A 486,815-nucleotide genomic window follows, 5' to 3' on the forward strand; every position below is an offset into this window, starting at 1 on the left:
GTGCTAAAAGATGAAGATATGCCTGCACAGGGAATCTATGGTAGCACAGGGAATTTTCACCAGCATAACAATGTAATTGCAACATGAGAAAGAGAACTGGTCAGGGATTGGACTGTGGCATTTATGTCAGGTATGCTGGTACAACTCCCTTGATACGCCTGCAGAACACTCAGCTGACAAGAGCCATTCCACTGGAGAAGATATGCTGGTGGAGAACCTACAGCTTTTTCTGTTGTATAAAAATATGTGGCCTCTGGCTGCCACACAGAGAAAATAACACATAAACGGCATGTTTTCAAAGGTGCAGAGGACCCAGAACAATTCTGCACTGTTTGCAGAGGGAGATTTAGGGCAGTGCAACCTGTCCCCCCTGCCCCAGGCACTGAGCCAGGGTGGGGGCCAATTCCCACCTCCTTCCCAAAGCCTTGTTAGGCTTGCCCAGCTTTGGGAAAGAGATGGGAGGCCTTTTGGACCCAGCCAAAGCCCTTGCACCTCCTTCCCAAGCCTGGTGCCTTGCTTACCCAGTTTTGGGAAGGTGGCATGAGGGATGGGTGTGTGTGTGTCAAATTTTGGCCTTGCCATATTTCCAATGCCCACCACTGTTTGGAGGGACTTTATTTCTTATACATTGCACTTTGATGTACAAAGTTCTCTGTACTTGCCACACTGTGAAATTTGGATATCACGATGGACCTTTCAATGGCGACTGTTCTCTTTGAAGCAGCAATTATTACTTCTTCACTGCTCCTGTAATTTTTAGTTTGTTTTAATTGTACTATTAGTCATATTTTCTTTTTAAGTTTGGAAAAAATACGTATATATGGTGATGAGATGGCTGGTGGGTAGAGATGTGTTTGGCACAAGAGGGGGAGGAGCACACTTATGCCAAATTCTGTATCCTTCCAGTCTACATCCATGCCCCCATTGATGGCAGAATTTTATACTTGCCCCAGACCTGGTGTAAGCGATTTCCCTCCTATTGAAAAAAAGGGGGGGGGATTTTTATGCAGCTTTTTACACATGTTTAAACTGAACCACATTTGCCATTTTAATGCTCGTTCAATTTGGAAATTATTAGCAATTGCCTTTTGTTTTAACTGTCCTGAATAATTTGATATCATCAACAAACTTGTCCCCCTGCAGCTTTTGAACCCCTGGCAGCTGTGACTGGGCCAGAGTTGGAGAGTCAAATGGCCTATGACATATGGGATTCTTTTCTGCTGCTGTGTCTGAGTGGTACCGGTTCTGTTGTTCCAGTCTGGGGTTGAGTCCCTGTGTATCCCTCTCTTTTGTCCCCGTCTCGGCTTTTTTTTTTAACCAGACATGCGAAAGGTGGGTGGGGTCTTCTGTTCTCAACACCCAGAGGGACTCAGACTCCTATCTCCTGCTTCGCAGCTCCATGCCCTATGCTAGTGGGGGTGTTGCTGCTGCTGCCACTGGTGGTCTGTGTTCGCCTTTGTTGCATGTCCTGGCCCCTCTTTGGAGCTGCTTGTCAAAAGCTCTTCCTGAATGGGTCTTCAGCCCCTGCCCCAGGGAGGGTTGTGTATGGGCTCCCCAGGGAGCTACGAAGGTGCTTTGTTGCATGCCTTCGCCTTCTTCCCCAGTGTGTGTTGTGCTCCGAAAACAATGGTTGTTGTGAGGAGCACATGGGGATTCAAATCCTGTCCTGCAAGGGATTGTCAGTACTTGGGGCCATTGTTCACTGTGTCACTGGGGCAGATGGTTTGGGACTATGTTGTGTGCGCACGTGTGTGCTGCTGTAGAGGTTGGTGTGGGCCTGTTGTTCACTGGCATCTTCTGTGTGTTGGCTAGGATGTCCCTACAGTATTTTCATGTTGGAGAGTATGGGCTGCATGTGGCTGTCATCACCAGCATAGTCCCTGATTGGTGGGCTGTGGCAGTGTTCCGCCCCTTCACAGCTGCACCGAGTGGGCAAAGGACAGGGGTATATCTCTAGATCTGAATAAGGTGAGCGTAGGATTGCTTGGCGAAACTTATATGTTTGACAGCTTTCTTCAATCAGCTGACAGGCTTACTGTTAAGATTAGTATGCTACCAATGTTGCTAATCTCATCCAGGATGTACTACCTAAACATGCAATTAGTTAGTGATTGAGAGCTGCGTGGAGAGTAAATGTTCATTCTCTTTTGTCTTCCCAATATTCCCAATCACTATCTTATTTCAGCTTTACAAAATGCATCTGGCATGAAATCCAGCCCAGGTGTGCTTTGTACTGGGTAGCTGTTGTTGATCTGTTTCAGCCTTGCAAATGTGTCCTGCAAATGAATTTCATGTAGTTCCCCAGCATTTTCTTATTTATTTGGTTAAAAAGTTACATATTGCCGTTCGTCAGATATGGCTCCAGGGCAGTTTTAAATATCCACAAACACTAAAAGTGCATTATAAAAACAACCAATAGATAAAAACAGAGTGATCAACAAAAATTAAAAGTGCATTTAAAGATACTTTATTGCACTGGTGTTCAGCTGGTGTGTCGGGACCCACAAGAGGGTCACAGCCTGAGCCATGGTGGGTCACAACAGGAGCACTTCCACCATGCAAATATATGGTGAAATATATGGTGAAAGATTAAGAAATGGGTCCCAAATGAATGTTTGGGTTAAAAGTGTGTCCCAGGTCTGAAAAGGACACCTGCTGTATCATCTGAGCTATTTACTCTCACATTGGTAAATGTGTTTCAAAAGTTGGAATGGTCAGAAAAAGGACTCAACATCATTGGAAGATATCTAAATAATCTACAAAAAGTAGGTGATATAATCATACTAGCCAAAAGTCAACAAGAACTACAAGAAATACTGAAAGAACTAAATAAAAATAAAAAGGTAGGGCCAAAGATGAATCTAGCCAAGGCTAAAGTCATGTTTAAAGAAGAAAATGATATAAAATTAGAAAATAAGTAAAATAGGGCAAGTTGAAGAATACATCCATTGAGGTCCAAAAAAATAATGCTGGGAAGAGAAAATCAGGCAGCAGCAATAAAGAGGAGAATAAACAAATGTGGGCGGCCTTTGGAAAACTCAGCTTTATAATGAAAAATAAAAATACTTCCTTAGACTTGAAAGCTAAAATGTTAAATATGTGCATATTACCCGTGATAAGTTATGGAGTGGAGAACTGGACCAAGACTCAGAGGAACATGAACAGCTTAAGAATAACACAACATGTCATGGAACGGGCAATGTTTGAAATATCATTAAAAGATTTTAAAAAACTACTAATAGGATACAACGATTGAATGTTGTGGAAAAGGATGCAGTTAAAATGGGCATTTGCAGAACATGTGGCAAGAGATGAGTCAGGCTGATGGAATAAAGCCGTGTTAGTATGGAGACCCTACAATTCCAAAAGACAATGCGATGAGCACCTATGCAATGGGCGGGCCATGCAAAACTAACAGTAGGGTTTATGTGGATGCAGGAAGAAGAGAACAGAAAAATGGAGAGAGCTTGAAGAGGCATATATCCAAAGAATGGATGTGAGATGTTGAGGAAGAAACTTTAAAGCTTGGGAGAATAAAAAGGGTTTTGCCCGACAATCAAAGGCAACCAATGTTGTTGCCAGGCGACTTTTGCAGGGGAGGGCATTCTGTGACCGGGATGTCATGACCCAAAAATATCCCCTCTCTAGTTGCCACCAGCTTCCCCTCCAACAAGGAGGCAACAGAGAAAAGGGACTCATCTTAGAGTTAGGGCAGAAGGTGGGGTAAAATATTGTGTGTGTGTGGCTCCAAAGGGTGTGAAAAAGCAGGGAGTTAGCAGCACTGGATTTAGGGCAGTGTGGGTGGTTTCCCTGCACAGGGTGCACAAAATCGAGAAGATCCATAATTGACAAGATCCATTTCGGGGTGCCATATTTTGGCCTTGCACAGAGCTCCATATTATGAAAGATTGCAGAAGTCCTTCTCCTGGAGTTCGGCACTGCTGGTAGGCAGCGACTTGCAAGGAACAGTTACGCTGGAGAGACTTGGCTGCATTGCTCTGTAGGCTGCTGCTTGTGAGAAGAGCTGCCTCCTGACTTTAGAAACCCAGACGAAAGCACTACCTGCTGCTAAGCATCCTGCAGGTTGGAAGGTGCTGCTGGCTGCCTCGGGCGCATTAGAGAGTGGTGTGACCCTAAGGTGGTTTGGGGGAACTTGTGGGTGAGAGAGGCACATGGGCTTGATATGCAGGGACACCTTTGGGATGCAGCTGTTTGGTGGGGAAGGTTCAGAACGAAGAAGGCTCCGGAGGAAAGGATGAGATGCCTTTGGGGAAGAGGAATGCCAGTCAGCTGGGGCTGGAGCAGTTATTTGAGGGTTCCAAGGACTCTCCGTGCGCAGAAGGGCAGCGGTGGAGAAGGGCAAGCTCCGAGCGCACCAGAGAGCTCAGCCCTCTGGTGTCAGTGCGAGAGGGTGGCGAAAGCACCCTTGAGCACGTGCAGAGTGCCGTTCCTTCCCTACAGCCTGCCCTCAGCCATCTAGGGCAGGCTTAGATTGCCGGGTGCGGGTTGCCCAAGTATAGGAACGTCTTGGCCCCTGGGAGGCTGTTGGGACTTGTCGGAAACTCAGGTTTTGGGGAAGGTGGACGGACAGACAGATGTACCGAAGCGGGCGGGGGGGTGGGGGGAAGAGGCGATTGCTCTGCGAGCCTTTCCCTCCCTGCGCAGCGCGGCGGGGGGGGGTGTTGGTAGGGGGAGGGGCGGGCGCGGGCGCAGGTGCTGCCGCACGTGGCCTCTTCGGGGCTCCCCCTCCCCCGCGACGGGGGCGGGTTCGCGCGCTCCCTTCTTCGCTCGCTCGCTCGGGGCTACAGGCGGCTCGGGCGCAGCCGCGTGCTCTGCCAGCCTGCCAAGCCGGAGCCGGGCGCACAAGAGCCTCCTCTTCCGAGTCCTTCCCCTCCTCGCTCGGCGCGTCCAGCCGCCTCCTTTTCCTCCTCCTCCTCCTCCTCCGTCGTCCTCCTGCCACCGGGCTGCCCCGGGGATGTCGCTCGTGGCGAAGGGACCCGGGGCTCCTGCACTCGCCTGCCCCCGCCGCAGGGACCACTGAGAGAGAAGCGTGAGTCACCCGCCAGAGCTGCCCGGGCGCCGCCTGTCGCCTGGGCTCGCCTTCCCTCACCGCGGTTTTTTTCTTCTCTCGCCCTCTTGGGGTTTTTTTTTGCGCGGGAAAGGGGGTCTGTGGCCTGGGTCTTTCCCCTCTCCTCAGGGGCAGTCCGGAGAGGGGAGGGGACGGAGGCGCGCGCACGAAGCGAGCTGGGGTGGTGGGGGGTGGGAAATCCCCGTGGTGTCAGGGAAAAGCCTGGCTGAAGGCGCAGCCGGCGCGCGAGAGCTGTGAGGCGCGGGGTCGGAGGGGGAGCGGGGGCGCCGCTGCCAATTCCAACCCCTCCCCCTCCCGCCGGTGGTGTGTGGGGCCGCTTCGACTCTGGCAGATGATTCATTCCTTGCGGGGGAGGCGCGGAGACACTTGGCTAATCTTCCCCCCAATAATGGCGAGCAGCGTGCGCGCTTCGAGGGGTGTGGGGGATGGGATGGTGGCGCTTAATCTCTCTTCTGCCGTTTCTTCTGGCGTGTTGGCGAGGTACGCCCCATGTTCCCCTCTACCACCCCCACCACCCCACAGCAGCAGCAGTTGCCCCCCCCCCCCTGCTCGCCGGCGCCTCGCTCCGCGGTGGGGCGCGCAGAGAGATTCCCAGAGTGGAGTGGCGCATTTCTAGTTCCAGGGTGACACGACACTTGACCTCGTGTCCCTGCAGTGTGATGATCCTCCGCTCTGGAAAACTCCTAGGTGCGCTTGGAAGCAAGTGCCCGTGAACTCGGCGGGATTTACTTCTGAGTAAACATGCGTGGGCTGGTGCTGTAGGGGCTGGAAAATCTGATCGATGGTAACTTGTAGATCCTTCCTGTTGTTGGCTATGGGGAAGAGAAGATTGACCTGGGTTTAATTCGCCCGGGGGGGGGGGGTGGCGGCAACGGCGGCGTGGGGAAGAGATGCTGGGAGTGTTATGTGTGGGGTGGAGGAGCATGTTTTAGTGAAGCCGGATGAGTGCTTAAACTTTCTTATTTAAAGGCTCGAGGTTGAGACTAGTGACATTTGGGGATCGTAGTGCCCCTGGCTTTGCCCACCTCCTCGGTTGCAAGCTCGGCTAAGAGTGGCGGGTGGGGGTAGCGCAGAGCAAAATCCCTCTCTTTATTGTTTCTTCTGCAGCCTTCATACAGAAGTTGGGTTGCTGTGCAGAATAACAATACCGAGCTAAGCTCCCTGAACAGATCTGCAACACCATCCCAGGCTGAATTGCCAGAGACTAGAAGGGGAGAGGGGATTTATAACCCAGCGGTGCCTTTCCAACCCCCACCCCCCTTTCCCCTTGTGTTATCACACACACATTATTACACCTCAGCAGGGAGCTCGCAATGAGAGCTTCCCTTAGAAATCATTATGGAAGCAGTCTGGAGCAAACTAGCTCCAGGGGAAATGGGAGATAACTTTAGCAAGCGCCAAGCCGCAAAGCCAAATACTAGCTGTGGTTGAAGATTACAGTATTGTGCCAATTCATACCTTGCCTTTTGTCTCTCTCCTCTCCCCCTCCTCCTTCCACCTTTTACAGATTTGATATTTATACAGCAGTTGGCTGGCTCTGTTCTTTTGGCTTTGTTAGATGTAGCATGTGAGTATGCTCTGGAGAAAGGAGAATAGACTAAGGGGTAGCAGCATTGTCTTTAAACTGCTTCCCCCCCCCCCCCCGTGGTGTTTGTGTGTGTGTGTGGGGAGGAAAACCCCTCAGTTACAGAACCAGCCAAAAGAAACTCAAAACCAGCTGATACTGCGGGGAAGGGGATGGGCGGGCTGCAGTGGGGGGGGGGGTCTAGCTTGGAGATGAACTGTAGTGTGATTTGGAGGAATGAGGCAATGGGTCTGCATTCAAAATTCCAGCCTAGCCTTGGACTTCCTAGTTTATCCTAGTTTAGGGGTAACAATAAAATGGTACAGCTGGGCCTATGCTTCTGGATTGGCCCTGGAGCACAAAATTAGAAGCATAGGGATGTGACTTGGGATGAAAACAGCCACCTTTTCCTGCTGAGAGATCCCCTTCCTTGGGACTGGGGTTGGCTGTGCAAACTGTTCAGACAGTGTAGACTGGCAGCCTCTTCCCATCAATCACACGAACTTGCGGGGCTGGCTCAGTGGTGTGTGCACACCTGAGTGTGCTGTGGGTGTCTTTAGGTTGGTAACCAAGAACTAATAAATTCAGAATAGCAGTGGCCTGTCCCTCTGCGTTATTGGTGATTACTGTAATGCTGCACAGTAACTGCTTTATTGATAGGGGCACGATAGGCATTTTCTCCAAAGCTGATGAGGGTGTGTGCAGATTGCCTCAGGTAGGGGGCCAGGAAACACTTTATGGTGCCTTTGGAAGGTTTCTAATCAGTTTCTTCTGCATGTAGACACACATAGCTATACACTTATGAAACCTAAGCGTGGGCGAGGTTATATACAGCATTTTGCTGGTGCTGATGGATGAATAAATAACTTCTTGGCAAAATAATGGCAACAGATGTAAGTGTCCTCATAGTTTGTAACTATTATTGTTTTTTTTTCCTAAACAGCAGACTCTTCATATTAGAATATGTTGGGATGAAGTTTTGTCCTTTCCCGCCGTTTTAGTTTTAAATAATGCCAGAATAGGTGGTGTATAATTGAATAGACCCATTAATAATTACGTCTTGTAAGCTATGAAATTTGCATCATTCCCCCCCACCCCTGGTCTGCAACCCTCCACCCCACCCCAAATTATGTTTGCATTTTGGATTTTTAATGGAGATCTTAATTAGGCCCTATTGTAATATTCCCGTTAACACTAATTAAAACCAACCCCTCTAGGTGAATGCAAATTGTAAAGAAAAGAGCTGAATGAAGGGTAGGCTGATTAAAAGGAAGGAAAGGGTAAGGAGTATGCCTGCTCAAATGTGTATTTGGGATGTGTAAGAGTCTTCTTTTCTTCCTCCTTTCAATTCTTCTGTTCTCCTTGGAGCTTGTTGTGTGACTGCAGGAGGAAGAGAAAAGGATATACCGTATGTGGCAGGCTCTGCAGTGGCAAGGGTCAAGTGAGGGCTGTAAAACAACCGTAACTATTTGCACCTTAATTTTCATCTTCTGTTGGGGACCAGTGGCAATCCTCAAACGTTTTATTCCAAACAAAAGTCTGGCATGAAGGAAGCTTAGGTTGGATCTGAGGGAGGAAAAGTGAAAAATCCTTTGCATTAAAAACATCATCATCATCATCATCATCAACAACAACAACAAAACCTGCTGTGTTACAGAGAATACGTACATACCAGGAGAATTTCTGTGGTCCTGTGTATTGCTGTTTTACAGTGAAATGAGACTGTATACGTGGTGCTGTGATGGTATGGGCTTTGCTTTCATGTAAATCTGAACCACTGTGTAGGGAAACACATTAGCCTTTGGAATGTGGCATTTTCGTTCTGTTCCAAATGGTAGAGTTTGCAAGTGGCAAAAAAAAATGCTCGTCAGATTTTGAAGTGGCGACATCTTAATTCATGGGGATCCAAGGTGGTGTTCCTGTTCAGCCGTGAGCAGGGTGAAATTTCTGCCTTAAGGGATTGGTTTTGGTGAATCTGCCTACATACATATCAATAAGACTTCCACCCTGACTCCTTCCCAAACTAGGATAGCATCGTACAGTTGGAAGCGACTCCAAGGGCCGCCTAGTCCAAACCCCCTGCAATGCAGTAACCACAGCTAAAGAATCCCTGACAGGTGGCCACCCAACCTCTGTGTAAAAACCTCCAAAGAAGGAGAGCCCACCACCTTCCGAATGCATGCCCACTGCCTCATTTCTTCAGGAAACAGATCTTGAGGCAAAGTCAACCAATTGTATAATATTTGGTTTAGAAGAGTCCAGTTTTCTGGTTTTAGATTTTTATCCGGTAATTTCACTGTCGGTTTTGATTTTTCAAAGTGATTTTCAGGATAGTGTCTTTGCATTGTGCTAGGGGAATAGTATATGATGTTATAATTGCAACGGGAGACTTTCTGTTCTATAGAGGCTATAGTCTGAGGCAGGCAGCACTTGTCCCAATAAACTCCTCCGCTGCAATGGAAGGGACTAAGGAAAAGTTTCCCCACCCTAACCCAGCCATTTTCAGTATGCCGGTATGCTCACAAGGAACCTTCAGACCACATTGTGATTATTTAGCGCAAGGCAGAAAATGTGAGTAATGGTCCTGGGAATAAACAACAAGTTCTTGCCATACCAAAAGCGCTTCATTCCCTGTGCTTTCAGTGATACCCATGCACTGTCCAATCTCAAACTTTTATTGGCATTTAGATGAAATTCTGAAAGGTTCAGTACAATAAAAGTCACTCTAACAATTATTATACTGTTGTATAGCATTCATGGATCCTCACTGTGTTGCAGAACCCTGGCTGCTACTATGCACTGTGTGACTCTGTGTGTTGAGTGTACAGTCAGCTGGGGAAAGTTTGAGTTGTGTCTCTGTGCTTGGTGATCATGCTTGAGGCCTGCATCTATTTCCCCTGTGCAAGAAATGTCAGGGCTTTTGTTGTTCTCTGGACTGAGAAGGTTGAAAGAGAGCTTTAATTTATGGCTGTTATACTTGAGCCTATAAAATCAGACCAGGCTATTATAAAATAAGAATTGGTCTGTAATTTTTCACTTAAGTTTTTGAGCAAAAAACAAAAAACAAAAAACCATACCGCTACTATTTGTATATAATTGCATTTCATTCGTCCTCCGTAACCTTTACAACAGTTATGCATGGGAGTAGACAGTTTTACTACATTGTGTTATGTACAGTATTCATGTGTGTGGATTGGGGACTGAGGATGATACTGACTTGCCAAAGACCTGCAGTGATGAATATTGGAGGAACATCTTTACTGAGCAAAGGCTTGAATGGGTACGTCAAGCTCTCCCCCCCCCCATGCCAGACAGGAGGTGTGCCTGTAGGGCAGGGATTCCAAAGGAGGGATGGTGGAGGGAAAAGGTATGAAGATTGTTCGTGGTCTTGGGGGCAGAGCCGGCCCAGCCATTAGGCAGGGGCAGGGTAAGGCTGCTGCCTCAGGCTGCACTCTCATGGGTGCCCTGCCCACCCTGCTACCTTCATCAGCAGTGGAGAAGCAGCAGCACTATCAGCACCAATTTCGGGCAAGATCGTGTCTGTTTTGGACAAGCTCTCACCTGAAATTGGCATGATCCTGCCTGAAATCAGTACCAATGGCAGAACTGTTTCTCTGCCAGCAGCAGATGCAGCAGAGTGCATGAAGGTGGCAGGTGCAGCAAGGTGTGTGGCAGTGGCAGAGCAGGTAGTGGTGGTGGCAGGGACGGGTGTGGTGGCGTCAGGGCAGGGTGGCAAATCTCATTTCACCTCAAGCGGCGAAAAAGGATGTGCTCTTCCTGCTTAGGGGTCTAAGGAACAGTTTGTGTCATTCTTAAGGAGCAAAGTTTGCAGTGCAGTATATTGAGAAGAAACCTAGAAGTCGTAAACTGAAAGCCAAATGATAGCCTTTCATACCAACTAATGAGTCTCTCTCTCTCTTTCTTTTTGGGCTATAGTCCCTGAAGGGAAAATTAAGCAAAAACACTTGTGAATCCCAGGTTTTTGCAGGGTTACACAAGCTTAGTGCTGCAGTCCTAAGCACCTTTATGCAGAAGTAAGTACTGCTGAAATTAAGGAACTTAATGCTAAGTAAATACAGGATTGAGATGAAATTAAAGTTCATCTTTATATCCTTGCACTGGAATTTTCTTTGTCAAATGTTTAAAAGCCCATTGCGTGCCCCCCCCCCTTTTAAATGCCTTCTAAGGACTGGAAGGAAGCTGGAAATGACCCATATCTGACATAGTAGAGAATCTTTCCACTTAGGATATTTGCCTTCAGAAATCCGGTGTATCTCATGCACAATGCAAAAACAAGCTTCCTTGATTTTTTAGCTCTTTCCTTTATTGAAAAGAATCTTAGAAAAAGTTTGTCCATTCGCTTGGCAAATTATATCATGATTCCAAAATGTTGACACTCTTATTGGAGGTTCTATAGGTATCCGATAAAACTACTAGCACATTTGCAAAGCTAAGCAGAGTTCCGGTGTGGTTTCATATTGCATGGGGGAACTGCATGTTGAGATTCCTGCATTGCAGGGAGTTGGAGTACCGGTAGGTTGCCCTCAGGGTCCCTTCCAACTTTACAGTTCTATGATTCTAAGAAGTCCCAACTTCAAGACTGTGTCTTGAGCAGCTGTTGTGGCTGGTAATTCTTTTCTCATTCCGGGATGCTCAGTCGTGCGGGTCTCAGGTGCAGAATCGGAAAGAAGTAGCTTAATTTTCAGCTTTTATTGTTTGTTATGGTTCCCTACAAGCCCCACTCAATAACCGGATCCCTGCTGGCTACTGTAAATACACAGGAGGAGTGTCCTTGGTGTCACTAACTCCACAGAGGCTAAAATTAAAATAGGAAATTGTTTTTATGGGCATGAAGGACCAGCAGAGCTGGCTTGACCTTGCTCACGTGTTTTAAGTAGGATAGATTTTTCTCTCTGTATAACCTGCATGTTTCTATTGCTTCACTACATTCTGCATCCATATGGCTTAGATGGGGCAAAAATACTATGTGTTTTGTGGCCACCTTGTATTCTAATGCCCTGGTGGCCACCACTTCCCTATAAAGTGCACCAGGAGGGAGAGAATTGCAATGGAGAAGCAGCAAGCAAGGGAAGGGGTGCTTAACCTCCCTGGCTGCCATTCACTGCTTCCCCACCCTGCAATACGTCCCCTCCTTGCTATTTACCAGACACCTGATTCTGTCAAAAACATGACCATTAGGGTTTGGGGCTGCATAAAACGTAGTTGCAGCCTTATCCTGTCTTAAGAAGGAAGTATGAGAATCAAAACAGGGTATGTGTCTGTCTGTTTCCATCCACAATGGGTGGCCTCCAGTGTGCCCAATGGTAAATGGAACCAGGAGAACAGAGGGAATTGAAAGAGCGTGATTGTCAAGGCACTCTCTTGTACATGGTAGTTGTGCAAAATGGATCCTTAATGGCATTGTGCATAAATGACAAAATAACTCGGAGCGGCCTTGAGCTTTTCATTATTGTTATTATAAATTGTGCAATGGCAATGAGTTCTTCCAGCTCCTTGAGAAGCGTTTCCAGTGTGATAATAGCTGTTGTTTTTAAGGCAGTTGCGGCTTTATCCTAATGGTGAGGTGAAAACTAGATTTGCTCCTAAATGGGTGCTTGTTTACAGTGCTATTGATCTGGAGGTTCTCTGAGACAGCCTGTCTACATGAAAAAGGAACTCCAGCATGTTCTAACCACATTGCCCCCTTTGCTTTCTGCCTTGGGACATACATGGACCACTTGTGTTTGAAAGGGACTCTGTAATGTAACCACATCCATAAATCGGAGATGGCAAAACTGATATTGTTTACACAAGCATTTGCCTCAAATGAAAGAGGTGAGTTCCTTGGCTAACTCTTTCAACTTCCTTGAGCTTCTGATACTTTCTGATTTGCACATAAATCAGCGGTGGAGGTGAGTTAAGGTGATAATAATTGATTGATTCCAGAGGGCTGTGTGGAGATAAAAAAAGTTTTTCAGAGACTTGGAGGTGTTGAGTAGAGGAGTTATATACACCCATGGCACATGCAGTCATTTTCGTTTTGTTCTGCCACAGTGTTTGGTCAAACAGGTGTTGCAGGTTTTTGTTAATGCTTCAAGGTCTATCTTGTGAAACCCACAGCAAGGAGGGATAGCCAAGCAGCCTTGTCTCAAAAATCAATTGGCTCCTCTCCAGTGTTAAAAGCAAACACTTGTCAACCCTCAAGGGGGTTCTTCTAGCATTTAGCTTTAATGCTCAAAGGGCACAATGCAAGTTCTCCTCTGCCTGCTGCCCTTTTCTCATGACTCTGCAAGTCTTCCACATATTGGTTTTTCAGTTATGTAAGTAGTGCCTTTGATTGATTGATTGATTGGGTTAGCACCTTTCTCCCTTCTCTCCCCTGCACCCCAAATTAGCCACAACACTTTTAGGAATTTTCCCCCAAGGTTTTTTTAATTAATTTTTTTTCCCGTTTGTGGTGAAAAAATTGGTACATATTTATTTAATTTCATAAAATTTATACATTGCTTAATTTTTTTTATTAAAAAACCCCTCAAAGCAGGTTACAAAGAATATGTGCATTATTAATAACAGCTCAGTCCTAACTATGTCTACTTAGAAGTAAGCCCTACTAAGTTGAGTGGTGCTTATGCCCAGGTAAGTGGCTTTAGGCATCAGAATTGCAGCCTAGTTAGCCTTTAAAAATAAGAGAAATGCAATTTTCCTTTGAAGTGAAATTCACTAGTTCGGAAGTTGCTTGCAATGTGCCCTAGTCAATTTCATCAAACTGAAATTGTATGGGGCTTGGAGAAGACAGCAGAGGTAGTAAACTAGAGCAAACAGGGCTGCTCCATTATATGTGTATAGTCATAAAAAACTATAGGTGCTGCTGCAGACCCTCCAAGTCTCTCTATTTACCAGGGACAGTCCTGGATTTACAGAAGCTGTCTCGGTTTCTGATTTGATCCCAGAATATCCTGTCTTTCCATAGGACATCCCTATTTTCATTGAAGAAATGTTGGAGGGTATGGGGTTATGCAACCCCCAGGCAAAGGAGATAAGTAACTATACAGCCTTTAGAAGACATCTGAAGGCAGTCATGTATATGGAAGTTTTTAAATGTTTTATATTTTATTATGTTTTATATATTTTGGAAGCCACCCAGAGTGGTTGGAGCAACCCAGTTATGTGGGTGGGGTATTATTATTATTATTATTATTATTATTATTATACTATTTTTATACTATTTTTATTATTATCATCCCTGTTTTCATCAGAGAAGTGTTGGATCAGGGGTGCTGTTCTTATCGTCTTAGAGAAATATTCTTTGGTGTACATCCAAGCTCTGATAGTTCTTTGGAATTATTTTGTAGTTCTCTGTCCCTATCAAGAATGAGGGTTCATTATTCATCCCTATCAGCATCAGATCCTACCAACCTAGCAGTTCGAAAGCACATCAAAGTGCAAGTAGATGAATAGGTACCGCTCCGGCGGGAAGGTAAACGGCGTTTCTGTGCGCTGCTCTGGTTCACCAGAAAGCGGCTTAGTCATGCTGGCCACATGACCCGGAAGCTGTACGCCGGCTCCCTCGGCCAATAAAGCGAGATGAGCACCGCATCCCCAGAGTCGTCCGCGACTGGACCTTACGGTAACTCCTTTACCCTTTACCTATCAGCATCAGATAATTGCATCCTGAGGCAGTCTGGGTAGCTTATGTGCATTTGTAAAGTTTTGAAGCTGCTACTGCAGTTGTTTGCAGCTGTTGCTTCAAATTGGGCTGGCAGGTAAGATGTGTTGAGGAACAACACAGATCAGTGTGCTAGCCAGCAGATTCAGAACAGTGGATGCTCCACCATTGGCCAGTGTTTTACCAGCATTGCTCTACTGTCACCAAGACAGATTGGCAGGTAATAGTGTGATAAGATGCCTATAGACTGCAGGTTCTCAGTCTGCAGAGGAGTCTGCAGTAACTAAGCAGGTCTGGAGTCCAGTTTAATCTGGGCTGGACTGGTGAGACACCTAGGGATTAGATAAATAAGTGCCATCTGAAGATTTGTTGGGGTTTTTTTGTTTGTTTTTGCTTTCAAGGTAGTTTATATAGTCCCATGGGCTGCATTTACTCATTCAGTCTGTAAATGCAGATTTTTAAGTGCACGCATTTGCTAAATTAGTTTGTCATCACAATTTTTCAAAACATACCAGCTGATGGCAGATAAATGCCTTTTGAAGGTTACTTGAGATAATAAAAAGCGCATGTAGGGAACTCCTTAATTTATCAGAGCATTTTTATAGTATATCATGTAGCTGGGATACAGTAAATAATTCGCTCTTGTAAAACATCTAGGGCAGGTGCAAAAAACAGATGAGAAAAAGAGGGGGCTGGTTTTCAATGCCCAGTCAGAGCCTAAGCAGTGTTTATAGCAGTAGTGGGGAATCTTCCCTGGCCAGTGGGCCAGATTCTTATCTCCCCACCCTGATGAGCCAAATTTGACACGTGAGTGGGGGTACCAACCTGTCAGTCACCTGATGTCACTATGATGTCTGGTGATGCTTGAAAGCTTCCCCGTATTGTTCTTTAAACCTCCAGAAACTAAAGGAGAAGGGCTGCTAGTAGTAGAGCATCTGCTTTGCATGCAGACGGTCCCAAGTTTAATCTCTGGCATCTCCAGGTAGGGCAGGGAGAGACTCCTGCCTGAAGCTCTGGAGAGCTACTGCTAGTCAGCGTAGGCAATAATGAACCAGATGAATCAATGGTATGACTCAGTATAAGGCAGCTTCCCATGTTCTTATGTAAAGCCATAAAAGTGGTATACAACAAGATACACACAAGAGAACATACAAGGAACAAAAGTTCCAAAAACAATTAAAACCATTCCTACAAGCTCTACAACCAATAAAATCATTCCCACAGATATGCAATTAATTTTCCATAAATGACAGGGGAAGACTTCTGAAATGAAAACATCTTTAGTAGGTGCCTAAACATCATGATGCTAGGTGCCTAATTTTACCTGGTATCTGATTCCAGAGGGCTGGAGCTGAAACCCTAAAAGCCCAGTTCCTAGTACAAGCTAAGCACATCTCTAGGGCACGTGCTATTCTCAGCAGTATCCTCATCTGAGGAGCGCAGTGGGTGGACAGGGGGTGTATTGAGCACTGTAACTGGTTTGACATTCTTTAGGAATTAAAATGCCAAAGCCAAAACCTTGAACTACAGTGGGCATAGCGTATTGGCAGCCAGCGCAGTTCCCTCAGTAGAGGTGTTCTGTGATGTTGATAGGATGCTCCAGTCAACAACCTAGCTTCCGCAGTCTGCCCAAGCTGCAGCTTCCAGTTTATGACCTAAGGGAAACCCATGTGGATTGCGTGGAAGTAATCCATTCTTGAGGTTACCAGTTCCAAGACCACAGTGGCCAAGGTATATTGTTCCAGGAATGGTAGTAGCCGTCTTACCAACTAAAGCTAGTAAAAGACACTCGTAACCACAGAGGTCACCTCTGCCTCAAGTGATAAAGATGGGTCTAGGAGCACCCCAAAATCACATACCTGTTCCTTCAGAGGGAGTGCAACCCCATCCAAAACATGTAACTGATCTATCTCCTGAACACAGGAACCATGCACCCACAGGGCCTCTGTCTTTCCAGGGTTTAAGCTCAGTTTACTGGCTCTTATCCGGCCTACCACTGCGCCCAGACATTGGTCAAGAGTCTGCCTGGCCACTCCCAGTTCAGATGTTCTGAAAAGCAGATGCCAGAAATTGCCCTAGCAGAAAACTACCCTAACTAGAGTTTTCCAGACATCCTCCAAGGGCAATGCAACATGAAGTACAGTACACATTGCAGCAGTCCAGCCTAAATGTGGCAAGGTGCAAGTGACAATGGCTAGATCTGCATGATCCACGAAAGATTAGAGTTGGTGCACAAGATTAAGCTGGGTAAAGGCGCTCCTGGCCACAGGGCTTATGAGGCAAGGCAAGGCAGTTGACTCAGGTGGCAAATCTGGCCCCAGGGAACACACCGCTCACTGCCATGCCCCCACCTCCTACTCTTCTGTGGGTGTGCCCCCTGCCACGGCAGAGGAGGAGGTACCAGTGGTGGTGGGGGCTTTGCCTCAAGTGGCAAAACATCGTGGGCCAGCCCTGTCTCCTGAACCAAGATTGGGTCCAGGCGCTGTCCTAAACTGTATACATTTTCCTTCAAGAGAAGTTCAAGTCCTTCTTGCACAGGCTATGTGTCTCAGCCAAGATCAGCTCACCTACTGACCAAAAGCATTTCTGTCCTCTCAGGATTAAACTCCTGTTTATTAGCTGAGATCAGTCAATTTAATATTCAGTCTGTGTACGTTCTCTTTTCATGCATGCCCTTTGATTCTCTCTGCAGTGTTGGGGAGTTCAAATGACTTATTGAAAGGATTCTCTTTGTCCAAGTTGTACATGTCCTTAACATTCCCACTGCTGTCCAGTGTAATTCAGTTTTGATTTCATTCCTGATAATATCCATTACACTTCTGAACCCTAGTCCTAATCTGAAAATGAGCCATCCCAGAACATTATGTTTTTCTTGAACTGGAAGAGAACCAAACCTTATATGAAAGTTTTTGTTTAAGTGAAACAGAAAAGATAATTCAAGTTACCAGTTCTGAATAATCTTTTATTTCTTTTGAGATCCAGATGTGCTAGTACATTCATTGGCATCAACCAGAATGAATAATGGTTACATAAAACAAACAATATCTGGGAAGATTTTTTGGATTTGTCAGGTTTATTGTGCTCTTCCATCTTCAAGGGCTGGGAAGCAGCAGGTGAGGTGGAGGCCTACTGCTCTACTGCTGCAATTTGCTGTAACAAGCCAAAGATAAGCAACATGGTGGAGGAAGGGGGCAGGTAACAGGATTTCTGGGCACTGCAGTGTTTCTTAGCCGTGCTGAAGTGATCGTCTTGTTTTGTAGCTGTTAGAAATATTTCTGAAATCCTGTCTTTTACTGGAAAAACCAGCACATGCAAAGTTCTAAAAAAATAATATCAAAACAGGGTAGCTCTGGTACAGATAGGTTGCATCTTTGAAGCATCTTTGATTCAAGGCAATACAGGACTCTCCAAGTTTCCAGAATGGATGGGCTTTTTATTTAAACTTCGTACATTTACCCTTCATATTGGATCTTTCAATACTGAGTAATAATCCAAGATTGCTCCCCCTGTTTTATTCACTCTTGAGTTGTAGTCCTTTCTCCTGGGTAACATTTAACCATGCAGTGAAATGATTGTGTTTTTTCAATATTATGGAGATATGAATTATCTTAGAAACAGTACCATGCAATCTCTCACCTGCTGGCCCAATTAGATCCACCAGGCCTCTTGATTTGGCCCGTGAGACTGTTTTGGGTGATCCAGTGACACCAGGCATAGGAAAGTTTAAGCTGCTGCTGCTGCTGCAAATAAAGGGTTGGAAGTGGCACTCCAAGGCTTGGCGGGCTCACACAATTCCTCCTTGAGTTCAGCGCTTTGAAAACTTGGCACCTTTCCCTGTTGCCCTGACTTTGGCAGGGATCAGATCTACTTGGACGTGATGGGGAGCATTCATCTTTTTAATGTGAATGATGCTAATTCTGTTTTCCCATGTGAACCCAAACTGCGCTGGTTTAGGTTTGCTAAACCAACTACTTAAACTTATTGGCTTAAACCACAGCTATATCAGATGCAGCTAGACCTGAAGCAAACAGTATAGCCCGTAACATCAGAGCAGTGGCCCTTCTAATCCAACACCCTGTTCTCACAGTGGCCAACCAGCCTATGGGAATCACCAAAGCAGGGCCTGAATATTAACAGCATTCTCCCCACTTGTGATCCCCGGCAATTGGCATTCAGGAGGATGCTGCCTTGAACCGTGGAGACAGAATATAGCCATCATGATTAGTAGCCATTCATAGCTTTATCCTCCATGCATTCGTCTAATCCTCAGTTTTAAGCAACTCAAGTTTGTGGCCATCACCACATCTTGTGGAAACAAATTCCAGAGTTTTAACTACGTGCTGCGTGAATCAGAACACTGGCTTTTGTTGACAGGCTGCGTATTGGGAACAGCCTCATAGATTTTAATTGGAATTTCAATGTATTAATGACAAGGAAGGATTAGAACACTTCTGCTTAATTTTCACCCTGTTCACTGAATCCAAGCACAGTCTTGATTCTTCTTAGTTTACTATTTCCTCAGATGTGCACAGAATATCAGCCTCCTGTTTGTAAATTTGCCTTTGCTGTTTAGAGGGCTGTGGAGTAAAATGAAAGCTTTATCAGAAAGGTGCTTTTGATTGAATGGAATTCAGTGTGGATAAAAAAAAGCACATTCAATTTACGCCTGATCTAGTAAAGCTGCTTCTGTGCATAGATCTCCAAAGTTGGTTCAGGTAGAGAGGGAGAGTAAAAGAAGAAAATATCCTTGTTCTGTAGGTGTGGGACGTAAGAAAAGACACAACCTCTGCAAAGCTTATTTCCTCCAGGTCTGCGTGTTTTAATACATTTTTAAAGAGGGTCAGGTTTGTGTACATATAGTGATGAAGGTACCTTGGAGATACATCTGTATTTTCAGGACCTGGGTCAGTAAGAGGAACTACCGGTACTTAGGGAGGCAAGAGGATAGCCTGTAACTTATGCTGAGAGAGGGTCAGAAACTGCCATTTGTTGACAGTCTTGAAATATCCGGATCTCCCCAGTTACCCTGAATATCCACCAGATTTTCCCCCACCGTGGTTTTTTTCTCTCTTTCCCATTAAAGCTTTAATTTTTAAGTGATGGCTTCCTAAAAATAAATAAATAAAATCTTATTTCAAACAACCAGCATTCAAATTGTGCATACACTGTGAAAACAGCACAAGAGTTCTGCTTAATCAAAGCAATTTATTCCTTTCATCAATTTGTCAGTTTTACTTTTGGCAACTGAAAATAAAAAGTAACTTTGCTTAAAGATTTAGGTCATGTTGGTAGATTGTAAGCAGCAGAACATAACATTTTTTATAAAAAATATATGTGGGAACCCTTCTAATATTATGCATTTGGAATGCCCTGAAAACTAGTCAAAAGTCTGACAATGTTGTTATGCAATTAGTTATTAGCCTCTACTCCTGTTGCTTTTCTTCCAACTTGTCGTTCATTAATTTTTTTTGTAGGGCCATGCAAATAATAATTAAGCACCATACTGTACAGTAATTAACTGCATATTTGATTGATAGAATGTATATAATCCAGAAGCACCTCCACTGGCTATCACCGGAGGATTTTAAAGGCAAAAAGTGGGCAGTTTTTATTCTTCTTTCTCTTGACTGCATGAACAAGTAAGACTATTGAAGCTTGTCTTGTGGGTAAATACTTTGCACATTTCTTTTGTTCGTGTTAAAAGCAAGAAAAATCCCTTTGCTAGCTGGGAAGCTGTGTTAGAACCCTCTAGGTCACACAACTAGTCTCAGTAAGGTTGTTTTTTAGCTAATAATGCTAGATGGGACGAAACTGAAGCATTTGGAGCAGGTGGTTGCTTTATGATCCTCGTACAATTTTCTCTCTTGGTGGTTTTTTTTTTGAGGGGAGGGGTTTACTTTTGTATACGATATCTACTACAAGTAAAATAAAGGACAGCACACACACATACGGTACATTGTTGAGATCTCAACATTTGCACCATGTGTATGCACTTAGCTTTTGCCAACTTTAGTCTTAGTAGGTGGGTTGTGCTAAGAGCGTCCCTCGTGTTGTTCTTTGCAAAACTGTAGCTCCTCAGTGTGTTAAGATAATTTCACACTGGTGGGGTGCTTGACTATTTACTGCACTTCTTTTTTTCCCCTTTGTAAAACTTAGGCTTCTGTTTTGGTGGGGAGGGAAGGCGGTTCGCGATGGCAACAGTAGTGTAGTAGTTTCCTGCAAGAACATTGTAGATCCCTGCCTCTTCCCTGCCGCATTGATAAATCTTGCCTGTGTAGCTCTTCTCTGCAGTCACCCCAGAGGATGAAACAGAACCTCACCTCTGCTTCCTGAATCACAGGTGGATGGACCCAGGTGAGCCTACACATTTGTAACCTCACCAAGCAGAGGACAAGCAATCCTTAACTGCAGAAAAAATCAGCAGGCAGATTTACTCTTCTGCTCAACGGACAATTAAAAGTGTTGCATACTCAGAAGACAGAAGAGCCTCTAAGATCCTGCTACAGAATTAACTGGACTCCGTCTCTTGAACTGTATTTAAGGGGGTGCTTATTTACATTCCTCGAAGCCTTGTTAACAAAACTCTGTTACACTTTGTGTCCATGCTCTCTTTGGTGTGAGGATGACATATCCCCCAGCACCACCAATCAAATATAAGAAGTTGATTCTGCTTCAGTCTTGCCAGAGGCTGGATCATCACAACAGGAAATAAGCTTCACCAGCATTTCTAGACATTTCTCTTTTAAAAAGCACTCTGGGCGCTTGGAAATGAAGAACTGCAGCAGGAGTTGAACCCTCCCTCCACCCCAAAGCAATTCAGGAAAAGGTCCAAGCCTCCTTAAGGAAAACTGGTGTGTTCTTTGTGCAGTGGCAGATCTTGGGGTCTGAAATTTCAGCAACGTCCTGTGCAGTGCCGAAATTCGGCGCCCCACCGCTTCAGTTGTCTTATGCTTTTATTTCTCTCTTTGCTGCTACCTCCTCTCTTAAGACAAGCAAAAGAATGGATTAAAACAAAATCCATTTCTCGCTGGTGAAATCTGCTCCCTCATTGGCTCCACATCTGTGCTGGAATCTTTATCAGCCAAATCTATACATGCAGCAGGAACATGAGGAACAGCTTTTTCTGGATTGTACCACTTGAGACTGCAGGTGGGGGGTGGGGGTGGAATCACATAATGGAAGATTCCACCATGCAAGAATCTGCTTCACATAGCACACTAGCCTCTTGGAGCAAAGGAATCTAGGGTGGCATTGTCCCAGACATACTAGGGTTTTGCTTTTTCAAATCTCCAGGGTGTTTGGCTGACACACTTGTAAATGGAAATAGTGCAGTCCAGGAAAAGCTTCATCATACGGTTCTGCTTCATGTGTAGATTGTCTCACAATGCAGGGCACTGCCAATGTATAGGCTTAGTGCGCGTCTGAAGGTTCCCCAATGGAAGCAATAAATAAATCATAAAGTGGAAAAACTAAGAAATGTCCAGTTGAACCCAGCCAGCAATGACAATTAATACAAGGCATACTGTTTCTTGGGTGATTTTAGGTGTGGATCGTTACTTTGTCTTTTGGCCCAGTCAAGGCAAATACAGTATGGAGTAATCGGCAAGCAGCTTACTATTACCTTAAAGAGGCACGATACTAACAGGAACTTCTGCATCCCTATATCAAACTAATCTCGGACAATAGGAGGCTGAAGAAAGACCTTTGTGCCATTAAAAAAGAATCAGGGATCAAAATTATGTAATTTAGCAGAAATATTCTATATAATTTTAAGCTAAGGCTCTGCTTCCTACTGGGTTTGTCTCTCAAAAATTTAAATGTATGATTTAGATATGCATTAGTTTCACAGTTTACAATCTGGTGACACATTGGAGTAAGAGTAAAACTTAATACAGTATAAGACAGAATGCACTGTGTTCATCAAAGTCTTGCTTTCATTATTTACTTTTTTTCAAAATGGATAAAATTCTGGAAATGTGCTTTATAAATGTGTTTAAATGTGCTTTTAAACTTTGGATATACATTTTATGATGTGGGGGTATTTGAAAGCAGATGTGGGGCAACTAACATTGGCTGTTATTTGCTGATCAGGTATATGTTTTCTGTGGTGCAATCTGAGCAGACTGCCAGGTATGCAGGTTCTGTTGAATGTGGGACCACTTAAAGGTCATGCATTTCCTCTGCCAATGTTTCTGTTCTGTGATGGGGCAGAAAGTCTTGGCTCGTGCCAAATCTTTCATATATAGCAAAGAGATTCCCAAGTCTTTGAGAAGAGAAGAAAAGCAAAATTGATTTCTCCATACCCAACTTACGCAGAGTGTTACCCTCCATCTCTTCCATTTGCATACTGATTCTCACTTGTTTATGTTTTGAAAAATTTGATTTTAGAAAGAAAAGTAATCCAGAGCAGGACAACTGATGGAATTCCCTGCGGACTGAAAACATTGCGGTGCCATAGGTTAATTTTCTAGTAAGTTAGTTTGAGGGTTGTAGAGGTCCTGTTGTCTAAAGTGCTCTTGCAGCGCAGGGGTATGCCACCATCTTGAAAACGTGAGTTGCTCTGGTTTAGCTGGTGGGTAGCTGCACTGCACTGCACACACTGTGTGTTTGTGTAGTTATCTCCAGGGTCACATTGTATCGCTGTGCACCTATCTGTGCGGCAGATGCGGATGAAGCATGCTGTTCTGCGCTGAAATACTCTGCAGGTAATCTGCATTAAAGTATATTGTCTGCTGCGGTGAGTTAAAGCAGCATTATAGCAAGGAGAAAATACACAGGCCGATTCCCATTGTGTTGCGACAGTCTCCATCAATAATACATAAAGAGAACCATTTCTCTCCTTAGTGGGCAGCCGTTGTTGTGTCGCTGGGCTTGCTTGGCCTCCTCGCTGCAAATTTCTTGTACTCGCCACCAGTTTTATAGGTTACTCTGCTTTCAGCAAAGGGGTATTAAATCCTACTTTATTTTGTGGCTTCTATTTTGTGCCTCCTTTGTCTCTGTGCATTGGATGCTCTCTGTGCAGCATACTGGGGGTTGTGTTTGCAGGAGGAGTGTTTCTGTTTATAATCTGCCTCACTACAATATGTTGCAAAGGTAATTAGGAGTCCTGAGATAGCTCCGTCTCTATCTTTGAAGCAACGAGGCTCATAAAGCTTGATTCAGGGACCTCGTTATCTTTATTTTTAAAAAAGAAGTTTTTTCCCCCTTAAAATTTTTTTAACTTCCATGAAGTTACCATGGTTACTGCTATACTTGGTGGCTTCTTTGCTTTCCTCTTACCTTAAATGCAGCTGCGCTGCCATTAAGAATTAAAACATCAACAACGGGAACATCCCCAATGTCAGCCAGCCGTAAATCCTGTTTATGTTCCTCATGGAGGGGGGGAAGCTGCAGTGGCGGCAAATGTGGAGGCACCGTGGAATGGGCGATGTTTTAATGCAGTCCTCTGGAGATGTTGGGAATAGTAAAATGTCTCTCTCTCACATGCTACAATAATTACAGGCAGCAGAAGAGAGAACTCGGAAAGGGGACGCAGCATTAGCCTGTACCTGAGAGAAAATGTTTCTTACTCCACTCCCAGCAGACCTCCTTTGCTTCTTGTACATGTCAATTCGGCAGCAAATTGATGTGCTGCACTCAGGCAGCAGTTGGCTAATCCTGCCACTTTCTGCGGTGGGTGGCATGCCGCTTAACTTTGGTGCATGCTGGTGTCTATCCTTATTTATATATCAGGGAAAAGGAATTTGGTGCCATCCAGATGTTGATGGACAATCCGTCTCTGACCACTGGTTGTGTTGGCTGGGGCTGATGGGAGTTGGAATCCCAATGACACCCGTTAAGTCCACAAGTTAACCCATCCCATTCCGAAGCACTGCTGCCAGCCTGGGTCTCTAGCACTGTTCCTTTCCTGAGCTTTAAAACCAAATGAATTAGAATTGCCAAAGCACATGCTCCATCACTTAGCTGTGGGCCCTCCTATATCTGAATTCTGCACCCTGTTCAGCCTTCACAGTGTGTGGAACAAGGTTATGCCTCTCTGCCTAGGTACTCATCATGTATGTTCTCTTCCAGATAAACCTATGACTGCCAAGGAAATCTCATTAACTTGACATACCCTCTTTTGTTTGTTTTTTTCTTACCTTGTGAAAAGTGGGATTTAAGAGCGCACTTAAAGGAACAATCTCCGTACTGTTGTGAACTTGACGCTCATCTTAATTGCAATGCTGTTCTGGGCCCCTTTGAATACATGGAAGCTTCTTTAATGGGGAATGTGGATTTCCATCCAGGGCCACCAGTTGTTGCATTTTGCTGCCACTGTGACTAGATTTGGGTCACCAGGAACAGTTAGTAAGGAGGGATCCTGCCGTTTGGCTCCTGGCAGCAGAGTCAGATCTTTGTGCTTTGGAAAAATAAATAAAACAGAGGTAGGGTGCTTAGATTCATCAGCCTCCTTCCAAAGGCCGTGGTTGTTACATCTTACATCCCAAGATATGCCCAATGATACTTTGATTGATATTTCCAAAAAGATACCATTACCCAAAATTTGTTCAGTGCTGCTTTAATTAAAAAAGAAAGTTCAAAGACTGGCAGCCAATGAAATAATTGTCATTGGTTATTTGTTTACATATTTATTTATATTAAATCGGATGAAATGCCTTTCATCCAAAGATCACAGGGCAGTTCACAACATAAATATACGAAATGAAAACACAAAATACATACCAGTAATAACAAAGCAAAACAAACCAATAACCCCACCTCCCACATCCTTGGAGAGAGGATTCAGAGGAGCCACCCATTATTTACTTTTTAACTTGTAAATTAATTGACAGAGTTGCAAAAAAACTTCAGATAGATGTTATCCCATGGCTAGCCAAAGCAACTTCTTACTGCAGAAGGAAAGAAGCTATCTTAAATCTCATTCCTTGTTTCAGTAACACCGGAACCAAAATAGTCTCAAAAGATAAAACACGTAATCTTAATTGACAGCCCCGTTGATTAAACTTGACCCTCAACAATCATTATTAGTCAACTAATCTGCAAGATTAAAGCATTTCAGCCCTAAAAATGAATGCTAGGCGTTGAGCAGTTTGATTGCATGTCCTGGCTTTGAATACATTGCTTATTGCTGACTTTGGCCCTCGTTTGGCCTCTTATCAACCTTTGTGGTTTTAAGAGGAGATTAGAATGTGGTTAGTTAGTGCGGTTTTAGTTGTTTTTTTAACTCCCACCCCACCAGCTAAACCACACTTTTCTGATTTGGACACTCAGTAGACCTTCCCATGCTGTAAGGGAGACTTTTGGGGGAAATTAAGGTTTGGGTCTACAGTATATGCCTGACAGCATGCATCTCCTGCCTCATATCTCCCTTCCCCCGTAAGAGGCCTGTCTCTTAACAATCAAGGTATTGCACTTGTACCTTCCTATCATGCTGCTAAGGCATTTGTGTGTTGGTTTGTGTGTGTTTGTGGGCATGCATGTGTGTGCATGCAGGCTACAATATTTCAATTTTGGTTGTTTTCCCCCCTTTGGCATGCCTGAAGTATCTTCCAGGTTTACTGAAGCTATACCGGTACTTGCTTTTCTCTGTGTGGCTCTGCTTCATTGCTATACTAAGAGGAGCAGTGCCATCCACTTTAGAGGGAATGGTCAGGTTTCCTCCTCCTCCTTTGTATCCTGTGTGCTATCTTGCTCATTAGAACATACTCCGATGTCAACAGCCATTGATCTTTTTGAAATTGGTGGGCATTGGTTACTCCTTGCAAGGATGACTGTCTTTCCCCACTTTCTCATGTCTGTGTATGAACTGTGGCGGAATGGTGTCTTTGGCTGGTGAAACTCAATTGGCTGCAGGCCTATCCACTCACTGAACCCAGCACAGGATGCCATTTTTAAAAACCCAATTCCTCGCCAGTTATTGTCAGTGGAAGCCACCTTTAAGCAGTGTTGTGGACTTGTACTATGTGCATGTGCCCAGAAACAGGCAGAAGGCCAAGTTGGGCTCATAGTAAGAGCAGGGTAGTAAGGGTAGATGAGGAAGAATCGACCTATATTAGTGGCTATGGAGAGAGGGAAAAGAAAGGTAAATAGGCGAGATGACTACAACTGCTATTTGGAGGCCAGTGGACAGGCCCTGTGAGGCTGGGAGAGCACAGCATGCAAGGAATTGGGATCTGCCAGCTTTGGCTACATTTGCACATAATGCTAAGCTGTGGTTTCACTATGGTTTGTTCAGCAGACCTTGGGTTATCTCAGAGCTGAGCAAACACACAATGGCTTATTTCTTCAAGCTTGTTGGAGAACAAGCCTCTCTGAAGGCAGCCCTGTATCGGAAAGTTTTAAATATTTGACATTTTATTAAGCTTTTATATGTGCTGGAAGCCACCCAGAGTGGCCACAGAAACCCAGCCAGATGAGCAGGGTATAAATAAAAACGCTAATTATTATTGCAGTGGTACCTTGGGTTACGGACCCGATCTGTTCCGGGGTGCCATTCGCACCCTGAAAAGCCCGTAACCTGAGTGGCGATATCGCGCATGCGTGAAAGCATGATATCGCGCTTCTGTGCATGCATGAACTGTGCAGAACGCTTCTGCGCATGCTCACCGGGTGAAACCTGGAAGTAAACATGGGTTTGCCACGTTCGGAACCCGAAAAAACGCAACCCGAAGCACACGTAACCCAAGGTATGACTGTACTTGTTTTTTGTGATGGTCTTGCCTCACATCTTTGCAGCTTGTTGAGTGTCTGACTTGGTGGTCAAACAATCCATGGCTAACATTGTTGGTTTCAGAGATTATACCACACCACAGTTAAAACAAGCCAACAACATTTTACACCATGGTTTGTTGGTCAAAAGCAAACCATGGTGAATGTGCTGGGTTCACATGTTCAAATAAACCATAGTTAGCTAAACAAACCATGGCTTAGCATTGTGTGCAAACTAGGCATTTATTTTGGAATTGATGCAAGGAGATGAACTAAGCAGGTCCTTCTCCAGATGCTACTTGCATGTCTTATCAGCTGGTATAAAATACACTGACCTCCTAGGAGGGAGAAAAAACCCACTCTCCTTGTGTTATGTCAAGGGTCCCAGTAACATGAGAAACCAGTGTGTGTGTGTGTGTGTTATATAAGTTACTACTTAACAAGAGAAATGAAAACTTAAGATTTGGAAGTGCCAAGGTAGCAAATAGCCTATAAAATTCAGGTGATTTTTTAATTCAGTTTATTTTTAAAAATAAAATAAAATTTGCATTATAATTATGCAACATTGCTTAGGTGATATGCTAGCCAACATGTGGATAAAGAGCAATTTAAATTGATGTTAAATTCTCTTGTTCTAACTCAGATTTCCTAGGGTATTAGTACCGAGTCAAATAAAAAGATGAGTCTGCTCTTCTAGAGAACAAAACAGAGTGATATGGGCCAGGTGTTGCAAGACTTTTGCGTACCCATTTGTAATCTCTTTCAGTCTTGCTCAGGACTATTCCACGAAGCCAGGAATCTGGCAGGTTGGGAAGCAATGGAATTGACTCTTAAAAGCAATGGGAGCGAAACCTTTCTTTAAATTAAAATGTTGTTAGAAGACAGGATTTGCAATCTCATCCTCTTAGAAAAACACCATCCTGATTTATGATGCAATCCTGTGCACGTTTAACATGGGAGTAATGTCCAGTGAAATCAGAGGGACTTCCTTTTGAATAAACATGCTTGTGCTGTATAGAAATTGAACTTTCATTTTTCTGGAGCATCGCATCTCTTGCTGGGGGTGTTTACACTTGTTCAACTGATCCTGCTATCCTGCCTGGTGCATACACACGTAGTTAATTGGGAGGGATATATTGAGCTAATAGTGATAGGTGATTGCACAGGACTAAAAACGATCCTTTTCGTCTTTGTCTTAAAACCCGTTTTCCGTTTTCCATTCCCCATTCCCCCCCCCCCCAATCCTGCCATTAATATTATTATTATTACCTGATGATCTAAGGATCAATGTTGATGGAGTTTGAGGAGAGGTAATTGAAATTTGGTCTCTAACCTTTACTGTGATGTTTGTTAAATAATTAGTTGTCCTTTTCTTCTTTTCAATTGCTTTCCTTTCACTCCCCTGCCAGGCTCCTCAGAATTAAGCAAACAATTTTTGCTTGTGCTCCTTTCCCCCCTCCTCTTTTGTGCCTCCTCCACTTCCTTCATTCTTCCATCTCCCTTTTTTTCTTCCTCCTCCTCCTTCCCAATGAAAGATCCCCCCCCTTTTCTTTTCTTTTCTTTTCTTTTCTTTTCTTTTCTTTTCTTTTCTTTTCTTTTCTTTTCTTGCTGTGTCAAGGCAATGTGGCCTGGTTCTGTAATAAAGAGACGGCTTATTAGAATTAAAGCCTAACAGTCTTAAAAAAAGCAATCTCGGCAAGATTGAAGCCACAGGGGAATTGTAAATTCTCAGCAAAGACCTCATTTAAAGACTGGAATGAAAACGCACGCATGGGCGCAAGCAGTATAAAAACCCCTCACCGAAGGAGAGAAGAAGTTTCAGTGTGAAATTAAAATAAGTAAAGGAGTCGTGTTTGAAGGAGGGGAGAGGAGATTTGAGGTGTGCCTTTTCCTTCCAGGGAGGTTGTCTGGCTTGTGTTAAGCTAGGTTGTTGGCATTTTCCTCCCTGCAGGTAGTTATTATTATTATTTTAAAAAACTCAACCTTGTACAATTCAGTGTCATAGAATCATAGGATTGTAGAGTTAGACCACGAGCACCATCTAGTCCAAGTCCCTGCAATGCAGGTATATTTTGCCCAAAGTGGGGCTCAGACCCCCAACCCTGAGATTAAGAGTCTCATGCTCTGCCGACTGTGGGCAATTTCAGACTTAATTATATGTACTTAAACAACATATAGATGAGGGATGTAGTCCCCCCCTTTTTTTCCTTTCTTTTTGGGGAAGAGATTTCAAACCTAGTCTTCTCTGCCTCCTTTAACATTCTTGCTTCTTTCACAGCATATTGTCAATTATCCTTTTCTTTTAAATTTTCTTTTTTGCATTAATTTTTCAGAGGATGGGTTCTCACTTCCTCCCTCTTTATCTTCCTATTCCATCTTCACCCACCTCTCTTATCTCTGTGCAGCCAGCAGCAAAACAAAGAATTGGAGGTTATTTAACATACGGCTGTACCACACAGAATGTAGGGGAACCCCAGTATTAATTACCTTGCTGTTTGCAGGCTCTGAACAGCAGTTCTTAGACGCTTGGAGGTGTTTTTGGAAAGGGTGTTATGTTTCAGCCACAGCTGGAGAAGTTACCAGTCAAGTTGGTGGCACACGTTCTCTTCCAGAAATGGAAGTTGATGTGCTTGTCTTTAAAACTAAACCAGTCATCTGAACTTGGTAATGATATCTGCTGACCTTGATTGGTTGCAAGCCAACGTATTCTATGGACATATAAATCCAGGAGCCCAGCATGCAGTCAGTCTTGGTTAGAGTAACTGACAATTCTAATAGTGATAAAGATGAGACTTGGGAACTTCTAGAAGAGACCTGCTTCCTAATTTTTTGAGAGTTTGGAGGAGAGCAAGATATGGCAGGATGATAAGTTGCATGTAGTTCAGTGGTTCTCACCCCCTCCCTGCCCTACTCCCACCAATGAAGGTTTTTTTTTTTTTTTTAAACTGCAGTGCAACTGATGAGGCTGCAACGGTGAGTGGAACATTTTGACTACAGTAACTCCTTTTGTTCAGAAAACTAATAAAGGGTAATCAGTGATTTCCAAAATTATTTTTTCAGCCTCTCTTCTTTTATAGCCCCTTAGTCGCTTTAGTCATTGGCACTCTTCAGGCGTTAGCAACCATGCTTTCTGCGCCTTCTAACCGCCATTGCAATTTGCAATTCATGGAGGGTGACTTGGGAGGCCCCCCTCCATTTGGTGGGAAGCACCCACAAGTAGAGTAGGCTCCCCACTTCATTCAGTTGCCCCCCAGTAGTTGGAGGGTGAGAGGGAACAGTGCTAGGAGAGGCACAGAACTAGTGTGTTCAACCCAGTTGCCTTGTGACCTCATGTGCTTACTTAGCCCTCTTCATGCATCGCAATTAAGTTCCACCAAAGCAGAGTCAAATAGTTTATATTCTTGCTTTTGGTCTACTTGGACTTATTTATCGTTTAACAACATTTGTAGCCCACCTTCCACTGAAAGTCTTCAAGGTGGCTTATAATAAAGCAGACTGGGGGTGTTGCTAGCCCTTTAAAAATGGGCGTCAGGGGCCCATAACACAGATTTGCATGCAGATTTATAGGTATAGATTCAGATTTAGGCCAGCTTTCAGCGTGAAGGCCACCCTATAAGCCAAGCATCCCCAAACTCTGCCCTCCAGATGTTTTGGGACTACAACTCCCATCACCCCTAGCTAACAGGGCCCAGTGGTCAGGGATGATGGGAATTGTAGTCCCAAAACATATGGAGGGCCGAGTTTGGGGATGCCTGCTATAAGCCATAAATGTTTCTTTCTAACGTTTAGGAAGGTTGGTGAGGGGCAGTAGACCCTAGGCCTGGTGCAAAAGGTGTGGGGCTTGGGTCACCTAGATCATCCTCTAACAATTCCCCTGAAGAAAGCTTCTCCACAGAATGTGTTCCTTTATTGGGGTGCCACTACAGAAAAGGCCCCTGCCCTGGTCACCTGCTTGATGGAGATCTCAGTAAACAGGAGGGTCCTTTAGGGCGAAAATCCCACCGGTACTGTACTTTGGGAGTATTGTCTGTGTTCTCGTGTTTTGCATACAGAATCCCAGCAGCGGTTGAAGATTCTACATTGCCTTCCTATTCTGTCTTCCTATTTTTAGTATACGTGGGAAACCACACATGCTCTAGCATCAAATTTTAAGTCAATAGGATTAATGTTGTCTTCACCTTTTAAAATAAAATGATGAGGAACAAAGAAAGAATGCAAGACAGCATTATAATTTTAGTACTGTATCAGCATTATTGATTACATTTATCAATTGCTTCTTATGAAGCATCTTGGAAGTAATTTCACAATTCAGTAAAAACCTATATCAAACAATTGCAGATACATATATAAAACAGACGTAAAAGCAATTAAAGCAATTGCACATAAAAGCAATTAACAATTAAGCATATAAAAACTTTTAAATCAATCAATCAATCAATAGCACATATAAAAACAATTTCAAATCCCGTCCAGATAGCAATCAGGATAATACCATGGCAGTGAGGCATAGAGGCTACTACTGCCTGAGTACAGTACTATACCTGGCTAATGTATCCCATTTCCCAGAAGCTTGGTGCTCCCCTTCAGGCATGTAAGAGACAATGTAATTGAGCCACAGATGTTTTCCTGGCCTGTTAATACTGTTAAGGGGCAAGGGGAACCTTAGAATCACTTATATTCTTCCATTACCCCGAGCATTACAAGTGTGCTGTGGAGGGGAAAGTGCAACGAAGAGCCTTCGGACTAATGCAAAGGAGAACCTTTAGATCGGCAGCCCTAACATAATGTCCTGTAAGTTCCAGCTGATGTCTTGAAACCTGCTATGGAACTTCATTCGAGGAATAAATTTGACAGGATCACCTGTGCACCACACACCCCATACCACACACACCTAAGGGACCGCCTCTCCTGGTATGTCCCGTGTAGGACCTTAAGGTCCTCAAATAATAATAATTTTGGAGGTCCCGAGCAACAAAGATGCTAGGTTGGCCTCAACTAGGGCCAGGGCTTTCTCGGTATTGGCACCGACTTGGTGGAACAGTCTATCACAAGAGACCAGGGCCCTGCGGGATTTGGCATCTTTCCGCAGGGCCTGCAAGACGGAGCTGTTCCACCTGGCCTTTGGGTTGGTTTCTGTTTGATAGTTATGCTTCATTCTTTTATTGGTGGGCTATTTGGAAATGAGACTGCAGTTTTAATTTTGAATTTTAAAATTTGTATTTTAATCTGTATTTTAAATTGATTGTTTTTATGTTTTTGCTGTGATTTTAATTAGTGTTAGCCGCCCTGAGCCCGGTTTTTGGCTGGGAAGGGCGGGGTATAAATAAAAATGTATTATTATTATTATTATTATTATTATTATTATTATTATTATTATTATACTAGATTGTAGGCAGTTGCAGGCCCCTGGTGTCTCACAAGGGAGAGAGCATAGGAGTGGCCGTGCTTTTTCAGTAACGCGGCGCAAGAAAGTGAACCTGCCAATCTGCTCCTTGCTGAAAACTCTGAAAGGACCAGGGCCACCTATGGGGGCCACGTTTGGCAAAAAGGGAAGCCCAGGCAGCTAGCAAGACATTGTGAAAATAATGAGTGCAAAAGTGTGTGCTGATTTATGCATGCTCCTCAGCTCCCCTGCCCTGGAGCAGGGCAGTGGGGAGCTTGTACTCTCCTGGCAACAGGTGATGACACAGATAAAAACTGATACAACAAATGCAAGCATTTCCTCCTCCGGAGCGTCTGCAGGCCGGCAGCAGAGTGATGATTACACAAGAGAGCCCTTGACTCCTTGCTGGTTATTAATTTAGAGCATTTGGAAGGGATGGCACTAAGGCAAGGGCTAGCTTTCATGTAGTAAGTTTGCACAGTTCTGGAATCTCATCAAAATCCCCCTTCTGAATCCGGTTTAGCTCTGCTTATTGCTGCGGTCGGAGACTGGCAGAAGCCTCTATGGTGGAGATATCCAAGAGAAAATTACTTCTCGCTATTAATCGTAACATTGGCTTCAGAATTTCCCCCCGTTGCACTCATTTTATCAGCCATGACTGTTCTTAGGGAATGTTGTGTATTTCTTGTTTCATAATTGGGAAACTGATGCAGAGAGGGTGCAGCTTGCCTAAATTAGATGTGAAAATAGTTCTACAAAGGTTACTGGCCAGTTTGACCATGCGTATACATATCATTCATCTGTGGATCAAAAGGGGGAAATGTAAAAAAGAAAAGAAAAAGATGCATGATTGCTTGAAGGTGACTTTTAAACCAGCCGATTATCCCACACCTGTGCTGAAAACTGAGCCCGTGTGTCACAGAAAGAGGGATGCTAAACTGCAGGAAATTCTGAGTAATTTTTAAGTATGTGTCCAACCTTAGTTTCATGCAGACCTCAGCCTGCCTTCTTTCCTAAGGGGCAAAAATGCATCTCCCGTCGGTTGGTTAACCTTTGACGCACCCAGACTCCCAAGCTTCCTGCCTTACCTTTTCTAAAGGGCAGAAATGCATGTTGATATGATTGCTTGATTCCCCACAACCCTGTCCACTATCCTAAGTCAGGTCACGCCATTGCATCAATTCTGTAGGCAAAAATATCCAATGAATTTGTATGTTATATGTCTTCAGTGGTACTTAACAAGCTGTGCAGGGCAGGGAGAGGCTCCTGGCTCCTGACTCAGCTGTTTCTTCTTAAATTGAATCCTACGCAGCATGTAAGATACGGCTGTCCTACTAGAAAGGGCAAATCTTAGGAGTCAGAACCAACGTTCTATCCATTTCTTGCTGCAATTCTGTCTTCTTCGTGACTTATCTTTTTGATTATCTAACCAGATCCAATGGGATTCTGAATATTTTAGTCCCATGTTGCTACTTGGATTTGCTTATTCAAGTTACCACACAGGTGTGTGTAAACCTTCAGATGGACTTAATGGGGAGAGATGCATATTGACTCCTCGGATCTCTCCCTTCTGCCATTATACTTAAGTGCCCTACCTACTGCTCTAGTAACTCAGCAGATGGTTGCAACAACTGTGACTTGGCAGATATTTTATTGTGGATCTAGTCCTGATGGTAAAAGTGGAGCAACTTTACAGCTATCAAATTCAGCTTACCTAGTGACCCCAAAGGGTGGCTGTTCAAAGGACCTGAAAGACACCATGCTTTGTGTCTCAAACACATTTCTAATGCTTCCCATTGGGCCACAGGACCTACCACACAGGTAAGGAGCCTCTCAAGAGACGACAAAGGGAAGAGGCAAACAATTATGAATGAATTGTTTGATTTGCTGATTACTTTGCTTCCAGTGTGCACATGTTGCTACAGAGAGTTCATTTTTAGACTTTTGAGTGGTGTGTGAACATACCCTCTATAGCAGGAACACCATGTCATGAGCTGAGATTATAATAATAAGTTTTTATTCTTAGGTTCTCCTTGTACAGTATTTCATTTGAAAATATGAGGGGGGGTTCAGAATTCCTTTGAGGCATTCTCTCATCCATGATCATGTAATAAATAGATGCCAGGGAAATGTAGCTCTTCAGTGAGCCTGAGTCTGCATTATGAGTGTCAGGAAATTACACGTCTTGGGGCTTTTTGCTCTTGGGATGCTGCTGTTGCAGTTTTATGTGGCTCCCCCTCCCCCCGCCAGGACCAAATCCTTTCTCAGTTGCAGTATGTTTGTGTGGTGAAGTGATTTTGCAAGTGTTCGCTTTTGAATTTTCAGACCTTGATTTGACGTAACCAGAAATGATGGTGTGATAAGTCAGGCTCAGAAATCTTGGGGAAAAACAGAATAACCCAGATATTAAAGAGTAAAATGCTGTGGAACTTCAAAGACTAACAAATTTTATTGTGGCATGAGCCTTCATAGGCAACAATTACACATCATCAGATGTTAGAGATTCGCTGCCTTCTTCCTCAGCTAGAGACTTCCATTTAAAGGCTCATCACAATTTCCTCAGACTGGTACCCAGTTCCAGCTGTCATGAGATCTTATGTCTTAATCTTCAATTTTCCTTAACTGTTGTACTTGCATCAGGAAGTGCTGGCAACAGAGGTAAGTGAACTAAATGCCACTCTTGTCCTCTGTCTAATTTGCAGTGGCATCTAAAAATATGCTCGGCCACAACTCGTAATACAGTATTTGGCTTTGTGTTGCAAAAATTAGGTGGGTTTCCCAGCTTCATCCAAGTGGAACTTTGTTATTTGCTTTTATTTTTATTATTTAAAAAAGCTTCCTTATAAGGCTGCAAAGAGAAATGCTAAACTTTGGCCATTTAAATCATGATTACCCAAACTCAATGTGGGACCCTCATATAGGACCACGTTGATGTGAACAATTCCTCTCTTTCTTTGAGCTTGTAATTTATGTATGATTCAAAAACACTCCCCATTTCCTGCTTCTCCACTGGTCATTTTAATTAGGGAGGTTATACCATATTTATATATGCAAAGTTAATTTGAAAACAGGAGCCCAAGAGCCCAGGAAAAAAAAAGTCTGTAGGAAGGATGCTAGTCTAGGCAGAGAGGGTAGGTTCAGTCACAGGGGACATCCATTCAAAGAGGCAGCCGCCTGAACATCAAGGTTGATCGGCTTAGCTGTGCCTCCAGAGGGATGGGGATTCAATCAGAAAGTGTTTCTAACAGCTTCACATTGAGACCTATTCAGAAATAGGTCGTGTTTGTTTCTTTATGAATGAGAAAGTGCTGTTTACTTTTCGGAATGTACCCATCACAGCTATTATGTAGGGATTGCTCACACAGCACTGTAGTGTGAACCAGGAATGGTCTGGGAGGAGATTCCTGTATTCTGTGGGAGGGAGGATAGGAACTTGGCTGCACACCAAGGCTTGTTTCCAGTGTTCTGCTCACTCTGTAGTCCCTCTCCTTGCTTGTGCATATTCCCAACCCCTCCTGGCTCTACTTCCTTTTCATTACCTTTGTTGTTGTTGTTGTTGTTGTTGTTGTTGTTGTTGTTGTTGTTGTTGTTGTTCAGTCGTTCAGTCGTGTCCGACTCTTTATGACCCCATGGACCAGAGCACGCCAGGCACCCCTATCTTTCACTGCCTCCCACAGTTTATCCAAACTCACGCCAGTCGCTTCAAGAACACTGTCCAACCATCTCATCCTCTGTCGTCCCCTTCTCCTTGTGCCCTCCATCTTTCCCAACATCAGGGAAAGTCTTCTCTTCCAGGGAGTCTTCTCTTCTCATGAGGTGGCCAAAGTACTGGAGCCTCAACTTCAGGATCTGTCCTTCCAGTGAGCACTCAGGGCTGATTTCTTTAAGGATGGATAAGTCTGATCTTTTTGCAGTCCATGGGACTCTCGGGAGTCTCCTCCAGCACCATAATTCAAAAGCACAAATTCTTCGGCAATCAGCCTTCTTTATGGTCCAGCTCTCACTTCCATACGTTACTACTGGGAAACCATAGCTTTAACTATATGGACCTTTGTCGGCAAGGTGATGTCTCTGCTTTTTAAGATGCTGTCTAGGTTTGTCATTGCTTTCCTCCCAAGAAGCAGGCGTCTTTTAATTTCGTGACTGCTGTCACCATCTGCAGTGATCATGGAGCCCAAGAAAGTAAAATCTCTCACTGCCTCCATTTCTTCCCCTTCTATTTGCCAGGAGGTGATGGGACCAGTGGCCATGATCTTTGTTTTTTTTACCTTAGTCTGTGTAAATAACTTCACTAAATTCTTCAGCAGTTCCACAATCCACCTGATTAATGAGATGGAAATGAGTTGGGTCACCATTGTGGAAATGAACAGGGGGAGTGTGTCGCAGTGGTACTTCTGGATCTTCCAGTAGTTTGCCATGCCGTAAGAGCATACATCCTTCTGGACTGCTAGTCTAGGAATAGATTTTCCACTTTTCCTTGGATCGGCGATTGTCAGTTACGGGGTACTCCTTGGACCCAGCCATGAGCTTGGATGTTCAAGTGTCAACTAAGCTTAAGTGGTGTGCCAGCTGTATTTGTTCCTGGGGGGAAATCAGATCTGGCAGTGTTAACCGATGCCATGGTTCAGCCTTCCCCATCATGGTGTCCTTCAGATAATTTAGACTGCAACTTCCATCAGCCACAGCCAGAACAGAAGTAGACCAAGGCTGTGAACACACTCCTGTTTACTCTGCACCCATTGCACTCCCACTGCTGTTTTCCGAAGCAAGTGTACACCATGGTGCTAGCCACAGTCTCTGGCTATCCTGTATCTGTCCTGTCATTTGGTATGAAAAACTACATTTCCCTACATCCCTCCCACCCACCCACCTTCCAATCTGAATTGAGAAAAAGAATGACTTGTGTTTTAAGCCGGCATTGTGTACCCAGCTCCAAACATCTGGAGGGCACTAGGTTAGAGAAGGTTGCCTCAGTTATATAACAACTAGGCTTCTTCAACACACTCTTATGTGAGGGGTTGCCTTTGAAAGTCATTTGGGAGCTTTGGTTGGTCCAGAATGCTGTGGGCAGCTTGTTGTTGACTGGGAACATATCTCTCCCTTATTACAATGGGACCACTGGTTACTAGTCTGCTTTTTGGGTCCAGTTCAAATTGCTGGTTACAACCATTAAAAGTTCTAAGTGGCTTGGGATTAGGATACCTGAAGGTCTGGCTTCTCCCAAAGGAGCCTGTTTGCTCAGGTCCTTTGGAATTTGCATGTCCCACAAACATCTCAGTTGCATTTTGCTAGGAGAGGACCTCCTCAGTTGTCATGCTCGGGGACTCCCTCCCTGCAGGCTTTTTGACAGTGTAACCCCACCCCACTTCCCCCCACCCCTCAGTCATTTGATATGCTAACTGGCTAGATTTTAATTTGCTACATTTTTATCTCCTGGTCTTTTTATCTGAATTCCCCCCCTGCTGTTTTACTCTTGCTGTAGCTCAGGGGTCCCCAAACTAAGGCCCGGGGGCCGGATGCGGCCCAATCGCCTTCTAAATCCGGCCCGCGGACGGTCTGGGAATCAGCGTGTTTTACATGAGTAGAATGTGTCCTTTTATTTAAAATGGATCTCTGGGTTATTTGTGGGGCATAGGAATTCATTCATTTCCCCCCTCAAAATATAGTCCAGCCCCCCACAAGGTCTGAGGGACAGTGAACTGGCCCCCTGCTGAAAAAGTTTGCTGACCCCTGCTGTAGCTCCTCCTCCTTCAATTGTGATTTAATGTTGCTTTGTTTTTATGGAAGAAACCCTGAGCATTTTCAAAAATTGAATGGTGGGATAAAAATATTTTTACTAATACAGACGAGGAATTAAGTTACGTAATAATTGTATGGCAAAAACAAACAAGTAAAAGAAAAAAAGTTGGCTAGATCTATTGAGATCCTGCAGTAGCAGCTTTTGCATAGCCTCTCTCTCTCTCTCTCTCTCTCTCTCTCTCTCTCTCTCTCTCTCTCTCCCCCCTCCCCCTTGCACATAGCAGAAGAAAGCTGTTATGGGTTTTCAGAATGTCAGCCTTTGTCCTCCTTGCTTACTCCACCCATTCCTTTTGTTTCTGCGCCTCCCCCCCTCCAACAAGTGCTTTATTTTCTAGAAGCTGTCATATTACATAAAAGTCACAGCGAGGTACATCCTTTCCCACTGCCAAAATCTACATATCAAAAACTCGCAACATGCCTCTGAACTGACAGCCTTGACTACACAAGCTCTGCAGCTTTACAAAAGGAATGGCGTGTCTTTATGAGGGATATAAATACATTGCGTTGGAATGACGTGTGATCTGTGTATGTTTGTGTACTCTCATTTGTGCACGTGTGTGTGTTTGTACATGCACGCATGCATGCAGGTACAATGAAACGATGTGTGCTGCTAGCTGATAGGACAGTATGCTGAGGAAGCTGAAGCTCATGGAGATGTTTGTGTGCTGGTTAAGAGGCTGGTTTGCTAAATAAAGGACAAGTGTTTCCTGGGTGGCAACAGACTAAGAGAGACCCAGGAGCATCAGAGTGCAGCATGTGAAATCCAATAATGTGCATGCTAGCAGTTCAGCTTGGAAATCAGTTCCATTCTGCTAAATATTTTTCCTATATCTTTCTCCTCTCCTGCCCCTCCTCCTCCCCACTCCACATCCAATGCCAGTACTTGTGAGATCCTACTCGCACTCACCTGGGCATTGGAACAAACTCAAGGCTGCCCTGAGATGCAAGTAAGGTCTTCTTGGGCCCCCATCAGATAGCCTTTTTTGTGGATTTGTGATTATTTGTGGTCATGATGGTGTTGGGCCAGTTATAGTGATCATGCTGCCAATGCAGTTTTGGGGTGGACATATGGCTTCATTTCCAACCAATGCACGTCACATAACTGTTGTAAATCCTGTTTTGGTGCAAGAGTGCCCCTCCAGTTGGCAATAATGCAATAATTAGAGAAGCACCACAGAACAACTAATAAAGCTGAATGATGTGTGGATGGCCTAGTATAAACCTACCATTAATGCACTATTATTGCCTTGATGACATGCTGCAGGAAACCACCAGCTTGGTGGGGCCATCAGCTTCTCTTTCAGCTTATTGCCAGTCCTCTCACCTGGAGTGTTAGGTGCACCGTCACAAACCTTCTGAAGTGGGAACTACCTGTAAACTTACTCTCCCTCCCAAGCCCTACAGAAAACATAAGAATATCATGCCAGTAGTTAACCTTTAACGTTTAATGTTGGTATAAGCTGATAACATAGGCGGTATGCGTCTGAATATATTTTATGCATTTGATAGGGAAGGAAGAAGCCATACATGGGTAATGGTGTGCCGTCAGCTTAGTGCAGGCATGTCCAAAGTCCGTTTTGGGGGCCTAATTTGGCCCCTCAGCCGGTTTTATCTGTTCCCTGCGGCAGATTATTTATTGGGATCAAATCCTTAAAAAATCTCAACAAGTTAAATCCTTAAAAAAGCTCAACAACTTTAGTTGGCCCTCACGCATGTTCACTTCATCAAATCTGGCCCTCTTTGGAAGAGGTTAGTGGAATGAGAAAAGGTCCTTATTGTGCAGTTCACACAGGATCACCTTGGGACCCATCTTTGGGTCAGGGTGCACCGTTTGAGAAGCAGCAATCAATAATCCAGTTTATCTGCAGTGAAGGCAAACTTCCTCTTATGTGAAGTGGAGTCAGTTTGAGGGGGAGAATTTCACAGGTCATGCTACTGGCCTGTTGTCCCCCCCCCCCCCCACAAAAAGGTCTAGCGTGGAAGCATCTACTGATGGGTGGCAGTTGTACCGTAGACTGGGTACATTAATAGGGGAGGTCCTGATCAGCATCACTCTGCTTAAACTGGCTAATGCAAATCTTGCTTCCAAAGACTTGGGCTCTGTTCTCTTAAGCTTGAATGCAGGAGAGTAACCTTGAACAACACATTTTCGGTCCTCTATGCCTGCTTTTCATCTCCAGCTGCTCTATAACTTGGTCTTTTGCTCAGTCTGTGCCACAGCAAGCAAGCAAAATCTCAATAGGGAGTGTCCGTGTACACATACGCTCTTGGAGTGCTAAAAACCAGCACTGATATAATTCTGAGTTGGATGGATTTCCATTCAGGGAAAAGGGGCTTGGCTTGGCTATCCACAGTGAGGGAGGAAAGGGAAGGCTGTAGGTAGGTGATGAGTTTGGTTAGCAAATAATGGAAAGTGTGGCAGGCCTGCCTCCAAAACAACCTTGTTTCCTTCCAGCATTTACTGCACCTTTCTGCTGCAACGCGCTTCCCCCCTCCGTGCTGCATCAGTGTCCAAAGTGTTTAAATCTTTCATTTGGAACATGAGGTCAGGTATGGTCAGGGTTTAATAATATGCTCCAAGCAACTGCATAATAAGTGCCCCCAATGTGGCATGGCATTGCTGCAGTCCCCAGACCTATTGTGTGACTCCTAGCAGGGGGCGACGGGGGGGGGGGAGCCTTTTTGGTTCAAGATGCAGCTCTTTATACACCTTCTGTTTTGTAACATATGCATATTGGATTGCATCCCAGCCTGGTCTGTTGTGGGTTCAGCTTATTAACATGGAAACATTTGCTGTGGGACATGTCATCACTCCCTCTCCGCCCCCAGCATGCAGCCCTGTATTGCTTCTCTGTTCCAGTAAGCCATCCTGCAACCGAGATTCAAGGTCAGTGAAAGACTCTGAATTTAAGGAGGATGAGCTGGCATGGACAAGTCTACAGGGGCAAGCTTTTCCTTTCCCTGCCAGGTGACTCTCCTCACAGCCATGATTTATGCCTGACTACCTTTTTTGAATGGCATCCAAATGGTGTTTTCTTCAAGGCAAATCTTTTTACTGTCCAGCTATGGAATCTGTTGTAGAGGGAACTGGGCTTACGTGTATGGAATTTTCCAGCAGCCTGGTATTTGTCCAGCATCACATTGTCTTTCTGAATACCTTGATGCACATCCAAAACATCTGGGTACTTGGCATTTTATAATGCACCAGTGGCTAGAGTGTTGGGTATTGGAGACTGAGAACTGCCATTTTAGCCACAAAGCTCCCTCAGTAGCCTTGGGCAAGTCTCTGTTTATCAACTAACCTTACCACGTAGGGTTTTTGGAAGGAAATAAGATGATAAGTATAAGATGCTTTATATACTAAAAAAATAAATATGTAGCACTTGCATAATTTGTTCTAACACCATTCAACTCACCCAGTAGGTCACTGCGGTTCCTAAAATATCAGAAGCTTGTTTGATAGCAGGACATTTCATTGTGGCTTTCCCTGCTTTGTAGAAGAGCATCCCTGTTGAGATTTGAAAAGCACCCACTATTTGTAGGTTGGGGTTTTTTTGGAAACAATTGCAGACATTTTTGTTTTGATAAGCTTTTCCAGCTGACTGATTATTTTTAAGGTCTCTGCCTTGGGTGTTTATTTGTGCTGCTTTAATATGTATCTTCAGTTGCTTTCATATTGTTTTTAAACCTATTTTTAGTTGTTTTTATTGTATGCTTGTAAATTGCCTTAAGACGTATATGAAAGGCAATTCATAAGTTAATAGAATAATAACATTGAGTTTCTGATTTTAGCATTTCGAGGCATTAGAGTTTCCTTGGGGGTCCTGATTGGGTTGGGGTGGGGAAGGTAATATATATATTTCTTGCTTATAAGCTGTTCTGCATACATAAAAATAGTGCAGAAATAAAAATGGCAAGGGTGAGAGGAAAACTTCCAGTAGATGCCTAATGGAGAATTTCTCTCCAAGATCACTTGGTTGAGCTAGATGAACATGCAGAAATATCTTCGTTGAAGGCATTTTGTCAAAACATGTAGGTGTTTCTCATCGCTTAAATTCTCCATTGACCAGGCTGAGGTTTCTCTATCTTTTTGCAACTTAATTTTCTACATTATAATTTGTAAATAATATGAGAAAAATACAGTCTCCTTTTTATATTGGGGGAAAAAATCATGTTTTGACATGGCTTTCCCCATAGGAGAATGTTCCTGCTGCAGATGCCCTAAGCTGAAAAACACAAGACTGTTTTGCCTGTATGTATATGCGTGCACCCTTGCTGTCAGTAATCTTGTTTTCAATAGAGCTAAATAAGTGCCAGGGTTTCAGATCCTAAGGTCAAACTATCCCATATTTGGGAAATGAGGTCATGGGTTCTGGGGAGCTGATGGAGCATCATTCTGAATTACTCTCATCATTGGTTGATGGTTCCCCTTTCCAGAAACCTCCACACTTGAGACCTAAAGAGGTTATGCTGGTATCCTCTGAGTTATTTTAACTTGAAGAAGCTTCTTCCAGCCATTGTGGAACTAACTACACAGACTTGAGTGGCAGCATTATTCAAGTCCCAGTCTGGGACTTCCTGATGCAGAAGCAGCAATAAAGCCTCTGCATTGTGTCTCCACCCTGAGCTCCACTTGAGACTGTCCAGGTAGCTACCTTAAATCTGTGTGCTTTGCCTTGCCTACCCCTACCTGCTGTGACCAGGACCTGGAATAGAATGCAAGGGATTGAGGGGTGAAGGACACTGAAGATTTGGATGACTCGTGTACAACTTTTTGGGTAATTAAAAAAAAATCACACGAGAGGTCATTTTGGTTGTGGTTCTGCAAGTGGGAGTGGAAAATTCTTGCCGTGTTCTTCCTCCACTCTGAATTCCAAACACTGGAAACTGCAGGAGGGGTGAGTGCTACTGTGCTCATGTCCTGCTTGCAGGCTTCCCACAGTCATCAGGTTGGCCATTGTGAGAACAGGATCCTGGACTACATTATTTGACACTTGGGGGAAACATGGGCTATAACAGCTTTAAGAGCTAAATTATGTGTGTATAGGCATCTTTACATTATGCAACCTTTATTTTCTCTGTGTTGAAATAAAGTTATTCAATCCTGAATGGTTTTGTAACATGAATGAAAGTCTGAACTGATGCTGCAGGGCAGGAGATGAGGAATCCCCATCTCACGGAACTGATGCAGCCACCAGTTCTTTCTCAGTTGTCTCTCTGTGACCAAATTTTCAGCCTTGGCAGTGGTGCCGCTGCTGGCGGGAGGAACATTCACAATCATACATAGAGTCAAGTAGGGACAGCACACTTGCCACTCCTACTGTGGTGCTGGACGCTCAGCACTTCGGTGCAGTTGAAAATTGCCTCCCCACTCATCAGGTCAATCATCTGAAGAATGGGAAGGGGTTAATAGACCTGAAACACAAATTCCGAATCATCTTTCTACTTGTAGAAGCATGCCAAATGACATGTAGTCCCAAAACAACTGGAGGGCCAAGTTTGGCCATGCATGCCTGCATTAAAGGTACTGATGCCTCAGGAAATCTGCTGTCTACACATGGACAATTATGGACTAAGCTTCTGAGATAACCTGTGAAAGGCAAGGCAAAGTTAATACTGTGATTCAGTTTTATATATACATTTCAGTGGTTGCGTGATGTTTATGTACATGCATGCAATAATGTGTGGGGTGGCTACACCCATTGCTGCCATTCAACCCCTAGGGGTTTGGAGTAGGTTAATATGGCCTTTGGATTGTTAACAGTTCACACCTCTGCTAAAGGGTTTACGTGAATGCATTTTTCAACCTAATTTAACACCGATGGCAATAAGGAGGGAGATTGTAATGGGAATAATTTTACAAACTAGGGGCAAATTTACTGGATATTTGCATGCTTTGAAAGTCAGAAATAAGATGCAAATTATGAATTCTAATCTGGAGCTATAAAATGCCCTGAATATTTGATTCAGCCTTCAGAGAAATGTTTGGTCACGGCAAAGCAGGGGTCTGATTTATTGGGGAGTTTTTCCCCCCCTTTTGCAAACGGACTGAATCTGTATCACAGTGCTGGCAGCTTAAATATGCCTCCCTTATTGAGGCCCACTAGTTTCTGCAATGTTCTATATGTCCTTGAGCCGAGTCCCAACCAAGTACTGACCTTACCTGACCCCGTGTGGCTCACGGTAGCTTGAGGGTAGCACTAGCTGTAAAGCGAGAGAGAGAGAGGTCAGCGGAGATAATGAGAGGTCTAGGTGTGGGAGAATTTAACAAGACTTATGACTACAATATTTGGGAGAAAGGCTATTGGGGAGAAGTGCTAGTGGCTGACAAAGTTCTTCCCATCTTAGATGGCAGCAAGTTTGAGTGTGATTTGAAAGAACAAGTTTTTAAGCAGTGTTTTGGTGGGTTGGAATTGGTAATGCCGGCTGAAACCTCAGGAGGGTTTGTGTGGGGCTGCAAGTTGCTAAGAGATAGAAAGGCGTTCTTGCGCTGCTTCGCTAGCTTTCCTTCTGTGTGACCTTCAGCCTCTTTTCATATACTCTGAGGCTGGAGACTGAAGACATTTGGCAGGCTTAGAGTTTTATTCAGAGCACTGAAGCCAACCTGAAAGGGGAGTTCATTGCTCATGGTGTGCATGCTTATCCTAACAAAATAGAAAATTCTTTCCAGTAGCACTTTAGAGACCAACTGAGTTTGTTCTTGGTATGAGCTTTCGTGTGCATGCACACTTCTTCAGATACCAGATATGCTTATCCTACTTTAGGATAGGATTTGCGAGTTTTTGTCTTGCTGTACAACCTGACGAAACGGAACAAAGGCATATAAGAAATACCTATGTACATCCTGGAAGCCAAATCTCTTGTCAAACTACTTCCATCTCTCACAAGATCCATTGTCTCTCTGAAGCCTTGTTTTCCAGATATCTCCCCCCCCTCCCTTAACTAAATCCCCTGTGCCAACATGTCCACACACACACACACACCTGTGTCACACTGCTCTCTGTGTACCAAACCTACATGTTTCTTTCCCTGTCTTGCAACAGTGAATAATCCAGGCACTGCATGAGAAACAAGCCACGCATCTGTATTTTATTCAGACAAGCACAGTTTGGGTTTTGTGATAGCAGAATAGAGAAGATTTAACAGCAGAAAATCTAGACTCCTTGGTTGCAGGTGATGCATAGGAGAATAGGAGACTGTAATTGGCAGAGGAAAGCTCCCCTGGCATGCCTGAAATGCACTGGTAATCAGCTTGACAAATAATTTCCTGCACCTGGTGCTTTCTGCCTTTTGCATCTTCCCACCTGCAGTATATGAACAAAGGTGGATCAGTGTAATTCTTTTAGAATTGGTCTCTTCCATTATGTTTGTGCTTCCCCCCTCTTTATATCTGTGCTTTTCGTCCAACTCTCCCTTCCAAGATTACAATGCCGTCCTTCCATAAAGGCCCATTGAAGATTATCATTCTGGGTGTAACTGTTCCTGTTCTCAAATGGGTTTGCTGAGAAGGACCTTTCAATAATAGAAGCAGAACAAGCTGTATTATACCCTGGTCCTCGGGATGCTGAATTCCATACCCAAAATATCTAACTCCGTGCAGAATGCACACCGTATCCTCCTGAGAGTCTGGTTTTCATTCTAAAGAGTTTTCTAGCACTTGCAGTTGTGAAGGTAGTCTTGAAAATGTGTGGGCAATGCCTGGTGACAGCCTGAAAACCACAGGTGGGGCTCAGCTGGTGGAAGGTTGGATTCCAGTGACCTGCACAGCCCTTTGGCTTTCTGATGAAAACTGAAGCAAAATAAGCCAATTTCCTTCCTTCTTTCAAAATTTGGAATCCTTTCTTTCATATAACGTAATAAGGTTGCTTACAGCATACAATATGCAGTAAGATCAATCTCTAAATACCTATAAAACATAATTTAAAACATCAGTAAATATTGGTTGGATTAAAGAAAAATTCTTATTGTGAAGGCCTCTGTAAACAATTTTCAGAAGACATCTGAAAGAAGGCAGGAGCGGTTTTTGCTGAACCTCTAGAGGCAGGGAGTTCCGCAGGGCAAGGCCCGTCAGAAGTCTCCAGTGGAGGCCAACTGAACCTCACGGCTGTGGGGAACCACCTGAAGTGCCCTATCAGAGGATTTCAGTGATCAAGGTGGAGTGAAAGGGATCAGCACAAGTTGTTTAGTTGTGAATTAACACAAGAACTTGGAACCTGGCCTGGTGACAAATCTGTAACCAGGGCAGCTCTCTCAGCAGTGGAGCAGTAATCTGCTCCTGTGAACCAGCTGGCTGCTGCATCCTGCACTAGCTGGAGCTTCCGGACCAGATACAAGGGCATCCCCACATAAAGCATGTTACAGTACTTGTGTGTTGAGGTTACCAATATGTTAACCACTGCGGTCAGTCTGTCATGGTCCAGGAATGGTCACAGCTGGCTCTAGTTGGTAAAAAGCACTTCTGACCACAGAGGTCACCTGGGCCTCTAGTGACAGACTGTGTACCTGTTCCTTCAGAGGGAGTGCAACCCCATCCAGAACAAGCAGTTGATCTATTTCCTAGACACAAGAACTATCTACCTGTAAAGCCTCCATCTTCTGAGAACTCAAGCTCAGTTTATTGATCCTCTCATCCAGCCACACAACGGTCCTGTCTCAGATGCAGCAGAGAAATAGAATTGGGTATAATCAGCATACTAATTACACCTTGCTCCAAAACTCCCAATACACTCTTAATCTAATGCAGGTGTTCTATAAAATGGCAACCTGCTTTCCCAGTTGTCAGATAAATTACAGTCCACACTTTGCCTTTTGCGGGGGTGTCTTGTTAAAACGTTGCAACAGTGAGTTCCTAGCATCCTCACTCTTCAGTTCCCTGCCCAGGGTGTTAAATATTTGGGTGGGTACACCTTCTCTCCAGTGCGCAGGTGCATAAACGCTAAGGCACCTTGCAGTACCTAGCCTAATATTTCAAAAGCAAGAGTCTCGGGGGTATATTTTCACCTGCTGATAACCTGTTGTAGGGCAATTATGTTGGTCTAGTGTATCTTTGGGATAGTGTATGTTTGGGATAAAGAGCGATCCCTCGTGACTTTTTTAAGTCAGTGAAGGGCAGGACTACTAGAGTGCAAATGAATCCAATGTTTTCTGTGAGGTGGATCAGAACCTTCAACAATATGTAACAGCAGGAAGGGGTCATTGGGATGAGAATAGAGTCAGGAGGTGGAATGTTTTAGGGCAGGCATCCCCAAACTTGGCCCTTCAGCTGTTTTGGGACTACAACTCCCATCATCCCTAGCTAACAGGACCAGTGGTCAGGGATGATGGAAACTGTAGTTCCAAAACAGATGGAGGGCCGAGTTTGGGGATGCCTGTTGTAGGGTATATTGATCTCTCTCTCTCTCTCTCTCCAAATTTGGCACTGTGCTGGCATTTGGCCTGTGGATCATTCCTCACAGCATTGTTTTGGCAAGCCAAAGCCACTGTTCCCTTGTTTGTGTCTACAATGGTGTGACCACAGAGCAAGGCAGAAATTATGGAGGGTGGCAAATTGTGTCCACTGCATAATTACTATTACTATTAATTTATTTTTATATGGTTATTATTACCTTTCTCCAGGTCCTGACCATCCTCCCAAGGCCATAATTACAATCTTTCAATTTGGCTAGACACTATACTCAACCGGCCTGGGACAACTTACTAGGGAAAAGGTCGCCGCCCATGGGGCAGAGGGACCTTGAGGAAATGATAATTTAGCTATTACCTTGAGTTTTAATAGGTTATAAGGTTTTATTGGTAACCATATTGTTGTATTTTTGTTGGTGTTTGTCCTTTAGATGCTATGGCCAGTCGGCTACGCAAATAAAGTTTGAATTTGAATTTTGTCCACTGCATGGAACTAGAAAACTAAAGGAAGATTATTTTCTCTTAAATGTGCACTCATGGTGCCTCCACCCTGTCTTAGGGTGGTGCTCTTCCATTGTCTCCTTTTTCCATGTTGCAAGCAGAATTAAGGTCTGCATGGCTGTGAGTTCTGTCTCTGCCTTACTGAGACCTCTGACATGATGAGGCAAGCCGTGGCTGCTAATGGAAGCTGTAATTGGTGGAGTGTGTGCATCCCATCATTTCTAATGCTGCATTTGTAGAGGTTTCAAGTCTCACTTGCACAGTGGGAGGAACCTTGGCACTGAAAATACGAGTTACTTTTTAATGTAATGTCATTAAAATGGTTTTTAATTGAGTTCATTCCTACAAATTCAATGATAAATTTTTAAGCACCTTGGTTTTGCAGTGAGAGTGTCTCCGTCCCTTGTGTTTTACTGTTTTGCCTCTTGTGTGCCTTACTAATCGATTCTGCATGAGGAAAAGGTGAGTGCACATCTGCTCTTGGTTGGTAGAGTCTAATCTTAGGAGTTGAATAGATGCTTGAGTTCCTCAATTGTTTCTCACAAGGCTTTCCTTTCCTTCCAAAACTTTGAGGTTCATCCTTTAGGGGAGAGGCTGTAGCTCAGTAGTAGAGCATCTGCTTTACATGCAGAAGTTCCCAGGTTCAATCCTGTCATATCCAGGTCTGGCTGGGAGAGTCGCCTCTCTGAAACCCTGGAGAACCTACTGTCCGTCATTGTAGACAATACTGAGCTAAGTGGACAAAAGGTCTGTCTCAGTATAAGGAGCTTCCTATGCTGCTATGTTCAGGCAACTTGTTTGCCATGGAGGACCATAATGGAAACAAACAATCATATGGAAGACCATAAGTAATTTGCATGCTTTGTTAATGCGATTAATAGTTTGGGTTTCATTTGCATGAGTACTGTTGGTGCCAAACCTCTGCCAGTGACCATATTTTGTGTATGCATTTTGTGATACTCTTGTTCCAAAATTTGTTTCAGTCTCACTAATAAGTAAAGTGTGGGGTAGGAGCTCAAGTCAAGCTATGAAATAAAATTAAATGTGCTTCAAAATCTTGCAGGGAAAACTGCAAGGAATTCTGTTTTCTATTCCATTGCTTTCTGATCCTTAATAAATAGCCTTCACATTTTCAAGGTTACATTCAGAATAATCGCACCTAGAAACCCCTTAGAAAGCAAAATGTGGAATTGTGAGAATCCCAGCACAAGTCGGCAATCCACTAAAGGAGTTCTTCACGGTAGCTGTATTGCCCACTCTTGTTTAAATTGCGTTAGAGGGATCAGGGTCCCTCAGAGCATTGTAACTGACTTCAGCCTTGATTTATTTATTTATTTGCAAATGCACCAATTCTGAGCAATTGAGAGAGAAAGTGGAAAAGGTCTTCCCTTAGGTCTTGTGCTTCTATAAACCCTGTGAATTGCACACAGCATGAGTGTTTAGGGTGTGAGGTTGCCTGCTGCCCTCTCTTACTAATATCTGTACCAGTTCTCCCTTCCCCCTGTTGGGCTTGCAATTTCTGTAGATACTGATGGGCAAGTGGATCATTAATTTGCTCCGACAGGCAATTTGACCCCCAATAATAATAATAATAATTTATTATTATTATTATTATTATTATTATTATTAATAATACCCTGCCCACCTAGCTGGGTTTCCCCAGCCACTCTGGGTGGCTTCCAACAGAATATTAAAATACAATATTCTATTAAACATTAAAAGCTTCCCTAAACAGGGCTGCCTTAAGATGTCTTCTAAAAGTCTGGTAGTTGTTTTTCTCTTTGACATCTGGTGGGAGGGCGTTCCACAGGGCGGGTGCCACTACCGAGAAGGCCCTCTGCCTGGTTCCCTGTGACTTGGCTTCTCGCAGTGAGGGGAACCGCCAGAAGGCCCTCGGCACTGGACCTCAGTGTCTGGGCAGAACGATGGGGGTGGAGACGCTCCTTCAGGTATACTGGACCAAGGCCGTTTAGGGCTTTAAAGGTCAGCACCAACACTTGGAATTGAGCTCGGAGACATATGGGAGCCAATGTAGGTCTTTCAAGACTGGTGTTATGTGGTCTCAGTGGCCGCTCCCAGTCACCAGTCTAGCTGCCGCATTCTGGATTAGTTGTAGTTTCTGGGTCACCTTCAAAGGTAGCCCCACATAGAGCGCATTGCAGTAATCCAAGTGAGAGATAACTAAAGCATGCACCACTCTGGTGAGACAGTCTTATTTAGTTTCCGTTTCTTGTGCTCCCATTTCTCCATTTCCTCTGTAAATTCTGCTTGTACTTCAACTCTTAAAGGATCATCATGTTTGCTTGGCATATATCGAGACGGCTTGGAACAAGTTGTGTAGTAGAATTTGGTTTACATTGCTCTGGCATATGTAGAAGATTATTCTGCATTAAATACAGAAACATACTAGCTCATCCACTCATGGGTTTGACTCCGTGTTGGCTTTGAGCTTGCAGCTCAATATTTCTTTAGGCTAAAGAAATCCAAGGTTGCTAGCTGAGACATATATTCAGACTAGTCGCCACTTATTGTGTCATCCTGGCTGCATTTGGTCGTCATGCTAAGCTGAATTGTGACTTAGTGTGAGCATGCTGCTTTCAGGAGAGGAGATTGCAGCCTCTTGGCTCCTCCCCAGTCTTTTTAATTCTGCACAGCATGATGGCCAAGCCAAGGTTTGTCCCTTCATGCCATCCAAGCCTGGGATTGTGGTTAAGCACTCTCATCTTAAACCATGATCTGTTGCCAAGGTTTGTTATTGGCTACAGATCATGGTTAGGGAGAGGAGAGCATAACCACAATCCTGGATGTTTGGATGACATGCTAAGCCAAGCCTTGGCTTAGTCATTGTGCTGCATGGGACTAAAAGGACTGGGAAGGAGCAACATGGCAGCAATCTCCTCTCCTGAAGTCAGCATGTTCATGCGAAGCCATAGTTTGGCTTAGTGTGACATCCAAAGGCAGTCAGTGTGACACAATTAATGTTGTTGTTTGAATATATGTCAAAACTAGCAGTTTTGTACCTCTTTGGGCTAAAGAAATGTAGGCAGCTGCAGCCTCCTTTCTGGAACCCAGCATGTAGGCATGGTCTCTGGTAAGCAATAATTAGGCTTGTTGTAAGGCGTTTATTTTTGTTCAGGTTATTCCACACACAAATATTTCCTACAGGCTCTTCTCTGCAAGTGCAAATTTCAGCCCAACTGGTAAAATTTGGGTACCACTTACAAATGGAAGTTTATTTGTGAGATCAGTGCTCCTCATGCATGCAAAGTTGTGGGTTGTCCCCCTTGCCAGTATCTGCAGAATGCCCTTATCTGCCCCACTTTAATCTGGATTTCCCCTTCCCAGGAAAAACCCAATAAGTAAAGAAACAAAGGCAACAACGTTCTCTTCGTGATGACCTGCTTGTGATATCTCAACAACCTGTTTGCTGGTGAAGCCCTAATAGGGGGTGGGGTACAAATAATAAAAATTATTATTGTTGTTATTTACCCTGCATCTCTTCTCCACCCTACAACTTAGTGAGCTCTTCATGGGTTTTGTGCAGTTCCACATGTGGGAAAGAGACACTCTTTCTATAGGTGAAGCTTCCTAAAGTGCTCTGGAATATGAGGAGTGCTGTCTCTTCCCCAGCCTGCACCTTCCTTCTCAGTTCCTTTCTGACCACACAAAGAATGGAAGCAGGAAGGTACTTCATCTGTCTAGAGAGATCTGTGGGCCACTTTGCTTTAGGCCTTTTTTGGTTTATGCGTGCTCCCACTCTCATGGCAAGTGGAATGCTTTTTGAGAGATGTATCATGGTTGTTCTAGAAAAATTCCTGAATTCGATTGTTGCAACCTTGATGAAGGTCGTGGCAGTGAGAGTTGTAAGCGGTGCCAAGAATTTATTTAAAAGGCCAGTGAGGTTAGAGATGAGCATCTCTAGGTGATTATGTGGAAATTAACACTTGCTGCTATGGTCATGTCCCCTTACAGGGATATAGAAATATAGGAAACTGCTTTCTATCAGCTCAGATGATGGGGCATCAAGCTCACGAATGAGCACACTGACGCAGTGGATCTCCAGGGTTTCAGATGGGAACCTAGAGATGCTGAGGAATTAATCTGAGACATTCTGCATACTAAGCATGTGTTCTGCCACTGAGACACTGCCCTTCCCCTTGCAGCTTTCTTTTCACCTATGTCTCTCATCCTGAGATTTTTCCAGTTCCTTTGGGCACTCCATTGCTCTATCTCTGCCCCCGATTTTCCTTCTGAGAAGACTTTGCATCTAGTGCCTTCCATCTGTGGTGCTCCACCTGTAGTCCGTGAAGACTGTTATTCATAGAATTGTAGAGTTGGAAGGGACTGTGGGGGTCAACAGTCCTATCCCCTGCAATGCAGGAATATTTTGCCCAACATGAGGCTTGAACACACAGCCCTAAGATTAAGAGTCTCATGCTCTACCAACTGAGCTAGCCCACTTTTCCATCTCTTACATTCTTGATATCCTATACCCTTTTAAATACTATTATAGGAGGGGATGGCGGGAAGGGGGTTATTGATATTTTGTTCTTGTTTTTATTATGTATTTTGTGTTTTTAACCGCCCTGAGATCTATGGGTGAAGGGCGCTATAATTAATAATAATAATAATAATAATAATAATAATAATAATAATAATAATAAGGCTAAAATAGTCCCATTCAGAATGAGGCTATCAGTATATAGGTTGTCAAATTTTGAGTCTGACTCTGAGTTCTGAAGTTGGCTTCTGAACATTCATTGGCTGCATTGTCTTCAAAAACTAGAACGCTGAAGCACTCCAAACCTTTTTGGTTCCCAGAGTATTGGCCAGCTCTGTTATTCCAATTTTCCTTAACATATCGAAAATCTGCCAGCACTTACGGTTCTAAAGGAGTTTACCAACAAGAAGTAGAAGAAATAAAAGTAGTTTTAAGCCAGTCTTGACAAACACCTGCATTCAATTGGTTCCTCCTAGAGGCTTTCTTTAATGTCTTACTCAACTACCGCAGTGCACCTATGACATCAACAAATAATTACTTTCCTGAGATTGAGGCTACCAACCTTCTGTGATGAGGAACATGGCCCTCTAGACCAATGTTTCCCAAACTTGGATCTCCAACTGTTTTTGGACTACAATTCCCATCATCCCTGATTCCTGGTCTTGCTAGCTAGGGATGATGGAAGTTGTGGTCCAAAAACAGCGGGTGACCCACATTTAGGAAACACTGCTCTAGACCTCTCCTATCGCGTTGGAAGGATCCACAGATTTTGGTTGGCCTAGAAAACCAGCTTAAAATGACACTCATTTCTGACTTGAGTGTGATGACATATTGCATTCTGGAGACTGTCTGAGGAACCACATAACTTCATGAGAAAGTCCCTGCTCAGGAACGTCCCTAGTTTTGCATTGAGGAGAGGCTGTCCCTGTCATGCTGAACATAGCTGCTTTCTGAGTTTCTTTCTGCCTTCCAAGCATCGCCTGAAGTACAAAGAAGAGAGATTCGATGGTTATTGGTGTGAAAGAAAAGTTTGGGCAGGTAAGCATGCTGCTTCCAGTCACTGGGTTTGAGCGATGACAGGAAGATGGGCTTTTTCAGGCAAAGTTCATGAATGTTCATCATGAGCGACCAGGGAAGATTTTTCTTCTAATATGCTGATTAAGAGCCTTCCCAGGACTATGACGTGAAGTAAAATATTGGACATTTCATTCTTTGCCTTAAAAACTTAATTAAACCCATATATCAAAAAGCAAGACCCTGGGCTTAATAATAATAATAATAAAACCCTCTGATAAAATTATACTAACACACTTCAGTTTCAATCTAGAGCTCCCTGGTGGAAAGCATTGGAGAGGCCAAGCCTGTAACTAGATTAGAAACACCTCCAGTGCCATATTTACGGCTCACTATCTGCTTGGAGGTACATAGCCTGAAAACCAGGAAGGTTTAAGCTGTACCACGAGGCCTCAACCCAGTTTACCTGTTCATGGAAGAGGGGTTTTTAAAAAATGCAGTTGGACAAGTAGCAGCTCCGAACGGGAGCCTGGCCCTTTGGCTTGTGAGCTCTAGGATTAAGGGTTAGTTTCTCGCCCACAACATTTCAGTAGGTGTGGGGGAGGAAAGTAGGATTGAATTAAGATTCAGGGCAGTGGTAAAGAGATCCTCACCTGGAGCCTTCTCCTCCCAGAGTCACTGCATTCCCCTCCACCTGCAGTGAGCTCAGATTTCCTGTTGGGAACTCCTGCTACGGAGGTTCATGTTTTTAGCACAGCCCTATTTGCTGTCCTGGTGTAGCATTGCAAACAATAGGAATTTTTAGGGCTCTCTTGACTGACACAGCTGCAGCAGATCTCAAGAGCTGCCTCCAAGTGCCATCTTGGCAATGGGAGGGCGATTGCTAATGCACGGCATAAATCGCAGCAGAGACAGGGTAGGTCGGAGGAGGAAGATGGGATCAGCAAAGCATTACGGTCAGCAAGACACAGTCCTTAGAGGAAAAACAGGATTTAATTAGAAAGGGAAGGGAGGATGTGACATGTGAGAGGCTGCAAGGACCAAGGCGGCTTTGCATTCTCTCTCTCCAACTTGAAAAGAGGGTTCTCGTGGAATCTGCATGCATATCCATAGATAATACCCTCTAGCTCCTCTCGGAAAAAAATAGCTTCCTGTGAGCGACAGTAGCCCTGGCAGAGAAATATGCCCCTGCACTCTGGCAAAGCAAGTCTCTGTGCCCTTACTGGAGAAGGAGAATCCTCTACAACTCTCGCTGTAACTTGTTTAATAAAACTCAGCACTAGAAATAGCTCTTTGGGGACCAAGCTGCAGGAGAAAGATTTAGCAAGGCATCAGTGAGAGATGTGTTCTGCATGGCAGATGAGCCCGAGAAGAAAACGGAGGAGCAGATAGTGGAAAGAACACCCTGTGTGTATTCATCGTCCTCCCTCTCCCTCCTTCTCCCTCCCCGGCTTCTCTCTCAATATATAATCAACAGTTTTCTCAGTCCCATTACAGCCCAGTATTTCCAGTTCACTCACCTTAGAGAGCACAACACAAATGGAGAAGTGGCTCAAAAGAAGGGCAAGAAGTTCCCTAGCAAGGATGGGGGCTCTCAGGCCTGTGTGTGTGTCAAATGCAACCCTCTAAATGGCCCTTGAGACTCTTTGTAAGCAACACAACCTTCTGAGCCACACCCCTCACCAGCCCTCCTTTGCTGCAAATCTTCTCTTCCCTGTCCTCCAGGGGATTTGTTTGTTTTCTTAGGCACTCCAAGCCCGACCATAGGAGCCATGTCCATAAGAGCTGGGGAGAGGAAAAGCAGGGAGCTCTAATCATTGTTTGCCTGGGTTAGAGAAGGTCATAGGTTATGTTGTGAACTGCCCTGAGATCTGCAGGTATAGGGTGGTATACAAATATAATAAATAAAATAGGAGCACAGGGAGCATGGACCAAGTCAGACTTGGTCCATTTTGTTCAGTATTGTCTGCACCGGTGTTTCCCCCAAAATTGGGTCTCCAGCTGTTTTTGGACTACAACACCCAGCATCCCTAGCTAGCAGGACCAGTGGTCAGGGATGATGGGAATTGTAGCCCCAAAACAGCTGGAGACCCAGGTTTGGGAAACACTGGTCTACACACTGACTGCAGTGGCTCTCCAGGGTTTCAGGTAGAGGCCATCATCCCTACCTCTCCCTGGAGATGCTGGGGATTGAACTGGAGTGCTTTTGCATGTGCAGCAGATGCTCTACCAGTGAGTGATGCCTCTTCCTCTTTAAGTGGTCAGTCCACTTAAAAATACTAATGGGAGGGATTGAAGTGTGTGTGTAGCAGGAGAAGAAGAAGAGGAGGAGGAGGAGGAGTAGTTTGGATTTGATATCCCGCTTTATCACTACCCGAAGGAGTCTCAAACCGGCTAACATTCTCCTTTCCCTTCCTCCCCCACAACAAACACTCTGTGAGGTGAGTGGGGCTGAGAGACTTCAGAGAAGTGTGACTAGCCCAAGGTCACCCAGCAGCTGCATGTGGAGGAGCGGAGACACGAACCCGGTTCACCAGATTACGAGTCTACCGCTCTTAACCACTACACAACACTGGAGAGAGTGCAGATGGATGGAGAAGCTCCTCCCAGTCCTTTGCTGGCTTGAATATCAAGCAATTCACTAATAGTGGATGAAAGGCAAACTTAAACAGGAGTTTTAATCAAGACTCCAGCATATTCATTTGTTTTAAAACTGTTTTTAATGTTGTATTTTTTACGTTGTTGTGACCTCATGGTGAAAGGCAGGTGATGATGATGATAACTTTTTCTTTAAAAAAAAACAAGATTTTATTAAAGCCTTTTCATAATGCAATAAGTTAAAAGAAGCTGATCTGAATAGAAACAGAGAGACGGAGAAAAGAAAATACCAAAGGAAAACAAAAAACAAAAATAGAAGAAAGGGGGGAAAAGAGAAAAGGAAAAGGAAAAAAGAGGAAGAATAAAAAGGACTTCAGATTTTCCACCTGTCTTTCATATAAAATAAATTATTCAAAATGTTCAATCCATAATGACATCTGACTGATCTGCTTTCTGTTATGTAACATTCCACCAATCTTCCTACCCAAATATCTCTGATTAATTCATTTTCCTTTTTACACAAGAAGTCTAAAAGGGGTTCTGTAATTATTGTTATCAATAAATTTCAGCAATAGTTTTTCTATAATAACAACAACAATAATTTTATATGCCCTGTATAAATATAATATTTACCACTTGTCCACTTGCATTTCAAGCTCGTTGTATAGCATTTCAACCCGTTCCCCCAATAGGCTGTTCTGGCGTAGGCTGTGCTTGGATTACCCTCTCAACACTGCTCTTGAGATGAACAGACTTCTGTCTATTTTGTTCACAGCATGCCCATATGTCTTTGTAGTAAGTAGGAGTTACAAGGGCAGCTGTAGTCATTCTCTTCTGCTCCTTGTTGGTGACCACCATTCCCCGATACATTGAGGTCCATTGTGTTTCATTAGAGGCCAGAGTTCTAGCAGACTGCTTGGGAAAACATGCACTCTGTTCCTTCTCCATGGTATTTTGTTTTTTTTGAACCAGATTCAGTCACAAGAAGAGATTGCTCCAATCTAGCAGTGACAAAGACACAAGTTACCTGGGCAAAGGTAGTGTCAGATGGGAATGGTGTGAGATACATGCCCAGCTGATGCAGTCAATGGTAGCAGCAGAAAGCAATTAGTTTGGTGCCTTCTTCTCTTCCCTCCTTAAAACAAACATTGCTTTGCTAGTGCTGATATTCTCCTTTCCAATGGAAGAGATTGTGTGCCCTGGAAAGATGTTGGTATTGCCAGCCATGTGCTGGGATGAAGGTGGGGTGTTTTTGGTTTGTTTGTTTTTGCAACTTTCACCTAAAGCACAGGCACACTCCTCATACACCCCACACTCATTCAAGCGTGGAAGTTTGGAGGCAACACCAAGTGTGCATTATCCAATGTGGATCAATCCGGGTGGGCTACAGTTCAGACATGTCCCACCTGTGTTAATTCTCTTAAAGGGTGGGCCAACAAGGCAAACCTTATATGCACACCTGCAACAGTGATTTCCTTGTGATGTTTCTGCCCTGTTGTTCAGGGACTTTGGGGCAGGGGAGAGATATGCAGCTTGGGGAATAGGGAGGGGGCTGTAACCAGTGATGGTGGGGAGTAGTATGTGAATGGCAGGTGTGAGCAGTTTGCAGGGGGGGGTGGGATGTGAAAGGGAATAGGAGGTGGGCACCCGATTGGAGTTCACAATTGGGGGGGGGATGGGGAGCAGTGCAGACTTTTTGCTCCTTATGGCGAATTGTAGATATGGCACTGGGTAAACTGGGAAATATCTGCTGGTATGGTGCCTGGGGCACAATAATTTTTTCTCCCTGGCATGCTGGGATTCTCTCTACAGCATGTTGTATGAGGCAGAGAGAAAGATCCACACCATCTGCAATTTCTTTTCCCAGGCACAGATTGGCAGGGTCAAAGGAGTGCAGCCTTGTTGGCACATAGGTTTAAACAAAACCGATTTTCATCCCTTTCTACTTGGCACTGTGCTTTGATTTTAGCCATTGTAGCAGGAGAGCTGGCATGATGGAGACAAGACCGGGAAATATTCTGCATGGCTCTTGGCAGGGCCTGTTTCTTTATACTGTACCTCTTCCCCCCCAGAAGCGATGCTGCTGGGCCATGAGGATTTCCTCCTCCTCCTCCTCCTTTGCCTTTTGGTCCTCCTTATGGCAAATGAAACATTCACATCCACAGCTGTAGTTCTGGAGTGTTCTGGGGAAGGGAGGGGCAGGTCAGGGGGTGCCTACAGGGGGACGGGAAAAGGAAAAGGATTGGCTGTTTTTTTCAAGCTGGCTGGAAATTCCTCTGCTCTACTTCCTTCATTTAAATCAAGCCGCAGATGCTTGAAAACAGAGGTTCTGTGAATATTCAGTCTGCCAAGAGATAACAAGGGCAGCTGTAGTGCAACCCTAGGGGGGTAGTCTTCCGCCCCTGCTGCATTTTCGCCCTTTGGCATAGGATCAGCTGTGGGGAGCTGGAGATAGAGATGCCCCCTCTTGGGCTTTGCAGGGGTGGCAAAGTGCTCCTCGCTTGGATGTTGCTTTCTTTCTTTCCCTCTTTTATCTGGTGCTCTTGCAATCTGCTGCAGCGTGGGTATTACACTAGCTACTGAAAGGGGGAAATGGAACAGGCAAACTCCCTCAGCTTTTTTGCACCTCGGCTCCTGTTTCTCTCAGATAATGCTGGCGATTCTCAGTGTGGTGTTTGCAGCAGGCAGGATACCCAGAGCTTTTGGATGGAACAAGCAACCTGGTCCCCTCCCCCCCCCCCAGCCTTTCCTTGGACAGAGGATGGAGGCTAGGTGTGCAGCACACTTCTTTTTCTGTATCGAGCCTTCTCATCTGAAATGCTTTTCTTGCTGGAGGGATGCTAGCAGGGCTTCCCCCACTCCTGATGCCTCCCCCCCCCCGCTTTTTTCTGGTTTTCCTCCATAGCTGGAGGCTGCTGGTGGTGGTGGTGATGCTTATATTGAATGAAGCAGAAGGAGAGGCCAATCTTGTCTGTAAAACATCTTAAATACTCTCTCCTCCACTTTTGGCTACCCTGTGCATGCACACCCCTGTTCCCACTTTTCCCTTCTTGGGTGTATTTTTAAGTCATGCCTTCCCAGTGGCGACGAGCCCCACAGCTTGCGTAAGGAGTGCACACTTTGCAGCATGCCTTTTTTTTCCTTTTTGGGAGGCTCTGGGGGTGTGGGGATGTCGTGTGTGTAAAATTAGCACTGCCTCGTTAGGCCTTTTCAGGCTAATTCAGAGTGAAATGCTCTAGCAGCGGTGGGCTGATTCTATCAGGAGAACAAGGACTAATTAAATTCACTCTGACCATCAAGCAGTAAATTATTTATATCCAGACAGATGCAATCTAATCTCTAGCATCCAGCCCAGCCCATCCTCCTTGATTCAGAGAGAGAGAAAGAGAAAGAGAAAGAGAAGAGTGAAAGGTGGATTAAAGAGAGGTGAGAATAGAAGGAAAGCAGGTGGTATGGGATGTGGAGCTGGGTAGGAAAACCGTTTGGGGAGCCAATGTATGATTCCTACCCACCCTTATTTTCCCCGTCCTATGTGTAAGATTGGCAGTGAGTGTATATGAGCTACTAAGGCAGTGAACTAATAAGGAAAACAAGAGTGTGTATGTAATGAGTATGGCTGCAAGCTCTAACAGGTAGATTAATCAACTGAAACTTTAGTTGATTGATTGAGGGCAGTGATTTAAGGGCGAGATTATTTTGTTCTTAAGCTTGTTTTGGTTCTGATGTGTTATTGTAAGGGGGGAAAGCCCATCTTTAATACTTCCCAGCAAACAATAGGTGCTAGCTTTTACTTACTATTTTTAAAGTTACTTTGTACTTTAATCAACGGATTCATCTGGTGCAAGGTAGATTTTTTGAAAAAAATATTTAATTGGTTGAGAGTCTTAGCAGTCATAGCTGTTACCCAGACGTATAGCTAAGAGCTGAAGAGGTTGGGTCCATATAGCCATCTTTACTACCATGAAGTGCTTGCATACATGGCATTGTAGTAGAGCACATGTTTCCCGCACATGTTGATATATGTTTAAGCAAAGTTTTAGAAACATAATAAATAAGAGGTATGTATTTATTGCGCCACTCGGCTTATGTTTTGGGGAGGTAGGGCGAGGCAGCATTTGTTCATTATATATATTCTCACAGAGAGAGAGGGAGAGGGGGTTAAAAAGTATGCAGCTGTTCCCTGGTTAGGGTTGCAGAATCCTCTAGAACTGAGGGCCAAACTACATGTGACTGTGATTGTGTGTGAATGCATTAAAAAAATGCAAATAGTGGCTGTGGCAGGGGCCTTCTTACTACCTCCTTATAGTACGTGATACTTTTATTTCAATCGCTTTTAAAAGTAATCTGGATCCATCCAAAATAGTTTCTCCCACTGCATGTTGTGTAACCAAAGTGCCTTGGTCATTTCTATATTTACCGGTACCTTTGCCCATGTTTGCCGACACAGAAATAGCAGGATGTGGACATGCATGTATGGACCAAGAGGGAGGCCTTTTTACTGCATTACTGCATTGCCCAGGGATGGGCTGTGTAATCCACATAGACAGTTTGTTTTTCAGGAATAAAATGTCTCAGGGTTATATTTCATCCTAGAAATAACTTTTATATATTTTTACATTTGGAATGTTTCTTCTCCTTCTCCTTCTCCTTCTCCTTCTCCTTCTCCTTCTCCTTCTCCTTCTCCTTCTCCTTTCTCCTCCTTCTCCTTCTGCTGCTGCATCTCACATCCATCTTTGGATATATGCCTCCTCAAATTCTCTCCATCATTCTTTGTTCACATAGTGGCTGTCCCCTTGGTCTTTTACAACTGTAGCATCTTCACCTTAGCACCCTCTCTCCCTTTGGTTTCCTGACAGCTGCTGAAGTTGGGACCTCCAGGAGTGCTGGGTACTGAGGGTCTTGTGTTTCATCTTGTGAGGTTCATTGAAGGTGTTAGGCCTTACCATTCCACGCTGGCCTGATTGCTGGTTGGAACGTGCCCATCTTCATTTAGATTAATAGATTTTACAATGGGACTGCTTGAAACAGTTATTCTGCTGTACTTCAATCATTAGAGCCTGTTTTGCATAAACAGTTTATACCAAGTTTAGTGTGGACAGTGGATGAGGTTAATATTTGACTAAGAGAGGCTCATCACACCACTAATACCCCAGTGGGTATGTATATTTGGATTTCAGCACTGGGATTGCATAATGGGTTCTAGTATGTGTTGTGTATCTCCTTGAGTACCTGAAAGTAGATTTATAAATTTTTTTAAAAAAATCTAAGGCAGTTCACTTCTAGCATAGACAAGCTGTATGGTCCTGACCTGACTGAAAAGAAGAGGTAAAAAAACAAAACCCAAAAACACTCTCGCAGAGCCAATTTCCCCAAGCACCATAGGAATGCTTAGCTATATGGGAAGAAGTCTTCCATAGTAATAACTTTATCTGGTGCCACAAGTGTGCACAACACTCTCTCTCATGGAACAAAGGCAATGTGTGGTCCAGAGGGAAGACTTGGACTTAGGAGTTTATCTTCAAATCCTAGCCTATGCATGATTTTGCAGTCTCTCTCTCTCTCTCTCTCTCTCTCTCTCTCTCTCTCTCTCTCTCTCTCACACACACACACACACACGTTTCCCAATGGGAAATAAGATGCAACATGGGAATATTTACCAAAATGGCTAACTTGAGGTTTGTGAAGAATTCTGCAATTTACAGAGGGTGGGATATGTGCACACTGTGCGGATTCCCCCATCAGAAAACAAACAAACAAACAAACAAACAAACAAACAAACAAACAAACAAAATGGTATAGTGGTTAAGAGTGCTGGATGAGGGTTAGAGAAGGGCTTAGGTTCAAATCCCATCTCAGCCATGGAGCTCACCAGGTCACTGGACCGGTCACGATCTCTCAGTTTAAACTATCTCACCATGTTGTTACAAGGATAAAATTGGTGGTAGTGGGAGAAGAAGCCATGCACACTCGAAACACCCGAGTTCCTGGAGAAAGGGCAGGACAAAAATGTAACATGAATCATTTTTTAAAAAAAGGATTTAATCACTGTCTGAATGTATAGGAAGACTGTCTAAGTGAATAGTTGTTAACGCTAGAAGGGTTGTAATGGCTAACTGGGCTTCCTTTGCAATGTCCCTCTTCTCTTCTACCAAGGTGCACAAACAGGGATAGGCTGCAGGGGATGGAAATTATGCAGGTATCCATATTACAATAAATAAACGAGACTGCTGTTCTCGTTACATGGTTGTATAGCAGGTGCTTGGAGCCTGTGGCACTCCATATGTTGTCAGAATCCAAAATTCCAAACTCCAACCAGCCCCAGCCAGCCATGGTCAGTGGTCAGTGATGATGGGAGCAACACCCAGAAGGCTACAGGTTCTTTCCCTCTGTTATACAGGCTTCATTTCCAACCTTGTGGTATCACTAAAGTTGAGATGGTTTTAAAGAGAGTTCTGTCTCTAGCTTGGATGCCCAAGTCCTTTCGCCTTATTCCCAATCTTTTTCTGGTAGGGAAAAATAACATGATACCTTTGGACACTTGTCAGTTAATAACAACTTCTGTAAGAGTTATCCAGTGACCTTCCCTGTATCCTATTTATGACAGTAACCTGTGCATGAAACAGCAGAGAGAGAGAGAGGTGGGCAAGAAACCCCAATTATATAAAGAGCAATCCGTTCATCAATTATTGGGGCTACTTTACGCACAATGCGTTTAACTCCATGGAAGTCACTTCTTTGTAGGAAACACGCATGAAATGTGGAGTCAGTCATGTTTCAGTGTAGCATTCTTAACAAGCTAGCTGCACCCTCCCTCCTATAGAAATGCTTTCTATGTAGAAAAGGTATATTGTGTAAAAAGAACTCCACTGACCATTGTTTCCAGTTGTGGTCATAATACGATAGTAGTTTGCATCTTGGAGAACTGACGTTTGTGGGGTTAGCCTTCATTTAAAAAATAATATTGACTGCTACATTATTCCATGGTTTAAGATGATTCATTATATGCAAAAGCACATTCCAGAATTCAAGGTGTACTTGGCAGACTGGAGCACAATTTTGGAACAGTTTCAGGAATCTAATGGTAGCCTTTCCACTACTGGGTTATTCCAAAGTACCTGTAAGGACCATATTGTCTTGGCAGCATGAAAGTAATGTCCGTTTGTTTCTAGGGGCCCATATGAAGAGACTTGCTATTGCAATCAAAGTAGAAAATATTCTTTCTTGACGAGTTAAATCAAAGTGGGTGGTTTGTTGCTTCCTCATGTTTGATTAAAAATTTAAGTGGTGTGTGTTTGTTTCCATTTGTGTTAACGGCAGTGCATTCTCTCCTCCACCATGCCTTTATCCATCTTGTCACCTGACATGACCCTCAAGAGGATGCTTTTTAGGATGCAGGCAGGTATCACAGCCTAATCTCAGAGCAGATACAAACTGTTATGATCTTCTTTAAAGACTTTCTTTTCTTTTGGTTATCTGACCCCAGTGTCTGATTAGATCATTCTTGTGTCTCAGTGGTAACATGAGCTTTGACTGCTTAAAAGCTGCAGTTCACTCTAATTACTATTGAGCTGACATACTGCTCCTTCCCTCCAGTTGAAAGGAGAGGATGGAATGGAGTGGGGGTTGGGGGAGAGAGAGGAGACACTGGCACAATTCTTCGGGGCCTTGTAAGGTTTGCAGCATCCAGGAACTTTCCTTCTGTTCGTGGCTGGTTATGAATATTGTGTTGGCCTGGATAGGCGTGGCTATGCAGCGTACCAATGTGGAGCGGTTAAAATAAGACACCCCCTGAAAATAAGCCATAGTGTGTTTTCTTGAGGAAAAAAATCTTATTTTCGGGAAAACACGGTAGGACTGGGAGAGATTCCTTGCCTGAAACCCCGAAGAGCTGCTGCCGGTCAGTGTACACAATAATGAGCTAGTTGGACCAGTATAAGGCAGCTTTCTATGTTCCTGTTTATCAGTCACTTCCCATAAAACACCCTAAAGCGATTGGCAGTAAAAGTGTACATAAATGCAATGCAGATTAAAAACTGGGATAATAAAACCTTCATTTGAAAGGCTGGTTGGAAGAGGAAGGTCTTCAATAGGCACACAAAAGTCAGTTAAGAGAGTGTCTGGTTGGCATGTAATGTGAGTTTCAAAGGGTATTTGCTGTCACACTAAAGGCCCAAGTTTACACCAGCCAGATTGGACCTCTTGAAGTGATGGCACCTGCCAGTTATCCTCCAGAGCATGGTGATCGGTTGGGGATACAAGATACTCTGGGCTTTGTAAAAGTTTCACACACCAGTATTGGCACCTTGAACAGCCTGGTAGCTAACTCGTAGCTAATATATCTGCACAGAATGAGGAATAAATATTAAAGCCAGTTTCACGTTATGAAGCTGTTCTGTTCTAGCCCAGATTTCATGGAAGCCTGCAGAACTGAGCCAAGCGGATGTCTTCCTTTTTTCTTTGGCGATCACTCGCGGCCGAGTAAGATTGTCTTCCATGAAAACAGTCTTAATAGTGAGTCCGTGGCCTATTCCATTCTGGCTGGATGCAAACCAAGAGTTTTCTATGAAAGGGATTGCTAATTGCTTTCCTATACGGTACTGACGATAGAAATCTTTCCAAGATGAGCGAGGGAGTGTGCTTGTAGTGCCGAGCATAAACATAGGCCTCTTGTCCTCAGCTGCTTAAGTGCATTTGCTGTGCTTTTGTTTCTTTTAAAGTGCTGAAAGTAACCTGATACGACTTGGTGAACTGAGGTTCGGAACCAAGTTTCTTTTTTATAAAGAGGAGCTGGTGGATAATGCATGCCTATGACATTTGCTGAGGTCAGTGTGATTAAATCAGCTCTAAGTACACTTCCAGCTTTCACAAACACTTCTCCCTCCCCAACGCCTGCCTTTTCCAAATCATGGATACTGAGCTTTTCAGTGTGAAAAAGCAGCTTTTAATCCAGTCCTCACCCACTCCTTGCCTTTCTACCACTACACATCAACCCTTTTGTTGCAGTGGTACGGAAAAAAAACTATATATGTTGTTTTGAGCAGAAACGCTGCTTCACCCTGTCTCGTGAGTGGGCTGGGCCGGATGGTAGTATATGTGCAGAATTCAGTCCCACACCTGAAGGTAAAAATGGTATATAGCACAGCAAAAGCCAAATTTTGCTTTGGTTCAATCACCATACTAGTTTCTGTTCTGTAAGGGGGAAGGAGAGAGCATTCTCCATGGCACTGCTCCAAGAGGGCAGTACTATGTCGGCTAGTCAAGCAACTCTGCCCTCTCCATCAGTAACTCGCATTGTGATAATGGGGTGCCTGGTCTCCTGTAGCCAATTGTTACTTGCCACAAGTGATCGACCAAGTGCTAAATTACAAGGCTGTTTTTATTTCTCCCAAGGCCACTTAGTAATTTTTCATCTTTAAACAGGAAATTCTGTCAGGCTGCAGGGCTTGCAGACTGGTTTGTGAACAGTATGCATCAGTTTCCTGGCCTGATATTTTTCCTCTGGTAAATTTATTCTTCCTTCCATGATAAGGTGAAAGGAGGCTGGTGACAACATTATGGGTAGAATCCTTTGTGCTATCCAACAACAACAATTTGGATTTAAGTGATAGAAAATATCCCTCCCCCTTTCCCTTCCCATCTTCGTTGAAGGAAATGAGGTCTGCCAGAACTCGTTGGAGTTAAACCAACTGTCCCATTCATTCTTAGTCCAGCCATAGGAAATAGTTGTTTTGCATCCATTTTATGTTTGTCTCACTTGAATCTTCAGCTGCAGAGCCCTGTTCCCTAAACCACTTTGAGACCTGGTGAGCTAAACCAGGTTATGTTGTGACTATACATAAGCTCTGACATACTCATGGCAGCATCAGGACAGCTAATTAAAGAGTCTAGTGCAGGCAAGATCTAAGTGCCACTTCAGCTGTTACAGACTGAGTGTATATTGTCATATTTAAAGCAGCTACACATATCTCTTGCTTGTGTGCATCTGGCAGGGAATGGAAATTGCTTCATACATGTATTTGCAGAGCACATGTGTTCAGTAGTCCTCAATTAAGGATGCGTGAAATGCTGCACGGAATAAGAGAGAAGGCTTGCAAACCTAATGTCTTCAGCAGCAGATGTTACAGAGGATATGTAGGAGCGCACTGGGGGAATAAGGAAACATCTTTTTGTAACCTCACAATGTGGGATAATTTCTAGTCTCTAGTATTTCATAACTAGGCAAGGAGTTAAGTGTGTGGTGGTGTCTTAACTCTGGATGATGCAGTTTCTGGATGATGCAGAGTATTTATGCCCATTTCAGACTGGTTTCTGGGCTGGTTTCAGGACTAGGGTAATCTGGGTCACCCTGGTGGATGATCTGTGCTAGGAATTAAACAGAGGAATTGCCGTCCTGGAATTTCTCTGCCGTTTTCAATGCCACCTGCCATGGTTTCCTTCTGGAGTGTGTGGCTGGAGTGGGATTTGGTGGAACTTCTTGGCAGGGTTTGTGTGGTCCTTCCTGGAGGATCAGTCCCAGAGGTGCTGGGGCACCATGGCTGAATGGCATGGCTTTTGGTTTATGTGACTACTAGAAGAGACCAGAGATCTGTAGATGAGTGTTATTGGTATGCTGATGACAGGCTGTGTTGCCCCTCTCAATCTAGAGAGCCCATGGAAATTCTAAACTGGTGCCTGGAATCAGATGTGAACTAACATGCTGCAGTTTAATCTAGACAGTGCAGGAGTGCTCTTGGTCAGTAGTACTATCCATCCTGCAGTGAGGCTTCTCCCCTTGAAAAATGAGGTTTGCTGATTAGACATGCTTCAGGGTGTCTGTATGGCATCTTGTTAGTCTTTCATTGTAAATTGATTTGTGTGTTTAGGGTTTGTTTGGAATTTTTGATCACAGGATATGTGAGCTACATTGAACATATTAATGTTCAGGATCAGGCCAATGACCCATGTAGTCTAATGTCTTGTTCACACAGTGGCCAACCAGTGGCCTGTGGGAAACCTACAGGCAGGTATATGGAATAAAAATGTTTTTAATAAATAAATATGTTGTGGTTTTAGTTCATTACATTCATATCCAAATAATCTTCAGTGCCAATCAGCACTCCCAGGGCAGCTTACATTTAAAAATAGAAGCACAGAATTACAGTAACTTCAGTACAAGAATTTAAAACAAAGGCAATAAAACCACATCACGATATGGGGTGGAGGTTTGGGGTTGGGGAGACACGCCAAACTTAGTCTGTATCCAACTCATAGCTGTTTAAAGGGGTTAAAGAGCTTGGGGAAATTATGGTAAAAGCCTGCACTCGTTGCCAGAATGCCAGCAAGACAGGCACCAGGCTAGCCTCCCTTGGGGATAGCATTCCACAGGTATAACTTCACTGCAGAAAAGGCTCTCTGGGTTTGGTCTGCCACCTGCCATACCTCAAACATTGGGGATATCAGTGGGCATCAATCTGAGTCCTCAGTTGAGTGGGTTGGTAGGGAAGAGACGACAGCCCGACAAATAGCTGTTCTTGCTGTTTGCTCCCAGCTTCCATAATTCTATGGCTTACTGGCATTTCTGAATCTGAAGGGGCATGTTTCGATTGTTTTGTCTAGTAATGGACATTGGTAGACTCTGTTCTCTAATGTTTGTTCAGTTTATCTTCCCGGTGACTTCTACAAGTTAGCCACTTAAATGACAAGAAGTAACTGACTGACCTAAGCTGGTATCTTTTTTTCCAGCCAACTCCCTGATTTTTGTGAACGGGGTAGCGATAACACATCCTTGCCTGAAGAAATAGCATAGCTGGCTAGTAGCAACGTCAATCACCGGACATACATATTGTACCTGAGCCAAGTATAGGGCTGGAAAAGGGAAAATGTCCAGGATCTTTTATTTTCAGTAGGGTTACTGAAGAGCCACACACATACTGAAGGCAGTAGCAACATGGAGCATGTGCTAAAATGCTTTGCAGTAGCAGGAAAAGGTGATGCGGGGCTAGGTGGGGAGGGGGCGGGGGAGAGGTGAAGAAATCCCAAAACATCCAATAGCCATCAAAAGGCCAAGCAACTCTCTTAACCCGTGCTCCCAGGAGCACGTTTTGTGTGTTCATGCAGGCATGTGCACAGCCAGTTTTGATCTCTTATCCACGTAAGCCAGTGAGATTAGTAAGGTGCTGTGGCTTCAAACGAGCAGAGAAGGCCGGGGGAAAAAAGAGTGAAAGAGCCAAGCCATGGTTTCAACTTGCAGGCGAATTGGATAATGGGAAGGTTGATTAAACAGCTTCTCTTAGAGGGAGGAATTAAGAATTTCCCTCTGGGTTTGGTGAAATTGGTTGGAAGGGAGAGAGAGTGAGCGGGGAGTCAGCCAAGCAGAAGAAAGGGAACTTTGAAGTGTCAGTCAGGAGGGCCGGTACCATTTGATTCTGCTGACCTCCCTTGCTATAGTTTGTGACAGTTTATTGGCTGCCATGCGGCAAATTTCTGTCACTGAGGATGTTTTAAAATATAGCCATGCAAGCAAGGGCCATGAATTCCCAGGGAGAGTGAAGAGAGAGAGAGAGAGAGAGAGAGAGAGAGAGAGAGAGAGGAGATATTCAGAGATGGTTTCTCTTCAAAGCACTTCATTTTCCAGCCTAAGCATTCCTCTTGTCACATGGGATGAGGTGGATTTGACCTATGTAGCATGCATAAGGGTTGAGGTAAAGACCCATACCACTCGTGTTCTCATTACCCCCCACTCCTTTTTTGTTAGCAGCAATCAGGAGATCCAGAAGTGTCCACAAAAATGTTCCCCATGAGAAACGGATTGGTCTGGAATGCAACCAGAAGTCCCAGTGTTACACAGCTGGAAGCAGTTGTGTGTGAATGCACCCAGCCTACAGTTTTCCTAACACAGTCCATCTGCAAAAGGTGGTTTTCAGCTAAGTTTTACTTGTGAGTAGGCCCATGGAAATTAATGGACATAAGTTGTGTTCATTTATTTCAGTGGGTCTACTCTGTAGACTGTAATTTTCATTTTTCATTTTATAAATTTTATATGCCGCTTGATTGTAGAAAACTTCAAAGTGGTTTACAAAAACTCTGGGTTGTATCCAGTGTTGGATAAGAGGAGTGGGATTTCAGCTTCCTTTCCTCCAACTGAATACCACAAAATCTGCTCTGGAGGTCCTTCATTTCTCTAGAACTGATTTGGAGGGCGTTCAGCAGGCTGGAAGGGACAGGAGAGGAAGAAGAAGTACAATTGTCTGCACAGAATTCTTTTGCACTAGCAGAGCTACTGCATTGGATATAACCCTGTGTTCATAGAGATTGTGTGCTTGGTAGATCACTATTGCATCTGTTTTACAGATGTATGGCTCTTCCTGAGAGAAATTCTCCCTAAACCACCTAGGCATGTTGGAGCTCAATACAGAAGGCTGCTCGTTGTTGTTGTTGTTGTTGTTGTTGTTGTTGTTGTTGTTGTTGTTGTTCCGGAATGGTTGTACACAAGTTATACAGAATTTAAGTGGTAAGAGTGAGATAACAGAATTCTTGGACTGTGTCACATTTTGAATACACCCCAACATGAGAAACAAAACCCAGAACCACCACCACCAAACAAAACCACAAAAACTTACTACATATGAAAACCAGCTTGGTGCAGAGGGATGTTAAGGGTAGCCCATTTTTTAAAATGCTGGTTTACTATGTGAAGGCAACCTTTTATTTTAGGGAACATGAAAAATGCACTCCCTCCTCCCAAACCTGCAGTAATACCATTCAACATTTTTCAGGCGCACATTCATTCTGTACAATGTGTGAAATGGCTCATCATTCAGCTCCCATTGGGCCTAGGCACTTGGGCTTCAAAATGAAGAGACACTGAGTGATAAATAGGACAACTGGACTTCTTCCAAGGATAAGAGAATGTCTCATATGAAACAGAGATGGATTCAGATTCTTTCCCCCCACCCCCATGAAAAACTTGAGAGGACTCCTTCCAGATACAAAAATTGGTAGGAGTAGAAGACAGTCATTCTGCTCACATATAAACCTTCCATTATTTACACTTGTGCTTCATTGAAACGGGCAAACTTTAAAAAAAAAAAGACAGAAAAGGGGTAATCTAGGGTGGGCATTATAGAAATGTCTCTTCATGTTGATGGGTGAATGAAAAATATAAATGGCTGTAAGAAAAAGAGGCAAGCCATTTGCTGTAATTTCAAGCAGGGAGAATCTTGTGTTCTTGTTCTCTCGCTTTCATGAGGAAGCTTCTTAATTTTAACTGGGCAGTGGCCAAAACTCACATAGTGCCCTTGAATTCAATCCCATCATGAGCTGGCAAGGTAATGGACTTTGTACCTAAGACTTAAGGATTGGACACTGTTCAAAGTACGGTATTTACTCGCGTCTAATGCGCCATCAAATCTAATGCGCACCTCAATTTTCAGAACCTTGAAACCAAAAAAAGTATTTGCTGGCGAATGTAAATGTGCCATTGAATCTAATGTGCACCTTAGCTTTGCAACTTAATTTGGCCATAAAAAAGTGAGCATTAGATTCAGTGGCACATTTACTTTATTATTCTTGCTCCATTTTCCTCTCTTTTTTAGACTGTTCTCAAAGAAAGGGTGGAAATCAGGCTGTTTGTGGGAGGGGACCTATTTTATGCCAGTGTTGGCGCTCCTCTTTAGGTCAACGTTATTGTACCGGTATGTTTGTGGAGTGCTGAGAGAGCTAGCTGGCACATGTGGCGGTCATTTTATTTTAGCCTAGAAAGCCTTATGAATAAGCATCCCAAATCTGGGAGAATAAAAATATCCCAACTATTGCTGTTCTGATCACTGTCGCTTCCTCCTCCCTAGCCCCCAGTATTGAAAAGCTTCCATGTGATATGTGAACAGGTCGTACTCCTGCAAGAGTGCAGTGAAATACTTTTAAATTATTACTCGAGACCTTCACCACAAACACATGAGACATAGGAATAATATCCCTTTTTAACTCTTTGAAACTGAGAACTGAATCCCCCTGATTCAGAGGAAATTAAATGTCAGACAGTGCAATCTTTCCACTCAGCAGTGGTAGGAATGATCCCCACAAAGAATTAATGGTTGCTTAAAAAGCAGCAGGCCTATGGCCCATCTTAGTCCAGCATCCTGTTGCGTCTTCAGACCCAGAGACCTCCCCCCTAAATAAAGACACATTTGACTCAAATTTTATTTTTGGTTTTTGGCAGAATTTAGGCCACAACTTTATTGATTACAGAAAAGTGAGTGGTTGCATAGGCTCTGGTTCGACTAGCTCCCTGCAACCTTGCAGGTAGCGCTGACCCAGAGCTCTGTTACAGCCAAGGATGAACACCTGAGGCAGGTGAAAAGCCTGGGAACAGACTCTGTTCACTCCCCAGATGCTCCCTTTTGGGGGTTGACCAAACCAAGTTGAGTACCTGGATTCCTTTAATGGAATACCCTTCACATAGGGATGGCGAGACTGTTCTCCCATTCCTATTACCTGAACCAGTGCCTATCCGCAACCTTACAAGTTGTGACGAATTGCTACGCAGCAGGCGAAACCCAAATGGGTACAGCCAATCAACCAAGTGGGGAAAATTCCTGCCGTGCCCCTGTCCCAATGACAGATGACACAACGACGGCATAGCAAGGTCAATCGCAAAATGCCCTAAAATTAGGGAGAGGCGGGTGTTCCGATGCACGAGCCGAAAGAGGAAGCTCTGGGACATGTGCATGGGTTTAAATAGGTCCCTCAATCCGTTTAGACTGCACCCCATTGGCCAGATTAAACCCAGCAATGAGAGACCTACCAATCGGGTGTTGTGGCTATTCAATAGACCCACCCACAACCAGGAGGTCAGTCTCCAGGTCTCACCGCAACACATGCCCTCTTTTAGGGAGGACACGATTTCTCACAATGGCCTACCAGATGTCTGCAGGAAACCCACAAGCAGGATTCAAGCATAAGAGCACTCTCTCATCCTGTGGATCCAGCAACTGGTAAAAAAAAAGGAGCTGGGGGACTGTAGAAAGATAGGGTTGTGTTCTAAGAATAAATTTCACTGATATATATTGGAAGTAATGTGGAAATTGAAGTGGATCTAATGATTAAGAAGCAATGACTCCAAGGTCTTAGTTTAGTGTCTTAGTTTGCTTCTTCAGAAAAGAGAAACTGAAGCTTTCCCCCAAGAGATAGTCAAGGTACACCCATCATAAAATGTTAACAAATGTTAAGGATCTTATGAAAAGTTGTGTTTTATATGTATGTATTGGTTTTTGAAAACAAAGCGAATCACTTTTTAAAAAACAAACAAACACATTTTTGATTTGTTTTTAAAAAGTACAAACATAACAAAAAGAAAGAAATCAAAGGATAAAGAAATGTGAATGCTAAAACATCACATCCTGGATGGACAAAAGTGCAAAAGATATAGTGCAGCTCCAAAAGGGTAATAAAGCATTAACAACTCGTATAAATATTCCCTTTACAATTTGTAAAGATGTATAAAAAGAAAAGTACCAGTTAGAAAGATGGAGTAATTGTTTAGTTATCAAAAAGATCTCAGTGTGAGCGCCTTATTACAACATTTAGCCACCTTTGAGCAGTCCCATTAAATGTGGTTATATGTACCAACTACGTAGCAGCTCCTCCACCGCTCGCCATCTATTTGTATGTCCCAGTTAGATTCGCTTCATGATTTTTGAGTTTGGGCCCCAAAGGAGGCATGAATAAGAAATTTATATAATAAAGAGACCAGACCATTTACATAATTTGCTGTATTGTTGACTAGCCGTTCAAAAGGAGACAACTGCCTCGTAGCTTCTCATATTGGTTTTTTCCCCTTTTTTTAAACTTCCTTTCTGGAAATTATGGAAATACGTAAAGATGTATGTGCAGATTTACTCATCTGAAACATTATTTATGGCGAAAGCAATCTTATGAGGTTGGGAGAAGGAGTGGTCGTTGCGGCAGATGAACCAATCCAATGTCCTGCTGGACTTCCACTGCCAGGCCGGATGGTCACAAGGAGGCAGAGTGAGACTGTTGTTTCCTCTTCCTGCCTGTAGTATTTTCCTTCCTATTTGTCTCAATGGCAAGAAGAATGAGTGCACTGGAGTACTCCCCACTTCCTCCTGATTTGTCCCCAGCATCTTCCACCCCCAAATGCCTCCTTTTTGCACCCTCCATTGGCAGAAGATGGGTGGCTTTGGAGATGTCCACAGCTACAACTAGGAGGGCTCCGAGAGCAGATGCCCACCCCCTGAGGAGGAGATCCATAAAATCCTATGGCCTCCTTAATTAAAAAAGAAATTTAAACAGATTCGGGATAAATCTCGCTTGAAATGTAAGCACCCTGTATATCTTGGGACTTTACATTGTAATCCCATAGGTAACAACTCCCAAACTCACAACTGCAAAGCCAGAATCAGTGCTTTCTGTGTGTTTACTTACGAAATGGGGGAAAGAACAACTCAACAAGGCAAAGGAATGCATTTTCTCGTACACACACAAAACACACACACAATTTTTAAAGGTTTCCTCAGTTTGGGTAAGGAGGTTGAAGGGATGTCACAGTACTGGGCCCGCTTTGGCTTGCCAGCAGTACAGAGAAGGGAGCTGAAATAAATCACCTCAAGACTCGTTCTATGTTTGCATTCAATTGATTATTTCCGGAGATGCCCCTGTTTTCCATTTGGTTAAGGGTTTTTAGAGGCAGCAATTTTGTTATCAACAGCAGTAGGAGTTATACTGAGGTGCACTCTGTGATAGGGCAGAGGAACCATTCAAAGAGCCAAAGCCACCTCTGTGTATGTGTGTATGTTTTTAATTCCCCCCTCCCCCCACCACTGCCGGTTTTTGACATTGTTCTTCAGCCCTCTTTCCATGGCGCTTGTTAAGCTGTTAACTCACTCCATTTATTTAGTGTGCGTGTTGCCGAGAGCTCAATTTTTATCTTGGTGAAAACCAGGCTTGCTCATGGGCACATAATGAAATTGCATAAATATACCCTTAGCCAGGGAATCTAATTTATTTTCCCTGTTCATTATGGGGGAGAAGGCCATTATGAAATGTATAACTTCCCCCCCACCTTTTCCCCAGTGCTGGAATTGAAAGGCAGGCGTGCGGGCTCTTTTTGTACTGATGATTTCGCCCTGATTCAATTTAAAGCTGGTTAGAGCTCAAATACTGTAGCGTAATTGACAAAGATCAGTGTGGGTTGTAATGCTAATGTCTTGGCTGTGGCTTCGGAGGCTCTACAAGAGAGCAGGTTAGAAAACGCTTTCTGGAAAGATTGGATCTATTGTTGTCTGCTTGGTTGACGAGAAACTGGAAGGCCAGTTGCTATGATCCAGCCCTCTTTGATATCGGATGTGCACAGGGAACATTATAAACGCAAAACAGTGACCTGGTTAGCAGCGCATGGCTGTGTTCATGTGTGTGCAAACACGGTGGATGCATCTGGGTTCCCTTTTGCCTCTTGCCACATCATCGTTCTGCAGAAATAAGGAGCCAACCATCCAGCAATTGTTTGAATGTTTACTCCCTTCCATGCCACTGAGTATCATTTACGGGGAATCACAATTGGGAATGTTGCTCGTGCACTCAAGGCTTCCCATGGGCGTCTTGCTTGACCACTGTGAGAACAGGATGTTGGACTAGGTGGTCCTTTGGCATGATTCAGCAAGACTCTTATGTTCTTATGTTACATGGTGTGTAGAGTAGCATATATGATTTGCTATGACAGCAGAGAGAACATGGCACAGGGTGTGCAAATTTTATAAGCTGGCTGTTGTAGATTGATCAGTGATTGGGAAAATAGCATTGGTTATACCAGTGGTGAGGGTCCTTTTATAGCCAGATGGCCAGATTTTTATCTCTTCCATCTACTGTCAGCTAATTTCATCTAGTGGGCAGAAGCACCTTCCTGTCAGTCATATGACATAATGACACCTGGCGATAGATTTCTCTCACACTTCAAAGGAGGTCACTGTAACACAACCTCCTTCGAAGATGCACTCCCTGAGCCAACCAAAGAGGCTCCTTTTAAAGTTTCTGCAGAGCAAAAAATACTTCTAAAACTGGAGCATTGTCCAGGAAACTTTGCAGTTTGTATTCAAATATTCGGGGGGGGGGGGAGATGATCTTTTTAAAAATTAAACTCCCTTGTGCAGTGCTTCTCAAGCCAGGAGCTTGGGAAGTGTTGAGCACAGGGCTTGCAAAGTGCTTTGCACAAGGCTTCCCAAATGCTCAACAATCAACTGGTTCTCAGGTGGTTGAGAAGTGCTCTGCAAGGGACTTTGTAGCAGCACCTGTAATGTTCCTTTCAGCCAAGTCCTGCCTTTACCTGTCCCATGCCTAGTGGTCTGGCATGACTGAAACAGCCTCACAAGCCAGAGAGAGAGAGGCCTGGTGGGCTAAAATAGACCCAAAGGGTCACCCCTTAGTTATATTGTGTGGGTATCATGTCTGGCCATTACAGAATAACACATTTTCACCCCCCAAAAATGCAGTTGAAAGAGATATGTGACTGCTGCCCAGGATTAGTTCTGTGTCTCTCATCCCCCTCTGTCCTTTGGTACTGTCGCTAGTGGGATCAGATGCCACTGTGTTGTGGGGTTCATTGGCTGCTTCCCGCAGGGCCAGGCCACATCATGTTATCTCATCATTCATTTTGTATTGGATAGATGTTATTGGGAAGGGAGGAGGCTTGGAGGTGGGAAGGGAGGTATGGAGCTCCTGCTTTCAGTGTCAACCGTGCCACCTTGCTCCAGGCTAAGGAATTTTCCAGATTAGGCTAGTGGTATGCATACTTAAAGGGACGCGGGTGGCGCTGTGGTCTAAACCACTGAGCCTAGGGCTTGCCGATCGGAAGGTTGATGGTTCGAATCCCTGCGACTGGGTGAGCTCCCTTTGCTCGGTTCCAGCCCCTACCAACCTAGCAGTTCGAAAGCACGTCAAAGTGCAAGTAGATAAATAGGTACTGCTCCAGCAGAAGGTAACGCCGTTTCCGTGCACTGCTCTGGTTTCACCAGAAGCGGCTTAGTCATGCTGGCCACATGACCCGGAAAAACTGTCTGCGGACAAACGTCGTTCGCGACTGGACTTAGCTGTCAGGGGTCCTTTACCTTTACCTTTATGCATACTTACTGCCATCAACGGCCTTACTGGTCCATAATGTTGTGTAAAGAGCCACTAACTATACCATTTCTGTCTCACACATAGGAATCTATAGAAAGGGAACAAGAGTGAAAGAATGGGCTGCTGGTCACTGGAGACTATATCCGTAGATGAGGACCTGGTTCACCCAGGTTTCTCTGTGAAGTCTCACACATGGAAACCTGCCTTACATCTCCTGGGATTGTGTTTTGCAAAAGATTTATGTGATTACTATAATGCGTTGAGCTGGGGTGGGGTGGGGGAGCTATCTTGCAGGGTATGTAGGAATCCTCACAGCAAAAGTAGGAAGATATAGCTGGCAACATGACAGCTCGTCCAATTGGCCAACATTCCATGATTTATCTATTATTTTAAACACATTGGGTATGGTTATAAAATTCACATTTATAGAGTTATAATTAAGTGGGGGGCTATGTAGGTGATGCTGCTGAATGGATTTGTAGGATGTGTTCAGCATGTCGCAGGGCTTATATTTCAATGCATTTTTTTATTTTTATTTTATTTTAAAAAAGAACATCTTCTACAATTGTATTAGTTTGACAGTCATTAGTATAATGGAGGTTTCCAGGGTCATATTGCCAAGCTAAGGAAACGGCAATTATATCCCAGCCACTGTATCAGCTTAATTGTATCCTTGTGAAAAATTCAGGAGGCACGTACGAAGAAGAGGTGTACAATGGGAGATTTGGGACAGAGTCGCCACCACTTTAGCTGTATCTCCCACACCAATTCCCCATAGGGGCCTGGAAAATTTTGAACCCAGGTTGGAGTGGACTAAGCTCAATGATCCTTCATCCTCTAGAACTGGGCTCCTGGATTTTTGGTTGCATTCCGTTTCCTGCCTTCTTGTTCTCTCTGGCTTGCTCCTACATTGAAAGAACATGGCAGTTCATCACTTGGGTTCATACTCCTGCTCTCCATCTGTGTTTATCACTACCCCCCCTTCACCTCACTCGTGCGCTCTGTGCTCATTGAGATGGGGTTAATATTTGCTTTGCTTAACTGGCTAGGGTGTTTGTGAGGATTAATTATTGAAAACCTGCAAAGTGCTTTTTTGAATGTAAGTGCAAAGCTTTATGATTATTTTATCCTGCCCTGCACTCAAGAGGTAGGGCAGGCTTTCCTTATGTGATTACAGGCACATGGGCATGTCACTTGGCAGAGCGTGCTGGCATCACTCCTGCATCCAGAGCAGAAAGAAATCCTATCTTTAATGGCAGGTGCAATCTTCCTGTTTCTATGTGAAGGGAGGGACAGACTTTTTGCTGGACTTTCTGAGGACAGACACTCCTATATGATTGCTGTGTTTGCTCACCTGAGCGAAACATAACAAATGGTCTCTGTTGCCTGGCCTTTGTGAACAAATCTGTTCTGGAACGATTTGATGGCTGCTAAACCAGAGTAGACCATCAGCTTGCACTGTTGTAATTTCCTCCACTTTATGGAAATATGAAATGCCCATTCTGTTGATAGAGTCCTAACAGAGCAACAAGTTTTGGAAGAAGTGAGATGAGAAATACCCTCTCAAGCCCAAAGGCTGCTTGCTTTTTGTTCTGTAAAATCTGTCTATCTGTTTCATTTTTATTTTGCAATCTCTTTCGTAAAGAATGCCATCAAAACAGTGGTTTGTAGGTCTGATGCCACACAGATAAATTCTGAGAAAGTGCCAGTCTTCAGCTTCATTTCCCCAAAAGGAAAAATTATGCTCATTTCTCTTATAATGGGACTTAGTGAATTTTCCCACAATATTTAAAGGAACAAGCTTAATTTCGAACTTCATCAGCCCCAAAGGTGGAGATACCTGCAAAACAGACAGAAATGTTTAGAGACGTTCCATCAACATGGAAGTCCTTGGCTTCTTTTGCTTTCTAATTAGAAACATGCTAGAGGAATGATATCACTGAGAATAACTGAGTGTGATAAAAGTTATTCTGTGTCTGACATCAAACCTTTTGTTTGTGAGGCTATAAATGCTGGCCACTCCTGATATGCGTTTTACAAGGTGAGAAGTATTTGTCTGAAAACATGTAGGCCAAGTTTACTCCCTGATACTGTTGTGGAAGGTAAAATTTGCAGGAAACAACTGGGTGCCATTTTGCAGAAATGCAGAAAACTAACAGGATATAGTAATGAACATAATTCTGCTTCCTGAAAAGTTTGGCTTCTTCCTTTTTTAAAGCTTGTTTTCCAGTTCTTATGGGTACATGAAAGTGTGTGGGCAATGCCTGGTAGAATGTCAGGAACAAGAATGGTTTCTAGTAGCCAAGGAAGGAGGATTTCATCAATATGGATAGCTAGCTCCTTGCTGGGGGTTTTTATATGCATTTGTGTTGGCTGCAGCATGCATTCAGTTTCACCACCAAAATGGCAGCATCCTTAAGTGGTGGTAGTGGGAAATCAGCACACACACGCAGAAAACAATACAGTTGCTCTGACTAGGCATGAAATACAACTGTCTGATTTCCTAAAAGGGCCTTCAATTGTGCAGTGAATGGGTAAATGTAAAAGTCACTGCTAAAGCCATTCCTGGCTTGTTTTTTCTTTCAACTCTTTGCTGGGGGTGGGGGTGGGGGTGGGGGGATGGAGGCGGGTCAATGAGGCATTGCATTTTCTGATTTCCTTTTCCTTGTCCTCTTTGAGCCCAGAGGACAAGTATCTATATATCTTGTAATGGCATAGTTTTTCCTTCTGTGAAAGCAAAAGTATTGCCTGTGAACTTCTCCCTACAGAGGGTGAGAGACAGATGTACAAACAACATAGGCAGTCCATGGAGAGATACCCATATGCTATGCTATCTCCACTAATACACTTATTCCATGGATACTGAAACTCACACAGTTATTAAAAGCTCAACAGTTTTTTCCGAGCCGTCTGTTCCCAGTCTTTGCCATTTGCCACAACTGTTGTCTAAGATAGCAGAATTTTAGTTAGCTTCCCTCCCCTCCATTGGTGCTGTTGCGGCGGCCTGTTTATCATTGGTAGAATTCATTTATTTTAAAGTCACAGTGTTTTGCTTTGGTTTGGTGGAATCAAAAATGGCCTTGATTGGTAATAGAATATTGGGTGGGGCATATTTTGTGTTCCAAGAGCTAAGAGGTGCCTCTCCATCAACTAACTTTTTGCATGATAATATCACAAATTTTATGGTCTGTTTTAGTAGACCTAAATTCCATTGCTTATTAGGGCCTACCCCACATTTTGTTCAAAAAATTGCTTTGTACAGGTAACTACCATAGACTTACCCGAATTTTCAAAAGTAGGGGGTCTGTGGCTCGGCTTTTGAAAAAGAGGGGGTCCTCAGTAAGTAGCTAATTGGGAACCACTGGTTTAGAGGGCTGCATATGCAAATCTGAATGAGATAAAAACGTCCTTATACTTTTAATGTGACATTAATATACCTTCTGGAGAGGAGGTTGCAAGGCCCATATTGGTAAGTTTGGCTGCATCTGGCCAAAGTTAGTGTTTTCTGCATCCGATTGTTCACTTTTTAAGCCTAATGGAAGATAATATTCCATTGGCCTAACTGAGAAACAGCTCAAGAATTCAGTCATACTGGGTCAAGCTCCTATAAGCAGTGGTCTGTACAAGTTGCTGTATAGACTGGGGAAGGATACAAGAGATGGGATAATGACAGAACAATCTAAGCATCCTGTGTTGTCACACCCACCTTTCGGACGCCGAGTATTCTGCAAATCAGATGGGTTGCGAATATGAGCAGCTATCCTTGAGCAGCAGAGCCATGCAATTAACTCCCATCATTAATATTTGAGGTCAAGAAAGATTAGCCTCCTGTATCTACACTCTGTCCCAGACCATTTGTGAGTTACTCATGGACATTAAGAGGCCTGATGCTTTTACAGAACTTTTCAGGGTCACGGTAATTTCCATCACAGAGTTGTGTTGATGACCACCACCACCACAACAACAACCAAAATCCTCTCAGATGTAGAATTCATCTTGCTCATTCCACCGCTTGCTTGTTTCAGTTAGGTTGACAGGTTGGTTTGGTTGCTTTTGCTTAAAATGAGATTCTGCATCTATTCAGGTTCCACTTTGCATCTGCAAAGCCTGTATATTCAGAAGCATTTATTCCTTTCCTTTGCATCTGGAAGCTTATGTGTACCTTGATTCCTTTCAGGAAACTAACTTCTTTGAATATTTCCCCTCTTTGTACCTCTTTTGGATAGACAGAAATCAGGTGTTTGCTTGAAATGAGCCAAACAGCCTCCATTTTGTCTGTGCCTTCATCTTGGTGCAAAAACAAAAGTTTCCGTTTTCAGAGAAAATAATTGTTCTGTGATACATTGGGAGTGAGTCTCACAGTCCTTTGATCCTTGCTCTGTTCAGCTGGGGGGCGTGTTGCATTTTTAAAATGAAGATATCTAGTACGGCTTCAACCCCGCTCATAAACCTTCTCCATTTTAACTGTTTTTAGAATGCTTTTAAAAATTAAATTAAAATAAATTGTGTTACTATTGATGTGTTTGCTACCTTGAGCTCCTTTGGGAGGAAGGGCAGGATATAAATTGAATAAATATATAATAATTTCCTCTTTATCATTTGGCTTCCAGATCTGCATAGTAAATTGAGTTTGTATCCATTGTTTACTATGATTTGTTAGCTTTGTAGCTGATTATAGTACTGTGCCATCTTCTGAGTTTCCAACCAGAAGAGCTCTGTTGAGAATACAGCAAATCAGTTTAAAACTTGGAGAGAATTTAGGAGCAACAATTCTAATAATGTAACTGCAAGTTCTTAAAGAAATGGGAGTGCCGGATCACCTCATTTGTCTCCTGAGAAATCTCTATGTGGGACAAAAAGCTACAGTTAGAACTAGATATGGAACAATTGATTGGTTCAAAATTGGGAAAGGTGTACGACAAGGCTGTATATTGTCTCCCTGCTTATTTAACTTATATGCAGAATTCATCATGCCAAAGGCTGGGCTGGATGAATCCCAAGCCGGAATTAAGATTGCCGGAAGAAATATCAACAACCTCAGATATGCTGATGACACAACCTTGATGGCAGAAAGTGAGGAGGAATTAAATAACCTTTTAATGAGGATGAAAGAGGAGAGCGCAAAATATGGTCTGAAGCTCAATATCAAAAGAACTAAGATCATGGCCACTGGTCCCATCACCTCCTGGCAAATAGAAGGGGAAGAAATAGAGGCAGTGAGAGATTTTACTTTCTTGGGCTCCATGATCACTGCAGATGGTGACAGCAGTCACGAAATTAAAAGACGCCTGCTTCTTGGGAGGAAAGCAATGACAAACCTAGACAGCATCTTAAAAAGCAGAGACATCACCTTGCCGACAAAAGTCTGTATAGTTAAAGCTATGGTTTTCCCAGTAGTAATGTATGGAAGTGAGAGCTGTACCATAAAGAAGACTGATCGCCGAAGAATTGATGCTTTTGAATTGTGGTGCTGGAGGAGACTCTTGAGAGTCCCATGGACTGCAAAAAGATCAAACTTATCCATCCTTAAAGAAATCAGCCCTGAGTGCTCACTGGAAGGACAGATCCTGAAGTTGAGGCTCCAGTACTTTGGCCACCTCATGAGAAGAGAAGACTCCCTAGAAAAGACCCTGATGTTGGGAAAGATGGAGGGCATAAGGAGAAGGGGACAACAGAGGATGAGATGGTTGGACAGTGTTCTCGAAGCGACTAGCATGAGTTTGGCCAAACTGCGGGAGGGAGTGAAAGATAGGCGTGCCTGGCATGCTCTGGTCCATGGGGTCACAAAGTCGGATATGACTGAATGACTGAACAACAACAACTACAAGGCTCATGCCCTGCTCCTTAGCACTCAATATCAAATCTAGGATAGCTGTAGACTAGTATGCACTTTTTACTTTTTATGTATCAGTGATATTTTCATTTCCCCTAAAATAAACTTTTCCCTGTTTTATGATGTCCTTCCCCTCCACCACCCTAGGATTATTAAGTCTTAACCTACATTAGTTTCCTGAAACTAAACAGCAGATATTTGATTGCAGGTAACCCCCAACTTACACAAATTTAACTTGTGTGCATTCAGCTTTACATACTTGGCAAAAAAATAAAAACTTAAATGGGGCTTTAAACAACCTCTTTTTCCACCATGGCCTTTTGGGGGTTCTCCAGCTGCTGTTGGATCTCATTATCCCTACCTACCAGGACCAGTGGTCAGAGATGATGGGAGTTGTAGTCCAAAAGCTGGAGATGCAAGTTTGGGAAAGCCTGGTCTAGATTATTGGGTGCTGTTCTTTAGAGCTTGGTTGGGTTGTTCTGTTTGTATGCTGGCTTGTGTATTCCTGGAGTGGAATTGGATATTTTAATTGTTTTACTGGTCAGATTTCATGCATTTATATTTGTACATGGCTGTAAACTGCTTTGAGAGCAACTTTGCCTGCATAATGGCCTAAAAGCCCTTTAAAGAAAGGAAGAGCAAAAGGAATAAATGGTGAAGCAGGGAAGCCTTTGTAAGAAAGGGTTTTCTTTGGTCCCGAGGCATGATCTGAAGGCACTTGGGATTATAGCAACTATGCTTAATCTAAGGAGGTCAAGTGAGTCTAGTCAGTGCTTGTACAGGCAACACTCAACTTATGCTGGGGTTATGTTCTGGGAATAGCACATAAAGCCAAAATTATGTATAGTTAGAACACATTGCGTTCAGTAGCAGGTGGGATTGCCAAATTAATTTTCCCCAGGTTTCTGCATGTAAAGTTGAATGCACACAAGTTAAACATGTGTTGAGTTGCAGGTTACCAGTATAGAAAACGTTCTGGCAATTGTAGAAACCATCATCTTGAGTCCATGTTGAGAGAAAGGTGGATAATTTTATTTATTCATTTATAAGATTTATATATTGCCCTTCATCATAAGATCTCAGGGCGGTTCACAGACTATATATAATTAATAAAAGCAGCCAGATGTACTTTCTGTCAGGTATCACTTATTATTTATACACTATGTGGCAAGATTGGGGCAGCTGCTCTAGAATGTGTTGCTAGCTTAAAGCATAGTTGGTCCTATTTCTGTTCCTATATGTTAAATTGTACCCGGACTGTTTTAGAGTAAGTGTAGTATGCTGACCCTAGACAGTAGAGAGTCATGGGTTCAACTGTTTGCAAAATTTTCACATACATATGGAGATGAGAGATTGTTTCATTGGGCTTCGGAGGTAGATTAACCACTCTGCTACTCCATCAAACTCTACTCTTTTGACAACGGAGCTTGCAGTATCTCCACCAAATCTGAGAGAGTTGTGTACAGCTATTAACCAAAGGAAAAGCAACAAAGCCAGTGGACCTGATGGGATACCTGCCGAAGTCTTCAAAGTGGGTGGAATTGAACTTACTCATCAAAAAAATGTGGGAGAGAGAGGAGATCCCAGCAGACTTTAGGGATGCCAAAATTATCAACACTTTTCTTTAAAAAGGTGATAGAACGGATTGCGGAAACTATCGAGGCATCTGTTTATTAACTGCAAAATTATTGGAAGGATCTTAACAAACTGTCTCCTAACAATATGCAAGGCTACCCTTCCTGAATCCCAAAATGGTTTTCGACCTTCTAGGGGGACAGTGGACTTGATTTTCACTGCTCAATAGCTTCAAGAAAAATGCATAGAGCAAAACCAACCCCTGCATATGACGTTTATCAACCTGAGTAAGGCCTTTGACACTGTAAATCGTAATGCCCTGTGGACTGTCCTTCTGAAAATTGGCTGCCCAGATAAATTTGTGAACATCCTTTGGCTCCTCCATGATAATATGGCAGCAGCAATCACAGATAACAATGGCTCTCAAAGTGAACCATTCACAGTGGGATCAGGTGTTAAACAGGGTTGTGTTATCACCCCAACTCTATTTATTATTTTCATTGCCATGATCCTACACATTGTCGAAGGGAAACTCCCCACGGGATAGAAATCACATATCAAACAGATGGAAAGCTCTTTAACGTGAGTAAGCTGAAAGCAAAGCGTAAGGTTACCATAACTTCTATTACAGAGCTTCAGTATGCTGATGACACTGTAGTATCTGCACACTCAGAGGATGACCTCCAAACCATCCTAAATATCTTCACAGAAGACGAAAAACTTGGCCTATTGCTCAGCATGTAAACAAACAAACAAACAAACAAAGTGCTGCACCAACAAGCACAAAACAACCCCTCTGCAGCGCCGCAAATCCAACTCATTGGTGTAACATTGGAAAGTGTTGACCACTTCTCCTACCTGGGCAGTTACCTTTCCACAAGGGCTGACATTGATGCTGAAATCCAGCATCTCCTGAGCTTTGCGAGTGCAGCTTTCTTCCGATTGAAGCGCAGAGTGTTTGAGGACCCGGACATTTGCAGGGAAACTAAAATGCTTGTTTACAAAGCTATTGTACTACCAACCTTACTGTATGCTTGTGAAACATGGACCACTTATAAACACCATCTCCAACTCCTCGATAGATTCCATCAATGGTGTCTCTGAAAAAAATGTACATATCACTTGGGAAGACAGGCAAACTAATGCCAGTGTATTAGAAGAAGCAAAGATCACCAGTGTCGAAGCAATGATTCTTCAACATTAACTTCATGTTGTTTGGATGCCTGATTATCGTCTTCCAAAGCAACTACTCTATTCCAAACTTAAAAATGGAAAGCGTAATGCTGGTGGTCAACGAAAGAGGTTTAAAGACTCTCTCAAGGCAAATCTAAAAAAATGTAGCATAAACACCGACAACTGGGAAACTGGCCTGCGAGCGCTCCAATTGGAGAACAGCCTTTACCAAAGGTGTCATGGACTTTGAAGATGCTCAAACTCAGGATGAAAGGGAGAAACGTGCTAAGAGGAAGGCATGTTTGGCAAACTCACCATGATCAACTCCTGCCCAGAAACCTATGTCCCCACTGTGGAAGGACGTGTGGATCCAGAATTGGCCTCCACAGTCACTTATGGACTCACTGTTAAGACCATGTTCATGGAAGGTGTCTTTATGCACATTCCACACCCCTTTTACCAGCTCCAAATGTACTCATTGAGTTGGAAGTTTTATGGTGGTGCAAATGTTCGCCAGCCAGTCTTCAGCTTGCACAGCTTTTGCAGGAAGTGATGGTGGCACAGCTGGTTCTTCTAAGATAATTTTGTGAGAAGGAGAGGAAAGAGAGTGAGGTTGGACAGATGCGAGGAAACAGATTGCCCAGGCCATATTTGCACTCGTAGACTTTGGCAGGTCTTGTGCTCCCCAAAGGTGTAGTCCAAACCACTTGCCGTTTTGCACTATAACCAGTACTTGGTGAATCTTGTTTTGTTACGTCACCCATTCATTACATTTTCACATCTTGCTTAATGCCAGGTTTAACCAGTTTGATTTTACCAGAATAAAAGGAGCTGTTGATTCAAGGTACCATTGGGTGCAAATGTGCCTTCTGTGTAAATGTGCCTCACCTTCTCCATTGGCCACCTGCAAGTAGTTCTTAAAACGTGAGAAATGTGCAGATCAGAGCTATGAGTTATAATTATTAAAGAAATGACTGGAAGAACTGGACAAAGTTCCATTCAAAGCACTGTTAAAAGTAAGACAACCTCACAGCAGTTTGTCGTGCTCTGGTTTAATTATCTCATGCTTTCGTAAAGGCGTTGCATTGCTGGTTTGCTCTTAACACCCCGTGTTCTGTTGTGGAGAACTATGGCTACTTCTGTGGGATAGAAGTGGTGATGCGCTGCCAGCTTTGTGTTTGCAATCTCATGTACTAAGAGGGCATTTCCTCAATCAGCTACACAGAAGCGGAGCTGAGAATGGGGGAACGGCAGGTGGTGTCCTAAACGCAGCTGAAGCCTTTGATGTGGAAATATCCTGCTGTTGTTTCCTTTCATGTCAGTCAGAGTTTCTGTCTCCTCAGTTAAATGGCTCATCTTTGGGTGGCTGCTTGGGAATCAGTACAGCTGAAGCGCAGACTGGAGAGGAACAGCAGAGTCCTGGATAATCACAGAAGAAAAACAGGCATTCAACAGCAAGTGTCTCCGCAAGACTGACTAACATTTTTATATCCAGGGAATAAATATATCTTGCAAAGCTACACTAAATCCAATAAGAGGAAAAATACACTAAATTGAATCATTTGGGTAAATGGTATCTGTTTAAACAGGAATGATGCACTATGAAGAAACTCTATGCTTATGGAATTGTATAGTCTATTACCGGTAGCTGTTCTGTATTGTGTGAGGAGACTCTTGAGAGTCCCATGGACTGCAAGAAAATCAAACCTATCCATTCTTAAGGAAATCAGCCCTGAGTGCTCACTGGAAGGACAGATCCTGAAGCTGAGGCTCCAATACTTTGGCCACTTCATGAGAAGAGAAGACTGCCTGGAAAAGACCTTGATGTTGGGAAAGATTGAGGGCACAAGGAGAAGGGGACGACAGAGGACGAGATGGTTGGACAGTGTTCTTGAAGCTACCAACATGAGTCTGACCAAACTGTGGGAGGCAGTGGAAGACAGGAGTGCCTGGCGTGCTCTGGTCCATGGGGTCACGAAGAGTCGGACGCGACTAAACGGCTAAACAACAACAATTGTGGTAGATTCCTTAAGACATTATTTCAGAAAGGAGTGACACACACACACACATACACACTTTTAAAAAATCAGCACCAGATAGTAGAACAAATAAAAAGCAGAATGATGAAGCAAATGGGGATCAATATTTGTGCACTGGGAATAATAAACAACATTAAAGCACTTTCGGTTATTGTTTGTGCACTTAGACAAAGGGCAGAATCAGAAGGAAGTGACCCTACATTGTAAGCATTTTATTCTCCTGTGTGAAACAAATTACCTAGCCAGGGTGTTAATCAAAGCCTTCCACTCAGCAGATAATGCCAACCTAACCACAACACATGCTGAAAGCAGAGTTTAGGGCCAACAGCAGGCACCAATCTGTGCCAGTCTAAAATACAGCAGTTTTGGGCAAGAAAAAGCAAAATGACAAACCTTGGTTTTACCCTTAACCACTTTCTGCCACCACTGCATTAACTCACGAGTAATGCTTCCACTACTCATTATGGTTGTGCCTGCAGAAAAAGCATGTATCCCCTCTAAGGAATGGGGCAAGTCTGTATTGTTGCAATGGCAGACTTTCCTCTATACAATCTGCTGAAGAAACTAAGGCAGAGCCTGAACTGTGCATTGGCACATGCACATGAATTAGGAAACCCTTCAGCCCTCTGATGCAATTGAAAGCAAGTTTTCTGACACTAAGGTTTGCTGAACCTATGCCTGAAGGAATCCTGGAGTTCTGGAAATCTTTTGATGCCCCTTTCCCTTCAGATACTTGATAACTAACCCACCAGTCCTGAACAGTTAATAGAGAAGTATGCTAAGTCCAATTTCAATACATGCATATTAAGTTAAGGGAACTTCTCTCTTCTCCAGTCTTGAGATTCTCCAATGAACATGTATGCCCAAGTTAAAAGAAAACATAGTGAGGCTGTCTGACAATATGTTATATAAGCCTTCTGCAGTAATTCAAGTCTGCAAACATAGTGGCAGACCACCACTGTGAGAATGGAAATTTGCCAAAACGATTACTTTACTTTCTGAGCTGTTATAGTGGAAGGGTTGGGGCTGCAGTTCTGTACACATTTACCTGGGAGTTGGCTCCACTGAACTCAAGAGGGCACACTTCTAAATAGGCTTTTTTTAATGGGTTCCCAGAGCAGCTTACCCCCAAAATAAACATTACACCTCCTCCAGAACATTAAAACCCCATAATATAAATTCAGCATAAAAGAAGAAGTCACTGAAATGTAAACATGGTGAGATGACATCAAGGTAGGCAAACCTCCCAGTGGAGAAGACAGTCGGGATGCCACCACAAAAAATCCCTTTTCTCTGCAGCCACCTGTTGCATCTAGCATAGTATAAATAGAACTTTAAGCAAGGGTGGTGCCATTTAGATGTCGTCTGTGTTAACATCCTGTTCTAGTCCTTTTGTCCATTTTCGGTTTTGACATGTTGGATGACAGCACCAACACACACATCACCTGGTAACATGATCAGAAACTCAGAAAGGCTTTCTCTCTAAGCCACTCCCAAGTTCTCATGATCCACCATCTCAGAATTCCAGCTCCTGTCATGCTGCCTAGAGAAATTATCACCTTATCTTAGTTCCATGTTTGAACAAACCGTTGCTTTTGTGCTGGTGGCTGGTTTGCATGTCAGAATCTTCTGTGCTGGTTTTCTCGAGTTGATTGTGATCGAAACTGTCCTGTCGGCAGCAAATGCGAAAGTCTGATGGATCACTTAGGGTGTTGATCTTGTACATCTTGCACGCAGAGTTGGCTAGCGAAGTTGCAGTTTTATCAAAGCATGAGCTATCAGATCATATGCAGCACAATACCATTCATCCAGTAGATTAGAAGTGGACATGTGGGACATCTTGAGTAACTCTGAAGTTATGGACATGTGGAGCTGCACCTTGGAACACATAATTGTAGCCCGGCTTTATGGTAGCGAGTCTGGTTTTTAAGTTCCTCCCCACGCTGAGCAAGGCTAATTTGTCCATATTCCAGCAGCAAATAAATGGTGGGAGTAGGTCAGGGTGTGTATTTGCATGCTGTATCTGTATACAAGCAAAGTGCATCCTAGCTAGGAACCATGTGTGTTTTTTTCAATAGTGCAAGCAATGCACGGGAAGCTGCTTCTATAAATACAGAGTAGAGGAGTAGATTTCATTAATGGGGAGCAAACATGGGCACTGGAGAAGGGAGAAGATTAAAAAAGAAAACTTAACTTAGAGCTCAGCAGCCTGCAAATCCGAAACCTTCATTTCTGGAGTCATTTTCTCTCTACTTTTCCCCAGTGATTGATGCTCCTGACTGTAGGGTGATAACCAGGTGACTGTTTCTTCTCCCTCTAAGGGCCGATTGAATTCAAGTTTTATGGCTTCTAGAAAACTAGCCTATGTAGTAGGAGGGGAGACGTGCACATTAGCCACCAAATATTAAAAAGGAGGCGTGGATGCAGGAGGCATCCATCTCCTTGCCTGTTAGTGCAGATAAGCTTTTAGGCGGATGTGGAGGATATGACTATACAGACACCCTGTGTGTCCTTGGGAGAAGTAAGGGAACAGGGCTGTGGATGTGGCAGGAGCTTGGGAAGGGGCACTTGTATTTGCCAGGCAGCGGTTTCAGCTTGACATGCATGGATTTGTTCCTGCCTTCCCTCCCTCCCTCCCATCCAATCCCCATTAAAATCTCTTTACCAAGCTACTGCCAGGCCTCCAAGAATTTACTATAATGCCCTAAATGGGCTTAACTTGCTCATCAGTTATCAAAACTTCTGTTCCTGAATGATGGGGTCAGAAGCTGCTTGGGTGACTTGGGAGATGCTGTGCTGCTTGTCTCTGGCACCGACTTTCCTTCCACCTACCGGTAATTCACTGTGTCCCATTCCACTGACATTTTTGCCCCCATCCAGTGATACCAAGACCTCCTGATTTATCCTTTTGCTTTCCCCCAGAGAAAGCAGTAGGAACAATTCCCTTCTACATAAGGAAGTTTGCCGTATTCTTTCATTCTCCACAGTTATGAGCCTGTTGACCACTCTTCCTCCCGCATGACATGCAGGAGGGAATGGGATCAAGGGTTCATCCCTACTCTTGCCCCTAATTTGGGGGCAGGTGGTAGAGGAGAGTGAGTGAATAGGACTAGTCCGGAGCTTTAATAGGAGACACAATTGAGATGCAAAACCCTGCCCCTCACTCCAGATGCTGGTATCTTGACGGCCCCTGTCACCAGAATATATGCATGCTATCTCATCTCTTCCTCTTCACCTCTTAAATCTGGCACTGTTGAGACTCTGTACTTATAGTTGCATTGCCCTGGCCTATTTGTACCTGCGGCTAGAACGGTTTGTTCGGCATGCCAGCCAGCCTTGAGCTGCTTCACAATGGCCACAAGGCGTTGAGGGGGAACAAAAATCAACTGAGTGAGAGAATGCACACCTTGTGCTGTGGTGGATTCCCCCCTGCCCTGTTGCACGGCCCCTTTTATTTTTTTTTGTACAATTGGAAGCTGACTTCCCAGGGAGTGAGAACATTTCTACATTTATTCAAGGACATCCCTTCTCAATTAAATTCTGGCATGGGACTAAACAAAAGGGCTGCTGAGATCAAAAAGGATTTTTCTGTCTTTCTTTTTTACCCCCTTAAAAAAAAAAAACTGCCTGAAAGGCTCTGTCTGAGGGAGAGTGAAGTGCTTTTCTTCTTTTTCCATTAGCCTGGCTGGGAGGAGGGGGAGGAAGGACCCATTAAATCCCCATAACAGCTCTGCCTATGTTAACATAAAACAGTAGTGTTTGTAAATATTAGTTCTAGGGTAATACTAGGCTTGGATGGTCGGGCTGTGAATGCCAGGAAGCTTGCTCGTTTGCATTGTCACATGTGTATCCAATATGTTGCATAATGCAGTTCCATTTTGTTTGAACATGAGTTCCATTCAGGAAGAGTTTAACATGGTCTGTCCACAACATCAGTGGTCCTTTTGGATGTCCCCCGGCAAAGAACCTACTCTTATATATGTGACGGTGTTGAAATAAGCACTCACACAGAGTTACAGTATCAACTTGAAAACATCTTTGCTCAGCAGTAACTTCCATTTATTTACTTGTGGGTGTATATCCCTCTTCAGGTGTTCAAAGGGCCATGCATCAGCTTAAAATGGGTGCTCACACAAGTCCCGCCCATAGCACGCACCAGTTCCACTTCTGACCTTGGCACACTTAGCACAAAATCCTGAAGGTGGGAGTCTAAATGTGTTCAGATGGACATGGCTAGAATGCTCCTTGTTACTGGGAACACTCCAAAATCAGGGTTCCAAATCAAAGGGAGGATTCTAACAGCACCCATGTGTGAACTTCAGGAGAGCCAGTGTTTCTCAAACTTGGGTCCCCAGCTGTTGGTGGACTGCAACTCTCATCATCCCTGAACACTGGTCCTGCTAGCTAGTGATGATGGGAGTTGTAGTTCAACAACAGCTGGGGACCAAAGTTTCAGAATCACTGGGGTAGGGAGTGGCACATGGCCCCATAACCTCCTATACAATTTGAGCCATAACTTGTTATTTGGAATACCTGAAGAGAGCTTACATGTGTGTGCAAATGTGCTTGTGCATGGCCAAAGTATAAAAGGACAGGTCCCTGCACCAGGGGCTTGCAATCTAAGATTATTCACAAGGAAGGGAAATAGAGACAGTGGCAAGCAGGGGGGCACTTGCATTTTACAGTATTCCACAGGCTTGGTTACAGTAGGATATTGAGACCAGAGGGTTGGGCAGAAGGGAGCACATGCATTTTATTTCACATACTTAGGCTCGGTTATAGTAGGATATTGAGGCCAGAGGGTTGGGCTGAAAGTTTAAACAGGAAAGGTATGATTTGGAAGAAGTGAGAGAGGCAGTATCTTGCAGGTGTCTTGGGAGGCAGTTCAAGGCATATTGGGCATCAAGGGGGAAAGAGCCGTACTCCATTTGGAGGAAAATATTTCCAAATGGCCGAAGGTGTAGCAGAAGACTCCGACACAGGCTGCACGTGTACATTTCCTGTAGTGGGGCAAAATAGCAACTTGATGATTTTCTTCAGGAAAACAGTGCTAAAGACAGAACTAGCCCCTCCCCCAGTGCTGCATGCGTGGTCCAGTCAGTCCCGCTCTCTTTAAACTGGGGATCTAATCACAAATGTTCCTGACCTGGTCTCCTTAGGCCTGTTATTATCCTGTTATTTCTCTTCCATGTTGGAGCATTTCACTTCCACTCTCCCTTCCTCTTTTTAGCTCATTTGCACAGTTCCACTCATGGTGCACCCTTCTCCTCAGGTGGCTTGTTGTTTTCATCATCTGCCAGTTTCCTTTAACCTGGGTGCAAATTCAGCTTTCCATTAAGAAAAAAACATGGAAGAACATGAGGAGGGAGCGCATATATACATAGAGAGATTTATTCTGGAGTAGTGAAGTTGGAACTGAGTGGAAATCATAGAATTGTAGTGTTGGAAGGGACCCTAGGAGGGTCATCTAGTCCAACCCCTGCAATGCAGGGAAAGAGTGCCTTTCTGACCCACATCCCTGTATTGAGTGGAAAGGTTTGCAAAGGACCAGAACCATCAACTTCAGGAGCTGCCCTTGATAACCCTTCTCCTCCAAAACTATGCTGTGCTTTTTTAAAGCTTCATTTGCAAGCTAGTGCAACCAGTTTTTGTTAAGCTGCAGAAAGCGTGACTTCTGCACCCTTTCCTTATCCTTCCAAATGTTGCATCTGCCCTCCCCTAGAATTCCCCCCCCCCTTTCCCCCAGGCCCAAATGCACTTGGGCTGCTCTGGAATTGATGATCTCGTTAAAGTGTCAAGCCAGCCCAGGGATGGTTCCATCGCGAATGAGGATTTATGACAGAATCTGCCTTGGTGAAGGTTTTATCGCAGGCTTTAAACGGAGCTGGGTAAGTCCTCCAGGGCCTGGCTGTACCAGCTGCCTTGTTCCTTAAAAGAGCCAATCAGGACAGCATGGCAAGGAATTTGAAGGGAGTTGGGGTATTATTCAAGAGATAGAAAAACTGATGGTGATTAATTAAGGCCTTTATTCCATGACCCTGTGGAGGGAATAGACTTCTTCAGTTTAGGTGATGTAAGCTGAGAACGGTCTCCCTAGCAGAGTTGTGCTTTATTGTAGGGAATGAGTCTCTGAAAGAATACCTGGTGACTTTTCCTGTTTCTCACTAGGATAAGGAACTGTAGACCATCTCCTGAAAACCTCTGGTCTGCTCTCCTCTCCTCTCCTGTTGTATCCTTTTGCCACTTTGTGAGATTCCCCTCTGCTACACCCAAGGCCAAACATAATCCTTAATCCTGATTCAGAGATAAGGATGGTTTGTTTAAATGCCCCCCTTTTTAGGGCTGAGGAAGGCAATTTATTTTATTTTGAGTTACAGGTGGGTAGCTGTGCTGGTCTGCCATAGTCGAAACAAAATAGAAAATTCTTTCCAGTAGCACCTTAGAGACCAGCTGAGTTTGTTCTTGGTATGAGCTTTCGTGTGCATGCACACTTCTTCAGATACACAGTGTATCTGAAGAAGTGTGCATGCACACGAAAGCTCATACCAAGCATAAACTCAGCTGGTCTCTAAGGTGCTACTGGAAAGAATTTTCTAGTTTATTTTATTTTGTTTTGACTATGGCAGACCAGCACGGCTACCCACCTGTAACTTTGAGGGGCTGACAGTTTCTCAGTGTATAATGACTACTTGCTCTTGTGAATGTTTGTGCTGCCTTCCTTTTTTCTGATGTCTCTGTGACTTTGTCCTAGCACCACGTTCAATATCCAGGGTAAAGGGAAACAGTCATTGAGGTGATTCAAATGTGTAGCTCTTAGGCCCTCTTTTTCTACTTAAGGAGAAGATTAAAAAATAATACAAAAAAGGATTTTGCCTAATCTCAGTCTAGCTAGCTCTGTAGCATCTCATGTTTGCAGAAGAACTTGCAAACTGGGCTTCTTAATGGGTTTGTGCCTTAGTGTTTCTCTATTTCCTAAAAAATTCCTTCCAGTAGCACCTTTTAGAGACCAACTAAGTTTGTTCTTGGTATGAGCTTTCGTGTGCATGCACACTTCTTCAGATACCCTGTTTCCTATCATGCCTTTCTCAGGCAGCCAAGAAACTCTCTTCATTACGTGCTCCTGTTATTATTCACCTGTAGTGCAGTTCTAGATAAGCCATAAAGGTACAGCTCTCCCCCTGGTTCCTTCACCTGCATGCTTGGCTCAAAACCACTGGTAGAAACCCTCTTACCTCTGAAATAAGTTCATGCTTAACCTTGGTAGGAGTCCTTTGGTCACTTTCACATTGGCCAGACATCACTGAGAACGAGGGCTTGACTACAGCTCGTTTCTCATTCTGGTCCCAGGGTTTTCCTCTGAACTTTCACACTTGAGAGTAGCTTCCCTTCTCCATTCCATTCTTCTCCTCATCAAGATATGCTACATATACAATTTCTCTAGCACATATGAGAAAATAATGCAGTTAGGGCTGTCTATAACTCGTATTCTAACTACATTTGCCTGGAATTCTATGCCACAAATCATATTTGAGAGCTTCCTGGAGTTAGAGGACTCCCCTGGACAATTCTTTAAATGGTCAGTAGTTCAGAACTCTGCAGTTGTTGCAGGGAAATCGAAAATACGGTCAATGATGATTTTGCCCAGCATTCAACTCTCTATACTCGCTATGTATGGGGCAGATTTCAGTCACAGAACAGGGAAGATGGACTTGTGCATTTTGCCTTTGTGGCTGCGTGTCAATACCTACCGGTATGTATCACTGTCACATTTGGATGCTCATAGGAGGAATGCATGCAGTTTGGGGTCACACACAAACGCACACACAGAGTCCTTTAATGTAAGACCTCCATGTCATTTCATATTACCTCAGATACGGCCATGCAAATGTACTGTCAGCGTTTCCTAATAATACAGTATAAATATCACCATAAAACAAATATTTGAAACAATTCAAATATTCATCAGATTTTTTTCCCCTCAGCAAATTCTGAAATGGAAACGTTGCATCCCATTTGCAAAGAGATTATTAAACTTTCAAAACTGTTTACAGTAAAACCTTGCTTATCCAGACCTTTCTAATCAGAACGCCTCCTGCATTCTAGGCATGCTTTATTTCCACCATTGCTATATGCTTATCAGCCTCTTTTGTACTAAACACCCTCTTATTGCAGACAAATCAGTTCCATTTTGCCTCCTGCCCCTTCCTCCAGGAAGAGGTAGGGAGGTCTCTTGGTTTGGGGGCAGGCTTTTTAGCCGACTACTTGTTAATACATTATTAATTTGAAATGTTGTTTTATAATGTAATTTTAAGCTTTAACACTAATCAACCTTAAATCTGAAGTTGTTGTAGACGCTTGGTAAGAGATTAGTGAATCTTGACGCCGGATGGATTTTATAGAGTTTGGCATAATATGCATAGCGTTTCACCATTTCGCAGGTGTTGAAATAAAGGTAGGGGAGGCAAGTGACTTACACAGCAAATCACTGCTAGGGAGAATACCAAGCCACGGAGTCCTCTTGTGTTTGAAAGTTCACTTCTGTTGGGCTGCTACATCTATAAATCTGTCAGTGAGCTTCTTGCTTGCAGTTTTTGCTGATATACAGGATACCGCCCTGGAAAGATTGCAGACAGTGGGATGGCTTTCTTATGGGGTGACCTCTGGCTGATAAGCCAGGCTTACTAAAACTTTGCGCTCTGTGGGTCTTCACTTGAATCTGTTCAAAGAATTGATTCCTTCTCTTCCTGTACTTCCCTGCATCTCCTCTTGCATCAAAAGCCTGAGCCCAGTTCTCCCTTTGAAAACAGCATTGCTCTTAAATTTTCTGTCCTCTTAATAGATTTTTATATAATCACTACAGTGCACTTTTAAAGAGCGATAGATCACGTTCATTGCCTTTCCCTGTGATTAATCTCCAATAATAGTCCTAGGTAATGCCAAGGCAAGGAGAGGAGAGGAGGAGAGAGGAGAGAAAAAACACCACCCGCACATTATCCACTTTGTGCAGAGAGTATAAATGAATTAGATTTAATTTTTGTTTAATTGTTTCAATAGCTCAGACTCTTAAGTTTGCATGATAATTTATTTTGCAGCTTGGTGGGGCACTGAGAAGAGAGGGGGGGGAAGCATTTCCAAAGCCACAAGGAGCTGTGTATGTGCTTAATTGCACTGGGTGCATGGCCTTATTGCTTTATAATTACAAGTCTCATTGGAATTTGCTCTTACCACCAGATTCCCTTCTGGCTTATTATTTAATGGACGGATGGAGGAAGGAAACCTTCGACTATGGATGGCCTTGGTGGGTGGGAAACTGAAACTAGTTTTTGGAGTCACTGTCAAGACAAGGCCTTTATAATTCTCAAAATCATAAGGCTAAGAGAATCCTTGAGCAGTCATTTCGTCATCTGTTCCTTCTATCCATTGAAGGGAAGATTCATTCAACCTAGATGATACCTATGATTTACTCATCTAGTATTTTCCCACAAGATGACAATTATGCTTGGGTTGTACATTCGAATAACATTTCAGAAACATGTGGCTTGAAGTAGTTTAGCACAGTGTTTTTCAACCACTGTTCCGCGGCACACTAGTGTGCCTCAAGATGTTGCCTGGTGTGCCGTGGGAAAAATTGAAAAATTACTTTATATATAGTCAATATAGGCACAGAGTTAATTTTTTTAACATTTTCTAATGGTGGTGTGCCTCGTGATTTTTTTCATGAAACAAGTGTGCCTTTGCCCAAAAAAGGTTGAAAAACACTGGTTTAGCAAACCTCACACTAAGAGTATTGCTGAGATCCTCTTGATCCCCACTGAAGCAATGGCCTTTGCAGGAATGTTAGAAGAATAAAGCAAATACTTTAGACATTTGTGAGCCGCATTTTGCACAGATTGCAAATGTGCAATGGCCGTATTCTAGAAGATCTGCTTTCTCTGATTATGAGCTCAGTAACCTATCTCTTTGAACTTCCCCACTTGCTCAGCCATTCTCATAGCTTGGTTGGAGAAGAAGCTATATAATATCATATGGGGATAGTCTGTGATGGCTCGTGTTTGGGCAAATGATTAGAGCAGATGCTTCAATTATTGGGCAGTTACACCAATACTGTAAATTAATCAATAAAAACAAACTTGCTTCTTTTGTGCACTGCAGATGGTATATCCAACTGAACAGCAACACATAATTAGGGTAATTAAGGTGTCGGTGTGAGCTGCTGAAGAGTGGAATGGACATACATTCAAAGGAATTGAAAGTGTCGCACTTTGCTAAAACTGAGTGGGTTCAAACCACTAGTTTACCTACTGTGTCAATCTACTCCTACAGTTGTCATGTGATGGGAAGTACCGTATGTGGAACTGACTCAGAAGAAGGTCCTTTGCATAAATGTCTCTGCAGCTTCTGCTAGATGGAGAACCTAGCTTGTCGGCTGAGCTTTTGCTGCAGGGACTGTTATGCCTTGCACCCTTTCACACAGTCTCATCTGCAGACAAGTATGTAGTCAGGGAAGGGGAAGAAGGCTCAACAAAATATGTGAAGCATTTTTTTTAGATACGTTGCACCTTCTGATTTGAGGTGGTGCTCGCCCAGCTGGTGGAAAGGTTTTAGTTCCTCCCCACTAGAGTTATTTTTCATCCATTCTATATCCACTGCACTAAGGCAGAAGCTCTCTGCCTTAAGATATCCAAGATAGCATTTTGTGCGATCTAGCTTTGCTTGGAATGCACTTGCCTTTTGTTGCCTGCTGCTCCTGTGATCCTGCATCCAATGCACGTATTTTCCTCTGTGTCAACACGGGGGTTGCCAGTTTTGCAATGCTTAGATGGGGTTTGTTTCTTACTGTTCTGTTACATATTAAATCTCCTTCAACGCTCAAGCAATATTAGTACAGTGAAAGTTTGCGGAAAACAATAACCTTTACAAATTGAGCCAGGAAAGACTCAAGGGCAGTACTAGCTCAGTCTGTGGGCAACAGCCATGCTGATTAGATAGATGGGATTTCTGATCACACACACACACACACACAGCAAGTTGAAGTCGGGAAGGATGCTTCTATTTAGACAGATACAGCAGTAACATAACAGCACAGTTACCTGACCATGCAAATCAGATGCACATTACTGATACCTCCAATTGGCAATTGTGCAGCAAGAGTGGAGGTGAGGGGTAGCACAGTGATGGGCTGATTGTTATATTTTCCTTCCTTTTAGTTGCTGCCTCTTACTTCCCTCCAATTGCCACTCCTTCCTTTCTGTGTCAATTGGCCTTTTCCTGTTGTTGCTTTTAAGAAAGCTGTGGTTTCTGTCTATCCCTACACAGAGCCAATGAATGCATCCAATGGACCCAATGGATATTTTCTCCCCTCCCCTACCCACATATCCGTTAATTAGGGGCAAGCTGGAGCACCAGGCCTCTTATTTAGAATTTGCAGTGGTGCTGAGGTGAGAGGGAGAGGCTGCCTTTTTCTGCTCTAATCTGCTCCTAAAGAACCAGGCCCGTTAATCACTGGCTGTAATTAGAATCTCAGGCTTATCAAGGGAATATTAATTAATACTTAGACTGAAGGGGTTGTGTGTGTGTGTTGGGAGAGGGCAGTTTTGGCCCGCGGGGCATTGGAGATTAACCTCTTCCTTTCCTAGTTATTTCTAGAGATTGGGGTGTGAGTGTGTGCAGCGTGGAGCAAAAGTGTGTGTAAGATGTACTCTAGGAACATGGCCGAGCCACTTTATTTAGAATACACACCAGGCATGAGGCAAGTCCATCAGAAATCTTCTCTCCTCTAGTCTTCAGTTCTCTTGAGCTTTGTGTAAATCCTGGACCGGAACAGCTCCAGAATCTGATGAATTCAGAAACGTATAAAACACAGGGTTGGATTCCCTTACTGTTACAAGCAAGGAAACCCACGTGGCTGCCCATGGCCATGGTGTAGCCCTTGAAGCCATGTTTCTCCTGCTTCCTGCCTTTCCTGGGAATTCTCAAATGGTGTCACAAAGATTGCCAACTTGGTCAGCTGTTGCTTCAGAGAACTACGCCCATTGGGAAATCAGGTGGAGGTAATAGTAGCACTTGTTAGCAGCTGAGGAAAAGTTATTTCTCTTCGAAACTAGTAGAGTGTTGCTTACGCGTCTAGCTAGAGGGCACACAGCAGCTGACAGGGAGGCTTGGACTTCTCTTGGCACCCCCTAGCAGCCTTCCTTCTCATAAAAATAGTGGGAAGGATTTGGTTGGGCTCTGAAGGACCAGCAGAGGTAACAAATAAACAAAGAGGCTTTTGGCAGTAGCTGACGGTGGAGAGGTGCTCGAGTTGCTTTTTAGCGCTGACTCAAGGGATCCTTGTGATCAGAGGCACAGATGTGGCCTGCAGGGACAGCAGTGCTGAGAAAGGCATCTTTCCTTGCTACAAAAAAAACATGCCTCAAGGAGTTTACTTCCTAGTTCAGCTACTATATTGATTCAAATGAGAACCCCACATTCATCTGGGGTAGTGGCTGTCTGGTGCAGTCATGGGAATGGGAAGCTCAAGGAAGTGATTGTGTGCGATAAAATCAAGTGAACAAGGAGCTACAGTATTTAGTACTACATCCAAAAATAGCAGATTAGAAGGGTTCCAAGACTTCTTCTTGGGGTGGGGGGAAGATAGTAATCTGACTATGAATAGATTTGGGATCTTTTAAAAAATTGTGTGGAACCGGAGCAATCATAAGCATAATATAGACTTGTACATTTCATAATTCAGCTTGCCATAGCTGCTGGCAAGCTAACAGCCCAGCAGGGCAGTCGAGAAAGACTATCCACCCTAATTGCTGAAGAATCATCGATAGTGGGATGGCATTTTAATAGGGCCTACTTTGTGTCACCAGGGTTCAAAAATGCCTAAGGCCAGCCCTGTTTAGAACCAGCCCCTGTTGGCCAGGATGATGTGCTTCTTTGTTTACACTAGAAATATTATTTATCTGACAGGAGGATGCTGTATTTGAGACCTAGAGAGCTTTATTTCTTTGTTGAATACTTTGCCTCCTTCAGGGCACTGCTGAAGGACAGGGAAAACAGAGATTATAGGGAAGGATCTAGATACCAGCGCATTGGTGATATATAGTGCTTAATGCTAAATCAGGGGTGTTTGTGTCTGTCTGTCTGTCTGTGCCCGAGAGAAAGAAATACTGCAGGCAAGAGTGCTGTCAAATTGCATGGTGTGCTTTTAGTTTAACTCGTGATCCTGCTTGTTACTGGTCTGCTGTTGAGATCAGGACGGGGATTGGTGTATGTGCATTCTCCCCTGCCCCAGCCTACATTGTGTGGCCTGTGAGTGTTAGGCATGCTGAATCAATGCACCTCATACTTGGGGAGGAAATGTTTTAGCTAGCTCAGGAAGCAAGCTGATGTTTCCTTTGCGGCGAACCCTCTCTCTGTGTTAGGGATGAGTCTTGGTTGGGGACTAGCAGGTAGCACTTAGGCCGTGTGTGCTTGAAGATCTCCTTGGGAAAGATTGCCAAGCACTGTTGTTGTTTGGCATTTCGGCATTGAACTGGGCATGAGAGAACAGAGATGGGTAACGAAAGGGCAGAGTGGAGAATATGGAATAAACTCCAGAAGAAATGGACCTGGCTGGATAGTTGTAAAATTTGTTCTGTATTCAGTCCACCTTGCCCGGTATGAAGCCTCCTCTGTCCTGTTGACGGAAAAACAAGCATACAACAAGTGCCCTGAAGCATTTTCTGTCTTTACTGCCTTTGCCACCCCCACTTCCAGCTTTAGTCTCCTTTCCCTTCTCTTGTCAATCATTCCCTTGGGTAGCCTTTGGAATCTGGTTTTGCTCCCCTTGAGCAAAACTTCCTAGGCATGTTAAGTGGAATCTGCTTTTTGGAGTTGTGGTCGTCCTTTCTCCATTTCTGCCGAAACCAGCTGTTTCACTGGAGGGGCTGGAGGAATGAGCAAAGTAGCATCCTCCACTCACCTTCCAATCTATCAGACTGAATCACTTTCCCGATGAGCTTTAAAATAATTTCGCTAAAGCTTCTCCTTTTTCTCTTCCCCCTGCAAGCCATAAATCTGCACCTCATCCTGACTTGTGTCAGGAGTCTTGCCAGTCTCCAAGCAATCTGATTCTCACTTTCAGGGAATCTCTGTTTTCTTCACCTCAGCAAGGGCTGGTGGTACAGCATGGCATTTCTAAAAAAGGGCAACACAACATTTCAGTCTAAATCTCTTGGAGAAAAAGCTGTGGGTTATAAGGGATTACCTAACTTGCACCATCTATCTCAGTTGCAGGTATGAGTCTCACTCATTTTAGAATTTGAATTGTTAATCATGTTTAGTAGATAAACTTAAGGAAAGCCCTGTGATTCTTGGATGAAGGGCAATATAGAAATAATAATAATAATAATAATAATAATAATAATAATAATAATAATAATAATTTTATTTATACCCCGCCCTTCCCAGCCAGAAAACCGGGCTCAGGGCGGCTAACATCAATTAAAATCACAGCAAGAAAACATAAAAACGATCAATTTAAAATAACAGATTTAAATACAAATTTAAAAATTCAATTAAAACTGCAGGTCTCAATTTCAAAATATCCCACCAATAAAAGATGAAGCATAAATATTAAACAGAAACCAGAATAACAACAACAACAACCCATATTGCACCTTAGGCTCAGCATTTGGTTGCCTGACAATGACCAGCCAAACAGCACAAGAAAGTTCAATTATGTATGAGCAATAATGTCTGCATCCCTTGTCATTCTACATACAGGTGAAACTCAATTAGAATATCGTGGAAAAGTCCGTTTGTGTAAGCAATTGTTTTCATTAGCTACTGGAGTTTAATATATGAGATAGACTCATGACATGACATGACATGCAAAGTGAGATATGTCAAGCCTTTGCTTGTTATAATTGTGATGATTATGGCGTGCAGCTGATGAAAACCCCAAAGTTGAAATTGTTAATTTAGGGTTCTCATCAGCTGTATGCCATAATCATCACAATTATAACAGATAAAGGCTTGGCATATCTCGCTTTGCATGTCATGAGTCTATCGCATATATTAGTTTCACCTTTTAGTTGAATTACTGAAAGGAATGAACCTTTCCACGATATTCTAATTTTTTGAGTTTCACCTGTAATCTGGTAGTCTTTGAATATGAAGGTTGTTCTCTGGGGTACCATGACCAGTAGCCAAGACTGGGTGAAAAAATATCAGATTCATATAAGCCAAGACATGCATAGTACCATCGGTGAACCTGTTCCCTGTTTATTAAACTATACTTAATTTATACACTATGCTTAATTTATACACTGTGTGAAACGATCTTCTACTTTATATCCTTGTGTCACTATGATTTAAGCTCATTGGGGATAAATCTAGAACAAACAACATAAACATTTGTTCTTAATCACACTTTTTAATTGCATGGAGTAGAATCGGTACAATAAAATGTTTGCAGTTTCCCCAGCGTTTACATGCAACACGAACCATTTTAAAACTTCTGACTAACTTAGAGAATTCTTGGGAAAGCTCTTCTTTAAGCCAGTGTGGTTATAGTATTAGAGACAGTTCCAAGAATGTGCTGTGGTGTCACTGTGGCAAAAGGCAAGCTTCTGTGTCTGATTGTTATGCTGCGGTCGGTCACACTTCAAACTAAGTGAACAAAATAAAGTTGCTGATATGTGACTTGCTCCTGAAGAGGCTAAGAAGCTTAGCTGATAAAGGTAGAATTTATGCCCTTTGGTCCACCTGGCCTTTTGTTTTAGTCATTATCCATCTTTCTTTCCTTTTTACCCGTTGCATGCTATGGCACAATAATGCACATGTCATATACGCTGCCTTATTGGATTGCTGCAGAGGAAGACTGCAGTGACAGAAGCATCTATGGCTGTGAGGTTTTCACAAAGAACATTATTTGCCTGCAGGAGAGACTATCATTTCTCCCTGCAGATCCTGAAAACTTGGTGGTCAGCAATGCCAGGGAAGAGAGTATCGCACAAAGGGCCTCACTAGCTTGCTGATACGCGAGGTCGAAGATAATTCAATATGAGCTCCCCAGCGGAGATTGGGTTTGCCTTTTTAAAAAACCGAACCAGAGCCAGCTGGAGAAAGGGGACAGAGCTTGAGTTGGCTTCAACAGCCAGATCTAAGCACAGTGACAATCCCTTGGGGAGCACCGGAGGTCAAGGGGCCACCCTGAGTCAGAATTATGAATTCCCCTCGTTTCCTGGTGCTTGACACCGATGGGGCTTCTGCAGGGCTGATCAAAGAGAAGCTGTCACTTCCCTCTTTAAAATATGACTGTTGAGTGGCAGATGGTGAGGAGAAGAGTTTAAGATCTAATAATAAAAGGAGGAGTGGGAAGGGGCTAATGAATACATCCCTGCATTTCTGAGATGTCACCTTGAGAGACAGGTGGATATGTGTGTGTGTCAGGGACTGTGGCGGGTTTGTGTGTGCGCATACGGGGAGGCGGCACAGAATGCATGAGCAAGCTAGCTTTCTGATGTCTGAATATGGAATAAATGTGGGGGATCAGATTGGCTCATACTCTTGGGGATGGGAGTGCACGGTTACTTAATGCTGCCAACTCCTTCAGCTCTGCTGCAGCCTCTGGAGAGTTTGTGCAAGATTCAGACAAGATATTTCGTTTCTCTGCGCAGGGTCAATTTCTCACAAGGAAGGGCCACATTCTTAAAAATTGTGTTTGAAACCGGAATTCTGGATGGTGGTTGGAGAAGTCTGCTGCTCTCTCTCTCTCTCTCTCTCTGTACAGAACTCAAGGTGTAGAGGAAAATTATGCTTCTGGGAACTTCAATGATTATCCTTGTCTCTTTACCAATTTTCCATTTGAAAATCTGAATCATCTGTCCCCTGGTGCCATGTTACTGGTGCTGCAACTGTTCCTTTCCCCCCATACCTAATATCTTTTTTAATAGCTCCATGAACTTGGAAATTGCAAAATCTAAGGGCACTCACAGTCTACCTTTACTCCTTTCTCTCTCTCTCTCTCTCTCTCTCTCTCTCTCTCTCTCTCTCTCTCTTTTTCTTTCTTTCTTTCATTGCCTTGGCTTCCTTCATGTACTTTTTTGGTCTATTGAATCACTCCTTATTTGTGGCATATACTTCAGAATGGAGATCCTTTTGTGGCTCCTGAGGAATGAATTCCAGCTTCGGAAAATTCTGCTTCCTCCCATGGCTTGAGCTCTGATCAGTTGGTGGGCATTGGGAAGTTTTGGGTTAATGGAACCTATGCTGATTAATGCCTAGACTTGGCAAATTACTCTGCTCAAAGTTGGGTGCAGACACATCATATGAAAGAAGGTGACCCCCCCTTTCCCCCTCTTTCTCTATGTTCCCTCTTATAGCTAATTCTTCCCCACCTTGATGTTTTTGTTTCTGTGTTGTTCTACTATTTCTTGAAGCAGAGTCTTTGCTGTCCATCACTGAGGAAGGAGCAGGTGTTGCTGGCTAAAGCCAAATATAAATACTGTTGAAACAATTATGAATGTTTCTCCACAATCAGGAAGCACGGTTATCATCCCCTGTTCTATGAGGCTTTTTTCTTAAAAAATAAATAAATATCAGTATGAGATCTATCATAACTTGTCCAAAGACCAGCCAAGAGTTTCCCCTCCAACACACATTACTAAAAAAATACCAACAACTTTAAAAAAGATATACATTACCTTCTGCTTTAGTAATTGCTGGCGCTTATCCATACAGGTACTTCCTCCTTGGGAGATATCCAGTAGTAAAATTGTTATTTCCTCCATAACCGATTCTGAGGTGGGGAGGGAATAGTCCATATGGCTCCGACCGTGTCACATGTGACTGCCTCATTTTGCTGGGGGCTCTCTGTGATTACCAGATGCAATGGTGCAAGCTGCCATTATATAAAAATGTACACTTGAACTTTCAGTAGCAGTCATTCTTTCCTTGTCCATCTTCCCGTGACAGATGGGGCCTTGCTACACAAAATGCAACTCAGATCTGTCTGTTGCAAGGGAAATGCAATGGGGAAAAGTAAGGAACCATTATTTTAAAACTCTGGTGGGGGTACACGTGGACCTCTAGACATTGCTGACTCCCATAATTCATGACCATTGGATATGCTGACTGGGGCTGAGCAACATCTGGAGGGCTATAGGTTCCCTACCTTTGCTTTAAGGGGTACCCAAGACAAGGTTTTGCTGCCATCAGGACTCCTGTTCTTGAGCTATGTCAGGGTTTCGGGGACAGGATTTGAGAAGGTGAGGCACTTTCCTGTTTGGGTTATAGAGTATTTGCTCTTTTTCACACACTGCATTGGCCATAGTATATATAGCTCACCCAATAGTTAGGCAAGACTTCTAAGAGTCGGTCAAAAATACTCCTTGAATTCCAAGGTCAGGAATATTTCAACAAAAGCTTTATTAGTAAACAGAAGACTGATGCACCCGACACTATTTAGTAAGCAGAAGACTTGACACATTCACAGCTATAGATTAAATAAGCAAACCTCAAACTCAATCTTGCTGTATGTCACTTCAAACTAAAATGGTAAACCTTTGCAAAAGGAAAAGAAGCCCCACGCTTTTGAATAAAATTGCAACTAAATAAAATAAAATAAAATACACATCTTTTTCTTGAGTCTTGCGCTAGTGATCCCAGCCAGTTTCTCACATCATCCCTGGCATCTCTAGGTAAGACTAGGAATGCCTTGTCAGAAACCCTTGCGAACCTCTGCCAGTCATTGTAGAAAATGCAGACCAAGATGGACCAAGAGTCTGACCTGCTTTAAAGCAGCTTCTTAAGTTCCTGTCATGGCTATAGGTGTCAGCCTGGACTCCTCGTTCTAGATGCTAATGCTTTATTTGATCTCTTGGTGCATTTAGTTGTACTGACACTATTATCGTGGCTGATAATGGCTTATTCACACAAGCAAGCCAGTTACTAGGCAGTTCGTAACTGGATTCCATCTTTTCCTGCCTCACTAACTCTTCCTTGGACTATAATGATCAGTTTTACCTTACAAATGTGTATAATTTGCTAATTAATATATGGGCATAGTTTGCAAGGCCCAGTCTTCCATACAAGGATGCTAAGGCATGCTACTGCATTTGGTGCTCAGAAGGAGTTTCAAGAGCAATTCACACCATCATAGTTTGACACATTTTGCATCTTTTTAAGGAGCGTGGAGGTGGTCTGCTAAGTCGTCTCTAGTTGCGGTCAGTGATGTCTGTCTGTCTGTCTACACACACACACACACCTGAACAGCAACAAGAAGAAGCTTATGATTGCAAATCCATCATCTATCATTTATTCTGTTTCCAGCATTTAGGGGTTGGGGGTTTGCTTGGGGACCAGGTTGCATTCTGTCCCTCACACTCGCTGTTATTTTGGCAAATTAGCTGTTGATGGATGTATCCACTGTGAATTTGTCTAATCCTTTAGGACAATTCTCAGGGCAATTCTGTGAAAAATCGCTTCCTTTTTATATTGTAAACCCAGTGCTTGTTACCTTCTTCGGGCATGAAAAACAATTATTCTGTTATGAAATCGGGGGAAAGGGAGCAATTCCCACCTCTTCTTCTCCCTTCTACTCAAAGCTAGAAGCATTTGTCTCATAAGGTTTTTTGTTTTTTTAACCATCCTTACTAAAATCATATAAAAATCATTTTGGACTGATCAAATAGCATTAAAAAACTTTTTTTTTTTGCTCTTTTTATCCTTGCAGTGCCCTTCTCTAGCTTTTCTGAGAAGTGGTGATCCACACTATTTACAGTTTATGCGATTTGGATATGCTATTGGAGTTTTGTGAACCTCCCAAGGAATATGTTTAAGAAGGTATAGTATGTGCTTGTGTGCTGCTGGCCACAGTTGCAAATAGATGCTGTCTGTGACTTGTCTTGTTTGGATTCCCTTCAACAGTAGTTCTATTACAGCCTAACGTAGTTCAGTTACAACAGATTTTTGTGTTCTTCCTGTTGCAGATACTAGGCATATGAGCAACTTGCAACTTGTTTTCTCCCAGGGCTCCAGCTACCCCTGTGAGCAGAGGCATAGCAAGCCCAAGTGGTACCCAGTGCGTTTTTTTTGTCACCCCCATCCGCCCACACCCCTTCAAGTCACAGTGAACGTTTTGCGTCCCCCCACAACGCTTTGCAGCACCTCATTTGCATACACCTCATGTATGCAAATGAGGTGCCACAAAACGTTGGGGGGGTGTGTGCAAAACACTCACTGTGACTTGAAGGGGGTGTGGGCGGATGGTACCCCAGGTCCAGGTGGATTGAGTAAAGCAAGCACAGCTAATGTTTTTGCAGTGCTATGGTGAGTCCTAAACCCAAAGCCACTGGATTTGCTCTGGCTTGTGCTTGAGGCTCTAGGTGGAGGTGCCAAATGTCACCCCTTGAAGATGACACCTTTGTGCCCCCTGAGAGGGCAGTGCCCTGGTGAAATGTGCCAGGCTGCTGGGTGGAGCCCTGGCTGGGCAGAGCTGTGCTTCTGTGGCTCTTCCCAGCAGGAAGGAAAAAGCAAAGTGTGTGCTGTGTAAGCCAGCTGCTGCACTGAGCGAGTTGTGGGTTGGGCATGCTGAAAGTCACCCCCCTCCCCTGGAACCCGGGGCGGACCGCCCCCCCCTAGCGACGCCCCTGCCTGTGAGTCTGCCCTACCCCCAAGCACAATGGGCCCTTTCCTACCACTCAACTGCAGGTGCTCCCCTGGAAATTCTTACAAGGGTAGTACAAATGGAGAAGGCTGCAGCTTTATGCTTCAGAAACCAAAATAAGATTGCAATTATGAGTGCAAGAAGTTGCTTCAGAGTGAGCTGGTTAACCAGTACTCAATTTAGTCCCTTTCCAGAGTTCCTCGGAGATGGCTTTCCATATGTAAACTGTTTGCACTATAACTGAGCTATGGCCATTGGTCATTAATTAACACACACACTGGCCCCCCTCCTTTCCTCACCTCTGCTAAAGAGACCCCACCAGGTATTTGAATGGGTGGCTACAGAAGCAAGATGCACAGTGACTGCAAGCCAGTATCACCCAGGCAGGCTAAGATGCTTGAGAGTGGTCTTAGAAGAAAATGTGCACAAACATCCAATGTTTTTCTGGTCTCCACAGACCACAGATTCTTTTTTGGGGGGGATTTCTCAAAGTGTTGACTAGCTTCTTTTCCTTCTTCCAGGCTTTTGCTTCATAGCCTGTGGGGCCTGCAGCACATTTGTAGTTGTTTGTTGATGTTTAATATCAAAAGATTCCTTGAGTACCTTTTGGGATATTCAGAACTGGGGTGTGTGGGTAGTGATTTAATAATGCCCTTTCAAATCACTGTGATTCAGAATCTTGCATATTCTTTCTATATGCCACACTAGGAAATTCTAAGGACTGGAGCTTTCCAATTTCCTGACGTATTCTCCTTTTGTCAGTGTATTCTCTGGTCTTGGTTACCATGTGAAGTGGGGAGGATCAAGACCTCAGACATTCATTGTGTATTCAGAGAGGGGACAAAATTAAGCAAGAGTTTCCTTGCATACTCTCATTTAACTAGTTAATGCAGTTTCAGATCAAAGAAACGAAGTGTGTGAACGTATTGCTTAACCAGCCTCATTACTATTATGCATTTAGAAGCTTGGAAAAAGATAATGCTTTCTCAGATTTGACCCAGTTTTAGCATTTTTGTTGGCATAACCATGGCAAATTGACCTCAGCAGTGAGTCTGAATAGGAAATGATTTAATGCAAACATGGTTCCGCAGAATACCTAACATGCTCATACAGGGTTGGGGGTGGGGCAATGCAACTACCTCTCTTACCCAAGCATCTCCCTTTGCTAAGAGGATTCCAGCCGATTCATCCCAAATGGTGTTGATCTGGAAGACTGTGTCGGAAATATATGCTGAAACAAACAGACTGCAATCTGAGAAGGGAGAAATTGGACCCTAGTTCCAGAAACTGAGGTCATGAGAAGCTAGTTTAGCCTCCACCCTAGTGTTTCCTGAGCGATACCCCCTTTACAGTTCAAGAAGGATACTGACAAGCTGGAACGTGTCCAGAGGAGGGCAACCAAAATGGCCAAAGACCTGGAAATGATGCCTTATGAGGAATGGCTTAGGGAGCTGGGTATGTTTAGCCTGGAGAAGAGAAGGTTAAGGGGTGATATGATAGCCATGTTCAAATATATAAAAGGATATCATAAAGGGAGAAAAGGAGAAAGGTTGTTTTCTATAAAAGGAGAAAGGATGTTTTCTGCTGCTCCAGAGAAGCGGACACGGAGCAATGGATTCAAACTACAAGAAAGAAGATTCCACCTAAACATTAGGAAGAACTTCCTGACAGTAAGAGCTGTTTGACAGTGGAATTTGCTGCCAAGGAGTGTGGTGGAGTCTACTTCTTTGGAGGTCTTTAAGCAGAGGCTTGACAGCCATCTGTCAGGAATGCTTTGATGGTGTTTCCTGCTTGGCAGGGGGTTGGACTGGATGGCCCTTGTGGTCTCTTCCAACTCTATGATTCTATACTTTCTCTCGCATAAACAAAAGGCGGCCATTCACTTGAAAACATCATCGTCATGTTTGAGGGGGACCAATCTCATTTCTGTGTTAGTGAGAGTAAACCAGCCTCCGTGAAGAGAGTGGAGTTGGTTGGGTGTGTGATGTACACCAAAACACTTCATTGTATGGCAATGTTTTATGTGGTTGCATTAGGTTGATTCTGAAGTGCAGCCTGCCTCTGCGGATGCTGCTGCAATCTATGAGTAGCAGCCGTGTGCCTGTTGCTCGGCAGGCTGCAGCTGAGGCAACTCAATTTCTTGTTTTGAACAGGGGATGAGAGGCCCTTGATGCCCTCTCCAAAAACCAGCTGCACAGAGTTACTTTTCCAGTACTTGCCAGGAGTTCTAGGTAGGCAGCACAGTGGCAGCTATGTCACGAGCATCCTTGGGCGGAGTGTGCATGTGTGTATGGTTGAGTGCAAATGTGAGTATAAGAGAGACTCTCAGCCACATTCCCAAAGAAAAGCCATGACCAAGAAAAGCCATGACCAAGGGAGGTGTCAGACATAGCTTGATTATATTGGAGAGAGAGGATGTGAGAGAGACTCTGCTGCCAAAATGAGCATGACTGAGCTGCATCCATTCAGCACGCCAAGGGGACCTTCATTTCAGCCACAACCGTTGTCCACAATATGGTGTGAACACCAAACATTTGAACGGCAAAGTGGACTTGGGACAGCTTAATACCTAACCCTCACCTCTCAGATTTGATGGGCACCATTGCTATTGTAAGTATCGGCAGGTGCAGTGGTGCATTGGATGGGGGCCAACAAATTAAAAATGATCCTTAACAAGATTGAGGACCTACAGGTGGGACCTACAGAATTGCACCAGCAGTGGATGCCCATTTTAAGGATTTTGCACTGGTGTGCAATGCCTAAATGCTTGGGGACTGGCTACCTAAGAGAATTCTGCCTACTGCATTATGCAACAGCTCACACATTAAGATCAGACTGGGAGGCTCTGTTGGCTGTGCTGCGTTTTACTGAGGTTCGGTTGCTGGTTGTGTGGGGGAGAACTCCAGTTTTGGAATTCCCTCACTTCTGAGACAGCAATTGCTGCCAACACTGCTACTGAATTTCTAGCACCAGTTAATGACCTGGTTATTTGCCCAGGCTTTCTTTGGAGCTTAATGTCAGACTGAAAGGTTGCCTACTTTTACTTTATTGTGATTTATCTGGTTTGCTTTAAGTCGTCGTCTATATGTATAAAGAGGTATATATTAACTATATTTTACTTGCAACCCACACTGGAATGACCTTCTGGAATGAAAAGCAGGCTAAAATGTTTTAAATAAAATACTCCAGATAGAAGATATATTTTATCAATACATGTCAAAGTATCCACGTAAATTATGAACTTACTATATGCACTTAATGTACTAATTACTGAAAGGGTCTAATAGATGAATCTTTGCCAGATAGATGAAAGCAGCCTTACAGCCTAAACAAAAACAGAATGCAAAAGGGAAAAGGGAAAGAAGCTGACAGTTTGAAGAGTCAAATATTCAAAGTGCATAACTACTGGAGGTATAATGGAGCAATAGTTTTTTTCTTTCCATTGGGGCATTTCTTTTTGATGTGGGGCACAATTCCTAGCAGCTACTGGTCAGGGTGCCCTTCCCCATATCACAATGTGTCCTGCAGGCTTCTTCATTGTCTTGCAGGTTTATTCACACACATACACCCCAAATACCACTTTGCAACAGGGGCATTAAATGTATGCACTGGGGGAGTCACTTTTGACAAGCAGTGAGTGACTGCTTATATTAAGTTATGAGAGAGGATCTTTATACCCCAGCAGTGTCTGTTTGCTGTTCCTCAGAACATGGGCAGCATGAGTGGCAAGTGCTACTCCAGCATTATGCACTGGATGGGGGCATTGGGGTGGGGTTGGTAGAGGAAGACTAAGCAGGGCTTCCTCCTCCTCCTCCTCCTCCTCCTCCTCCTCCTCCAGTTCTGTTATAGCATTAAACAGCCTGCATTTGAATAAAGTCATGGGGGTGGCGGGGGGGGGAGGGCAGGCGGCTTTCCTTACTGAACTAATTTTGTCTTCCGAAATGACAGGGACATGACATCAGCATCCAACTTTGTCAAGTGCACAATTAGGCAGTAATTTGTTTTCCCCTAACCCCCTGCTGCTCTCCTTTTCCCTTACCTAGGATTCTGCTCGTATGCCGATTAGTAGCTATCTCTGAGGGTAATTGGCTCCTTGCTTATCCAAATGGCACCACACGCACACAGACACAAAATATGCTTGTGGGCACCTCAGAATTATAGGGGTGCAGAGCATGGAGATGGCTAGAAATCCGATGTAAACAAAGTGTTGTGGTTGTCTTGCCACATACCGTATTTACTCAAATCTAAAGCGTAGCTTTTTTTGGCCAAATCACGTTGCAAAAAGTGAGGTGTGCATTAGATTCGATGGCACATTGATATTCTCCAGCAAATACGGTACTTTTTTTTTGTTTTAAGGTTCTGAAAATTGAGGTGCGCATTAGATTCGATGGTGCATTATACTGAAGTAAATACAATAGTATACGTGTTCTCTATTTGGCATCCAAGTCCTGTTGCCTAAGATTATGTTCCATCAAGCAGATATTGCTCTTGGTTAGGCCTGGATGATATATCAATATATCACCCAGGTCCGAGTAAGAGGAGCAGACCGCGATGTTGGCTTCAGTCAGCAGTATATCGCTGGTGAAACCGTCACTGCTCCTGAGTCCCTCTGCTAGCAGCGTCTGCTAGAATTGCTTCCTCCAGTGAGCGTTGCTAGCAGAGGGACTCAGGAGTGGTGCCGTTTTCACCAGCGATATACCGGTGAGTGAAACCACCATCACACTTTGCCCTCATATGATGCAGAGGGAGAAACAAGCTGTATTGGTGAGGCGCAAAGCAGCTCCGGTGCTCCTGTGGTTCGTGCACAAGCAGCGGAGCACTGGGGCTGACTCAGCTGGGGAGCAGCAACTTTTCCCCTCCTAGCTGAGCTGCACAAACAAGCGTTGTCCCAGCCTGCAAGCGCCTGGGTGAAACCGCTTCAGTTCCCAAGGTGAGAGCTGGAGTAGTTTCACCCAGTGCCTCGCAGGCAGAGGCCAATGCAGCTTGCTTTTTCAACATCGCAGTATATCGCCAAACCGCGCACCTGTTGGGCTGGCGATACACCGCATTGTTGAAAAGCTGATTTCACCCAGCCCTACCCTTGGGACAGATGAAAGTTGGAAATGGTTTCTGATTTCATTTGGAATGGGAGATTTCATAGAGTGCGGCTTCACTGCAACTTTTGGTAAGAACTCGAACTTCCCCTGTTTCCTTGGGGAGGGAGGCAGAGAGGGAGGCACCAACTTGCATCAAACATTACGGAGGCCGGCAGCTCTAAATATTTTATGGGGTGTTTGTGAAAGGACCAGGGCCCCATAGAGTTGGCACCTACGGTCCCTTCACAGCTCCTCCACTCCAGAGGCTCCCCAGACCGAAAGCTCTTCAGCAGCCGTGCCGCAGTGGCATCAGATTCTTAAATCCCTCTTCTCTTGCTGCTAACTCCTCTGTTAACTCTTATCTTTCACACCTTGCGGCGAGTTCGCCATGAGGATAACTCCAGTCAGAAAAGCAAGCTGGGTAGATCAAGCTGGGCTGGTGGAGAATACACAGTATACTTTGCAAAGTTTGCTTGGCCTTTCCTTATGGCAGGGAGGTTGTAGCACTTGCATCCCCCTCTCTTAGGTATCACCAGGTGTCTGGAGTATACAAGTTCCTCTCTCTGAATGGCATGTGCCAGATGAGCTTTCGGGAATGATACAGTACTCCCCATATCTCCTGGTCTCTTTCCTGTGTCCCTGCCAGGAGTGATAAACCCCCTTGACTTCTCTATTGACTTAGACACAAAAGTACTGAGAGAGCTCACCTAAGGCCTTCCTACAGTTCCTTTCCCGTTTGTGCACAGTAGGGAGGTGTATGTGTGTGTGCTTGGAGGATGGTTTTTGTAGCAGCAACATACGCCTGCTTTATGCAAATCCTTTGCTCTTGGAGGCATCTTCCTCCCACAGCCCGCAGGGTGCTCCCCTGCCGTCAGCAGCCTGCACATGAATGTGCAAGAAAGCTCTGCAAAAATAAACGATGGTATAGTATCCCATTTTTATTTTATTGCTTGCAGTTTTGTGGCAGCAGTAGGGGGGAAGCAGCAGGCTCTGGAATATTTCCTGTGTGTAACAGACTTTGACTGCATTGGGGCATGTTTACTAATCAACCAGCTTTGTCCCAAGAGCAGTGCAGACATATGGTATGTATTGTGGAAGCCTTGGTTCACACTCTAGGTATTCCCTCATCATTAAGAGGGCTAAAGCAAGGTCACTAATGACACACTTCCTGGCCCCCAGGTGCTCTGGTTTTTGGTGGGCACCGTGGCTGGAAACAAAGCAGTTCAAGAAACATAGGACTGCTGCTGAAAATGGCAGAACCCTCCTGTCAGTGTTGCCCCAACCCATACCCTGCCAAAGGTTCCCCACACTTGTCATGGAGGGTAATAGCACTGAAACCATCCTTTAAAAGAATTAAAGCTTTATGTTTGCCAGTTTTCTTCTATTACAACTACTATTACTGCTACTACCTGAAAGAAGACTGGACAATGCACATTCCCCCCCTCCACCCATTTTATCCTTACAACAACCCTATGAGATACACTGACCAAAAGTCACTTTGTGAGCAGGGATCTTAACCTGGGTCTCCCCAGTCTTAATCTGACCCTAACCATTATATCGCATGGACTCAGCAGTCCTTTCAGGACGATTATTCATGCAATTCTAGAGAATGTTGATGATCTCTCCCATTTCTTGTTTAAATGTTCCTTTGCCATCCTTTAAATTTCAGTTGCACTGGAGCACCTGCTGACAGGAATCCTCTTTTCATCCTTTGGTATGCTTATATGAACCTGGGTTTTCCCAGGTTACCCATTGCTCTCTCAGCCTCACTGCTGTTCCTGGACATTAGAACTTCAAAGTACGAGCCAATTACTTCCCCTTTCTGCTTAACCTAATCATCTGCAAGTCAATCTTAAATGCTTCTGAAGTGTTGGTATGCTCATGTTGTGCATGTGGGGCTGGCCATGAATTGCCCTTGGAAGGTTGTTCACATGAAAAGCGCTCTTCAGGCCCTTTGTGGTGGGCTGTTATTTTCTAACTTTTGATGTGTTAAAACATTAAAGCAACTCCCCTTCCCGAATCAGGAAACTGTCTCAGTTCCAAGCCCCTTGTTCTTATCTGCTTGTCTTTGATTTTAAATGTATTGCTGTCCGATAAAGTTTTCCATAAAGACAGAATTCTTGCTACTCAGTTGGTGCTTTTTGCTGGCTAAATATCCATTTCTGTAATCTCTGACAGGGGTCAGAGTTGGGGATTGATCTCAAACTTCAGGAACCAATTAAGTCTGGCTATGGATCATCTGCAATTAGTGCACGGTATAAATTCTTCCCTATTAATTCTCTCATAGGCAAGTAACTAGCTAGAAATTGGCATTTCCCCTTGATTCCTTTACTGGATTGAAAGCTCATGCCGTTTTTTGTGTATCATAACCAATAAATCGATATGTCTCATCTAAATTAATCTCTGTTTTGATCTTGGTGGATTAACAGGACAAATTGCTATAAGATTTGGCATATTTTGGCTGCTCTACTGGGAAGGTGGTTCTATGAGTCTAGAAAGAAGAGAGAATTAAGATTCAATAATCAAGGTCTAAGTATTTCATATTAAATATCTATTCCTGATTGGCATCTTCGTGAGTTGCTCTGAAAGTGCCATCAGCAATAGGCTGATCTGGAGTGACGTCACTAAATGTTTACAAACATTCTGACCATTCAGGGGACAAATACAGTAGAACCTCAAGTTGTGGACGTAATCCGTCCTGGAGGCACGCCAACAACTCAAAGCATTCGCATCTGGAAGTACTGTGTCTGTGCACGGCACAATTTAGCGCTTCTGCACATGCGTGAGTGGTGAACCTGGAAGTAACCCATTCCGGTACTTCCATGGGACGCAACTTGAAAAGACGTACCGGTAACCTGAAGCGGACATAGCATGAGGTATGACTGTATGTTAACAACAGAATGTTCATCATTCAGTATCGTGAGTGAAAGGAAAGCTGTTTGTATGGAAATAGGTGGTAGAGGAGAGGCCTGAGAAGAGATGGGCAGACAGGAGGACTTGTCAAAATTTGAGGTGGAGGAGGAGCTAAGGGAAGCAGGGAATAGTAGGCAGTAAGCTGGGACCTTAGGAAACAATGAATGGTAAAGACAAGTTCGATAAAGGGAAGGACAAGAAGAGAGCTCAGCAGGGTCAAAACCTCACATATGGCCGTAGGAATAGAAGGGCTGTGAGCTGTTGACAGGAAGGTAGTTGACAGGCAAGATTGCTTTGGAAGCTCTGTTGTCAGTCCAAATTAATGTAGGTTCCTCTCTTTCTTACATAGCAGGGAGCAGTCACCTAGGTGCAGCTTTTGCCATCACTACAGCACTGTGGTGGGGGGAAAGCCACACCTTGCTGAGCTTCTCCTTTTCTAGGCAAAGCTTGCAGAGGTTCTCTCCTTCCAAGGTGTCTGGACCTAGAAATCCTGAAAGACCCTAGATAATGGGTGGTGGTGGTGGTGGTGGTGGAGGGGGGTTGAACTTCACATACTGATTTCACCCAATTCTGAATTAAGAGGGATGAGGTAAATCGAGGGAGCACCAGGCAGTTTTCCACAGTGGGTTTGAGAGATTAGCACCCAGCTTCAATTTCTGTATTTCCCTCTGTGATGGTAGCATCTCTTTAAAGGCACAGCTATTGTCCTCACTGCTGTTGGGGAGATGTTGATTCAGCCTTTCCTTTCACCACTTCCTTCCAGGCTTCCAAGAAGAATCAAGATGGCACGTTGGGAGTCAGTGTGGTGTAGTGGTTAAGAGCGGTAGACTTGTAATCTGGGGAACCGGGTTCGCGTCTCCGCTCCTCCACATGCAGCTGCTGGGTGACCTTGGACTAGTCACACTTCTCTGAAGTCTCTCAGCCCCACTCACCTCACAGAGTGTTTGTTGTGGGGGAGGAAGGGAAAGGAGAATGTTAGCTGCTTTGAGACTCCTTCGGGTAGTGAAAAGCGGGATATCAAATCCAAAATTCTCTCTTCTTATATCTCAAGCTAAAACACTGAAATACCTTATCAGAATTAGAACTACCCCATAGCAATAATAATAATATTTCCCCCAAAAAACTATGTTGTTACCTTTGTTTTTGTTTCTTTTATTTTTTATTTTTTAAGGTTTTGTATTCAGGCTATTGGCTACATTAAGAACAAAGTACTACAAAAATGTCCACTGTTAAACCAAGCAATTAGTACCCAGAATTATATTTTTTTCATTTACAATGTACAACAAAATACGATATATACTCAGTTATCAAAGATGCTTCTCTTGTAGATTTTATCTTCTTTTGGTGCTTAACGGCACAACTTAAAAAGAAAGAAAGAAATGCTCTTTCAAGAGCGGTGAGGTAATAGTATTTTTTAATTGTTACGCATAACAGCATTACCAAGTTTTCTGTACGTTGCAGACTCATTTTAATTAAAGACCATGCTTCACTTTCAATCATCCTATTTGATTTTTGTCAAGTTTTCACTTAATGTTTCTACTAGATGGCAGTGACCTAAGACAATGGCTTATATTGTCAAGTGTAAGCGTTAGATGGTTCTGAGTCTTCCCCAGGGACCTTTCGTATAAGGGCAAGGAAAAAATCTGCAGAGGTTGTGTCTGGGATGAATACTACAAGGGGAAGTGGTTGCAAAATGTAGAACAAGTAATGTAAGGTTAACCTTATGATAAAACTGAAGGCTGAATGAAACAGAGTGTTTATTCTGGAGTGCTCTGCTGTATTGTATCTCAAGCAGCCAAGGTGATGCTGACATCCCTGGACTCTATAGGACTTTTAAGTTTCCACATCACTTCACAAACACTGCACTGGAACACCCCCATTTATTTGTTGAAAAGCATTCATATGTCACTTAATATTTCAAAAAATATATCAAAGCGGTGATATTTGCACGCACTAGAATTTTACATCTTTCACCCTAGACCCAAAAAGCTACTTCTTGGGCTACAACAATCTCTGCCTCACTTCTTTGGGAGACCAGCAGTGAGTATGCTCTTTTGCAAATCTGTCCCTGCATGCTCCAAGCTTGAATCCAAACCCTTTATCAGCATGCTCCATGTTTGCTGATTCTGGAGAATTTAGTTAGCCAAATACTATTACCGCCTCCCCTGCCCGCCCACCCCCCCACCCCCAAAAAAAACTCCACTGGAGGGAAGAACAGGCACAGAGAGAGAGGCTGAGGGAGAGACTGTGTGTGTATTTTGCAAAAGGATTTAGAATTGGGCTGTCACAGATTGCCTTTAAAGGTGACTGATAGAAAGAGCTGGCTGAGAAGCCAGGAAGCCTTATGGCAATGAGCTGACTCATGCTAAGCTGCTACCCAGCTGTGCATATCAATAGAGTCTAATGAATGGGTATAATTAGGTGGAAAGGGAATTCCAGCCATTTGGGGGATGGGGTGGGGGCTGTTTGCAGTAAGTAAAAGATTCACCCTCCCATTTCTTCTGCAGCAGCCTCTCCACCTCACTAATTCATCTGTGTTAATAGAATGTTGGTTGTGAAATATATTGTGAAGTATTTCCTTTTAGCTTGTATGTATGAATGTGCTCTTAAATTTCAATGCAAATATTTAAAATGCCTGATTTTGTTTTGTTGGATTTGCTTTCAACCTAGGTCAGGAGTAGAGAGACTGCACCTGCTAGATTTGTAGATGTTGGGAAAGGTGTACGGTAACTAATGGCAAAAGGAGATGCCCGTTGTCTGCCTCCCAGAGCACAAAAAAACATATGCAGCAAGGTCTCTCATGGGCATAGGTGAGGAAAATGGAGGCAGTGTGGCTAAGGCTGCTTGGGTGGATCTGTTCCTTTCAGTGCCTAGATTGATAGCAGAGTGAGCACCAAGTAAGGCGGGGGAAAGCCCCATAACAATAGGGGACAAGCTGTAAAAGTATCTCCTCTCAATTCAGGGGTGCAAAGCAACCTCTGGCAGCTGAGATCGATCCAGTATGACATGGGAGCCCTTTGGAGAGTTTCTGTCCCTAGGAAAGGTTATCTTTTTTGTTGTTGTTATCTCTGCCGTTCTTCCTGGATATGTATAAAACACTGGTCCTTTCCAGAATCAGGGAGTGAGCCCAAATTCATCTCCCCCTGATTCTGCAGAGGAGCAGTGTGTTATCATTTTAGGGGTCCAACGGGAGGCTATTTTCAGGCCTAGTTGCTACACAGGGGGGAGGGTCAAGGGGAAGAGTGGAGGCTGCAGGCCAGGTGGTTCTGTGGGTCCATCTGGCTTGCGGGAAGGTGGCTCCCCACCCCTAATTTTGGTCCACATAAACAGAACATTGCTGGAAGTTTTTTTTGTGTGTGTGTGTGTGTGTGTGTGTGTGTGTGTGTGTGTGTATGCATTTTTGTTAATATATTCCATGCTTACCGGTAGCTAAAATAAGCTGGATTGAAAACGTGAATGCCTCCAAGTTATAAGTTATTACCATCTTTCAGACTTGCTGTTCACCTAGTGACATATGGGTAAAGTGGAAAGTTTAACCATGGTCTTTGGGTTCTTAATTAGGGGGTTGAAGAGTTCAAAGGAAGACAGTGTTTCCCCACTTTGTTCAAGCATGATGGCCATTGTCCATTCAACATCTCCAGATGAACCAGTGGCAAGCAAGCAAGCATAAATGTGTAGAAGACAATTTGCTAGTGCCGGGCTGCGGAGATTTGGCTTCCTCCATGCAAGCTGGCAAATAAAGCATGTTGACTTTCTCTTCCCTTAACACTGGGGCCTGGGCTGGTGTTTTCAGCACGGACCATTAGCTTTGTACTCAGAGCCTGATGGACAAGGATAAGGGTTTTGTCTGGGCCACTCCTCCCAGGTTCAGAATAAACAGGTTCCAGTTCTGTGATCTCAGCTGGTGGGCAAGTCCTTGGATCGAAAGCACAAAAATTGCTGGAGTGGTAAATAACATTGAGGACAGGGCAAGATATACACAGAGCAATTTGGATCGCTTGGTCAGCTGGGCCCTGTGCCAACAACATCTGTTTTAATGCAGCCAAATGCAAGGTCATATCTCTAGGAATAAGAGCATCAGCCAGAGCTATAGAACAGGCAGCTGTATCCTGGAAAGCAGGGCTGGCAGTCCTCATGGTATGTAATTTAACTGGTTGTGTGTGCCTAGAGGGTGTTGCAGCAATGGGGGTTAGTGTGATCCATTTTGATCTAAAGCTGCAGATGGGGATGGGGTAGCGTGGGGAAGAGTAAACCTATGGCTACATGCTATCCGAGTCTTGATGTCTGGGTGGTGGTGGTTTTTTTTTTTTTTAATGTGCTCCTCTTTTCAGAGTCACTGTTGGAATGATTTGAGGACATGGGGTGGGTTGGCTTTAATAAAGAGTCTTCAGAGAAATGAAGCGAAAATATCACTTGATAATATAATAAGCACTTTCACGGTGGTGGTGGTGGGGATACTTTGTGCTCACAGGCGAAGTCCAATAGCTGTAAAAGAGCAATCTTGAATGCCAGCGGTGGCAGAGGTTTGAAACAGAACATTTCACCAGACTGGTATCAATCTTTCATTCCCTGCCTGCTTATCCAAGGGCTTTTAAAAGATGCAATACAATTGCTGACTTAAAAAAATAATAATGCTTCTCTGCAGGGATTAACATGCAAGCCTGTGTGAAATACTGTCATACATGGCTAATTGTTTGGTTATTGTCTTTTTGTTCTAGCACACATAACCTTCAGTATATGAATAGGGAGAAGTTGCAGCTAATCTCATTCCTAACACAGCTGCATGCACTGGGAAAAATTATATATGCGCATATTGTACCTGTGTGTGTTTGCATGCTAGAGTCATGTGTGCTGATACACATGTAAGTGCCATTCAAATCACTATGCAAAAGTGCCTTCTTCGTCAAAATTTTACTGTGTCTAATTTGAGGCTTTGACAATGACATCTAATGGAAGTCAAGGGCTGAAAGTTAAAAGTGGAAGTTTATTTAATAATAGGAAGTAGATCACATACCTGTAACAATGTGTGCGACTAACTATCCACCAGGTGATTTATTCTATGTTTACATCTTTTCCGAGAATACTGCAACCCAAAAAAATGATGGTTTCTAAGTATTCTGATTAAGTGTAAATAAAAATTGTGGTTTCCCACAGATAGCTTTATTTGAAATTTAAATCCAACTGCTCATTTGCAAGAGAACTCTGAAAATGTCCCAGGTCATGAAGTACCAAATAAGTTATAAGTCTCACACTGAATCTAAGAACTGGGCTTCAAGGATACACTAGGAAGGCTTCAAAGAATACTCTCAATGGATAAAGATATTGATTGTACTACAAAAAGAATCAATAACGATGGATAAACATCTTGGATTATGTATGCCTTTTAGTTGTGGGTGTGTTGTTGGTTTTTTTTTTTTTTTGCTGAAATATACTAGGGGATTGTAATTAGGAAAAGTTTTATTTTATGCACGTTCTCAAGCAAATGTGCAAATACCGGTAAGTTTATTTGAGCCTTCATGTGCTCTCAAAGGTTCAACCCAAATCTAACACCCCCTGGTTAATCAATGCATGTTAATGGTAAACTTTCACCGGGTAGGGGGGATATGTGACTTTTTGATCTCTTGTTGAATTCTGAATCTGTCCTATCTATTCACATCAGACTGGCATATTTACTGTATTGTTTTAGATGCTTGCTAAAACCTTTCTTTCAGCTAACATGCCCAGATATGTATTAGGTTACATACTTGTTTCTAAAGTTCTACTGATACCTATATTTTATAATTTTATTTTGCCTAATTTTTCAAAAAAAAGTTTTGATTTTAACAGGGTTTTAAAATAAATATTTCACACTATGTTGTGTAAGCTGCTTAGAGATTTCCCTTTTTTGATTAAGTGATCTAGACATTTCGTTATTTCGTTTTTTAAAAGTGTAAACACAGCAAGGAATTTTGCAGGGGTAGTGTTGAAGCCTCTGAAGGAGATTGCCCTAACATTGCAGGCATACTGTATGAGGCTGGCAATAGAGTCTTAATACCTACTATTGGCTGAGATGCTCAGAATTTACAGGGAAGCAGGGCAGGCAGCACTGGCCATAGGGCAGCACTGGCCATACCATAGGGACCACCAATAGGTCACGGAAGTGAGAAATGGCTGTAGGATTGGATTTGGGAGAGGATGTGGACCAGTGAACCTCTGATACTTCATCTGATAATGACAATAGGAGGGAAGGGAAATTGCCAGAACCTGAGCAAATAGCCAGTAGACCCGGTAAGATCAGATGTGGATCTAGATGGGTGGGACTTCTTGGCCATAGCAATTCTTTTGAATTGAGATTGGTTGGGTGGTGAAGAGAGCCAAGTGGCTAGAGAATGGGAGATTGGCAGAGAAGTACAGTATCCAGGTCTCTGCATTAACATGGATTATGAAAGAATGTATGGGTCACTAAAGAGTGGCTCTGAGATTTTTTTGAGGGGGGAGTTGTTTTTTTAATTGCTGGGCATTTCACTTGGTAGGGCTCAGCCCTGGCTGCCCTAATGACTCCTGTGACCCTAAACAGTTGCACTTTCTCTGTCACCAAGTGGGAAATGTGCCATTTAGAAACCATTGTGCTGTTCTTTCCTCCGTGTTCCTTAACATGTGTGTGGAAACAAGGTCTACATTTTATTTCATCTTTTTCTTCCAGGCCAAGGAGCTAGAGCTGGCACAAGGACCCCGATGGCTTTCATTTCCAGCACAGAGTGCATGTATCTGCACTAGATTGTGACATCTACTAGAAGCAAGACAACCCTTTGGTGTTCCAGGTAAGAGTCCTCAGACTGATAGAAAGACTCTTGGAAATGGCCTACAGTATGAGGCATTTATTCTGCTGAGGAGTGAAATAGTGGACCATGGAAATACACAGAGGAAAATAGCACCCCAAACCCATCTGGTGGATTTGCAGCAAGGACCCAGTGATAAAAACAAGGCACAGAGGGCCAGAAAAATCCATTTTGGCACAGATAATGCCTGAACTACATAATACACCCTAGCTAAAACTGTTGATACCCTCAAATGTGGATGGTGCAGTTCACAATACTGGGATTAATGAGACTGTATATTTTAATTTGACAGTCTTCCGCTAAGTGTAATGTGCACATGTGATATTAACTTTTCATTTTTCTGTCTAATTCTTCTTCCATGATTGTTTCCCTCCCCGACTGGTAAACTCACTACCCAATTCATTCTGCCTACTGTCCTAAGTCTAATAATTTAGTAATGGATGCTTCAGTGTGAACTAGGGTGTGTGTGTGTGTCCGTATTTGAAGCTCTTTAGAAATTTGCATGCATTTCCTAAACAGTTCAAGAGCAGAAGTTTGAGGAAGTCAAGAGCGAGCAGGTACAGCAGGGACCCTGTGTTGTTTATCCCTAACAAGCCATGACTTGCTAGTCAACCTGAAGCCATGATTAGGTGTTAGCTGGCTGGTCATGGGTTGCCAGGGAGGAACAAACCAAGGTCCCTGGTTCAGATGTAACAGGAAACCAAGGCTTCCTGGTTTGTTTCTCCTGCTTGTGCCAGGGGAGGAGTGAAATGGAGTGACTGGGCACTGGGCACTAGCATGCTGCTCATTCCTGATAATCCACAATAAACCAGATAGTCTGGTTGATTGTTACATGTGACTACGCCCCTCTGTGTTGGTTAGTCACTAGTTGGGAGTGGGTGGGGGGGGATGGGGGTGGGGTGCCTTTCTTTTGCAGCTTCTCTTCAATCACTGCCTTTCCATTCTGTGTTGAAGCAGATGAAGAAATTGTGGGCTTGTTATTGCTGTGATGCAGAAAGATACAGTCATGTCCATCTGTTCTTCTCTCTGATTGGTAGCCCTGGACTAAGACCAGCAAATCAAACATTTATATCAGGCTGGGAAACCTGCAGCCCTCTAGATTGTTGGACATCAACCCTATCAGCCACAGCCAGCACGAGCAGGGATGATGTGAGTTGTGTAGCAAACTCTGGAGACCCACATATTCCCAGTCCCTGGCTGATTCTTTCATAAGTCTTGATTATATAAAATACTTGCCTTCTCTTGAGCTGCTGCTGTGGCTGCTGCTGCTAACCATGAAGCATTTGTCTCCATTTTTACATTGTGCTTTTAATGGAAGAAGGAAATGCAGCTGAACAGTATTCAGTAATTCATATGCTGATTCTTGGTCTTGCTTCACACTATCAAAATTGCACACCCAGAAACTTGTAAAAGTTTTTGGACGAATAAACTGCTAGATCTCCCTTGGCTGGAGTGCTAGGTACACCCACACACCTAACATCTGCGCCAAAATATGCTTATTGTGTTATTGTGACACTCCCTACTGTCTACCAGTTCCTCAAGTGTGTTTCCATCACCCAAAAGCATTAATTTGATAGGGAATTATTATATCAGTTTTTCATTTACTTGAGTTGGTCTAAGTTTCATTTAAAACGAGTGCTGATGGCATCAGCCTAAGATGCATATTGCAAGGGTAGGGCTGGATAATACAGCTTTGGGTGGAGGAAATTAATGAGATTGAGATCATTTTGCTGTGCCCAGAATGGAGTGGGCCTAGGGCGTTCATTCCTAAACGACGTGCTGAGAGAGAGGATGGTTAATGTGCTGCAAGAGGAATTTAAAGGCTCCTGTGAAACTGTCTCCTCTGTGTGTGGGTTCTTGCTTTCCAACCAGCCTCTGCTGAGGGGGTGGGCACTTCTCCCACTACTCTGTGTTAGGTGTGGTTGGATCATTAATGAGCATGGTTACTTGCCCCCAGATAAGGCCGTCCTGTGAAATCTTACTCTCAGTGAAAGCAACTGTTTTGGATTGTAAGCATGGTGTGTACCTCCAGTTCTAGTAACATAGAAATCTGCCTTATAGAATCATAGAATCATAGAGTTGGAAGAGACCACAAGGGCCATCCAGTCCAACCCCCTGCCAAGCAGGAAACACCATCAAAGCATTCCTGACAGATGGCTGTCAAGCCTCCGCTTAAAGACCTCCAAAGAAGGAGACTCCACCACACTCCTTGGCAGCAAATTCCACTGTCAAACAGCTCTTACTGTCAGGAAGTTCTTCCTAATGTTTAGGTGGAATCTTCTTTCTTGTAGTTTGAATCCATTGCCCCGTGTCCGCTTCTCTGGAGCAGCAGAAAACAACCTTTCTCCCTCCTCTATATGACATCCTTTTATATATTTGAACATGGCTATAATATCACCCCTTAACCTTCTCTTCTCCAGGCTAAACATACCCAAACAAGTGAGGCTGTTTGTCCATCTCTGTAGAACCTCTACCTGATCCTTTTACATGAAGATTGGAGGGCCTGAACCTGGGACTTTCAGCGACAAATCATGTATGCTATGTTACTGAACTCTGTTTTAATTAAATGGGAGTTTTAAAGTTGTAATCTAAACCTCCCCCCACAAACACAACAGAAGGGGTTCATGGTGTGGCAGGGCCACTGCCACATCTACAGCCCTGCCACTTACAGCAGCTTGAGAGTCAATGGATCCTGGACCAGCTCAGCCACTTCCCACCTCTGGAGCATCCCATTTTGGGGCCTGCCATCAGCAGGTCCATCCATGCCTCACTTCTTCAAGGACACTAAGCAAGATGAAGGTTGAGGCTGCATTCCTGTGCACATGAATTTGGAAGTGAATTTTGTTGAACCAAGTGGGGCTTACTTCTGTGTAATCATGCATAATAGGATCAGACTGTAAGTGCCCAGACCTTTCTGTAAGCAAAGGCTAGTTGTTACTGGGCAAAATTGTGTTTCTCAATGAGATGGAAAGTAAATGTTCAGGCTGTTTGGTTAGCAGAGTCCTAAGTAATCATAACTTGAAAACTGGATACACTGCAGAGTTTGAATAGAGGAGATTAGATGTAAGGTATAAAATAGGAATATGAGCTCACTAATATGGACTCTGTAGATGACTCTAGTGATATGCAAGATGGCATCTCCTGGATCTGACCTCTGTGATGACTTGCTAGTCTCTGGGACCAGTAGAAAGCCCACAACCATAAATACAGTACATTACTTACCAGGGCAAATTAAATACAGGCGCGCGTGCGCACGCACACACACACAACAAAATTATGCACATTCTACTTGTGTGCAACCACACACATATGTGGTGCTGGGAAATAAATAAATAGAATCATACTAGGAAATGGCAGGAGAGAGCTAGAGAGTCCTCGTGGCTCACGAGGATACCCTTCTTGGAACCTGAAAAGGACGTCAGTAAGGGTGAAGGAAGCCCCAAAGAGACCAGAGGTGCAGCGGGGCTTTGTTTAGGCTGCTCAGCCTCCCCGTCTAACAGCTGATGCTCAGGGTAGTGCAGCCACAGCCGTTGACGGGTTCCAGCCTCCAGCCCGCCCCAGAGTTTCAACTTTAGATACTTTGGTCTGGATTGGAGAGAGGAGAGCGAGCGAGCTGGAGAGCAGGGGGAAATCGGCATTTGGGGGCTTTTTAAAGGGTGTTCCCCACTTTATGCTATTTTACTTATGCAAAGGGGGGTCCAGAACATAACCCCCATGTAAACGGGGGGGGGGGGGGGAATGCCTGTACAGTTTATTAGGCCAAGGTGGTGGTAGATCGTAATGACCAAGGGTGATTGGGGGGGGGAATAAAAAGGATAGGAAGCTATAAAGAGGCATATTTATTAATCTTGTATTTTTGATTTGACACTTTTTGGGTGGGAATGAAAGGGGTGGATGCTATACAACAGGCATAGGCAAACTCAGCCCTCCAGTTGTTTTGGGACTACAATTCCCATCACTGTAGGGATCATGGGAGTTGTAGTCCCAAAACAAGTGGAGGGCCAAGTTTGTCTATGCCTGCTGTAGAGAGAGACCGGGATCCTCAACTAAAGGCACTCTGGTTTCTGAAGCTGTAACAAACAGCTTTCCTCAGTCTTTTTCCTGACAGCCATGAAGGCTAGAAACTACTTTCATTAAACAAACAAAAAAACAGAAAAAGAAACTGTGACTCTGTACTGTGAAGCATGTATGTACAGAATACAAAGAGCCCTGCTCTGAGAGGTGCATGTTGGACCATGCTGTGCCACTTGCATCTCCGCTCCTTCACAGCTTTCCACCTTTGGGGCAGCAGCAAGAGGTTAGTGATTATGTTTGCCTTTGCAAAGTGGGACCAAACCTGTAGCCCGGAGCTGCATCCCGAGAGTTGAAAAGGCTTCTGCTGCTGGATATGGCACTTCCCCTCCATCTCTCTTTCCCCCTCCACCCCAACCAGGCAGCGGCTGCTTTCTGCCTTATTCCTTTTGTTGCTCCCAAGTGCACGCTCTGAAATGGTAAAATACTGAACGTGGTTCCTTCCCCGCACCCCGCCTCTGTTTTCCCTGAGAACCTTCATTTCTCCACTGGGGGCAGAGGTCGTCCTGAGAGAAGGATTAAAGAGAAGCCTTGTCTTTCTGAAGAGGCGGCACAGCCGTATTTCCCCAGCTGCATTAATCAGTCTCAAGGAAGCCAAGCTCGCTGTATCACCTTGAAGGTTCTTCAGACTGCTTTGAAAAACTTTGGGTGGATTATAGTGCTTCTTCCGCAAGGGGTGGTTTTGAAGGGACCAATTGTGCTTGTTTCTGGCAGGCAGAGTGTGGGCAGACATTATGCAATCTTCCCACACATTGTTCCCTGGGTTTTTCCATATTGAGTTCTTTCTCCATATACAGATCGCTCTCACCTGGCTTGCTGTGTCACTTTCTGTTCTGGATGAGTTGCCTAATGACCAGATTTGTCTCTTTCCCTTCATTCTTCACCTGCCATTTCGCCTTTTGGTTATTTATGTGAAGCGTGCTTCCTCTTCTGTTTACTTGTAGCTGCTGCTTGCTTGTCAGCTGAATGTAGCATTTTGTTGGGTTGTTTTTAATTTTTACTCAGTAGGAAACAAAAGTTTCCTCCTCGCCTCGTGATATGTGTGGCACTGGGTCTTTAGGTGCATCTGCTATATACTGGGCTAGTGTCCCATTGCAACCTTGGAACATTTCGGACTCCTGAAAAGTGTTGGGATTCAGGGGAAAGGTTCAGACTGAGGATGCAACCATGACTGCTGCTTTGCGGCTGTGGATTTGGAGTGGGTGGTGGTGCAGGGATCATTTTCTGGATAATGGAGTGCTGGGGTCAGTCAATTTCCGATCTCTCTGTCTTGGTGGGAGAATAAGAACTGCTGACAGAAATGGCTTTCTAGGATTCCCGGCAGCGCTCATCAGTTCGGTCATTGAATGCTGTATGGAGGACTGTTGAGCGAGGCCTGGCAGAACAGCGTGCCTGTTAACTCTGGCCAACAGGGTGTTTTTGTGATCTAAGCTAAGTCGGTAAAGCTTGTAAAGGAAGGGAAAAGCCAGGAGAGACGGCTTTTGCTCTTCTTGCGCAACCGCCTTGCAAAGTAGGCCAGTTGCATCCCAAACTATCTGGGAAGCAGTGCCATCCCTCCCATTAACCCCCTACAGCCCCACAACAGGACAGAATTGTGGGACTGTTCAAGGCAAACTCTTATTAAACTGGGACTTGGAGGTGGCATTTAAGTTCACGTGGCTATCTCCAGGCTGAAAGAAAATGGCTCTTGTCCACCAAAATCCCACTCAGTTTACAAGGGGAGGGGAGCCAGCACCCAGCTCTCTGTCATACCCAACTCTATACTTTTCTCTTTCAACTCCAGCCTTATAGTTCTGTAGCATGAATCAAGTAGGTTAGGCTTGTGGGTTCTGTTTCACCAACCCTGTGAGTTGGCAGCAACGCACAAAGTCACATGTTGTCAAATTGGCCAATGGTGTGGCTAGCCGCTCGGATGCCCCGGGGGAGGGGGGAACCGCCTATTGGGTGGGTCACGCTGCCACCTCCCCCTCCCCATCAGCTGTAAGGCAGCTGAGGGAGAGGTGGCAGGAAGACACAAGCCTCATGCTGCCCTTTTGGCGCCCAAGCTTCCGTGTCACTCCCAGGAGAGACGTGTGGCTCGGGCGCACTGCAGGCCCCACAGTAAGTGTCGCCCGCTGCAGTGTGGTGTGGTGCCCAGTGATACCCCCCCCCAGCTACGCCTCTGAAATTGTTTATTCGGAATACATTTATTCGGAAAACAGAAGGCCAGAGAGAACAAAGCGACAAAGCAGAATATTGAAAAGCAAAGGAGCTCTTTAGCTCAGATCTACTAGTTACATACGAACAGGCTTCTGGTCTCTTCCTGCATAATACAGTATAGATGGTGAGTTGCAGGGTTTTCTGATGGTCAGAATGTGAGGGACAAATGACCATTTCCCCAGTCCTTTTTAAGGGATTTTTTTTACCCACGTGGCATTTAACTGGCAGTTGGCACCTTCTGGCCAATTATATCCCAGGTAGAGTTTATCAGGTAGTCTGTAAACACCTTTACTTAGCAATGCAGAAACATGCCTTGTGAAAATTCAGACCACTTGTCCATCTAGCTCCATATTGCCTCTACACTGACCAGCAGTAGCTCTCATCTTCTTCAGCCCTACCAACAAGGGCTTTCCAAGTTTTTTCTGGCCATTCCAGTAATTGAACTTGGGACCTTCTGTGTGCAAAACAAGGCCTCTGCCTCTGAGCTTCATCAGGGGAAGCGTGTGTAGCCATATGCACTATTTTTCCAGGACATGTCCTCTTTTCCAGGTCTGGTTTCCAAATGTCCTCTTTTTTTCCTGGGTACGCCCTCTTTTTTCAGAATTAAAATTTCTGTCCGGGCAGATTTTTAAAATTTGGAAAAATGTCTGGGGTTTTTTGTTTGTTTGTTTTTGTTTACAGTAACCCAGTATTTTTTTTTAAAAGAAAAACAATTTTAAAAGCCCCATGTGTTGTGATCCCCACCCCTCGCCGTTTTTCATGAATGGAATGCACATGTTAAACAGTGTAATAAATTGTTTTGTGCATACTTACATTCACAAAGATGGGAACATGAGCCCAAATCCTTTTATGTGGCGAGTGAGGGAGCAATATGTATGTATTCATTCATTCATTCATTCATTCATTCATTTTTGTTGAAAGTTAAGAACATTGTTACAAGCAATATATTACAGCCTCTATAGCCTACATATAGTAGGGGTATTTAAAATGAGAGTCGCCATAGAGATCCGTAGTTAAAAGTAGAAGTCGGCAAATGTGTCCTCTTTTTTGCTCTTCAAAATATGGCAGCCCTAGACAGGCAGATGGATTAACAGCTGATTCTGAATAACATGTTGTGCATTCTGAACAGGCTCGGCCAGACCCAGCAGGTTCATAGAGCCACGTGGGACTGACACCTTTGTGTCCCTTTTCTCTCTGCTGGGTGGGTGAGAAACTATCACTTTCTGGCCACTTGCATAAATGGCATTACAAGCATAGTGGCGACCAGTCCCTGCAGTTCCTACCATTTTTAAAGTGAAGTAGTGGCATAGAAAGCAAACACTGAGTCCATGCAAGTAGCTACTATCACCACAATTGCAGTCTTTACTCTCACAATTGTTCGTGTCCTTTCCCCACTGCAAATGTCATTGTTTGGGGGAAAGGGCTTTCAAATTAAGCACGCTGTGGAGGTGCACACTGAGAATTGTTGTTAAAAAAAAAACAACCCACGACAAAGCAGTTCTGCAGGATCAAAGCCAGTCGTAATAATAGCAGATTCTCATGGAAATTCACAGTGCAAGAACAACACAGTAAGTAAAGAAAAGTAGTCATTCTGTTTTTTTATTGTTTTTTATTATGCTTTTTCAACATTACAATTAAACAAAAACTTCAAGAGAAAAAGAAATATGAAGAAATAAAAATTATAAACATATTACATTTCTTTGTCATTATTTTGTCCTTATCTGCACTTATACTCCGCCGAGTATTGTGACTTCCCTCCCCTCCAACTTTGGTTTTTTAACTTCTCTTCATTCTTACGCTTTGCTTATTCTCACATTTCCATTAATTTACAGGTATATGTTTTGCTTTAGTTTTAAAAGTAAATATATTATCACACTGCAAGTATTTCATCAAATCCTGTTGGTGTTATCATGTTTTTGCAATGGATATCCAATGAATTTACTCCAATCTCCTATAACCTTTTGGTCACTTTGGTCTCTTATTCTTCCTGTCATTTTGGCTAACTCTATATAATCTAATAGTTTTACTCTCCACTCTTCAATTGTTGGTAGATCCGGTGTTTTCCATTTTTGAGCTAACAACATTCTAGCTGCTGTGGTGGCGTATAAAAACAATCTCTGGTCTTTTTTTGCAACTTCCTGTCCAACCATACCTAATAAGAAGGCTTCCGGTATTTTATGAAACGTATATTGTAACATCTTTTTCAACTCATTATATATTGATTCCCAATATTGCTTTACCCTTTCACAGCCCCACCACATATGATAAAAAGTAGTCATTCTGAGATATCTGCAGAATGCAGGGTCAGAAGTGGCAGCATCACTGCAGGTTGGGGCATGAATCAGAAGCAACAGGATCTGGGGGCGGGAGAGTGCCAATGTGGATTTGGACCCAGGAATGGAATTCTGTCTCAGGAAAACTCTGTGAGTTACTCTAATGGTTGGCTGCATGCAAGTGGGTAAAGACACCAATCTGCATGGCATTATGGACACTTGCCAGGTTGACTCTGCACCTTGGGAAGCGCCATTATAACGTTATCAAATGGGACCAAGATGGGTGGCCCCAGGTATGTTGATACATGCTCAACCTCAACCCCATGACAATTGCTCAGCTCTTACTGATTGCTGATGACATATATAGTCTTTGCTTGCTTCTCCTGCCAACCTGATGCCGCCCCCTTTGCTTGTTTCTAGTTATTTCTGCAATGTGCCCAAAGTTCTCATGATGAATGGCACAGAAGCAAGAGATGGAAAGGGCAAGAAGACAGGTGTTTTTCTATTCCCACTGGAGAAATAGGTTGTCCTTAATCAATATCCCCTCTTAGCTGAGCTTTGGGTTTCTCCGCCGCCCACCCCACCCCCCAAGCCTAGACTTCCTCTTATGCCGTTGCCTCTTCTCCATCACCACTGAAACTTCTGCCCTTTAGATTTATCTCATTTGCACCAGCAGGAAAGACAGCATTTGGAGTGCTTTTTTTTTTGCATGGATTGTGGAACCTGAGAGGCCTGCAATGACAGGGGGAACACAAATGTAATTTGGCGCCTGCAAACATGCTCCCTGTCAAACCTAAATCCTCCTGGGGAAGGAAGCACTTTCTAGAGGAAGACTTGAAGAGCAGCAGCAGAGTAACATCTGAGAGGGGAGCCCTCAAGGTACTTTTGTTCCAGTGAGTAGGAGTCTTTAGATCCGCTTAGACATAAAAGGCGGCACAGTTCCATTCCCAAAGCCTCTGCTGAAGGAGAGGAGGGGAAAATGTGCCTGCAAAGAGAGGGAGGGGGAATCACAAATAGAGTGGTGGCTAGAAACTAGGAGGGGCATTTCTCTTCTCTCCCCCCCCCACCCTTTTCCACCCCAGGAAATAAATTGGGTCAGACTTGAAAGTGAGTTTCCTCGCTGTGGATTTAATTTTAGCTCTTGCAGACTAGTTATCGTATCATAAATGCCAGGGTGATTTTTAGGAAACATGCCCAGCGAGGCTTAGCTGCTGTGTAACAAGATTTGTGTCTATTTCCTATGGTGCCATGCTTTCAATAAACAACTGTGTGTTCCCAGGGGCCTGTAGGGAGGCTGGGATGGGATAAAAGAGGCAGGCAGCTCTGTGCCTGTCCTTCAGCTGTTTGGTGAAGTGCGTTTTTTGTCTAGGGTCCTGCTAGCATATCCCTTGCCCTGGATCCATCTTTTCGTAGTAGAAAGCACCAAGCCTGGGAAGGGAAGAGGCTGCATGGGTACCATTACTTGCCCAGTTGCACAATCAGCAGTTTCCGTTATAGAGTTGACCACCAGCCCGTTCCTTGATTCCAAGCTGCTTCTTCCCCATTGCAATAGCCACAAGGCCAATGAGCCAAGAAGCTGATTCAAACCAGTGGGTCACCTAGGAAAGTGTCCTGTCTCTTCTAGTAGTTGTTGGCAGATGCTTCCAAAACAGATGCAGGATCTGGCAACCCACAGCATCAAGGAAACCTGTTTTCTAATGGCAACGAGGGAAATGTAATAATGTTTTGAAGATTGCATGCATATGATGGGAGAGGAAGGGTAGTGGTAATGGTGCTGGAAAGCTTTTTTGATCTAATGGAACTTTGGCTAAAATATTATGATCATGGCTCCAAGGAGCCATCACATGCAATCACCATGTAGTCACATTGCAGCCTCGCAGATGCCCCGGGCAGTTACCCTGATCTGTGAATTCCCTTAGCACCAACCTAGAGTAATTGCCATGATGTCATTACACCCCCTCCTCCACTCATGACTTGCCTTGATTTGAACATTTTTCTTTGGACGATCTTTTGCTATGACAAAGATTGGGCAGGTGGCAGAGAGAGGTAACGAACAGCATTTCTCTCTTCTCTCCCCCTCCCCCTCCCCCTACATCTTGCTTCTTCTTTTAAATCTGTCCAATTAGTGTCTATTAGTCACTCAGTGTGTTAAAGCATTTGTTGTTGTTGTTGTTGTTGTTCAGTCGTTCAGTCGTGTCCGACTCTTCGTGACCCCATGGACCAGAATACGCCAGGCACGCCTATCCTTCACTGCCTCTCGCAGTTTGGCCAAACTCATGTTAGTAGCTTCAAGAACACTGTCCAACCATCTCATCCTCTGTCGTCCCCTTCTCCTTGTGCCCTCCATCTTTCCCAACATCAGGGTCTTTTCTAGGGATTCTTCTCTTCTCATGAGGTGGCCAAAGTAGAGAGCATTAAGAACAATTAAGGGTGCAAAGAGTTTCCAGATGCAGCGTTAGCACAGAAGCTGGCAGGCTGCTGTCTGATCCCATATGCAAGCACTCAGAGAGAAGAAGGGCATGGAACAGCAGCGGCTGTGGGATGGGCCTGAACACTCCTCTGCCATCGTAGTGGGCAAAATCCACGGGCCTGGTTGTAGTTTATACAAGTCAGTTTTACACTTTGTGCTGCACTAGGAAAAGGTCATAGCAAGCAGATTTCCTGCAGAGCAGGTTACCCTTGTTAAGAAAGTAGGGAGTGGGTCCATCCCTCTCATGAATGCTGATGGATTTGGTCAGGGAACTTGCTCCGATACAAAACTTCTGAAATGCTCTCTGGAGGCAAGTCCTATGACATTCGGACAGATGGTGTGCATACACACACACACACACACACTGTTTTTGGGCTAAGCAATTCCCTTGGTTGCTGAGTAAAGGCAGGTTGACTGTTGCTGGAAGTTAACCATGGCATCGCGAATCCACGGCTGTTGCCAGGAATTCACCGACACACCAGTGCCAGGATCACAGTGTGGGTGGCAACATCAGAAAGAACTGTCAGAGGGAGCCAGAGGCTTAACAATGCCTATGTAACTGGCATTTAAAACTGCATCACGTCCCCTACTACCCTGCACCGCCCAAGACTGCTTTGAATTAGACTTACAAACTGAATCTATTTTGTTACGGAAGGAGAAAGTGGAACTTCCTGGCCAACTTTTATTTTGGAAGTAAACAGACCCCATAGCAACAATTCAAAACCATTAAGTAATTGATGGTTCCCCCCCTCTGTCCCCGCCCCCCACCTCTTTCTATGGTGCAGGAGAAAGAGTCCTGGGCATATCAAACACGTGCAGATGCCGTTCCAGCTTCTGCAAACCAAGATGATGGGTGGATGGTTTATTGGGTTTAGCTCCAAATCCAGTTTCTAGAGAATAAACAGACAGTTTGTCTCTACAAGCCATTCCAGAAAGTTTGTTTTCAATGCCTAGAGAAGAGAATGCGGTGGGGGGCAGGGGACGGGCGTCCCTTCTGCCTCTAGCTAATGTGCTTTACTGAGGTGTGCTTGCTGAGGTGGTACATCCTTGGCATAAGATGGGCCCGCAAAGTCTGAGCAACGGCAGTTATTTAACACGCAGCAAGTGTTGTGCCCAGAGAAAATTAGATGTAATGGTGTGTGTGTGTGTGTGTGTGTGTGTGAGAGAGAGAGAGAGAGAGAGAGAGAGAGAGAGAGAGAGAGAGAGAATATATTCGCATGTAAATATGGGTAGGTGCTGTCCTGATTGATGGCAATTAGCATTTTCTAACGGGAACAGATGTTCAGATTGCCAGGAGGCTGGTACCTAATGCCCATGCCACCATCTGTTCCACTGGGCACTGCCACAGGAATTGGTGTTATCAATGCTGAAATGTGTCTGAGAAGTCCTTGTTGGGGTGTATTGAAGAGTCTTAAGTGAATGGTTTTTGGTTTTTTTGTTTAAAGCAAGGAAGAGAAGCATTATGACAACAACAGTAAAGATACTCTTAGGTTTACAAATACTTGGCACAGCTTACTGTGGGACAGAGGGTTTTATTTATGAGAAGCCTTTTTCCCCAGTCTTGAATCAAACAAGCAAGCAGTGAGACATTTGCGCGACTTATACCTTCTGTGGATGGGGCAGGTGCATTTGACATGTGGTTTTGCATGCAAAAGGTGGTTGTGTAGGTGCTGCATATTGGCACTCGCCACTCCCAGGCTGAACTCCTTCAGCTGCCACCACTTGGGGGAAAATTTCACCTGTACATTTATAGCCTGAGGGGAGTCCAGTTGTCACACAGCTGAGAAGCACTAGAGCCCCGTGTCTGCTGTTGAGTCGGAAACATGCTGTGCCAAATGATTACACAGTACAGATTGGAAATAATAACTCAGCCTCCCCCCCCCCAATGATCAGCAACCCAGGATATTTCACTAGCCTTGCATCTGTCAAATTGCACCTTTAATTTGTCTTTAAATGAAAAGCCAGGGAGATCTTGGCTTTTAATTTAACATATTTCCCTTCAGTACTTTATTTATTTTATTAATTTGCCAATGGTAAATTATTTAAGAGGGTTACATCCAAATTAGCCTGCAAAGAATTACAGTAAGGTCTCATAGCTCTAGCAGTGTGTTGATAAATGCAAAGTGAGGCTCATCGAGGGGTGGGTTGGGGAATAATTCTTGTTCTGCATATGCAGAATCGAGCAGCAAATTAGTGATGTACTATTCATGGAAAATCTTGCAGTTGTCAATGTTTCCCAGAAAATATCTGTTCAATATGCTGCAGGCACCCGAAAGAGGGAGGGGGTAAGGTGGGGTTGGATAGGATGGAATAGTAAAGATGAGTAGGAAAGATAAAGGCAAGGGCACAGCATATATTGTTCTGTATAAATCGTGTGTCCACAGCTTAAGTGGTATATGCAGTTGTGATCATGCAATTTCCTAAAAATATAATAGTATTGAACAAGGCAGAGGGCACAAAAATGTAGCTTTAGGAGTACAGAAGTCCTTCCCTAATGAGATCAGGAATCTCTTCCCCCCAGCCTCTTCAATAATGAATCTGATTAAATAATATTTTTTTTTTAAAAAATCATAAGGAGGCTGAAGGAAGTGAATAGGGAACATTTTCTCTCTCCCTGTCATACAATACTTGATCTGGAAAGTGCCCAATGAAACGAGCAAGCAGGTGGCTTAAAACAAGCAAGAGAGAAAACATTTTCTCACACAGCACAGCTAACCTTTGGCAGACTGCCATCCGAAGTACTGGTGGCCAACAGCACAGCAGAATTAGGCAGCAATCCCCTGTACACACTCACCTGGGAATACATTTCATTGAAGTTAATAGCACTTACTTCTGAGTAGGCGAGTGTTGCATTGTCAAGAAGGCACCGAAGAGGCTCGGCAAAATAATGGGGATTGCTGATGCTATTAGGCAGAACAATTATCTCTCCCCCCCCCCTTTAACTTCCATTTCCCTCCTGCCCAGGACCCCCTCATAGAAACATAGGAAGCTGCCTTATACAGAGAGCCACACCATTAGTTCATCTAGCACAGTATTGTATATACTGACTGGTGGCAGCTTTCCAGGCCCAGTAGCATATAGGCAGACAGTGCAAGCCTTTGAGCACCAGAATTATGTGCTAACAGTAGTCTGTACCCATCTGCAGTCTACCTTTGGACAAGGCCCAAGGATAAGCCCACTTAGAGCACATTGCAATAATCTAGACTAGTGGTTACCAATCACTGTGGCCAGACTAGCCCTGTCCAAGAATGGCTGCAGTTGCTAAAAGGCACTCCTAACCACTAAGGCTACCTGGGCTTCCAGTGAAAAAGATGGATCTAGGAGTACCCCCAAACCTGTTCTTTCAGAGGCAGTGCAACCCCATCTAGAATAGGCAACCAGCCAGTCTCCCAGACATAGAGAAAGAAGAGAGAGAGGTGGAGCCCATTGTCTAAGGCCAGCATCCAGTTGGGTTGCCTTGGAAGCAGCCCTTGGCTGGGGGGTTGGGTAGGAACCAAGCTGATCTGAGTGCTCATGTTTGGGGAAAGTGGCAAAATATGCAAAAGTCTGGAAAACAAAACAAAACAATGCCATTGAAAAATGCATTCCTTAGTGTAACAGTTGCATATAATCAAGAATTCAAAAACAAACAAAACAAAAATGTTTAAAATACAAATAATTCTAGCAGATGGTGTGACAGAATGATATTCGTAAATAAAAATAGAGAGGGAGAAATATAATCATCAATATGTATGGTGAATGATACCCTATGTGCAATAATAGTGAACGCTGTTTCCTTTCAGTGCTTATGTAGACAAAACAGCACCAATAGCACACAAAAGGAAGGTTTCAGCAGGTGGGAGGAGAACCCACAGCTTGCGGAAGTACAAAAAACTTCAGTGCCATACACCATCATCGGACATACAACACAAGCCCTGTCGATGGCAAACTGCTCTTCCAGGCTATGCCAATGCACATTCATCTGTCATTTAGAAAGCTTAGTAAAGAGTCCAAGACAGAAGTTATGGATGATATCTCACTAACAATCCAGCAAACTCAAAAGTAAAATATTACCAATTTCCTAACCTTTCTGAAATCTGTCCACCCAGGCTATGTGTTCTGGCAGCAACTTTTTTCATAGGTTAATGATTAATTAGTTGCCAGCTGCCCAGAGAACACAGTCAATTGGGCAGGATAATTTTTTTTTTAATTAAACGAAACAAACAAAAACATTTAGGGGGGGAAATCCTAAAGAGGCAAATCCACAAGAACAACCCAACAACCCAACAAGGACTGTTTATGCCAATGGCCACAGAATGCTATTGAGGGCAAGGAGAAACAGATGGAGGAGGAATGGAATGGAGCAGTATAGAAGACATGGCTGGGTTTCTTGTATCATGAACAGAAGCCCTTTGAACTGCAACATTTTGTAACTACAATTGCTAGATGCATTTCAGCCTTAACTGTCTTCACTGATGTAAGTTTTGCAACCAGAGGAGTAGCTACCCTTGAGTATGGTAAGAAACTTGAGACTTGCATAGAACAAGAGTCAAGGGTTGGGGAACCTATGTCCCCAGTGGCTGGATCTTGTTGCTCTTTGCTGAATTTGATAAAGCCATGGATCAGGCCAGCTGTCAGCCACATTATCTGTGCCTTCAAAGCTCTCCCTTCTCAGGTAGGAGGCTAAGCTTCCCATCTGAGGAGAAACGCATTTGAAGTAGTTGATAGTCAGTTGATTCACAGCTTCAAAGCTCCCCACTCCTGCTCTAAGCAAATCTTACCTGTGTTGCTCTCTCCTTATTTAAAAATGCCGCTGTCTGGGCTTCACACAGTAATTCAACATGTGTTTCTTTAGATAAACAAACTTATTATAGGAAATTTTCCAGACTTTCCCACTCTGTACAAAAATAAGTTCATTTGCAATTCCAAATGCTTAGGTGCAAGTCTACAAACACAAATAAACAAAAGTTTCAGTTTTATACAGCATACAGATAGCGTTGCTATGTATTGCATTTTAAATTGCAGCTCAGACATTATGTACCCTGAAAGCATCTATCCAGTTACAGGTGAAATCCAATCCTCGTTCTGATGTCTTTTCAAAATCTACTCTGGAGGAGCTCAAACACACAAACAAGAGAAGTAAATCAACTTTTATATAATTAATGAACTACTAGGCACAATAAACCTAACTTTATTACTGCGTAAGGTTCATGCACTTGTGGAGAACCTGTGGCTTTCTTGCTGTTGATAGACTGCAACTCTCATCAGCTCCAGCCAGCTTGGACAGCGGCCTGGGGGAGTGGATGTCTTGAGGGGCTCAAGTGAGTCACCCCTGCCCTGCCTTAAATGACACTGTTTTTTAGACTGAAAAAATCAGGGGTATTAGTTCCCCATCGACCAACCCCTTTCCTGTGTAAATGACAAGAAAACCTTTAGGATGCCGCCAGGTATGATGAGCCTCCTGCCCCAGTCTAGCCTAGGGATTGCTGATGTGGTGCCATTTTGGACTACAGCTCCTACCAGCCCCTGTCTTAATGGCCAACCGGAAGGGAATCGTGTGGTTTGCAATCCGCAGCATCTGGAGGGTTATGCCTTTCCTAGTTTGTCCTGCACTATGAGAGTATTTCTGCACCCTGTGTGTGGACTTTTTGCATGCCCTAGACTGGGTTAAGAAAATTTGAGTTATTATTTTCTTCTTCCTCCTCCAGTTTCTCTCTCCCTGCCCCCGCCCCCCGCATTTCTTTGTTATGGCAGGCATACAAATGCTTAAAGGACCTTAGAGGATGGTTCTTTGTGGTCCTTATGCAGAGGCCTAGTCTTCCAGTGTAGAGGCTGCAGAGGCACGCCTTGTTTCGTTCTTAATGTTCTCAGTGTTTACGAAGCTGGCCGTTGCTATCATACTGATGCAGCCTGACAGTTGATGGAAGTGTTTAATGAATTTACTGTCTCCTAAACAGCACTGGCACTTGCTTTATTCCACAGGCACCTCTGGCTAGTGCTGTTGCTGTGCCGGGTACCTTGGCGTTGCAGAAGAGTTGCACCTGCTCCTGTCCCCTCCAGAGATTCTGGAAACTGGTTCACTGCAATACTCTTTGCCGTGGAGCTCTGATGACATAGCACTGTCAGAATAGGAAAGCGATATGCCCATGACATGTGCCTTTCACCTTTCTGAGTATTACATTAAAAAATAATAATCCAAAAAGGCTCATGGCTCTTTGCCTGCTTGCCTTGTAACATGCTTTCTGCAGAGAGGGATACTCACCTATGTTTCTTCGCTGATCAGGGTTTTTTTATAGATAGCTTAGTGTATAACAGCAAGAGGATTCCTATTGTCTGAGATGCACAGTGCCTGGCCTAAGGTCCACCAATACAAATTACCTTGTCTATTGGCACTGAGAGGAATGTGATAATGGGCCAGGAAAAAATGTTCATCTTCTTTTCTGTGCTACTCTTGCTTTTAAAATCCCCCCCTCTCTTTTAAAAAGTATGCAATACGTCTATTAAACAGAGAGTGCTTTCATTTCTGGGGGGGTGTTCATGGAAGGCTGTTTGGATTCCCATCCTTGTCTTCAGTTCCTTCACTGCTTTTCTATGGGAACTGCCTGCTGTGGAGTGAGCAACCCAAATCCCAGGTTTCCAGCAGTTGTGTGTACTTGAATGATGGCCATTGCTGACCAAGGCCTTCCTGCTACTTGCAGGTCAGTCGGTGTCCTTCAGCCCTGGACTGTGTTTCTTCCTCTACTGTCTATGTATTCAACTGCTTAAACATTTTCTTGGGTGGATTTCTCCTGCCACTGTGCATATTGATTCTAAACAACATAACGTGGCACACAAAAAGCATATGACATGTAGAGCAGAGAGGATATTTCTTTTCCTAGGAGTTTGTTCTCTAACCCAGAGCCTACATTAGGCTTTCTGCAGAGACTGTCGGATTTTATAACTTGAAAGAAGTGCATTGGGGAAGTAGTGAACAGTAGCCTGGGTGGTTGTATTTTCTGAGAACTTATTCTAGTTAGAGACTGCGTCCAGCTGTACAGTTACTGACTTACTAAACCATTGTTTAGCCACTGGAAATGAGTGTGGCAAAACTGCACCTCTTTTTTCTAGAAAAATAGCACTGCTTGGAACTGTCCCAGAGGCAGCACTGCCACGTGGAGAAGCGTTTGGACTGCCTAAGGATGAAATGGAAATTGGGGTGCCCACTTGTGGGTTTGGGAATATTAGTATGACTTAATAATCACATGGTGTGTGTGTGTGTGTGTGTGTGTGTGTGTGTGTGTATGGGGGGGGGGTTGCCTGTCCCTAACAAGCTTGCAATCTGACAGTTGGAAAAAACATCCAACAGAAAGACAAAGGTAGCAAAGGATCAATGTGGGGGAATGCAACAATATAAAGTTATGCTAAGTGGTACGGTTGTTAGGTGGGTGACGATTAAGGGGTTAAGCCAAAGCCTTAATGGAAACACTGAGTTTTTGAGAGAGGATTTGAAGGAGCGAGAGTTTGAGCGAGAATCGCATCCATGTTCAAGGAAGGCGTTCCAGGCACAAGAGAGAACGAGCGGAAAGATAGCCAGAGACCTTCAGGTGACTGAGGATGATAGAATTGCAGGAGCAAAGGTCACAGGGAAGGACATATCTGAGATAAGGGCAGAAAGATAGAGTGGGGCAAGTCTGCGGAGACCTTTTGAAGGTTAAGGTTTGAATAAAAGAGGGCAGGCACCTTTTCTCTCTCTCTCTCTCTCTCTCTCTCTCTCTCTCTCTCTCTCTCTCTCGGGAGTTTTTTATGCTATCCTCCTCCGTCTAGTTCAGCTTTGCTATTCAAGGCTCTTCAAGCTTCTGTAGGATGAATATGTTTTTTGTTTTACATCCCAGGGTGGTAGGTGTGTGTGTGTGTGTGTGTATGCAATACCCTGCTCATGGATGCAGAATTTATACTTGCACCTTCTTGCTAATTCCTTCTCTGCTTCCTTTCACCATGCTGCCTGCCAAGAGGCTTGGAACACCAATCAATTGTTGTTTCTGCTCAATAGTCAGACGGTGCCACTGGTGTGCCTCCCCACCCCCATCGAGATGGAGCTGAGCTTCCAATTTAGCCAGTGCGCTCCGAGATCGATACGCCAATCTTTACGTGCTCTTTCTCTCCCCCCCCCCCCCAAGTCGGTCTTGAACATTAGTGGCAGCAGGAGCTGGCATGAGCTGCCCACCCCACCCCCCAAGTGCTAATTATTACGAATTCTAGTGCAGTCTAGAAATTGGCTGAGCAGTTCCTTTTTGCTGTCCTGGGAGTTGGGAAGGGCAAAGCGTGGGAACAAAGTATTTCAGTTCAATGATACTTTACTGGCATGGCGAGTTACGAGAGTGTTTTCCTCATCTTTGTGATATTGGAGGACAAAGTGTCGGCGCTGGTCTCCCCTTGATCACATTGCTTGTGTAATCCTTCTGCTATTTGTATATTCTGTGTTTGCTACTCAGGGCCTAGTCAGATGTTTCATGCAGGATCCATGATTGGCTCTCGACTCCTGATGTATTCTCCCTCTACAAGAAGCTGCAGGGGGGCAATTTTCAGAGCAAGGCTGCAGCTTCGGGTGGGGAGGTGGCCATAATCATCCCGGCCTCATGCCATGGCCCTGTCAAAACCCAGAAGAGCTACTAACTGTTGAAGGAAAAAACATGTAGACACCCATATTGTGACTGGGGTTAATAGCAACTGGGGGGGGGGGCAATTTGTACTGATGTGGAAAGAGTTTACTAGCAACAACAACAACTCTGCAAGAACCACCTTTAAAAGCATGTTCCAGAGAAGAGAAGTAGGAGCCCTTAAACACCCAAATGTAATAGAACACAAGCTTCAAAAAGACTTACTAAAGCTAAGCTGGTCTGTAAGGAAGAAGAAGCCGCATGAGGATTTGATCTGGTCAAAACAAGTTGATTGACCCCCCCCCCCCAAACCATGGTCGGTGAGGAGTGTAGTTAAGTATATGCAAAGTGGTGTGGGTATTTGAGAGTTAATGCCGGAGATCCATGGAAGCTGCTGTGTGTTTCTGTGGTAGAGGTTGGAGCCTTCTGGCCTAGTTGTATATTTATAGAAAAATAAACTTGTACCTCTTACCTGGCTGAATCTGTTCCTTGGAAACCACATTACAACAAAATGAATATAACAAGAAGTTTAGAACCAGCAGAATGAAGAAGGACACAAGGAGCTGAAGAGAATATGAGGCTTATGGTAAATGTAAAAATGACAAGATGGCTGAGGAAAAAAGGAAGATGTGGTCAAAGCACTAAGCTAACCTCCAGCCAACTTCTTTGACATCAGAACAGGTAACCCAATGGTAGCTGAGATAAAGTTGCCAGTTTGCCATTAGAGCAGGTTAATTCTCACTGTTTATAAAACATGCAAAAAACTAGTAGAAAAGTGATTGGGTTATATATCAGAGAAAATCACTGGGTGTATTGCCTAAATGTATTGAGAGCCAGTGTGGTGTAGTGGTTAAGAGTGGTAGACTCGTAATCTGGTGAACCGGGTTTGCGTCTCCTCTCCTCCGCATGCAGCTGCTGGGTGACCTTGGGCTAGTCACACTTCTTTGAAGTCTCTCAGCCCCACTCACCTCACAGAGTGTTTGTTGTGGGGGAGGAAGGGAAAGGAGATTGTTAGCCGCTTTGAGACTCCTTGGGGTAGTGATAAAGTGGGATATCAAACCCAAACTCTTCTTCTAAAAAGGTGTAGACTGGAGCTGTGGCAGATGTCTCTGGACAGTAGATTCCATAGGAGCGCCACCATTGAAAATGTCTTGTTAGTATACCTCCTATGTTGGCTGCTGATTTCATCTCCCCAAAGTACCAGGTACTCTATAGTTGATCTTCAAATACAGGAGGGCTCAGACCGGCCATGTGTGTTCCAAAAACTGGAGAACTGTTCTACCCTGAGAGTGCTGCTGTGCTGAGTGGCTTTGAATCCGGGCAAGATATTTATATCCAATTCAGGTGTGAGATGCTTCTGCAGGATCCTCTGTTAGTTTCCTTGTTTGAATGCCTACGTTGTTCCATCCTGATGGCTCCAAGTGGGTTACAGTGACATGGTTCCATGAGGCTACTGCAAAATCCTATTTACATGCATTCTAACAATTGATGTTTAATTTAAATGATTTCATATTGTTTGTTAATTACTTCTTAAAACTTGTTTCCATCTGAACTGCCTAAGATTGTTTGCATAGATTTGCAAATGCCAAATTGTCCATTTAGCTTGATTACTAACAAAAGTGGAATTCAATTAGTGTGTGCTCAATATTCATTGGTTTGATTTCTAGTCAAGCAAAATTTTGCCTTGGGCTTTAAACCTAGTTGGACATACGGTAAGTTTGAATCTCCTTTCACCATTCCAGCCCAGGTTATTTTCAACAATTTGTTTTCACATCTTCCCACTGTCACACTTCAACCAGCAAAATATTATTTGCCTAATGAGCGACTCTGCTATAGGTGACTCAGATTCACTCTTGCTTATCTAGGGTTATCTAATTATAAGCTGTGGTCTATGGCTTGGTGTGTGTCTGGTGAACTAGCTATAAGGGGGAATGAATATATTAATAGAATCAGAAATATCAAGGCAGTATAAAATGCAACATTCACCAAGATGGGCTATTCAGAACTCAAAATTGGATGACACAAGATTCATTAAAGAAACCCAGGGAGTCTAAAGATACCTAGCCTCCATCTGGCCAGGGCACCCACTCATGAAGTCTGGCCTCACTTTTGCAAGTGCAGTCATTGCCTAAATACAAAATGCCTTTGTAGTCCAGTGTTCTTCAAATTTGGGTCCACAAATGTTGCTGGTCTCCAACTCCTATCATCCCCAGCCACTGGGGAAGAACACTAAATTATAGTCAGCCCCCTGGAAAAGTATGATTTCCTAGAAAAAAATACCTGGCAGGTGAATGTTCAGTTTTGCTTTGGATTAAACTTGCTCTGTTGTTATCTTTAAAAAAAAAATGGTGCACATCTCTGCTTCCTGATTTACCATCTCCTGACTTAATACAAAGAGCCGACTGTTGCAGTTTATAAAAATGGAACTGAGTGGGAGCCATTTCGTGTGGGAAGCTGTTTTTCTTTTTTCTTTTATGAAGATGCTTCCCTGATGATTTGGCCATTTTTAATCATACCGCTACAACCTGGCATATTAGTTTGGAAGACTTAGAGCCCTGATATGAGCTGATGCACAAATGCATATCTCATCCGTGCGCCAGATTTGTTGTTGCTGCTGTCTTCCCTGTCCCCTATTCCTGCCATCTAAGGAGACTCCATAACCAGGAGCATGAGACTCTTGATTCCATTGTTGTGGGTTTGAGCAAAAGATTCCTGCATTGCATTGCAGGGGGTTGGACTAGATGATCCTGGTGTTCCCATCTAACTCTTCTATGATTCTATACCACCCCTTCCGTGAGCCCAACCATAGCTCCCACCATTTTTGGTTGGGATTATTTACAGCAGAGGGGGCTAAACCCAAGTTTGGTAGCTGGATCCAGCCCACAAGCCATTTTTTTTCCTGCCTTCCCAATGTTGGCAGCAAATAGCATCATGATGATGATGATGATAATGATGATGATGATTGTTAATGTTTTTTAAAAGTGGACACTGTTGGAGTGGGTTGAGCCCAGCAACTTGTTGGGAATGCAAATCACCACCTCCTTGGCCATCAGGTCAATCATTAGATGAGTAGAAGAGGACCGATAATTTCCCTACCTCAGCCGAGGAGGGGTTGCTGTGTGCCTCTGTCTGTCCATGCAAGGATGTGCATCGGAGAATGGAATGGGCACACCCATGGGGGTAGCCATGATTTTTGTTGGGGGGGGCAAGCCTTTTGTTAGCTATGCATTTTTATTGATTTTGGGGGGCAGCTGCCCCTCGCTGCCCCCCTGGCTACGCCCATGGGCACACCCACCACTGGCTTGCCATAAAAACAGTGGATTGGCCAAGGGTAAATGTGGTGCACACAGGCCAAAAACGTGAGCCACTCTGACCTACAGGGACAGATCTATGTGTAAAAATGGATGTGGCAAAGGACATCACGTGCTGCATGATCAGACATGTCAGTGCCTGACTTATAGACTGCTTCAGAGCCCAGGGGTTATGCTAGAGAGCTTTTCCTCTTCTCTCCAGCAGATTGGGAAACAATAATAAAGGTTGTAGATGTGGGAGGGGAATCCAGAGCAGACACTCTGAGATGGCATGTGTGTATGTGTGTGTCCCCCATGTCATAATGCCAGGAGTGTATTCACTTGTTTATGGAAAAGTCCTGTGTTACTGGGTGTCATGGAAGTGTGTGTGTGTGTGTGTGTGTGTGTGTGTCCTTTATGAAGTTCCAAATGCTGGACTTTATCAATGCAGAGGATTGCAGAAAAGGAACTCCTTTGCTTCCCACCACCCATCCCAAGTAAAACCTTATTTGTGAGGTTTTAAACTCACCCAGTGAACTATTCCAGCATGTTTCCCATCTTATCCCCTGCGCTCAGGGGCACTGGCCACTGATCCTGAAAAGCAAATAAGTGTAGGGCATCCCAGGGTGTGTACGTGTGCATGTCTGCACCATCTGATGCCTGCAAAGAAGTGTGAAATGTGGCATGAAATGTGCAGACAGCCCTGGGCTTGTGGAGGTTACTTCATCACGTCCCATGCCTCTCACATTGCTGTTCTGCTTACATTTTTCCTGGCAGAGGCAGGCACGTTCTCAGTCTTCCATTGGAAGCCATGGCTGGAGTTAGGTTTTGCCAAGGCTTCAACTGGTAAGCAGGGATTTGTTTGTTTATAATATCTACCTATACAGATACAGTATATGCATATAAAAGATCACATGAAGATTGTTATAGTAAAAAAAACACCACAGCACTATCCCTTTCCTTAAAAGTAAACGACTGTCATTAGAGAAGAAGAAGGCTCCAAAGTGTTGATTGTAGCGAGCTGCAGAGTTTATCCTATCTGACCTTAAAAACAGCCATAAAGACAGGAAGCATAAAATCATCATCAGCATCATCAATTATTTTAAAGAAGCATTTACTAAGTCCTTTCAGGGAAAGCAAGTTGGCAGGTTGTCTCTTCTTTGCTGAGTGACACTGAAATTTGGGGAAGCCAAAAAAAACTCGGCGGAGTTTATGTAATATTGTAAATGCTTGTATGATGATTATGTTAGTGTTTTATTTTCCTTCTGATGAAAAATAAAAAGAAGTTTGCAAAAAAAAAAAAAAAGAAATTTGGGGAAGCCCTCAACAAGGGCTGGATCTACACTGATTGTAAAAAAACGCTGTAAAAAAGTAATAATAGCTCTCAATGCCTTTGCTGCCTCATCAGTTCTGCAAGCTTGTGGAGCCTAATGTTCTATCCGTTTCTGAACAGGAAGTGTGCTTGGAAATGGGGATTGGAGTTTAAATCAGCCTTTGCTGATGACTGTGGTGGCTGGCGCAGAATAGAGTTGTATCCGAAACACCCCGGAGGGCACCAGGTTGGTGAAGGCTGATTTAAATATTTAGGGGCTACCATGCAACAGCAGCAGCAGCAATCTGTGAAGAAGGAAAATTCACACGCTAGCTCTTGATCTGCCTAAACTGGGAAGATCAGGGCTAAGACATCAGGAGCTGGGAGAGTGCTGCTGCTAGATCTCAGGCTTTGGCCCAGAGATTCAGCCTTTGAAGTGCTTTCTTTGGTCCAACAGCTTAAATCTCTGGGCTTTCAGCTAAACCCACCAAGCATGCTGATGTGTTTGGCAAGCATGGGGAAGGAAGATTTACACGTGTGCATGGCGGGCATGTCAAAAAATGTTTTAAAAAGTAAAATAGAAAGTAGAATAGGTTGCAGTGGAGGCAGCAGTAGTAATGACAGCATATACACATTGCACTTCATGGCAAACTGGCTTGGTCCTGGCATCCTATTGGGTTGCATGCTTCTGGTGGCAACTTGCGAGGCTCTGTTTTTTCGCCAGTGCAATCCCCTGTTTTAGCTGGCAGTGCTGTGTAGCAGTAGTGGTGGTAGCAACCCAGCATTTCCTAGCCAGCACTGAGAAGGAAGCCTGATCTGCAATCAGAGAATATTACAAAACACAGAACTAAGGGAAGAATTAATCATCAAACTCACCTGATCATCCAGTCAGCGCCAGCATTTCTGCTTGCCAAACAGAACACACACACAAACACACACCACCGCTTCCTGCCATGTACTGTTCTGGGGGTTCCCCTGATCCTCCAGAGCATATTTGGTGGAGGTACAGGGCAGGAGGCGAAGCCCCATTGCTCCAGTGGGAACATTTGCACTGGCTAGTGCCCTGGGTTAGTTGAATATGGGCTGTAGGAACCTTCCTTGTACAGGGTCAGACTATTGGTCCACCTGCCTCAGTATTTTCTCTGCTAATTAGCATTGGCCCTCTATGGCATCAGGCAGGTGACATTCCCAGCCCTACCAGAAGACATCAGGGATTGAACCTGGGACCCTTTGCTTTAAAAACCACGGTCCTCCCTCAAGGGCTGTAGTTGGAGAAGGGGGCGATGAAACATGTTGAAGGCCGAAATGGAGGGGATGTGATCAGATCTCCTGGTGTCTATATTTTTAGCGTTAAGCAGTCTGGATTTGGGGGTATGTATGCTGAGATGATTTGAAGCAAGGGTGCTTAATCTTTTATCACTATGCAGTTTTCACACTCTTAATGATGCCCCAGCCACAGTTTGCCCTGCTTCAATGGAGTAAATAGCAGTTTGGGGGATGCAGTTTAAATTGAGGAAATGGAACGGGAGTGGAAAAGTTAAGCTGTTCTGTTCTTATTTGGCGACTCAGTCCTGTGTTTTCTCTGTTTTGGCACTGAGAGTGTGTCATATTGGTGTGTGTGTGTGTGTGTGTGTGTGTGTGTGTGTGCTTGAGGTTTGTAAATGGTGGATGGGATGCATGGTGGGGGGGTATAAGTGCACATGGGGATGCATTGGTGTATGTGATATAGTAGTGTATGAATGAATGAATTGGCTCACTTTCTTGTTTTGTGGCTAAGTTCACTTAGTTTGAATTATGCGCTTTTAGTTCTTTGTTTGTGCTCATGACCCACTTTGAACTTGGAATATGTTAGTGTTGATCTGTGTTGGCCTGAAATAGCATATGAATGCACGTATAGCTTGATGGCAGTAGACTTGTGAACATATTGAATAGCTATGCAGAATGCTTACAATTGCTATGAGACATTTGTCTTCTGAGCATTGGCAAACCTGAGACATCATCAAGCTCTGTCTCATGAGTCTTAGGCTTTCAGTTGCTGTAGCAAGGCTGGACAGAGAGACTGAAGGAAATCATGACTACATGGAGAGGGGAATTGTATGTTGGTGTGTGCAAGCAAGGAAGCAAGCAAGCAAACAAACAAACAAACAAATCAATGGTATTCCTGGATGCCAAGACCCAAGTTTAGAGCAAATAATCTTTGGTGAGAGAACCCCAGCAGAGATTTAAAACCACAAAATATGCATCAAAGTAAAGCATAGAAGTATAGGCTTTAAAATATGCCATTGTGAGTTCCAAAACTTCACTCTAACTCCAACATAGGAAAAGACCATACATTGGGTAAGTTAAAATTAGTTTACTTATAAACTCTTCAAAGGTCTGGTTCATGTGATTATCCATACAGCATTCATAAAAAGTTGCACAGGCAGTAAAGCTTGGCTTAGTTACAGTGGTGAAAGTTTCTCAATTATTGGTGTAGAAACTCAAGAGAGGCTTGTTAGAGCCATACAGTCTGAAGCAACCAGCTCAGACCTCCCCACACATTGAGCTTCTCAGGTAGACTGGAAGGGAACAAAGTCTCGAATACCTAGTCCCTCCCAAGGTGAACTAAGCCTAGAAGGATGGCTTACTCTGTGGTGCTAACTCCTTCATGCATTAATTAGACTAAAGCATGTTGGATATGTGAGGCTGATTATCCCACACTGCAGACTGAGAAGACCTGGCAGGGTTATCAAAGAACTAGTATTAAGAAGTATTAAGATAAGGAAGGTAACATGGTGGATTAATTGGGTGATAATCTTGGATAGCAAGTTTGCTATCCAGCTGGCAAGGTTGCACTGGTGGGGTAGCAGAAGAGTCGTAGGATGCTCTCCATGTTGCAGCCAATCTGACTTGCTTCCACAAGTCCTTTTATCCCCAGGCAGTTTAATAGCCCCTGGGTTGCTGGGTTTCTTGGTCTTAGGAGAGCTTAGAGGTTGCAGTAAAGGCAATTTAATTTTTGTGCTCCCTTCCCAACATTCCTCCACTGCTCAGCCCTCTCAGGGGAGTCTCTTGCTCTGCTTCGAAGTTTTCTTACTGCGATGATCATTCTTTCTGCTCTGGCATCCGTTACAGTGACAGCAGCCGGGGAGAGCGGGGCGATCGGAACAAATTTCTCATAAAAAGGAGCTAAGTTGATGAAACCATTACAGTGCATGCATCCTGTACTCGATCATTGTGACACATCAGTGGGGGAGGCGTGGGCAGGACACACACGTGCAAGCGCAGACACACACACACACACACACACACACACACATCCCTCCAGGCAATCTGGGGCACATTCTGTCCCTTTTTGTTTCCCACTGCCCCTCTTTCCTTTTTCTCTCACTCACCACCCTTGCCTGTCATGTGAGCTTGCAGTCAGTGCCCACCTCCAGGCAGTCTGCTCCTACTTGCTGCTGCAACTGCTAATGCTTGGCAGAAAAAGCCCATTTCCACCACTCCAGCTTCTATACTGGAGCAAGAATCAATGGTTTTGATTTCTCTGATAATAGAGTCATTGGGAGTGGGCAGTGCTCCACAGAGCCCAGTTGTTGCTCCAGTACTTCATCTAACCTTTCCTTTCAGACAGAAGATGCGTTGTGTGGGTGGGCAGTTCCTGTTTCTCATTCATGTAGAGAAGGATGGCAGGATTTGCGTACAGGTGGGACATGAGACTGGGAGGCATTTTAAGAGGACTGGCCCACTCCTCTGATGGATGACTTGTCATCCTGAGCTTTAAACTCAGGACAGCACTATATGTGAATCGTTTCAGGAAACCTAGGTGTTACTCCCATGTGCATGTACCACTTGGAGTATATGCACCCTTTGTGTTTGCATGGCATCTCTTAATCTGGGCTTAATATGCATTTTTACACGCGTATTTTAGGGCACAACTACATGCTAGGCAAGAGATCTGTGACAGAAATCCCTAGTACTAAAGGCATTGCAGAGTTTTGGCACCACCACTGAAAAGGCTTCACATCCTATACTGCAGACTTCCTCAACCTCGGCCCTCCAGATGTTTTGAGACTACAATTCCCATCATCCCTGACCACTGGTCCTGCTAGCTAGGGATGATGGGAGTTGTAGGCCAAAAACATCTGGAGGGCCGAGGTTGAGGAAGCCTGCTATACTGGGTCATTTGATCCTCTGAAACTGATATGGCAGTGCTTGAGATAAAGGCTTTAAAGGTTAACACCAGAAGTTTTATGGGTCCCAATCTTCTTCCTTTCCACTCTGCCTTAGGGCTAATAGCAGCTTTGGGGGCAGAAGGGAAAACCCCACCTCATCCCCAGCTCTGATGCTCTGAGCCAACTGTACTTTCCCCACAGTGATTGCTTCTCGTGGTTGTTTGTTTGTTTTTAAGAAACATGACAGGAGATCTGCCATGTAGTTTCACTCTTACTTTCACACTTGGCTGCAGAAAACACCAGAGCAATAAAAAATATTTCCTGCTCCACAATAATCATAGTGTGTAGTGCTGTCCTCCGAAAAGCTTGTTTTCTGCTGCATCCGTACAAGAAGCACCAGCCCGACACTGTTGTTGGCAAAGGTAATCCATTTCGCTTGCAAATAGCACATGTTTCTTATTTTGTCAAGTGGCAGTGTTTTTTTTCGAAGAAGAAGATGATGATGATGAGCTGGGTTAAAGCAGGGTGCATTCACACGTAGAATCAGCCTTCCCACACTAATTTTCTGGCCAGGAATAGGGATGCCTGACTTCATCTTGTTGTATTTATTTATTTGGATTTTTATTCCTCCAGCTCCTGAAGCTCTGCTGCCAACAAATGGTGACTCCTTCCAAATCCCACGTCAGTTCTGTGTTGTGTAACATGCTTGTTATGATTTATCCACAACCTCGTGCACTACTATCTCTACAAGGGAGCCCATTTTTCGGTCCTATATAATGTCTTGGGCTAGAGGGCCTCAGGGGCAAGCCTGCGTTGCAAAACATATGTGTAAACAGAGGGGAGAAGGAAGTAAAGTACAAGAGAGATTGCCAGATAACGCGTCAGAATATTAACTGAAGAGTAGATTTTTTTTTGCAGTGTTAGAAAGAGAGAGGGGTGCCCCGTTGTTCCTTTAACTTCCCGGTTCCCTTGCCTCTCTGTCTCCTTCCCAGCAGTAGCACAGGGCCCCTTCTTCCCCCTGCTTCTGTATGAAGGCCCCTTTTCCTTTACACCAGTCTCATCTGCCTAATCTTTCCTTAAAGTGCCTTCTCCTCCATCTTTGGTGTGTCTTCTGGGTCAGCAGAACTGTCCTATCTGCAAGCTGCTTTTCCCACTTTCAAATTCCCAGCTCCCTTGCTTTCCAGCCTCCGCTCTCTGTTCCTGCAAAATGCAACGTCCCCTGCTCTCCCTGGACACTGTGTTGAAGCTTCTTCACACTACCCCCTTCCTTAGTTCTTTGCTTCTCTCTCTCTCTCTCTCTCTCTCTCTCTCTCTCTCTCTCTCTCTCTCTCTCTCTCTCCCCCCCCCCCCCCAGCCTTTGCCCTAGATTTTACAGGTTGGTTTTGGAAATCAGCTTGCATATGCGGGGGAAGACTGTACGCTTCGAGAGAGACTTTCTCATGGAATGAGGTTCTGTAAATAGGGCTTGTTGGACTCCCCGACTGCAGTATCATTACTGTGGTTGCTGGGAGCAATCCTTTCCACACTGAGCAAAGAAGTCTACAAGATCTGGAAGGGCCTCACACTGGGTAAGGTGGAGCCACTGCATTACCTTCCTGGCAGGTGGGTCACTGTTGCTTATCAGGAAGGAGGGAGGGAAGCAACAGGGAGGTCAGCCCAGTGCAAGGACACTGGTCGAGCCACTCTAGTGCTCTGCTGATGTGTTTGTACTACACTGCTTCTCCTTCTTGGTAAGCGACAGAATCCCACCATCCCATTTAGCAAGCCACTTCAGCGAAAACTCTGGAATGCAATGGGAAACACAGCACCATGTGAACTGTAAATCCTGTTTCTGTTGTGTCAGCAGTGGCAATCTAGAGTGCATTTGGTCACTGCCTGTTAAGTTCAAGGTGTGTGTATGGGTAGGCCATGTGCCCAAATAATTTGCTCCACAGGCACCAGGCTGGGACCCCTTCCAGGAACACAGAACCAAGCTTTAGCACCACTACAGGTTTGGACACTAGCAACAGGCTATTTGGGTTTTGTCCAGGACGCCTTTCATTGAAGAGGCATTCAGAAGGCAACTGTTGCATCAGAAGTTTTACATGAGAATGGCCCCAATTCATAACCCCTGAAACGTTTCCATAAAGGCTTTTCAGGTTGACAGGCTTCCTTTAATATCACCCACTATGGTTTTGCATGACGTGGTAAGCTGAAACTAAGGCTTACCAAAACTGTGTTAAGATGCCCAAGGTTTGGCTTAGTGTGTTGTCCAAACTCAGGTTCATAGGACAGGGCTTATTCATCTATCAATGAGCTGCACAACTCATTTTTGTGTATGTAGAACCTCAGTAATGAAAGCAGATTCCACTCCTTGTCAGAGCCTCTCCTGCTGAGGCCCTAAGGGGAAAAGAGTATTAGCTTGCAGCATACATTGTCTTCTGTGTGTCTCTCTCAGTTTTTCATAGATTTGCCAGTGGCTCTGCTGGCTGGCCGTCTCTGCTTCTGCCTTCCTCTCAGTGGAACTCTCATACCTTCTGCCAGGGCAGAATCAGAGGTTGTCTTCTCCTCTCCCACCCCCATAAACTAAGCAGCTCATCTGTGGCCCTGTCAGCTCCACGATTTATACTCGGCCCCTGCCAATTGCTGCCTCACCCCTCTCCCGGTTTTATCCCTGTCATAGATCACTTGAGGCGCCTTGCATCGCCACCACAGGGACACTTCATCACACAGAAGTTCCACCTTGTCATTCTCATACTCCTTTGGGGAGAGAGGGAGTGGGAAGAGGAAACTGATTTTGTGATGTTAAAATAATGGCATAGCAGGAGTTGAGAGAGGGAGTGGTGGGGAAACCCAAGAACAATGAGACTGAGGTCTGCTTCTTTCCCCAAGAGAGGGACCACATCTCTGTATTTATTGGTGGTGAGGGAGCAGGTGGTAAGGAGGGCCAGGCACCAGTCAAGCCTGTAGGGAAGGAAGTCCAAACCAATTAGCACTTCCATGCTTATGCTTATGCTCTCCACTGCAGCTTCATGAATTCACATTTTATATGTGTGTGTTTTAACTCTGCTGTGCCATTCCCTGTTTCTGCCCCCTGTACAGGATGGATCGCAATGTTTTGGCACTCTCCCTAACCCTCCCTATAAACCTTTCCTTACACAGACATAAAAAAAAGAAAACTGACCCCCAACCAAATGTCCTTGCACCCACTCCTTTTTGTCCTACTGAAATAAATTTCACATCCACCCACATGCACACTCTTCCCAGATTCATGATTCCTTTCTCAACCTAGTCACTCAGACTTGTACAACAGGGATGGGTAAACATGTGGCCTTCTAGATGGTGCAACAGCTCCCATCATCCCAAATCATTGGCTTTGCTGGCTGAGGCTAATGAGAGTTGGAGTCCAACAAGATCTGGGTAACCACAGGGTCCCCAGTTCAGTTGTGCAAGATTGTTCCTGTGAGTTGCATAAATAGCCCGAATCAACACAGAGTTTCAAGCCTGTTGGTTTAAGTGAGGGTTACTCTGCTCCCAGCAAGGTGGTGCTGCACAAAAGAGACTAGAGGTGTGATTGGTGCATTGTGTCACTCTTCCCCAACCTGGTGCCAGCCAGATTTATCGGACTACAACTCCTATCATCTCTCATCATTGACCATGCTAGGAGTTGGAGGCTAACAACTTCTAGAGGGACAACCCAATTTCCATCCCAGATCAAAGCCCTTAAGGTTATCTGGCTACAGTCTTTGAGTGTGTACCCTTGTAAAGAATGACACCGAGCAGGCTATCTTCATAAAGGGAAAGGACAATTCCTTAGTCAGAGGAGGTAAGGAAATCCAGAGCATTGTTATCATCCAAATTGCCATCAACGGTCTGCAAGCTTTTCATGGATCCTTGCAAGGTATTGCTAAGTATAACAGTTTGGGGGATTAAGTCGATCTGAGGTGGCATTTTGGAAATCCAAAGCAGCTGCACATTTAGCAATGGGCAGGTGACCTTTGTTGACTTCTTGATGGTTGAAAATATATCAACTTGAGTTGCCCCTCTCTACATCTAGAAATGGCCATGAGTTTTGAATGGGAAAAGGGAGGCAACACAGACAGGACCCCAGCCCTAAAAGTATCACTTTTTAGAAGCCATCCCTCATTCCAAATATGTCTTACCTCTTGAACTGGGAAATGCACAAATCAGTTCACCTTTTCCACTTGGGCTTCACAACCGGAGCTGCAATTCTCATAGGCAAAGGAGCTGATTGCTTGAACACCAGCAAACACTTATATGGCTGGACTTCATCCCCATTCTGTTTCCCACAAGCGCTGGAATTCCTGCAAGTGCCATAGATTATACTAACAGACTGACTGACTTAATTAATTCTTGGTACTGAGTGGAGTGGGGTTGGTGGGCCACATGTGCAGGGAGAATGCAATCCTGACTGGCCTTTTTGCTTGCTTAAATTTATCTCATAGCTAGGTGCAAGCAACATCAGCCTTCTCCCACATCTTTGGGACTAAGGGCCTGAGCCCAGCGCACACATTATTAAGGGTGACACTGATTGGCAGCTGCTGCTTTCAGGAGCTGCAGGCTTTCCTGTCCCTCAGCTGTCCTTCCTACCAAACATTATTTATTTAACAGTCTCTTTGTATTTCTGGGGCAGCGGTAGGAACTGGACAAGGGGAATGGTTTGGAATTGGGGAAGTGGGGGAAAGAAATAAGCGCTGCTTGAAAAGTATTTAGACAGACAGCTGTCAGTTAAACTTGTTGGAGTTTTCCAAGCCTGCGGGTAACGTTGGCATGCTTTCCCCCCCTCTACGGCATAGGAAGGAAGGAGAAGATAGCTGGCTAACTGTGCAATTCTGTCTTTGCAATTAGGGCCTGGAGAAAATAGCAAATGAGAATAATGTTGGCCCAAGGGGATGTCCAGAAAGGGATCCCAATATCTTACCTCTGGATACTTGCAGACAGCAGGCATATAGTAGCAGAACATGATTGTGTCACTACTTATTGCAACCATATACCAGGAGCGCAGTTGGTAGCAGAGGGACCTGGGTGTGTGTGTGTGTGTGTGTGTGTGTGTGTGTGTTCGCAGCATAGTTGGGATGATTGCATGCTGGTAATAAGCTAAGCAAAAATACATACTCCAACCCTTGTTAAATGTAGGGCGGGGGAATCCGAATTGTTATGGTATCAGAGCAGAGTGTAGCAAATATTGTTGTTCAAGGCAGCTTGGAGGGGGGCACTTAAGCTTGGCAGTTCTGAAGCAGGGGCAGTTGATACTTCTATGCCAGAGGTTTTCAACCTTTTTAGATTCACGGCTCCCTTGACCAACTACATTCTTTCTGCGGCACCCCAGTGGAACTCAAGAGCCCAGTTATGTCACCCTTTGCCTGCAGAGCCGGCAGCCCCTCACCGCTTTTCAAACACCCTCCCTTGTGGAGTGTTCCTTCAGCTTCCTCTCCCCTCCCATCTCCTTGAGAGTCCTCCGGGCAGCCCCTGGTCTCTGAGCTGCCTTCCCCCGCCCCAAAGAGAGGTGCCTCTTCACACTGCCCCGCAGGGGCCTGGGAAGCACCTCCTGGACAGCTCCCGAGGCACCATTCGCTTGGGGAGCTTGTAGCCAGGGCTGCTGCAACAAGCAGCCATGCAAGCCTTTGGGAGGATGAGACGCATCAGAGGAGGGAGGGAAGGAAACAGAGAGAGGCAGAAGCCAGTGTTGCCCATGGCACCTCTGACCATCATATATATATATATTCACTAGTTGCACCGAAAACCATAGTCTTGGGGGTGGGGGAAAACACAGAAGTCATATTTAGCGTCGCCCTACTGAAATTAATAGATATGTTAGCCAAGATCAAACTTTATGAGTCTGCTCTTGAGTATTACTGGGTGGAATTCAGCGTAGCTCTAAGTGGGGTATGCATGCGTGGAATGAGGTTCATTTGCACAGTGAGACTTCCCCGTCCTTCCCCTGCATGCACTCCTGTACACCTGCTTTTCTGGATTACACCCCCCCCCAGCTCTCCAGAGCAGATTGGGGGGAGGATACAGGGATGAGGTGACAGGGGGGAAGTTCCATTATGTGAGCAACAACTTACCGGTAGTTAAATCTTGCCCACTTAGCTTTCTATTTTTTAGATGGTTCAAGTACATCAGACTAACTATTTCAGGAGGCACATGCTGGTGATGGATGTGGCCAGAAATGGAAGATTGCACAGGTCATGTGAGGAGGGGACTTGTTGTCTTTTCCTTCATCAACAATTTATTGTTCTGATGACAGGAGCGGTCGATTTGAATCCCCATCAGGGTGCCGGACTGATCTAGTGTCATGTCTAGTTTAATGTGCGCCTGCTTTCCTTTTCCCCCAATGCTGTCAACATCAGTGGCATCTTGGGAGGGGCATGGAAATCTGTAGGGGAGCACAGATCAGGCTTGTGGGCTGGAGGCTAGTGGTCACCCCTGAAGTTTATTTTGTAGCAGGCTCCATCTTGGGGGTTCCCTTCCTGTGTGTGAGTGCAGGCAGAATACCTCTTCTGATAGGGTGCCAGCTATCAGCAGTTTCAGTACTTTTATTAAAACAATTAACTTTTTTAAAAAGTGTCTGCTTTAATTGGGAATGGCTTTTTTAATTTTTTTAAAGACTTTTAATCAATTAATCTAAAATTTTAATTGATTGACGAGTTCGGCCCTCGTTAATTATTTTTGGGTGTTTGAGCTGCTGTGCTGCAGTAGCTAAAAAGGCTGAGCTACGTGCCAAGCAGGTGGTCCCCTGTTTGATTCTCATTGCAGACATGAACTCATTAGGTAGCTATGGGCAAGCATCTCTGTCTCAGCCCCCCTCCCCTCCTCTTCCAATTATGGATTGTAGGGAATAACGCTACCAAAGTACCTTGTTGTAAGGATTGCATGTGAAGTGGCTTGGAAACTTTGAAAGTGCTATACAAACATTATGTATTATCACCACCGCGGTGCATCTTTTAAGCGGTGCTTTTATCAATTATAAGCTTCTGGGAAAGTGGTGCATGGATTCCTTAAGCAAACAAACTTTCCCTCTCACCTTTTCCACAACCTGTTGGTTGTAGTAATCTTGTGTCTGGAGCAACCCATGCTCAGGGACTGGGAGCCGGGAAGGAACTAAATGAGGAGAGGAGGCTGCAGGAAGCCTGTAGGGGGCACATTGGGTTGCATGAAGCAGAGGGGACATGCCTTCGTAAATGTATTCACTCTGACCGTCACATGGGACTCTGCACTGAGGGATTTAGGCAGTTGGTACATAGTGGAGGACATGCTCTTTCACTTCTCTTCTTCCCTATCCTGTAGATGTTAGACTAATTATTTTAATGAGGCACTCTGCATGCCTCCTCTGGCAACTCTGCCTGGGCACACACAGCCACTGAGGCTCTTAAGCAGCTTATTAGCAGTGCTATGAAAGGCCCGGAGGAAGCTAAACTTCCAACAGAGTCTGACAAAGCTGCTATATGGGGGGGGGGGGCGAGTGTCTGTCAAGCCGTCCCTCCAAGTTCCAGCTCACAGGCCAGCCCTGTCAGTATGCATCATGAATACCAGGTGCCCTGCCCAAAAGGGGTGCTGTGGGGGCTGGTAGGCTCCTGTACGTAAAGCAGTCGAATCTTGGCTTTGGGAGAAATTGCTCCGCATTTAGGCTCCTTGTGGCTTAGCTGCTTCTGCTCCTCCTTAACGGCATTGCAGGGTAGGGCAAAAGGTGCTCGTGCGCTTTTCTCCCCACCCCATCCCTTTCATTACCTCTGGTTTCTTCCTTCCACCAAACGTCTAGAAGCAAAAGGGGCTTTTGTTGAGAGCCCTCCAGGGCATGGTTTTAGTAGCTGCCACATAATCCCCAGAAATCTCAGGCAAACCCAACTTTTGCTGGGTTGCTCCACCAGCTGACTTCCCCTCACAAATGCTAAGGGTTTTAAAATTACCTTCCCCCCCCACACACAAGGGTAATCAACGCACATACATATCATTGTGACATTTGCAGTGGATTCAGTTGCACATTCCTGAATTCTCACTACCCACATTGGCTGGTGGATCAGTCTATTTGTAATGTGGAACAAATTCGTGCTGCATTTTCCTACATGGGTATTGTTGTATGTGTAGGAACCATGTGTAAGCTCTGTTTAAAGAAGTATCCCATTTGGAGCATGTTGCGCCCCTTCAGGTGTCTTGCTGTATGAGTCCCTAAGGTCTCAGTCGTTTTCTTACCTATTTCTGCCTGTCTTTGAGCCATAGCTCACCTTTCTTCCCTCCCTCCTGCCAGCGCTATTGTAGTTAGTTCCTGTGCCCCGCCTGTTGTGAATTGGTGCTCCCTGGCCTCCTAAAATTCACCTGGCTGATATTTTAATAAATCATAGAGAACAGCACTGAAGGTCTTTGTCTATATCACTCTTGTGGCCCCCTGAAGGCTTCCAGCTCGAATGATGGATACAGCGGAAATGCTGGAATTGTATCTGTGCATCAGATCTTCCTCTCCTCTTCCACTAGGAAGTTGGGGGTGTGGGGGGGGGTGCAAGGCACGATTAGAAGACAGGCAGGGTGTTGGTGAGAGATTCCTCTACTTGCTATTTGACAACACAGTCATTTCTGGGACAACAGGGCCTAATGAAACTAGATTACATGGTTTCACTTTGACAGATCGTTTTGAAAAATGTGGCATTTTCATTCTGTTTCTCTTATTTATCATTATTCTGGACTGGCTGCCGTGGGCCGGGGAGCACCCTCTCCATTGCCAGCTACGGAATCTCTCAGCTTCATGCAGGAAGTGTTGGTGATTTGGGGCGAGGAAGGGGAGGGGGCCGATTAGGGCTAGCCTCTGGGGTGTTTCCATTCACTACAGGGCAAAAAGGGGAATGACTGCTGGTTTATGAGATGCCAGGCTGAAAAGGAATGGCATGGCTTGCCATCTCCTGGCACAGATAAGAAAGGGCTGTATCTAGCTGTGGGCACACCTGAACCTCTTAAACCCCTTCAAGCCACAGGTAAAAAATTGGTGGCCCAGGATTCGTTTTTTGTAGCCCCCAACATTTCCAGAAGATGAACCATTTTTTTTCATTCCATCAGAGATCCTTCTTGTTATTTTCCTCCTTATTTTTCAATGTGTTTCTCCTCCTGTTTCTGTGTACTTTTAGAACAATCAGAAACACACTAAAATCAGAAAGGAATTACTTTCCTTTGCTTTCTTGAGTAGTAGCTGTATTGGTCTGTTGTGTTGGAACTTGACGTACTGTATATATTTCAGCAGAGTGCAGAAATAGAAAGTATAGTAAGGCTGCTGGTTGAAAGAATAAAGAAGGTTTGTTACTCTTGGCAAATTAAACCATCCTGAGTACAAGCTTGCATGTGGCTATCATGGATTCATGAGGTTATCACGAGGAAGGTCCAATACCGGTACTAACTAACTTGGAGAAAAAGCAGGACAGAAGTAAAGCTTGAGAGAAAAACAATCTATGAGAAGGAATTGGCAGGGGAATCAAAAATTACCTTCTGTGTACCCCTCCCTACCCCTGTTCAGGTAACTTATTGCAAGCAGTGTTGCTTTACTCCTAAGAAGTTATACTAGAAAAACAACAGCACCCCTGCATACTGTACTTATTTGAGACTAATACCAACAGACACATTGGGGGTTTGCATTTGAGTTGACCTGCATAAGCTTGGGAATTCTGTTCAGAATTAGCCATGGTGAAAATTGAAGTAGGGCAGTCTTTCTTCCAGATTAGCTGCATCATTCATACGTCATCAGTTCTGGCTCTTCCCCCAACTGGCATCTTGTGGTGCCCTACAGGTTGCCCCTGATAGAATGTGACCCACAACTGAAAAAGGCATCCCCCCCATGACTTGGCCATGGTTTGTTGACTTTGGGAATGGGCACTACCCAAAGAAGGTAGGAAACGAGTGGGGAGAGCCGAATTGGAGCCCGGGGACCGAAGAGACTTCCATAAAGTCTCATTCTCTGTGTCTTTCTCAGTTGAGCCACAGTCTTCCTAGGACTGAAAGTGACCGAGAATGCTTGGAACAGGAAGCATGCTGGAGCCTGCTCCGAAACTGAAAGGATTATTTAAAGGCATTGTTAGCTCACCAGCCAAATAGAAGGCTTTAAGGTGATTACCAGAGTCTGTATCAATTTGAAGCCTTCCTTGTTTGCGTGCTAATTGTGATGTGCCTCTTGAATTGTATTCCTTGCACCAGAAACATCTGCAGATAGGTTTATGTAGGATTCTACCATGCTCCAATATGAGGAGGCTCAGGCTTTCCTCCCTCAGTGCATGATGCTGTAAGAATGTAAATTGATAGCATTTCATTCAATTGAATATAGTGGCACTTGGCTATAGGCATGCAATTTCTTTGCATCCCTTATCCCTTATCCTGTACCAGTCTTCTTGTTTGCTGCTTAAAAAAAAAATCATCTCAAGGGGGCGTTTGCATTGGCATTTTTTTTTTTTACAAGATCCACTGCTACCTTGGATTACCTTTCACTGTTCACATCATATCACGTGTCCTGTCTTAATTCCCATTGTACTTCCAATTCCACCTTCCCTGTACGGCAATGGGATGATCCCATGGTGGTGATGTGCATGTACCTCATTTGCCCTTTCAATTTTTATGTGGTTTTTATCGAGTGCCGCAGTCTGAAAGCAGCTTTATACCAGAACAGCTTATTTTCACTTAGCAGCTTTGGCAAAAAATGGCCTTTGTTACAAATGATAAAGGGTTGTGGTTTTGTGTGTGTGTGTGTGTGTTTAAGAAGACAAGAAAGGGGGGAGGCAAAATATCATTTCTGAAATGGTGTGAATGGAGATTGTGGAACAATAGTAAATAAAGACTGGTCTGAACAATTATTGAAACAACAATGAAGAGATACAGGAAGAAATGAGGATGAATTCAGAAGGGATGTTGCAAACACACCCCTAGTGAGTGTGAATGCAGTTTAATAGAGTCACTATCATGCTCAACGATGGTCAGACCTGTAACAGGGAGGCTTGTTCATTTTGGAGTCCCCCTTCTTCATGATTGGCACTTCAAGTCAGCAACAATTAATAACAATGACCACATCAAGATGATCACTTCAACAACTTTTGTCAGATATCGTAAGAATGTCAGCCCTCCTTATTGTTCTCTCAAACCCACAGCACTCCTTTTTTTAAAACACTTCTTATTCTTCCTAGTCTTCTTCTTCTTGCTTCTAAGTAAACAAAAGTGTATTTAATAAACCAGCCAATTCAAATGCTTAAAAAATGGTTTCACATTATGCCACTCACTTCATCACTGGTGCACTGAGCAATATATCAGCCCAATGCAGACGTTTTTGAGGTCCACCTCTCGACTACAATTGCCAGAGGCATTATCATACAACCCACTGAGCAGAAAGTTGATGACTTCCAGGTTCCCCCTCTACAGCAGCTTGACTCACCCCATTGGTGATTTAGAGCCGGAAGTCTCGGTGCTGACACCGAGAGGGTTCCCCTGATAGCATAATCTCTGCCAGCAGATGAAGTGACAGAAGCGTCATTAACAGCAGCATATGCCTGAAAACACACACATTCGGCAAGGAGGACGGGAAGGGGGGGGGGAGAAGGCCTCAGACGCTGGGAGAGAAAAGGAGCAGAGAAAATAAAATAATCACTTTCCCCCTGCTGTTGAGATGCACCCCACCAATTTGCAATATTCAGATGGTGCATTAGGGGGACACCCACCCACAGGCTTGGGAAGCCCCCTCCCTCAATGCACATAGCTGTCATTATCCACATTTAGCCCAAAGTCTGTGAGAATCTACCGTATTTTTCTGTGTATAAGACAAGGTTTTTTATTATAAAAAAATGTTAACAACTCTGGGCAATCTCTCCCCATTTCCTTAATTTGGGGTCCCCCAAAATGTTGTTGTTGTTCAGTCGTTCGGTCATGTCCGACTCTTCATGACCCCATGGACCAGAGCACGCCAGGCACGCCTATCCTTCACTGCCTCCCGCAGTTTGGCCTCTTAAAAAAAAATTTCCTGAAAAAAAATAGGGGTCGTCTTATACACGGGGGGGGGGGTGTTAAAAACGGGGACATATGGTATTTGTCTCGCTGAATGTAAGTGTATTTGCTGGGAATTAAATCTGGGTGGTCCATGACATAGTAAAGTTCCTTACCGACCAACCTCACTTTGTTTTCAGTAATACCGAGTGGAGCAATATGCTTCCTTTCCACCTCTATGTGTAAGTTTGGTGGGGCAGAGGCCTAGCTGCTCTGTAGATGTTGTATCCCTCCCTTCTTTTTCTCTCCTCTCCTCTTCTCTCCAAGAGGCAGGTCTGATCAGAGTGAATTTGCAGTCCATATCTGGGAGAGCTGTGAGTACACCGACCTCCCCCCTTAAAGTGTTACAACCCATGGGGTAGCTCTTATCATAAGCTACTGGTTGGTCTGTCATTGTGTGTACCTTGTTTGCAAGAGAAGGGGGAAGTGCCCTTGTACACACCAGCCTTTCTGCAGAATTCTGAAGTGGTTTATCCCTTAGCAATCAGCCTGGGAGAAGCAGGATCGCTCCTTTCTTGTCTGTCCATCACAGGGCAGCTGGAATCTAGGACAATTCTCGGATAATTCTCCTAGTACTCATCATGTGGGTACCAAATTTTTGCCAGAAGATAAAGATAAGCAGACAAATTTTGACTTGATTCAAATTTTTGGCAAGGAGTGTCATTTGAACACCTTAGAAAGGGGAAGTAGGAAAGTTAGCGTAGGAACAGGGAGTGGTAGGGTCTAATAACATTTCTTGTAGAGGAGATGTCTGGATTTCAATGTAAGTCTGGTGCTCTGTGTTTGCAGAAGGCCAGTCAGACATAGTGATCACAATGATTGACGCGACTGTGCTGATTGAATACTGCCGGTCAATATTGTGATAGCCATGCCTAAAAGAGAAGATTAAAAAGGCTAATGGAGAGAGAACGTCCCTTTATTGGCTCTTAGCTAAGGAGACGAGGATCCATGGTCACACTTGGTATATTCAAAGTGTCTAGAGCTGCAGAAAACAACACGTGGAGCAGTTCAATCGTTTGATTTGTGGCCATAGTCTGGGTGTCTGAAACTTGGTGCACACTTGCAGGTAGGACCCATTGAGCTTAATAGTGGTAACTGCTGGGTATTGCACTGGGTAACTGCACAATGTATTTTCATATAGCTGCAATTGCCCTAAAGTATCCCATTGCAGGTTTACATGGATTTGGTCACTGAGAAAAACATGAAACAAAATGACGGGGCTGATGGGCAGGAATGGGCGGCAGATACAGATTTTCCGATAATGAGTTGGCCACCATCACACATGAGGCTCTGGGGCTCAATGAATTGTTGATCTTTTCTAGCATTTAACACTTTGAACTGGGCCAGCTGTCTTGTAAAATTCTGTATTGTATAGTTTCTGCCCTGGAATGGAAAGCGTACAGATGGAAAGGAAAATGACTCAGGGGCACAACTGCATTATATGATATGTTGCGCTGATGTAGCAGACTCACTGAAATTCTTGACCCACAGAGAGATTACCATTCCACCTCCTCCCAAAAACACCATCAGAGCTGCAATGACTGGGTTGTTGTTTTTTAATCAGGCTAAGCCTGTTGGCATAGAAAGAGTTAATACAGAGCGATTTGTTGTTGTGTTTACCCTGTGGCATAAACATTCTGAAATGCATGCCGGCCTTCGTTTGCATATTGATATGTATCCTGAAGGGACTCAGTTTGGAAAGTTTTTTGTGTTTTTTTAGAAATCCATCTTCCCATGCAAGGGAGGAAATTATTCATAATTAAAAAGCAATAATAACATAGAGTGAAGGAACCCAGCTGTATCATAGTCTGTGTGTGTGTGTGTGTGTGTGTGTGTGTAGTGGGTGAGGGAACACGGGAGAATCTATTTTTAATAGTTTCCACAGCAACAGAAGACTTTGCTTACAGTAAATTTCATCCTGCTTGAGGAGGCCATTCTGATACTGCATTTGAGAGCTGCTTGTATGTGAGTAAATGGGGTGATGGAGGGCTGTTAGTATCCCCTCCTTTGTCTTAGCGACCTGTTTCATAGTTTAGGGGATATTGGCCACAAGCCAAGGGCCACTGAATGCTGAAGCCCTTAGCGGTGCTTCTGAAACAGAGCTTCTGAAGTACCATCTGAAGCAAGGCAGCAGCTGCTGTGACATCTGCCTGTGCCAGCCTAGCTCTGCCTCGGCCTCCTGACATCCCCTTCTATTCTTGAATTAGGAAGGAGCTTTGCAGACTGTGCCTTGACTGGACAGTGCAGCTTAACTTCTACCCAAAATTAGCCTTGGGTTCACCTTGCCCAGAAACTGAACTCAGCTGGTAGCATATGTCCTTCTCGGCCTACCCTCTTCCTCCTCCTCTCAACCCGGTTCATCCATGCCCTCTTTTGCCTCTTGCGTTGCATCTGCCAAGTGCATCAGGTGCCAGTTTCTTTCTCTGGCTTGTTTCGCAGCTGGAGCAGCAGGTGGCTGTACCTTTGGGGAGGAAGTGAAGGAGGGGGATCTAATTCCAGAAGAGCACTTCACAGCTGGCTTGCTGGAACCTGGCATCGCATGCTGAGCATACATGTGCCAGTCTGCCAGAACGGATGGCATGGGTCACGCATCTTTTCCAGTGTTTATCAGCACTGTCCCCGACACTCTCATTCCATGTCATTCCATGTACTATCAAAAGCTCATTCATTTTTTTGTCACTATCTGACATGCATGGTATTAGAAGCACTCTGCCCTGCTATTTGTTGATTCTGAAAACTCACTGGGTCCGATGTGTTTCTCCACTTTTATTATTTACATTCCTAAATGGATGAAGTTTCCCTCTTGCGTATGTTGTTTCCTCTGCTGTGTGGCATGCATGCAAGATTTGTTTCCTGGAAGAAGGTTTCATGATGGAATCCAGATCCGACACTGGAGTTGAATTTCCAGGTGGTTTCTTAGAACTCTTTCGGAAATAAACACATGGGACATCAAACAACCTGTTACTCGGTCATTATGTTCAAAGGGCTTTGAATGTGACCCCCTCACATACCGCGGGGGGGGGGGAAGTGTCCTTGCAAGATGCGATGCTCATTTCTGAATGAGGAACAGGAATTTGGGTCAACCTGTGGTGGATACATAAGGCTCACATAGCAATTCAGCATTGTACTGTACTGAACGTTTTGTCATCGTAGCGAGAACAGTCCTCCCTCTCCTTCCCCTACATGCTGTTTCGAGGGGTCTCCTAACCCCTCCTCCCCCAGAGCAAAATTTGCAGGGTGTGTGGGGAGGAGAGGGGGGGAGAGCCTCATTGCGTAAGCTGAAGTCTTTGTGCAGGGCTTCCATTGACAGGACTCCCGCCCTGTGTATTCATTTGTTGGTTGTCCTATTCCCTTAAAGGAGTTGAGCAGATAACAGAAACAGGATCATCACAGTCTAGGGTAGAGTGTGCAGCTCTTCGCTAGGCAGAATATGCAAAAGCAAATTCAAAACAGCAGAATTCTTTTTTATTATCGAAGAGCTTCCCTTTCCTCACGATGGAAGGACTTGGTTGCCCTTCTTCTAGCTGACTTCATGAATTGATAGGGGAGAGGTTTTCCTCACCTGCTCTGGATAATTTTCAATGGTGTGTAATGGCTTTGGGAAGCAGGTAATTGCAGTGATCACATTACACTTGTTGGTGTTGAAAGGAATCAAGATTGGGACTGGAGGGAAAGGGGTCTGGGGGAGGCCATTAGCTAATTAGCTGCCCTTCTGCTGAACCAAAAACATATTAACCTTTTTGCACAATGGCAAGCTATTAAAAACTGAAGTGGCCGACTTTAATGATGAGAGAAACAGGGAAACAAAATGCAACCAAGACTTTTTATTATTTTGCTGAATAGGGTTTTGCAGGTGGGGCAGGAGGGCACGGCCAAAAGGCAGGTTACAGCTGCAAAGGTGAATTTTGGGGGGAGGGGGAAAGCACGAATGGGAGGTTGTGAGGGACTGGCTTTGCTTTGTCATCTGGGGAAAAGAAAAGCCACCCAATTATAAAGTAGGTGCAAGAAACTGCATTGAAGCAGCAACCACAGGTGGGACTAACAGAGGGCACTAAGGGCAAGTCTAAGAAGCACAGAAGAAGAAACTGGAGACCCCTGAGCATGGGATTGCAGGGGGTGCTGTTTAACCTCCTGCTGATCTAAGCTTCACTCCTGCCTTCGCACTGCTGCATCATCTGAGCCTGGTGGCAGCTGCCTCTGTCCAGCAACGTCTATGCTCCTGTTGCCACAGTGACAGGCACGTGTGGCTGAGAATAGAAGAGTCCCTTCCTCCATGGCCTTGCCTGACTCTTCCCACGCAAATGTTGAGGGCTGAGTATTCTCTCTGGCTTTAAGGCTGGCTAAGCAGTGACATGGGGCAGCTGGGGATGGTCTGTGATAGACGGCTGGAGCCTCCTAGCTGCTCATGGGCTATCGCACCTGAGCACTGCATATATTTCAGCCGGGATGCTAGCATTAGTGACCGAGAACGAGAAAGTTTTCAAAACTGGGGAAAGGGGGCAGCAGAGGGGTTTGGGCGAGGAAGAGGAGGGTCTTCCTCGGTGTTGTCCTGCAGTTGACCTGGACTTTGCCACGGAGAGTCATTGCCAAAAGAAAACTGGAAGTGGAATTCTTCCTGTCAGTGTTGCACATGCGTAGTTCTGTTCAGTGTCCTAGTCCTGCAACTAGAAGCTCTGCTTGGAACTCATTACTTCTCATTGGCACCACACAAGTGAGCTCCTGGTTCTAATTTCCCCAGTTTTCATTTTATTTCTTTGTTTTTATTAAATTTGTATGCCGCCCTATACCCATAGATCTCAGGGCGGTTGACAATGGCACTTCTAAGTAGGTGGTGAATTTATTTCCACCTGCCATCGGAGAAAAAGTGCCTGCTAGTAGAGGAGCAAAGAAGCAAGGAGTAGCAGTAGTAAGAGATCGCTGCTGTAGCTCTGTGGTAGAACATCTACTTTGCCTACAGAGTTTAATCCTCAGCATCAGGGCTGGAAAGGACTCTTGGAGAGCCGCAACCAGTCAGTGTGACTTAGGGTGCCAAGTCCTTCCTGCCCTTTTCTCTCCAAACCTCTTCTTTACTTTGGTTATCATTATTTGGCCTGGGTTGGGTCCTACACATAGACAGGAGCTGGCCACTTTGCTGAATTGTACCGTGCCAACTTATTCTGTGATCAGGTTAGTGCTCCCATTTGCTCTTCTGATGGGCTTGCCTGGCTGATCTGAAGAAGGTTGCTAGGATGTGCCATCCCATGTTGACACTTATGCTGCCTCTTTGAAGCATACTCCAAGATTCCTCAGCACCTCAAGATTCCTACCTGGCCATGAAACCTACCAGGTGGTCTTGGGGAAGTTTCTGTCTGTCAGTCTAAGCTTACTTCAGAGGTTTGTGGTAAGGGTACAATGAAGTAACTATCTGAGCTTTTGGGAGATTTGGACAGGGTGAAACATGGATGATGCTTCCTCATACAATGAAGGAAGACCTTTCATCGCCTACAGACAGCCACCCAATCTTAAACAACTCCTCACCCACAATAATACTACAACCAGACTTAACACGGACACTGGCACCAGAGCCTGCAATAAACCCAGATGCCAACTTTGCTGCCACATACACCTGGACTACACCATTACTGGCCCCAACAACATCAAACATACCATCTCAGGACTATTTAATTGCTCATCGTCTAACATTGTGTATGCCATCAAATGCCAACAGTGCCCTTCAGCTCTCTATATTGGGAAAAACAGGCCAAACCCTACGCCAAAGGATAAATGGACATAAATCTGATATCAGGAATCACAAGACAGAGAAACCAGTAGGAGAAGACTTCAATCTCCCAGGACATTCTATACAAGATCTCAAAGTAGCTGTCTTACTACAAAGGAATTTTCAGAAATAGACTGGAAAGAGAAGTTGCTGAATTGCAACTAATTACCAAACTTAAAACCATGGAGAGACCTGGTCTGAACAAAGACATTGGATTCTTATCTTATTATACATGACAAAGCTATCTTTAGCCATCTCACCCCTTGCTTTTTCCTATAAGACCAATTGCAGTCGTTAACAGTCGTCAACAGGTTTTCCACACCTATCAGCCAATCACCCATTCCCACCCCCCTTCTGAGTAATACCCCTCCCCACCCTCTCACTATATTTAAGGGTCTGGTGACTTCTGTTTCAGTGTATCTGAAGAAGTGTGCATGCACACAAAAGCTCATACCAAGAACAAACTTAGTTGGTCTCTAAGGTGCTACTGGAAGGATTATTATTTTTTGTATTTTTTGTTTTGTTTTGGCTTCCTCATACAGTTGGTGCACCAGAGAAACAGTGGACTCTACCGAACTAGGTGCAAGAGACTTAATGACCAGCTAGGAACAATTTGTAAAAGAGGATGCCATTAAAGCATAAAGGCTTCCAGTGCAAAGACTGTTCTGCTGAACGGTGGTTAGCAGAACTTCCTTATATCTTTCACCAAAGACATTTCTTCTCACCAGCCAGGAGTCCACTGCATGCAACATATTTCACATTCTTACATGGCAACTGTCCCACTGTTGTTTAGAGAGAATTGTTGAAATGTGACTAGGATTTAGTTCTGTTGTCTTCTGTTAATGATTCATTTCTTTGTGGTGTCCCATCATTCCCTCCTGGAAGTATCTTGGATCCCCCTGCTGAGTTTGTTTGTGTGCTCCTAGTGGTGTTTTATCTCTGTCTCAGCCTGGGTGCTGAAAAGCAGTTACCCCTTCCTACATAGCTACAAAGTTGTGCCACAATCCCCTACTGCTGCACAGCTCAAAACGCTCATAGTAATTTCCCTTGTAACTCCCCCCCCCCCACCTTGCTGGATCAAGCGTACTATTTTATTAGCATTGTGCTGAGAATCTTGCGGCTCCGGAGGCACAGCATGTGTGTTGCTGTGGTTTTTGACTGAAAAAATGGACATTTTAAGAGTTTCGTTTTGTAGATCCAGTATTACTGCATTGTTCCAAGTTTATTGAAGAGGAAACATATGGAAAAATGACAGCACCGCCACCTCCTGCGAGTTGACATGGATAGTGGCATTTGAAGAAGCAAGTTTTCTGGTACACACATATCACTAAGGTCTCCTATCGTAAGAGGGTCTCTCCTATTCCTGCCTGTCCAACCAGAGCCCAGAAGATGGTGTTGCAACTCAACTCATAATTGGCTTATCGTTAGATTCCCAAAATGTTCAGTGTTTTAACTGGAGAAACCATTCGTGCTTAAATGACATTTGATAATGAGAGAGAGAGAGACAGAGAGAGAATCTTTTTGGCTCGATCATGTTTGTGCCAGTTTTTCACAAGGCTCCATTTTCGGAGTGAAAGCGTTGAAGCCCCTGCAAAAATGTCATCGGGGAAAACTCTGCTCAATATGATCCTTTCTGCTGCCGTTGGCAACAGTGTGGCCACTTGGTGGAGGAAGGGAGGTATGAAGCAGGCTACCCCTTTAAAAATAGCAAGAAGATTCCACCTAAACATTAGGAAGAACTTCCTGACACTAAGAGCTGTTCGACAGTGGAATTTGCTGCCAAGGAATGTGGTGGAGTCTCCTTCTTTGGAGGTCTTTAAGCGGAGGCTTGACAGCCATCTGTCAGGAATGCTTTGATGGTGTTTCCTGCTTGGCAGGGGGTTGGACTGGATGGCCCTTGTGGTCTCTTCCAACTCTATGATTCTATGATTCTCTATGAAAATAGCAAATTTGCTGAACAATTTTTTGCCCCTACTAGTTTGTTTACCAGACTTGTTATTTCTCCAGTAACCTAGGTTCTTTGACCCTCTTCTCCCCCAAACCCCCCACCCCCACCCCCACCAAAAGGGAGGTGTCTGGAGAGGCCCTTTTTCATGGCAGGTGAAATGTTTTGCAAAACAAGGCCTTCTGTTGGGAGTTCGGCAAGGGCCAGCTCAAGATATTTTGCCGCCTGAGGCTAAATCCCCACCCCTCCCGGCCACTGGCCAGGGAAGTTAAGGGGTGAGTGAAGATTTACACCTCCTATTCACTAAGAGGCTGGTGCAGTGGTGGCTTGGAGGCGGGGGGGGGGGGCGCTGCCAAGGAGGCGGCAGATCCAGTCACCAGGGAGTGTCCTGCAGCTGTTGCTGCCACTGTGGCAGCAGGCGATGCATTCCTTGGAGGCTATTTCTGCTGCCCCTGTGGATGCTGCCACCAGAGGTGGTTGTCTCACATTGCCTTATGGGTGGGCAGGCCCTGAGTGCAGCCATAGGGTTTTCTGAACAGCAGTCATGATTATCCAGCCTACCCTAACTTAAGCTTCCTGGTGGAAGGAATTTTAAAAAAATATGCAAGGAAGTTGTTCATCATTCCTCCGCCTAGTTCTTCTATAGCAGGGGTAGGCAACTTAAGGCCCATGGGCCGGATGCGGCCCAATCGCCTTCTAAACCCGGCCCCCGGACGATCCGGGAATGAGGATGTTTTTACATGAGTAGAATGTGTGCTTTTATTTAAAATGCATCTCTGGGTTATTTGTGGGGCATAGGAATTCATTCATTATTTCCCCAAAAAAATATAGTCCGGCCCACCACATGGTCTGAGGGACAGTGGACCAGCCCATGACTGAAAAAGGTTGCTGACCCCTGTTCTATAGGGTACATTGCTTGGGCTGCTCTATCCTGGAGTGATCCGGATGGTTTTTTAAGGAACAGAGTGCTTGCTGAGGGTGCCCTCTAGTGCTGAAAGACAAAAACAGACACCCCCCCCCCATAAAAGGCAACCCTGCATTCTCACTGTGACTGTTGCCGTAGCATTTATAAACGGGGAAGGTTTCCCAGGTGGCCCATCATGGGTTCCAGAACTCTGAAGATCCAGGTTGAATTTGGAGATCCCATTGTCCTGCTAGCAAAGTATGAATGAAGAAAAAGGGAAGGAGAGAAGAGAGTTGTTTTGAGGAAAGACTTCTTCATGATGGTGCCTCTGAATACAAAGGGGTGCGGACGTCACCCACACAACTATCCTGTGGGCTGTTGGACAGAAAAAATAAATGTTATATGAGTGAAGGGCAAGAGCAGGCCTGGCCTTGTGTGGCTCAAGAAAGGATGTTCTAACCAACCAAAATTTGCATCCTCAAGTTTGCTCAGGAGAATCCCGCTTTAATCGATTTCCAGGTTTCCGAAGGATGCTGTTAGTGCTACATTTTGTACACCAGCTCCGTTTGGGGTGCAGAGGCATATCTAGGGGTATGCAGACCCGGGTGTGTGTGAAAACACCTATCAGACCATGGAGCGCATGGTGTAACTACGTGTTACGACGTTCCACCACAGTCACAGTGAGATCAAATGCAGGAGAAGCTTCCTAACTTTCTTGCACCATGGCACAAAGGTGTGCATTTTTATTTATTTTTGCCCTTCCTCCTTGCCTTGCCCTCACTCCAGACGCTTCAAATATTTGGGTCCAATGCAGAAGTGAAGTGATTATTTTTTTCGGGGGGTGAGGCTGCCAGTGCAGCTGCTTTCCAAGGGTGCAAAGCACCTTGGGGGGTCAGATAATGAGGCAAATTCACCCGAAATCAGAACATGGCCCTCACAAAAGCCTTGCGCCACTCTCATTTTTCTGCTTACATATGTGTTTCTACAGCAGTGTTTTTCAACCTTTTTTGGGCAAAGGCACACTTGTTTCATGAAAAAAATCACAAGGCACACCACCATTAGAAAATGTTAAAAAAATTAACTCTGTGCCTATATTGACTATATATAAAGTAATTTTTCAATTTTTCCCACGGCACACCAGGCAACATCTCGCGGCACACTAGTGTGCCGCGGAACAGTGTGGTTGAAAAACACTGTTCTACAGATCCATGGGCTTTGCAAGAAGTGAGTCTGTCCAGAATGTTGCCTGTGGAGTGCTGGTTGGTTTGCTTGTTTTTAAGCTGTAAAAGCTTCGAAATCCCACATTGCTCTGCTTTAATGACAAAACCCCGAGTTCTGCAAGTACCGTTCTAGACCCCTCACATTGTATCGGGCAGTAAAGGCTAATAGAGGACACAAAAAACCACCAGAAACAAAGGCCTGTGTGAAGCAACAGAACATATAAAAATATATACACAAACAAGAATATACACTGCTTGAGCACCTTTTTTATTACTTTAAGATGAGAAAGAGACCAAACCTCGCTCCTCCTTCTCTTTTATAAGGTATAATGAAGGAAAGTCTATACTTTTACACCCCCCCCCCCAAAAAAAACCCTAGATTTACTTGCATGCACTTTGGTAAGCTTCATCAACTCTGGAGGGGCTCCTGTGCTTGCAGATTTCATTCACTTTGATCAAAAGGGGGGAATATAATTGAGATTCCCCATTATTGTGAATGGGAAAGGCTAGAGTTTTTGTTTTATACCGAGCAGTTTGCAAAGATAGAAGCAGAGAGTTTGCAGAATGGCTTTAGGTGGTTTTTTTTTTTAATGCACAGTTACAGCGCAAGTCTTGTGGCCCATTAAGACACCTTGTATATATCCCAGAGGACAAAATTCAAGTGTATGTAAACCACCACTTTCCCTTATAAATACTTGGAAACAGAGATCTAATCTGTTCGCTGTTTCCCTTTACTTGAAAGGGAGAAATAGCATTTTTCTTTGTGCGCCCTTCATACTTGATGTAGCGCGTGTGGAATTGTGATGTGGATTATCTATGCCCAAGTATAAAATGCAATGTGAAAAGCCACCCTGATTCAGGGACAGACTCCAGAGGAACACCAAAAGAGGGCAGGTGAGGCTTAGTAAGGCTGCTCTTGCACACTTCCTTTTCTTTGTACGACTTCAGGCAGAGCCGTCTCATCCATTGGGGCTAGTGGCGCGGCGCACCAGGGCGCAATGGCCTGGAGGGCGCCTCCGCCCTCCAGCCCCGCTGGCAGCGCCTGCTGGCAGCGCCCTCTGACTGCCCAGCGGAGCAAGGGAGCTGGCCGGCCACGCCACGCCCTCCAGCTGCCCGGTGCAGCGCGAGCTGCCTGGCTGCGCTGCGCCATCCGGCTGCCCCGCGGAGCGCGGGAGCGCGAGCCGGCCACCCTCGCCTCCCGTCCCAGAAGCGCTGGAAGGGCAGAGCACAGGAGCGCGGCAGAGTGCGGGAGCAGAGCTGGCCAGCCGCGCCGCACCCTCCAGCTGCCCGGCTGCGCTGCGCCATCCGGCTGCCCTGCGGAGCGCGGGAGCGCGAGCCGGCCACCCTCGCCTCCCTTCCCGGAAGCGCTGGAAGGGCGCGCAGAGCCCCGCACCACTCCAGCGCCACGCCCCTCACCCCCCGCTCGTCCACCCCCCTCCCAAGGGGCGGCAAGCGCGGGAGGGAGGCGGCGGAGAGGCGGCATGGTGGTGGGGGCGCCGGAGGGATAGCCGCGCCAGGGCGGACGATCTTCTTAAGACAGCCTTGACTTCAGGTATGCACAGCCCCTGTTGGCCTTCGTCATTTTTAGGCCTGTGTGCTTTTGGTGTCCTGTAAAATGTTTCCCATGTTCCAGCAAAGATAAAGGCTGTAGGAACCAAGAGAAGGGATTGCTGCTTTTTGAAGGAGTGGGTGGGAAGTACAAGGAAGAAGTATTGTGAATTCCAACAGGAGAAGGGTAACGAGAGACACAGATATAGTTTCAGATATAATAGAGTATTTTACCGCTGATGAAGCTTAGCTAGGAAGAGAGAGAAAGATAAGAAATAATTCTGAGCTATGGAAATGAATGTGTACATTAGGACACCAGTCGTATAATTATTCTTTACATTGTGCTTGCGTTTATCTTAAGAGCCCCTACGTTGGATGTGTCCAGCAAACTTTTATTTGAATTAATAAATATTTGAAAGTTATCCTTGTGCCGTGAGATAAGCATTTGGTTCTGGGAAGACCCTGATTACCTCCATCGATATATGTGTTACTCTTGCGCACCAAATACTGGTAGTCCCAAAGCTTTTCTTCTAAAATACAATCCTAGCAGGTGCTTCATTTTCAGAGAAATTGTGTATTCAGAAGCTAAAAGTCTATTTGAGTTCCTGGGGAATAAGCTTGGAATAAGCAGGGGGATAAGCTTGGGCCCTATGAATTTTGAAATTTTAAATGTTAAAATGGCCCTGGGAATCCTTAGGAAAGGGGAATGAGCTAAATCCAGCTAGTTCTTGCCGGTTACCCCTGACAGTATAGAAAGTTTCAGTATAGAAAGCATTGCAGAGATCATTTTCTGGTTTGGCGCTCAATCCCAAATGTGTGTGTGTTCATGTTATAATCAAGAGGCCTGCAGTCTGTTCCCCATACCTGGGGTTCAAGCAAGCTGGGGCCTGAGCAGGATCTACAACACAGGGATATGGGTAGTGCTATTTTTCTAGAAAAAGTGGTGCCAGAACTCTGAATTCCTCCCTTGTTCCCTTATAATGGCAATGGGGGCCACCTGAAAGGTGCTGGAACTGAGTTCCGGAGAGCTGGAAAAAAAAGCCCTGGGTTACTGGTGCCGTTGAGGTACTGAAACCAAGCCAGACCACTTGTTTAGAGGAACCAGAGCTGGGGTGGAAACCAGAGACAAGACAGAGAACTAGAGCTAGCACTGCTCAACGAAGAGTTGTAGAGAGCTGTTGTCACATCAGAGGCTTATGAGAGATGGAGAGGCCTATAGCTATACAGCCCAAGCCCTCTCTTTCCCAGCTACCTGCTGGGTTATCCAGTACACCGGGTTCCTCTCCAGCTTCCAAGTAGAACCTTGATGGTGAAGCCTGGTAGTTAGACACACACTTCTCCATAAGTTGTGGATTTCACACCAGGGTCCATTGCTGTCGCAGTTCCTGAGCCTTGGAGGATGAAGGGGAGAGTAAGGGGTGGGGCAGCAAGTTTTCCTTAGACTTGGGTAGCTCGGTGGGATCTTCAGATTCGGCTGCAGTTGCTAGAGTTTCCCGCAGGGTCATGTTCCTCCTTCTCGAATGAGGTCTCGCCAGAAGCTTGGCCGGGCTAAACCACGGCACCACCTTAGGCTGAAACGTAACTTTTGAGAGTATATCTCATATCAGATCTTAGCGACCAGCATCTAGATTAAGACATATGAAGTGAATCCTTTTGTTACTTTATTTCATCCTTTAAAAAGAGAGAGAAGAAGAAGAAAAGAAACAGGCAGTGGACGTATTTTCTAATAAGTGACTTTTAATTTATGTTTTTCTGGTTTTGCATTTTTAATTCAAGCGCTGTACTCCGTAACCAGAAATTTTGCTTTCTGTGCTGATGCAGAACTTATAGAGGAGTAAAATAAGAGGAACAACTAATTTGCTATAACCTAGTTTGGTTTAAAACAAAACAAAACATGCATAACTGGTTTGTTCATTTCTCAGTGTAAATCTGTGAAGCTTTGGATTTTCTAAAGCAGGCTTCCTCAACCTCGGCCCTCCAGATGTTTTGGGACTACAACTCCTATCACCCCTAGCTAACAGGACCAGTGGTCAGGGATGATGGGAATTGTAGTCTCAAAACATCTGGAGGGCTGAGTTTGCCTATGCCTGTTCTAAAGCAAGGCTCTGATTCAGAGCAACATTCAACAAGTGTTCTCCGAAGTAGCCTGAGGCAAACTGATAAACTTTCCAAAGCAGGATCGGAACCAATTTTTGTTTTCAGTGCACATTCCTACTTTGGAATCCCTGCTGTTTCCAGTTTCTATGTGTGTGTAGATAAGCCAGCCTCCTTGTAGCAGGTTTACTTGCCAGTCCTATGAAAGCTAAATATTTTGTTCAGTCTTTAATTTGCCACAGGACTCTGTAGTGTTTCCTGCAAGAGACTAACATTTAGTGACTTCTTGATCATTCTTTGAGATGTGCACCTAGCTACAGTGGCAGGTAGCTTGTTCATATAATCATGGCTGGTATTTACTTCAGCTGCACGAGATTTGGTGCAGGGAGATACATTAAAAGGAAAAAAAAGCATGTTTTTTCTCAAGTACCCCTCAGTTGAGCAACTTTCCGATTCGGTTGCACGGTTTACCCAGCAGATGGCAGCAATAGTATAGGCACAGTGCATACTGTTAGAAAAACTTAGGTTAGCGTCCAGCTGTCAGTGTAGCAGCAGCAAAAAAAGGAAAAGAAATAGGTATGGTGGCCAAAGAGGGACCAGCTATTTATTCACAATGCTGCACATTTCATTACATTCAAAATAAGTTGGAAAACTGGACCTGATCAGAGATTGGCTTGTGGGGTGGGGGGTGGGGGTGGGGAGATAAATGATAGGCATTGGAAGTGAGGGAAGTTATGGACAGCTGCCTGGGGTTTGATATTTCTGGGCCCAAGGACCCTAGGGAAGAAGACTTCAATCCCAATAATGATATTTAGGGTTTTAGGCTTTGCGTAGCATTTCCACCTTGCAGGGGAAGGCAGTCACAGGTTGATAGCATTGTATTCCTTTTTTCTCCTTCCTTTGCACTGGGTCTGAGCTGTGTAGAGGAAGAGCAGAGCAGAGTAGGCGTTGGTTTTAGTTATGTGGTTGCAGCAGGTGTGGGGGAACCTGTGGCCCCTCCAAATGTTGCTGGGCTACAACTCCCACCATCCCTGACCATTGAGCATGTTAGTGGGACTGATGGGAGTTGGAGTCTGACAACAAGAGAACAGACCTTTTCTGTGCTGGCTCCCCGATTGTGGAATGCTGCCCCCAGAGAGGCTCATCTGGCACCATCGTTACATGTCTTTAGGCGCCAGGCAAAAACCTCTTCACCCAGGCCTATGGGTATTAAATGAGAGACACGGGTGGCGCTGTGGTCTAAACCACAGAGCCTAGGGCTTGCTGATCGGAAGGTCGGCGGTTTGAATCCCCGCGACGGGGTGAGCTCCTGTTGCTCAGTCCTTGCTCCTGCCAACCTAGCAGTTTGAAAACGCGTCAAAGTGCAAGTAGATAAATAGCTACCGATCCGGCGGGAAGGTAAACGGCGTTTCTGTGGGCTGCTCTGATTTGCCAGAAGCGGCTTAGTCATGCTGGCCACATGACCTGGAAGCTGTCTGCGGACAAACGCCGGCTCCCTCGGCCTATAGAGCGAGATGAACGCGCAACCCCAGAGTCGTCCACAACTGGACCTAACGGTCAGGGGTACCTTTAGCTTTACCTTATGTCTATTAAATAATCGATGGACTGTGAAAGTGTGGTGGGGAGGACTGTTACTATGAGGACTATTTTATCATTAGGCAGTCTGTCAGTATGCTTTTTATTATGTTTTTTACCATTGATGTTCTGCAATGTGTTCTTAATGTTGTACGCCACCCTGGGATCTTTTGATAAAGGGCAGTATATAAATTGAATTAACAACAGCAGCAACATCTGGAAGGCCGCAGGCTTCACCATCCCTAAACTACGATGCCCAAAATGACGATGTGAATCTGGTACTGGAGACCTTCAAATGTATTCTTCACCCAGTGGCCTTACACTTTGGGCATCCCATACAGGTGTCCTGCTGTGGCACATCTATGATGGGCACGTAGCTTAGTGGTAGAGCCCTATGTGCAAACATAGGGAGGCATGAGGTTCAATACCAGCATCTCAATGCAGACAAGACCCATCTTTGAAACCCTGAATCATAGATTTGTAAAGTTGGAAGGGGACTCAAGGGTCATCTAGTCGAACCCCCTGCAATGCAGAGATCTTTCATCCAACATGGGGCTCGAACCCATGGCCCTGAGATTAAGGCGTCTCATACTCTACCAGTTGAGCTATCTGGCAGAACCTCTGCCAGTTAGCATAGAGACAGTACTGAACTAGATGGACCAAAGGCCTGTCTTGACACAAGTCTGCTAAATATATCGTAAAATATTGCATGTGTGATCCAAGTGGTGCCCACATTCTATGTATGGTCCTAAGATTTCAAAAGTGGGGTTTCCTCGAAACAGCCTGTGAATCTCCCTCCTTAACTTTTCCATTGCGGCTGCGGCTGACTGCAGACCATTCCAGGTCCACTAGAGGGTGCTGCAGCTTAGCAGAGGAGTGGAAGCTTTTGCAATCAATCAATGGTTTTGCTCAAAGCGCCGGCTTCCCCAGCAGGGAGTTGCGTGGCAGAGCTTCTCGTTTGCGTAAATTACACGCACCCTGTTTTTAAATGTTGCCACTGGCATGGCTAAGGGAGGTGTAGGCACCATTCTGGGCTTCATGGCGTTTTCTGAACCAAAGATCGATTGGAATTAAAAACCCATTTCCAGTACTTTTTGCAAAAACAGCAGCAGTAACAACACACACACACACACACACACACACACACACACACACACACACACAAAATTCCAACAAGCAGTGCTTCCTCCTGCAGGGTTTGCAGCCTGAACGAACTCTGCAGTATTGAGCTAATGCCTGAGAACCAGCAAAGGAAATTGAGTGGAAACTGACAAGGGAACAGAGATGAAACTGACTTCTTTCTCTCCCATTGGCAGCTGAGAGAAGGAAAGAACAGGCTATTGCCTTGGTTATTTATCTGGGTAATAAGGGCATCCCCCCGGTAAGAGCAGATGGAGTGTGTGAACTAGATTCGGAGAGAAATGCAGTAGGCCCTTGCTTCCAGCATCTACAAGCCCAAGCTCTGATTCTGCAGATCTTTACGGGATGGACTTTATTCACCCATGTAGTCCACCTGTGTAGTCCCGGGTGGCGCTGTGGGTTAAACCACAGAGCCTAGGGCTTGCCGATCAGAAGGTCAGCGGTTCGAATCCCCGTGATGGGGTGAGCTCCCGTTGTTCGGTCCCAGCTCCTACCCACCTAGCAGTTCAAAAGCAGGCTACAAATTGGTACCACTCTGGCAGAAAGGTAAACGGCGTTTTCGTGCGCTGCTCTGGTTTGCCAGAAGCGGCTTAGTCATACTGGCCACATGACCCAGAAGCTGTCTGCGGACAGTAAAGTGAGATGAGTGCCGCAACCCCAGAGCCGTCCGCGACTGGACCTAATGGTCAGGGATCCCTTTACAAAACCTTTAGTCCTGTTGCAGAAAGCGAAAGGGCCACCTCTGTACAGCAAGGAGTTCTAAAATGGCCAGAAGTTGTTTTTGAAGTCCCTTTGACTTCTCTGGTATATTAATTAAACACTGTGCAGAGATGGCCTGTGAATGTGGGGGCGGGGGGCGGGGGAGGGAATGCCACGAACCTGAAGGCCTGAACAAGTTCTGTAGGCATCGGCTCTCTTCGCACGATTTTGAACCCTGCAAAAGACGGGGTCCCCAAATCACGCGTACGGCACTTGCATACAACTTACACACACAGAAGACCTTCTGTTGAATGTGTGGTTGTTGCGAGGTGACAGCAGGCACCCCACCCCACCCCTTCCCGCATTGTTTACCAGTGCAGGGCTTTAATAACACCTTGACAGAGATGTTGACTTTTTAATCCTTTGTGCTTTAAAAGAAACAAACACCTGGATTAGGACTTTGTGTTGAATCTCCCTCCTCCTTTGGACCCAGCACTGTACTGAAGTATAAGCAAGGCAAGGAAGGCTGGAGGAAGGTAAACGAGGAACAGGATCTTGCAGAAGCTCAGAAGCCGAGGGGCTGGAGGGGGTGGGCAGGCAGAGCCTTATGTGTTTATCGTTGTTTCCTGGTGTCCTCTCTCCCCTGAGTTCTACTGTGTGTGTGCTTCTCCTAGACACCTTTCAGGTTATATTCTGGGAGTTGGTCAGCAGCATAGGGTGTGGGAGTCAACTTAAGTTGTTGCGTGCACAAGGTCCTCTTGCACAACAAGACTTTCCCCCTCTCTTTTTCTTCCATGCACCCCCTAAATCTGCTCAGGAGGGTTGGACGAAACCCTAGAACAGGTTTGATGTGTGCATGAGAGGAAGGGCAGAGAAGTCTTAACTCTGTAAGTGGACTTAGTTACACACACACACACCAGTTAGGACTACATTGAATTTCACCCAGTGGAATATGGAGGGGAGGGACTGTAGTGAAGACACTGTTGGCATATCCTTTATTTAACTTGATTCCCCACAAGTTAGATAAAGGGGGGGGGAGAGTCCGAGCTACATAGAACAATAAATGAATTTAGCAATATGTTAGAAATATCGACAGTACAACATTTGCACTGAACCCCATGAAATGCTGCTCTGGGTTTTCTCTGGGTATTCCTTCTCCTCCCCAGTAGCATTTATAGCAGTTGGTTTTGAATGTCCCAAGCGACCTTTTTAAACACAAGGTCCAAGAGATAATTGGCCACTGATGACCACAGGGGCCCTGCTGGCACCAAGCTGCCTTCTCCACCCTGCTGGACTCTTTTATTTGATTTGCTCAGTAATACTGAAATCCCTTAAAAGGATATTGCAGTCCTCCCCTGGTTCTCTCCCCCCTTCCCAGCCAAAGCGAATTGCTTGTTTTTCCTCGGTGAGCAGGAAAGGGGTTAAAATGAAGCTATAGCCAAAAAGGACTTGGGCACTGGTGAAGGGTAAAGGACTTGAAAAGGCAGTTTCAGGTGTAGTTGCATAACAGTAAAAGCAGATTACATTAGCACAAGGATTCTTACAACGTGGTCAAAAGTCATTATAAACTTCTTTTAAGTGAGACCAGTAGTATGGTCAACAAGTGGACACAGGCTTTCCTTCCCTCCCACCCAACACACACCCCAAGGGTGCCTCCAGGATGTCATTATTTTTGTGACAGCCACTGACTTAAAGGTAAAGGGACCCCTGACCATCAGGTCCAGTCGTGTCCGACTCTGGGGTTGCGGCGCTCATCTCGCTCTATAGGCCGAGGGAGCCGGCGTTTGTCCGCAGACAGCTTCCGGGTCATGTGGCCAGCATGACAAAGCCGCTTCTGGCGAACCAGAGCAGCACACGGAAACACCGTTTACCTTCCCGCTGGAGCGGTACCTATTTATCTACTTGCACTTTGGCGTGCTTTCGAACTGCTAGGTGGGCAGGAGCTGGGACTGAGCAACGGGAGCTCAACCCCGTGGCAGGGATTCGAACCGCCGACCTTCTGATCAGCAAGCCCTAGGCTCTGTGGTTTAACCCACAGCGCCACCTGGGTCCCTCGCCACTGACTTGGACGGCTCTAAAAGGGGATTTGGGCTATCAGTGGCTACTAGCCACGAATCCGCTGTGCCTCTACAGTTTGGGATGCTTCTGGATACCAGTTGCTGGAAACCACAGAAGGGGAGAGAGTGCTCTTGTGATCAGGTCCTGCCTGCGGATTTCCCCACAGGCATCTGGATGGCCACTGTGAGAACAAGGATGCTGGTCTGCACGGTCCATTGGCCTGATCCAGCTGTGCTCTTTTTATGCTCTTGTGAGAGGGATTTAGGTGCACGTTGGAAATTTAGGTTTGCGCTGTTAAAGCATACAGTATTAAAGGGATCTGCCGCCCTAAAGCAACAAACCCAGTTTTTAAGAAACCCAGACTTTTTGTGGTTTAGGAAAGTGAAATGGAAATGCACTGAAAAGTGTGGACTGGATGAATGGAAGTGAGTGGCAAGCCATGCAAACACTCCACAAGTAAATGGGGATGCATTCGCAATAAAGGCGGGACATAGTCTAACCTCCGTGTAAGGATTGTGCAAGCAAATCAGGAAGAAGGCTCAATAAACAGGGCCTTTAGAGTGGCCCAGGGATGTACCTAGTTTGCCACTTGCAGAAGAAACAACCTAGTAGATATTCTTTTCCCAAAGCTGTAGGCTTCTAGCGGGTTTGGAGCCACACTAACAGCAGTCTTTAGCTTCCAGGTTGGTAAAGGAGGTGGTGGAGGATGGATGGCTTCTGTTTCCTTTGCCTCTGAATGTTTTTATCGCTTTCTGTGCATCCTCTGGTCGTCTTAGTTACCCCTCCCTTTTTTTAAAAAAAAGGGGGGAGCATTTGTGTCTTTGGCATGCATACATAGAGCATGGTACGCCATTTAGTTGCTGATAAAAATAGTTGCATTGTGTTGTATAGAACCAGTGAGTTGGCTAGATATACAAGGTGTTCCTGAGGAATAGCCACATGGAGGATGAACAGGGGGTGAGACATTCTTAGGCTGTGCAGAGACAACAGTTTGAAGTGGATTTGATGCATCTCTTTATCCCCACCTTTAATTTGGATTTTCCTGATCTGTGGATAATGCAGAAAGGGGGCATAGCATAGTGGAACATAGCAAGCTGCCTTCTACTGAGTCAGACCATTGGTCCACCTGGTTCAGTACTGTCTATACCAAACTTGGGCCTCCAGCTATTTGTGGATTACAGTTCCCATCATCATCGCTGACCACTGGTTCTGCTAGCTTGGGATGATGGGAGTTGCCGTCCCAAAACAGCAGGAGGCTCAAGTTTGGGAAATCCTGGTCTATACTGACTGGCAAGATTATGCCATGAGGATTGTATTCCTGAACCAACCGGGAGGTGCTGGGAACTGAACCTGGGACCTTCTGCATTTACAGCAGATGCCCTGCCATTAGACTATATTATAGCCCTTCAACAATGCTGTTCTCGTATTACGTCCCTCATGCAATAAGCAATGAGAAATGGGTTGAGGTGGGTCGTGGGAAAGCTATTCACCATGGCTCCAAGCTGTCTTAACTGCTATGAATTTGGAGTCCAGGTATGGGAGCTCTCCACATGGTGAGCAGTTCTTCATGTCCAGACTGCATACTACTTGGCGATTCAGTGGGGAGAAGCTTAGACCTCTGCTTCCTACTCTTTCTCTGCTTCCTCCAGAGACCTTGCTCCCAATGTTCTTCTGGCATTCGAGATTCCTCCGCGTATTCCAACCAAGTCAGCCTTTTGCTTTTAAGAGTACGCAGTGTCCAACCTTACAAAGGAGCCATTGTACGCAGACGTATTCTTATGAAATGCTCTTATATGGTTATTGACCTACTTTTGGAGCTGTTTGATGGGGTTACTAATTGGCATTTTATTAACTGATGCATGCACAAGATACCTAATACGTTCAGAGCCTAATAAAAAAAAAACCCCAGCAACTTAGAGAATGGAAGGGATAGCGTGTTGGGAACTGTGTTTGGGAAGGTAGTGTGTTTGCGTGGGTGGAGAACAGTTAATATGGCCATTGTATAGTAGTAAAGAAAAGCTTCTTTTTTATAAAATAAATAAATAAATCCATTTTGAAGAGGAATTTGAAAGTAGGCTGTGCTGGCTTGTGGGAGAGAGATTATTGTATCTGCCAGGACCAAGACAGAAAGCCACAAAAGCTAGAGGGGGGTGTTTTCTTTTTAAAAAATAAAATAAAAATAAAAATAAATCCCAAACCATCGGGAGCACAGTAAGCTTGCAATCCATCCTCACAAGAAGAGCTATTCAAAGTAGAGGTGGTTCTTCTCATTGGTGCAAGATTTTGAGCATCTTGCAACGCTTAGTGCAAAATGGATAGGTAAAAAGACTGTCCTATATGCAACTCCTCTGCTTGCAAGTCGCCCAGCGTGAATGAGGCATTCCCCTCCCAGTATTACCTGCTTGCAACTCTCAGTATTACCTGCTTGCAACTCTCATTATTACCTGCTTGCTGGCATACAGCTTCCGGGTCATGTGGCCAGCATGACTAAGCCGCTTCTGGCGAACCAGAGCAGCACACGGAAACACCGTTTACCTTCCCCCCAGAGCTCGCACTTTGACGTGCTTTCAAACTGCTAGGTTGGCAGGAGCAGGGACCGAGCAACGGGAGCTCACCCCATCGTGGGGATTCGAACCGCCAACATTCTGATCAGCAAGCCCTCGGCTCTGTGGTTTAACCCACAGCGCCACCCGCATCCCTAGTTCCACGGTACTGCCATGCAAAATGTTTTACTAATTTACGCTATTTCAGGGAACTGTGCCGTTTCGGAGGAATGTCCTTCTCTTTCTTTTTTTGCATCGTCTTTTTGCTTTCAACCTTCTCTTACCATTCTTGAGTTAGTAGTAATCAGAAACCAGAAACCAGAAGCCTTCGTATTGGGTATTGTAGGTAGAGAAATACATAAGCAAGATAAAACATTGTTTTTGTATGCAACAACTGCAGTGAGAATATTATTGGTCCAAAAATGGAAACAGGAAGAGATCCCAACAAAAGAAGAGTGGCAGATGAAGTTAATGGACTATGCCGAGTTGGCGAAACTAACTGGGAAAATTCGGAACCAGCAGCACCAGACCTTTTTGAAAGACTGGAATAAATTTGCATTGTATTTGAGAGACAATTGTAAACAATTGACGTCGTTAGTAGGGCTACCATAAGTTTTGTAAGGTTAGAGATATCAATTATTATTAATATGTTCTTTAAATGGTGTATTTAAGATTTGGATTTAAGGGTAATAATAATAATAATAATAACAACAACAACAAAATGCAATATTAGAGTATAATTAGGAAAACCATTAGTTGAGGAGGAGCGAAGTCTCAGGCCAAGATGACCAAGTGGTTTTTATATATTTTATATAAGATGGATGTTTTGTAAAAAAAAAAAAAAATTAAACAAAATTTAATGAAAATTATAAATAATAATCAGCATCATCAGAAACCACATGGCGCTATTTCTTCCTGTTGCAAATGAGCTCACAGGTTGCATTGTACCACAATGAGGACTAGAAAGCAGCCCTTGAGCTTAGGCATGCCAGCTCCCGCCTTGCAGAACCAAAAGGCTGTGTGCGCATGACCATTGACTGGCTCCAGTGCTGGCTTTTGACTTCACGTGCACATGATGTCCCCCGTGACGCAGAGCTATCCTGCAGTTTCTTGTGTTTCCCCTCAAGCCAGCTTCAATCTGAAAGGTAAAAAAACCTAAGCCACATTCACTTTGCAATTAAGCTGAGTTGTGCACATTTGAGGCCGCCGTTGCATGCGCACGGATGACAGCTTCACGAATAGGAGTTCGAGGGGCCAGGTTGCAGGGGGCAGGGAAAACAAACACATAATGTGCATTGGGTGAAGACTTCCCTGCTCCGTCTCCGGTGTGCGTGGCAAGGTGCAAACGCGATTTGAAACGCAGCGAGGGGAAATGACCTCACTGTGTTTTAAGGCGCTAACGTGCACGCAGCCTTAGCAAATTTAATCTGAGATGCACTTGCTGCCTGTAGAATAATTCATGCCACTGTACCCCACCCACTGCCACCCTGGGACTGGCTCCATTTCCGAGGCAAGCTCTCTTCAAATCCTTCCACAGCATTTGGCAGCATTAATCCTGTTGGCCTTGGCAATTTCTGCAGGTGCTGAGAAGGCTTTTGTCGGGGACTGGCTGGCTGGCTGGCTGATAGGAGAAGTAATTCTCTGTGGCAAGAGCCCTTGGAAACAATCTGGCAGATGGAGCCCCAATTCCCATGCTGTGGGTTGTGGGGGGGGGCTGTTGTCAGGGGCAAAGTGCATGTAAAGTTGCTGGCGTAGCTGCCTTATGGGGCAGTGGGGACGTGGAGCTGATGCGGAGAAGGTTTGGCCTTTGGGTTGCTTATGAGGCTACTGTTCCGGATGGGGCCTCCTGGAAGCACCATGTATGGGGCCAGGCAGATGGAGCGAGCAAGCCCTTGCCTTGGTTTGCCTTCACAGTTCTGGCCCCCCTCGCCTCCCCCCCCCCCCAGCTATAAAGCGATGAGCAGGACTGGAAGGGGCCAGCGGTCACCTCGCCTCGGGAAGCAGCAGCCGTTGCCTTAATTGTTAGTCGGGACTTGTCAGCGGCATCACAGGAGCATGGGATAAAGTGTTCCAGTGAAAGAGATAATTGAAAATCAAAAAAGACTTTGTTAATTTGATTAGACAGAGCCGGAGTTGAATTGTTCTTCATCAAAAGAGATTTAATTTTGACACACAATTAAATCCTTCTGCTGTACTGGTGCCCTGCTCCCTTCCCAGCAACCGAGACTGACTCAGGGATGTGGGAGTGGGGAGCTTTAAGGGATGGCGAGGGGATTAAAGGGGCCAAGAGGGGAGAGAGAGAGAGAGGCAGGCGGGGAGGGTTCCCAGAACAGGCAGGGGGAGGGAAGAGGCATCGGATGCAACGTGGATGGACCAGGGTGGGTGGTATAGGAGATGTGATGAAGAGATCATTGCAGACCATGAAGCCCCTGCTCTCTCTCTCTCTCTCTCTCTCTCTCTCACACACACACACACAACCGCCACTCATCAGCCCAGGCAATGAGACTCACAGGATTGACATATTTTGAGAGCTCAAATCTCTTGATTAAGGAACCATTAGGGTTGGCGCGGCTGAGGCTCAGTAATGTGACAGTTGCGGGTGGGGTGTGCGAGGGGTTCAGTTCTGCTGGCATCCTTTTTCCCCAAGCTCTGGCAACTTAAGTACTTGTTAGCTTGGCGGGACTTGTGCGTTGGTACCCTGGAACTTTGGGGGGGGGGGGACTCCAATCTCTGCTTAGCCGTGAAGCTCACAGGGTATTGTGGCCCTTTGGCAGACTCACCATCTTTAAACTGTTGGAAGGCTGGTAATCAAGGCAAGATGGGGCATAGCCCTTCCAGTATTTTTACTACTACGTTGCTTGGGTGCCAGCAGTATCTTTGCAAAGGAGGAGCGTGAGAAGAAAACCAGAACAGGTCCCACCCCTCCCTGTTTCAGTGGCCACCCCACCAGGTGCTGTGTTTTACCAGCTACTGCTGCCCTGAAACAGCTCACAAGATTGAGAAGGGAAATGAGAAGGGGTTGGTTGGGGAGCACTCCTATGCAATTCAAAGTGGTATGAAAATTGAGAGCTGGTTATAACCCTTGGATTTTTGTCTGCATGGTGCAGGGGAGAAATAGGCCAGGAAGGGTAGGCAATGAAGCAACTCTTCCCCCTTCCCTCCGTAGCAGTAGGAGTAAGCTATCCCTGGGCTTTTCTTGCTTTTCTTTTGCCTACAGGTTATGGAGACACTGCAGAGAGAGGCTAATAAAATGGGTACTCTAAAACACACACACATATATATATGTTGAAGAAGCAGTGGAGGGGAGGCATTAGGGATGGTGGCAGCTGTTGCTGGTCAGGAACACAGCATTCGCTTTTGCCTCTGGGGCATAAAAATGCTGCAGTTTCAATGCACATTATATTGTTGCCTAACACCCAGCTTCTTTCTGACGACAAAGCTGTTGTCTTACTATCCTAACTGCTTGTTGCTCATCTCCTTGCCCTGCCTGCCCTTCTCTCCTCCAGAGATGCCTCCATCCCATAGAGAAATCCCACCAGAATGCCACTCCGTAATGCTTGCAGGGCAAGCCTGGCTACTTCAGTGCTATTGGTTTGGGTGTTATGAGTGGAATGTTGTGGGTGCACTGAATGGAATGTTGGCCTTGGATGCCCAGCAGCTCAGGAATGCCCCTGGGCTGTGGCGTCAGGATTAGAAGGGTCTGGCGAACTTATTTCTGATGATAGGGCATTGCAGGTGAGCTTCACAGTCCGAGTTACCTGCCAGGGGGACAGGGAGGGGGCAAAGAGAGGTGAAAGTGAATAGGACAATCATGGCACTTCTTGAATCTAGATAACCACAGCCATTTATTTATTTCAGTTATATAGTCCCCCCCCCCAATCTAAAACTCAGTATTGGGAAGTTGACAGAGGAATAGGAAGGAAATGGAGTCAAGGGTGAAACAACCCATGTGTTGATTTCACTCGTGGGTACTGAGCTTGGTTATGGTTGCCACACATAACAGGTTGTACTTGCTGTGCATTTGAGGAGCACCAGGATTGGTTCTGTCAGCATAACAGGGGACGGGACATGATTGGGCACAGGATTTTACCTACCCTGTCATATCTCAGAAGGCTTCGTCACAGGGGCCCAGGAAATTCCTCGTGTTCAGAGTGTGGGTAGGGGACGTGCATTCAGATGGATGCACAAGTTTTGTTACAACAATTAACCCAATTATTGTTTGGTGTAGGCCACAACAACCTATTCCACAGTGAATTGGCTCGTCTTTCGGGTGCTTTAATTCATTTTTGCTGCAGCGGCCACCCTTTTGGTATTTCGAAACTGTCATTTTCCAAGTTCAGCGGCGAGCGGACAGGCTCCCGGGAATACGAGGTAGCGGAATGGAAGGTCCCAGTGGGGAAGGGGGCCACCATGAAGGGCAAAATGCTTGCTTGCCCCACCTGCTCCTCCTTTGTGGCGCTTCGCTACTCTCCCATCTCTAGATCAGCAGCACTGCAGTCTCGCTGGCTCATCTGGGGCGAGATAATTGAGCAAACAGGCAGGAGGCAGGGGACGCTGGGGCCAGTGTTAATTTAATTGAGTCGGTTTGTTCACAGCAGAATATTAACCTCTCGGGCAATAGCTTGAGAGAGAATTCTACTAAAGCGCTGGTTCAGTGCGGGGGCTGTAAGCCGACATACCCCTGATATCATTGGTGGAGGGGCTGTGGGAACAATCCCTGCGCACCCTTGCTCGGCGATCTGATGATGCAGACGTATTATTGCTGCAGCAGCCAGAGATGGATTCCGCTAGAGAGGGGATTGCAAATTAAACAACCCCAGTGGGACTGGCTCACGATACAAGGAATGTCTTGCTTAAACATAGAGTGGTGGCCGGGGGGGGGGGGGCGGCGAGTGGGGAGAAGAGAGGAGAGGGAAGCCAATCTCTGCTTGGCCAGAGGGAGGCAACTGTGAGATACCAAAGTGTGGTGAGGAAGAGGGGATTCCCTTGCCCCTCTTAGATTTATGGTGTCAATTAGGGGAGGGGAGGTTGCAGGAAAGGCCACTGTGCCGTAAGCAGAAGCCTCTGTTTCAGAAAACCACTCTGCCGAAACAGCCAAACCTGGGACAGGCGGAGCTGATAGGACCTGGCAAATGGACATCGTGGGGTTAATAAAAGAGGAACATTGCAGGAGCCCAGGATTTAGAATGGGAGATGGGGGGGGGGGGACGCTCCTATGGTTTAAGATGAAAAATAGCATCCTTCCAATGCACAACCGGGTTGAGGTCAGGTAGAGACTGTGGTTTCGTGACTGAGGGGCAACTGCCAAGCTAGAATGTGGAAGGGGAGAGTAAGGACAGACAATTCCCTGAGTCAGAACTGGGAATTAGTAATGGAGCAGTGAAAAAGGCAGCTAAGAATGATTGGAGGTTGGGGGGGGCAGTTGTATTGTGCACAGGGTTTATTGCAGAGATTTAGGAAGTGATCAGTACCTTTACTGAAGTATTCCGTTTCCCCTCTGTTTTCTCAGACTACCGTCAAATTAAAGCTCTCTCCGGACAATGTGCAGGCACCCCTTTCTTCGCCCAGCTTGCTGTGGCTTTGTATGCAATCCCTGCCAGCAGATAACTAAGTCTCCCAATTGGTGTTCAAGGAGGCGCCCACTAAGCTAAGTTCTGTCCCTAATCAACCCACTTTCCTTTTCTATCAGTGGCCAGAAGTGTAGAAAGGAGTAGGGTTAGGGTTGATCAGTCTTAACGTCTGTGTGGTCACTGACTGCCACACTCTGAAGGCTGAGAAGCAATTTCCCACGTTTCTCTCTTTCCTCCACCCTCCCCCAAACGATTGATTATCTTGTGGAGCCAACAGGGCAGCCCCCTATTTTCCATGAACATTCCCCCATATTGTTGTGTGTCTTCCTTTGGAATTTTAAAATACACTGCAGGACCATTCTTCATTTCATCTGCCCAGGTCAAGATGTGAGTGTGATACCCGTGTGTGTGTGTGTGTGTGTGTGTGTGTGTGTGTGTGTATATATATATATATATATATATATATATATATATATATATATATATAGCTCTTGTGATTGTTGAGTTTTGACTCTTCAGCATAAATGTGCTGGTCAGAGAGAGAGAGAGAGAGAGTCACTTAGGCTTTGACCATAGGTCCACAGAAGGCAAGATAACCAATTGAAATAGCAGGGGATAGGAGTGTTTACTTCTGGATACCTGCACTGTATACCTGAAGGAGCATCTCCACCCATTCAGTCTGGACACTGAGGTCCTCCTTCGAGGGTCTTCTGGTGGTTCCCTAACTCCCGAAAAGTGTAAAGAATTACAGAACTTTTAGAAGACATCTGAAGGCAGCCCTGTATTGGGAGGTTTTTAATGCATATGTTTTTAAATATGCTGTAAGCAGCCCAGAGTGGCTGGGGAAACCCAGCCAAATGGGTGGGGTATTATTATTATTATTATTATTATTATTATTATTATTATTATTCACCGGGCAGAGGGCCTTCTCAGTAGTGGCACCCTCCCTGTGGAACATCCTCCCATCAGATGTCAAACAGATAAATAACTACACAACTTTCCAAAGACAAATAATGAAGAACAGCCCTGTGTTGGGAAGTTTTTAATGTTTGGTTTTTGCTGTGTTTTTATTATGTTGGAAGCCTCCCAGAGTTGCTGGGGCAACCCAGTCAGATGGACTGGGGTATAAATAATAAGATTGTTGTTGTTGTTACTAAGTTCTGTGCCCTCTGCCCTTCCTTTCTTAGTTTGTAACTTTCATGTGAAAACCAAACTAGATTATATGTTTACCATCTGTCGATGGTACCCCCCCTTTTTTTCTAATGCTTGGGAGAGACAATCACATAGCAAACATTTCTAATTTGGATCTTAGATATGCCCAGTGGAAAGTGAGGGGTGAATGGACGGAGGGGGGCAGGGAGGCAGGCAAGTGGGATGCAATCGCTGGGGCAGGGCCCTTGGTAGCCTTTTGTCCATCAGCTTGCAAAGTCCTGGAGGAGCCAGCACTGCTACAAATGTAGAAGCTGCAGAGCTCCCTTGCTTTCCACGGTGTTTACCTAGACCATGTTGGCTTGCTGCCTTATTTGTTCCCTTCTAATTGAGCAAATGTGCTGTACGCATGGAAGCTAGGCCAGCATCGACTTTATTAGAGGAGAGCATCAATAAAAGGGCTGCGCGTTAGGAGGCTCTGCACAGGCTCTGTCGGATGAGAGGAGTTTTAAAGTTGCACTTTATTCATGATGTTTTGATTTCTCTTGCTCTGGGGACACTGACTTTGATAGATTGCGATGCAGCAGCAGAACAATATAATAATACACCGTAGCAACCGGCTTCCAAAGCAGAAGCTTGCCATGTGCCCTGCACCCGTTCGCCCCTGGTTTAGTTTATTATGAAAATTAGGCTTAATTATTGACTGGAAAAGATGCTTTCCTCCTCCTCCTCCTCCTCCCCCCCCCTTTATCTGGTTAAATTTGCTGTAGTCCTGATTGCACGCTGCAGCGGTAATAACTAGATCTGCTTTTGCTCAAGAATCACTCTTCTGGTTATGCTGGTTGGCGAGCAGTGCTGTACTGGCTGGTAAGCTGGTGTTATATCAGAGGCTGGTTTGTTGAAAGCAGTGCCCTGGTACAATGCTACATAGCGAAGCAATTTCAGTAGCACTGTGTTATAGCTGTGGCTGCAGTTTACCGGTATCTTGATTCTCACTGGTGTTTATGGTGCTTACAGTCCACCTGGTCGTCCGCACCATCCAGCGTCGCTGTATTGGAATTGCTACTTGCAGGGGGGGGGAAATATATAGTTGGCCCCATTTTTTATAACCCACGTGCAGAAAAACTGCAGTGTTCTCCAGATTGGCACTAATGAGCTTCGTCTGGGATTAGGACCCTGACCTCAGCCACTCCAGGGAACCAAGCAACTCCTTGACCTTCTCTTTTTTAGGGAGCTCCAGCAATGGCTGCCAAAACACAGAGCTCTTCAAGGGGGCATAGGAAGAACTAGAGTAGAAACAACACTTCCACAGAGATTGAAATGTTCCGTAGGTGACTCACCACTTGACAAGCAACACTTCAAGCCAATTACAGTAGATGAAAGGGTCAGAGCAATATACGGGGCTTGCCAGGGACCTACATGTAAAGTCCAGTTTTGTAGGCCTGAATCAGATTCCCTTTTTCTTATATTTTTTTAGATTTCATTATTCCAAACCTGGCTCTACTCCCCCAATTCAATACTGGTGGCAGGCAGGCTGGAGAGAGATTTTTAATTTTGCTTATTCCTTATTTACCAGTATTGCATTCATATACGTTCTACGATCGCCGAAGAATTGATGCTTTTGAATTATGGTGCTGGAGGAGACTCTTGAGAGTCCCATGGACTGCAAGAAGATCAAACCTATCCATTCTCAAGGAAATCGGCCCTGAGTGCTCACTGGAAGGGCAGATCCTGAAGTTGAGGCTCCAGTACTTTGGCCACCTCATGAGAAGAGAAGACTCCCTGGAAAAGACCCTGATGTTGGGAAAGATGGAGGGCACAAGGAGAAGGGGACGACAGAGGATGAGATGGTTGGACAGTGTTCTCGAAGCTACTAACATGAGTTTGGCCAAACTGCGGGAGGCAGTGAAGGATAGGTGTGCCTGGCGTGTTCTGGTCCATGGGGTCACGAAGAGTCGGACACAACTGAACGACTGAACAACAACAACGTTCTTCCAAGGAGCTCAAGGTGGCGTTGATGGGGCTCCTTTCCCCCATGTTATTCACACCACAACCCTGCAAGGTAGGTTAGGCTGAGAGACAGAGACTAGCCAAAGGTCACCCAGTAAGTTTCATGCTTGATTTTGACCCTTGTCTCCCAGGTCCTAGTCCACTTAATATCTCTCCACCTTCTGGGCAGGAAAAAAACATAGAATTAAATAAGCTAAGGGAAGAGGAATGGAGTGCCCTTCCAGGGGTGAAGTCAAACCGCTGTGTTAGCAGTGACAAAGTGACCTCCCTGGGGCACAAGCCTGGGCAGTGTGTGTGTGTGGAGGTCCTGGGCTGAGCAGATGACAAGACCCCCCCCCCTCTCAGCCTTGCTGATGTATTCCAAAGGAAGCAATATCAAAAGCAACACGATGGCCAGAAACAAATACAATATGGAAAACTTTACGGAATGATTCAAAACATCAAAACTAACAAACTGAAGTCCTTAAATGAATCACGGTGCCAGACTTTTCCCGGCCGAGAACAAGCTGTGAAGCTTTGTATAATCAGCAAATGTCCAATACTGATGTCCAACTCTGAACAGTGTTTCCAGATAACAACTACTGTTTCGTTGAATTCTTCCATCAGTGAATTAGTTCAACACTCGTTAGTAGAAAGATATGTAATTTCTTCATTAACCAATCTTTTTTCCGAATAGATATAATATACATGAAAATGAAAAACTGGAACAGTGCTCATGCAATTATGTAGTCCAAAGGAAAGCAGAGCAATATGTTTGGCACTAGTTTGGCTGCAGAAGTTGCCAGAAGGAGGCTTAGAAGGTGCCATCCAACTGTTTTAGGGACTCCACTCCTGATTTGTGTAGGGTTTACTCCTTAGCTTCTTCTTTTCCCGCAGATACCCCGCAAGGCAGCAGAAGTTTAGGATCAGAGTTTTCCTTCTCCTAGATGGGCTGCCTTCCCAGGTTGATGGGTCCCATCTGCTCCTCATTTCCCTCTACAGCAGGGGTCAGCAAGCTTTACCGGACGATGGGCTGGTCCACACTCCGTCCATCGGAGGATGGGCTGGAGCGTGTGTGCATGCGCGCTCTTCTGGGTCAGAGGAATGTCTGTGCGCATGTGCACACGCTATTTCTGGCGCTCCTTCAACCCATATGTGCACCGGAAATAGCATGTGCGCATGCGCACAGGCGCTTCTCCGTCCCGCACGTGTGCATACACACTATTTCCAGTGCACATCCGGGTCAGGGGAGCCTCAACCCAGAAGTTGGTCGCCACGCCGGTAAGAACGGGCAATGGGGGCGGGGGGCGGGGCGGCAGGGGTCGACATGGGCTGGTTAGACGAGCCTTGTGGGCCGCTACTGGCCCATGGGCCTTAGGTTGCCAACCCCTGCTCTACAGCATGTGCAGTAACCACCTTCTTGACTGTTGGACCCACTATTGGTCTTGCCTGTTCATTCCACCAGAGCCTGTTTACTCATGCAGGGAAGTCCCTAACTCACTGAGGGTTTGAGACCCATTGACTACCCTCATCTGGTATAGCTGGCCAGTCGAAGCCATTTCCGGGGTGTGGCTGCTGTTGCATGCTGTCAGCTTATAGGAGTCACAGGTGAGAGCTGAGTGCAGGGTGGGGACCACAGGTGGACAAATCACCCCCAGAAGGAGCATTTCATGTCCCCCACCAGAGGTACTACCCATTTTCTAATCGTATGTGAAGCAGCTATTGAAGTTCCCAGTTCTTTGGTCTGTTTTTGAAAAGTAGTTTGGTTGGTTTACTGGCTCCCTAGCACATATTCTCAGTTTCTTCTGTCGTTTCCTCCTCCCATGTCTAGCTTTGCTGTTGATCAGAAGTTTGTCCTTGCTCTGTTTGTTTGATTTATGGTGTACATAAAAGAGTCCTTTAAAAATATACGTAATACAGTAATTGGGTCTGTGCTGCTTTCAGAGAAAGCAGGCATTTGATCTGGAACATCCAAAGCACTGAGGGGCAGCAAGGCTGGGATGTGAGTCTCCGGATGAAGCTGGAGTCTCAGGAATAATGGAATTGCACCTCACACGTAAGCTGTTGACCACAGTTGTTTCACTCTTCAAGATGCAGTGCTCAGTGAGTGCCGTATGAAATATATAATAAATTTCAGCGATGAAAAGTGAACAGGACTTTCTTCCCTGCCCCTCATTTTCATTTTGTGGGAGGCAGCATTTTACAAACACGTCAGCGATTCATTGTGCGAAATGTATATGGCTAGCACACTTTTCGTTTGCAAAATTCACTTTTTTCAGAAGTAATTTTTGGGACTATTCCTTTCATTCTTATGTGACAGGAAGGGGCATTTGTTTTGTTTCTTAAACAATGGACTTTGGTGTTGACCAGGCTTCTTCTTCTGGCATCCTGTATATGGCGGAAGTGAGGGTAGCCAATGAGGTTGGACTACAGATCCCATCATCCCCTACTATTGGCCGTGCTGGCTAGGACTGATGGGTGTTGCAGTCCAGCATCATCTGGAGGACACCAGATCATCTGGGGGATACAGCATTACCCAGGCTACAGATAGACTTGGGGGTACTTTGTTGAGCAAAACCAATCATAAAGTTTGGATGGGCCAGGGAGAGGCATACTAGTGAAAATATGAGATCTGAAGATTGGCCTGGTTGCTGAAGGGAACAGATGAATAATGGGGGTAGCATCTGAGGATGGGGGGGATGGGGTGCAACTATTGAGGAACAATTGCTTTTGTGGTTCCAGGAGCACTGGAGTAAAAGACAGAGTGGCTCTACTGAGAATGGAGAGGAAGATGGAAAAAATAATATGGTTCCACTCTATGATTATGGAACAACTTGTTTCTTTGGTCAATGTTGTAAGTTTAGGACATTTTATTTGAATTATTTAAAATACACCACACACACACACACACACACACACACACACATGGCACAAAGAAAACTAGAAGACTGCCTTGAACCATTTAATAGGACTATAGTAGCTGTTTTAAATGTTTGCTTGAGTTAAAAACAAACAAACATTAGAAAACATTCTGCACCTGCAGAAGCATATGAGTGCACTTCAGAAATAACCCCGCACAGGAGCACGTTACAACAGCCAATCCTGAAGGTCATAAAACCGTGGCTGATGGTTCACTGACTTTCAAAAATATCTCAGGTCTTCTTATGAAGTGGGGATCATGCCTGCAGCATAGAGGAAATGAAGGATCTGTGCACAGGATGCCCACTCAGTAGAAGATTAGGCTGCTGGTCTTAAGGGAAGAGATACGGATATCATTGGAGCTTGTCTTGAACATGCCTACCAATTGATAGGGGAATCAGTCAATAATACCAGTGTGGTTCTGAGTGGCTGTGGCCACACATGCAAGTGCTACCATTGCCTTATTGCAGGGGTGGGAACCCTGTGGCCCTTTAGAAGTTGTTGGAATCCAGTTCCCATCAGCCCCAGACAGCATGGCCTATGGTCAGGGGTGATGAAACCTTTAGCCCAACAACATCTGAAGGATTGCTTGGAAATCTCCCAATGGTGCACATGTGTGGTGTAGTGGTAGTGGTTAGGAGTGGTAGACTCATAATCTGGTGAACCGGGTTCACGTCTCCACTCCTCCACATGCAGCTGCTGCGTGACCTTGGGCTAGTCACACTTCTTTGAAGTCTCTCAGCCCCACTCACCTCACAGAGTGTTTGTTGTGGAGGAGGAAGGGAAAGGAGAACGTTTGTTCACTTCTTTGGTAGTGATAAAGCGGGATATCAAATCCAAACTCCTCCTCCTCCTCCTCCTCCTCCTCAGAAAATAGCCATTGGCCACGAGCGAAAGAGTATTGCTTTATTACAGATGGTCAGTGTGTTGTAAGGGTTGTGGGTGGTTGTGCTGTGTGTAGCTTGAGTCCAGTTATAGAAAAAAAAAGTCTATTATAAATAATTGTGCTTGCAAAAAATGTTGAGGCAAAGGGGCAATAGCCAAGCAACAACAAGCTGATCTGCTTTCCTGGCTTGTGCTGTGCTGGCCCAGTAGACAGTGCACACACCACAGAGAGCAGGATGCATTATTTACAGAGAGGTACAGGGCATCTCCAAGGAGGGGGGAATAGGAAAGCAACTTGCTTATTAAACTGGGAAACTCAATTAACCACTGAAAAATGCATTTTTATCACACTTTTATGGACACCTTAATGAACAAATGAAGAAGCTGGGGGATCTGTGGAGTTGGTCGGGGAGAGAGTATGAAACTAGCTTAAGTCTAAACACCATGAGGCTCCAGGATTCCCTGCCCATCCTGATGGAGAAATCCGAAAGAGCTTCACAAAGAGGTTGCAAGCAGAGCTGTGAGGTATCTCATGCACCTGAGAGGGCTTAGCAAAGCAGTCTTTATAAACCTGTGGAGGGATTTGGTCCTGAATCGTTCTCCCAAAAACTCCGCAAGGGGTGTGTAGAGTGCGCAATACTTGGAAGCCAAGTGAGAGAGTAGCGCTAAACAATGAAGGCAAAGGACATTATGAATAATAACAGTAATAATAAGTTTGTATTACAGTCATGCCTGGAGAGCTCCCAGCTCTTTTAAACCGTAACCTACGCTGCAGTTTACACTGTGTGCTTGGACCAGGGCATTGATGAAAATATCATCTGCAGCATCCTGAATGCCTAGGGCGGGCAGCAGTGAATTTAAAAAAGTGAATATAAAATATTAAACTGTGTGCGTAAAATGAAAATAGCTTTGTAATGGATAAACCAGATAAATTTAGTCTGTTGATTAAATCCAGTGAATAAATACAAATTGGGTTCATCCTACATGCTGCATGGAAGCGAGGCAGAAGGAGAGGGAGGAACTCTGAAGATTTCTTCCCTCATAATTCTTGGAAAATTATTCCAGTGGAGCCACCTTTAGCCAAAATGGCTTCTCACCTTAAGAACTCCTTCCTTTAGCAAAACTCCTGCAAACTCCAGAACAAGGTATGTTAAAGTCTACAGTCTGAATGTTAGCTAGGGATCATGGGAGTTGTAGTCCCAGAATATCTGGAGGGCCAAGTTTGCCTGTGCCTGCCCTAGAGCAACACAGGAGCCTCCCTAGACTTTTGTCTCATTAAATAATCACCTGCCAACTCTACTAACTTCTCTTAGCATGTGATAAGCAATTTAAGTACCCAGACACTTGTCATTGGGAAGAACCAACAAGGAGCATTGGCAGATCCTTTCTCACCTGCTTCCCTTATTAAGACCTTAGTTGCATCTTTGCTGCTTCGGTGCTTCCTGCATTGTTGCCCATCATAAAGCAGTCTTTAATCAATCACCCCCAATTCCATGCAACTTCTGCGGCTACTACTATGCAGACTTGGAAAACTGCCATAAACATAGCTGCAAGACATGGAAATTGTATTTGGCATCAAATGCAAAGGATCTAACGCTGTGGGTGGGGCGGAGGCCCAGTTCGTGCGAATAAAAAGTGGCCGAAATAACTGAAACAAGCTTTCTCTTAAAGTTGGCCCGAAGTTCTTCAGACAGACAGCAACAATAAAGCTATTACAGTACTTAGACATCAGAAACATTGGTTGCTCCCTTCATCTCAGGAGGTTTAGGCATTTAGCACCATCTGTCTGATCTTTGGCTCAGCGATTGAATCTAGCCATGTGGTTGGGGCTCAGCCTACCTCCTCGTTCCTAATGATATAAGCACACCATCTTATTAAAGTGTTTATAGACAAATGAGACAGAATACCCCCGAGGCCTCTTGCCTGGAGGGTTATATGCTTCCTTCTGGTTAGGTAAAAAGCCCTGTTGGTCTTGTAGGGCATTACACCTTTTTGTTGTTTAAAGCATTGCTACCCACCCCAAGATGTCCAAGGACAGCCTAGTACCAAAAATGCTAAATTAATAAATACCATCACACTTTCAACATATCATAGAATCATATAATTTTACAGTGGGAAGGGACTCCAAGGGTCATCTACTCCAACCCGCAGCAATGCAGGAATCTCAGCTCAGGCGTCCAGGACAGATGACCATATGTACTAGTGAACATGTGGAAGAGGCAGGAATGAAAATGCAGAGGTCAAGAGTGAAGGCAGTGGCTGAAGTCCCCGCACATATTAAGGGAACAGGTGCATTGCTGGTATGAAAAAGGCTACTGTGATAAGTCTGTGGTTTAATCTTAATCTCTCCCACTGTTCCTAGCCCTGCCATCTGAGAACATTTATGTTTGAAATACTAAGGATTGAACCTGGGATGCATACAAAGCGTTAATTTCACCACTGAAACTGTGGCCATTCCGCAATACGTCTCTTCTGTGTTGACATTAACAAATATGGGATGATCCACGCATTTTCCATTGTGGATTATGAACTCCAATTTTGTTCCACAGGCCTGGTCGTCAGAATCCTCCATAATATCGGGGGCAATGGTAACCTGCTCCGATTTTGGCTCTCGGAGTGGGGATTGTTCTGCTTCCATGGTTCTCAGATGACCTTCAGAAACATAGCACAATTGTGGAGGGGGGGGTTGATACCCTTAGCGCTCTGCAGCAAGAAGGAAGTTGGGGCTTAACAGACTCATCAGAGCAGTGGGTGGGATGCTTGCCATGGTGAGCAATGCAATTTGAACTGTGGACCTTTGCCCTCACTCCCTAGAATAGGGAAGCCACATATTTCCCAGTGGCCGGTCTAATTGCTTCCTTAATGGCCCGATGCCTGTTAGCATTAAAGATGGTGCTGCTACCACTAATCACTCAAAGCAAACTTATTTTGGTACGCGTTGCCCCGGTTCATTGAAAAAGGCATTTTTTTTGTTTCCCCCTATACTGATAAAACTTGCTTTGGGGTGAATATATGTTTTCTTAATTTATAATTCTGTGGATTGCAGGTTCTCTTTATAAAAAAAAAACCAGCAACCATATTTTGATGCTTCTGCTGTAGATTTTTTTTTTTTTTTTAAGAAAAGAATCCCTGACATGGTTTTGCTTCTTTCTAAACTGCTGACGCAAATAACCCTATAAATTAGCAGATGGTGGCACAGGGAAATCTCTTGGCTTCTCTCTTTTTTCCATTTTTTTAAACAGTTTGATTTTTATAATAGGGGTTTTGGGTGGGAGCCAGAAATCCCTCAACTGGCAAAATGGAGTTAGTGCAAGGGGGGAGGGGGAGAGGTGGAGGGAGAGAGAGAGGGGAGAGGGGGCTAGATCCACGTTAGCTGGTGCATTGAGGATTTGTGCAGTACTTAGAATAATAAAATCACATTTGGAGGAGCTCCTGTAGGACTTAAGGCTACAGAAATTTGGAAGATAGATGGGAGGCATATGAAAGCCTTAAGCAAGACACACTCCTCCAGTCCATCAGGTGATGTGCGGGAGCTTATCTTCAACCCTGTCGCCCCACCTTGCCTATGAACCCTTATAGCTGTGATTCCTACATTGCAGAGGGTTGGAACAGATCAATGTTTCCTAAACTTTGGTTTCCAGCTGTGGGTTTTTTCCACTACAATTCCCATCATGCCTAGCTAGTAGGACCAGTGGTCAGGGATGATGGGAATTGTAGTCCAAAACCAGCTGGAGACCCAAGTTTGGAAAGCACTGCTTTGAACACCTTCAGAATGGAAGAGCTCCCCCACCCCTTGATAACTAGTTCCATTGTACGATTAAGAAATTTCTCCTAGTACTAACAACAACAACAATGGACAACAAAACCAAAATGTTGCTGTTGGCATCCATCTGTCTCAAGAGACAGCGGAGTACACCTCCAAGTACCCCCCCCCCCCAGCCTTGCTGATGTGGTCCGAAGGAAAGCAGAGCAATACATTTGGCACCAGGTTGGCTGTAGGAGTTGCAGGAAGGAGGCCTCCAGGACACCATTCTACTGGTTTAGGGACCCCACTCGGGATCCGTGTAGGGTTTGCTCCTTAGCTCTTTCTTCTCCCAAAGATAACCTGCAAGGCAGCAGAAGTTTAGGACCAGAGTTTTCTTTCTCCTAGATGGGCTACCATTTGCCCTCTCATTTCCCTCTACAGCATGTGCAGAAACCGCCTTCTTGACCATGGGACCCGATACGTCAGCCTGGATAGCTCAGTTGGTTAGACCATGGTGCTAATAATGCCAAGGTTGCAGGTTTGATCCCTGTATGGGACGGCTGCATATTCCTTCATTGCAGGGGGTTGGACTAGATGATCCTCAGGATCCCTTCTCATTCTGTGGTTCTATGGTTTTATGTGGTCCTGCCCCACAAGAGATCAATCTTTGTCTGCTACTATGTCACAGCCATTCTGTTATTTGAAGAGCTTTCAAGTCTGGCCACCCAGTCTTTTCTTCTCCAGGTTAGGTACACTGGATGTCTTGCATACCTTTCTCTATAAGGCTTTCTTTTCATGCCCCTGACTATTTTTGTTGCCCTCATCTCATCCCATTTCGATTTGTCCATATCTTCTTAATGTGTGGTACCCAGAACTAGACACAGTACTCCAGAAACTGATTACCTTTGTAACTCAGGTCACAGGCAATGGTACGCTAGGATTAAATCTGCATTAGGAGAAACGGATTTTAAAAACAAAAATTAAAAAGATCCCTTGATTTAAAGGCATGGTCTACGGTTTGGCAGTATAACTTTCAATTCTATTTAGTTTGAAGGACTCCGAGCTGGAGGCTTAAAGGCAGTGTTTATTGGCAAAGCCTAGAGTTGCTGTGCCTTGCTGGCCCTAGAGACTTGCTCAAAACTCTTTCACAGAGCAATCTGCCTTGCACTCCATACCCTCTGCTATGCAAAGGTTCTGTTGGCCCAGTGGTACTGGATATTGCAAAGATGCCCTGCAGTCTGGCTGTGTGTGTATCACTTTTTTTTTTACTTACTGCGCCAATAAGGACAGATTGTTTATAATCTGTCAAAAAACGCTCCAGTTCCAGCCTGAATACTGTTTGTCTTAAGTGATCATTCAGGTTTTTTCCACACTAAAATTACCTGCCATGTAATCTTTTAATATTTCTTTAGCTTTAAACAGCAGTGCTTGACTAATGTGCAATTCAAAACCTTTCCTGCATTTTCAACTATAATTGATGCAATAAAACAGACTGCCTCACGTGATGCTTGAGTTTTTATTTGGGTGCATTTGTTGTTTTAGTTCTGTAGAACCAGTCTGAATCCAGATAATTTTTTCCCCTTTCAGTTTTAGGGACTCTCATTTCTCTCTGGTTTTCCTTATCTGTCACCCTATCTCAACGAGGATAAACATGGCTAATAAGAAGGATTGGACCCAAAATCCTACCCTGACCGCGCCTTATATATTTAATGGGGTTGTGATATCAAGCCTTTGTAAAGGGTATTGGCCTAACCTAACTTAATGTAGGAACGGTAGGGGCACAGTAGTAATCTAATGATTCCAAATTCAACTCCTATGGGATTCTTCATGGCCAAACATACCAATATTATTAACCCACAGCAGCTTCTGATAATCTTCAAACAGATTTGTGTAAGTGGCTCAGGTGCAAAGATTTCCTAGTGGGCATGTTCTTTCATAAGTTAACCAATGTTTGCTAGTTTGCTCAGAGGGAAGCTGACTGGCCAACTGCAAAATAAAGCCAGTGTAATGGCTTCGTGCTTTGCTGCCGCTTCACTCTTGAGTGTTTATATAAGATACAAATGTTCATATAATTCATAAATGGTGATAAGGAGTTGCTTTATCCTGCCAACATGGGTGCTGGTTTTCAATTCTGTAGTATTCCCCCCCCCCCATCTATAGTATTGCGTTGTAACTCTTTTAGAGGTTAGGCTGGGTGATGTGAGATTTGGCCAAGGTTCTGTGGCCATTAGGTTTAATGGCCACTAATTATGGTTTACCTGGAATTAGCATTGCAGGCACTGAAAGGCCTGTCAATTTGGTGTACCTTATAATAGCAGTAGGCCACACGAGCATAGCTCACCTCTGCCAGTCTAAAAGACAGACGGGGACTAGGAGGATCACTGTGAATAGCACAACCCCAAATTATTATTCTGCCAAAAAAAGCCCTACAATAAAAGCTAGTTGGTGTCTTTCAGGCTGTCCACACCCCAGATTTAACACTCAAGGTGGGAAAATTCCCATGGCAGAAGCTGCCATATGGGCATGCTCTTAGAAGAGATTATTTAGCTGGGGGCTTTGCAGGACAACTATGTCCTGTGTGATATTTACTTGTATGCTTTATGTCCTCGGTCTAGTAATTTCACCAGATGGCCCTGTTTTGTCATGGGAGGCCTCTTTAGCTCCCAGTACTGTACCTGCCACCCTGGAACAATGGTTTCCAAGGAAATAATCCCAATTCCCAGTGGCTGGGTTAAATTAATCCTTGCTCAACAAAGTAAATCCCCAGCTCCGATCATGCCAATGAAGCTGTGGGAGTCTAGTTGGTTTCACTCTTTAAGGGCAGAAATATGGTCAAAAGCAGCAGAAAACAAGGGTGTATTAGCCTGGAAGGAAAGATTTACAGGAAAGGGGAACTAAGACCTCACAGGGAAATCTCTGAGTGCACAGAGAAAGCGGGGACAGCAGGGACAAGCAAAACCAAAGCTTTGAGGCTTTCCATTTGGAATCAGCACATGACTTCCAGAAGCTGTTGCAGTGGAAGGTAGTGCACCTCTGGGGCAGTAACCTAGATGCATTTTTTATTTTGCAGTGTATTTGTTCCAAATCCTATATCCACTTCAACCTAAATAAAATAATAATTTGATTTCCTTTAATAAGTCTTAAAATACTGCCAGTTAAGTTGCTTGGAGCAACTAATCCAGGGTGGCCCAACTTTCCATATCAGCTGGGCCACAGGAGTACTTGGCCACGGGACCCACAGGTCACTCATTGCCACATTGCACGGGGCAGGCTTGGGAAGCAAGCCCCACATTTGATGCCCCCAGTCCTCTCCTTGCCTTCCCAAAGCAGGCTAAGCAAGGCACTGAGCTTTGGGAAGGAGATGCAAGGCTCTGGCAGAGTCCTAGAGCCGTCCCACCTCCTTCCCAAAGTTGGGAAAGCACTAGTTAGGCTTTGGGAGGTTGGCGGGAAGACTCTAGGATCCTTTCAGAGCCCCTTACCTCCTTCCCAAAGCCTTGCCTACCCATTTTTGGGAAGGAAGTGTGAGAGCTGGGGGAGGGGCATCAGATGTTGTCAAATGTTGTTGAGGGCCGCACACTGTAATTGGTTTACCTGTTCTATCCCTGCCTGCACACCCTGCAGGTTCTGGGTTTGGGGCAAGCAAAAAAGTCAAAAGGCTGATGCCAGAAGAGGAGAAGTCAAGCTTGCATGTGCCAGTATTAGGAACAGCGGGGCTCTGCTGGAGCTGTGGGGTGTTTTGGGGTTTTTTTACATAGAGGAATTTTGAGAGAGAGTTGTTAACAGTTCCTTTTGTCGTTCCCTCCCCCCCCCCCTTCCTTCAGCCCCTGGTAGTCTCTCAGCCCCAGCAATGCACATTTTGTCCCTGGTATACAATCCTAGCTTTATGCTTTGGTTTATCGCCATTTGCCAGAAAGCTGTAAAAATTTCCCCTTATTCCATTGGGGAAAGTTTTTGTATATCCCCCGAGTGCTGAGAATCCAAATACAAATGTATTCCTCTCGAAGTGCAGTCGTCAGAGAAAACCAAAGACCGTTTGTCAGGCCAACTTCAGAGGAGCTGCATGCATTCTGACAAACTGCAGAGGCTTATGTTTTATTCACCAGGCCTGAAAAATACCTTCCCGAATAAGGGGGCCCATAAATAAACCAGCATGATGAATATTACACAGAATAAGAAGTGATACAGTGGGGGCCCTTCTTCAGCACTGCACAATGGTCCTAGAGAAGGATGTGGCTTTTCTTGCATCTAATTCTGCTTGATAAGGGAATAGGGGGAGATTTCCTAGAGAAATTCTTTTCTTCTAGGGAAATGGATGAGGCTGGGTATCGCCATCTGTTGTGCTTTTGTTTGCCTATCAAGTGCAAAAGATGATGTCATGTCATTTAAGATAAAAGTGACACACCCTAGTGTGGATTACTCACGTTGTGTACCTTCCATTGATTCCCCATTTCCAGAGATGGCCCAGAGCAAAAGTAAGGGTGATGACATTGCTCACTTTCCCCCCCTATAAATTTGTGATTATATTTGAGGAGTCTGATGCATGCACACGGAGCTAGAAGAGAGCAGGAACTCCAGAGCGTAGGTAAGGGGACCAGTCCGGCAAACCGGGTGCTGAAAAACAGAACCCCAAAGGCTGAAATTGCCTGAATTGCTGTGCCTGCTTTGAAATACAAATGATGCTGCCTTGTGGTGGGGCAGCTGGCCATACCAGAAGCTCCTACTTGTTTTCTTAAGTAAGAAGCCATGTCACCAGAATGGTGTGAACCTTGTTACAAACTCCATCACTCCCTTTTCTGAAGCATCCCACCTGACCCATGTCTGTATTTTGCTCCAAAGTATAGCTTGGAGTTCATTGGTCTCTAATGACTCTGTTAGTTAATTATTGAGGGGCTGTCTCTGCCTTGCAGTATATTTTTCAGTTGCTCTGCAATAAATAATATGTCTAACTTTTGCCCATAGTTTGTTCTTGAGGAGGTGTATGCTCGCATCTGCATTCACTGCTGTGGAATGGACACAGTTTTCTGAGCAAGAAAATGTTTGGGCAGATATGTAGCAGGGAGAACTGTAGAAGCATAGTCTGATAATGAAAATAAATGTTCCGCCTTTTCTCATAAGCTACTAAACAAGCATTTACAGCCTGACTCGGCGGCCCAGGAAGATATAGTCTCCAATCTCATTTGTTACTCACACTATTCCTTGCAGAATCTGTGGCAGAAACCAAGCTGGCAAAGTCTTGCATCTTTATGATTCAGTCTCTACACAAAATGGTTCAGCCTACCTCCTTGCAGGTCCTTGCCTGGAATGTCCAAGGCAGGAAATTATTTGATTGAAAAGTAACTCCTTTGAATAGGGTTTGCTTCATGCATAGCTATGGTTGTTTCTGATGCTGGACACACACACACACACACAAACACACACACAAACAAACAAACACAAAAGGAAGCAAACAGCCTAACCCTTTGTATTCTTTGTTCATTTGTATTTAATCACACTCTTGTTTTGACAAATCATTAATTTCTACTTTTTCGCCAAATACAAAACAAAAGTTCTTGAAAACATTCAAAATGACCTGCAAACATTCCCATCTCACCCCCTCCCAACATTACATTTTTAATAGCATGAGATGAAATGAACTTTCCCACCAGCTCAGTATTAAGCTCAGAACTTAACAGCAGCAACCGTTGCAGCTCCAGGTCCATTTTATTTTTTATTGCACCCTTTGCTGTGAATGTGTTTGGACTCAGAAGGAACTCTGGGAAGTGAGTTTTCATGCATGAGCTTATAAAAACTCACTTGAATGGACTTCCTAGATTGGGAGCAGTGAGGCTCTCACTTGCCTGGCTTTCAAACATGGCAAGACTGCAACCGGGCAAATGTGCTGGCTCCAGGAAGGAGCTCACATCTGCTTTGCTCCTCCCCAGACTTTTTAGGTCGCCATAGGACAGCAGCTATGCAGATGACACAACTTTGATGGCAGAAAGTGAGGAGGAATTACAGAACCTCTTAATGAGGGTGAAAGAGGAGAGTGCAAAATATGGTCTGAAGCTCAACATCAAAAAAACTAAGATCATGGCCACTGGTCCCATCATCTCCTGGCAAATAGAAAGGGAAGAAATGGAGGCAGTGAGAGATTTTACTTTCTTGGGCTGCATGATCACTGCAGATGGTGACAGCAGTCATGAAATTAAAAGACACCTGCTTCTTGGGAGTACAGCAATGACAAACCTAGACAGCATCTTAAAAAGCTGAGACAACACCTTCTCAACAAAGGTCCATATAGTTAAAGCTATGGTTTTCCCAGTAGTGATATATGGAAGTAAGAGCTGGACCCTAAAGAAGGCTGATCGCCGAAGAATTGATGCTTTTGAATTATGGTGCTGGAGGAGACTGCAAGAAAATCAAACCTATCCATTCTGAAGGAAATCAGCCCTGAGTGCTCACTGGAAGGACAGATCCTGAAGCTGAGGCTCCAGTACTTTGACCACCTCATGAGAAGAAAAGACTGCCTGGAAAAGACCCTGATGTTGGGAAAGATGGAGGGCACAAGGAGAAGGGGATGACAGAGGACAAGATGGTTGGACAGTGTTCTCAAAACTACTAACATGAGTTTGACCATACTGCGGGAGGCAGTGGAAGACAGAGGCGTGCTCTGGTCCATGGGGTCACAAAGAGTCGGACATGACTAAACAACAACAACAAGGACAGCAGCTAAATCAAGCTGGTCCTAAAAGGAAAGACCATAACCATGATCCCTGGTTTGGACAGCATTGTAAGCCGAACCTTGGCGTAACAGGCACACTGCACTGACCTGAAAAGCCCAGGGAGGAGCAAAGCAGCTATGGCTTCCTCCTCAGGAGCCACCACATTGGTGTGTTCATAGTAAAGGCATGGTTTGGCTTGGCACCATATGCAACACACTGCCACCAGTGTGTAATACTTAGAGGTGTGGTGATCCTATATGTTGGACTAAATGTTCTCGATAAATGTATGCAAGTGGTAGACTTCTTGGACTTCCTTTTCGGGCTCAGAAAGGAAAGTGCTGAGCACAAGCTCTCACTTAACGGCGTCATGCGAGTCTGCTGCCAACTGTGCTCTCTTCATTGCAAGATCTCTGCTCATTCAAGCCCTAGCCCATTAACAGCAGCTTCCCGGGTTGTGGAAGCCCGAGTAGGACTGTACCACCCACTCACCCGCATTATGAAAACCCATCTCATGCTTCCTGAAACCCCCAAGTGTTTTATTAGAGGTTGGACTAAATGGGACTTGTGAATTGTTTGGCTTGTTCAGATGTAATGTTCTTACTTATTTTATACCTAATTAGATAACAAAGGACACAGCTATAACAATAATAATATATAGAATATCTCACTCTCGGTGGTTGGGAGAACCCCCACAACAGTGCATAGTGGGAGGAGAGAGGAAATGGCTCCATCACACTTGTGCTGACGGAATGAACTTCTTTGATCTTTACCCTAAATGTTTCCTTGAAACAGTGTGAGGGAGAAAAACGAACTCCTTGCAAAAGAGCTCTGGCTTAATGTCTGCTTATCATCTAGGACAGTGTTTCCCAACCTTGCGTTAGACCTCCGGGGACAAACAACACAACAGGCCGCTTCCTCGAGTGCAAGTTTCTCAAAGGCTGAGGGAAGGAAAATGTTGGACCAGGTTTCCACTCTATCTGCCCAGGGCTTAGCATCTTTTTGATGAGCTCTGCACAAAGCTTACCCAGTGGGGTGGATGGGTGAGTGAGAGGAAACAATCATCCCCCCCCCCCGGTTCCAGTTCCAATATAAAGAAGCCAAAGGAGAGCAAGCTCATCTCAGTCCAGCCCAGTCCTCCTTGCAGCAGAGGAGACTAGGAGCCATGAAATATGAACACTTAGCATTTTATGACACCTTTTTAATTGCCGCATGACAGCCATAATCCACTGCTAAAAAATGCCAAACAGAAGCACAGGGAGTTGGTCATTTGTTATTCATTATACCACATTCCCCTCTTCAGAGGCTTGGACCTTCTGTAGCATGTGGAGGTGGTAAGAAAGGAATGAGAAGGAAAGATCTTAGTTAGTGGCAGTGTGTGTGTGTGTGCGTGCGTGCACACCCACACACCCACCAATGCACGTATGCATGCATGCATTCACACACACACACACACACACACACACACACAAACAATATTCAGTCTCTGGGTGTGTCTATTCCCCCCTTCGATCCCTAAAAAGAAATTCATTTTTAAGCACTCGTGTATTCAACACCCATGTTTTCAAATGATAAGAAATATGTACGCATACCCTTATGCTATATTGCCATTTACCATATTCCATAATTCTAGGGGCTGTCCATATATAACGTGACTATAAGCTTTTAAGCAAGTCAAGAAAATTACATGGCTTCCTCAAAATAATACAATCAATCTGTAGAACCTATTTCCTTGGACTAATATGTGAAATTGCAAGAGTGTAAAGAAGAGAAAAACTTATATTCATACAGGGCAACATCCCTGCAGCAGCCTACATCAAAAGGGGGAAAGCAGGATCCCATTTGCTTACATCAACTGCTGTCTGTTGAGTTAACATCCGTGCTGCAGCCACTCATTTGCGGTCCCTGTCTGCTACAAAGCTCTCTCAACTTGGGGTGTGGCAGAACAGCAGCAAAGCTCTAGCAAGACACTTAGCTGCAGCATGCAAAGTTTGTGGTCTTGTGCTATTCTTTAAACACACTGAGGATGTCCACTGTAAAGGGATATTCTGGGTCAAGTTCTAGTGCGCGCGCGTGCGCGCGCGCACACACACACACGCACACACACACACACCCCTTGCCCTATGCTGTTGCCAAGAGCATATTAAAAAAACATAATTGATTTTCTTTCTTGCCAGTTCTTAACCTGGACGTTGCAGTGGTGGCAGAAAAGGCCTGATTAGAATCTTTCTGAAGAGGCCAGTGAGTTATAGTAATGGACACTCTTTGAGCTGTCTGTATGGCTCATAAATCTATCCCGCTCTGAAAGTGCAGATGGTCCATAATCGTCCATCATCCCAGAGTTCAGCACTGGACAGCTCCTGGGTGGGTTTCTCCAGAGAGGCTGCTTTTTCTGCAAACTAAACGGAACTGCACCGCAGCAGTGCAGGGCTCTCTCTGTAATGGAGAGCGGGCAAGCAAGCAGGCCAGCCTTCAGCCATGATTTAGAAGGGAATGTACAATAAATGTCTTGGAGGCTGGAAGCAACCAGGGATGTGTGGGAGAAAGGCAAGGGAGCTGAAGACTGCAACTGTGCTTACAGCAAATGAGCAAAGTCACCTGTTCAGGGCAAGGATGGCGTCACAGACTCTGTAGTGGAAAAGGAGACACCTGTTAGCTTTCCCTGTATAGGAAGCAGATACTGTAGGAATTAGAGAGGGGAAACTGGTGATGATGGCCAGGCTTAAGTTTATCTTTCTCTTGTTCTCCTTTGTAATAACGTTGCTGAAACAAAAACTTGTTTTAACAATTGCACTGTCTTACATGGTCTTGAGAGGGAGGGAACAGCATTCGCACTTCATCCTTCCTCTGAGGAGCTTAAGGCAGTGTACAGTAGTTTTCCCCCATGTTATCCTCACAACAACCCTGTGAGGTAGGGCTGTTTGTGACCAAGCCTCTTGCCCACTGAAGATGCTTCTTGCAGGAAATAGCTATCAGAGTGGCAGGGACAAGAGCCAGGAAGTAAGCCCTTCACTTTGCACAGATACCAGACCCTGCCCGCCTCTGCGGTTCTAATCTGACTGCAATGCTATCCCTGCTAGGGAACATCCCGGCTTCTTGCTAACATACAAAAACCCGGACCAAATAGCCTGGCTGTTACTGAAGCGTGTGTGTGATGGAGGTTAAAATTGCTCCCACCATTCATTTGCCAGATGTCAACTTGCATCAGGACTGCCACTGGCCCATGGATGATGGGATGGCATGCGGTGAGGAGCCAGCATTGCGTGGTCGGCAGGGAGACCAGCACTGAACATGCTGCCCAGTTCACTCGGAGTCCTTATTTCCTAACTTCTTATCAGCATCCTTTTCTATAGCTGCTCTGGCAAGAGCTTATAAGACTTTTGCAAAGCACTTAGCAGTCATGGGCCAGCTCTGTATGGTCCTGGGTCCATTATGGGTTGTCTCTGCACCTGTGGGTCTGGGGAAGAGCCTGCTGCTCCGGAATTGGCCTTATGAGAACTGCAGGTAGATCCCATCTAATGGTCACATAAGTTTTCCTCCATTCTCCCTCCACAGCCCCTTGGACAGTTCACTCATTTCAATTTCAGAAATACTCTTTTGCATTCAAACAATCAGGTTCCCTAGAAAAGGAGTAAGAAACCCCCCAGAAAGACCCCATGAATGCAGATTACAGCAGAAGAAGAGTTTTAGCCTAGCAAAGAGTGATAAAAATAAAACTAAGCTTTCTGTCCTATTGTTCCTCCAAGCTCAGAATAGATTATATGGTTCTCCCCACCACCACAACCACCATTTATCTTCACAGGAACACTGTGAGGTAGGTTACTTTGAGAGAGATTTATGGCACAAAGTAAGCTAGTGAGCTTCATAGCTGAGTGGGGATTTGAACCTAGGTTTCCCCAATCCATACTTGACACTCCAGCCAATCTGCCACACTGGTTTGTGCTGAACAGACCGGGGGGAAATGTGATCCAGACTACATTTTAATATAGACACCTGGGGTGGTGCTTCATTTCTAGGAGAATTGTACCAGACTGCCTGTATTAGCTTTCCGAGGGTTTCTTAATGATTTTGACCAGTCAGGATTTGGAAGCTTCCTCTAGAGACATCCATGGATTGTATTAGCACTTCTTGCCAAAGCTTTGTGATGCTGGCTCATGCCTACAATAAGCAAGATGTCCTCTGACTCACATTTGGATGTTGCTCCACAGCTGAGGTCATGTTTGTCTAGGAAGGACCGAAATGTGCCTTTTACTACATTTCGTGGACTGAGCTTAAGCCCCGCCACCTCTTTGGGTCATTTCCATCTTTTCACATCTCTCTTCTAGAGCACAAGACTCTTAATCTCAGGGTCTTAGGTTCGAGTCCCATGTTGGGTGAAAGATTCCTGCATTACAGGAGGTTGGACCAGATGATCCCCGTGATCCCTTCCAACTCTACGATTCTTCCACCCTCTTGTTCTCCTGCACTTGTGTCATAGGCCTGGCTCAAGATGGGCAGTGGAGGATGCATTTCTGCCATGTTTGCCTCTCCTTGAACCTCACTTAAGCCCTTTCCCCTTTGTCTGCTTTTTCTTGCCAGTTCTTACAAATTGAGGAGTCCCTTGCTTCTCATCCTTGCAACTTGTGCTGCTTGCCACCTTTGCATAAATTTTCTTCCTTACAATTATAGCCTGCCTTTCTAGCAACAAGGATCTCAAGGTGCCGTACACACACACACACACAACCCTTTATCCACACAACAACCCTTTGAGGTTAGACTGAGAGACTGTGACTGACCCAAGGTGAGCTTCATGGCTGGGTGGTAACTGAACCCTGGTCCAACATTCTAGCCACTATTCCACATTGGCTATCCTTTAAATGCTTTAGGCAGCTGATACTTTAGGCATTGTTGTGCTCACTGAAGGATGGGATGTGGCCTACCCTACCCCACCTGAGATGGGCAACAGGAGCTTGTAGAATCATAGAATTGTAGAGTTGGAAGGGACCATGCAACTCCCTGCAATGCAAGAATTTTTTGCCCAATGTGGGGCTTGAACCCACCGCCCTGAAATTAAGAGCCTCATGCTCTCTACCAACTGAGCTATCTCCTGTTAGCATGCTAGTGTAGGTTTAATTGTCTTCAAGCTGTGGCAACTAGCTGTGTAAGATGCTATGCACCCATCAGGGACCTTAGAACCCAGACAGCCCCTGCTGCTCCCCAAAACTGGAGCAAGCCAGCAAGGGCTTCCTAGATGTGAACTCCTTGCTCCCAGTTTTTTTTCCCTTCCAGAACACTAGTAGGCTTCTCGTAAAGCTTTAATTAGTTTGCCTCATTACCCACAGAGAGGAACCTTCCCCCAGTTGACCACTTCACATGTTCCCAGCTGTATGAGGTAACAGGAAAATGACAGAGTTGTGCAGCAAAATGAGCATAACTGTAGTGTTTCCACAATAAGGGAATGGGCCTACCCAAAGTGAGAAAACCACAAGAAAGTTTGGAGGAGTGGGGATATGTGTTTTGGGGAAACAACCAGGAGGACAACCATCCTCCCTTTCCCAACAGTCCTCTCCCCCTTATGAGCTGGTATGTGAGCATTCACCTCAGGTTAGGGAGTCCTAGTACCTTGAAGCTGGTATCCATGTGTTGTAGTAGTAGTAGTAGTAGTAGTAGTAGTATACCACCCTTCATCCATAGATCTCAGGGCAGTTCCCAACGTAAAAATACAAGAGCCTGCAGGATAGCTCAGTTGGTAGAGCATGAGACTCTTAATCTCAGAGTTGTGGGTTCGAGGCCCCACCTTTGGCAAAAGGATTCCTGCATTGCGGGAGGTTGGACTAGGTGACCCTCATGGTCACTTCCAACTTGGGTCTGGTCTAGGGAACCACCTGTCTTAATCTGGATGGAGCTTTGGTTTGTTGGCTCTCATCTAGTCCAAAACCAAGGCACATCCACTACACCTGCAGATGTGAATAAGTAGAGCTGTTGGATCTTCATATTGCTACTGTATTAGCTACTGGGCCAGTGGAGAGGATTTTGTGCGAGAGTTTTGCTCACCCCCACCAGTATTTTTGACAGACCTTCCTCAGCGTCTTTACACCCACCATTGTCTTGTCCTGTGAGCTCCCATTTTGAACACACAGGGCAATCCACACATTTGAGAATTGTGAGTGAAAGAGAGGCAAACAGATGTATGGTGCTTTTGCTGGAATGGGCAGGTAGGGGAAGGGAAGTTTTCAGACTGGGAGGAAATGAAGTTAATCCAGCCGCTGGGAACTGGGATGATTTCCATGGCAACATGACTGTTTTGGGGTATACGGGGACCCCGAGGTGCAGGAAAGGGCATCACGCAAGGGTCTCCCTCTTTGAAGAGTGACCTGGATTTTGAGTGCATAGCTTTGATGTGCTTGTAATGCCAGCAGGCTGGAATTGGTTAGGATTACCATTGAGCAGAGAACTGGCGTGAGCAGAGCGAGGTGAGAACAGGGAGGGGGGCAGGTGGAGTCTTGACTGGAAGTTGAGGACACGGAAATCTATCAGTTGAGGGGAGACTCTGGTGTTTGGAGAGCTCCCATGCAAACTGAATGGGCTTCTGGGAGCAATTCTGCATGAGAAGAATGTTCCCAGGCATCTTTCTTGTGCCAATATGCTGCCTTAACTTTGAAGTGTGCAATAAGTAGGGCATTCATTATCATCCTGCGGGGTCACAGAATTACAGCATAGTCCTATGCATGTTTTCTCAGAGGTAAATCCCATTAAATTAAAAAAGGGCTTAAGAATCATATAAGCATGTACCCGGAAGCAATGGGATTTACTTATGAGTAGATGTGCACAGGATTCGCAGGTCTTTTTCCAGTTCTTCTTACAGTGTATTCCTGCTGCTTTGAGTTCCCCTGCTCCTTGGTTTATTTGCTTTTTGAAAAAAGATAACAGGCTTTGCATCTTTATCCATTTGACATAGGCTTTGGAACCCTGGGCTGTTTTACTCTGATGTTTCTAGGTGCCAAGTGCACAAATAGTCCAGCTTGTTGGATGAGCACGTTCTGCGTTGCTAAGAGATGGTTTGCAGAATAACGGTGCATTTCCACATAGGCAGAGAACCTAAAGTTGAGTTCACGTCACCTTTTCATAACACAGCAGTGTATGTCCAGTTGTAATGAACTCAAGAGGAACTTCATTGAAGGTAGGTGGGTTAGAAACAATAAAATAAAGGGGAAAGGTGGGACAAGTTGCACATTAGAATAGAATAAAAAATACAAGCTTCTAGGCTATATTTAACCCGTTATCTCTGGTATAAGAGTCATCTTCCATTACCTATGGCATCTCCCTCACACTTGGCCCAAAATGGATAATGCTGTTTCCCACTGTAACCTTTTTCTTTTCAAGCTCAGACCTTCTAGCCTCATGCATGCACACACCTCTAAAACAACCTGGGCTTCCTTAGGATGTTATCTTGTTTCCTTAGAGGATTTTTCACTCTCAACCTATTGAACTAGTTTATTCTAGCCATCTGCCAGCCTAAATAAAACCTCTTTCCCCCTTTTCTTCCTAATGTAACACTAATGTCTCAACAAATGAAACCGATATGTGGAAAATGTAACTTGAAAAGAGAGACATTGCACATACTTTTGTAAAGCCAGAAATCTTTAATAAAAATAAGTTCTTAAAAATTCATGTTTGTCCTCCTCTGCTATGCTATAGATGAGGCAGAGACAGAATCCGGTTTTATGGATCAGTGGGAAGAACCTGAATTCTTGATCCCATATTGTTTTTTTTTGGGGGGGGGAACCGGAAGCATAGGAAGTTATACTAGCCCCTTCTTCCCAACTTTTTTTTTTTTTTGCTGGAGTCCTTTCTCCCAGATGCAGGCAGATGTGGAAGGATGATCTGGTAACCAGGTATGCTGGAGCACAATGAAGCTCAAGCAACTTGTGTGAGAGTGCCCTTTCCTGCGTCCATCACATCTCTTTCTGATAGCGCTGCATTTTGGCCAGTGTTGGAGCTTCAATGTGGCTTCTGTAGTAACTTTCCTCCATGCAAATTTTGTGTATGGCTATCCACAGTGCCCCATCTTCCTGTAGCATCGTTGGCTTGGAAGGCGTTCCTCACGGACCTGCGGGTAGCATGCAGAGCAAGTAATGGGTAATAGATAATAATTAATAGAGCACTAAGGTGGTGAGGTAGAGAAATAGAGAGATAATTTTCTTTATCCTTGGGGAGGCTATAGTTTGCACACTGCCCCTTTTAAAACTCTGTTTACAGCAGCCATTTGGGTTACACATCACTTTGTATAAAGCTCCCTTGGGGATATGTAATAATGGCTCTTTGATTAGTGGCTTTTTGGCTGCAGAGGGAGTAGCGAGGAGCTGCATCAGGGCTTTACTAGGCAACTTGAAGTGGGAGTAGGAGGCTGCGTTCAACCATCAGTCTAGGCTCAACCTGCTTCATCCACCACTACTACCTGGCTGAGCAGCTTAGAGACTGATGCCCCGATCTCTATGTGCAACCAACTGACTCAACCAGCAAAGAAACTGCTCCTTAATATGGGACCTACAATGCTTAATGTTTGTTGCCTGGGTTTTTATTTTAGCATGCTTGTTCAAATGCAGCGCTGAGGGGTATGGACATGGCTTCAGTCTGCAACACCTCAGACTGTCCTGCAGTTTGTAGGATAGCAAGGGAGATGCTTGAATGGGCTGCAGGGGGCGGCGACAGTGAAGGGGGGGAGCAACTTACATGTTGAGCCCAGTAGTAGTGCTGGCAGAAATTTGGAGCTAGACAGAAGTAGCAGGTATCTCTCATCCCGGGGCAAAGTTCGCTACCAGGAACACCTACTTCTGGGTTAGCAGTGCTTGTTACCCGAAGCATTCGTAAGGAGAATGGTGTGTAACCCGAGGTTCCACTGTATCCACAAAAGGATATTCTGGAAAGATAAACACCCACCAATTACTGTGTTTATGCGAATCTAATACACCATTGAATTGAATCTGCACCTCAATTTTCAAGATCTTGAAACCAAAGAAGTATTTGCTGGTGAATGTAAAAGCACTTTCAGATCTAATGCACACCCAAGTAAATACAGTATTATGCAATGGTCTGAGCACCTCACCACTCTTGCTACAGTTGATATTTTTGTTGTTATAAATGCCAAGTCCATGTTTGGACACCTGGAGTGTTTTGAAGCTGTGTGTTTGATTTCATTTCATCATCATAGCTCAGTCAGCAGAGCATGAGACTTTTAATCTCTGCGTCATGGGCTTGAACCCCATGTTGGGCAGAAGATTCCTGCATTGCAGGGAATTGGACTAGATGACTCTGGGGGTCCCTTCCAACTCTACAGTTCTATGATTCTATGATTTCATTGTTTCACTTGTATGCCAAAACCATGACATTTCCATAACCAAAACCATGTGCAAGGCAACTTACAACATGAAAAAATATATAAAAGTGTTCATAAAGAACAAACAATAAGTGCACAACCAAGTCAAACAATTTCCACTAAATCACAATAAGATCTAAAATAAAGATGGGGGGGGGGGACAATCAGTAACAAAGAGGACCCAGCCCCAGAGTTTGTTCAGCAGCCTCAGCTCTTGTAGGTGGAATCAGTCAGGGCCCTTCCCCTCCCAGACCAGGTGGCAAAAAGTCTTCAAGGCAGGGAGCAGGTCTTCCAGGACACAGCAAAATTTAGAGGGAAGAAATGGTGGCAATTGTATTATCAACATGAGCTAACAGGGTGTATTGGTATTGTGTGCGTTAAACCACAGAGTCTAGGGCTTGCTGATCAGAAGGTCGGCGGTTCGAATCCCTGCCACGGGGTGAGCTCCCGTTGCTCGGTCCCAGCTCCTGCCCACCTAGCAGTTCGAAAGCACGTCAAAGTGCAAGTAGATAAATAGGGACCGCTCCAGCGGGAAGGTAAACGGCGTTTCCGTGCGCTGCTCTGGTTCTCCAGAAGTGGCTTTGTCATGCTGGCCACATGACCCGGAAGATGTCTGCGGACAAACGCCGGCTCCCTCGGCCTATAGAGCGAGATGAGCGCCGCAACCCCAGAGTCGGACACGACTGGACCTGGTGGTCAGGGGTCCTTTACCTTTACCTTATCTTTTGTTATTTTTGGCACTTAAAAATAAATATTTATAAAAAAAAGAAGAAACCTATTTTGCATGCCAGCAAAGGGCATAATTAAAGGTTTGACTAGTTTCATTCATTCTTCTTAGAACAGAAGAACATAATAAAACGTGAATCCTATACCTTTGCATATGTATGTGTGCTCTCTCTCTCTCTCTCTCTCTCTCTCTCTCTCTCACACACACACACACACACACACACATGCACACACTTGTGAAAGTAACAAGCTAAGTGAGTGTGACATTGGCATTAGTTCCTGGTATATTTTACCTACCTAAACCTGATCCTTTATAATGTGGCCCAGCCAAGTAACTTTGGCAAGAGCCCTATACCACTCACCATAGGTAAGGTTAGCACCTCTTCAGGGCATGATGTCAAAGCATCATTGGAGGAGAAGAAAGAACACACAGCCAAGGACACTGCAGGATGTCTACAACCAGAAGTTTTTGGGGAAGGAATCTCAGGGGTTGGTTGACACCACCAACAACCCAGCCCTATCAGCAGCAACTTTACAGCACAAAGTTTAATGGAATCTGAGCCGCCGCCCCCCCACTCTACCCTAGATAGATATGCACATTCTCCCTCTCCCTCTCCCCCCCCCCCCCCGCACAAGCTAACAAACCCAAGCTGAAATTGATTATAAGATACTCATTGAACTCCCAACAGGTGGTGGGAAAACAGATGACTTCATATCTTGGATTTTCTCATTCTAAGAGAAATGGAGTCATGAAAGCCGACACAAACCAAGCCCCCTTGCTTAGCCCCACTGATAAGAGTATTTCCCCAGTTGGCCTATTCAGAAGAGCACTGCCACTCCTCTATTCCTTGTGTATCTGATATTTTTTCTGCTAGTAGCAGGGGATTTGGTTTTTTTTACTACACCCCCAGTAGGCCCTTTGCGCCTGCGCTTCCCAAAGGATAATAAATTCCAAGCGGTGCAATCCTGCTATGTCAGCAAGTCTGAAAAATAAATTGATATTAAATGCAACAAAAGTCTCCTCTAATTCACTGTGGTGCCTTCCCCAATCCCTCCACAAAGTACGGTAGTAACTGAAAAGGGAAAGAATGGAAATTGGTTTTAGCTTATGCCTGGAATAACTCCAGCCCTCCAAGTAAGGGAGGCTTGTTAATTAGGGATTACTTACAAATAACTGTGATTGCTGAGTCACCTCTCTTTCTCCTGTGCAGGTTCATCAGCCAAAGTTGTACGTAATGTAAACGTGTTCACATACAAATGATAGCCATCCAAGGACCACATGTACACACACCTCTATAGGGTGCTTCCATATTGGGGGGGGGGGCTTAATTTGCAAACAGGTCTTTGGAATATCACATGTGGGTTGTTGGCCTCAGAGTTTCCCCCTGGAAGGAGTAAATACAGATTTAAATGGGGGAGCGGGAGTAGGATAGGGGCTGACATTTTTTTTCTGATGACATTGCATCAGTGCTGCAAAAAATATTTATTGCAGAAGGAGCATTGATCCCACAATAAGCACCCATCTGGAAGCACCATTGGTTTTTTTCTCTCTCTTCATCTTTTGCACACAGACTCACTCCAAGACTTGTTCTCACTCGCATAGAAAAGACAGTGGTCACCATCCCAACATTTAACTAAAAAGAGAGTGAATATAGGCACCAGCTAATATGAGCAACTTGTTGGTCTTCCCATAGTGTAGCATAATACTTCAAGCTGTGCCACAAACGGTTGCCACTTTTCATACCTTACTCTAACTTTTGAAATACTCCAGATCCTCTAAAAATATGCCTGCCATGTTTAGGCAGTTGTCCAAACTTCAAAACCTTGGTGGCCATGTGCTCCTGCCCTCCCACTTGTTCTTTCTTTCTCCCACGGTGTGTTGACTTGGGTGCTAAGATCCTGGCATGCCTTAAGCCAGAGTTCCCCATTACTTCTGAACCAGAGAACTCTTATCTTAGTTCACATCCGCACCATACATTTAAAGTACATGGGAACTGCTGTTCACCCTCTCATGGAGCTACAATTCCCAGCACACTTATCAAACTACAGTTCCCAATATGCTTTGAGTAAAAACTGTGTACTTTAAATGTTTGGTGTGGATGTGCTTGCCCCTAGAGTTCATTAACAAACCTGGAAAATAAGCCATGTTTTAGCATGGTGTTTGCTGGGTATAGGAATGTTTGTCCTCAATGTTGTTATTATGCTTGAGATTGAATTAGAGCGACTACAGAATTGATGAAGTGCTTCTTTGGAGAGAGTGAGTTTACTGAATCTTTGCTGTGACCATTAGGACCTAGGTTAGCATCAGTGGTGGTTTGGTTATACATGTTACAATACCTCGGGTTCTCTCCTTCCATCTCTCCCCCTTTAATGTCTATAGCTTGTCATGCCTCCTTGAAGTCCTCTTTCTTCTGCCTGTTTGAGGCATATTGTAGTCCTGAGAGCACAGGTTGGTTGGTTGGTTGGTTGGTTGGTTGGTTGGTGAAGAGGTGACGTTAAGTAGTTGAATGGCCCTGGCTTTTGCCTGATGGTAGACTAAATGCCCCTTTGTTCCCTTTCACCCCTGTGCTGCTTCGGTGTGAATGCCAGGGCCATTTCACCTGTGTCTGAAGCGTGTTTATTTATTTAAATAGTTCTTGCCCTGCTATTCAACCACAAAAAGTGGCTTGCAGATCAATGAAAACAAGACAGTCACTGCCCTCAGGTGTACAAGCTAAAAAAAGATGTTGCAGGAAAGGAAAGGAAAGGAAAGGAAAGGAGAGGAGAGGAGAGGAGAGGAGAGGAGAGGAGAGGAGAGGGAAATCCAAAATTTCTGGCGTCTCAGTTGCTTGGGTGGAGTGGCATGGCATCCCTCTTCCCCAATCAGGTGTACCCTCGCAGAATGACTGTTCCAGGTGTAGGGAAGTTGAGGAGGAGGAGGAGGTCGTGGCAGGATCTTCCTATATGCTGGGATTACATGAACTGCTGTGGCTTTATGTGGCTTTATGTTTGCAGCCTGGCTTATATTAATGTCCCCACCCCTTAAAAATGTGGTTAAAGGAATTTTTGTGGCCAAGAACTGCTAGCATGGAACAATCAACTGGTCAGCCTGTCCCCTAGATTATTGGGTGAACAGACGTCTTCCTTCTGTCACACAACGTGCAGCATGCATTTGTACCTTAACGTCACACTGACTTGATGGATTTAAATAAATAATTTGCTTGGAAAGATTGGGGCTTGAACTGGCAATGAGGCTGCAAGCCAGATCCCCAGCTCTAGACTGCTCTGGGCTGAGTGTGACCAGAGTTCTGTAATTTTCTTCTCTTAAAAGCAACTTTGGGGTAGGGGTAGGGACAATTTGAATTGGAGCTGCCACACATCAGAGACCTAACCCTTTTCACACTGCCTCACATGCTCTGATTCAAATTGCCTCCCTCAAAGCAGCTTTTAGCTGCAGAGGGAGGTAACATGCAGACACACACATGTGTGATCCTTGACAGGAGGCTGGCTAGACCTGCATAGATACAGACACATTATGCCACATGTGGGTAGAGAGGAAAACATCAACATATATGGGCCAGGGACTGATATCTTCATATCCAGAAATGGCATCCTTCAGTACTCTAGATCCGAGAATTTCATCAGGTACAGTTTCTTCCACCTGAGTGCTACAGCAGTTCATCTTCCCAAACGTTGCAATGAGGAAAATGTCAGCACTGCTCCTATAAAAGTAGGATAGCAGATGCACTGTGTGACAGGATGACTGGGGCGCTCAATCCATATAGGCAAGCAAGGACAGCCTCTAACAAAAGTGGGCATGTCCAAAGCTGGCAGTGGGCAGAGTCACCCCAACTCCCGCTCATATACATACAATACACATTGCACATGTGTACACACAAACACATACACAAAACAGCACGCACCACACCCAGAGAGAGAGAGAGAGAGCACTCACATATGGTCACATGCAGACATACATAAACACATAGGGCACACACAAATCGCACACCTACACCACAGATACACGCAGAGCATCAGCTAATGCGCTGATGGGGTGGAGACTTCCACTTGACCATCTCTTTGGCTCCCAATCTTTTCCTTCCCACATATATTTCCTGCCCACACCAGTTCTCTATGCATTACAAGAAAGGAGATTCCGACTAAATATTCAGAAAAACTGTCTGACAGTAAGAGCTGTTTGGCAATGGAACAGACTCCCTCAGGAGGTTGTGGACTCACCTCCATCTGTTATGGAAGCTTTAGCAGAGATTCCTGTATTGCAGGGGCTTGGACTAGATGACCCTTGGGGCTCCCTTCCAAGATTATATTATTCCTTTTAACAACCTTGCTCACATCCCCCTGAATTCTTAGTTCTGCAAAAATTATCAAATTGGAATAAAGAAGGAGTTTTGTAAAACTGCATAAAATGCATTATGTCGTCTGATTGTGTAGAATCTGACTGCTACATTTGCAGAATGGCTAGGTTCATCTAGACGTCTCAGGGTTCTGGCTAAGGGCCAGCTCATTAGTTGCAGCAAATACATCCTCCATGTGATGGTGACTCCACACATAGGGGCATGCATTTATGGCAATGGCTTGTGCAGGCTTGGAGACTTTGTATGTGACGGGGCTGGTCCGATTGATGAGCAGATACCACCACATCAAGGCATTTCTTTGCAGTCTTCCACATGGCACCCCCCCCCCCAAAGTGAGTGGATGCAACCAGGCAGCAAGGAAGGTTTATTTCACAGAGCGGGGAGCAATATGCATGCACCCCCCTCTCTGTTTCCTCTGCCATAGCACTTAAGCTTTTGAGAGAGACGATCTTTGCAAAAGGTACTCAAATAGCTGTATAGTTTAATATCCTAGCCATCAGAGCTGACATTTATGTTGTTAATTTTAAAGCACTTTATTCCTCCCCTATTAAGTTAGCCTCGTTTTCAGAAAACCAAATAACTCTCTCTTTCTCGAGCTGCAGCCTAGTGTTTTTATTGCCGTTGGATTTCTCCTTCCGTGCGCACACACACACACACACACACTTGTATGCCCCCCCCCTTTTAATGGCGTCCAGGGGGAGAAGAACTCTGGGGAGAGAAGAGCAGATCCCACTGTACTTTCTCGGCAGAAAGTCACAGAACTTTGCCACAGTGAATAGAATAGTACCTGCCCATCTGGAGAAAGGATAAAGAGGCTTAGGTCTTGAGAGTCTCTCAAGCTTGGGCCCCCAGCTCTTGTTGCACTACAACTCCCATCATCCCTGACCACTGATACTGCTAGCTAGGGGTGATGGGGGTTGTAGTCCAACAACAGCTGGGGACCCAAGCTTGAGAAACACTGCCCCTAACTGCAGCAAGTCAGTCAGCTGAACTGCCCTATTGCAGTCATGTTGCCTTTTGAATCACTTTCTTTCGAATGGCTGGGCTCTGAACCACCACCTGTTTGCTCACCTAATGTATTGGGCTGGGGTTCTAGAGGGGAGAGTTGCTGGTGGGTCTGTGGACCCCTCAGAACGCCTGGGCCATAGGCCACTGCCTCACCTGCCAGCCCCCCCTAAGCACTGAGCTTGATTCAGATGGACAGTCCATGCATGACACATTGGTAGCACCTGAATGACATGGAATGCATGAGAGCTAAATCACTACCCTCTGACCATCCAAAGATAATTTAGTCACTGGGACAAAACCAGCACATTGTAGGCCACTGTAGGAGACAGTGTGGGCCAGGGATGTGGATATCTCAAAGCCAAGGCAAAAAATTCACAACATGGTGCTGAGCATTGAATTCAAGCTCCCTGTCCATTTCAGCTTTTATGTTGTTGTTGTTGTTGTTGTTTTTAAAGCAGTGCTGTAGCTGTCATAACTATGAAGGTAGCTTTGAAAGAGTGTAGGTAGTACCTGATGACCAGGGACCCAGGTGGCACTGTGGGTTAAACCACAGAGTTTAGGGCTTGCTGATCAGAAGGTTGGCGGTTCGAATCCCTGCCGCTGGGAGGTAAACGGCGTTTCCGTGCGCTGCTCTGGTTCGCCAGAAAGCCGCTTTGTCATGCTGGCCACATGACTCGGAAGCTGTCTGCGGACAAACGCCTGCTCCCTCGGCCTATAGAGCGAGATGAGCGCCGCAGCCCCAGAGTCGGACACGACTGAACCTAATGGTCAGGGGTCACTTTACCTTTTAGTACCTGATGAACTTGGATGCCAATGAGGAAGTTGAGCAAGGCTTCCAGTCATTATGAGTTTCACTGCAGTCCATAATTCCCTTTCCCTCTTCCATCATGGCTGCCAGAAGCAGCATAAAAATGTACTTCATTTACATAGCTTTTTACAGGTTTCTTGCAGTTGGGGAATTGACATGCACCTGAATCTTGTGTGTGCTTTAGCATGTGTTTAGAGCACAAGCTCAGAAAACTTCTGTGCTCAAACATCTTCAGGCAGCAAGGTTTCCAGAAGTGGGTTAGTCTGTGATCTAAATAAGGGTTACATCATGCATAAGACCCAAGTGCAGACTAGTGTTTGCCAAGATGTAGCTGACAAAAATTCAGTTTACAGTAAAAAAAAAAAAAGTCATGTATTTTGTTGTGCAAATACACCATTATTCATTTTATGCAGACAAAAAGAATTCCTGCCAAATGTCTGGCTTCTTTTCAGCCTTTCTCATACCCCACCACATCTCCCAGAATACATCAAGGATTGCCAAACTTCTTTTCCTTTGCTATTTTCCAAGTTCCATGCTCCTTGCAATTCTCGCACTCTGGGGGGACTAAAAGCTATCCCTCTTCACTGTGCAACACGCCTTGTCCAGCTATAGCTAGAACTGCCATGTTCCCAGAGTCCTTTCCTGTAGGCATCTAAAATTCACCTAAACAACTTGTATCCAGACATCTACTTGCAATAAGCACATACAGATGTACCACCCCAGTTTCTCTCTCTAGTACATAGCTCTCTAGCTGTAACTTCCTCCTATTTACCTGTATAAACCCATTGACCTATCGGACACACTTACATGCAGAGCAGGCATATCCACCATATTCCTCAAACATTTGCCTTTTATAAATCCCATATCTAGGTGTTTTCAGCAATACCTGGGTCACTTATCTGCCCAATACCTGGCAACACTATGTCTCCTAGCCTTCCATTTGCAACGACTGTTGTCAAACTGTGATAAAGCCAGACTGTCATTTCCACAAGACCTTCCCATACTCCTTCTCCTCTGCTGACTTTGTGCTTTCCTGGACAGGGACAAAACACCTGATTGGGCCATCCTTATACCAGTGGTGCTTCCTGCTTTGGAGTGCATATATATATGCTGCAACCTGTGAGCCCAGATTCTCATTGCCGTCTGGGGAGCACACCTGTTTGCAGCAAACACATGCAGTGATTTTTTATGGTCCTGCTCTGAGCAGCTCTCAGCTGGGGCCAGGCCTGGGTTATTAGTTATTTTTAGCAATCAATGTTATTGATGCCATGCTCGCTGGAGGAAGCCACTGGAGGGCTGTTCTTCTAACTCATTACATTTAGAGCTGAACTATCCCCTTTTTATATAAATCCTGACACATCAAGATAAAATATGCTACTTTGCGGTAGTGCTGTGGCTCTAGATGGGCGAGCTGTGCCCCACTGCCAGGGAATACGAAGGGTGTGTGTGTGTGTGTGTGTGTGAATTGGGGCTGGCAGGAACTCTCTTCCTGTAATTTGCCTGCAGGTCATTTTTTTCCACGTTGTGCTTTTCATCCAGATATTCTGAAACCATAGGCAATGGGTCCTTTACTCTCACTGGTTCAAGAGTTAAAGAGTTTCTACTTCTCACTTTGGACAAGGAGGGTCAGTATCTAATGAACACCCAAAATTCCAACAAGGAAAGCAGGGCTGAAATGAAATGCAGGGCAGATATTGCTGCCAACCCAGCTGCCCCCATACTCAATAGAAACCTAATCCTGGAGAGAAGTCGTCAATGTTAACCAACTTACCTCTCTGATCTGTGCAGCTCCAAGGGCAGATTGCAATTATTGGCTATGGAGGGAGAAGCTCATGTCACCACCCCAGGGAAATGTGACATTCCTTCCTGCCTCAACACCATTTCGCTCCCATGGTAGCCTATCCTGAAACTGACGGTGCAATGCTGTCACAGCACAACGTGTGCAAGGGAGAAGTAGTTGTGAGTTAAGGCCATGTTGTCCTAAGAAAGAGGCCCGCCCCTGTGGATAAGAGTGGCAGCTGACATCAAATTTTTATTTTATTTTATTTTTGCTTTGCCAAGAGGGACTGTTTAGGGAATCCAGCAGTCCTCAAACGCACAACAATGATGGGAGATCAGGTGATGGCCGTGGAATGAGTGATAAAGCAGTAATCTGAGACAACTTCAAAAATCACTTAGTCCATCTTCTTGCCCTGAGGCAGGTTTAATAAAAATTTCAGACCACCCCTGAGCAATTATTAATCACACATACCCTGTCCCCTGAAAAACTTCCATTATTAAAAATATCACAACCTCTGTTGGGAATTTTCTTCCTCTGCTCAGCTATTCTTACAGGTTTGAATAATTGTTTCTAACAGTTAATTTTAACTTGCTTTTCTGTTACTTAGGGCAATGGATAGCCCTCTTGTTCAGGGACAACTATCAATATGTTCCTGCTTCCAACAAGCCTTGGAAATTTGTAGTTGTATCTGTACCCCTGAACAGTTCCTACTCTAGAAAACCATACATACGCAGATAGGTCGATGTATGTATTTACCTTCATTTCAGACATTTCTATCCCTCCTCTCCTTGTGCTTGAAGCAGTTTGAAACTAAACATATCCTTTTCCTCTTAAGTCTTTGAAACTCCTTACCATCTCTGTTTCTGACCCCTGAAGCCCTTAGCAAATTAATGTTCCCAGCTCTGGCAAATTCCAAATGGAAGGTGTATTTCAGCTCTGCAGCCAGATCACAGAGGATCTGTATGGCTAATCGCTGTGCACGTGCCAGAATACTAAGGAATAGTCCAGATTTGGAAAGATAATTAAAGTTTCTAGTTACGTTTTTATGAGCCTGCACCAACACTCTTGACTGCACATGTATGAATACTATACTTAAAATTCCTTGGCACTGGATTCACTTTCCAGACACCTGGGATTTTCCCAGTCCTTTTTTTTTTGAAAATAGAGTGATAGAGAGACTGACCAGCTATTTTGAACCAGAATGCTTAGTTGATTTGCAATGCACACAGCTAGAGGAAACACTTTCCAGTGCCCTCTCTTCTGCACTTGGGATCAAATAGTAGCAACCTTTTCATAATGCCCTACCATCTAGTGCCTCTGCCTTAAAAGAGGAAGTGTTTGTGTATGTGCTTCTCAGGGTCCTCCAGTCTGATAATCTGCACTGAGACTGGATCCTCTGCACTTGGCATTTCGAGAGATTAGCCTGTCGAGGCGAACGAAGTGAGCAACAGAGTGCAATCGCCAGGGGCTGCACACACTCACACATATGGATCAAACACACATGCTGCGCACATTCCTGGTGAGACGACGGAATCATCCCAACTGGATTATTCACCCTTCTACCCATAATCCTCCTGGCCTGGGAAGTCAGGTGACTTCACAGGGCCCATCTGGTGCCAGTTGGTGATCTAAAGCTCCCAAAACTGCTGCTTTTCCTTCATCTGGGAATAGGCCATCTCTGCGTATCACCAACCTATCATCCTTCAGCCTGCCTGCATTTCTTTTTCTACTTCCTTCCCACGGGTGTTTTCCTGGACACTCATGGGCAGGCAACATGAAGCAATCCAGATATACTACACCAAAGACACTTGCAGAGCAAGGAGTATGTTTACCAAACTAATGGCTCAGGCCATTTCAGCAAGGCTAGGTAGGGAAAGAGGAATGCCGGGATAGCAGATTCACAGGGCCGAGCGCAATGCATAATGATTGCTGCAACCGTGATAACTGCAGCACGGTGGGGCTGCCTATATCTCCAAGGAAGACAGTGCTGGAATTTTCTTATCTCCGCTGTTATTACATTACGAACCGGAGGGTCAATATTATTAAGCTGCAGGAGATGACGTATGCTTTGCATTCTTAAAGGAATTCTACACCTCTGGTGGTGATTCCCAGTGCAGCTGTCATGACTCATCAACTTTTGCTTTCTGCACATTGCAGTATACTTTGTTTTTCCTGCCAGAAATGTAAGAGGGTATAGATGGGTGTGTGCATGTGCCCAATATGGACCAAAGCTCCACTGCTGTTTGTGGGCAGGGGGTGGGGGTGAGTTGGGGAGGAGAAAACCCTAGTATACTGGCATTAAAGTAGCTGGCAGTGGCACTGCAGAAACAGGACAAGGGTGGATCACCAAATAAAAAAGAGTCGGAACAACAGTTAAGTGCTGTTTTTGAAAAAAGAATAAACACAATTTAGTGGCGGGGGGCTGCTATTTAAATGCACATATACATGCACAGTAGGGTTCCCCACCACCACCAAGGCGCTAAATAGAAGGAATAGAACATACCCAGTAAAACAAACCTGATGCCAATTTGAAGACAGCAGCCGTATTGGGCTGAAATAGCTATTTCAATTTGCTCTTGTACTTCTTCATTCTGAGATGAAATTAAGGCACAGAGAGCAAAAATATAAAGCAGCCCCTTCGTTTCCCCCACCCACTCACCTACTCCCTCTTTATAGCAATGCATCACTGAATCCCTTAAGGGTGAAATATTTCTGCATGGAAGTTATCTGTGCGTTTTATACTTCCTTTGTGTCTTGGATCCTGCAGCACTTTCAGAATCCTCGCTCTCAGCCAAGTCCCTGCACACTCTGGGCTGTTGGGTTGGTTGTGTTGTTGTTGTTTTTTAAGCTATTCCAATCAATTTTACAACGGATTTGTATTTCTGATAAAAGCCCTTTCCCATCCCCAACTACTCCCACTGCCATGCCTTAATGCCAGTAAGAGGTTGAGAATCCCCTGTTGATCTGTGCTCAGGGAACAAATAAAATCAGGAAGACAACAGTTGCAGATTGGTGTCCGGATTGGCAGGGTTTGTTTGCTTGTTTGTAGGTTGTCTTGTTTGCTTTGCACAATCTGTTATAGATACTTTTCTCACAAGGGGAGGGGGGCACAGCCTGAATCAAATTCTTTGGTCAGAAATTGTTTGTGCTTCGTTCCCTGGTATTCTCACAGAAGGCATCATTAGAGGTTTTTGCATAATGCTGGACATGAATGGTGTGTTTTCTGTCTCCCTAGTCACTGCTAGCAAAGACTTCTTTTCTGTCTCTTAAATATGACATGTTTGCAGCAATACAGTCATTCCTCCAAATATTTTGCTTATTTCTTTTGCTAGCAGAAAAGAAACAAACAAAAGAAAAGTCTGCTTTACAACTACCCGCCCCTCCTACCCATTCTGCACATTTCATCAAATGTCTTGGGATGGGCATATGTGCTTCAGTTTGGTCCTAAGGTAGCAGGTAAATTAAGCCTACAAGGAATTTCTATGATAACACTTTTTTTTTCTTTTAAAGTTACATGTGTGAAGAGACTTTTTTTTGGATAAAATAATAGAATCAGAAATTAAAATATATTTCATTTTCGTAGAGGTTTGAAAAACTCGCCTTTCTATAAAATGCTTATGCTTTCTGCTAGTATGCCAGGCTATTGTAATAAACCGTGCAATTTTGCATCTATTCATAAGTAAATCCCATTGAGTTCTGTGAGGCTTGCTCTCGGGTAATTGGGTAAAGGGCTGTAGTCTTAGAGCAGGTACGGCCAAACTTGGCCCTCCAGCTGTTTTGGGACTACAACTCCCATCATCCCTAGCTAACAGGACCAGTGGTCAGGGATGAAGGGAATTGTAGTTCCAAAACAGCTGGAGGGCCAAGTTTGGCCATGCCTGCCTTAGAGTGTATAAGGGAAATGAGTTAAGAAAGTTCAAGCGCCTTGTTTTAGCCCAGAAAACAAAGGATGTCCTTATTTTCATTGGAGAAATGTTGGAGGGTATGGTGCATGCATATATATTTGATTATGTTGACCTCTTAGCAACCTGTGCATATAGAGCAGGGGTAGCCAACATGGAAACCTCCAGATGTTCTTGGACTACAGCTCCCATCATCCCTGACCATTATCCACATTGGCTGGGGCTGATGATAGTTGTAGTCTACAACATGTAGAGTGCATAGAGTGAATAGCATTGACTGCCCCTGATACAGGCACATGGTAAGTGGTGGTGATGCCTAATATAAAGATCAAATTACTGAGTTCTGTTGGCTGCATGTAAATGAGATGGGCAGCAAACCTGGGAGTCTGGGGCCTGTGGTTTCTGCTCACACCAAGCTTCTTCTTGTAATAACTCCGTAAATCTCAGGTTCCTCCATGGACTTTCCCAGCCATCACTTTTCTGCCAGAAATACTGTGATGTCAGTAGTCAGGGAGAGCAGATGCTCGTGCATTTTTGTCACCCATATCTAGGTGTGATCAAAACAAAGCAGGCTACTAACGTCCTTCTAGTGAGAATGGTGGCTTCCATTTCTAAAAGGAAATTCAATTGGAGAGAAGCAGGGAACTCAAGTGCCACCCTGGCCGAAGGAAACCATATTTAGCCCTACTGTAGCTTCTCAGATTTAACCAGGTTTCATTTCGTTCTCAAGCCTATTTTCACAGCTATAATAATAAGGTCTAGAAACTTGGTTAAAACTAAAAACTGAGATGCACAGGATGCTGAAGCTTGCAACAGGTACCTAATTTTGCTTTCTTTCACTTGTGCAGAATTGTGCACAGTTATAGCAGGCAGGGATTATGGATGTGAGATTAAAAGATGTCATTTCTAACTAGTGTAGATTTAGATTTCTTTGCTCATGTGTGTAAATATTATTAATCTACATGATTTCATAGAATTTCAGAATCGATTTTTTCTGGTTTAGAGTTTGTATGCTTTCTTACCCTGCCCCCACTAAAAACATACATGTAAGATTTAAAAAAAATATCATTATTTTCATCCAGATTCATTTGAGGGTGTATTGCTTGCTGCCTCAAAATGTTGCGAAGGAAATTCTACAAACTAGATTTTTTGGGGTCAGTCACTGTGGAATGGCTCTTCCCTCACCTGTGGAGAAAATTACTGGAAATACTGTTGTTGTTTTGCTGGACTCCTCAGGGATCGCACTGTGGGGGGAAAAAGCCCTTGCTGGCTGCCTTGCATCGTGAATTTTTATAATCTGCCTGTTTCTGAAATACGCATTCCTTAATATAATTTTTTCCCTAATCACTTTCGCCTTCTCAGCACTTTCTGGAACTGTTTTACCAGTGCCAGACTCACAAGTCTATTAGCTGCAAAATGTTATGACTCGAGTCTTCTGTGATACAGCTTTGCAGTATTCCAAAACACATATTAGAGAAATACCTTTATTAGGACAACCAGAATTTTCACCCTGTGCAGTTTCCTTATATTGCCGAGTGCAGACCCAGAGCCAGTCTCCGTGGGAAACAGAACGATGAAGCTGATGAGAAATCTGGCACACGGGTCACATCAAGCCCAGAAAACAACCACACATACATACAGCCCTGCCTGCCTTCCTTTTGCTGTGTACTGTAGCATATTTGTATGCATAGTAAGGTACCTTGGGCAAATGCACAAGGCCTGTATTCCCACACACCCCAGTCGAAAGGAGTTATTGTGCAACCATTGGTCTGATGGTTGGTGGCTTGCCCACTGCAAGAAGTGAGTTGGGGAATGTTGTTGTTCAGTCGTTCAGTCGTGTCCGACTCTTCGTGACCCCATGGACCAGAGCACGCCAGGCACGCCTATCCTTCACTGCCTCTCGTAGTTTGGCCAAACTCATGTTAGTAGCTTCGAGAACACTGTCCAACCATCTCATCCTCTGTCGTCCCCTTCTCCTTGTGCCCTCCATCTTTCCCAACATCAGGGTCTTTTCTAGTGAGTCTTCTCTTCTCATGAGGTGGCCAAAGTACTGGAGCCTCAACTTCAGGATCTGTCCTTCTAGTGAGCACTCAGGGCTGATTTCTTTGAGAATGGATAGGTTTGATCTTCTTGCAGTCCATGGGACTCTCAAGAGTCTCCTCCAGCACCATAATTCAAAAGCATCAATTGGGGAATAGAGATCTCTATTCACTTTTAAGGGAAGAGGCACAGCTCCTGTTCCTTCACGGTTGCAATTGCAAATGGCAATAAAATCACAGCCCCTCACTCGTCAACACCTCTCGTAGATAAAGTGATGATGAAGAGGCCCTGCCCTCAGAGTAGACAGCCACACCGACCTTATTGAGGATCCTAATCAATTTACCCCCATCCCCATCCACTGCCACACCCCGTGTGATTAATTGAGTTGTTAATATCCATTGATTTTCTCACCCCACCCCTTTCCCCTGAGATGGAGCAGCAGCAAGAAGATCCATGGAGCATCAGGGGCTGCTGCTTGAAGAATAACTTACTCCTCGTTGCCAGGGTGCAGAAATGCTGCACTTTTTGCCAGTCCTGGGCATCTTGCGTGCAAAAGCAGAAGTCGCATTCAGTGGGTCAGAGGGCAGTATCAACAAGATCCTGGCCATTCCATGGTTTAGCTATACCACCGGAGAGCCCAGCACAGCTGTGGCATGCAAGCACCTTAGCCTTTGAATTTGACCCGTTTAATCTCTGCTGATAACTTTTTGGTGCTGTTTTCTTTTAGTTTTCCCGGATGGTTTTATGCCGCTCTTCTGAACTGCATTGTTTTAATGTTTTGGTTTTGAATTGCGGTAGTTTTCGCTATCATTTTAATTCTTCGTTAAGGAAGGCGCCCAGGAGAACTCGCTGAAGGGCAGGCGATGAATCCCTTAAATAATTATCACCAAATCTTTTCTACCAACCCACCCAAGTTATCACCCCCTTTCTGTTGGAGTCCTTACAATCTCAAGCACACAAACACACACACACACACACACACACACACACACACGGGTTTTTTCAGGCTACCCCACCCCATTTTCCCTCCTGCCCTGAACTTATTCCCAATATTGCCCCAGTCTCAAGTGGGGACTACTCTAAGTGTGCAAAAAGAGGGCAGATGTATACCATACATTTAAAGCTCATCGAATGCACATTTAAAGCACAACTCCCCCCAATGAATCATGGGTACTGTAGTGTGTAGTTCTGTGAGAGGGGAACACAAGTGGTGCTTTAAGAGTGCTTTAGAAGTAGTGTGTGGGTCTTAGTATTGAGAATCGAATCCTCCGAGGTTAAACAAGTTCTTTTCAACAGCCCAAATCCATTTCCAGTGTTCCCTAGCAGAAGAAATGGAAAGTGTGAGGTGAGGTGAGGTGAGGTGAGGTGAACGAGTAGGCGGGGCTCCTTTTCTTTCCATTTCAAGTGCTGAGCCGATAGATGAACCCCTCGAAGGGCCTATATGGACTTTCTCTTCTCATTAAGTCTCCAGTCAGAAAAAAAGCTTTGGCGTCAGTGTCAGAATCTGGGCAGTACATCAGGTTTCCCTCCCCAGCTCTGGGCTCACCGGGTTTTTACTCCTACTCTGTCAAATGAATATCACCTGGTTTCTGTCTTGCCTTGACAGCTGAATAGATTCTGGATGTGTGGGCAGAGTGCAGTGCAGGATTGGGTGCCAGGTTTATATCCAGCAGAGAAAAACTCATCTGAGGAATGAACCTCTAACTACATACCCACACACAGGTGTCTTCTCCACCATGTTTGTGTGTGTGCTCCCACTCTCACACACATAGAATTGATGTGCCAGTTTCAAGCTGCACCCAGTCAAAGGATCACAGTTTTGATCAGTTTTCTGGGTTTGCAGCCTGTGTATCTTGCAGTTTTGGTGTGTGTTTTCTTTCTTCTCTAGAACGATCCTATTCTGTGTGCAAACTAACTTCCTCTCTGGTGCTCAACCCCTGTTTTTGTTTTTGTTTTAATTTATTTAATCATTTTTTTTCCGATACAAACATCAACCGCAAAAGACACATACAACCCCTGTTTACCTGACTTAGGAATGGTTGTGTTTTCTCCTTGGCAGGGTGCAAAACCATGTAACACCAGTGACTTCCATAGTATTTTGAGGAAGATTCTCATGAAAATGTTCTTGCCAGTCAACGCCAAGTGTTTCCCCCTTGGTTTAGTTTATTAAAGAGAGGTCAGTGTTTTCAACAGTACTTTCAAGACCTAACTTTTGTTACCCTTAGAAAAGCTTTCACTGCCCTTCATTTCCAAACAATTTCTTCCGGGAAGGAAAGTATAAAGGGATTCTCTGTGCACAGCTGACAGGTGTTTGTGGCCTTGGGAAGGTGGAAGGTGCCATGCGTTATCTTTTGCATTGCCACTTGCATAGAGATCTCAGAACTTGTTTTTTGGCAGACCTTATGAGAGCAAGAGCTGGTGGGACCCTGACTGATATCATTTGCAAAGTGCCCACCTGTGCAGTTGCAGTTCAAAAAAACCTTGGTAACTTTCTAAAGATTTCCATCATGGACTGCAAACAGGACCATCTAAAATAGTAAAGGTAAAGGGACCACTGACCATTAGGTCCAGTCGTGTCCGACTCTGGGGTTGCGGCGCTCATCTCGCGTTACTGGCCGAGGGAGCCGGCGTACAGCTTCCGGGTCATGTGGCCAGCATGCCAAAGCCGCTTCTGGCGAACCAGAGCAGCACACGGACACACCATTTACCTTCCTGCCGGAGCAGTACCTATTTATCTACCTGCACTTTTGACGTGCTTTTGAACTGCTATTTGGGCAGGAGCTGGGACCGAGCAACGGGAGCTCACCCCATCGCGGGGATTCGAACCGCCGACCTTCTGATCAGCAAGCCCTAGGCTCTGTGGTTTTAACCCACAGTGCCACTCGCGTCCCTCTAAAATAGTATATTGCTGTATATCATAGAATCATAGAGTTGGAAGGGACCCTGAGGATCATCAGGGGTGGCCAACTCCCAAGAGACTGCGATCTACTCACAGAGTTAAAAACTAGCAGTGATCTACCCCCTTTTGGGGGGTTCGGGTCAAAGTTGTTGAGTTTTTTCAGGGAGGAGGTTAAACGTTGAGCTTTTTTTTTTAGGAGCACCACAGTTGTTCAGCTTTTTTGGGGGAAGCCAATGATCTACCGCAGACGTCCAGTGATCTACCGGTAGATCACGATCTACCTGTTGGACATGCCTGAATGCAGGAATATGCAGTTGTCCCATACGGGGATCAAACCTGCAACCTTGGCGTTTTCGGCACCACGCTCTAACCAATGGGGCTATCCAGGCTGTTGTTGTTAATCTTCGTTTGTATTGATTATTATTAGTGTTGTATATTATCAGTGCTATGTTTTGTCCTGGCTTCTCTGGTGTCTGTCCTAGCAGGAGTCCCTATCTGCTGCTAATTTGTGGCTGTAAGTATCTGTACTGCTCCTGTGTTTTTAAATAGCTGTTGTGCCACACACAAATAAAATCGATCTATTCTATAATACCAATGAAGAATGGTAGGTGGAGCTAAGCCTCTGCAAGTGAGTTAAAGGACATATGGTATTGTGAGATTCATGGATGTCTTGTCCCATAGGCATGATTGCAGTGGATTAGGGATCATTGAAATCCAGGGTCCTGTTCTGTAGCCTTATAAGTTTTGTATTTTATGTTTTACTCTGTTTGCTAATGTTGGTTCTTTCTTACCTCACCCTTAAATGCCATGTTGGGTAGTTGTTGTTGTGTTTCTTAAGCAATATGACCCCTAAGGGCCATTCTGTTTTAAAGGCTTGTTGAACCTGCATGAACTGGCAAACCACTAGATGCCATGATTCTATTAATAATTCTAAATATTTCTGACAAATCTGGGGGGGGGGGGAATCTGCGTGTTCTCAGGCACTGGTATGAGGAATCTGAAACAGAGCTGATGTTTGCATGCACGCTTGAACGAGTGCATAGAATTAAGGACTTGGTGACCATCTCAAGCCTGCTTTCTCCTTGGATTAATTTTATAGCATACAGGGCTGAACACTAGAAACTTGCAATGCATTCTTCTTTCCTTGAAAATGTGCCCCCGCAATCTGAAATTGTTTCCTGTGACTTAAGCTAAAAATATTGCTTTCTGCTAATGAAGCCTACAGTGCTCAGGGGGAACAATTGGGTTTGCACTGCTGCAGAACTGTGGTTTCATATAATATGCAATTTTGTGCAATGAGGAAATCCAAAAAAAAGCCACAGAGAAAAGGCTAGCTCTTCTCAGAGGAGCTAACCCACAGAATACGAGGGGGTCATTTCTGGTAACACATATGCCAATATCACAGTTGACTTTCAGTGGCTTGGTTCTGAAAGAAGTATTCTTAGAAACAATATATAGAATCATAGAATTGTAGAGTTGGAAGGGACCACAAGGGTCATCTTGTCCAATGTCCTGCAATGCAGGAAACTTTAACCCACAACCCTGAGATTCAGAGCCTTATGTAACAAAAGATGAAGTTTGGGGTGCTCTGCTCAGTGTCCTAGCCAGCCGGCCTTGCCCTCTTTCAGAATTCTACATTCCATTTTACCCTCACCCACCACAATCAGTAGTCTGTAACCACTGAGCATATTTAGAATTCATCGGGCTGTTTTTGCGTTGTCCCTGCCCCCACAAAATATACCGGTAGTTTTGTGACTTTTCAAGAGCCTGCCAGTAATTCCCTCATGTGTGTGGTCTGTGGTGCCATTTGGACTACACAAGAGTCCATACTCACCTCTTGAACTTTAGAAACAGGTGGAATAGCAATACATACTGAAGGTCCGATCTGTGCCCTCTTGCTTTGCTCACTGTGAGTCATGCTCAGTGCTCTTGCAAACACCACAAGAACTCTCCCAGCAAGCTACTGATTGCGGGAGGAATTTCAGCAGCGGAGGAACTTGCTCATCCCCATAGCATTTATGTGGCTCTTTCAAAGCATACAGAATACTTGCATATTATCTCAGTAATGCTTATGACTCAAAAAATAAATAAATAGGTGAACACTACCACCTTTGTATGTCAGAGAGTGAGGCAAGACAAGGGAAAAGCTTACACCTTCAGCCACTGCAAGGCACCACCAGGCATCTTCATGCATTGTGGGAACCAACATGCATTAGAAAAGAAAGTGAGCATGCAAAACTCATGCAAATATATCATGTGCCTGTAAGGGTTTTTTTTAAAAAAAGGATTAACACTGCAAGACAACATTTACCTTTTATATGTATCCACTTCTATCTTTATCTATATCTCTAGATAGATAGATAGATAGATAGATAGATAGATAGATAGATAGAATATAAAAGATAAAACACGGTCTACCAGCATAAGTCTCATTAGATCAAAATGAGGTTCTTGCCAACAGAATTCTTCAAGGATTTGATCTATAATTAATGTAATATGCAAACTTTGAAAATTATAATACAAATTGAAGCACATATCCATCCTTAGTGCGATTCTTTGTTACACAAAACCATTTCTGTCTGGCTAACCTTTTTGCTATATCATCCATTCATTTGTCCGCCCTCCCCCCTTTTTCAAATTCTAAAAATGGCATGCAGGCAGTATGAAATTTATTAGGCTCTTTAACAAGAAACTAATAAATTGGCCATGGCCAGAACTTGCCAGACTTTTATCTCTCCAAGCTAGCTAGTGGCTCAGAGGGTGTTGGCTGTTTCCCGGCATCTGCTTAGCTTTGCTATATAAGGCATCCTGCCACTCTTGATAGTTCAAATGTTAAGGGATTTTTCCTCCTCCTCTGAAGACCTGTTCTCCTGACCTTCTCCATGGCAGCTGTAGCCCGTGGCATCTACAGTTTCCAGCTACCCCCATGATGACTTCCAGGCACATCAGCCTGCAGTGATGTGTTGCATGCTACTACCTCGCACTCAGCTGGACTTAGCAAACACAGAGGTGTACCAAAAGCTGGTGTGTGAGCTTAGCATGTGGGTGAATCATGCACACGACCACCTGATGTGTCCGGAAGATAGCAAAGGCTGAAAACTGCAGCTGTCAAGAACTGAGAGGTGGTCCCTGAGGCTTGTGACCACAGCAAGGATGCAGAACTTGTGACCGCCAGATGCCATCAGCCCCAGCAAGCTTGGCCAGCAAGCAAGCAAGAGAGATAAAGCTGTAGTCCAGCAACATCTGGAGTGCCGCAGGTTCCCCATCCCTTCTCCAGCACTCTGTGCACTGAATCATAGAATCATTGAATTGTAGAGTTAGAACAATACAGAAATCTCAATTGAAGCATCCATGGCTGATGGGTTTCCAGCCTCTGCTTAAAAACCTCCAGTGAAGGGGAGTCCACCACCTTCCAAAGGAGTCTATTCCACTGCCGAACAGCTCTTACTGTCGGAAAGTTTTTCCTGATGTTTAGTCGGAATCTCCTTTCTTGCCACTTGAATCCATTGGTTCAAATCCTACTCTCTGGAGCAGGAGAAAACAAGCTTGCTCCATCCTCCATGTGACAGCCTTTGAGATGTTTGAAGATGGCTATCGTATCTCCCCTCCATCTCCTTTTTTCCAGGCTAAACATACCCAGCTCCCTCAACTGCTCCCCTTAAGTGTTGTTTTCCTTGATCATCTTGGTCACCGTCCTCTGCGTGTTCCAGCTTGTCAATATCCTTCTTAAATTGTGGTGCCCAGAACTGGACACGGTACTCTAGGTGTGGTCTGACCAAGGCAGAATAGAGTGGCACTATTACTTCCCTTGATCTGGACACTATACTTCTGTTGATGCAGTGAGCCATGCCTGTTGCACAGCACTCTTGTTAATTAGGTGAGCTAGTTAAGAGCAGTGCCACTCCACAACGCCACCATCCTCTCAAACATATTGTCCTGCTGTGCCCAAAGGATTGGTGTAGCGCACTGATCACCCTTGATTCTCATGAGCCAAGCATCTCTCCTTCCAACCATGCACTGGGCATATTTGAGGGCCTCGCTTTTTATTGGGCACTTCAGATACTTCTCTGAGGCATGGGTGGTGCATTGGGGTGAGCTTGGGATGTGCGCGCGAAGGAGAGATGGGAGCTCTGACAGACACCTTGATTGATTGAAGCGGTTACTTAGAGGCTCTCTCCTGTGTATGATGGATATTTCTCTTTCTTAGAAGAGGGGAGAAAGATGACACACGATTCCCCCAGCTCTTTCCTCCAGCGGCACTTGTGCGATTTACATTAAGGCCTATAACCGGGGTTGGAGTAAATGGAGCAGGTTTGCAATTAGTTTTCAAAGTACTTATCTCATTAAAGTAAATGAATTATTGATTTAGTGACACTCATGCTTTTAGTGAGCGGCACAGAGCCATCACTGCTCTGTTCTCCAGCTCGGCGAGCCAACGGCCAGCCCCAGCAAACTTGCTTTGTGTGTGGGTTTTTTCCCCCCTTTCCCCCCTTTTTTTCCTTCCACCCCCTTCCTCCCCCGCCCTCAATTTCTAATATTTCCTGGTTCTTATTTAGCTTTGTAATTGAAGTGGATCCATGTCAGAAAGGAGCGGTGTGAGGATTGGAAGCCTCCAAGATTAACTTTAAAGGGAATCATTGGAGAAGCGGCCGAGGGAAGGAAGCCCCATTATCTGAGTAGGGCACTTTGTTCTATTTGGGAGCAGGTCCCAGTTGCCCAGTGTGTCAGGGAGCAGCCTCTGCCAGGGACACACAACTGCAGCAATTCTGCCTGGCTCTCTCTGCCAGCCTTTTCCTGGAGTGCCTGCAGCAGCGACAGAAGTCTGCCCATTTGGGGAGAAGAACCCAAGGGCGGAGGAAAGGTCCGTGCCTGTCAATTCTGCAAGGGCGTTTGCTGGGTGGCACGGTACTGGCACAGGCATGGGTGTCGTGACCCTGGAGAGATGGTTCAGCATGTCATTTTCTTGGCTTGCCCTTCTTGCCTGCACCCACTCCAGGACTTTGCGGGTAAGGAATCCAAGCCTGAGAATTGAAATTTGCATGGAGGAGCCTGGACGAAAGGTGACAGAACTACCAGGGCTAAGCCAAGTGCTACTAGCTCAAGACGTTGTCGTGGCATTAAGAGGCAGCTTTCTCTTGCCCAGATATTAGATGCTGCATTAATAGCAAGGGAATGCTCCAAATAGCTCCATCCATCCTTTTGAATTACCCTTTGTCCTTTCTACTGTCCCCACAACTCTGGCCACCCTGCCTGTAATGTCTGGAGTGAGGAACAGTGTTTTTACGAAGCCACCATCATTCTGGGGTGCGCTAGAATGTAATGCCAACACGTGAAGGAGAAAATCCATTTATTTGGGCCTGGCTGGTTCAGCTGCTCTGCCATGCTAGCTCCCCATCTGCACCCTTGAAAGCAAAGTATTGGCAGGTGGCTTTATGTTCATATTAGCCTTTGCAAGCTTATTCACTGGTTTTTTTCCCCTGAAATAACTGGTGTCCAACATATGTGCACGTTCCTGCACAGTGCTGCTGGATCAGACCAAAGGTTCATCTTGCCTGGCATTCTAGCAGCATCTAGCCCACAAGCAGCCATGGGAACCAGGTGGCAGAACCTTGCATGAGTAAATCCAGTGTGTGAAAAAGAACTTTCCTCTGTCTGCCTTGAGTCTGCTGCCAGTAAACTGCAGTGGATGACTCCAGATTATAATGTTATGAGAGACGAAGATATCCTCTACTTACCCCCTTTTGGGGGAGGAGGCTGCTTCTGCTTTCTGTGAAATTGGTGACCTTTCAGAAATGTGTACCTCAAATCTCCAAGGCTCAAGGCAGCTTCCTACAGAAAATAAGCAAGAAGAAGAAGAAGTTAAAACGCACCATACAATCAACAATAGAAGCAATGCAAGAACGCAGTGCCCCCACCACTCTGCCAGTGTCCACAAGCCTTTCAGAAGGGAAAGGTTTTGCATCCTCTCTGAACAAATAAACTACGAACCTCAGTAGAGAGGCTGGGGGGGGGGGAGGCCTTACATCTTCCCTACAGATTCTGCACCTCGTGTAGTCTGGATGCAGAGGCCATGCAGAGGTTGCCATGCAGAACAAAAATGGTCTCTGAGGTCTGCTGGTTCCAAGCCAGGAAGGGTTCTAAAGGGTTACAACTAGCAAATGAATGGGATACCTGCGCAAGGAAAAAAAAATTGCAGTGTATGGTGACAATCCTGCTTCCTCGCCCTCCATCACAAGGTGGCTGCTGGCCAAAGTACCCAGACAGGACAAGCTGAGCTAGTGTACTAATTATTACTACATTTATGACCACATGGTCCCTGGGCAGGATACATATGTAGGGGGGGGGGACATTCCAAAATTCACAGTAGCATAAAACGTAATTCATACCGAAACATTGAACACCTTTCCGTGGAAGGAGTTGACCCCTTTCAGTTCAGACTACTTAATTGTGCCTTCAAGGGCTAGAGAAAGAGGGGTCTCTTGACCTGCCAATGGAAAGCAAATAATGTAGGTCCAAGAAGCACCTCAGAGTGGAGTCCATTCCTTCTTCCTCACCACAGAGGAAGACCCCATAATGTGCCCCACCACCCCTTCACTAGGGTAAGGTACTGCAAGTAGGGCCTCTCCTGCTGGCTTTAATCCACTGGATTTTCTCCTCCCTATGTGTCATGCACAACTAGCGCGAAGAGCAATGTTTGCTTATGTTGCCTGTGCAGAGCCCTCACCCCAGCGGTTCTCTGATTAGCTGCTGGAAACATGGCCCCCTTTCCCTGTGCAAAAGCTCTTCTCATTTAATTAAAAGTGTTGACATTGGGACCAGCCAACCCACCCACCTGAGAATGCGCCGATAAATTAAACATTACGCTTTTAATGGCCCATAAAGAAACTCTCCACTGTTGCTTGTGCATGGAGAGGGGCAGAAAATAGGGAAGAGGTAGGGGGCAGGTTATATAGCCAGATAATCTGAGCTAATGAATTTAATTAAACAGCAACATTAATTTTGGAGTCGCAAAGGAGGAGGAGACAGGATGTGGGACATAACAGGAGTACTTGAAAAGCCTAATAGAGAGGGAGGGGAATGGGGAAGTGGACATAGTTTACTTGGAGGGTCTTTGGTTCACTCAGAGCTGCTGCCCATGCGGTGATGGCGGTACATATTTATATATAGATATATGTGTGCTGTGTTTTTAAAATATTTGTTGTTTTGTGGAATGTTCTAAGTGTCTGAGTGCACAGTTGGAGTGGACAGGCAAAGTAGAAATTACTGAAATAAATAAAGCTCTAATGTTGCCCCCTGCTAGGCACAGTAGCAACCAGAGCGGAACCATTGAGTTGCTTCAATTTACCTGGACAGGAAGGGGCAGGGAGAAGTGGCAGGGAGGTCAGGGCTCCATTGGCGCACTGGCGGAACAAACCCAGCCTAGGAAAATGCCTTTCCAGGTAGGGGTGGTCCAGTGTATAGGGATTTTTAAATCTGGAGCAGGGGTGGCTAACCTGTTCCCCACTTCTAGATCTAGAGGCTTGAATTTGGTACTAAGCCCTGACATGGATTGTCCCCTGTGACCATGGACAAATCCTCTACATCGGTTTTGCCACTTGGGAAAGTTATAAAGTGTACCTATGTCTTCCCTGGAAATGTCTTGATTTAAAAGAGACTAGCAGACTGATAACTCAGTGTTGCTTGGGAATTATAAGGAACAACAACAACAATCAGTGCAGTTTTGAAATCAGTGGTTAAAATCAGCACCGTTTAGAAAGGTTCATCTGGATTCAAAACAACACCCAAACATAGACAAAAACCTCCTTGATCTCAGGAACCATCATGCAAACTTTGCAAAATTTTAAGAAGCATCCACATGCTTGGCTAACAACTTTCCAAAATATATAGCAAACAAGAATGGAATATTAGAAGTAAAAAAGAATCTGGAAGAGAGAGGATATACTAAAGGATTAGGAGGAAATAACTTTGTAATAATAATAATAATAATAATAATAATAATAATAATAATAATAATAATAATAACAACTTGTGCTAAATAAGACTGGTCTTCAGCTGCTTCTCTCACCTCCTATCTTGCTTGAAGTTTGGTGTGTGTATCCTGTCTGTTAGAATTCTGTTCTGCCACTGTGCAGTTATTGGAGACTCACAAGGCTCTATTTACACATTCCAGCACATAGAGTCTTGTGACTCTCCAATAACTGCACAGTGGCAGAACAGAAACGATCTACAACTTTGCATGCTCAAGAAGCACCATTAACCAGAAGTCTTCTCACCTTGATCCTCTTTATCTGGGTGTCCTTTCCCATCTCCAAACTGCCCCTTCTCCCAACCCGAGTAGAAGCACTGGCTAATCTCAAAGGAAAGAATTACCCAGGAATCACAAGGGAGTGCGTGCTCAGGACCTTAGGTGGAGACCCCGTCAGTAGCTGACACCATTCATCACTGACTGCTCTCCTGTGGCAGGAGGAAGATGTTGAATTTCTTGCTCTGATTATAAGCAGCAGTGTGTGTGATACTGAAATGTATTGCATTAGCTGCCTGTAATTGTTTGTCCAGCAAATTTCCTTTTTCTTTGTTGATTCCGCTGTCGTGGATGTTGCAGATAGTTGTTGTTGTTGTTTTGGGGTTGTTGTTTTTTACTCTCTTAATCCCTGCCTTACTTGATCGTGCAAGAGTGAACTGGAACTCTGCGCTGCACAAAATTCTGCCTGCAGTACTTAGTCACACTCTACCCCTCACACGAGCTGACCTGGCTGGTAAGATTTTTGAAGGATGGCTGGCCATTGAGTGTGCAAGGTGCCTGTCTTGGTAGACATGAGGATTTGGTAATAAATTGTTCTTGGCACTGCCATCTCACCCCCTTCTATTATTTATTTCCCTAGAGTCTTGTCAATATGTCTGGGTCCCCAAACACTCCACTGCCAGGATTCGCTTATCGGAGCCCAGGGAGATGACTGTGATCTCAGCACACGCACCCATGGGATAGATCTGAGACCTGCATCTCAGCCACAGGGGGGTCCAGGGTCTTCATTTAGCAAGTGTTTTTTGGTGTTTTTTTTTGCAGAATGAGGGCAGCACAGAGTTTCTTTGTAGTGGCCCTGTTACTGCCAGGCTGAGTCGCAGAGGAGAGCTTTCTGGGCGATTTCCAGGGAAGCCACAGTGATGGGGGCGGATATTATCACGGCATTAATGGAAGCGAGCACCGGCCTAATGAGCTGTGATTCTCCCTGAATTGGGTTCACAGAGGCAGGAATTTCCATAATTGATCCCCATACCGCATGTCACACAGTCAGAGCACCCAGGAATCCTTAAAAGGTGGTGTTGGCTATGAGTGCAAGGAGCGGGCGAGAGTCAGAACTTATCCTCAGCAACAATTTGCAAAGGGGACCTTATCCCAAAGCAACTGTGGCTCCGAGGAGGCAAAACTCCAGAGCTCAGTAGCAGATGCAAATGATTTGTTGCTCCAGAAAAGCCTGTTCATATGTTTGTGCTTCAGCTGGAAGCACATCTCTTCCAAAAACTAATCCATTCGCTTAATTTGTACTTGTATCTCCCTTTGGCACAGAGGTGTTCACAGAGTTGCATGGATTGCAAGAAGCAGAAAACTGGAGGGCAGGGCTGGCCCACACATGAGGCTAGTCGAGGCAATTGCCTCAGGCAGCAGGAAACACAGGGGCAGCAGATCCCGGTGTAGTTCTTTATTTCCCCCCATTGTTCACCCTTTCTTCCCTGGAAGGCAGGGGAATGCCATTTTGTGGTTCACCTCAGGTGCCAAAATGTCTTGGGCCGGCCCTGCCTGAGATGCACAGAGCACTTTGTTAGCATTCCTCAGTCAAGATACTTGACTTCTATGCCTTCCTGTAGATCTGAAGTTCCCTTATTGCCCCTTAAACATGGAGTATCATCATGAGTATGAATGATCATGAATCTATTATATACCGTATTTTTCGCTCCATAAGATTTCCTCCTAAAAAGTAAGGGGAAATACCTGTGTGTCTTATGGAGCGAATGGTGGTCCCTGGAGCTAAATTGCCCAGGGGCCAAAAGCAGATTGCGCTTTTTATTTTACAAAGAGAAAAGGGGGTGTTGAAAGGGCCCCGCTCAGCAGCTGATCAGCAAGAGATCGGGAGAAAGATGAGAGACCCGGCTCCCTTTCAGCCCCTATGGTCCAGTGCGTCCTATGGAGCGAAAAATACGGTGACTGTAATGACTGATTACAACTAGAAAATAGCCTTTTGACGAAAATCAGCATTTACGTATGGCATGCAATAGCCTGAGTTGTTGAAGAGAGGGAATTGGGGGCATGGGAAGCAGCAACGCACAGGCATGGCCTCAAGATGGCTTGGGACTGCTTATGGTCCTGAGGATATTAGCATATGGGAAACTTGAGTCTTTAACACAGTGTTTCCCAAACTTGGGACTCCAGCTGTGGGGGGTTTTTTGTACTACAGTTCCCATCATCCCTGACCACTGGTTCTGCTAGCTAGGGATGATGGGAGTTGTAGTCCAAAAACAGCTGGAGACTGCTTTAACGTAAAAGAACAAAACAAAGCATTGCATCTTATGGGTAAGTAAACAGCCTACCACAGCTTAGCTTTGCAGCAGTGTGGTTGTGAAATTAAATGGCTTCTCTGAGCTCATTCAGGAAAAAAAAATGTAGGATCATGCATTTGTAATAAGGAGGTTTAAACCAGAACATGGCAGGCTTCATTCAGTACCCTCTAACCAGCAGCTGGCTCCTTGGTTGAATTGTACAAACAGGAGCATGGATCATATTGCCGCTCTGTTTCTGAAGCCTGGGCAGGTTTCCGGAATCTGCTAGGAAGATAATAACGCATGTTCGGAATGAATGTTGCCAGTCAGCAAGCAAATGGCATCGACCGTGGGTGTGTTAGCCATAACAATAATTGATTTCAATTCTTCCTTCTCTTCCCTTTCTTAGAGAGCCCAAAGCGACTGAGCACCACGGGGGAAGCTTGGCTGATTCCAAAGGTAACACAAGAACTTCCTTTCCTTGACATGGAAGCCTGGGGGTGGGGTGGGGGAGAAGGGGAGGCTGTTGAGGGGAAGCCCCCTATTCACCCAAGTGTGAGTCTAGGGACCACTTTGGTTTGCTCAGGCATAATTCACTTAGGAAAGGCATAAGATGACAAGATCATTGTCCTCTAGCAGATGCACACAGGAGAACGGTCCACGTAGGTTCATATTTAATCTCAAAAGAGAGGAGTGTTTGGTCAGGTGCCATCTGCTGAATCCGCTAAATCTTATCTACAGTGCTAGTATCCCAGAGCCTGGAAGTGAAGCTAACACTTGGTAATGTTGTGGTGGTAGTAAATTAATGATGATAATTGATCATCGTTGTCTTCGTCATCATCATTGCTTCCAGATGACTCGTTCATTGAGCATATTCATCCTGCTTTGCTTATTTGTAGGGAGATTAGAAAACGCCGGCTATTTTTTGAGCATTCCTTGAGTTGGTTTGCAGCGAGGTTAGATGAGGCTGCTTAAAAGCAAGTGTCACCCATCACTTTCCTTACTGCAAAAATTCAGATTTTGGGGGGGATGCAAGTTTGTTGCACAAGAGTTCCTACTTAACTATAATTGTGCAAACCGAATTTGCTGGTGTGCGGCTGAATCCCACCCAAATTAGTGACAGTCTGGAAGCACCTATTAATAATAACTGATGTAAGGTAGACCTGTGTTGTTAGGTATACTTGTATCACAAATGAGGACCAAGGAATGGCTGTCTGACGTCACCTAAGTGAGTTCGTGGCTGAGGTGGGGTTTGACTCATGGGCTTCCTGGCTCATAGCTTACAAATGTACATAGCTACAATGCCAGATCAGCCTTTGGAAAATGAGGAGGGATTAAACTCACTCAATATTTTTGCTGGTACTTTTAAGACAAGTGATGAATGAGTCGCGTGCTAGCACCACGGGGCTTTCTGCTCTCTTCTCCTCACTGCCACACATGCCTCCCACAGTCCCCAAAACAGCTTGGTGGTGGTCAGGAGAAACCCCCCCCCCACCAGAGGAAAGAGAGGGGAGATGGTTCCATCTGACAAGCAGAAATGCTTGCGCCGACAGCACCATCTCCTAAGCTCCAGTTTGAATTCCACAGTATGTGTTTTGAAATGTTTTGTGAAATGGATTTGTATTCTTAAATGTTGTAGCCGCTTTGTGGTGTGTTTCTTCAAAAAGCAATGTATAAATCTCACAAACAAACAAAAAACAGCTCAGGATCAGAGGCTGTCCAGCACTTCATTACAGTGATAGTCATCCCCAAGATCTACCAGGCTTTGGTGTCACTGGGACAGTCATCACTGAGCGGTCAAGGTCTTGGCTTGTAAGCACCCAGCTGTCAGTAACGGCCCTGCCTTCCATACAGAACACCAAAAGTGTGTGGCTTCACTTTTGCTTTGTTTTAAAGTGGATAGTTGAGAATTACGATGGTGATTATTATTATTATATTACTTCTATTTAATTATTTCAGTAATTCTACAACCACCCCATAGGGTTGGCTAGGATTATTCTTATTACTACTACTATATAAGCTCTTGGGAGAGGTTGAGAATAACAGCTTGTCCAAGGTTACCTAATGTATTCATGGCACAGGCAAGATTTCTACTAGAGCAAGTATAGCCAGCCTGGTGCCCTCTTGGCACTCTCAGCTCCCATCAGCCCCAGCCAATGTTCCAAAATGATGAGTACAGTAGTTCAAAATCTGAAGGGCACCACTACTCCCCAGTTCCCAATCCATACTCTGATGCCGCACAGTTACACAAGGCAGTTGTGCAAGTCCTTCTCCTTCTCCCAGTCATGTAAAACGTCAGACACAGTATTCTTGCACTCTGAATTTCTTCACCCCAGCTCTAGGGCATTGGCAAATGTTTACAAGGCGCGCACTTACCATGGAGCATGCAGCGTGCCCAAGGCTTGTTCCCCTAGAGGTGCCAGAACTGAGTTCTAGTGAGTTCCAGTTGCAAAAAAAGCTCTGGCCCTCAGCATTTCCACAACTGTACCAGAGCTCCCTCTTATAGTCACATAACCACCCCAACTGTGACTGCACAAACATGAACAGCAGAGCCCTGTGGGAGGTTAGTTCTGGGGCAAAGTACCCTGGAGAAGCTGAGGAGTTGCTCTAGGTCTGTAGCAAAACTCGATTCATTCGCTAGTTTAGCGTGAGCTTCTCGCCTGGGCTTTTGAGTGGCACCATTCAGGGTCGTTAACCAAGATGACAGTCCAGCCTGGTGCCAAACAGGTGTATGCAATTTCCTAGTGTGTTAATTGCAGATGGATTGTCTGTGTGTTCATGTTGGAGAAAGTCATTTATCACTGTGCCATGTTCTTGCTGGAGTTATTCATGCCCCCAAAAGTACACAGCCTGAGAAGCCTGTGCCCAAGGATGGAGAATGGGGGCAAGAGACACACGCATGCCACAGAGTCTCAGGCTTTGGTGTCACTGGGACAGTCATCACTGAGCGGTCAAGGTCTTGGCTTGTAAGCACCCAGCTGTCAGTAACGGCCCTGCCTTCCATACAGAACACCAGCATCCTTCTGACATTGTTGCTGATGGAGGGGTTAATGTCAGCCCCTGATCCGTAATTTAGGAAGGGCAAGAATAGCTATTCACTGTGCTGAACTCTGGAGAATTGCACACTGGGGTATAATCCAATAATGTAAAACAGCAGCTGTGCCATAGACCAATCAAATCATTGTATGAATTAACTGAGAAGCAAATCAAAGGCCACGGAGCAGAGCACTTGACTTGATGATTTTATTCCCCAAAGGACCAGGCCCTCTTTCCCTTGGAGAGATTTGAAGGGGGAAGTGGGGTTTAACAGGTGCAGGTCCCCCATCGCCACCATGCTATGTTTGGGGGGAGAGCTGTGCCAATGGGATATGTGAAATCTTAAAGGGATAGAAGCCCCTGTCCTTTTTTAGAGTCTCACCTTCCTGTCTCAAGCACACAGTTCAAGTCCTCTTCACATGTTTCTATACGAGACAGGTTGAGGTGGCCTTCACTCCTCCTGGGCTTGGCAGGAGCAGCAGAAATCCAGTGCACTTGAGTGGGACATTGTGTGTGCTATTGGGAAAATCAGGTGGGGGTTCATTCCTGACACTTAAGGCATTTTGTACTGTTTCTGGGGTGGGTATCCTGCCCTGTTTAATCTTTCCCTCCCTTGTGGATAAAAGAATAATATGGCCTGATGTCCAAATACATCAGCTTGGAGTTCTAGGGACAATGGAATCATGCAAGGCCCCAGTGCTCAGCTTGCTCACCGTCAGGGCAGATGGAGCTAAATGTTGCACAGTTGAAGTTGATGCTGCTCCTTTCTTCCTGTTAGCATCTCATATAGCAGGCATAGGCAAACTCAGCCCTCCAGATATTTTTGGACTACAACTCCCATGATCCCTAGCTAACAGGACCAGTGGTCAGGGATGATGGGAATTGTAGTCCCAAACCATCTGGAGGGCCGAGTTTGCCTATCCCTGTCATATAGCATTAATGCATGCTGCAGTGTTCTTATGCAATGCATTTTGTGGTCACTAGCAGCCAGCAATGAGAAGGTGGGTAAACTCATGGTGTTGTGTCACAATGAAGGGCGGAAAGGGAGGTGGTGTATTTTGTAGCATCTAGTCCTGCTCTTGGGCCATCAGGAGAAGCTGGAAACTGACCTTCCCTGTCTCTTCACTGCTCCTCAGTCCAGAGACACCCTGTGTCTTGAGAAAAAGAGAAGAAAGGAAGTTAAATGGGCCATCACGTGAGAGTTCTTCTTTAAAAGTCACTGGGAGTTCTCTCCAGAATAAGGGCTGCCAAAGAATGGACACTGGGCTCCGGCAGACAGAGGGCACTTTGCCAAGAGAATGAAGGTTACTAAGGCAGCCTCCATGTTCTGGTTTGGAGGAGTGTCTTGGGCATGAGGTTGCTAACAGTAGAAGGCATCATGACACACAAGAGGCCATTTGGGTTCTGATGTACAGCTTCCACTAACCTTTCTTGGGTCCTTCTGGCATGCACATGCCCCTGAATCTGAAGCCCTTGCATAGTCCAAGAGCTTAGCATGCATTGAACAATATGGGCAAAGGACAGGACACAGGAGAGTTAGCCAGCACTCCGCAGCCTTTGATGCCCAGGTAAGCCCCATTTCCCGCCTCATAGCCATAATCAGAACCCCCAGCCTAGTAGAGAGATGTGCTCTCCCCATCAGCGATAAAACGAACACCCTGCTTGGGTGGGAAGCCTTACAAAACCTCCCTGCGACTGTGAGCAAGGCACCAACAAAATTAGTGAGAAGATACAAGATCAGGTCCTTTCAGAAAGAAGCTTAGCTAGCAAGCTTTTTGGGACACAGACTCCCCCCCCCTACAGTTGACACAACGAGTGTCTGATTTTAGTTAGGCCTCGAGGCCTTTATTTTCTATAACCTTGGAGTTGGGAGAACTGAATCTCTTGTCAGCCTGGAGGCTCGCTGCCCTTTAAAACAGGGGCTGTCTGTGTCACCAGCTGCCCTTGTCCTCCTTAATCACGGCAAGACCTGCTTATAGTAACAAGCCAAGGGCCAGAGAGCAGCAAGAATGCCTGGAGGCTCGGCACCAGCAGGGAGGAAGCTGGCACCTCACAGGTTAATTACATGAGCGGCCAGTTTCCTTATTGACAGGGTAGCTTGGAAAATGCTGAGGCAGGACATACACTGCAGAGTGTCAGAGCGGCGGGAGCCTCCGCTCCCAGCTGCTTCTCTCTCTCTCTCTCTCTTTCTCTCTCACACACACAACCACACACACATACATAACACGCATCCCCACGGCACAGAGCCTCCACCCCCCACCCATCCCATCCACGGCAACCTGTCAAATGAGCCCGCTTGTCCGTGAGCTGAGGCGCCTCTCCTCTCACTGGAGCCACACATCCGGCCAGCAACCCCCGTGCTGCCAGCCAGCCTGCCCGCCCGCCCTGCTCCGGGAACTCTGTGGGAAGAACAGGTCTGGCTTGCTTCCCTCCCTTTTCCCTCCAAGGGGCTGGTGTTTTCGTGGTTAACCCCACAAAAAACCCAACCTCCTGTTGTCAGGGTCTTGCTCCCTCGTCTCAGCTGCCGCCCTCCTGGAAGCTGCCAAAAAAAAAAAAAAAACCCACCCCACCCCACCAGCGATTCCTTCACCAAGTTGGCACGTCATTTGCCCATGGCAATCTCCGAGGAGGCACGCGGTGGCCTGCATCTGGTGTCAACGGGACCGCGCCTGTGAAAGGGGGGGAAACCCCGGTCAGCATCCCAGGACGTAGAGAGCCAGGGGTCCGGGGAGACACCCAGCGGCCTGGGCCGGATCACCTCTCTGTGGCTCTGTGGACATCCCGGCTGCCAGCATGATGATGTATTTCTGGGTAGGTCCCTGCTTTGGATCTGTGTTGGGTGAGTCCCGGTTGCCTCGTTTACATGTTGTTGCTAGTTTCCACAGTTTTGCTGGCTGTTTGGAGGTGGTGCTGGCAAGCAAGGGGTTTTGCTACTTCCTCATTGGCTGGTGGGAGCGGGGCTTTGCATTTATTTTCCTGTTCCACCCCCCTCCCCAATTCTAGGATTTCGCTATGCGCTCTGGATGGACTCTTAGTTAATCTGTCCCGAGGATATTCCTCGAAGTGCTCTTGCTAGCAAGGTGAATTCTCTGGTTTTTATGCTTAAAAGGCCACTAAGGGGCCATGGCCTAACTGAAGGTGTGTGGCTCTGCAGGCTTCTCTGGCACCTTGTCTCTCCACCCTGTTGTTCTCTGGAATCGCAGCTGATGGCAGCTGAAGCAGTAGATCTCTGTCGGCCGGGCAAGAGCCAACTCTTATTTGTACGTATTACTTGGAAGTGGAATATGCTGGAATTACAGGTGAACCATCGCCTGCTATCCTGGGAGTGTGTCTTGTGAGTGGAGGTTAGGACAACTTACAGGATCTTTCAGCAGCCCTGCCACTTACTTCCCTGTACCTTTCATTATCATTGTGCCTGAATTCCCGACAGATTAGTCCGCACGGAATGAAATCTGAGGCCCCCTAATTCATTGTGTGTTCTGTTCCAAGCAGAACTCCATGTCTTCTCTGGCTTTCTCTTCTGCACCATTGCCCTCATGCAAAACTGGAATACGTGCGGTGCAAGGGGGGGGGCAGTCTGCCACTGAAAGAAAGGCACCGGGCAGCTGGATTATATGTGGAAAGGGCCTCTCTGAGCACTAGTCCTTTAAGCCGTCAGCATCCTCGTTTTAAATCTACAGGATACTACTGAACGCTCAGCCAGGTGAAGAAGGAAACAATTATGAAACCCAAGAATACACTCCAGCCTTGACTGCACATTATCGGGGTGAATGAGGGCCTGGCTGGGAATGGAGTGTAGATTGAAGATGAATGGCGCTGGACCTTAGTGCCCCAGTGGCAGGTGTTAACTTGTCTTAACATTTCCTGAGAAAGCCAACGCCTTATTCCAAGAGCTTTGTTGGAGGTGTTTCTCTATCTATGCTTGGCAGTTCCAAATTCTTAGGAGAGTACTGTGTGGAAGAAAGCTGCTGTCCTTTCCTCTTCCCCCAACTTATTGCCCAGGCAAGCTAGAGTGTTTGATTTTACATTTCTGTGGTCCAGCTCAGTAGCAGTGTGCTTCCAGATGAGCTGTTTATTGAGCGTTGATCCTGATTTGTTGGAGGGACGACTATCGAAAGTGTCACCCCACACTTTCCTGTGCATTTTCCCATCACTTTCCTTATTGCTAAAAGTCCGATCTTTTGAGGAAGTGGGCTTTGCTCAAGACTCCCCAAACCGCTGTAATTGCAAGGCAAAACAGTAACCATCTGGAAGAACCTTCAGTCAAGGCAGTAGGGTCAGATCTTGAACAAGATTCAAGAACTATTTGTAAGACTTTGTTTCACTTGCCTCCCAGCATCTTTTCGTCTTAATGCTAATCAATGAGGGGGGGGGAATCTAAATTTGCATATAGATTTAGATGAATTAGCATATGCAGATGATTAGTATCTAAAGGAGGGGCGTTTTTTGCTATGGCAGGCGGTAACTGGCAGTGACCAACAAGAAATGGATTTTGAGGTTGCGCAATAAAAATATCAAACCAGTGTGTGTAGCTGATACTGGAAAGGTAGATTCCATTCTGGGGATCCCTAGAAAATGAATTGAAAACAAAACTGCCAATATGATAAAGCATTCATACAAATATGTAGTGCGACTGCAGTTGGAATGCTGTTTGGTCGTCACACCTCAAATAAGACTTAATGTAGGACTGGAAAAGGTGCAGAAGAGGGCAACCAAAATGACTGCTAGAGCAGCTCCCCTTAAGAGGAAAGTTTACAACATTAGGGTGTTTTAATTTAGAAAGAAAGGCAATACATGGTGTAGAGAAAGTGGAAGCAGAGAAGCTTCTCTTGCTCTCAAAATACTAGAACTCAGGGACATGCAGTGAAGCTGAAAATCGGAAAATCACAGAACTCATAGTTATGCTATGAGATTCAATCTCATAGGAGTCAGTAATAGCCACCTACTTAGATGGCTTTGAAAGAGCATTAGGATAGATAAATTAATGAAGGATAAGGCTACCAATAGCATGACGGCTGTATGTTTACCTTCAGTATTAGAAGCCACATAAATCTGAATACAATTCTGCTGGAGAACAATGGGACGGGGCTGTTGTGTTCTGGTCCTGCTTGCAAGCTTCCCACATACATCTGGTTGGCCACAGTGAGAGCACAATGCTTAACTAGTTGGATCTCTGGTCTGATCCTGCGGGGCTCTTCTTACATTCTAAGCTGTATGATATTTGTTTAACTGACTTCAGCGAAATGAATCTGAATTTCTGTTTTACTTCAAATGGTACTTGTAGACCCAAATTAGAAAAGGTCATCATACACTAACCCTTTGCTATAGGAAACTTTGCCCTCTGGTATCCAGGCTTGGTTCAAAGCAGCCTTCATCAACCTGGTGCCCTTCCAAGCCTTTTGGACTGCACTGGAACTCTCATCAGCAACAGCAAGCTGCCCGGGTCTGATGGGAGTTGTAGCCTAAAATATCGGAAGGGCACCAGCTTGGCAAATCTACTTTAAAAGACGGGGCCACGAAATGCATTTGCAGTCCAAGAGAATGACCAGCACTATTGCTGCCCAGTCCCTGAACACGTGAGCCTGACTCACAGCTTCCCTGGCTGGCTGGGATAACACTTGCCAAAAAAAAAAGGCAATTGGACTGTGAAAGTGCAATACAGTATGAATTAAGAATGGTAATGGAGCATGTGCAAAGAAGACTGGAAAAGGCAGTCCCTGCCTAGGCTTGGTAACAGCATTATAATGAATAGAAGTGGCTTGTGTGCTTTTGAAAAATGGGTGTTCTCATAGGCCCAATTTAAAAGAAAAGGGGGGGGGGAGCTGCCATTCACAACAATTTTCTTACCCTGTACAAACAATGCTGGACCTTCCTCTCCAAGCTTGTGTATTCAAGGCTAATATGTGATCTACATATAACTGGCAGCACCTTCCACCATCTCAGCAGCTGAAACAGCCACAGGAATTATATTTGAAGGTACTGGGGACTGCAGTCGTTCTTTGGATCTCAAACGCCTTGGCTCCCGAACAAATCGGCTCCCGACTGATTGAATCCCGGGAGTGAGTGTTCTGGTTTTTGAACGATTTTCTGAAGCCAAACATCCGGCGCTGCTTCCAATTGGCTGCAGGACGCTCCTGCAGCCAATCGGAAGCTGTGCCTTGGATTTCGAACGGTTCCAGGAGTCGAACGGACTCCTGGAACGCATTCTGTTCAAGAACCAAGGTAAGACTGTATTTAGATCACACATTAGGACCGTCCACAGTAATGCATATTGCAGAAGGCCAGGGCTGTTTGTATGAGAAGGAATAAATTACATAAACTAGGCCTGTGTGCCTCCCTCGTGCCAATTTGAAGGGTGGGGGGCACACTTTTTGATCAGTGATGAAAATGAGAGACAGAGAGATCTTTCTACAAAGAACGATTGCAAGATGCCCCTCAGGGCTTATTCTCACTTTGCATTTTATACTCAGGTATGCATGCACAGAATTAGGCACATGTCTAAAAAGCTCAGTAGTGAGACGCAGGAAAGATCAATCCACAGCTTCTGAACTTTTTAAAAAAATAGTTTGACTATACACATGTCCATTTCTTACCCTTGATATGTTACGCATATAAGTTAGTTATGAACAAAACATAAAGCAAGACTTTTCCTTTATTTATTATAAAACTTCATTGGCAATGTGAATTCCCAAAAGCTCTTAATTTTTTTACATCCTGGTGGACTGTTACAGGCTCTTGGCTCATGTCCTTGGGTCCGATGTGTTTTTCCTTAGGAGTTTGGGAATGAAGCTGAGCTGTGGATAGGGACAGGTTCTCTCAGCTAGCTGAATGGGATCGGACAATATGGTTCAAAAAGCTGTGAGTAATTCTGATGACATATAGGATAATCAGCGTCAGAAATCCCTTCTCCCCCTGTGCTCTTCCCTGACAAGCCATGGACCAGAGGAACAAATCAGGTGCATTGTACAGGCCCATGATGTGATGGCCTGGGATTCGGACTCGGATGCTGAACCTGAGGGATCCCAGCCTGCACAGGATTCCCCACCTCCAGAACCAGCAGAGCCGGGCTTGAGTCTGAAGGGTCCTCACCTGTGCTGGATTCTCAGGTGCAGGCATCTCCTGATGGGATGGAAGACCCATTGCCTGCAGGTGCTCCACTCTCAGCCCCGTCAGGGGAAGCTGAGGTTGCCTCTGGGTCTGGTAACCCTCCAGCCTCTCCTGAGCTGCACAGGCTCAGGGCAGAGAGGCAAGGGGAACTAAGTTCCTGCAGGAGGAGTGGTCGCCTCCAGGCCAGGAGAGGCGAACCACCAGAGGATCGGGGCCGCCCTATGCCTCGGGGCAGATAAAAGCCAGCCAGCCCCAGCCCCAAATTGCAGGAGCAACATTGTTGGTGACCAGTTCCTGCCAGTGTTCCTGCTTGAATCCCGTCCTGCTTTCCTACCTGAGCTCCTGACCCGCCCTGGTTCCCTGCCTGCATACCTGTTCCTGACTTCGCCCAACTCCCTGCCCTGCACCCAGTTTCAGCTACTACTCGCCTCTCGGGTAACCCACGGGACCAGCACATATGACATAAATGCATAAATGTATAGAACGTGTTTGGGCAAATTAGGGTTGCTTTCAGGAAACCCGCTTATTGAGCTTCCATCCTGATTGGTTTGCTCAAAGCTTGCAGGGAGCTTAGACAAAGTCAGCTATTTCTTGAGCGTTGGTTATACAACACCCCATCAAGCAATCATTGCCCCCATACTTTTCAGTGTGTTTCCCCACTTACTGCAAGAAGTCCAGCTTTGCAAAAAAAAAGTACTGAATCCACCTTAACTGCTCAGTTTGAATTTGCTGGCATGTGATTGAATCCCATGGGGAAAGAGCAACAGTCGGGAAGCACCTTAAGATGGCAGGAGGCAGGGCACCTAGCCAGCACACAAACGCACCTAGGAGAGTGAAGGGGCAACAGATCTGAGGCCCAGCCCAGAGACTTGGAGCTCAGGTCCCATGAGCCGTCCCCTAACAACACCTTGGGTGGCAGGGTTAGGAAGGCGGGTGGTTGTTTCAGCTGCTCAGGAACCCCAGGCTTGGCCAGACCCTCGGGGACTGATTCAGTGAAAGCCAACGGCTGTAGAACTGTAGTATGGCTAACTTGCAATATTTTCTCCAGGGTGGTGCAGATCTTCCTGCAGCTGGGTTGTAAGTGCAAATAACTGTAAGTGGCCTGCATCAAGAGAAGGAGGCTGGCAGCAGGTCTCTTCTTTTGGCAAAACAAAATGAGGAGAGAAACAGATTTTATTTTATTTTTTAATCATGGAAAAGGAGAAGCTGTCATCCATGAGCCCCATCCCTCACCTCTTACCTCTCATACAGGTAGACTGCTCCCTTGAGAAATCATGTGCTTGGGTGAGCCTGTTGAATTAGCACCTGCACCACCAGTTCTGATTCCAAGCCGATGACAGAACTACAGCCATTTGGCTGTCGTTCGGCAGCTGTTGCTGTCTGTGGTCGCCATTGACCACAGTGCATAGGACATTCTGCAGCAAATAGCTAAGGAACTATCCCTTTTATCAGCGTAACAGCCAAGATCTGAACAGCGACACAAACAAAAGCTGGGTGTCGGAGTGGTACGGCGATAAAATAGATGAGAAGCAGAAAGGATGTGCTTAGAAATGAGTTGAGGTGTGCAGGGAGTTGGGTGCAACAAGTGGTGATCTTGGATTACCCTTTGACTCAAATCAAAACGCCTTTGAAGTGACAGTGCACAGAGTGGTGCTGTCAGGGCAAGATCTTGAGGAGAAGGGAGCCAAACTTGCAGGAGGGCCATCCAACGGAGCATTATTTTGAAGTAATGCTCCCCGTATAAGACAGCCCACAAGGCCATTAAGTCCACTCTTTAAAATTACCCCGTGGTGTGCGTATCTCCTCGTGGTCATTGCAGAACACAGTCCTGCAGATGGGCAATACAGTGCCAGCCTCCACCCCCAGATTTCCTCCGCTATCATCCCACTTCCAATAGGCACTGTGCCCCCTGCCTCTTGCCATTCCTGCATTGCCTCAGAGCTTGATTTGTGCTCCGTATATTCTCCTGAAATGTTTCCCGGAGCTTGGTTCTCATTTAGGATCACATCCAGTCCTTGCAAGTACATTTGCACAGACAATACATAGTCAGAGGTGATTCAGCCTGTGCTTGTCTCCAATTAGCCAGAGCCTTGACACTAACCACTTCACTACAAAAAATAATAATAATGATGAAAGGGTTAAGGACAGGAAACCATTCTTCCACTACTTTACTGATGAAAGCACACACGCAAAAAGTGGCTTATTTAACTACTGGTACTTGGCTCATGAGAACCACCAAATGTTGAAAGTTGCTTTGAGTATATGTATTGGATCTGTCTTTCTCTGACTGATGTGAGAGAAGGTTCTGCACAAGTATCCCAGTTCAATTACCAGAACATAAGTCACACAAACCATAACTTCCGTGGCAGTTGTGAGTTTTGTGTGTGTGATGGTTGCTGAAATGTTGTGGCCATCTAACAGAGCATTCCTGCAGTTCTACTGGTGGCACAATATATCCCTGCACAACCTATTTTGTTTATTGTTGCTGTTATTGCTATTTCCTTAGAGGTGAAGCCATCTTCCACTCTACAACTCAAACTCAAATATGCTAAAGGGCTTGTCTAGCCCTCTGCAGTGCAACCCTGTTCATGTCCGCTCAGAATTAAATCCCATTAGGTTTAATGGGACTTACTCCCAGATAAGTGTGCATAAGACTGCAGCCATGGCAAACACAAACCGAGCCAAAGACCAGCATTGTTATCTCTTACATGTATTCATACTCCTGCAGCAAAGCACCCCTCCCCCATTCCACATGCTTCTTTCCTTTTTTCCTTCTTCAAAAGCTGTGCACTTCCCTTTTTGCAGTCACCCCAACTGCATGCCCCGCCACCAAGAAGAGCCTGGTTAATTGCTCTTCCATGATTTTTGCGAGTAGAAGTGAAATTTGCAATATTCTGCAATAAGGCATCTCTCCCATCTATAGCAGGTTCTAAAGACTTACAGGAAGGTGGAGAGAGAGAGAGAGAGAGAGAGAGAGAGAGGAGAGAGAGAGAGAGAGAGAGAGAGAGAGAGATGCCTTGTGTATTGGTGGGAGTGGGGAAATGCATAGAATCGTATGAATAAGCCCTGGATTTATAGAGCCCTGCATTTATTCATTTGCTGTCAATGGACATTTATTAGAAGCACGTCTTGCAAGGTGTAAGTGTGTGTGTGTGAGAGAGAGAGAGAGAGAGTGAGAGAGAGAGAGAGAGAGAGAGAGAGATGCATGCATATGCTTTAGTATTTACTTCAGAAATTGAGGGATCAGGTACATGCTATTTCAGCTCTCTACCAACCATGGTTTCCTTGTTTCTCATTCCACTTCCTTTAACTAAACTATGTCTTGGCTAAACTGGAACACCCCTCTCCCCCCCCCAATCCCAACCCCCTCTTTAGTACCCCTTCTTGCTTTAAATTATCATCCCCTCTGTGAGCATTAGAATCATAGGATGGTAGAGTTGGGAGGGACCTTGAGGATCATGTAGTCCAACCCCCTGCAATGCAGGAATCTTTTGCCCAATGTGGGGCTTGAATCCAACATCCTGAGATTCAGAGTCTCATACTCTGGAAGAGAGATGTGAAAAGATGAAAAGGACGCAGAGAGGTGGTGGGGCTTACGGTCCATGAAATGTAGGAAAAGTCACATTTTGGTCCTTCCTAGATTGGCAGCACCTATGGAATTTTGAAAGTTTGCCCCAATTCTACCTATATCGGTAGAACCCGCCTCTTCAGAAAGAGGAAATGTAATGACTTGAGTTGGATCTGGGCAAAAGTATTGCTGTGCAGATCTGGTGGTAAATGAAACCAGCCATGCAACTTAACGAATATAGGCAGCATCAGCCCAGTTGTGCAAGCATCAGGGATACATTCCCTTTCTCTCCCACTTTAGTAAGGGGGCGGGCAATGGGAAAGGTTATTTTACCCTTAGTGATTTCTTTGTGTAACACACATCTGGCGGTTATGTGGCACTATAATATCAATATGTTCTCTACTGCATCCCTGATTGGCAAGCTTGGTGTAATGAAGATGAAAGATCCCTTAAAAATGGTGTTGAAGCAGCAGGACTGCAAACAGGTATTGGGGGGGGGGGTGAAAGGGAAGGCCGCTAAGTTCAGGAATTTTCCAAGGGCCTTTTTGCATCCTTGAAAGCTGACTTTTCGTGTGTGTAGTTTTTTTTTTAAACACACCCATATATTGCACACAAACACACACAAAATCAGCGAACCTGTATGCTAAGCCCCATTGCTTTGAAATGAACTAGCAATTTTTAAAAAGTTGGGATTTCTGGATATTTGAGCTACGTTGGAGACAGCCAGCTGGTTCATATCATTGGAAACCTGCTTGCAAGGGTGAGATCAGGAAGGTAGGAATTACCTGCCTGGTTCATTCCCAAAAAACCATCCAACCTATTATCCTGTCTCCCACAGTGGCAGCACCTGATTGCTTCAAAGCTTGGTGCCAGACTTCCCATGTTTTGGGCAGATGGGGGCTAATCTGCCCCAGGAAGCACTCATCCAAATGGCCCCATGTTGAAAGCCAGAAGATTTATATCCTCCTCCTTAGTTTGGTCGTAATAACTCATTTTTCTGGAGCATTTGATCAGAGCTTCCTGGCCTACCAGGCTACAAGTAACCGCTGGGACCATGCAGTATCAACTCCTTCACAAAAGAGGATAAGGTGCGGAATTTATTCCAAATGAAATAAAGCGAGGCAATCTTGGTTCAGAGTTCTGGAACGCCAGTGAGCTCTGCACTGTCCCTGATAAGCTGCCCTGTGCTTGTGTACATTAGGATATGGGTATGTCAGGACCATTGCATTGGGGCAGGGAAAGGGGTTAACGCTTCCCTTCTTCATTGCTTTGAAGGGCTCATCCACACTTACGTTTGCTCTGCAATTCCAGGCACAGGTTGGAGCTTTCCATGTATGTATCTGAGCACTCCCCCACCCGCTCCACAATTTCCCCTGTGAAAACCCACTCTTTCCCGCTAAATCGGAGCGAGCAGGCGATCCGCAGAAAACCTTTGTTCCAATTCAGCGTTAGAATCATAGGATTGTAGAGTTGGAAGGGACCCTAAGGGGAATCTCAGACACAGACCAGGTAGGCGTGGACCTGTTCCTAGAAAGTGTGGGGAAACAGGTGAGTGTAGATGAGCCCCACGATTAAAATCACACACACACACACACACACACACAGAGAGAGAGAGAGAGAGAGAAGTGGCTGTCGTTCCATTTGTTTTTAATAACACGGGGAGATCTGATACTGCCGTCATGCCTAGTTTGGCCCCCAGTATTAACAGACTGGCATATGGCCAGACGTTGCTCGTGGTTCTCAAGTAGTATGAGCTTTCAGACACCCCAATAAGTCTGCATGTAACGTGGGAAGTACTTAAAAACTGTGATTGCTAAGGCTGCAATATTGTGCTGCTGTCAGCACTTACCTGAGAACTCCTTGGATCTTACTTCTGAGTAAACTTGTAAATAGGCTTTTCTTCACTGCAGTGGAGCTTTGTTTGCTCAGCTCCAGCTCTGTCTAGTCCCCACCTGTAATCTCTGCTCTTGACCCATCCTGGTGGCAGTGAGTGTTGCAGGTTAATTATATGCTTCCGTAGTGACAGATTTATCCTCAGCTTCATATGCACTTTTTCCTGTGTATGAGCTGAGTCAAGAAAAAGCAGGGAGACTCTTCTCAAACCTATGTGTGCTTATTCAGCTATTGGGGGAGCGGGAAATATTTCAGAATGATTTTGAAAGAGGAAGTTGACTTTACACACAAAATAGATACTTTTTCCTCTTTCTTTCTTTCTTTTTGCATAGATCCTTTCCCAAGACCCTGAGTTGTGAAACGGTTACTGCCTTTTGCAGCTCAACCTGCAGGAGAAATGATACTCTTGTGTGTGAGGGAAAATCCACTTTGCCCCCTGCTGAGCTGCCACTTGATTTGTGAATTAAACATTTATGCTGCCTTAGCAAGCAAGAATTCCAAGGAAGCTTTTCTTCCACCCTGCACATCATTTATAAGAAAGCGTTTCGGTTTTTCTCCCACTGAAGCCAGTCAGCCTCTAGTTTCTGGGGAAAGATGAACCCATGCTGGAATCTGGAGGAAGCAGGTCTGGCAGTGGTCTGAAAGAGGTAGCCGGAGCAGGCGACTGTCAGGAAGCGATCATGTACCCCCTTCAAGGTCAAGAAACAGAAAGCGAGAGTGGTCACACAGAGAGAGAGAGAGAGAGGTGCCCTTGAAAACTCTGGGCAGGTCTCAGGGAAGAGACAACTTGTTCCAAAAAGTACCAGGTGCTATCTCAGTCCTTATATCAAGGGTTGCTAAATTGTGGCCCTTCAGGTGGTCACAGAATTGTAGAGTTGGAAGGGAGCCTGAGGATCATCTAGTCCAGTCCCCTGCAAGGCAGGAATATGCAGCTGTCCCATACGAGGATCGAACCTGCAACCTTGGTAATTATCAGCATCATGCTCTAACCAACTGATCATGTTGCTGGTTTAGAACCTGCACCATCCCTGACCATTGGGCTTGCTGGCTGAGGTTGATGGGATTTGGAGTCAAACAACATCTGGAGCCCCCCAGGGTTCCCCATAAAGTTCCTGAGCCTAAGTGCCTTGCCCTGGCCCCCTCCACTGTTGCTGGATAGTGGAAATGCATAGAGGGGCATCTTTCTGACTTGGGTCTTGACCAGAAAGACAGCTCTGCATCATCTCTTGCTGCATATGCTAGCTGTGATGATGGCTAGGTTTGGTGCATGATGCAACTGAGGGCAAGGATTTTGGTTTCTCAGTGGGGTTGGGCTTGGAGGCTGCAGTCGCTGAGGGCCTTGGCTTGGGGTTCTCAGATTCAAAGGACTCATTATTCTGATGTGCCCTAGTTGCTGGACCAGCTTCTGTGGGTGGTACAGCTGTGACTCAGTTGGCCCATTTCCATCTGTCTCACTGTCCAAGTTACTGGGTCATGGCATTCAGTAACCTGCAGACCTCTAAAACTATCCTCATCCTAGTTCCTTAAAGGTCTTTCAGCTTTAGCCTTCATTTCTCCTACTCTGCTAAAACTGCTGCTGTCCCGCCTCTATCCCTGACCCGCTGTAGTTCTTCTAAAGCACTTCTATTTATTCCTGATGTTTTGAGACGTGTCTCTCTGTGTGTGTGCACCTTGAATTTCAGGCGACTGCAGCAGCAGCAGGCAAGACAGCTTTTTTGAGCCAGGCAGCTTAAGAGAAAGAATCAGTATTGATTAAAAAGATGGCAATTTTATTTAATTTTGTTGCTCATGTCAGTAACAGACATATGAATAACTCGGAATATAACTCTGTTGCTGCGGGCAGCAGGAAGGGAAGCACTACAGCTTCGTGGTAGAATGCATGGTTTCATGCAGAGGGCTTCAGGGTCAAGCCTGGGATCTCCGGACAGAGATGGCCCTGCTTGAAAGTGCAGAGAGCGCCTGCAGCTCAGAGGAGACAATACTGAGCTAGATGGGCCGATAGGTAACTTCCTTGGTTCCTAGAGTTCTAGATCAAGTGTGTGGAACCTTTGTCCCTGCAGATGCTGCTGCACCACAACTCTCATCAGCCCTGGGGATGATGGGAGTTGTAGTTCAGCAACATCTGGAAGGCCAGGGGTCCACATCCCTGTTCTAGATGCTGTGATTTTTCCTGCTGCATTCAGTCCCACTAGTTAGTGATGGCCATCGATTCTGATGGCTTCTGAAGAGGATTAGACAAATGAATGGAGGATGCAGCTATCCGTGCCTATTAGGATTGCATCCTAAGCATGCATAGAGATGTATCTGGAAGCAGGCGCAGGAGTTTCAGCTGTGGAGTGAGTCTGCTTCCTCCTACCTTTGTTCCTCGAAGAAAACACACAGCCTCTGGATTCAAGTACTGATTGGTGGCTCTTCTTCTTCAGCCCTCCCACATGCCACACATGGGTTGCCCACTCCCCGCTCCGAAGCAGCTGGCATGTGGATCTGATCAAACATTTTTGCGTGCCATTATTATATTCTTGAAGAAGTACTCTGTTAAAGGCAGCAGGGGTGGCGGGGAGAGGGAGGCGCCTTCATGAGTGATGCAAAGGGGAGCCAGTCAGCACTCGGCACATCTGGCTTCTGCTATAAAGCATAAAACCAGTATTTGCCTGTGCTCAATCCAAGAGAGGAGGCTGTACACCTGTCCAGAAAATGCAGTGTGTGTGCCTCTCCAGCAGCCTTAACACTTAAAATCATGTATATTTGTAATGACCCTTAAAAAAAAAGCAGGAGGGGAGTGTCCTTTTTATCTTGTATGTGAAAATTCCTTTCGCGCTACAGCAGGCCACACTTAATATGCACCGCAAAACGAAACATTAAGGACTGAAACAGGGATGGGATAGTGCATGGGTTACAGGTGTGGTGCCAGGACACCAACATAATGCAGGGCAAAGTTAACACGCTACTGCAAAACTAATATTTAAAACGGTTGGGGAAATTCTAGCTTCCTAACAAGTTCTGAACTTTGCTTCCTGTAGCATCAAAACAGTTTATTCTACATTCCAATCGTCTAAATCCAGAGACAAAGAGATGGAGGCTTTTAATTAAACCAGGAGCAGGCTAAAATGCAATCTCTGGGTCTCTTTTGCCATCTTGGACTCCTGTTTACCTTTACAGTCCCTTGTATCTTGCAGGTGTAAACTTGACAGTGCACCTCCCCTTGACGAAATGTAAATGCTGCTGTTTCTCTCCCACGTTGTTCCTTAGTTTAACTTGGGGGTGGGGAGCCTGTGACCCACCAGATGCTGTAGGACTGCAACTCCCATCATCCCTGACTATTGGTCATCTGGGACTGATAGGAGCTGCAGTCCAACAACATCTGGAGGGCTGTGAGTTTAACTCTTTAGGCCTCAAGCTTGGGTAGGTTTCAGATGGTTATTTACTGTAGTGATTCAGAATGTCTTCTTGGTATTAGAAACATCCATTCAAGGAAGCTGTGTGTGGTTGTTGGGTGTTAGGCTGTATGTGAGAAGGATACACACACATGCGTGAGCTGAGCTTTGGGGAGTGGGCTGCACATGTGAATGTTTGGCATAGGATCTGGCTATGCTCTGCCCTATTGCATATGCATCATAGCACCACCTGGGCACCCAGCCAGGGCATCCTTTTTGTGCCCTTTCCACTTCTACACATCCCTGCGCATCTCCTTCCTTGAGATGCCCACCCCAAAGCTGCACCCCACCTGTTTTTGCATTGTTACAAATAGATCTCAACTTATATAAGGTGCCCTGCACTCTCCGGTTAAACCAACACCCAGCAAACTGCTATGATGGGCCTTATGCACATTTAATTCTTTAACAAAGAATCACCAACAGTTTGAAGGTAAGAAACTGATTAGCCAGAGTCAATTCTCTGAGTACTCTGGGTGTGAGGGATGTAAGCCAGCATGCTGAGCCAACCAAGTATGGAGGAATCCCAAAGAAAACCTTTGTTGCATAGTGGTCCCTAGGAGACATCATTTCTGTTCTATAGGGGAACTCTCCACAGATCTTATCACCTCTCACATCCCCTTCACCAAGCAGCTAGGGTGACTGCTGAGTCCCAGGCTCTGAACCATGCTCCACTCTGCCAACTAAGACATAATTGCTGCTCAAAGCCAACCTGCCTGCTGAGAAGCCACCTGTCCTATGTCCTGGCTGCCCCCCAGAGTTGTGACTGGAAGTGCCCTTTGCAGCCAAGGTCATGCTATGCTCTTCATGGTCTTGAGAGGAGGCTACCCTCTATTGGCTCCTTGCCATCACAAGGTGTTCTACCCCACGATCCAGGTGCATATGCTCGCAGGCAGATGTAGCCTTAATTAGTCGAAGAACGTGTAGGCTTGCAACTTTTCTGTCTCTCTAAAAAGGAAGAAAGTAAGGGGTAACATATGGACACATGTGTTTGTGTGCTGTGCAACCTTTGTTAGAATCATCTCAGCTTCCACTAGCAGGGAAGCAGGGGGAAATGTGACCAGTTGTTTTTTTTTAACTGTCATAAAGAGGTAAGTAAAAAGACACCCCAATCCTTCGTTTTTAAAAAAGTGATTTATATGTTTTATACAACCTGCCTCAGTTTTCCATATTTGGGGACAACAATTTCAGAGTTAAAATGTTATGAAATACGTGTAATGTACACTTTCAGCAGCTTGGCACCCATTGTACATTTAAATCATGTTAAATGCAACCAAGTAAGCAGTTTGGAAATATAAATGGGAAGGCTGCATCTGAATGTGAACAAGTTTCTCACCCCTTTTCCAGACGTACTTTTCTGCAATATAGCACCACACTGATTCTACAGCACAGTGTCTAAATACCCCAGAGTCTAAACCTGGACAAAAAGCCAACCCTGTATAAAGGGAGAGGGCCGTAAGCAGCATGTGAAAGCTAGCAAAGCATATCTGAATATTGGTGCATGTGGAATAAAGCATTTGTGCCCCTGGACCTTGCTCACTTTTCAGCTTTCCACAGGGGAAAGTGCCGGCCATCAGTGCTGGCCAAGCAAGTTACGGTAAGTTCCCAGCAACAATCAGAAATACGCGTGGTTTAAAGTAAGCCAGTTTATGGAGAAGATAGGATCCAGCTAAGTACATGAAGGATACGAAAGTCGCATGTGTTGTACAGAAAAATAAGCTAGAAGGACACAGCCCCCATGGAAATCTTAGCTGCCGATTGGCAGGTGGTAGATTCTGATAAAGATTTCTAGCAATGAACACTTTCCCTAGAATGGTTTTGGTTTTTTTCTGTTGCAGAGTGGTTGCTGTAAAATATACTTACTATTAATATTTAGCATAACTTAGCAACGGCTGCGCCACCATAATGTACTGGGACAACACAACTTCACTAGCAACCCAAGGAGTGTGCAACCCAAGAAACCTACCCTAGGAAACATTGCCAGTTGTACAGTAGGTACTGTATACCTCTTGCCACAAGTGCAGCTGTACACAACCTCCAAAGTGGGTCCTACTGCACGGTTCACAACTAGGAATGCGTCACATAGGTGGCGCAGAATTGGGGTGAGTGGTAGAGCCCGCCTGAAGTGAGCCACTCGCTTGCGTGCATGCACACCCAACTCATCATACCGCCCTGGGTCCCTGGCATCTCTATCTTCACTTAAAAGAGAAATATGGGGGAATGAAGAGAGGCCCAGCACACCTCTCCCATCTTGCAGGCTGCCACAGTCCTGTACTGAAAGAGCTGCACTGGTTTCCCATTCATTTCCTGGCCCAATTCAAGGTGCGCACATTGATGTCTAAAGCCCCTAAATCAGGGTTTCCCAAACTTGCATCCCCAGCTGTTTTTTTGGACTACAGTTCCCATCATTCCTGACCACTGGTTGTGCTAGCTAGGGATGATGGGAGTTGTAGTCCAACAACAGCTGGAGATCAAAATTTGGGAAATGATTCATGCCCCCAATATCTGAATGACTCCCTCCTTCCCTATAGACCTTCTTGGGTGCTGAGATCGGCAGGGGTTTTTTGGGAGTTTCTCTTCCCTCAGAGAGACTGTGTGTGTGTGTGTGTGTGTGTGTGTGTGTGTGTGTGTGTGGTGTCCGTCCGTCCTGAGGCAGGGCATTCTCTGTGGCGGCCCCTAAGCTGTGGAACCTCCCCACAGAGGTGTGTCTGGCACCTTCATGATACAGCTTCCAGAGGTTGTTCTTTTTACACTGGCTTTTGACACTTGAGATATGTATTTTTGGGACCCACCTTATTTTTATGGTTGTAACTTGATTTACACAGTTTTAATGGTGTTTTTTAATGTTGCAACTTGCTATGGGACCTTAGGGTAAACAGAGGAAAATGAATGAATGAACGAATGAATCTTTCCCAAAGTAACGCTCAAGGTAAATTGTTTCTTCCTTTGGAGCAGTATAGCAGGACTGAAACAAGACCCTTTAAGGGTTCTAGTCAGCACTCAACACCCCTTCCACCACCTTTCATGGAGAGCAGACTTTCTGCTTGCCCATCCCGACATTTCACCTCGCATGGTGGGATCCTGAGAATGCAGCTTTTGGACCACCGATGCAGCGAAGGAACAGAAAAACGACTTGGTCGGGGCTTGACTGTATAAACATGGATGCTTTTCCAATGAGCAAAGCAAGAGAAGAATGAAAGTGTGGGAAGCCGTAGCCTGGCAAAGGAGCAACAAGAATGTGTGATCACCAGAAATAATTTTTTTTATCAGATCGTAAATTTATAAGATGATTCTAGATACCTTATGCTTACAACTTTATATCTTTGTGTACAATTTGTTTGGGTTTGTTTGTATTTTTGCTTTTATCGATGTAACCCAGCCTGTGACCTTAAGGGGGATATAAATCCCAGTGATAAATAAATAAGTACATGATGGCAGATTGCAGGGCAAGTGAGTCTATAGTGATCGGATAATAAGTAATTTTAGGATTGAGGTTTAGAAGAGAGGGAAAGGGTTTGAACTGTAAGGCTGGGAAGAGGAGAACAGATGAGCTTGCACCGAAAACAAGGGGGAGGGATATATTGCTGCAGCTTCTTCCATTTTGCCTTCTTTTAATTTCCCTCTCGTTGAGTCTCCTTTGTCCTCCCTGTGTTACACTTTACATGAAGAGAAGGATAAGCAGAGGCAAGAGCAAAACAAGGGGGAAACAGGCCGCCAGAGTGGTCATTCCAGGGGTTTGAGGAAGGAAGGGGAACTATTTACATCCCTTAACTTGCTTTTATTGGGCACCGTCAGAGTTTGTTCTCTTTCTTTCCCTCTCTTTGTTTGGGCATATTGTTTCTGACTGCTGCCTTCTCAAGAATGTAGTTTAGAGGTTCTACCCAAAGAAAGGCTGCTACTTTTAATGCACAGACACACACACTTGCAAACACAAAACTGTATACGGTATTTTTGTTTTATCAGAATTACTGTGTTCCCCTATCAAGATTCACAGGTCCACGTGCTGCCAACTGCACTGTTCTTGTGTGCCTTTGACATTGTGTTGTATTAGTATTAGTGTGAGGTGTCAGAAAATGACCATATATTTATCTTGAGTTGTACAGATGTCTAGAACTCTGAGTCCTAGCAGATTCCTTGGCTACAGTGCTGCCACAGGATTCCTGCTTACCGGGAGGGTGGATCCCTTTGCCACCCAGTGGGAACACAGGGATGGCAGCAAAGGCATGATTTGGATTTGTTGTTAAAAGCTCAGTTAAAGTGTGGGGCTTGGGGGCATGGACAAGGATCCACAAATGCCCTTGTGAGCTTGCTACTAGCGAGTCAATCTTCTGCTCGCACCAGAGCACAAAATCAATGAACTTTCTTTAGTTCCTGGAGAAGCATGGGAGAATGGCAGGGATTCCCTCTGGTTGGGCACCAAACCTCAAAAGCGCTTGGAGAACTATGAGTCTTACGGATGCATTCTAGGCATTCTAAGGCATAGTCCAGTGGGTACAGTATATATCCCAGGCTTCTCCACAACTGTAGACAAGAATAGGAGTTTACTCCCCCCCCCACACACACAGTAGTTCTCAGTACCTCAAGCTCAGACTAATGTCAGAAGACTTTGTTCCCTCCCTCTGGAGGGGAGGGATAGGGTCATGTTGAGAACAAATATTTTGGTGTTTACCAAGGCAAGCCCAGATTTAATGACCCCTAGGCATGTATGGGTATTGTAATTCTAAGGTGTTGCTTTAGGGCAGGGATAGCCAATGTAGTGGTTCTCCTGATGTCACTGGACTACAGCTCTCATCACTCCTCACCATGGACCTTGCTGACTGGGACTGGTGGTAATTGGATTCCAACAGATAGCTGAGTCGGTTAGAGTGTGGTGCTGATAACGCCAAGGTTGCAGGTTTGATCCCCATATAGGACAGCATCATATTCCTGCCTTGCGGAGGGTTGAACTAGATGGTCCTCAGGTTCTACCATTCTGTTGGTTCTATGCAAGCATCTTGCAGGGAGGGGAAGCATCATGCTGGCCTTTCTTTCGTTAAGTAGCAGGTGAGTCTTAAAAATCACACCAAGTGGATTGCGAGGCCCTTAGTATAAGCATCATAAGCGGCACACAATTCTACTTGTGGATCTTCTGCCATCTGCTATATCAGGCACATCCAACAGGTAGATTGTGATCTACCGGTAGATCACTGGACATCTGTGGTAGATCACTGGCTCCCCCCAAAGAAGCTAAACAACTTTGGCTCCCCTAAAAAAAACCCTGAACCCCCCCAAAAACGGGGCTTTCCTCCTCCCTAAAAAAGCTTTGACCTGAACCCAAAAAAACAATGCTTTCCTTCCTAAGAAAAGCTCAACAACTTTGACCTGAACCCCAAAGAAGGGGGTAGATCACTGCCAATTTTTAACTCTGAGAGTAGATCTCTTGGGAGTTGGCCACCCCTGTGCTGTATCATTGGTTCCATTTTTCCATAAAGGTTTCCTAAGCTAGGCAGAAGGGAGTGTGTTTTCATAATACTGGCAGATACGCTCCCCTTCTTGGGAAAGTTGCCCTTCATTTTCTTAGTCTTTTAGAATGACCACAGCACCATTTTGTGTATTATATCCTGAGACTTTGCAGATAGCTCTACAGTTAGCATGGGAAGGTGATCGAAAGTAAGGCCAGACTCATTGCGGAACCAGACAGAATCTTCTTTTTGTTGAGAGTTTCCTTTTTTTTGTTCCTGCCAGGAGTTAACACGTAGGGGTATACAGTATGCTAGCCTAGAAACAGCCAGCTCTGTGACCTAAGCAGCCAGCCAGTTTGAAGGCGCATTTGCCCGATTCCTGTCTGTTCAACCCTTGACTTGCCTTCTGCTCTCTTGGGCTCTTAGCATATATACCTTTTTTCACCGGGAGACTTGGGGCAACACCCATAAATCTTTCCTTTGCCTACAGTCCCTCGCGATGTAAGCTGCTAAGGAGCTTCAGACAGCTCTTCAATAAGGTTGCTATTCTGAACCATTTCCTGAGAAGATGTGCCGAGGTTTGTGGCAGACTCTGTTCATATTGTAAATCTGTAAGTGCCTGCACCCAATTTGTCCGAAAGCTGCGAAAGGCAGCCGCACCCGGCACCATTTCCACCACATCAGTGCCATGTGGCACTTACAGAGAGCTTTCTTGGGGGAAGAGTTGTGTTCCCCCAGGACCCCACAGTGCATCAAAGAGAAGTAGAGGTGCATTTTCTTGATGGAGTGTGTGTATGTAGACAGAACTGAGAAGAATTCTAGCCCCCGGTCTTACACTCTGCATTTTTCCGATGACTGCTGCACCAGGAAGAATCACCCAATAAAACTCACTTAGAAGCATCTCTGCCTGGCAGGGAAAATTCTGCCTATGAGCCTTGGAAGGCAGCCCAATTGCAGTGTACCCCACATTCTGGCTGAACTGAACATGGGATTCACGTTTATGCCGCACAGCAAGTGAAGCCTAGCACAGGGGCTTTGCAGCTGACTGGCACATCTACCCTGGGCCTTCCAGTGCTTTGGCAGAAAGCAGTTGGGGAAGCTGGATTGGGTGGAGATGCGGGACTGGCCTAAAAGCCAGGGGTCCTTCAATGTGAGGCACATCTGTAGAATAGGCATAAAAAAGCCTTGGCCTTCCTGAAGTCTGTAGGCACCTGAGAGACAGGCTGCTACCTCAGGGTCTGAGCATAAGAGCTCTGCCCTTTCCTAGGTCTGTAAACAATGGAGAAAAAAAACTGCTACCTCAGGGCCACCCATGCAACAAATCCACACTGATTTTCTTAGAGACTTCCCTGATCCAAGATGGGTTGCAACAGGAGCACTACCACCATGCAAATATATGGTAAAGGAGTAAGAAATGGGTCTCCAAATCCATGTTTTGATTAAAAGTGGGTCCTGGGTCTGAAAAGGTTGGAAATTCCTGCTCTAGAGGCATCCCAAGAATCTGAATCTGAACCAGAACGCTTGCTGTTTGCTGCTGAACACCATGATAACGTTGTTTTTGGACTGACATTTTATGATGAGGTTTCAAGCCCACTGAAATGGTTTTAAGTTTGTGAGCTAACAACGTTTTATACTTTTCACTGGTGTTTTATACCTTTTTAGTAAGTTGCGTGTTACACGTTGCTTCTTACCACATTCCCCTGTGACGGGGCTAATTTGAAACCCCAACAATATAAATAAATCCATGCAGCCAAATTTACAAATGGGCATCCATTGACTCGCTATCTTGGAGAGGGACTTCTTAACACGTGAACAAAGTGCCTGCTCCCCAAATGCAAGCTCAGCTGTGAAATGTTTACAAGCTGTATACCAGTGGTCAGAGTGGGGAGCTGCATTTCCTCCTCAGACTTTCACACGATGCCTCAGCTGCCTTCCTATTGCTATGACAATACTAAACTTTACTGTGAAGTCACTGATCGGTAGCAGAGGCTTCACAGCAGGCTTCCCCCAGAAATGGACTCTCAGCTAATGGACACTACTATCAGGATGTGCAACTGTAGTGGCATGATAAGAAAATGATAGGGGGTGGATGCAGATAGCAATTTGTTTGCCACCGTGCGCATGTAACTATTTGATAAGCTGTTGGTCTGTAGCATCCTCTGACAAGTGGCCAGGAGAATCTGTATATCATTTATAGTGATTCATTTATGCATGTCCGTACATATATGTTTGACGGGACGCGGGTGGCGCTGTGGGTTAAACCACAGAGCCTAGGGCTTGCTGATCAGAAGGTCGGCGGTTCGAATCCCCACGACGGGGTGAGCTCCTGTTGCTCAGTCCCTGCTCCTGCCAACCTGGCAGTTCAAAAGCACGTCAAAAGTGCAAGTAGATAAATAGGTACCGCTCTGGCGGGAAGGTAAACGGCGTTTCCATGCTCTGCTCTGGTTCGCCAGAAGCGGCTTTGTCATTCTGGCCACATGACCCAGAAGCTGTACGCCGGCTCCCTTGGCCAGTAATGTGAGATGAGCGCTGCAACCCCAGAGTCAGACACGACTAGACCTAATGGTCAGGGGTACCTTTACCTTTACCTTTACATATGTGTGTAATGCAGGGTTAACAGGCAGGGGAGGGAATAAGGGCAGAGCAGCCATGTGTGCTTTAAGTTTGCCATTCCCCCAGAATCCTACAAGCCTGAGGAGAATTTCATACTCCCACCCCCACCCCCACCCCATAAACACACACACACACAAGCTCTCAAACAAGGAGGATGTAAAGTTAGAGGGAGATGTGTGCAAGTTACACCGACGGGAGGATTTCTACTAGGTTTGGGTTCACCCATTGCAGTGCCATGTGCCTGTGTTAGCTTCACGTTTCAATGCAGATCTTAAAAGTGCAGGGCTTCCTGTCCAAGAGGTGTTGCATTGAAAGGAAAATTCTAACAGGTGCAATCTGTACAGCACCAGCGGCTCAGCGAACAACGGGAAGAAGCTACACATGGCAGGCATCCTGCCTTCGGTGCAGTTTTTTGTGAGATGGGCATCCCGCACCTTCGCATATCACAGGACAGAGCACTGAGTATGAATTTCACAGCTTTTTAAAAATTCTCTTTTCTAAAATGGTGTTTGGAAACAGATGTCAGTTTCCCTTTCCCTTGGGTTCTTCGCAGAGGGGGAGCTGTCCCTGGAATAGAAAGGTGTGCGCTTAGAAGCATCCTGCCTGGAATACCATATTTTAGGGGAGGGGGTGGGACAACATAATTTGGCAGTGCTAAAATACCCACATTGGTCTTCTTTTCTTGCACCCCCATGGCTTGTACATAATTCAGTGGGGCAAAGAGAGGAGCAGGTAACCCTGAAACGTATTCCATATCACTAGCAGCTTCTGCTGGTCCCCTTGTTTCAAAACCCAGAAAAAAGAGAGGGGCCCATGCAGTCAAACGGCTAGTGTAGTGCTGCATCCTGTTGTCTCTACCACAGCCACCCAGCTATCTTAATAGGGAATATGCCAACAACATTTCAGGTTTCGGTGGGTGTGGGCAACATTTAGCCACTTTGCTTAGAGTAAAGGCTGGAGATACCGGCATTCCCGGAGCCTGATCACAAGCAAACCCAATCGCAAGGAGTTGGGGAGCAACTGCCGCACTCTGACCTTACTAAACAGCAGCCTATGAATGCAGCCCCTAAGGACCCATGCCTTTGACGGGAAGATCCCAGACAGCACAGGCCTTGTTCCGGGGAGGTAGAAGGCAATGCCTTCCTGTTTCTGCGAAAGCTGCTGGGAACAGGCTCTGTGCAGTGAGCTGGGATCTATTTGCGCTCCTATGGGACAAGCTACCCAGCACTCAGGAATAATCCAGCAAATGCATCTCCTGCCAAATTCTGCTCATATTTCAGGAGAGGTCAGCTGGCTTCCATCTGTGCAGGCCTGGCATGCAACAATGTGTGCGTGCCTGTAGGTGTGCAAGTCCATGTCTGGGCAGAGGGCATATAAGGCCTTTGCGTGCAGGCATCTATATGTGTGATAATCTAGGTCTCGCTTACCTCTCTGTGATATTTGGACACTGGGTCTGTCTTGTCTGCATGTGCAGGGGGGTGGGGGAGAGAGAGAGAGAGAGAGACTGTGGGTTTTATCCCAGGGTTTCTTTGCTGGGTACCCTGTGTTACAGGGAAGCTTCCTATACCCATGAATGTTGCAGGGAGAAGAGAGAGACATACTTTGGAAGTGTGGATGCCACAGCAGAATAATTCCCTCGTCGTGGGTCTTAAAATTATTGTCCCTGGAACCGCTGACGATAACTCTGTATTTTCTCTGGGCTGATGCAAGATTAGGCAGCGGGCCTGAGCCAGGTAGCCCGGTTAAGTGTCAGAGCCTGCTTGGTGGCCTATTTATCATAGGGCAAAGAGGCAGAGTTGCAGCAGGTGAGGGGTTAAGTGCAGGCTCAGCTGTTCCGGGCTTTTCTTGGTTTCGCAGTGAGCTGTTTGATGTCTGAATGCACAGGGGACTCCTCCGCCTCTCAACCCTCTCCCCCCCCCTCCTCTGCTCACTCTCTCTCTCTCTCTCTCCCCCCCCCATGCGCGCACACATACACACACACACCCTTTGCGGACCATGCATTCATTCAGCGGCTTCGTCTAATGGCACCAAGTGACTCTCAGCCTGCACGCTGCTCCTTCCCTGCTTGAGCTGGAGACACAGCATGCAGCTCCTCCAATGGAGCCCTCTTAAATAGCTCCGCACGGGGGAGCTGCCAAAAGAAAAACCACGGAGAAAAAGCAAGTACTGTAAAGGGAAGAAGCAAAGGGTCTGGGAGAAGAGGGAGCTGCCAGCATAGCCGCTCCTGGGCTTGCCGGCAACACATGCTCTGCTCGATGGCTAACTCAGGCTGCCTCCTGGTCTCCAACTCGGCTTTGCTCCCACACTCTCTACCTTGCCCCCCGGCCTTCCTCTACCTCCAGCAGGTAAGTCTGCCTCTTTGTACCTACCTGCTTCACACGTGGTTGGAATCCCCAGATCTAAAGGTCAGGGCATTAATCGCCTCCTCCTCCCCCCCTTTCCCCCCGAAAGGCACATCCGTTCTGCTTTCTCAGTTGTCACAGGAGTTGTTAACGGTTCCAGGGTAGCACCTGTGTGCTGTCTGGCTGCAGAGGTGCTGGCGTGGCATCAGCCAGATGCGAGCTTAAGATCAAGGAGATCGCACTTTCCCCGGGCTTTAATATCGTTATTGAGGATATATCTAGGTCCAACTTTCGGAAATGCATTCTTAGAGACAACGGGTGAATGCATAGCACACAGAGACCATGCGCGTGAGATTTCTTTTTGATGTGTATTGTTATCCTGAATACAATCTGTGTCATCCAATGGCATATTATGCATGGCTTTTTGTTAGGGTTCATCCCAGCCTCCCTGTGTCCCAGTTGCCTTTCTATTGCGGTCGAATTTTACGCCCCCCCGGTATGGTTGGATGTTCTGTATGTATATGTGTGAAGTAATTTAAAATATAAATCTGTCTGTCTCGACTTGGCCCTCCAAAGTGCTGCAACCCAATTTCCAGCCAGCTGAATCCCAGGCGTGTCTCCCTTAGCTGAAGAATCTCGCTGCAATGTGAGTCTAGTTCCTTAACTTCTCCCGGGGGGTGGGGGTGGGGAGAGGGGGGTTTGGCACGCCTGTAGTATCACCACCACTGCACTTCCCTTCACTCCCATCACTGTGGTCCTGGAGCTGCACATGTTTCCTTGCCTAGGATCTCCAGAGGAAAGGAAGCCGTTGCTTCAAAAACCTCTTTGCAGCATCGGAAATCCCAATCTCCCAACTGTGCTAACCCTTCCATTTGCGCTTGAAGGAGTTTTAAAAATTCATGGCATCCTAACCGCTGGCATTAAGTGGCCTGTGAGGCCAACCACCTTGGTTGGGGGGCAGAGGGGGCTCTTGCTGGTTTGTTCCAAGGTCTTAGTCAAGAGAGATGAAGCAGCTGTTATTTGGTTTTAATTCTTCAAAGGATCTGAAGGGAAGGCATTGTGAAGCTGCAGTGACAAGATAGCTCAGGTCCAGGACTTGCTCAAGTTTTGCAGAGTGAGGTGGCTGCTTCTTCCTTATAGCGCTGTCTAGAAGAGAGGGTTCCTTTGAAACACAGGGCTCTCTGCGCTTCGGATGTGTAGGTCAGGGATAGAGAACTAGAATGGAATGCCCAGCAGTCTCAGAGAGAGAAAATGAGAATTTGGGGTTTCAGTATTTTCCTCCTTGTGCTTGGGAATCCCTGAAGAAAAAAGAAGACTTAACTCGTTCAGAATACATCCCTCCGTTCCAATCAGCTGCATGAGGGATTTATGAATGCTTGAGGGGAGCACTGGGGGAATCTCTCTTGTTTTGAACTACAAGACAGGCTGGGCTAAGATGATTAAAACAGAGAGGATATTCTCTTAGTGGAATCCCTTTGGGCTTCTGCTTTTGGTCGCACTGCGTAGCACTTCAGCCTGCTAACTCTTCAGCAAAGCTGCATGGACACGTTTAGCCTGGTGCTTATTGCATTTCCCCTAGACTGGGCAAAGAAATATTGCGAACAAGATCATTAAATGAGTGGCTAGAGCCCAGAATGCCGGCACAGAGGAATTTAGGAGAAGGAGAGGTTTCACTCAACAGATTCATTTTCCTAGCCCTTTCTCCAGCCTCTTTGCTTTTATTCCGCCTCCCTCATTCCCTCTTTGATTTTTCCAAGTCTCTTGCACTTTGGTTGCAGATTTTTTAGATGCTGTGTAGAAGGATTAGCTGTTTGGGGTTTTGTTCTGTTTTGTTTGGGGCTTTAGCCCATTTTTTTTTCCCCTCCTGTCTTTGGCAGAAGTTGGTGATCGGTGCCTGAAGTTCCTATTAGTTTAAAATAGTATTTTTAAAAACAAGAACTGGGGCTGGAGAATGGTCTTATGCAGACGATGCAGTTCATGATGTAATTGATCATATCCTGCCCCCCCCCCAATTTGTTCCACAGTTGGATCCTTTTAAGGCCTAGATGAGTGTGCCCATGGTGACTGAGTGTGAACTCCTCACCATGTTTGCCCTTATCTCATGGTCCAGTTTTGGTCTAGGCTTGGGCAGAGCACACTTAAAAGCCCCGTTGTCTAATATTTTAAAGGAGGCAAGAACCACATTTTGCGCTTAGTAGGCTGCCTGAAAACTCTGCTTTCCAGGGAGCAGGGCATATATAAACAAACCTTCCCAGCCAGGTAGAAAACTTGCATTTTAATAATTGATTGCCTAAACCATGCTATGTAGACCCACCAACAGATACTGGTCAACAGACAGTCCAGGGTGCACAACTGCAATCAGTTTATCTCTAACTCTCTGTCTTGATTGGCAGAAGAGGCTGGGTGTGGACAGCGGGATGGCACTATTTCAGGGCCAGCTCAAGGTGTTTTGGTATGTAGGATAGAAAGTGCCTTCCCTTCTGTCACCCGTAATTATTAAATAATGTGACAATTTGCTAATCATTATTGGTGCTCCAAATCCATCACCTAGGTAAAACAGGACTGTTCCTGCCGATTTCAGTCACTCCATGAGTTCCTTAGAATCAGACAGTACTTTTTACATTAATCAAGGCAGGATATTAAGTTAGATGGCCCATTGTTCTAACACGGTGTAGCAGTGACCATGAGCTTTAGGCCCATTAATTTTGCAAGGTATATTTTCTTTAATCAAGATTCATCACCCATAAGTAAAAAACTGAACATTTCCTTCAGCTTTAACAGTGACGTCACTAAAATGCTTTGTCATAACACTGTTGTATTCATGCATTTTTAACATCTGTGTATAAGTTCACATATGTTACATGTAATAGCGACCGCTGATACAATCTCTAGTGACACTTATCTCCCACAGGCCCATTAAGTGTTCAAAGCTTCTCTTTCTGAACTTAAAGATTGGAAGCAATATTTTTTTTTATTAAAAAAAAACAGCTTCTCCTTCAATAGTCCTCTCAGTTGTTTATTGCTTCACACTCTTGGTGTGTCTCTGAATGAATGTATGGAAAAAATGTGTGTGTAATATACTACTTTACAGGATCATTTTAGAAGTGAAGGGACCAAGACAAAATACTTACATGATTTATACTACCCAGAGTTATAATTCTTATACAGCACAATAGGAGGATTCAAAATGGATTCAATTAATGGGAAAACTTTAGAAAACTGAGGTTCAGATAGAGGGAATTCCCCTATGTGTGCAGATAAGAAACAGGCGTGGAACGACATAAATAGCATATCTTTAAAACAGACATCTGCACATATATGTTTGTGTGTGTATTTATTGCACACGTATAATGAAATCTGTTTTAAATAAATTTATGGTGCCTGTGTGTTTGCGTAGAAATAGCTGGGAAATGTTGGGTTTTATAGCTGGTGCTGAGGGTTATTATTGTGTGTCTTAATGACCAGGCTGGATGCTGATGAGAATTTCCAGATTCTTTTGGCAGTGAATGCCACTTGTAAATGGCGGGGATGGAACAAATTGGGTGTTACCACTGCCCAAATAAAATTTGAACATTTGGCTCATTAAGTTTGATTTATTCAGTCCCAAGTAAAGCCAAAGTTTTAGTTGAATTGCTTTAATATTAATTAATCCCTTATACGCAAAATTATTGCATTTTGCTCATCCAGCAACACAAGGTGACCCACACAATTACTGTTATTTTCACACCGAGAGAATTAACAACTGAACAAGTCATAGGAATCGGATTCTCATATTAAATACTTTGCACAATGCTTTTGTGATTACCTGCTTACACAAGTATAAGGTGAATTTTGAACTCATGTTTACCGGCATGTTTATAATTTTTAGCCGCTACTCATGTCGGCTTGCATATTTCTTCCATCCTAAAAAGGAAGTTTGAGTCCACCCATGGAAAATGGTATCAGTACCCGTAATTCCATGCACACACACACACACACACACACATGCCTGGCTACCAGTTATTTCTTGAAAGGATATGACCAGAGTCAAAGGCAGGATTTGCCTCTATTTCGTTTTCATTAGAAAGGACGCCCTTGTTACTTGTCCATTCTTGGGCTTGTTTGGAGCATATTAACATTTCTTTGTGTGTCTCCAAAAACAATTTGTTTGGAGAATGATGACTAGCCAAGAGCCTGGGAGGCTCCAACTCCCTCCAAGGCACTTTGGGGGCTAGCCGTGGACTCCTTCCTGCAGTTGCCACAGGCAGCCATGGCCAGTGTCCCAGCTGCCCCTCAGGAACTGCTCTGTTCCTCTGCATGGTGTACGCTTGCCAGGCATGCAGAAACCGCCAGCTTCACTATCTTTTCCTACTGGGTCTAGGTAGTAGGGTGTTGGGAGGAAGAAAGAGGTTGCTCTAATGACTTCCATTGTGTAATTAAAAAAGGGGGGTTGTGGGGTGTAGGGGTGAGATACAAGATTGTGGCTCAGCTTACTCAGATATAACTTTAGTAGGGAGAGAGAGAAAGGCTGGCAAAGCTATCTGAAAGGGCTTGCTAGCATTGTGGCATCCTTTTCTCAGTGCAGCATAATCGGCAAAGATTGTGATCATCCTGCTGAGTCGCTTGGTGCTTTGAAACAGCCCTTGGCGTAATTGGGGAGGGTAGGATCCTCAATGCTTCTGCAGCAGTCAGACTTCTTGCTTGCCCCAGTTGGTGCAAGCTCTACTATGAAGCACCCGGGATATCCAGCAATGTGTACAGCAGGTTCTGTAGCCGACGGGTGACTCGATTAATGTGCGCTAATTTGCAGAGTGGGTCAAAGCTGCTGTTAAAATTTACACTCGCATCACATGCCGCCACATGTTGTTTGAAGTCTGAAGGAAGCTGAGGATCCTGCAAAGCTTTTGGGTCACCCCAAGCGGTGTGCGTCTCCGAAATGACAGGGCCTTCCTGAACAGAAAATTGCTGTAGCTTAAAGGCAGCTTAGAGGAGAAAAAAAAACGATGTCGTCAGGTTAAACATCTCTAGAGAATAAATGTTCCTTCATCACTAACCACATTGTTGCAAGTGAAATCCTTTTTTATTTATCTATCCTTCCTGCTGCCTCTTCACCCCTTTCATTTTTCTTTACTTTTGACAATTGCAGCCTGGCTGGGATACACTCTGCTCCCCAGGCCCTCAGCCCAGGAAGCCGTTTTTGGGTAGCAGGCACAGCTGGGCTGAAGGAAATATTTTTCCACCAACGATTTGTTGGGGGACGACAACAAATTGTTGAAAATGTGTTAATATAGAAGCATTTGCTAACTGATTTTGTCACTGCTGTGTTTTCAGTTTGTGTTACAAACTGGCTTTTCCCTAATAAAGAGATAGTGGAAACACAGCAGAGAGGGAGGGAAGGAAAGAGGGGGGAAGTAGATTAAATGGGGGCTTTTGGTTATTTAGCACTTCTTGCATAATCACAGGAAGGTTTCTTACATATATAGAAGAAGAATTGCAATGGCGGGCACATTCCGCGTATGTGTGTAAACACATCTCGCTCAGGCTAACACAAATGTGTGTTTTATTTTTATTTTTCCATATCGTCACTTAAAGTTACAAATACTGATGCTGTTTGGCTCCTGAACATGAAAACATGAGCCTCTGACTCCATACAATTTCACACATCCCTGTGTTTGTACACAGCATATTGTTGTATAAGCTCATAGAGCGCGGTCTGTATAGGCATGCTTACGCAGCTGGAAACTTCCCAAACCAGCATCAGAAGTCTTCTGCAAATTCAAATATACAGGCACTGACTCGGACACACTTAGATTTAACGTTTGTTTGTTTTTCACCCAAGCTTTCACAGCTCAAGGATGCTTGCCCAGAATGAAATAAATTCAGCACCCCTGCCTTCTCCGATATGCAACGCTAATCTCGTTGACAAATTCAGAGAAGACCCTACCCTTGTGCAAATCCTCATTTTTACTGGCTCCCCTTTGGCATCGGTCAAGTCGTTCTGCTCCTCTGCAGCATTTGCTTTATAGGTGGAATTGAGTTGGGGCCGAGGGACATGAGTTTGCGGCAGTGCTGGTGTGTTGCTTTAGCTAGGAAACGCCTTGCGATCTTATTCTCCCCATCATCATCATCATTATCATTATCATCACCATCATCACACTCACACATCCCATCTCTGAATTTGGAGGAAAGAAGAAACCTCCAGAGTTTACACCCTCGCCATGAGCAGCATCCCAGAATGGCTAACGCTGCCGGGTAATGTTTGCCAACATAATATTCTATTTCTGCTGATGGAAGTTTCTTGATTTCATGCCTTGTTCATATTAGTAAAGAAGAGCAATTAAATCAGGAAATACTGTGCAGCCTGATAAGTTATAGCAGCCAGTATAGAGTTCCTAGTGCATGTGGGGAGCACATATGTATAAATTCCCAGAGCTGAAGATTAAGGTCTGCACCAAGACACATTATCTATGTGTGGGTGGGTCAGTTTGGTACTGATGTCTCTTAGTCACAATGAACTTCTAATATGTGCACACCTAGGTGGTTAGAGGGAAATAGGAGCCTTGGTGTCTTCTGTCCCTGGTGCGGCTTCTTTTCAAAAGGAAAGGGAACAGTAGGGAGCCAGGCTCTGCAACCGCCATCCAGACAGGAAGCACAGAGGTGGTTCAGTTGAGCCAGTCTGCAGACCCTCCAAGAGTCCCTATTTCCCCACCGCCACCCTTCTCTGCTCAGCTGTTTAGCCAATCTTCCATCACAGCAGTGCAAGGGGTGGGAGTGGACTCCCCTGCCACACACCTCTGGTTACGTTGCAGTGATCGTAGCTCCTCAACCAGGCCAGCCTCATGGAGCTCCAGCAGCACGCAGTCATGAGCAGCTTGGTGGGCCAGGCCTCAGATGGGAAGACCTGGGGCTCACCAAGCTTGTGAAAGCTGCCATCTCAGCAATGTGTGAATAGGAAGGAAAGGCCCAGCCTCACCCCTTGCCTGTACCACAGGCACAACAGCTTCACATCAGAGTGGCAAGAGGGAGGCGCGCGCGCACACACACACACACAGCCCCATACTTTGTTGAGTACAGTATTTGCCCTTATAATGCTTGCAAAGAGCTTAGGCAGAGGTTAGATTATATCCAACTTCATTTGCTGGTGGGACAGAGTTATGTGGCAATGAGCATTCATCCTGATTTGATTGTGGGATGTTTACATGTCTCTCCTTTTGTCATGCATTCATCCCGCAATTTTGAATGCACTTCCACATCCCTTCACAAACCACAAAAAGTCAATTTTCTAAAGTGATTTTGTTGCACTACAGTGACAAAGGGTGCTTTAATTTACTTTAGATGTGCAAATCCACAGTTATGGTATGTGGCTGAATCCCTCCTGACAGTCCAAGAGGCACCTTGTGTCAGGGGTGTGTGTGTGTGTGTGTGTGTGTTAGAAGGCTTTGTGCAGGGACAGAATATTTATTTTCACTGTGCCCTCCTCCCAAGTCTAACAGAACTTACCCTGTGCCACCAGTACCCAAATTCAAGGCGTGGGTAATTGCAGGGACCGTCTTTCTATAATTGCCTCTCTCCACAATGGAAGGCCTCCCTGTCTACGTACTGGAGACAGCCTTTCCCTAATCTAGTTATGTGCAAGCTTTTGTAATCATTGGGCCCCTTCCTTTCCTCCTGTAGTACTTGCCTACTTGGTCGTTCTGGAAAAGCATCTGGTGTGGCAGGCTTTGCATCCTTTGATTTTCTGTTTGCATTGCTGTGCAAATATTCTGGAGACAAAGTAGTTGTGGCAAATACAAGCAACCAGGACAGTTGCTGGCAAAGTGCATCAGGAAACTGATGGAGGTGCAGTTCACAGGAATGTCCCAGTCCATTTAAAGCCCACCCCCCAACTATGTCATAGTCTTGCTTCCTCTCTGCCAAGTCTCTCACTGAATCCAGAGAGGTCCAGCTGGCTCTTGGCTATGCCATCTCTGGAGAGGCTGAGCCAGCTCTGAGCCACCTTCTTGCTGTATCGGAGATGCACATCCATTACTGATGGAGTTTGCACTGAATCAGCAGGATGCAATCCAAGCCTCTGGATGAGTTTGGATCATATCGTGCAAGAATGTAATCCCTGGCATTCAGCACCTTCTACAAGGAATGAGGCAATATTTGGCAGGAAAAGGGAGTCTGAAGAGCAAGTCTGGGGAGCAATCTCAGTGGTGGGACTAATGTTAGAACCAGTCAATTGCTAAGGGGGCACTTAGGGGCATGAAAGAGACCAGGGGGTGATGTTAGAGATTATATGTAAACCCAACTCAGATAGGTACTAGGGGATGAGGATTTAAGCAATTCCTAGCACAGCAGAAGATTCAGGGAAACAACTTTTTTTTTAAATGTCCAGATATCTTGCTCTACCATCTGGTACTACCATAGAAAAATCCCAGAAACCCAGGAACTGGCTTTGCACTCTGTTTCGGTGCTCATCACTGCTTCCTCTCCATTTGACCCATAGCTTGCAGAATGCTCCCACTTTCCTTGCCTAGCTTTAGGCTTGGAAGCATTGATTTGTAATAATCATATAATGCCAGCAAAGACGAAGACCCTTGTGTTTCCAGCGTTGTTTTCAATTGCCTATATAAATTTTATTTTTGAATTTTCTATTTTACATAACAAAATGAATTAAAAAATAAACATATAATCCCTTCTGACTCTCTCTGCCCACCCCCCAATTGTGGATCTTAATGTAATGATTTTCCCCTCTGCCTCTCTATCATAACTCTTGTTATTATAAATCTTTTCTCAATCCATATTTCAAATTTTTACCACAGGTTTTCTGCCAATGTATGTAGTTGTTTGCAATAGCTTTTCAAATAAATTATAAACTTTCCCCATTCTTTATTAAAGACCTCATTTTTCTGGTTTCTTTTTGCCATCTCAGCATAGTTCATCAATTTCGTTTGCCACTCTTCTTTGGTCGGAGTTGTACCATCTTTCCATTTCTGAGCTAAGAGAGTCCGTGCAGCCGTTTTCGCGTACATAAATAGTTTTGTCTGGTCTTTCGGGATCTCTGGTTCTATAATACCTAAAAGAAAAGCTTCTGGTTTCTTAGGAAAAGTGGTTTTCAACTTTTTTTTCAGTTCATTATACTGTATATCATTTCCCAGAAGTCTTTTATCATCTCACATGACCACCACATATGATAAAAAGTACTCTGTTTTTCTTTACATTTCCAGCACATTTTAGACTTTGATTTGTACATCTTAGCTAATTTGCTAATTTCAGTTGCCTGTATAGGGGTTATACTCTGCTTTCAAACAGGTGATAGCAGTAAATGAGGTTGCACTGATCCCCCTGCAGGGTCATGAGGAACGCTAAGCATTAGATCCACAGCTGAACGGCTTCTGGAAACTGATGCCTCCACAGCCCAGCCACAACAGTAAATAATAAAATACTTGGTACTGTATTTATATCACACTTTTTCTCAGTGCTCAAAGGGTTTTTCACACCGTGCCACTCAACACTATGTATGAGTTGGGTAACATTCTACATCACACTGTGACAAATGTTTTGTCTGCACAAACATTTCAGCTTGCCGAACAGAATGATCCCCCACTCTCCTCCCCATATGCAGTGTTCTGGGAGTTCTCCTGACCCCTCCAAAGTCAATTTTGGGGTATGTGGGGTGCAGTCTTGGGGGGAGGGTAGTGCTCTTGTGCAAGCAGAAGTCCTTGTGCAGGGCTTCCACTGATGGAGCTAATTAAGTGAATCACACCCATTTTTTAGGGTGGTCTGCTACTTAAATAACTTTAGATTAATCGTCCCCTTTTAGCTGACTATTTTTTTAATTTTTAAAAAAATTGCATATTTTCACATCAATATCAGTGCTGATTGAGAAATTGCAAGGTGTGAGACAACTTACAGTTTAACAAACAAAAGCTGCCAATCAATTGTTAGAAGAGGAGAGGCTGCCCTGAATGTTTCCTTCCTTCCCTGTGACTCACAGGAACTGGCCCAAACATTTTTGCTGCCTGAGGCAGAGCAGTCTATTGCCCCAGTCCAAGTCAAGGTGCATCTCATTCAAGGCCAGTTAAGTTACATGGGCATTTGAGGCAGGAATTCCAGCAAGTGCCTCTCCCCCTCCCTGGCAGTAAAAATACAATAATAATTAAACAAATAACCAACAGTTTGTTGCCCTTTCATGACACCCATAGTTAGCTGCCTGCGGCAGCCACCTCACTATACACCTGATGGTAGCAGGGCCACTCCTGACTCACACCAGAACCAAAATAGCCTCTTAAAAAAAATGCAAGCCCTCAACATGCAGTCTCACTAATTAAAATTTGTCCTTACAGATTAAACAACTAAAGCTTTAATTGATTAATCTGCTAATTAACCAGTTGTGGATAAACTTTTTAGCAAATGCGACACAAGCCAAGTCTAATCTATAGCAAGTGTAGCGGGGGAGGGGGGGAGGTTTCAGTCCTTGTTAGTTACGCACCCACTTTTGCCCTTTAAATCGCACCCCCCTGCTATATACATGATTAGGCCAGCATTTAAGGACCCAGGCCTTCCTCTATCACACACAGGGCCCTGAACAGCATGCTTTTGCAGGCCTGTTTCCAAGCACAAATCAAAATACCTGGTGCTTTTCTTTTAAAGCCCTGTACTGCTAGGGACCTGGATCCCTGAATCTTTCCCCACTTGCATTTTGGTGGCGCACTGAAGTGATCTTCAGCGGCTCATTTCCAGATGCCCCACCCCTTCAAAGTGAAGCAGGTAACAATAAGGGAGAAGATGGTTTTGCCGTAGGTGTGTACCAGCCTTCGAATGCCCTCCTTAAGGAAGCTCACCTTGCACCTGCTTCAATGTCTTCACTGCCCTAGGTGAAGACCTTGATCTTTTCCTGGGTATTTCCAAACATCTGGCTTATTTTATTATGCTTTCTGATTTGTGTTTTATTCTTACGGGTTTGGTTTTTCCTAAAATAATAATAATAATAATTGTGGTTTTATAGAGGTATTCTACTGTTCTTATTTAACTGTGACAGTTCCTAAGAATTTTTTCTTTCTTTACTTCTGAAGAAGGTTACAAATGCACTGGTGTTTCATCCCTGCACTGTCAGAGCTTTGGCTGACACTGGCGAGGGACAGGGCCTTTTCAGTAGTGGTCCCCCAGTTGTGGAAATCCCTTCTCCGAGGATTTGCTTGTCACCCACATCATAGGACTTCTATCAACCTATAAGCACCATTGATATTTCTCTGGGCTTGCTTCCCTGGCTTTTAATTTTTGTATTTTGTGGCGCTGTTTGCTCAGTGATGGGGGTGGGTGGGGCTGTTGTCACTTTGATATGTATTTCTTGTGGAAGGTATCGTTTGTCTTTTGCCTTGGAAGTCATTTTGAAGGCCTTTGGGCAGAAGAAGGGCCTCCTGGAAATATAAATATAAGTACATGGTTTGATCAGCATCTGGTCTAGCGAGTTTCACTTCAGGGTCACAGTGTGCCTAAGGTGTATTCCTGAAATGAACAAAAGCCAAAGCAGAGCAATAATAGGATCAACTAAAATGTCACAAGCCGGTAATCAAAAGTTAAGAGTTCTCAAAATGAACTGACGCGCAAGTTTATTTATTGCATTGGTATCCTGCTCTTCTTGGACTCAAGGGAACGTACATGAGGTTCTGCCATCAGAAATCAATTCGTGCCTCCCCCCCAGTCCAAGCCCAGTGCACTATCAATTATAGCACACAGGTTGTCGACTACATTTTTTCAAAGGTACAGCGTCCCTAGACAGAGGTATGCCGGGCTGTTTACAGTTCCTTACGATGCCTGATCCTTAATGTAAAAGAACAGGAATGAGGCGTATCCAGCAGCATGCAGCAAAGTTCCTGTGAGCCAGGAAGTGGGGCCTTGGGAAGAAAAGGCTTCTGGGAAAGCAAATGGATGTTCCATTCATGTACTATAAGGTGATAGGCTGGCACTGCACTTCCCCCAGACCCTCCAAGTGTCCCTATTTTCTAGGGACAGTCCTGCATTTACAGAAGCCGTCCCAGTTTCCTATTTGATCCTGGAATGTCCACTTTTCTGTAGGACATCCCTATTTTCATTGGAGAAATGTTGGAGGGTATGGCTCCCCCAACCCAATCATTGCTCACACTGGGGCTGGGGGTGGTCTTCCCAACAACTGTCTGCATTACCCACACTTTTAGATTTGAGGGGAAAGAAGTGCTACTGGGGTGAGTGGTTAGGCCAGAGTTGTTTTCCCTAACACCCCCCCCCCACACACACACACACACCGCCCCAAAATAAGCTGTTCTGGAAGGGATAAGAGGAATAAAGAAATAGAATGAGCCAGCATGTTGGTTTGGGAACTGCATGTTGCGGTGAGTTAATTAGAGTTAATTAGACTAATTAGTTTGCAAATGAAACTCAGCATTTCCTTGCATTCTGAGTCCCCACTCCCGGTTTCTTTCTTATGAAATCTTAACCTGATAAATATCACAATGTGGTTGTCCTGGATCTGGAAACAAAGGCAGCGGCTGCGTGTGATTGAGGAGGGTGCGGGGCTGCCTCCCTGGTGCTCTTCTTGTCAGCTATGGCTGTGAGAATTTTCCACTGCTTTTTCTCCACCAACGTGAACACACACACACTGCGCAGGCCCATACCAGCCACTGGGTCCGTGAGGGCAAACCCTGCTTCTTTTGCCCCAGGGCCTAGATCTCCCTCCCTAACCCTTTCCTTATAGTAGTCCAGGGGACAGGGAAGCTGAATGTGATTCCCTCAGGAATCTCCCCAGGCCCTCTCCCACCTATCAACTGCTCTGTTCTGCGCCCTCCTCAAATGCTTTTGCCAGGCTGGAATGTGCCCTTGGAACTATGGCAACTTTCGTTCTTTCTCGGATAGAGAGAGGCATAAATGTGGGGGAGCGGGGGTGTATAGAGACCTCTGGCCTTTGTCTGGCTGGAGTGTAACCTTCTGTGCGAAGGTTAAGAGTGAAGCCCGTTGATTGCTCTGGCTCCTTTTCACATTTAGCCCTGGGATGCTGCCTACATGAGATCTCTAACACAACCACTCTCCTCATTTGCCCCAAGGCAAGTTTGTGCCTCCCTGCACCCACCTCAGTCTTTACCCCTGCTTTGAGCCTCTCCAGCATTTAAAAAAAAAAAAAAATCCCACTTTTTCTGGTTCTTCTGCTATATGTGTTCTCAAAACATAAATAGGGGGATGTAGGATGGAGATACCGGAAACATTTTTTTTTAACATCAGTGGAGCCACTGTGGAAGCACCCTGGCTAAAATCAGTCCAAACCTGCTCTTCTCCAGCATTCAGCTGAGGCGGGGCAGGGGCAGGTTTCCTTTTTTGGTGTAGAAACAGTGCTGATTAGCTTTTTTCTCTTGAGGTCGCCAACTAATATCTCTCACACACCCAGCACCAGAGCAGTTTTTTTTTAAAGTTTCATATTGTGTTTATTGGTGGTCAGTATTAGGGATGGCTAGAGGCTTCCTATGGAAACGGGAGCAAAGTTGCCGATGTTGGCTTATTCGTCTCATGTCCGAAATGGAAATCAATCCTACAAATACAATCAGTATTCACTGTTGCTGCTGTTTTCAGTCCACTAACAACATGTAATTTATTTTGCCCCTCCGCCCCCCAAAAAACCCTTGCGTTGTTTTCCTTGCATTGAAATGAATGTCGTGGAATAACAACAACAACAACATAGTTTATGTGATTTACATAATTTCAGCACGGCACATAGCAAGACAAATAGCATAGCTTTTGGCAGAAGTCAAACTGCAGCAGTCCAGAAACAGGGCTGCATGCAATGAATACAGGGCTGAACAGACAATGATGCCTTCTTACAGCCCTCGTCAGTAAGGAATAAATGAACAGATGAATTAAAATGTAGGCACTCTACCTCAAATGAAAGAGAAGTGGGGATTATGGCTGGGCCACTATCCAGTTTGGTGGTATGTATGTCATTTGCAAAGCCAAACTCATCCCACAGCTGAGTGTTGTATTATGGAGCTTTCTTCTTGTGTTACTTTTGTAACATCAGAAGCACCTCTGAATGCAGTGGTTTTAGTTCCCAAGGAATGCATTCATCTCTGGTGTATATAATGCAGATCAAGGGCTATAGTTTCATGCATCTGTATCTGCTGGATGTTTTAGCCACCATGGAGTTGTTTGCGATGTTGTATGGAGAGTGGGTGGGTCAGTTTTGAGATTTTTTTTTATTTTTTTTAAAGGGCAATTGTAAGACATTGTTTGGTGTGCAAGAAATTTTGAGAATGCATGCATTTCTTGGCCATGGCTCCATAGAGACATTCACTCATGCCCAGATATTTCTGCTAGGTGGCCTTTGCTGCCTTCTCACTGGGCAAGCTACAGCAGAGCAATACATACAAAAGGAGAGACGTCTGACCTGGGGCCATCGCACCCCAGCTTTTAAGAAACCAAGAGCTCCCCACCCCCATTTTTTAACAGCCTGCCTCCCACTGCAAATACTGAGACAGCTCTCCCCCCCCCCCCCCCGGCTCTACACCCAATGCCTAGCACACTCACTGCACTATTGCTATAACCGGATTCTATTACTCGCCCACCCTTTGCAAGTGGCCACTTCAGCACTTTCCCACCTTGCAGAGCCAGAGCGCTTTCCCCAGCCCTCACCGGCCCATTCAGAGGCCCTGACAGCCACGAATCCCTGACGCCGACACCTTCTCGCTCCATATCGATCCCCTCTCCTTTCCAATCAGCGCTGCCAGGGTGATGGATCAGAGATGCTGTGGCCTTGTGCACCCTCCCTCCCTGTCTTCCTCTCGCTGCTGATGCACCACAAAGTGTGGGGACTCAGAGGGACGTATCAAGCACCTCATTCTCCAGTGGAGAATAAGCAGGTCCTGCACACTGCCCATCCAGCCAAGCCAAGCCCTATGAATCTCCCAACAGGAGTTGCTCTCCTTTGAGAGGTTTGCTGCAGCCTTCTCTGAAACTGGCTCTTGAAGCCCCCTCCTTTTGGCAATTTCCAGTGCTACTGGCCAAGATCTTTGTGCTGCCTCACTCACCGAGGTTCTCTGGGCAAAACATTTGCTCATATTTTGAGAAAGGTACAGCCTGAGGTATCTTGAGTTTTCTGTGCTCTTAGAATGTCATATCACCACAATTTGTGTTTATTCTATTCAATTTGGAATTTGGAAAGCATGTGCAGGTGTGTAGAAGCAGAATTAATTTGCTCAGGATCGGCAAAAGCAAATGGAATACGTACATTTTAGGTTCAGAATGATGGAGGCATGCATGCATCCATGGAAGTTGCCCCCTAAACCTTTCACACAGTCTAAGGAAGTGAGCATTAAGTTCTTAACCCGAGGTACCACTGTATAAGCAAAGTCTGTTGTCTGTTGTGTATATGTTTGCTCTCTTCCAGTTCCCCTCAACCTTGACTTTTCAGGTCTTTCTTTAATTATGCACACACACACACACACACACACACACACACCACATCCAAACTTAAGTGCACTCTTCTGTTTCTAAGAAGCATTGATTTGAACAAGTGAAATTCAGTGTTTTGCTGTTGTTGATTATTAATGCCATTTAGATTGTTGGGAACAGATTATCTCTGCATCCCCTGTGTACCTGACATTACACTGGTATGGAGATTTCTGGGGTTCCAAATGTGAAGACAGATGCAATGTAATAGTACAGCTCACCTGTCTATTGATTAGGAAGATGTACGTCTTCCATTACTGTGAAACAAACACTGGCCCAAGTCTTCAGACTCGAACCTTCTCCATGTTTCCAGTGGGCTATCTGCCTTTTTGTTTTATTGTTAAAAGTACTGTGTGTCTTGATATTTATCACTTTGTTAGTTAAAAAAGGATTTTTTAAATCCTTAGACCAAAACTGGTCTAAGGATTGGCAGGATTCCTACTCCCTCAAACTTGACCCCTGGAGAGAAAGAGTTACTGGCCATAAAGAGGGCACCTCCAGAGCAGCCTTGCTACTCTAAAAAAGATGCATCTGTCTTGACCAATCTGGCACTGACCTCACTGTAGTGCAGGTCTTCATATAGCTCCCTGCGGAACCCTAATTGTCCACTCACTTCGTGGCAGACCATAATAGACAGACAGGTGGATAGGATGTGCAGTGAAAGTTGGTGAAAACAAATCTTTCCACAGAGGAGCCACAGCTTGGTAAAGGAGCAAACTTTTTGTGTGCAGGAGGTCCCAGATCCAATCTCTGGCTAAATAATCTCAGGTAGCACTTGGCTTGAAAAGAGCCTCTCCCCAAGACCTTTGAGATCTGCTGCAGATCAAAGCAGACAACATAGGCTAGATGGACCAGTGGGAGCTTCATATGTTCCATTTGAGTAGTGGGATGGGTTCTCCCCACATTATTTGAAATGATCTGCGGTAGGGGTTAAGGAGGGAGAGAAGAGGAAGGATAGATGAAAATAATTCAGTAGTGTGAAAATGACAATCTCCTCCTAATTTTGAGAGGTGTGGAAATAAATAAATAAATAAATAAATAAATAGAAGTTGTTACTGGCAACTTGCTATAGAAAAATAACTGAAGTTACCAAAATGCATTTGCAGTGAAAGGAGGGTGAGCTGCCATGTTGTAGGCCTCCTTAGGTGCTTCCTGCCTGTCTGCCATAGGCTCCGGGATGAGTAATATGAAATCTGTCGCTGAGGCGACCCTGCGGCTTTCTTCCACTTTTTCTCAAATAGCAGGAATGGTGTCCAAATGAACAATTCCTCTTTAAATGAGAACTGTGTGACACGTAACCATCCTGCACTGACAGCACAGTGAAATTGCCTTAGTGAGGCGCCAGTGAATAGAGTTGATGGTTTGTTTGTTTGTTTTTGTTTGTTTGTTTGTTTGTTTGTTTTATTAGATTTCCTACCTGCCCTTCACCGCAAGGTCGCACGGTGTGCTGCAACAACAAATCGTACAGTGATAAAACAAAACAGTTACAATGGAAAAACAAGCGTTATGAACAATTAAAACACAGTTTTTTATATACAAAACAATTAAAAGCCATCCTACACACACACACACACACACACACACACACACACACTTGAAAACAATTCCACATATTAAAAACAGTTTAAAAACAGTGCAGACTGAGATAAAAGTCTCCACTTAAAAAGGCTTGTCAAAAGCCTAGTTGTAGATGTTACAGTTGCACACACCAGAATGTACCCAAAATGGAGCCCACTTGTGGGATACGCTTTTTGCAGGCCTGGTCCGAAGCCACAGATTTCCTTTCCCCAATAGGTACCCCGGGTCTCCCCCCCCCCAAACCCCATTAAACAATGAAAATCCAAAAAGAAGGCATCTATCTAGGTTGTCTCTTTTCCTTGTGCCAAATAACCAAGCCATCCATCCCTACCACAGTTCACATTTCTGTCATGGTGAGGAAGAACCGGACTGGGCTGTTTTCATTCTGTGAAAGCTGCAGCCCCTCTCATTTCAGCAGCTAGTTCTTTTCACCGGCACAGACAAGGCCAATTTTCCATTGAAACTGCCACGGCTGATACCTTTCACTGTCCTTTTCTGTGTGGCCTTCAAGAGCAACACACCCAATCTCTCCCGTTTATTTCCCAGCTTTGTAGTTGTTCCTTCCCCACAGTTTCTGCGGCAGCCCACGGGCTTTGTTAGCACAATGTGGTTCAAATGTCTGATTAGTCGTTAGGAGAGCAAGGGGTCAATTTGCCAGAGCTCCTTCCTCTCCATTTAACTAATTTAACTGTGGAATTGTTACAAATTCCATTTTATTAGAGCCCTGTTTCTCAGTCCAATTGAATTACCCAAATCTCATTTTCTCAGAAGTGCTGAATATGTAATTAGAGGAAAAATTATGCTCCTGATTCCTATTAGTGTGGTGCATGTGTGAGGGTGAGCGTGTCCACATGGGGGCAGGCCATTGCATGTGTAGGAGCAGACACAGGGCTGTGAGTGTGTGTGCACGTGCCTTTTGTCATTTTTGTCTAGAATTGCAGGTGTTTTTCAGTGCCTCATGATGTTGGGTGTTGTTGTTTTTCCCCTCGGCAATTTGTTGTGTGAATATAGATATTCAGGTGTATGTACATTGCTGTGTGCCATCGAGTATCGTTTTATATGGGAGAGCATGGTCCCAGTGAAAATAATGTTTTTTTATTTGAATATTCCACACACCCTGCCAATGGAAATCATGAATTCTTACAGGGTTGACAAAAATCCTCAAGGATGTATGCAGTAGTATCAGTATATTTTTTTTAATGTAACAGTATACATCTGCAAACATTCATTCATGGTTGAACAGCCAACTTTTTGATAAGAAAAAATCTTTAAAATATCTGCCTGGGTCTTGGCATATTCACAGGCGTGGGGTAGAAATATTGTGCACACTTATTTCTGGGGCAGCCGCCCAGCATGACTAGTGTCTCTGCTCTCCAAAATTGACGGAAGCTCCTCTTACATTTACTTGAACATATTGACCCCAGACTCTTTAGTGAATCCCTCCCTGGCTTATCACAAAGCCTGACTCAGGTTCCCTGAACCAAACAGCAAGCTTTTCCCCAAAGCTCTTTGGAACCCATAAAAAGTATTGGATTAATTGAGAATGTGGGAAAGGAAGCCTAGGGTAATGTGTTCTCTTAAAGCACATAATACTTAACAGTAAAACAAGAGGAAAGATTGAGAGGTGCGAAGTGGGATTGGAATGAAACAGAGCTAAGCAAAACTTGTTGTATACAACTGGTGGCCTGCTCTGTCCCTTAATATCCAGTCTCGCTAGCAAACACAAAAGGAGAAGCTTCCCCAGTGTTGTCTACTCTGACTGGCAACAGCTCTGCAGGGCTTCTGGCAGAAATCTTTCATAACACCTGCTATTTTGTGTTGTTGTTTTTTCCAAAAACGTTAAAGGCCTAGGAGTGAACCAGGGATCTTCAATGTACAGCAAGTGTTCTACCACTGAGCTATGGAATGGCCACCAAAATATTTATTCCTAGCTAGGTTTATTTTATCTACTCTGTTTTTATCCCATCCTTCCATGTAAACCACCCAGAGCTCTTCGGAGAGTCTTCACCACCTCTTTTATCCTTGCAGCAGACCTGCAAGATAGGCTGGATTTAGCGGATGTGATTGTCCCAGGACCATGCAGCAATGTTTATGGTTGTTGGGGGTGAAAGAGGATTTGTACCTAGAGCTCCTCAATTCTGATTCAGCACACCAACCACTACACCACACTATCTATGATCAGGGCATAGGATGTCTTTGGAATCCAAGTATCAATGGACTAGAGCTTTGCTGAAACCAGATATGAAGGATCTGGAGCCCTGATCATTTAACTATGGTTTCATGGGATCTGTGGTGAGGCCATAGCTGACCCTTCATAGACTCTGGGATATTCAATTACTTTCAAATGACAAAATAGGCCACCCATACATACTGAGTTACTTATAAAGAGCAATAATAGGTCAACTGTTTAAATCTGTCCCCACTCCTGTGTATTTCACTTCCACGAGTCCTCAGTTTCAAAGCCAGGAAAGCATTACTTGAAGGAATAATTAATCTGGATTAAGGGGCTTTCATCTCCCCCCACCCGCTGTCCCTCTTGGGCTTCTGAAACCATCCATCTCTTCAGATTGCTCTTTAAATGAGTTCCTGACCAAGGCCACAGAGGGTTCAAGACCATCTGTTTTAAGAAGGACAAACTCCCATTTGAGAAGGCACCATTTTCAAACAGGTGTTTGGTTCTGCTTAAATATTCATATATCAAAGTCGTAAGACCTATACTAATTTGCTCCTGGAATTTACAAATAGGTAATAGGGTTACACATCAAACAGGAAACAAACGGGAAGGTGTAGGTGGCAGGTCTTTTTGGAATGTGGTTGCACTAACAGCAGTTAAAATCAACACTGGACTCTGAATTTCAGTCTGATGGGCCACTGAGGACAAAGGAATTGATTGAACTACACCAAACAGGCTTTCCTTGTTACATTGCCTGATCTGGATAGATCAGAAAATAGTTGTTCACAACATACCAGACAGTCACAATTCTGTAATTTTGTACAGGTGTACAGCTAGATTCTGCCACACGGTCCCTTTCTGATCAATCCTTTCCTGCAAAGTCCCATGACACTCTATCGCTCTTTTCCCATTCCTAATCCATGGAAAGGGAGGAGTCTGCTTGTTTGCGTGGTTGACCACTTGTTTAGAAACACTAACAGGCTCTTGTGATTTTTCTTTTCTCTTCAAAATCTGTTCTGAACCAGGCCAAACTGTTACGTGGGAAGCACTGGGTATCATAGGAAGAATGATACCACCACTTTATCTTGACCTCCAAACTTGCTTCACCCCAGGAGCTTAGGACAGGTAACAACAACAATCCAATAAGATGCAGGGTAAAATGGCCATCAAAATATTGTATAGAGAAATAAAAATTACCCCGTGCCGCCTTATCGCATGCTGTCTAAACTCAGCTCTTAAACTGGAGCATTAGGTAACAGAAGGGATATGTTGGAGCTGCTGCAAGAGGGGAAAATGGACATCAGAGGAGAAGGGAGAGAAATCAAAGATGGAAGAAAAGTGGAGTTGTTTATGTTGGAATGGACAGATTGCTGCCCTCCGCCCACCTTTGTGGGCAGGGAGATAGATTTGTGTTGGGGAGAGGCATGAGCGTAGGAGTGGGTGGGAATAGATTAGAAAGAGTGGGGGAAAGGATGGTGTGGGAGTTTGGAAATAAATGTTCTAAATGTTAACTTCTGTTTTTATTGTATGTGCGCATATTACAATCTGTCCAGAAAACCCCTGGGATTGGTCAGGCTTAACATCTAAATCGTTAAAATCCATCCCAAACAAAGAAGGTCTATTAACACTTTTAGGGGGGGAAATACTGACCTTTTAAATAACAAATCTCCAGAGTAAGAGAGACTCATGCAAAGGGAACAGCATTGGAACAGCAAGCGCATGAATGCCCACAATCTGGCGTATGTAGTAGCACATGTTTTAAGTGCACATGTGATTAACAGGCTTGTCAAGTTTTGGTCACCTGTGCTTTTAATTGTTAAGCAGTTTATTAACTTAATAGTTGCACAACAAACAGATACTGAGTAGTGGAAGGTTTTCCCATCACTACCCCATCTCCATGCCAGAGAAAGTTTCACTTGATGAATTTCTGCTTGTCTCACAGCAGTTAAATGGCACCGGATAACTGCCAGAAGTTAGCAACTCTAGTAATTGAAGCCTTAGAGCAATTAGTAAATAAAGAGGGGGCTTATTGTAACCTGTCACTAGGTCAAATCTAGGAACAGTCTCCTGTGTGAACTGCATTCTCTCTTTTTAACATCGATTTGCTTGCTGGGTTTGTGTGTGTTGCTGTTAGAATCTTTAAATTTTTATGCTAAACATAACCAAAGATTTTGCCTGTCTCTTTTGCAAGTAAGTGTTCTGTTGTGGTTCTATGTGTTTATTAATGTGGGTCTGAGCTTATCTGCTCAGGAATTCCCCACTGGAAAATGAAGAGGCTGTCAGATGCAGCTACCACGCATTGATGAGTCCCGTATGCAAGAGAGTGAACAAAAGTATAGGTTGCATTCACAGAAAACCTGATGTCATCATTTCAGGGTTGGATTTGCAGCCACTCTGACAGAAACCCTGGGACAGCCATGGGATTCTTCCCTAAATTCTGGGCTTGTTTTGTGCTAAGGTGGTCAGAAAGTTATAAGTTCTGTTGGAGTGGAGGCTGAACTACTTGCTACCAAAATGGCAGCAGCCCCATGTTAAGTTCCCTCCTCCTGTAGCATGTAGTCAACTTCCATGTGTCCTTCGGATGCCATCACCTCACCTCCCCATCCTCCACTAGCAGCCATTTATGTGGGAATATGGGCAAGAAAACGCAGCATGTGAGGATGTCAGGATACATATGTTATACTACACAGAGGGAGAGAATTTGATGTGGGACTGCTGGTTTTGGTAGCAGCCTTGTATTTCTTGTAACACAAAATGCTACGCAGATTCCTTGAAGGCTTACGTGATGCTTCTAATAAGCTAGGAGAGAAATATACCAGAGCACAGAAGTGTCTGTGAGACTATAGTTTGCCTTTTACAGCTCATGTTGCTTTCTGTAGTTTTAAAGGCCCTCTTGCCGTAACAGGTTTTTTAAAGCCTTATTTTGCTTTTGCAAGAGTTCAGAGGTTTCAGCAAAGTACACGACACTAAAACTCATCCTTCCTCCATTACTTAGGCTGTGAATTATTATTATTAATTTACCTTTTTTAAAAAAAATATTTTATTGTGTTCCTAAATCTATCAGGGAAGGAGAATGTTCCATATCAAAAAATGTCCTCATCTATGGTCTCTTGGGCGGAATATTACAGCAGCAAGGCAAAGAACATTCTGCATTTGGGGATTAGCTAGGGAAATAAGTAAGTTCTTCCTTTTGCATTAGATACATGCCTGGAATTATATATGACTGTTGTGTCCTGGGTGTTGTGCTGTGCTGAGTGAGAGCAGGATATCTTCCATGTCTAATGGAAGCTTAGAACATACAGCATTCACATCCTGCTATCCTGAGCATCCTAAAAGGGGCATACAACTTCAGTTTGAGCCTTAAGGTCCGCAGTTGGCAGGGCTAGTGAATGTGCCGGTGAGCGAGTCCCAACGGTGTCCCCCATGCCAGCACACTGTCCCCCATTTTGCCTTGGTTACACAACGTTATCATCCCATCACACTGTGAAATATACATGAAGTTGGCTGGATGCAGATGAAATTGCACCATTTACAGCATTAATATTTCATGCCATCTCAGCTCCTGCTTCCCGGCTAAGGAAGCCAAGCACTAGACCCCTCGAACACTCACACGCACAGTGGCTAGTTCCCTAGTGCCAATTTGGTCCTGTGGTATTGTGTAATTGTGTCTGCACTCACGTCTGCATGTGTGCACGCCCAGGCAAAGTAACCAAGTTGAATGCATGCATGACGAAGATGGAAAGCCCTTTCCTGTAGTATTAAGCATCCTTTCATGCCCACATTCCTCTCTGCCATCGTGGTTTTTGGATATTATGAAGCACAAGCTGGCATAGCCCAGGGGCCAGGTATCCTAGGCCTTGTTCTCTGGGCTGCAGCTTAAGCTGCTCTTTTTGCTCCTGGCACTGCTTAGGGCATCATCTCTGTGCCGTTGAAGTCACTGATTCCCGGATTCTCAGGTCTGGGGAAGTGAAAGAAGAAAGTGAAATAGAAGTTTCCTTTTCAACATATGGGAAGGCGGCAAAACAGGGAGTCTGTTGACTTTGTGAGGTCCAAAAAGCTGGGTAGAATTACATGTGGATGGGGAGAAGGTGGGGTGCCAGGGAAATGGTGGGGTCTGTGTAGGGGAGGGCAAAGTGCTGCACAATAGTGTGATATTGTATAGAGATATTTTTGATAGTAGGGTTTTGCGTTATTCTCATTTCAGTTCCCTCCCCCTGCCCTACCCTTGCCAACTCTGGGATCCGTGCCCAGGGTAGGGGTTTTAGTCACAGCCACTATGTCTCCCTTGCTGAGCCAGTCTATGGATCTGTCCCCTATTCTGCAACTGCATCCCTCCTGCTACGCTAGGGCAGTCTACAAACTCTCCCAGAGGAACTGGGGGCAGGGGTGTGTGTGTGTGAAGGAGGAGTGGAAATTCCTCAGTGCACTCCTGCCGTGGTTGCGTTGCAATATGCTGCTGGCTGTGGCCATGAGCCGCAGGAGATCAAGCGCAAGTTGCGGGATGAAGGCAACCATGTCTAACTTGCCACCATCACCTGTACCTGCCCTGGTATTCGCACCTGACTCTGTGCGCATTGGCAACACTTGTATAACTTCCCAGGCCAATAAATGAAATTTTTATGCTGTATGTCATGAATTGATCCCTTAGTGATACAGATAACAGGTCCCTAGACCCTGCCTGCCTCATCTCACAGCCTTTCCTCCAGGGGGTCATATTGAGAAGTCATGCTGCGCTCAAGCAGGGGTGTTGGCAGAGAAATCAGCCTCTTTGTGGCAGCAGGGATGGTTACATATTCCCATGAAACAAATAGCTAGAGGTGGGGGTACTGTGGCTGCCCACGACCAGCGCGTATTTCACAGTGGCAATGAGCCCACCATGGTATTTCAACACCTTGCCTTTTACCTGTGGCCCTGCAAAAGAAGAACGAGTTGAACAGCACAAGAGGGAACACGGTTGCTTTCATCATTCTCCCTGGGGACATGGCAACTATCCACCATAGGCTCTTTCTGGGAAGCCCATTTTTGCAACCAGCTTCCCCCACCCCAACCCCATTGGATACCCCTCCCCTTTCCCCTGTCAATGTGACTAGTGCTTGTTCCCACCGGCCAGGCTGCCTACTTTGTATGGATGGTGCAGTGTTTAGGGTAATGAAATATTCACAGGTCAGTGCTTTGCTGAATGATGGCAGGAGCCGTCAGTTCCTTCTCAGGGAGGCAGTTGCTTCCCCGGCGCAACCTCAGCTTCCTGGCGACAGGCATTAGTGTGAAAAGGAGGCCAAACTGGAGGAGAAGGCAGCATGCAAGACACCCAGAGCCGAGTCCCACTTGCATCATGGCCTAGTCCCCAATGCCAGGTGCATAGAGCGGGTGGAGGATTTAATTTGCAAATGAGCGACAGGGAAGGGTGCTCTTGGAAGAGGTAGTAACCCGGGGGGGGGGGGCTGCGTTATATAAAGTTGCATTTTCAAGAAATAGGTCACGATAATAAGTTGCCTAAATGTATCCGTGTGTTCCTGTTTATGATTTCAGCATCCAGGGTCCGTATACCTGAAATGTGGGGCATTTCTAGTTAGAACTTTTACCCCCTAGAGCTCCCCAGAAGAAGTCCGTGGAAAATGGGTAGTGTTTTATCATAGGCCTTCCACTATCTGAATGATGTGCTGAGATGAGCACAAGTGAAGTAGCTGGGGGAGAGAGAGAGATTTGGAGGGGGATGGGCCTCTTGGACCAAGCTCTGCTGCTTAATAGCTTTTGTGCTGGGAACATAACACTCTGAGCATAGTTTTATCTGGCAGCCAGCTTTTCTCTGGCACAGGCCCAGGAAACACAGACAGAGACTTACAGTGCATGCATGAAACCCCTGAAACCACCATGGTATTATGGACGGGCGCAGGCTTTCAGGACCTCTACCCCCACCCCCACCCCCGCCTCTTTCCACCACCACCCCCAAGCTAGCAAGAATTCCTATAATCCTTTGCAGTGCCTGCCCTTCACCATCATGTTACGGACATCCAGATATCTACAAGATATGTGTGCTATCGTCTCTTTGCTTGTGTGTGCCAATACATTAAATATTGGCATCTGTGTAGTATGTTATTGTTGAGTAAGCAGTTGGTGGTGTTGGCACTTGTGTTGCTCCTGAATTTGTCGTGGTGACACCCATGGAGAGCAGGACAGAAGATTGAGGCAGTGCTCTTCTGATTTGCAGAATGTGAGGACCCCCCACTTCTTTGATTCAATGTGGGCCTGGTTTAATTCAGGTGAGCAAACCCATGCAGTTCTTCATGAACCCAGCATCTTATTTATACTGAGTTGCCTCTTGGCATGCTACGAATTCATAGCCTGGGCAGATGCTGGACTGCAGTTCTAGCATTAAGCACTTAGCACCTGGTGGGGGGGACTAGTTTAAATGAGACAGTAGCTGTATGAGATGTTGCACAGATAAGTTCTTCTAGCCTGCTTGGAGTTTTTTGTACTTGGACCTGGCTTTGCCTTTAGGGACCTGGCTTTGCATTTAGTCATGCATCAAGAAGGCATGACTTTCCAGTTATGTTTTGAGTGGCCCCTAAAACTGACTCAGCATGTGTGACTTCTCTGTTCACCAGGCTGGGGCTTGTGCTCCCATCTCTGGGCAGTACATGTATGCTGAGCTGAGTGGGTGTAACACATCTTAAAGTTTATCGCTGCTGTTATTGTAGTTGTTGTCGTAGTGTGTCAATGCATAGAGCTTTACAAAGTAATGTGAGAAAAGGGCAGCCGAAAGGAGACTGCAATCATACATTCAGCATAGAAGGAGGCCACAAATGAAGGAGAAGAAGATGGAGGCCAGGGGAATGAAATGCATCCCGTTCAGTTACATATTCTTAGGCTATTTTCAATAGTTGGTGAGGTTGCAGGATGCCTGAAAATTTCAATCCTGCGTCGGGGAATTAGATTGGAAACACTTGGTACAGCAAGTGGGTTTTAGAGGTAGAGTAAGTTCTTTGTCACCTTTTAGCTGACAAGATGTTTTGGTCAGGGGTCCCTTTACCTTTTACCTAACAATAACAACACCCAGTCTTCCTCCTCCTCCTCCCAGCTTTCTCCTGGTCCTCACTTCAGTGGGTGAAGAAGTTGAACTGTCTCCTCATCAGCCTTCCTGCTATCCTCTTACAATCCTAGCCTTGCAAGTCACAAAGGCATGGTGTGTGCATCAGGCCAGCTGGGTCTCACTTAGGGACCAAACTTCTGCTTTGTTGTCCTGACAGTGGAGTGTAAGTGGTGGAGATCATGGTAGCTGCCACTGCTGCAGATTTAGTCACAGCCAGTCACTTGTGTCTTGGGCCATTTGAGGGCCAATCATCCAGGTTGGAAGCCACCCTGGATCAGCTGGTAGGTGCCACCAAGAGTTGGGCTCACCCCCCATACAGTTTCCATACCATAGGTTGACTACCAAGTCAAAAGGTTTGCCCACGAGTGTTGTAGGCCAACCATGGTGCTTTCTTACAGGCTGAGGGAAAGCAAAGTAAGGGCTCCCAAACAGGAAATGGTGTCACATTTTCTTCCTGTGGAAGTGGAGAAGGAGACAGCACAGCGGAAGATTTCCCTTGCCCTCTGATATTTGCAACAAAGAGTGACTTGGGGTTTAGGAAGATGGTGACTCAGGCCTCGGCACTCGCAAGATACAGTTGCCCATGTAGATCTGGACGCTATCTCAATATCTGTTCTGTGAAGGTTTGACTTCACTGAGATTTAAGGTCATTGCTTTTCCCCAAAAATAAAAAATAAAAGGGGGAGAAATGTTAAAAATGGAGTCATCAGGCGTGAGGCGACAGGCGCCATCAGCAAAGTGCGGTGTCGGCAGGAACTGGCCCCACTCACTAAATGACTCGAAAGGGAATGGCCCCATGTTTGTGCTGAGGCGGCAGAGAACGGCAGGGAGAGAGCAAGCCAAGCAAGCCCAAAAACTCCATTAATTAAAGAAACTCGTTAATGAGGGACATTTAATCAGTGCAAGATTAGATCCAACTCTGAGCCTTGCCAATGAGGCAGGCAAGGCAGCATGGGCCAGGCTCTGCAGAAGCATCCAGAGCAGAATGGCAAGCTCTAGGTGCATGAGGAACCAGAGAACAGACAGATGCCGGAGCGAGCAGCAGGCTGGGCTTCAGGGAGATTCCCTCGAGGGGCAGGATCAAGTGGCGTTCTCAGCTCAGAGGCTCGTCCTTGTTTCTTAAGGCATGCATCCAAATGGAAAGTGAAATGCGCCACTGCAAGTGGTATGTGTCTGCTTGCAATTGTTTGTATTCCATATGGTGTTAGATATATTCTGCATCCCATTTGCCCCTGATTCACCTGCAGAAGAATGTGTATTTTGTACACTGCAGAAGTCTTGCTGGAGAAAGCAGAAATGAGGGAGGGGCTGGGAGGAGGAGCACATGAGCTGGGTCCCCTAAATTCCTAGCTTAGGTCACATCCATGCCACACCTGTAAAGCATGTGGCTTTCCCACAAAGAATCCTGGGAACTGTAGTTTGTTTAAGGTGGTGGGAATTGCGTTGCAGGGGTTTGAGCTAGATGACCCTCCGAGTCCCTTCCAGCTCTACATTTCTATGATACTATGAATTGCAGCTCTGTGAGGTGGTCTTAACAGGGTGGATGTGACCCGAACATCTAGTTATATATTTGTTATATATTTGTGTTGATATTGTCAGCTGCTTTGCTCCCCTCCCCTCGTGCTGTCATGCCGGCCTACTGTTGAGCTTCTAGGTCCTGCATTTGGGGACACAGAGGCAGCAGCTGCTTTTTGGTTTGGTTAGGCCAGATGCAGTGTATGAAAAATGAGGTCCAGGAGGCTGAAAGAGCCCGTCTAAAAGGTCTGGCCTACATGTGCAGCAGAATGAGGCGGTCGAAGCCTAAGGTGGTCGAACGCCCTGTGCTAATACAAGATTCAAGTATGAAACTCCTGTGGGTGGGTGTTTTTTTAATGTTCTCCTGAAGGAACCCAAAACATCACCTCATTATCCTTGCATTTGTAGACCATACACAGAATGAGGTGGTGGAATTCTTGAATGTACCGGTATCTCTTTCACACTGCAGGTTGCGGGGGTGGGGTAAAATTTTGGCTATACCTTGTAAAGCACATCACTACCTGGTAAAACGCATCAATTCCTAATTTGGAGAAAAAATGAAAAAATTAAGGTCTTAGTGAATAAAGCCGTAAACAACTTAGGACCAGCCTACCTTCCTCCATAGATTCCTGCCTGTTCTTTGATAGTGTTGTTAACTGTCCTTATGGTGTCTGCCTGGCTGCCACAAGCAATGGGCCATTTAGCCTAGCAGCATCAATACTGTGGAAATTGTTGTCTTTGTATATTAGGCAGGCATCCTCTATGTTTAGTAGACACCAGCCAGAAACTTTTTTATTTGTACCATCTTCCCCTACCATGTGATCCAGTTTTATGTTCTTCTGCTCTTTGTGCTTTTATGTCTTTCCTTTTTATTTGATGTTGCTTTTACATACAGTGGGTTGTACCCAACCGAGTCCTGTTAATGCAACGGCTTCCATCTACATAGTGGGATTTCCTCTTCCTCTCCTCTACCTGCACACACACACATCTCAGATCTGTTAGGGGAAGAGTTTCCCAACTCTCCAGAGCCGATTTGTGGGGCAAGGGAGTGTGTGGGAAGAGGAAGCCCCACCGTGCAGGCAGAAGTCCTTGAACTGGACAACTTTATTAGATGCTTCCCTCTGCGAGGGAGTCTTCCCAGACCCGCTGAAAGAGGCAGTCATTAAACCGCTTCTTAAAAAAACATCTTTAGACCCGGCCAATATGGCCAACTATCGCCCAGCCTCAAGTCTACCATTCCTGGGCAAGGTGATTGAGCAGGTGGTTGCTGAACAACTCCAAGCACGCCTGGAGGATGCGGACCACTTGGATCCCTTCCAATCGGGATTCAGGCCTCATCGTGGGACTGAAACTGCCTTGGTCGCGCTGGTCGATGATCTCCGGCGGGCTAGGGACAAAGGTGAGAGCTGTTTCCTAGTTCTGCTGGATCTCTCAGCGGCCTTTGACACCATTGACCATAACATCCTTCTGGACCATCTAGAGGGGTTGGGAGCTGGGGGCACTATTATACAGTGGTTCCGCTCCTTCCTCCTGGGCCGTGTGCAGAAAGAGGTGGTGGGGGATGAGTGTTCAGACCCCTGGGCTCTCACCTGTGGGGTGCCTCAGGGTTCCATCCTCTCCCCCATGCTTTTTAATATCTATATGAAGCCGCTAGGAGAGATCGTCAGGGGGTTTGGACTGGGTGTTCATCAGTATGCGGATGATACCCAGCTCTACCTCTCTTTCAAATCAGAACCAGTGAAGGAGGTGAAGGTCCTGTGTGAGTGCCTGGAGGTGGTTGGAGGATGGATGGCGGCTAACAGATTGAGGTTGAATCCTGACAAGACAGAAGTACTGTTTTTGGGAGACAGGGTGCGAGCGGGTGTGGGGGATTCCCTGGTCCTGAATGGGGTAACTGTGCACCTGAAAGACCAGGTACGCAGCCTGGGAGTCATTTTGGACTCACAGCTGTCCATGGAGGTGCAGGTTAATTCTGTGTCCAGGGCGGCTGTCTACCAGCTCCATCTGGTACGCGGGCTGAGACCCTACCTGCCTGCAGACTGTCTCACCAGAGTGGTGCATGCTCTAGTTATCTGCCGCTTGAACTACTGCAATGTGCTCTACATGGGGCTACCTGTGAAGGTGACCCGGAAACTGCAATTAATCCAGAATGTGGCAGCTAGACTGGTGACTGGGAGTGGCCGCCGGGACCATATAAGCTACATTGGCTCCCAGTACGTTTCTAAGCACAATTCAAAGTGTTGGTGCTGATCTTTAAAGCCCTAAACGGCCTCGGTCCTGTATACCTGAAGGAGCATCTCCACCCCCATCGTTCAGCCCGGACACTGAGATCCAGCACCGAGGGCCTTCTGGCGGTTCCCTCACTGCGAGAAGCAAAACTACAGGGTACCAGGCAGAGGGCCTTCTCAGTAGTGGCGCCCGCCCTGTGGAACACCCTCCCAACAGAGATCAAAGAGATAAATAACTATCTGACATTCAGAAAATATCTGAAGGCAGCCCTGTTTAGGGAAGTTTTTAACCTGTGACATTTTAATGTATTTTTATATCTGTTGGAGGCTGCCCAGAGTGGCTGGGGGAACCCAGCCAGATGGGCGGGGTACAAATAAATTATATTATTATTATTATTATTATTATTATTATTATTATTATTATTTTCTCTCTTCCCCCCACTTTTGATTTAGTGGCTCAGAAATGTATGTATACATAAATAAGTTTCTGCGTATCTATGGACCTTGCTCTGGAGACTGGAAGCATGGTGTAGTTGAAGGCCCCGTCACTGATCTGTGTTGCCCCTAATAAATATTTTTCTCTTAAGATTTAGTGAGTAAGACTTGACACAATCTGAGAAGCATTCCTGTCTTTTCTCACACTGGCCGTACACTGAAGCACTGTGTTGCGAAAGTTACTATGCACTTCTACTCCCCACCTCCTGCCCCCAGCACACCCATTTTCATTACAGCATAAACCAGGGGTCTGCAAGGTTTACCCACCTGGGCCAGTTCACTCCAGCGGAGATCCCTCTGTGCTGCGGATTTCCTGCGTCTGCACAGGCACAATTTCCGGTGTCTGCGTCTCCGCATATGTGATTTTTGCACAGACGCAATTTTTGGCGCCGCAGAAGCGAGTCCCCGTGCCTTGCTGTGGCAGTTTAGCGCAGTGTAAAGGGACTCGCTGAGCGGGCGGCTCGGTTCAGGGGCGGCTCATGGGCCAGTTAAACGACCCCTGTGGGCTGCTTGTGGCCCATGGGCCTTAGGTTGCCTACGCCTGGCATAAACCATGGGAGAAACAGTGGGAAGAAATAGGTTCAAAGGAGAATGGGTGGGCTGAGACTGTTGGCTGAAGCAATAGTTTGTGCAAAGCAGAGGGTGAGAAGCATCGTGTGCATCCTGGGAGGGTGATGGGATGGGATCCAATATGTGAAAAGGATTTCCTACTTGAGCAGATCCCAGCAGGCTCTCATCCCTAATTGTAGTGTGTGTGAGGGAGGAATGAGGAACAAAGCAAGAAAATTCTTTAGGGAGTTGTTTAGCTCATTCCTGGCACCCTGCACATTCTCTCTTGCAGACGCACCAACACATACACGCGCACACACATCATGATAATGTCCTTATGTCTCTACCACCAAGAGATTTGTCACTTGGAGCTATAGATCTGGGCAAATGTGTCACAGAGAGACACTCTGGAGATCAGGTGAACCTAATGGGCCCTGAAAGAAATCATCTTCAAGATGATGAGTGCTGAGACAGGTCAAATTAATAATGGAGATTATCAGGGATGTTGCAGGGAAGAGAGATTAGAATCTGCAACATCAGGAGACGGCAAGTGTGGCACTTGTTTTGTATTCTCTGTACATTTCCCTGTCCCCTCTGGCATCCCTCCCACCAACCATCCGCTCTCCCACCCCCTGCTGCCCCATCTGCTTTACATCTAGAAAGACTCCCACACACTCCACAGGTAGACTGGCAATGGCAAGCCATCGCTGGAAGATGTGGTGCGGGTGGGTACAGTGAGAGGCAGAGAAGTGCACACAGTGGGGTAGATGCTGCCCTGGTTTATCCATTCCTGCTGGAATTTCTCCTCCCCACCGCATCCTTACTATCTGGGAACCTCGGCTTGTAACTGGGGCAAAACGAGCCCTTCTCTTGGTGACGCAGCATTGAAAAAGTGAATGTCTCAGCAGAAGCCATTGATTATGATTGTCAGATGTCTATTATTTTAAGAGACATCTCCTGTTTTACACAATTGCTTCTAATTCCAGGCTATCACCACACTGAGGACTGTACTGTCTGACGCTAATTTCAGTACATTATAGTGCTCCGCAGGGCTCGTGTGTGTGATATTTATATTAAAAGTTGATCTGATAGCCCCTTTATCAGTTCATATGGCAGAGGCACCTTTTTCTGTGGAGTGGCAAGAGGAAGCATCTCATGAACACAGGCATCTGCTGAAGAGCACAGGCTAGAAACTGCGGCAGGAAAGCAGTGACGGTTCAGAATGCAGTTCAGTTCGTGTTTGATTCTAAGAAACTTGGTTTTGCACAGTAACAATATGCAAGCATTACCAAAATCTATGGGAAGTGCAGAACACTAGCTTAGCTGGCAAGAAGTGGGAGGTAGTTGTAGCTATCCCGCATCATTTGAGGAGGGAGTACTCAGATTCCATTGTTGAGGTACCCATTCCTGTTCTCTTGTTCAGCACAGTCCATTGTTGAGTCTGCATGCGAGGTGGCATGTGCACACTGCACAAAACACTGGCTTTCTTCTCTTTCATAACTCAGCACATTTTTCTTCTCATTTATTTTGTTTAATTTTGGATTGTTTTTTAATGTGGCCATGCTTTCCCACATTTGGGACACTGAACTCTTGCAGTGCATTCCTCTCCACATCTGCTCAGAAGCAAGTCCCATTCAGTTTAATGGGACTTACTCCCAGGTACCGGTAAGTGTCTAGCGTTGCAGCCACCTGTCTCTTATTGCATATCACACTGCTTCTTTGAGGGTTTGAAAGTTTTGTACCTCTCACTTTTAACCTTCACTTCATAGTAAATGAGCGATGCAGAATGTGACAGTATAATTTTGGGCTGTACAGCTTGGGTCCCCCCCATGTAAAAAAATAATGCTCCCTGTAGTACTTTAGCATATCAGATGTAGATATAGTTAGAATCTAGCCTTTCTGTTGTTCTAGTTTACAGATGTTCCCGTATAGTATCAGCATGAGACTTTATATATGGAGAGCATTCAAAAATAGGACCTCATCCTACCTGCAGCATGAAGTGATATTGTCAAGAACTTGAGTTTAACATATTATTTAATATTTGGCAAAGGTTTTCTTAATGTTGCAACCTGTACTGTTGTCTGGCAGAATACTAGTCATGTAATTCTTGGGAAGACTAGATGATCTGTGATTGTTCAGCTTCCTTCAAAGCTTGATTTCTGTTGTGTATTGTAAGTGGTAGTTCTAGTGATCTGAGCATCATTTCACCAGGTTAATAAGGAAATGGAGGCATGATTTGTGTTTAAATTAAGGCTTATGTCTCCCCTCTCCCCATGTCCCTCCAGTAATGTATAGCTGTGGGAAATATGATATTATATAATTGCCTTAATGTTCACCTTCCTTTCATTTCACTTGGCTTTAACCTGCAGGAGGAGGATACTAACCTAATACTAATTTTCTTACTTCATACCATGTATTCTTCATTTAGGGAAATGTGTTGAGAGATGTGGGTTGATAGCACCAAAACAGTACCTTGCAACATGTTGTTTGGCACTAAGTTTTTATTCATGTTTAAGAACTGTGGGCTGCCTTACTAATGATAAAACTAGAACTTGACTCTGTTCCCTATTATATGATTAAGTTGCATGTTGATGTTGAAGTTCCAGGTACCTGGAGAAATTGTTGGCCAGCCTGTAAATACAGCAATGTCATGGCCTGGTGGCATGTTGTTGTTTTTAAACATGATCTTAATTTAAAGTGTCTCTCAGCATTTCATACCACAAATTAATGAGCAGAAAGATGGTGGGGAAAAATGTGTTAGTGGCAGCTTTCTTGTGAGAATTGATTTTGTTGGTGGTTTCTTCATTTCAAACAACCTGCATAGAGCTTTCTGCTATATGAAGTCAGAAACTTCATGATGAGTCCCAGGTAAATAAATTTAAGGTGTATTAAAATATTATTTCATTGCAATATTGTTTTATTTTGTTTTTGGACTTCAGGCTGCTTCATATTACTTCTCATTCTGCCATTTATTTGGTGACCCAAGTTTTGAAAACTTCTGTAGGTTTTAAGATGGAATGTATTATTGGGACACATTATCAAGAGCTGTAAATCATGCATTTATCTCTTGAATCCTGTTTCATGGCAATTTAAGCTTCAACCCTAGGTATCTCTCACCTGTCATTTTTAAAATCAGTACAGCTGGCAAATACTTCACCCTTTTTTGGTATGTATGAGCTTAGTGATGAGAGCCTGTATTGTGAAGATGTGGCAAGAAGGAAATCAGTTTTGTGCTCATAGCTTATTTCATGTTTTTTAAGTTCAGGAATGGGTACCATAGCAGCCCATGGAGCTGTGTTTTTATTGCCCCCTGCATGGACCTTCATTGTGATTTGTGAAGTCCTCTCAGGCCGGCACTGTGTTCTCCCCAGCTCACAGTAATCAGCATATTGGTGCTACAAACCTTTTTACTCTCACCCATTTCACATGAAGCATGATGCAACAGAATTTTGGTATCTCTGCAATACATTAAGTGGGTGGAGAAAGTCTTCAAATGTTGGAAATCCACAGTGGACATACCTAATTTGACTCCTTTGGCCCAGCTAAGTGAGAGTTAGTGGGGAAGTGAACTGATGAGCTGAAGAAGCTGCCAACTTTTACATTAGATATTGCATTATCCTTTGTTGAGGATGTTGCTGAACAATGGCTTGCTGATGATGCAGCTATGGAAAATTGCAGAGCACCTACTGTTCCTCACAAGTGGCCCAACATTCAGTTTTTTTGTTGTTTATTTCTACATGTGAGTCAGAACTTGTACTCCTTTTTCCTGGAATGTAATGTATCTCTAGCTAGGAGCAGTTGTGAAGGTCTGCTTATAATTGGCAATCTTATTGAAACTGTTGACTGTGTTTCATGTACCACTAAAGGCAGAGGAACCCATAATCTGTGGACTTTGTTTCCTGCAGAGGGGAGAATACCATGGGTCACCAAATACCTTCATTCCAGTGGTGACAAATGAGGGCATTATGTAAGACCACTATTTTTAACGTACTGTTAATACCATTATATGAGCCGAAATCCTGCTCACCATGGAGTAATATCTTAAAAATGACCAAGAAAATATTCTAAGCAGACGCCAAATGCATACATGCAACTTCTTCCAGAAAAATGTTTAGTTTCTCTGTGAGAAAACAAGCACATTTTACTAATTTATAACCATGTTAAATACAAGCAGTTTACTTATATACATACATACATACATACATACATACATACATACAGGCCCATGTAATTTATTGTAGTCTCTTTACACCCACAGGGGTACTCAACCCAGTAGGCATTACCCAAGAGGCTGCCTGGGGTGGCAAAATACTAAGAATTCCAGAGGAGTCTGAAAATCACAAAACAAGAAAATGATCTGTGGTGTAAACCACTGAGCCTCTTCAGTTTGCCGATCAGGTCGGCGGTTTGAATCCACACGACGGGGTGAGCTCCTGTTGCTCTGTCCCAGCTTCTGCCAACCTAGCAGTTTGAAAGCATACCAGTGCAAGTAGTTAAATAGGTACTGCTGCGGCAGGAAGGTAAACGGCATTTCCTTGCCCTCGGCTTCCATCACGGTGTTTCATTGCACCAGAAGCTGTTTAGTCATGCTGGCCACATGACCCTTAAAGCTGTCAGTGGATAAATGCCAGCTCCCTTGGCCTGAAGCGAGATGAGCGCCACCCCCCATAGTCACCTTTGACTGGACTTAACCGTCCAGGGGTCCTTCACTTTTAACTGTTACCTTTATTTGGGACAACAACAAAATGATATGTGCAGTGTTATGACCGGAACATCCAGTAGTGGCTTTGGTTCCTGATTCAGAGGGAGAGGAGTTAGTGGAATTGATTAAACCAGTAGCATAGCCTTAATAAACTCTGGTTCTGTGCCCTGACACAAAACTGAGGCTGAGTCCAACCACCAGAGTCCCCCTGAATATAAGACCCCACAGTGCTATTTTTCTAGGGGGAAAGGTGCTGGAACTCACCATGAATGCTTCCCTTGTTCTCTTATAATGGCAATGGTGCCCACCTGAGAGGTGCGGAGACTGAGTTCCAGCTGAAGAAAAAGCCCTGAGACCACAGAATCAGGAGCCCTTCAGTAACTGCAGCCCCTGTGCTGGAGCTCACAAGGGGGCCAGCATCTTCACACACACACACACCTCAGATGCCACTGGGTCTGTGCACAATTTCAGGCAAGAGGTCCAAAGAGAGTTAACAGGGAAGTTACTGAGTGGCAGGCTTAAGGCCTGAGGGCTGCTGCTTCTAAGGATCTCCATTCTCCAGTAGAACCTGGAAGGGCAACGCAGGCTAAAGGACTATATAAGAGCTTGGTTAGCCCAAGTGACGCTGACACAAAGCCCCACACATACACTAAGTAGAAGAATAGAAGAATTACAGACTTCTAGCTGTCCACATATTGTACCAGAGACCCATCTGTCCCAGTGTTTTCAGTAACTGCTCTGTGGGTCTCATGATCTTGTTGACATTGTTCTTCCCAGGTCCTTTGGGTATTAAATTCTGGAGTTTGTTCCCAAAACATGTAGTGATGACCACTAATTTGAATGGCTTTTTTTTAAAGACATGTTTATGAAGGGCAAGCTATAAATGATGGGGATGTTCTACCTCCACTCTCAGAGTATGCATCTGAATATCAGTTGCTGGAAACCACAGCAGCAGAGAGTGTTGCTGTACTCAGGTCCCAGTTGTGAGTTACTAATCAGCATCTGGTTGGCCACTGTGATGCTGAACTAGACAGACCTTTGGCCTGATCCGTCTGGGATCTTATGTCCCTGTGGAAGTGGCAAGATACAAACCTAATATATACAAGATTTTGAAAATCTTCATAGGGGAATCTAGATATCTCAGCATTCCTTTACTTTTTAAAGCACTGCTTTCTAGCCCAATGACTGCAGATACAAAAAAAAAACAACAATGTGACATCTACTATGTTTTTGCTGGGTAAGAATCGTTTTTGCTGATGGCATAGGATGAGACTAAGCCTGGATAAGGATTCCAGCAATCTAGGAGAGGTAAGTGGCAGAGGTGCCCAACTACTGCCTCTGGGAAACAAAGCACCTGGTGCATTCATAGGACTCCATTTCCCACAGTCGCAATGGCAATGCCATTTACACACCAGAAATTGGATTGTAGCACAAACATGATCATAGTTTCATAACCATTACTATCACTCAGTACTTTTCCAGCTGAGCTTTTTTAAAAAAGAAACGAAACATCCTAAATATTCCTTCTGCTTATGCATCTATGCAAAATGTATTACATGCACAAATCAAGCATGCTATGTAAATTAGCCCAAGATGCATAATTTCTGTTGCCAAATTAGGGCAAGCAAGTGCATGCAAAACTTAACCTCCTCAACTAGAGGGTGCCACATTTGGCGGGGTAGGTTTCTTAAGCATAATTTAGTATCCTGTCTTCAGCCGGAGTCCATGGTCAGGTGTGGTGATATGTGTTAGAAATGCTAAGAATCAGAACCATGGAGAGCTTCCAGTAGAGCTTCCTAATGAGGATGAATCTTGGACTCATTGTGAAGATGGGAGTGTTGCTCCAGCATTGGCCAGTAACTGAGGGTAAGGCCTGTGTGAAGCCCTGCCTCCTTGGATGGAATCTGCTTGGAGTTAAAGAGATTGTGTCCTGTCATACAGTTGTGCACTCCTGTGTGGTTGGAGAATCTCTTCTGGTCCCAGAATTGGAGAAGAAGAGTCATTGTGAACTGCTGCTAGTCATCTGAAGAAGGGGTAGAGCTGCCTTCTTTGGAATCAGGGGATGGAGGTCTATCTATTAGGGTTCCTCCTCTGCAGAAGTCTCTGTTGGAAACTGCCTAATGGAGAGCTTTAGGGGCCTAATCATCCAGGTCAGAGTTCTCATTTGACTCTGAGGTGGGTCAGAATCCCAGACCATGACAAGGACTTCCACACACATACACACATTTTGAAGAAAATTTCTATAACCCATTTTTGCCCCCAACAAAGACTCCTAACTCAGGATCCTGAGATCCCTGGGTCTGATCACTCGACTTTCTGTAACAGCTTGAGCCCGATTGCCTGTTTCCTATCCAGTAAACAACGTGTTTGGCATGAAATGTCCTAAGATGCTGTAGTACCAGTAAAACAGATGCATGTCTCCCTTTCTCCCCATTCCCCCAGGATGATTGAGTGCTGACTTGGTGCAGGAAGAAGCAGAGTAACCCTTGAGTAATTTGCTGATTCAAAAATGGTTGTTCCCTGTGTGCTTTTTGTGCCAGCCACCATGTCCCAGGTGAAGAGGGTCTTGCAGCAGCATCCTTTGGTTAGGAACAAGGAGCCTTGAGACAGGGCATGGGGTGGAAAGGTTTCTCTGTTCAAGCAAGGAAAGCTTGCCTGTCCAAGCCTGTCCCACTGTGATCTTGCCTTGTCATAAATTAACCACACACACAATTAAAGAGCCTGTCTCGGCTCCAGGAGCTGCAGATGTATTTCATCCCGCGAGAGAGAAACGGAGAGAGAGAGAGAGAGAGGCACTGCTGTGTGAGGGCTATAAAGCATCTGAGAGCAGAACTTGGGCTCCTAGCAGAGGGGCTTGTGGCTGTTTGAAAGCACAAGGCAGGGGACGTGGTGTCGGATGGGAGGCGGGGGAGAAGAGAGCAGTGAGGTGTGAAACTGTGTTTTTGAGCAAGGGAGAGAAGAGGGAGAGAACTCGGCACGATTGTGTCTAGGAGGATTGTTTGTGTGTATGGTAGCATTAGTAGCTGCTGAACATGGCAATTGCGTAGACCACTTCATTGTGTGGGTTGCTCCCTTTGCATGGACAATGTAATCACACCATTCTCCAGACATTTTTAGGATCACCTAATGGCTGGCGTGGCATGGAAGCTGACCTTCCACCCAGTGTGGGAGATCCAGGAGCAAGCTGGTGGACACTTTGTGGCTGCCATGTGGCACAGCTACAAGGCAGAAGGTGTTTCATGCTGCTTCCACATGAATAGCAGCTGTGGGCAGCTGGATCTGTCTGGCGGGCCATGTTTGATAGATGTCAGTCACCAGATGTCACAATGAAATCAAATTATGCAGGCAAAGGAGCAGACTGCAAAGTGTCAATGATCAGCTCATCATTGGGTGTTGCAAAATGATGCGCACAGTGCTTTGCAGGTGCTGCCCATCACCTGACAGGCAATGCCTGCAAACTGTCTTTGGGCTCAGCTGCATCTTTACCTGCCCACCACTACCACCCCAATGCCATATGTTGACAGGCAGATGGGAGAGGCTTGGCTGATACGGCCTTGTGAGCCAAACAGGGAGGCCTGCCATGTTAACCAGGTCCAGGAGGAGCCAGAGGATCCTGACAAGAGCGAGCAGCAGTAAATTACGCCAAGTGAGTTAACGCTTTATTAGCAAAACGAGATCTACACAGGAGTGTCAGGCCTAATGAGCACAGCAACTCATCTCCATCAGGTCTTGCTCCCTTGAAGCAGTTGCCAAGACTAAAGGTTCCTGCCTCCCCACAGTCACCCAAGTCCCCTCCTCTCCAGGGTTTCTTCCAAGCAATCAGAGACTGTGCCTATGTGCTTGCCTTTGAACCTCCTGTTTCATGCCTCTCCTGGTTCTGGGAGACTAAGGAGGAGGGGAGCTTGTCATAGCAGGAGAGAGAGACACTCACGCCTCTTCACAAGCCTAACCCATCTCTGCCTCCCTCCTCCTCTTCAGCTTCTGATTCTGGACTTCTCTCCGCTCACTAAGCACTGTTACCTCTTCAGCTCCCAACACCATCTCTTCCCAGTCTTCTCCCTCTTCTCCTTCTGACCACTCATTGTGGTCCCACTACCAATACCCAGGTTCTGAGCCTTCTTTCCTTGGCGGTTCCCCAGCTGATTCCTCCCACCATTCTTCTGCATCCAGCCAGTCCCTGGCTGGTCCCTACTGCTGCCATAGCTTGCAACTCTGAAATCAGTGAAGTGAAGTGTGTGTACCTTTACCAACCAGAACCTGGTATGTTTGAGTGGGGAACCACCTCTTCTCCAAATGATGGACAGTTTTACTTATCCTTTCTTCTCTGTCCCTGAGAGAGGTCAAGTGGGAGTATATAGGAGACATCTCTGCAAGCTTTAACCATCCTGTGTTGGCCATTCCTTTCCACCTGCCATGTCAGATTTCCTGCTATGGATCTAAGGCATTGTTGGAGGCTGCTTTCCTTTGAGGGCTGAACATCCTTATGGATAATCTTTCAGCCAGGCAAAAGCACTTGGGAAAAGGAGCAGGGCTGATGAGTTATGTAACCTGGGGTGGGGGTGGGGGGTGGGGAGGGGCCTAGGTAGAGTCTTGAGGGCTGGATAGAGCCCTGGAAGCCCTCATTTGTTCCCCATTCCTGGGGTTCCGCACCCTTGATGTAGGAGCCAGTCACACCAGCGTATTTCTCAACAAGTATACAACAAGTATAGTAACAGAGGCTGGAGCAATTAAGGGAGGCTCTTCATCACTAACCCCCCAGCCATGTGCAGGACTTAGTAACATTATAAACATTATGGGGGCGGGATAGACTGTGAAGAAGGGCATTGCTGGTAATATAATGCTGTATTTAGTGCTGTGTGGAAGCTCTGTTTTAATTCTACTTCCAATGAATTACAGAAAAGCAATGCCTCAGCAGTGCCAAAGGGATCTGGCATGGAAGCAACCGTAGGTAGTTGCCTGTCCATTTGTAAGTCATTCTTTTCCCCCTCTCCACTTCTGACTCAGTATCTGGCAAAGTGATCCAAGAAGGTATGCTTCGCTTGTTGCTTGTACACTGTCTTGGGGGGGGGGAACCCACATCCTTTTCAGGTGTGGTTTTCAGGTCCATTTCAGGTGTGATAGTTGTGGGAATTAGACCTGAGTTCTCATTTGCAGGGTAATCAGAAGGCAGCCCTGGGTCATTTGACCCTTTCGAATGTCCCCCTAAAAAAAAAACCTATGCAAGACGCTCTCTTTTAAAGTTTAAAGAACAAATAACTTTTACTTAGTGTACTTGTTGTGCCGGCTAAATATATACAATGCAGGTAGGTGATACTCAAGTTGCTGAAACATCTTGTGTAGCCTTATATCTAAGGCTGACTAACATTTACAGGCTGACTGATACTCTGATGTAGACAGCAGCACAACACAACATACCTGCTGTTCTAACTGTCCAGATGGTTCAACCAACTGCCATAACTGTACCAACTGCCATAATTGCCACAGAGTGTATGAAGGTCATAGAGTTCTACAGTTCTTGCAATTAACCCTTTACATATGCATTCTGGATGCTAACATCCCAGAATAGTGACATCACAAATCTAGCGGTTTTGAAATCAAGGCTTGTAGTTTTGATTCCTGCTGGAAGCTTGGAGAGGAGAGACAGCTGAAATGTACATATTTTCCTGTACCATTCTGCCTGCCAGAACACATACAGAACTAGCTGGCATCATGGTCCAATGGTTATGTGTACACATGGATGTACTTGAGAACCTCAGTTTTGAAGCGCAACCTTTGAACCTTGCAGGGTTAACGTGTCAAAAAATGGCTGCACTTTGGCCAAGAGAGTTGTTAATACAGAGAAGCAAATATTGTTTCTCACAGTTACCCATATACATATGTGCATCTATCTATCTATCTACACACCCACACATATAAATATTTATATATTCCAGAAAACTGAAATGCCAGAAGGAAGCATGTGGGCAAAATCTAGTGGTACTCCATGGCCAGGTATCCATATCTTCTTGTGTTTGCAGCATAGCTGAACAAACGCAGAAAACCTGGAATCTAGTTTCGATCAGTTATTTTTAGAAATTTGGAGGTTTCTAACTTAAAGTAAACAATAGAGAGAGACAAAACCTTCTCAGTGTCAGGGTAGCTTGGCAGGCATTATAAGGATTAGGACAAGGGTGAGGAACCTGTGGCCCCCTGGACATTGGCCCCCATCAGCTGCAGCCATCATGGCCAGAGATTAGGGATGATGGGAGCCATAGATTTCCCACCCTCGATTAGCGAGTAGCTATTTGTAGTTTACAACTTTTTAACTTTGCTTCCCAACCCTTGTTGTTGTTGTTGTTGTTTGTTGTCATCTCATTTCTATTCTATAAATTCATAATAAAATATATTGATGTAGTGTACTGAACCTCAACTAAAAGCAAAGAGCTCAGTTAATAGAGCATGAGACTCTTAATCTCAAGGTTGTGCGTTCAAGTTCCACTTTGGGCAAAAAGATTCCTGCACTGTAGAAAGTTGAACTAGAAGACCTCGTGGTCCCTTCTAACTCCACAAATCTATGATTCTATGGCACAATTATTCTATGAACATAACAACAAAATCAAAGGAGACTACATTAAAATAAGGAGGCATACAAGATGGGTCATCTGACAAGAAGGTTATAAAATACCTGACCTCCCTTCAGTTGTCATGTGCATTTCTCCTTTTAATTCTCCCAGTGTCAAAAACTTCCAATTAAATTAACTGAAAGCAAGGATACATTTGTGCACACCTGCAGATGTTAACAATTTGCATCACTCCTTTCCCCACCCCACCCCGTCTTCATGATGCAGAATTTGGATTTATTTATTTGTTGGTTCAACACATCACAGACTGTGGCATGTAGGAGACACCTTCAATTAAAAGCCTTGCACCGAGGGGAAGATAGCTGCAACTCCAATGAGACATTGGATGGACTTGTATCAGCTGTTTGGGAAGGGAAGAGGGGACCATGGACCTGACCATAGAAAACGCTCATGGCCCCTCATGAAGCTCCAGGCGATGAATCAAGACGTTTCTCTCATTATTATGTCTCTGCAGGGCAACCAGGACGCCACGGCTCCGCCTGACGCAATGGCCCAGCCCTACCCCCCAGCCACATACCCGCCACCCCCGCAGAATGGCATCCCTGCAGAATACGCTCCTCCACCACACCCACACCCAGCACAGGACTACTCGGGGCAGAGCACAGTACCTGAGCATGCCTTGACTCTCTACACGCCAGCACAGAGCCACACCGAACAGCCGGGCACTGACGCCAGCACGCAATCCATAGCGGGCACACAAACAGTACCGGTAAGACACTCCGTGCTTGAAAGAGAACCTGTGAAAGGGGACCAGCCCTGGCCCAGAGAGGGCCTGCAGAGTGGGTTTTCAGGCCAGTTCAAGGAAGCCTGCAGTCAGGTAGGGAAGGAGGAGGGTGGTTCTATCTGCAAGGATGCAGGTATGAAGCCAGGTTGCTCTGCAGTCCATGCACAAACTGAGCTGGAAAGATCAAGGAGAGGTCTCAGCTCAAAAAATGGAGGGAGGCAGAACATCCTGGTTCAAGACCGAGGGGCAGCATTATGGGCAAGCAGGTAGGCTGAAGCAGCAGATCAAAACCCCTCACCCTTCTCCTGGCTTATCTGGGATAAGAGACAGCAAGGGATGGTGAACTCGGCCTGAAATAGAGCCGAGGGCTTGTGCAGCAGGAGGCAAGTTCACAGAGGCAGTGCCAGTGCCCCTGCTGCCCCGTGGGCATTTGTGGCTCAGTGCTTAAGTTTCCTGGCTCCCCTTGTGTCCCTAATCACTTGTAATCTACCTGCTTGGCTGCTTGCCAATCCCATCGTGCCAATGATGTGGTTGTAATGCAGCTCAGTGAGGAAGCGCTGAGTGAGCAGTTCCCAGCCGCTCCTCCGTCCCTGAGTGCCAGGCTGGCTGCTTGCCACCGCGCAGCGAGGAGAGTGAGCTCTGCCTCCCCACATGGCTGCACACATGCAGACCCACATGCAAGCCCAGAGGGGTCAAGCCAGGACCGCTTTGTTTGTCCCTGCCCGCCATTGTGGCGGCACCAATCTTTATCCTGCTCTCTCGTGAACACGAACGTAATGATGATCAGAATCCCTAAGAACACCCTCTAAGGTAGGCCAGTGTCATTATTCCCATTCTGCAGTTGGGGAGGTTAAGGCCTGAGGCCAGATAGGGAGTCTACTTCTTTGGAGGTCTTTAAGCAGAGGCTTGACAGCCATCTGTCAGGAATGCTTTGATGGTGTTTCCTGCTTGCAGGGGGTTGGACTAGATGGCCCTTGTGGTCTCTTCCAACTCTAGGATTCTATGAATTTGTGTATGATGAGTTCTGAGCACCTCACAGTCTTAACTATCTGCATATGCCACTGATCTGTGTATGCTGTTAAAGGTTTGCAGCTGCACTCTCTCCCCATCCATCACCTAGTGAGTTCATATCACCACATGCTCAAAACCCAGTGGCCACGTGCAAAGCCTAACTCCCAACACTTAGCACTCTTGCAGGCAGCCCATATATCTGCAACCAACTTTTGCAAGGGGCAGTGATGGTCTTAAGCAAGCACAAAACAGTGGTGAGATCACAGTGGAATCTCTCTTTAATTTTCCCCTTCACCCCCAGCACACAGATGAAGCGGCACAGACAGATAACCAGACGCTACACCCGCCAGAGTGTGGTTCTGACAAGCAGCAGCCCAAACGGTTACACGTTTCCAACATCCCTTTCCGCTTCCGGGACCCTGACCTGCGGCAAATGTTTGGGGTGAGTCCATTCCTCTCACTGCCCACAACCTCTTTTGTTAAGCACGCTGACAAGTGTCCCCGGAGTGCTCTGAGTATCTGCTACAGGCAGAGCCAGTGCTGCCATTTCCATTCTGCCCTGTCGTGGGCATCACTGTTTCTGTTCCGCTGCAGTTTGGTTCCTGCCAAATTTGTTATTCACCTTGCCGTCCGCTTTTTAGCACAAATTATGTAAGTTACTTACATTTGTTTCAACATAAAGGATACGTCAGAAGCAATAAAAAAAAAATCAGCTACATTTTGTAAGTCTGCGGACTTAAGAAAAGCAATGACATTGTGAAAGAGTATTGACTATTTGCTTGACTGATCTCTGTTGCTGACCACAGACAAGCATGCAAACTGCAGCAATTTCCAGTTCCTATTCCATTGGAATTTTCCAACATCCTTAATTGGTGGGATCAAATGTTGTTACCAAAGGAAAGGACAGTGCATATTCTTTGCATGCAAAAGGTTCCAGGTTCAATCCCTGATATACCCTTATAGGGCCAGGGCCATCTCTACCATTAGACAGAGTGTGGCAACGGCCTCAGGTGGCAGATGCTAGGGAACAGCAACAGCACTCCCTGGAGCCCCCCAGTTATTCCACTCTGTTGCATCATGACCATTTCTATGCCCCTCCCTTCCCACAAGCAGGCTTGCTATCTCAGTTGTGTAGGATGCTTTCATGTCACCCGTGGTGGATTCAGTTGCCAGTACAATTGGCTGATCTATGTGAAATAGGAAAAGGGTACCACTGTGCCCTTCTCCACTGGCAGCAAAACACCTTGGTCCAGCTCTGGCTGGGGCTAAGAGAGACCCCTGTCTGAAATCCTGCACAGCCGCTACCAGTCAGAGTAGACAATACTTGATGCACCAGTGGTCCGACTTGGTATAAGACAGCTCCCTGTGTTCCTCAAGCTGTGTGCCCTCAGCATCCTGTACACATCTTCTCTATGAACAGCTGTTGTGAGGTCTCATAACAGCCCTTGTGGTTATAGTGCAGAGCCTCTTGTTCCTAGCCAAGTCATATCATGGCAGGAGCTCCCTTCTAATCTCTCCCATGAAACTTGTGACACCACCCCACCTCCAAGCAGGACTGACCTATCTTCTCAGCCTATGCATAGGTAGAACTCAGCCTCCCTCAGCCTGGCAACACATGAGACTGACTGGCCCTTCAATACTGAAGTGTCTGCCATGTTGCTATCAAGCTCCCAGGGGTGGAGCAGGCTCTCAACGGCCTATGACAGAAGTGGGTATTTTGTGGTACTTTACTCACCAGATTCCAGCTTAAAAGGCTCAGGACTGCGGTACCTCAAGGACCGCCTCCACCCCACCATATGAAACATTTCTGTTCTCCCAGGCCTTCGACTAATTAAATTATCTATGGCCTTTTAAATAGTCACAGGGTTGTTTTTATTGGTTTGTAATTACGGTACATTACGTATTTTTGTGGTTTTGTACTGTAAACCGCCCTGTGGTCTTCAGACGAAGGGTGGTATTTAAATTTAATAAATAAGTAAATGAAAACAGACGTGCTAAATTGGAGTGGATTACTCCTATTTTTACTTTCCATCCAGACCTGGTCTGAACAAAGACATTGGATTCTTATCTCATTATACATGACAAAGCTATCTTTAGCCATCTCACCCCTTGCTTTTTCCTTTAGGACTAATTGCAGTCTTTAACAGTCATCAACAGGTTTTCCACACCCATCAGCCAATCACCCATTCCCACCACCCTTCTGAGTAATACCCCTCCCCACTCTCTCACTATATATAAGGGTCTGGTGACTTCTATTTCAGTGTATCTGAAGAAGTGTGCATGCACACGAAAGCTCATACCAAGAACAAACTTAGTTGGTCTCTAAGGTGCTACTGGAAGGATTTTTTGATTTTTTATTTTGCTTTGACTATGGCAGACCAATACGGCTACCTACCTGTAACTTCTTTACTTTTGTTTTTGTTTTGTTCTGCAGCAATTTGGAAAGATCCTGGATGTTGAGATCATTTTCAATGAGCGCGGCTCCAAGGTGGGTTCAGCATGTTGGTGTCTGGTGCAGCCCAAACATCAGTGTAGGTGCGCCTTCCCAGGGTCCAGACTGGCCTCTTGCCCCTCCCAGTTTCCTCTCTGTGCCTCAAGTTGCCTACCTAGTTTCTAATCACCCCTTTCTCCCACCCGCCCCCTAAAACCCTACAGCCATTGACTTAGAATCAAAGTGTGGTGTTTTAACTTTCACCCTAAAAGTGAATGTGCTGAATTAAGATACTCCACATATCAGGTTTTTGCATTCTTCAGATTCTAACTTTGAAGCAAGTTACAAATAGAGTAAGGTTGGAAAGGTGATAAAACTAGGAGCTGCAAACCTTATAGCTAAGGCAACTTAATTGCAGGAAAAGAACACCCTCTCATGGTGAAACTGGAAATCACTCAAATGAAAAAGGGGGGGGGGTGGTGTTGTTTTACATAAGGCAAGTTGTTGCAAAGGTTTTGGAGGAGATAGAGTTGGGCATGGGTCTTTTTCAGAAATAGATGCCAAAATACTTATTAACATAGTTTGTATTTTGTTTCCAGGAGGAAAAGGGGGTGTTTAGTTTGACATGATTTGGAATTTCTCCCAGCTGCTAAATAACACATTTACTGAGTTTTCCCTGGGCCCATTTCATCAGGTTCAGTATTGGCTTTTGGGGTCAAACCAGACTGTGACATGGGAGATGGATGGCCAGATCTCCCCACGTCTTTTTCATAGCTTAATTTCTCCTTGTGTGTAAGTCACGGTGTGGGTGGAGAATTGGATCAGGAGCATGACACTGGGGAAAGGGGATGTTTAACCCATAAGAACATAAGATGAATCAGGCCAAAAGCCCATGTTGCCCAGCATTTTGTTCTCACAGTGGCTATCCAGATGTCCAAGGGAAGCCCGCAAGCAGAACCTGAGTGCAACAGCACTGCCCCCGCCACCTGTGATTCCCAACAACTAGTATTCCTTTCTTCTTACAGTGTCTTCCTGATTCAAATCCCCACCCCACCTCCCGCCCTGCCACAAAACTTACATTAGCTTTTTGGGCAGGGGGGTAGGGGTGGGCAGGTATAACCTGGGTGCCTGTGTTTCCCCCATCTCCCAAAAGGGCTAGTGGCAAGTTTTTTGGGGGGTCTATTCCAAATGGGAAATTGCAATGACGGGGAAAGGGCTAAACTCCTCCCAGCTGCCACCACATCTTTTATCCACACCCCAAGCTGCATTTAAACTTTGGGAAAGGTGTTAGGAGATCCCACCCACCCCCACCCCCCAGTCCCAGATTTCCCATGTCACTGTCTGGTTTGGCCTTTGCTCCTGGTCAAAGAATGAGGACTTACCACAGTTTCCGTCAGACATTGAGAAAGTGAATGAATATACTGTAATGTATCTCCAGGAATATAATGCCTCTCCAGGTGGAATCGATTGCAAGTACCAGTAGCTCAGTCCAGAACACCTCACTCTTCCCATGAGGCAGTGGCAATGCACTCTGCCACGTCTTGCCCTGCAATTTTGGGAAGCTGGCACCTGTCCTTATTCCTCTTGAGCCTTACCCCCTCCCCTTTTCCTTGCTTTGTCCCTCCCCCCCCCCCCGGCCCTTGGGGGTCGCTTGGGAAGTTCACATCCTGCCTCTTCCCCCAGGCCCTGGGGGATTCTTCTCTCTACTGCTCCTTACTCACCCCCCTCTCTCTGTCCTGTCCCCCCCACCCCGTTCCCCCCCTCCCTTCTCATTCTCTTCCTCCTAATCCTCTTCCACCCTCCCTCCCAAATCCCCCCCTCTTTCTCTTTCTCTCTCCATTTCCCTTTCTCTCCCCCACTCACAGGGTTTTGGGTTTGTAACTTTTGAAACTAGTGCAGATGCCGATCGGGCACGGGAGAAGCTGAATGGCACCATCGTAGAGGGACGCAAGATCGAGGTGCGAACATGTGCACTGCCTGCTCTGCGTCGGGGCGTTAGGAGTCACACTTGCTCCCCACATGCACACACACAGACACACCCCTTCTTTTCTAACCGTTTCTACCTCTTGGGCCTCCCAGGACACGCAGGCGGGCGAGTGGATGTTGCATGCCCTGTGCTGTTGATCTCCCGTAGGTGGTGGGGAGGGGTGGGGCACAGAGCAAAAGAAGAAGGGGAGGGCAGACCTTCTCCAGCTGGGATCTGCCAGGGAAAAGCTGGAGGGAGGGAGGGCGAGCATGATACTGCCAAATCCTCCAACCTCCCAGGCGCCAGCCAGATTAAACCACTTGCGACTCCTAGGCCCTAAAGGGTAGTCGTATTGCTGCCTGGCTTCCTTCTTGGTTGTGGTTCTGGTTGTTTTCTTCAAAATGTTACACGATGGGCAGCCTCAGTGTCAGTGAGTTAGGAGGTGAGATGGAGCAAGGCCTTTGGTTTCCCCCTGGTGGACCCTTCTTGATCACATGGAGGCACAAAATGTTGTGCCATATAAGATGCTTCTTGCAGAATAATGTTGCTCGAGTTCACCAGGGCTGTGGTCAAGGGAGGACAGGCAGTGCTGAGCTGATGCTGATGCCATTGTTTTCTGGAGCTCCTGCCCCTGTGTAGTTCCTTTGCATCTTCACAAGCCTGTCCGGTGAATGGATCTCCCACTGTGCATGAAGCCTGTGGCAGGGCCCTCCCTGCATGCTGGGTGTTGAACGTGATGCTGGGAATGGAGAGGTTCAGGAATGTTTCCTTTGAAAGCTCCAAAATTCAACTTCCCACTCAACATGTCTGAAGCCTGTGTGCTCCAAAGGGCTGTATGCCTAAAATGAGGAGATTAGGGCATTGCCAGACCTGGCATATGCAGGCAGGGTTTCCAGCCCATACTTTTTGGAGAATCTGGTCCAAACCCTGATTGGCTTTTGTCAGTCCTGAAACGTTCCTTGCGTCTCCAGTCCCAGGTTCCCTCCTGGGAGGAGGATATTTTGGTCCAAGGCCTGCCACTAACTCACTTTCTCTGTGCTTTGTGTCACCAGGTCAACAATGCCACGGCCCGGGTAATGACAAACAAGAAGGCAGCCAATCCCTACACAAATGGTAATGGAGTGAAGCTGTGGCCAGAGGGTGTGCTAGGCCAGAACTGGTCATTGCTGGAAGACTGGCAGGCCTTTTTTATAAAAAATATGCTTTCTGTGGTGGGGGGGGGGCCTTTGTCAGGGCGTGGGCAGGCGTAGAACCTGACTTTGTAGTACATCCTGGGGAGGAGTACAGATGACAAAACTGGCTCGTTTGCTAGAAAGCTTGACCCAGAGCTCCTTAGGCCTTTCACCTAGGTCTCTGGCAGGTGGGGCTGGCAGTGAGAGCACAGGACAGGTATGGGCCAGGGTGTTGCTCTCACATCTCCTTGTTCTTCCTCTCCAGGCTGGAAACTGAACCCTGTGGTGGGCACCGTCTATGGCCCAGAGTTCTATGCAGGTAATGTCTGGATCAGACCAGGTCCCTGGGCAAGAGCTGCCCTTTAAATAAGCTGGCAAGGCAGCTAAGCCTTGGAGCAGAACAACCTATTCCTTTCTTGCTTGTTCCTGACGCAGATGCCTGTGACAAAACAAGAAGAGGGGGGCTGGGGGCAGGGTGCTATCCTTAGGACCTCAGTGAAACAGGCCAGAGGAGGAGTCATACTATGGAGCTCTTCTCAAGAGAGTGGAGCAGGAGGGGAGTTTTGGGTGCAGAAAGATTCCCAGAGGGTGTGTATATAACAGAGAAGAAAGGGTGGGATGAAGGCAGGTGTCCTCCTCCCAGGCACATGAGGATATTTCTCAGGACACCTGAAGAGGGGCACGCTCCTCGCTTCCTCCCTGGGGGATGGATCTCTCCTCTGCCACACAGAGGCGGACAGGCCAGGTCTGGCATCAGGAGAGGACTCTTCTGGGGGTGCTCATGGGGGTTTCCTTTTCTCTCCCACAGTGACAGGCTTTCCATACCCAGCCACAGGAACAGCGGTAGCGTACCGGGGGGCGCACTTACGGGGGCGGGGGCGCACAGTCTACAACACGTTCCGGGCAGCTCCCCCACCTCCGCCCATCCCCGCTTATGGAGCGTGAGTATTTGCCGCAGAGACGGGGGCCTTCGGAAGGCGGGCGGGGGGAGCCTTTGGGCTCTTTGGATGGAGACAACAGGCTATTGGTCTGCCCCCCACATTCCCCACGAGCAAGCCTCAGGGGAAACACTTCCCAGTTGCCCTGCCCTGACTACATCTCCAGCCATATTTGGGGCAAGCCCTGGCCTGCACCTGGCTGACTGCCCATTTCACCTAGAGAAAGGCGTCTGCGTTAGGCGTGCCTGTTTCAATAGGATAGCTGGCCATAGAAGTAACACTGTGACTAGCACACTCAGTAGGAAGACAGAAGGTATTCAGTAGCCATTTTGTCTTGGCTCTTTCAGAAGATGTGTCCGTTTGCCTCTTTACATTTTTTTATTATTTTGCGAGGTGGAGGAATACAGGCAACTTCCCACTCGCGCAGGGGTTGCGTTGCAGGTCAGGGGTTGCATGCGTCAGCCCATTCCTTCCCCTTCCATGGCGCACACGCATGCCTTAGTAACGTGCAAACTGGTTGTTCCCTGTACAATCTCTTCTGTGTAGTGAAATAGAAACTGACAGTTATATATAAAGTGAGGGTTTGGTTTGGTTTGGTTTTAATACTGCGACTATGCAGATAATAGTGCTAAAGGAGTCCAGTGGGTGTGATTGCCAAACCCATGTACTTGCCGCATAGAAGACACTCATGTGGCATTTCGCATATCACAATCATCACACAGCTGGGAAAGCACACTGTGTAGTTGTGCACTTCCTCCCCCCTCCCCCCCCCCAGCAAGAACCCTCAACTTCTCTGCCCATCATAAATTATGCAAGCCAGTTGCGTTCATGCAGATGTGCTTTGCACAAAATATTTATTTGTATGCTCTAGTCTGAAACTGATTTGCGCAGTGTAGATTTTACTTATTGATTTATTTGGCAGCAAGGGAAACATGAGGGACAGCTGGGCAAGGAAAGACGGGAAGATCAGAAGAGCCCATCTAGTCCAGCATCCTGTTCTCACCCCGGCCAACCAGATGCCTGTGGGAAGCCTGCAAGCAGTTTCCAGGAACTGCTATTCAGAAGCATTGCTGCCTCCAAAGGTGGAGGTAGACGATGACTAGAGGCCATGTAGGATGGGACAGGTGGCCATAGTAGGCACAGAAGCTGCATCCTTTACAGACTCTTTCTATTCCCTACTGACAGAAGAGTTAGAAACTGGCTTCGTTTAGTATCTATACATGAGTAGTCATAGCATCCATGTGCATGCTTAAGCATGGAGCATATTCAAGTGGCTGCGGCCAGATTCCCCGAAGGAGCATCTGCTCCTTCTTGGTCATCCCACTTGCCTGTCAGGCAGATCGCCCCCATCCAGCTTGATGACTAGCACATTTGCATCTCCCCCGCCGTCGAGGCAGAGAGAGGCCATTAACAGCACTGAAAACCAGAGTCACAGAGGTCCGTTTGATGCCAGAGCCAGGGTTACCCTTTGAAACAAATGTGCAGTCGCACGGAATGGACTTCAAAGTGCCTCGCACGCAGCCATAAGTCACCATTGCATTTTGCTTCTTTCCTCTGCAGAGTGGTTTACCAGGATGGATTCTACGGTGCTGAAATTTATGTAAGTCCAGCCTTTCTCGATTTGCTCTTACAGGGAGAGAAAGAGAGAGAGAGAGAGAGAGAGAGATTCTTGTTTGTTGACTTCCCAGTCCAAGCTGCAGTAGCCCACTGGCTGGTTCTCGTGCTACGCCACTCCTCTCCCACCCCCACAAACACACACGCTGGTAAATAGGCACATGAGCTTCTGGGAAGGATATTTCATGTCTTGACAAATCCCACCTGCTCACTTGGTTAAGAGAGACGACCGGGCGAGGGATTTGCAGAGCCAGTGCTTGCAAATGCAACGCAAGCGCAAAGGATATTCTGCTTGGTCTCGGGGCATTGGGAAGCAGAGGAGGTAAGGCAGCAACTGTACACACCCACCCATCCGCTCTATCCCTTTTCATCAATCCCGAGTTCCTGCTTATGAGGTGTGTGCACCATTGACTCTCCTCACCCCCACCCCCCCACCCCGCCATTGTAGAGTCCCCCATAGCAGCAAGGCAGTGAAGGAAATAGCTTGAAATAAGCTTCCCTGCATACATGCTGCGGGAGGACCACTGCAAAACAGCAGAGCATATTGGGACAGGGGTGGCGCTCAGGATCACACGCAGGTTCGACCTGCCAGTGTCCCTGTGCCTTCTACAGCTGCTCCCCCCCTAGGGCAGGATTTATTTGCTGGTCCAGTGTCAGCATGCTGTCTTCTAGCAGCATTTCCCCCTCCATATTTAAAGTGCTCTGGGCAATATTTCAGGCGCACACTGACGGATTTATCAGAGGCGACATCTCGTTAACACCGCCACCCGCCAGGGAGGTGACATTCTCTCCTCAGCATGTTTAATTTCTGCAGGTTAATGTTAGTGAGATCCCTGGGGAATGCTAATGAGACTGGTGTTGGGCTAGTCTGGTGGGGTGGCTGCATGCGTCCCTCCTGAGCTTGGTTAGCACCTGGGGTGCCCAGCTTCTTTGCTGAGAACCAGCCTCATGGCACAAGATGCCTCCTTTCCTGGTTGCCAGCACAGGCACCGCAGCCCTCGCAGTAACTTTTTGTCTCTCCTCTTTGCTCCAGGGGGGTTACGCAGCCTACAGATATGCTCAGCCGGCAGCGGCAGCAGCAGCTTACAGTGACAGGTAAGCAGCCCTACCTGTTTATTAGTCCCGATCTTGCGGTTCATGGCCTGTTCCCCTGCCCAGTGTTATCAGCCAGCATCCTCGACAACAAGGATGAGGAAGGGTGCCCCTGCGCTGTCCCCACCAGCACCACCAGTTTACGGGGTCTGGATAGGGCACCCCAAGGAGTGAGGAAGGTGAGCCATCATTGCCTTCAGCAGGCAGTGTTCCCATCCTCTACAAACCCGCTTCTGCATCTGTGAGGGCCATTGCTCGACCTGTCTGGATATGAAACTCCAGGGCTCAGCAGCACATAGAATTGTAGAGTTGGAAGGGTCCCTGAGGATCATCTAATCCAACCCTCTGCAATGCAGGAATATGCAGCTGTCCCATACGGGGATCAAACCTGCAACCTTGGCATTATCAGCACCACGCTCTAACCAGCTGAGCTATCCAGACTCACTCTAGAATCTGACCTGACCCCTGGCTCTTATTATAATGTGCCTCCAATACCAGTTGTTCATGAGAATCAGCTTCATTCCTTTCACACCTATAGGAAACAATATTTTACTTTATTTTATTTTAGTCTAGTCTAGTCTAGTCTGGTGGACATGCCTAACTTCATATGGATATGGAGCAACTGTATGGAACATGACCAAGTTCTGTGGGGCCTGTTAGGCAGCCTCTTTTGCAGGGCAAAGCTCTGTGGTAACAAGGCAGCTATATTTAACCCTTCACGCTCCCCTCCTTCTAATATCCAAATTATGACAAAGGTGGCTGTGGAAAGCTGGAGGAAATATTATTTATCTGGTTATTAATTCACACTGATTAACATTCCCCTCACCCCTTTACTACCTTTGTCTTTTAGTATCCTATTAGAAATGCGGGTTGATTGTCATTTAATTAGTCTATCGGTGGAATATCAGGGAAACCGTTGAACAGTAACTACTTTTAGATCACTCCAACATGACAGTCTTCCTCCATGAAAGCATGCAGATGAAAAACATGAAGACAGAATAAGGGGTGGGGTGGGGTGGGGTGGGGGGTTGGGGACCCATCCAGTTTTCCCAGGAAAGAGCTGCAAGCAACCTATTGGATTCTTGCCAGGTCCTTCTCATGAGTCTCCTGGAAAATATAAATGGAATTTTAAATAAATTATGATATAAAGTTTTCCACATCTATTGTTTCTCAACAAAGGGGAAAATGCATGTTTAGTTATTCTGCTTGGTTTAAAATGCCCACATTTTACTTAATGTATAGGCGTTCTAATGGTTAGGGCAGGGGGAGGAGAAGCTGTGTGTCCCTACAAACATTGCTGGGCTCAAACTCCCACCAGGAGTTGTAGCCCAGCAATATTTAGAGGGAGCGGCAGGTTCCCCCACCCCTGGTTCAGAAGAATGGGCTCTGAGCTACAGTTTGGATCTCATTTAAGCCACAAGAGTGGTCTTAGGCGAATCCCAACATAATCTCAGCCCCCCATCTGCAATAATGCTGGCCTACCTTACAGGGCTGTGTCAAGCATTACTGAGATGGTTTATCTATTTAAAAGTGTTTATATACCTCTGTATCATAAAGCTATATCACAGCAGTTTACAGCCATATGAAAACATAAAACCAAACAATAAAATCAAAAGTTAACTTTAAAATTAAAATTAACATCAACAGAGTGCAACAGGTGTAGTCTTAATTGCCTACATAGGCCTGGCAGAACAGAAAAGTTTTCAGCAGGCATTTAAAAGTTGTCACAAAAGACGCCTGCTGAATCTCTGTTGGCAGCGTGTTCCATAGGACTGGGCTGGTGACACTGAAGGCTTCTCATTGTTGTCAAATGAGCTTCACCAACTCGGGGAACAACCAAAGACACTCCTGCATATGATCTCAGTGGTCCCTGAGGTGTCCTGGACCAATGTCGCTCAGGACTTTGTAAGTCAATCCATGAACCTTGAACCTGGCTTGGTTAGCAGGTGTGCAGCTGTTTTAACAATGGTGTGACATGTTCTAGAATCATGGAATTGTAGAGTTGGAAAGGACCCTGACCAGAAGCCCCCATCCACAATCTGCCTACCACAAGCCTCCAATCCAGACCCAAGGGCAGCCCCACTTAGAGCCCATTGCAGTATTCAAACCTCCAAGTTATCATTATGCACACAAAGTAATTTGAACTATAAATACTAAGCATTCTTAAAATCCCCTGAGCTTTTGCTGCTTTAAGACTTTAGCTGTTGAATATCAGTCTGGCAACTCCATTCTCCTTTTTGAGAATACTAGTCTAAAAACCCCTGGAATTAAGCTCTTTGTTCCTTCTCTTCCTCACACACAAAATCCTCTTATAATTTCTCCCTCTTGGTTCATATGATCCAATATTGCCAAAGGATCTACTCCAGTCCCTGTTCCCCATCCCCCCACACCCTTTCCTGTTTTCCAGAGGCAGCCAGGAAGCTATTCAGCCTTCATTTCCTGTGTGCCACACACAACCACTACTGTTCATCTCAATCCCCTTTTCCATCCGGTTGCCACACTGCAATTCACTCCGATTCCTCCTCCATCTCCTTTTTCTAATAAGCACAGATACACAGCATCACAGACTTAATGTTGACCACCTAGGACAACATCTAGCCAGGGAAACTTTTCTAGCCCAGGGAGTGTTCAGAGGACCATTTTGCCCTGAGGATCCCTACTCCTGATCTAGGATAAGTGTGGGAAACCTTTGGCGCTCAGGATGTTGCTGAGTCACAGCTCCCATCCGCCCCAGCAAGCATGGCCAGTGGCCAGGGATGATTGGAACTCAGTGTTCAGCAACATCTGACAGGTCAAAGGTTCCCCCACAGCTGATCTGGGAGCTGGCCAGATTTTTTAGAAGCCCAAGTTGGGGTGCCTCTCCCTAGCTAGCTTCCCTCCTCCTTCCCTCCCTGGGCTGCCAATGCCTTTGTTCTCTCAAGTCTGAGGAAGGGGCAGGAACTTTTCATTCTTCCCACGCCCATCACTTCTGGCCAAACGGGGGTTCCAGGCACATGCTTCTGTCTTGCACACCTCGCCACCCCCCACCCTGCAATTGCCACTTTGCACCAGAGAAGCAATGCCCAGGGGACTGGAAACACAACTTGGGCATGTAATGTGTCATTCTGGACAGAGACCTGGGAGTTGTGCTGCCAGTGAGAGCGGGAGATACTCCGCAAGGTGGAACCGGAGCAGCAGTCCATGCCAGGGCAGCTCTTTCAGTTTGCAGCATGCCCACTGTCATCTGTGACAAGGCAGCACAGATGATGGGCAAGGGCTGGGCTTGAGCACGTGCTCCCGAATGCACATCTTGCAACCTATTTTAAGATGTGTTTCTTTTATGCTCTTTCAGTTCTTTTCAGATTTTGCGTATTTTCCCCTGCCCTCTGGTGCCAAGCAGAGAATTTCCCTTGTTTGCAACACTTTTCCAGTGGCCAGCCCTTGGTTGCTAGTAACGACTTCCTTCCCTTAGACCTTCTGAAGATGTTCAGGGGGAATTTCATCCGGGCTTAAGGAACCAGAGTGGTGGGAATGAAGATGCAGTTTGCACGTGGCTCACAAATCTTGGTGTATTCTAAGGGTGTCCAAAGTTTGAAGTGCTCTGTGTGTGTATATGGAGGAGACCGAAAGCTCGGTGGTGGGCTGTTTCCTTACAACTCAGAAAATAATCCTGCCATTTCTGTCGAGGTGTATTATAACTTTTTTTTTTTAACTATGTATGACATCCGGGGCCTGATTCATGATTTTCTTAACATTTAGGGTTGGCAACTCTGCGACCCCCCAGTTTCTAACGCTGCCCCCTGTGTTCGCTCCTAGTTATGGCCGAGTTTATGCAGCTGCAGATCCTTACCACCACACCATCGGCCCTGCTGCCACCTACAGCATTGGCACTATGGTAAGAGCCCTCCCTCCCACCTATTTGCGCGAGGGGCTGTCTGGGAAGCATGCCGCCTTGGGGCTGGGCTGGCCACTTAGGGTAAAAGAAGAGGGGGGTTGGGAGGCATCCACATTCACCCCGCAGCTGCAGCCGCCTCCTCAGCACTGTGCAGGGAAAGGAAGCCTAAGGAGGAGAATCCCAAGAGTGGGGAGGGAAGGACAGAAACACACAACACACACAGGGCCTGGTGCAGAGCCTCCTGCTTTCGTGGCCACTAGGAAGGACATACAAAGGCCTGTTGCAAAATTCTTGGCTGTCACCAGGCTTCCTCCTATTTAGCCTTGATGCACTGCTCTGTAGGGAAAGCGGTCCAGAGCGGGCAGCATCTTGTCCAAGTGGAAGTGGCCATTTGCTCAGGAACCATTTCTGAAGGAGCAGCTAACTCTTAAGTAGAGAACTGGAGCAGGGCAGAGGGTGGGGTTGCTTGCACAGGCACACAGCCCAACGCCACTCCCTGCTACTCCCGATCTCACACACACACACTGCCGCACCCGTTTCTTGCAGTGATGCCTCCTTGCAATCAGCTTTTACATACAACATCAAAGAGGAGAAACATCCAAGCCACCTTGCTTTACTAACCCTCCCCACCCAAGACACAAGCCCACCCCACGGTGTCAGTGCTTTCCCAGCAATAAAACAAGGAACGAATGGCCTTTGCAGCCATCTCGTGGGCTTAAGGAATTGGGTTCAGGCCTTTTGGGTGTCGGGGGTGGGGGGAGAGGCAGGGCGGAAGATCCTGGGCTGGCTGAAGGGGAACTGAGGCTCGAGTGCAATCCATCTCTCTCCCCTTACTACTGAAATGGTCCATAGGAAACAGCTAAGTTCCAACCTTGAAAGCTCTCCTTTATTTTATTTTATTTTATTTTATAAATGTACACCAGCCTTATCCATCCATTATCCTCTGGACTTCCTGTGAGCCCAGGCCCACAGCAGCATTGCATGCTAGGAGTTGAGTCCAACCAGCACCAGCACCACCACCTAGTCCCCACCACAAAGCAAGGCCTCTGCCAGCCTTGGGGGTCTCAAGGGACCCCAGTCTTGGCTGAAATAACAGGGCAGGGATGGGCTGTGCCTCTCCTTTATACTGATTGGCTTTTTCTCCGTCTTTGATGTTGCAGGCTAGTCTATACCGAGGAGGGTACAGCCGCTTCACTCCCTACTAGCAAGACAGACCCAGCCCCTCCTCACAATAGTAACACTGACTGCTCCTTAGAAATCAAACCAAAATCAAATGGACATGGGCCCCCGCCCCACGCTGCTGGCCCTCGGCAGCCTAAACCACATATTTATTTACCTCAAGCTGCCTCTCATGCCTCACATCCCACCTGTCTCTGATGGTGTGCCGCCAAGTTTGTTTTCATTTTGCAAAGCTACCAGCCAGGGGGTTGGGACAGGCGCCTGCTTCCACCAGACCAAACAAAACCAAACACCACCAGCAAGCAGAACCTCACGGAGAGCCTCCCTAGAGCCCACCCTGCTCCCAAGCTTTCCTGCCACGAGCCCCAGGGACATGTGGCACTCGAGATAGGCCCCCAGTCAGGCCCCCGCATTGTGCCGGGTGTTCAGGTCCTCACACAGGGGAGGGAGGGAGCAGTTAAAAGAACTCAGGATGTTATCCCTCTCGGATGCAAACTGCCCACGCTCCTCACACACACACACATGCAAGGACCACGTGGGCAGGGCCCCAAGCTGCTCCAGAATCCCAGCAGGTGCAGGCTGCAGTCCCAACCCGCCTTACGCTGCTTAGATGCACTCAGCCTCCAAGCAACAGCAGGGAGAATTTTGCTTCCTCTGCCTGCAGGAGTCGGAAGCTGCCCCCTTGTGGAGGAATGATGCGATGGGGCTGTGCCTCACCCTGCCGGGAGGTGGAAAACACCTTGCCAAGCATGCAGCAAGAGTGAGAATGTGTGGGGGAAGAGGGGACCCTGCAAGGAGCCCCTGCTCTCTAGGTTTATCAAACCACATGACTATCAATGTGAAGGAGCTGGTTGGGACCAGCCTCCTGGTGGGCTGAATGATCCCAGCTCCTTTGTTCATATCGGGAGCAGCCGTTCCATGTAGGAGGTGGGCAGCGCTCTGTGTGAGCAGATCTGGCACATACATCTGTACAAGAAAGGGGGCAGGGGAGGGCACTTATGCAGAGACAGGAGGCGGGGCGGGTGCTGGGTGCTGGGAACTGAGTCCCAGGGTCCCACTTCCCAGCTCTAACATATATTTGGACCAGCACACCCCCAGAGAGCAGAAAGCCCTTCCCCGACTCCCTGCAACGCCGAGTCTTCCCCGCCTGCCACCTGCAGGTTGCTCCATGGAACGTTCTGCCTTTGTTTTCTGTTGTAGTGAAACCTTCTGCTGTTTCCTTCTGGGACCAGGAAGGGCACAAAAAAAATTTTTTTTAAGCAAAGCAACAAAACAGTTACAAAACTTAACGAGCCAACAAAACAGTTACAAAACTAACAAGCCAAGCGACAGGCCATCCGGACGGAGCTCAAGCACTGGCCGACCGACCAACCCACCGACCGGGACGGATGGACGGCAGCCGCCCACAGACTCTGCAAAGCCGTCCGCACACCGGGAGACCCGTGCCCTGCTCCCCCCACACCCTGCTGCAGACCCACGGGGCCAGGGACAGGCACTGACACAGACTGGATTCTGCAGGCCCTCCCAGGCCACCACGTCTTCCTTCCAGCCCTACTGAAGAAGAAGAAGAGCTGCGGGCGTCCCCTAACCACAGAACACGCCATGAGCGCTCCCGCAGGGCTAGCAATCCTGCTTCTTGCTTCCCAGAACCTCCCAATGCTTTTGTGCTTTGCTGGTTCATCCATTTGTCAAGTTGGCAAGGCCTCGGGGTGCCCAGGCAGGGCCAGGCCAGGGACTTTCTGGGCACAGCCACCTTGGTTCTGTGGGTGGGAATCTCGGGTTTTAGAGGGGTGTTGTTGTTTTTTTTCCTTTGAAGAGATTGCACTTTCCCCCCCTTCCCCCGAGAACCCAGCTCCCACCAGCCCCAGAGGGAGTCAGAAGCTGCACTCCCTGTTTACCTTCCTTGCAGTAGGCCTGGCTGCTCTCACTGTGGCTTCACAGAGCTGAGATCATCTGAGGCGATCCCCACCTTGCCCGTGGTCTCCAGATCTACCAAGAACCCCCAACCCCTATCCTCAAAGGGCCAACGGTTGCCGCCACCACACACACCACCACCACCACCACCACCAGGGCAAGCATGCCCTTACGATGGCGTGGCCAAGCCCGTGGGAGGGCCAAGCCCCATGGTGGTGTCAGGGAGTGAGGCGGGGCTGTGCACCAAGGGCTGTGCACAAACTGAGCAAATACCTGCTGGCGCCAGTGGGCACACTCTCTCGCATCGGTTTCTTCCCTGCCCATGGCCCATAGTGGGAGGGGTGCATGTCCTACGGCCCGCTCCCCACACCCTGCCACCTGCTCCCAGAGCCAGATGGACTCTGGTCCTTCCCCATGCTGACCCTGAAAACCCCCCCACCCCACCCTTGGCTTATTCATCTCATGAAACCTCACTTTCTACTCAGCATTAAAAGCTCCTGACACGCCAGCAACCAGATGATCCTCCTTTTCTATTCCCGTTGTATATAGCCCCTTCCTTTGCCACTCCCTCCCCCTTGTATAAAGCTCCTCCCATTTGCTGCCCTGTCTCCCACCCTGGGAGCATCAGCCCGCCCACCCGCCCCATTCTGTACGCTTCAAAGGTGTGACCATTCAAATAAACAGTATTATTATTATTACAACTATTATTTATTGATTATTATTATTATTATTATTATTATTAAGATTATTAATAAAGGTTTCTTTCTTCAACCAGGATGGCTCAAGCTTTTGACTCGGGAGTGGGGGGAAAGAGAGAGGGGGCAGTGAATGGTGCAAGCGGGAAGGAAAAGCATGAGAGGAGGAGGCTTGAGTTGGAGCCATGGCTCAGCGTTATTCCGATTGCAGGTCACTACAGCAGGGATGGACTCCCAGCATCAGCCACAGCCAGCCTGGGATCAAATGGTCAGGGAAGATGGGAGCTGGAGTCCAGTGACCTCTACAGGAGATCATGTTGACTTAAGAGAAAGCAAGGTTTGAGGTATTCTCTGCTGCTGATCAGGGGCTCCAAACATTTGGGCAGGGCGGGCGGGGGGGGGCAGAGCTATTTAAGCACCTGGAAAGCTAGTATGGCTGATGTGTTGCATCTCCTTGGTGGAGCGCAAAGATGCTCCGTATATGTGCCAGATCCATTACAGAGTCCTGACAGCCTTTGCAGCATCACACAGCCATGAATGTTCCATGCAGGTAAATTTAGTGGAACTGTTTTTTATTTGTTTGTATGGCCCACTGCTAGTTCTGTAGCTCTGTCTACACACACCCTTGTCATTTGCCATGTATAAGGATTAACACAAATTCTGGATTCACTTTTCTCTCCACACCTTAATGTGTTGCTTCTGATGCTTTTTCCATTGCAATTCTATCTTCAAGCGGAATTAGAAGTGGGTGATGATAACAGCAAGCAGTTTTCAAGGCAGTCACACACAGTGGATTTGCACAGGAGGAACACCTCACCATGCATTAAGTCTCTGAAGGTGGTTCTACTTCAGAACAAACTTAGTTGGTCTCTAAGGTGCTACTGGAAGGAATTTTATTATTATTATTATTATTTTGTTAGGAAACAGGGCAATAGTCATGTTAATGCTGGGAGACCAGGATTTCTCAAACACCCCATTACAGCTTTGGCTGAAGGAGGAAATTTCATTATTAAAGCAACGGACTGGGTTAGACATTTTTCACAGGCCAAGCTTGTTACTCTTGCTGCAGTTGTGCCCACCTGAGCAGCATTGGCAGTGCAAATGTTGCTGAACATAGGGACAGGGCCTGTGCAGCAGAGAAGCCGAGGTCCCTGTGCACATCACGCTTGGTCAAACTCCATGCCGCTAATTGCCTGCATGCTGGACTGCAAGGGAATTCTCTCGCTTGGCTCTGCATCAGAAATTCAGAGATGGGGGCAGAGAAAGAAGTGTCCATGTGCTTGTGTGCGTGCGAGAGAGGGAGTGGAAATGGAAGCAAGGTGACGGGGATGTCAGTGTACTACACAGCAGGCAGTAACCCAGCCCTGGGGAAGGCCTACAGTAGATCGCTTGACTTTATGCCGACAGGAGGCAGGGGTGGCCTGAAACAAGGATGTTTGCAAATGGAGGAACAGAATGCAAAAATTCCCATTAGCTCTCACACCTCCACATTCTTCTCTCTCCACCCCAACACCACCACCACTGGCCAAACCTTGTGGAGATCATCTCTCCAGGATATACTTGCTTGCTGTGCTGGCAGAAGGACTGGTCCCTTTAGCCCTGGGTTGTTGCTATTGTACCTGTCTTCTCTTTCTCTCTCACCCCACCTTTATCACTAAGACATCAGGTAGTCCCCTGCTGTTTAGCCTAAGTTTCCTAACCCAGTGCAGAGTGCAGCAACACCAGAGCTTGTCTATCACTGCGTATGATGGGTTCTTTCTGAAGCAAGTATTGGCAAAATTGCAGAGGTACTGGAATAGATCTGTTCAGGATTCTGGAATGGGAATAACTGGGTTAGGGCTCAGGGACTCCCGGCTCTATCTCACAAAGTCCTGAAGACACCGGCAACAGCCAAGCATAAAGCTCTGCTGCCATCCTGTGGACTTTGTTGATCACTGCCATGTCCCCTTTTTTCAGTCTCAGGCCAAGGCCCTGTCCACACTATCACATTTCTGCTTAATATGTCTTTTGCCTCTGCACACAACCCATTCTCTCCTCGGTTTGTGGTGCACCTGAATGCAACGTGGAAATCTCCAATTAATCACAGTCCTAACTCAGACTAGAGTTACCAGCTTCAGGAAAAGCTAGGATCGTAATACCAACTTTGTATGATGAAGCCTGTAACCACTGAAGCTGATAACCACTGTTTACTATGTCACCCAGCTTGAAAGGGGAAACTGGTTAACTGGAGACTTCTCTGTATTGTTTACATGAAGGGAGGAGAAATGGATTTGCTCATATTTTTTTTAAAAAGCTATCATCATGTGAATGTTCTTGTCTGACCATAGGAGTGCTAGCCCACTTTCGTCTTCCCTAAATTTGAATTCAAAATGCCTCAAACAAAACACTGAGTGGTTTTTATTTGACGTTCTGATTGGTATGCTTGTTCTAACTACTACCTCAATTGTATCTAGTAAAAGAGAAGACGACGAGACATTTATTGTGAATTTATTAGTAGGTCCAAAAAAAAGTAGGAAAATAGTGGAAGTTATAAATAGCTCTGACTCTTTAAGATATAGTAAAATAAAGTTTAGAATAGAGCAAGAATTTGGTGTGCAAATAAACATGGTGATTGTCCAATATTTCAGTTATGGTTGATTAGCCTTAAGATTTTGGTATTCTAATTATAGAAATAAACATATTCAAAACTCTCTGCGTTCCTTTTTTCCCTTATGTCATCCATTTAAGACCTTATGAAAATGCACACATCTCCATCCCTATAGTGCTGCTAAAAAAAAAAAAAGGCTATTCCAACTTTCTGGAGTTCAGCACCTTGCCCTGAACATGGAGCTACTCCACCGCATAAACCACTTGCTGTCTCAATGAAGGCACTTCTGGCGCGACACAGCAACTATATTGTATTCCAATGTTAGGGCTCAAAAACGCACACAAGGACAGAGTTCATTAAAAGTTGCAATATGCTACTAAAAACATTCCTTTAAAGAAATTTTGAAAAATAAATAAATAACCGTGTTGCGGATTGTTGTGCGTCACTATGCAGTTTAAGGGTATCAGCATATCCAGAGCTCCTAAGGCAAAAAGTAATGAAGCACACATTTTATCATTTCATAAGACACAGGAGGTAGAAAGTGTCAATGTAAATCACCAGTCACGAACATATTTTGTAGAAAAAACAGTTCATCTGCCAGACCCGTTTTCACTTGCATGTCTTCCTTAGTCATATAAACTCTATTCAAGCAGAGCAAAAATAATAATTAAAAAAATCAGTCTGAAGGAACAGGCAGAAATTCACCAGGTACTAGAATACTTCAGAATTTCCCCCATGTGTACTTTTTCCACCCTTAAGGGCTACTCTTTTTGAAGCTATTCATCCAAAATGCCTTCCTATGGCTTCAGTTTTCTTAGGTAAGTGCCTGATAACATTGTCATAATTAAAGTTTCCTTATAAATAGGAAATGTAGACTAGATTGAAGGGGGGTATATGTTATCATGAATTTTCTCAGGGCTAAAAGAAATTTAGAGATTTGGTTGCATTCCCAGGACTTCAAAAGCTACAGTCTCCCAGTTAGGTTTTGCAGAAAACGTGTTGGTGATGAGAACTGGCAGCTTTATCCAGGGCCGTGCGAAGCTGGTAACAGACCCAGGCCAGATGGGAAATGCAGGCCCCATTTCAATAATCTTTACCAATGGGTCCCCCCTTTGCCTCTAACAGGGGAACTTGGAAGTAGGCCCCTCAAAATCGTAGGCTCATGCCAACTAGGCCACCCACCCTGGCTTTATCAATTTATGTAAATGATAAAATATGCACATTACTTCAGCATCAAAAAAGCTGCAATTCGAGTTGTTTCAGCCCACGTGATAGGTAACTTATTGGTACAGTTACAGGTAGGTAGCCGTGTTGGTCTGCCAGAGTCAAAACAAAATATAAAATAAAAAACATCCTTCCAGTAGCACCTTAGAGACCAACTAATTTTGTTCTTGGTATGAGCTTTCGTGTGCATGCACACTTCTTCAGATATCTGCTCATACCAAGAACAAACTTAGTTGGTCTCTAAGGTGCTACTGGAAGGATTTTTTTGGTACAGGTTTTTAAAAAGGATGTTTTAGGAGTTTAATTGTGACTTGATAAGCCTGTTCTGTAGCTCATATCACAAGTACAGTGTGGAATTGTTTTGTTGGGATGTACTTCCCTGAAATATTTTGTTGTTGTTGTTCTAGTGCATGATAACTATTCCACTAAAGTGGTTTCCCCAATGAAAAATTATCTTTGGATACTGAATTGTCTGTGGTTGGGCTTCTGATGCCCGAGCACACGAGTGCCAGTGCCTTCAATAAAAAGCCTTCTTCCCTCTTTAAAAAGGGCCTAATAGCACAGATCTAGGAAGCAGAGAAGGGCATTGTCCACTAGGATCCAAATGTAAATCAACTGGAAGAGGTTCCTTCAGGCACTGGGCCAGGACTGGGTAGCTTTGGACCAGAGTACACAAAGACCAGTTTCCCCCACATCGCAGCGTCTACCTGGAACCCATCGTCGGGCACCGGCTCCACAAGGAACTCCAAGCGGCAGGAAGACTCAGAAAGGGCGCCAGGCACGGTCAGCTCAGTCACCCGGTACTGAGGGGCATACGCCACCCCAATTGGGAGCAGATGAGGTTCGGGACCACTGCCGCACGAGCCCCTGCGGTAGTGAACTCGGAAGCAGGTGGCCTTGCTGGGAGGGTAGGTCCAGCGCAAAGTGAGGCTGAGGGAGAGCTCTCCAGCTGAAGGTCGTTGCCAACGGACATGGGCAACTTCTAAAGGCGACACTGGGATGGCAGCATCAGCGGATGGCAGTGGGCGCAGAGCAGTGGCATCCAGCACCTATGGGGGAACACGCACAGGGCAGGCATAAAAACAGAGGAAGGGGCCCACAAAGACACAAGAGTGGGATGAAGGGAGATGGGTGCAGAGAGGCCTCTCCCACCTTATAAAGACCGGGCTGAATTGGGGCCAACAAGAATGCCAAGTACAAGGCAACCATCTGCCCAGGGATCGGGTAGCAAGAAGTGCTGGCCTGTTCTTAGTATTTCTTTGGTTGTGAGGCCAGAACTGGTAAGAAAGAAACTGCGTCATCAAGACCACCTGGCCTGCAGTGGCAAAGGATGGATGCTGAGTATGTGAATCAGCAAGGGAGGGAGGAGGAGAGCTCGCCAGGCTCCAGAGAAACTTGGTTAAGAGAGTAGAAGGTGTCAACTTTCAAAAACAGGAGGACATTTGCATTGCCTTCAAGCAGCCCCTGGGGGCATGGGGTAACAGTTTCCCCATCCCTGTTTTATGTCATAGCACCTTACTTAAAAAACAAGGGACAAAGACCTTCCTCCTTATGGGCTTAGCAGGGCTGCAAGAGGCCCACAGAGAACCCAGCGCTCTGGCAGCAGCCAATGGGGAAGCCGGCTGACCCCACCCTCACCCCTCTCTCCATTTTCACGAGGCTTCCCATCCTAGCTTCCGCCGCTTACTCACCCAGATCCTGCCCAGGCGGCATGCAAAGGTCACCTCATTCTGGCCAGACTGGCGACGCGATACAGTCACTGAAAGTTGGTCCAGGAAGCAGTTCTGGAGCTCCAGCTCATAGCATCTGTTGAGGGGAACAAAGAGAGAGAGAGATAGAGAATGTAAGCTGCCGGAGTCCTGTCAGTTTGCAGAGCACTGCAAAGCCCATCCCACGCTGCCCACAGCTCTTTGGTTCCCAAGCCCCAACACCGTCCCTGCCAGGCCCCATTATTATTTAATGCATAGCCGTCAAAGATGGTGACGACAGGTCCCTTACCCAGAGGGTTTACAAACTACAATCCAACAAGAGGGGAAAGGCTGCCAGGCCACCATTGAAATGGTCAGTTCAAGGAGAAAGAAACAAAAAAACCCCCCAAGAGTCATGTGATCTGACAATCCCTTCCACTCACCGACTTTGCCAGTCATGTTCCCCACGCCGTCCAGCCCCCCTGAGCAGCTGGGCAAGGTAATGGGGAGGTGTGGGGAGTAGGGAGGGTTTGTGCTTCCTTGGTTCTCCTGGGGGGAAGAAGAGAGCAATGAGGGAGAGGCAGCGGACAGAACAGGGATCAGTCAATATCTGAAGCTATCGTTCACCCTGCCTCTGCTGCCCCACAGAGGGGGATCCACAAGCCCCCTTCCTTTGGGCAGTCAGAGTGAGAGCCCCCAAAGCAGGCCTGGCGTTTCCTCACCCGACTCGCCGCTGGAGAAGCAGGAACTGGACTGCCGCGTGGTGAACACCGGTGCAAAGGTCGTGCCTTGGGAAGAGGCCTCGTGTTTATAAATTAAGACCAGGAACAGCCGGGGGGGTGCTGGCACCTGGAAGGAAAACAGCCTGGTGACCCCCGCCCCCAAAAGCCCCAGACAAGACAGGAAGAGAGACAGAGAGAGGACACAGTCATGGCCAACTCTGGGCACTAGGCAGCCACCACCTGCAAAAGGAAGGGGTTTATGCGTGCCAGGTGCAAAGGCTTCATTCTCAACAGACACACAGGAACACTGAGGGTGGTAAGGGGGGATGCACAAAGGAATCTGAGCCTCCCCACAGGGCCGTCCAATTGCCCAAGTGTCTTCACTGAGCTCACGGCTGGGCCCTGAAGATTCCAGGTCAGCTGCACTTTCTCAAACCCCCTTCTTTCCATGATGAAACGGCCCATGAAAACTCCTCTATCCCAGATGACAACATCCTGTCTGTCTCAAACATTGTATTCCCTCCAAATTTGCCCCTTGGGGGAACTCGGCTCAGCCTCACACACACACACGCCACTTAGCCAAATGCTTGTAAGGATCCCTGCAGAGGGAGGCAGGCTTTGCTCCACCTTTGAGAAGCAGATCCCAGGAAAGCGGAACGTGGTCAGCGCTGGGACAGTGATGCGGCGTGACAGGGAAGAGACCTTTACAGTAGGTCTCCTTAATGGAAGGAAAGGCTGCATAGCAGTTTCCCTGGATTAAGAAGAGAACGTCGGGGAACCATTCAAGTTGAGAAAACAGTTAAGAGGGCAGGTGTTGGGCTGAATCACCCGCACCGCACACACAGCCGCACATCCACGATTCATGCCAACTGGGTACATGCAAGCCTGTTTTTGCACACAGGTGTTCATTATATGGTCTGCAACTGTGTTCATTATATGGTCTGCAACTGTGTTCATTATATGGTCTGCATGCTCTGCTCTCCTCTCCTCTGCTTGCTACCAGCTTTTAAAGGAAGTCCCTTTGCAAGAGCAACACACACATACACACCCCGATGTGACTCCCGCATCTAATAAAAAAAAAAGCTGCGGCCGTCTCAACCGCTGCTCACCTGGCTGTGACGTGATCTGCATTGGGCGGGATGGTCCCTTCCAGCAGCAGGGAGCTGCCCCCGCACCAGGCATCCTGCAGGCAGCAGCGTGTTCTCAGCCAGCCCCCATGGGGCATCCTGCGCTCGGCGTACAGTGGCTGGACCTCCTGAGCGCTCAGGTTGTACCAGGGCTCCGTCCTACTCTCCTGATCAAGAGAAAAAGAGCCACCGCGAGCTCAGCCTGGGTGTGGCAACAAAACTGCCTTCCACCTTGAACGGAATTATTCTTGTGTTCCCTTAAGTCTCAAGAGCATACCTTTCCAACATCCCCAGGGGAAATGTATCTAGAAGCTAGCATTACAGGTCAACGAAGTCTTGCGTTCCACTGCTTTGTGCAAATTCCCATCTGGAAGCATCGGGCCTCTTACACTATTAGAAGTCTTCCTGGGCAAACTGGGAAGATAAGCCTCTTAAATACCTAATTAGCGAGCCGATTCTTTCCTTTGAAATAGTTCAGGGCTTTCTTCCTGGTATGCAAGCACTGGGGGTGGGGGTGGGGAGGGAGCGTGCATTGGAAAGGCTACACTTTTGCTATACTAGCCTGCCTTGTGAAGAGATCAGAAGCTGAAATTCTATACTTTCTTGGCTTACTTCCAAGAGGGTGTGCAAAGGAGTATGCTGTAAAATGGGGAGTTTCCCTGACACTGAAGCCCTGAGAAAAGCAGGGCTGAGATTGGCTGGAGCCCCCAAAGTCGCGATGTCTTGCTTGATACATGTCCCTTGAGGGAAGCGCTCTGCTAAGGTTTCATCGTGGTTCTCAATAGCTCCGATTAACCTCTGAAGGCGTGAGTACATTAAAATCTAATGCCGCTGTTGATTCTTAAAAGGGTAACCCAACCAAATCACCCCCAATCAAAAATGCAGTGCAGTTAACCACATAAAACACAGTCTGCGTTACTTCCGTAGAAAGCTGCCTTATTATTCTGTATCAAGCCCTCTATGACTGGCAGCCCATATTCCACTATTCCAGGGTCTCGGGCAGAGTTTGCCCCCCCCCTCACCCCCAATAACAAACATGCTTCTCAAAGACTGGCAGGGAGGAAAGTGACCAGGAGTTGGAGGGGAGGAAAGATTGGCAGGCTCTAAAAAGATCCCATACACCTGCCTACTGTTTCCCCCTGCTTACAGCTGCCAATCATACCACCACCCCATCAGACAACTGCTTTGAAGCAGAGGCTGGGGAATAGAAACACCATTTGGCTGCAGAAGGACTCGTTCAAGTAGGAAGAGGGCCGACCACGGCTGGAAAGAAAGCAGGAGGGCAGAGAAGCCCAGGGAGTAAAAGACAGACAAGCTGCCTTCACATCTTTAAAAGGCTTTGGTGGGGGCGGGGGCGGGGGGAGTGCGTGGAGGAAATTCAACTTGGAAACAAGCCACAGACTCAGCCGGCCGGCAAGGGGTGGAGGAAGCTATAGAGTTGTGCTCCTCATTCTCTGCAATTCAGGCTCCCATGTTTTCCTGCGGGTGAAAAGGGACTTGAAGCTCGAGAGCCCTCCTGCAGAGCCCTCGACAGGAAAGACCGTAGGGAAATTAGCTCTGAAAGAGTGTGTCCCCGAAGGTTAAGGAATCGGAGCCCTCTAGTCGCTGACACTCCGGGCAGATCAGCTGGGCTGGGGATACAGCCCGGTGAGCTACCCAGAAGGCCTTGCTGGGTCTCCAGTCTGTATAGATTCACATGCAGCAAGCTGTCGTTTCAAAGCAGCGGCTGATGAGTCAAGCCGCAAAAGCTTAAAAGAGGCAGCTGTGCTTCTTCCCCCCAAAACTGCCCAGTACTCTTACCTGCCCATTGCGGAAGTGCCTCTTCCCCATCCCAAGGCAGAAAGAGGTGCTGAAGGGGAGGGAGCCAACGCTGTGAGTGGGCAGCAGATCGGAGAGCAGGGCCCAGAATCTGCAAATAAGCAAGCGAGAGAGGAGTCGCGCTGAGCAGCACTTCCACGCCACTGTGCAAACCCCGAGGGAAACTTGGGTAGCTGCTGCACCGTTGGGGGGGGGGCTTGTCAGAAAGACCCTCCCATAATAGGCCACAGGGGTCCGGACAATCACAGGCAGTCAGACGAAGTGAAGCCAAGCCAGGCAGGCCTTCCGGCAGAGGCCACCTGCTGCGCAGAGCCCCCCCCCCCACCAGGAGGAGTGTGGGTTCAAGGTTCCCTCCCAAAGCCCCTCCATGTCCTCCCTGCTGGGTCTTACTTGTCCTCGTTGTTCAGAAAGTTGGTCGGGCCTAAGTGCTCATATACCCAGCCAGGTGCAAAAATGGCCACCGAGAGGCCCTGCTCCCGAATCATGCGCAGGGACTGCGGGGACACAAGGAACGCCAAGTCACCATTTCCTCTTGGGGGGGTGGGGGGGCAACCATGGGGCACGAGGAGGGTGGCAACTGCCCTGCCGCCTCCCTCTGTAAAAGGGGAGCCAACCTACCCAGGGCAACAGCGGAGGCTGGGTCTTAAAAGGCTTCACTCTGCCCACCCCAAGGCAACCACGACTGTCCTCTCCAGCTTTCAGTCACTGTGGGAAGTTCCAGCCTGGAACTGCGAGCCACAAGGGCAGCAAGCCTCCCTCAGGCCCCGAAGCCTGCCTACCTTGTTTGTGTCAAAGCCGCTGCTCACCACAACGCCACGGCCAAACACGTCCACGCCCACGTAGATGTCCGCCCGGCGGTCGTCGGCCATCTCTCGCGTACGCAGCAGGTACTCCTCCGTCCAGTTGTAGTTGGTGAAGAACCCGTCACAGGCATCAAAGTAAACCCTGCATGGGCACAAGGAACGGAGGAACGTCTGGGATAGCTCAGATGGAAGAGTGCACGGCTCTTAATCTTGGGGTTGTGGGTTCAAGCCCCACGTTGGGCAAAAGGTTCCTGCATTGCAGGGGGTTGGACTCAATGGTCCTTGTGGTCCCTTCCAACTCTACCATTCTAGGACCATGAAGAGGGTCCCTTCATGGCATCCAGGAGGCCTAATGCTTTACAGGCCCTTCCAGGTAGCTCTAGCTGGATGGATCCCTGCAGCCCAGGCCCAGGGGATGCTTCAGCTGTAGACCATGCACAGCTGACAAGGACCAGGGAAAATGCATTGTGAAAAAGGGGTGAGAGAGAATTCCTGTCCCTTTCCGGGATACTTACTACACTGCCTAGGGAAGAAGAGGAAAACTTGTGGCCCTCGGTTTTTGCTGGACTGCAACTTCCATCATCCCTGTGCCCACTGGCAATGCTGGCTGGGACTGATGGGAGTTGGAGACCTGGAGATTCCCCATCTCTTGCGCAGCACTAGAGACAAACCCCAAAAGGATACAGCCCCGAGTCAGTTTGGTCTTCCCGCTAATTGGGATTTAGCAGGCATGATGTTTCCCTTACTCAGCAACGCCTGTCGATCTCTCGCATCTTACCATTCGCCGAGGCGGTGCCAAGCCCATGCTTGCTTTTCTCGTTCTCTGTTACAATGTACTAGTGCGGTGTGCTTCTCAAACTTGGGTCCCGCGCCGTTGTTGCGACTACAACTCCCATCAACCCAGACCACTTGTCCTGTTAGGTAGGGGTGATGGGAGTTGTAGTCGCAACAACAGTTGGGGACCCACGTTTGAGAAACACTGCACTATGCATTGCAGCACTCAGTTACAATAGATCTTGGCTATTTTGCACCACACACGAGCACCCCTAATGAATTAGGGTTCGTGCCATGGCAGGCAAAGTGTATGAGGGAGATGCTGGAGGGCAAGGGACAGAGGCTCCGTGGGGCTGCCCTCAGCTTCAGATGCGCTGCCCTTCTTCCTCTGGTCCCCAGGGCAAGACCCACCGCCTGTAGAACGGGGAGGGGCGTCACTCACCGGTTCTTCTCGTTCAGCTCATTCTGCCACTTGAGCTCCCCGTTCTGCAGGACACTGTCATACCACACCACCTGCCCTCCCGGCACAGCTCTGTGCACCTGGGCCGTCAGATAGCGCAAGAAGTGGGGCATGTTACGCGCTGCTGACACCTGCCATGAAAGAATTGCACCCATCAGCCAGTGCGACAGGTCCTTGGCAGGATGTTGGTCCATCATTCAGCATGCCAAGTGATGTTATATGCATGCAGCCTAATGTCAGGGAGACTGACACCCCTCAGTTCGGAAAATATATAAGGGGACAGGCAGCTGGGTGCCAGCAAATACACAGAATTCATCAGAGGCCCAGAGTGGGTATGGAAAAGGAAGGATGGAAAAGGAGTGTTGGAGGAGAGGCCCCAGGAAATTTATGAATGGAACGGGACAGGGGAGGAGAAATGACAAGGCAAGGAAGGTAAGAAGAGAACTGGAGAGAGGGAAAAGGTTTGGGGTCAACTCTAAGGGGTGAGCCACTAAGGGAACAGTGTGGACTAGCATGGGCAGGTGAAGGGAATCTCTGTGCTATAGGCAATTAGGGCAGCAGACAGCAGGGCTGGGCAATATATAATCTAAAACCAGTTTGAAGTCCATATTGCGATATCGGTTTCGTAATTTTTGACCTGCCGATACATCGCGAATCATGATGTGTATGCTATACAAAAATCACAACGTGGGGGGAAACCGTGAAGCCAGCCAATGCCTCTGCATAGCTCCATCCTTATTTCAGACATCATAATATATCAGTATATCATGATGTGAAATATCACAAGGTTGAAAACCAGGTATCGTCCAGCCCTAGCAGGCAGGAATAAAGAAAAAAGGGGTTCTGCAATGTAAAGGGGATTTTCAAGCCCTAGGGGTAAGGGGCCCACCCAGCCAGTCTCTGAAGCTAAGAGGCCACCTGGGGTTCTGAGGATCCTAGGGACCTAAAGGAACAAATTCTGACGTGGGGATACATATCACAGCTGCATTGTGATACTGAGCATATCCCTAGGTCCTGCTCCCCCTGAGCCATGCCAGAGGGACTTTAAGGAACACACATACAGCCTGTGAATGGATGAACCGTAACTCCCCTCCTAGGCCCAGGTTGGCAGGGGAGGGGAGGGGAAATGTTGCTTACTTACACTCAGAGAGTTCTCAATGTTGACCAGCCAGCCATCAAAACGATAGAACTGCGCAATCGCAGCCAGCTGATTAGCCACGGCGTGGTATGCTTCCTCGCTTGCCAAGAAGGACTCGCACATCTTTGCACCGTCTCCCCACTCTGTGATGAAGGTCCCTACAGGTAGGGAAGGAAACACAGGGAAGAAATGGAACGGCTCGTCTCCTGGCCCATCCAAAACCTCTGTGCATCAGGAGAACCGCAGAATCCTGTAGTTGGGAGGGGTCTTGCGAGCCATCTGGTGCAACCCCCTGCAACGCAAGAATTCTGCCACCAACCTTCTGGTTCACAGCCAAGCGCAGGGACCCACTGCGCCACAGAAAGGCAGGCGGGTTAAGAGCTGAGCCTTGAGGAACCTCCGGGGGGGAAAGAGGAATACCCAAAATACAAGCAATGTCAGAGGAGTCGGCAACTGCCTCTGCCTTGAAGCACAGCTATAAAGAGTGCAACAGCAATAGCAGCTGTTTGCAGAAACTCCCTGCATCTCCCAGAAAGCAGGGTGCTGTGGGTGGCCCCAGACTTTCAACAGCAGAGAACCTATGGCCCTGCAGAAGTTGCGGGACTCCAACTCCCATCAGCCCCAGCAAGCATGGCCAACGCCTCAGGGATGATGGGAGCTGGAGTCCAGCAACAACACCTGGAGGGCCACAAGATATCCACCCCTGATAACTTGCAGCATGCGTCAAGAAAGCAACTGATGGGAGGAAAGAAGTAGCACCCACTGCAACTCCTGCCTCTTGCAACTCAGCAAAGGGGTGGAGTAAGGGAAGGACGACTTAAGAGAGTGAGGCCCTCCCTCCCACTGGCCCCGAACACTATGTGTATCATATGCTCCAGGGGATGGCCCAGCGAAGATCACCTAGCATGAGGACTCCATTGCGGTGAGCAGCATTAGTCCAGACCACAGGTGGGATGGTAACATTGTGGTGACTGAAGTAAACAAATATGTCAATGTAGCGCCAGTGGTAGAACACAAAGGGGTCATCCACCAATGCGCCTTGGATGAACCTGCCAGAATTAATAAGAGAGAGAGAGAGAGAGAGAGAGAGAGAGAGAGAGAGAGAGAGCATTATACCCAACAGGGTACAATTAGACTTAGCATTGCAAATCTCATACAAAGTAGGTATGAATCATATTTCAGGCCCTATAATCTTGCTCAGGGGAACTAAACCAGTCCAAGCTGTTGCGATTTCCTGAAGCTAGGGTGGCCCAGCCACCACCCTCCCTCAAGAGAACCCACTAAGAAGTGAAATTTCCCTGGTTGCTTGCAGAAACCAGATTTACTTCCCTGCTCTCTTTCCCTGCTCTTAGTTTTGCATGTTCTTCTCCCACCGTAACTGGAGTGCAGGAAAGGAAACAAAACAGTTTCGTTCTTCAGCAGGCACACAACACAAATACTAAAGTGTTTTGGGGACTGAAAACCGGACCCTGGTGAATGATCTCTGCCAGGAACTGGACCTGGGTAGTATGACTGAACCTCTTAGTGACAGCAGCATCCTTCTATGCTACGGCCGCGATCAGGATTGGTGGTGCATAGCTGCCTTCGTGGAAGAGGTTTTGCCCAGTCCAAAGCACCCCTATATAAACATACCGCTAATGTTAACACACAGTTTGGGTCTGTGAACCAAGAAGCTAGCAGCTCAAATCTCATCTCAGCTCTTCTTCTACTCTGCATGCACCACCTTCAGTGCAGTGGTAATAATACAAGCCATACATGGCCAATGTAGGGATCAATGAGCTAATGCAGTGGTTTCCAAACTTAATTTGCCCCTGGATCACTTGAAAATATCTGAGGGTCTTGGTGGACCATTGAATTTTCTGCCTGTTGTAACAATTGTAAAGCATTGTGCTAGGTGCTAAATGCTTTTTAATTGTATTTTTGCAGGCCGCCTGAATTAAGTTTGGGGAACCAGTTCAGGTGGCATTCAGTGCTAATCCTACTCAGAGTAGGACTCTGTACTAGCACTTATGGACCTTGACATAGCTTTGGTCACAAATCCCCAGTGATCAAATTCAGAGACTTCTGGTGGGGGTTTTTCTGAGCATTAGCAAGGAGGCATGAGGCCTTGTTGCCAAATTCATAGGATGAGATATGTGATCAGTTTCTAGCAGTTGCTGCTTTGCCCATGTTGTTCTTAGTGCCTCTAAGGAGCTGGCTGATCCCATATGTCAATATTCAGCATCTGTTGTTTTAAGACCAAAGACACCATCCTCTGGTACTGTTGTCTTTTGGCACCAATATGCTCCCCTATCGCAATGTCCACAGAGCACAGACTTGATCGTGTCCCCCAGCATGGGGTACTTATATCCAGGCTGACATTCTCTGCAAAATAACATTTTAAAGCTTGTTTTAAACATAATTAACTGGGGGGGGGCATTTATTTCAATGGGTTTACACTGAGTAGGACCCCAAGTACGTGAAACGTTTTGAACATCCAAAGTGTGATTTATAACTAATATTGGTACAAGTTAATCACCCTTCAGATCCATGTGGCTGCAACCAAGGCACACTCAGCCAAGACCAGATTGAGCCAATTATGGCTAGTTTAGCAATAAGAGAATTATTGTTTCTGAATCTGGAAGCTCTCCCGCTTCAGCATCTGCCCCAGTTCCAACCTGTCTTCCAGGTAACCTCCCTTCATATCGTGGCACACCAGCGTGCGGGGCCTACGGCTGTTGAGAGGAGGCTCGTGTTTGGCCAGCGGCTCTGTGGACACATTGAAAGTATCGTCACTGGTGGGCTTCCAGGCAAGCAGCTCTTCCAAGCCAGAGAGGTAGAAGCTGATTGGCTCAGTGGTCTTTGTGTCGTACTGCCTAGCTGGGAGGAATAAAGGCAGACTGTGAATACCTACAATCGCAGAGTGGTGAGAAACATGGCTCTTTGCCCAACACCAAGTCTTACCAGGGAGAGGACTGGGGGCGAAATTGACCACCCGGTGGAGAACGGATGTTCTTTGGCTCTCCATATCCAACTGCAAGCTGAAAATAAGAAAAAAAAAGGAATTAGGGGGAAAACAACAATCCTATTTGGGAACCCTCTATTCTGTGCCCCTTCCCCTGCCATCCAAAAAGCCCACTGTGCTGAGGAAGGACTTCTTCAAAGTAGCCAGGCATACATATTTATTTACACACATTTACAAATGCATTTTTAAAAAGAACAAATAATGTATGCCTGGCTGCTACAAAAAAAGGCACACATAACAAAACCAAACACAATAAGGCCAGGAATTCAAAGCAGCAAATTAAAACAAGTCTAACAAAGTCAACATTTATTTGTTGTAGGGACCATCCTGGTCATTTCAACCGAAAAGGAAATAAAAGTATTCTGTGCCTACTGTGCAGAATATGCAGCGGTACACCATTAAAATACAGCGATAACAACAAGTTTAGCACATGAAACCTAGGTATCATAGAACCTTAGAAGCCTGAGAAAACAAGGACATCTGGCCCTGAAAAGACAAGCAGTGTAGGCACCAAGAAAGCATCTCTGGGAGGACATTCCATGGAGAGGGTGCCACCACTAAGAAGACCCTCTCCCAGGCTGCCTCTCACCAGACCGCAAAGTTCTAACAAACGAAAGGAGAGAGATACAAGTAGACTATGCAAGCCTAATTTCTGCCCAGCCCTGATCTTTTAAGCATTTTGAAGAGCTGGTGGCCAGCCCATTTTTTAAATGTTCTGTCCAAGGGGGTGGCTTTGAAAAGTTGGGATTCATTGGGGAGCTGCAGGCTTCTCTTCTTTCAAATCCTGGAAGAGGTTTGCCGAAGTAAAAAAAAAAAAAAAAGCCCAAAGACAAGTTTGTTGCCATCAAAAGGAGACAAGAAGTTTTGACATTGTGATACCCCAGCCAGCTAGGAAATGCAGCTCTTTGTCACAGGCATCCCTATGCAGGGGTGCAGCATCAAACCTATTTCCAGACCTGGGATATTATGGCTGCAATCCTATACGCACTAACTTGGGAGCATGTCCCATGAACTCAATGAGACTTTACTTTATGAGTGATGCAAGGACACACACACACACAGAGAGAGAGAGAGAGAGAGAGATATTCCAAAGTTCATTTTGCTGGTTGATCTACTTTGAATGAGTCAGTTTGGTGGCGGCAGCTCTGATACTCCCAGTGCTGGAGGGCAAGGCCTTGCTGATACAAGTGCAACATCCTGCCAAACAAGTGCTCTTTCCCTACCGTATCGGATCCCAGTTTCCTATGAAGACTGTGAGCTAAGCCCTGCTGGATCAGCTCAAGGGTCCATCAAGTCCATCCTCCTGTTCTCACATGGCCAACCAGATGCTCACAGGGAACCTGCAAGCACAACCCTGAGCAGAACTGCCCTTCCCAGCAATGGACAATTCAGAGGCATACTGTCTCCAACAGCCTTCCTGGGCAATCCAATCAGATGGGCTGGTTACAAATAATAATATTTTTTTTATTTTTTTTATTCCTGGCTAGCAGCCACTAACAGCGTTTTCCTCCATAAACTTGCAATTCAATTACTGTAAGAACACGGACAGGCCGTGCTCACCACCACCTTCCGGAGGCTGGACAGCTTTTGCTTGCATTGCACCCAAGTTTATCACCTTCCAGGACCGCTTTGCATCCCCAGCCACGAGCTGCCCACCAATAATAACAAGCAGCAGCATCTTCACCGGGGTGGGAAGCCTTCTCAAGCTTGTGGGTAATTGCTGGGTTTTAGTTTCGCTTTTTTTACTAGAACCCCAAGCCTTCCCCTCACCACCGAAGAAGCCCCGTCCCTTCTTGCACGGGCTGCAAGTTCCCTTCCAGAAGAGGCTGGGACTCTGAGGGAGCGCACGGGCCTGTTGTGCAGCCCAGGCTCCTGCTTCTCGCAATGGCCAGCCGGGAGCCTCTCTGGCAGAAGTCCGGCTGGGGGCGGGGGGGGGGGCAACAGAGGCCCTCCCCGCTCTTGCTCGGAAAGGGAGGCGGCTGCCTGCGCGCCTGAAGCGGGGAAGCAGAGGCTCCGGCGGTTGCACCCCCTTGCAAACAGGCAGTCTCCCCGCCACCAGCAACCCCTGCCCCTCGCGGCGACGGCGACGGCTCCCAGGGCGCTCCTTACCCCAGCCCGGGCCTGAAGCGCCCCTTGGCCGGCCCCGGCTCTTCTGGACCTCCATGGCTCTCGTCGTCGGCTCGCTTGGCTCCTCTCCTCCCTCCTCCGTCCTGCTCCCTTCCCTCCATCTCCTTCTCTGTCTCTCTCTCTCTCTATTTGCGCCTTCCTCCTACGTCCCCCGTCACATGGAGGTAGAGGGCGGCCGGGATCCGGCCAATCCCCGCAGCAGTTCCAGCCGCTGCAACTCCCTGCCACCAGGCGCCCGGGCAGCCCCGGCATCGGGCGGGCAGCCCCGTCTGCGGAACGGGAGGAGGCAGCGCATCCGCGGGGGGAGGAAGGCCAGGGTCGCCGGCGACGCCTGGTAAAGAAAGTCGACGGAAGTGCTTCTCGGGACTAGTGCTTCCCTCCCACCCGCTAGAAGCCACGCCTTTGGCGCGAAAGTCCCCTTGAGGCTGGCTGTGGAGTGTGAAGAGTAGGAAAGGGGAGCGCGCTCTGCACATCCTCAGAGGCTCTCTCTTCCGCTTCGCAAAACATTTTCAGGGACTGAAGGGAGACGGTGAGCGTTTTTCCTAACGCGCGGGGGGCGAGGAGAGAGAGAGCCAGTGGGTTCAGCATAACTCTCTTCTTCCAGACTTTCCATCCAGGTGTGCTTCCTACAGTTCAATACATAAATTGACCACAAACTTCCCATCCTTTCCTCGAGCACCGAGCCAGCAGGTCTCGCTCATGGTCCGTCCACGACAGGTAGCCGAACCTTGTACAGTACAGGTAATCTGACCCATGCGTTGTTGTTTTTTGCGACAGTTAACTGAAGAAAATAATCCCAGAAGCTCAAAACAGCAGGCTCAACTTTATATACATCTATGCACAGGGATACACTGTACAACCCCTCTTGACAGATTTAGCAGGGTGTTGGATTCCTGCACCCTCCTCAACTCCCTTAGGTCAGCACACACCAAAAACAAACTCTCCTCAACCCCTCAGCATCTACCACCACCCCAAAACCTGGTTTTGTAGGTTCCTTGGCAGAAGTCAAATATGTGGAAAACAAAAACAACCATAAGGTAGGCACTTAAGCAGAATCTCCCTGCAAAAACAGCAATGTGTCAGGAGCCAAAACTATATACATTGGACAGGGGAGAATTAAATTAAGTGGTACCTCTGGTTAAGTACTTAATTCATTCCGGAGGTCCGTTCTTAACCTGAAACTGTTCTTAACCTGAAGCACCACTTTAGCTAATTGGGCCTCCTGCTGCCACTGCGCCGCCAGAGCACGATTTCTGTTCTTATCCTGAGGTAAAGTTCTTAACCTGAAGCGTTATTTCTGGGTTAGCCTGAGTATGTAACCTGAAGCCTATGTAACCCGAGATACCACTGTACCTGCAAATTATACTGTGGCAGTTTGCTTACCCAGAAATACCCTGTTAGGACACTACTTGGTTATGGCTGGGGCAACCCAGCCAGATGGGCGGGGTATTGTTGTTGTTGTTGTAATAATAATAATAGAAGCAAATGTGGTGTGATTTTGGGGGTGGGGGTATGCAACTGAGATGCTTTTTCTTTTAAATGCTGAACATGGGAAAGTGAAAGAAAGGTACCGGTATTTCTTTGCTGTCATGTGGCGAAAGTGTTGGACAGCAGCAGCATGCAAGGCCAAGGAGTTTAGAGGAGTGGGGGCTCTGGGTGCCCTGTGGTTGGACTGTCATTCACTGTTATTACCTCACTCCTGACTGTGTCGTTCTGATCTTGAGGTCTAACGTTCTGTTCCTAACACTGTTGATTTCAGTGTCGGTTTATCCTAGGAACTGTCTTCTGCATACTGCCATTCTATTGTCATTCCATCCTGAACACTATCATTCAGATTTAATTCTTCTCCAGATAGGGTTTTTCCCCCCAGGCTGGGAATTGTCATTTCACAGTTACTTTCACCTTTGAAGACAATTATTCCATTGTTCTTATTTGGACACTGTCCTCCCCACCTCCCACCCCAGCTTTGAAGACTGTCATTCTGTTCTGAGCAATTAATCTCATCGTCGTCCCCCCTTGTGACCTTAAAGCTGTTTTGTTCCTAAAAGAACCTTGTGTGTGTGTGTGTGTGTGTGTGTGTGTGTTTCCTCTTGTACCTCCTAGCACTTTTATACCCCTTCTAGTTTTCACATGGACCAGAGCATGCCAGGCACACCTATCCTTCACTGCCTCCCGCAGTTTGGCCAAACCCGTGTTGTTCTCGAAGCTAACATGAGTTTGGCCAAACTGCGGGAGGCAGTGAAGGATAGGCGTGCCTGGCGTGCTCTGGTCCATGGGGTCACGAAGAGTCGGACACGACTGAACGACTGAACAACAACAACAACAAGTTTTCACATTTCCCTTTTATGCTCAGAAGTCTGTCCCTCTAATAATTCTCCTGCTTCCCCTTTTAGTGCAGGATGGTGAGACCTTTTTCAAAAGTACTGTGATGTACTTTCAAAGAGTCCTTAACAAACACATCCTCTTTTATCCTGGAAATGGTGGGGAAGTCACCCTGTAAGCCAACTTAAAGTGATTTGGCAGGCCCCCTGCTTTCCCACTGAAACTGAACCTACCCTAAAATATTCCAGCAGCTTAACAGCTGCCACAATTTTCTGAATTAACTGGTGCTGGAAGTCTCCTGGAGGGGAGAGATCTGACTGAGATGCCCGAGGCACTGTTCTCCTATCTCCCAGGCTTTGCCCTCCCAACTCTGCTGCTCACTGCCTTTCTGTAGCATCATTCATGGAACTAAATCTCAAGACTCTATGCCTCCTTAAACATACATCTGTTTGTTTATTTAAAGCAGGGGTCAGCCGTCCACCGTCCCTCAGACCATGTGGTGGGCCGGACTATATTTTTTTTGGGGGGGGGGGGATGAACGAATTCCTATGCCCCGCAAATAACCCAGAGATGCATTTTAAATAAAAGCACACATTCTACTCATGTAAAAACACCAGGCAGGCCCCACAAACAACCCAGATATGCATTTTAAATAAAAGGACACATTTTACTCATGTAAAAACACGCTGATTCCCAGACCGTCTGTGGGCTGGATTGAGAAGGCGATTGGGCTGCATCCGGCCCACGGGCCTTAGGTTGCCTACCCCTGATTTAAAGTATTAGGACAGAACAGAACATTGCAGCAGTGGTGTAGCAAGGGTTGACAGCATCTGGATAAGATTTCTTATCCGCCCTTCACCATAAGGTCTCAGCGACATGCAGTTATAAAAACAGATGAAACTATTACCAGCATTCCATTCCAGGTTGAGCAGAACAATATCAGTTCAATTCAGCAAAAAAGGTGCGTCCTACAGAACAAAACACCTTATAGTGGTTCAAAGGTACTGTAAGGGTAAAGAGGCACATCTTCAGCACCAGATATAGATGCCAGATATAGTACATCTGTGAGGAGGGGGTTCCACAGTTTGGGGGCTGCCACAGGACTCCCTCTCCGCCATTCCCTGCATTTCAGAGGAGGACAGAACTACCAAGGGAGCAGCCTCTGCAGATCCTAATGCCCAAGAAGGCCACCCAGATAGAGTCAAATATTCAGACTTACAAATAGATGTGCCTTTCCCACCTAACTTTCCAACTCTCCGGTCTCACACCTCTTGTTGTTTGGCTTCATTCCCCATTGCTCAACTGTTCATTCAGATAGCTTTCTGTCATTCATTTCAATACCTGCTTTGACAATGCTTGTATTTGTTTTGCCAAATAGCAAAGTCTGGTTTTCCCAGTAGTGATGTGTGGAAGTGAGAGCTGGACCATAAAGAAGGCTGGTGGCTTAAGAATTGATGCTTTTGAATTATGGTGCTGGAGGAGACTCAAGAAGATCAAACCTATCCATTCTTAAGGAAATCAGCCCTGAGTGCTCACTGGAAGGACAGATCCTGAAGCTAACTGAGGCTCCAATACTTTGGCCACCTCATGAGAAGAGAAGACTCCCTGGAAAAGACCCTGATGTTGGGAAAGATGGAGGGCAGAAGGAGAAGAGGACGACAGAGGACAAGATGGTTGGACAGTGTTCTCAAAGCTACTAACTTGAGTTTGACCAAACTGCGGGAGGCAGTTGCAGACAAGAGTGCCTGGCGTGCTCTGGTCCATGGGGCCACGAAGAGTCGGACACGACTAAACGACTAAACAACTAAACAACAACAAACCCTGTAGATGGCCTACCTTCTCTGCCCTGTGAGCTTATGCTTTGAAGGGCTGTGGCTAGTTTCCATGCAAAAGATGCCAGGTCCACTCCTGCATATCCTAGTAGAAAGGGGAGAGGTCCTGGTCTGAAACCGCAGAGAACTGCTGCCAGTCAGTGTAAGCCAAGGTCTGGCCCAGTCCAAGGCAGCTTCCCTCTGTATACTTCCTTCTCTCTGACTACTTCCTTCTCTCTGACAGGTCCTCTCCAAAAGACTCTCCTCATGTCAACATTTAGAACTGGGTGGTTGTAAACTGATCTCAGACACTGACTTGTCCCTCCACAACTAACAACCCGAGCATGGTCCCTTTCCCAGAAAATGGATCTTTTCTTCTCCTGAATTCTACCTTTAAGCATATTTGGCAGGTTGCGAAGAGGATCGCTACAACTCTTCAGTGTGTCCTAAGGGGTGTTGCAGGGCACCCCTTCTTGGCCCTCCATCCCTGTGGCCCTTTACCTCTTGGTTGCTGATCCTGCCGGTCACAGACAGAGAAGGAAGGCGTCTCAACTGCTACCACTGCAGCACCTCCTCACCTCAATGCCGCCCACAGCTAATGCCACGTTAATGAAACGTGGGCAGAGAAGAGGGTTGGAGGGAGGAGCCGGCTGCACAGCTCTTGTCCTTTCCAAACCTTAAACCTTAAACGCTGTGCCTTGCTTTACCTCCACCTGCCACAGGGACAGAAGCTAATTTAGAACAAGAGAGCATCTCCAGTCTGCGGATGTGGTTTGTCTATGTAAAGCTTGTGTTCAAGCTTCTTTGTAAAGTTGCTTCTCTCATGGGCTGTGATTTTTGAGCCTTGCTATTATATCCTGAGCCTGCCCTAGTTTCTGTTCATTGCACTATGGCATGGATGCAAGCTCAGTCCTGTCGTTGGAAGTTGGCTGTAGAGCAAGGAGCCCAGATGCTCAGTCAACGCTCAATCGACACTCTGGGCTTGTCCTAGTCTCGAGCTTGAGATCGCGGCAAGCAAGAGAGAGTGATTAACCCAGAAGGATGTTGCAGTGCCCTGTGGAACTGCCATCCATGAGATATAAAATAAGCATTGTCATGCGCTAAAATGCTCACTTCATAACTCAGCCATTTGGGGGCTGTCCTGTGGAGAACTGGGGCTGATGTTCTCCTGTATCCCACAACACCTCGCCAGGGTGTAGTTCCCACCTTAACCCTGGCTCTTCCTTATTGCCAACCCTAGCAGGAACCGCTTGAGCCTGTTTTTCCTCAGGTCCCCACGTAACTCCCTGGAACATGGGCTGATGGTGCCATGTAAAACTACAGATTTTGCTCATGGGAAATGTGTCAGGCCAGTCGTGTTTGCACGATTTGGGAGCTGCCCCAGACAGAGAGAGATAAAACTTTATTCGCATTAGCCAATGGCCATAGCAACAATAAAACATTACAATGTATTCAGAAAAGAGAATTTTGTATAAAAGCACATTTTAAAATCATGAATCATCAATCAGTTAGTGGCCCTTATTCTAATTTTCCCTGCTATGAACCTGGCAACCTTAGCCGTTATGTGCTCATTTTGGTCTGATAGAAGAAAGGACATTATGGCCGTGGTTGGGCGCCCTGGGATTGTTAATAAGAGTGGGGTGATGGTCTCATTTCTCAGAGGGTACTTTGTAGAGGGTACAAGACAGGAGGACATGTGCCACTGTTTCTGTACTACCATCTCTGCAGGGGCAGAGTCATTTCTCAGGTAAGATCTTTTGGAATCGACCCTCAAGTACAGCAGATGGCAAAACATCCAGTCTTGCAAGTGTAAAGGCACATCTGTATTTTGGGATGATAAGTTTATGCAGCTATGGAGCCAGAGAATCGAAATGGGAGGGTGGAAAACTAGCATAATTTCTTTATAGTGGCCAGGTTATTCTGTTGCTCTATGTCTTTTAAACGTTGGCCAATTAGACTGTTTGCTTTGGTAGGGCCCATTGTGAGCAGGTGTTGTGGGGATAGGCCACAGAAGAGGAGTTTTTGATGAACGGTTTTAGTCCAGGCGCTTTTAGGGGAGTCTTGAAGTACTAGAAATAATAAACTGGTGTGTGTGTGTGTGTGTTGAATTTAGGCAGAGCCAGAAGTTAAAAGTTCTTTGCCAGATCCGTACTTCTACTGAAGGAAGACTTGCCTCCAGTCGCAATGATGTGTTTGGGACGCATGGCGGGACAGAAAAGATCTGCCTTAAAAACTTTGATTGAACAGCTTCCAAAGTGCTAAGGTGGTTACCAGTCCAGATTTGGGCCCCATATAATAGCTGTGCTAGGGGTTTAGATTGAAAAACATCTAGGGCTGATGGTATATGTTTACCACCCTACGTATGGAAAAAAACGGGTCAAAGTTTTGACGCTTTGGGATGTTTTTTCTTTTGCGTATTTTTGATGTGCACCCCATGACCCCGTGGACTGAAAAATAAGGCCCAAATATTTGAAAGCTTTAACCTGTCCGATTGGCTGGTTGCCCATATGCCAACTGTGGGGCCTATGTTTTCTTGAGAATGCCCCAGACAGAAATTGGGGAGCAACTGCTACAAAGAAAGTGATGTGTTCATCAGCGCTTTGCATGTAATCACTATGGCTGCCCGACGTTAGGAGCTAGGAAGGAGTTATTAAAAGACTTAAATAAAGCTGAGAAGTTTCCTCTTCTTGACACGCAGTTTATAGTCACTGTCTTTCTATGGACTGCAGATGCCTCTGGGCTGGTTCTTGCAGAAGCGAACGACTGTATTTTCTTACAATTGCTTCCCAGGAGGCCACTCAAGACAACTGAAGTTTTTATCATTACACAGCCTGCTTGGGCTATGATCAGTTTAGGCATGTTTTTCCCATACCACCAGAACTGGTTGGATCTGGGGAAGTAATAACGTTGATGTCACCAAATGCAGTGGAATATAGGACTCGTCATCCAATAAAATCATGCAATCCTTTTCCTGAAAGCTCTTCTTGCAGGCAAATATTGCACTAGTTGCTGTGCAAATGCTACTCAAAACTACCAAACTATTAAGGGTGGGTTTTTTTTTAAAAGGGATATTAAGTTCTGGGTAGCTTGTGTACTCTCCCTTCTCTTAGTGACAGAATGTTCCAGGCAGTCTTTGAAGAGTAACCTGACTTTTTTGACAGAAAAAGTACAGACTATATATTATGGAATTATCCTTAGTACTGACATTATGAAGATACATGAGTGCATTGGTCTGAGACCCGTGTCTTGAAAACCTGTGTACAGTCCAATCTATGCCACAGATACATTTCTGGTCTTGACTCATATGTGACCCTGCTCTTTCAGCCATCGTTTCCCCTAATTAAAATGTAAATAATGGTGACTTCACATGATACGTCTCAATATCTCATTGTGAGAACAAGCCCAATAAATAGCGTAAGGAAGTTCTGTAGAAATGACTGCAGTAGTTCAGGCCTAACCAGCTCTCTCGACCTAGGAGGGGAAATGGTTTCACCCCTTTTCTTTTGTAATGTTTCTGACAAATGTTTATTCCGTCACCTCCCCTAGGAGAGTTTAGAACAGTACTGGCTGGGGCTGATAGAAGCTGTAGTCCAAAACATCTGGAGGGCACCAGCTTCATGAAGGCTGATTTAAGAGGAATTTGGAGTGAGAGGGGAACAGACCTTGGAGCCAGATGTTGTTTATATCCTGAATCATTCGGTCTCTTGCAGGCCTCAAACTTTTCTCCTTGGAAACCTCTGGATTCTACATTCTGGTGTCTTCTGACCCCTGGGCTGTGGTAGACAATGGTCAGCTATTCTGAAGAGTAGATTTTGTGTCCTGTGGGTGGGAGAGGCCCCTGTGGCATCCATGCCATAACTGTGGGTTTACTATTGGTGTTTTTCAAGCATGGCTCATGTGAAGGCAACATCAGCAAGTGACATGGTGATTGGTGGAGGCTTTTGTGGCCATATTTTGTTTCCAGAGCTGCAGCTGAAGCTGCTGTTGCTGTAAGTACACTGGTGCCCCTTTCAAGACCTTGAGCTCTGCAAGCAAAGGTCTGCAGAGGGTTAGCAGGAGGAATGTTGTCCAAGACAGGGCCAGAAGCACTGTCCTGCCCCTCTCCTTTTCCACACATGCAATGTACAGTGGTACCTCTGGTTATGAACATAATTCGTTCCGGAGGTCCATTCTTAACCTGAAACCGTTCTTAACCTGAGGTACCACTTTAGCTAATGGGGCCTCCCGCTGCCGGTGCGCTGCTGCCACGCGATTTCTATTCTCATCCTGAGGTAAAGTTCTTAACCTGAGGTACTACTTCTGGGTTAGTGGAGTCTGTAACCCGAAGTGTTTGTAACCCGAGGTGTTTATAACCCGAGGTACCAGTGTAAACCTGAATAAGATCTGAAAGGGACTTGGGTTATACTAGCAGTATTCCCAGCACATCTTTGGCATTGTGGGGGACAAAGGATTTCCCTGGTAGAGAAGGAAGGCAGTATATGGTCCAGATCAGGAAACCAGCAGAATTTTTATTTTTTATTTTTTGAGTACTGTAGAGAAGGAGTCAGCAACCTTTTTCAGCCATGGGCCGGTCCACCGTCCCTCAGACCGTGTGGTGGGCCGGACTATATTTGGGGGGGGACTGAAAGTATTCCTATGCCCCACATATAACCCAGAGATTCATTTTAAATAAAAGAACACATTTTACTCATGTAAAAACACGTTGATTCCCAGACTGTCCATGGGCCAGATTGAGAAGGCGTTTGGGCCGCATCCAGCCCACGGGCCTTAGGTTGCCTACCCCTGCTGTAGAGCGTTTACATGATAGGGAGCAAAGCACCCAGTTTAAAATAACAAAAGGAGATACCTGAAAAGCAGGGGCCTCAAACAGAACAGCAATCATTTGCTGGTACATTTGTAGCATTGCGCATTTGGAGGGCAAAAGTGCTGCAAGAAGACATCCAGTGAAAAGCCGTGGGCAATGCTAGTAACTGCTGGCAAAGGTAACATCATTTGTAACAAGATAAATTGGAAAAGCCAGGAGCAATTTGAGGTGTATACAAGCATCTTTCCAAGATCACCTTGGCTAAAAGAAAAATTAGCACCCATCTGGGAAAAGCATGTCTCTCTGATGCCAAGAATGGGGGAAGGAATAAGAACAGGCACTGCTATTCCAGACAGAGAACGTGAGGGTTTTGAGGATGCAGAAAGGGCAGCTTTGCATTCCTTGTTCTTGCTGTGATGGTGGTGACAGGTCTTCCCAATAAAGAGCACCAAAAGGCACCCCTCTCATTACACTTAATTTGAGAAGCAGTATAAAAGTAATCCAGTGTTGCAAGTGTAGTTTTAGAGAAAAGCTTCTATTAAGACACTGGAAAGTGGATGATGAAGCTAGTTTGAGATCTTGGTTCACCAGGGCCAAAATAACAAAATTAGGAGGAAGCTTAGCAAGCCCCCTAAACTCAAGAGTTAAAATGTTAATTGGATTTAAAAAGTCTGCCATAACCCTTTAGGTCCAAGACACAGATACATTTGGATCCAAACATAAATGCTGCAGTCGAGAGTCAATACTGCTAAACAGAGCTACATCTGCATTAACTCAGTTTCAGCCAGCAATTGCTGTTGGTGGTTCTTGAACACAATCCATACACAGACCTTCCACACACACACACACACACACACACACACCCCACTCCCCTAACAGATTTCATGGGCAGCAGATTTAAAATACTATTAAATCTTGGCTAGGTTGCAGCTCCTTGGTGAATTATTGTGTTTTTACTTTTGAGAGGTGATGTTTCGATTTTCCATTTCAGGTGCCAAAACGTTTTGGAGTAAGTGAGGCTTCTTTTGACCCTGGTGTGTTTTATACCCCCGGTGTTCACCACTTCAGGCGTTTCTTCTGGGAAAAACAAGGTAAGTATGAATCGGGGTGGTCAGGTGTCCTGTTTTACATAGGATAGTCCTCTCTTTTGAAGGATATTGGCAGAGGACAGTCCTCTACCAGAGGGCCAGCCAAACTGAGTCTGGTTTAAAGAACTGTAAGAAGGAAGAGCAGGAGCCCTGAAGTTGCCCATCAACAGATCTCAGTTCCTGGTCAGCAGTATGACACACAAGCCAACTGGGGTTCTGGTCTTCCCCACTATGTTGAGATGTCCTGTGTTTCTACTTAAGTTATAGTAATTATTTCAAATGTGCACTTATACATAAAAATTGCTGCTTGCAGATTTTACCCTTGTTTGTCCTTTTCACCCCTTTTCCATTTGCAATGCATAACTCACCACCCTAATACAAACTGTAAAATATATTATAAAACCAGTGTACCTTTCCCATAATTGCTTGCTTAATTTCTCATATATCTTTGGACATTTCATTAGAACAGTGAAGTTTTCATTTTGTTTTGTTTTTACTCTTCATTTCTTTTTTTGGAAGATACAGACAGTACATTCCAGCTGGAAGGGTTTGAGAACAAGACAGCCCAGGCTATTAGGGTTTGGGGCTGTTGTTGCTTCTGTGAAACGTCCTGTGGGGAGGAAAATGAAATTAAGCAAGCGATGGGAAAGGTGTGTTTTGGCAAGCAATTTTATGTGGGTTTTTTAAAAAAATAAAATAAAAATAAAAACCTGTATCAACCAGCATTGCACCCTTAACAAACCCCGCTGATAGCAGCAGCCAATTTAATTAAGAGAAAAGCAGAACCTCATTGCCTTTCTGTCACGGAAGGGTAGAGGAGAGATGTCGGAGGGAAAAACTCTGTACATGTGAGAAACAGATATTGGCTGTGTAGGAGGAACGAAAGACAGCAAAGGCCATAAAGAATGTCTTGAGTTGCCACAGCCATTTTACCAGCAGCTCTTACTGATGTCACCCTGAAATGCCAGCCTGGGCTATGCCACTCCCTACCTAATAACTAACTACATGGGCTGCTGATTGCCCCATGGTGCAAGGGGAAGGGGGCTGATAGAGGGAAGTTCATTGACCTGCCAGCAGGAGTGCCAGCTTGGCCCCGCAACCAAGGGTGCCCGGGGCTGTGGGTGCCATGTAGTGTGCATGGCCCTGGCACCAAAATTTGTGGGTGTCCGGTCCCTTCATGGGGAATTTTGTGGGTGCCCAGGGAGTTGGCACCTATGCCTGCCAGAACCAGTAATGAGCCACAGAGCTATTGGGAAGGGCCAGTCCAAGACAGCTCTGATGGCTGAGGGAGAAATTCCAGTTGGGAAGCCCTCCACCCATCTTGTTATTGCTCCTGCTCTTTAGATTTTGGCTACTGCGAGATACATTATCTTTCTTCATGCCATGTAGGTTAGATAAAGGGACCCCTGACCATTAGTTCCAGTCGCAGACTTGGGTTGCGGCACTCATCTCTCTTTATTGGCTGAGGGAGCCAGCGTACAGCTTCCGGGTCATGTGGCCAGCATGACTAAGCCGCTTCTGGCGAACCAGAGCAGCGCACAGAAATGCCATTTACCTTCCCGCCGGAGCGGTACCTACCAGTGTTTATCTACTTGCACTTTGACATGCTTTCAAACTGCTAGGTTGGCAGAAGCAGGGACCGAGCAACAGGAGCTCACCCCATTGCGGGGATTCGAACTGCCGACCTTCTGATTGGCAAGCCCTAGGCTCTGTGGTTTAACCCACAGTTAGATGGGTAGCATATAAATAATAAAATTATTATCATTATTACATCTTTCTATCTCCCATTTTTCACCCGATGCCCTTCAACATTTCTCCGATGAAAACAGGGATGTCCTATTCAACCATCACCATCATAATTTCATTATTTATACCCCACCCATCTGAATTGGTTGCCTTAGCCCAGTGTTTCCCAACCTTAGTTCTCCAGCTGTTTTTGGACTACAACTCCCATCATCCCTAGCTAGCAAGACCAGTGGTCAGGGATGATGGGAATTGTAGTCTGAAAAAAGCTGGAGACGCAGGGTTGGGAAACACTGCCTTAGCCACTCTGGGCGGCTTCCAACATATATAAAAACATAGTAAAAGATTAAACAGTTTTTTTAAAAAAAAAAATCCTTATAAAGGACTTCCTTCAGATGTCTTCTAAAGGTTGTATATAGTTACTTATTTCCTTGGCTCAGCTGTTGCACAACTCCATACCCTCCAAAGTTTCTCTGATGAAAATAGGGACATCCTAAGGAAAAGCGGGACACTCCAGGATCAATTCGGCTTCTGTAAATCCAGGGCTGTCCCTGAAAAATAGGGACACTTGGAGGGTCTTAACTTCTAACATTGGGCAATTTATGAACAAAATAATCTTTTAATCTTTTCTGGCAGCTCACCTGCCTGTCACTTGTTCCCAGAGACTTTACATGGCAAGGCCAGTCTATGGACATATGAGATGCTGTTTTACTTTATTCCAGATTCTTAACTGAATTCTCTTTATCCGCAAAGCTAAATATCTGAGCCACTACATCATCTCTCACACTATTATCACAGGAAATTAACACGACCCACCATTTTTAGCTAGTTCAAACCAAGTAGATGGCTCTCTGTTACCCCCTCACCCAGTATATTGAATGATTGTATGGATGCTTGATTTTAAATATTCCTCTGTGGTTCTTTAAAATATACATGAAATGCCCTCATCCTAGTTCTTTTAAAAAATAAAATAAAATCATAATGTGACCTCTTAATACAGTAAGATTTGAGTTTACAGAGTTCCTTTGAACTGTGCGTCATAGGATTATATTTCCTGGCATTACAAAAGTACTTTCACAATACGGATCCCACACATTAAATCATACAGATTGCAACTTCATATAAACAGTATGTTTTGATCCAGCTCATAGATGGTGTCACTTTATAAAGCCATGCATACCAGTTCTGTGAACCACCCTCATCTTTTCTGTGAACCGCCCTAAGACCTCCAGGTATAGGGCAGTATATAAACCCAATAAATGATGATGATGATGATGATGATGATGTGGTGGTGGTGGTGGAGCAACCTCTAAAGATCTCATGGGATCTTCCCTTAAATTAATTTTAGGGATATGCATTCAAGCTGCCCCTTCACATGCTATAGTTTCCTGCAGAGTTTGGCCCCAGGCCTTGGAATATTCAAGTTGCTTGTGTCTCCTGCTGAAAGCCTCCTGCTATTTGGATTGGGGTTTTCAAAGCACGATTCCCCCCACCCACCCCTTTGGATTCACAAATATTTTCTATTTTCAAGAGGAGGCCTTGATGTGAGTTGGCCATGGTCTCTTTAAATGCAAACAATGGTTCCCAGAGGGAAGCTTATTTATTTTTTATTAGTCTCCATGGAGACTTCCTTTCAGGGTGGAGGAAGTTGAAAGAGGGTCTTTATAGGAAAACTAAACACGTTCAAATATGACCTGGAGGCAAATACCATAACTCTGTGTGTGTCCTAACAGCTTGGGTTGCGCTACACTTGTGGTTGGTTGCCTTAGGAGATAACAACATCCTCTGCAGCCTCTTCAAATTCAAGCCCTAGCTAATCTGCATGCTCCTTGTACCTTGTTAATTAGCAGATTTCCCTTTTGAAAATACTTTTTAAAAACTTGGCTGCATTACATTTAAATAACGAGAATTTTGGCCTGTTGCTTTTTTGGATATGTATTACATGTTTACAGTAAAGAGAGCTTCCTTTTTCTGGGGTTACTGACCTGTAAAATACTACATAAGACTGAAGATGTGCCAAGAGTGATCCCTGAAGGAGTCCTCAATGGCTAACAAGCTGCTTTAATTAGAAGAGCTGATCACATAGCTGTCGCTTCAGATGTTCATGCTTTTTCTCACATGTCACGTTCCCTATACTGGTATACAAAAAGATGTAAACCCAGAGCACACTGTCGGACGTAAAACCTGCACGGAGATCTGTTTTATGCCTTGTCTACGTGCCTAGAAGCTATGATTTGCAGTGAGTTCTCAACATGTACTCAACGTGATGGACACCATCATGCTTTCCCCTCTCCCCTATACCTGCATGCACCTGGGTAGGCAAAGCACCTTGTGGAAGCAGATAACTACTTTTGTGTAACTTGCACGTTTTCTGAAGCCACCATCTGCTAGCAAGCAAAGCATGAAGCAAGACATGGCATCTCCTGGGGACAACGGAACTTGTGCTCATTTGTAGATCTGGGAGGACTCTCACATCGTGCAGGACAAGGAGGATGGATAGCAGAGCGGCATTTAAAAAATAGCAGCAAGGGCAGCAGGTCATTGAGATGCTCCAAGTAGCCACTCTGAAATGCAGCCTCTGCATATGTGCTATAAAAGTGGCTCTTTCCCCCTCGCGGAGCTGGATGTAAGACAGATAGACAGACAGATAGATATGTTTATTGTTCAACCATTTATCACAATAGAGGAAGAAAAGGGCAAAATATATACAGCTTCTACTTGTTTGCTTGTTCCTTTTTTATTTTGGATCCATGGCTACTCTGGGATGTGTGTATATGTATTGTTAACCATTGGTCTTTGATTAAATTGATGGCTACCAATGGGATCATTAACATTTAGGTCTTAGGCGGGATCTATTTTGAAGGCAGCCAGAACAAGATTACAAAGGCGTTCCTAGCTGAGGATGCGGCACAAACAGCTGGGAAGTCAAAGCAGTGCTTATCCCTGCCATAATGCTATTGAAGTTGTCTGTATGGTGTCCAGGATGCAGTCTGGTAGCATTCACAGAGTTAGAGGAGAGTATGAAAAACATGAAGCCACAGCCCGAGCTCTCACAACATACAAGCGACTGGCTCTTAGAGGAGAAGGCGGAAGTGGGAGGAGGGGAAAGGCTACCACACTTAATTTGCAGGAAGTGGCATTCTGGGACATAGCTCTGATGGACAAAGTCTAAGCACTTAACAGTTTTCCAACATTACGGAGGCTGGCTGTGGTGACTCCATGCACTCTGAGCCTGCTCAGAAGTATTATTCCCTTCAGGTTATCTACGGTTGCAGAGAAAAATGAATCCCAACTAATGAGTGATATGAAAATATCCCGTTCCTAGGTGAGTTCTGGCTCAAAATAAGCATTTACCAAGCCTGTTTTGTTCAGCAGGGAAGCTATTGAGAAAAGGCACGCTGTGCATGAAATAACTGTGTGTTACGGTGTCACCAGACTCGTCAGCAAAGCTGTCTGCCCATGATGGCAAAGCCAGGCTGTCCCTCAGAAACAGCGTGGTATTCTGGGGGAGCTCTGTGCTTTGTTAACAGGTGCCACTCTGGGCATGGGACTCAGAAGCTGACCATGAAGGTCTGTCCCTCAGAATGTTTCCCTTGGCTGCCAAGCAAGTGACTTCATCCTTTCCTGGTTCCACAGCACTTCTGCCAATAATAGTATTAGCACATCCGCTTGGTGGCCTGTTACTTCCCCACCTCTCTCCAATCCCTCTCTCCCGGCCTCCCCACTCCCATTCCCTAAGAATGTGACCTCACCACACACATGTTCAGCAGGGGTGTTCTGGACTGTGTGTTTGGTTTGAACAAGGGCTAGGCTGAGGTATGGAGGAGACGGGTGAGTTGGGAGGTCCAACTTGTTGTGCCAGAGAAATACTGAAGTTAACGCTACCAAATCACAAAGATACACATTCAATGTTGACAATGTTCTGAGGACACCTTCCTTGCACATGTTTTAAGAGCACCAAAAAGAAAAAGAAATTAGTGTGAGAATTTCACAACAGAAACGTTGGTGCTGGGAATTATAGCGCTGAGGGGGAAACTAAGTTCCCATTATTGTTGGGGGGGTTATATGCTTTAAATTTATGAGTCACAGGCTCACTAGGGAAACAGTCTAAAACCCTTGGGGTCTCTTTCCTCATATGCAAAACCATACCCTTGTGGTACAAGGTACCAGCCCTTCCAGGAGTTGTGGAGTGTTTGTTTAAAAATTGAAGCTTAATTCCTGTACATGAGAAAGAGCAGAGTTGAAAGGGAAGGTTTGCCAGGGTGTTGCTTAGTTGTTCTAATTGCTTCTGTAGGTTTAATGCAAAGGCAGAATTAGTGAATTCCATGGCATAAAAATGTAAAACATGGCGTAAAACACACGTCCCCCAAGTCGAAGGCCTCATTAGCAGAGCTAGCCAAGAGACTCTGGGTCTGGATGCCTGCAGGGCATAGCAGCTTCCTGTCAGGCCCAGCAAAAATGATGGGGGCTGCCAGAAACGGAAACTATGCAATTGTTTTCACCATTTTGAATCCATGGAAGTTTCCCTTCCAATGTAAATAGCAGCAGGGACCCTGATCTGGATTGGTCTGCTGAGGTGGGTAAAGGGGTCAAGCCCTCTAATGCCCTCTCCAAGTCCTAATGTTGACGAGTGTGTGTACATGTATAGAAAATTGGTGGGAAACCTGTTTGCTGTTGCAGTTTTCCATTCCCCCCGCCCCCGGACCTTCAAATCTATATGAAAGATGTGTTCAGGCCCAACTGCTCACAGGAGCGTTTGGTGCCAGTAGAATGCAGCAGGAACAGGAGGATTTGTTCAGCTTGGAAAGACTCCCCCAAACTAAATGCACGGCTAACAGGACCCCATGGTGCTCAATGCTAAACAATTGTATAGCTTTCTCCCTGTTTTGTGCTAGAGGGACAGGTTTACTGTGCCTGCCTAGACCAAGGATGCTGGCAGTAGAGGCAGGCCGGACATTGCAAGCCTTCCCTGTCCAGCAAGGAGGCTTGGATACCAACAGAGTAACCATTGAACTCTGCTCACCTCACTCATGGTGTATGGCTAACCTCATGCCAAGGAACTGGGATGGCAGCTTGGGGTATGGAAGATAGAACTTGGTGAAATACTGCTGCCTTGGTGCTAGGCTATTTGCAGAATGGAGTCCAGAAATGGGCAAATGTATAGACAGGAAGCATCTGAATGGATTGGCACCTCCTGCTACCATATTTCCAGGGAGACAAGGGCGAGCGCCCTTTGCAGCAAACCACACCATGTACAGTGGTACCTCGGGTTAAGTACTTAATTCATTCCGGAGGTCCGTTCTTAACCTGAAGCACCACTTTAGCTAATGGGACCTCCTGCTGCTGCTGCTGTGGTGCCAGAGCACAATTTCTGTTCTTAAGCGGAGTTCTTAACCTGAAGCGTACTTAACCCGAGGTACCACTGTATTCCAAACTGGCTCAGTGAATTGGGCTGGGCATTCAGGCACTAATGTGTGTCACACTGAATAACAAGAAGAATATTTGCCAAGGTTAGAGAAGGAGGTATTTACAGATAACAAGGGAGGAGGTGGAAGGAGAGAGCAGATTAAGGATATTGATAAGGTCCGGGAAGAGGAAGCGGCTCTCCTTGGGCATGGAAGGAGGCACAGTTGCATTGCTGAAAACTCTTGAGACTTAAAATCTGAAATGAAACTGACAGCCTAAACGTCAGAGGTCAACAGCAAATAAAAGGGACCTGATTAACAGGTGACATCAAAAATAATTTTTAAAAATTGTTTGTCAATAAACACCCTTGTGGGACATTCAGAACAACTCATTGGGGATAGCTCAGTTGGCAGAGCTTGAGACACTTAATCTCAGGGCCATGGGTTTGAGCCCCACCTCAGGTGAAAGATTCCTGCATTGCGTGGGGTTGGACTAGATGTTCCTCATGGTCTCAACTCTACAGTTCTGAGATTCTGGGCCCACAGACCAGAGGTTTCCCCGCAACGGGCATAAACAATGGACAATGGATAAGGTCCTTGCCCAGCTGGGGTGTAGCAGTGAGATCCAGTGGTGAAGCAGCTGCTTTGCTTGCAGATCCCAGGTTCAGTGTCAAGCATCTCTGGGACGTCATCCTGAAACTCTGGAGAGCTGCTTCCAATCAGTGTAGGTTGCAATGAACTAAACGGACCAGTTGTCTGACTTCATATAAGAGAGATTCCTATCTTCCTAAGAATGACTGAACCAGACAACAAAAGTGGGTTTTGTTTCAAGTCTGGAAGGATAAATACATGCTGTCTATTGCACAATGGCCCTGGTTATTTCATATAAGCACCAATTCAATGTGGATACCTCCTTGGGCATCTGGAAGGCTCATATCATCTTATATGTTTAACATTCCTGTCCTGATAGTCACTGTATCTACAATGGGAACTGCTGGTGTTCTACTGGTATCATTCGTATTATCTGCATATTACTGCTTTTTGTTTTCCCTTCTTCCTTTTTAAAATTTTAATTCCTCCTGATAATGAACACAGTACACAAAGGACCAAGCCTTGAGGTCAGCGTGAACAGAAATTGTGCAATCATGATTTAAATATTTCATGGAGGGGCAAGGGAGGATTCTAGCAGGACATGTGAATTCAAGGGCTGAGAATGGCAAAGCAAGAATAAAGTAAGAAAATCAGTCTAAGGACACTTGTATAGAAAAGTGTCATTATTATCTAGGAGGGTGTGAGTCCCAGTCTTAGAGCAGAGGGAATGATTGTACATGGGTAGTCAGTCCCATAAGAACAGAAGTTAGATTAGTGTGACGATCTGATTGGGAATATTGACGCCATCTTAAGGCTTAAGATTTGGAGGCATAGGGAAGAGAGAAGGACCAGAGGTGTGAAGCAGGGGGGAAACCTTGTCCAAGGGAAGTGGCATCATCGTTTGATGAGGATAAAGGTCATATCAGAGGCCAAGGCTGGGTTATGGCAGATAAGTAGGGTTAGAAATCAGCAAGTAGGGGAAAACTACAAGGTTAGAGCCAAGTGACCTTATTGGCTGTATTTTGTCCATATGCCAGCAGATTCAAGGCTCAGAGTTGGGTTTGATTAAGTACCCGCTGAAAATAACGTATGTATCGTATTCATCGCTGAAGACGGCATTGTCGCGCTCACCCTTGAAGAGCCTCACCCAGATTTCATCCTGGTCCTGCAGCTCCAGCATGAGGCTTTGGCTCTGCATGATGCTTCGGTCGCTGGCCTGGGCGTACAAGATGGCCGCCTCAGCCCCATTGTGCATGATGTGCAGGTAGGTTTCCTTCTGGTTCCAGGTGTGCACATTGAGACTGAAGAAGTAGATACCGGGCACATAGCAGTAGAACTTCCCCATGAACATGTTGAAGTGTCCATAGAGGTTCACGTACTCAGTGTCAAAGACAAGAGTCTGGTAGTAGTCGTTGCTGTGCAGGGGTTTTCTTCGGCCCACTGAAAAGGCAGCATAGTTGGTCTTGGACCGCTCCCCCGGGGCCCCTATGTTCCCCTTCTGCCCCTTGAGGCCCGCCTGGCCCCTGCTTCCAGCAGAACCAGCCTTGCCCAGCTTCCCTTGGGGGCCACGTTCACCACGGTCCCCTTTCTCACCTGAGTAGTGAAGAGATCATAGATGAGCATCTTTTCAACTTGGACAACCTTGGCCTCCACATTCAATCCAATGGGCAGGCCAAGGAGCAACTTATGTTTTTTTAAAATAATGTACAAATAAATAGAATAATCATTCCACCCACGCTTGGGAGAGAAATCTAGAAGGGCAATGGTCCAGTCAAAACAGAACAATCATTTGTTGGCTGCGTACACATCATCATCGCACATTTAAAGCACGTTACACTCCCTCCACCAAAGAAGCCAGGGAGCTGTAGTTCTCCTCACAGAGCTACAATTCCCAATACCCTTAACAAACTAGTTTCCATTATTTTTTTTGGGGGGGGAGCATAGAATCATAGAAATGTAAAGTTGGAAAGGACCACAAGGGTCATCTAGTCTAAATGCTCTAGATGCATTGTGTTTATGCCGTGAAATATCATGTCCACCCTTGTGGTGAGGAGAATTTTACCACAAATGATGCCCTCACTTCCCCAGTTTTCAAAGTTGGTCCAAATGTGTGGTAAAATTCTCCTTGCTGCCAGGGTAGGCACTAGATTGATGTCTGCCCATCTCGAAAACTTATCGCTTGGCAAATGTTCTTCTATTTTAAATGGAATTAATTTTACCAGAGGCATATCTGCAGACAAAATCGGAGGTTTCTCCTTTGCAAAACATATGAGACAAGAATGTAATTGGAATGAAGTGAAATATTGAAATGTCTTAATTAATTCTATTGATTTGATTATGAGTCAATAAAATTATTATTATTTAATTAAGTTAATTAAGGAATTGGAACCTTAGCTGTGGGTAAGAACATAAATCTACCTCCTCTAGGTCCTAAATGTTGTCAAATATGCATGTTACATACACACACACACACACACACACACAGCTGCAGCCTGAGTATTGGGAGGGTAGAGGTTCAGCAATACAGAGGCTGTCTCTCATGATACAATTTCTCCATCTTTCACATTCTTCCAGGGAAATCAGGCCATGTCCTAACGCAACCTCTGGAGTCCTGGGCTTGACTCAAGACTAATTTGGTGGTGTCACTTGGCCTCTGTAAGAAAAGAGCTTGGATAAAATTATGATAACAGCTCCTCCAGGCCAGGAAATTTATTTAGCTTATACAGTTTCTTCCCAACCGGCCCCTCTGGAATCTAAAGAACCCAGCATTTCATCCAAAGGCAACTGCCCCACCCCTTATGACCAAAGCCTGAGGAAAAATCAAACTCGAAGCAGCTTTTGGAACTCCACTCCACGGCAGCTCTAAACTGCCTGCTCCATGCATACGGTTTTGCTTAGGCCAGAGGGCATTTCTGAGAACAGGCCAGATAAGGGGTCAATGGAGAATGCTGTGATCCTGACCCTACGTGGAACAGATGGCTGCCAGGGCACAGCCTGGAGATCCACCATGTGCCTTGAAGTTCTGGGTTGCATCAGGCAACATGGCAGCTGCAGCTTCCTCTGCCCGTTCCTCTCCCGGCTCTCTCCCATATTTGTGGTAATAGGAATGGGACCCAGGGAAGGAACTGGCAGGAGACACTGTGGCTATGTTCGGACACACCAAGGCCCAAATTGAGGAAGAGGAGCATCTGTCCAGCCCCAATGTCCTTGGGCTTGTGGTGTGTGCCCATCCTACACTGAGCTGGAAGGTCTGGAGGAAACGTCTAAGCGCATTTGGCCAGATGCACTTGGAAAGCTCCCCTTGATTGGAAGCTCTGGGGCTTCAAAGCACATTCAGCCAAGTATGCTCAGAGGCCTCTTCAGACCTTCCTGTCAGAAGCAGAGCAGGCATGCCTGACACACAGGATCCGTCCCCAGTTTGTGCCTCATGATTTTTGAACGCCCGAAAAGGACCATTGACTATCTCCTAATGTGTGGGATGCTACTGAGCAAAGGCTTGGCATCTGAATACAGCATCTTGGGGTAGAGTTGGTGTCCCTTACCTTTCAGGATGGTAACGTTGATCTGAGGCATGGGCTGGTACATAGGGTATGCTGAAGTGCGCTCGGGAGGATCGCAGCATCGCACACACTCTGACCCTCTGGGCCGCTTGCTGTATTTCTCATGGTAATTCTCGGGCCTGAGAGGCAGAAACAGCACAGGCAGACTAAGTCACAGGGCCAGGGAAAAGGGGGAAAGGGAACATGGTAACTCCCTTGGGAGAGAGATGGGCCACTGAGATGGGACATGTTTATTGCAACAGCTAAATAAACTAGTTTCTCCCCAGTTGCTCCACTCTCCCAGGCACCTTGTTCAGGACTAGGTTTTTCACTCAGGTTGACGGGGACATATGTCCCAAATTTGCAATAGGGGCTGAAAGCCACCATGCATCCCTTTTCCCACTGTCTGCCGCTACCTCACTCTCAACTCCAGCCCTAGCCTGGATGGCCTCTCCGTTTGCCCCTGGAAGGAATCGGCTTGTAGTGCTGACACACTTTACCAACGCTAACCATTTCCAGGATAATCTGGGCAAGGATGCCATATGGTTGTCTAACAGCAATGGCCAACTAGGCTGGGTTTGCCCCTGTAACAGAGTTAGCAATGGTGCCTGATTGAGGAGTCCAGATCTGGGAATGCAGAAAGGGAAAGAGGCAGGCAACAGCATACTCTCAAAACATTTCAAGGAGAAAACTGGGATGCTTGAAACATGCTTCTTCTCATGCCACGTTGTATCCGGCACTGACTTCAGAAGCAGGGTGTGTTAGTAAATTGACCATAAATTTTTTTGCATTAAAAAAAACAACCACCACCACCACTCTGTGAAAGTAGCTGCAACCCAAATACATTCAGCAAATGTTGGCTATCTGGATAGGCAGTTATATGGAGATGGAAGGGGCGTTCTGGTTTAGCCAAACACACACACATCCACACAGCGCCTTTAGAGATCAAGAGACTCCGGGGGAAAGGAAGGAAATCTGAATAAATTTACTCCATGCATGTGACACGTTTTTTAAAAGCATTACCCAAATCTCCTCAAAAGGCAAATACAGGCCTTAAAGCTGGGTTCCACCACCCTCATTTCAGAACAGATCCATCTCCTTGTGGCTGAGTTTCTCCCAGTTCACACCCCAGCTGCATCAAATGTGGATGAGCAGAAGCCTGCGGTAGAGGTGTGGTGGAAACTTGGAAACAGAATAGGCTGGCCAGGCTGAGGAAAGAGAGCTCAAGAACAGCTTAACCCTTTAAGATAAATAAAGTGGTTAAGAAATCATGGGAAATTTGTGGCAGGTGCTCTGACACTTGAACTCAACCTGTACACATCAGCACTGGGGTGATGCCAGTCAATTCAGTTATGCATGTGCCAAAAATGCCGTCCAACTGCACACATTAAATCAGTACAGTACCTTACTTTCTCACGATGTGCGGCATAGTTCCTGGCTTGTGCCAAATTTTTATCGTTACGGGAATTTTGCTTCTTTCAGGAACAGCATCTAGATCTAGCCAAGAGACTGGACAAAAGCCCCACTTTTGCTGCAGGGAACTAGCTGCTGCTGACACAGTTTCCTAGCCTCAGTGACTACCACTGCACCAATGAGGGAAGAGGGGTTTAGGTTGGGAGAGCTCTTTCACGGTGCTTTCCCCCTTGTCTTCTAAAAAGGGGCCCCATAATTCCTAAGGAGGATTCTGTCTGAAATCCTAAACTGAGAGAGATGATTTGTAGTCTCAGCAGGGGAGTGGGAGGGATGGAAACAGGGTGTGAGTATGCAAATATTGCTCACAGGCTTTTAAGCCAGGATTTATTTATTTGGTTAAAAAAAAAAACACCATGTATTTAACAAACAAACGGGGGGGGGGACACCACAAATTTTAAAACAACAGTACATTATACTTTCAGAATAAAGCCAGTGTTTCAGAGCTGGTGAGGTTCATAGACGTGTAGACTCGTCAAATTGTGGAGTTGGAAGGCACCTCGAGGATCATCTAGTCCAACCCCCTGCAACAGAGGAATCTCAACACACGGTCTCCCACCCAGTTTGGAACCATGGACCACTGGCTCACCCAGCCTCTATGCATCTTAAACCGTCTATCCAGTGGCAGGTAAGAATGCCCATGACTGTTCACAGGAGATCTCAGAAGGATGGGTGGGATTTCCAGTCACTGGAGGAGGGAGCAAAAACTCACTGTGTGGAGCGCTCCACATCCCTATTAAAAAGGGGGGGTTGCTCACAACACTTCTATACTTTCCCAGCCATGACCTGGCCAGATTAAGGTTGGTTGAATGCTTGGAACGGTGCTAATTTGTAGGAGACCTAGAAAACATGGCCCTTTATAGTACAAAGAATCATGGTGGAATGTTCAGTGGTTAAAATAATCTAAATTTTATGCTACAACACAGCAATTAAGGCCCCTTTTGCAGTCATTTACACCTCCTCCACAGCCCTTATCACCCAGCAGCCTCTGGCTTCATTCAAAGTGGGGCAGAGTGATAGACTTAATTGTGTATTAACTGCGTACTGGAGATGCACATTAATGGAGTTAATTGGGCATTGAAGTACACCATGAAGTTATTTCTTTAACACTCAGCAGTTCTAAACGGAAAGCATAACTATTTTCAGCAGCTGTCCAGCTAGACTGTATCTGTCTCATCAGGACCCCTGTGAGAGAGCCTCAGCAGGGATCATCTTCCATAGGTCTCAAGGGCGAAGCTGTTGCTTTCCCTGAAACCTGTTGCTTGCTAGTTTCACTGTCATGACCCTTCTTAAGGGTTGCAAACTTTTAGGGCCCATGGGCACATTTGTCAACTAGAGAAACTGTCATGGGCACCATACACCATACACACATTCCTTCTGAAAATCGGCTGCCCAGATAAATTTGTGAACATCCTTCGGCTCCTCCACGATAATATGACAGCAAGAATCGCCAATAACAGTGGCTCTCAAAGTGAGCCATTCACAGTGGGATCAGGTGTTAAACAGGGATGTGTTATCGCCCCAACCCTATTTATTATTTTCATTGTCATGATCCTACACATTGTTGGAAACCTATGTCCCCATTGTGGAAGGACTTGTGGATCCAGATTTGGCCTCCACAGTCACTTACAGACTCACTGTTAAAACCGTGTCCATGGAAGTGTCCATGGAAGTGATCGCCAAAGAAGAAGAAGAAGAAGACACACATTGCAACCTATTTTGTTGGCTGCAACCGAATACAAATTTCAAGCCTAATTTCAGTGGAAGGAAGAAGGACTCCCTGTGGGCGTTAGAGAAGTCCTCTGGGCACACGTGCACACATAGGACCATGTTGGCAAGCCCCGACCTACCTGGAAGTGTGATGCTGGGGTGGCGGAGGCTGTGTTGGTGCTCCAGGCCTCTGCTCCACATCCTTCTCATTGCAATACGCCTGGATTATCAGGCAGATGAGCAAAAGGGTACTTGGTGTCAGTGTTATCTTCATTGCTTTTGGCCCTGTGGGAGAAGAGAGAGTGAGGCAAGTGAAAATGTGGGTGTGGCGGGCAGAGATCGCAGCAGCAGGGCACTTGGGTCATTTTGAACCCTGGACTTGTTGGGTGTGCATGCTTTGTGTGGCAATACATGTTCTTTCCCTTGCTTCATAAGGTCTTATGGGAAGACCCAGTTTAGATGGCAATGTGTATTACATCGCTTACTTCAAAATGTGGTAAATCAGCTCTGCTGCACTGTTGTACATCCATCCATCCATAATTTTATTGTATGCTGCCTTTCCACAGTTCAAACAATGCTCAAGGCGACTTACAACATGAGAAAAAGCATAACAGCAACATAACAAAAGTGGTCATAAACAGTACATAAGACATCAAAAATACACAACCAAACGGGAAATTTTCCACATAAATCACAATATCCAAAATAAAGGAACAAAAAACAACAACAACCCAACAGCAGCAACCATCCCAACAAAAAATGCAAACAACACCCAGCAGCCTCAGCTTTTGTAGCTGGAGTCAGTCCGGGTCCCACCCTCCCAGGCCAGGTGGAAAAAGCCTGCAAGGCAGGGAGCAGGTATTCCAGAAGTCATAGTAGTATAAGCATGCAAAGGGATTCGTGCATAAATGGACTAACCACACCCTCTAGATAATGGCATGCATGGTTGACATGTGGCACTACCACAGCCAGCACACGACTGCCGTCAGTCTGAAAGGAATTCTATGCATCTATTTATGCACACGCATTGGTCTCCGTGTATAAGGGCATAAATTATGATTGGCCAGGGTTGATGTCCCCATGGAAAGAACACTATGCATGTACACCCCAAAGGACTTAGGGTTTGGCCATTGTGTGCTTTTTAGCATATAGAGCTGAGTTAGCCCATTTGTGTTCAAAAGCCCCATCATGTGCTTGTGCGCACGAAGAGGACTTTGCTTAGTTGCATGTATTTCCCATTGATTTGTCATTTGTGTCAATGGGATCTAAGTTCAACTAAATTGTCTCTAAACAAAAAGGAGAAATATCATGGAATTGTAGATACAAGTTAACTGCTTCCTTCAGACGCTCCCTGACTGCCTACACCCATTTCACACATAATGATCTTCCTGTGCAGGAAATTATTTGCATAATGGCACAAGATCTATTTCATCACCTAAGTGGAGCCCATTGATTGGCAGTAAATTCTGCTTGGTGTGGTCATGTCAGTACCATAGCTACCGGGATGGGGAGCTAGCTGGGTTTCTTGCCCCGGGTGAAGCCTCCAGAGGGGAGCCATTTTGGTTCCCAGCCGGTGGGTGGGTGTGGGTGTACACAAATGTGCATGGGGGGGGGGGCTGCCAAACTGGGTCTTTAACAAGCATGCACATTTTCACCAAAGTACATAGGTTTATACATTTTGTTCTAACAAGCTGTTCATCGTTTTGGCAGCCTTTGGGCCCAAAAGTTGTATTTTAAAAACAAGAAGAAGAACAATAATCAATGGCCAATTTTTCCTTCCTGGGACAAGTCTGTGATCCCATGGCAGAGTGCAATTGAGTATACAAACACATGCACATGTGCATAGTTTGGAAGCCTGCCCCACCCTAGTCCTGTAATAAGGCAAGGCAGTGCAGTGCAGTGCCAAGCAAAACTGGGCAAGTCTCCTAAGATCTGCAGTCAAAGATCCTCTGGGAATATTATCCAAGGATGGTAGCTACATAGCCAGGCCCAAATTCAGAACCAGAAGATTCTCACGGAAGCAGCTGTGTGTCTTTTGCAGGGCAGAACAAGAGCGCACATGGACCAAAGGAAACAGTTACACAACCCATGTGCAGGTAGGGGGTCATGCAGGCCACATTTATACACCCAAAGCTCACATGTATTCCAGCTGAACTGCAACCTTAATGGAAATGGATGTGCAGGCATTCCCACACTGTGTAAGGAAAGGAACACACATGTAGTTAACTTTATGCTGCATTCAAGAGTGTATCTGCATTAGAGATAAATGCTGATTTGAGACACTTGTCTTCCTTCAGGGATTTCTGGGAATTGCAGTTTTCTTTTTTTTCCAGGCTTTAATAAAAAAAATCTGAATTGATCACGTACAAGGTTTCAAATACAAGCAATTGCAATAGCTAATTTGAAAATCCATATGCAAAAATCATGGGAAAGGATTAGTTAAACAGTATATCCAGAAACAAACACAAAATAATAAAAGTAAGTGGTTTTCTGAGATGCTGAAAACCTAGTCCCTGCACAGAACTATCATTCTCAGATTATTTGCAGAGAGAAGCAATGCTAGTTTAAGTTTTAGGCTTCAAAACTGACTCTTGTGGAGCTTCTCCCATAACTGATTCTTGTCCATCGCCACTCAGAATCCAACAGCCAATAAGTCAATCAAAAGGGGAAAGACTAAGGCCACAAAGAAGCGCCCTCAGCATGCCTCTTGCAATGTGTTTGCTATGTTTGATCAGTCACAGATTCAAGAATTCAAAGAGGCATTCAACATGATTGATCAAGACAGAGATGGTTTCATTGACAAAGAAGACCGCATGAGATGCTCATTTCTCTTGGGAAGAATCCAGCTGATGAATACCTAGATGCTATGATGAATGAGGCTCCAGGACCAATAAACTTCACAATGTTTTGAGAGAAATTAAATGACACTGATCCAGAAGATGCAATTAGGAATGCCTTTGCTTGCTTTGATGAAGAAGCAACAGGTTTCATTCAAGAAGACGACCTGAGAGAATTGCTGACGACAACGGGAGACAGGTTTACAGATGAAGAAGTAGATGAACTCTTCAGAGAGGCACCAATTGACAAAAAGAACAATTTCAACTACACTGAGTTCACATGCATCCTTAAACATGGAGTATCATCATGAGTATGAATGATCATGAATCTATTATATAGTTTAGAAAATGGCTTGTCCATTTGTTTGTTCTCTATGCATTTGGATGCCTTTTGAGATACCGTTGCCAAACTTGGCATGGGGGTTCCCAAGGTGGAGCAGCAGTCTTCATCAATGTTTTGATGCTGGACACCATTCTTAATGAAGATGGCAGTCCAAAACATCACTTTGGCATGACTTTGCCCATTTTTTCAGGACAGGTTTGGCCGCCTCTCGAGATATTGTCACCAAACTTGGCATGGCGGTTTCTATAGGTATGCTGTAGTTTCTTGAGAAATACTTCTGTTTGATGCATTTTCCCTCAAGCCAGCTGCCATCCAATTAGAAAAAGGGAAGCTGTGGTGACATTTCAGGCAGCCACTGCACATGCGCAGACAGCAGCTTAAGCGAATTGGGGTTTGAGATTATGAAACAATTCCAGGCAACGGGCATCAGGTGAAGACATCTCTGCCACACACACACACACACCCGTCTATACAGCAATGTAAGAATGTGACTTGAAACAACCTTGCTGCGTTTCAAGCCCCTAATCTCTGCACAGCCTCAGTGAAGTCTGAACACAACCATTTGGGCAGTCTGTGGATGATTAGACTTCAGCTGGTATGGGATATTTCTAACATGTCCAGATTTAATATTTAGTGAGGTTTCAATCCCATTTGAATTGTTGTTTTTAAAAGCAACATGCTGTTGGGATGTGGAGAACAAGGAGCCTTAGGTAAGATAGGTCATCATCCTCACCTGTTTGTTATGTGTAAACCCTGAAGAGTTGGCAGACATTATGTAACAGAAGGATCCTTCCTGGAGGCTTAAAAACTGAATGTTTAGTCTAACTGTCTCTAGCCCCGCAAGGCGAAACCCACAACAAAGGGAGCTAGATAGTATGCCCACAAGGAGGTTGATATCTTTTCAAGGACAAGCGTTATAAGTCAGAGACAGCGGCAGGGCATACACATTGTTGGACAAACACAGGCTTGTAAGGAGGAAGACAGGAGCAGAGGCGCATACAGGGATGTGTGCTCCGGCAGTGCGTTTGTTTTTTCCGGTTCGCTTTGGCCACCCTCCATCTCTCAAGGGCCTGATACAGCAGCCGGTAACACTTGGGAATGCAAAGCCGTCACATCCTGGAAAAATCTCCGTCAGCATTAAAGAGACCACCAAACCCTCAAGAGTCCCATTCCTTTCAGGCAAACACAAAGAGGGTAGCAGGGTGTGCGTGGAGAGCAGAGGGTGACCCCAAAATCTCTGGGCTTCCCTCACAGGTCCCAAACCATAGCCCGCAAAGCGGCCTATGATCATCCGCAGCCAAGCGTTGCGATCCTGAGTTACTCAAAAGCTGCAAGTTTGCAAGCGTGCCAGGAGGCACAGCAGCCAGTGCACAAATCAGCCTTCCCGTTCCCTAGGCCAGGGAGAGGATGCATGCTGCTTGTCCCGAGGCGACACTTGCCCACGGAGGCAAAAGCTTGCCTGCAATGCCAATGGGCTCTGCCCGTTTAACATCTAGAGGTGTGCAGGTTGTTGCCTAGAGCAGTGCCAATCAGGGCTGGGTAGCCACAGGGTGAGGGGCCAAAAACCATGTCCCATCTACCGTAATGGGAGGGACCAACACGGGGCAGATCTGCCGCACATACTCACAGGCGCATACCCAAAAAGCAATGGAGGTATCAGCAGCCTGAGGCCTTCAGAAGGAAAAGGCCCTTGTGCAAGATCCCAGGAAGGCCAGCCACTCCCCCCAGCCAAGCCTGCACAGGTAGATCTGAGCTCTTTTGCACACACATTTCTAAGTACCTGGCCTTGGAGGGCTGCCCAGCTGATGGGCACCTACCTTTGGGGCAGGATGACTGGCTGCTGCCAGAGCCACTGCTTGCCTTTGCCTCTTGTCTTCTACAGCATCCCCCTCCAAGTAAACGCTTCCGCCACCCCTTGCTAGTGGGGCAGAAAGAAGGAGAGCCTGGCAGCCCTGTGTCTAGCCTTCAGATCTCAGGCTCCCGGCAGCAAGACGCTTTGTGGAAAACCAAGAGAGAGAGAGGGAAAGAGGGAAAGAAAGGGGCAGACGCTGTTCGCCGCCAGCCCTCCTCCCTCAGATGGGAGCACAGCTGCCGTTAACCATATGTGTGCCCAGCACCCACAGCTGGGACAGAGAAAGGCAGGTTTCCTCCGCCAGAAAGTGTCTCCAGATGTTGGGGTCCGGAGCCAAGGAAGGAAGGAGGGAGAGCAGGGGAAATTCGCAGCTGCTGCCCATGGCAATGGAGATCAGATTGGCAAGAGGAGGCAGTATACAAACCTGGCACTGATTCTCACCTCTGACTCCTTCAACGGCATCCCTTTCTGTTGTAACAAACATGAGCCACGCTTGTCTCATGCAGCAAAAACAAGATTTATTATGGCAGAAGCATCTGTGCAGTGTATGGTGTAGTAGTTTGAATGTCGGATTGGAGGTGGGAGACCAGGGTTCAAAGCCCCGCTAAGCCACGGCACTCACTGGGTGACCTGGGGACAGGCACCGTCTCTCAGCCTTAGCAACCTCACAGGGCTGCCGTGCAGTGAAAAGAAAACTGGGGAGGTGAGATATGAAGAAAACTGGGGAAGTAGGATATGAAGAAAACTGGGGAGGTGGGATATGAACAACGCAAAAAAATTCTGAAGGTATGGATTACAGTCCATTTCATCTCTCTCTCTCTCTCTCTCTCTCTCTCTCACACACACACACACACACACACACCCCTCCACCCATTGTATGTGTTCCTAAACAGGTCACAGGAAATGCAGAAAAGTACAGTAGGCAATACCTTGGGAGTCCCTTTTCTATTTCCTTTCTATTGTTGTGTGCTCCCTGCTTCCCCAAGTGGTGAGCAGTTCCACTGTGCTACTTGGGTTTGGCTTCCTTTGGAAGAGAGAGCACTGGAGACTCGTGGCATGCATTTCTGTAGGGTTAGGTTTATTTATAAGTTGAGGATAAGCAGAGGCCAGCAAAACATGCTCTTGCCAAGCAGCAGATCTGCTGCCCTCAATATCACATCCCCAGAAAGAGGAACTCTTCTCCTGCCACCCTGGGGTGCTTTGGGCTGTCAATTCACAGCTCCCTCTTTCTGTTTCAGAAAACCTTGCTTCTTCTGGGTGTCACAATACAGATATCAAGCAGTTAATATGTGGAGGATATCCAGAGAATGGTGAGCAAGTGCAGTCTAGTGGTTAAGTTAAAAACTCTCTACAATATGATTTAGGAAGGCCGAACCTTAGCTCTTACCTGCCACCTTGTCAGTCTCTTGCCTCTTCTCTCGAGATACCTGAAAAAGAAAACCAGATGAAGTGTGTTTTGCTCCTTGCTTATGTTTTTACCCTGTATCAGTGGTCCTTTTTCCACAGGAGTCAGTGTTATCTACTGTACAGAAACAATTCATTTATGAATCTGCCACTGTTCAGTGACTAGGATGCACAAAAAAGAAGTACTTTAATGGCATTTTCTCTTTAAGGATGTGACAAAGCGTTACCTGCCCAAAGATGAAGATGAAGAAGAGGAGGTTCCGGACAAAAAGAAGACAGTGGTTCATATGGTTTGGACAGTATGTTTTAAATATAGCATTTTACCTTTATACAATGTGTGTATATGCTGGCATTGCCTGTCATTTAAGTGCTTAATAAGCACATATGCTTAATGTCTCTTATTCTACCACCACGTCACCCCCTGGTCTACCTGATCCTTTGCACAGGGGGTATCAGGGATTGAGCCAGACACCTTCTAGATGCTCTACTATTGAACATGTACTATGATTCACCCCACCCCACCCCGCAGCCTCTACTTCTATGCTACACTAAGATTTGTAGAGGAGAAAATTTGAGCAAATTCCCTATTATTTGGGCAAGCACATTCTTAAGACCCTAGCTGCTTTTGCTCACTGTGGTAGCCAGCCCAGCGATGCACAGCTCTCCCCAAATAGGAATCTTCCAATGCTGTTGCTACCCACCCATACAAAAAGCACACCTCCTTGCCTAACAAACGTCCAGTCCTCTCACATATGTAGGTCATGGCTGTTAGGAAAAGCCAGGCGTAATGAGCGGCTGAGAAAAAGCAGAACTGTGTATGAATCACTGAGCAGAACCAATCTATATACCAGCATGAAACTGTTCCACTAGTAATTCCCTGAAGGAAATCATCGCATAAGGGGGCGGCTGCTTTTCCCACAGTAAAATCTGCAAAGCTAAGGAGCATACAAAATCAGTGATCTCCAAGTACAGCCAGGCTGCCACAGATCTAGAGGCACAACCCCAAGTCTGAATTGAGGAATGTATAACTTGTGTGGTTTATGAACTAAGAGAACCACTTGTCATCCCATTATGTGTGTTTCTTGCACCCTGATACCATTTTATACTGTGTGATAACAGTTTTCTGTCTGGATGAGTTATTTTTCTACCGCTTATTATGCTGAGGAACCCAGTGGAAACGGATTAGCAGGAGATTCAGAGCAGATAAAATATACTACTTAATCTTCACACACAACCTGAATCATTTATGGAATTTGCACCCACAAGATGTAGAGTGGTCGGCTACTAGCTTAGATGTCTTTAAAAGGGGATTAGAACTAGGGGGGGGGGGGGGATCGTAAGATCAGAGGCAGCGTGCACTGTAAAACCAGCTGCTGCTTGTGGGTTTCCCATAGCAAGACATTCCTGATTCAGCAGGACTTCATTTATTTAGTGCATTTATATCCTACCTTCACACACACACACACCCCAGAGCTCAAGGTGGGTCTCCTGCTCACTTAATCCCCACAACAACCCTGTGAGGTAGGTTAGGCTGAGAGACAGTAACTGGCCCAAGGTCACCATTAAGCTTCATGGCCAAGTAGGGATTTAAACCTTGGTATCCCAAGTCCTGGTTCTAGCCACTACACCACAATGGCGCTTATGTTAGCCACTACACCACAATGGCGCTTATGTTCTTATTATAAGTTTGAAGCGATTCAGGTAAACTAAGGGAATAGGGATTGACTGCTAGTACAGGCAGTGACTGTTTGACGCACATCTGATATGTGTGTGACTGCGCACATACGCATTGCACCTAACCCAGAAGTGACCTGAAAGCGTCACAAAAATGGGCAGAAGGGGGGCGGAACAGAATGTTTGCAGGCTTTTTCAGTAGTGTTTCAAATATGCGTGTTTTCACTTAAACATACTGCCTTGGAATGTAACCCATGCATAAATTGGGAGTTGCCTATACTAAATGCTGCTTGGTTCCCTCCATTGCAAACTGGAGTAGGGTGCCTTTGGGGAGTTGTTTTTGTCACAAGTGGAACTCTTTCTCTACTCCCCCAACTAACTTACCACACTATAAGGCATATATATGTGCAACTGAGATTGTTTTATATCAAATATATAATTTTAATGAGAGCTAGCAAACAGCCAGAGTTTCTATGAAAGATTTTACACTGGTGAAAGTTCATTCATAAACTAAAAAGGGCCCTTATTTGTTTTCATTCTAATCTCTCTCTCTTTTAATCTTACGCAGGAAAACTTCGGTTATCTGATTGTACTTCAATGTTTTCCTCTATCTCTTCAAACACCCACTACTAACCCCCCTTATTTCTTTTGCTGATTCCTTTTTCTCCTCTTGCCTTGAATATCCTGGCCACCCAACTGAAGAAAAGCCCCTTTCTAGTAGCTACACTCTCAGTGTGTGAGGTCATGGGTGGCTCTGTTGATGGGTAGATTTGTTATCTCTAGTCACTTAGAACATGGGATCTTTGTCCTTTTATTCTGAGCCACTGCAGATTTCACAATCACTGAGACCTACTGCTCTAAGGATAGGCATGTGTTCCAATTCAAGAATTTACTAGAAACATTCAGAATAAAGAAGGACGGGGGAATCCTTTTGCCACAGAAGTTATTAAGTGGCATCCAGGTATTGTCCAAGGGCAACACTTTCTAGGAAAAGGTTGCAGCATCAGCATAATTGCACATATTGTGGTTGGTTGCAGCTCACTCTTAGCCAGGGCAGCTTAGGAAAGAGACTGAACATATAACTGTTGATATGTCATAACGCCACTATACAAATTTATGGTGTGAACATGCTCAGAAGACTGTGTACAGTTCTGGTTGCCTCATCCCCAAAAAAGATATTTTAGGTTGGAGAAGTGGTTCAGAAAAGGGGAACCCAAATGATTGTGGAGCTAGAGCAACTCCCCTGTGAAGAAAAGTTACAACAGTTGGGCCTTTTATTGCAGAGTAAAGATAAGCAAGGGAAAACAATAGGTGTAGCCTATTAATTACGCATGATGTGGAGTAAGTGTGTGTGTGTGTGTGTGTGTGTGTATTCCTCAAGGAATGATTATTGTATTCCAACAAGATCCTCATCACTGTTGTATATGAAGAGCACAAAACTCTTTTTAAAAAGAAAATACTGTTTTAATTTATTTTCATGGTACAGAAGAAAAAAATTGAGAAAAACAATTGTTGCAACAGTAAACAGCAAGTAACTTGTCCTGATAAAATTACAGACTTTTATCGTGCCATGTGTTAAAAGTTTTTCATTTGATTACTCTTAAGAGATCACGCCACATTTTCCCATGAGGAGTACAAGACTCTTAATCTCAGGGTCGTGGGTTCAAGTCCCACATTGGGCAAAAAGATTCCAATCTTACGGGGGTTGGACTGGATGAGCCCTTGTGGTCCCTTCGAACTCTTAAGATTCTATCTATACTTGCACCCTCTTACAAGCACTTTTCCACTCAACGTGGTTCAAATGATGGCAGGTTATGAATGTAACAGAATGCCTGAATGTGGTGCCTTTAATATGTGTGGAAGAGGGAATATCAGCAAGCACAGCTTTTCTCATCACTACTACAGTACGACGTGGCATACTGCGCCTGTTGCAATTCCCCCTTTCCCATAATTATGGAAAGAGTAGGAGTCTCACCAGATCACATCTGCTCACCTTGATTCTACTTGTGCATGTGAATGGAAAGGCTGAACCACATGGTGATGGTTGGTGGTGCAAGTTAAGTTATACAAGCCCAACTGTGAATGCTAGGACCTTTGAATTGTGCCTAGGATTACTAATGGACGAGGGTGGAGGGAGAGAAAAATATTGGCTTGCTCCCGTCCCTTTCTAAACAACACTGCAGAAGTCAGAGCACAGAGGGAAGCTTCATCAGCTGCTACTGTGTGCAGATCAAGCTGGTGTTAAAATATGGTAGCTGAGGTGGGTTCAAAACTAGGAATCTTATCAGTGGCCAACAGGATTAAGGGTGGCCATCTTCCTTGGCCAGCACAAAAGAAAACTCAGGACGAATAGCGGGTGCCCAAAAGGACACAGCCAACCCTTAGCGCTTAGTGTCAGGGAAAGTTTATGGGAAATATGTGTTTTTGTGTGTGTTGTTTCCATGCCCCATCATTCCGAGCATATTTGTGTGGCCATTTCACCATGGCTGAGGACGCTGAACCCAATAAACTATCTATACGAGCTGATTTGCGGCGTTGCCGTTGCCAGAGGTCACTTTTCCCGCTCAGGGGAAAAAAAAAACACAACTCCCAGCCGCAAACCGGCGCCTCCTCGGCTCGAAACATTGCTCTCCCTTGCAGCCTTGGGCAGCCTGAACCAACCCCGGCCTCGAAAATTCCGCGCAGTGGTTGCTGGGAGATGTAGTCTCTCCCGCGTCAGCTTTGGGCCCGTACCAGAAGGCGCCTTTCCCCCTCCCACTCGATCGCAAGGGATGTCGGAACCAATAGTAGTTTCACGAGCGCGATGTACGCTGGGACCTGTAGTTGGGGAAGGAGGGAGGGAGTGCTGCGAGAAGGCCTTCCCTCCCTCCGGTCGTTCCCGGCGCGGGGAGGAGCCTGATCGGTGAGTGGTTGGGCGGAGGCGGGGGGGGGTAATATCTTTTGCCGGAGACCTGGGTCCTGCGGGGGGGGGGGATGTTGAGGGGGGGTCGAGTAAGAAGCGGGGTGCTGGCATTTATCGGCGCGTCCCTCTTTTTGCTTGCTGCCCCATTGGCCCCAGTGGCCCACCTCCCGCTTAGCTTGGTCTAGGCGGGGCATTGCCAGGCGACGGGAGCGACCGCGGTTGCATCCTGGGCGCCTTGTGGGTTGCCACGGGCGGGTTGCGGCGAATCCCTCCAGGGTGCCAGATCCCTAGGGATCCAACTGACGCTGCGTTGCCGGCAGACCCCTTTGCTTCATGGGCGACAGCGACCTCTTTCTCTTTCCTCTGCAGGCCCAGAGGCGATGCAGGGATGCAGCTCAAGGGACCTCCTAGTTCGCCCTTAGATTGCGCCCCCTCCCTCAGGCGGGAGAAGAAGGTGGGGTGGGGGCGGGGGCTAAGTTGCACACACTGCGATCTCTTTTAAATCTACGTTAGTGCATCTGAATGTGCCACACACTCGCCCCTCCTCAAAGTGGCTAGAATACGCCCCCCCCCCTTATTCTACCCCGTCCTTGCAGATTCTCGGTGTGCAAACGGTCCATTGGCAGGATAGCTTTCCTGGACCTTTGCGGTGTTGTGAAATTCTCCTGGGTATTGTGTAAAAACTGTGAAACGATGGAGCAGTTGCTACCCTTGTAGAAAGACTTTGCGGAAGGGTTGTGGCTTCTTCTGTGCAACATCTTGCCCCAGGGATCCAGTCCCCAAGGACTTTTATTTCTGCTCCTGTCAAACTCCATTTGTACCATTTCACCTGCCCAGTTCTCCCTGGTTGGGTTTACTGTGGTGGGTGCTGTTTAGGAAGCCTTTTGGTCCAGCACCTCAACCGCTCCAACAGAGCACATCGGTGTAGAAATGTTTTCTGCTGTTTGCAAGCAGATGGGCCCGTTAACTAAGGCTGGCAGACATGGGTGCAGAGAGTGAGACTGTGGAACTAACTCTTGGTGTAAATTTTGGCATCATTTCCCTATCACTGGGTCGTACTAGCCATGCTGGGCTATGAATGTGAGGTCATCCATGTTTGTGCCAGACGTTTTGCAACAAATAGCTCTGCCCCTCTCATTTTTTTTAGCTATGAAGCTGTTGTACCTAGTGCATGTTTTACTACCCTTGTACGCAGACCCTTTCATATAGGGAGTAGTGCTGGGAAGCAATCACTATAACGCTTAGGGGAAAACGAGCTTGTAGAATCCGAGACATGCTATATGAGCAGAACAGGAAGGAAAGTCTGTTAGGTCTTTACGCAGAACTGGTTGGGCAAGTCAGCAATCTATGACCTGGTGACATTTCCTGGTAACATTTCCTGGATCCTATTTGGGGAGGAGCTGAGCTCTGCCACCTGTCGCAAGCTATAGGTGCGGCTGGTCCCCAGAACTGCCAGCAAGATATGAATTGGGAACAGCAGGAAAGGTCTGGAAACCACAAGGGCCCTGGCATAATTGCTACTCAAAATGATGTAAAGATCCAAACTTCTGGGGTGGGAGAATCGTCGTCGGTAGGTGAAAGAGCCAACAGTTAGAAGCCTGATGATTGAAGGGCTTGATCGCAGCCTTGGAGTCTCCTCGTCAAAAGGGAGAGGGGAGTTGGAGTATGGGCAGGGCTGGTTTGTCCCATGACTCAGTGGCTTGTCTTCCTAGATTTGGAAGGGGCAGTGACCTCCACAGCACCCTCCCTTCCTTCTCCTGTCTGTCCCTAACTCCCTGCCTGCTTCACTGTGCTTTCTTGTTTGAATTGCAAACTTTACATAGTTTAATTGGGTAATTAGCAAAGCTTTAGTTGACCTATTGGTGCTGGCCAATTTTAATTTCTGAGGACAATTTCTGCGACTTAGGAATGCACTTGTTCGTTTACTTTCAAGGCTTTTTTGTTTCTGGTGCCTCATCTTCTACCACCTTCTAACAAGGAGCCGGAGTTTTTTGTGTATTAAGAGCTAGCATGGCTTGAGTGTCAGACTTTGACTGGGGAGATCTGGGTTCAAATCCCTTTTCAGCTGCAGAGCTTATTGGGTGACCTTGGGCCAGTCACTCTGTCTCAGCCCAACTTACCTCTCATGGTTGTTTTGACAATGAAAGGGCAAGGGGTACACACAGTCTATCTTGAGCTCCTTGAAGGAAAGGCAAGATAAAACTGAGAATGAGTGCCTGTGCTTGCTTTATTCCCTCCTCATTTTGTGTCCCATATCCTATTACGATGTGTCTCTTAGATGGTGCTTCTGAGGGTGGGGGCTGTCTTCTCACTGATATTCATAAGCTGCTCTGCGATCCGATTTTTGGCAGAAAAACAGGACAAAAATCCCCATAATAATAGAATGCAAGCTATTTTACACTTCCTCCAGTAACTCAAAAAGGCACCTTTATTGGAGTTTGGATAATGCGAGTAAATAAGCAATTAATCGTTTTAAAGTGTTATGTTTAATAGACTGGAAAAAGCGTTAATCAGTTGACAGTCCAACTTTTAGCATGCCTATGTCTCTGGTGTAATTCTGCTCCATAGGAATCCTCATAGTGCACAGTTTGGAAGTGCCACTGCCGGTGCTGCTTCCATGCCTGTTCCGCTGCAGAATTCCTGGCCCAGTTGTCTGGCTTTCCCCCCTGATGTTGCTGCTGCACCTTCTGCCCTTTCTTGATTCCTTTTGCTTTTCCTTCTTGCATGGATAGGAATCGGTATGCTTGGTGCTGGTGCCACACTACCTCTCCCTCCTCCACCACCCCCACAAGGTAGGGGTTTGCATGTCCACCCCTGCTGCATCCCCTTTTGCACCCCCTGCTGACCCTCTTCTTCCCTTCCAGGTTCCCGGGAACCTCAGGCTCATGCCCGTCCCATCCCGCCCACGCCTGCAATGGGACGATTCTCTGAATCCCTTGCGGATTAGCGTGGGCGGACTCCCAGTGCTGGCGTCCATGACCAAAGCGGCTGACCCCCGCTTCCGCCTGCGTTGGAAGGCCATTGTGGCAACCTCCCTGGCCCTGATCCTTGTCCTGCTGCTGCTCTGCTTCCAGCGTTCGCCTTCGGCAAGCAGGCCGGTGCCTCTGACCGCTCACAACTGGCGTCTCGGGGCACTGCCCAGTGGGCGGTATAATGATACCTACCCATTGTCACCACCCCAGCGGATCCCAGAGGGCGTGCGCTACCGCATTGGACTCATTGCCGACCTTGACACGAACTCCAAGGGCCCCAGCGAGCATACCTGGTTCAGCTACTTGAAGAAAGGTTACCTGACCCTGTCGGCCAGTGGGGACCATGTCTCTGTCGAGTGGGACACCCAGGACCATACGCTGGAGTCTCACCTGGCTGAGAAGGGACGTGGCATGGAGCTCTCTGAATTGGTAGTCTTCAATGGCAAGCTGTATGCTGTGGATGATCGCACTGGCGTGGTCTACCAGATCGATGGCACCAAGGTGGTACCTTGGGTGATCTTGTCTGACGGGGATGGCACAGTTGGCAAGGGTGAGCTCAGGTTTTGTGTTGGATCCCCCAGTGTCACTGTCATCCCCTAGTTTCTCGATGTCTGAAATATAATTGAGGACACAATAGAAGTCGGAATTCCCAGAATTCCCATGCCTTCGGTCACAAATATGGCCGGCTCACAGTTAGAACATAAGAAGAGGCTGCTGGATGAGGCCAGTGGACTATAAAGTCCAGCATTCTCTTCTCCCAGTGGCCAACAGTTCCTCACAATGTCCTGCTTTCCAGGCTCGGCTGCATGCATTCTTTTTATTACCATTGGGCTGTGGGACCCATTATTAATTAAGAGGCAAAAGTAGTTGTTCATTTATTAGCTCATTTGGTTAGATCATGGTGCTGATAATGCCAAGGTTGAAAGTTTGATCCCTGTATGGGACAGATGCATGTTCCCGGATTGCAGGGGGTTGGGCTAGATCAGGGGTCAGCAACCTGTAGCCCATGGGCCACAAGTGGCCCCCGGGGGTCATTTAAATGGCCCATGAGCCACCCCCGAACGGAGCAGCCCGCTCGGTGAGTCCCCACGTGTTTGCGCTAAGCCAGTAGAGTGGGGACTTGCTTCCGCGGCGCCGGAAATCGCATCTGCGCATGTGCAGAAGTGATCCGGCCCACAGAGCGATCTCCGCGGGAGTGAACCGGCCCAGGCGACGTAAACCTTGCTGACCCCTGGGCTAGATGATCCTCAGGGTCCCTTCCAACTCTTCAACCATATTTTGAATGGAGCTCTGAGAAGTGAATTTGCCTCCCTACAGTAGACACACACCTCTCTACTCACCAGTGTGGTGTAGTGGTTAAGAGTGGTAGACTCGTAATCTGGGGAACCGGGTTCGCGTCTCCGCTCCTCCACATGCAGCTGCTGGGTGACCTTGGACTAGTCACACTTCTTTGAAGTCTCTCAGCCCCACTCACCTCACAGAGTGTTTGTTATGGGGGAGGAAGGGAAAGGAGAATGTTAGCCGCTTTGAGACTCCTTCGGGTAGTGAAAAGCGGGATATCAAATCCAAACTCTTCTCTTCTTCTTCTTACAAGGGAGCTGTGGGAGCTTAAGTCCAGGTAGCTGGGATGTGTATGTTTGACTGGAACCATCAGCTCCCCGGGCAATTAACACCACGTCTTACGCCTTGAACTCTTTTCTGTTTTCCGCAGGGTTTAAGGCTGAGTGGCTAGCGGTGAAGGACGAGCATCTGTACGTAGGAGGCCTGGGCAAGGAGTGGACGACCACCACTGGGGAGGTGCTGAACGAGAACCCCGAGTGGGTGAAAGTCATTGGCTACAAAGGTGATGTGGCTCACGAGAACTGGGTTGCGAATTACAACGCACTGAGGACTGCGGCGGGGATCAAGCCCCCAGGTGAGCAGTGGGCAGGTTCTTGGATTGGAAGAACTGGTTCAAAAGAAACATGCTGGCACCGGCATCATTCTGCTTCTGGATTTTCTGAGCACTCTAGGTTTGGGTTTGCTTTTTGTATAGATGGGATTGGTGAATGGCAGAGGGGAAGTCAGAGGGGGTATGGAATTTGGGGAGGCAGGATATGGGTCCTTCATTTTCACGTTCATGAACACTGTGATCAAGCACCTATAGCAGGTTGCTGCCTGATGTGGCTATTCGCTCATCTCCTGTGAATAGATCCAGGAGAATATCTCTTTATATGGAGACAGATTGTTGGTCTAGCTGGCCCTACTCACTGTCAAGGTTGGTAGCAACTCTCCAGAGTCTGGGGCAGAGGTCTTTCCCAGGTCTCCCTTGCCAGGGGTGGCTTAACTGGAGACGACAGAAATTGCACCTGTGAACTTATGCATGCAGAGCATGTGCTCTGTACCACTGGTTCATATGCCCACTTCAAACCCAGTTCTTCTTTCCCTCCATCTTCCAGTGTGTTTGGGGTACTCACATCACTGATTATAGGTGTAAGGTTCACGTGAAGATGCTTCACGAGTAACGGAGCAGGAGCCCAAACAGTCTTTTGCAGTTTTATTGTGCAAACTATTTACAGTGCAGAGCTACGAAAAGCATGCCTGTCTCAGTCGCTGGCAGAATCCAGGAGTGGCCCCTTCCGGCTTCTCCCCCAGCGTAATAACTTTGGCACCCCAAGTCTCCTCCTACCCTCCTTGCGCTTCACCCCTCTGCGCAACTGGGGTGCCGGAAATGGCATGCCTCCCTCCTGACCAGCCGGGCGAGGTGAGTGCAGGGTCTCAGCAACATCCCCAAGCCCTCTCCCCGCCAGGCTCTCTGCTTGTGGCTCCTGGCTAGAAGAGGCGCTGGGGCTCTCAGTGGCATCCCTAAGACCTCTCCCCGCCTGTTGGTTCTGCTGAATTAGCATCGGGGCTCTCTGTATGCTAACGGACCCTCCGTTCCCCTCAGCGGGCCAGGTGGCAGTTCCCTGACAATAGGGATGCGCTCATGCAATATTGCTACCACAAGCATTATGGGCTAGCTTGTAGTGAAAAGTTGTTTTTATTGTGTGTTTTGTGTTTTTAGCTTGCATTTTTATGTTGTGAACCGCCCTGAAATCTACAGATGAAGGGCAGTATACAAATGTAAATAATAATAATAATAATAATAATAATAATAATAATAATGTCCATTCTCTTCCCTTTTGCTTGCTGTGGTTTCATTGTATTTGCCCCTGGCCTCATCCCTGCTTGACATTCACTTTTGCTCTGCCCCTCCCAGGTTACCTGATCCACGAGTCTGCCTCTTGGAGCGAGACACTCCAGCGCTGGTTCTTTTTGCCGCGCCGCGCCAGCCACGGGCGCTACAACGAACAGAAGGACGAGCACTGCGGCACCAACCTGCTGCTTAGTTCCACACCGGACTTTGCCGACATCACTGTGAGCCACGTTGGCGACGTCATCCCCACCCACGGCTTCTCCTCCTTCAAGTTTGTCCCCGACACAGATGACCAGATCATTGTGGCACTGAAATCTGAGGAAGACGCTGGGCAGGTGGCAACGTACATCACTGCCTTCATGCTGGATGGGCGTTTGCTTCTGCCTGAAACTCGTATTGGTTCCGTCAAATATGAGGGCATTGAGTTCATCTAATGGATTGAATGGGTGCTTTTGAGACAAGGCAGATGAGCTGGGTATGGGGATGGGGCAGGAGGATGTGCCACGGGATTTCCCCTCTAACTCTGGCTCAGCAGCAAAGCATGGTGGGACTCTGAAGTGCTCTTTCATGGCATAGCTTCCACCTCTATAAAAGCAACTTTGTTTATTGCAAGCGTGGGCCTGTTTCTGTGCGGACCCCTAGTGGTGCAGGGTGGGCAGCGCATAGCTGTCAACTTTCCCCTTTTTTTAAGGGAAATTCACTTATTCCGAATAGGGTTCCTCGCAAGAAAAGGGAAAAGTTGACAGCTATGGGGCAGCGCCGTTGCAGTTTTCTGTTTCTTGGCTTCATTGCACCCTGCAAGAAACCCCCTTGGTTTCAGTCCAACTCCTTCCTGCTTTACTCAGCTAGCCTGGTGATCTGATCTGGCAGGACGTACATGAGGAATTGGCTTGATCCTATCCCTTTACTTTATTTTATTTTCTACAATTCACATGTGCCTTTGTTAGGAAATGGAAATCTTGGCACTTGGCTATTCAGCAGGATTATTATTCAGTCACTTGAAGGGTCTTCCTTGGCCCACCCCACAGTAGCCTTGGATCTTGGCTAGATGGGTACTTCATTATGATGAGACATAGCTGATGAGACCTGGACCTCTGGTCTGGAGTATGTCAGATAACAGTAGAGGGGGTGAGAGAGCTGTTTGAAGCAAAAGGGTGATCTGCAGTCAGCCCCCTGTGGCTGCAGCAAAGGGATCGCTTCCGTTAGCTGGTCTGTGTAGTTCCTAATCGTGAGATACCCCAGACTCCATATAGGTGTGAACCAAAAAGGGTAGATTATAAGCCATACTCAGACTGCCGACCCATCTAGCCCCAGGTGTTTTCTTTTCAGCAGTTTGTTGTATCCAAGTCATTCCCAGAGTAGCCCCACTGGAATAAATGGACTTAGATTTGTCCACTGCACACAGTAATCCTGCACTGCTGAGACCATTATTAGAAAGTTCTCATTTGAATCTTCCTTTTCCCCCTTTTTTGGTTTAAGGTGGGTGGGGTTCAAGGTCAGGAAGCCAGCATCCTATCGGAGTATTACAACCTGAATAAAGTGCCCTAGTTTATTCTTGCTGCATTCGGCATTCCTTGTTCTCCACGTGTGATAAGACAGAGCATGTGGTCCTGAGCATTAACATCAGCCCTAGTAATGTATTATGTATCTCAATAAATTATCAAGAGCTTTTCTAGTCCAAGAGCTTGTGATGGTTTTGCCTACCTGAAAGCACCTTATGGATTGTAGTAATGTTCTGATGATTTTCCTGTAGACCCACAACGCAACTAGGCAGCAAACTACACATATTAGGTGCCTATTTTCTAACATAGGTTTGTACGTGTATGCAAGAAATGCCGAGTCTTATGAATGAACTTGAGAGGCTTCAGGTACCCCAAATAAACCCCAAGTGACCTTTGGTGTATGTCATAATGTGTATAGTTGGAGACTTTGCCGATTTGTGTGTGTGGCTTTATCCTTTGTAGAGCTAAATCAAGGTCCCATCAGCGCATGGATTACCACTAGCACAGCAAGACTCCTCCCTCCTGTGCCTCCTCAGTCAGTTCTAGGGGTTCCCCCAGCCCTTCAGAACAGATTTGGGGAGGATGGAAGGTGCAAGTGGGGAAGGAGGTGGGGAAAGACCTGTTGCACTGACAGGATGAGTGAATAAAATATCACCCATAATATAGCAAGGCTACCTTATGCCACCAGATCAGCCATGGAGGTCTTTCCCAATCCTACTTAGAAGTGCCAGGGATTGATTCTGGAATGTTTTGTGCATAGTTAAATGATGGAACTCACTCCCATAGGAGGCAGTGACGGCCACCAACAGAGAAGAGGATTGGAGAAATTCATGGAGGAGCGGGCTGTCGAAGGCTACTAGCCATAATGGCTAGGCTCTGCCACCACACATGGAGGCAGCAATGCTTCTGAATACCAGATGCTGGAAACCGCAGGAGGGAAGAGTGCTCTTTTGTTTGAATCCTTCTTGTGGGTTTCCTACAGGCATCTGGTTGGGGAACAGGATGCTGGACTAGATGGGCCATTGGCCTGATCCAGCAGGCTTTTCTTGTGTGCAAATCATGCTCTACTACAAAGATACAGCCTCACTTTCCCTGTGTAAAAATGTATTCGGGCACATGGACTATAACATCCTAGTGGGGCTTTTCCAAATTGGATATTTCCAAAACAACCCCACCACAATACTTTTGGTTTATATCATAAACTAGTATGACAAAGGATGAGTTTATGAAAGGCTAATCACTAGATGGCAGCACTTGCCTGTAGCAAAACCAAGTCTTAAGGAGATCATTCAATTTTCTGTGAAAGGACCAGTCTTTGGTGGGGGATAGAAGTGGCTTGATAGTGTTATGTGCCACATCAGATCAGTGTGTTAGCATTTACTTTTAAGGATATATAACATTCAGAAGACAATGTAAAAGTGCAAGGCATGCTAAATAAAAATAAGTGAGTTTGGCACACAAAATCAAGATTTGATAGCATTTTTATATACAGAACATTGTCAGAAAACTTAAATAGAACATGTATAGCTGTTTGTTTGTTTTTTGTTTGTTTTTTTGCAATTGAGCAGTGTCAGTTACATTTGCAGAACAATCTGTGGACCTCTGTTGCTGAAGCATCAGGCTGAGACCTTGTTTTGACTGAGGAACTGAGAACCCATGGACCCAAGATCACAATATTGTACTGTACTTCATTAATCCAGAATAACCACTCCTAATGTGCAACAGAATTGCATTTGTGCATTAAAAAATGGCATCTCTTAAACTGCATTTTATTTTGACTGTACAAATGGGGACCTGCTACATTATGATATATTGCAGCATACCTCCACCCTCCTATGTTGAGCTCCAACCTGCCTCAAACAAGAACATTACGGTGCTGTTCAGGGTGTGTGTGTGTTTGAAGGAAGGATATTTCAGGTGGAGGTGAGAGAAAAAAAGACTATTCCCCCTCGCCATTCCCTATTGAAATCTTCCCCTACTTTGTTACACAATGCTTGGATTCAAGACTGTTTGCACTTTCTAAACCTGAGCTATTTCTTGTTATATTGTGAGTTTTGGGGTGGGATGGGGTTCTCTACAGACAGGGGAAGAAAGAAAAAGAAATATATTGCCCCTTCTCTTCAAAATTTCCCACAAAGGGTGAGTGGGAGAGGGTTTTTTAACCTCATGGCAAGGATCTACCTGACCACAATACTATTTCAGAGAATTTTAATAAACGATTAGAACTTCCAGATTCCCAGCTTTCATTCTAACAAAAGTAAGTTTCTGGTACTTGCAGAACCTGAGATATGAGGCAAAATGTACAGTCACCAGTCTTCTAGTTTTTCTATGAGAGAAACTAGCCTGCCCGCCCCCCTTTAAGTATTTTATTTTGCCCGACAACCTGAAAAAAATCCTGAGGAAACCCATGCTTCTGAACTTCTTCCTTGAGACAATCTGGGCATGTCAACACCCTTTCTGCTATTGTTGTTGAACATTCAGGAAAAGTTAGTTCTTTGGGTTTTATAAATGCTGATCTGGCTACTGAAGTATGTCAGGAAGCTCATGGGGTAATTGGCTTTGTCGCTGGTGTGCAATTCTGTCAAATGACATAATTAACAATAACTTGATTCTAGAAAAATGCACTATTTTTCTGGAATACAACTAGGTTAACCCTGTTGAAAGACCCTTAGGGTGTTGTGTTGTTTGGGTTGTGGTCGATGTTAATCATAATCATAATCATAATAATTTATTTGTACCCCTCCCGCCCATCTGACTGGGTTTCCCCAGCCACTCTGGGCGGCTTCCAACAAATAATAAAATACATTAAAATGTCAGATTAAAAACCTCCCTAAACAGGGCTGCCTTCAGGTATTTTCTAAATGTCAGGTAGTTGTTTATCTCTTTGACCTCTGATGGGAGGGCGTTCCACAGGGCGGGCGCCACTACTGAGAGGGCCTTCTGCCTGGTTCCCTGTAGCTTTGCTTCTTGCAGTGAGGGAACCGCCAGAAGGCCCTGTTAACTGCACTGTTAAGATAAACAACTTTGTTGGGCAAACAAGTTTTTATTCCTCAAACTGAATACAACATTTCCGTAAGATTCACAAGCCAAAATGATGTAATGTCTCCACGGTTTCCTTTTTTGCCCCCTTCAGATTTTCACATGAATTGGAAGTTTGAAGTAGACTGGCAAAGGAAGCTCTTTGTCAGCCTGGTGCTCCTGTCTTTCAAGCTGACTTGCAATTTTGAAGAAGAAGAAGAAGAAGAATAGATAAGAACATTTATTATGTCCTGCTGCATTATGCCCTAGGACCATTGAGTCCAGCATCCTGTTTTCACAGTGGTCAACCAGATGCCTATGGGAAGCTCACAAGCAGGACATGAGTTCAACAGCCCTCGCCCTACTTGGGATTCCCAGCAATGGACATTCAGAAGCATGCTGCCTTTGACACTGGAGGAAGTATATAGCTACCATGGCTAGTGGTCATCAATAGCCTTCCATAAATTTGTCTTATCAATAGCCTTATCTTCATCAGAAATTTTCCATCATCTGTGAAAATTGTGGAAGAATCCTTTCATGGAGCATTAAGAGATGTACCATCTAAGGTCTTCACTGTACTTCCCTTGTAGTTGTGTGACCTGTGTTCCTCACAGAGGAATACCCCACCCTTGCAATTCTCCTATGTTCTCCTATATGATACAGAAAGGTTTTTAACTGCAAAGCAAGCAACCAAAGGGCTACATATTTATGTGGCTGCCATATTAGAAAGGCTGCAGACCTGAAACTATCTGCAAAACTAATAGCTGCAGAATGACCTCTCTTATCACAACTTTACCATCTAACCCCTTAATACTTGAATCATGGGTGTATGCCCACACCTGCAAAAGAAGCTGTCCCTAAGAAAAATAATCTTTATTTGCGGTGTCCTCCTGGTGCAGCATGTTTAAATAATCTGCTTCTGTGTTATGATTTGAACTCCAGTAAAACCAATGGAAACGAATCTGGTATTTTGGGTCTCAAAGACCTCTGACTGACAGCTGATCTCAGGTTAGCTGGTCCAACAGTCTGGTTCAGCAAAGCCTCTAATATGTTTGTATTTTTTGTAAACCTTTGCAGAATGCAAAAGAGGGACTTTTCCAGGAACAGTTTACTGTATGTATTTGTGAGCAATGCAGAATAGAAACTTAGTTGAAGGATAGGAAACAGAAACTTTCTGTTCCTCTTCTACTACTTCTTAAAGGGCAGCTTCAGAACTCTTTCTCATCCTTGCCCTACTCCTCTTTCTCAGAAGATCTTCAAGGTCAACAATGCATTTCCAAATTGCCAGCATCTTCCAGGGTAAGTACAAGAAGGATTTTGGTAAGGAAGGCTAGGTGTCATAGATAGCAAGGGCCCTGAATTTGACCCAGATGGGCAAGGGGTGTGAACTGAAGATGAAATCAGTTTGGAAAATCCATTTAAAATGCATCAGCAAAAGACCAGCAAATGCATTTCAGTTTATGAATGCATAATTATGTGAACACAATCCACAAATAATATAAAAGGATAATCAGGAGAACCATATACATAAATTAATCTTGGGGGAGGGTAAATAAGTGTATACAGGTAATATAAAGTACAATGGTTACATGGGATAATAAAGTGTGAAATAAACTGTATTAAAATATCAGATAAAATAGCTATTACATGCAAAGATTACAGTGTGCAAGACTAAAATGAACTCCAATTAACCATTGCTAAAGCACACACTGAGCCACCTAAACTCCACCAGCCCTCTAGTTAAAGCTTCCTATATTTCCCACCTCCTAACTACATGGTCTTTTAGTTTTAGGGATTCCAGAGTGCAAATCCAGGAAACAGGCTCCTGTGGTCCTAGTTGAATGTGAGCTCAATCTGGTGTCAGGGTATAGGATCCAGAAACATGCAAATAGAAAATTAGTTAAAGTAAAAAGAAGGAGGAGGAGGAAAAGGTTCACAAATAAAATAATGAAGTCTAAACCTCACCCAGGAAAAAATAAGTAACCTATAGAAGTAACCCATAAAAATAAAATCTAGGCAAAGTTGTCCATAGGCTGTAGCTCAGGAAAATTGTAGCTCCATGTAGAGAAGTAGCAATCTTCCCAAATATTAAACAGAGCAGTCAACACTGGGTAAGTGGAAAATTCAGCACAGAAAACCTAAGCCAGAGCAGAATTGGGGGACGAAACCTGCTTGTGTGAAATAGAGATGGAGCCAAGACGGAGTTTAGTGAAGAATAATAATGTGATGTTTCTCTCATCTCCAAACCTCAAAAATCCTTCCCTGTTTGTTGATTGGTTCCTTTACTTTGTCCTTTACTCACAACTAAAAATTGGTTCTATACTGATAAATGCCATGATGGGCCAGAAATCATGCCACTTTCCTTTAATGTGCAGAAACTTGCCAAGTGATGTGCTCCTGAGGTTTTGTCAGGCTACACTGGGCTCAGACACAATTAAAAAAAAACCAACTTAGTACCTTCTTCGCACTATGGTCCATTGTGGCACAGCTTGGCCAATGCCTAGTCACCATAGCAACCACATGTCTTTCCCTTCATTTCAAAATTCAGAGGTCTGGGCTGAGAAAAATCTCTGCCTTCCCTTGCAATGGAAAGCAGACAGTAATGTTGTTTATGAGCCAATCTGAAGCCAAAGATTTATTCCCATCCATAGCTCTGCAGGTCTTGTTTTCAGTATCCCTGGATCTTCCCTAGCTAAGAACAGACCAACAAGTAGCAGCTAACTCTGGGGCCTGTGCTTCCAGAGGTAAGTTTCTAGGAACAGTTCAGGTGGCTAAATTTGAGAACCCCTAATCTCCCTGTGTGATGTGCTAACTTATGTGCTTCCTGCAATCTGCATTGCTTGCTCCCTGCAAGGGTGCTCCCCAGGAAAAAAAACAAAGGTATGTGCTTTAAGGATAATGTTGTTTCCTAGTTGCTTTTTTGCAGATCCAAGTTATGTGTGTGATGAAAAGATACAGGACAGATTCACAGAGAGTGCACATGACACCCCCCCCCAAGATTCCTGCAATTTCCCCTCAAGGAGCTACAGTTCTCGCAACCCTTAACACTGCAGTTCCTAGGGGTCTTTGGGGAAAATCCATGTGCATTAAATGTGCTTTAAATGCATGGTGCAGTCCGAATAAACTCAGCATGAATTTTTAGTTTTATGAAGTATGGTGGCATCTTGTTTGGGCACAGTCTGTCAGTCAGTTTGGTTTATGATTTAGGGCGACCAAAAGCTTATTCTGTAGTGCAGTGGTGTTGACATGCTGTTTACTTATTCAGACAGCATCTGTGCCTTTGAATCAAATAGGGAACTTGAAATTGCAAACTGGCAAATGGGGACCAGTTTCCCCTTTATGCCTGAGCTTTCTATTGCAGAGACACGTGAAAACACTGCATAAGCCATTCATGTTACTAAAATCATAACTGCCCTGCTTGATGGAGCAGAAGAGTGCACTGTTTTAGATTTGCAACCTCTGCTGGAATTATTTTACTTAAATCTTTTCACTGAAACCTCCAATTTTTTAAACTTTCAGTGTACTGGAAAAGGAGCTGCAACTCCTGTATGTTTTGTGGTTGCTGGCGTAGAGAGCCTAAGGGAACAGCATGAGAGGGATGTGTTGTGTCTATGGACGGGGAAAATACTTCTCTCTTCTTCTTCCATTCACTACCATATTTCAGGGGTGGACTCAACATATTTGTCCGAAGTGAAATCTTTATCCTGAACAGGGCTGAACTATCTGGGTAAATAGAAATGAAGCACAGTTATTCTTAAGCTGTGTTGTGTTGCCATCCACTATTCTGGTCCTCTTGTCGGTGTGGCTCTCTGCAGTTCCTTATTACACACCTTCTATGTGGTAAGCTCTTCAAATGAAAACCTACTCCTTCTGCACTCTGATGCAGCAGTACTATGAATGAGTAGGGTAAATGAAAGAGGGTGCATTGCTAGGGTTGTACATGCTGTTTGCTGCAAATGCAAGTCCTGAGAGTGCATCTGTATGTGTGGATGTGCCTGCATTAATTTGTTAGAAACCTGAGGTTTTTGCCCAAATTGTAAAGCGTGTCTTTGAAAATGTATTAAGCTGTGGAATAAAATCTTCCTTGGTAACAATGGGCATTCTTGGCATCTACACACACTTTCCTTGCTGTGCCTGGCTTCCAGTCTGGGGTTCTCCCCTTGGGCTGAGCTGGACCTTCCCATGTACTTTATATTCTGGTCAAACACTATGATCCTACAAAGTAGGTAATGTTGTATCTCTCTCCTTCAGGTTGGCTGCACAGGACTACATCTGGACTGCTAATTCTCTGTCTGCTATGCTCTGGCTTAGCTGACTCACTCAGTAAGTGTCTCTGTGTCCTCAGGCTCTCTGATCCTTCTCTGTTCAAGCAACAGCAGCTTTTATGGCTGTTGGGAATGGGACAAAGCTACAGACAGGTTCCTGACTCTTGGCTGTACATATGACTGCATGTCTTGCCTTGTGTTGCTTTCAAAGAAAAAGCCAGGCAGTTCTATTTCATTCAGACTTTCTCACAGTGGCAGGACTCTATTAACTATAGATCATACTTGGGTAGGAATCTGTTTCAGAGATGTGGAGCCTGTGGTCCTCCTGAAGTTGCTGGACCACAACTTTGATCATGATTGGCTTTTGGCCATGCTGGCTGGGGCTGATGGGAGTTATAGTTCAACAAATATCTTTCGGGCCACAAGTTATCCATTCCCCTTCACTTTTTCTATTGCTTGCACAATCTGCTTTTGGCCCCTGGGCAATTCAGTTCCAGGGACCACCATTCGCTCCATAAGACGCACAGGTATTTCCCCTTACTTTTTAGGAGGAAAAAAGTGTGTCTTATGGAGCGAAAAATATGGTACTTACATTGTACAAATACCACACCTTTCCCAGGTAAAAATTTGATTTTGTGCAAAAAGCGCCCTCTAGTGGACGTTAAACAGCACACCACACCACACCCGTTTCCGACCCCTCCTCCTCCTCTCCCAACGTCACTGCCACCATCCAATCGACATGCAGACCGGCCACAAACGCTGCTGCTGCCTCCGCTGGCGGGTATAGAGCCACGATGGACAGAATTGCCATTTAACGGTTTGCGGCGCTGCCTCGACCGGGTGTAGAGAGAAGCCGGACGACAACGCCACTACTCACATTTGGGGCCTCGCCTCGCCCGGCTCCAGAGCGAGGCCGCCTGAAAGCGCTAATTGCTCTGCTTCCGAGTTTCTGAAGCCGCCTCCAACGGCTGCAGAGCCAGGCCGCATCCGATGTTTGCAGGACTGTCCAGACCGGCTGGAAAGCCAGGCCAGCAGCAAAGACCGGGTTTGCCCTTGGTGGGTTTCAGACGCCGCCTCCAGCAGCTGCAGAGCGAATCCGCGCCATAGCCATACCGGCCAGAAACGTCCTGTCCGCCATTTGCCAGGGCGGCCAGTACAGCTGGAAAGCCAAGCCTCCCGCAAACACCGCGTTTGCCTTTTGTGGGAGGCGGCAGCTACATGCCAGCAGCATGGCCGGGTTAGCTAGTTTTATATATAGAGAGAGGGAAGGCAAGGAAAGCCAAAACAGAGTTACCTTGAATTGCACAAATATTCTTTACAGTAGCACCTTAGAGACCAACTGAGTTTGTTCTTGGTATGAGCTTTCGTGTGCATGCACACTTCTTCAGATACACTGAAACAGAAGTCACCAGATCCTTAAATATAGTGAGGGAGTGGGGAGGGGTATTACTCAGAAGGGTAATGTTTCGACTATGGCAGACCAACACGGCTACCCACCTGTAACTGCACAAATATTGTACTATTTCTCTCTATACTTAAAAGGTGTGTGTGTAGATTAAAATATTCAGGAGGCCATATGTGACTTGAGCCTGGGCCTACCAAGCAGATCCACACCTGGAAATAGTTTTTATCTACCAGATTATTTCCATACATCTGATGGGCCTGGATTATTCTCAGAATAACTGACAAAGCTAACCTATCCCTCCTGCTCACACAATTTTACCTATACTTATGTTGAGATAGTCACGAGTTGTTAGAACTAATGAATGTTAATTCCAGCCTCCAGTTTTTCTGTGTGAATTTAGATAATGAATATCTGCATGCATATCCAGGACAATGCCTGACATACAGGTGCAACTAGCATTTGACAGTATTCAACAGCTGACTTGCAGTACCATTCGGTAAATTAGAGAAATGTATTAGATTCTGAATTTTGTTTCCTTAAAAAAAAAAATACTGCAGTAATTCACAGTAGCAGTTCTAGAATTCCATCCGTACTCATAAATAGAACCAGGTCCCACAATTTCAGAATAGGTAGAGGAGGGCAGGGTAGAGAGGTATCAGTTCAGTTCAGTTCAATTCAAGGATGCTACGTATAGCTCTCTGGCACCTCAAGCTTCTTCTTGTAGCTTGTAGTCTGCTTCTGTTATCCTTTCCCTTTTGTGACATCTATTTACTACAGATCTATGTGATGGAGCAGTGCGGCTGGCTCAGGGAAACTCTCTCAATGAGGGCCGTGTGGAGATCTACTATAATGGCCAGTGGGGGACAGTATGTGACGATGACTGGGATATTATGGATGCACATGTGGTCTGCCGTTCCCTGGGCTTCATGAATGCAATAGAAGCAAAGCAAGGTGCTGCATATGGGGAAGGTACAATACAGATTTTCATCCTTTATGATACAGAAGAATAGTGTATGTACACTACTATTTCATAGAATCATAGAGTTGGAAGAGACCACAAGGGCCATCCAGTCCAACCCCCTGCCAAGCAGGAAACACCATCAAAACATTCCTGACAGATGGCTGTCAAGCCTCTGCTTAAAGACCTCCAAAGAAGGAGACTCTACCACACTCCTTGGTAGCAAATTCCACTGCCGAACAGCTCTCACTGTCCTGCCCCATTGCTTCCTAGACCCAAATCCTAATTTAGCTGGGTGTGTTTAGCCTGGAGAAGAGAAGAATAAGGATGGTATTCAACTAAGTTTTACTCAGAGTTGACCCATTGAAATTAATGAACATGACTAAGCAGGGTCCATTCATTTCAATGAGTCTGCTTTGATTAAACACCACCCTACAGAAAGACATGGTAGTGGCCTTCAAAAAATCAGAGGGGCTGTCACACAGAAGACGGAACATATTTTTGTTCTTGTGGCTTCAAAAGCTGGGACTAGAACCAGTTGGTGGAAATTGCAGAGAAGTGAATATTCTCTAACATTAGGAGAAACCTCCTAACCATAAGAGCCGTTGGACAGTAGAACAGGCTGTCTCATAGGAGGCAATGGGCTGTCCTTCAATGGAGACATGGAAACAGGCTGAGCCCCTGTCTGTATGGGACCTTTCCCATTCTTTTCACATCCTCAATTAAGCCCCCCTCTTCCTCCCTATGGAACTCCCTTCCCTCCAAGATACAATCTGTGGGGTCTCTTCTGAGTTTTTGCTGCCAGTTAAAATATACTTTTTCACCCAGGCTGTTTTTTCTTTAGCTGAATGCTACTGTTTGTATCTTGAATTTTTGTACAGTGGTACCTTGGTTCCCAAACAGCTTAGTTGTCAAACAAATCAGCTCCTGAACACCGCAAACCCGGAAGGAAGTATTCCGGTTTGCGAACATTTTTCGGAAGCCAAACATCCTCTGTGGCTTCTGCTTGAGTGCAGAAAGCTCCTGCAGCCAATCAGAAGCCGCACATTGGTTTTTGAACGGTTTCAGGAGTCGAATGGACTCCTGGAACAGATTAAGTTTGAGAACCAAGGTACTACTGTACTTTGTTTTAGAGCACTTCCAGACAGCAGGTTTACTGAGCACTCATAATGATTTGTTTGCACAAAGTTTATGGGGAGGTTATACAGTGCCAGCAGTTTATCAAGTATTCATGATTTCTTTGTGGGAAGGTTATACAATGGTGCTCTAAGTGATTGTTATTTCATGCTTTCCAGTGCATTTTCCAATCACTTGCCTTACCACAAAAAGTCCATGGGGGATTTATTGTGCAAGAGTGCCAAATTCACTGTTTTTGGGCAGCCTGAATTTGCCGATATGCAATTGAATCCCATTCACAAAAAAAGCAGCAGTCTGGAAACATCCTTGGACTGTTTTGTTGTGGGTTTTAATTGTGTAGTATTTTAACCGCTTTTGAAATGTTTAAATTGTCATTGTAATGTGCTTTGTTAGGCATGTTGCTTGAAAAAGGTTATATAAATGCACCAGCCAGATAGATAGATAGATAGATAGATAGATAGATAGATAGATAATCTCTAACTCGTATTGTGTGAGAACAATTTTTTATTTTATTTTTAGTTTTTAAACATTTAAAATTGCAATGCTTCTGCATCCAAGTCAATGCAGCATGACATTTGAGCATGTAACTGAGCTCTGGCTCTGAGCACAATTGATCTTCGCTGTAAATCTGAGGCAAGTTTTGTATGTTGGAAATTAATACAAGCCTCAGCTCCACTTTTGACCTACAATGTTAGCAGTGGCCTATATCAAGTCAATTGTCTTTCTCTTTCTCTGCGATCTACAGCACGGGGCTATTATTTATTGCTATAGGTTAAAACAAAAAGTTCTACCTTCTTCCCTACTCCCTATCTCTGGTGTCACAGACTGCTATGTTTGTTTTCTTCACAGGACTGGGTCCCATTCTTCTAGATGATGTCGCTTGTGATGGGACAGAGAAGTCTCTTGTAGAATGTAGATCTCAAGGCTGGTTGTCCAACAACTGCGGACATGGGGAGGATGCAGGAGTGGTGTGTGACAGCAGTGAGTCCTCAGTGTGATGTGGTTAGCTGTGTCATCAAAATCTCCTAGGGTCACAGGTGTCAATGGTGGCAGCAGGGAGGATAAAATTTACCCTATTTCAGATAGGGGGTGCCCAGGTAGAACTACTACAGTACTACCTTGCTGTACCAGTTCAAACCTAGCCCTGCTGGTTTTGCTATGTCAGTCTGTTGTTCATAATTCCAGTTTTCAGATGCTTTTGGGTGACAACTAAAAGTGCCCGTTTGGCAATGGAACAGATCCCTCCCTCCATGCAACATGAATTCCCTTTCCTCTCCTCACTCCTGCAGCCCCCCATACCCTCAGATCCACTCCAGAAGGTTGGGGGACCCAACAGAGCAGGTGCTGAAAGGGGAAGAGAAAATCCATTGTGCTTGCCAAATGTTGGCTATCACTGTTTGGCCATACACCTAAACTAATTCCATACATTTTTATTTATGCAAGTAAAGTATTTTCCCTACTGCTATTGTTCCATAACCCAGTGTTTTTCAACCTTTTTTGGGCAAAGGCACACTTGTTTCATGAAAAAAATCACGAGGCACACCACCATTAGAAAATGTTAAAAAAATTAACTCTGTGCCTATATTGACTATATATAAAGTAATTCTCTTAAATAGGAATCAAATAAACAAATTTTTCCCACGGCACACCAGGCAACATCTCGCGGCACACTAGTGTGCCGCTGAACAGTGGTTGAAAAACACTGCCATAACCCTCTCTCTCATTTTGGAGTGGGGCTATTGCTTATTGCATATTATACTGCAAATTCATGGTCAGCGAGGTTTTCTGTTTTCCCCATGACTCATTTTTGTTTCCATCATTCCAGAAATTGCGTTTAATCCTGGAGTGTTTTTCCTGGATCATTCTGGAGGTTTTCCTGAGGACCTTGGTAAACTGTATGACAGCCAGCAGGACTGTGACCTCAACATCACTGTGCTGATAGCAGATAACAACACCGAAGCCCTGAGCCTGTGTGCACATAGACTGATTCTTCGTACAAACAGCGAGGCCAGCCTTCTTCTCCAGGGAAGCACACTGAAGGTAGATGAAGCGTGCCTGCCCAATGTGAACAGCTTTCTCAGGTAAGAATAGTGAGGGTTTGACATAGCAAGTCCAATTCTCCTGACTTTCCATGCATTCTGTGCATCAACATGAGGCTGTAATGGGCAGTACTTGAGCCATACAGGAGAGCACACTGTTCTATTAGCTCCTTCACTATGCTGATCTAAAACAGAGCACTCACTCAGACAACAGAAGCACCTCAAAAGGCTTAGCAGATAACTGGCTAGTCTTTCACCTTCTGCAAAATGTGTTCCGTCTGAAGGGCATAGAAAAACATCTGTGTGAGGGCCAGCCTCTCTGCTTTGTGTGTCAGGTGAGGGTGGGGATTGTTTTCAGGTATTTGCAGGTAATGTGGGGCTTACCCCGAGACTGAATCTAGTTCAGCTAAGTTATAGGCTTGACTGTAATAAATGATCTAGTGGGTCACACTGGCCTTGCTTGTTACCCTCCCCTTTCTCCTCATGGTCAGAAAGTAATGGAAACCTGTGCATGTTGATAAATCATTTTTTTCTATTGCTTGGATTTGGGGCACCACACATTCTTTTCAAAGATCTTAGTCTTTCTCTTTCAAAACCCATCATGATAAAAATAAGCAGCTGCTGTATAGCCATTATCTCACTTCTTAGTTTCCTTCTGTCCGCGCAGGTACTTCTACTCGCGGCAGATCAGAGTGACAGTGCATTCAGTAAAGTGCTTCCACAAGCTGGCTTTGGCCTATGGAGTTTCAAGCCTGCAAGCATACTGCATCCAGGTCTTCCCCAACTTCTTTCCATTGGACCCCACTTTTCATGCTCAACTGAAGCTGTACAACTACAGCCTGGCCAGTGGAGATGCCCAGCTGCAGGATCTCATCATGCAGTACCTAGCCTGGAACTGTGAGGTCTTGACTCGCACTGAGGCCTGGTTGGCCCTGACGCCAGAGATGATGGAGGCCCTGCTGTCCCGTACAGATGTTGTGATTCAGAATGAATGGTCCCTGCTAAAAGCTCTGGACCAATGGGCTCACACCAATGAAATAAAGGAAGGCCACGTGGAAAAGATCCGCTTTCCTATGCTTTTGCCAGAGCAGCTGCTGGAGCTCCAGTTCAACCTGACATTTTATGAGACTTATAAGAATATCTTCCAGATGAAGATTATGGAGGCCCTTGAATTCCACACAGTGCCACTTAGATTCCTAGAGCAGTACAAGCTCCATGACCTTACAAGTGATTCACACACCCCTCGTTTTTACATTGAGCCCACTTGGAGTATACACCAGTATTTTTCTGGATTCCAAGTCCCCCAGCTACTTGAAACAATCAAGCACCCTAGCTTTCTTTTCAAGATGCAGAAGATAACCTGGAACTTCACCTATCATGGCCTTGCACAAAGCCACCAAAGTGGTAGATGCTCTTCCTCAGTCATTACTCCTGTTAGCTATCTTACACTGGAAGATTCTTCTGATGACACCATCCATTACAATAACAAAGCACTCTTGATCTGCCAAAGTTCCTATATCACAGGTATTGTCAGTTTTCAAAATGGTACGGCCTTGTTCCCCAACGCCACCTTCTTCCCATGCCCAATTGGCTTCTCAAATTTTATTGCTGTGGTGCGTCCTAGTTACAAGCTGAACACATAAAAGGCTAGGATTCTCTGTTGCAGGCAGAATACATAACAAGACAAAATCTGCCCTTGAGGCACATCTCATAGTACCACAGCTTCTATTGTTGTCCTAGCTGCTTCTCTAACTGTAGATTCAGCATTGTGTCTTGATAGTCCAAGCCAGCATCTATATCATGGTGAGCTAATTCTAAGTGGATAGGTAATTTTATTCACCCTTGAGTTTGATAGATGCATCTACAATTACGGCAATCCTAATTAATTGAAGTCCCCATGCTGTTGGATGTGCATTCCCTGCCCCTTTATATCCCCCTAGCTTGAGATTCTCTCTTAATAAAATGTGAAAAACAAGTTTCAATATTATATTATTAACACTGATTTATTAATTGCCTTCTAAACCACCGTCTCAATAAGATTTAAATATGAAATAATTAAAAACAGTTAAAAATACAAAAATGAATACATTTTAAACAAGACTAAAACTCTAATAAGTGGACACTTGTGGCAAAGACCAATTTATCCAGCTGGAAAAGCCTGTTGGAACAAAAAAGTCTTCAGTTGTTTCCAGAAATTGCAGATTCTGAACACGAATGATATTCCACAGAAAAGGGGTAGCTACACATTTTTGGTGATCCAAAAAGCCACCACCATTATGCCATTCTTCTAAAGATGTCAGACAAAAATGTATTTGAGCATTCATATAATGACTTTACCACAGAGTCAGCTGCTATTCTGAAAAACTGACCTAACAGCAGTACCTCTGAACACGTGCAAAGTATGTTTACCTTGTGAAGGGCACTAGTTTCTTTCTTTTTGTAACCTCGTAGAATTAAAGAATCCCTGTCTTCACCCAGTATATGTGATAAGCCTATGTAGCTGGGCGGGCAAAGCTAGTAGTAATGTACAGTACTTCAATCCTGTCCAGGAGTGCCATCTTGGCCCCACAACTGTGGGTGCCTGAGGCCATGGGTGCCATGCAATATGCATGGCCCTGGCGCTGAAATTTGTGGGTGCCCAGCCCCTTCATGGGGTGCTCAGGAACCCAGGGTCCCAGGGAGTCGGCACTTGTGATCCTGTAAGTGCTTACTTTGAAGTAAACCACTCCAGGGCTTAGCACAGCTATGTACACTATTCACAGAACTACAGCAATAAAATAATGGAAAGATTTATTCAGAAAACACTGAGCAGAACATAAATTCAGGCATATGGAACAGCAGTCTAGCATTAAAACTTCTCACATAGTGGAAAAGGGTCAAAGTCAGAGACGCAGGGTTAAAGCATTTTAAACTTTTAGATTTCCTAGAAAATTACTAAACCACATGTATATAGACTTCAGCATTCTCAGTCTGAGATCAACTGTCAATCTGCCAAATTGGTTGCTCTATCTCTAGGGAGGAAAACAGACATCTTCTATAGGTGGAAACAGTGACAGCTCATGCCCACTGGACCTGGAAGGGCTGTTAGGAAGTCAGGGGTGTGTGGCCAATTAAGTCGCAGTGGCATGACCAGTTCTGGTTTTCTCCCCATCCTTCTCCCTTGCAAAGATACCATGGAGACTTAAGCACTGCAGTTGTACAAATACTTAAGCAGTACCTACCTAAACTGAAAAGTGTCTTACTTTGGTTCAGAAGAGGTCCTGGCTGTCACAGTTGATTCTCTGTGGGAGATAAGTTGCATGTCAATGCAAAGGAAACAGTGCAAATGGGAAAAGTTTGTGGACTGAAAGCAACAAAAACAGCAAATAATTATCATGTTTGCTGGATTGATTTCCGGTCCAGACATGGGGCAAATAAGCGAACACTGATCATTTTCACTCCTATTTCCATTCAAATTCTCTGAACTCCCTACATGGTTGCCAAGGAGATGTTTAGCATCACGTCTAGTTTGGTTGTTAGCATTAGTCACAGTTGCTCAGACCAGGAAGCAGGCTGCTTGACCTGGAAGCTTTTAAAGGGACTCTGGGCACATTACCTGTCTTGCAATGCTGTGGCCTGCTGTCAGAAAAATGATTCCATGCCCACCATTTCTTCTAGTTCCCTTCTCTCATCAGAGCACACAAGCCAAATCCTTGCTTGTTATATCTGAGTTCTGGCTTCCAAATACCGCAAGATAAGGCATTCCTCCTGTGCTGGGGATAATACGACCAGATACCCTTAAATAATGTATACAATAACATGAATGATTTCTATAAATAAGTGCATGTAAAGTTACCATGGAAGAGCAAAACTAAATAAATAAAAACTGTATGTGCAATTGCCATCTATCCCACATCACATCACATCACATCACATCACATCACATCACATCAGTATCTGTATTTATGTCCATTCTACTGGCTATACAGTAATCCCTTGGCAGTTTAATAATATATATTGATATGACACCCATCTCCTGACTTTGTGGCTGCAAAGAAGCAGGTTCTTTGATTGCTAGGATCTCTTACCTCTTACCTTTATTTAGTTTCCCCCCTCTGATGCTTTTATGCCCCTTGGGGAAGGGCTGTAACTCAGTGATATAGTGTCTGCTTTGTGTGCAGAAGATTCTAGGTTCAATCCCCAGCATCTCAAGGTAGGTTTGGGAAACACTCCTTCCTGAAACCCTGGGGAGCCACTGCCTGCCAGTGTAGACAAAACTAAGTAAGAAGGACCAATGGTCTGATTCAGTATTAGACAGCTTCCTATATGTCTCCTATATGTTACACAAAATGATAGGGATGGTTTTCCAGCTCCAGAGAGATTTCCCTCTCTCCCTCAAAGAGGCGGTTTGCGACACACATAGCAAAAAGTGTGTCATTTCCTGAGCACATCAGCATTTTAAAAGTTGCTTTAATGGTTTAGGTGTGGGTGAGTCCAACAATGAGCACTGTCAGCACTTCAAACAGGAAAGCAACACCGCAAAAGCCGAAGAACAAAGAGAACCTGATTGGCCACAAATGCCTTGCAAGGGAGCAACATCTTAGCAGTGGTCCCGTTTGCCCCTCATATATTCTGACAATGTAGGCTGCCTCTGCACATGATTCCCATCATGTGAGTGAGGAGCTCTTCTATCTCTTTCAAAAGTCTTCCTCCTAAACACATCAAGGGCTGAGGCTCTTCCTTAGTTTTCCCTAGTTCTGTATCAGCTCATCACTCCTGTGCCTGTTTTTCTCCCATAAAAGTTCAGGAAAATGTTTTGCCTACTTTTTGAGGGGAGGGCATGCATTTACTTTTTTTAAAAAAAGAAAATTAGTGGTAAATTAACAAAATTAAGAATGTGTTCTTGTTCTTAAGATATCTTCCACAGCAGAGCCCTTTAACGCTGCTGAGGCATTTCACTTGAATCAAAATGGAGGCTCCACACAGCACTGAATTTAGCTTTCTATTTTCCAACAATGCCGCTCTCCACGGTCAAGATCCTTCTATGTTTACTTACAAGCCCTATTCAGTAAAGGTCCCTTTGAATGTTAAATTAAAACCCTGCCAATGTTATTGCTTCCTTTTGATCAAAGCAGGAGGATTACTTATTAAAAGCCTGTTAATTGCCTCTTGAATAGGGATCAGAGGCAGCATGCCAATGAGTACCAGTTGCTGAGAAACAGCAGTGGGAAGGGGGCTATTGGTCTCATTTTTTAAATAGTAAGATAGTGTTATTTCATCATTACAAACTCAAAAAGAAAAGATAACAAGACATTAACAAAAATAAAAAATAAAATTCCTTCCAGTAGCACCTTAGAGACCAACTAAGTTTGTCATTGGTATGAGCTTTCGTGTGCATGCACACTTCTGCAGATACATGAAGTATCTCCAGATACACTGGCGTATCTGAAGAAGTGTGCATGCACACAAAAGCTCATACCAATGACAAACTTGATCTCTAAGGTGCTACTGGAAGGAATTTTTAAAATTTGTTTCGACTATGGCAGATCAACACGGCTACCTACCTCCTACCAGTAACAGGAAATAAAGGCACAGCCCTTTAAATAGAGACCTGTCTACCCACACTAGAAACACAAATGCTGTGATTGCATTTTGTTGCACTATTGTAGGTCAGACAAAAAACAGAGACAAAAAACAGAGAATGGCCTCCTGTTTCCCTGCACCCCAACCTATAAAATTGCAATAAAATGCAGTATCTGTATTTTTTTCTGCCCTATGTGGAACTACTACTTTCATATCCTCTTATCCAGGATAGGGGTGAGTCATTTTGGGAAAGCTAGATGTGTTGTTGTTGGTTGTTTCTAAACTGCCCTTTACTCCATAGGATCATAGGGTGGTATACAGCAAAGTAAACACATCACAAGTGCAGTAAAATAGATTTGAACCATAGCATCAAATTCACCCACCCCCAACTACAAATCAGCAGTGGACATTGTTCCAATACCCAAGCCTACCCTTGTCCCCCAAACATCAGCATAAAGAAGTATATATTGAACCATCAGCAAAAGTTCATCAATGAAGGACACAGCTGTATTCCCAAGGTGAGGGAGTTCCACAAATTGTCTGGGGCTGGGGGAAGGGGGCACACAGAAGGCCCTCTCCAACGTCGCCACATGATAAACCAAGCTTATCTGTGGAACCATAAAAAGTGCCTCCCCTGCAGATCATAAGGCCAGGGCTGGCACGTATGAGAAGAGACTGATGCTTTTTCATGTATATTTCATGTATTTTGGTCTTAAATTGTCAGGGCTTTATATGTCAGAGTTCAGCAGCAAATAAGCAGCCAGTGTATCTCCTGGAGGACTAGTGTTATATGAATTCCCCTTGCTGTATCACTCAAAACTCTAGCAACTCTGTTTTGCACTAGTTGCAGCTTCTGGACGATCTTGAAGGATAGTCCAACACAGAGGATATTACAATAGCCTAAAGAGGAGGTGGGTAACTGTCATTGGGCTATCCTGGTCAAGGAAGTGTTGCAGCTGATAAACCAGAGATAGCTGGAAATAGTCACTCCTAGTCACCTACTCTCCAGTGACACAGGTAGAACCAGTAGTACCCTGCAATTCTGCGTAGAACATGCTGTTTCTTTAATTCCCAGGTTGGTTCCCAACCCAGGATTTCTATGAATGTGTAATGCAAGTGTTAATAAACCATAATGATTCTGGATGAAACCATTATAGGGATTTGTGGGGCTCACCCTGACATTTGGCAGAATGAAGCTATCTGCTTTAGACAGCATCATAGGGTGGGGGGAATTGATGAAAGCTGAATTTGTTGCCTGAATGATAAAGCAGGACTTTCTAAAGTGTTGGCCCTAGCAGGGTGGGGCCCACCACTTGTGCTCTGATTCAGGCAGGAAAATGTTTTGGATGTGCACCGAGAATTTGGTTAGAACAGCTCCCTCCCTCCCCCCACCTCATGCCTGGGTCTGTGCTACAGTGGGTGTGGGAACTGCAGATATCTGAGTTCCAGGATTGGACCAGCCCTTGGCCTGTGTTTACTAAGTGTCCACGCTTTCTCTGCTTTGAGCAATAAAGCCCGCAAATGGCTGCACATGTGTTTCCATTTATCTCCAGCCATGACTCACTGCTGGGCGCTCAGCCGGCTCCACTCCCTGGCCGTCAGCAGGACCCGCCTCCACCCTGGCTTCCTGACCTTCGCATTGTCAAAACACTCATGCAGATCCTTCTGCGCCTATTGCAATTTTTCTGCACATCCCCGGGGCATTCTGAGGCTGCTGTGCTGCGACTGGACCTCCTTCTCTTCGGCAACCTTGGTCTGAATTTAGAACATGGGGGCTGGGAGGGACCAAGTGGTCAGTGCCATTGGCACGTTCAGAAATAAGGATAGGGTGGGGAAAGGGCAAGATCTGGTGACTACATGAAGTGCCATGGTAGAGCAGCAGAGTTATGACACAGAAAAGTTTGCCCTTGCCTCTTTTCAACAGAAGTGAGTTAGAGAGCTCAGGGCAGTCCCGAATCCCAAGGAAAGGAACAGATTACAGAAAAGGGGGAGAATTTTTTTCCCCTTTTGTAAAATGGATCATATGCTCACCATGAGCATGCTACTGATCTTGAATGGCCAGGCTTCCCATCAACATACAAGCCATCAGTGGAAGTGGACAACTAGGGAGAACGAGGCACTGCCTCAGTCCGCCCCCATAGCCCCTGCCTTTTACTTACAACCAGTCCAGAGGGGTGGCCTTGTATGTCAGCTTTGTCCTCCTTAGTATCAGCAGGGAGGAATATAGGGACAAAACCAGAATGAATTGGCTGTGTTTGCGCCTGTCATTGGCTTTGGCTCCATTTCTGCTGACCTTATGCTCCACCAGTCCTAATGAACATCAGTCACCACTGGAAGTCAGTTGCTGCTCCAAGGAAGAGGCATAATTCAGGATACCCCTAATTCTTTGGAATTGTTTGAGGAAAAGTAGGGGGGAAGCTTGTGGACAGCAGCTTAGATATAGGGAATGCAGCGCCCAACACACACACTGCTCCTTCAGCATGTTCAGGCCATAGCAGACCCCTAACTTACGTGGAATTATCTGGAACCTGGCCAAGATGAATCTCTATGCATGTGAAGAATATACAAGACTGTATGTTGTACAACTCAGTTCAACTTAGTTAAAGTGCTTGGGAAGGGAGACGCTAGAACATACTGTAGTATCTGAGGCTTTTGCCTCTTGATGTCATGTTGTTCTCACTTTCCTCTGTGACTAGACTCATGGTCTGAGGATTGAGAAATCCCTGTATTTTGGAAAGCAGCAGAAGCCACTTGGAAGAAGAAGAAGCTGGGCAGTCTCCTGCCTTGCTGCCAACAGCTGAAATGCATTTCCTCCTCTTGCTATGAGATTCCATCTGGCACAACAAGGGTGGGAACTTACCATGTTTTTAAGAGTTGAGCTGCAGCGCTGAAAACAACTTCCGCAGCTTAATTCGAGCCAGGTCTCAATGGCATTTCACCTCAGAAACTATTTTCAGTGCCATGGTAAATCCCTAAAACATGAAAAGGAGTAACAAATAAACAGGATGCCACCGTGCATGTGCCGAAGTCCTCTGTCTCACTGGAGTAATCATAAATAGCTCCTCAACATCTGGGATCAGAAGGCTGGTAGCAGTAGACCAGCTGATGGAATTACAGATGATTGTTTTCAAAACCTTCGATTCATCACTGATAACAAAGATCAAGCTGGTCTAGAAATTTCACGTTCTGATCTGGAAGCACTTTGGTAGCCCAGTGGTGAAGCTGGTTTATATATTCTTCTAGAACTCCTAGCATTTATATGCTGGCATTAACCAACTTCCTCAGCCTCCTGGGGAAGAAAAAGGTAGAGAAATTGGAGGAACCAATTCACTGATTTTCTCCAAGGGAAGGAAAAATTATCCAATAAATTTATTGGTGGTCAGACTCAGTATTATTAGTGGCACTAGCACAGATTCTTTCTCTACCCCCCCCCCCTTTTGGTGCAGCTGGAGAAATGTGTTGTGGAAGGGGATATTATTGGTTTCTTTCTGTTCTTATTTTTATCATGTATTTTGTGTGTGGTTTTTTTATATTGTAATTTTATGTTGTGAACCACCCTGAGATCTACGGGTTATAGGGTGGTATAAAAATGTAATAAACAAAACAAAACATTAAACAGCTGTGCTGGTATCCTGGTCACCATTTTTGTATCCTGCACGATATTCTGGAATCTAGCGTACTTCTGGGTTGCAGCAAAAGGAAAAGTGGCAGCTGCTGCGAAAATTGTGGAAAATATTCAGAGAAAATTCTGCAAAGTAACATTTTTCTAGGTGGGGGCAGGTGAGAAATAAATCTCAATTATTTTCCCTCAGAAAAATGTTGGCCCAGCTCCGCCATATTTCCTCTGGCAGAATCCTGTCAGAATGCCTTGGGGGAGTTTTATTACCAACAATGGCTGCCTTGCCAACAGTGGCTGGGCCTCTTTTTTTTTTTTTTAAGGCCACATCTGACATAAGACATCACTGGAGGACTTATCTCTCCTCAACTGTCACCCACATCACTTCTCTCGCCTCAGACATTATCAGACTGCTTCACTGGGAGAGCTGGGAAGCAGAGCTCAACTCAGTCAGCTGTGCTGTGACAGGCCTGCTCCACCAGGCCTCCTCTCCCCTCAACTGCCATATGGGGCAGCCATTCCATCAGGTGACCCCCATGTGAGAGATAGGGCTCATTTCACCAGCTTAGGCACTTCCGGCACCTGAACAGTGCTAGCTGGCCAATATGAACTGTTGAGAAATTGGTGCCTGAAATTTCATTTTTCTCTACTATATCCCTGCCCCTTTCCCTTGTGTGTCATTTTTTTTTAGATTGTAAGCCTGAAGTTAGGGACCGTCTTGTTTTACTTTTAAGTCAGCTGCTGTGGGAGACTTTTGGGTACAAATGCTACAAACAAACAAACAAACAAACAAATCCTTGCTGACTGAATGGCCAGTTGACTTGTTTTCTAGATGTTTAGCTCTGCTGAATTAACATAAATGCTTATTCCAGGTATCCTCTCTGCTGACAAGGAGCCAGGAAAACTTGACTGGGCTTGCTGAATGATATTGGGGGCAAGATTTAAGGAAGGGGGTGGGAGGAACCAGTTTATGTGGGCTAATCAGTGCCACATTATTACTATTATTATAGATTTATAAGCAGACTTCTACGCTCAACTGAAGGAGATTTCAAAACATACCATGAAAACAGCTTTAAAAGCATTTTTAAAAAAGTAGAAAAGCAACAACTTTAGGCTTAAAGACAATACAAAATGAAAATCTAAGGCAGATATCTTTTTATTGAGTTGGAAAAAGCTTGTGGAAACAAAAATATCTTCAAATGTTTCTGGAAAGGACAAGGGGTGAACACCCGTGCTATCAATTAGGATCAGTTAGGATCCTGTTATACAGAACAAGGGCACCCACCTTAAAAGCCCTGCTGTGGGTTATTGTGGAGTGACCGCCTCATATTTGAGGGTCTTCGAGGGAAACTTTTCTGCTGCATGGAGTGACCTACAGGGAATAGAAGTAGTAATATATTGGGCTCACAGGTTTTATAGGGGGATACTAATAATGGAGATGAAATACCAATACTGTACTGTATTGTGTAGCAGGGTGCTACCTCCTCACAGAGCCTCATTTTAGTCACATTTTTACAGCACTACTACTATTCTCTCTATAGAAAATGCATGCTGCCTTGTGGAGCGCCAAGCACACGCCTGGCCTTAAATAATTTATCTAAATCATGTATATATACACATACAAATATATAATTTAGCACTCCTTCACATTATGAAGATGGAATTGAAGTTTTAATTAGGGCTGTATGCGCTTGCTCTTTTAGCAATGATAAACTATATACTATAAATCATTATATTATATCCAGGGGTGCCAACTTGAATAAAATATTGGAGGGGGGCAGGTAAGCCTCGCCCCACATCACAAGACGTGGCACACGCGCACCATTTAAATGTCAATGCCCATCAACTTTTTTGGGGGGGAGAGGAGGCCCCCTCAAATATTTTATTCGTGGTTTTGGGGCGAAGGGACCTCGGCCCCTAGGAGTTGGCTGCCATGAATCTGTATCTCCGATAGCGCCAGTCGTGTGCTTGGCGCTCCACAGGGCTGCATGCTCTTCCTGAGCGGAGAGCTCCAGAGGGAAGGAACTGTCAGGCAAAGAAAGCCCGCGCGGGTCGCCAGAAGCCGAGCCTAGCCGGGACCGGAGGCGAAGGGAGCGAGCAGCGCAAGAGGGCTGCCGGGAGCAGGCGAGCCGCCCGCTCTGGCCCTCTGCCACGGAGAGGAGGGGCAGCGAATCCCCAGAGCCCATTAAAAAGCCAGGCTTCGCCGAAGCTAGGAGAAGAAAACACCTCCATAGAAGGCAGCAGCAGCAGCAGCCACGATCTGCGAGGCTCAGAGTCTTCCAGTGGCGGGATCTTTTTCCAACCCCCAACCAGCCCGAGAGAGAAGGCCGAGTGCAAAGCCCAAACTTTCGCGACTGCCTGCTGCCGCCGCCGCCGCCTAAGCGCCAGGAGTCGCCCCGGGATCGCCGCAGCAGCAGACGCAGAGAGAAGCACAGAAGATCGAGGCGGGCGCGCGCGCGCGTGTCTGGATGAGGCGGCAGCAGCAGTGAGCAGTCAAATCTCGCCCACCCGCCACCCCTCCTTCCTTCCTTCCTTCCCTCCTTCTCTCTCTCTCTTTCTAAATCTCTCTCTGTTGGTCTCTGTCCGCAAGATGAGCGCTACGCTCCCAAGCCTCTTGGCCTCGCTGGCCGTGTTGCTCCTGGGAAGGATGGACCGCCTCGCCGACGCCTGCAGTTGCTCCCCGGTGCATCCGCAACAAGCGTTTTGCAATGCAGATGTAGGTAAGAAAAGGACGGCTACCCTCCCCTTCTCTGCGGCTCCCCTAGTGGCTTCTTACGCGGCGTGATCCCACCCCGCATTTCTATCTTTCTCTCTTTCTGCCCCCCCCCCCACCGCCACCACTACCACCACCACCCACCACCCGGGAGCCGCCTTCGCTCCCGCTGCAAACTCACTTGTTAGCAGCCAAAACAACCCCACCCCTTTATCCTGCAAGAAAAGAGCCGCGGTGCGCGCGGGGAAGGGAGTGGGGAGGTCGGATCCCTCCTGCCCTGGCCTTGGCCAACAGTTGCTATTGTTAAGGAGGCTTTGGGGTTCATGAGATTGTTCCGCTGGCCGATTCTTTCCCCATCGGTTTAAGGCACACGCAGTCACACATACACAGAAACCGAAGTGCCGTTCTCCGCTGGTATTCGCCACTTCCCCCCGTCCTAGTACGCCCCCTCTGACCCGATCCACAGGAATTCATTGGAAAGCACAAAGGCAACCACGGACTCAAATTCCTCTTTTCCGACGATGGCTTTCTGCCTGCAAGATGCAGGCTGCCAGGGTTTGGTGGGAACAGCTTTGATACGGAGGGGTGGGGAGAGGTGGTGGAAACGGGAAGGGAATGAAACCAGGAAATGAAAACTTCACAAAGGCAAACGGAAAACGTCGGGCCATCTTCTCTGAGTCGACTCGGTCACACCGAAGGGTGTGGGGAGTGCTCCATTCCTATTTGCATAGGTTAATTTTAAATATATATATATATATATATATATACCTTAAAAAAAATAATTTGCCAAAATAAACGGGGTGGGAGGGAGCCACATACCCCCCCCCAAAAAAAAACCAACCCCCAATTGGAAATTGACTTGCTGAACAGTTCTAGTGCAATTTAGCATGTGCACCTAGTTCCCATTTCCATTTCTTGAACTCAAGGTACAACTGCTGTTATCACTATTCTGCAAGTTAATTCCCCATGAACTAATTTGGTGGCGCTTCAAAATGCAGGGCTGGACTGACAGCCTACAAGGAGATCATCTTGTGGAGGAAGCTGGAGAGACAGATGGAGGGAGGCATGGGAGGATCTGAGGCTACAGAGCCTGTCTGATGGCACCAGAAGGGAAGCTGCAGGGCATGAGGAAGCTTGGTTGGATCGGCGCAGAGCGGAAACCAGATTTCCATCGACTTACTGTATATAAATATCTTCGCAGTTCCCTAAGCTCCTGGCTCAGGGGAAAGAAGCTGTTTTGTTTCCTACAGGAGAAGCTGACTGCTGTTGCTTTTAATTGTCAGTAATACACCTTGGCTTCCTAATTCTGGGTGCCTTGAGCAACCCTCCAGGGAAACAGTTTTTTTGTAGCTAAGGGACTTTTTTTTTGCCCATCCGCATATCCTTCCTATGCAGTAATCAAGCTAGAGGCCCAGGTTGCTTAATGAGCAAGGGCTCTGGGCATTCTACAGTATATATAATTTCATCATAGCTGTGGCCCTTGTTGATCGGAAACAGCAAGTGTAGCAATGTTTAAGGAGAGGCATAAAGTTATAGTCACAGTACGTTGCCTCCTCACTTACTGCTTCTTGAGAGCTTCGTGTAGAAGTTTCTCACTGGGTCATAAGGCCACATTTAAAGCACATGGTTTCCCTCAAAGAATCCTGGGAACTTTAGCTTGTTAAGGTGCTGGGAATTGTGGCTCTGTGAGGTGTAAATGACCGTTCTTGGGGTTCTTTGTGGGAAGCCATGTGCTTTAAATGTATAGTGTGCATGTGACTTGTGTCTGCCCAAGAAGCAGGAATGGAGACTGCCCCTTCAGTACTTGTGTGTATGGGTTTAGCTTTGCAATCTTTTCTTCATCATGAGAACACAGGCATAGGGGCATTCTATTTCTGCAGTCAGGGTCTCCTGTGTCTGATCACCTAGTCCAGTCAGTCAGGGCACAATCTAAGACACTTTGCCAAGGCCACAGAACCTGATTTCAATGTGAGGGTGTGTAGCCCTGGAAGATGTGAAGTAATAATACAGGAGGGGGGGTCTTGCCCTTACTACTCAATAACCACATGAGGCTCCCCAATATTTAGGATTAGAGAACAGGACTTCCAGGTTATTGGGTGTGTGTGGTGTAGGCCTGAGTCTCCAGGACTTGCCTTTTTAGAAATTAACTACAAATCAGTGGATTCCATTTTTGGAATAGAGGAGAAAAGAACCCCGCCCCCCTTTCTGGCTGTCCAATCTGGATCTCTGTGGGCCTAAAGACCTCTGGTCTGCCTGATTTGGGAAGAACTGATTTTGGATTGTGCTTTCAGTGCCACCTGCTGCTTCCCTGGCTTTTGGACATGCAGGACTTTGGAGACCTTTTCCCCCCCAGGCAGAGCAGTGTACCATGGGTACTAGCTTTCAGTGTGAGTGGGGAGAAGTCTGCAGTGTGGCCTTCTGCCCAGCATTGCTGGGGCCCTCATGAGAAAAATTAGCACTGTGTGTTTCCATCTTGATTCAATCAAGAACTTCATCTGCCAGCTCAGCTAAATGCTGAAGAAGAGGGCTTGATCATTCTGTTTTGTGATGTCACACTGTGCGTCCTTCGCACTTGGCAAATGCTGAAAAGGGCTGAATGGAAATCCAGTGAGAGAGGCTGCCTTGCCCTTCTCATTCACTAGGCACTCAGTTCTGGGTCACTCACTGGTGGCTCTTTATTAGTAGGCGTTGCCATTCTCTTTTCCCAATTTGCTCTGCTTGGAAGCTACTGAAAGGCTGAGCCTGATAGGGCTGGGCCTCAAATTCCACTTTCCCCTGTGAATAATCCCCTTATTAAATTTTAACCTATTAAACAAACAGCCCTGGCCCCAGTTTCCAGATCTTGCTCTAGAGATGGAATTTGAAAATGCTCTGGCAGGGCAGCCTCTGCTGCAACAGTTTCGTCCATTAGACGTTCCAGACTTTCAGGCTGCCCCAGGCTGCCTTCTCTGATATTGTAGTGTGTCCAGGAACTGAGCAGCTGCTGTCAGCAGCAGCCGTTTGCGGTTTCACTTTGCTTTTCCAGTGTCACTTCCCTCCACAGAAGTAGACATCTCTGAGATATGAGAACCAGTCATTGTATAGTGTCTGGAGCACATACTCTCAGCATATAAAGCCTTTCATGTGGGAATCTAGTGAGACCTCACAGGACCCTTTTTGCTCCCTCCAACTAGCAAGAAAGATCCTTTTAACCCCTTTTAACAACAAGCAACACTTTTAGTTCCCCATTGGCTATGCCCCAATTTCTACCAGGCTAGCAGAGAGGATGCCCCTAGCCCCATGCACTTTATAGTCTGGAATTGAACTGTGCAGTTTGCCTTGCTCCCTTCTGTTTAGTATCGTTTCAATTGCACACCAAAGCCCAGTTTCTAGTTACGGCAGATTTTGAAGGAATCTGCCAATGTGCTTTATTCTGTAAATTATTGATTTGTGATATGAATGGATATGAAGGTGACAACGGCCTTTAGCAATATGCAGAAAAGTTTATTACTATGTATAACAAGCAAGTAGAAAGTCTATAGAAGAGTGTTAGTACCCTAATAAAAACAAGGGTCAATATGGGAGAGAAGCCATATTGGGTTATTCAGAAAACAGAAAACAAAATGTGAAATCTAACATGCATTCCAATCAGTGTTTCCTGATGTTCAGTTCTACCAGATGTGATTAAGTTGTGAAACAGTGCTGAATTGCAGCTATTTAAAGAGACATCTTGCTATAGGGTCTGCCCTCTTTCTGTGCAAATGAGTTTTTCAGAGCTTTTATTATGTATTCATGGAACATCACATTTGAAGGTACTTTGGGTCCAGTCTGTTTAGGACTATGTGCATTAATACAAGAACCTTGAATATGGTCTGGTAGCAAATTGGTAACCTCTTTTTAACAGGTAAAGTTTGTTCATAAAAAGCTTCCCAGGATAGTTAATTGGTTAAAGAGTGTTGATTGTGTGAATAAAAGCAAAGGGAATTACCTGGCAGGAAATGTGGACTGGCAAAAACCACTATTTGGAAGAAGTCAGTACAACTATTGAAGTGTCACTCTCAGTCAGTTCTGCCGTGCATGTGTGTCTATGTGCATATGTGTAGCCAGGGGGGCTGCTGCCCCCCAGCAAGTCAATAAATAAAAATACTTAACTAAAAGTAGAAATTGTAGAAATATTTTGACAGATTTTTCTGAGCACTTGGGTCAAAAGAAAGTAATTTAAAGTAAAAGTTGTTGAGATATTTCATTTTGAATCTGCTAGACAGAGCCAGACAGAGGATGATGACAGTTGGGTATCCTGCCCCCCCAACATAAATCCTAGCTATGTCTGTGTGTATGTGTTAGAATTATATATTCACACTTAGGCTGTGTACGCACTGCACATTTGAAGCACACACCCCTCCAAAAGAGTCATGGGAACTGTTGTTCACCCCTCACAAAGCTACAATTTCTAGTACCCATAACAAACTACAGTTCTCAGGATTCTTTAGGGGAAGCCATGTGCTTTATATGTATAGCGTTTACACAGCCACCCTGTTACACATGGAGAGTTGCTTTTAGAAACGATGAGTTAGATTTTAAAAGATGTTTAGACAAATACAGTAAATGGGTTTTGGATTTTTTATCAATAGTGATTGGCCACAGCTAAATAGAAACTCCTCAGTCAGAAGCAGTATACCTCCAGTTATCAGATGCTGGAAACAGACTATAAAGAATGGGCGCTGCCTTCATGCCCTGCTTGTCAACCTTCCCAGAGGCATCTAGTTGGTCGCTGTTAAGAAAAGAATGCTGGACAAGATGGACCTTGGTCACACCCAGCACAGCAGGGCGCTTCTTATGTTATTATCCCATTCTCTCTCATGTGCAGGCAGGCACACAGATCAGTTTGCAGAGCGAGAGATTTGTGCTGTTTTTATTCCTCTCGGGAAGCCCTGTTGGCTGACACGGCCCATGGAGAAACAACAGATGTCTGTTTACTCTGCTTGCATTCCATCGTACTGGCTTGTAGTAGTCTATAGAAAGAAGCAGCAGCCATGCTGCATTTTACTGTTTTCCTTCCCCTTCCCTGCAGTTGCTTTCATGTCATCAACTACAGCACCAATTCATGGTGGCCTAGGGTGCTATGATCTGCACACTTTAATCGAGGTCCACTTCACATCTTGGCTCTGCAGTGGTAACTTTGTGCAGCATCATGCTGTGGATGATTATATTTGTCCTCCTGGCTCCTATGAGTTCCCAAAAAGCACTCCTCTCTCCACTCAACTGCCTGTCAGGTTAGATCATCTGGATAGGACTTGCGCTGAGCAAGGCCGAGGAACAGGGCTGGGATTGCAAATGGGTGTGTGTATTATGTTACATTTATTCACTTTTAAAACATCCAGATTTCCAGTGAAATATGCAAATTCTGTGTTCAGTATAATTTGGGCTAAACTAATGTGTCACTTGGAAGCATGTCAGGAATTTAAAAACATTTAATAATGACACAAACACCCCACCAGATTTTCATTGTAGCTGTAGTGTGTAGTGATGGAAACCTAACAAAAATCCCACCCCGCCTCCATGATGTTATTAGCCTTAGGAGGAAAAACACCCTCCTACGTGCTGTGGTCCTGATAAAAATCACTCCTGCACCTATTACTACTATTATTTTAAAATCCCCAATGTCCTTTCAAGTTATAGACTTAGCATCATATGTGGTTTAACATTTAGTTGCAGCCTCAGAGATTTCTAAATACTTTGTTCACAAGTAGTCCACCCTGATTCATTTAAAGTTACTGACCTAGGTGACTCACATACTCCTCTCAAACTGGAGCAGAGCTGTATATTTCAGGCTGTTTCCTGTTCTTGGGATGAGGAGGAAGGCCAATGGCCAGTTTCACTGGTCCAAGCCAGCTCTTCCCTTTTGCATGGAGCATGGCTAATATAGCTCCAGCTGCACTGACTACTATTACAATTCAAATTATTTACATTATTTACTATTGCTATTCACTTTATTTACATTTATATCCTGCCTTTCTTCCAGAAAGCTCACAACAACCCTGTGAAGTAGATTAGGCTGAGAGAGTGTGACCCTGTGAACTTTGTGGCTGCAGGGGGTGGGATTTGAACCTAAGTTTCCCCAGAGCTCACCTGTATATCTGACCTGCTTTAGATTTCCTAATATACACTGTAATTGGCAGAGAGAACATGAAAGTGTACCCACCTCACTTTCCAAACCAGGATTTTGCCATGTTAACAATCAATATTACCAACTTCTTGCTGCATTTCCCCTACCGTGGACAAGTTGTTTTATCCCCATTCCCTGCACCAGAACTGTGATCCAAACAAAATGCCCCCAAAGTGCTTTTGGCATGGTAGAAAAGCTTTCTTATGTTCCGGTGGCAGTTTCCTTTCCCTGCCAAACGGCCACTTCTAGGGTGGTATTTTTGCTGGGATCGTGGAAGAGTCAGGAAATGGTTAATAAAATAAAATAAAAATACCCTCACTGCAGTCTCAATCCCGTGACTGCTATTTAAAGTTTTTAAAAGAATCACATATTGCCAGGCTATGCATTTAGATGCAACGTATAATTTGGCCCTACACAAAGAACTGGGGGAAAATAGAATATAGGATCTAGATGGGGAAAGGCAGAGCATAGGATTTGCAGAAAGACATGGTGTGAGGCAGAAAATTTTCCAGTGCTCAATTTTTCCATGCAATATATATATATATAAATATATATATATAAATAATTGCATAAGTTCATTAGTACTGTAACTATAAATATTGGTTCCAATTACAGGTAGGTAGCCATGTTGGTGTGCCATAGTCAAAATAATAATAATAATAATGATAATAATAATAATAATCATCATCATCATCCTTCCAGTAGCACCTTAGAGACCAACTAAGTTTGTTCTTGGTATGAGCTTTCATGTGCATGCACACCAACACTGCTACCTACCTGTAACTATAAATATTGGGCATGCTTGACAGTTTTAAAGTGTTTAGTTCTGTTTACTAACCGCAACTCCTATCAGCCATGGCCAGTGGCCAGGGATCATGGGAGTTGTAGTCCAGCAACATCTGGAGGGCACCTTTGCTCTGGGACATCAGAATATTTTCCTTCACAAATTCACCATTTCCTGGAAAACCCTCATCACTGCCAGAGAGGATGAAAGCGGACAGGAGAGGTTTTGACAAGTAGTTTTTGTAGGAAGAAATAAAATTGGTTGATACAATCCTACCTTTTGAGAGTCCGAGAACATGGAAGACGTATGTCATGTCATTTAGGGGCTTGTTTCATTCACTCTGCCGTATGTGTTGGTCTGCTTCCTGTGAACTTCTATGAGCACTATAGCTATGCAATGCTTGGAGATAATTTGGTGATTCTCAAATGTGATTGGATTTTGGATAGACACATCTGCACTGTGTATAGGTGCTTTAATCTTTGCCAGCTGGGCAAGGCAATGCAACCAAGAAATGCCACTGGAGAATTTGGTGTCTGGAAACCAGTGGACAGATTCCCCGTTTTAGAGAGGATGTCCTAGGTATAGGTTGTGCAACGTATCTAATAAGGTGGGGGATCTCTGTACTGTAAACTTATATAAGTACAGTACTGGGAGTTGTAGTTTGGTGTGTGTGTGCGATGAGAATTCTGCCTATACAATGCAGTCTTGAACACTGTAGCTGCCCAGCTATCAAGAGCATGAGACTTATCCATGTAGAACCACTCTGCACTTTCTGCTTTTTTTGTAGCTAGACTGTAGGTGGAAAATAATAAACGTCTTACCTTGTTTTGGAAGATTTCATAACCTGGAAGGGCTCCCACAAGATGTAGGAGTAGCTGCTGTAGCTAATTTGAGCTGTATTGTATTCAATTCTAGCTCTGTGGTTTCTAATCCTTCCATAGCACCTGACTGATACCCTCAGCCCCAGCTACTTAAGCTGCATATTTGGCACTCGGCTGTTAGACTAAAGCATAAGTTGCTCTCCAGAGCAGAAGCAGAGAGGGTATTTGGGCCCTCTCTGTGGTTACTAGAAGGGATGTAAGTGGCACCACAAATGAAGTACAGAGATGGGCAATATATAGCTCATACGGAGTTTTCCTGGGAGCCTCTGTTGTGCTGAGCTCAGCCATGCCACTTAGACTAGCAGAGATGCTAACTGTATCTGTGAGACCAAACTTAGCCTGTGTTGGGCACGGGAACTCTATAGCTGTGACTCATTTTTGAGAGGGACCACATCTTGTACTGCACAAGGGCTGAAGGGATAGCAACATGAGTGAGCAGCCAAGAGACTCTGCTGATGCTGTTGTCATAGGATGAGAAGGGACTCAAGACTGCCTTTGGCCTTTGCAGACTGGAAAGGAGGGGAATAAAAAACCCTCTTGCCTCTGTGCCATGTGGGAGAAGAAAGTGGGTGAAGTGCACTGTAAAAGGGAGCTGTGCTGGAGGCCAAATAGAAACAACTCCAGGGGCCATGCTCTCAAATATCTTTGGCTCAAATTGGCATTTTCCTTACAGCAGGCTTGCTTCTGCTCTTGGCGACTGGGGTTGTTGTTGTTTTTTGTTTTTTTAAGTGGGGGCATTTGTGAGTGCCTTCAGACTGTCGCTGTTTGGGGGAGAGATTCAAGTGCATACAGGAAATTTAAGTTTGCACAGTTAAAGTAGTTTGAAGCGCCCAGTTGCCTTAGCACAAAAAAATCCGCTTAAGAAAACAACATACTTTTTGCAGTTAGGAAAGTGGTGGGGGAATGTGCTAAGAAATGTGGATGAACAAATGATTAACAGGAAGACATGTAAACACCACCACCCCACACACAAATCAAGTTGAATGCTCATTGTTGCATAACCTCCCCATAAAGAAATAATAACAAATGCTTACTAAAGGTAGGGCATAGTTAAATCGCCATGTAAGCTTTGTAGAAGCAATTAGGATGAATGCTCAATAAACAGGCTGTCTGAAGGAGCCCTAAGTGTTGGACTTGGGAAGAATAAGTTGTGAGAAGTGAAGGGGTGTCAGTGTCAAGTTCTGTGCCTGCATGCCCTGTTTTGCTCTTACCCCAATATCAGGTTTAAACAGGTACCATAATGTCTGTGTCATGGACATTTTGGGCTTTTTTTGTTTTCTTCTATCATGTTTTTAGCCTCATGCTACATTGAATGCACTCTGTCTAGGACTGGACCATGCCAGAATTGTGTGCTGACTAATAAATCCACTTGCTGGGGCTTGTTCTTTCTGGGCAACTTCTTCCAAAGATTGGTGCCAGTCCAACAGCTTGTGACAAGAGTCTTGTGCTAAGCACACCGGAATGCTGGCCAAGGGTGAGGAGAACAGTTCATTACTATGGACCAAAGAAGGTTGGAGACTTTTTCCAGGTCAAAGTGGACAGAACAGATAGGTGACTCATAATCCAAAATCCATCAGAGTGCCTCCTCCCCATTTTAAAGCTGGAGGCTGTGTGTCTCATACTTGAATGTGTCATTTTATTCTGATATTTTACTCTGGGAATCTCTCTGGGATATCTGCCATGGAATCCATTTAAACCTCATTATTATTGTGTTTTGCATTGCCAGTGCTTCAGATCTGTAGATTATAGCTGGGGTCGCATTACTACTATGTACTTTTTAGACTTCCTGTCTTCTGTTTACACATATCCTACAGTTTCTGAGAAGCTTGGCTGGCTTTTCCCATGTGGAAAGTTCAGCATTTTTTTTTAAAACTGTGTTTTATGACTGGCTTTGAATCTCATACTGTATACCTATTTTTAATTCACGTCCCTGTTTATTCAGAGTCTTTCACCCACATACATAGCACAGATTCTCCTGGCTAAGAAGTTTCTCACAGTTCTCAAACACTCACTCAACCGTTGGTAAATTTGGGGTGGATGGCAGAAGAACCTCACCTTACCTCATAATGTGTGTTGTGGCTTGGTTTTCTCCAGCTTCTTTGGGTTTGCCTTGCTGTGTTTGTTTCTTGCCTTTATTATCCTCACTTCTTCTGTAGTGACTTGGTTTCTGCTTTATATGCACTGAGTGTGGAATGTAGATTATCTCTGAGAAAAAGAAGTGGGGACTTGACCTTAGTCTACCCTGCATTGGAGTGAAAAGGCTCCACAAGTGCAGAATTAAGTTTCTTGCCTGCTGTTGCGTTTGTGGTAACATCTCTTGAGGGCAGGTCAAGTTCCAGAACATCTCTGTCATTCCCCTCTACCCCAGAAAACATAGTTGTCAATGAACTCCCTCTTCATCCAAGAACACAGACCCTCCAAGTGTCCCTATTTTCCAGGAATATCCATGATTTAGAGAAGCCACCCCGGTTTCTTATTTGATCCTGGAATGTCCCACTTTTCCTTATGATGTCCCTATTTTCTTTGGAGAAATCTTGGAGAGTATGGAGTTATTTCCCCCCCCCCCAGCTGTTTGAAGGCAATCGTGTATAGTGATTTTTTAAAAATGTTAAATGTTTTATTATGTTTTTATATATGTTGGAAGCTACCCAGAGTGGCTGGGGCAACCCAGTAAGATGTGTGGGATATAAATAGTAAAATTATCATTATGGAATGGGATGACCGGTAGTGCCGGTGCTGGCAGATATACTTGGAAATGGAGGGAATTATCTAGTTGGATGATCTCAGTAGCACTTCTCTACCTCAGAAGTTCTTTATCACGCTTTCCCTATCCCCATTTCTCAAAAGCATGCGGTGCACAATAGGGGTTATAAAGAAGGATTGTGCTTTACAATCTAAATTCCCATCTGGTAACCATAGAATCATAGAATTGTAGAGTTGGAAGGGGCCCCGAGAGTCGTGTAGTCCAACTTCCTTCAATGCAATAACTGGTCATTTGTATGACGCCTTCCCATAGTTAAAACATGCTCAAGGTGGCTTACATCAAAATACGATGAACAGAAATCAAAAGGAAGTGACAACCATGCTCAGTTAAACTCATTGGTGCCATTCCTTGACCACCAGGCTTATGCTTGTTGGGATTGTACTGTACAGAAAAAAAATAGGAAATGCTAGAGAAAGTATCATCATGCATATGAAGTGTGCGTGTATGTGTGCACTGTAGACAATAATCCTATCAGCACTGCATTTTTAAGGCAGATGCAGATAAAATCAAAGGGTTCGGATAACAAATGGTTTGAAACGTGTCTTGTTTTTAGAGCTTTGTGCTATTTTTAGATACGTTCTTAGGTTAAATAAGTTTAGTATACTAAGTATCACTTGTGAATCTACAGGTTCAAATTCCACCATAGCGCCCTTTGGCATTTCCTAACTTCCTTTCCATGATAACCATGAACTAATCTGTTGGGCTTCTTGGATGTAGACTGAGGAGCCTTCTGTTTTGCAGGTGAAGGGGCTAAGTGGTCTTTTCCATTCCATTCCCCCCAAAATTTGCAGTAACAGCCTCAATCTCTTACACTGTCGCTTCATTATGTTGCTGAAAGGTTAGGGCCCCTCCAGACTGGTGTGTTTGTGTGTTTCGCAGGTGTATTCTATGACATGTCATTGGTGCAATAATAGTGCATTTGTGGTGGATTTATATACTGGACTGTCTACACATAATTCCACTTTTATTAGCTGTTCTGTGATGCTTTCCCAGTGTTGCTGCTATTGCTATCTGAAGGGGCACTATTGTGCTATAGTGCAACAAAAGCAGGACAACCCTCGCCCCCACTCTTTTGGAACATTACAGGATCTTAGCATGAAGCTTGCAGGAGCAAACAGTATTGAGAGCAGGCTCACATATAACTGCCCCATGAGCATAAATAATCATGAATGCCTGGTAAAAAGTATGTCTGGAGGGGCCCTTAGTATGTATTTGTGTCATTTTACACACTCTGTGCATTTGCTCTGAAGGAAGGTGTGCAGCCTCTGTCCTTCATGTGTCGTATGTGCTGTGTATGTGCTGTATTTGCATCTTCTGCTGGAATTGGTGCTAATTATAGTACAGTTTTTGCTCTTTTTGTGGTCGTGGGTACACAGCTTTCGGCTGGCCTTGAGTGGGAGGGTGGGGTCTTGCCTGTGTTGTCATGCCAGGATTTGGAGGCACTTAATGTGCCTCCATGGCCCAGTGTAACTATAGGATCATGCCCCCATCCTCTTTCCTCACCTCTGAGCTGGAGCTACAGGGACCAGAACCTATAAGCATCGAGCCAGAGAGGGGCTTGCTAAGCAGCAACACATCTCACTGTGTTGCAGACCTTTCCACAACTGATCGTAAGCCAAATCACCTTTGCCTTTCTCTAGAGACTAGAGAATTTCTCTGACTCACATTGAGCCTTGGAAAGGAATGACACTGCTTTGCAAGCCTGCCTGGCATACAGCAAAAGGGAAATATTGGGGGATCTCGCAAGGAAAAGGAAAAGAAGTAAAGTGCTGACTAGTGGCGAGCTGATGAGCATGCCTGGGGCCCAAGGGTAATAGCTGCTATTCTGCAAAGCTGCACTGGTTTCTCTGTGTGTATGTGTGTGTGCGCACACTGTGTGGTTATTACTGCTCTCTCCTGTTCCTTCTCTCCAGTGCACTATGCTGTGAGTGATAAACGTGATTATATTGCTGCGCTCTTTGCTTGCTTTCTCTTTATCATATAGCCGTCTCTGCTGCAATCTCAGTGCAAAGTGAGTACATTGTCAAGAGAATCTACCCTCTTTTAAAAGAATAGGAAGGAGCCTTACTCTCACCTCACACTTGAACACACAATAAGGTAGTGCCCTAGAAGTAAAATTGCACAGAGCTAGGCCCAGCTTCCCAATTTGGTACGAGTCTTCGCAGGGCACAAACCACAAGCTTATAAGCAAAGAACAAACCTTGGTTACAGCTTGTGGGCTGTTTAGAGCGAGACAAACCTTGACATAAAGCTAAGCCAAACCATGGCTTAGCTCCTGGTAGTATGGCAGCAACAGAAGCAGGGGAGGTGTTAGGAGACACAAATTTATCACTGTTGCACCTGCACATTTGCCCATTCATGTTAAGCCATACTTTAGACTTAGCATTATCTGCATAGTGCAGAGAACTGAGGAGAGTTTTTCACTTGATGCTGGGTCAAGTGATCATACTTCTGCGCCAAGAAATTCTGAATTATCCAACCCATATAAATTGTGCTAACAATTTTGCGTAATTTATCTATTTTGCTTAATTTATTCTGGTTTTGTTAATCAAGGGAGGAGCAAAGAGAGGGTGGCAGAAGTTAAGGGGCGGCACCTCTTTGACTAGGATTGCCATATTTCAAGAAGTAAAATTTTGGACTCATAAAAGTTGTTGAGCTTTTGTAGGGCAATCGCCTGATAGCCCCACTGCCACCAAGCCCGAGGCACCTGCACCTGCACCAGAGCCACCTGCGCACAATTCTTTTTAAAATAAAAAACCCCAAAAATCTAGGCCATTTGCTTTAAAATGTAAAATGCCCCCTGGATGGGCATGTAGGACCCCCCCCCAAAGAGGACATGTCGGGGAATCCCGGACATATGGCAACCCTATCTTTGATTGCTCCTGTCAGTTGGAGGGCAGAAACTAGAGTGCCCTGCTGCATGCCATAAACTAGCCAGCCAGCCCTCAGGTGTGCTGGGGATGCTGCTATCCTGTTGCCAGCACTGATGTTTGAACCAGTGCTCAGTCCAGTCAGTTTCTGAAAAATGGAAGTGGGGACACCATCTTGTTCTTTGCCCCAGACAGCAAAATGGGCCAGATCTGGGAGCAAAGGTTTAGAAGCCCCACCTTCAACTACTGGAAAACTTGTTTGTTCTTCAGGCTCTACAAAGTTCAGCAGGGATTACTCACACTTTCAAATGTACCTTCACAGTCATAAGGCCTAGGATCTTGTACTTGCTGACTTAAAAACAAAGTAGAAACTGAAATTCTCAGGTAACTAGATCCCATAACCACTCTGGCTGTCTGTACTTTTTGTGCTCCTGTGGAATTGCCGTCTCAAACATATCTCTGTTTCACAGAGAGATAAACTTCTGGAAGCTGTTCTAAAAATGCATGCCAGTACAGCAGCAAGTAAGTGGAGTAAAGGTTGATTTGGTGTACATTACTCTGTCTTCTACACTTCATCAAAACCATGGGCAGATAGCCTCAGGCCCAAGGACCAAATTCAGCCTTTCAGGCCTTTGGGACTTTTCCAGGACCAGGAACCATCTCAAATCTTGCCCTTCACTGGCCCTTCTCTGCACCTTGCTCAAGTAACTTTGCATGTCTGGAATTGGTTCTTGAGGTACTATAATGCCTCTTGCTTGCATGTAGAAATCTCTTTTTTTGCATGGCGGAAATGAAGTCTACTGTACGAAGCTTAGAGTCAATGTGTTCCTCCTCCCACTTTTGTACCTGGCCCCACCCACCATCTGGAAAGTTGCCCATGAGGAAATGTGTCCCTCTGTCCTGGCTGAAACAGGCCCATGCTTTGTTGCATTGCTCTGGAGCTGTTAGCACCTCCTTCTTTCCCCTTTTGAAGACCTGTCACTTACAGTAGGCCCTGAGGATGAATCAGGCTTCCTATATTGCACTATCAAAACCATAGCTGCCAGCAAGGGACAAACCAAATTCCCTGTGGTTTAGTTTAACTTAATTCCTACTTGAGTCTTGACCCAAGAAAAGCATCCATTCTGATGACGCCAGCAAAGACTTATGTGCTCACAGGCCAGGCTAGGGACTGCTGTGGGTTCATTGTGCTTAGAGAATTTAAACCAAAGGGAACTCTGGGTTACAGTGATGCAACTAGCTCAGTTGCTGACATTTACTGAGAGAGAACAAAGACACAGTGGAACTACCCAGTGTGCATGTGGCTTTGACTTGGATTGGATAAAACCAGAAGGCTTTCAGGGGAGGGGTTTTTGCACCCAATTTTAGGCAAGGTTTTACAGTCTGCAATGAAATAAGTTATATTCTGGTTAGCATGCCAAAAGATAACCTTGCTTGACAGACCAGTCTAGGATACCAGTAGATGCTTTTAAATTTTGCTTTACTTTGTCACTTGCTCCATACCTTCTTTTTGCCCACTATCTTAATAACATCTTCTTTAATTCATAACTGGAGCAGTGTAACTGAGCATCTGAGATGAGGCAGCTGGCTTTTGGCACATGCCAGTCTCCACAGAGGTGGAATATTCTTGCATATTCCCCTTGCTCTCTTAATGGAGCTAGGTTTGAGAGAGGCATTACTAGGGTTTCCCAGAGAATAAAGGTGTAAGAGCAGCATGTGTGGAGCATGAGGTGTTGATTAAATGGAAGCTTGCTTGTGCTGGTTTAGGGAGCAGCAGGGTCTACCTGGGATCATTAGGTTCCTTGCCATCTATCCTTCCTGTTCCTTATTTCTAGAGATTCCTCTGTCTTTACATCCTGAGCAGACTAGCTAGATCCATGCAAAAATCAGCATTTGGAAGGGCTACTAGTAATATGGGGGCGGGGAGGCTTTTTCCATTTTAGCAAATGTGGGAGGGATGGCTCTGAGTGGCTGGAGAAGATTTTGAAGGTAGCACTTAAACAGCATTGATTTCTTGCGAGTCAATGACCCATCACCCGTGTGGAATAAATAAAACACACAGACACATGATTTTAGGTTAATGGGTAAAATAAGGCCACAACTTTATTGGTTATGGCATGTGAGTGGTATTGGCTTAGGCACTGGATAAGAGCGCAACACCAGACTCCACCCCGCGGGGGGGGGAGTCACTTTAGGGTTAACAACCACCGGGAGAAGCTTGTTGATGCAAATTCAACTGAAAGCTTCCCCTGACATCGGGGGGGGGGGGGTCATGCCATGGCCCTAGCCACTAGCAGGGCATTGGACAGGATCCACGACTGCTGGATCCCTTTAAAGGGATACCCCTAGGAGGTAGGTGATGGCCACCACCTGACCTCCAACACACCACACATATTACATCACCTATTGAATATTCCAGTGCCTAACCGCCAATACCATAAAGATGTGACGAGTTGCTACGAGGTAGGCGAAAATACCAATTTGCCAAATGGATAAAAAACTCCCACCAGGCCCCCTGGGCAACCAAGGCGACCAACCAAAGTCCATAGCAAGGTCAAAAAAACCTAGCAAGACCTAAAGGGAGGGAGGGCGGGAGATCCGAAGCGAGCAGGGTGCAGAATGAGTAAGATGGCGTTTGCCGGGCTGCTTGAATGCAACCAGATGCTGCCCCCCCAGCCAGCCCTATTGGCTGGCTATGGGGCATGACGCGGCAGGAAGGAGGGGCTAAGGCAGGGGGTCGAACACGCCCCCCTGCACAGGCAGGAAATGGCTCCTGCTCGCAACCCCTCCCCTCCGGGAAGAGGAGATGCTTTCCCACACCCATCAAGGAACTGGGAGAAAGAGTGTCAGCTTTAGATATAAGTAGGTTGCTTGTCTGAAACGGCTCCTGATCTAGAAGCATTGGTGGCTCTGGGATACTTGGGCTGCTTCTCTGTGCAAGATGTATCCCATTCCCCTGCCCTCTCTTGGGTCACTTCCAGCCTTCAGTTCTACCATTGCATCTTGCTGAGCTGGATAACAGAACAAGCGCATCCCTTTACTCTTGCTTCAGGTTTGCATAGGTCAGCCCAAAAGTCATGTGTTTGACTGAAAGGCAGGGGGGAGATAATAGATTAATGCATTGTATGTCGGCTTGCTTTTGAAGGCTATTTGGAAGCTCCAGCTAATGCAAAATGCAGTTGCTATGGTGCTAAATGGGACTGTCTGTTGGAGACACAGACAGCAATGGGAGGCAGTGATGGCCATTGACCTGGATGGCTTTAAAGGTGGATTAGACATATTCATGAGGACTAGGCTTATCAACATCTTCTAGCCCTGATGGCTGAGTTCTTTCTCCATTGTCAGAGGCCGTATGACTGAATGCCAGTTGCTGGGGATCACAGGTGAGCAGAGTGCTGTTGCGCTCATGTCCTGCTTGCAGGCTTCCCATGGGCATCTGGTTGGCCAGTAGGAGAACAGGATGCTGGACTAGATGGGCCATTGACCTGATTCAGCATGCTCTGCTTGCGTTTTTATGGCACATTTCATAAGATACTGCATTATACTGAGTAAGATTATTGGTACACTTAGCTCAGAGTTACCTACACTGACTGGGAGCGGCTCTGCAGGATTTCAGAGAGGGGTCTCTCCCAGCCATACCTGGGGATGCAGGGGATTGAATCTGGGATCTTTTGGATGCAAAGCAGATGCTCTGCCCCTGAGCTACAGCCCTTCCCCATCTTCCTGGTGCTTTAACATTTGAACTTACCTGTTTCCAAGCACAATTCAAAGTGCTGAGGCTTACCTTAAGTCAGGGCGGTCCAACTTTTCATACCAAGTGGGCCACAAAAGTAGCCTACTTTGACACAGAACCCATGGGTCACACACTGCCCTTCGCTTTCCTGGGCGGGAAGCGAAGCCAAAATTTGACCCTAGAGCTCTCCCACCTCCTTCCCAAAGCTGGGAAAGTGCTAATTAGGCCTTGGGAAGGAGGCTGGAGCACCCTGTCAGAGCCCTCATGCCTCCTTCCCAAAGCCCAGTGCCCCCTATAACCAGCTTTGGGAAGGCAACAAGTGGGCGGTGCAGAGGGTGGGGTGGATAATGGATAATGTTGTTGAGGGCCACCAAAAAGGCATTGGCCCACATGTTGGACCGCCCTGCCTTAAGTCCTCCATGGCAGGGGACTTTGCTCATATTCCATTGAACTTGGTCATATTCCCTTGAACGGTGGCCTTTGCTGAAGCTGTCCACCAGGTGCCCTTGGGGTCTGAAGTGATGCCTTTATCAAATGACTTTTAGTACTTACTTTTGATTACTTTTTTGGTACCAGACAAAGACCTCTCTGTTTTCCTAGCTTTTTGATTCTTGTTATTGCTTTATGCTGCTGGTTTGATTTTTGTTGTTGCTTTATCTCTCTTATTTTAAATACTGTGTTGGTTTTTTTTAATTGTTTTTGTGAACTACTCAGGAAATATTTATACAGAAGGGCGTCTTATAAATTCATAAGTTAAATAAGATGAAAAATGGAGAATTGCGCTACTAGAACCACAATCTGTACTTGCTGAAACAGAGATATTTGAAACTTCTACAAATAGCTTCTTAAACAGCCTGCACCCATGACCTATGTTGTCAAAGGCACACATTTCTCTTGCAAAGAGGAGTTCAGTGCTAAGTTGTTAAACCTCCCAGCTCTTTAAAGCACAAATCTCCATTTGCTTGTAGGGCTGCAAGGGGAAGACAGCACATGGGATTCCTTTTCCTTGATCTTCTCTTTGGGATTCATGAACATAAATACATACAAACACACACTCTTGATTCCTTTTCCCTGATCTCTGGCTTGGCTGAACTGCTGGGTGCTTGGCTTAGAAAGTGCAAAGCAGCAGTTCCCTTCTACAAAGCCACACTGTTCAGAACAAAAATCTTCCTTCTACGAGGTTGCATTTTTTGCCAGTGATTCAGCAGCACGTGAGTGGAAAAGCCTGGAGCCGTAACTATTAGCCAGGCCTAAAGACTCTCAGCTGCTGTCACACAATCGTCTGGGCTAGGCCAAAAGCATCCAAGCCAGGCCACAGCCAGTTTGCAGCAAATGGAACTCAAAGCAGGCTCTGAAACTGAGCCCGATGATGGATGCACCATATGTGCAGTGATGGGAGAGGGCCCTGCGCACAGAGATGTGTCCTCCCCTTTCCTGCGATGCTTGAAACTCCTAACTAGGATTAATGCTGAAGGAAGCAGTGAGAATCATAGACCTGGAGCTGACTTGCTTCTGCCCAGCATTTCACACTGAGAGCTTGCCACGTTTGCATGTCTCAATAAGCCAGACTTCCCAGCTTATTGTGGTTTCTTGTGAACAAGCGACTCCTCCTGGCTCGAGTGGCACAAACAAACCAAGAAACGTTGGCTTCCCATTGCATCCAAACAAGGAATCGTGGTTTATTGCTCCCTGACAAGTAACAATAGCTAACCAGCCTTCTGTCATGGTTTGTTGTTGGCTTGCTGATTGTTAGATTGCTAGTTAGAAATTATCTAACTGCACAACTGCCTGCATCCCACCATTTAAGAGTTAACACATGTCCAGTGCCATCTTCCCAGTAGTTTAGAGGCAAAGGCAAACAAGTACCATCCATCTTGTTCGTGACTACCTTTATTTTTCTGTTCTCTGAATGTAGCAGAGTTGAAAAAGACCCAGTGTGTAGTTGATTCCAGGGGTGGCTAATGGACTGCCCACAAGCTGCATCTGAACCACAAAGCAGTTGCGGCTAGACTCCAAGGGCCTTACTAAATTTTATTCAGATTGTGGGGTTGTTTTTTTAAAATGTTCACAGTTTCTCTTGTGAGGTTGCACTTTAAAATTGCTTTCAGAAGCTGTGCGCAGGAAAAAGACTCCTTATCTCAGTGTTCCACTGGTTTGTGTTTTGCATGCTACGCCCCTGCTGATAACCTAAACTGAGATTATCCACAAAAAAACCAAAAAAACAAAAATTCCTTCCAGTAGCACCTTAGAGACCTACTAAGTTTGTTCTTGGTATGAGCTTTTGTGTGCATGCACACTTCTTCAGATATCCAGTTACAGTACTTACAGTGACTGAGCAAGCCACACCTTGCTCGGCATCTTATCCCAAAATGTCCCCAACCCTTTATATTTTACACAACACATTCTGAACAATGTCGGATTCAGAAGCAGCTGGCTGCAATGGCCAGAACAGGCAACAGTTTCCTAAAGCTAATGCCTCCCTCTTTACCTGCAATTGTGTCCATCTTGTTTTATCTCTGGAGTTGTGGAAGAGTGGGAACATGAGACCCAAACATGAGCTATCCATCTCTGGGCTGGATTACTGCAGGCAAGATAACTAGCTCAAGGGGATTTGACACATTTCAGCACTTGCAAGCTTCTGCTACTTGTGTTGGGCCAGCTTTCCTGTGAAGCTTTTCTTTGGGAAAGGAGATCACAGATGAAGCGGCTCTTTATCCAGCAGAAAGTGAGGCCTATATATGGGCCTGGGTCACATGACCTAGCTGGACAGGGCTTTGAACAGGTGGAAGTCTTTACTTGCCCCACCCGACCTACAGAACACCTTTTTTGGGGGGGGGGTTACACCAGTGTTAGTTCTGCTGGCTGAAGTTCTGCTGGATAAACCCTGGATGAGCCAGGGCGAGGGGATTAGGCTGGTGTGTCTCCAGCTGAGCTGGGGGTGGATGGGGACTCAGTGGTTGAGCACATGGTTTTTACACACAGGTTCCCAAGTTCCATTCCCTGCAACCTCCAGTTAAATTATCTTGGGCAGTACTGCTGGAAACGACCCTGTTTCAGGCCTTGCAGAGCGTCTCTGCCAGTGAGAGTAGACGGTATTTAGCATGGATGGCCCAACAACCTGACTTGAGGTGTGGAAACCTTCTACAGAATATCTAAAGAGCTATTGTAAACATGTAAAAACGCAAGTAGGATTTGAATGAAGAGCAGCAGTAAAACATGTACAGTATCTGGAAGCAAGAGGAAAGGATAGTGTACAGAGTATTTATAATGTGCAGCAATATTAGAAAACATGGGGAAACCATGGAGGGGTAGAGGGGAGGTCAAATGATAAATTACTATTATTTTGAAAGTATGCATTGTGTATTAACTTTGTGAACTTTTGAAACTTATAAATAATTAACAACAACAACAACCAGCCTGACTCTCCATAAGGCAGCTTTATATGAGGAATCTGCCAGCCAGCAGGATGTTGAGTCAGGTTTGCGTATGAGGAAAAAATGATACAGTTTCTCTCAACACAGAGAAGCTGTGTCCAGTAAAAACAATGAAGAGTCCTGTAGCAAGACAAAGACCTCTGATGCATACCTCTGATAAAGCACGATGTGGCTCCTGGAAACTTTGTGCTGCAATAAATGTGCTGGCTTTTTGGGTACCACAGGACCCTGCCTCCTTTTTTCTGCTGCCTGCTACAGACTAACATGGCTGCCCCTCTGGAATTCATACTCAATTACGCTGATTGGCAACATGTGTATGGCATTCCAGAGTTTACTGATGGAATGTGTTGCTCTACAAGATGTTCTGAGTAGGCCTGGGCGGTGTATACAATTTGATACATGGCCCAGGAACAGTTTGATGGCCAGAGCGTGATGGCGCCTTCACCTGGTGGTATATTGCCGGTGGGGCAATATTACCGTCTCCACTGCCTCCCTCCTCCCTGAGCTGGGCGCTGGCGGCGTCCAAAGCAGAGATGGTTCCTCCCCACTGCCTCTTGGGTCCAGGGCCAATGCAGCTTGTTCCTCCCTACACTTTTCAACATCGTGATGTATTGCGATGTTGGTGAAAAGCTGATATTGCATAGCCTTAGTTCTGAGGACCTGCTGGTGCCACTCAGGACTTCTGGAAACAGGGTTTCCCTCCCCCTGAGAGCTACAATCATTTCTGGTTCAACTTTCAGTCAGGGGTAGGACCGTGGCTCAGTGGTAGAGCAACTTCAGCACATGCAGAAGGCCCAAGGTTCAGTCCCAGGCAGGTAGGGGAGAGAGACCCCCGATCTGAAACCCTGGAGAGCTGCTGCCAGTTAGTGTAGACAATACTGTGGTAGATGGACAATGACCTGGTTCAATATAAAGCAGCTTCCTATGTTCCTAATGTCTAAGCTTTTGGTGGTGGTGGTGGTGTGTGTGTGTGTGTGTGTGTGTGTGTGTGTGTGTTTAGTATGTTTCTAGCCCTCATAATTGCAGAGAGAATAATGAAAGTGTGAGGTCTGAGTTGCACAGTCTAGACCAAGTCATGCAACAACTGAGCAGGAGAACATCCAAGGCATCAAAGGACCTATAGGCTGCTTTGCCTGCTTGCTTCCAGTTCTCCTCTGTGGCACAAAAGCAAGGCAAAGTTTTGATTAACCAAGCAACCCGGTTACTAAAAGATATGCAGCGTATACATTGTATTGGGACACCTGCCGCCACCTCTGGGTTGGTTTGCTTATGTTTTCTAAGTGCACAAAGTGCTCTGTGTGCGCTTAGGCGTGGCATACCCAATTACCCTGCTGGTGGTGCAGTTGTCTTATTTATTTATTTAAAAAAATATTTCTCTAGCGTTGTATCATAAAAAATATATCACAGTGCTTTGCAGCAACATAAAAACAAAACCAAACAATAAAATAACAAAAAGCTAAAAACAAGTGGAAGGCAAAAAGAAATTAAAAGCAAACACCACTAGACCTTTGTGGGGAGTGTACTCTTCAGTGTGTGGTGGTTCTGTTGGAGGCTAAAGTGTGGCAGATCATTCCTTCAGGCAAGGATTTGGTTTGGCCTTTAACCATCATTTTTGTTTTCCCTGGTGATGTATTAAAGTATAAGTTTTTTAGTGCTTGCTTGCTTGGGGCGTAAAGTTTTGTACCAGTGTCTTTAATGAACAAATAGTGGTGGGTAGGAGAGAGGTAATGTGACCCAGAGCTCTATCATTGAGGTACACTAGCCTTCTCCAAACCAGTGCCTTCCAGACATTTTGCTCTGTAGCTTCCAGCACCCCTGACCAGTGGCCATACTGTCTGTGGCTGGGTAGGGGTTGGAGTCCAACTATATCCAGATGGCACCAGGTTGGGGGAAAGTACAGGTAAATTGATTGGTCTGGACCCAGCTTAGGAATTTCGATATTATTTTATACGTTGAGAGCATGCAGACTCATGGAAAAGATATTGCCCTTCTTAATTCGAATTGCTTTTCTCTCTAGGATCAGCACAACAATAAATGTTTTCTTCAACTCAGTTATGGGGCATCTTCTTGCCTCAGGTGCACATTTTGTGCAAGAATTCAAAACATTAGGGCAGGATTCACCTAATGAGTCCCACCAGGAGAAGACCTGTGTGAGGATTCCACTTGTACAATGGGATCCCCCCAAATTGACTGAGGGCATCAGGAAAAAAACCCAAAACAGCATGCAGCAGGAGGAGAAGAGGGTATCATTCCATCTAGCAAGCTGAAATATTTGTGCTGACAGAACGTTGGCTTTAGCACAATCTTGAATTCCTCCCTTAGTATTTCTCTAACTTTGAACTTTTTTTGGGCATTGTGCCTGGCACCATAGTGCACAATGTTGCCAAAAAGCAGTCAGTTACCACAAACAGCCTACTCTCTGTGAATGAACAACTGTCCAGCGTAGTATGTTACCCCAGACATGAATGAATCTTTCTACATGCCAAAGCCATGTTGATCATGGGTGTACGTTGTACCTCCAATACCATTTCTCCTTGTGGACCTCCTTGGACATATTTGAACAGTTTTGGTTGATGCAACGTAAAGGTTAGGGTTCATTCAAACCAGTGCATTTATCTATGGTAACAAATTGATTACCATCTTGCTTTTGCAGGATATTTGCACAATTGCTTTCATGACAAGCTTTTTATCCAGGACACAAGGTTCTACCCCTGCATCTCTTTGGCCAAGAAATCACTCAGCATCTTGCACACAGATCGCCTTCGCCCTATACCACATGCCTCAGCCATGCCTTTTGCAAATAAAAAATAAGCTTATTAACTTTCACTTTAAATGCTTTTATTTAAAATGCTTGTTGAAATTGAAAGATCTTGGGCCAAGTGCTTGAAGTTCAACAGGGTGGGGTTGGACACTGTTTCAGTGCTAAGAATTTCACCCTCCCATTCTCTCTCTCAATAAGACTGCGTATACACTATATATTTAAAGCTCATGGCTTCCCCCTAAAGATTTCTGGGAACAGTAGTTTACTCTTCAAAGAGCTGCAATTCCCAATCCCCAGCTCCCAGGGTTCTTTGGGGGAAAATGTGCTTCCATTGTGCTTTAAATGTATGATGTGTACATAGCCTAAGACTCTGCATGTGTGGGTTTCAAGCTGAGTGGGCTTCAGTGAAAGGGGGACAGGAAGGCAAGGCAGGGAGGATTCTGACTCCTGGCTTCTCTGCCAAGGTGGGTGACAGTGTGGTTAAGGCTTTTATTTCATATGGTGTTTTTGTAAATCCACAACTTTGGGATTTGCTCAACAACTTTTGGGTTTTCTTTTAAAAAGCTCAACAATTTTGGTGGTTTCAAAAAACAAAAACAAAAAACCCTCAATAATTTTGGGGTCTTCCTAAAAAAAGCTCAAGGATACAAAAGGATACTTTTTTAAAAAACCAACAACAACCAATTATTTCCCTTCAGCAGCCTAGTTTGAAGATTAAACTACCTGAAGATGAAGTAGAGGCCAAACGTGAAATGTTTTTGATTTGGCTGAAGTTTTCAGTGTGTGAAATTGGGCTTTCACTTCGGATTCCTTCCACCTAGGAGAGGTTCAGAATTTTAATGGCAAATAACTGCAAGTAGATAAATAGGTACCGCTTAGTCATGCTGGCCACATGACCCGGAAGCTGTACGCCAGCTCCCTCGACCAATAGAGCGAGATGAATGCCGCAACCCCAGAGTCGTCCGCGACTGGACCTAACGGTCAGGGGTCCCTTTACCTTTTACATTAAACAAGAGAAGGCTATTAGTCTCCACACTTGATAACAACCAATATCCTTACAGGAACATGTTTCAGTTGCAATTTCAGTCTACCCTGTCTTGGAGACTGGTTGCAGATCTGTGGCCTTTTGCTCTGAAATAAATACAGCAAGGAGGCATTTCCATCCTCTTCCTATAATCAAAGAACTGCAGAGAGTAATCAGGGGAGGGCAGTACAGTATATTGTTTACAGCAAAGATGTCCCTAGGGATTAACAGCTTCGGGGTTTGCCTGCTGATGCTGCTGAGTGTGGAAAAGGGTGGTGAGTGAGATTCTCTGTTGCTAGGATTCTAGTAAGCCTTGGAAGGGCTGGACCCAGTACTGATGTTGCATCTGTCTACCAATTTCCTCTGTGTCTTAATGTTTCAGTGATCAGAGCAAAGGCTGTCTCTGAAAAAGAGGTGGACTCCGGTAATGACATCTATGGAAACCCCATCAAACGCATCCAGTATGAAATCAAGCAGATAAAGGTAATGAGCAGTATATCGGAATCCTAATTACATGGAACTTAACTTAAAACATATGATGTATGTATATATCTAAGTCTATGTATGTATATCAAGGGACACAGGTGGCGCTGTGGTCTAAACCACAGAGCCTAGGGCTTGCTGATTGGAAGGTCGCCGGTTCAAATCCCCACGGCAGGATGAGCGCCCATCGCTTGGTCCCAGCTCCTGCCAACCTAGCAGTTTGAAAGCATGTCAAAGTGCAAGTAGATAAATACCTCCAGCAGGAAGGTAAAGGCCTTTCTGTGCACTGCTCTGGTTCGCCAGAAGCGGCTTAGTCATGACCTGGAAGCTGTCTGTGGACAAATGCTGACTCCCTCGGCCTATAGAGCGAGATGAGCGCCGCAACCCCAGAGTCGTCCGCGACAGGACCTAACGGTCAGGGGTACCTTTACCTTTACCGTTACCTCTTATGTATGTTCTAGCTGTGATAATGCAGCTGTTTTGCTAAAAGATTAAATGGTGCCAGAAAAGGCTTTGAAAGCTTATAGTTACCATAGTCCTCCAAAGTAGTTCTGAATATCTTAAGACATTTTTATGATGGTGTCTTTCCAACACTGCGTTCTCAAGTGCCTCACTCTGGCCCAACAGAAACGACTGAAGAAAAGTGGGGGAAACCCCCTCTAGTTCAGGCTATTTCAGGGGTTATAAACACCCCATAGTTTGTTACGAGTGCTGGGAATTGTAGCTCTGCAAGGAGAAGACTACAGTTCCCAGGATTTGTTGGGTGGAGTGGGGGAATGTGCTTTAAATGTATGTGTGTGTATGCAGCCTTATGCTTAAGGACACCATAGGCATGGGCTCTAAACCTCTTTCCTGTCCCTAGTGAGCGGTGGGTTAGAAATCTTATTAAAGTGAATGATGAGGGACAAGGTACATGAGAGGGAGATACCAAGTGCTTGAGAGGGCAAGAACCATGACAGGTTGCCTGTAGAGGAAAAACAGCTGCAATAGTGTCCCCACCCCCTGGCCACTTCCTATATTTCTGCATATACTTCTGTGGGAAAAGCAGAGGCAATGCCATTGGAAATAGGCCTGTTTGCAGCTGAGTAGAAGGGTAAATGGCTCAAAGAGTCTCCAGAGCAAATGCACACCACCACTTTAAGCCCTAGAGAATGCTGGGATACTTGGACATCCTGGGCCCAAGGTCTTCCTCCTGAATTGGGTCAGTGCTTCCTGCTTACCTTTGAGCAATGTGTGTTGCCAGCTTCTGAGTTCCTCTAGTACAACTGTACATTCTTCTGTTCTTTCAGGGCAAGCATTTTGCTGGAGGGAGAGGAGTGGTGGAGCGAAGGAAACATTTTGTAGTTTCTCTTTCTTTTATGAATGTCACTGCACTTTTATGGATCTTGCATATATGAATAATAATAACAAACAGCAGAATCCCTTCCACCCTTCCTCCCACTCCCTGGAGAAGAATATACCTATAACAATTTTCATACCAACGTGGGATTCTATGCCATGAACAATAGTTGGTCTGAAGCCATGACTGCACTTGCTTTTGAACTTGTACATCTCTCTCTGAGAGCCTTGTTACTGAAGGGTGGCTTGCGTTTGTCAAAATAAATAATTCAATAGGTCCATGTGTAGCTTCTCCTGCTTGGGAGTGCCTTGTATGCTCCTTTACACCAAAGCTGGCCTTGCTGTATTCTGCCCATGGCTTCACCCAACTTCTTCCCCTTCCAGATGTTTAAAGGGCCCGACCAGGACATTGAATTCATCTACACAGCTCCTTCTTCGGCTGTCTGTGGAGTGACGCTGGATGTTACTGGCAAGAAAGAGTATCTCATTGCAGGTAAGGAATATCTCTTGCTAAGAATTATTGTCCCCAAAAAGGCAAGGAAAATGAGGACTGTAATGATTTTTAAAAAACACTTTATACATGCCTTTTGGAGCTGGAGGAAAGTTAAATAGGGATTGAATGGGATATCATGGTGTTAGGTTGGATGTTCAAATCCTTGCTCTAGTTAGGAAGTTCAATGGGTAAGGACTTGAGCAAGTCACTGTTGCTCAGCCTAAACTACTTCACAGGGGACTTGGTTGTAAAGCTAAAACACAGCTCTTGGGAGGAAGGGGACAAATATGTAATCAGCAGAACTTCCTTGGGATGTAACCAGACTGTGTCCTGCTCTGGCTACTAGTCATGAGGATTAAATGCACTCCTACTACAAATGCAATCTGCCCTCCATTGTGCAAGAAGGGTTTGTGGCATATTGCAAACAGTCCTATATTTGTGTAGAGCTTTGCACAGCGCCACCTCCTGGTGTTCCCTTGAAAGGGTATCTGTTCTTGTCTGGACATGAGCAAAGCAGATCCATTGGTCTAACTCAGCATGTCAGTTCTCCTGTTGTGATAGGAACATGCTTTGTATGAATGAGACACACACACACTCCTTTCCTGCACCCCACGCACACTTGTTTGTGTTTGTCCAAGATAAGACACTTGATTGGGCGATGTGCTTAATGTGCTTAATATTTGAAGAAGTGTGCATGCACACGAAAGCTCATACCAAAAACAAACTTAGTTGGTCTCTAAGGTGCTACTGGAAGGAATTTTTTATTTTATTTTGTTTTGACTATGGCAGACCAACACGGCTACCTACCTGTAATGAGGGGTGTGTGTGTGTGTGTGTGTGCGTGTGTGTGTGTATCATTCATACAAAGGACAACCATAGGACAACCATGCCCCAACTAAAACCACTTTGCTCTGCCAGGGAAATCTGAAGGCAACGGCAAGATGCACATCACACTGTGTGACTTCATCATTCCTTGGGACTCCCTCAGTGCTACCCAGAAGAAGAGTCTAAACCAGCGGTACCAAATGGGCTGTGAATGCAAGGTAATAAACCAAATAATGAGACCATTTCAGCTTGTTAACTTCCTACTAATCCATATGCTTGAGCCTACTCAGGAGAAGCGTTTTGCTTTAGTTGCAGTGATGGCAAACCACACAAGCCAATTGTGTCTTTTATCTCTGCAGATCTCCCGATGCCCTTCCATCCCCTGCTATGTCTCTGCTCAGGATGAGTGCCTGTGGACTGACTGGGTGACAGAGAAGAACATCAATGGGCGGCAGGCAAAGCACTTTGCCTGCATCAAGCGGAGCGATGGTTCGTGCGCGTGGTACCGTGGAGTGGCCCCACCCAAGAAAGAGTTTCTTGACATTGAGGACCCTTGAGTCCCCAAAGCCATGGCAGTCCAGTAGCCAATAGCAACAAAGCCGGCAAGATATTAGACTGGTCCACCTTTGACATCACTTCCTGGAAACAGCATGAAAATAAGGTCTACTGGGCGGGCACAACAGTGGTGGAGGGAAGGGCTAAGGAAAGGGATGTCTAGGCCACTCATATATTGCTTAATCTGTTTCTTCTCCTGTGTTAAGCGCCAAGGGGTGGTTTCTTATCTTTGGAATTACGTATGCCAATATGCCAAGGCACAGTGGAGGGAACCAGAGTGTACAATATGAGTGGCCAAAAGGTGTTGCCTCTGATTCTGTGTAGCAGGCCTACCAGGTTCTTATTGCCTTGAGAGGGTGCATCCCTTGTTGAGGGGATATCTCCTGCTCCCTCTGTTCCCTCACCCCCCTGGCTTCTGCCTGTGTAAAAACCCACCTTTTCCTCCATATGCATTACAAAATTAAATCCTCAGTGCTTTGAAGTCGTTCCTTTCTCTTTGCCCCATTTGTACATGTATGGTACAAGTATGTCCCATAAAAACAGCAGCAACACCACACACACACAAAACAAAACAAAACAAAACACACAAACAAACAAAGGAAAATTGTGGCTTTGCCACAAGTCATAATATCCTCTTCCTCAGGTGATGAAATTTACATTCCTTTACCAGTGTCAAAGCACCCTGTCAAGAATAAGCCACCAGGGGGCAGAGGGACAACCTCTGCTTTCAGAGGCAATGTTTTTGGGGCTAATGGGGTGGTGGTGTCACAAAATCATTTAAATGGTTAATAAGCCCTCCCTATGTGTGCATAAGAGATGCGTGCAGATTCTGGCTCTGTGTTCTCAGCTATTACATAGCTCAGCAAAGGAACATTTGTCAGGGGATCTGGGTTAGTCCACCAAGCCTCCTGCTTGAATCATATGTATGCATCACCTTCTTCCTATTGCATGCTTCTGCCATTGATGAAAATCTGGTGCCAAAACCACGGGAAGACTTGCTGTTCCCACTAAGCGTTCAGTATTGCGTGGACCAAAGGAGTCCTCCTCTTTGAAATTCCTTGCAGTGCAGAGTAATGATTTTTAGCATGGCCAAGATGGCTCCAAGTCCTGCGCTATATTGAAATTTGACGCTTGTGGCAAGCAAGAGTTCTCCAGAAGGCAAGAGTTTTGTGTCTCCCCTCCCAAATATGTGACCGCAAGAGCCGGTGTCAAGGTATACCCCTTATAAACTGTGAGTATGAATGCTCCTTTGGAGTAATAAACCAGACCTTGGCTGCCTGCAAAAGGATCCTATCACTCATCTCTGCCTTCAGCCCCCTTTCGCTTCTGAGCCAGTTCTCTTTCTTTGCTGTGCTCCCCACCCCCTGCCCCCCAAGCTCAGCTGCTTTCCCACCCCGCAATACCTTAAAATTGATTTGGAGGGTGTCCGGAAGTTCCCCCAGCCAGACCTGCCCCCTGCGGCCTTTTCATGCTGTTCATCAAGGTCAAGTTTTAAAGATGTCATATTGGACCAGTCTGTTTGATTTCAATATATTTTAAAAAAAAGAAAAAGGAAAAAAAAATCTGTTCAGTCCAATATAAGACTCCTGTTTTGCTTCCTGTATGGTTATATCCTATGTGACATTTACCTCTCTCTCTCTCTCTTTTCCTCTCACTGCTGATCCTGTCCTTGATTTTAATGTTTTCCATTTGTTTTGGCAATCAGTTGTATCATTCCACCATTATGTTTTTTTATTTTTATTTTTATTTTTAAAAATCCTTGTTAGCTGTTAGATTTGCACTTATTATTTTTAAAGGGGTTCTGCATTGGAGGGAAGAATTGTCAAAATGTACGGAGGGTGGAGTCCCTCCCATTATTTCTGAGTGCCAGTGGGAGCAGGTGTGGGTGTGGGTGTTAGCATTCCTTCTTCTGTCTTCTTCCTGATGCCTCTGCAGCATGCACAGGTCTTCTCTAGAGGTCGGAGGCTGGCTGTGACACGTGACTGCTGCTTGCTAGACAAACTGCAGTTGCGTCACGACTGCCGTACCAAAACATTAAGTTTGCCGTTCTAGTAGCAGCATGGAAAGCAACCATTCTGAAAGGACCTGTTTTGTGGGAAAGCAGTGTCAAAGGCTCTTCAATCGGCTTAATTTATCGCTGTGGGTTTTAATGCCACGTGGAAACTTCCCTGATAAGAAAGATAAGATGCACAAACAGAAACAACCCAATGCCCCCTCATGTCAGCAACTCAAAATATTTAAAAAAAAGGTTTACATTATTTTCAAATCTTTGCTTAGTAAGTATGAAAAAAAGAATAAGTATCTAACTTGCTGCCATAATTTAAAGCTTATTGGGGAGTGGGGCCAGGATGATGTTTGGTGGGTAGAGTAATATTGGGGGTGGGGGTGGGGGGGAAACTTTTTTGTTGTTGTTGTTGGATTCTGAAAGCTGAGATTTTCTTGTGCTGGGAACACATGAAAATTGTTGAATAGACAAGCAGACTGTGCATGTCTCTGATGCTTTGTATAATTCATACGTGGACATTTGAATCTTCGGACAATAAACAGTATTATCAAATAAACCGGGAACAGTCTCTCCTTGTCTGGAGCACACTTTGCATCTGTGGAGGTGCAGACGTTAGACGGGAGCCCTGTGTCACTCAGCCTCTGTGAACCGCTTTCCAAGAGTCACCTTGATGGAGGTAGGCGGAGAGTCCCAAGTTTCCTCCAGGCTGTGCTCTCTACTCTCCCTCTTCCCATGCCCCCTGACACAAACTGGTCTCTAGTTCCTAATGAGATAAATTGTTGGTTCACTGCCCCTCAGCCTATTTCCAAAGGCCCATTTCCAGCTGTTCTTCCATTTTGATGACTCCCATGTCCCCTTATTTCTTGATGTTGGAGAAAACATCACATATGGTTCTCTTTAGTGACGCCAAGGAATTATTCCAGTGACATACAGCGACTCCCACAGAATCAGGCTTTGTGTCAAAATATGTGCTGTTTTTCATCCACTTCATGGAAGGAATCCAGCGAGTCTCAAAACTGAATGTACAGTATGAGTGGCCTCTGATTCTGGCCTACCAGGTACTTACTGCCTTGAGAGAGGACCTCCCTTGTGGGGATAATTCCTATTCCCTCTGTTCCCTCACACACCTGGCTTCTGTCTGTGTAAAGACCCACCTTTGCCTCCATAATTTAACACATTAAATCCCTCATCTACACTCAGTGCTCTGGAGTCATTCCCTTCTCTTTGTCACTTACATTAGGACTCATGGCTTTCACATACTTCCTAGATTGTGTGAGCTTCTTGGTTTCCTAGGCAAATGCACCTGAAGCTCTGTAGAGCTCATACAGATGGGAGCCCTTTATACACAAGCATCCACATTTATAGAGAGATTAAACTGGGATCTCTTAAATTACAATAGACTTGCAAATTCACCCCACCTGCTGCAATACTAGGTACACTCTTTAATACAAGTGCCCAGGAGACCCACCTACAGAGCCATCCACATCTGGTTATGTTGCATACAGCTCCTTATTGCTTTAATGAGACAAACCCAGATCACAAAGAAAGTTGACCTTCCTGCTAATGGCAACAAGCTCATCTGGAGTGATGTGGTTATTTCTCAGATGGATGGGATGGATCCATAGGTGACCTAACTCTGTAAGTAATGGAAAATCTGGGACCCACTAGATGTTGTTGGACTACAGTTCTTATTGGCCCCAAACAGCATGAGAATGGTCAGGGATGGTGGGGATTACAGTCCCAACAAATATATGGAAGGTCACATTGCCAATGCTTGTTGACCACAATCCCATCCCAAGGGCACTAAAGGAACACAGCATTGTAATGGGAGTGTTATACTAGATGTCGTGGCATGTATTGTTTCTAAAGCCATAGTTCTGTGATAGAGCTTATCTGCATCTCTAATTAAAAGAGGCAGGAGAACTGGGGAAGATCTTTTCTTGAGGCTTTGGAGAACCCCTACATCAAAGTAAGTGATGCTGTGCTGGACCAAAAAGCTGACTCAATATAAGGCAGTTTCATATGTTGGGCTTGGAACTATGTAAGCTGTTAACAGAACACGCCCCTCCCCCAATTCTGTGTATATGGGTATATAGTTGAACCTGGACCAGGGATGCCAACTTGAATAAAATATTGGAGGTAAGCCCTGTCCCACATAATCACAACACTATTTCATTGCATAGTATTGTTACAGTCCACCCCAATCCCCGTCGAGCCGTGCATGGGATTCCAGAGGTTTTCATCCTCAACCAGGGTCTGTGCTTCTTTGGAGAATTGACACCGTTGAGGCTGTTGTAGCTTTAAGGAAATAGGATTTATTCACAAATCTACATCTGCATATGGACGGAGGGAGTCCAGGCCTTAAAGTATGGTCATCTCAAGAGGGTCTTGTTCCCCACAGCAGTGCAGCACCGGAGTCCAAGGCATCTCTCCTGCCTTCAGCCATCCTTTTTTCAGTTTTTGGAAGCCTCCTACCAAAGTCCCCAAACTCTTCCTGTGACATCATGCCCAGTTACCCAGGCAACCTTCCAAATCTCCTGTCTCTGTTCATACCTTCAGGACGAAGGGAAGGACAGTATTCTTCCATTGCCTGTATTGTTTCTGAATGGCCCTAGCTTGGCCAGGTCATTTTGCATAAGAATTCCTCTCCAGCTTGTATACTCCCTTCGCATCCCAAATAATCAAAATATTAACATTTATTAATTTACAGGGTTTGGGTGTGTGTGTGTGTGTCCCTAACCTATAACAGTACAGTATTATAAAAGGGAAACGTCTCTCTCCCATGACTGACAAATCACCACGGGAGCTCTTTTTATTTTTAAATTGTTATTTATAGCTTTTCTGCCTTGAAGTTTCCCCTTTACAGTATTAATATTTTTCTCTGTCCAAATCTCTGTTCCTGCCTTGTCCCGGAAACCGTAACAAATGGCTTAGCTAGTCAGCCTGAACCTAATTCTACATTTCCTCTAATTTTAGAATCTGGCAATAAAAACCCGCAGAGAAGAATAACTTAAGCGTAAGGCAGGAAAAAGAAATTACCGTGACGTTTTATTTTACTTTTTTTTGAACAAATAAATCATGGAAAGCTCAAAAATACTGACGAATTCCACCTACTCACGCCACGCCACCGCGCGCAGAAGAAACCCCTTCACATTCACGCCCCAATTTATTTCATTTTTCTGCCCCTGCGAGGCACGTGGCAGGAAGTGCTACCCCCGCCCCGTCTCTGCGGGACACTGCGCCTTTTGGGTCCCTAATTCGTTTCTCCTCCAGTCACGCGCCATCCTCTCTCTGTGCCCAGCCCAGCCTTTGATCTTTGCTCATATATATATCTATGCAAAACAAACACAAACACACAAGTATCTTTTTCTTTAAAAAAGAAAGAAAAAGAATTATTTTGGCAGCGGACAAAAGGTAGCAGCTGCATTCGAGCAAGCGCAAGAGCCAAGACTTCGCCGAGGCGGCTGCCGCGCCAGCAGATGCCGGGAGGGCTACAGCAGGCGGCGCTGCCTTCCCGAAAGCGGCGGCAGGGCGGGCTCCGTTGCGTCAGAGGGAAACCGGGCAGGGCTCCTCTGCTTTCTCCACCCCTTTAGGGCGAGGATTGGGCCCGGCGCGGCGGCAGCACCACCAGCAGCAGCGGCCTAGCAGCAGCAGCAGCGCCAGCTGAGCTCTTTCCTGCTCTTTCCTATGCGGCGTGGACACGTGTGTGTATGTGCGCGCACGCGGGTCCCCCGGATGGTGAGTGTGGGGCTGGGGAGGGGGATGGCGAAGGGGTCCTGGGGTCCGGCATCGGGGAGCGGAGACGAGCTTTCCTCCCCCCCTATTTAGTAAGGAGGTGAGCAGGAAAGCGCTTGGGTCGTGGTAGGGCGGCGGCGGCGGCGGCTAGGTGAATCCATGGGGTGGATCAGGGTTCTGAGTGGGTGTGGGCTGGGGCTTTGCCCACCCGAGTCGTGACCTCCTTGCCTTGCCTCCCCTACGCCCGGGCTGCGTTGCAGAAGCAAACCTGGTGCCTCCGTCTCCAGTGCATTAGCCCGCTGCTGCTGCCGCCGCCGCTCGGTTTCTCTGGGCCGGGATGACCCGAACCGGCGCCCAAGCCTCGGGTTCTCATAAACAAGCACCATATAGATCAGCGCCCCCCCCCCAGGCGCGCACGGCGGGGCGCTGAAGAGGTTGCCATCTCTTCCACAAGGACTCCTCCGCTCTTGGCTGAGGGGCCCTGGGCACGATCTTCTTGGGCCCTTGAGAAAGCGCAAGGGTGGGGGTGCCCTTTGCACCAAGGCGGCGATTGCGTTCTGGGGCACCTTGGAAGCGGCTGCTGCCACCGCCGCCGGGTTAATAATGCTCGGCTTGTGGGGCGCGCGCGGGTGTTGGAGATGGAGATAGCCTGTGTGGTGCTCATGCTGCGTGCTCGGGCACCGCTTGCTGGGCGAAGGTGGCTGGGGCCTGTGCAAGGTCTGGCGATGGAGAGCAAGGTGGGGTGGGCTCTCTCTCTTTCTCTCCTTGATAGACAAATCAGGAAGTGTGTGTGTGTGTGGGGGGGGCCGTTCTTCTAGATCTGGGCCATAAATTAGCCTTTCCTTCTGCCTCCTGCTAGATCCTGTTCTGCTGGCATTCTAACCCTCTCAATGGCCCCTGTTAATTTGCTCTGTTCCTTTGGGGATGTCGGCTTGCTGAATCTCCACTCATCCCCATGCAAAGAGCTGAGGGTTCCTTTCCCTGAGCATGTGTGTGCAACATAGCTACTCTGGCCGAAGCTCCTCTTCAACTGTTACATCTCCTCAAGCACCAGCTTTGCCCGCTTGCTCTTCAACCCCAAGGGCACACACAGCAGCACCCTTCTCTCGCCTCCTAGCTGTTCCCTTACCATTTGTACCCTATATAAATGCCCTTGACTGCTGCTGTAGATGCTACTGCTTTGGCAAGAGTTAGCACAGGCCTGCCATGAAAGGTGAGGGTTTTGTCCCACATACAAAGCAATTCTCTGCCAGTCAGTTGCCGGCTATGACTTTCCCTATGTCCCCTTCCAAAGTAAGAGGTAGTCTTGGTCGTATAAGGTATTATTATGATTTATTAAAGTTGCATACCCGTAGATCTCAGGTCTGTTCACAACAAGGTGAGTTGATTAAGCTGACGTTCATCAGAAGCATGGAAAGGACTAGCCAGGTATGTCCGTCCTGCTGGGCACACAATAGTGCTAGGAATGAAGTATCCTTGTGTAGGACCCATTTCAGCTGCTCTGGGGGAGACAGACACCATGTAGTGCCTCCAGTGGCGGCTTCTTAGGTGATAACCAATAACATGATAGCTGTTGTAGAAAGGTTCGATGTCATGGGAGCTTCAGGTGAGCATCATAACATGTGGAAGATGCTCACTGGATGCCTTAGGAAACCTCCACACTAGTAACTGAAGAAAGTGCATTCTCCCTACAATGAGCTAGCTACTTACTTATGTTAACTGTCCCCAACTCCCCTAGGCTGTAGTGCAAGTATTTTTGTGTGTGGACTGGGCAGAATAGTTGCAGCCTTTTGCATGAAGAGCTTCTATATGTGCTTTATACGACGCATAGGAGGGTGTTTTAGTAGGACTTGTGTTGATGGAAGCCTCTCTCTCTTTTTGAAAAACCAAATATGGACTTGTCTTGTTACAAAGGCACTTACAAGATGGGTAACAATGTTCTGAATTCTACTGTTAGGAGAGACACCTGCGGTTTCTATCTGGGGTGTTCTGCTTCTTCTGTTTGCTAGTCAAACCTAAGTTCATTCCAGGCATTCCTCAGGTGACAGAGTAATCCTTTTTTCCTTATACTGTAGTGCTGACTTCCCTATTGGAGGAAGTGGTAAATCTCAGGCCTTCCGATTACAGTCGTACCTTGGATCCCGAATGCCTTGCGAGTCGAATGTTTTGGATTCCGAATGCCGCAAACCCGGAAGTGAGTGTTCCGGTTTCCGAATGTTCTTTGGAACCCGAACGTCTGACATGGCTTCCATGGCTTCTGATTGGCTGCAGGAGCTTGCTGCAGCCAATCGGAAGCCATGCCTTGGTTTCTGAATGTTTTGGAAGTCAAACGGACTTCCGGAACAGATTGCATTCGACTTCCGAGGTACCACTGTATAGGTCTTCATGGTGATTGTTTGTTACAAACAACTGGTATCTTGTGGCTAATATTGTTCCAGCAGTTGGAGAAAAACTAAAATATGCCATCATTTTTGTAAACCAGTTCCCAATTTCACTGCAGGCTCTTTTGAGAGCTGAGCCATTTTTAAGGGCGTGGCCTATAGAATGTGGGGCACAGATATTTTCTTAGTGATTGATTCAGGGAAAATGAAATAGCAGGTGATCTGGGTTACTGGGTAGGATGTTTATGTGGGAGAAACAGCAGTGTAATCCTATAATCAGGTCTACTTGTAACTAAACCCTGTTCAGTTCAAGGGGGCTTACTTCCAGGTATGTGAGTCTTGGATCACAGTCCAAAATAATTTGAAGCGACTATAGAGGTGATTTGAGAGATAATCAGTACAGGTAGCTGAAGGGCAAATTAATTGATTTGGAGCAGGATCTACTTTGGAGGTAATTGAATTGAAGAGGAACTGATTTGGGGTCATCTGGGGTAGAGTGAAAATGAATGGAATAATTTTATCTGGGGTGACACCTTGTGACACCTTGTTAGAGTTTTAAAGGGCACCTTTCACGGTGAATGCTCTTAAGTCCTTGGTTTGTCTTCTGGGGGGAGTCTTCTCCGTGTTGAGGAGTGGAGATTGTTGGGCCCAGCAAAAAAAAAAAAAGAAAGAAAAAAGAAGTATGCTAATGGGGTGCCTAAAGGTATTTAGAAATATGCTTTGACACTGATTGAATTGCAGAAAAGCAGACCTACTAGACTAGACTTGGGATGTATTTATTTTGCAATTTTTCATCCATCAGACTTTCAAAGAAGTGAGTTTGTAGCTTGCATGATGAGAAAAGAATTGATGTATGTATGAGCTCTGTTTGTTAGGTGCTACAAACATAATAGGGTGTGTGTGTGTGTGTGTGTGTGTGTGTGATTTCAGGCCCAGGGGTTCACTTGTGGCCATTCAAGCTTCTCTAACTAGGCCTCAGGACTCCCAACCCCAGCCATGTACCTCACCTGCCCTGCTTCACACCCTCTTCCCCCCCACCCCCGGCTGCAATGTGTCCTTGATCTCTGATGATGATTCCTGTTTACCTGGGATAGAGAAGCCTGCACATTGAAACTAGCCTACTGTATGCAGGTAAAATGTACGTTTACTGCTCCGCCTGCTTTTGCCTCTAGTCCCGCCCACCACTGGCATGTGACACCCCCCCCCCCCATGCAGCTTTCAGGGTTTCCTGTGCTTGTAGCAAGGAGACAGCCTTGGTGTAGCTGCTCTCGCAAATTTATGCTGCTTAATCCCATCTTTGGGGAAATGGAACTTGTAGACACACTCCCTGCTTGCCCAGTACAGAATACGGTTTGGAATGGTGTTGCAGCATTCTGAGTTAAATGCAGATTTACTGGAAATGGTGTTTGAAATTGAATTGGTGGTGGTGGCGGCTTTATATAGTTCTCTCGGTGTTTCATGACCCTTTAGAAAATTAAAAAGAGGACAGGTTTCTGCCCCCAATTGCTTGCAGCCCAAAATGGGAAGACAGGTGTATTGTGAATAGAGATGGAGGCAGGAGGGCAAACAAAGGAGAATGTTTGTCATAGTCAGCCTTGTAGGCTGCAGAGGTAAGGGGCTTGTTTGAGAGGCTTTGTGGGGGGGAAATTAGGACAAATGCTTTCTTTTCCAGCTCTGCCCCACTGAGCAAAGTCCCCTTGCTAGCAGTGCAGCCTGTGCCACCCACAAGTGATGCACCATGCCCATAGTGGACAAGCTGAAAGAAGCCCTGAAGCCTGGGCGGAAGGACTCTGCTGACGATGGCGAACTGGGCAAACTGTTGGCTGCTTCCGCCAAGAAGGTTTTGCTGCAGAAGATCGAGTTTGAACCAGCCTCCAAAAGCTTCTCCTACCAGCTGGAGACGCTGAAGAGCAAATACGTTCTGTTGAACCCCAAGACAGAAAACCCCAGCCGACACAGGGGCTCTGAAGAGGGACCCATCCGAAAGCAAGGTGTGCCCGTATTCTCGGGAGGGAATGGTTCTGTGCGAACGGGCGTGCATGTGTGCCCGGCCTCGCTGACTTCCCCTGTTGTTCTTCTTCCTCTCTGACAGGCGGTGAGCACACATTAGGAGGAGATGGAGTTCCAGCCCCGCAGAAGGTCCTCTTCCCTGTGGAGCGCCTCTCTCTGAAATGGGAGCGGGTGTACCGTGTCGGAGCCGGTCTCCACAACCTGGGCAACACTTGCTTCCTCAACTCCACCTTGCAGTGTCTGACGTACACCCCGCCTCTTGCCAATTACCTGCTTTCCAAGGAGCACAGCCGCAGTTGTGAGTGTAGGGTGTTTGGTTGCACGTGGAATGGCTGGTGCCCCTTGGCAAAGCTTGCATGTCGTCTGTCTCTTTTCACTTAAGAGTCGCAGGTAGCAAAGGCTTCAGCAGCCCCCTGCTTTTCTTCTCAGCGCCACTCCACTGAGGCTTTTACGAGGGATGGGCCTGGAACAGCAATGCATAACGCTCAATCCTTCATGGTAGTAAAACGGAAGCACAGCGGCTAAGAAACTGAACTGTGAATCGCAGTGCTTCTGGTTCAGATTTTGCCTGTGCCATAAACTGACCTTTGGTCAAGCTGTTCCCTTTTAACCTCATCCTCCCCATCTCTTGTATGGCTTTTATAATGCCCAAAACTACCTTTCAGGGTTGGGATACATATTATTAAAAGACAGTGCAAGTGAAGTGCTTGTGAGCACTTCAAGCTGCCATGCAGAAGCTTAAGTGTTACTATAACCCTTTGAAGCCACTCCAAAATCCTGCACAAGAGAAATTGGACTATGCCTTATCTTTCTGAGTCTTGGTTTTCTCACAGCCACAAAGAATTCTGTTCTGTTATGCTACAACTCTTCATGTTTTGCATTGGAAAGAACACTTACTCGATGCAGGGGCTAAAAAGTTCTTACTCCGCCGTGTTCCCCTCTTTTCTGAAATAGTCTCAGGGTTTCAGGGAGGGGAGAAATTAAAACATTTGGGTTCGAAGCCTGCTTTTTGAATGGATTTCTTGTATGAGAAAGTGCTCCCTGTGAATTTATAGCGTTAAGATATGCTTCCACTTGGCTGTGTTTGGAGAGAGGGGCTTGAACGACGGAGCATTATTTGGCCCTTGTTTCTCATGTTGTCACAAGTCTTGGGGCATCACTTGTGACAAGAAGGGGCTGTACTGTGCCCGGCCGCAAGAAAGGGGTTGCATTGTTATGCGAGCTTGAGGAAGGGGTTCTGCTTGAAACAGGATGCTGTTGGGAATGGGAAAAGATGGTGTGTGGATCCAAGGTCAAATAACAGGCAGTGCGCCTTGTCCCCTCCACAGAACTGTGTTCTGCAACTGGCAGCTCCCTTGCAGCCCTGTGCACTCATCCTTGCAGTCAGGGCCTGGGAGGCTGTGCTAACAGCTGCAAAGGAGCAGAGCCAGCACTTGGTTGCACGAGAACTGCTGCTCTAAGCATCCGACTCATCCTTGTTAGAGGAGTGCTGACTCCTAGTTAGGGGAGTGGACCTGAATGGAGGGAAGCGGATGGACAAAAGATGTCCCTCCAAAAAAAAGGGGGGGGAGGGATGAGGAGGAGCTGTTTGGATTACGGCAAATACTGCTTTGCACCTGCTTGCCGGCTTGATGTTCAGGCTTGAGAAATCCCACACATGGCTGTAGCATTTTGGTTACCTGACCGTCTCGGCCAAGTGGGCTGCATTTCTGAGTACACTGGTACCTCAGGTTACATACGCTTCAGGTTACATACGCTTCAGGTTACAGACTCCGCTAACCCAGAAATAACGCTTCAGGTTAAGAACTTTGCTTCAGGATAAGAACAGAAATTGTGCTCTGGCGGCGCAGTGGCAGCGGGAGGCCCCATTAGCTAAAGTGGTGCTGCTTCAGGTTAAGAACGGACCTCTAGGACGAATTAAGTTCTTAACCCGAGGTACCACTGTACTTTATGATGTGTGTGCAATGGGGCTAGGAAGCTATTCCATGGATCTTAACAGTGGTCTGTTCATGTAAGCTATTCTAGCAAGGGACTGTTGATGCTGGCCATGGAGGAGATGCTAGCACAAGCGATGGGGATCGTGTGGCCCTCCAAATAATGTTGGGCTCCTAATCCCATCAGCCCTAGCTAGCATGGTCAGGGTTGATGGGAGGTGGGAGCCCAACAGCATCTCCAGGGGCACACGTGTTCCCCACCCCTAACCTACAGGTAAGTGCAGGCTCTGCACTCCAATTTGTGTATTCATTATGTCAGTGAGTAGCTTTCCTTGTCACCTTAAATTGCCTCCAGCAGAGAAGAGGCAACTTTTTCCTTGATGCATATGCAGCTGCTTCTGCAGATGGTTAATCATGAAGCAAGGGCAGTGCATGGCCCTCAAAGCCCGCCTTTCTCTTTCTTTTCCTTTGTCGCCATTGGCCAGCAGGTTATTTATTTAGTAACGGCTGCAAAAATGCCCTTCTCCTAGGCTGAGCTCTTCTCATGGTTTTTCTGGCTCCGTGAGTTGTTCCGCCAGACCTCTGTCCGGTGCAGCCTTTGCATGAATTCATTCCTGATCTCTTCTCTTGCAGGCCACCAGGGAGGCTTCTGCATGATGTGCGTTATGCAGAATCACATGATTCAGGCTTTCGCCAACAGCGGCAATGCCATCAAGCCGGTGTCCTTCATCAGAGATCTCAAAAGTAAGCAGCGGAGGGAGCTTTGTTTTGATGAGGCTGAACAGTGCCGTTATGATGCGTCTCAGCAGTACATACAGGGAAAGGGGCCAAAGATCTCTTTGTTTGAAGTGTTGACTGTAGACCATGTGTGTGTGTTTGTGTATGCATGCCGTACACTGCACTGCGCATGAAAAAGCCAGGTGCGCAGATCTCCCCATTGTGGAGCTGAAGACGTGGCAGCTGGGCTTGCAAATAAATAAATACATAAATAGATTAGAAGTATTTTTGGCGCTCCTTTCGTTTCTTTTAACCATCCAACTGAGGTTGCCGGTATTTGAGAAACCACAAAAGGGAGATTGAAATGCACTCTATGCTGTCCCCATCAGCATTTTGCTTAGTTAATGTTGAGTTCTGCAGAATCTAGAATGGTTTGGGTTTTGTGTGTGTGTGTGTGTGCGTGCGCTAATAAGCTTCATGTAATTCCTGTGCCCTGGTCAAGTGTCAGCAATGCCTGTTACCTTGGCATGAGCTTGAGCTGCGCTGGGAGGGCATAGGAAGCCAAACCTCAGAGTCCCTTTCCTCCCGTCTGGCAGAGATTGCTCGTCACTTCCGCTTCGGCAGCCAAGAGGATGCCCACGAGTTCCTGCGCTACACCATTGACGCCATGCAGAAGGCCTGCCTCAATGGTTACACCAAGTACGCACCGCTCCCTGTCTCTGGGGTTGGGGGGGGGGAACAGTTCCGTACTTTTCACTGGGTGAAAAGAGATGGGCGGGTTGAGATCTTGCCACCTTCCCCTGTTGTGCAAGTAGCTTCTTGGAAGCAGGGACCTTCACAGGTGGAATGTGGGTGGGGGAAAGGGGGGGGGCATGCTGGGTAAGTCACCACTCAGCTGGTGGTGGCTGCTTCTCCTTTGCCCGAGGAAGCAAAAGCTAGTAATCCTCCCTAGGGAGGAAACCCCTAAGGGCTGCTTTTGTGTCCCTGCCACTGTTGATGAGGCCCCCTTATTGCTTCAGGAAGGTGTTCTCCACTGTCTCCTTAACCTTTGGCTGCTTTTCTTCGCAGGCTGGATCGCCAGACCCAGGCTACCACATTGGTGCACCAGATTTTTGGCGGCTACCTCCGATCTCGTGGTGAGCACAGCTTTAGCCCGGTACCCTTCACGCCCTTTATGCTTGAAGCGTTGACCGAGTCCTAGTGATAACTCTACAACTCCAGCTTTTTCCTTCATTGCCCAGCTGCGCTCCTGCAATGCCCACCTGACTTGTGGGCGCACACGGCTGCCTGATGTCCCAATACCGTGAGAGCTTCCTGCGGGCTTCCTTTGGCCTCTGCCCAGGTTTTGAAGAGGATATTGGGAATCGGGGGATTTAGCTGCTTCCCGTGCTGGTTTTGCTAGCTGCTGAGGTGGAAGCGTTGATGTCTCGGAAGTCCCGTTGTGAAATATGACCTTGGCAGGCAGCTGAGGCCATGAAGAGTAGGCAAGCAACTGTTCTGCTTTCTTTGCAGTGAAATGCTCCGTGTGCAAGAGTGTTTCGGACACTTACGACCCCTTCCTGGATGTGGCTTTGGAGATCAGGGTAGGCCAGTGTTAAATCAACGCTCTCACCTTTTATTTCTTTTCAGTGGTAGGCCTAAAGAGGGACATAAGCTGGCAGGGGATTTGCAAATGTGAACGGATTCACGGTGCTTTCCGGCTTATACACGAGTGTTGCATTTAGGGATGCACTGAAGTATAGCGAGCAAGTGGCATATAGGCACTCGGTCACCTGTGCGTGGCTGATGGTATCGAAAATGAAAATAATGTTGCATTGGGGGTGGGGTGGGGAACCTGTGGCCCTCCAGGTGTTGTTGGACTCCCCAACCAACATGGCCAATAGTGCAGGGATGATGGGAGTTGTAGTCCAACAGTATCTGGAGGGAAAGAGGTTCTCCATACGCTGGGAAGGAAGAGAAAAGGGCATCCTATCTAAGCTAAGATAACGGTAGCCGGGGAGGTAGTGGGTGAATGGAGCCACTTCCTAAAGAACTAAAGAGACATCAATAATAATAATAATAATAATAATAATAATAATAATAATAATAAATAAATATTTTGTTTATACCCTGCCCATCTGTCCGGGGTTTCCCCAGCTGCTCTTTTCAGAGCTCACCTGAGAGTAGGTAACCCGAGCTTTGGTGTGATTTCTGTACGAATGTCCCTTTTCTGTTTCCGATTACAGCAGACTGCCAACATCGTGCGGGCATTGGAGTTGTTTGTAAAGGCTGATGTGCTAAGTGGAGAGAACGCCTACATGTGTGCCAAGTGAGTTGCCTTCGTCTTGACCTATCCATCCCTCCTGTTTGGTACCTTTTTTTTTTTTGCGTAATGACGCCTTTATTTTTTTATTTAAAAACAACAACACAGAAGCATATTTCTAGAATGGAAGTGCTAAGTTATGAGGTCAGGCAAATATGTTCTGCTCCACAGCTTCAGCAACTGCTGACTCACACTTAAAAAAAAAAAAGCTGTAGGAAAAAGAAAAGGGGGAGGGGACTAGGCTCACCTCTTAGCTATTTCCAAAGTGATGAATTGGGTTGGGAGTGGGAATAACGAAGCAGAAGAGAAGTTTGGTTATGTATCTTCACTCTGTGTGTGTGTGTGTGTGTGTGTGTGTGTGTGTGTGTGTTTATGTTTATTTGGTGCACCTGCCTTCTACTTGAAACCAAACCATTTCCCTGATGGTTTTGAGGCTGCCTGCAGAGCAAAGGATGCTAGCTAGCTTCAAATGCAGGGAAAGACTTAATAGCCTTCCCACCCCGGTCTCGTTAGGGGGCAATTGTGCAGCTGCATAGCAGGAGGGGAGTTCTCAGGGCACCCACACCCCCCCGTTTTCACTGAGCCTCGCAACGAGGAGCCGGACTGTGTTGATCTTCCCTCTTCTCTGTGCCAGGTGCAAGAAGAAGGTGCCAGCCACCAAGCGCTTCACCATTCACCGGGCGTCCAACGTCCTCACCATCTCGCTCAAGCGCTTCGCCAACTTCAGCGGGGGCAAGATCTCCAAGGTGCGTGGCGTTCTGGAAAGCGGGGGGGGGGGGGGGGCGCAAAGATGTCCCTTCTCCCCTGGAAGAGGGTTTGGAGGAGTGTGCGTGGCTGCTGTCTTTCTGACCTCATGCCAAGCCTTTTCCGGGTGGCTTTCTTAAGAGCGTGGAAGTTTCCTGGATGAGACGCTGCCTTTGTTTTTCCCTGTTTACGGCACCAGCATTCTCCCCTAAGAGGCAGACTCCAAGCAGGTGGGACAAATCCCCATGGGTGGCTTTCCCTTTTCCCTTGCAGGATGTCGGCTACCCTGAGTTCCTGAATATCCGCCCCTACATGTCTCAGACCAACGGTGACCCTGTCATGTATGGCCTCTATGCTGTGCTGGTGCATTCAGGATACAGCTGCCATGCGGGGCATTACTACTGCTACGTCAAGGTGAGTCCTTTCGTCTGTTGTCAAAGGGCAGCCCTGGCAGTGGAGAGGGGTGCTTTGCGTCCCAGGCTGTGAGGTGCTAATGTGAAACATTGGCAAGCATCAATGTGGGAAGGCTGAACTGTGTGAATGCTCTTCAGAACCCAGCTGGGTTCAAGTGTGTCTAGCTATCTTGCTTGGAATTCCTGCTATCTCACTTTGGCTCCCTGCTGGCATTCGGAGTGGCCAGGCTTTTTAATGCTGCTTTCTCCAGAGGTTCAACAGCAAAGAATCTAGGGGATTGCAGATGGTGCATCTCTGGAGCTCCGATGTTCATGTCCAAATGTTATAAGTCAGCTGGAAGTTGTAGGAGGCAGCCTGCTGGAAAAAAAGAAACATTCTCTTATCTCTAGCACTAGAATTATCCGACCGTTTATTTGACCTAGTTGGTATTATTCCTACCCATAGTAGCCAGCCAGATGGCAAAGGGGAAGTTTAGAAGTGGGGTGACTAACCTCCCTAGGGTTATTCTCCAGCACTTGGTATTGTTATCAGTGCATGTGGATGTTGTATTCCTGGCTATCATGACTTGCAGCCACTGGTATATCTATTCATGAATTTTTCTGGTCCAGTGTTTCCCAAACTTGGGTGTCTGGCTGTTTTCGGACTGCAGTTCCCATCACCCCTGACTTCTGGACTTGCTAGCTAGGGATGATGGGAGTTGTAGTCCCAAAACAGCTGGAGACCCAAGTTTGGGAAACACTGACCTAGTCCCTTTTTTTTTCAATGGAGCTTATGCCTACCTTTGATGGTGTGGAGTGCTTCTTCCCCTCCTGCCGAACGCTGCCCTTCTGTGCTGTGTTGTAGCTACAGATCCTCCTTCCTCTTCCCATTTTCAGGCTAGTAATGGGCAGTGGTACCAGATGAACGACTCGATGGTGCATTCGAGCAACATCAAAGTTGTCCTCAATCAACAGGCATATGTGCTTTTCTATCTTCGGTAAGTGGGGCATGGTATGGGACCTGCCGTTGGCAGCCTCTCTTCATGCCTGTTTCTTGGGGTGCCCTTCAATCCACCTATCACCTTTCTGCTAATCAAGTGGAGTGGAGAGGAGCAGAAGTCCATTTTTTTAAATGGAGGGAGGAGCAGGTTGGGGTTGATAATAACACAGCTAATGGGAAGCACCCTTGTCATCCTTAACCCATCACTGTTTTAGCAGGGTCCCCAGCTACTTCTGCCGATGTGGTTTCCCTTTCATGTTGCTGTGATGTAATCGCTAAATATCATCTCATGTAAATGAACAAAATATGCAGAGGGAAGCAGAGTGCCTGGCAGTGGTCCACAAATAATAAATAGCAGCGAAAAGCCCAATAATATGTACCTTTTATAAAAGAAAATCTAAAAACCAAGTGTGTTTAGACCAGAGGTGGGCAACCTAAGGCCCATGGGCAGGTCTGCCGGGGAGTGGACTGGATCGGCCTCAAAAAACATTGTCAACCCCTGGTTTAGACCCTCTTTCAATAAAGTCTTTCTCTGTGATAAAATGTACATCAATGCTAACGAGTAGCCCCCTGTTCAAAGGCCAATATATACTAGAATACAATTTTAAAAAAATAATTAAAAAATCTTACTATTCAGAATTTGCACTGCCCTTTTTTGTTGATGTCTTCAGTTTATGAATGACCTCATGCCAACATCTGTAGAGGTGTGGTGCATTTATGTTGATCATTTGTAATCAATAATAAACCCGGGTGTTACATTTTCATGCGGTGCTTCAAATGCTGCAGCAGTTTTAATTGTATTGTACTCTTGCATGCTGTCCATTAAATAATTGCATGGGGCCTATGCATAAATAATTGGAGGGGCCTATGCATTAGCAATGTACAATCTATAGCTGGCAAAGAGTTACATAAGCCGAGGTGTTTTTGTGTTTTAGATATTTCTTTTACGTGCGTATTGTTTTCTGTTGGGCTTTTCGGGTTGTTTACTGTTTTATGATTTAAAGTTGTTTCCTTAACTTCTCTATTTGCTTTTCTTTTTTTAAATCTTAAGACCAAACAAATACTTCTGTATTCTTTTGTATTTGTAAACTGTAGTGCAGTGGAAGGGAACCTCAGACCTCTGTCCCTAATTAGACTCACCTTGGCTCATCAGCCACACCCAGTTCCACATCTTGGCTGTAATGTAATCCTTGATATTGAAGAAGGTTCACAGCTCCTGCTTTCTCTTGCCAAAGATCAGGGCTTTAATCCCTGCCCTATTAAACCTTGCTGCCTTGGTTTCATGATCCTGCTCTGTGCCAGGAACTGGATTGTGCAGCCATTGCAGGATTGAATGCTGTCCTCCCACCCATCAGCTGACATCACTGGTGACATCAGCTGATGGGCAGGTGGGTGTGGTTTGGGGGAAATGGCCAGTGGCGTCGCTAGCCTCTGCGCTGCTGGGGGCGGCGGCAGCGCAGAGGCACCCCCTGGGGGAGGGGCACGACGCGCGCGCCGTGACGTCATCATGACGTCACGACGCACGTGTATACAGAAAGGGGGGATTTCCCCCTTTCCGAGGCTTTTTTTCGGCGGGGGGGGGTGGTGACCAGCGAGGAGGGGGTGACGGGTGACCCCCACCTCGCTGGTCGCCCCCCCCCGCCGAAAAAAAAGCGGTGGAAAGCGGAAAAAGAAGCAGAGCGGCGCTTAAACGCGCCTGCTCTGCTTCCTTTCCAGGCTTTCCCCGCCCCCCCCCCCCGCGGTTTTTTCGGCGGGGGGGTGGTGACCAGCGAGGAGGGAGTGACGGGTGACCCCCACCTCGCTGGTCGGCCCCCCCCCGCCGAAAAAAGCGGCGGAAAGCGGAAAAAGAAGCAGAGCGGCGCTTAAACGCGCCTGCTCTGCTTCCTTTCCAGGCTTTCCCCGCCCCCCCCCCGCGGTTTTTTCGGCGGGGGGGTGGTGGTGACCAGCGAGGAGGGGGTGACGGGTGACCCCCACCTCGCTGGTCGCCCCCCACCGCCGAAAAAAAGCGGTGGAAAGCGGAAAAAGAAGCAGAGCGGCGCTTAAACGCGCCTGCTCTGCTTCCTTTCCAGGCTTTCCCCGCCCCCCCCCCCCCGCGGTTTTTTCGGCGGGGGGGTGGTGGTGACCAGCGAGGAGGGGGTGACAAGGGTGACCCCCACCTCGCTGGTCGCCCCCCCCCCCCCGCCGAAAAAAAGCGGTGGAAAGCGGAAAAAGAAGCAGAGCGGCGCTTAAACGCGCCTGCTCTGCTTCCTTTCCAGGCTTTCCCCGCCCCCCCCCCCCCGCGGTTTTTTCGGCGGGGGGGGTGGTGACCAGCGAGGAGGGGGTGACGGGTGACCCCCACCTCGCTGGTCGCCCCCCACCGCCGAAAAAAAGCGGCGGAAAGCGGAAAAAGAAGCAGAGCGGCGCTTAAACGCGCCTGCTCTGCTTCCTTTCCAGGCTTTCCCCGCCCGCCCTCCCGCGGTTTTTTTCGGCGCGGGGGGGGTGACCAGCGAGGAGGGGGTGACAACCCCCCTCGCGGGTCGCCCCCCCCGCCGAAAAAAAGCGGCAGAAGCACCCCATCCATGTGCTGCTGCTCCGGGGGTGACGGAGGGAGCGGCGGCGCGTGGGAGTGGCGGGAGGGGCCGCCGCTTGACACCCCCACCCGCCGCTGCTCACCCTGTCACTGGGGGCGTCCCGCCCCCACCGCCCCTCCCCAGCGACGCCCCTGGAAATGGCCTCCCTGGGCTAAATTAGTCCTGGTGCGCCAAGATTGGCCTAAGAGCTGGAGGTTCGCCACCCCCTGGTCTGAAGAGTAGGGTGACCTCTAAAAATAGTGATAGCGATAATGTACAGGTTCCTCCTCCTTCCCCCTTTTCAAGGATCCCAAGTACCAGGAAGAATTCTGAGGGGACCATCTCCAAAAGCACATGCCCCGCATCCAACCGAGGAAGCATAGTCTCCGACCACATGAAGAAAAGCATGACCAATGGTGCCCTCGCGTCACCGCTGATGAGCAAGGTGAGAATATCTGCATAGTCCGCCTGCCATCCAGAATTTCCCACCGTCGGAACTGTGTGTACTTTGAACTTCAAAAGGAAAGGGAAAAGTCTTAAGATGAGCAGTGCAGATTCTGGGCTGAGGAAAAACAAAACCCGGTGACCTGTAAAAAAACCAAAACCCAAAGTAAATTGAGAGCAAGTACCCTGTGGCGCTGTGGGTTAAACCACAGAGCCTAGGGCTTGCCGATCAGAAGGTCGGCAGTTCAAATCCCCGCGACGGGGTGAGCTCCCGTTGTTCGGTCCCAGTTCCTGCCAACCTAGCAATTCGAAAGCACGTCAAAGTGCAAGTAGATAAATAGGTACCACTCTGGCGGGAAGGTAAACGGCGTTTCCGTGCGCTGCTCTGGTTCGCCAGAAGCGGCTTAGTCATGCTGGCCACATGACCCAGAAGCTGTACGCCGGCTCCCTTGGCCAATAAAGCGAGATGAGCGGCGCAACCCTAGAGTCATCCGCAACTGGACCTAATGGTCAGAGTTCCCTTTACCTTTACCCTGAAGCTCTCTTCAGCTACTGAAAAATATTACGCAGTCTCCTCTCTGGCTTGGTATGTTATCCGCACACTTTTCATCAGCAGCCATAAGTGCTAGCAAGTTTACTTTTTTGGGGGGGGGATTGAAATTCTTCCAACCATACAAATGCACTGCAGCAGCCAGCCAGCCCAAGACACTGTTATGAATTACGGGGAGTGTACTGCAGAAGATTGATGAAATTGTTGGGTTGATGCTTCCGATGCAAAATCTGGAAGCAGTCACAAAACTGGCATTTTGAGTGTTAATTTGTGGAGGAACAAAAGCCTTGTTCTGCCCCCAGCATCTTTATGGGAAACATGTTTGCAGTTTTATGTAATGGATTATTGGGGGTGCCAGTAGTTGGGCATCTTAGTCCTTCTTCTCCACACGTATTCCCACAGAAGTGGTAAACCTGTGAGTGGATTGTACCACTTCAGGCTGCAGGGGGGAAGGCTCACGTGACTGAATGCTCCTTTACCTAGAAAACGAGATGGCAGTGAGAGGTTTGAGCCTAGCCGTTTCCCTGGCGTTCCAACTTCCTATGTGAAGTATATCAAAATAACTAAAAAATGGGGGGTGCATTCTCTCACACAAGCCCTCTCCTGTGGTGTCAGTTGGTATGGTCAAGGAAGTTATTTGTTTTATGCCCAAAGTACTTTTCATTAAGTTGACAATGTTAAAACAACTTAACGAAGTATATAATAAGAGAATACAATCATTACAGTTGGGAGATAAGAAATAAAGTAGCTGTTACACTCAGTGAGTTAGCACCCAAGCAAAAGATTTTGTGGCCTAGAACTGCATCATAACAGGCAGTCTATTGTAATAATCAGAGATCATCTCTGAAATAAAGTACTGTACTCTTAGTAGCAGCTGAGAATTTAACTATTCCAGGCATTTGTTTAAACCAATGGGACTTGGCGTCTGTGAGCCTGCTGTATTCATACAGAATATGAAATAAAATCAAACCAGGCATTTTGGCCTCTGGGTAGTTTAAATGTAACATGAATTTTTTTCAAGGAGAGGGCAATTTGCCAAGTCTTGGTATACAGTCATACCTCATGTTACGGACGCTTCAGGTTACGTGTGTTCGGGTTGCGGACCGCGGGAAACCTGGAAGTACCAGAACGGGTTTCACCGCATGCGCAGAAGCGCCAAATTGTGCCGGCACCTGCGCAGACGCGGCGCTTCAGGATGTGAACGCTGCGGGTTGCCGACGTGCCTCCAGCATGGATTATGTCCGCAACCCGAAGTTCCGCTGTACCAGTAATCCAAATCGCCAAGATCAAAAGTCTTCCAGAACTTGGCAATTGTAGCAGTCAAGACAGTCCTCTCCTGTTTTGAGAACAAGGCCAGAGCCCACCGACTTGAATGGTAATAAATGCATCGGTTGCTTCCCAGCGGATCAGATGGGGGAAATCTTAACCCTGAGTAAGGTGTGAGTGAACTGCGTGACTTTCATGCAGCAAGATAACCTTAAATGCAGTCTGCTTATACATCTGGCGGTTTGTGGGTATTGCGTTTGGATTGGTCTGAACAGTTTATTGAGCAGGGGGAGCAGCTCCCCATTTCGTGGTGTTGGCTCCACCTGTCTTCGTTCAACATCTATTATCTTCTGTCGCTATAGAGGCAAGATGTGACTCAGGCAAGGAAGACGTCTGACCCTGAGGAACCTGGCGTCCCTGTTCCCCGCAGCTCCTTTGCTTCCAACTCCAAACCCCAGAACGGGACGCTTCCTCCTCCTCCTCATCCGAAGCTCATCCCTGCTGTTGGGTTCTGCTCTCCTAAGCTCCCTGCCAAGCTGTCTTTCCTAGACGACTTCAGCAAGAGGTCCAAGAAGCAGCCTCTCCTGCCACTCAAAACATCTCAGGACTTCAGCGAGGCCGCCAGTGTCAGGGTGGAGATGGGCAAGCAGAGCTCCTGGGCGGACAAGGGCTTGGCATTGTCTTCACAGCCGCCAGAGGCTCCCAGAGGAGACCCTGAGGCCAAAGTTCGTGAGGAAGGCACAGAGGTGCCGAGCAAGGCCTCCTCGCCTTTGACTTCTTCCTCCTCGTCTTCTTCCTCCTCGTCCTCTTCGAGCAGCTCCTTTTCCTCCAGTCCAGCACATCGCCCAGCCAAAGGACTCCCTCAGGCCACAATGGGCGTCAACGGCTACTGCTCCTCTCAGGAATCGGACTGTGCCTCTGGGAAACCTGTTTCCGAGGACTCCAAGTTTGCCAAGATGAAGTCGCCTTTGCTGGCTAATGTGACCAATCTGGAGCTGGGAAATACCATGTCCCCCCCACCTGCAAAAAAACTGGCCCTCTCTGCCAGGAAGGTGCGTTTTAGGGGTACTTTACCTCACCTACCTCCAAAATGGTGGCAAAAGGAGTGGTGGTTTGGGGGGATGGGGTGAGGTAGATTCAGGGAGGGGGCATTTCAGGCTTGCGGCAGCACTGCAATCATAGAGTTGGATCATCTAGTCCAGGGTTTCCCAAACTTGGGTCTCCAGCAGTTTTTGGACTACAACTTCCATCATCCCTAGCTAGCAGGACCAGTGGTCAGAGATGATGGGAATTGTAGTCCAGAAGCAGCTGGAAACCCAAGCTTGGGAAACTGATCTAGTCCAACCCCCGGCAAGGCAGCAATATTTTGCCCAAAGTGGGGCTCGAACCCACGACCCTGAGATTTGAGTGTCATGCTTTACCAACTGAGCTGTTTCGTAGGTAGGAGCCCAGGGAGATTCATCACCTGGCCAGCTTGTAAATCCCAAGCACTTTCTGACTACCCTCCTTAACCTGCCAATCCATTGTTGCATATTTGGGGGCATTAGTACAGCCCACACAGAATGCTATGTCAAACCTTGGCTTAGTGTGAAAAAGCAAATGTGCAGGTTCCCTGACTCAAAGATTGCGGCCACAGCACTCCTCTCGTGCTGCCAGGGGCTGAGCAGTGGCTTGGCCCAGGCTCAGATGCAGCAAGCAGAACCTGGGGAGGGGCAAAGCAGCTGAGATCTCCACTCCCGGAACCGGCGTGCGCCCTATTCGTGCTCAGCCATGGTTTGGCTTGATTCTACCCGCGAACAAGCTCTCTATTCTTTCAAGCAGGTGCTTGCATATCTGCATTCTGTGCACGGGGCCCCCTGTTTCCCCAAAGTCTTGGAGTGAAACTTGCGGTTCTGTAAAACTGGTCTCCCCTCATTCTTGCCTCTTCGAAGTCCTCTCGCTTGGTGAGGTTGTAGCAGCAAGTGCGCGAGGCCCACATTAAAGGAGGCATTTTGCTGCTCGCAGGGCCGGAGCAGAGAGACCCCGTTTGGTGTTTTCCTTTCCTCTCTTTGAAAACAAGGAAGATGGGAAGGTGCCTGTTGCCCATTGTTTTATTCTAACACTGTTCTGTCTTTATACATGTCCTTCCTTCTTTTCCCTTTGTTTCTAACAGCAAACACTTTTCTGATTCTTTTTCCCTGTCCCACCCCCTCCCACCCCGTTCTTTTGTTTTCCCCCCTCCCCTCTCTTCTTGCTCTGCCCCCTGGGGTCACGGAAACCTCTTTTTTAGACCACCAAGTTTTTATTTATGTCAATAACTACAGGGCAGCAACACACTGCAGAAACTGAGCAGCAGTGAGCGCCTGGCGCCGCCCCACCCTCCACCAGCTGCTACAAAAACCACCCACCCCGTCTGTGCCGCTGCGCTCGACTATCCCAGGTGAGCTCCCGGGGCCCTTGCGGGGGGTGGGGGACGGTCATAACCCTGGCCTGGCTTTCTGCACCCTATCCTTGCTGTGTGGCTCTTTGGCTTGTCATGATAAGTCACTGTAGCGTTTGGTACTTTTCTGAAGCAAAGCCTTTCTGGATTTGCGGGTGTTGGTGCAATTGCTGGCGGGCGCCTTGAAGCCCACCTGTTACTGGGTGTTGTGTCTGGTTTGGGTGATTTGGGCAAATGGACAGGGAATGAGAAACGTCACCCTGCTTAGACATTGTGTGAGAGCAGCCTCTGTGTTTTTTTAATTTGTTTTGTGTGTGTGTGTGTATCGTATGTGTGTGCGCACACACACATATATACAATGGTAAATGATTAGGGTTGTAGCCAACGACTTGTATCTGTTGCAGCACTAAATAAGCATCCCATCAGCACAGGGATTCCTGCTTGTGCAGTGGGACTTTCCCCCCCACTCCAAATTTACTACAGAGGGTTGGAGGAATTCCTAGAGCAGATTTAGGGGGCGGTGGGGGCAGGGAGTTCAGTTGCCGAACTGGTGATCCTTATGCTAACAGGATACTTGCTTAGTCCTCAGAGTTGACCAGTTGCAGATAGTTGGCATGGGCAACTTGGGTCCATTAGTTTCAGTGGGTCTACTCTACCTTCATTGGATGCAGCCCCATAGTAAGTATTAACAGATTAGTGGCAAGCATAATGCAATAAATATTTTTAAACCTATGTACACCCTAACAGCCGCACATCACTTTAAATGCATCTGTTTTAAGACGGTATAATTGTATATTGCTTCACAAGTAGCACATGGTTCGTTTAATCATGTGTGACTCCGATCACATCAAGCCAATAGAATAAAACTTCCAACTTCAAATGTACTCGTCGATATGGCATTCAACTTTTTTTTCTTTTTATATTGATTCCACCCATGCTCCTCATATTTGACCTGTATTTCAACCTTGTTGTTGTTGTTCAGTTGTGCCCGACTCTTCGTGACCCCATGGACTAGAGCACGCCAGGCACCCCTATCCTCCACTGCCTCCCGCAGTTTCAGTATTTCAACCTACATCTCGCCAAATAATTGGGGTTCTCAATTTATTATCACGTGGTCAACCTCTGTTTATGTTTTTAAATTTCACCATATGTTCTAGGTCCCAAACTTTTCCTATCCAAGCCTCTGATTCAAGAGGGTCTGGTTTTCCCCAAGCCTGACATGTGGTCATAGAGGCTGCTATTGCTATAAGGCGGACTGTCATTTTGAGATCATCTTGGGGGTCCCACAATTCCTTTAAAATAGCCAGATAATACTACTGCTAAAACACGTGCATGCAGGGCACCTTTCTGTGGCAAAAGTGGGGCAAGCTAGGAATGTAAATTTTATCCTTCCACAATAGGCAAGTTTCTACAGGTACATAGGCTCATGCACCCCTCTAGAATCCTACATCCAGGCAACCGGTGTTCGATGGCACATAGCAGCCAGATAAAACCCTCAAGAGGGTATGAAGTAGGATTGGCGAGGGCTGTTGCCTGGGGAGAGGCATCGTGGCCCACGGATGGTCGTGAGGGCCATATCAAGGCCTAGAGTGTCCACATCTGGCCCCTGTGTCTGAGGTTCTGCATCCTTCTAGTAAGGGCTGTCTTGGTAATTCATAATCCAAGACTTTAATTTCTCTTAATACATGACTCCAGGCCACCATCTCTAGCCGTATAACCTCACATCAATGCAGTCTTCCTTCCCCACTCTTTTACTAGCACTCAGTTGAGAGTATTTCACGTTGAGAGTATTGTTGGCTCGCGTCGTTCATCTGAGTTCTCCAGGGACAAGTGTACTTCCTGGGTGCAGGTCTGCCAGCCGTCCAGCCTCTGCAGAGGTGCACAGCTGCATTGCTCTGTACTGCAAGCTTTTTGTGCTGCAGCAAGACTCTCTGTTCTTTGAGACTAAACTCTTAAAAGCAATACAAATTAACTTATACTTAGGTAGCAGCATCTGCATGCTTTGAATACAGATGGAAATTAAGGGGTTGTTTATACGGCAAGAAGCAGTGCAGAACAGAGCAATAAAAGGATGATATATCTAGGGAAATGCCCATGCAAGGCGGGGGGGGGGGGGGTTCTCACTGTTCCAAAAAACCCCAAAAATTATTGTGAATGGCCTTAAAATATTCAAATATAGCTCCACAACCTGTTGAATATAAAAACTCAAGCACCAAAAGTGCCTTGGCGGGAGAGCTTTGAATTTGGCACTGAAATAACTCCTCAATTAGGGCATAGAAATCCTCCAGCCCGGAACAACTCTGTGCCTGTGTTATGGAAATGTGCTAGCTGACCGTCCTATGTATGTCTTTAGGTGAATAAATCTGTATAGATGGAGCTAGAAGTGGCGTGGAGCTTAGGGAAGAAACATTGCAGGGTCAGTGAAGCGGGGTTGGGCCCTTTGGGATAGGGGCAGAAACAGTTCCAAAGCCTGACGCCATACCATTCTTAAGCCTGGAAGGAGCCGAATGTTTATTAATGCCCAGGGCATGCGGGGTGGTCTGCCTCTGTATCCCAGTTGCTGCAGATCACAGTCAGGGAAAGTGCTGTTGTGCCCAAGTCCTGGGCACCTGGTTGACCCCTCTGAGAACAGAATGCAGAATTAGATGCATGAATCCTTTGCTTCGGTTGACAATGCTTTGTCCTTCTGGGTGATGTAAGGGACCATTTATGTTGGGAGAGAGGCTGGCGCTGGCTCTCTTTTAGAACGGAAACGCGTGTGGTCTCCTGCAGAGACTTCTGCTGCTTTGGAGACGGTTGGCTCTTAGCTTTATCTGTGTGTGATTCTCTAGGACGCCCTCATCTGCTTCCAAATCTTCAGCGCCTCCACCGCTGGCCAGCAGCACCTTTGTCAAACCCTTGCCCAGCTTCAAATCATGCTGCCTCTCTGCCACCCCTCTGTCGCCACCTGCGGTGCCCAAAGAGGCACTGAGCCACTCTTGCCCAGACCGGGACAAGAGGCCTTTCCTTGCCAGCTCCAAGAAGAGGAAAAGGAAGCGTAGCCTCTCGGAGGAAGAACAAGGCACCCATTGCATCCCAAGCACACGAACCGTTGGTGCAGAGGGAACCTGCCTCTCCAACCCACCCAGGAAGAAGAGGCAACTCGAGGAAAATGGCAGCCCTGGAGACTCCTCTCCTGAACAGGAATCTGACTTGGTGGCAGCCGGGAAGGGAGAGGAAGAGGGAATAGCTGGAGGATGCAAGGTAGCAGATCCTAGTCTAGCTAATTCCACCCAAAAGAGGAAGAAAAAGAGGAAGAAAAAGAAGCTGCAGCAGACAGAGGAAGACTGCAGGCCTTTGCTGTCCCCTGTGGACAGGTGAGTGTTTGCTTGGTTGTCTTTTCTAGGGGAAGGGCTTTGCTCGGAGAGATAAACATGAGCACTTAACATCTCCACCATCTGGAGGTGCATGCCTGGGGATCCTTGGATTTTGACTGTTTCCCACACACTAATACCTCATCCTGTAGAATTCTATCAGTTATATTTTTATCTGTGCAATCGGAATGAATTTCAGGAACCAACATGTCTTTTCTGTGCAGCCAGAGCAGGAGCAGTGAAGAACGTTATAGGTAAATGAGGCTTGTCTTCACTTAACCCACCCCATTGTCCTGCTCATTTATGAAGTATATTCTTATGTTATGAATGGTCTGTTGTCACCATTGGGGGGGGGGGAAAGAGGTCAGAAATAAGCCATTGTATATCCATTGTCCCTGGATCAAGTAACTTTCCTTCTTTAAGTTCTCAAAGCTCTTAACCTAGCTCAAGGTTGTCATCTGAACTAGCCAGATGTTTAACTCCGAATCAATCACAGTCAATCCATCATTTGAAAAATAAGACTTTGGAGCCGTCTTGCCCCAAAGTGGCAACTAGACATTCCATTTTGGCGACTGTAACCTTGGCACCTAGTTTCTAAATCTGAGTTTCTAAGGATGACAAGCCATGAAGACTTAGACTAAGCTCTCGGAACCCCCTGAGACTTACGTTGCTAGGTAGGAGTGTGTTTCCTTGTTATCTGTGGCTCAAGGGTCTTTGGGCCTCCCCCCTGCCCTCCCATCACCTTCAGTAATAAAACAAGTGGAGCCTTTGAGCCTAGTGGGACCAAACATTGCCCTGTGTTTACACCAGTCCTTCCTGCTGCCTTTTGGACCAATGTTTTGCATAACCCTGGCCCTTCCTGTGTGGTTGATCATTCTCTTTCCTCCCCTTTAAAGGACTGTGGCTACAAACCTGATGCACTTTCATATTTTTGAGGCTTCAATCCTGTGCAGGCTCACTTGGGAGTAAAATCTGCTAAGCAGAGTCGGTTGGTCTTCTGAGTAGAGATGTAAATGTATTAAACAGGCCAAAAAGTACAGTTTTATAATTTTGATGAGAAGAAAGCAAGTACTGCATATAGTTCCTCTTCCCCATCCCTGTAAAATGAAAACTCTGAGGTAGGGGTAAGCATGCCTCCCAAATTTCCAGAAACCTGGTGCCTCTTATCTGTGTATAACTAAAAATAGGTTTTGGGATTGTGCCGCTGCTGCTGGTACAGATTGCTGGGCGTTTTGCTCAGATGCATTTTGCAGAATATACATCTGCCTAGAGATGAAACTGGCAGTTTCTGACTGGCATGTTCTCTGTACGCCTGATCCTTTTCAGCAAGATCATGTAGCTGAAGGCTACACTTGCCATACATCAGGAAAATTCCTGAAATGTCCTCGCTTTCGGGTGCAAAAATGGCATCGGGCGGGGGGGGGGGTTTGCCAAATTGCCAAAACGTCAGGGAAAACCTGGGTGTAAGGCAACGTGATGGAAAAAAGCAGCAGAAACAGCTCCAAAGGCTTGGAATCACTATTTTGGGGGGAGGTTTCCCTCAAAAAGCTCAACTTTTTGAAATACGATGACCCTACTGAAGGCTAAACCTGGACCCTCTCAGAAACATGGGGTGCTGGTTGCCGGATAAGACATGCCTGCCTGTGGCATACATTTGGAAACGAAATCATATAAATGTGCTTACTTTTCTGAGAGCTAGTCCTTATGCGGCCCCAAACAGCACCATATTGGCACAGATACCTGTATATTAGGCTTGGGGGGACCTCAAGGTTTGCAGAAGGAAAAACAGTAAGGGGGGGGAGCCCCGGAATAGCCCAGTAAGGACTGAGCATGCTCAGTACCACATAATGCTGACTGGTTCTTTGGGGCGAGGGGGATGGACTAAATACCTGGGAAGAGAGGCATGTTTAGCTGGCTGGAATCCTGAACTGGAACACCCACCCCAGTTCATTTTGTTGCGAGACTTCGCTCACACGTATAGCGGTCTTCATCTTTGAAATTTGCATATAAATACACAACGAGCCCTTTTGTGTCGTATTTCATTCTTTTACGCAGAAAGTTCGGTTTTGATGGAGGCCATTTTAAGAGACTGGTTTTTATTTTTACCTGCTTATTAGATTCATACGCCGCCCTTCATCATAAGATCTCCGGGCGAATCACAGAATAAAATACGGGATAAAAACAAATAAATAAGTTAAACGAAACATCAAAACAATATCCCCCCCCTTTCCCACAGACACATTTAAAAGGCGGTAGAGTATTGATCAGGCAACGGCCTGGTTGAAGAGGAATGTTTTCACCTGGTACCTAAATATATATAATGAAGGCACCAGGCGAACCTCCCTGGGGCGACTATTCAAGAAACAGGGAGCCACCACAGAGAAGGCCACAGAGATGTTGCCACCCTCTGTACCCCGAATGGAAGGGACACACCAAGAAGGGCCTCAGATGATGATCCCAGAGTCCAGTTGGGTTCATATGGGGAAAGGGTGTCCTTGGGGTGGTATTCTTCGTACTTTCTCATTGCATCCAGATACAGTTTTAAAGCAGGTTATTTTAAAGCAATGGCTGCCGATTGTACTTTTTTGGTGGTGGTGGTGGGGTAACAGTTCTAACTTTTAAAAAATAAATGAATAAAACCAAATGGGTTGGCTGTTGTGTTTTTTTTTTAATCCACTTTGCAGCTGCCCTCCACAGCGCGAGGCAGAAGCTTGCCTAATAGCCCATGAGCCAGTGGAGGAGTCCTGTAGCCTGAAGAAGAAGAAGAAAAAGAAGAAGCAGCTTCCTTGCCCAGCTTCAGACAGCGGCAGCCCTGCTGGAGAGAGCGAACACCGAAAGCACAAGAGGAGGGAGAAGCAGGGGGGCTCTGCGCCAGAGGCCAGCAGCCCCCAAGAAGAACAGAGAGAAAACGGTCTTTCCTCTGCTAGAATCAGCCCCCCAGGTTTGAGACATCTATATCTATATCTTAGCTGGGTGTGTGCGGAGAAAGGAGATTTAGAGAGTGGGGGGCGGTGGCAGCGTACACTCATCCTGTACCCCCCCCCCCAGTTCAGATCAGCTCCTAGAATGGGCATAGGGGAGCTTGAACTTGCTGCAGTTCTAAACTAGGCTGAGCTGCCAGTAAGCTCCACTGTATCAACCTGCCTTGGCTCTGTGAAGAGCAGCAGTGACACCTGCCCCAAACCCAGAGCTCTTTTTGGGACATGGAAGAACTCCTTACCTATCTATCTATCTATCTATCTATCTATACACACACACACACACACACACACACACACACGGCTTCCTTATGTCCAAACGAAAGCAATATAGGTGCCTAACTACCCAGCACCTACGTAACATGTGGCTGTGGGTTTTCTCCCAAGGTTTCCTCTGCTTTCATCCCAAGGCTTCATAGCCTCTCCCTGTTTGGTTTGTGCACACCAGGCATCTCTTCCTAGGCATGCAGATGAGCTCAGGCGTAACCCCCCGAGCTCTGACATGTTGACGCCCGACAGCCTAAGCTCAGTTAAACAAGCCTTTGCGATTGATTCTGGGTGCAAACCCTAGGAAGTTGTGCAGTGTTGTGGTTGCTGGAAATGTTCCGATAGTCTGTTGGTGTCTTGCATGTGTTTCCCTCCTCCCCACAGGTGTAAGTGAGCATTTTACCTTGGCCTGTGGACCACTGGGAATGCAAATCACACACCTGTCCCTGGGGTTGTGTTTCTTTCCGGTTCGATTCCCTTGGTTTCCTTGGCACTGCTCCAGAGTGGCAGGTCAGACTTGCTGCATGACATGATTGTACCATACTTCTTACCACGCACCCCTCCCTTCCTTTCCCACAGTGGCCTTGACCTGGACTGGCAGCCAGCTTAGACATGGGGACAAGTGCTCCTGGAACATCCCAAGTCCAAAGAAGGAAGTGGTACATCAGAAGCACGAACAGTTTGATGTGGTCCAGGAGCTGCTGAAGGATTCTTCAGATAAAGCTTATGGAAAGCAAGGTACAGTACTGCTTTAAGGAAAGGGGTCTTCCCGTAAACAGATGAGGCCCTCCTGCTCCTGTGTTTTGGAATGGGTTTCCTCCGGAGCCGGAGATCTTTGGCATGCTGGAAAGGCACCCCGTGTTTTATGATAGAAGTGCATGTAGATAAGACAGTGTCCCTGTTTCTCTATGTGCGCTTCTGGTGATGGCACCTTGCTGGCTTCTTCATTGGAGAAATGAGAAAAGGGCAGAGGGCTGGGATAGTGTGGAAGGATTGCCACCAGGGCCGGCCCACCTATGAGGCAAGCTGAGGCAACTGCCTTGGACGGCAGGACCCACAGGGGCAGCAGATAAATGTGTTTTTGGTATTTGGATAGTTCTTATTATAAAATGAAAATGAAAAATAAAAACCACAGGGGCAGCAGATCCTGATGTAGATCTTTATTCCCCACCCTGTTCCTGATGTAGATCTTCACACATCCCTTCTTCCCTGGTGGGGAGGGTGGCACCATTTTGTGGTTTGCCTCAGGTGCCGAAATGTCTTGGGCCGACCAAGCGTGCCACGATTCCCAGCTCTTCTTTGCCAATGTGTTTCCTCCACACAGTGTTGACATGGGATGGCGAGGTGTCGACCATCAGCCAAGCTGCCATGCAAGATGCTGTATGGTCTCAGAGCCAGACAGTCCTTGACGATTGGGATGAAGAGTTTGACAGTGGCAAGGTAAGGAGCCTGGCCTGTTGCAAGCCTAGCCTAGTGTGCTCAGTTGCTAGTTCGGATTGCTTTTAAAACAGGCTCCCCATCTTGAAAAGCATATATTTCTTGAGCATGCCTGCCTGCTCACTTGTTGCTAGAACAATCCAAATATATCTGCTTGCATTTATAATAGAGCTGCTATATGACCTATGAGCTTGAGCCAAATTTTAGGCTTAGCGGGTGATCCTAGTGATAGTCAGGAAGACATCTTTTGGATCTCAGTCCCATTGATCACTTGCTGATCGCCTCTGGGTTGTTATTATTTAATTAGTCCATCCCATCAGCTGCTTCCTGGTGAGTAGAGTGGGGAGGGAATGTCCTTTCTATGCTTCACTTGGTGTGGATGGCAGCTTGGATGCTAGAAGCTGGAACAACCACGCGTTCTTCTTGCCGTAGGTGAAGAAAATCAAGAAATTCAAGCGTGAGCGGAGAAGAAATGGCAATGCCTTCCAGAAACTGCAAAGCCGACGTAATTTCTGGGCCGTGACACATCCTGCTAAAGTTGCTAGCCTGAGCTATTGGCTTTGAGATGGTGAGGAACTTGAGTGCAGCCTAACAGAGGGATTTGGGGGATTGCAATTTATGGAGGTTTCTGGCAGTGGGCAAATGGAAAATTAGTCAGTGGTGGAAATGGCTCGTAATTAGGACTGTGGTGCCTGTGTGCGAGAGGTGGGAAGGCGCATTTGATTTTGCAAAAGCAATTGTTAAACAATGCACTGATTTTGTTTGTGCCATACAGGGTCCTTCATCAGCTGCAGACACCAGGTTCTGTTTCCTTTTAAAATGTGGCCGTTTAAATACCCACAGCAAATATTAAGCTCATGTAGTCCAGTGTAGTCCTTGTTTAGACTGATTACATTATTCTGAATATAGAAGTTGGATTCTTGTCTTTTACAACACCAAACTTCTGCCAAGGGAAGTCTTGCAGGACCTTCTACAATGTGCAGATGTAGGACCTTCTACAAAGCAGTGTTGCCATTCTTTTTCCTTTCCCTCATTTAAACCCGTGGTTGCAGAATCTCTATTGCCCCCTGCTTATTTTATTTTTTTTAGCTTGCTTTTTTCAACTTTGTTCTCTTCCTCCTGCTCCTCACACCACCCAGTGGTCAAGAGGGTGCGATCCAGTAACCCTTTCCCTGTGGCACTAAGTCGTTCTCCCATCTCAACCCCGCAGATGAGTTCTTGGCTGCAGCAGTGCTATGGTGAACCCCGGTTCTTTGGACCTGCCGGTGACCAACACAATACTGTCAACAGTCGCAAGTTGCCAACTCAGCAGGACTCGCAGGGAATGTCCTCCTCTTGCCTTGAAGGCTCTGATGGATCTTCTGTGCAGTGCCTGGGGAAATGCAGGCACCCATCCCCGCTTACTTGCAAGAGTGTCACGAGGAGCCTTTGCCCGGGGAAGGTCCTGTCCCCGGGTACCTGTGGGCATCAGGCATGGATCAGCAGTGGAGCCAGGGGCAACTAGCCCTTTTGAAATGAAATCCCTCTGTTGTCTCCGCCCGCCGCCATGTGTCAGCATGATGAGCTGTGATGGCCTCTGCTCCCTTTTCCTGCCAAGAGAAGATTGAGAAAGCCGAGAGCTGTGTCCCAACTCCTCAAGAGCTGGATGTTGTTGTGTTGCCTGAAGTGGTACATTTGCCCCTTTGCCCACTCCCTGGCTGAGTCATTAGGACAGGATGCAACTTACGTGGCATTTAGCCACCCATCTGCAGCCCCTTCACTGGTTTATCCCATTTCAGAGAAGTATGAAATGCTCCGCTCTGGAAATATTTTTCAAGACCATTTCCCACATGCTGTTCCTGCTGTATAAAACACTTGGGACTTGAGTTTTGTACAGCCGGGAAAGCAGCTGATCAGGTCGTCCTGCCCTGTACAGTTGTGTTCAAATGCATTCACTTCCAGGGCCCTCCAAAAGTCCTGCTTTGCAATGACAACTTCTTGGTAGCATTCTCCAGTCACGGTTCATTTGAGATTTGCTTGTTGGCTGGAGTGTGTTGCTTCAAGCCGCAGGCAGGGGAAGAAATGTTTGAATGCTCCCCACAATAATAATAATTTTAAAAAATTCCATGCACACATTAACTACAAGTTCTTTTCCACAAAGGAGTGTTCAGACATTCACATCCCCACTTGCAGTCTTGAAGCTTCCTTGCTTTGGGTCTTTCCTCCATGCCTCCTCTTAAGCGCTGCCCTAATTAACTTCCGGCAGACATCATTGCCATAGCTGTCAACTTTTTCCTTTTTTTAAAAAGGGAAATTCCCTTATTCCGAATAGGATTCCTTGCAAGGAAAGGGAAAAGTTGACAGCTATGATCATTGCACAGCTTGTGTGGCGGAAGTTAATGGCTCCAAGAGGATCTGATTCTCTCACAGCATATTTCCAACTTGGGAGTTTGTGTCGGAGAGAGGTTGCCCAAAACATCACTTGCTTTGGCACCAAGGCGGAGCGGGCTGCTCCCTGCCAAAATGAGAGACCGAAGTGTGCCTGTGCCAAACCTTTTTCAATGGGTAGTTGTCCAGCCAAGTGGTGCAAGGGCTCCTGTTCCTGCAGGGCTGGCCTAGGTTTTCCTTTATTCCCTTGCATCTGCTGCTGTCTAGCTGTTAACCTCAGTGGCTTACTCCCAGGTAGGCAGCCTTTACCTGCAACTTCCCCACAAGTGCATGATTGGTTGGAGGGGCAATCCATGTGCATCCCACCCATTCCTGGCATCCCCAGCATTGCTCATTCAACTTTGGCACCCATTTTCTCTCTTCATAGATTGGGTGCAAAGGTTGAAAACTAGCTTTCTTTTCTCCACCGTATCAAAGCAGTTACCAAAACGGTTTTGGCCATTGCATTTAATTTGAGCTAATGATTTATTACGATTATTACGATTCTTTTTTTTTCTTGGGGAGGGGGGGCACTGACCGTGTTCACTCTCTCAGCGGGGAGCAGTCTCTTCCCCTCTGGCAGTGCCCGTTTAACAATCTCCTGCCAACATGTAGATACCCCAAGCGGGTATTATGCACCTCATGCTGGGGCTTGCTGCAGTAGCCCTAGTTGTAGCAATGGTTCATGGTGCAATAAAGGAATGTTTTGTGTATTTGTGTGTGTGTTCAATCGGTTTCTCTTGTGATTGATTGCAACAGTAATTCTTCCATGACCGCTCACCTCTTAAGCTTACCATTAGTCTGAAGCCATATCTGAGAACTCCTTTGTTCCACTTAGTTTATCCCCCCTTGTCTTAGGCCTTCCTACTCTCTCTCTTGACACTCATCTATCTGTGTAGTTGTAGTACTGGGGTGGTTATGTTGAGTACTTTTCAAGACATCCATAACACCCTTTGCTTTAGCCTATTGCAGAATCAGAGAATTGTAGAGTCTGAAGATAGTCATTACCCTGCTGCAGGGCAAGAATCTCAACCCATGGTCCTCCATACAGTTTGAAACCATACTGGACCCTGCTTAGCTTTGCAACATGCATGGGGTCAATGCATATTGCAGAGATTCTCAAATCCTTGACATAGCTGTCAACTTTCCCCCCTTTTTTTAAGGGAAATTCCCTTATTCCGAATAGGATTCCTCACAAGAAAAGGGAAAAGTTGACAGCTATGCTTGAGGAGGAGAGGTTTGCTGCAATGGTTGAAAGGCCATGTAACTTCTAGGTTAACCCCCAACTCCACGTGAACAGCTTTACAGCCGTAGATTTTATGTATGCCACGTTCAGTGGAGCGAATATTCTTCCTGTGGTTTGCCGTTAAGCACACATGTCAAGTTGTAGTGTTACCATGCTCCCTTATAGCAAATGTAGGAAGCTGCTATTCTACTCATATCAGACTATTGGTCCATCTTGCCCAGGGGTAGGCAACCTAAGGCCTGGGGGCCAGATGCGGCCCAATTCCCTTCTCAAGCCAGCCCACGGACGGTCTTCTCTGGGTTATTTGTGGGGCATAGGAATTCGTTCCCCCCCCCCAAAAAAAAATAGTCCGGCCCACCACATGGTCTGAGGGATGGTGGACCGGCCCAAGGCTGAAAAAGGTTGCTGACCCCTGATCTTGCCTGACTGGCAGTGACTCTCAGGGGTTTTTTGACAAGGGACATTCCCAGCCCTACCTAGAGATGCTGCGGATTGAACGTGAATTCTTCTGCATGCAAAGGTAGTGCTCCACCACTGAGCTACAGCCATTCCCCAAAAATGCTAGATACTGTAGCTAGTCAATGTTTTTTCTTCTTTTTTCTAGTTTTATTAATTATTTTTAAGTGAGATTTAGAAGGGTTTGGAGGCGGGCAAAGGGGGCCACTAACTGATAGGGGAAGGGGAAATCACAGGGACCCTTACAGGTTTGTCTGTGGCTATTGGTGGTTTAGTAATGGCCTTCAGGAGAGCAGAACTATATGCTCTGATGTTCTTGGCCAATGTTGCTGAACCTGCCCAAGAGTGCCTAAATGCAATTTATTGTTGAATTACTCTTAAAGAAGGGCCAGTTCCTACTTTGGTAATGGGGGCACTTCGCCTGTAGTACCAGTAGTAAACCAGTACTGTAGTGCAAACTCAACATATGCCAAAACAATTAAAACTCTGTTCAGAGCAGAGCACCAGAAATGCATTATTGGCTCAAGCAGTAACCCTAGGCCAGGCATGTCCAAAGTCCGTTTCGGGGCCCTAATCCAGCCCCACCCGTCGTTTTAATCCAGTCCCTGTGGCAGTATATGTTGTGGGGTAAAATCCTTTTAAAAGCTCAATCATTTCTGTCATAAACCCTCAATGTTTCTATGATGGTGTATCTAGAGCTTCCCGGGCTATACTGATTTAGAATGTTATTTTGCTTGCTGGTCTAGGAAAGGGTTAGAAAAGAGCCTGTTTGACTGGTCCTGGCAACAACTTGTACATCACCCGCAGGAGCTTCCTCACACTTTTGAGAAATCATTGTAAATATTACCCACAAGGACTCTTCCTGCATTATAAGCACTGAACTATCCAGCCTGTCACACTGATTAAATGGCAGGCGCTAAAGCAGAAGCTGCTGCTCAAGAAACCACTCAAATACTGCTATTCCTGTTTTCAGGCAGAGACGCCTAATATGTATGGAAATGTATATATGGCTTTTTACCCAGTATCCCAAGTTTTGTTTTGTTTTGTTTTAATCCAGAATAACTAACCACAATACAGCTAAGTAGCTCTTGAGAGTTCTAAATCTACTACTTAATTCCCCTCTTTAACCTCTCCTGTCCCCATGTAATGGAGGCAGAGTAGCCCTGCAGATTGGGGGGGCGGATGCGTGTTGGATCAAGTTGCAGCTGGGCCGGTGTGATCCCAACTCCTCTCCCTGGCCTGATCTTGTATGGCCTACTAACATCTCTTTCTCTACTAAAAAAATGTGCAGCGCTGAAAGAGAATCCAAGTTAGAGAACCAAGGTCAATCCTGCCCAAGGCCAACCCACCCACAGGGCAAGGTGAGGCGACCCAGGAACATTGCTCCTGATGTAGATCATTCCTTCCCTGGTAGGAAAAGGGGAGCCATGTTGTGGTTCACCTCAGATGCCAAAATGTCCTTGGCTGGCCCTGATCCTGCCTGTTGGGCCGCAGCACCCTGGAGTGAAATTCCCATTTCTCACAGACTGGTGGAACGCTTTTTTTATTTTTGTAAGAAAGCTAATACTCTGCTATTAAATTACACCCCATCCTCTTGTCAACAGCAAGCCACCTGACACCCGCCTCGTCGACTCCTCCCTCTAGGCAAGACGAGGAACGCAAGGGACCATTTTGCTTCATAGGAGACCCCAGGCACATCCCGCTCTCTGACTCCTGAGAAAACCGGCTCTATTTAAATTTAAATTAATT

At 45.8% G+C, this 486,815-nt stretch overlaps 7 protein-coding genes, 1 long non-coding RNA gene and 1 pseudogene across 26 annotated transcripts; 6 read left to right on the forward strand and 3 right to left on the reverse strand.

Annotated features, from left to right (window-relative positions):
• Window positions 1-4,959: 4,959 nt before the first annotated feature.
• On the forward strand, window positions 4,960-334,009 carry RBFOX3 (RNA binding fox-1 homolog 3). 11 transcript variants are annotated; one of them, XM_033139029.1, is made up of 14 exons: window positions 4,960-5,050; window positions 122,269-122,386; window positions 245,040-245,089; window positions 316,901-317,155; window positions 318,483-318,623; window positions 320,616-320,669; window positions 322,478-322,570; window positions 323,631-323,691; window positions 324,016-324,069; window positions 324,559-324,691; window positions 326,249-326,288; window positions 327,336-327,397; window positions 331,133-331,268; window positions 333,708-334,009. In XM_033139029.1, the coding sequence occupies exons 4-14, from the start codon at window positions 316,934-316,936 to the stop codon at window positions 333,762-333,764; spliced, it is 1,053 nt and encodes a 350-aa protein (XP_032994920.1). In that variant the 5' UTR covers window positions 4,960-5,050; window positions 122,269-122,386; window positions 245,040-245,089; window positions 316,901-316,933; the 3' UTR covers window positions 333,765-334,009. The 11 variants fall into 11 exon arrangements, with proteins under 11 accessions (XP_032994920.1, XP_032994921.1, XP_032994917.1 ...); XM_033139030.1 differs by lacking the exon at window positions 245,040-245,089; XM_033139026.1 differs by lacking the exons at window positions 4,960-5,050; window positions 122,269-122,386; window positions 245,040-245,089 and adding an exon at window positions 250,283-250,477.
• A 5,214-nt stretch (window positions 334,010-339,223) lies between these two features.
• Window positions 339,224-352,846, reverse strand: ENGASE (endo-beta-N-acetylglucosaminidase). 2 transcript variants are annotated; one of them, XM_033139033.1, is made up of 14 exons: window positions 352,511-352,846; window positions 350,341-350,417; window positions 350,055-350,252; window positions 348,298-348,446; window positions 347,401-347,555; window positions 346,242-346,390; window positions 345,002-345,167; window positions 344,613-344,716; window positions 344,205-344,313; window positions 342,387-342,571; window positions 341,278-341,420; window positions 340,999-341,104; window positions 340,559-340,673; window positions 339,224-339,916 (listed from the first exon to the last, which is right to left on the reverse strand). In XM_033139033.1, exons 1-14 carry the CDS (start codon window positions 352,778-352,780, stop codon window positions 339,479-339,481), a joined length of 2,364 nt encoding a protein of 787 aa, XP_032994924.1. In that variant the 5' UTR covers window positions 352,781-352,846; the 3' UTR covers window positions 339,224-339,478. The 2 variants fall into 2 exon arrangements, with proteins under 2 accessions (XP_032994924.1, XP_032994925.1); XM_033139034.1 differs by having other exon boundaries at window positions 350,055-350,256; window positions 352,511-352,718.
• A 17,919-nt stretch (window positions 352,847-370,765) lies between these two features.
• On the reverse strand, window positions 370,766-383,451 carry C1QTNF1 (C1q and TNF related 1). Of its 2 annotated transcripts, none has more exons than XM_033139036.1 (4): window positions 383,431-383,451; window positions 377,152-377,296; window positions 373,835-373,971; window positions 370,766-371,885 (listed from the first exon to the last, which is right to left on the reverse strand). In XM_033139036.1, exons 2-4 carry the CDS (start codon window positions 377,283-377,285, stop codon window positions 371,335-371,337), a joined length of 822 nt encoding a protein of 273 aa, XP_032994927.1. In that variant the 5' UTR covers window positions 377,286-377,296; window positions 383,431-383,451; the 3' UTR covers window positions 370,766-371,334. The 2 variants fall into 2 exon arrangements, with proteins under 2 accessions (XP_032994927.1, XP_032994926.1); XM_033139035.1 differs by lacking the exon at window positions 383,431-383,451 and adding an exon at window positions 382,009-382,271.
• LOC117038970 lies at window positions 377,963-380,174 on the forward strand (annotated as a pseudogene).
• Window positions 383,452-387,877: 4,426 nt separating the features above from the next.
• CANT1 (calcium activated nucleotidase 1) lies at window positions 387,878-394,748 on the forward strand. Of its 4 annotated transcripts, XM_033139037.1 has the most exons (5): window positions 387,878-388,023; window positions 388,393-388,477; window positions 390,888-391,545; window positions 392,707-392,910; window positions 394,234-394,748. In XM_033139037.1, the coding sequence occupies exons 1-5, from the start codon at window positions 387,893-387,895 to the stop codon at window positions 394,602-394,604; spliced, it is 1,449 nt and encodes a 482-aa protein (XP_032994928.1). In that variant the 5' UTR covers window positions 387,878-387,892; the 3' UTR covers window positions 394,605-394,748. The 4 variants fall into 4 exon arrangements, with proteins under 4 accessions (XP_032994928.1, XP_032994930.1, XP_032994929.1 ...); XM_033139039.1 differs by lacking the exon at window positions 388,393-388,477 and having other exon boundaries at window positions 387,929-388,023; XM_033139038.1 differs by lacking the exons at window positions 387,878-388,023; window positions 388,393-388,477 and adding an exon at window positions 389,303-389,593.
• An 8,946-nt stretch (window positions 394,749-403,694) lies between these two features.
• On the forward strand, window positions 403,695-410,469 carry LGALS3BP (galectin 3 binding protein). The gene is made up of 6 exons (XM_033135995.1): window positions 403,695-403,736; window positions 403,930-404,192; window positions 405,133-405,329; window positions 407,305-407,436; window positions 408,281-408,536; window positions 409,162-410,469. Exons 1-6 carry the CDS (start codon window positions 403,695-403,697, stop codon window positions 410,135-410,137), a joined length of 1,866 nt encoding a protein of 621 aa, XP_032991886.1. The 3' UTR covers window positions 410,138-410,469.
• A 1,172-nt stretch (window positions 410,470-411,641) lies between these two features.
• LOC117040919 lies at window positions 411,642-430,389 on the reverse strand. The gene is made up of 3 exons (XR_004425906.1): window positions 430,256-430,389; window positions 416,917-417,028; window positions 411,642-411,775 (listed from the first exon to the last, which is right to left on the reverse strand). It is a non-coding gene; the product is annotated as an uncharacterized LOC117040919 (long non-coding RNA).
• TIMP2 (TIMP metallopeptidase inhibitor 2) lies at window positions 420,216-451,036 on the forward strand. 2 transcript variants are annotated; one of them, XM_033139042.1, is made up of 5 exons: window positions 420,216-420,388; window positions 445,164-445,264; window positions 446,987-447,095; window positions 448,014-448,138; window positions 448,280-451,036. In XM_033139042.1, exons 3-5 carry the CDS (start codon window positions 446,987-446,989, stop codon window positions 448,475-448,477), a joined length of 432 nt encoding a protein of 143 aa, XP_032994933.1. In that variant the 5' UTR covers window positions 420,216-420,388; window positions 445,164-445,264; the 3' UTR covers window positions 448,478-451,036. The 2 variants fall into 2 exon arrangements, with proteins under 2 accessions (XP_032994933.1, XP_032994932.1); XM_033139041.1 differs by having other exon boundaries at window positions 420,263-420,392.
• Window positions 451,037-454,111: 3,075 nt separating this feature from the next.
• USP36 (ubiquitin specific peptidase 36) lies at window positions 454,112-484,077 on the forward strand. Of its 3 annotated transcripts, XM_033139046.1 has the most exons (20): window positions 454,112-454,218; window positions 458,269-458,587; window positions 458,689-458,904; window positions 461,174-461,284; window positions 461,854-461,956; window positions 462,326-462,393; window positions 462,770-462,840; window positions 463,486-463,565; window positions 464,194-464,305; window positions 464,577-464,717; window positions 465,593-465,693; window positions 468,551-468,689; window positions 470,867-471,556; window positions 472,808-472,923; window positions 475,755-476,279; window positions 478,961-479,217; window positions 480,101-480,259; window positions 480,846-480,961; window positions 481,391-481,526; window positions 482,169-484,077. In XM_033139046.1, the coding sequence occupies exons 2-19, from the start codon at window positions 458,335-458,337 to the stop codon at window positions 481,520-481,522; spliced, it is 3,390 nt and encodes a 1,129-aa protein (XP_032994937.1). In that variant the 5' UTR covers window positions 454,112-454,218; window positions 458,269-458,334; the 3' UTR covers window positions 481,523-481,526; window positions 482,169-484,077. The 3 variants fall into 3 exon arrangements, with proteins under 3 accessions (XP_032994937.1, XP_032994935.1, XP_032994934.1); XM_033139044.1 differs by lacking the exon at window positions 482,169-484,077 and having other exon boundaries at window positions 463,483-463,565; window positions 481,391-481,522; XM_033139043.1 differs by lacking the exon at window positions 454,112-454,218 and having other exon boundaries at window positions 458,335-458,587; window positions 463,483-463,565.
• Window positions 484,078-486,815: the final 2,738 nt, after the last annotated feature.

This window comes from Lacerta agilis, chromosome 2 (genome assembly GCF_009819535.1).
Source record: "Lacerta agilis isolate rLacAgi1 chromosome 2, rLacAgi1.pri, whole genome shotgun sequence".
Classification (NCBI taxonomy): domain Eukaryota; kingdom Metazoa; phylum Chordata; class Lepidosauria; order Squamata; family Lacertidae; genus Lacerta; species Lacerta agilis.

What these genes read in the sequence shown, in the direction of transcription:
- RBFOX3 (XM_033139020.1), top strand. Translation starts at nt 273,963, where the DNA reads ATGCTCTGCTCGATGGCTAACTCAGGCTGCCTCCTGGTCTCCAACTCG. An exon ending in TCAATGAGCGCGGCTCCAAG is followed by an intron (nt 320,670 to 322,477) that starts GTGGGTTCAGCA and finishes CCCCACTCACAG; the next exon opens with GGTTTTGGGTTTGTAACTTT. An exon ending in CCTACAGCATTGGCACTATG is followed by an intron (nt 331,269 to 333,707) that starts GTAAGAGCCCTC and finishes ATTTTTTTTAAG; the next exon opens with CAAAGCAACAAAACAGTTAC.
- ENGASE (XM_033139033.1), bottom strand. Translation starts at nt 352,780, where the DNA reads ATGCCGGGGCTGCCCGGGCGCCTGGTGGCAGGGAGTTGCAGCGGCTGG. An exon ending in TTTCTGAACAACGAGGACAA is followed by an intron (nt 344,314 to 344,612) that starts GTAAGACCCAGC and finishes GCTTATTTGCAG; the next exon opens with ATTCTGGGCCCTGCTCTCCG. An exon ending in GAACATGACTGGCAAAGTCG is followed by an intron (nt 340,674 to 340,998) that starts GTGAGTGGAAGG and finishes TCCCCTCAACAG; the next exon opens with ATGCTATGAGCTGGAGCTCC.
- C1QTNF1 (XM_033139036.1), bottom strand. Translation starts at nt 377,285, where the DNA reads ATGAAGATAACACTGACACCAAGTACCCTTTTGCTCATCTGCCTGATA. An exon ending in CCCCAGCATCACACTTCCAG is followed by an intron (nt 373,972 to 377,151) that starts GTAGGTCGGGGC and finishes TCTGCCTCTCAG; the next exon opens with GCCCGAGAATTACCATGAGA. An exon ending in CAACGTTACCATCCTGAAAG is followed by an intron (nt 371,886 to 373,834) that starts GTAAGGGACACC and finishes TTCACTACTCAG; the next exon opens with GTGAGAAAGGGGACCGTGGT.
- CANT1 (XM_033139037.1), top strand. Translation starts at nt 387,893, where the DNA reads ATGTCGGAACCAATAGTAGTTTCACGAGCGCGATGTACGCTGGGACCT. An exon ending in CCCTCAGGCGGGAGAAGAAG is followed by an intron (nt 388,478 to 390,887) that starts GTGGGGTGGGGG and finishes CTTCCCTTCCAG; the next exon opens with GTTCCCGGGAACCTCAGGCT. An exon ending in GGATGGCACAGTTGGCAAGG is followed by an intron (nt 391,546 to 392,706) that starts GTGAGCTCAGGT and finishes TGTTTTCCGCAG; the next exon opens with GGTTTAAGGCTGAGTGGCTA.
- LGALS3BP (XM_033135995.1), top strand. Translation starts at nt 403,695, where the DNA reads ATGCAGACCGGCCACAAACGCTGCTGCTGCCTCCGCTGGCGG. An exon ending in GCTGCTGCCTCCGCTGGCGG is followed by an intron (nt 403,737 to 403,929) that starts GTATAGAGCCAC and finishes CAACGGCTGCAG; the next exon opens with AGCCAGGCCGCATCCGATGT. An exon ending in AGGTGCTGCATATGGGGAAG is followed by an intron (nt 405,330 to 407,304) that starts GTACAATACAGA and finishes TTTTCTTCACAG; the next exon opens with GACTGGGTCCCATTCTTCTA.
- TIMP2 (XM_033139041.1), top strand. Translation starts at nt 420,263, where the DNA reads ATGAGCGCTACGCTCCCAAGCCTCTTGGCCTCGCTGGCCGTGTTGCTC. An exon ending in GAAAGAGTATCTCATTGCAG is followed by an intron (nt 447,096 to 448,013) that starts GTAAGGAATATC and finishes TTGCTCTGCCAG; the next exon opens with GGAAATCTGAAGGCAACGGC. An exon ending in AAATGGGCTGTGAATGCAAG is followed by an intron (nt 448,139 to 448,279) that starts GTAATAAACCAA and finishes TTATCTCTGCAG; the next exon opens with ATCTCCCGATGCCCTTCCAT.
- USP36 (XM_033139044.1), top strand. Translation starts at nt 458,335, where the DNA reads ATGCCCATAGTGGACAAGCTGAAAGAAGCCCTGAAGCCTGGGCGGAAG. An exon ending in CAAGGAGCACAGCCGCAGTT is followed by an intron (nt 458,905 to 461,173) that starts GTGAGTGTAGGG and finishes CTTCTCTTGCAG; the next exon opens with GCCACCAGGGAGGCTTCTGC. An exon ending in ATTACTACTGCTACGTCAAG is followed by an intron (nt 464,718 to 465,592) that starts GTGAGTCCTTTC and finishes TCCCATTTTCAG; the next exon opens with GCTAGTAATGGGCAGTGGTA.